Genomic DNA, 576716 nt, shown 5'->3' with positions numbered 1-576716 from the left:
ATTGTTGGGGGGAAGGCAAATTGGTGCAGCCACTGTGGGAAGCAGTGTGGAGATTCCTCAAAAAATTAAAAACAGAATTACCATATGATCCAGTAATTCCTATACTGGATTGCTAGCATCAAAGAAAACCAAAATGCGAATTCCAAAAGATATATGTAGGGGTACCTGGGTGACTCAGTAGGGAAGGTGTCCGACTCTTGATTTTGGCTCAGGTCATGATCTCAGGGTTGTGAGATAGAACTCCATGTTGGACTCCGTGCTGGATGTGGAGCCTGCTTAAGATTCTCTCTCTCCCATTCCCTCTGCCCCTCTGTCCTCCTGTCTTGAATGAAAAAGAAAAAGACAAGACAAGACAAGAAAAGATATATACACTCCTATGTTTACTGCAGTTCTGTTTACAATAGCCAAGATATGGAAGCAACTCATGTGACCAACCATAGATGAATGGATAAATAAAATGTGGTGTAAATATAGAATAGAATACTACTCAGCCACTCAAAAGAGTAAGATCTTATGACTAGCAACAGCACAGATGGACCTAGAAGGTTTAATGCTAAGTGAAGTAAGTCAGTCAGAGAAAGATGAATACCACATGATTTCACTCATAGATGGAGTTTAAGAAACAAAATGAACAAAACAGAAAAAAAAGAGATAAACAGAAAAACAGACTCTTAACTAAAGAGAACAAATGGCTAGTTACCAGAGGGGAGATGGGTAGGGGATGGGGGAATAGAGAGGACAAGGAGTACACTTACCATCATGAGCACTGAGTAATGATAGAATTGTTGAATCACTATGTTGTACAACTGAGACTAATATAACACTGTACTAAACTAATACTTAAATTAAAAAGTAAGAGTAAAGTTTAAAATAGCTCTGGGCACAAGGTCCCACAAACCCTTTCTTCTTCATGCAACCAAACCTTGGTATGGGGGCCTCAGAGTCTCGGAGTTGGGTGCTAGGACCACAAGGCAAGGTTTCCGATACCTGTGATTCACCTGCCAATGGTGTGTCTCATTTACGCCCTGTCCAATCCTCCCCCAGGAATGGTGGATGTGGTGGGAGTGTCCAATGACAACAGCTCATCCTTGAGGGAAATAGGTTTATTCAGCAAAATGTGTGTTTAGGCTCAATTACTGCTCCCTCCTGCATGGACGCCTCATGAGACCCTCCATAAAATGCAGATTATTCGAACTATTTTCTATTCAGAGGTACTTGCTCTCAAGTTTCTTATTCTTATTTTGTTTTAATGCATTAAGATCCCTTCCTGGTTCCCACTTGCCAGGGATGCGCTGGGGAGAAACTGGAGAACCAGGAGAGAGGGTGGACTTCGGAACCGGACAGCCTCGGGTGAATCACCGCTCTGCCAACGCCACCCGTGAGCTGTGGACGTGCTCTGGCACCTTTCTGAACTTGCTACCTCGCCTGACAAATGAGGGCTGAAACACCTGTCCGATACCACGGTCCAGACGCAGTGAGGTAATGCCCGTGATACTGCCCGCACAGCCTCTGATCCCTAGCAGGAACTCAGCATACACGAGCCTCCCTCCCACTTACTCCCCTCCGGCCCAGCTCCAGGCAACAGACCTCCGCACTTCAACCAAAATTCACAATTTTGAGTTATTTTCCTCTGCCAAAGGCTTCGAATGCAGGGGCTTGCCAATTTCTTTGTTACCCACTGATACTTGGAAAGAGGAGGCGCTTTTGATCTGCCGTTCTCTCTCCCAGCTGTGCCAATTCCTCTGCAAACTCGCAAGCCTTTATTTTGTGGCTGAGTTTGGTAATTCACAAGTAGGGGTGGGTACCTCCCACTCCGGGAACTGGCCCAGGATGATCTTCTCTGGGGGTTTATCAAAACTGCTGAATTGTGATTCTTCTTGCCAAAGCCCCTTCTATAGGACATGGAGAAGATGGCAGATGCTGTCCTAGGCGGAGACATGTGCCCATAAAACAGGGGTTCTGATGAGTATGACAGTATGATGTGCCCAAATCTCAAAAGACCTCCATATAGACTGACAAACTGGCTCCAAGCACCCCCACCCCAGTGGTGCTTGTGGCAGCTTCACATAATGGAACACTTGTGAATCAATCAAGGTGTCAATCCAGATGGCTGGTGACGAAGGGCTGGGACCACAGGTGGAGGGGAGGGTAATGGAGCTCCAGCAGCTCTCTCCTGTGCATAGTTAATGCATGAGGAGATATTCCATCACCTTCCAGGGCACCAGCCAGAAGCAGGAGAGCAGCTAATGATGCATCCAGTAACAATCCTGAAGACCCCCAGAGTCAGGCTGTGGCCAAACTGTGATCCCGGACTGGTTCCCCACCACCCAGCTGCAGCCAGAGAGGATTTCCTAGGGACTGGATTAAGCAAGCCTGCACTCTTCTCTCAAGCAGAAAGAGATGGCTGCAGGCTTCTGTCTTGTGCCCCTGAGTGAGGGCATGGAGGTATCACTTTCCTTCCCACCCACCTTTGGAAAAGATAGGCATACGGGAGGGAAGTCAGTATAAGGGGCTAGACCAGGACAAGAACGGGACTGACAGGGGCACTGTTGAGGGCCAAAGTTGGGGACTGGAATCTAGAGAGGGAGCAGCCCTGTCAGAGAGAGCTACGTTCCCCGAAATAACTATGTTACCCAGAGCAGGCTGAAGTGGCCGCTTTGAACAGGGTGGTTGCCTTGGCCCTCCCTGGCGGTTGTCCATCTATCTACACCTCTGGTCTGCACAGGGCCCTACTGGCAAGTCCCCTCCAGCCCTGGAGACCTCTACACCCACCTGAGGGTGCCGGGAGCAGTTCTGTGTCCACACGCCAGGTGGGAGCTTAAAGAGAGACACAGAAGGAAAGGCCCATATGCTTAGAGCTCTCTGATTTGTTCTCTAAGGTCAGAGCTAGGGGTGGTTGCAGGGGTGGAGGGAACCCTATTCGTGGGCAGGAAATGGTGCGTGCAAAATTTCAGTGCAAGGAGAAGCATCATGGATTCAGGGAGCTGCATGGAGCTCAGCAAGGCGACATATTGAATAGGCATGTTAGAACTCACAGGTTTCCCCAGACTTGACCCAGCACTCAGTCCTCTGCTTGTGGATGCGTAAAGGGACTCCATCCTTCTAGTAACGCAAGCCAAATCCTTTAAAGTCATCTCCACACCTCTCAAATCCACTTCAAGCTCTCTGCACGTCTTGCTTCTCCTCCTTCAAGCACTTCACCCTCGACATGTAAACCACCACGCATTGTCCTCCGGTTCGTTGGTCTACCTGCTTCCCATCCCTTCCCCAAACTGCATCCCCAGTGATTTTGTAGAACATCACTCCCCTTTTAAAAGTCCCCCCGCCGGGGCACCTGGGTGGCTCAGTGAGTTAAGCCTCTACCTTCAGCTCGGGTCATGATCTCAGGGCCCTGGGATCGAGCCCCACATCGGGCTCTCTGCTCAGCAGGGAGACTGCTTCCTCCTCTCTCTCTCTCTGCCTGTCTCTCTGCCTACTTGTGATCTCTGTCTGTCAAATAAATAAATAAAATCTTAAAAAAAAAAAAAGTCCCCCCGCCATCCTCTATACCCTAAAGGACAAAGTAAAACCTCCTTTATATGGCTTCTACTGCCTTCTGTGGTTTTACCCCCTCTTACTTTCCAGGCTCCTCCTTCGAAACGCTGCCCTCACCTCTGGCCCCCATAGACACATACCATCCGGCCCATTCATTTATTCATTCATCAGTAACTCGTTTATCAAATATGTATTGAGTGCTTACTGTGGGCCAGACCCTGTTCCAGGTACTGGCAATACGGCCGTGAACAAAATAGATTCTCTGGAGAAAGGTGGAAGAAGGTTGGTAGAAGTTTCCGGCACTGACCTCTATCCAACCACCCCCTCCTCCCAGGCTGCAGGTGACACAGCACAGTCCCCCTGTGCCCTCTCCCCCCATTGGGTTAATGGGGCCACGTGACTTGTTCTGACCAATGGCATGTGAGCCTTCCTATCCCATCCCTTTGGGGCTTCAGCATGGGTTGGTGCCCAGGCTGCCTGCGCTTACTTCCCCTGCGGCTATGAGAAAGAGGCTTCGTGTTCCAGTAGCTCTAAGACGGCAGAGATGCCACTTGAAAAGTAGTTGTGTTGGTGAGGTGACCAGACGTGCAGCAGAACTGGGGACAGAGCCGATCAGGTATGACCCGAGGCAGTGGCCGTGAGGATGGAAGGTGGGTGGGGCCAGACATGGTCTAGGAAGTCAACTCCCAGCATGCAGAATGCATTTAGGAGCCAAGTTTGAGAGAGGAGTCTGGGAGGAGTCCCTGGATGGGTGCCTGAGGACCCTAGGGAGCACCGGCGGTGGGCTTCAGGGGAGGGACAGATGAATTCAGTAGGGGACACATGGGATTTGATTTGAATTATTTCTGCAGCCACCTCACAGGGATGCAGATCTATGGGGGGCCACCCAGAAGTGTGGTCTGTTCTGCTTGTGAAGACTGGGGTCTGGGAAGGGGGTATTTGAGGCTGTGGGAGTAGCTGAGATCACCCAGGGAGATGGGGAGGCAGAAAGGAGGTGGGGGGCACAGGATCTCCAGCATTAAAAGGGGCGGGTGAGAGCAAACATGAAGAGACCAAGCCAGGGAGGTCAGGGAGGGCAACAGCAGGAGTGGGGAGGAATGGTGTAGGTCTGGCCTCTCAGACTTCAAAGCCCACACAGATCCCCTGAGGGTTGTGTAAAAATGCAGACCTAGCTCGGTAAGTCTGGACCGGAGCCCAAGATCCTGCAGGTCCATAAGACTCCCAGGGAATCCTGATGCTGTTGGTCTGCAGAACATATTGTGAGAAGCAAGTGTGTGGGAGAAATCAAGGAAGAGGCCTTTCAGAAGGGGAAAGTGGTGGGCAGTGAGATTTTGCCCTGCAGTGCTCAGCCGTCTCAGCTGGAACAGAGAATGGGGGAGGATGGAGACATCCTGGATGCCTTAGGGTATCCAGGTTTACCTGGACCTGGTGATCCGGGGACTTTAGGTTCCATCCTATGGATTCTGAAAGGCAAGCTTTCTCCAGATGGCCTTCTGGTGGAATGTGCGACATCCTTCAGGCCCTCAAGTAGGGCAGGAGTGTCCCCTCTACCACAGCAGCGAGACCAGGGCTGTCTGCGATGACCTCTGATGCAGCTGGTGGGCATTCTCCAGACTTTGCCTGTCCTGCTGATAGTCTCCACGAACATCTCATGCCACTCTCCGCCTGATGCGCTCATGCTGATGCCTGACTCAGGGCCTCCCCCAGCTGTGGGGAAGGGCATCTAGGACCCCCTTTGGAGGGCCACAGTGTGAATTCCTCTGACAAGACAACCCTGCTTCTGAGAAAGGCCCACAAGGGAGGGATGGAGAACTCCCATTCCCCAAATTTCTCCAGCTCCATCCAAGCACACATTCCTCAGTAAGTCACTCAAAGCCCTCTACACTTTGATCCTTATTTTCATTGTCTTTGCCATTCTCCTAGCTCTCATCTTGAATCCCCTTTTCCAGAAGACACCATGAAATCTTTTGCCTCCTTTCTCCACTCCCCTATGTGGCAACATTTCAAGGCCTGCCTCAAATTCCATCTCCTCTGGAAGCCTTCTCAGATTTCCCTGACGGAGTGAATCTCTCCTCCTGTCGGAACCCCCACCACCCTTTGCACTTCTGTTTCAGCATTTCCCAGAGGCTGCTTTTGTTAGTTGGCTGGTTGTGTGTGTGTGTGTTTGCCAACCAGTTTATGAGCTTCTGGGGGTGGAAGAAGATTCTGCCAGCTTCATCGCTGTATCTGGGGGCTGCTGTGTCTGCTTGTGCAAGTTGGGCACTGCACAAGGGCACCCAGCTTGGAGGTGGGAGGTAATGGGATCTGATGAGCCTGCCTGTTGCTCACCAAGCTGTGCTTCCTGGCAAGGATCTACACTGGTCCAGAGGAAAAGGTGTTTTTTTGTTTTGTTTTTCTGTTCCACACAAGAATGTGCTACAGGCAAGAAAGGGTCTAGTCTGTATCCCTCTCAGCACCTGAGCATTTTGTTTTGTGGGTGACAGAAGCCTCATGAATGTTTGTGGGATTGATGCTGTCCTGTTCTTGGTTCTAAACGCTGCACAGTGATTCAAGGCTATTGCACGGACACTGGCCATGCCTCGTTCACTGTTTTCCAGCTACATCTCTGTGAGGTCCTAGAGTGATTTACTTTGTTATTCTGAAGAGGTTCCTACTTCTCTGAAAGCATTTAAGAAATTTGACATTGTGACCCCTTTCTAGAAAGATCTCAGCCCCTTCCTCCTGGCAGGCTGCCTCTCTCCAGCCTCAGATGAGGTCTTCGAGCAGGACCATGCCTCTGGGTGGCTGGTAAAGACTCCGTGATCAGAATCACGTGAAGACTGGATCTAGCTGAAGAGATGATCTTTCGTTTTTTTCCCTCAGAGTGAAGACTGTCCCTTTTCCTCTTTCCACCCGATCCAGCCTCTGGTGGTACTACAACTGCCTACTCTTCACCCAGCCCAAAGGGAGGAAATTTGTGAACAGGAAATTCCCTTCAGGGGTGTCCTTCAGAGGCCACTTGGACCTCCATGGAGGAAGGCCACTAAAGAGAGCAAGGGACAGCCTGGCTGTGTGTGGGGTAGGAGGAAATGAAAGGTGAGCTGGCCTGTCATGGCCCAAGATCTGGCTGGCTCTGAGGTTGGGCCTCTCTCAGAGGAACTGTTCCTGAAAACATCTGGGACTGGCCGGGTGGGCCTTAACCTTCTAGCCGCCTGCCCTCTGCCTCTGTCTTTGCCGCCTCCTCACCTTCCAGGACCCCTATCTCTGGATATCTTAACTGGTCACCTGTTCTGTAGAAGGCTCTGCATTTCTGGCCTCCACAACATGGCACATTCCTGGGCTCTCTGTATCACTTTCCTCTGGCTTCTCTGTGCTTCCCTCTCCCTCTACGCACCCTCTCAAATGCTGCTGGGCCTCTAGTCCCCGGTTGGCCGACAGTGGTGCATAGACCTGTAGCTGCTCCACACATCAACACAGTACGTGTGCACACACAGAACTTACTTATTTTTAATAAAAACGGTATCCTACTTGGTGTACGGACTGTGTTCCTGATTTCAAATGATAGCACCATCACCCCCTAGAACCTGGGGCAGAAGTCTAGGATCATCCTTGTCTCTTCCTATTTCTCATGCTTTCCAGTTTATCCTTCCAGATAGTTCTGGAATTGTCCTCTATTTTGACTGTCTCTGTCTACTCACCACTTCTTACCTGGATTACTATAACCATTTTCTAATTGGTCTTCCTAGCGCCATGTTGGTCTCTTTCAAATTAATCCTCCATATTATCAACACATTTTTTGAGATAAAGTTCATATAACACAAAACCCATCATCTCGATCATCTTAAAGGTTACAGTTCGGTCATTTTTAGCATATTTACAATGTTACACGCCCACCCTCATTGTCTAATTCCAGCAATGGTTTGGGAACTATAGGCCTTCATCTATCTACTGGTGGGTTGTGAGATCATTAGTAGTTTGCAACCATTATGTATTTTTGTTTTTAAAAATGAAGTAGCCACAGTATAGGTAGAATAGAATAGATCACAGAGTGTTGTAAAAGGTGGAGAGGGTAACTGTAACTGCATGGAGCTCTTGTTTCTGTTAGATTTTTTTGGTATATTTGTGTGTTGATGGTATGTGTTTCTTACTGTGGGCCATGCTGAAGGAAGGGGGAGTGGGAAAAGGGCTGTGAGTCTACACTGTGTACCTAGTCTACGTCACTCCCCTTACCTGATGCCTGGCCGTGGCATTGTGGCTCAGTCACGCACTAATTAAGAAATACTCTTCGCGGGGCGCCTGGGTGGCTCAGCCTTCGGCTCAGGTCATGATCTCAGGGTCCTGGGATCGAGCCCCACATCAGGCTCTCTGCTCAGCAGGGAGCCTTCTTCCCCCTCTCTCTCTGCCTGCCTGTCTGCCTCCTTGTGATCGTTCTCTGTGTCAAATAAATAAATAAAATCTTTTAAAAAAGAAAAAAGAAAAAAAAAACGAAATACTCTTTGGGAGCCCACTATGCGCTTGTCACTGTTCTAGGTGCTAGGGATATGACAATAAAGAAGGTCGACAAAAACACCTGCCTGGTCCAGTTTATAATCTAGCTGGGGAGACAACAATAAGGGAATGAGGGCTCCTGGCTGGCTCAGTCAACAGAAGATACAACTGTTGATCTGGGGGTCATGAGTTCAAGCCCCACACTGGGTATAGAGATTACTTAAAAAATAAACTTTAGGGGCACCTGGGTGGCTCAGCGGGTTAAAGCCTCTGCCTTCAGCTCAGGTCATGATCCCAGGGTCCTGGGATCGAGCCCCACATCGGGCTCTCTGCTTAGCTGGGAGCCTGCTTCCTCCTCTCTCTCTCTCTCTGCCTGCCACTCTGTCTACCTGTAATCTCTATCTGTCAAATAAATAAATCTTAAAAAAAAAATAAACTTTAAAAAAATTAGAAAATTACACAGTAAGTTAAAAGGTGACAAGCGCTCCGAAAGAACCAAATCAAACAGGCCCAGGGTCTTAGGAGTGTGGAATGAGAGAAGGAGGGTTTTGCAGTTTTGAAAAGGAGGATCAGGGCAGGCTTCCCCAAGAAGCAACATTTCAAGAAGACTTAAGGGAGGTAAGAGAGTAAGCCAGGTATCTGGGAGAATAGATAGTACAAAGGTCCTGGGGCAGGAGATGCCTGGCTTTTTCAAGGACTAGGAAAGAGGCTGTCACATTGTGCCATGGGGAGCAATAGAAAAAGAAGAGGTCAGAGAGGCAGCTGGAAGCCAATCATGCTGGGCCTGAGAGCCATTGTAAGGACTTTGGCTTTTGTTGTGGGGAACATGAAAGCTTTGCAGAACTTCAAGTAGAGGAATGACAGACTCTGGGTCACATTTAAAGAATATCATCTCTAAGATTCATGCTCCTTAGGTGGAGGTCTGAGGCCCTTTCTAGTTTGTTCCTGACTACTGATCTATAGCCATTTCTTGCCACTTTCATCAGCAACACCAAAAATGCTCTCATTTTCTCTATGTACCATGATGTTCCCCTACTCTGGGAGTGTCTCCTCTGTCCCTCTACATGGCAGGCCACTCCTCTTGGGCCTGGCTCACCTCTACTCATCCTTTAGCACTCAGTCTACATGCTACCTCCTATTACATCCCCCTCCTCTTAGGCTGGATGATCTGTCTCCCCATTCAACTCTCTAGAACCTTCCACGTATCTCTGTCAGTAGTTTATTGCACTGTAACTCACGTGTCAGCTTTCCACTACATCTCTGATCCCCGGGAGGCACGGGATCTTCCCTTCTGCATCTCTTGACCCCATGACCCATACCTAGAACAGTGGTGCATGTGGGTCAAGGATGCAATACACAAATTGTGGTTAAATCACCTGTTGCTGATGAGGATTCGGTGAGATCTAAATCAATGGCTCAAGACTATGAAGTTCATTACTCCCTGTTCCTTGCTCAGTGTACCTCCTAAACAAGATATTCCTTTCCCGGGGTTCTTGGAGGCTTTCCTGTGGTGGGAAGGGGGAGGGATGTGATTCCTCATGGTCCGTGGAGGAATTCAATAGAGGAGACTGACTGCGTAGTTGGAGGGGTACAGGTGGGGAAGATGCTTAGACAGGAGCCCACACACCTGAGGTTACGCTGTGCTCAGTGAACCCTTGCAGCATCTGCCTCTGCCCCAAGATAAGTACACATGGATATGCCACCAGGTCAGCCGCAGCTCTTCTCATGCCAGATTCCCTTTCACCCAAGGTGATTCCTCAATATTAGAACCAGAGAAGGGGGGCCTGGCCAGTGTCCTGGGGCCCACGGCTCAGACGGGGCTTTGGTGTAACTTTAGAGCAAACTTGGGGACCCCTCCTTAGACATCTGAGGGAATGCTGCCCCAGGTTACCCAACCAAAGCTTGGAGGTTAGGAAGGGAGAGAATCAGACCCCCCCACTAAGGTCCATTCACCCGTCTGCGAAATACTCTCAGACATGCACAGGGACAGGACCTGTGGAAAATGAAAGAAAATTGCACACACCACTTTGCTCCTGATGGAACTGGCAGCTTTCCTTTCTCTCCCTCCTAGCTTCCTACAGGCAACTAAGAATCAACACTCCTAGACGTGCTATAAAGCCCTTCTTCCAATAATTCTCGCAGCCTAGACTTACTGTTCTTCCTTTCCAGGGCTGTTTCCTTATAAATATTCCAAGGGGAGGTTGCCAGCCGGTGATTTATTTACAAGGGGGTATCGTATCCTGCCACTGTCTGTGGTGTCCAAGCGAACGGCTGACTACAACACTAAGCTCGGCCTCCTTATCTATTTTAGATGAGGCCAGGCTAAGTCTCTCCATCTCTAGTTGTGATGCCAGGCAGGCTAATGAGATTTCTGCTTTAAAAATGTTCAGAACATGAAAGAAAGGGAAAACTAGAGAGATGACAAGCCCACAAGTGGCTGATAGCTGCCATCTGATAGATGATAGTATTCTGATAGCTACCATCGCTCATCACAACCGAACGCCATCACAGGAAGGGTGCATACACAGGGACCGGCCACAATGCTAGAGCCGCCGGCAGAGTTTCCCCACCCAAAAAGCGAACATTGCAAAAGGGGCAAGGAGAACCCACATGCATACTGCCAGGCCCGTCTGGCTAATGGGCGGCTTTGTTCAACCTTCCCAGACCTCATCCCCTCCCCCAGAGTTCTAAGCCTTTTAGGGATCAAGGACGCCTTCGAGATTTCCCAAAAGAGTGCACCTATGCCCACAGGCAGACCATTTCCACTTGTGATCACAGGAGGAGCAGTGGAGGGGGGCAGCAGATAAAAGGCGGCCAGTATGGGAGGAAGTCAGAGGGGCGGCAATCCTAGAGGACTAGGAGAGTCAGGCCAGGTGGACTGGTGTCTGGCCAAGGGGTTGGACCTGGCTATACTGAGGAAATGAGAAGTCCTTCTGGAAAGGAGAGATTCTTGAAGGTGAAGGAGCTGAAGTTCAGATGGCCTGCTTATAGAGGAACAAGAAGGGGAAGAAAGCTAATGTTTGATGAACATCTGCTTTGTTCTGGTCACTGTGAGATGGGCTAGAGGGACATCAACAAACACAGGGTCTAGTGGGTCTAGTGGGGCCGGCAGCCAAGTCTCAGAGTCCCATTCACAATCACACAAATCAGGAGCAGCAGGGAGCAGAGGTCCCATAAAAGCCCTGGGGCTGTGGATGGGCTGTGATGGATGAGCACCCCTGGCCCCCTGAGAGTCCTTATCGCCAGGGCAGGGGATTGGCTGCCCCCTTCCAGTTAGGGGTGGGGTCACAAGGGCAGGGACTGGACACCTGACTGCAATGGGTGATGCCTCAGTTAGGGTTTTCAGAGATCCTGTGGTTCCAGCAGGTTCCAGCCCCTCTGAGCAGACATGGTGGGGTTGAATCTTAATTTCTGGTGTGGTGACTCAGTTGACCAAAATAACTCACGCCGGCGGAGGCTCTTTCTGCCGCTTGTGGGTTGGGACATGGTAGACTGGGAAGAGCCAGAACTGCCAGATGGTAAAATGTGAGGACTCCTCCATCTGATCAGCCACTACGCAAGAGACAGAGACAGAGACAGAGGCAGAGACAGAGGCACAGAGAGAGCAAAAGAGAGAGATGTTCTGGTCTGAGAAGGGGTTCGTCAAGCTCCAAAGCTGGGGAGTTCCTCAGTTCTTGGCCCTGCAGCTGGGAAAGTCACAGGACACTGCAGAGCACACCCTGCTAATGGACTCCTCCAATGCCAGGGGAGTGGCCACTCCCCTCTTGTAGGGTCCTGAAGCTACTCCTTCAGTTGGCTCCAGTAAAGTCCTGCGTATTCTGTTGCCAGGATCCTCTTGCCTTGCCCCTTGGGTACAGCGTCTGAACATGTACCTAACAGAGCCACTTATCAGGTGCCCCTCTCCAAAGACTGACTCATTCTCTGAATTGGAATTTGCCAACGAGGAGGGATGCCACCCATCTTTCCTGTTTATTCACATACAATCTACCCACTGAGGCTCACTTCATTTCCATTTCTTCCATGTAGCATTAGCAAAGGTGGGTGCTTACCACCATCATTTCCTCATCTAGACGATAACCCCAAGACACAGAGATTGTTTAGCAGATGAGAAAGTTGAACTCCTTCTCACAGACAGAGCATAGATGATTTACCCAAGGCCACACTGTTTGTTAGAGTGGAACTAGAATTTGGACCCAACAGCTTCTGTGGCCTTACGTCAGTGTTACATTCACACGCCCCCCGCACAGGCTGACCCTGGTACTGAGAGCCTGGACCACTCATCTGAACATGAGGATTATTTTCTTTTTCTTTCTTTTTTTTTTTTTTAAAGATTTTATTTATTTATTTGACAGACAGAGATCACAAGTAGGCAGAGAGGCAGGCAGAGAGAGAGGAGGAAGCAGGCTCCCTGCTGAGCAGAGAGCCCGATGCAGGACTCGATCCCAGGATCCTGGGATCGTGACCTGAGCTGAAGGCAGTGGCTTAACCCACTGAGCCACCCAGGCGCCCTGGATTATTTTCTATTAATAGCAAAAAGAAGCCTTCTATCCTGTGTGATTGGGACAAGTAATAGATTAATCCAAAAATTCGTGCTGGGAAATCATAAAACAGAATACATGTAAGTCTTCTTTTGATGTGGATCCAAGGATTTTCCTTTAAAAAAGAGTCCTCTGATGACAATTCTCCCTGTTTTATATAAGCTCATGATTTCCAGTTTCTGTTTTTATAAAGGGAAGGGAGAACTTAAGTTACTTGCAAAACAACGTGGGTGCAGAATCCTTCTAGATTTATGTAGAGCTCCTCCCCTTTTTTCCAGTTATTTTGTCTACTTCATTTCACAAGAATTTTTAGTGATTCACCTTCGTCAAGTTTTTCCAAAATGATGTGTTTATCATAAAACAGCAATGAGTTTCTTTTGTTCTACATTCCTCTCTTTCAGTTAAATTGCATAATTAAAATGTCAAGTGTAAGTGGCATAAACAGGTTTGGGAACAAAAATAACTGATTCTTGGTAAACATTTGGTGGGAGCAGATGTGTATCACAGATAAGCTCCTAGCTGGGAGCATCGGTTGGTTTATTTATGACAGAGAGAGGGTGTTGGTTATCCTGACTGGTTGGTTAAGGGGAGTTTGGTTAAGAGGTTCTGCACAGGACTTGACAGAGAGTTGAGGTGAGGATCAAGTGCAGACCCCAGGTGTGAAAGGCTTTAGTGAAGTGGCATTCATGTACAAACCTCTTCATCATTACTAAGCCTTCCCTGACACTGCACCCCATGTGGAAACTCTCACCCCACATCATGAACCCTTCCTTTTAGGGAACATTAGAGAGCCACTGACCGGTAGTCAAGAATCCCAGATCTAGTCCCAGCTTTACCACTAACTGCCTCTGTGGGTTTGGGCAAAGGCTTAAAACCTCTTAACCTAGATTTTCCTCTTTATAAACTCAAGGGATTGGGTGACATTGTCTTGAGAGACTCTTCTGACCTTGTTAATTCTGAGCATCTCAGGGCCAGTCTGCTTGCTCACTCTTTTCCTTGGATGTCTCAGTTATCCCCAGGGTCACAGCATGTCCCCCCAGAACTTATCAACAGCCTTCCCTGGGTCCTGCATTGAGCACCAGACCCACATTTCCTGCTAATTATTTGGGTGTCCTATAAGCAGGATGAACAGGTGAGATTTCTTAGACCTACTAAATAACAAAGCATATTTTCAAACAAAAATTGTTAAGATCATGTGGTTCTGAAGCAAAATGGACCCTCTTATAAGACTACATAATGTGATAAAATCTCCTTTATCATATATTATGATACATATCATAATATATACAGTGGAGAAAATATAATATATATGGCAGGGAAAAGAAGTAAAGCTCAACACTGGAAAACAAAACATTGGGGCAAAGAAGTAATGTTCAGCATTGGAAAATTTGGGTGACACTTCAGGAAAAGGTCTTTTAGACTCACATCTCAAACTATACAGTAAAATATATGGTGTACACCTCAACAAAATGAAGGTCATATATGACAAACCCATAGCTAACATCATATGCAATGGTGAAAAGCTCAAAGCTCTTCCTCTAACATTAGGAACCATACAAAGATGCCCTCTCTCACCACTTCTATATTGCAAGGGTTGGAAATCCTAGTCATAGCAATTAGGTAAGAAAAAGAAATAAAAGGGAACCAAATTGGAAAGGAAGAATTTAAACTATCACTCTTTGCATATGACATGATACTATATATAGAAAACCCTAAAGACTTCATTAAAAAACTGTTAGAATAAATAAATTCAGTAAATTTGCAGGATGTAAAATCAATATACAGAAATCAATGTACAGAAATTTCTATACATTAGTAACAAACTATCAGAAAGACAAATTAGGAAAACAATCCCACTTACAACTGCATCAGAAGAGAATAAAAATGCATAGGAATAAATTTAACCAAGGAGGTAAAAGACCTGTACACTGAAAATCATAAGACACCGATGAAAGATATTGAAAATGACACAAATAAATGGATATTGCATGCTCATGGATTAGAATAATTAATATTGTCAAAATTAATATTGTTAAAATGTCCATACTACCCAAAGCAGTCTACTGATTCAGTGCAATCCTTATCAAAGTTCCAATGGCATTTTTCACAGAAATAGAACAAATAATCCTAAAATTTGTACAGAATCACAAAAGACCCTGAATAGCCAAGGTAATCTTGAGAAAGAACAGCAGAGCTAGAGGCATTATGCTTCTTAATTTCAAACTATATTACAAAGCTATAGTAATCAGAAGAATATGGCACTGACATAAAGACAGACACATAGATGAATGAATAGAGAGCCCCCCACCCCCAACCCATGCATATATAGTTAACTAATTTATGGTGAAGGCACCAAGATTATATAATAGGTAAAGCACAGTGTCTTCACTACATGATGCTGGGAATACTGAATATCTATATACAGAAGAATAAAACTAGACCACTGTCTTACAGCATACACAAAAATTAACTGAAAATGGGTAAGACCTGAAACCATAAAAATCTTAGAATCTTAGAAGAAAACATAGATGATAAGCTCCCAGACAGTCTTAGTGATGTTTTTTTTTTTTTTTTGACACCAAAAGCAAAAGCAACAAAAGCAAAAATAAGTAAGGGGGACTACATCAAACAAAAAAGCTTCCGCACTGCAAAGGAAGCCATCAACAAAATGAAAAGGCAACCTACTGAATGGGAGAAAATATTTACAAACATATATATAATAAAGGATTAACACTGAAAACATCCAAGGCTACAACTCATACAACTCAATAGAAAAAAATTATTAAAAATGAGAAAAGACCAAACTCATTTTATGAGGTCAGCATTACCTTGATCCCAAAACCAAAGACCCCATCAAAAAAGAGAATTAAAGACCAATATCCTTGATGAACACAGATGTGAAAATTCTCACCAAAATACTAGCCAGTAGGATCCAACAGTATATTAAAAGGATTATTCACCACGACCAAGTGGCTGCAAGGTTGGTTCAACAGCCGCAAATCAACCAATGTGATATAATACATTAATAAAAGAAAGAATAAGAACCATATGATACTCTCAATGGATGCTGAGAAAGCATTTGACAAAGTACAGCATCCTTTCTTTTTTTTTTTTTTTAAAGATTTTATTTATTTGACAGATAGAGATCACAAGTAGGCAGAGAGGCAGGCAGAGAGAGAGGAAGGGAAGCAGGCTCGCTTCCGAGCAGAGAGCCCGATGTGGGGCTCGATCCCAGGACTCTGGGATCATGACCTGAGCTGAAGGCAGAGGCTTTAACCCACTGAGCCACTCAGGTGCCCCTACAGCATCCTTTCTTGATCAAAACTCTTCAAAATGTAGGGATAGAGGGTACATACCTCAATATCATCAAAGCCGTCTATGAAAAACGAACAGCAAATATCATTCTCAATGGAGCAAAACTGAGAACTTTTCTGCTAAGGTCAGGAATATGGCAGGGACGCCCACTATCACCACTGCTATTCAACATAGTACTAGAAGTCCAACATCAGCAATCAGACTACAAAAAGAAATTAAAGGCATCCAAATTGGCAAAGAAGAAGTCAAACTATCAGTCTTTGCAGATGATATACTTTACGTGGAAAACCCAAAAGACTCCACTCCGAATCTGCTAGAACTTATACAGGACATCAGTAAAGTATAAGGATATAAAACCAATGCACAAAAATCAGTTGCATTTCTATACACCAACACCAACAAGACAGAAGAAAGAGAAATTAAGGAGTCAATCCCATTTACAATTGCACCCAAACCCACAAGATACCTGGGAATTAACCTAACCAAAGAAGCAAAGAATTTGTACTCAGAAAACTATAAAGTACTCATGAAAGAAATTGAGGAAGACACAAAGAAATGGAAAAATGTTCCATGCTCATGGATTAGAAGAACAAATATTGTGAAAATGTCTATGCTACCTAAAGCAGTCTACACATTCAATGCAATCCCTATCAAAATACCATCAATTTTTTTCAAAGAAATGGAACAAATAATCCTAAAATTTATATGGAACCAGAAAAGACCCCGAATAGCCAGAGGAATGTTGAAAAAAGAAAGCCAAAGTTGGTGGCATCACAATTTCAGACTTCAAGCTCCATTACAAAGCTGTCATCATCAAGACAGCATGGTACTGGCACAAAAACAGACACATAGATCAATAGAACAGAATAGAGAGCCCAGAAATAGACCCTCAACTCTATGGTCAACTAATCTTGGACAAAGCAGGAAAGAATGTCCAGTGGAAAAAAGACAGTCTCTTTAACGTTGGGAAAATTGGACAGCCACATGCAGAAAAATGAAAGTGGACCATTTCCTTATAGCACACACAGAAATAGACTCAAAATGGATGAAGAACCTCAATGTGAGAAAGGAATCCATCAAAATCCTTGAGGAGAACACAGGCAACAACCTCTTTGACCTCAGCTGCAGCAACTTCTTCCTAGAAACATTGCCAAAGGCAAGGGAAGCAAGGACAAAAATGAACTATTGGGACTATTGGGACTTCATCAAGATCAAAAGCTTCTGGACAGGGGCGCCTGGGTGGCTCAGTGGATTAAGCCACTGCCTTCGGCTCAGGTCATGATCTCAGGGTCCTGGGATCGAGCCCCGCATTGGGCTCTCTGCTCCGCAGGGAGCCTGCTTCCTCTTCTCTCTCTCTGCCTGCCTCTCTGCCTACTTGTGATCTCTGTCTGTCAAATAAATAAATAAAATCTTAAAAAAAAAAAAGCTTTTGGACAGCAAACAGTCAACAAAACCAAAAGACAACTGACAGAATGGGAAAAGATATTTGCATATGACATATCAGATAAAGGGCTAGTATCCAAAATCTATAAAGAACTTATCAAACTCAACTCCCAAGGAACAAATAATCCAATCAAGAAATGGGCAGAGGGGGGCACCTGGTTGGCTCAGTGGGTTAAGCCTCTGCCTTGGGCTCAGATCATGATCTCAGGGTCCTGGGATTGAGCCCCCCATCAGGCTCTCTGCTCAGTGGGGAGCCTTCCCCTCTATCTCTGCCTGCCTCTGCCTACTTGTGATCTCTCTGTCAAATAAATAAATGAAATCTTAAAAAAAAAAAAGAAGAAGAAGAAGAAATGGGCAGAGTACATGAACAGACATTTCTGCAAAGAAGACATCCAGATGGCCAACAGACACATGAAAAAGTGTTCCACATCACTCAGCATCAGGGGAATACAAATCAAAACCACAATGAGATACCACCTCACACCAGTCGGAATGGCTAAAATTAACAAGTCAGGGGTGCCTGGGTGGCTCAGTGTGTTAAAGCCTCTGCCTTCAGCTCAGGTCATGATCCCAGGGTCCTGGGATCTAGCCCCATGTCGGTCTCTCCTCAGCAGGGAGCCTGCTTCCTCCCCTCTCTCTCTCTCTGCCTGCCTCTCTGCCTACTTGTGATCTCTATCTGTCAAATAAATAAATAAAATCTTAAAAAACAAAACAAAACAAAACAAAAACAAAAAAAACCCCTGAAGCCTCTTATCTCACTTTTCTCTCATACAAGATGTACAGACATTGACAGTAATTAAAAAAAAAAATTAACAAGTCAGGAAACGACAGATGTTGGAGAGGATGCGGAGAAAGGGGAACCCTCCTACACTGTTGGTGGGAATGCAAGCTGGTGCAGCCACTCTGGAAAACAGCATGGAGTTTCCTCAAAAAGTTGCGAATAGAGCTACCCTACGACCCAGCTATCACACTACTGGGTATTTACCCTACAGATACAAATGTAGTGATCCGAAGGGGCACGTGCACCCGAATGTTTATAGCAGCAATGTCTACAATAGCCAAACTATGGAAAGAACCTAGATGTCTATCAACACATGAATGGATAAAGAAGATGTGGTATATGTATACAATGGAATACTATGCAGCCATCAAAAGAAATGAAATCTTGCCATTTGCAATGACGTGAATGGAACTAGAGGGTATTATGCTGAGCGAAATAAGTCAATCAGAGAAAGACAATTATCATATGACCTCCCTGATATGAAGAATCTGAGAGGCAATGTGAGGGGTTTGGGGGTAGGAAAGGAAAAAAATGAAACAAGATGGGATTGGGAGGGAGACAAACCATAAGAGACTCTTAATCTCACAAAACAAACTGAGAGCTACTGGGGGGAGGGGAGCTAGGGAGAGGGTGGTGGGGTTATGAACATTGGGGAGGGTATGTGCTATGGTGAGTGCTGTAAAGTGTATAAACCTGGTGATTCACAGACCTGTACCTCTGGGGCTAATAATACATTATATATGTTAATAAAAAATTTTAAAAAAATGAGCAGAGGATCTGAATAGACATTTTTCCAAAGAAGATGTACAAATGACCAACGGGTACATGAGATAATGCTCAAGATCACCATCAGGAAAATGCAAATCGAAACCACAATGAGGTGTCATGACCTTATACCAATCAGAATGACTAGTATTAAAAAGGTAAGAAATAACAAGTGTCGATGAGGATGTGGAGAGAAAGGAACCCTCACGCACTGTTGGCAGGAATGTAAACTGGTGCAGCCACCAGAAAACTGTATGGAGGTTCCTCAAAAAATTGTATAGAACTACACTATGATCCAGCAATTCCACTTCTGGGTATTTATCCAAAGTAAATGAAAATACTAACTCAAAAAGATCTATCACCTCTATGTTCATTGCAGCATTATCTACAATAGTCAGGCTATGGAAACAATCTAAGTTTCTGATGAGCAAATGGACAAATAAAATGTGATATATATATATATATATATAGTATAATATTATAAAATTACATAAAATATAATATATAATGGAATATTATTCAGTCAGAAAAAATAATGAAATCTTGCCATTTGCAACACCAGAGATGGACCTTGTGGGCATTATGCTAAGTGAAATAAGTCAGACAAAGAAAAGACAAATATTTTGTGATCTCATGGATATGTGTGATCTAAACAACAACAACCACAAGCTCACAGATACCGAGGACAGACTGGTGGTTGCCAGGGGTGGGGGAAGGAGGATGGGTGAAACAGGTGAAGGGAATCAAAAGACACAAACTTTTGGTATAAAATAATTAAGTCATGGGGATGTAATGTACAACACAGTGACTACATTTAATCTTCCTGTATTCTATATCTGCAAGTTGTTAAGAGAATGGATTTAAGGGTTCTCGTTATAAGGAAAAAATTCTGTAAGTATGTATGGTGATGAATGTTAATTAGACATATTGGGGTGCTCGTTTCACAAAATAGTAGTCCCCTTATCTGCAGGGATATGTCCCAAGATTCCCAGTGGATGCCTGAAACCACAGAGAGTACCCAATCTTATATGTATATTTATATTTTAAAAATACATACATATGTATATATGTCTTTTCTACGCATATGTACCTATGATAAAGTTAATTTACAAATTAGGCACAGGAAGAGATTAACAGCAATAAACAGTAATAGAATAGAACAGCTGTGACAATAAACAGCCACAAAAGTTAGATGAATGTAGTTTCTCTTTTTCAAAATACCTTATTGTACTGTACTCACCCCTCTTCTTGTGATGATGTGAGATGATAAAACGCCGACACAATGAGATGTAGTGAGGTGAACAACATAGGCACTGTGCCATAGCCTTAAGGCTATCACTGACCTTCTACTGATAGGTCAAAAGGTAAGTCATCTGTTCTGGTCCATGGTTGACCATGGGTAACAGAAACCATGAAAAGCAAAACCATGGATAATGGGGGGACTACTGTACACATACATACTGAATCACTATGTTGTACACCTGAAATGAATATAATGGTGTATGTCAATAATACCTCAATTTAAAAATGGTGGGTAATTCTTAAATTTAAAACAAATTGTAGTACAGAAAAATCAGGAGAAAATACGACAATGTTATCACAGCCTTGGAGAGAGGTGTCTCTGAAAGTCTAGAAGCTACAGATAAATTCACAAAGGAAAGAACATCATTTCCACCATGTAAAAATAGGTAATATCGGTTTATAAAATAAAGAAATCAGCGAATAGGGGAAACATTGTCAGCTAAGATTAAACATGAAGGGTTAATATCAATTAATTGCCTTACCTGTGGGTAATACTCATACCCATTGGTAAGACAATCAGTAAGATTCCAAGTCCTTAAGTCATAGCCATAAGTTATAGATAAGTTGTAAAAGAAAATTCAGCTATAGGGTAAAAAGTCCAATCTTTCTAGTAGTGAAGTGAATGCAAATTAGATTAAGGACAAGATCCACTAAATTAAGCAGAACGTTAAACACCTGGCATATTTAGTGCTGGTGAGGAGAGAACGAAACTGACAGGTAGGCATATTAATCCCAGCCCTTTGGAAGCTGATTTCACTTGAAGAAATTTTAAAATTATTTTGTTCCTTTGGCCCAGTTTCTTGAAAAGAATTCTGAGAAGATAAGGTTCAATATAGATAAAGCTTTTTATAATGAAGACATTCATCACATTTTTTATGGGACACTCTACACGTTGTAGAAGGGGAAAGAGTTAAGGATTATGCGGCATACAGACCCAATAAACTGTTTTTGCAGACATTAAAAGAATCAAGACTGCAAAGTATAACATGGAGAATATAGTTAATAACATTGTAATAGCTCTGTTTGGTGACAGATGGTAACTAGATTTATTGTGGTGATCACTCTGTTAGGTATAAAAATGTTGAATAAACGCTGGACACCTGAAACTAATAAAATACTGTATGCCAACTTTATGTCAATAAAATAAAATAATAAGGAACTCTGAAACACTATGAAAGAAAAAGAATTCAGACTGTAGCAAGGTAAAAAATTATATAGCAAGTCAGGGAATCTCTTTGAGCTTCAAGCTTCATTTTATTTTAATTATTTTATTTTAATTAAAGTAGAGTAGACATACAACATTATATCAGCTTTAGGTACGCAACATAGTGATCGACAATTCTATACATTATGCAATTGAGCTTCTGGTCCCTTATTAACAAAATATGATAATCATAGTAACTTTCTCAGGAGGCGTTGTGAGGACTGAATGAGGCGATGTGTATTGTGTTTAACCTGGCACCTCGACTGGGTAGCACATAGTAACTGTGAGCTCTCCTTGTTTTCCTAATTGTCAAATGCAGATAATAAACGACTAGAATGGAATATGAAGAAATGATAACAGTTGTGTTAGGGCGGAAGGATTACGGGTGATTTTTTTCCCTTATTCTCCAAACTTTGTATATTGTTGATTCATTTTGTTTAATAATCTTACCCGCTTTATCGAGGTGTAATTTATCTCTAAAACTTGCCCATTTTAAGTATACAATTCAGTGATCTTTGAGACATGTCCAGAATTGTGCCGCAATCACAATCCAGCACCCTTGAAAGACCCCTCATGCACATGCGTAGTCGCTCACCCTCTACACCCCAACCCCAGGCAGCAAATAGTCTGCTTTTCTGCTTCTACAGACTTATTTCTCCAGACATCTCATACACATGGAATTATACAGAATGTGGTCTTTTGAATATGGCTTATTTAAACTGATAATTCTCAGGGGTTCAAAAAATAGTTTGTTACTGCCGTTGTAAAACAAAAACAAAGCATGTACTGTCACTACAAAAAAAAAAAGAAATGACAATTATGTGACATGCAAGAGGTGTCTGCTAAAGCTACCATGCAAAGCCGACTGCAGTACAAAAACGTAACACATCAATACCTCGTACCCTTAAGCGTATACAATGTTACATGTAAATTCCATCGCGGGGAAACAAAACAAAATGGCAACTCCTTCGCCCCACCGTTCTTTACATTTCACCCCACCTGCCCGGATCCAGCCTGCCCGGATCAGTCAGGGCCCGGGCTGGAAATAAATGACCCTCCCAAAAAGGTCGACTGAAGAGTTTAATGAAGGGACTGTTTGCAGAAAGGGTGGTAAAATGAAGGGGACCACTAGGGCCGCCTCTAAAGCTTCATCAGTGAGAAGATGCTCTGACCTCTGGGCCTAAAAGAAAGAGCAGTGTTACTGGGACTTGGGCAGAGCCGGAGTCACAGCGGAGGGACCGCCTGGTAGAAAATGTGGCTGCTGCCAGCACCTGCACCGGGCCCTGCAGGGAAGGAGCTGGTGGGCGACAAGAAGCAATACGCCAACCCCATTCTCCATGCTCCATCTGCTCTTCTGCGGGGGCCTCCTACTGGTCCAACCCGCTGGCAGGCAGTGGTGTGAAGCCGCAGGTGATACAGTCCCTAGAGGTCGGCCTCCTCGGTAAGAGCAGAGCTACCAAGGCAGAGAATGAGTGTACAAAGGCCAGAGACAAGCCAGCACACTGCTTCCCCAAATGTGTCTCCCTGCCTCTCTACCCTCCTCCAGCACAATATTTAATCCCTGGAAGGGCTCTGAATCCTTTCCCCAGGCCAGGATGCTCTTTCCATATTCCAGCCCTCAACCTGACCTTAGAGATCTTGCCGGGGGAAGAGGGGTTGTTTCCCCAACTTGCATTTCATTCTTCTGGGAGAGCACTAGTGTATTTTGCTCTGATTATTTATTTATTGGCCTGGCTACCTCTGAGCGGCAACCACGTTTCCCCGGAGGGGAATGGCTGTTTTATTCATGATGCCTGGAATGGCACCTGCCACATGGAGGGCCACATAAATATCTGCTGAACTGAGAAGTGTCCTCCAATTCTTTTATGCTTCCCCCACCCCAACAGCACCTACCCCGTGCTGTCTACTGGCTCAGAGGATGGATTCTAGTATGCTGGTGAGAGATGAATAATCTCAAATGTTAGAGTTTCTTACTGGGATAAGTCAAGTTCATTATGGCCTCAGGTTTTAGGACCATGGTAATAACCTAATGAAGGTGGGAAGAAAAAGGCATGAATGTCTGTCTAGTACTGGTACAAAATGATTTCCTTGGTTTTAAGCAGTTCCCATTGTTTCATTTAGTCAACAGCATCCATGCCACGCGAAATCAGCCTCTCTAAATTTTTTCTTGGCACTGACTGGAACTTGTCATCTCTGGTTAGAGAGACATCAACCACCCCTGAAACAGACCAGACAGGCTATATATACCTAAGACAAAAGAGTGAAGCGGAGGGAACTCAAAGCAGACATACACAACTAGTAGGAACTCTGTCAATGTGAGGAACCTGCTTTTGAAATTATCAGACATTTCTCCCCTTAGCTGCAAAAATCTTCAAAGGAAAAGAAAAGAAACAAGAATTTTCAAATTTAGTCACCCTCTCAGCCAAAACAGATGATTCTATGTGCAGCCTGCCAGCCAGGGGATTTTCTAACTAACCACCACCATGAACATTCCAACAGGGGCATTGTCTTCTGAATAGTGTCCGTAGCAAGGAGGCTCTGGGCTGACTCTCAGCCTTCTGGTCCTATGGCTTAGAGGATGCTCAGGGGGCCACAAAATTGGGATGAGCGCCACAAAGCAGGGTGGAAAAATTCCCGATGCTGGGCCACAGGGCAAAGTTAGTTCTCTGGAAAGCGGAGAAGGGATGAAGTTTGGGAGGATAATTACTAGGTCTCTAGAAAATACTCAGTGAATTCAGTGCACCCAGATTACCCTGCAAATCTCCTTCCAGGAATAGTCCAGAGAGCAGAGTGATGTAGTGGTAACATGATACTTTGAGAAGACCTATGTCCATACCCTGGCTCTGGCTCTGCCCCTACTGACTGGGGGACCTTAAGGTTCTTAAGAGCCTATTAAAAAGAATTTCCTGTTGGCTCCTTCCTAGGAAGGCAGCATAACATAGTGGGAAGGGCTTGGCTTTGGAATCATACAGAACTGAGTTCGAATGTGAGTCTGTTTTTGACTGGACTATGTGATACCACTTTTGCATAGGATTTTTAGCTGGGCACATAGCCACCAAGGGAACGCTACATTCCCCATTCCTTATGGCCAACTAAGTTCTGGGGTTGCAGTGGGAGTGAGCATGTAGCTTCCTCATTTGCCCTGAAAGTGTTAAGAAGTGTGTCCTCCCTTCTCCCTTTTCCTATTGTCTAGAAAGTAAACTTGGTGGGGGAGTCATCTTGGATCAAGCAAATGCCCTGGGTGACTGAGAGAAGCAAACACAACTCATTTCTGGAACAATGCAATGTCTATCCAGGCTTCACTGAATGCCACAGATAAAGTTCCAAGACACATATACTCACAGTAAAAGACAAGACACAGACTGAAAAAAAGATACTTGCAAACCACATATCTGACAAAGGACTTTGTCTTAGTTTGGGCTCCTATAACAAGTACCATCAATTGGGTAGCTTACAAACAACTGAAATTTATTCTCAAAGTTTTGGAAACTGGAAACTGGAAGTCTGAGATAGGAGATACAGCATGGGTAGGTTCTGGTGATAGCTGGTTTCTCATATCCTCATATGGTGGAGAATGGGCTAGAAAGCAATTTGGGGTCTCTTTATATAGGGACCCTAATCCCATTTATGAGAACTCAACCCTCATGGGTAGATGACTTCCTCATGGCCTTATGACCTCCCAAGCATCCCATTTCCCAATATCATCACATTGGGGATTAGGATTTCAACATGGGAATTTTCAATCCCTAACAGACTTGTATCTGGAATACACAAAGAACTCTTTCAAGTCTATGATAAGATAAACAACCCAATTAAAAAGTGGGCAAATGATTTGAATAGACACTTTACCAAAGAAGATAACCAAATAGCAAATGAGCACATGAAAAGATGCTCAAAATCATTAGGGAGATGCAAATCAAAACCACGATGAGCTACTATTTCACACCTACCACAATGGTTACCATCAAAGACAGACAATAACAAATGCTAGCAACCATGTGGGGAAGTCAAAATCCTCAAATATTACTACCGGTGGGAAGCTACTTTGGAAAACAATCTGGCAGTTTCTTCAAAACTTAAATTTACCATATGACCCAGCATTTCCACTCACAAAGAAATGAAAACATATGTTGACACAAAGACTTGAATAATGTTCATGGCATCATTAATCATAATAGCTCAAAGTGGAAACAACCAATTAGTGAATGGATAAATCAAATGAACTATATTCATACAACAGAATACAACCACATATTATATAACTCCATTTATGTGAAATGTCCATAAAAGGCAAATTGTTGGAGACCAGTAAACTAGTGGGTGCCTGGGCCTGAGAGTGGGATAAATGGGCATTAAAGGTCTTATGGGGATAATATAAAAATTCTAACACTCAATAATGGTAATGCATGGTAATGTATGCATATACAATTGGTATATTGTATATACATATATTGTATATACAGTTGTGTATATTGTATATACCAGTTGTGTATACCACAACTCGGTCAACTCACTGAATTACATGCCTGACATGGGTGTTTTATGTATAGGAACTGTATCTCAATAAAGTTACAAGACATAGGCTCACAGCCACTGCCACGCCACCCTCACTCATTAATTCCAGTGCCGTCTCTAGCTCACAGAGCTCCAGCCAAAGGAGAAGGTGGCGGGGGTGGGGGCGGGTAAGTAAGGAGGTCTCCGTACCATGACTGGTGCAAGGCAGACTGCCCACAAATCGCCCGTGGTAAAGCACCCAGGAAGCCACTGGATACAAAAGCTGCTCTCGAGAGTGCGCCCTCTACTGGGCAGGTGAAGAAGCCTCATCATTACAGGCCTGGTGGGGGGCACTCCGTGAAATTAGACGTTATCAGAAGTCCATTGAACTTCTGATCTGCAAACTTCCCTTCCAGTGGCTGGTGTGAGAAACCACTCAGGACTTCAAAACAGATATGCACTTCTAGAATATAGCTATGGGTGCTTTGCAGAAGGCAAATGAGACCTATCTGGCGAACCTTTCTGAAGACACCAACTGGCGTGTTATTCATGCCAAACGTGTCACAATTATGCCAAAAGACATCCAGCTAGCACGCTGCATACGTGGAGAACGTGTTTAAGAATCCACTATGATGGAAAATATTTCATTCTGTATATAAAAAAGAAAAAATTTGCTTCTTTCCTGTTATTTGTAGTTCTGAATGTTAAATTTTTTTTCCCATGGGGTCAAAAGATATTGAAGTATATGATTGCAAGTGGAAAACCAGGGGGGCAGACATCAGGTATTGGCAGCTTTTCCATTTTCATTTGTGTGTGAATTTTTAATATAAATATGGCAGCATAAAGCACTCATGCAAGTCCAAATGTTTCAGTGACCATGTTTCAGCAGTTCGGCTTTGTAACAACTATAAATAAACCTGCTACACTTTTCTGGACAATGCCAGCACTTGGATTTTTTTTTTAAACAAGTAAATTTATTGACGGCAACTACATGGGTGTTTATAGCATTTTTATCATAGAGCAGTTTCCATCGCACTATACTTTTTCGACATGCAAACACGTTTCTAATGTTGTCTGTCTTCTGTGCAGTCCTGTCAGTTTGCTATTAAAGTACATTACACTATAAAAATAAAAATGGGGGGCGCCTGGGTGGCTCAGTGGTTTAAGCCTCTGCCTTCGGCTCAGGTCATGGTCTCAGGGTCCTGGGATCAAGCCCCGCATCGGGCTCTCTGCTCGGTGGGGAGTCTGCTTCCCCCTCTCTGCCTGCCTCTCTGCCTCCTTGTGACTTCTCTCTCTGTCAAATAAATAAATAAAATATTTAAAAAAATAAATAAAAATGAAAAGACATAGACTTTCATGCATTGGCCTTTCTTTTAAGAACTAGAGCAAAAGTAAACTAAAAATGTTTTCAGATACATAAAAGTCAAGACAGGTTATCAGCAAGAGATTTTTTTTTTTTAAATAAAAGGAGATTTTCGAGGATATACATAAGCAAGAAGAAAAAAATATGTGAGAAGGAAGGTTAGGGATGCTAAAAAAAATGATGAACAAATAAACAAACTAGAAGAGAAAGAAATTTATTAACCTGATCCAAGGCAACTGTTAAAGCTTATGGTAAACAGTATATTTATGTCAGATGTTTTCTCTTTACAAACAAATTCAAGCAAGGAGGTGTGCTATCACTATTTCTCTTAATGTTGTTTGGGCCATTTGTGAAACAACAAGAAGAAATCAAAGGAATAAGGATTGGAAATAAAACCATTCTTTTTTTTTTCAAAGATTTTATTTATTTATTTGACAGACAGAGATCACAAGTAGGCAGAGAGGCAGGCAGAGAGAGAGGAGGAAGCAGACTCCCTGCTGAGCAGAGCGCCAGACTGGGCGCCATCCCAGGACCCTGAGATCAGGACCTGGGCTGAAGGCAGCGGCTTTAACCCGCTGAGCCACCCAGGCGCCCTGGAAATAAAACCATTCTTATTTGCAGACTGCATGGTTATCTTCTCAGAAAACCCAAAATTTATTAAGAACTATCTTAAGAATTTATAAATAAATTATTAAGATAGGAGATTTTAGCAATATTGATAAAAAATCAACACACAAAATTCAATTATATCTCTACCATGCCACCAAAAATCAGTTTGAAAATATAATTGAAATGATAGGCTTTATAAGAGAAAGAAAATATGCAAAGTACTTTTACTTAGGATTAAATCTAACCAAATATATTCAGGCTTTTTATGGAGAAAATTGCAATAATTTCCTAAAAGACATTAAAGGAAACTTAGATAAATTAAGAGATAAATCATGTTCTTGGATAGGGAGATTCACTATTGTAAACATGTCAGTTCTCCACAATGCAGTTCAAGTCTGTTCCAAAAAAAAAATCCTAACAAGATCATCCATAAAACTTGAAAAACCAATTCCAAATTTATACTGAAGAGGAAAATGTCAAAGTGTAGCTAAGACACCCCTGAAGAAGAACAAAGTATTGGGAATTACACTGCCACACAGCAAGATATTAATATAAAGTGATTAAGACAGTGTGCAGGAGCAGGGATAAATAGACCAATGGAGTAGGAGAGATAAGAAACAGACCTAAACATATGTGGAAACTTGATTTAGTACAAAGCAGACATTGCTTAACCATGGGGGAAAGGATGGACTATTTAATAAATGATGCTAGACCAACTGGTTATCCACGAGGGGGAGGAGTAGACAGAATCCCTAACTCACACTATGTCTAAAGGCAATTCCATTTTGGACTCCATGTGGATTAAGCACTGAACAATGAAAGACAAATCTATACATGGGATCAAACTGAATAAAAAACCACACACACACATGTGTGTGTGCATATAAAATCTGGGGAAGACTAAGATAAGGTCTTATTGCAAGTGGAAAACTTGTGGTGTGGTGAACAGCATTTACCAGTGTCAGTTTCCAGGTTTTTATATCATGCTACAGTTAGATAAGATACCACCACCGGGGAAGGCTGAGGGAAGGGTTCACGGAACAACTCCATGCACGATGTATGCAACTTCCTGAGTCTACAATTATTTCAAAATTAAAAGTAAGGTGAAAGGAAAGTTATAAAATGTTTAGAAGACAAAATAAAATGTTTATGACCTCGATGTGGGAAAGAGTTTCTTTAGCCAAGATTGAAGATGCAGAAACCATAAATATAGGTTAATAAACAAAATGACATTGTAGAGTTAGGAATTTCTTCATGAAACCACACCAAAAATAAAAATTAAGGGAAGACATGTGCCCCATATGTAATCACCATTAAACAATTAGTATCCAGAATACAAAAATAACTATGAATCATTAAGAAAAAGAAAAACAACTCAATAGGAAATAGGAAAATAGATGATAGACATTATTGGCGAAGAAATACAAACAGTCCAAAAGCATATGAAAAACATGTCTCGGTCTCTGTAGTAGTCAGGGATATGTTACATAAAATCCCAATGAAATAGCATTTCATAGAGAAAAAAATAGAGCAGAAACTTAGAAAAAAAGAAGTATCACGCGCCGGTAAGGATATACAGTTATGGAAGTCACATATACTGAGGATGGAAGCACGTGGAACAGTGTTTGGCAATCGCCATTAAAGCTGAGCGCACACAAAGCGCATGACCCCAGCGTGCAGGTAAGAGTAGGGAATGATACAGATGCTCATCAGGGTTGAAGAGATACACTGTCGTATATTAATATGATGGAATATGAACGGCTATTAAAGTGAACAAACAATAAGCCTGGAAAACCAGATGAATGGCTCTCACAAAGAATAGTTTGAATGAAAGGAGCCAGATGCTAAGGAATGTGTAGAGAACTCCATCCCCAAGACACGCCAAATTAGCTACATTCTTCAGGGATGCAGACACAGGGGGTAAAACAAAAAGAGAAGCAAGAAAGTGATTACTTCAAAAGGCAGGAGAGTGGGTCCCATGGGAGGGGAATGGGCGTTTGACCTGCTTTTGATCTGGAGGAAGCAGACAGAGGGCATCTGGGGTGTTAGCAAACATTCTCAGTCTAGACCTGGTCATGGTTTTATCAGCATCCACTTTGTAACTATTTGTTGGTTTGTGTGCTGGATGGACTTTTCTGTACGAATATTACCTGAAGAGGAAAAAAGGTAGAACATACACCATTTTACATTTCTGCCATCACAGGGTTAATCACCAGGTCACGTGAAGATGCAAGTTATGTGAGAGCGGAAGCCAGGTCGAATGTGCCCTTCCAGCCTGGCGGGCACTTAGTAGGTGCTCAACAATTGCTCCATGAGTGACTAGCAACCTGCTACCATTTAAAACGAAGCCTGGGCTTAAGAAATTGCATCTGCTTTTCCAGCCTAGCTTAACCTCTTCCGCAGGAGTGACAGAGCAAGACTCAGCCAGCAGCCTTACTTCCTGTGGACTCCCAGACTAGCGGAAAGCAGGAGGCCGAGCAGAGGCCATGGGCACATCCAGCTGACTCCACTAGGACTCGTCTAACACCTACATTCTGCTAGACAACTCAGAGTCGAAAAGGACAGCTCAGCTGGATGGCAGCCTACAACTGAGCAACTCCGCTGTTGATAGCCTTCGGCATCCATCCCTGGGATGGTCTTTGGCAGGAGGTGTCGGGCAAATGTTCCCGCGTGGAGCCAGCTCCTGTCAAGATAGGTCCCTCTAGAAACTTCAAATGATGACAACGGTCCCAGGTTTTAGGCACAAATTTATGGTTCCCTGCCTATGACCCAACATCAAGCTGCCGAGCCCAGCCTGCCTGGTAGATGACAGCAGCTTGCCTCTCCTATGTGGGCTCCAGGGGAGAGAGGGATGCAAAGAAGAGAGGTCAGGAGTTCACATGGTCACTTTTTGTGCAGGCAAATCATGGCCTCGCGGTTCAGGCAGAAAGTCTGCATTTCTGCCTTCCTGCCTCCATAGGAATCTGGTCATTGGTTAATCTGAAATTATGTTAACCCAGCCATGGTTGAGTCATGAGTGACCAAGGAGGCTGGGTTTCACACATGAAATGGTCTGTGCTGAGTCACAGGTGTGTCCATGTGTCCATTCACTGAATAAGCACACACTGGTGCCAACTGTGGGCAGGCATGGTGCTAGGGGGCACAGTCCATGTCCAGCAGGGGAAACTCAGGTTACCATCTTAGACTAGGCTGATGTTGGTACTCTCAAGAAGAAGCAGATAAGGTAGAATTGGTTCACTGTTTCAAGGTATCAGTTCTAGAGGAGTCTCCTTAAGTTTGGAAAGATGGAGTTTTAGGACGAAGGAGAAGAAACACCAGACCCTATCACTGGATTTCTCATGGCGAGTACTAGAAAAGGTGGGAGAACGTAAATCTTTGCAGCATAAAGTCTTGGATGACTGGACTAAAAAGAGAGACACCGATATTTGGGGAAAGACCCCAAACTTTTGACATCACGCAGGGAAGAGCAATTACTCTTTTTGAAGAGAGGTATCTTGGTTCTGTGTTAGAAACAGCGTGCCTAGCTGTAAAAATACCAGCACTGTCCCTCTCCATGGCCCCACAGCATTTACGGAGCACACCTTAATGCCTAGACTGTACTTGGGTAACAGGAGACAGGTTGAGCCACTCATCCCTGAAACACAATGGGCTCCATGCTCTGATAGGACCATAGGAGACAGTGGGTCTTTTTTTCTCAGAGTTCATCTGGGCACATTTTTTACCTTCATCGCTCCTGCCAAAGAAAGCAAAACATCCAGTGATCATGGGAGAAGCATGTCTGTTAATTCGTAAGTGTTGACACTGGGAGGTGACAGGCAAGTACGGAGCTGTTTCTAAGAAGAGTGTGCATTTCTGATCATTTAGGTAGTTAACCTTCTTGAATTTAAGCTAAGAATTTCCACTCCGTGTAATGCTTTTTGAACAGGACATGAAAATGTTTGTGTGAAATACAGTTATTTGTGACGACATGTTTACTTAATTAAAGAATTTTATGCCTTTGGAACTCTTGTTTAATTATGGATTTGAACGTTTTAAGAAGTATAAAAAAATACACTATGGCAGGACCTTCGAGAAATTGTGGAAGAAATATTAATCAAACATTAAAGGAGAGAGCAGTTAGACAGATTTGAAACTCTGCAGTGAGGAACCTTCTTCATTTATTTTGAAGAGAGAGAATAACCATTAGAACTGAGAAGACAGAAATCCTCTGGGAGGGACCAAAAAAGGAAATACCAGATGCAGAATGTTGAACAAGCGGTAACCAGTGGAACATGGTAACACGGGATTTTCATACTATGACAATGCGTCCTATGCGGGGCAGCATGTGGGGAATGCCTGCTGAAGATCTTGGCTGTGAGCCACGGTGGGTTCAGAAGCCAGGCGGGCCTTTTATGAGTCATCAATGCACCACTGTGATGTCTGGTGCGGAGAAGGGCAGGACTGGAGTCAGGGAGGCCAGGCTGGAGAAGACTGCAATTATCCGGGAAGATGGGATGAATCTGGGCCAAGTAGAGGTGCCTGGATGAAGGGAAGAGCCAGTCTATGAAGCAAGGCAGGGACAGAGTTGACAGACCTTGGTGTCATTTGGGCGATGGAGGAGAGCTGGATCGGATGATGATTCTGGTGAGGGGGAGCCCAGAGTGCAGAGGTCACAGCCTCATGGGTAGGCCTCCGATGAGTTTGGCATATGGGCATGTTGAGGTCTGTGTGGAACTGTCAGAGGGATCACCCAGTGAGAAAGCTTGGGAGTGGGAAGGAGAATTTGAGAGGGCAGAGGAAGAGGAAGACAGTGGAAGAGATGGGAAGATCAGTTAGCCTAGAAAGGTCATTCTTTCTTATAATCTTAGCAATGAAAGCCATCCACCTTATTGAAGGCCTCCATGATCCCCTGGTCCATAGCCTACAAGACCTCTTTTCTCATGACCTCTCTGCATTAATGACCTTTCTACGTCCCTTCTACATCATCCTGGTGAGACTATGGTCTCCTGGTTCTGGCGGGGAGATTAGCTCTGGAGCTCCTTCCCTTGCTGCATATACAGGCCAGGCCAGCAGTGATTCTTGGCTTACAGGGTGACTAGACTAGACTAGACTAGAATAGAATGAGCCCTCTGCTCTACCCAGCTTCTTTTAACAATTCAGCTCAAAAGAAATAGCCCCCATCATGGGAAGCTGTAGTTCCCAATGCCTCAAAGTAGTCAACTTGGGTTCCCCCCCCAATAAAAGACCTCCCCTGAAATGGGGTCTTGTGACTCTCTCCTGTTCAAACCAAAATGAACGTCAAAAGACATTTTGGCACTGGGTCTACTGCGTAGCCTCAGAACTCATAACAAAATTCCTCACGGGAACAGGGCCAGGGTAGTGCTCGGGAACTAGTTCACAAAGAACAGTGTTTCTTGGAAGAGCACATTCTCGAATGCTCGGCCTACACCTGGATGCACGGGTTTGCTCTGAGAAGCTGGACAAATATTTGCAAGTGCCTGACCTGTGTCAGGTGCCGTGCTATGCCCCAGGGGATGGGAAGTGGCCTGGCTGCCGCCATCTTTCTGTCTGCTCCAAGCAGAGATGTGGCAGAGATTTCTTGGGGCCTGTAGGGCCAAGGGAAGCCGGTCTCAGGTAAGTCTTGAGGAGACAGTGAGGGAGACAAATCCATGACAGAAAAGCAAAGCAGTAAAAAGAAGACCATAGGAAAGAAATTTGGTTGTTAGCCTTCCCTAAAACCCTCAATTTTCATACCTAAAAAATAGGAACATCTCCAGGAAGATAGTTTTTATATTAATAAAAGGTGAATCGGAGGCTTCATTTCTATTTGGGCTACGTTACATATTGCAGTTAAGGAGAAAAGTCAAAGGTTATCAGGAAACTTACCACACTGAACTAAAGGTTTTGTTTCTTTCAATTTGCTCTAAATTGGGGGTGTAATCTCACCTAAAATTTGTATTTTTATATAATAGAGTCAAAATTTATTTTAATTGTTTATTCTCTGCTAGTCTGACATTTAAAAATGATCTTTCTACAAAAACATAACTGAGGACAATTTATGAATTATTTATCCAGGCCTAAGGGAAATCTATCTGTGAGATTTCAAGATAAGTTATAGGCATCAATACTGTTGACAGAGCTTATGTGAAAGATAGGAATAAGAAAATAGTTTGGGTCTCCCGGGTTGCTCAGTCAGTTAAGCAACTGCCTTTAGTTCAGGTAATGATCCCAGGGTCCTGGGATCGAGCCCCATGTTGGGCTCCCTGCTCAGCGGGGAGCCTGCTTCTCCCTCTCCTTCTGCACCCTCCCCCGGTCATGCTCTCTCTCTCCTTCTCTCTCAAATAAATAAAATCTTTAAAAAAGAAGAAAATAGACAACTGTGAATACATGTATGCATAAAAATGATCACTATCACAATACTGTTTATTTATTTTTCTATCTATTTTAAAGATTTTATTCATGAGAGAGAGCAGCAGAGGTAGAGGGAGAAGCAGGTTCCCTGCTCAGCAGGGAGCCCAACACAGGACTCCATCCCAGGACCTGGGATCATTACCTGAACTAAAGGCAGTTGCTTAACTGACTGAGCCCCGCAGGAGCCCCGCAATATTGTTTATAATAGTGAGAAAATGAAAACACGCGAAATGTACAATGATAGAGAATTACATAAATTATTATGAGTATGACTATACAAAGTAGTGCTGTATTGCCATTAAGAGTGATGATGCAAAGTATATTTCTAGAGGTCTGGAAGTGACGTCGGATATACAAATCTTACCACTTGCCCCTCTTTTCTGTGGATACTGGCTAATGAAAAATCAGCAGGCAGAGAGGAATCAAAATCCTAGCTTTATTACTGACCAGGCAAGCCCCAGTGACCCCCAGTGCGGGGTCGTCTTCATCAGCTGGCTGGAAGAGCAAGACCTGGAGCTGAAGCCAAGGTAGAGCCTCCTTCTTCCCCTGGATAGAGACCTACAGACTTGACTGTGGGGAGGGCTGGACCCACAGAACCTACTCTGAGTTCAGTTCCCCAGAAAGAGGAGGAGGAGAGAGACTGGTCTGTCTCATTTGCCTGACTGCAGCGGAAGGAAGAGGATCAGGGAAGCAGGTGCTGGGCCTTGCCCTGGGGGAGTTCACCACTGGAGACAGGAAGTGAAGGAGAGGTCAAGGGAGCCCACCTCCTAAGAGCTGAACTTTTAACACTTTAAACCCCGTGCACTAGCAAAATGTGGCCCCGTGTCAGGCCTCACCATAAGAGCTGTTTCTGGGGTGCCTCCGACTCTTGGTTTGGCTCAGGTCATGACCTCAGGGTCATGAGATCGAGCCCCGCATGGAGGCCTGCATCAGGCTGCACTCAGCACAAAGTCTGCTCCTCCCTTTCCTTCCTGCTCTGTCCCTGCCCGGCTCGCCCCCGCGCATGCACACACTCTCTCTTGCTCCCAAATAAATAAATCTTAGGGGGGAAAAAAGAGCTGTTTCTGCCCAGCAAGTAGGTGAGTGTAGAGAAAAAAAGACAGAAGGCTGCGGTCCCTCCAACATTCGCCAAGGGAGGGGAGATGCTCCATTTTCTATTTGTTGTGGTAGGAATGTGAAAAGAAGAACCGTGTCCCTTCTTCTCCAAAATATATATTAACATGAAAAGAAAATTTATAATGTGGGGCGCCTGGGTGGCTCAGTGGGTTAAAGCCTCTGCCTTCAGCTCAGGTCATGATCCCAGGGTCCTGGGATCGAGCCCCACATTGGGCTCTCTGCTCAGCAGGGAGCCTGCTTTCCCCTCTCACCCTCTGCCTGCCTCTCTGCCTACTTGTGATCTCTGTCTGTCAAATAAATAAATAGAAAAAAAAAAAAAAAGACTTTGACCTAGGAATTCGGGGGCTGGGGGACACAACTCAGCCCATGACAGTCACCATTCGGGTCATTCTGCAGCCAGTGCGTGCCTGGCTTTGTGTCTCTATCTGTGACTTTCCACATTTCTTTAAAAAAAAAAAATTTATAATGTGATTATTATACTATTTATATTCACAAAGATAAACCATAACATTTAAAACGTATTTTTTCTTTATATTTTCTTTTTCTTTCTTTTTTTTTGCCATTAGCATTTGTGACTTGTGCTCTTAAAAAAAGTACAAATAAAAAATACTAACATGAGGGGCAGCTGGGGGAAGTATGTACCAGAATTCTCTACTATAATTGCAACTCTGTTGTAACTTCTAAATCCTTTCACAATGAAAGTTTAAAATATACTAGCTTTGCAAACACTATCAGATTATGAGGAAAACATTAGAAGTCATAAACGTCTTCAGGTAAATTGGCTTTCCAGGTGCTTTCTGTCCTAGCCACATGGAGTAGCAGGGACTGAATGTGCCCACCAACTTGAAATAAATAAAAAACGGAATAAAATGTTGAGATAATGGTTTTTAAGACATTGGACAACAGGCAATGAAGGTCAGTGGCCTCTGGGGGCTGGGAAACTATTGTAGAGGTGAGCTCTGTAGTTGCTCCCAGCTTGCTGCATGGAGTTTCTAGGGGCGCAGGGAGAGGGGACCCGTGTGGAGCCCTGGTGGTCTCTCTGAGTTGAAAAGGGAGCTGGGAGTTCAGGGAGGCCAAGTTGACTAGATTTTCAAAGGCAGAGTATAAGATAGGAGAAATCTGTATGGAGAGACATTCCAGAGATTGAGAAAGCAGCCATCTAAGTATACTCGTGTGCACAGCACATTCATATGAACACAGTACTCAAGGCTGGAAAAACATCAGCCTAAAGGATTAGGAGGAACAACCTTCAGAGGTCACACACAGCTGAATACAGTGCCTGTTCCCACAAGCCGGACCCAAACCCTCATAATTCATACAGCACTGGGCAGAATACACAGGAAAGTTCTGCCTCAGTAGCTGGGAATTATGAATTATAGGTAGAATACTGCTCCAGGTTCACCCAACAAGTCATAAAGGCCACACCTAAGAGCATCAAGCTGTTCCCAGGTAATTCAACTGTGTCCCAGAACAAAGCTCAAGAAAATATATATATATATATATATATATTTTATTTGACAGAGAGAGAGGTCACAAGTAGGCAGAGAGGCAGGCAGAGAGAGAGGGAGAAACAGGCTCCCCACTGAACAGAGAGCCCGATGCGGGCCCGATCCCAGGACCCTGAGATCATGACTTGAGCCAAAGGCAGAGACTTAAACCACTGAGCCACCCAGGCGCCCCAAGAATATTTATAGGAATACAGAAATATCCAGTGCCCAACAATGTCTGGCATCAAATAAAAAAATTGTCAGGCATACAAAGAAGTAGGAAAAGAAGACCCACAGAGAGGAGATAAATCACCCAATCGAGACTGACCCAGAACTGACACTAATGTTCGAGTCAGCAGGGAAGGTCATTAACAGAGGTACGATAACTGTTTTCCATATGTTCAAGAAGCTAAAGGAGCACGTCAAGTGGTAGTGTGGAAGACATAAAAAAGACTCGAACTTCTAGAGAGGAAGACACCCATGTCTGAGGTTGGATGAATGGGGGACCAGACATCACAGAGGATGGGCTAGTGAACTTGAAGCAGCAATAGGAACTCTCCAAAATGATCTGACAGAAGCTAGACAGAGAGAAAAAAGACTGGGAGGAAATGCACAGAGCATCAGTGAGCCATGACACAATCTAAAACAGCCTGATAAGTGTGTAAGAGAAGTCTCTGAAGAAGAATGGGATGAAAGGGGGAAACAGAAAAGATCATTTGAAGAAATAATGGTCACGAATGTGCCAAGTTTTCTAAAAACTGTAAACCCACATATCCAAGAAGCTCAACAAAGCATGACCTTGAGAAACGTGAAGAAAGTTATGCCGAGGCATGCCCTAATCAGTTCACTCAAAACCAGTGACAGAGAGAAACTCTTATAAACAGCCAGAAAAAGAAGACCAGTTATGGACAAAGGAACAAAGGTCAGTGTGACAGGAGTTATGTCTCTCTGGAAAGAAGGTGAGAGAAGAGTGGAACAACATCTTTGAAGGGCTGAAATTACAAAGGGCTGAAATTAAAACAAAAACCTGCCAGCCTAGAATTCTATATCAAGCACAGATATTTTCCAAAACTGAAGGTGAATTAAAAAAAAAACAACAGAAAACAAAAAACCTTTTCAGACATACCAACGCAAGAACTGCTGTATAAAAGCTTCCAGGGAGTTCTTTGGGCAGAAGGAAAATGACCCAAGATGGCAATATGGATCCAAACGAAGGAACAAACAGTTCCTGAAATGTTAACTTCATGGCTAAATAGTAAGATTTTAGAATTACTTAACTCTCTTTCGAAGACATTGGACTGAGCAGAAATAATCACAATGAAGCATGGAGTTTATAAAATATGTAGATACGTGTGTGTGACCATAGGACAAAGATGAGAGTGGAGAAATGGAGCCATTCTGGTGTCAATTTCTCACAGTGTGAGGTGCTGAAACCCCACTCGGTGGCAGACATGGGAGGTGAGAAGGCAACATGCGCTTTCTGTTGGGACTGTTAGAGAAGAACACACGGGATGGAGATCAGAGATCAGGCGCACCATGAGCAGAGCTCCTGGGAAGAGACCTGGGAAGGAAGTGGGCACCTCTGTCTGGTCAGGAAGCACTGTGGGGCCAGGGGACATGGGAAGAGGCCAAAGCCAGCCTTGAACAAGCCATAGTCTCTAAGACTCAGAACTGAACTTAAGAGTAGCAAAAGGGGTCTTTGTAGACTTCCCTGTCACAGGCTCCAGCTTTAGGGTTCACGTGCATTATCCCAGAATATAACCAACCAAGCTTCCAACTTCCCAGCAGATGCCATATTGCATTTGATATTTTTGAGGGCAAGTACCATAACATCATAAGGTAAGACATTCAAATGGAGGAACTGTTCTGTGAGACCGAGGAGCTGGAGGGAATAAACACAGTGAAAAGAAGGCATCAATCAAAGACCAAATCAGAGTCTACATCAAAAAGGCTAGATTGGGGGCGCCTGGGTGGCTCAGTGGGTTAAAGCCTCTGCCTTCAGCTCAGGTCATGATCCCAAGGTCCTAGGATCGAGCCCCGCATCAGGCTCTCTGCTCAGCAGGGAGCCTGCTTCCCTTCCTCTCTCTCTGGCTGCCTCTCTGCCTATCTGTGATCTCTGTCTGTCAAATAAGTAAATTAAAAAAAAAATTACTGATCCTCTCATTTAAAAAAAAAAAAAGGCTAGATTGCACAAAATGAATTTAAATAAATTTAAATCAGGCTTCTAAATATACAGGGAAATGATGCAAAGAAGCCCACACCTGCCTCTTAGTATGCTAGGTTTCTTCATATGTAATAAAGGATCTGGCTGGGAACACTGGAAGAAAGACTCCAATCCCTTTCACTGAGGAAATATCCTAGACACAGAGAGAATGATTTGCTCAAGGTTATGATCAAATAATAATAATTAGAATCAGGTCTAAGACTCAGGCTGCTTGACCTGCAACTCTAAGTTCTAGCTAATTTTTTAAAAAAAAGATTTATTTATTTGAGAGCAAGAGATGGAGAGAGGGGCAAAAGGAGAAGGAAAGAGAGAGAGAATCCACAAGCAGACTCTCTGCTGAGCACAGAGCCCAACTCGAGGTTTGATCCAGGACCCTGAGATCATGACTTGAGATGAAACCAAGAGTTGGATGCTTCACTGACTGAGCCACCTGGGTGCCCTGAGTTCTAGCTACTTTTAAGTTGGTGCATCTTTAAGATTTCTTTTTAAAGATTTTATTTATTTATTTATTTGACAGAAAGAGATCACAAGTAGGCAGACAGGCAGGCAGAGAGAGGGAGGGGGGAGCAGGCTCCCTGCTGAACAGAGAGCGCGATGCGGGGCTCGATCCCAGAACCCTGAGATCATGACCTGAGCCGGAGGCAGAAGCTTTAACCCACTGAGCCACCCAGGCGCCCCTAAGATTTTGAAATGAAGTATAATATATAGGCAGAAAAGTAAACAAAGGATCAGAAACTGAACACACCACCAGAACTAGTGCCCAGATCAAGAAAGAGTGTATTTCCAGCTCTCGAAGTCCATTTCTGTTCCCTTCCAATCACCATCCCCCGAAAGTAACCACTACCCCGACTTCCAAAAGCATAGACTATTTCTACCTGTTTTTGTGATTTCTAGAAATGGGAATTTTTTTTTCTTCTTGTTGTTGTACCTAAATGTTATTTTTGTGAGGTCCATCCATATTACCGCATATTCAAATAGATTGTTCATCCCCACTGCCATACACTATCCCATTATTTGATTATACAACCATTTACTTATTCCTTCTACCAGATGCCAGTGGCACTCAGGTGGTTTCTGGTACAGAGCTTTTATAAAGGATGCTCTCATGAACATTATTTTAGGTATCTTTTGATGAATATATGTTCCCAGCTTTGCTAAATATATAAGACCGGATTGCTGAGTTTTATGCTGTGTATGTGTGAAGCATTAGTAGATACTCTAATCGTCAAATTTCAATTCTGGCAACCAAAATTTAAAAGTCACCTGACTACAGAATTTTGTATTTGTTTCTATCCGGGCATTTGCCTTATATTGCAGCAACATCGCTGAGGGGCAGCTCATGACTGGGTCTGATCTCTGCCCTTGATCTCTGTGGTGCTGGGGGCTTGGGGCTGGGTGCAGAGTACCTGATCTGTGAATACTTTCTTATTTAAATGTGCAAGGAACTGTACAGACATGGTTCTGCTTCCAGGAAAGAAGCACTGACTTCAGACACACGTGGGAAAGACAAAACAGCTCAGGAGAAAGAATAACTAAGCCAAGACTGGTTTTAAAAGTTGAGAACAGAGATCACGGCTCATAAATCCTTGCGTTACTCACATCACATAACACAGCGCCTTCCCCAGAGGAGCTGCTCAAGAAGTATTTGCCAAATGAATGGGATCAAGATAGAAATGATCATGAATGGATTATATCACATACAGCTCAAAGGAGAGTACATTTCGAGATGGGAAAACAAATGAATATAGACTGGGTAAAAGTTGGAGGAAAAAGCGCATTAATCCAAGTCTCATGGAAAACATTTCACATATGGAAAGCCACTAAGTGGTTGATTAATTTTGTGGTCCCTTCTCCCTAAGCAGAGAAATCCTGGATCTCTTACCCTGATCCTCAACAATGTAAAATTGAAGAATGGACAAGTTCGAGCGACTGGAGGTGAAACCAGACCTCAATAACCAGATGCATAGAATATCTGGAAACTTTCATTAATACCCAAGACAAATGTATCTCTCTAAAAGACCAGATCTTAAGAACTCCAGGTCAAATGTGAGTTGGTGGTGGGGGACACAAGACAATGGGGGGCTTGACCTCTGGCCCAGGCTCTGGATTTTTGCAGTTAAGGCTGATCTTCTCTGTCTGAGCAGCAACAACATTCATAAAGGCAGGCTTAAGTCACAGGGAACAAAGATGAGTTGTCAAGGCCTTTCCCAAAAGGGATTTTTGGAGAAAAGGAGGGCTTCAAAAGAAATCTGAGCTTGACAGTGTCTTGAATCCCTCAGCAGACCCTGAGGCCTAAGCCGGCCGAGAGCAAGTTACACATACATGTGCATTTCTGCTGAGAGCAACACAAAGGAAATGTCTCTCATCCATTTCAAAACCAGAGAGAATGAAATATAAACTTCTGCGAGTTATGCTCAGTGGCAAGTTTTGACATCTCACAGGAAATGAAGTTTCTGCCAAGGAAAAGCCGTTTTTGGTCAGAACCCAAAAGGACTTTTTCAAGCTTCTCATTAGCAAGCCAGAGAGTAATATGAGGTTTCTAACCCACTCTAAAAACTGCAGTATCTCCCCTTACTTAACATCAGGAAAACCCAAGAATATTTTAAATGGACAAAGAATTCAGAGTGTCACAGCTTTCCTGCAGGAAAGGGGGAAAGTGACCCCTTTCCAGGGCCCTTGTGGTCAGGTGTGCCAAGCCCAGTCCCACAAGGGCTTTACAAAGAAAGGAAAGGGGGTGGGGTACGGATGGAGGAGATAGGAGGGGCAGTGGGAGAGAGAAAGGAAGAGGAAATTGAATATCTACTCTGTGCTATGTTTTCTAATTTAAAAAATTTAAATTCAGTTAATTAACATAAAATATATTATTAGTTTCAGGGGTACAGGTCTGTGATTCATCGATCTTAATAATACTCAGTGCTCATTATAACACATACCCTCCCCAATGTCCATTACCCAGTTACCCTATGCCCCCACTCCCCTCCCCTCCAGCAGCCCTGTTTGTTTCCTATGATTAAGAGTCTCTTATGGTTTGTCTCCCTCTCTGGTTTCATCTTGTTTTATTTTTTCCCTTCTTCCCTTATGATCCTCTGCCTTGTTCTCAAATTCCACATATCAGCAATATCATATGATAATTGTCTTCCTCTGACTGACTTATTTCACTTAACATAATACCATCTACTTCCATCCATGTTGTTGCAAATGGCAAGATTTCACTTTTGATGGCTTATAGTATTTCAGTGTGTGTGTGTGTGTGTGTGTGTGTGAGTGTGTGTTTCATATCTTTTTTATCCATTCATCTGTTGACGGACATCTGGGCTTTCCGTAGTTTGGCTATTGTGGACATTGCTGCTATAAATGTTGGGGTGCAGGTGCCCCTTTGGATCATTACATTTGCATCTTTGTGGTAAATACCCAGTAGTGCAATTGCTGGGTCACAGGGTAGCTCTATTTTCAACTTTCTGAGGAGCCTCCATGCTGTCTGCAAGAGTGGCTGCACCAGCTTGCATTCCCACCAACTGTGTAGGAGGGTTCCCCTTTCTCTGCATCCTCTCCAACATCTGTCGTTTCCTGACTTGTTAATTTTAGCCATTTTGACTGGTGTGAGCTGGTGTCTCGTTGTGGTTTTGATTTGTATTTCGCTGATGCTGAGTGACGTGGAGCACTTTTTCATGTGCCATTTGGCCACTTGTATGTCTTCTTTGGAAAAATGTATGCTCATATCTTCTGTCCATTTCTTTTTTTTTTTTTAAGATTTTATTTATTTATCTGACAGATAGAGATCACAAGTAGGCAGAGAGGCAGGCAGAGAGAGAGGAGGAAACAGGCTTCCGCTGAGCAGAGAGCCCGATGCGGGGCTCGATCCCAGGACCCTGGGATCATGACCTGAGCCGAAGGCAGAGGCTTTAACCCACTGAGCCACCCAGGCGCCCCTCTTCTGTCCATTTCTTGATTGAATTATTTGTTCTTTGGGTATTGCGTTTGATAAGATTTTTTTTTTTAAGATTTTATTTATTTATTTGTCAGAGAGAGAGAGAGAGAGTGCAAAAGCAGGCAGAGTGGCAGGCAGAGGTGGAGAGAGAAGCAGGTTCCCTGCCGAGCAAGGAACCCCATGCGGGACTTGATCCCAGCACCCTGGGATCATGACCTGAGCCGAAGGCAGTGGCTTAACTGACTGAGCCACCCAGGCGTCCTGAGTTTGGTAAGTTCTTCATAGATTTTGGATACTAGCCCCTTATCCGATATGCCATTTGCAAATATCTTTTCCCATTCTTCTGGTTGTCTTTTGGTTTTGTCCACTGCTTCCTTTGCTGTGCAAAAGCCTCTTATCTTGATGAAGTCCCAAAGTTTATTTTTGCCTTTCTATCCCTTGTCTTTGGAGATGTGTCTAGCAAGAAGTTGCTGTGGCCAAGGTCGAAGAGGTTGCTGCCTCTGTTCTCCTCTAGGATTTTGATGGATTCCTGTCTCACATTTAGGTCTTTCATCCATTTTGAGTCTATTTTTGTGTATGGTATAAGAAAATAGTTCAGTTTCATTCTTCTGCATGTGGTTGTCCAATTTTCCCAACATCATTTGTTGAAGAGACTACCTGTCTTCTTTTGGACATTCTTTCCTGTTTTGTCAAAGATTAGTTGACCATAGAGTTGAGGATCTGTTTCTGGGCTCTCTATTCTGTTCCATTGATCTATGTGTCTGTTTTTGTGCCAGTCCCATACTGTCTTGATGATGATAGCTTTGTAATAGAGCTTGAAGTCTGGAATTGTGATGCTACCAAACTTTGGCTTTCTTTTTCAACATTCCTCTGGCTATTCAGTGTCTTTTCTGGTTCCATATAAATTTTAGGATTATTTTTTCCAGTTCTGTGAAAAAAGGTGATGGTATTGTGATAGGGATTGCATTGAATGTGTAGACTGCTTTAGGTAGCATAGACATTTGAACAATATTTGTTCTTCCAATCCATGAGCATGAAATGTTTTTCCATTTCTTTGTTGTCTTCCTCAGTTTCTTTCATGAATGTTCGGTAGTTTTCTTAGTACAGATCCTTTGCCTCTTGGTTAGCTTTATTGCCAGGTATCTTATGGTTTGGGGTGCAATCATAAATGGGATTGACTCCTTAATTTCTCTTTTTTCTGTCTCATTGTTGGTGTATATAAATGCAACTGCTTTCTGTGCATTGATATTATATCCTGCCACTTTACTGAATTCCTGAATGAGTTCTAGCAGTTTTGGGGTAGAGTCTTTTGGGTTCTCCATAGAGTATCATGTCATCTGCAAAGAGTGAGACTTTGACTTCTTCTTGCTGATTCAGATGCCTTTTATTTCTTTCTGTTGTCTGATTGCTGAGGCTAGGACCTCTAGTACTATATTAAACAGCAGTGATGATAGTGGACATCTCTGCTGTGTTTCTGACCTTAGGGGAAAAGCTCTCAGTTTTTCCCCATTGAGAATGGTATTTGCTGTGGGTTTCCCATAGATGGCTTTTATGATTTTGAGATAGGTATCCCTGCCCTGTGAAGAGTTTTAATCCCTACACTGTGAAGAGTCTTAATCAAGAAAGGATGCTGTACTTTGTCAAATGCTTTTTCCTGCATCTATTGAGACGACCATATGGTTCTTGTCCTTTCCTTTATTCATGTAGTGTATCACATTGATTGATTCGCTGATGAACCAACCTTACAGCCTATGAATAAATCTCACTTGGTCGTGGTGAATAATCCTTTTAATGTACTGTTAGATCCAATTGGCTGCTATTTTGGTGAGAATTTTTGTCCCATGTTCATCAGGGATATTGGTCTGTAATTGTCCTTTTTGGTGGGGTCTTTGTCTGGTTTTGGGATCAAGGTAATGCTGGCCTCATAGAGTTTGGAAATTTTCCTTCCAATTCTATTTTTTGAAACAGCTTCATAAGTATAGGTATTAATTCTTTACATGTTTGGTAGAATTCCCCTGGGAAGCCATCTGGTCCTGGGCTCTTGTTTGTTAAGAGAGATTTTTTATAACTGCTTCAATTTCCTTGCTGTTTATTGGTCTGATCGGGTTTTCTATTTCATCTTGGTTCATTTTTTGTAATTTATATGTCTCCAGGAAAGCATCCATTTCTCCCAGATTGCCTAGTTTATTGGCATATAGTTGCTCATAATATGTTCTTATAATTGTGTCTATCTCTTTGGTGTTGGTTGTGATCTCTCCTCTTTCATTCATGATTTTATTTATTTGGGTCTTTTATCTTTTCTTTTTGATAAGTCTGGCCAAGGGTTTATCAATCTTACTAATTCTTTCAAAGAATCAACTCCTAGTTTTGTTGATCTGTTCTACTGTTCATTTGGTTTCTATTTCATTGATTTCTGCTCTAATCTGTATTATTTTTCTTCTGCTGCTGGGTTTAGGCTTTATTTGCTTTTCTTTCTCCAGCTCCTTTATGTGTAGAGTTATGTTGTGTATCTGAGACCTTTCTTGTTTCTTGAGAAAGGCTTTTAGTGCTATATACTTCCCTCTTAGGACCGCCTTTGCTGCATCCCAAAGATTTTGAACAGTTTTGTTTTCATTTTCATTTGTTTCCATGAACTTTTAAAAGTCTTCTTTAATTTCCTGGTTGACCCATTCATTCTTTAGTAGGGTGCTCTATAGCCTCCATGTATTTGAATTCTTTCCAACTTTCTTCTTGTGATTGAGTTCCAGTCCCCAAGCTATTGTGGTCTGAAAATATGCAGGGAATGATCCTAATCTTTTGGCGTTGGTTGAGACCTGATCTGTGACCCAGGATGTTATCTATTCTGGAGACTGTTCCACGTGCATGTGAGAAGAATGTGTATTCTGTTGCTTTGGGATAGAATGTTCTGAATATATCTGTGAAGTCCATCTGGTCCAGTGTGTCAGTCAAAGTCCTTATTTCCTTGTTGATCTTCTGCTTAGATAATCTGTCCATTGCAGTGGGGGGGGGTGTTAAAGTCTCCTACTATTATTGTATTATTATCAATGTGTTTCTTTGATTTTGTTATTAATTGGCTTATATAATTGGCTGCTGTCATGTTAGGGGCATAAATATCTATAATTGTTAGACCTTTCTGTTGGGTTATCCAACGGATGATGCTCTAAGTTCCTGGAACCCTAGAATTCTCTGTCCAAATGGCCTCAAGCCTTCTTTCAAGGCCCACAGAGACCTCTTTCCTAAGTCCATATTCCTGAGTGGGTGCCAGGATGTTGATGTGTATTCCTAGGCCTCGGGGAGACTAAGAGGGTGATATTGGCAAGGGTAGGTAGGTTAGCTTTCTAGCTAGCATACACACAGGCTGCTCATGATGCAGGAGAGAGCTGGGTGGAGAGAGGGTGGAAAGAGAATGGAGGGCTAGGTATGGACAGGGAAGGAACTGCAGGCTGGGTGTTGTCATTTTATCACATCAGAGCAGAACTCCAAGTAGTCTGGGAATGTTCAATCAAAGCTGGCCTTCCAGGTCATTGTGAAGGTGTATTTGTCAAGGTTGGAGGATAGAATTCATATATTTAACAGTTTGTTATATGTATATGCATATTTTATAACTCTTCAGTATTGAGGCTTATGGCTTGGGGACCTTCATTTGTGCTCTTGTCTGGGTCCCGCAAATGGTCGTGGTGAGCCTGCCTATAGACAATAAAGAGGTGAAGCCCAAACCCATCTCTATCCACTGCCAAGGGTGAATGCTTTTGACTGCCCTATGATGCCTGACCCCACAGAGGAGTCAGTGGCGGGAGTAGTGTTAACTATGTTAAGAAAATAATTTTATAGATGTTATTTCTGACAATTTCCCATCACAGGTCCTGAGCTGCTGTCAACACACTGTGGGGCCCTTGGAAAGCCATCCAGCCCTCTGCGCTCAGTTCCCTCCTCTGGAAAATGACTTCTAATGGGTCATTCAGCTTGAAGACATGAGAAATCTAAAGAATAATTAAACCTGTTTCCTAGCTGTGCTTCGTCTTTTAAGGCAATATGTCTTTTAAGATCATGACATGGTTTAAAGAAAAATAGCAGTAAATAATAATAGAAAGACCATGACGGTAGGGGAACAAAATGAACAGATCACCTGAGACACGAGTGCCTAGAAGGGGACTTTGGCAATCAATGTCTTGAAAGGCCAGGGTGTCAGGGACTGCAGTAGAGAAAGAGGGCAGAACATCAGATATCCCTGAGTATGGTAACAGAGGGACAGGTAAGACTTGTTGTAGCCAGCAAGGCCCGACCTGGGAGACATCCAGTCTGTCATGGCTCCCACCTGTTTCCTGTGTCTCTTAGAGAAAAAGGAAGAGTAGGCATAGCCAGGACAGGCTAAGGGAAGGGAGGGGCCAGATCCATGGTAGGATAGGACCCTACTGGGGGACTCCAAGGTGTTGGTCCTGCTGTAATGGGCTTGAGAACAGTGTTCTTGCCTTTCGACCTCCATTACTCTGTTCTCTTCTCTCCATGGAGAATCTTGCCTTCCTCACCCTGTCCAGTTGGTTCTTTTCTATCCATTAACCTGAAGAGGCAGCCTGGTACTGTGATTCTCACTAGAGAGGCACATGGTCTCTCTCTCATCCCCTACTCTGCACCAAGGATAATCAAGCCACATGAGACATGACCCACTTCACCACAGACACAGTGCTGAAGGTGTCTGTGGTCCTCCACAGGACTGTGTCTTGCTCCATGGGTGTGCAGGGGAAGGGTATAACTTGACATTCACAGAGTGGAAGGGGCCTGGACTCTAGAGCCCGAGGATCTGGAGAGCTTTCTCCCTCCCTCACATACTGGCTGTTTGCCTTTAGGTAAGTTCCTGAATCATTCTGAACTCCCATTTTTCTCATCCATTAAATGGGAATAATGATTTTCTATTCTATAGGATTGTGACAAGGACAAAAATAAGGAAATAGATTCAGGGGCACCTGGATGGAGCAGTTGTTTAAGCATCTTATTCCTGGTTTCAGCTCAGGTCATGATCTCAGGGTCCTGAGATTGAGCCCTACATCAGGCTCCATGCTGAGCACAGAGTCTGCTTGGGATTCTCTCTCCTTCTCCCTCTGCCCTTCCACTCATGCTCTCCGTTTCTAAAAAAATAAATCTTTAAAAAAGTGGAGAGGGGACACCTGGGTGGCTCAATTGGTTAAGTGTCTGTGTTCAGCTCAGGTCAAGGTCCTGGGATTGGGCCCTGCATCCAACTCCCTGCTTAGTGGGGAGCCTGATTCTCCCTCTTCCTCTGCCTCACTCCCTGCCTCATTCATGCTCTCTCTCAGATAAATAAATTTTTAAAAATATTTTTTAAAAGAAAATGTAGGGGCGCCTGGGTGGCTCAGTGGGTTAAGCCTCTGCCTTTAGACCAGGTCATGATCTCAGGGTCCTGGGATCGAGCCCCGCATCGGGCTCCCAGCTCAGCGGGGAGCCTGCTTCTCCCCTCTCTCTGCCTGCCTCTCTGCCTACTTGTGATCTCTCTCTCTATCAAATAAATAAATAAAATCTTAAAAAAAAAAGAAAGAAAATGTATTGAAAGAGTCTAGTCTAGGGACTTGTCCAAAATGGGGACTGCTTAAATATTGCCTATTTCAAGTACAAACTGTAAAAAAAAAATCCTTCCATCTCAAATTCATCTAGAGCAAAACTCCATGGCCTCTAGATATATGCTCTTGATCTTCGAGAGGGTTCTTACATCTCACCATCCCTCCATCTCCACTGAGCTTAAGCATCTAAGCTTATTCATGGAGAAAGGCTAAATGGACAGTGTAGGAAGAAGAAAATCAGGATCTGTATCGAAGAGAAACACTTCTGGCTCAGTTAGGCAGGATCCAGCCTTTTGCTGCAACTTTAGCTATGGCAGCAGAGTCAGACCTGGCGACGGAGCAGTCTGGATTATTAGAGCAAAGGCATGCGGGCAAAAACCTTGGTTAGAGTAGAGACAAAGAGAGACTTGGGGAAGATCTATATAGAAGCGCTATTTGACATGCGTTCAAATGAATAAGACATATTGTTATAGTACCTGTGTTCAGTGGTACAGTCTTGGGTAAACAGGGGTTCAGGAGGTTGGGGTCAGGGTAGAACAAGAGTTGCTAAGACACTGAAACAAGACTAAGGTCACTAAATGTGGCTGTATAGGCTGTCCACTCCATAGCTCCAAGTTCCAGTCACCCAGACGCTGGACCTATGAATGCTGGATAGAGGCACACCTTAGAGATATTGTGGGTTTGGTTCCAGACCACTACAATGAAGCAAATTTCACAATAAAGCAAGTTAAAGAGTTTTTTGGTTTTCTGGTGCATATGAAAGTTATCTTCACACTATGCTGTAGTATTAAGCATGCAATGGCATTATGTCTAAGAAAACGTACATACCTTAATTTTAAAATACTTTATTGTTAAAAAAGGCGAACCATCACATGAGCTTTCAGGAAGTCATAATCACTTATCACAGATTACCATAATAAATATAACAATGATGAAAAGATTTGAAATACTGTGAAAATTAACAAACTGGCAGAGACATGAAGTGGGAAAATATGTTGGAAAATGATAAATACAGAGAACAAACCTGTGGCTGCCAGCAGAGAGGGGTGGGGGATGTACAAACTGGGTGAAGGTGATTAAGAGGCAGATATAAGTGGTGGGGATGAAAAGTACAGCCTAGGGAATATAGTCAATAATATTTTAGTAACATTGTATGGTGACAGATGGTATCTAAACTTACTGTGATACACATTTTTTTGTTTGTTTGTTCTTTTTAAAAAGATCTTATTTATGTATTTGACAGAGAGAGAGATCATAAGCAGGCAGAGAGGCAGGCAGAGAGAGGGTGGGGAGGAAAGCAGGGTCCCTGCTAAGCAGAGAGCCCAACTTGAGATTCAATCCCAGGACCTTGGGATCATGACCTGAGCCGAAGGCAGAGGCTTAACCCACTGAGCAACCCAGGTGCCCCACATTTTGTAATGTACAGAATTGTTGAATCACTATGTTGTACACCTGAAACAATTTAACATTATATGTCAGCTACATTTCTATTAAAAGAAAAGAAAAATGGTGCCAATAGAGTTACTTGACACAAGACAGCCATAAAATCTTCAATCTGTAGAGATCCAGTTCAAGGTGATAATAATGTAGAAAGACTCTAAACTCACCTCTTCCAGGGAACACACCAAATTACACATTTTAATGGAACAATTCCTCCTGAAAAAGAACTGAGGGCCGACTGAACAGCTACTGAACAACTAAAGATAGAGAGAACGCTGAGAGAACAGCAAGAGAGACAGAGACATGCCATGGTTTAATAGAGTAACTACTATACACAACCACAGCACCAGCCAGCCAGCAGAAGCCACCAAGTACATGCAGTCACACAAGGCACACCATACACAAGTCCCCTCCTTCAACTTTAGGAGAAGTAGCCATTTCACCTAATCCATAGACAAAAACATAGAAAGTCAAGCAAAATGAGGAGACAGAGGAATATACTCCAAAAGAAAGAACAAGGAAGGGGCGCCTGCGTGGCTCAGTGGGTTAAGCCTCTGCCTTAGGCTCAGGTCATGATCTCAGGGTCCTGGGATCAAGCCCCGCATCTGGCTCTCTGCTCAGCAGGGAGCCTGCTTCCCCCTCTCTCTGCCTGCCTCTCTGCCTACTTGTGATCTCTCTCTCTGTCAAAAAAAAAAAAACAAAACAAAAAAAAAACAAAAAAAAAAACAAGGAAAAAAACCTCGGAAAAAGACCTAAACAAAACAGAGATTAGCAATATGCCTGATACAGAGAACAAACCTGTGGCTGCCAGCAGAGAGGGGTGGGGGATGTTTAAGAGTTTAAAGTAATGATTATAAAGATACTCACTGGGCTGGAGCAATGAGTGGAAGAATTCAGTGAGACCTTCAATAAAGCAATAGAAAATATTACAAAGAACCAGTAAGAGTTGAAGAACATAAGAACGGAAATAAAAAACACACTAGAGGGAATCAACAGTAGATTAGAGTATGCAGAAGAATGTATCAGTGATCTTGAAGACAGGGTAACAGAAAGCCCACAAGCTGAACAGCAGAAAGAGAAAAGAATTTTTTAAAATGAGGATAGACTAAGAGGCCACTTGGACAACATTAAGAAAACAAACATTAGCACTATAGGGGTTCCAGAAGCAGAAGAAGAGAAAGGTGTAGAAAACTTACTTGAATAATAACTAAAAATTTCCCTAACCTAGGGAAGGAAATAGACATCCAAGTCCAAGAAACACAGACAGTTCCCAACAAGATGAACCCACGGAGGTCCATACCACAGCACATAATTAAAATATCAAAAGTTAAAGATAAAGAGAGATTCTTTTTTTTTTTTTTTTTTTGGTAAAGGTTTTGTTTTTATTTATTTGACAGGCAGAGACCACAAGTAGGCAGAGAGGCAGGCAGAGAGAGAGGAGGAGCAGGCTCCCTGCTGAGCAGAGAGCCTGATGAGGAGCTCGATCCCAACACCCCAGGATCATGACCCGAGCCAAAGGCAGAGGCTGCTCAACCCACTGAGCCACCCAGGCATCCCCAGAGAGAGATTCTTAAAAACAGCAAGAGAGAAACAAAAAGTTACAAACAAAGGAAACACTACAAGGTTATCAGCTGATTTTTCAGGAGAAAATTTACAAGCCAGAAGAGAGTAGCATAATATATTCATGCTGAAAGTGCTGAAAGGAAAAATTATAACCAAGAATACTCTATCCAACCTGGTTATCATTAGGATTTGAAGAAGTGATGAAGAGTTTCCCAGACAAACAAAAGAGAAAGGAGTTTATTACCATTATACTAGCCTTACACAAAATCTTAAGGGACTTCTTTAAATGGAAAAAAAATGGCCATTATTAGACATATTTAAAAAATGGCCAAAATTAGACATATGAAAAAAAAATTAGACATATGAAAAAGACATATAAAATGAAAAATAGGACACCATATACATAAAAAGTGGAGAAGGGAGTAAAAAAGGAAGAGTTTTAGAATGTATTTGAACTTAAATGACCATCACATTAATATGGAATGCTATTTACTTAGGATGCTATATGTGAACCTCATGGTAGCGGCAAACCCAAAACCTATGCCAGATACACAGAAAATAAAAAGAAAGCCAAACAAAACACTATAGTTACTCACTGATCACAGAGAAAGAGAGCAAGAGAATAAGAAAGGAACAAAGAAGAACTAGAAACAGGTTTTTTTAAAATGGCAGCAAATGCATAGTGATCAATAATTACTTCAAATGTAAATGGTCTATATGCTCCAATCAAAAGACATAGTTGTAGAATGGATTTAAAAAAAAAAAAAGACCCAGCTATATGTATCAACAAGAGACTCACCTCAAACCTAAAGACACAAACAGACTGAAACTACAGGGATGAAAAATCATTCACCATGCAAATGGGAATGAAACAAAAAAAAAAGCTGGGGTAGAAATATTTATATCAGACAAAATAGACTTTAAAACAAAGACTGTAACAAGAGATAAAAAAGGACATTACATAATGATAAAGGGATCAGTCTAATAAGAGGATATAACATGATAAATATCTACACACCCAACACCAGAGCACCTAATTACATAAAGCACATATTAATGGTCATAAAGACAGAAATTGATGTTAATATAATAATAAGTAGGAGACTTTACCATTCCACTTAATACCAGTAGATAGATCATCCAGACAGAAAATCAATAAAACAATTTCTTCCAATGACACACTGAACCAGATGGGCATAACAGATATGTACAGAACATTCCATTCAAAAACAACAGAATACACATTCTTTTCAAGTGCACATGGAACATTCTCCAGAATAGATCACGTATTAGGTCATAAAAGAAGCCTCAATAAACTTAAGATGATTGAAATCATACCACGCATCTGTTCTGACCACAAGGTATGAAATTAGAAATAAATAACAAGAAAAAAACTGGAAAAATACAAACACATGGAGACTAAACAATTTGATAGTAAACAACCAATGGGTCAATGAAGTGATCAAAGAAAAGTAAAAAACAAAAAAACAAAAACAAAAACCAAAAAACATGGTGACAAATGAAAATGAAAACACAATTATCCAAAATCTCTGGAACACACTGAAAGCAGTTCGAAGAGGGAAGTGTATAGCAATACAGGCTTACCTCAAGAAACAGGAAAAAAATAAACACTCTAACCTTACACCTAAAGGAACCAGAAAAAAGAGGAAAGTGAGTAGAAGAAAAGAAATAATAAAAATAATAGCAGAAACAAATGACATAGAGACTAGAAAAACAATAGAAAAAAAAATCAATGAAACCAAGAGCTGATTCTTTGAAAAGATAAAGAGAATGGGGCGCCTGGGTGGCTCAGTGGGTTAAAGCCTCTGCCTTCGGCTCAGGTCATGATCTCAGGGTCCTGGGATCGAGTCCCGCATGGGGCTCTCTGCTCAGCAGGGAGCCTGCTTCCTCCTCTCTCTCTGCTTGCCTCTCTGCCTACTTGTGATCTCTGCCTGTCAAATAAATAAAATAAAATAAAATAAAAAAGATAAAGAGAATTGACATATGCTTTGTCACACTAACCAAGGGAAAAGAAGAAAAAAAGAAAGGACCCAAATAAATAAAATCAGAAATGAGAGAGGAAAAGTAAAAACTGACACCACATAAATACAAAGAATTTTAAGAGAATATTATGAAAAATTATATGCTGACAAATAGGACAGCCTAGAAGAAATGGATAAATTCCTAGAAATATATAATCATCCAAAACTGAACCAGGAATAAATAGAGAATCTGAACAGACTGATTAGAAGAAACCAAATTGAATGGGTAATTTAAAAACTACCAAAAAATAAAAGTCCAGGACCAGAGAGATTCACAGGTAAATTCTACCAGAAATTTAAAGAAAAGTTAATACCTAGTCTCCACAGACTATCGTAAAAAATAGAAGAGGAAAGAAAGCTTCCAAATACATTTTACAAGGCCAGGACTACCCTGGTACTAAAAACAGACAAAGATACCCCAAAAAAGAAAACTACAGACCAATATCTCTAATGAACACAGATGCAAAAATATTTAAGAAAATATTAGCAAAGCACATACAACAATATAAAAAGATCATTCACCACAATCAGATAGGATTTGTTCTGCAGATGCAAGGACGGTTCAAAATTGACAAATCAATCAATGGCATACAGCTTATCAACAAAATGAAGGATAAAATCATATGATCATCTCCATAAATGCAAAAAAAGCATTCAGACCTCCATTCATGTTAAAAACTCTCAATAAAATGGGGCTAGAGAGACATACCTCAACATAATAAAGGCCATACAGGACAAACCCACAGCTAACATCATACCCAATGGTGAAAAACTGAGAGCTTTCCCTTTAAGGTCAGGAACAAGACAAAGATGTCTACTCTCACCACTTTTATTCAACATAGTACTAGAAGTCCTACCCACAGCAATCAGACAAGAAAAAGAAATAAGAAGCAACCATATCAGTAAAGAAGAAATGAAATCATCACTATTTGCAGATAACATAATACTATTCAAAGAAAATTCTAAAGACTCTGCCAAAAAACTACTAGAATAAATAAATTCAGTAAAGTGACAGAATATAAAATTAATAATCAGAAATTGGAAGCATTTCTTTTTTTGAAGATTTTATGTATTTATTTGACAGATGCAAGTAGGCAGAGAGGCAGGCAGAGAGAGAGAGAGAGGAGGCAGAGATCTCAAGTAGGCAGAGAGCCCAGCAGAGAGAGAGAGGAGGAAGCAAGCTCCCTGCTGAGCAGAGAGCCCAATGCAGGGCTCGATCCCAGGACCCTGGGATCATGACCTGAGCCGAAGGCAGAGGCTTTAACCTACTGAGACACCCAGGCGCCCCAAGAAATTGGTAGCATTTCTATACACTAACAAGGAAGTTGCAGAAACAGAAATTTAAAAGAGATACCATTTATAACTGTACCAAAAGAATAAAATATGTAGGAATAAACTTAACCAGAAGGGTGAAAGGCCTTTTATCTGAAAACTATTAAATACTGATGGAATAAATTGAAGATGACACCAATGCTCATGGATTAGAAGAATTAATGTTGTCAAAATGTCCATATTACCTAAGGTAGTCTACAGATTCAATGCAACCCCTATCAAAATACCAATAGTATTTTTCACAAAACTACAACAAATAATACCAAACTTTTATGGAACCACAGAAGAGCCTGAATAGCCAAAGCAGTGCTGAGAAAGAAGAACAAAGCTGGAGGTAACACAATTCTAGATTTCCAGATGTACTACAAAACTATAGTAACGAAAACAGTATAGCAGTCACACAAAAATGGACAGATAGGTAAATAGAACAGAATAGAGATCCCAGAAATAAGCTCACATTTATACGGTTAATTACTCTATGACAAAGGAGGCAAGAATATACAATGGGAAAAGGCAATCTTTTCAATAACTGGTGTTGGGGAAACTGAACATCTACATGAAAAAGAATGAAACTGGACTACTTTCTAACATCATCAATAAAAATAAACTCAAAGTGGATTAAAGACCTAAATATGAGACCTGAAATTATAAAAATCCTAGAAGAGGGGCACTTGTGTGGCTCAGTGGGTTAAGCCTCTGCCTTCAGCTCAGGTCATGATCCCAGGGTCACCTGGCATTGGGCTCTCTGCTCAGCAGGGAGCCTGCTTCCCCCACGCTCTCTCTCTCTCTGTGCTTCTCTGCCTGCTTGTGATCTCCCTCTGTGTCAAATAAATAAATAAAATCTTTTAAAAAATCCCTAGAATAGAGCATAGGCAGGTATTTCTCTAACATATCTCATAGCAACATTTTTCTAGATATGTCTCTTTAGGCAAGGGAAACAAAAGCAAAATAAAAAGCTTTTGCACAGCAAAGGAAACCCATCAACCAAACAAAAAGACATCTACTGAATTGGAGAAGATTTTTGCAAATGACATATCTGATAAAGTGTTGGTATCCAAAATATATAAAGAACTTATACAACTCCACACGAAAAAGCAATCCAATCAAGAAATGGACAGAGGACCTGGACAGATAATTTTCCAAAGAAGACATACAGCTGGCCAACAGATACATGAAAAGATACTCAATATCAGTCATCATCAGGAAATACAAAGCAAGTCCACAATGGGCTATTACGTCACACCTGTTGGATTGGCTAAAATCAAAACCAAGAAGACAAGAAGCAAGTGTTGGTGAGGATGTGGAAAAGGAGGAACACTTGTGGACTGTTGGTGGGAATGCAAACTGGTACAGTCACCGTGGAAGACACTATGGAGATCCCCTAAAAAATTAAATATAGAAAGACCATATGATCCAATAATTCTACTACTGGGTATTTAGTGAAATAAGGAAAACAAAATACTAACTCAAAAAGACACTGTACCCCTATGTTTATTGTAGCATTATTTACAATAGCCAAGAAATGGAAGGAACTAAGTGTCCATCGATATAAAAATGGATAAGGAAAAGGTGTGTGTGTATGTGTGTGTGTGCACGCATAAATTAATAAAGTAGAATATTACACAGCCATAAGAAAGATGAGATCGTGCCATTTGAGACAACATGGTTGGACCTAGAGGGTATTATGCTAAGTGCAATAAGTCACACTGAGAAAGACAAAGATCATATGATTCCACTCATAAGCAGAATCTAAGAAAAAAAAATAGACCGAACAAACAAACAAATAGCAGAATCAGAACAAACTGATGGCTGCCAGAGGGGAAGGGGGGCAAAACTGGGTGAAGGAGAGTAACAGATACAGACCTCCAGTTATGGAATGAGTCAGGGACATAGCTGTGATGGGACAAACGGTAGCTATATTGGGGTGAACATCATAGAAAGTATTTATTTGTCAAATAAATTTTGTTGTACACCTGAAGCTAATGTAGCATTAGGTGTTAACCAGGCTAAAAAAAGCCAAAAACCCTTCAAATGTGAAAATCTCAATACCTGCAAAGCCCCCCCAAAGCCACATGCCATAAGACAAGGTGTGTCTGGATGGAAGCTGGGCCGTGCAGTAGTTCGGGATCAGTGTTCTGCTGGAAAGGTGCACAAAGGGATCTAGAAACCAAAGGGAGAGGACAGTAGCTTCTGGCTCTGTGTATGTATGTGGCACAGTAGAGATAAATGCCAGTACTTATTCTATCAATATCTCCTCTAAATCTTTATTTTGCGTGCCACCCCCCCCTTTGACAGAACATCATGATTGCTGGAATAAGTGTCGGCCCACAATTCTTTGACATGCATTAGACTTGGCGGACTCACAGGAAAATGAGGTCATTTTTACAGATTCCTTGTAACCAGTGAAACGTGTGCTTTCGACTGTGGGCAGCAGGCAGGAGCAGGGGAGGGGAGTCACCCGGGATGTAAGCACAGAAGACTAGAGCATCCAGGCTAGGAACTTCTCCTCCCTTGGGGAGGTGTGATGGACACTTTTATGGCTGTGAATGGGTTTCAGACCACTAATAAGAAGCCTTTGCCCCTCTGTGCTGGGAGAGGCTGGGCCAGCCTGTTCTTCCCAGCTGCTTTGCCCAGAACATCCGAGCCAGTTTATTTTAGAAAGGCATTTCATGCTGAAGGACCGCTCTGCTGGGGCTCACACATACCTGGGAGAGAACCAGGCCAGGCCACCCCTGGGACGTAGAGCAATCATAGTTGTCCCCAGTAATATTAGGCATCTGGGGAATAAACCAGAGAGAGCCTTTTGGCATCCTTGCCCTTTGGATTTGCCAATTCACATTCTCCAAGGATAGCAGATTAACAGCTGTAGCTTCTCTCCCTACCTACCCCCCACCCCCAGATCTGTGGGCCTCCTCTTGCCAGCAATGCCTTTGAGAAGTAGGTCCTTGAGCACTGCAGGATAGCCTATGCTTATACGACAAACTGCTTCTCTATTAAAAAGAAAGAGAAGGGGGGACCTGGGTGGCTCAGTGGGTTAAAGCCTCTGCCTTCGGCTTGGGTCATGGTCCCAGGGTCCTGGGATTGAGCCTCACATCAGGCTCTCTGCTCAGCCAGAGAGAGGGCTCTCTCCTCTCTCTCTCTCTGCCCACCTCTCTGCCTACTTGTGGTCTCTGTCAAATTAAAAAAAAAAAAAAAAAGAAGAAAGAAAGAAAAGAAAGAGAAGTTTCTCCAGTGTTCTCATTCTCTATGTGAAGCTTTTCTTTCTGCGGCTCTTTTTAGAAGGAGCCCCTGTGGGTCTCTAGAGAGGTGTTCTGGGGGTGTCGGGGTGGTGTTTGCTGCAAGAAAGCAAAAAGGAGACCTCTTTTTGGTCTGTTCAAAGCTTATCTACTGCAGGGGTACAGAGCTCCATCCGACCAAGTGCAAACAGAGAGAGCAAGGGCATGGGGCAAAATTGGGGGGGCGGGGGAGGACAGATGACCAGGGTCTGATTTCAGTTCTGGCTCTCAGGTGTCACAGCTCTGGGGCCCTCAGCCAGATCATGTCATTTCTCTAGCTTATCTGGTAACATGGGGTTGATGTCTGCTAGCCCTTGGGGTTATGATGAGTTAAAGTTCCCTGGGTACTTTGAAATCTCAAAGTGCGGCAGGACTATTGTTATTTTGCTGGATAGCCAATGTTGGATTCTTCTTGCAAACCCTTATGCTCTTCAACACAGTGCATAGGAAAAGCCCAATAAATGTCTCCTACTGATGTGTTTGTAGAACTAGGATGGGCCAGGAAGTGTGTTAGGCTCTACAATGGCTCATATGAAAATGAACACAAAGATGAAGATTACATGGTATCTATTTTCAAATTTACTGTATTTTAAGGGCTTTGTGTGCCCGAGGGCTGTATGTCTAGGAGTAGACAACCTGACGGACATCTCACTCCCATCTACCTTGGGAGTCCAGAGTTGACACGTAAAACCACGCATGCATGCACACACACGTCCTCACTCCTTTCCCAAGTGTGACTCGTGGTCATTGCTCTTCTGCCTGCAGCTAAGACACCCTGGGCTAGGGCACAGGGGCCCCTGAGGGCTGCCTATCTGGCAGCCTCACAGAAAGAAGAGGGTTTGGGGCTGTCAATAAGGGGGCCTGGAAGGGCTGTGGAGGCTTCCTGGCGTGGCTCAGGCGCAGCAGGAAGGCTGGAGTCAGTTGGACTTGCGTTACTGATGACCAGCCCTTCCAGTTACTGATCTGGTGTTACCTTCAGCAAGACCGAGCTTTAGATTCTCCGCCTGTGAGTCTCCCCCACCTGAAAATTAATCCTGAAAATTAAAGGACACTCTGATGGCATAGTGGCCCCTGCTCAGAAATGGTGGAAGTTCATCATTCATTCATTCCACAAGCATTCACAGAGCACCTCCTGGAGGCCGGGTGCTAGTCTAGCTGTGGAATGGGGCACTGGGCAAACCAGCAAGGTTCCTGCTCTCCTGAAACTCGTCTTCCAGCCTTGGTGCCTCTTTATCATGGGACTCTTTCCAAGGTCACACACAGCATACTGACTTGGACCTGTTCTTCTGACATAGCATGGGTGGCTTTATTTTATGTTTGCCTTATTTTCATTGCTGGCTGACATCTGGGAAAGAATTAAGTCATCATGTACAACTTAATCTACTGCCAGCATTTGCTCGCCACAGAAACTGGTTGCTCTCGAGCTGCCCCCAACCGAATCCTATAGGGGCCCCACAGACAGAAGGGGCATGTGCTCTGCAAAGTGTTTCACCAGTAGCTGCTGGCACAGGGGACTTGTGCACAGTGCCCTCAGGTTCTTAAGGATCACACAGGGAGGTGGCTGGCCACATGGTTTACCCCGAGCCCAATGGCAGCGTTGCACCCCAGGGTGGGGGAAGAGCCGGGTCTCCACTTGATCGAGCAGCAACTTTGCCTGGTGACCTTGGATAGTCCTGGTTCTCTGCACTTCGGTGGCCTCATCTCCCAGTGAGACAGTCATGGGCTTTACTGACCAACCGTGGGATTTTTAGGAGGACCAAAGAAAGTAACAAGAGGGTTCCTCGAACAAACATACACACACACACACACACACACACACACACACACACACAAATGCAACATCTAATAGTAACAAAAATTTCAGGACTCTCATTGTCTGTTAACATCATATTACTCTCTGCTCATTTTTCCCTAAACCATTATTTCCCTTGTTGAGAAAATGGAACCAACCGTGAGCTGCAAAGCTGTGTCTGGACCAGAATTTAGCCAGTTGCGTTTAAAACCATAAAAACAAGGAGAGTAGATGGCAACAGAGGATATATGGTGGGGGGCTTGCCAGTTTGCTCCGTGTAGTAGAAAAACCAGCAGATGTCCTCTCATAGGAAACGGGAGGACAGCCAGGCCAGAAGTCAGTTGCACCTGGCCTGGATGAGTCCCCATATTTGCATCCACCTGGGAAGGCATGGAGGACAGGGGACTGTGCCTTTTGTCATTGGACTTGTTCTCCTTAGCCACACAGGGCCTGACCTCCTACTGGAGCCCAAGGGGCCACAAAGCCAGCCTTGGGTGGGCTAGGGTTGGGGCTCTGACTTCCTCTGGGGCTCCTGGTACCCCAAAGAGAGGGTTGAGCCTGTAACATTTAACTTGAAAACAGTTCAGACAAGGCCTATTCTGTGAGGGGCTGGGTCAGCTTCCCACACTGTGTGCACCCTAGAGCCTCCTGCCCTATTCCCTTCCTACCTCTTCCGTGAGTGACCCACAGAGCGAGCATCTGTGATCTGAAAGCACTACAGGTAGAGTCTGTGAGAGGCAACGACCGTGGAACAGTAGCCAATGTGTCACGGATGGGGAGAATGGAGCCCACATTACCCAGTACATTGCCCTGGGCACCTCATATTAGGGACAGGAGAAGCTAAGAGTCATGTATCCTGACATTATTGGGTTCAAATCCTGGCTCTGCAACACACTGGCTGTGGGGCATGGAGCAAATTACTTTACCTCTCTGGGCTTGGCTTTCTCATCTGGAAACTGAGGAGGAAAAAGCATTTGGGGGTCCTGGGTTGTTGGCATCAGAAAGAGTCTGGTTCACTTAAACAAAGGCAGACTTGGGGAGCTGGACATAGGTAGCTCATAGAATGAGGGAAACAGATGCCGAAATTGGGGCTCAGCGACTTCAGGCCCCCGAGTTACTCAGAGATCCCAGAAGCTAGAAGCAACCAAGGTCACATCCAGGTCGGGGGTGGATTAGGCCCTCTCAAGAGCCACAGATCTTGAGAGACGGAGCCGACTGAGCTTTTGGGATCACACAGCCGCCCTGTGGCTAAGAAAGGATATGAGAGCGTCCCACCAAACTCTACAAGTAAGACCAAGACTCTCCCCAGAACAGAGCTGGGTGCGGTACCAGAAGGGAGTGCAACTGAGTGCTGGGGGTCCCAACACCACAGAAGTCCAGCGTCAACGATGATACACCCACTGGTGGGGTTGTTCTGAGGAAGAAGTGAGATCCAGCCAAGAAGCACTTAGTCCAGCACCCTGTCTGGTCCAAGGGGTCAACAAGGTGTGGTTGTCCTATCGCTCGCTGTAACCCTCTACAACTCTGAAAGTACTTCCCCCACTTTCCAGATGGAAAACTAGAATTCAAACAGGTGAAGAGATGCCCACGGTTACCTAAGCAACCATGCAAGATTCTGACCATGGCTTTGGCCCCAGAGCCAGCTACAGAAACTACAACGCCTCATGCAGAATGAAGACAAGGACCCCTTGGTCAAAAAACAGGAAATAGTACCATTAAGGGAACTAAAATATGAAGATTTTCCTTTCTTCCAGTGTCTACCTCTTGACGGTCCTGAGGTGTTTTTGTTTTTTGGGTATTTTTGCTATTTAATGTCATTCTACGTAAAAAAAAAAAAATGTAAATTATTTGTGTTAATTTCACTTGTCTTTATGTAATGCAATGCTAGTTTTACACTCAAATGAGAGCATTTAATTTATATGTGGAATTGCCAAATCACCAAGTCATTCTCAGCCTAAGTGTTTGGCTCATACAGAGAATTACATGAGTAAAAAAGGAGAGGAATGACTTCCTTAGATGTTCCTGCTTCTTAGAACAGCACTGCCTTCTTTCTGCATTTGAAGTCAAGCTCTGATTCAACTGGAAAACATGGCCTCTCAGGGTTTTCAGTGTCATAGAACATGCTTACTTTGCACTCCCAGTGAGTCTCATTGGCTTCCCATGCATTGTCCCCTAGAATTCTGTGTCCACAGGGCAGCTGGAATGTTCTATGCATGTGGAATGGCAAGAAACAGCCACATGTGTACTGCTAGGCTCTCCTGTGCTCACACATCTCCTCTGCTCGTGGGCATGAGGTCCTTCAGATTTGCAAAAACACAGATTGAAAGATAAAAGTATTAAGAATACCAGGACAGGGACCCCTGGGTGGCTTAGTCTGTTAAGCGTCCAACTCTTAGTTTTAGCTTAGGCCATGATCTCAGGGTCGTGAGATGGAGCCCCATATCAGGCTGAGTCTATATGTCCCTCTCCCTCTGCCTCTGCCCTCCTACTCCCTGTCCCTGCTCACAAGCTCTCTCTCTTGCTTTTTCCCAAATAAATAATCTTAAAGGAAAAAAGAAAAAAGTATATCAGGGCAGTGGCAGCAGAGCATTTAACCAAAGGGACCCTGCTTGCCTCTGATCTTGGCTTTCTAGAACACACGTACTTCCTGATCCCAAGGGTCAACAAGCCTCTCCCTCAGTTGTGTTGGCTTTTTATGCTAGGAGAGTGTTCAGTGACTAAGGCTTTAAGAGCGGAGGGAAACATGGGGTGAGGAGGAACAAAGCAGGTGGACAAATGAGCACCCAAGAACCTCTTCGTGCAGAGAGTGGGGCCACAGGGACTGGGGACCCCAAGGTACGTGTTCCTCATGGACCTCAGTGTCCATACTGAGGAGATCCTGGTGAAGGACAGAGGACTGGCATTGAATGCTGGTTCCGTGAATGGGAAACTCAGGGCTATTTGCCCAACTTCAGATTGAAAGACTAAGGGGTAGAAAGGACAGGAATCCCACAGGCGCTCACGTCACAGTCCTGGGGGCTGCAGAGGGCCCCCCACAATAGCCCTCCAAGCACGGCATGGTCTTGGGCCCAGAGCAGAGTTGGGTGCCTTGCCAGTTGTTCCCCCCTCCCCAGGAACACCCCCAGCTCTATGGGCTGGGCTGCCAGGTCTCAGAGGAGGAGGCCCACGGTTTTGTCAGCTCAGAGTGGCTCAGCCAACATTTCTCCTGGTAGCTGAAGGCTCCTTCCAGGCACTCCCCCCTCCCCCCCCGCCCCAGTCTCCCCACCTCCCTGGGATTTCCAGGGTGAGAAGACATTCCCCCCTCCTCCCCACATGTCTCCAGCTTACTGGGGTGCGTCCAGGGAATTTTACTAGCAACCCAGCCCCAGTGAGCCACTAACCAGCTGGTCCCTGAGAGGCGTGGGAAGGGGCAACATGCAGGGCTTGGTCATTTTTCCTGTAACCGTAAAGAAAAGAGAGTGAAGGGGACTTGGCTGTTTTTCTGGTTTTCTGTTCTGAAGAAGCCAATAAGGACACTGACTTTGTGACTCAGTTTCTTATCTGCAAAACTGAGGAAATGATAGTTTACTATTCCAGAGGTGAGAAAGTGAGCAGTAAACGTGGGGACTAACCTGGGATGGCCATAAGGCCCTTCCCTTGCCCTGGGCCTCTCCTGTTGTCTGTGAGGGGCGCCATGCCCTGGAGAGGGGGCGGGGAACGACAGGAAGGGCCACAGCAGGCCCCCAGAAAGGGATGGGCTGCATTGCTGCTAGTGTCGTAAAAAGTATTCAAATCTCCCAAAAGGCAGATGTGCCTTTTAAGCAAACAGAATCAACAGACAATAACCTTTGTCTTTGCCAGCTTCACTATTTTTACTTGAGAGAAAGAGCCATTGTGTCATAGAACAGAAAATAAGTTTTGACCCACAAATATTTCATTTTACCAACCCTGCCTCAGGGAAATTTCTTGCCCAACACCCTTCGCCTTTAAAATCTTGTGAGATTTTAAAGCTCCCTTGGATGGCTCCCTTGGTTGGGCCTCTGGCCTCAGGTTAGGATATCAGGCTCCTGGGATTGAGCCCCTCCCGGAGCAGGGAGTGCATGCCTAAATAAATAATCAATTTTATGGGGGCACTGAGATCTTCCCCCTTAATCCCCGAAGAACCTTTATCTGCCCACCAGAAACAAGCCCCCTCCAGACCTGCGTAAGCAGCTGGTGGTCAGGGAGCCGCGTGAGGTGGGTTCCCACTATGCAGGTTGGAATTGCTGAGAAGGCATCGCATTTTTAGGATTGGGGGGGCCCTCCCTCACCTCTGTGCACACAGAGATACCACATACCTTGCCATTAAAGTCATGCTTCTACACTCCTTTCCTTTTGTTCTAGAATGCGTGCTTGGGGTTCAGACTAGCGTGCATTCTCCATGGGTCGGACCTGTCTGACTCCAGGGGCAGGTCTGTGCCATCCAATAGCTACAGTAGCAGAATCAGTATTTTGAGAGCTCCAGTTTGGAACCGACTGCAGTGAAATCGCCTCTTTGGCTTGGGTCAGAAAGAGAAGAATAACCCATGCTTGCTCGTGAGCACACGTCTGCGTTTCAACCCCCTGCTCAGGCCGCGGAAGCAGGTGTGGCGCCGGTGGGCTGCTGGGCTGGGCCAGATGCAGGGTATTGTCTGGCTAATAAAGTATTTAAATGTGGCTTGCCCCATCCTGGTCCTTGGGGCCCGGCAACACACAGGACAATCTCACTGTGCAGCTGCAGAGGAATGGGGGCTGGGAGTATGTGTTGAACACAGGTGCCGTGAGGATTGCTGCCCATTCCTTTTGGTGAGTTTTGAAGGAGGCCCAGGCAGTGCCTGCATTCTGGCTCCTCCAGGGCCCACCCACAACATACTCACTACTTTTGTAGGCCCTAGGCTTTAGGGGAAGGGGCTAGCTTCAGAGAGCTGGAGTCAGGAATGAGTCACATATAGTAATTGCAGCAGAGGGCACATTGATCTGGTACCTCTGTGTGATAGTTTCTGGCTCACATTCCAGCTCCTCCAGGAAGACCTCCTAGACTTTTCTAGGCAAGGACATGGCTCCTTCTTAGAGAATCACACAGTGTGGATAACCTGGACCATAAATGTGCCCATGGTTAGGAGCACAGGCTGTCTGCTCTCAAATCTCAACTCTATCACTAACTAGGAGTGTAACTTTGGGCAAGTTGTTACCCCTAGTAACCTCTATCCTTCTCTCTGTTTCCAAGCACAACCTTTGATTATATCTGATTTTCTTTACTCAACAAATATTTATGGAACCCTTACTTGGCACCTGGCCCTGAAGTAGAATATGGGGACACCATGGTCATCCAGGTTGACAGACTTCATGCTTTCCTAGAGCTTTTATGATAGCAGGTTGAGATTCGTTATAATAATACACAAGACAACATCAGCTAGAGATACATGCAAGTGCTGAGAAAAAATTATCCAGAACTTAGAAATAGGCACAAAAGAGTCTAGTATGTCCTTTCAAAGTCATACGTGGACTTTGTTGAACAGCACCGCACAGTAATTCTTTAATGCTCCAGAAAACTCCCCAGTGTTTGACTTACGTATTTGCTATTTGATCAAAACTCAGACACCAAAGGTACTTGTTAACTTGTAGATTTCTAGCCTGTAGAAAAGATCATCCCAAAGGTTATGGCTCTACTATACTGGTTCATCTTGCCCGGTCACCTCAAGGTTCTCCAAGCCTAAAGTCAGGTGTTTCCTTGTCTCAGCCTTGGCTGAGAGACTTTGGAGATGGGAAAAGAGGTGCCCTCAGAGCGGGCATGGAGAAGGAGGAGCCATAGCTGGGCTGGCTGGTCAGGAACCAAGTAGAGAGGCCCAGGAAGTTCCCCCAGAGCCCTGCAAGTTCGCTGTGGCCATCCGTGTGCTGGGCTCAGGAGACTTGGATCTGCCTGAGGATCTCTCTGATAAAATGCAAGCATTCCTCCATCTCTAGAACCTCTAGGGTTCCCTAACCTTCAAATATCCCTTGCTGCCTGGGAGTCTTCAAGGCATCGCTACCGAACAGCGCCTTCTAGTGGAACTTTGTGTTCCTGCCATAAACCCCCGGGGAAAGAGATCAACAGGGGCCGCCAGGAGTGGGGGGCTTTTATGCAGAGGCTGAGCCCACGCTAGTCTGCAGAACTTCACTGTGTGCCAGGCATTGTCAGTGGCTGAAAGGCACGAGCAGCAATGCGAGATCAGGAGCTATGCTTGTCTCGTTCACCACTGGGCCCCAGGACGCCAGGTACACGCTGGATATTCCGCAAGTGCTCTTTCAATGAACACAGGAAGAAACAAAAATAAATCAGACGCAGTGCCTGAATTTGAGTGAAGTCAGTATGGGGACTGTTCTTTGTTACTTCAGGACACTCCCAGGAGCAGGAGTTAATTTAGGTCCTTTTAATTAAACTTGACCCAACAGACAGCTGTGCATAGTGTAAAACAAGAATTTTGCAGTCCGACTGCCTGGGTTCAATTCCTGGCTCTGTCACTCGCCAACTCTGTGACCTCGGGCAAATTACTTAGTCTCTCTGGGCCTTAGTTCCCTTACCTGTAAAATGGGCCAGCTCATAGTGTTGTCGTGAGGGTAAAAGCAGTTAAAATTTGTAAAGGACTTAGGGAGTGCTTTGAACATTGTATGATGTCGTATCTGTTAAATAAGGGAAAAAACTTGCTCAAAATCAGAGTGATGTTTGACAGTGAAGTACCACTAATGAGGCAGTGAGCTCCCCAAACCCAGCAGCATGCATTAGCTCTTTAAGATAATTAATAATGAGGGGCGCCTGGGTGGCTCAGTGGGTTAAGACTCTGCCTTCGGCTCAGGTCATGATCCCAGGGTCCTGGGATTGAGCCCCGCATTAGGTTCCCTGCTCAGCGGGGAGCCTACCTCCCCCTCAACCCCTGCCTGCCTCTCTGCCTACTTGTCATCTCTGTCTGTCAAATAAATAAATAAAAATCTTTTAAAAAGATAATGATTATTATCTGTTGGAAACTTAAGGTTGTTAAGCACAATGCTAAACATTTTACATTTGTTATTCTGTCTTTACTCTGTGAGGCAAGTGTGATTACCATCATTTGACCCAGGAAACAGACTTTGTGACAAGCTGAGGTCGCTCAGTGCAGAGTGACAAAGCTGTCCGTTCTGAGTCATGCTCAAAATTCTAGGAACACCTGGGTGCCTGAGGTCATGAGGGGCCTGGGAACCATGGGGAAAAGGCAGGTGAGGCGTCTGTGGGCTGGAGGGAAGAGGCTCCAGGGCTGGCCAGAGCCCAGGGCTTGGTGATAAAGAATGCTTTGTGCTGGGGCAGCAAGGCAGAGTCAGGGCAGGAGGGGCGGGAAGGTGGAGGTGGCTTTTGTAGCAATCAGTCAATCAATCAAGCAGGCAAGCCAGCAGCCGACCAACCCATCAAGCCAGAGACAAGCTGTATTTGGCAATGAAGGGAAGGGAGGTGTTGGTAGGTGGCTCCAAAGGCCCCAGGTGCAAGGCTACAGCCTGTCAGGGGAGCTCTCTGGAGCAGGGCGCTGTCTTTAGAGAGAGCGAGCTTGGAAATCCTGAAGGAGGGAACAGTAGGTTGATAGGATGGAAGATGCAGGTGGATGGGGGGTTCTCCTTGGAACAGAGGGGACAAACTTGGTGGTGGAAAACAGAGGGGACAAACTTCCACCACAGTAGCGGGACGGAGAAGGTGAAGGTAGAGACATAGGAAAAAAGAGGAAAGCTGAAGGGGTCCTGGCATGGTCTTTACAATAAAAAATAAAAAAATGAGGGCATCAGGTTAAAGGCATGAGGGAGTGAGTTTGGGGGCTTGAGAAAGGAAAGCAAGAGACACACAGAAGTGTTCTGAAGTTGCAGGCGGCCCTCCTGGGGAAGGAGGGCAGGAAGCCCAGGGATGCCCAGAGAACAGCTGTTAGGGTGCAGGCCGGGAGACTGCTTGGCCACACATGCTACTACTCAGCCCCCCACTTTCCCCATGTGAACCCCAAGTTCTGGGGTGATGGGAGTTGTCCTAGCCACCTAAGAGTTCTTCTTCCTCCCCATCCAGCCTTCCAGAAACTCTCAGGGGCCAGGAGAGCCACCTCCCGAGAGCGTGTGGAGCCCTCCCACACATCCCAAGGGGCACCTTTGGCTTCATCATTTGGGCACTCTCTCGACATTTTGTATATCCTTCTCCACAATGATTCTCCAGAAAGCATCAGTGACTAAAGATGGACATGGTTGCGAAGTCCTGACCGATTTTTTTTTTAAGATTCTATTTATTTACTTGACAGAAAGAGATCACAAGTAGGCAGAGAGGCAGGCAGAGAGAGAGAGGGGAAGCAGGCCCCCTGCTGAGCAGAGAGCCCGATGCGGGACTCGATCCCAGGACCCTGAGACCATGACCTGAGCCGAAGGCAGCGGCTTAACCCACTGAGCCACCCAGGTGCCCCCTGACCGATTTCTTAACTCACGGCATGCCTCACTTCTAACGCCTTGCCCTCAGCGCTCTCCTCAGGCTCTCCATGGGCACTGGATGAGCACCATGACTTCACTTCTCTGGTGGGAAAGGTGACTCTTTCCGGTTCCTCACCAACCACTCAACGCCTCAGGCTGTCTGAGCAGTTGTCTTGACACTTGATATCAAGGCAGGGACTGTCTGGTTGTGGTCTGGGCCTCCACCACTCCCCTTCCCTGCAGGGCCACTGCCATCATTACCCTTGCTGTGCGGTTCCAGGTGCGGACAAGGCAGGGATGGCCGACACTTGCAACGCATGTCTCCTCATGCCCAGATCTGGCGCCGATGGCCACCATCAACAGCCCATCATGCCTTGTTTCTCAACACGGCACTTTCCGCAGCATCACAAAACAATTGTACCCTTTTCATCACCCCAAACATGGGATGGCTTGCTCCGGCACCATGTCTCCCCCATTGTCTGTGAGGCCGGATGGTCCCCAGGTGAAAATGTGTGTCCTTGACCTCTTAAGTCCTCATCCCTGCAGCCCCCTCCTCCAGATCTCCAGAGGTGGGCTCTCTCCCAGCGCAGCTCCTGCCCCCACCCCTCCTCCAGGTCCTGAGAGCTGGGGAGCTCCCGGGGTCCCCAGCTGGCGGTAAGGGGGTAAGCAACAGTTCTAATCCACACCGCATCAACACCGAGGCCTTCCCCTTTCGGGGGTCTCTCCCAGCTGCAAGGAGAGGAACTCTGATCACCTGTGGATCCTCAGCCATGGGAATAAGGATCCGAATGGAGGGAGGCCCTGCATTCATAAGATCTTAAAATGACAGCGGTCTCACCCAAGCTCAGGTGGTCCTAACGTCAGTCCCCGGCACCCACCCTCCCGACGTTTTCACTGGGGACTTTCGTGACACTACTTGCCCGTCAGAAAGGAGCAATTCTAAGGGTGGGATTTGAGACTGCTGCACACACATGGGGGGCACCGCAGGCCTCTTCAACTCTTCGTGATGCCGCAGAACTTACATGTTGTGCTTAGCGGTCCCCAAAGGGCTTATTTTCTCAGGAGACAGTTCCACTGCGATTTTAGTAGCATCCGCGTTGCTTGCTTTCTTACCTGGTCGACGCTGCCAATCCCTGCTTGCCTTCCCTTCTCATCAAGCGCTCATGACGGAGGGTGGCCAAGCGGGCAGGGGAGTATGTGGGGTACAGCACCATCCTGCCCAGACTGGGAGCACGGCCCATCTCTGCCCCCAGGGCACTGAGAATGCAGCCAGGCCTGAGGGTTATTTTTAATCCCAAAGATGCAGCGTTTGAGAACAAACAGCCCTGGCTCTGGCAGGACCTGCCAACTGAGCATGGGCCTGGAGGCCTCTGAGGAGGAGGGCGGCTGCTTCCTGTGGTGCAGGCCCCTCCAGAAACCTTAGCTGGGCTGCACTGTGTATTTTTACACAAGCTGACTTGCTGTGCCCTCTGGGTGCCCCCCGGGTCTGATGAGGACGCATGCACCCATGCACCATGACCTTTAAAGCCAGTCTGGGCCTAACCTGAGCCTGGTGTCCCCTGGGGCTGCCCATCTCATGTTGCCCGTTGCTCCCGACCGCAGCACTGCTTGCTGCCTTCATGCCCATTCCGGCCCCGGCCCTGGCTGAGGGCAGCCTTGGAGCACCATTTTCTCTCCCTTTCTTTTTTCTCTCTTCCCCTTCTTTCCTTCCTTTGTTCTCTGTAACACAAAGAATTCATTGTAGAGAGATTAGGAAATTGAGAGTCACAAAAAGAAAAGAAAAACCCCTAGAGCCACCTCCCCGACCCCCACCCCCGCTCCCCTGAAACTTCCACCGGGAGTGGGAGAGAATAAGCACCTGTTGATGTTTGGTGGGTATTTTTCCTGACTTATCTCTATGCAGATTTACACATAAGGTATGTATGTATGTATGTATTTTCAAAATACAGAATCCCACCCAAGGCCTGGCACTGAGGAAGCCAGGAGAGCTCCTCATTCGGGAAGAAGGCTAACGTCATCTCCTCATTGAGGGCTACAGGCTCTGTGGCAGGAGGTTGTGAGGACATTAGAGAGCAACAGTTAGCCCAGTGCCTGGCCCCACAGCAGTGTTCAGTCCAAGAGATTTTCTCTCCCTCCTCATCTTTCCCAGCAGGACTCATTTTGCCTATGTCCGGCTTTGTTTCAGGGGTCACCTGATGAAGAAGACAGACTCTGGAGTCCACAGCCCTTGGGTCTGAGCCCTTGCTCTACTCTAACTGCATGGAGTTGGGCAAGTGGCTGAACTTCTTCGTGTCCAGTTACCTCCTTGGTAAAATAGGGAAGAAGATGGGATCCATGTTACGGGCCTGGTGTGAGAATTCAGCAAGTGAGCCCACAGTCAGTGCTCACTAAACATGAACTCTTGTTTTGTTGTTGTTGTTATTCCTTCAATGCTTATGGAACACCTATGTTTCAGGTGCTGGTTGAACTGCTTGTATGATTCAGAGTAAATTAACTTACCTTTTTCTTACTTCATTCAGATCGATGTTCAAGCCCGTTGGGGAAGGAGGTGGGGAGTAACTCCAGGTGCTTGGATATCAGGAGATGTAACACATTTGCGTTATGGACTCGCTGGAGCTCATTAACACTTTGGAAAGCTGTTAAAGCCATGTTGCTTTTATTGGGCCTCTCATGCACACACTAGCGGTTGTCGAAGGCAGGTCTTGGGGACACGGGGGTTTACCATGCTGTTCCTATGACTTTCGTGTGTGTTTGAAAACTTCCGTAATAAAAAATTGACATTTGTGTAGATCTCTGGCTCCATATCACTGTTTTGCTTTCGCACTTTCTCTACTTTGTTTTAACATACTTTTTCACAATGTTCATGAATCTTTTTTGTTACTCAAGACAATAAAACCACTAAAAATGCATCCCCCCTGGAGACCCAGTAGTGTTGACAGACACCCCTGCTGGCCTATGGTAGGGTCTTGGCTCTGGGCTGGTCTTCCCTCATTGCACCGATGACATGCAGAATTCCCTTCTGACAGGTGTTGGAACAAAGAGCAGACACACTCTGGTACCTGGTGCCAGTCACTTTCCCTCCCAGTATTGGTTTCCAGCCCTTATTGTGGGTCGCATTTGTCCTATCCATGCAAATGCCCAGTATTTGGCATGCCCCAGTAACACTCTGAGAGCAAAAGAGGTGAAAATTAGGACATGCATCCAGATCCACGCCAGAACTTTCCATCTTGAGGTTAGGGGTCCCTGACATCTGCACCTTCTCTCTGCTAGGCCAGCCAGCAGGCTGCTCACCTCCTCTCTCTCTCTCTGGTTTTGTCGATGACACAGCTGTCACCTCCTTGTCCCTGCATAGAACTGAATTCACCTTGTTTTTTGTGATTCTTCAGAGGCTTGGTTTGGTTTTGTTGCTACCGCCATGATTATTAGTTACAGCTTCCAGTTATTGAGTGATGACTGGCTGCCAAACGCTTTGCATGTCTACATGTTGCCTCATTTAATCACACAACAGCCAACGAGGTAAACACTATTATCCCATTTTTCGGATGGAGAAACTGGAATGCAGAGAAGCTGACTGACGCATCCAGGGTCACAGAGCTCCTAAATGGAGATTCAAGTTTCAGGCTGATTCCAAAGTTCATGTTCTTAACCATATGCTAACTAGAGGCTTCCCCTGACCCCCACCTCCACTGCCCCATTCCCAGAAAGAAGAGAGGGCAACCCAGAGGCAGAGGACTGTCAGATAACAGAGTGAATCTGGTCTTTAGCATACATGGGTTCCCCTCAGCTCTAACACCCATCAGCCTGTGACCTTAAGCAACACACCTACCCCTCTGAGCCTCGGCTGCCTCATCTTTAAGATGGGGACCACAAAGCATAGGTCAGAGTGAGTAAGCTCATGGAGATGGCAAGTGGAAAGCACCCAGCCAGTGCCTAACCAAAGCAGTTTCTGGAAAAAAAAAAAAAAAAAAAAAAAAAGGTGTTCTCCCTGTATTCCTGGTGGCAGGGCAAGGAAGGAGGAGACAGTGTGACCATGCAGGGAAGGAGACCTGTTTGTCTTCTGGAAACTGGCAGGTTTGAGAGCTGTTTGGCCTCTCTGGGGCTCCTGGGCTTCCCAAACCCATTGCTGAGGGTGTGGTCCTCTCACTCCTCATCCTCCTCCCTGCTCTTTCTTCCTCCTCCCTCTCACCCAGGCAGAAGTTCCAAAGTCTATTCTTCCCTGCCTTCCTTGCCCACAGCCTCCCACTGGCTGCAGGTGGCCTGTACCTCCTGCAGGTGACTTCTCCATGGAGAAGCTGGGCCACCCGTCCTGTGAGCCACCTTGTTTAGATGCTTCAATGCATTCCTGACCCCCACGGACACATGCATGCAGAGACACACACACTGTCATAGAGACACACACACATAGACACTCAAAGACATGTAGACCCAGACATATACACATAGAGATACAGAGATGCAGACACACAGACACACACAGACACACATACAGCCTGTCTGACACTCTCCAGCCACACAGATGCTCGCCCCAGCTGCTCCTAACCTTTGGGCCCAGCCTCCTGCCCAGTGGCCCCCACTCCTGAGTCCTGCCTCTTTGGTCTAATTAAGGGTAGGTGAGAAAGGGTTGTGGGATTCCAGAGATATTTCCCTGTGCCCCCTCCTAAGGTGCTTCCAGCTGACCCTTCAGCTCTGGGCAAGCCTCCAGGGCTGGTGGCCCCCAGCTGAGTCACACAGACCAGGGTTCTTAGGGCCCCAAGTCGCTTTTCCAGCCTGGTCCACATCCCAGCCTTTCAAACACTCACAGGCCGTCCTCGGAGTCAGCAAAGGTTCCCACAGAAACTCCATTTGGTGTGGATTTAATTCCAGGGTGTTTTTAAAGCCTCATCTGGAGGTAATTTGGAATTTAAATTATCAGGATAGAGGATATTTTTACCAGAAGAAGGGGTTGAAATACTTATATCCTGTCAATTATTGATCAACCATTTCCAAAGCATTAAAAAAAAGTAAGATCTGTTTTCCCAACTATGTTAGAAAAATGCCCCTCAGGATTTGGTCATTATCAGTGTAACTGATGTAAATTGTTCCACGATGCTTGGGAATAGTTCCATGACACATTTTGTGGATTTTCTAAATTAAGTCAAGTCATACTAACACCCACCTACGAGGACCTCAGAAAATGCAATCCCAGCCACTTTTGGGGGACTTCACTCTCCTGCTATGCAGAACTCTGAGGCCTTCAGGATTCCAGAACCTGGGGGATTCCAAGAACCTTGGCAGAACCTGGATCGGGTCCATCCTGGTCAGTGCTAAGTTGCTCATCGTCCAAGCCCTGGTGGACATGTAACCTGCCTCTGCTCACAGCATCCTCCCCAAATCAAAGGCCATAGGGGGTGTCCATTCCCTAGCCATCTCCCTCCCCTATCTAAGCCATTCCCCAAAGCCCTACCACCCCCAGGGTGCCTGTGGTGGCCCAGCACTCAAGCGTTCTGTCAGCCCTCAATGACCTCGGAGCCCCTGTATTCTCCCCAGAACTCTCCATTTCTAAGAATTAGTGTTAAGTCCCCAGACCCTTAAAAAAATCCAAGAAAGGCCTCTAACTTGCCCCTGGGGCAAGAGAAGCCTGACCCCTACAAAACTCAAGGGCCTCTGGAGAGGAAGAGGGGAAAATACCTCACATTCTTTTCTAGTGAGCTTGCAGAAGAGAAACAGACATGGTTAATTTCTCAATTGCAGTAGTCCCTGCCTTAGTCAATAATTACCCGATTTACTTAGAAATCCATACTCTTAGGGAGTAGACAGAGCTGCGCGCCAAAAACAAACAAAAAACAAAAACAGAAGTCCTTTTTGAATAAAGGTTAAGAAATCTCTTGACTTCTATAATTCTCAGTCTCTCTAGAATACTCCTGTGTGGACAGAGACGGGTTCAAACCCACACACAGAGACCATTTCGTAGCTTGGTTGCATTGTCGTTCCTCTTTGTGGGAAAGCTGCACCCATGAGATTGAGATAAATGACACTGAAATGCAAGTAAATGAGGGTGAGCCTCAACACACACCCCAGACCACGGAAGATGGCGGAGCTCATGGTCAAGAGAAATGGCTGTGGAATCAAGTAGACCAGAGTCTGCTTGCCGGCTCCATCACTGTTCAGCCGTATGACTTCAGGCAAGTGATGTCACCTCCCTGAGCCTCAATTTGTTCCTTTCTGAAACTGAGATGATCGAGTGCCTTGGAGGATTGTGTGAAAGTTAAACGACAGACAGCCCAGGTGGCGGCTCTCCTGTGAGGCACGCCCTCTGCTCCAGACACTTGCCAGGCTCCCATGATCTAGAGGAAATGAAAATGACACCGCTGAGATAGAAAAACAGCATGACCATGTCCTTGGGCCAGCCTGCCATGGTTCTATACATTTCCTCCCAGGGGCCCCAGGGGGATGGCGGTTAGCTTTCTCTTCACCCTGTTTCATTCTTCCCAGCTGCCTCCTCTGCTCCTATTCCTTGAATCATTTCCTAAAATAAACAAGCTGCACACAAGCCCTTATCTCAGACTCTGCTTTTGGGGGAAAGTCTGGGTTAAGACAATTGGAAAGAGGCCAAAAAATTAAAAAAAAAAAAAAAGAAGAAGCAAAAAGCGGGGGGTGGTAAATAGAAAACAAAATATGGCAGAAATTTGTTAAAATATATCAGTTACCATAAGAAATGTAAACAGAATACCTATCAAAAGACCATTCGATTAGGTTAAACAAATGAACAAGTTTCTAGGTGCACCTAAAGCAAAACCACAAAAAAGGACTGAAAATCAATGTCAGAAGAAGGTATACCCATCCAGTCCAAACCAAAACATTTATGGGCTGAATTGTGACCCCAAATATTGTTTCCATTCTAACCGCCAGCACCTCAGAAAGTGACCTTATTTGGAGACAGTCATTGCAGATGGAATTAGTTAAGATGAGGTCAGACTGAGTAGGGTGGACCCTTCATCCAATGTGGCGGGTGCCCTTACAACAAGGGGAGACACAGACACAGAGGAAGACAGACAGCCACGTGGCAGTGGAGGCAAAGACTACAAAGAGCTACAATGCCACCGCCATGGAACGCTGGGGGCTACCAGGAGCTAAAGAGGCAAGGAAAGGTCCTCTCCTACAGGATTTGGAAGGAGCACTGCCCTTCCAACACCTTAATTTCTGACATTTAGTCTTCAGAGCTGAGAAAGAATAAACTTCTAAACCACCCACTTTGTGGTCACTTGTTACGGCAGCTCCAGGAAATGAGTATACATGTCTCGCAATATTTATATGAGACCAAATAAAATTTAAGACCAAAGCATTATTAGGAATAAGCGAAGATAATACTTAAGTATAAAAGCAACATCCCATGAAGAATACATAACCATTATGAATTGGTATGCACTTAACATGAGTAAATTGATAAGTTACTTTACAGGAGTTGATTAATTCATATTTATAGTAAAATTTTTTAATATACTTTAATATACTTTTGTCAGGAGTTGATGGATCAAGCAGCCAAGGAGGGAAGATATGTAAGATATGAAGAGTATTTAGTAAACCTGACACAGTATTAATGTATGCAAGCCTGCGTTTGAATGGAGGATATATATCCTTTTCAAGCAAGTTGACTATTTTAGCAAAGGAAGTTTCTACAAATTTTTAATAATTAACAGCATACAAATTATATATATATATAACAAATTATATATGAATATATATATTTCAACTGAGCTGAAATCAAGAGTCAGACACTTAACCAACTGAATCACCCAGGTGCCCCACAAATTATATTTCCTCTCCATGATGCTATTAAATTAGAAACAAACATATTCCTAAATATATTGTGGATTAAAGAGAAAGTCTTTTAAAAAACTATAAAATATTTAGACAAATAACTATAAAAGGATTACATAAACCAAATTTGTAAGATGCAGATGAAGCAGTACCTAGAGGTAAATGTATATCCTTAAACTACCTTACTGGAAAAACAAGAATGAAAATCAATGAACTAACATTTTAACACATGACACTAGAAGAAGAAAATAAATAAGATACTGCATTCAAGATTCATTGCATAATGTTTGCCATACTATAAGGACTCAACAGAAGAAGGTACTTAATAAATAGAAATTGTACTTGTTATTATTCTACCCATCATCTTTCGATTAAGAGTTTTTCTTTCCAGGATAATATAAAAATTTCCTAATAACTCGTGCTATTGTGATTTATAATAAGAAATATCTATTTGGTCTTCATCCCTGTTTCTGATACAGAGCTCCTAAAACCCTTGGGATCTCCAGCAATAAGAGCCAGAAAGGTGTCTCTTGCTATGTTAATGAGGCGATGGGTAACCTAAGGATGGGGACTGGCTGACTGGGCAGCCAAGCTTGCGATTGGGGGACTGACATTGGGAGGAAAGACAGGCTGGAGATTGAGTTCAATCACCAATCGCCAATGATTTAATCAATCATGCGCATGCAATGTAGCCTCCATAAAAACCCTTAAAGGATGGAGTTCCGACCCACCACTCTTGTTCAACATAGTATTAGAAGTCCTAGCAACGGCAATCAGACAACAAAGAGAAATAAAAGGTATCCAAATTGGCAATGAAGAAGTCAAACTCTCTCTCTTCGCAGATGACATGATTCTTTATATGGAAAATCCCAAAGACTCCACCCCCAAACTACTAGAACTCATACAGCAATTCAGTAATGTGGCAGGATACAAAGTCAATGTACAGAAATCAGTGGCTTTCTTATACACTAACAATGAAAATACAGAAAGGGAAATTAGAGAATCGATTCCATTTACTATAGCACCAAGAACCATAAGATACCTGGGAATAAACCTAACCAAAGAGGTAAAGGATCTGTACTCGAGGAACTACAGAACACTCATGAAAGAAACTGAAGAAGACACAAAAAGATGGAAGACCGTTCCATGCTCTTGGATCGGAAGAATAAATATTGTTAAAATGTCTATACTGCCTAAAGCAATCTATACTTTTAATGCCATTCCGATCAAAATTCCACTGGTATTTTTCAAAGAGCTGGAGCAAATAATCCTAAAATTTGTATGGAATCAGAAAAGACCCCAAATTGCTAACGAAATGTTGAAAAACAAAAACAAAACTGGCGGCATCACGTTACCCGATTTCAAGATTTACTACAAAGCTGTGATCACCAAGACAGCGTGGTACTGGCATAAAAACAGACACATAGACCAGTGGAACAGAGTGGAGAGCCCAGATAATGGATCCTCAACTCTATGGTCAAATAATCTTCGACAAAACAGAAAAAAATATACAATGGAAAAAAGACAGTCTCTTCAATAAATGGTGCTGGGAAAACTGGACAGCTGTATGTAGAAGAATGAAACTCGACCATTCTCTTACACCATACACAAAGATAAACTCAAAATGTATAAAAGACTTCAACATGAGACAGGAATCCATCAGAATACTAGAGGAGAACATAGGCAGTAACCTCTTCAATATCAGCCACAGCAACTTCTTTCAAGATATGTCTCCAAAGGCCAAGGAAACAAAAGCGAAAATGAACTTTTGGGACTTCATCAAGATCAAAAGCTTCTGCACAGCAAAGGAAACAGTCAACAAAACAAAAAGGCAACCCACGGAATGGGAGAAGATATTTGCAAATGACAGTACAGACAAAAGGTTGATATTCAGGATCTATAAAGAACTCCTCAAACTCAACACACACAAACCAGATAATCATATCAAAAAATGGGCAGAAGATATGAACAGACACTTCTCCAATGAGGGCATACAAATGGCTATCAGACACATGAAAAAATGCTCATCATCACTAGCCATCAGGGAGATTCAAATTAAAACCTCATTGAGATATCACCTTACACCAGTTAGAATGGCCAAAATTAGCAAGACAGGAAACAACGTGTGTTGGAGAGGTTGTGGAGAAAGGGGAACCCTCTTACACTGTTGGTGGGAATGCAAGTTGGTACAGCCACTTTGGAGAACAGTATGGAGATTCCTCAAGAAATTAAAAATAGAGCTTCCCTGTGACCCTGCAATTGCACTGCTGGATATTTACCCCAAAGATACAGATGTAGTGAAAAGAAGAGCCATCTGTACCCCAATGTTTATAGCAGCAATGGCCACGGTCACCAAACTGTGGAAAGAACCAAGATGCCCTTCAACGGACGAATGGATAAGGAAGATGTGGTACACATACACGATGGAGTATTATGCCTCCATCAGAAAGAATGAATACCCAACTTTTGTAGCAACATGGACGGGGCTGGAAGAGATTATGCTGAGCGAAATAAGTCAAGCAGAGAGAGTCAAGTATCATACGGTTTCACTTATTTGTGGAGTATAACAAAGAACATGGAGGACATGGGGAGATGGAGAGGAGAAGGGAGTTGTGGGAAATTGGAAGGGGAGATGAACCATGAGAGACTATGGACTCTGAAAAACAACCTGAGTGTTTTGAAGGGGTGGGGGGTGGGAGGTTGGGGAACCAGGTGGAGGGTAATAGAGAGGGCATGTACTACATGGAGCACTGGGTGTGGTGCAAAAACAATGAGTACTGTTACGTTGAAAATAAATAAATTAAAAAAAAAAAAAAAGGATGGAGTTCCGAGAGCTTCAGGTTGGTGAACATGTGGAGATTTAGGGACAGTGGCGTACTCAGAGAGCATGGAAGTTGCTCTCCCTTCCCCATACCTTGCCCTATGTATTTCTTTCATCTGGCTGTTTTTATATAAAATTTTCTTATAATAAGCTGGCAAGCTAGTGAGTGAAACGTCCCTCTGAGTTCTGTGAGCTGCTCTAGCAAATTAAATGAACCCCAAAAAGGGGTCATGGGAACCTCTGATCTATAGCCGGTCAGTCAGATGCACAGGAGATCGTCTGGATTTGCAACTGGTGTCTGAAGATGGGAAGAGGCCAGTCCTGTGGGACTGAAGCCCTAACTTAGGGCATCTGATGCTACCTCCCAGGAGACAGAGTCAGAATTGAGGTGAAGTGTGGGACATCCAGCTGGTGTCAGAGAACTGGTTGGTGGGGGGATGAATACCCATATCAGAATTGGTGTCAGAACCTTAGAATGACAGCACCAAGCATAAAGATCTCTGTGCCTGGAACTTCAGAAACCAAATCTTATACATACAGTGTTGCACAGGCCAGTAATACTCCAGGAAGATACATTGTCAGTTCATGTTGGTCTCCTCTGCCTCTATTAAACATAAACACATTCCTGAGCCCCTGACTGGGCTAGACTGAGCTCAGGAGCTCAGAGGTGCCAGACAATGGTTCAGTCAAGAAGTGAGGGGCCCTGGTAAGTCTGCCCTCTGGAAGACCCTATTGGCGTCTAAGGAGTTCTATCATCAATCTTCTTGAAAGGAAACAAGGACTTAAGGAATTAGACGGTACCACTTTTTCCAAAGGTCCTGCTGATATACCACTTCCCTAAAATTATCCTGCAGAAAAGAGGGAGTGGCCCGAGATAAGCTCTGAGGTACAGGGTCTTCTCTCTCCATGATTGTATTTTTGAATAACAAAATGCTATTTGGAGAATATACAAAGTCTTCAAAGGAACTCTGTCAATATGATGTTTAGATTGGTAACGCGATCACTTGACAGAATTTGTTAAAGAGGAAGCAAAGAAATGAGTAGAAATGTATTAATTTCTCCCAGGGCAAGGCCTTCACGGATTTGAGTACTGGGAACTTTTTATTTTTTTTTAAATGTATTGCTTTATTTGAGAGAAGGGTGAGGGAGAAAAGGAGAAAGAGACTCTCAAGCAGACTCCCTGCTGGGCACAGAGCCCAACAACCCTGAGATCACCACCCGAGCTGAAATCAAGAGTCAGATGCTTAACTGACTGAGCCACCCAGGTGCCCCTCAGTGCAAGCTTTCTAAAGATCATTGATCACAATGGGACTGTGAGTGGTTATGTTATAGAAGTCATAGAAGTCCTATATATACTCATATTGGAAACTTTAGAAAGTTTGCCTTACAGAGCGTTATTCAAGTGGTAACTGTGGCACTGGAAACTTAATCTGAGAAACATGAATTCAAAAAGTGCTTGATTTCAGGCAACACAGTAATTAAAGGTGACGGGCTCTGAGAGACTGTGGCGAAACCAGCTCTCATGATGAAGACAGTGATGTTAAGATGAGCCCGAGGAGTTCTAACCAAACTGTTTCAGGATATTCAAGAGAGGAAACAAGTACCCTTTTCTCTGTTATTTTATAGGACGTGTGGTTTTAAAATCTGTTGTACAGATTTTAAATATCAGGTTAAATATCATGAGTAGTATTTGACTTTTCCATCTTTATTCCAAAAGTCTGTATATTCAAGTTGGCCCCAAAGTTTTTCTTGTTGAGTCTTTCATTTGGAAAAAGAGAGAGAAAAAAAATGAAGCCCAATATTCAGGGCTGACTTCTCTTTTACTCAGCCATATGTATTAATCTATAAAAAGGGGGTGCCTGGGTGGCTCAGTCATTAAGCATCTGCCTTTGGCTTAGGTCCTGATCCCAGGGTCCTCGGATTGAGCCCTGTGTCGGGCTCTCTGCTCAGTGGGAAGCCTGCTTCTCCCTCTCCCACTCCCCTGCTTTTGTTCCCTCTGTGTGTCTCTGTCAAATAAATAAATAAAATCTTTTTTAAAAATCTGTAAAAGGTAAGATGGTGAGGAGGGTCCTTGACCTTACGGGCCAAGCAAGCCTGCCCACCTGTGCAGAATGTAACAGACTACACTTAAACGTGCTGTTCTTTGTGCCTCTTTGGATGGGTCTGTTCTCAGTCCCCAGGAGCCTGAGCACAGGAAGGGCATGAGGCAGCTCAGGGCCTATTGCCTTCACTGACCAGTGAGAAGTTACTATCCTGGGTCTTTCCAAGGACTGAATGTGTCTCTTCTTCCACCCCCATTCATATGTTGAAGTCCTAAGCCCCACTGTGAGGGGTATTTGGAGGCGGGGTCTACGGGAGGTCCTTACTTCAGGTGGGGTCAAGAGGGTGGGATTAGTGCCCTTGATGAGATTAGTGCCCTTACAGGAAGAGGGAGAGACCAGAGTTTCTCTTTCCCCGTGTGAGGATACAATGAGAAGGTGGCTCTCCTCAGCACCAGAGCCTCACAGGGCAGCAAACTGCCAGTACCTTGATCCTAGATTTCTCTGCTTTCAGAATGTGAGAAATAGATGTCTATTGTTGAGGATGGCACTTTGTCACAGCAGCCTGACCTAAGTCCTCGAGGATGCTGGCAGCTCCTGGGCACTGGTTCTTGGGGGCAGTTGGTCTGTCATCAGAGTGAACTGAATTTCTTTTAAAGATTTTACTTATTTATTTGACAGAGAGAGAGAAAGAACACAAGCAGGGGGGGCAGCAGGCAAAAAGAGAAGCAGGTTCCCCACTGAGCAAGGAGCCTGATGCAGGATTCAATCCCAGGACCCAGGATCATGACCTGAGCTAAAGGCAGCCTATTAACTGACTGAGCCACCCAGGCGTCCCCCGCAAAGGAACTTTACAAACTCTCGTGCATGGCAAAGCCAGCTCCTCCAGTGAAACGCCCTTCCTTTGGCAGCTCCATCTCCAAGAGTACAAAGCCACATGGAGGTGCATGCAGGGGCTGGACAAGGTGGTAAAGGACCTGGGTTTGTTTGTTTTGGGGGAGAGCGAGGCTGTTTTGGTTGAATTCACAAGTGATCATTAGGAATTCAGTGAGGCCCATTGGAAAACTGCCCCGATGAGGAGTGAGGCATGGCGGTCAAAACTGGTTTGCCGAGCATACTGATACATTGGCAAATCAGTGGTATGACTGAAATGAATGTAACACTGCATCAACTACACTTAAAAAAAAAATAGTATGTTGTAAAGGAAAGACAAACAAACAAAAACCCAAAACGAAAACCAAACCCCAACCTGTTTGTATTAGTAAGGAAGTGGTCTGACAAAAGCCCCTTCCTGCAATATGAAACTCGGGTACCCATAAGTGGAAATGCTCAGAGTTACCCCTAAGCCTGGTGTGTCTCTGGAAGCTGTGGGTGAGGAACAGCTCCACAGGAAGGTCATAAAAGCCGAACAGGAGGAAGTCTGGGGTATCCGAACAAGGCCTTCACGGTCCATTCCACCTCCAACACGTTTGCTCACGCTATTCCCATCTTCTGGGCCACATCTGCCCTCTTCCCACTTGGCTAACACCCCGATGATCTCAAGGGCCACGAGTGTCCTGAAAATTAAACATGGGATCAGTGTGGGAAAGGCTTCACGTTATCTCATTCTAGGATTTACCCCCTTCTAGAACTAAATTCTTGGTACAATTTTGAACCAGAGTTGGAACACCAATGGTAACTGGAGAGATTCACCACCTCCCTGAGATAACCCATTCTCGCTCCTGCTATCAATAATTATACTGAGTGTCTGACAACTGTCACATAGTACAATTCTCACAACAGCCCTCTGAGGGGTGTATCCTTCTTATCTTCTTATCCCATTTTATTGAAGAAGAGCTCAAGTCTGAGAAAGGCCAGAAGGCTGGCCTCAGGCCACGGAGCTCTGAAGCCCCAGAGCCTGGGTGTCTACCTCCCAGGAATGCCCTTCCCTGCACCACACCCTGGAAGGCTTCACGACAGGCAGACCTGCCTCACCGTGCTGCAGTCTCAGGCAGGGTAGAGGGCCATAGGGGCACCTGGCTGCCTTCTCCGTGCAGCATGTGACTCTTGGTAATGGAGCTGTGGGTTTGAGACCCACCCTGGGTGTAGAGATCACTTTAAAAAAATACCAAAGGTGTGGGGACCCCTTCGTGACTCAGTTGTTAGGCATCTGCATTCCACTCAGGTCATCCTGGGACTGAGCCCCTCATCGGGCTCCCTGCTGAGTGGGAAGCCTGCTTCTCCTACTCTCTCTCCCCCGCTTGTGCTCCCTCTCTTGCTGTCTCTCTGTCAAATAAATAAATAAATAAATAAATAAATAAATAAATAAAATCTTTAAAAAACATATACCAAAGGTAGAATGTTGTGGAGTTGGATACAGTTGTCTAGTTTCCTCTCTGAATTCTCAGGATTTACAGTCTCTTCTATACACAGCATAGCTTGTAATGGCCTAAACTTGCAAGTTTTCATTTGTCACCATTTCAAGAAATTAGTTTTGCTGTGTAACAGAGCTGTAAGTTCCCAGAAGTTGGGACCGTACCTGACACTTAATTTTGTACGTTTCTTTTTTCATTTTCAAGACTTTCCGTTTCCCTTTAGGAATCTAGTACAGGGAGCACCGAGCACATGCCAAGGGCTGGGCACACCCTCGGATGGATTGAGTGGCAGGGAGAATCTGTCAGACAAACAGTCAGGAGTCCCTGATGGTGGTTCCAGCTCTGCCTCTCACCAGACTTGTCCTTCTGCCCTCTCCTATTGCCCATGGGACCTGAAGGATGTAGTATGACCACCCTTTGACTCTGGCCAGCTAGGTGGGAGAACTCACCCAGGCCACAGGAGTGGAGGGCAAGCCCAGCAAAAGCCAGCCCATTACTCCGACCGACTCATGCCCTCAGACATCCACCCAGGAAGCAGCGATGGTCCCCCAAAACACAGGAGGATGGGAGCTAGAAATGACCCAGGAGACATGAACTAACTTCTGTAGGCACCCTGGCCTAATTTATCTCTGATGCTCCTGAGTCTGGCGAGAAGCAGAAAGGCTACACAATCCAGTCTTCCAAGCCTCTGACCTTTCAGGACCTCTCTCAATGTTTAGCAAAGGGTTTCACACAGGCTTGTTGAGAATCTCCAGCAATTTCCCGGGGAAATCCCTTCCTGGCTAGCTTGCCAAGGAAGTTAGGAAGCTGGTCTGGCTTCAGCCTTCACCGCTGTGTTGGGCCATTTTTTATTCACTGGCTCATTTATCTCAGAAACAGTTTACATGTAGTGTGGATGGGGGTTGGGAGAACATCGTATCATAGGCAGTGTGCTGAGCGCTGTCTTGTTCGTTTACAATGATGAGTAAGATTGGACACAGTTTCTGTCCACAGAGGCTTATGGTCTTGCCGGAGGGGCAGACAATCAAATAAAAAAAAAAAAAAAAAGCAGACAACCAGACCAAACCATGATAAAAATTTGTGGAAAGTGCTCTAAAGAAAAAGTTCACAGGATGCTAACAGGGACAACTAACTTACCGTGAAGGTGAGGTTCAATCAGGGAGGGCTTCCCAGCAGAAGTGGCATTTGAGACCTGAGACATTTGGGAAAGAGGCTGAGGTGGGGGCTGGGAAGAGGCTGCTCCAAGTAGGGACAACATGTAGTCTGATCTATAATATGCTGTGGTGGGTAGGGATCAGATTCTTAGCCCCAGCTCTGACATCCACTGGCTGTGAAAATTTGTAGGAGTCACCCACCCTCTCTGGGCCTCAGGGTCTTGTTTTTTGTTTGTTTTGTTTTTCCTCCATCTGCAACACGGAGATCTGCTACTTCATGTAAATGGTGTGGTGCTCAGGGGAAAGCAATGGCTAAGATATCACCCTGAAAACTATAATTCCACACAAATAAATATAAAGGATCCTTATTATTGACTCTTCCCCTTGGAATTCACTGCATCTGTGAAAGTGGGATTCTCTGCGGGAGACCTTCAATTGACATTTAGAAGAATGAGAGTGAACTGGGTTTTCCTTATTTGGATTCTCCACTTTAGACACGATATACCCAGATTATGTACCTGCACGTGAAAGAGGTTGCAGAGGGGCTGGAAACCTGGTCCCATGTGACCTTGAGAGGTTGCAGCCAACAGACGTGTGATGTGGGAAAGGGGCTATTCAACAAACCTCACCCGCAGTCCTTCTCCCTTCTTTTCCAGATGCACCTCCAAGTGCTTTGCCAAGAATTCTAATGAGAAACAGACTCTCCAGCTCCGTCCTTCACCTGCAGATTTCGTAGCAGAAATATGGTGGCCATTTGGGCCGAGAGTCCAGGCGTGCTTTGTTTTTAAATCTCCCCTGTAGGAATCAAGGTTTTTTGAGAGTCAGAGAAAGCATTTCAGATTTTTCCTTCCTTTATTCACCAGCCAAAAAAGCACAGGGTCAAAATGTGAAAGGGAGAAAACCCAGGACATTTGGTGGAGGGCTGGGGCTCATTGCCCACCGGAAGCCCATTTGGTAGTTCATTAGCCAAACCCTTCTGTTGAAAGAAAACAGAGGGTTCCTACTTTGCAGGGAGAGATGTTTACTCTGTCCTGTAAGTGTCCCTGTTTGCCATCCCCACCCACAGAGAGCAGTGTGGGTCAATGAACCTATTGTGAAATAAAGAAAAAGGCAAGATCTTGGCCAGAAACATGTAAAGGAGGGTTTTGTCCTTTTCACATGAAACATAGGTTATAAACGAGGTTTGCCGGGGCACCTGGGTGGCTCAGTGGGTTAAAGCCTCTACCTTCGGCTGGGGTCGTGGTCCCAAGGGTCCTGGGATTGAGCCCCGCGTCGGGCTCTCTGCTCAGCAGGGAGCCTGCTTCCCTTCCTCTCTCTGCCTGCCTCTCTGCCTACTTGTAATCTCTGTCTGTCAAATAAATAAATAAAATCTTTAAAAAAAATAAAATAATAAATAAATAAAAGAGGTTTGCCGACTCCTACCATCTGGGGGTGGGAATTTTCATAACTGCTTAGGATTGTAAAACAAACGTCTTCACTCCTGACTTTCTGGCTGGAAATCCAGGCCTGCCTCTTCTCCATGGCCTGCCCTCTTCTCCCTGGGGCCTGTTTCTATGTGTCATGTTTGTTTGCTCTGCTTCCCACAGCCTCAGCCTGCCCCAGCCCACAGAGCGAGCCCGGGGGCTCTCCCAGGCAACGGCCTCCCAGCAGCCGGCTCGACCCCTGATTCCCTGTTTCTGGGTTTACGTATAACTGTGCAATAATCATTCTTTTTTTATTTCCCATGTCATCCTGGCTTTAAAAAAAATAATAAAATCCGTATTTTTCCTAAAGCTTCCATTCCCGTGGGCAATCAGGAGAGCAGTGTGCTAAAAAGTGAGTCGAGCTGCCATCAGTCTGAGTGGTGGGAAAACCCAGTTCTTTCCTTCCTGTTGGCTCTGCCTCGCCGGCATTCACTCCCACAGCCCCCCACTCCTGTCTGGGATGGCAATGTGCTCTCTGAACCCAGTTCCATCCACAGCCATGCTTGCCAAGACAATCTTTACCTGGGAGGAACCTCCCTCAAAGCCTGTTCTAATAGCGTGCCATCCACTTAATGAAAGCTCCAAGGCTAAGGATTAGCTGGAAAACTATTTCTTCTCTCTTTTCTTTTAATGATTTTATTTATTTGAGAGAGAGAGAGAGAGAGATTGAGAGAATGAGTTGGGGAAGGGGCAGGACGGAAAAGCAGACTCCTGATGTGGGACTTGAGCTGCTATGGGCTCCATCCCAGGACCCTGGGATCATGACCTGAGCTGAAGGCAGATGCTTAACTGACTGAGCCATCCAGGTACCCTGGAAAACTATTTCTATGATGAAGTTACCTGGGGGGAAAAACTGCACAAGCAAAACTGAATTTTTCATGTCTTCAAAAGTAGGGACCCAAACATCACATCAAAATAAAAAATGCTTAAGAAAAGAAAGGCTGGGAAAAAAAATATTCCAGAATGTGCTATGGCTTTGAGGATAAGAAGGAGCATGCAGGCTAGGCCACTTGCCTCCATGTGGGAACCGAGAGCCAACCACTGAGTAAACATGGACCTAGGAGTTTTCATCTAAAGACAGGAGTGAGGCTCGACCCCTCCAAGGGTTCCCATGAAGATTAGACAGGATGATGCTTCTAGTGCAGTATTAGTTTTGCAACAATTTTCCTCAGCCTTATGTTGGTGACTGTTGTGCATTTTCTAAAATTTCCATGATGTGCATTTTACCCTTAGCATGGGAAAAAAAATAAGTTTAAAATAATAACAAGAGAAATATGATCCACTTTATAGGGACATTTCAAACAAGGCCATGTTACCCAGATTACATGCCATATCGAGGGCGGAAAAATTTCCAAAGGCGTCCTAAAGCTTTAGTAACAGCTGGCCCCAAAATTATTTTAGGCTGCCAATAAGTCAGCCTCAGCCTCAACCTACCATGTCAGAGAGAACCTTCCATTTCTTAACCGTGGCTACTCCAGGCAGCACATTTTAGGGATGCTCTTGCCTCCCACAGTGATGCAAGGAACTTGGCTTTTTGCTTTGAAAGATGCCCCAGCAGGCCGTATCTCTCTGAGAAAAGAGGGTCCCCCCACCAAGTCCTTTGAAAGGGCAACATTCCTCTCATCAAACTGTTTCATTAGCATCCTTTTGTAACCCATTAAGTCCTTAACAGCAGCTTTGAGGAGTCCCACCTGTTTTCCATCAAGACTTGAAGTGTAAGCCAGCACAAACATGTGTGATAAGTTGATGCTAAAATACCATGACACACTCCTTGGATTTACTAGCATTTAAGAAATGAAGGCGAAAGCTTTTCCTTTTATAGCCCTGAGCCTCCCAGGCCCAAAGCAGACATAGCAGCGACCTCCTGCTAAGCTTTCATTACCCACTGCTTCCAGATCCAGAGACCAAGCACCTCAGGTCACTGCTATAGGACAGGAGGGCCTCTCTATTTAGGAGTGACAAACCCGGCATCCATTCGGAGTGTAGAGAAAAGGTACCCAGGCCCAGCCCCCAGCCTAAGGAAGTCAGATTGAGTAGGTATGGGAGGGGCCGAGGGGGCCATAACGTCCAATAGCTCCCTAAAGGCCTGTCATGTGCAGACAAGACTGAGATCTGCTCAAAATGATTTGGACCCTAAGTAGTATAGTGTAGTGCCAAGAACACAGACTTTGGAGATAAGGAGTAATAGATTTGAATTCGCCATTTAAAAAGGAGAAATTGTTATCTGAGGCCAGTTTCTGAAGTTCTTTGACCGTCTGTTTCATCACTTTCAAAGAGGGTTTAGTGATACTTATCTCAGAAGCTGCTGTCAGGGTCAAGGAAATTAATACACGCAAACCGGGTAGTACTGGGTATTGGAGCAGGTAATCAAGAGGTGTTAAGTATTGTTATTAAGGAGCTAGATGTCAACAGCAATTTCCTTAGAATCAAGGTTCTTCAGGGGAATGTAGTAATTCCACCATCATCTTGTGGGGTTAACAAAGCCTTTCCTGCCAACTAAGTGAGCCTAGTTTAACACTGTATTAGAATGTAGCCAGTGTAAAAGAGCAAGAAGAAGAAATAAAATGTAGACTGCAAAATAAAATATACAACAGTCTCAGTATGCAGATGGCAAGAATGTCTACATAGAAAGTCCCAAGCAATCTTAGAGAATGCAATTAGGACTAGTAAATTTAGCAAAGCTGGAGGACACAAGGTCAGCAGACAAAAAGCAGTTGTGTTTCTACAGGCTAGCAGTGAACAACTGAAAATTTAAATTTAAAAACAATACCACTTATAGCACCAAAGGAAAAAAACCATGAAATACTTAGTATAAATTTTATAAAATATATGCAGGGCCTGTATGCTGAAAACTACAAACCACTAATAAAAGAAACCAAAGAAAACCTACATGAGGGGAGCCTAGTTGGCTCCAGTGGGTTAAAGCCTCTGACTTCAGCTTAAGTCATGATCTCAGGGTCCTAGGATTGAGCCCAACATCAGGCTCTCTGCTCAGTGGGTAGCCTGCTTCCTCCTCTCTCTCTCTCTGCCTACTTGTGATCTCTGTCTGTCAAATAAATAAAAATAAAATCTTAAAAAAAAAAAAAGAAAGAAAACCTAAATGAGGGAAGTAACATGCAGATGGGAGGACTAAATATTGTAAAGATACTGATTTTCCCCAACTCACTGATAGATTTAATGTGATCCTGATGAAAATCCAAGCAGACTTTTTGTAGAAATCAACAAGCTGATTCTAAAATGTATATGGAAAGCCAAGGACCTAAAATAGTCAAAACAACAGAAAAAGAAAAAAATAAGGCTGGAGGATTCATACTATCTTATTTCAATACTTACTATGGAACTAGACTAATCAAGATCAAGGGGTATTAGCAAATGGAACAAAGAAGGAAGTTGAGAAACAGACCCACATATATATGGTCAATTGATTTTTGATAAAGTTACAGAAACAATTCATGGAGAAAGAATGGTTTTTTCAACACACTGTGCTGAAACAACTGCATATCCATTTGGAAAAAAAGAAAAGAAACTTGATCTTTGATCCATATTCCATAATTTATACAAAAATTAACCTCAAAATGCATCATAGACTTCAATGTAAAACCTCAAAGTATAAAATTTGTAGCAGGAAATATAGAGAAATGCTTTGTACTATTGAGTTAGACAAACATTTCTTAGATATTGCACCAAAAGCACAATCCATAAAAGAAAATGGATAAATCAGACTTTGTCAAAATAAAAAAACTTCTGCTCTGCAAAACAAAACAAAACAAAACCCAACCAACAAAACAAAAAACAAAACACTGCTAAGAAAATAAAGGGACAAACCACAGTCTAGGAGAATGTCAGTGCAAAACGCTTATCTAACAAAGGACTTGTTATATTCAGAATATATAAAGGACTCTCAAGACTCAATAAGAAAACAAGCAACCCATTTAAAAATATACAAAAGGTTTCACTAGGCAGCTTACCAAGGAACAGATATAGATGGCAAATAGTCATATGTAAATATGTTCAGCATCATTAATTACTACGGAAATTCAACTTAAACCTGTACACCTGTTGGAATGACTAGAATCTTCCTGAAAATTGATGAAATCGGGTCCTAGTGAGGCTGAGGAGTGGCTATAATTCCCTGACATTACTGTTGCAACCACTTTGGAAAACAATTGGGTACCTTCTTATAAAACCCAGCAAACCCACTTCCCGGTTTTTATCCAAGAGAAATGGAAACTTATTTTCACATGAAAAACTGTCCTGGGTAAAATCTCAAATTCTTTTGATTTTGGCTGCATTCTCTTTTTCTGTTGATCATACCTAATTCATAGAGCATTCTAAAAGGCAACATGTGGTTTGGTGGACAAAAATCCTTCGGCAGAAGAGGCCCATGAGCGAGAAATTATAAAATGGGTATGTGGCCAAGAAAAGTCTGTGAATGTCCAGACCAAGCCATATGTTTGAGCAAGATGAAGAACACGCTCCTTTGGGAAGACTTGAAAACCCATGCAAGTTTGACTTGCCCAACATAGCTTAGGGTCATTCTGTCTAAAGGTAGGAAATGGCTCCTTCCCACCCCCACCCCAGAAGTCCTCAGACCTGGGGGAGCTACCAAACCAGCCTATGTGTAAGCCGCCTGTCAGAGCACCTTCTCCCTCTGCACAACACGTGCCTAAGGAAAAGAAGTGCATTTCCAGGGCTGAATGGGAGCCTCTTTGCTGACACCTAATTCATCATAACAACAAAGGTTAGGGTTGTACAGTAACCAACACTAGCAACAGTGACACAGAGCCCTGGCTGAGATGGGAAAATACGGGAGACTGTAGTGGCAACACCTGTATTCAGGCCAACCAAAGTACCCTCTCCTGCTCAGCCAGCACACAGCTCAGAGGAGCTTAACAGGATTAGGAGTAAATACCTTGTTGTTATTTTTAACATAGCTCAACTCTCTAGTAAATCTCTCTACTGTCCCTGCCGGTAACCTTCATGAAGGGAGGCGTCCACCCTTAGAGATATAACAGGCCAGAACAGCCAATGAGTTGTCTGAGATCTTAACCCAGTGGGGCATGGAGTTCAGTGCTTAAAAAAGGCTCAACATTTGTGCCTTTTTATGGTGTGGTAGAAAATTTATGGGCTCTGAAGCCAGAGAGCTGGATTTGAATACTGATTCTGCCTCTGATGAGTCTTGGTCAAGTTATTTTGTCTCTCTGAATCTCAGTTTTCTTTAAAATGAGGATACTATTACCTACCTCACAGAATTACTATAAAGATTAGAGATAATGTTGAGTCCCTGACATGGAAGTATCACTTAGTAGATGCTCAATAAATTTTAGCCACACACACACACACACACACACACACACGCACGCACACCTGTGTATATTTATAATTTAGTTAATAAACAATTAAGAAAGATAAGATGCTTACTTTTGCTTTTGAATGCTTCTGGGATTTGTTTGTGTCTTTTAATTGATGTCAAACCAAACTGGCTAGCCATAATCCTGAGTGAATTGTGACATGGTTGTCACAGCGGGGCTGTGCAAACTTAACCAGTGTCTCTGAGCAGACCACGGAATGGAGAGCTGTGAGAGGAGGCTGTGGCTAATTTGTGCCTTGTGGATGATTGTCACTAGACGTTACGCATCCATCTGTCAAAAGTATCTGGCAGAATTTCAAATTTCCATTGATATGTAATTCAGTCACAGAGAAAATGAAACCATGATTTAACCAAATAGGAAATGCACATGAAACCTGGCGTATGGGGATGCCTGGGCCCCTCAGTCAGTTGACCATCCCACTCTTGGTTTCAGCTTGGGTCACAATCTTAGGGTTGTGGGATCAAGCCCTGTGTCAGGCTCCAAGCTCAGCACAGAGGCTGCTTGAGATTCTCTGCCCTTCCCTCACTCTCTGCCCATCCCCCTACAAGCATGCACACATACTTGCTCTCTCAAAAAAATAAATAAAATCTTTAACAATACCAACCACAAAAACCTGGCATTTTAACTATATCAAGTCTGCCTCAGGACATCCATGCATGGGAACAGGCTACACTTCCTTATAGTGTTTGCCTCAATGGGAGGAATCTTTAGACCCTGAATGTGAAGACTGATTAGAGATGGTGACATTAAAAAAGAAAATGGTATGTGATTGTACTGATAAATAATGTACACTATTATTAGTTTTTTTTAAAAAGGTATAATTTGGTTTGACATTTCTTTTTCTCTAGAAATCAATATTAAATTGATGCTGCATCTTATAATTGATGGCATCTTATATTAAATGTGGTTATACTAAGTTGCCTCTCTATCCCTAGCAGGGGGCACACATGCTCACATTTCCTGTGACATTGGCGGACAAGGCTGATTGAAAATAAGCAGTGGCAGGCAAAATACATGGCCGATGAACACATCCTACCCCATTAACAACTGGGAAAACACAAATTGAGATCACAGTGAGATACCATTTTATCGCCGTTCGTTTCGGTGTGAATTCAAAGATCTCATACACATTCCTTATGCTTTGGAAATAGTTTGGTATTTTCCTATCAAGTTGAACGTGCACATAGGCTATGAGCCAGTGATTCCATGCCTAGTGCAAGAGTCCTGCATCCAATAGCCAAGAATCACACACAAGGAAGTGACTAGTTTAGCTTGCAACTCAATCACATGAATGCCATTCCTGACATCATTGTACTTTGCAGAAGTGCTTTATGAGTGCTTCCTGTTTTGTCAGACAGATTATCAGAGACATATAATCAGGGATTGAGGTTTCACAGAATTCATAATCTCTACTGTTTCATCAGGATATAATCTTAAATGAAACTGCCCCATTTTCTTCTGTGAATGTACAATAATGAAGAACATAGTGATTAATTAACACAGCTGGGTGTCACTGCCTTGATGTGTGCTAAGTCACCTGCAGTTTTAGCCACCTTTGCTTTTGCACCATCAGTGCAAATGTCAATAAAGCAGAAAAGGCAAATCACATCTTAGAATTATTATGGAAATAGTTTTGACCTTGAAGACTTCCTGAAAGGGTCTCAGGCACCTACAGGGGTGGCCTGCCCCCTGAGAATGCTCCTGGATGGTGTTCCATTCTACAAATACACTGCAATTTACTTATTGTCATCTTGGTGAACACTGGGGTAGTTTCCAGTTTGAGGATATTACAAGTAGTGTGTGGCAAGCTTTTTAAATAAATTTTTCTCCCTGGTATATTAACAAATGAACTTAACCCAGAACCGGACATACAGCAGACATTTAATAAACTATGGTCATTGTATTTTACGGAGATGTTCTCATTACCTTTTGTTTCAGATTCCCCTACCCTGTTCCATGTCAGTCACAGCGGGCTCTCTAAGCCTACAAAAGATCACAAATTAGTCACATTAGAAAAGGCAGAAACCAGAAAATTAACCTCCCCCTTCCCTGCATCTCAGTCCCTCAGGATGTTTCTGAACTTTTCCATAGCTTAGAAGCAGGGATAAAACACCAGAAGCGGCTCTCCAGCCAAGAAAATGACACTTGGAGAGCAGCTGATATCTGTCCCTTGAGACCTTTGAGCCACCCTTCCCCAGACTCCAGGAGCCAGAGGGTCCTGTTCTTTGTCCCCTGACAGTCAGGATGCAGAGAAGGGATCTGAGTATCCCCATTTGGGACTTAGACCTTTGAAGGAAAGATGCTGAGATGCAGGGACAGTTGGGATTTCATTCCTGGCAGCTTGGCCTTTGTCTTTGGGCTGCTGCCCTGTCTCTCTTGGTTCCTGTCAGTTTTCCAAGCCCGGTGTCTCCAGATTTCCCACAGATTCTGTGAGTACCCCAGTGATCTCCCTATGGATTTCTTTGTCACTCAAGTCTACCCACGAGTTTCTGTTACTTGTACCCATGACCCCACCTCACTCTACCCCTTCAAGTGAAGCTTAGCCTACAAATCCTCTCTCAGGAGCAGGTAGAGGCCAGGCCTGCCACCCAAGGGCCATCTTGGGGGCCACCAGCATGTTGGAGTCAGCTCTTTGTCTCCTCACGGTCAGCCCCCACCTTCCCACTCACTGCCCCAGGCCTTGCCGGGGCCCACTGGCAGCCTCCTCCTTGGGCTGTGCCCCACTGAAGACTAATGTGGCATTATGTCCTCCAAGCTTCTTTTGCTCCCACAGGCTTTAGTCATGACCACCTCCACTTTCTCAGAACTTGTCCTTGCCTCCAGCAGTAGGCAAATCACTTTCTCATGCTCTGTTTGTTTACCAGCTCCTTGTCCCCTGTCCCTCTGCTCTCTCCAGGACTGTGGGCTACCAGTGACTGATTCATGGGTGATGACCCAGGAACTGGTTTACACTCTAGCTGATCCCAGCCCCAAAATGCCCAAGACTGAAGGACAAATATGGTCTTCTCACACCCCCTCATGGGGCCAACGGCCGAAGAGCACAGTTCTAAAAGTTCCACTTTACAAGGGGAAGGTTGGCTTTCCTGGAATAAACACTAGGGTTGGTTTAGTAGAGCATCTTTCCTTAGATTTGCAGAGATTTTTCCCAGCTGAGAGGTTGGACTCATCCACCAGCTCTATATCTGGCATAAGAGAGTGACCCCAGGAGCCCCTTACTGGAAACTCAGGACCCAGCAAGCATCTGGGTGGAGTGAAACATTTTTTCTTATAGGCAAAAAGCCCATGTGAGTGCATCTCCATGCCTGAGTCTAGCCCAGAATCCTTTATCTGCTGGAGAAAGCCAGCAAGCCCAGTAGGGTGACAATAAGGGGATTTTGAGGTTTCTCTCTGTTGCTCTCTAACATTCACTTATCAGGTCTTTTCTGGCAACTCCCACTCAACTTGGAGAGCCAGGGCCCTGGCTGTGCCCTGGACCTCACCCACCTGTGACCAGCCAAAGGGCCCATTCAGGCAAAGGTTCAGGACAGTCTTGGGCTGGCTTCCCACAGCTGCACCATTAGAGGGACCCCCAGAGGTCAGCCAGGCCGGCAGCTGGCAGGGCTCCCCAGAGTTCTCCCCTCCCTGGTCTGGGCAGACAGTGTTGCCCAGAGGTGGCTTTGCCAGGGCCAGTGTTCCCTTTGGGCCCCGGTAGTGAGGTGAGCTCCCTTCTCTGTCATGACCTGCCCCTGGGAAGGCAGCTGGAGGGGTTCTCACACCATGCTGAAAGGTCAGAGGTCTCCTTCCCACAGGGCACATTATTAACCTGCTGAGTGGCTGTGATCCCATCACAGGAAGGGTATCAAAGGCTAGCCTGGCTCACCAAAGCCCCTGCGACTAGCAGGCGCAGGCTCCTCCCTCTCAGAAAGCAGAGAGCAGAAGGCCTGAGAGAATCCCTTACATGGGGCGGGGGCTCTTTAGGAGAGAGAACTCAAGTCAAACAGACTAGTTCACCTTTCTAACCTTTCTAACCTCAAAGAAGGATTCTTCCAGGCCTCAAGTAGACAGGCCAGTGGAGATCAAAGGGGAGAAGGGGACTCCAAGGCCCTGTGCCTCCCCTACTCCCCTCTTCCTCCCCCAGAAAACTCCTCACTGTGCAGCTGAAAGAACCCTGGGCGGAGAGGGAGAGATGTGGGTTCCAGTGCACTCTCCTTGGGGTGGCCTTAAATGCTCATTCACCTCACCAGGGCTCAGCTTCCTCTTCTCTGGAGGAGGGCCACTGGGTAACCTGAAACCCTGGAGCCAGGTGTGTGCTCAGGTGTGAAGGTAGAGCCTGCAGCACAATGTGAGCTATTGTTAGTGTTCTTTTTGATTGCTCAGCGTGGCCATCCCTGCGGGGTGGGGTGGGGAGGGGGTGGGGGGGGACAGCAGACAACGCCAGGCTGGCAGGGAATGTGGGCTGCGGTGGGGGGGGGGGGTGCTGGCTGGGGCCTGTAATCCCCGAAAGTGTGTCCAGGAGCTAAGTGTCTGGGTAAGGGAATGTGGGCAAGCCTGAAGGTGTGGACACCCCCTCCATGAAGGGTCTGAATGGCCAGCCAAGGGCACCCCAATTTCAAGACTGGATGTTCCCTGAGCTCACCCGGGAGCTGGGGAGCAGAATAGGGATGCCCGGAGTCAGAGGTACGGGCATGGCCTTGAACACGGCAGGGAGGGTGCTGGCCTCGGCAGGGCCCCGTCTGCCTGGCTGCCTTGCTGTGTAACACTGAGCTCCTGTTCCTTTAAAACTGTTTGACGTCTCTGAGATTGGAAACAGAGCTCCCCAGTGGAAGGCCAGCAGTAGCTCTGGAATGTTCTTCTAATATAAAACTCTCCCTCTCGGTGGATTTCAGTGATACTCCCAATGTCAGGCTTTGGAAAGAAATCACCTATTATGGTCCTGGAAAAGGCCCCAGATTCTCCAGGCCGATCCTTCCCCCGTGCGGGTTGGCCAGAACAGAGCTGTTTTCCTCTCAGACTGTGCAGACCATCTTCTGCCCTCCACTGACTGTGACCCTGAGATTCCCGCCCGGATCCAGGACAAGCGCTCAGGCCCCGGGAGGGAGTCAGTCCCAGTGGTGATTGACCCTAAGGCCTCCTCCAGCCCAGCCCCTCTGGAATGCCCCCCACCAGGCCCTCCACCTGGCAGCCAGGTCCCCACTGGCCCATTCCTCCCAAACCTCCAGGTCCCTCCCTCCCCAGACCAGCCGGTCAGAGCTTTGTGCCCATGTTGCATGCGCAGAGAGTGGGTTTCAGCCCGGACACCCCAACCGCTCCTCATGGCCAGTCAGCTCCCAGGTGGGAAGGTCTCTGTTTCGCACCCTGTGGTCCCTCATGAATGTGAAGACTGGCCAGCTGCTCCCCTCCTGGGCCTAGCCCTGCCACTGGTCAAGTCTGATTCAAATGTGGCCTCTGGTTGGGGTGCCTGGGTGGCTCAGTGGGTTAAAGCCTCTGCCTTCAGCTCGGGTCATGATCTCGGGGTCCTGGGATGGAACCCCGCGTTGGGCTCTCTGCTCAGCAGGGAGCCTGCTTCCCCCTCTCTCTGCCTGCCTCTCTGCCTCCTTGTGATCTCTGTCTGTCCAATAAAGAAAGAAAAATTAAAAAAACAAAACAAACAAACAAAAAAACCAAATGTGGGCTCTGGGGTCAGAACAGGACTGAAAAAAAAAAATGAAAAAAAAAAGAAAAAAAAAGGAAAAAAAAAAAAATACTTAATGGGGCGCCTGGGTGGCTCAGTGGATTAAGCCACTGCCTTCGGCTCAGGTCATGATCTCAGGGTCCTGGGATCGAGCCCCGCATCGGGCTCTCTGTTCCGCAGGGAGCCTGCTTCCCTTCCTCTCTCTCTGCCTGCCTCTCTGCCTACTTGTGATCTCTCTCTGTCAAATGAATAAATAAAAATCTTTAAAAAAAAAAAAAAGAACAGGACTGAAGCCTGGTCTGCTGTTTGCTAGCCGTTATCACCTAGGGCAAGTTCCTAGACCTTTCAAATGCTTGGTGTTCTCATGTGGAAAATGGGAATAGTAATCCTATACATTTCAGGGTAAGAGATTTAAATGAGCTAATCTAACTAGAGCAGCCTAGCCCAGGAACTCTCAAAGTTCCTGGGGTTCCAGAGGTCTTAGAGAGTCCCCCAGACCCTCGGAGGGCTGCAAGGTCAAAACTATTTTCTTGAAAATTCCAAGATATCAGCTCAGTTGGGAAGGCGTGCAACTCTTGATCTCGGGGTAGTGAGTTTGACCCCACGTTGGGCATAGAATTTACTTTAAAAAAAAAAAAAGAAATTCGAAGATGTTACTTGCCTTTTCACTCTCACAAAGGTACCATAGTCTTCCAAAGGCTCCTGGCTCTGACTGATATTAGAATGTGTGCTCAGTTTTCTTGTTTTTAAATTTTTCTCAGTTTTGATTTATAAACTGGTGAATGTCAATAGACAGAACCCACCCATATAAAGATCTAGGGAGGTCATCGATAATTTTTAAGAGTATAAAGAGTATAAAGAGTATAAGAGTATAAAGAGTATAAAGGGGTCCCCAAAACCAGAACCACTGGCCTAGTGTGACCCCAGGTGCATAGGAAGTTTTCTCTTTACTGACCTTGGGTTACCTTCCTTCCCTTGTGTCCCCATTCCCTGATTCACTGGGTTCCATCTTTTGCACCATCAAGGCTGCATTTCATCATTTATTTCTTTCCAGCCCCAACATAAGCCTTTGCCTGTTAGGAGATTCTAACTCCTCAGCCTGAGACCTCGGTCATGGTGATTTTTCTCTTGTTGCACAAAGTTGTGAATATAAAGGCCCACCAGGCCAGCCCATTCCCCTGACATTCCTGAGTCTCACATGCTCTCCAAGGACAGAGGCATTAACGTGGCCATAGTTACAAAGTCCATTCGTGTGGCTTTCAATGTTTTCTCTTTTTTATGAACTTACGTTCATTGATTTAGTTTTCTCTTTTGTTGTCTCTGCTGATGCTCTGAGCTGATCAGTTCCTGGAAGACATCAAGGACTTCAGACTCGGCTAACTGCATTCCAGTGACAGGCACCAGAGAGCCATCACTCGTGTCTCAAGTCCAGCTGAGTGACAGGGCTCGGGGATGCTAGACCTGCCATGACTGCAGAGGGCAGGTCTTCACGTGGGCGACCAAGAGGCTCAACAGAGGGAGCCCCCATCCCCAGTGCTCCTAGACCACACTGCCCACTTCACTTGCCTCTCAGCAGCTGAACAGGGAGACGTACTTGGGACTGGAGTTAAGTGGTCCCTTTCTGAATCAGTTCAGGGATGTTCTGGTGCCTTCTTACGTTGGCAACCTGGACAGCTGTTCCGGCACTTCATTTGGTTCTGTTAAGAATAAAAGCTATGAGGTCTGTTAGGCTTTTCTGAAATACTGACAGTGGCTTGTGGACACTCTTTCTCTTCCACTACTCTGCAGCTGGGAGCATCTCTCTACCTGCTTCTCCATAATCCTGACTTTCTTTCAGGAAAGTCAAGGCCTGGGTAGGGGTCAGAGGTGGACCATGTCAAGATATTCCCTAGCAATTCCCGAAAGCTTTTCTGGCTGCATAACCCAAAGCAGGACATGGTAGAAATTAGAGACAACTGGGATCCATTAGAAAAATCCCAGGGGCCCTGCATCATGTTGGATCCAATGGAATGGAATCCAGGTGTAGGGGAAGGGAGGGGGGTTGGAGACAAGGTACAAGAATGTAAGCAGAGAGCAAAAAAGTACCAAAGGGTGCTTATGTTAGCTTTCTAGGGTTGCTGTGACAAAACACGCAGATTGGGTGACTTAACAAAGAAATGTATTTTCTCACAGTTCTAGAGGCCCAAAGCCCAAGATCAAAGTGTCGGCAGGGTTGGTTGCTTCGGAGGGCTATGAGGGAGGGATTTGTGCCAGGCCTTTCTCCTTGGCTTGGAGAAGATGCTTCCTCACATCGTCTTCCTCTGTGCGTTATCTCTGTGTCCACATTTCCTCTTGGAATAATACTACTAGTCATACTGGATGAGGGCCCACCCAAATGACCTTGCTTCAACTTGATTGCTGCTCTAAGTACCCCATTTCCAGATAAGGCCATACTCTGAGGTGTTGGGGGTTAAAACTTAAACATACAAATGTTGGGGGAGGGACACAATTCAACCGTAACAGTGCTTATGATAAAGGAAAAATATATCTACTTCATGATCTCTTTACGCAAGTACCAGGCACATGCATAAACTTGGACCCAGCACATACAGAAAAAGATGGTTGACCAAATGTTCCTCTCTGGGTAGTAGGATGTAAGTTGATTTTTATTAGTATCCTTTCCTGTAGTTTCAAATTTTTTACCTTGAATATATATTGGCCGCATAGTCTGGTAAATATTCTGATAAATAAGTATTTATCAGAAGAAAGGGTAAAGGTTGTGGACTCAGACTGCCTGGGCTCCAATCCTGATCCTGCCACGTTGTGGCTCTGGGCCTTTGGGAAACGTACTGAACCTCTCTGTGCCTCAGTCTCATGTGGAAAATAGGAATGGTAAGTTGTACCTCATAGGGTTGTACGAGGATTGTGGAAGTTAATATAGATGAAGTGCTTACCATGGATATGACAAAAACATTAGCTGCTGTTCATTTGTTGCAGCTCCTGAACACGCTGTTCTAGAAAGACAAGTGTACATAATGCAATAGTATAATGGTGGTTATTTATCCCATAGCAAACCCTTTCTACGGGTCAGGTACGATTCTAGGCCTTTTTGGTGGACTTCTGCATTTAGATCTCACCAACACTCCCTGATAATAGGTACTAGTTCGATTCCTCTCTTGCAATTGGGGAAACTGAGGCACAAAGACTCTTAAGGGGCAGAGAAGGATTTGAACAGGCAGCCTCGTTCTTAACCATTGTGCTACCGCCCCCAAATACATGCAGAAGGGACCACAGCAGGGATGGGATGCTGGGCGTTTGCCAGGGGCATGCCTCCATGGCACCCCTCATAGGAAGAAAAGATGGCATACTTAGAAAGTTCTTCAGGTTGGGGAGGTGGAGACTCAGGGTGTCAGAGCCAGGGTCAGGAAGACAGGTCCTCAGACTCTGAAGCATGGCTCTGTGGTAAGCCCTTCATTCCTCAGGACTCACTTGGTGGCCAGCAAGAGGCACTCAACTGAGACCAGCCAAAGTGCTCAGGTCAGAGCCTGGATCTGAAATTTCACTTTAAAAACGTCCTTCCAGATTCACAGCGTGGACATTGGGGAGTGGGGGCGGAGGGGGCCTTGGGAGAGCATCCACAGGGCAGGAAATCATGATCACGAGCGGTCCCTTACAGCAAGGACAGCACTTGGTCACTGTGTGCTGTGGGTAGCAGAGCATGAGACTCAGCTGGTGAGCACAGTGCCAGGGCTCAGAGGGACGTTGGGACACATCTAAGCCACACACACTCCTTTTCGTAGCCTCCCTGGGCTTGGGTGAGGACCAGACGGGTGAAGGCTTCTGGTTGCTTGGGGGAGGCTGACCCCAGCCAGGGGTGTTCTCTGTGTGTTCAGCCCAGCTCCTTCTCTCAAAGTACAGAAGGAGCACGGGGTTCATGTAAACTGTCCTAATGTCTACCCAGAATCTGGACTGACCGAAGGCAAAGGGGCAAGGGGATGCAGGGGTGGAGGGTGGAGTTCTTCTGTCTTGGTTTTTCAATGATGAGAAAAATCTCATGCTTTCCGACTTGGAAAGAGCACTTGCTCTGGAGTCAGACAAAGTGGGGCCATGTCTACCCCTTTGCTTGCATCTCAGTCTTTTTATCTACAAAATGGGGGCAGTACCACCCATGTCGTAGAATTTTCGAGAGTAGCTAATGAGACAGCGAATGTGACGTGGTTGAACAGCGGCTGGCATGGCAGTGCTGAAGAGAGACTTTCTGTTTTCATCTTACGTACAGAGTCCGTTTTCACACAGTACAAACCCCAACTGTCGGAATTTGGGAAGTGTCAGTAAAGAAACAGTAGCCGAAGTTACAGACATAGTTAAGAAAACCAAATATGTCAAAATCCAAATTTGCAAAACCACATTATGCTCTTTGCAGAAGAATTCTCCTCTTTACAAACAAAACAAAACAACAAAACAAAAGAAACCCAAACCAACCGAACAGAAAACCTTACACCCTCACCACCCACGGAGAAATTCTCTTTAAATGATGTTAAATCATGTAATGATTTTTTTTTAAAAATCCAGTCTTTTCAGGAACAAACTGGGGAAAAAGCAGAGAATTAGGGATAACCTGGGGGTCTCCAGCTCAGAACTGCCCCAGGTCTGAATCCCCATAATGGGAGCAAGAATTTGTTTCTTAATAAAGAGTTAATCATCAGCCTTTGAGATTAAAAACAAAAATCCCCTTGGAGATTTTAGCATAGATGTTGCAGGGTTCTGATCTTCCAGGCAGCAGGAAAAGGCCACAGAGGGCATAGAGGCAGAAGAGTTGGTAAGAGCATATAGGAGGGTAATGGCATGAGAAAAGAGCCTCACCCGAGACCCCTCCACCTCTCTCTCTCTCTCTTTATCAAAACTGTTGGTTAAGCCTGTGGCCCGAGCGGCTGGGGGACCCCCTGAGCCTCAGTCTCTTTGTCTTGCACGAATGCACACAGCAGACAACAAGCCCACCTCAGACCTTGCCCCCAAGCGGCCAGCCGCCTTTCCCCCTGTTCCCAGGGTGACAGTTTAAGACCACGAGGAGTGGGACACTGCTCTGGGGACAGCTCAGCCTTGGCTGCAGGGCAGACTCCCAGAGGAGGCCTTGAACAAACACAGGTCCTGAGGACTCACCGTGGAGACACTGAATCCAGGTCCCTGGGGTGTTGTCACATAGCCCTGCCCAAGGCCAGGTCATCCTCGTGGAACTTGTGTGGTCATGGAACGTGGACAGCTTTCGTGGCCCCTGCCCAAGGCAGTCCCAGCTACCTTAGGGTTCAAGCAACAGCGGACCTGCCTTATGCCACACTCTTCTCACACAACAGGGCCTTTTCATTTTATGAAAAGCCTCATAAACACTCTTCTGTGCTCAGCAAGGTAGTAGATGAGTGGCGGGTATTTCGTGAACGAGTATCATCACCAAGGACACTGAGGCGCAGAGGGGTGAGGACGCTTGCCCGAGCTCGCACAGCGGGAAGGTGATGAGACCAGGATTCCAGGGCAGTTCTCTCCCCTCCAAAGCCCAGACCTCGGGGTTGGCAATCTCTCCCCGTGGGCCGAACTCAGGCCAAGGCTTTATTTTTCTAGAGCCAGGAAGCCAAGAATAGCTTTTACCTCTTAAAAAGTTTGTAGAAGGGGAAAAAAAGTTTGTAAAACACAAAGCTAAAAATCAAAGCGAAGAATATACAGCCACAGAGGCTGTAGGTAGCCTGCCCCGCCTCTAGTGTCTGCCATCTGGGGGAGAGGTTTGCCAAACCCTGGCTAAGACGGTGACATAGGTCTGCTTCTGGGCTCACCCCGGGACGGCCAGTGAAGTGACTCAGGACATTGTGTCTCTCTCTGAAGCTTCATTGTCGAAAGCGCCCTCGCCGCAGCTCTGACTCCTGAGCACAGACTCACCAGAGGCCCTTGTGCTTACCGGCGCATCACAGAGAGCTCGGTGCTGAGCACTGAAGTTCTCCGTCAAGGATCTCCCGTGATGGCCAGCGGCTGGTTCCCCTTAAATCAGAAGCCAGAACAATCACTGACCCAGTCCTGCTGTCTTCACTCTTACGGGATCCTTCCCCAGATCCTGTGAGGTTGAAGAGAGAATGTTATCCTAATTAAAAAAAAAATCTTTGCAGATGATGAAACTTACGGTTCAGGGTGTAAAGATGTGCACAGACGTGCAAAATGGCGGGGCCGCAACTTGAAGCCGGCGGTCTCCAAACACCGCGCTTTACGACACCACGTGACAACAGCTTTGGGTGGTCAACAGCTCACTACCCTGTGTTGAGACTAAGGATCCAAAACTTGGACTTAGGCTAAGAATGACTGCCTGGGGTATGATCTAACAGAGCCATTTGAGGCTCGTCTCGTTCTCTAGGGATATATTCGTTTATTGTGACCTTCTGTTTACTAGCAATTGGGACATTGTATTATGTGGAATTGGAGGAGACCAAGAGTCAGGCACACGATTCTTACCTTACAGAGATGCCGTGATTTTGTCTGGTAGAAAAGATCGCAAACCGACGGCTACACTTTTGTTGCCTTGTAGGATAATCGGTCTTGTAAGTGATTTGGCAATATTATCCTGGCATTTTCTGTATTTTTTTGAATGAACCTTGCCATTTTACCGGCTCCTTCATTAATAAGTAAAATAAATCTTTGACACATGGTAGGAGTCATGTTTTGACTCTGTCCAAATCATACTTGGACACCTGCATCGTAGTTACAAATGGGGCTTCACAGATCGAACCCACCCAGCTGTAGTGATTTCCCCGGGATTCTGAAGAGGCTTCTCTCTGTGTATGTCTGCTAGGAGGTGGAGAGTCCCATGGGGCTGGGAAAGTTGTGGATAACACACCTAGGTTTGGCTCTTGGTTCTACCATGCAAAGCCTGTGACAAATTGTATGACTTTTCTCACTCTCAGTTTCATTATCCATGAAAGGGAGATAATACTCCCCCCCTCTTTTTTTAAAATGAAAAGTGAATAATGAATAACAATGGGGCATAGTGTTTGAGGATATATTTCTGAGCCAGAAAGCCTGGGTTCACTTCCTGAATCTGCTCTTCTTTAGCCGTGTGGACTTGGAGGAAGTAGATGACTTTACTGTGCCTCAATTTCCCCGTCTCTAAAATGGGGTTAGTATCTATCGTGTTGGTTTGTAGTGAGGACTATATGAGACAACATAAATAAAGTTCTTAGAACTGTGACTGGCATACTGCAAGCACTTAGAGTGTTGGCTCTGACGAAGAAAACGACTATACTTACGTAGTACCTAGAAGAGCTCCTCATATATAATTAATATGCAGAAATACTGGTAGCTGACAATCAGGGATGTCCGTCATCTAGACCCAGGTGGAGTCATGGTGGAAGATGGACAGCCTGTTCCCTCATGAAAATAAAGACATTCCCTGAAATCAAGAAATAGGCCCAACATGGCCCCGTCAGAACTCGAACCCAGGTCTCACAACTCCCAGTCTGGGTGGAGACCCTGCGCAAAGCTAAGGAGCTAGACCCTGAAAGTAAAGTGCTCTGATCTATGTCTTGCAATGGCTCAGCCTCCTCCCTGCCCTGGCTTCCCCTGTAGCTGCTGGTTACTCTCCTCCCCAGGGAAATGTCTTCCCCTGCTGCCATCCCTATTTCTGTTTCACTTTATCTTCTACTGGGGCGCCTGGGGAGTGGGGTGGAGGTGGGGGAAGCTGTTGAAGGATGGTGCCATGCAGTCCTAGGAGCAGAAGAAGAGGGAGGACTGTCCCACTCCTTCCCCCTACCTCCCATTCCTTCAGTGGATCCTCAGCTCCAAGTGAATGCCTCCAGACAAAATTGTGAAGCATTTCCTTGCCAAGTGATGAACAGAAAAAACAAACCTACACCATACTGCATACCCTGCATACCAGACATTCCTCAGATGGTTAGCTTTGTAGGTGATTGGGCAGACTCCTAAGCTGACCAAGCACAGATGTCTATCTGAGAGAGCAGGGATGGAGACTAGGGGGGTGGAGAAAATGGGGGAGGGGGGCATGGGGGCTGGGTAAGGGGGACACCTGTGTTCTAGTTGCTCCTCCAAGAGTCTAGAAACAGGACTCAGACCTCTGCAACAAATGTGTCTGTTATCTTTTCCACCCCCATCCAGTAAACCATAAACCAAAATCCAGGCATTACCAAAATCATACTTTAGAGGTGTGCCATGGGTTATGAGTCATTCAAGTATTTACTGAAGACCTCCTATGGGTCTGGCACCACGGTAGGCCCACTGTAAAGCACTAGAGTTAATGCTTGAAATGGGAAGAAATGGGGATTTATTTAGCCACATTTCAAGATTGTTTTTTTAATGTTGGTGTGAGGGAAAGGGGAAGCAGAATTTTGCTGAGTGCCTAATATGTGGCCAAACCCTTGTGGGCCTTTTCTGCCATGATTGCAATCTGGGGTTAGTGACGGGGCGTGGGTAGAAAGTCCAGCTCAGCTGGTTTAGATATGGCAGAAATGGATTGATTAGGGAATGGGAATTCTGGAAGAATTAGAGTCTGACGTGCCAACAGACAATGTCACCAAAGACACAGATTCTTTGTCTTCAGTCTTGTCCATCCTGGGGATAGGCTCCATCTTGAGGCTGGCTCTGCTGTGCTCAGAAGCAGCCCCCCCACCCCCAACCCCCCGCCCCAATGGATGCGGGAGAGAGAGTCTCATGCTTTCAGCAGACATTTCCTTCTAGTTTCTTGGCCAGATTAGGTTGTGCGCTCATCCAGGACCTGTCACCAACCTGGGGAATGGTGTCCTTGCACCAGTCAGGCCCAAACTTGACGAGGGTCAAGGGCCCCAAACGTTGCTGCAGCTCTACAGGGGGAAAGCCGATGCTGGGGAGTGAAGTGCAATGTCCTGTGTACACCCCCATGGGCTTGGAAGCTCAGAACCAGGTCTCTCTGAAGTGCAGAGCCCCTGTGTATGTTCTTTTCCCTTCCCTGTGAAATAAGGGAAGGAAGGGTTGGGAGTTGAATTTCAGGTGCCCTTTTGAGGCAATGGAGGTGCAGGAGGAAACTCTGGGTTTAAGAACCACCCCCTTCTCTTTTTTTCCAGATGGCCTTCACATTGCACTGGGATTTGGGCCATGGGCACCATTTTATAGGGATCAGCTCACAGCATCGGAGGTCCTTTCAGTATTTTTTTTTTTTTTTAAAGATTTTATTTATTTATTTGACAGAGAGAGAGCACAAGTAGACAGAGAGGCAGGCAGAGAGAGAGAGGAAAGCAGGCTTGCTGCTGAGCAGAGAGCCTGATGCGGGACTCGATCCCAGGACCCTGAGATCATGACCTGAGCCGAAGGCAGCGGCTTAACCCACTGAGCCACCCAGGCGCCCCTTTCAGTATTTCTTTAACAACCCCTTCTGGCCAGAGCCCATCTTCCGGATTTTGCCAAACAATGGTGAGTGTGATCAGGTTGTTTCTGTGTAGCTCTTGTTGGGAAGGGAATCTTAGGAAAGCAATTTGCAGAGACACTGTGTGAGCAATCGCGTTGCCCTGTGGCACGGTGGGGCCACAGGAGGCCGTGGGGAAGGAAGGGGGCAGCTATGGGGTGTAGGGACTATTTGGGAACAAACCTTCCTTCCTTCCTCCCTCCCTCCTTTCTCCTATTTGACTTCAAATCAGACTCCAAAACAGCTGATTCCCAGCTCATAAACACAGGTGTCAGCTACATAGTCTAAAGTGTATCACCCAGGCCATCAGTCTTTATGAAATATCTCCTCTGTCCACACCTCCGTTTTCAGAGCTGGGCAGCTCCATGTGACAAGATATGATCTCTGCCCATGACCTAGATGAGCCTGCCGCAGAGACGAAATATTTCCTGGTAACGTTGCACACGGTGAGCTACGTGTACGAAGGGGGAAAGGGAGACGGCCGTTCCAAAGGGACTTTAGAGCAGGGCTTTCCCAGCGATGTTGCCTGGAACATTTGTCCCTCACAGCATCCTGTGGGGGAAAAGGGCTTAATTTAAGGCCAGAAAAACTGTGGGAACATCATATATCATATGCTCCTTCAGAGATACCCGATGTACACGCGTATCTGACTCGCCCTGAGACACCTCAAAGACAATTCTTAAGGTACTCACTTGTTGAACACTAGGTTTCTTAAATGCATTTGCCTGAGAAATGCCCGTTTTCCCTCAGGGAAAAACGAGAACGCTCCGTTAGTGTCCCATGGAACCACACTGCCCCCTGTGGTCAAAACCAGCCCGGACTCATAACCAACCAGAGCCCACAAGGCAAAGGGCCTTCCTCCTTAGGAAAAGCCCCTGAGGGTAAGGGGTTGAAGTGCGCCCCTGAGACCTCTGCCTCTACTTACCCTCCAGTGTCAGCCCTCTTCGTGGTCCCCTCCCTCTCCACCCCTCTGCCTCTCCTGCATCCTTAAGCCCTTCTTATCCCTCGCTCCCCCACCACCCCAAATGGCTTCCCATCCCCCACACCCCAGAGCCCTGCTGGCCTCTCAGCCTTCCTCCCAAGGGTAGCAACTCCCTCCAAGGAGACTGCCTTCCCCAGGAAGGTCTGACCTCGGGAAGGACTGTGCCTTTTCTTGTCTTCCACCTTCCCTCATGCCCAGAGACCTCCCTTCCTGCTCCCCCTGCCATATCAGGGTGCTGAGAACACAGTCGAAACTCCTTCTCAATCTGGGTGCCCGAAGACTCGGGGGTGAGCAGGGAAAACCCGTTTTCAACATTTGGTTCTGGGCTCAACAGAATCAGACTTCTCTTTCTAACAGTAAGACTGAGAGTAGAGAGAGGCCCAAGCAGGCAGGAAGCAACTCGTGTGGCCACAAGTGCCGGGAGGCCATTCCTTCCCTTCTCAGTGCCAGCCCCACAGGGCATTTCCGCCGGCACCTCCAGGCCAGCCAGCATGGTGGAGGGGGGGCGGGCTGGGGAGCTCCTCCTCTAGGGGGTTCACTTAGCAAAACTGCTGCAATCATATCCTGTCCAGGGCAGAGAAGTTCAAATGAAAACCCCCAGTCACATTTCTCTGCAGCATGAGTCATTCTTGAGCACTGGGGTTTTCGTCTCAACAGAGAGCTGTGGTTTGAGAGGAAAAGACCCTAGACCAGGATTCTGGACACGCCAGGTGGAAATAAAGCCACAGCTGGCACTTAGTAACCTTCATGTTACAGAACAAGCCGTTAGGCACTCACTCAGGAACCCCTGGGATGCCCAGCCCCCACCCGCCTACAAATACCTCAAGACTTGCCATCCTCTCCCACAGCACCCACCCCCTCATCCTCCCTGTCCCTGTGGCCCAGCAGCCCCTCTAGCATGTCCCAGGCTCTGCCATGTCCCCTGCATATTCTCTCTGGTCACCCCTTCTCCTTCTCCCTACCTCTGCTTGCCTAATTTCTAGCCAATCTTCCAGGTTTAGATAGGTTCTCCATATACTGTTGGTTAAAAACACAAACTCTAGAAATAATCTGGAGTTTGAGCTCCCCTTTGCCACTCACTAGCTGTGCGATCTTAACACAGTAGCTGGGAGATCCCAGTTGTGGCTAGCTGTGTGGCCTTGGCTAATTACCTAACCTCTCTGTGCCTCAGCCTTATCATCTCTAAAATAATATGAGTGCCTACGTGTCATGCATTACGTGGACGCGGTAGGGATCCCATGGGGTAACAAAGGTAGGCTCTGGGCATGTGGTGAGTGTACAGAAAGCACTGGCTATCTAGAGGGGACACACCACTCCCTGATAAATGAGGGCTGCCCTGACTCCTGGCAGCAGTGCCTCTTGCAGTGGCATCTCCTACTGGAGAGGCTCGGCTCACATCCTCTTCCTTTGCTCTGAGCTTTCCTGGCACAGTTGCCTGGGTCTGATCCGCTCCCGAGTTGCTGACTTCCCTTAGTGCATCTCCACACTTTGATCCTGAATTCTGAGGGGTCAGGATCTCTCTTTTGATCTTCCTGCAAAGTGATTTATCTGATAACAATTCTAAGTGCTCCAGTCTGACACAGAGCCCCTCGTGCTCCTGGCCACCCTCCTCTCTGTGCCATTCACCCCAAGCCCTGAGTGCACTGACTTCCTCCCTGTTCCCCTAAGCTGCCCACCCTGCATACACCAGGTCTCTGCGCAGGGTGGTCCCTAGTGCCCCAGGGGAAAATTCTTCTACTCCTATTCATTATAGGCCACATCCCCTCCTCATGAAGCCTTGTCTCAACTCCAGGGCTCTGCCCTCTTTGCTCAGGGCCCTGGCTCAAGTGTTTGCAACCTTATCCAAGGTCCCTGGTGTGGGTCAAACTGATTGAGCTGCACGGAGGGCATGGATTCCTACAGACAGCTTCCAATCCCTCACTGGCCACTCCCATGCCTTACTGTATCTGTGTGCTCAGCCCCAGCACTCCTGGAGAACACAGCAGCACTCGCTCCCCTCCCTCCCTCCTGCACTGCACCATTGTCTTGGCCATCATCTGCCATCCCTCCCATCCCCATCTTTGTCAACTCAAAGATAGAAAAAAAAAATCACCAATTTGCTTACAGATCCTACACCCCCATTTTAAGAGGGAAAATAATCCTCTTAGTTGTGACACAGACCAGGGACACTCTCTGTTGCCATGGTGATTCTTTGATATGGCCCTCTTGCAGATTCAAAATGCCTGGACTTTTCTGAGTCTGGCTTCCCCCCAAAAAAGGACCCCGGCCAGACAGCCTGCAGGGCCTCCCTCCAGGAAGGAAAAAGTGCATCTCTGCGTAGGCTGTTAGAGGGGAGGCTGATCTCCCGGGGTCAGGTCCCTGTCAGGGCAGGAGAGCAGCATATATACCGACCCTGTATTTAGCTGCACAACCTTCCAGTGAGGTGACACCCTTGGTCAGCGAGCCCCAGGCTGCTGGTCCAGGAGGCCTGCTTCTTTCAGAGGAAAATCACGCATCTTGCTACGCACAGCCTATTTCTCTGAATTTTCTCTGGAGTCAGCAAAGCTATATGGAGCCCAATGTCCTTGTGGCTTTGCCTCTGTCACGTGCGCACACACATTTCCTCTAACAAACTCCAGGTAAGCGAGGGGTTGTGGAGTTTCTCTCCCATGACAAGAACACATTCTGCTCCCCCTCCCCGACCTGTCTCCCATTCCCATGAGACTCTCACACAGGTTCATTCCTTTAAAAGTTTATTTCTGGTGAATTAAAAAAAAATAATTTATGCGACCAGATCAATAAAGACATTAGGACACAGGGCAGAGGTTAACTTTCCTGTTTGCTTCGAGATTTTGCAGCCAGGTAAGAAGGCAGCTGAGGGAAACCCAGCCTCATGCTCTGTGGAACCAGGAGGTGCCGACGCTGACAGGGTGACTGAGACATGGTGGTTATTGGAGGGCTCGGAGGAAGGCCAGATCCCAATCTCTTTTCCAGAAAAGAAATGTCTGTCCATCGTTGTTGTTTTGTTGTTGTTGTTGTTTTTTTTTTTTTGAGTCAACAGAAGCTCTGTCACGTGCCTGTTCCTAATGACCATCAACAGCAAGCAGATGCTCAGGAAGATGGAGCAGTAGTCTCAGGGACTTGGGGACCTTATGGGGGAAGACACCTTCCCCCTGAGGCCACCTACTGAGGCCAACACCTGGAAGAGACCTTGGGGATTTGTTCCCCGAGCCCCTAGAACAGCTGTTAAACTCTTCGAGTTTCTGAATGCTCCTGCTTCTTCACCTGAAGGGAACGTTTGCCCCCAACTTCTTGGTTCCCCTTGGAGTCTCAGAGGTGCCTACTCCCTTGATTGGCAGAGGGGACACTTTCTCCAGGGGTCCAAGAACTGAACATGCTCTCATAGTGCTGGGGCCCTGCCACAGTCCAGTACCTCAGAGCTGGGGGCGATGTGGGGGTTCGCCGCTGAGGAGGCGGCAGCGGCAGCTCATCAGCAGGAGGCCCTTTAGTCCCCTGGGGAGTGGAGACCACAGCTGGCTCACCGCTGCTGCCCTGCAGCCTGTCCCTGCAGCTGGTTCCCTTTGGCCCAGGGATGGCTTTGGTGGTAGGGTTCACTCTCCTGGAGGGTGGTGAATTTTGGTATTTATACATGGATAAATGAGGAATGGGCTTTGGTTACAAGAAACTCATGGACTGATGAAACACCCAGAAAGCAAAGAGGGAAAGCCTCTGAGAAGCCCCAAGAGTTTTCTGCAATAAAGCATTTGCTGTGGTTCAGGTGGCTCCTCTGTGGGTGGCCGGAGGGCCCAGGACACCTGACTGCACAGCTGCCCAGGCCTCGTCGTACGGCTCACGCTGACCACCCTCCCCCTGACACCTGTTGGGACACCGGCAGAGTTTCAGCAAGGGTCCTTAACTGAATGCGGCTGCAAGCATCCTTACCCAAAGCCTTCTGAAAGGCAGCACCAAGCAAAATCCAAACTCCCACATCACTGAGCAGTTCTGAGGTCAGTTCTGGTTCCTTTTTTGACCTTCCGAGACAGCAGTTTCTGGACACGAAGCTCAGCTGAAGGCTTTGAATCCCAGTGTTAGTTCCCCTCCCGGGGCACACACCTCCTCTCCCTTCACAGGGAGAGAAGCATTTCTATGCTCCAGGCTGGGACAATTTTACCTTGAAACCATCCTCTTGTTAGATGCTCCTCAATGAAAGCTCGCACCCACATGCAACTCCTATCTGCATTACCTCCTTTTGAAGGGCCAGAAACCTCCTTCATGCCATTTGGGGGTCACGTGCCTATGAAATAACACAGTCTTTCAACCATTTGATGAAATGGGAAAAGAGCAAGGCAGCTGTGAGGCCGTTCTCATACACGTATGCAGTGCAGACAAGGACAAAACCTGCACCGCGCCGGGCGATACCAGGAACCAGCTTCTCCAAGCTCCTAGCAGCAGAACCCTCGAGACAGGCGCTTATGTATACAGGTCCTATAAAAATAAATTTCCATCCATGCCTGTTCTCTCAAGTTGTCAAGGACAGGCCTTTCCACTGGCCTGTCTCCGGAGGACTTTCTGTATCAAAAGCAATAGAGATTTTCAACAACTCTGGGGTAGAGAGAACTCACAGCCTGTCCCTGCCTGGCTCCTGGGATACCAGGAAGTGACATGAGACATGGACAGGGGAGAAGCACATACAGAGTCTGGAAGAAAATACGGTGAGGGTGGGCCCTGGAGGGGCTTCCTGGGTCCTGCTACACAAGGCCATTAACACACCTTGACTCTGAGCCTTCCGGTTTGAGAATGGCCTCCGAAAGCACCCTGTGTCCGCCCGTGGAATGTCTCTCGGGGAGACCCCCACCCCTTGTCCATGGGTCCCTCAGTTTTCCTTCTGAGGGGTGTGGGGCTGCAGCCCAGGGGAGGGATGAAGGGTTGTACTAGCTATATTCAGGGAGAGCCCAGAGTGCGCTAAAATCTCCCTGAGAGGCCAGAGCTCTGCTGCTCCCTCCTCTTCAGAGCTGGGGCCTCCACCTCCCCAGGTGCCCTATATCCTCTCTCCACTTGCTTGTTATTTGCACTGTATTTCCTCTAACTTCCTACTTGTCTGGAAAAGAAATTCTCTGTGTAGCACTCGGAAGTCTCTCATATATATGGGACATGGTTACAAGTTTCATTAAAATTTACAGCTATGACATGGGCTAGAGTCTACTAAAGCAGGCCCATGATGGAGGACCAGAGCACCCACTTTTACCCTGGGTGGAATCCAGAAGCCATACTGTGGATGAGACAGGAGATGGGGCACCATGCTACTACAGGGCAGTGGAGAATGGCTGTCTTCAAAACCCACGTGCGTCCACCCCACTGTCTTCCCCTCAGGCGCCTCCATCCCCACTGTCTTCCCCTCAAGAATTCTCTCAAAAACACTTGCTACCTGGCATTAGGATCTATTCCACAAGCCATTCGTCCTTCATGTACTGTCTTGATTAAAGGCTCAGATGAAAGGTAAATTCAAGGTCTTATAATGCCCTTTTAAGGAGAGGGCTCTGAAAGGAGAACAAAAAAGAGAGAAAGGGGGGAAAGGCGAAATCCTCAAGGGTGGCGTCCAGACGACAGACTCTGGAAATACCACCACATGCTTTTACTTGTAAGATGCACTGGTCAGCACAACTGTCTTGTTAAAGGTTCACATGGATTGTAGGATGCACCTAGAGTTTAAGAATACTGAGACACAGAAAAAAGGTCCACTCTGGGTTGCAGGACAGGCGACGGATTTTGAAAGAGATGCCTCGCAATCCTGAAATCTAACCATTTGGGGAAAGCTGAGGAGCCAGTGGAGGACTGGGAAGGGGGAGTCAGCACAGAATGGCTTTATTCTAGCTGAATCCCTACCTCGAATGCTTCGGAGGACGGTCACCTGGAGGCGGTGGGTTTGTGTGGGCGGACTTGTACGAACGGAAACAGCTCTGCAGAGGAAGGAGCCCACACGTTTTATTACAGACCCCGCTCACCAAGCCCTGGCAGTCCCCTGTACTCCTGCCCTTTGGATTACGGAGGAAAAAAAAAAAAAATCATCGTTTGATTTTCTGGGCCACAGAATTCAAGACGGGTCTAGATTGTACAAGGAGCTTACACACTGAGGCAAGAAAGCGTGCAAATGGGAGCAGGAATTCTCCACCCTCTGGGGGAGCCAGTGCTTGAGACACAGAAGGACCTGAGTTGCCCTCCTGGAGTCCACACTGGTTTACGTTTCTGGCTTTTATTTACCGTGTCCAGCTCCAACTTCCATCTTCTCCTGATAGGGAGAATAACATCTAGGACATCAGTGATTTTCCCCAAGCCATTCTTTTCTTCCTCTTAAGATTTCACAAAGGGCCCAGGAGTGGGGCCTAGAGAAGGACCGACAAAAAGCAAAAGTGTCTGAGAACGACATAATACTGACTTCTCCTTTTTGGTAACAGTTCACGAAATGTGTGTCCCTCTCTCCTGAGATACGGTGAGGCATGAGGGGAGGTGGCGAAGGAGCTGTGGGTGGGACACTGTACCGTGTGACATCACGATCATGCAGCCGGTGCCCTACAGGACAGAGACGTGAGAATGAGCACTTGGCTCTGGGTTGGCCCCAGGGGGAGGCAGGCAGTTTCCAGGTAAGTGCCCAGCCTCTCAGGAACACTGTCCAGTTCTTGCAGGGCTCTCCCCTGGGGCGGCCATCTTGGTTCTGGCCTTATCCTTCATCCTCCCTCAGCTCAGTGGGTAGGAATTTATACTGTTGTTGGCGGATCTGGGCCAGTTTTTTCCTTGCTTCTTCCAGTTCGCGTTCTTTTTTCAACATTTCCTCCTGAGCGGCAATGATCTAGAAGGAAAGCAACAAGCTGAATGGATCTAAAGCCTTACAGGAAATCACCCTTCCCAACGCCACTGCCTGTCCCATGAGCTCTCACAGCCTCCACTTTAGGATGACACAGCAAGATACTGGGAGTAAGTAAGTATCTTAGCTCTGGAGACCAGCTTCTGGGCCATATTCTGGGTTTTGAGACCAATGACCCACGAAAATAAGCTGACTTCTGGCCACTGATTTAATAGCACACATCTACGGCATCCCTACTATGCAACAAGTGCTGGTGTAAAGCACTTCACGTGGAATGTTCTATCGTCTTCCTGGCAACACGGTGAAGTCGTCCCTATCGAGTAATGGTCCCATTTTTCCAATGAGCAAACTGAAGCTGAGAGATGTGGGTCCACTTCCCTGAACACCCAGTTGGTGGAGCAGGACCTGGCCAAGTGTTCTTGAAGCTAAAGCTGGAGTCCTTAACCACGTGACAGCGTTCATATATTTGTTTCATGCTTCTAAGATATGATCTTAGGAATATTGGTTAATAGATATCAGGTAAAGAAGGTTAAGTTTGTGTTCAGGAAAGCAGATAGATTTCTTTCCTGTGGGCCCTTTGGGAGCCCTTCCTAGGCTCATGATCACTGTGATAGTCTGAGGTAGAGGTGAAGAGGGCAGGATTTCCCACACTTATTTGATCAGCAACCCTTCTTTGTGGAACTTCTCATGGAACTAGTGTATCAAGAAAGAGATTCTGGGGGCGCCTGGGTGGCTCAGTGGGTTAAAGCCTCTGCCTTCGGCCCAGGTCATGATCTCAGGGTCCTGGGATCGAGTCCCGCGTCGGGCTCTCTGCTTGGCAGGGAGCCTGCTTCCTCCTCTCTCTCTGCCTGCCTCTCTGCCTACTTATAATTTCTCTCTGTCAAATAAATAAATTAATAAAAAAAAAAAAAGAAAGAGATTCTGAAAGAAATGTATCCAGTGTATTTTGAAACACAGGGACTGGTTCAAGAAGGGCTAAGGAAGGCATGGGGATGAGTAACTTCCTGGTACTGATAAGAAAACCAATCTTGGGCACCTGGGTGGCTCAGCTGGTTAACCATCTGCCTTCACCTTGAGTCATGATCACAGGGTCCTGGAATCAAGTTCCGCATTGGGCTCCCTGCTAGGCAGGGAGCCTGCTTTTCCCTCTGCCCCTCTCCCAAACTGGTGCTCACTCACTCACTATCTCACAAAAATAAATAAATAAAATCTTTTAAAAAGGGGCGCCTGGATGGCTCAGTCAGTTAGGCATCTGCCTTCGGCTCAGGTCATGATCCTAGCATCCTGGAATCAAGTCCCACATCTGCTTCCCCCTCTCTCTCTGCCTGTCACTCCCTATACTTGTGCTCTCTCTCCGTCAAATAAATAAATAAAATCTTAAAAAATAAATCTTAAAAAAAAAAAAAGAAAACTGTTCTTTTTTTAGCACATACCCTCCCCAATGTCCATCACTCAGCCACGCCGTCTCTCCCGCCCCCCTCCCCTCTAGCAAGCAAAGAAAACCATTCTTGTATAATGGATTTATATTAACACATACCCCAAACTGCAGGCTTAATTTCCTCAAGTTTGCTACTCACTACCATGCTCAAGAATGTAATCCTTATAGGCCAGAGGCCCGTTTATCCTTATATAAGTTCTGTTATGGGGTTACCATTCATTCTCTCTGTAGGGCCAACTACCTGGAGTGGGGTAGTAGCTCCAAATCCATCATTTTATTTAAATGATAATACTATTGTCTTCCAGCTTCTCTTCTTCCCCTTTTCTATAACAGAATCCCTGATCTGAGCTGGGCACAGGGCTCCTCAGGAAAGAATACTACATTTCCCAGCATCTTTTGCAGCTGGGTTGGTTGGGCATGTGACTAAGGCCTGCCCAATGGCACATGAGAGGAAGCAAGGGTGGTTACTCACCCATGTTGGGCCAACTGGCCAAGACAACATCTCAGGGATGGTGGGGTAATAAGGCAGATGGAGCCTGGGGCTCACATACAAAGGAATCAGCACACCATTGATAGACTGCTTACACCCAGACTGTTTCACAAAGGAGAAATATCTCCATCCTATTTAAGCTATTGGTATTTTGTATCTCTGTTAGAACACCATGCCCATCTCTGGAGTAAACACGTCTGGATTTAATCACAAACCTGAGCAATGCCCCCTACAAACTTTGTTTTCACTACAACATCATCATCATCAGCTTTGCCAAATGCTGCCTTCTGGGCCGCACGAACAAGATTATCTGAGGCTCTTTTCACAGCATTTCCTGCTGCCTGGAGAGGGAGGAAAAAAACATACATTATATCATTAGAAACAGCCAATTTGGATTTAGCAAGAACAGACATGAAAGTACAGTTCATGGAACTCTGAATCGATTTATCTTCCTATCATCCAATGATAATACAGAATTTCTCTGTTGTTAGTAGCCATCTGTCTGCCTAGCCGTCCACCGATTTCACCAACACTGGCACCTACCTAACCTTAGGTCATTCACAGAGAAATGAGATCCAGTTCCTGGCTCCCAAGGAACACAGATTTCTGAGGGGGGGTTTTACTTATGAAAACAGATGACTGTATCAGTGTGAAATGTGTGTTAACAGAAGCATGCCCAGGGCTCATCTCCTTGGTCTAAAACACTATCTCCCTCTGCCCCAACCAATTAAGACAAACACAGAGTCTTGGCTCAGACAGCACTTTCTCTGTCTGCTGTGGTCTTTAAAAAAAAAAAAAAAAAAAAAAAAGATTTTATTTATTTATTTGACAGACAGAGATCACAAGTAGGCAGAGAGGCAGGCAGAGAGAGAGGAGGAAGCAGGCTCCCCGCTGAGCAGAGAGCCCGATGTGGGGCTCGATCCCAGGACCCTGGGACCATGACCTGAGCCGAAGGCAGAGGCTTTAACCCACTGAGCCACCCACGCGCCCCTGTCTGCTGTGGTCTTACCCACAGCTCCCCACAGTGCTCCCAGAGTGCTCTGTGCATGCTTCTGTGTGGCCTCTCCCACACCTGTACCCCTCTCCCTCTTGGACAGTGAGTAACTCAGGGACAGAGGCCGTGTCTTTTGTCTTTGCCTCCCTAGCAGCTGGCACAGTGGGTGCCCAGGGCTGGCGCCCACTGAATGCTTCTTGAGGGAATGAAGGGTAGGAAAGCACAGCCTCACCCTGCACAGGGGTGCTGGGAGCCCCACAGTAACTAGAGCCCCCATAGACAGGTATGTTTTTAGAGGCACAGCGGGGCTCCAGGCCATTGCTAGAGACAGGTAAAGAAAAGCTTTCCAATGTGAAGTCTAGATCTTTCGTAAGAGCTACAGCCCACAATGGCTTACTCTTAATGAGCATGAATCATGGCTCTGGGGACTTGTCCTCTGCCCCTTGAGGTTTTAAATTTTCTTTTAATGGTGGTCCAGGCTTCATTAAGCCTCCCATAGTCCTTGCCCAGTCCCCCTCAGAGTCAAGGACTTGTGCATGGGGATGAGCCATCAGAAAGTTGAGCTCTTCTCAAAGTGACTAGCTCATCTGGTGGGGGATTTGAAGTGACCCAGGGAGACCATGAGGGCTTGCACTAGAAGCGAAGGGAATGCCAATTAATAGATGACAAGTTCATTCTCAAAATAGCTTTATGAGGTCAGAGGTCACCATTGTAGTTACCTGATACAGCAAACGGGTTGAGTTATTTCTCTGAGACCCCGCAGCCAGTATGTTACAGAGCGGGGATTCGGACACAGATCAGGGTGGTCCCAGAGGACCTCTGGGTCATGGGAAGGGGCTCAGAGGTGACATTGCAGCACCCAGTTATATCGTAACGATGACAAGGAGAGCTACTGTGCTTTGCCCGTGTAAGTCCTTGGGACTCACATAAGTATGTTCACGTCTCTTGACCTTCATAAGAGCCAGTGTGGGCATCTCTATCCTTATTCCACAGCGGAGGCGGATGAAGGCCCAGAGTTGTGAGTGATCTGTGTTAAGATCATGAACTTAATACACGGCAGAGGCAGGACCTGAACCCAAGTCTCCCTTAACTCAGGATGTTTTCCCTAGAAGTGTTCCCCAAGCCCCCAAACCACACATTCACCAACATGTAACTCCCCATTTCCCCCCTGGGTTTATCCCAGGAGTTGAATTACGGTAAGGGAGGTGGGTGAGGGAGACTCAGGAGGACCGAGCATCAGAAACACACTTCTGGACTTTCAAAATGAAATGAGAGTTCCAAGTGTCAGTGAAATTGTCCAAACATTTCTGCCATTTATGATTTTATTCATGACATATAAACTTTTTTTCATTCATGTAAATAGAATACTTCTAATATCTAGGAAATCTAGAAAATTGGAAACAAAATGTCCACAGTATAAGGAAATTCTGGCATAATCAGGTGATGTAGTATCATGCAATCATCAAAAATGAGACTCATGGAGCATGAACCAGTTAGCTTTACATAGAGAAATTATGAAGCCTTTTCTTCAAATAAAAAGCTATGTATGATAAAACGTTAAGTGGAAAAAAAAGCAGAATGTCTCTTGCTATGATGACAAGCAGACAGTTATTTTGTATAGACATAGAAACAGGAAGAGAAAAAAAATGGTAACATTTGACATGTGAAGAGGTTGAGCCTCTGTGATTTTCTTTTTTTATTCAAACATTTCCTTCTCTGTGTTTAAAACACTTCTGTAATTAAATCAGGAAAACTCATATGCACTGGGAGAGATTCAATTATAACCTTCATCATGAGCACATTTTCTGGGCTCTGGGAAACCTCAGCCACAGTCTTCTAGAAATTTCTCAGTCCTTTTTCTCCTTTCTTTCACAAACAGGGCATGAGGGCCCCTACTGGAGTAAGTGCCACCTCAGGTATGAGTGATGTGCAGATAAAGACGTGGTACCTGCACCTAAGAAATTCATGGCCTTGTCAAAGGCTGTTCTAAAAATAAATGTGGCGGTCCCCAGTGACAGGAGCCATAAGAGCCATCTGGCCAAGTACTCTGGCAGGAGAGAGGAGGGAATGACAGCTCAACACACAGCAGTCAGGGAGGGCTTCCCAGAAGAGGTGACTCTGGAGATGAGTCACAAAGAACAAGCAGGAGATCACCAGGTGGGGCTGGTGGCGAGGGCCAGGACATTCTGGGTGAGCGAGGGCCCCAAGGCATGAGACCAGAGGCACACATGGAGAATGTCAGTTTGCTGGGGCAGGTATAGGATGCATGGCTGTACTGGGTAGAAAATGAGAAACGTGGGACAGAGTTGCTGATGGAAGGCCTGGTGGGTCATGCCAAGGAAGTGAGACTGTCCCCTTTGGCGACACTTACCCGCTCCAACAGGAGTATTTTCCCACCAGCATCAGTGACCATTACCTGTAGCCGCCTCATGGCCTCTGAGTCCTGGTCGGCCTTCACCTTGCAGGCCACAAGCAGCTGAGCCGTGGAAGCAGCGACCTGCTTGGCAGATGAGATGAGCTTCTCCTCACTGGCATGTCCCTGAACGGAGGCATTGGCCGCCTCACAGAGACTGCTGGTTGCAGCTGCCACCATCCGGGCCTGGGGACAGTCAGTAGAGAAGTGACCCATGGCCCAAACCTCCCTCCGGGGATCCAAAAAGCAAACGGGAAGGAAGGAAAAGGTGACTCACGGCAGAAATCAGCCCCTGGGACCACTGTCCATCATCGGCAGCATTGGCGGGGATGGAGCCCACCTAGAGAGTGGAGGGTAGAAATCTGTAATGAGCGCGGGGAGGCGCAGGGGGACCTGCAGCCTCTCAGACTCTACCTCACCCTGGAACTAGAGAGGAAAACATCTCATCAGACACACAGCACCTACAGCATGAGAATGGGACACCATTTCTGTCCCTCCAAGTCTGTTCCTGCACATCCCGGGCCTCTGGGGCCTTCTGGGGCCCTCTGGGCCCTGGGGTCTTCATCTGAAACACTCAAAATGGCCACCATTTTGTTGCTAGGTAGAGTGTTTCTGGGCTAGTTGCTCAGGAATGATGGATCAGGGCTGTCCTCCCATGCTTCTTTCCTCTGCTGACCTTTCTCCATTTCAAACATAGGAGCCACGGAGGCCTCTTCTTTCAAGGGCCAAGGGAAACTTACACCTCTCCTGATCGCTGACCCTAAAGCCATGCTGTGACTTTCTGGCAGGTGATTGGGGGTGGGGGGAAGCAGCTGGTGCCTTTCCTTCAGTGTAGTTGATGGCAGACCCTTGCCTTAAGGAAATACAGACTATTTTGTCAGGGGTCAGGAGAGAAGTAGGAAGCTGGACATTAAGATGATCTCTGTTTCTATTTAGAAATTACACCAACAAGTGAAACATTTTCTGTCCAGATGCAGAAGGTACAGCTTTGGGAGGTGTTTTACATGCTTTATATGGTGGGAGGTGCCTGGAGAGGTCAGAGGGAGTACCTCAATTTGAATATGGAATTAGGGATCTGTCAATTATTAGGCGAAATACCAAGGCTCCGTGAATATCAGATAAAACCCCAAGGTCCTGTCGATAAGCCTATAGGTCACCCTAGCCCTGTGGAACCACCTTTACCAACCTTCTAAATGCCTGAATATATTCAACAAATGCATAAGCAAGTTAGATTCTCTTAGTACCTAGCAATTTGGCTCACAGTTGGCCCTTTATGAAGATACTGGAATTTTTAGGTAGGATATTCTTCTCAATGATCCATTTTTAGTCTTTACATACTGATTGGTCAACAAGTACTTAGGTGAGGTCAGCCCTCTGCTGCATCTACAGGGCATAAGGGAGAAGCATGCAGGGGCAGACTGCATGCCAGTGGAGAGATGAACGTAGATATGTTATATATATAATAACAAACATACACACATTATATATATTATATATATAATAGTAAACAATACAGCACACAATGGCTTAGAAAGAGGAGCCGCAGTATGCGGGTTGGATCGGGACAAACTTTAGCTCACAGGAGACTTCATGGAGGAAGATGGATGGCCACTGGTTGACATAACTTCCTGTCTGTATTACAAGTTGTGAGGTCAAGGCACAATCATATTTGTCTACTTGTACATGGGCAGCAAAAGCCTTTTAATATCAAACAGAAGTATTTGACAATTATGGGGCCCAAACTCCCCAAACCCACAGCCTGACAGGATTTCGGTAGTGCCTCCAGATCTGAGAGGCTCTCCACAAGATGCAGTTTGGACAGAGTCAGATTCCACGGTGTATGGGAACAACACGCGGAATATTTTAAACTGGGAGACCCTCCCATACCCAGCATTAGTTTAATATACCATTAATCCTCGGGTCACTGAAAGAGAACCATGCTTTCATGCTAATGCAGGTGGAACGGATGACTGGAGGTGAGGCCCATCAAAGAAATCTCAGGTTTTAAAACCAGACTGGCCTTTTGAACAACAGGCTCAGGAAAATGCTAAGGGCAGAATTGGACAGCATTTCGCCAGAGCCCTGAAGAATGGACTGAGTTGCTGGAGATGGAAAACTGTATTATGCCGCCCCTGACTCTGGTGCTCCCAGAGCCATCCACTAGGAAAATATGATAGTTTACATCTTTAAATAGCTTCGTATACAGTGGGACTATAAATGTCTTGTTCAGGACCTGATCGCTGCCTGGAACGGGATGCTTTCTTTAACAAGAAGCAGATGATTGGCCCAGAAGCCAAAGCCTTCATTCTGGATGTCAGGTTTAAGCAAACAGAGTTTTCAGTGGGGCAGACACGGCAATTCAGGGAGGGAAGGCTCAGCACTGCTTGCCCGGGGGGGCCAGGCCACGGGTCTTCCCACTTTCTCCTTGGCCCTCAGAGACTCACACTGTCTGCATGTCCCAGCAGCTGGCCAGTGCGGTTCACCCACCTTTCCTTGGGCCACCAGCTCCCTCTGGGCTGCCGAGGCCGACTTGACCAGGGCACTTGTGGCGGCAGCAATGGACTTAGCAGCTTCCAAAATCTGTTCTTCAAAGTCCAGGGTCTCGTCTGCTTGCTAGAACAGAAGAAAATGACATCACATGCCATTCGCATCCACGAAGGGCGCTTTTTGCCAAACTACTTACTGCTTGGTCACCTGGCTCTTCATCCATTTATGACTTTTTGTTGACAAACCACACCCAGGTAGAAAGGCCAGAGCTGGCAAAACGCCTCTCCATCTGCTGCCTCCCACTACCTCGATTCTCAAAGGTACAAGCTGCTAGCGGTGGCATTCTACACCAATTTCCGGTCAGGAAATTCCAAGACAGACTATTTTTCTAGACCAGAGTTTTTAAACAGACACAAATTCACCGTGAATAAAATATGCTCAAATGGTCCTATTGGCATCAATAATGAAAATTTAAATAATCCCCCATCAAAGCCCAAGGAGTGGGTGGTGGTATGCTCTTCCAGAGACTAAAGCTCAAAAAATGGGTTGAAGAAAGGAAAGGTGGCTAGGAGTTGTGAAAAGCCTTATTTTTCTTGTATTTGTAAGAACAAAAGTGACAAAGTATTTGCCATCTCTGTGGCTGAGCAGGGAGAGTTCTGTACCAACCACAGATCACCAGAGGTGGGAAGGACACTGAGGCGACATGACATGGAGGTAGAGTCCCCCGGAAGTCTGGGGCCCGGCTCCACCTGGGGAAGGACACTGGCCACCCCCTGCAGGTGCTGTCAGGATGTGAGGGCTCTCCTCCAAGTTCACCAGCACGGTAGAACAAGCCGGGAGGCTGGAGAGCAGCGCTGGTAAGCGTGGCAAGTGCAAGGACCTTGGTCCCAGGTCGGCTGGGCTTTTCACAACTCCTAGCCACCTTTCCTTTCTTCAACCCATTTTTTGAGCTTTAGTCTCTGGTCCCCAGATGGGATCACCATCTGGGGCGGTCAGACTAGATGCCCTCCAGGTCTCTTCAGCACTCACGTTGTATGAACCTAAGCAGGGTTAAGTTCCCCTTTGGTTATAGAAGGTTGAAGATGGGGCTATTATCTTTCAGGCATTGCGATGATGGTCAGCTAGAGCAATACTTTTCTTTATGTGCCAAAAAATAGACAAATTTTACCCTCTGAAGCAATTTTAAGTGGACCATTCAGTGGCATTAAATACATTCACAATGTTGTAGAACAGCAGAATGTTTTTAACAGCAGCTACTACGTGCCAAGTGTTTTGTTAGGCATGTCCATGTATGTTCCTTGTTTAATTCTCACCCAGCAAGAGGAAAACAAATATTCTACTGTAGAGTCATTCTCATATTCACTGTGAGAAAAGTGAGGCTCAGGCAGGTGGAGTGCTGTGACACGGTCAAATGGTGACATGAATTCAGACTCTAAACCAGATCTAAACTTCAGCCTCTCTGTTCCATGAGGATATGTTTTTACTAGCCTGCTCGCTTTACTAGCCTGCTCGCCCGTGGGGGCATCAGGGAGGACTAACTTTGTAGCAGAGGCTTGGAGTTGGCCACTAACGGTCCCATGCGATACAGCAGGCAGGATGGATACATAGATACATCCCCCCCGCCCACCCTAGTTCCTATTCCTTATGGCCGCATCTTGAACTATGAGAGATGCCAAACTCATTTTTGTTTTCACAACTCCAGTGTTATCCAAATAACATTTCAGGGCCCATCTAGGGACTCTGACGAATGATGCCAGCATCTTAGAAGTTTGTGGACAGAAGCCACATATTCTTTCTTATCTGACAAAGTCTTGCTCTAGGAGCATTCAGGACAGAAATGGATTCAGTTGCAGTGGATTCATTCTGGAGGAGGGAGCTTATAGGACTGGTGGAGTATAAAATGTGGTTACTGAAATAGAAAAACAACTCATTATAAGACACTTTGGCATAAAAGGTGCTATTATACATAGGCTCCAAGGAAACTGCATTAGGCGAACTTGAATTAAGAGCCTTTTTGGGGGCGCCTGGGTGGCTCAGTAGGTTAAAGCCTCTGCCTTCAGCTCAGGTCATGATCCCAGGGTCCTGGGTTCGAGCCCCACATCGGGCTCTCTGCTTGGTGGGGAGCCTGCTTCCTCCTCTCTCTCTGTCTGCCTCTCTGCCTGCTTGTGATCTCTGTCTGTCAAATAAATAAATAAAATATTAAAAAAAAAAAAGAGCCTTTTTGGAAAGTCGTTCTACAAAAGAAACTCAAGCGTGTAATAGATTAAGGTACCAGGGGAAACCAGGTAAGTTCTGAACCCAACGGGGGCCCCTTCCACTGGGGCAGAGGAAACGGAAGCCCATGGTGGCTTCTTAATGTGTCCCAGATCCTTGTCTCTGGCGGGCTCCAAGGTGTGTGGAGTACCCCATCAGATTTCTGATCTCCCAAATTTTAGGATCCACAAAAATGGGACTTTCTTAAAATTAAGTGCTAACTCTAAGCATGGGGTAGATCTAATAGAATCAACTTGTTCCTACCAATTTGACAGACCTCGCCCACGTCTTCCGTTGCCCTGAAGGGTTTTTTTTTTTCCCCCCTAGAACACATACTTGAAATAGATACTCAGTTTGGAAATATTTTTGACACCCACAGATTCTTCTTGCAATGGCAACTGGTATATTTGTCCACTGATGAATTTTTGTTTTTTGTTCCATCACATCTCTATGCTTTAAAAAGGACATGGCAGAAAGCCTCATCTCTGGGGGATATTTGCTCTGACTAAAAAGCACCAAGAAGGGCTGAATTAAGCTGAATGGGATGGCTATAGGGGCGGAGGGCTAATGTTTAGACACCGTAGGCCAGGTTTAAAACTAAGACTAAACACCCACCTCTCTCTCCTGCTGGAAATAAATGTCAACACCAGGTGTCTCCTTATGCCATACACAACTTCTAGCCTATAAGATGGGATTCTCCCTGAGCCAACGAGACTCGGAAATGTCGAGGTGTCCCTGTCGGGGGGCCCCCCTGCTTGGTTCCCACCAGCACACGCCATGGCCTCTGGGAGGAGGACGGTAACAGCTATAAAGGTGCTCCACTGCATTGCAGAAGAGGAGAGAAACGGAATGGGTTGGTTTTCAAAGGGCCTTCCTGCAGAAAAGGATCACAATGAAACTGCAGGATTTGTCAACAGAATAAGCCCCACTGTAGCTGGGAGATGGGGAACAACGAGGATAGTAATGTGGAGCTTCCACAAGGAGACCCAGACGGATCCAGAGACCTAGGGTGCCACGAACTTAAGAAAACGCTCTTATTAAGTGGGCTAATGAACAGACAGCCCTCCCTCACAATCACCCAAGGATCTGGTTCAAGATGCAGATTGTGTCTCAACAGGTCTGTGGCGGGGCCTGGGAATCTTCCTTTCTGAGAAAGGTGGGCTGCTCCACGGGAAATGCTGGCCTGGGTGAAGGAAAACAGACCCCGGTTAACCCAAGCCTACCAGCCTGTCCTCTCTTCCAGGGCACGGACTGTGTTTTACTCAACGGATGTGGTCTCTCCAGCACACAATCAGGCAGTGTAGACTACATGATAAATGTTTGCCGAATGAATGTATCCATTCAAAAGGAGGCTCCCGAGTTCTAGAGTTCAGCCAGGGGGCAATTTACATGCTTGCAGCAGGAAAAACGCATCGAGTAAGCATCTACATCAGGAACTGTCCATTCTGAGTCCCTTGGGGAGGAAGGCACGTGTATCTAGGCACTGGCTTCTGCACTGTTTAAGGCCGGGGGCTGTTACTTGTACGCTCTGCCTGCACCCTGCAACTATATCCACAGCTGACTGTGACACGTCCTCAGCCGTCCACAGAGGTAAACGAAATTCCCTTAGCAAAGCAGTACCAGGGGAAAGAGTCCTAAATGTACAAACTAAGACTCTGCTCTGCTTCATGAACGTGTCAGCTACGGCCTCCGAGGGCTGAATCTGTCCTCTCCTCCCCTGTTCACTGACCTTTCCCCTGCTCCCCTCCACTGGGAGAAGGCCACTGGCCCCTTCACCACCCGCTTTCAGAAGCTGTCGTTGCTGGACTGCCCACTAAGCTCCAGCAGAGGATGGACTTAGCCTCACCTTGGCTTTCTGGTAGCTGCGAGAAAGGCCCAGGCACTCTTTTGCTGGTATTTTTCCTCTTTGGTGCTCTCCTGCAGAGCTCCTCTTTTTAAAGAAGTTAGAGGTCTGCTAAGGTCCCTCTGGGGAAAGGTCACATTTGGGGCTGGCTCCCTTGTTGGCGGCTTCCTGTGCCCCGGAGAGCCTCTGAGGCCCCCATCTTGCTCTGATCTGTCTAATGTCTCAGGAGCTTGAGTTCCACTGGGGTAGGAGTGGCAGGGGGACAGAGGGAAGGGAGAGGTGAGGTCGTTCCTCATTTATATTTTGCCTTTTGGCCTTTTAGGGATTCTGAGGACATAATCTTTGCAGTAATTCATTCATTTCCTGAATCTGCCTTCCTTCCTACCATTCTGATGGGGGTGCTATCAGTAAATTATAAATATACAGAGAGCAATACTGACCCACAGTAAATGCTCAGTAACTCCTCGCAATTAATTTCATTATTACTTCCCTCACTATATATATTCCTTATGGTTTTATTTTTTTTTATTTTTTACTTTTTTTTTATTATGTTATATTAGTTACCATACAGTATATCATTAGTTTTCGATGTAGTGTTCCATGGTTCATTACTGGCTTGTAACACCCAGTGATCATCATAACTCTTGCGGTTTTAAAAACTGTTTTTTAGACTGAGGCTAAGCTAGTTTTTCTCTCTTGGGATCATTTTCGACTCATAATTTGGAGAAAGGTTCTAACTGCCAGTTCTGATGATAGCCTAAAATTATCATAAATAAAAGCCATAAACCAAATTTGAACGGAATATCAAGTAATACATGCTACAGACCAGAGCTGCTTCCGGCTTCTCCCTCAACACCGAGACAGGAGATGGGCCCTCTGGGCTCTAAGTCAGGGAGCTGCACGTTCCGACTACGTGACCTTGAGCCGTCAGCTGCCTTTCTCCAGTGATCCATCAGGTTTCTGTTAGTAGCTTAAGGAGGAACCTCAACTCTCCCAGTCCTTTAGCTCAGATGCATTACAATTCCAAATGAAACCTTTCTTCATTAAGAAGGTGCTGGCTAAAATAACCAGGCACTACTTTTTCTCTGCCTTCTTCTCTCGGTCTCCTCCGTGGAGAGACCCTGTCTCCCCCCTGCAGCATCTTTGCCAACCTCCTCTCTAACAGATTCTGGGGCATATACTGCAAAGAAGAATGCTTCTGTCTGTGGTCCTTTCACTTGGTCTTTTGGTTTGTGAGTTACATCCCTGCAGCTCCTCCCCACAATGATCTTGAAGGTGAGGGAGGTGAGGGTACCCAGAGGACAAGGCTCAAAGGTCACTGCCCTGAGGTCGGTCTTCCTCCCTGAACACCTCCTTTAAGGGACTGCCTTGCTAAGACAGGATAAACAAAACAGTCACTTTTCTCACCACAGGTGGGGAAAAGTGCATCACAACGCATGGTGCCATTTTTCCAGTTAGGAGCTGTGCTTTGCTCTGTGTTTCTTAAAGTCCTGCAGAATGCTTGCTACTCAAAACCAGGTCATATCCCATCTGAAACTTAAAAAAACCCTTTGGATATATTCTTTAAAAGTGTGGACATTTTGCATATAATTTAAATATCCTTGAGGGAAACAAGAAGGCCAACACCAAGAACTCCCACCACACCAGGGACGCATTTTCTGGCCAGTTGGAAGTGTGAGTAGAATAGGCAGCCACATTTCTCCTTTTTTTTTTGTAGTGAGTCTGGCTGCTCCTGGTCTGCTTGTGGAATTGGCGGGGCGGGGCGGGGGGGGGGCTTGGTGGGGGAGACCTCAGTCTGCACCCTAAGACTCAGCTGTAAGGGCCATACCAGCTTTTCTTGTAGCGGCCCCATGGGTGGGTTATCTTCAGAACCCTCACCTGTACTATAAATGAAAATGCACAAATGGGAAAATTCTTAGAATAACTAGACCTGCCAAGAGCCCCAATCTGGACAGCTGGCCTCATCCCCCTGAAAGCTCCAGGGAAACAGTAAATAGTCAAAGTGGATGACAGAGAGAAAGCAGTGCCAAGTGGTTTTGCCTGCCACTTGGGGAGAGACCAGCCTTTGTACCCAGATAAGGAATAATGCATGTTCATGCAGCATCCATTAGAAAAGGTCTGAGCTTGCACAATTAGGATCTTGGGAGTTGGTTTTCCCATAGTACCTGTTGTTTCATTAGGGTGTTTGTTTGTTTGTTTGGATGAAAAGTAGTACCAGTGAAATGATCTTTTAATTGCTACTTCTGTTTGCAGAAAAGTCCTTCAAGATCATTGGGATTTCAGAAAAGTCACGTGCATGTTTACTTAGGAAGCACGGACAAAAAGGATAATGGAATGCTTTCAAATATTTGATCAGATACACCCACCACATTGTAAGCTCCTTTGCTATGACTCCTCTACGGGTCTGCGGAGGGTGTGATAAGAGCAGCTCTACCACTGGCAGGGGCCACCGGGAACACGAGCTAGCTGAGCTCCCCACACAACTTTGCTTTTCATACTCTACGTCTCCCGGCCTGAAAGCACCTAGGGGCAGATGAGCTGAAAACCCATCCTTTTGCCTTACGGTCTGGGCTCCTCCTCCTCCTGGAACATCTGGTTGCCTTTCCTCATTCCCCCAGCTAAGCAGGACAGCATACTGTCCAACAGCAAGATTACCGGAAAGAAACAAGAAAATCACATCCATTTTAACGAACAGGTTTCACCTTAAGGTCCCTTTACACTGTATTTTTGGGGCACCTGTGTGGCTCTGTTAAGCATCTGCCCTCGGCTCAGGTCATGATCCTGGGGTCCTGGGATTGAGCCCCACCTCAGGCTCCCTGCTCAGTGGGAAGCCTGCTCCTCCCTCTCCCACTCCCCATGTTTGTGTTCCCTCTTCCACTGTCTCTCTGTCAAATAAGTAAATAAAATCTTTAAAAAAAATAAACTGTGTTTTCCTTAATTCATGATAACTGGCTGTCTCTTTTTCCATGACAATTGGTCATTTTGGTCAAACAACTTTAACTGGCCTCAGAACCCCAGGCATTGTTCTCTGGCTGTGGGAAGGCAGCATTGATTTTAACAGCGTCTTGCAAACGGTCTCAAAGAGCTCCTGCTGCCCCACACGTACTGATCTGTTCTTAGCGGAGACCAATCCTGGGGACAGGCTCCGCTTTAGTGCTCTAGAACCTGGGACTCCAACCCTCTATGTCCCTCCTTGTGTCATCACTTGGTCACTGCTGCTGCCATGACCTGTCACCATGCATTCACTGCAAGCAACATGGACACGGCTTCTAGACCTAACCAGGGGAAGCCTTCCTGACCCATCTGTCCAAACCCCTGGCTCGCCAACCGTGTGGGGCACTGCTTACATGCATACACGCAGATGTGCTGTTAAAGGAGTGCTGCTTCTCTGCTCTAAAGAACTGAGCTACGGGCACCATAGTGCTCTTTCCAGAAAGCAGAGCTCACAATCTTTTGTTGAGACAGATCAGAATGAACGCACACATTCTTTGCAGGCTCTTCTAGGGGGAGGAGGTCAAAGCCAACCAAAGAAGGCTGCTGTGTGCCAGAAAAAAATGTTTCATAATCCCAAATTTCCTCTTGCACCCAATTACGCTATTGTCAGCTTATTCTAAATGTGACCAACCTCCACTGACCAGTTAACCTCTTACAGGAAATTCAACAGACAGAGTATGGTCTGCACTGCATTATCTGTATCAGATACATGTAGTCCTAAGCAAGTGTATATAAAGCTTAGTGACTCACTCTCGCTACCGCTGGTATGGCCGATTTGGTTTATACATTGTGATGCTATGAGTGGAAGGGAAGGTTACAGAGAGCTGATCTGTGCTTCCATTTTTGCAGAAAACTTGATTAAGAAAAGGACTAATTTCAAAGCTGAGGATCAGGACAAAAGTGAACTACGATGCAATGTCTGGATGTGTTTAGGGCTGATAATCCTGATGTTTATCCCATGGCACAAACACGGGCTAGAACCTTCCACTTCCTTCCACTGAGCATATCCCTTAAGGATTCATTACTGCACAAAACTAAGCTACACAGAGTATCTCACGCTCTTAGGAAGACATCCATAATTATGATTTGTTTCTACAACAAACAAAAGAATCTAGCAGTACTGACATGTTACAAGAAAAAAAAATGGAATATGACATCATGAAAGGGAATGAGCACCCCGTCTTCTAAATCTGCTTGTGATTTTAACATGTTCTTTCCTGTTGCCTCATAAGCTATATTAGGAACCCCCGGAGACAGGGCAAGACACTGTAGGAATATGTTTGATATATAGTTGGATTAAATAACAACCTAATATATCAAACATATCACACAGAGGCCTGCAGAAAAGGCATCCAGGTTGCACTGGGCTCGAGAACAGGCACCGTGCGTACGGCAGGAAGTCCATTACCTGTCTGTGGAGCACAGGCTGCTTGTACGTGTGGAAACGGCTCCACTGGCAACATCGCAGGCTCATGCACCAGAGCTCACCGACCTTCCCCTTTTGCCTTCCTGCCATCTTCCCAAGCAAACAGTGGAGCTAACAGTGTGAATTTGTTATTCACATCTGGGAGATTCCAGGCAAAAAGAGGTGCTTAAATTTTAAGGGCCTGAGCTGGGAATATACCAGGAATCATCTTCATAAACCATGAAGCATTCTACTTTTAAAACAGGCGACCCGAGAATGTGGTGAGCAGAATAATTTCAACAACAACAACAAAAAAAACCCAAAAAACAAAAACCCACTGCCCTTCCCCAGTACTATTCTTCAAAGCAGTGTAAATGCCCCACGGTTACAAAGGAAAGCATTGTCAGCTCTGTGCTGAGGGCTTGTGTGGTCATGTGTAGTTACAGGGAGAGGAATGTGAGAGCAAATGCTTATTCCTAGTATCCTGAGGATTCCTTCCTTATTTCAGTTATGGAAGGGCCTGGAGAGAACTGGTTAACCACAAAAGACTGGTTGATGGTGGGGTCAGATTGGACATTTTTTTTTTCAACTAGGGACATAAATTCCTTTATAAAGGCAAGAAAGATATTTTATTTCATGCAGTTAATACCACAAAGCAGAGGGTACTCTGAGACAGGCACAAAAACCATAGTTTGGGTTGACAGTTTCTTTAGAATGCTTTTAGAGATACTGTAACCCACGTGGCCAGAGCCTCTGGCCATTGGGTGGAGTAAGGCTTCAGATCACTTTCGGGCACTCACCAAGTACGAAGCACCCAGCACCCTTCCTCACATGAAGACGGGAGGGCCCTAAAGTAGGCATCCCCAAGAAAGGGGCTCGAATCAACAGTTATGTCCACTTTGACCTTCCCAGAAGGATTTCTTGGCTTTGTGTGAAGACCCAGACTGCCAATACAAAGGCCCCCCTGGCCCACTTCAGCATTTTTAAGTGCTGTTATTTTTAAAACACTGCTTTATAAAAGATTAAAACACAGGCCCTCCCTTAATTCCACGGTCACTCTTGTACATCTCCCTGCCTCCTTCGTATGCAAGCATTGTTTATAGAGTTGTAACCGTAATGAGCACATCATTCTGCATCCTGTGTGTTTTTCTTTTTTTACTTTACATTGATGCCATGAGCATCTTTTTCATACGACACAGTCCTATCAACCCTTCTTTTAGATGGCCACGTACTTTTTCTTCAAAGAGACACTCGGGTCATATCTAACTTCTTCCTACAAAGGAGGCTACAAGGAACAGGCTTCCCTGACACACAGAGCTTTCTTTCTCTCTGGATTTTGTCCTGCAGCTCGGCACAGTTTCCCAGAAGAGGCATTAATAGCTCAAGGGGTACAGGCAAACCCCAAACTTCCTCTGGGGGGCTACAACAGCCTCTGACTACTGGCTAGACCCAAAGGACTGGGGTGAATGAACTCCGCACCCAGAGCCCACATCCACTGCTTCCAGCTCTGCCAAGCCTGCTGACTCTGGCAAGGTTACTGTGCCCTTGACTTTGCATGCATGGAGCAGGAGTGGAAATACGTGTTGCTCTGTGGACTTGCTGCAAGGGCCAGATGAGTTCACCCATGCAAAGCACCTAGAAGGCTGCCTGGCTCCTGCCTGGTACTCAGTCAATGTGAGCCTTTTGTTTTGTTTTCTTTTTGCTACAGCCATCAGCTCATGGATCTATGGAATAATTTTTATTGCAGGCATTCTCCGAGGAGGTAGTAGATAAAAGTCTCTGAAGCATAGTTTCAGTGATGGTGGTACAGTGACTGCTTATTAAGTTAGGCACTGTGTTCTTAAATTATCTCATTTAATTGCTGTAACAACATTTATTCTATGGGGTAGGGCCTCTAATGACTTGTATTTTCAGCTCAAGAATTGTAAGGTGAATCAATGGCTAGACAGAGGGTAACTAGGATTCAGAGACAGAGCTCCCAGGGATCCTGCAAAAGGACAAACGGAGAGGGATTGAAACAGGAGCTCTCAGGACCCGGCAAAGCGCTAATGTTACAGGAGCACCAGGCGAATTCTCCAGAACAGTGCCAAATGACATGACTTCAGCATTAGCAGACGGAAGCTTTCCCGGAGAGGCTGGTTGTGTGAAATCAGATGAGGAAGAGGAAAAACCAACTACGCACAAAGCCTCTAAATCTTAGTCAATGGTTGTTTGCTTCTCAGCTGAAAGTAATTTTCCATTTGTGATTAACTTGATTTATAAAGCAGAAATAAAGACATAGACAGAAAATGGGAGTCACCCCTATACACGCACTCCTTGCTTAAGCTCGTTGAGAACAACCTGGACCATCTCAGGCCACTTAAGACCCTCAGCTTAGAGGCTAGTGGAGGTAACCCTGGTAAACCCCCAGGTCAGAAGCCATGACTCTCAAATTACCTCTTGATGAGAAATTTAAAGACTGCCTTCACCAAGTCTAGAGCAATTATTAGAAGACTGGCTTGAAGAATTTCATGGTTTAAGAAGGTTCCCAAGCTTCATACATTCACTACCTGCTCATGTCTAGTTTCCATACAACATGAACCCAGGCTCTGCTTTTGAGGGGTGTGGTATATTCTAGTGCTCAGACCCATCCTTTGGTCTTATAAAAAAAAAAAAAAAGGTAGAATTTTTGGCATATGTAATCTGAGGGATCCAACTTTTCTGAGGGCAAAACCAGATTTTACTTCCTAAGGTCCTTGGATCCCTGGAAGGGAAGTGAGGTTACAGGTGCAGTGACTTGCTTGACTAGGAAGAGAAAGAGGCCTCCTCTAAGTTCTACCATCTTCTGACTGAAGATAACCATGGGGGCTGGTGGTGGAGGGTGTGGAGGGATAGGTAAGAGCTTAAGAGGTTGGGCTTTGTCCCTGGAGCACAAGCTCACTGTCCTTTTGTGTAATCATTGTCCTTTCTGCTGCCCCATCTTAAAATAGTTCTTTAAATGGTCATTTCTCTTAGTATCTACTCATGCTCTTAAGTTTTAAACATTTATCCTGATGACACACACAGATGAGGAAAGAGACCAGCCCACCACAGCCTCCAGCACATACAAGGTCTGTCACCAGATCCTCTTTTGAGGTCCACGTTGTCCTCTCTATCGATTTTAAGAAAAGGAGAGACCCACAGCATTGCTCTTTGTATTACATTATGGAAACCAGACAAGGGGAGGGTGATGGTATCAAGTTCAGGGAGAGGGATTTTCCACAATAAGCACCCAACACCTGCTTTAGACAGAATGGAACTGAACTCGGATTGTAAATGCCCGGGTTCTTCCTCTGGATAACCCACAGGTATTTTTCTAGGTGATTAACCTGAAGGATCCACCTTTTCTCTCCATACTCTGTGCAAAGGTGCCAGGCCGGGAGAGCAGGTGGGCAGCTTGGGAGTCTAACTGCAGGGAAGGAGACAAGCCTCCCGAGGCACACCAAGCTCCATCTCACAGCCGTCCGCAGGAAGACCCAGTGACACCAGACAAGCAGCCACACACGGACACTCACTTTTGGTTTTGCTCTTGGCTTCAGTTGCTCTAACTTCTTAGCAGCAGCCTCAATGGATGCTGCGGCCCCCAGTAATTCTGTTTCTGCAATGACGGTTGGGTCTTCTGGATCCACCCACTCTGTTCCTAAAATCAGTCCAAAGAGGGTCATTCTTGGTAGCTGTGACCACAGGGCATTGGCTTCGCTACAAACAGTTTCTGGATTGGCATGCAGGGAAGCTCCGTAAGCCTACCAGCGGCATGGTGCCGAGCGATCATCTCTCCAGCTCTCACAGAGATCGTCTGGGGGCAGGGGGGCTCCTGTGGACTCCTGTCTCTCTAGGCAGTATGTACACAGCCCCGGCATAGTCCTCAGTGAGAGTTTCAAAAATTGGGATCTCATGGTCCAAGGCCAGCTCGAGATTTACTCTAACTTCTCACTTAGAGCTCACGAATGCCAGTAACCATTTCTAAGAGACTGGAGACTCTGCTGACCTCCCAGATTTGCCATTCTCTTCTCTGGGGACTCATGGAGAAGAGCCATTCACCTCAACTCAAACAAAGGGAAACTGCATTTCTCTGGTGAGGTGACTGCTTCTAATGCCACCATGAAGGGGTGTGCAAACAATGTACCCAGACAGCATCGTTTCCTAAACATGAAGTGTGTTATGCGAACAAGGAAAAATATTCTGATGAAGGAAAACCCAGATAAAAATAAATGGCGACAGCCCTCAGAGAAGTGAGCAGTTCCAGATGGACTATGCCATTTTTGTAGAAGTACTTAATGCAAAGACTGGAAAAAAGCCTTGTTTCAGGAGGCTATTACCTCCTGAAACAAGGAAGGTAATATAACAAATAATTATAATTATTATTATAATTTTATTATTAAAATCTAACTCTATTTGTTTAGGAAAAAAAAAGAAAAAGTACCTCACTGTTCCCCTGGGGCCTGAGCTGGCTGTGCAGTTTCTCTGCTCAGTTCGCTGCACTGAGCCTGTACTCAGTTCGCTGTACTCGCTCAGCGTGAGAGTGCGGCCTACCTTTCATGGCTTCCGCGGCTTGGATGAGCTCAGTCACCGCGCCGGCAACACGCTTGGAGAAAGCAGCCAGCTGGTGCTTGAGTTCTGGGCTCGGTTTCTGAAGAATCTACGGATGAAGACAAACACGTAAGAAAGACAGTAACCATTGCGAGAGAAAGTCCACTCTTACTGGTGGACAGAGTTGGAGAGCCTGGTTTTAAGTGGCAACTCTGTCCCCAGGTGATTTCGGAACTTCAGGGAAAACACTTGAGGCTCACTGGCCTTCAGTTTCCTCTCGTGAGAAATGAAAAGTTGGGAGCCAGGAGTTTCCTTAAGGTCCCTTCGGACATGTTTCCCTAAGATCATAAGTGAGATGAGGTCCTTATTTGTCCTTCATTTGCACTTTCACTTGTACACAAAATATATGTATACAAAAGTGACCTGCAGTGTAAGAACGATCCAAGGGAACATGAAAGCCTGAGGTTGCAAGTCAGCTGGTACGTGTGATAAAAAAATGTGGGACCAGAAGACATAGGAGACTCCGGTGGGGCCTTAGAGACAAAGTCCCCAAGACAGCAACAGCCAACGGATCAGAGGGCTGTTCCTGAAGGAACACTCCATCTCCAGGGTTTTGACCGCAAGCTCTCAGAGGTCCTGAGGATTTTCTTTCCTTCAGACTGGTTCAAAGGTTTTTAAAACTTCTTTGTTTTGTTTTTTTTTTTTTTATGGTATTAGAAAAAACACTGGATATCCAACACCCACTCTAATTTATAGACTATTCTGTGAGGATTTCTTCTCAAACCACTCACAAATGGAACTAAGAAACTGGATGAGACCTCCACCACGAATTTATATTCAGACTTAGACCATCTTGCTCCTTCTTAATTTTGAAATTCTTCTTCCAACATTCTTTTTCTGTATCTCTTTGCCATGCTTCTCAGTGGTCATTTTCAGATTTAGAAATGCCAAAACACTCAGGAGGAAAGCACAATGGCTGTCTCTCTATGGACAATCCTGAAGTCTCTGAGCCTGGGAGAAATCCTGGACTTTGAGACAAACCTGTGATCACACCTGGCTTTACTTGCTCCTGGTTTATGACATCAGGCAGATTACTGAGCCCCTCAGAACCCGTTCTCTCATCTGTAAAACTGGAATACTGCCCATCCTTTAGGACTGGCATAAAGATCAAATGGACTAACATACGAGAAGCATCCTGCATGGTGCCTGGAGCACAATAGGAGTTCACTAAATGTTGTCCCCTTCTTGGTGTCCCGTACCCTTTTTCACTAGGCCAGGTAGCACACTCTTTCTTAGGAGTCTGGAAAAGATGTCTTTTGGACCCCAGAGCTAAAAGAGAACTCTAAGAAAAGCTTGGTTAAAAAAAAAAAAAAAATCTGGGGTTGGGTTAGTTAATGGGATTATACTTGGACCAGTCCCAGGCACACCAGTGCATAAAAGATAGTATATTAAATGCTTGAACTGACTGGTCAAAGATTTTTGAATATCACTTTACTGCATCTATCCCCATCCTCCTTCCTCTTGCAATCTTTTCCATTTATATTTGCTACTGTTCTATGAATTCAGCTGCTCTGCTCTTACTTTCTCACCCTTGAACTTATATATAGCACTATGCAGATATTCAAAACTCAGTATAGGGGCACCTGCCTGTCTTGGTTGGTGGAGCATGCGACTCTTGATCTCAGGGTTGTGGGTTCAAGCCCCACATTGGATGTAGAAATTACTTAAAGTTAAAATCTCTTGGAAATAAAAGCACTCAGTACAAACCTGTGAATGAGTGAACAAATGAATGGATGAGTAAAAACAGAACAACATGCTACTGGGACAAGTCCTAATATGATGTCTTCATGGATCAGTTCCAAAACCACAATAGAATCATGGAAAGGTGCAGAGAAGGGATTAGGCATCTTTTATTTTCTAATACAACCAGGGGAGATGCAGTTTAGTTAAGTGTAGGTTCTAGGGTTAAACTATGTTTGAAACCCTGGTCTAGTTACTTATCCTCTCTCTAAGCCTCAGTTTAAGGAAATTGCTATTAAGTAAGCATAGTAATAGTCCTTTTGTTACAGAGTGGTGGTAAGATTGTGTAAATTAGTGTGCAATTTAATATATAATCCCATCAGGGCTATTGATGGAACTGGATTGATGTAAAGCCTGGGCATCAGGATTTTTAAAAGTCCCCCATGTGATTCTCATACACAATTGTGAATCTGTATATTTGTCATGAACCACAGCTCCAGACTCAAATGGTGGCATTTGGCACCACTTAACTGTAAAAGGTTATACTATTTTTTTTCTTTTTTTGAAATGATGCATGCTGTAAGGCCACCAAGTGAATAATGGTTATGGCTCAGGATTTGAAATGCTAAATGGTCCATAGGCCTTGTTTGCTGGTTAGTTGGTTTATCCATTGGGGTCAACAAAACAAGAATAAGCCAAGAATTAAAGGTATGATGGGAGACTCACAGTAAATGATGCACTGAATGTTCTCCCCTGAAGATAAAAAATATGGTAAGGATGTTTGGTCTCATACTCCTATCAATATTGTACTAAAATTCCTAGACAGTGCAACAGGGCAAGAAAAAAAAAAAACCAACAAAAAAGGCACACAGAAAAGAAGTAGTAAAATAATTTTTGTTCGTAAGTAAAAATCAATGTCTATGTAGAAAATCCTAACATCTGTAGAAAAAGTTTCTAGAACTAATAAGTGAGTATAGCTAGGTTACAGGCTATATGGCCAATATACAAACATCAATTATATTTTTATATATAACAATAAAAATTGGGAATTTTAAAGAAGCAGTGTCATTTATAACAGGATAAAAATTATGAAATTCCTAGTATTAAATGTGACAACTGATTTGAATGCTAAAAACTATAAACACTGTTGAAATTATTCAAGAAGACCTAAATAAATGGAGAGATATACCATATTCATGGATTAGAAAACTCTTCAGATGTCAATTATCCTCAAATCTCCCCTACACTTCCAGTCAAAATTCCAACAAGCTTTTTTTAAAAAAGATATTGACAAGATGATCCTAAAATATATATGAAATGCAAAGCACATGGAATGCCTAAGACTATTTTGAAAAAGAACAAAGTTGAAAGTCTTAAACTAATTCATTTTAAGACTCATATAAAGTTGTAGTGGTAATCAAGATATTGTGATATTGGTACATAGACATATAGATCAATGAAGCAGAAAAGAGTCCAGAACTAGATTCACATATATGGTCAATTTTCATTTTCATTAAAAGTGCTAAGATGTGTTTACTTCAATGGGGACAGAATAATTTTTTTCAGCAAATGGCGATGGATTGGATAGCCACAAGTAAAAATATGAACCTTGACCCTTCCCCACACCATATGGATACATTAACTACAAATGGAGTATAAACCCAAATATAAGAATTAAAACTGTACAGAAGAAAACATAGGAAAATAATCTTAGTGATCTTGGATTGGGTAAGGATTCTCAGAGGACAAAATATTTAAATTATGGTTAAAAACTTCAAAAACCGGGGCGCCTGGGTGGCTCAGTGGGTTAATCCTCTGCCTTCAGCTCAGGTCATGATCTCAGGGCCATGGGATCGCCCTGCATCAGGCTCTCTGCTCAGCGGGGAGCCTGCTTCCTCCTCTCTCTGCCTACTTGTGATCTCTGTCTGTCAAATAAATAAATAAAATCTTTAAAAAAAACAAAAACAAAAAACTTCAAAAACCATGAATGTGGAAATTTATGCTTTAGAACTTTAGAAACACTATGCTAAGTTAAAGAACCAGTCACAAAAGACCACATACCGTGTGATCCCATTTTTACGAAAAGTCCAGAATAGTTCAATCTACAGAGGCTTAAAAGGCATTAGTGTTTGTGTAGGGCTTGGCCTGGGGGTAAGGGCAATGAATGACAGGTTAAGGCTAGAGATTTTTTTGGGGGGTGATGAAATGTTCTAATATATTGTGATAGGTGCATATCTCCATAAATACAGTAAAAGCCAATTAAATTAATGCCTTAAGTGGGCAAATTCTGTCATATGCCAATAATAGCTCAAGAAGGCTGTTGAAAAGAGAATTAATCTGGCAAGCAAATGAAAGAACAACAGGAAGCTGGTGAAGGGTAGAAGAGTATGCCACCCCAAAATACAACTTTTTGGTATAAGGATTATTTTGAGCTAATTTTTTGAGAAAGAGCAGATACAGGGGAAGCTCCGAAAACAGACTGTAAGTTACTCTTTTGAAAGGGAAATTTACATTAAAAAGCAAATGTTCATTTGTTAAGGGTGTCTCCCTTTTCCTGCTTGAAGAGAAGGTTGATTCTCTATCACAAGAGAATTTATCAGTGGAGAGGGCACAGATTTAAATCTGAGTAACTGCCTTACCCTACTTTACTAAGCTTTTCCTGGTAACCAACCTCCCACCACTGGTCTCCCCCCAACCAATTACATACTTTTTTTTTTCTTTTCTTGAGCTAAAGATGGTATTTAAGCTGGTGGTTCGGGCCACCTATGCAGTTACTCATTTTTTCTCCTGGATATCTGCCATGTATCCATGAGGTGTACAAGTTAATACATTTATTTTTCTCTTGTTAATCTGTCTTACTACACAAGGCAAGAACTCAGAAGGGTTAGGAGAAAATTATTTTTCTTCCCCTTATACTGGGATACAACCTTAAAAACAAGTTGATAATAAACAGAAACATTCAATTCATGTTATATGTTTGGGATACAAGATATATTTTGGTTTTCCTGTTATGTTTTTCCAAGTCCTATCTGCTTTTTGTTTTCTCAACTCTCTGCAGCACTGTTTTCTAATAACACACATTTGCCTCCCTCCCCAGACATTGCTATGAAAATGACATGGCAAACAACACCCTAAGAGAAACTATTACAAACAAAACAAAACACCAAAAAACTAGGGGCCCTTGGGTGGCTCAGTCAGTTAAGTGTTTGACTCTGATTTTGGCTCAGGTCATGATCTCAGGGTCATGGGATCAAGTCCTGTGTCAGGCACCATGCTGCTTCATGCTAAGCATGGAGGCTGCTTGAGAGTCTCTCCCTCTCCCCCTCCCCAACTCTGCTTGCATGTGCATGCTCTTTCTCTCAAAAAAAAAAAAAACAAAACAAAAAACCCACAAAAAACAAAAGAACAAAAGAAAACCCCTAACAATTTATGTCTAGAAAATGTAAAAAGTCTTAAAATTTCTGTAATAAGACAAAAAAAAATAGGAAAAAGATGTGAATAGACACTTCATCAAAAGAGACACAGAAAGCAAACAGGTGCATAAAAAAGATACTCAACCTTGTAAATTAAAGCCACAATGAGATACCACTATACTCCCACTGGAATGGCCAAAATTAAAAAGATGGATGATTTCAAGTGTTGACAAGGGTATGGAGCAACTGGAACTGTAATATGCTGCTGGAGGAAATGTAAAACAGTATAAGAACTTTTAAAACGTTTCCTAAAAAACTAAAAAAAAAAAAAAAAAATGCATACCCTATTTTACAAATATTCCACATCCAGGTCTTCATCCAAGAGAAACGAACACATAGGGGCTCAAAGACTTGTACAGAGAATCATCTAGGCAGCTTTATTTTCAATAATCAAAATCTGGAAATGACCTAAATGTCCATCATTAGGTGAAGAGTTAAGTATGGCCTATCCATTTGATGGAATATTACTTAGCAATAAAATGGGACAAATTAGCGATACATAAAACACCATGGTTGGATCTGAAAATGTTGATGCTGAGTGACAGAAGCCAGAAAAAAGGAGTATGTGCTACATATTCCATGTATCTAAACGCCTAGAAAATGCAAACACATCTATAGTAGCAAAAAGAAATTCTGGGGAGTAACGCACATGCCTGTTATTTTGATTGTGGTGACGCTTTCACAGATATATTCGGAGATCAATATTCAGACTGCACACTTCAAATATCTGTTAATTGTATGTTAGCTATGCTTCAATAAAGCTGGAAAAAAGTTAGGGGTGTGGTGGGCAAATTCCCCTTACATCATCAAAGCGGAGTGATGAAAGACTTCTGTCTTTAAAAGAAGAGCTGGAGGGAGAGACAGAACCACTCGCGCACATACTCCAGCTGTGAGAAGGAGAAGAAGTCCTATGGTAAAGTATCTGATTCAGATAAGGCAAGAGGAAAGGAGTTCTCTTTTTATTCTGCCATGAAGTCAACATGATTCCTAATAGCAGACAAGAGACAGAACCAAATTAAAGCTCTGCTGGTGGAGACGAGGTAATTTTAAGCCTGTCGAAGACCTCACATTGTGGTTTAGCAGCAGTATTGAACTGTGACTGCTGCAGAACCAACGTGGCTGCCTCTTGCCCTGAGAAATCCTCAGCCAACGGCAAACAAAGGGAGGCCCACACTGCTCAAATGGGCACGTCTAAAGCTTCAGAAAACAGCTCTCTGGGCAGCAGGGGCAGGGCTCTGCCTAAATTGGATCCCGTTATTTGTGGATGGCTAACTGGATTCTCCGAAGGAAAGGGTTACCCAAGCAGGGGTTCTTGATTTGGTCTCTCATTTCCCAAAGGATGCGGCCGGGCACTGGGGTCTGGGGACCCTCGTAACAGTTTAAGGAACATTTTGTGTGCATGTGCTGCTGTTTCTTTGATGACAGTAGTGGGAGGCAGGAAATGGACTTTCAGCTCCAAGGGGTCTGAGGAGGCTAAAATTACAGTAGTTATTTTTGCCTAGAGAAAAAAGGAAAATGGGATTGATAACTGACACTAAATTATTCATCGATCTATTTTTTTAAAAATAAGGATTTGAACCAAATAGGCCAAAACATTAACAAAGTTAATTAATTACAGATGGTGGGCATGTGGATGCTGATACAGTTTTCCGTGTTTTTAAGCCTTTTCTAAAGTAAAACTGAAATATACAAATCAGCCAAAAAAGAAACTTCGGCCCAAGATATTTAAACTGAGCAAAGCAAAAGCATCATAATTTCCCTCACATTTTTATGTGCCTAAATTTAATAAAAGCAGCTCACTAAAGAAGCTCCCTGAACCTCCTTGTACCACCTAAAAATGACCTCAATTTATTTCTGTAAAATTGCTAGACACTGTCTCTAAGCTTTAGTTTATACCTTTTCTCTTTTCCCTTTTTTTCTTTCTTTTTTTTTTTTTAAAGATTTTATTTATTTATTTGACAGACAGAGATCACAAGCAGGCAGAGAGGCAGGCAGAAGCGGGTGAGGAAGCAGGGAGCCAGATCCCCGGCTTGATCCCAGGATTCTGAGATTATGACCGGAGCTGAAGGCCGAAGCCCAACCCACTGAGCCACCCAGGTGCCCCTCCCCACAGTTTCTTTCTTTTTTAAAAGAGTCTATCCATTTGACAGAGAGAGAGATCACAAGTAGGCAGAGAGGCAGGCAGAGAGAGAGGAAGGGAAGCAGGCTCCCTGCTGAGCAGAGAGCCCGATGCGGGGCTTGACCCCAGGACCCTGAGACCATGACCTGAGCTAAAGGCAGAGGCTTAACCCACTGAGCCACCCAGGCGCCCCTCTCTTTCTCCTTTTGTAAGAACTGGACCACAATCTAGCCTTTCTTCAGCTTCTAGGAATCTTACTAGCTCTCTTTGATTAATTCAAACAAGAGAGCACCTTTACAAGACATCCAAGGGGACTATCCTAAGATATCCCATTACAGTTTCAATTTAATTGACTTTCTTTGCAGGATGGAGATGCTGTAGTCATCCTATTACTCATGGTCCTCCCATGAAGATGAGAGAATGAAGAGGCGAACAGGACTGGGTGTGTGTGTGTGTGTGTGTGTGTGTTTGTATCTGTGAAAAATCACTAGTTTTTTTAAAACTGCTTCTTTATTCATCCCCCTCAAACAGCTCATCTTAGCATCTAAAATGAACATGAATTTCCACTTATGCGTCTCCGTTTTCCCTATTTCTTGCTGGGTTCTCCACCAGTGCTGTGGCTCCTGGGCATAAATCTTTCTTACTCTTGGCCTCATGTTAGCCCAGATTTCTTCCCAGTCTGCCTGGGAGGAAGAATTAGGGCTATAACATGAGACATGAACTTATTCTCAGCTACAGGCCCAAGAAAACCACAAATGTCCACAGTGTGGGTGAAAAGAATGCCATCCCAGGGCTCCTGCAATTTTCAGTTATGAACTTGTATTTTTCCTATGGTTATGAAAGTACCCTGGAAAGGCTTGCTTTCTTGCTGTATTTTTCTTAGAAAATAACCTTTAAAGGGGATGACTAGCTTTTTAAAGAGACAAAAATAAGTATACAAACATAAATGTATGATGCTAATCCATTCCTATTTCCCTGGAAGTCAGAACCATCAGCACATGTCATCAAGAGGTAAAAACATCCTTGAAAAAGATGAGACAAATCCCACATATTTTGTGAAAATTTCAAATGCCATCCACCTTTTCTTTCTATTACTGATTTTGTTTTAGCACTGGCTACCTTCACACCATGTACAGCTACGGGGAAACGGGACAGGTTTCTCTTTCTACCAGGATTATGGGTCACAATGATGATGATTGTATAGAAAGATGAAAAGAAACTCAGATGGCAAGCTTTTAACGGACACGTCCACCGTCCAAGTTTGTAACACAGGAGGCTTAAGAGTCCTGTTTCTCTCATAAATATAAGGAAGAATTCCTAACAGAAAACCATCAGCTCATCGGAGCAGCCACCAGGGAAGGTAATCTGCTCTAAAGTGTAACTGCTTTTGCCAGACCCAGAAAAAGAAGGGAGTGGCTGCTCCCCGTCTTGTCAGCCTCTGGCCCCCGCAGTTAAACCTCCCCAATACACGTGATGGGGAGCTTCCATGCAGTGAGTTTCCTTCTTTCTGTTCAAAAAAAACCTGATGATGATCCTTAGGGCTGATGGCTGACAGTCATTCAGTGGCCATAAAGCTGGGGTCTCTGCACGTGTGCACTGGGAATGGCTCCTACGTCTTCCCTAATGTTCATGGAGGTGCTGGATCCCTTGGCCTCTCCTTGGGCAAAGAGGCCAACTACTCACCCACCTTTCCTGGATGCCCTGTCTCCTTTTGCTCGCTCAAACACGGTGGGCATGGAGAGGAGAGGTGGGAGAAGTGCTTTGGTGAATGTGGCCCTTGGTTCCCAGGCAGCAGCAAAGGGTCTTAGATTGACCTGAGGTCAGGGAGAGGACCCTGTGAAGGTTCCACTTTCCTTCCCTGTTGGGGAAACTTCCTGAGCCCTGGCCCCCGGCCCTCCTCATGAGGGCAGAATGCCTCTCCCAGGTAGACGTCATCTTGTTGCTGGAGAGCGAAATGGGAGCCTTTGACTCCATTGAACAATCTAAAGGCTGTTGCCTCCTTTTTATCTAGGCTTGTGGATCTGCCAGATACGCAGCTGCAGGGGGAACCCGCTGCGGGGACCGTCCTCTTAAATGGCCCATCCAGGGCCAAGGTGGAGAGCACCAACCTGAGGGCTGCGCAGGCAGCGTCTGGACCCACGGGCACCAGGTAAGTTAGCCGCTCTGCACGGGTCCTGGCGTGGGGCCAGAAGAAACGTGGTTCACCTGAGCAACGGAGCTAGGGAATGGGGTAAAATGAGGACCCCTTCTCTGAATGAAGAAGAAAATCCCAGTATCCATTCCCTTCCAAAAATATAAGTAAGAAAAAAGTGTGCGAGACAGAAAGCAGGACGGGAAGTGGGGAGCGTGTGTGCAGAAAGAAATGAAGTGTGTGCAGCAAATATGAGTGCGGCCACAGAGCCCGGGGCTCCTTGACTGTTTGACACCTCAAAACTGAAGTCAAGGATCAGACGGTGGTCACATGGCTCTTTACGTGAAAGAGCTGGGATCTGGAAGCAAAGCTTTGAGACCTAAGCCTACCACTGTTTCTGCTGCAACTTCTCATTTTCAGACAGAACAAGGTTCTATGTGACTAAGACTACTGTCCCATCAAGAAAGAAAGAAAAAAACCCCTTTGGAGGCTGCTGGCTTCATTTTCCTGCTAAGCATGCTCACAGACTGAATGCTTTAACTATGTTCCAGCACAGAAAGCGGGTTTGGCTGGAGAGGCTCGGGTCTGTGAATACTGCCCAGCCAAGATGTTCTTTTCCTGGCCCTCATGCTTTCTGTTCACAAGAGTTCAGGCTCAGGCACTCAATGTTAGTAACCCCAGACTGCCTCCTCACACAGAGGATACGCCTGCACATGGGCCATGCTTAACCTGGGTGAAGAATTAAAGTCCTGATCCCTTAACTAACCTAAAATGCTTAATATCAGAAGGTAATTAAAAAATTTTTTTAAATTTAAATTCAGTTTAATTAACATATAGTGTATTATTAGTTTCAGGGATTTAGAATTTAGTGATTCATCAGTTGCACAGAACACCCAGTGCTCATTCCATCAAAGTGCCCTCCTTAATGCCCATCACTCAGTCACGGCACTCCCCACCCACCTCCTCTCCAGCAACCCTCAGACTGTTCCCTGTAGTTAAGAGTCTTTCATGGTTTGCCTCCCTCTCGGTCTTATTTTATTCTTCCTTCCCTTCAAAGGTAATTTAATTTTAAGGTTGGCAGCAAAATGCTAGAATGAACATGGGGCTGGAGACAGTAAGAACTGGGATTCGGTCCCAGGTCTGTCCTAGTAGCTAGGTGACCTCAACCAAGGGGGCAAACTTCTCCGGATCCTTCCTTTGCCCTGCTAGCCTCATGTCCTAGTGCAAGGACAAAGTGAAAAATTTTAGTGCCCCACAAATGAAAGGCTTACAGTTCTCTGTGGCCTGTTGAAATTCTTTTTTTTTTTTTTTTAATCGGTTTGGGAAGGAGCAAACAGTGACGGAATGTGGGATACCATCAAGTCTCTTCTGGAGTTGTTTCTGACTCCTGGACAAATTCTCTTGGGGCTTTCCCCAGACCTCCCATGGATCTAAATGTAGATCCCAGGACTTGACAGGAAGAGACATACAGCAACATGGGTGTGCACCATTGGGCCCTTAGGACTGCTGGGAGCCAAGGCACCCTTAGAACTGGGATTATCAGTGCAAGCCTGAGGCTGCCCTGGGGACAGTCCCCCTAGCCATGACCACTGAACCCCCCCCCCCACACACACACATACTGGCATCCTCCCTATCAGCCTTCTTTCCCAGCTCCATGTGGTTATTTCCAGGCATCAGTGGGAGGGAAGCGTTCTCAGTGTGGTCTAAGGTATTCATTCGAGGACTGGAGGAAGTCACAAGAGGGTGGTGGGTCACCTGCAGCACTGGTGATGCTTTTCCTTAACCTGTTGTGGAGCCTGGAGTGGCTCCTTCTGGAGCCTTCCCTGTCCTCGAAGGATGGGCTGGGCTCTTCCTAACAGGCCCTCCCAACATTGTTTCAAGCTTTGCCTGTCCCATCCTCTTGTATGCTATTCTTGCCTCTTTGGTGCAAAGAGAAGGCTTGGCTCTCTTGGATGTTAACTACAACTTCTTCTAGACCCTTCTTTTATCTCAGGGTGCTGGAGCAGTGTGATGCCGGACACTTTCCAGCTCAGTCCAGCCCCAGACTCATAAGCAGAGCCCGCACAGTGCTCTATGAGATATTTTTCCTGAGGAAAGGATGGTCTGCAACCGACTTAGCTCTTCCCCAGCCCTGACCCGGCCGACACCCCTCCTCACCACCAAGACGTGCTCGAGAAGGTCCAGGTAGCCGAGGGTGCACTCTGTCCCGTACCGCAAGGCTCTGGTGCGCACCTCCTCGCTGACATCAGGGTGGAAGGATGCTTGCTGGAGAGAGAAAGGAAGGTTGATACCTTAAGACAGGAAGAGCCAGCTGGTGAACAGGCCAAGGGGTGAGGGGCCCAGTTGCACAGAGCAGCCCTGTACCCACGGGTAGGAGACCTGGATGGAATTCCCTCTCCCTCACCCTCAGTGACCTCCCTGAGAAACCTTCCCTGACTCCCTGGACAGAGAACTCAGAGGTGGAGCTCCTCTATGCTCTCCTCCACGGTAAGTTCTCAGACAACGTTTTGTGTCTTGCCTTTTCCAGTGCCCTGGAGCTGGATAAAAGCACAGGAATCAGGTCCCTCCCTCCGTCCTTTCTCCCCGCCCCCTTTTACTGAAATGTAAGGAATTCCATGTGCACTAAAAAGTCCAGGAAAGATTCATGATTAAGGCTCCCAGCAGGAGATCTGCTGTGCCAGGGTCTGCCTGCCCTTCTCCAGCAGCAGGAGGGGGCCTGAAGCCCCTCTCTGTTCACAGGCCGATCGTACTCAGGTCCTTGCTCCATGGCCTCACCATGCTGCACTCACAGTGTCTCCCACCCAGGGCTCTCTGGCTCCTGGGAAACTTCAGACGGTAAGCTCCCACTGCCCTCAGAGGGGCCATAACAAACTCATCTCACATTATACATGGTGAGATAAGCCGGCAAGGACAAATGGCTAATACGGGATCCTGTGCTTTTTTTTGGCACTATGACCTGTCGGTTTCATTCATTCCTGATATATCAGATGGCACACCCACTCACAAGGTTACCAGATTCATTCCAGTCAACCCGGTTACATCTGAATTTTGAATAAATAATACAAAATTTTCAATGTAAGTTTGAGAAACCCTATTTTTTATGTGCTAAATCGGGCTACTCTACCCAGCCTTTCTTCAGAAAGAACTTGGGACTGACAAGAACAGCTAAAAGAGAAAACTGCAAATAAATCACAAATCAGGACACATATGAATCACACATTAGGGTAAGAAGTCAAAGTGGAGGGGAATAGTGACTGGTCCTCCTGTTTGTTCCACTCAGGAGGACTGGGGAGTGCTGGTGGGCCCGCCTGTGGGCTTTCCCCTCACCTGCTCCCCCAACGCACCCCAGAAGGGGTAGGGATAATCTGAGTGGCCAGTGTCTATCCTTTCTGAGCTCAGTGTTGCCCATCTGGGGACTGATGGGCCAGAACCGCAACCATGTTTTACTCGTCCTTGCTCCATTAGGTCTGCATGTGTGAGGATGAAGCCCACGTGTGGGGGAAGACACAGGCTGTGATGCTACCAAACGTCACCTCTAGTGGGCAGTGTGGAAGACCCCCATTTAGACTTCCCGGGGACTGAGCAAGGGCGCTCTAGTCCACCGCTGGTGGCTTTAACTTCGCAGAACTCTCTGGGAGAGCCATGTGGCAAGAATCAAAATGTCATTCCACCTGACTAATTCTGCTCCTGGGAGTCCAGCCCAAGGAGATCATCCGAAGCCTAGAAAAAACAGGTATGCCCAAAGATATTCATGGCAGTAGAGTTTAAAGTACAGATAAAAAATGCAGATAACCTAAATTTCTGATGATAGGGTAAGATTACATTCACTCACAGAGTACTTGTGGCCATTAAGGGCTCCATTATTATAATGGCGATGCAACACAGAAACAGCCATCAGGCAGTAGCTGTGACAGCTGATTGGATTAGATCTAATGCAGACATAGTAGACACATGAAAGTAAGGCAAGAAACAGACAGGAGAATTAACTTAGGGTATAGGGAAGCCCTTGTCTCCGCATGAGCAATTAGTGTAATCCTCTCTTTCTGACAAAGTGAGCCTGTAGGTAACTTACTGCACTTCCATTTTTGGCCAAGCCACCCTGCTCAGCCCCAAAGACAGTGCTCCAACATGGCAACTTGGCCCTCTGCCCGGATAAAAGGGTTTCTTTTCGATCCACCACTTGGTATTCCTGGTTTTCTACATGCTGCTTATTGTACGCCCTTTCTAGCAAGCTGCCTCCTTTCCCTTCTGCAAAAGGAAGGGGACCAAAGGAAACGCAAAGGTCAGTATGTCTGCTGCATAAGTCCTATCCTTACAGGAGTCTCAGGGCTCAGAGCGGACTCTTGTCATCCAAGTCTGGCTTTGAGGAATGATGCTCTGGTTGGTATTTTGTCCTGTAAAGTCAGGATGGCCTGATCCGGGGGCAGGACAACAGAGAGGAGCAGAGGCCAGGCAAATGGCACCTGTACTGGGATCCTTGCGCCCCCTCCCCTGAGAACAAGGGCACGTGTATTACAAACAGACTTGAAAATCTGAGCTGCCTTCCACTCCCACCTTAATCCATTTTAACTTCTCCTTTTCATTTCACGTCTGTAACATGGAGACAAAGCACCGGTCACTCGTCAACCTCAGTGTCCTTAAGCATTTATGGCTGGGAGGCCACAGGCAGCAGAAAGACACAGGCCATGGAATCAGAGGACCCAGTTTCAGTTCCAGCTCTGAGAGTGAAGGGCTGTGTGGCCACGGTCATGCCACTTAATCTTGCCAAGCCTGTTTCACCATCCATCAGATTGGGATCCCTCCCCTTGCTCTTCCCATCCGGGATCAAAAGACAGAACCTGCAGGAGAGCCTTCTGCAATCGTGAGGCACCCTGCATGCACACTGTGGTGGCATTCAGGCCTAGCCTGCTAGGGAAGGATTATTCTCTGCCGGAGGCTGTAACCCTTCTGGGAGTTGTCAGTTCTGACAGGGCAGATTCCATGAGGGACATCCTAACTGCAAATACCTCTGGCCTCAGGAGGGTCTTAACACATGGCTTCCCCGTGAAAGTGTCCCTCCCACCTTGTCACCCTCTTCCCTTCCCCCTGAGCCCCCCACGCTCTGCCCTCACACACCTGTCCCTTCAGGCCGGCTGTCTCACCCTCCCACTGCCCAGTTACCTCTCCTTGCCCAGAGGAGCCCCCGAGAGGCCATCAGTAGGACCTGGCACCAGCTCTCCCACACTGACTTCACCACAAAGAACAGCCCCTGTCTCCTCAGACCCCAAGCTGCCGCAGCTGCTTTTGTGGCTTCTGTGACGTGTCTCCACCTGCTCACCACGGTTGGGGGTTATCAATCAATCACTGAGTCCCTGGGACACGGCTGTCCCTAGAAGGGTGAAGGTCTGGGGTAGGGTGCTCAACGAGGGGTGGAGGCCCTCATGGCTCGCCGTCTTTAGACATAAAGAAAGCTTGTTAAAACTCAGGTCCCACCAGCTGCCTCACTAAGGGTGGGCTCAGGGCAGCCACCCCGCTTGGTTAGCCAAGGATCAGAGGAGTTTCTGCAAAACATCTGGCACAGGTAGGAAAAAGGCAGTTTCCCAACATTCTGTTCTGTTCTTCCGACTCACTTCCTCACCCAGTTAGGGCAGCACCCCTCCTAGCACAGAATGCTGACCGATGGAGGCAGGAAAGGGGGCGGGCAGAAGCAGGATGCAATTTTCGTTCAGAGGGCCAGGAACAAAATGCCACAGGCCCTCTTTGCCTCAATCAGAGTGGCCACCCCTACACCCTCCCTAAGAAAGCATCCTGCCTACTCAGGAAGAGGAAATGTGGGAGGTTAGTCCGCAGATCAGTACCAACCCCTCTCAAACATAAACCTAGCCTCGCGAGTCACGTTCCCCAGGCTGATGGGTGCACACCTCCAGCACGCGTCTCCTGACGGCACCTAAGGTAGCGAGCTGCTCCCTTCCGCAGGTGACCGGTCCCTCCCTTTCTGCAGACTGCACCAAAAATTCAGTCATGACAGAGCATCATCAAGCCGTCCAAAACAACGCCAAGGTCTTTACCTTGCAAGCCGTCAGCATGTCAGACACAGCCTTCCGGCTCAGGTTGGCGGTGGCAATCACGTCCTCCTGTCTGCACGAGTTTCCTGCGGCCACGGCTTTGGCGGTCGCCATGGTGATACCTTTCGTCATCCTTATCGATTCTTCAGGTGAGGAGGTCTTTTCAGGTATCTCTTTGGACTGGAACACCTGGAAGTTAGAAATACAACAGGTGAAGAAAAAAAAAACAAAAAAAGGAAGGACCAAAAATAACTTATTCTTCTCCGATCAGGCTGCTGCTCACTCTCTGAGAACGGAGCCAGCCACAGGAAGAAACCATCAAATGGCAGGAAATTAGAAATTTCATTTGAGTAATATTATTCTCGCTTTCAAGATTCTAGCACGGATAAGCTGTGCACACCTGTACGCAAGCACTCACGGTCACGAGACCCTGGGGGTGAGGGGGACAGGTCTATAGCACCAACAGAGAGCCTCTGGGTATCTGCAAACTCTCCTGGGGCAGGTGGTCACAGGGCTTCCCCGTTCTCACCCCCTCCCCACCGCGCCTCCAGCAGCTCCCAGAAACTCCGCAGTTCTGATGCCGGCTCCTGCTCAGGACGGACCGTGGATCCCTCTCTGTGGACTCACCTCTCTCTCTCTCTCTCTGAGAGGGTGTGGGGCTGGGGGAAATGGAGCATTCACTTTCTTCTATTCTTAGCCTGTCTTACAAATATAACTGCATAATTGTGCGGAGGCGTTCGTGTCGAGTGAGCCACAGTGACACTGTGAATTATTTAAAACCACACACACACACGCACACACACACACACACCCCTTTAGAGAAGCTGAAATAAATTAACCATGGTAAGTGAATATCCCACTTTCAAATTCCACCTGTCAGTCAAGGCAGCCATCTCTGCCTCGAGCCCATCTGTCCTGTCTCTCTCACATGAGTGACTGGTGCCAGGGCTGCATTTTCAATGTGTAGCTGTCCCTGGCCAGAGGACTACTGCACCAGTTGGGGCCGCTCTGTCTTCAGCCCCAGACAACTACCATCCAGTCAGGCAGATTTTCCTGGGGCAAAGGGGAGAACCCAGCCTGCAGTCCTGCCATGGGTTAGGCAGCCTCAAACATCACCATCCCCCCTAGAAATGGGCAGCTCCAATGAAGCTGAACTCTAATGTGGCATGGAGGCCACGTGTATGGAGCCCTTCAGATTAACGTGGCCCATGGGGCACATGCTCCTTTGGAAACTTCCTATGTCCACAGAAACCCACAACCCGTGTCAATGCTGGCCCACACTGGTACGCAGACATTAATTGTGGGTAACTTGCCAGGGAGCTCCGAATTTCCCATTTCCTCCACTGCCACCACGAGCCCCACCCACACCTCCCAGAATGTGGGGCCAGACTTTTGACAGGAAACATCTAGCCGATGTAGGCAGGTAAGCTTCAGGTAGCAAGCAGGGTTTGAGGACACCACCAACAATTTTTAGTTTCTTCTTTGTGTGAGAACCAAGCGTAATACCGACCAAGACTGATTTCACCAAAAACAGGACAAGAGAACCAAAGGCTCCACCAGCAAACCCCAACAGAACTGCTGTTTTCTACTGCTGATCCACGGGGCCTTTCAGCCTTCCTAGGTGACCCTCTACACATGCAGAAAAACTGGCAGCAAAGGCAGGACTCCCCCTCCCTGCCCCAAGAGAGAAACTGAATCTGATCAGACTTCCTGGGAGAAAGAAATCTCTGAAGCCACTCATTTTCAGCATATTTCTATTTCCAGGGATTAGGACGAGTCAATTCATAACCATCATGGGATCAAAGGAACAGGGGCAGTGTCCAGATCACAGGAACACCGGGACACCCTCACTCAAGGCAAGAAAGAATGCATGGTCAGTGTCCCTGGGACCACACGGATTGCCAACAGAAGGGCGCTGAGTTTTAAAGGGAAGTGTCTCAGGTAAAGGCATTCAGGTTTCTCTACTAGGGAAGCTCAAACCCCAGAACCTGTACATGTGCAGCAGCGTGAACTGTTGCTGACAAGAGTGGGAATGAGGAGGTCCTGAGTGTGGCTCTGTGTTGTACACACACAGTTTAAGCTCAAGGTGAAAGCAGAAAGCCATCCTAAGTTTTTCCTTAGCCAGGAATCTTCTGTAAGGCTTTTGTTTCATGCTCCGATTTTAGAGGAATTAAACTTGAATAGTCCTACGTGATACGTTTTAATTAACTTCTTAATTACAAATCGATTGTAGCCAAACTCTGATGTGGTCAGCTATGCACGGGGCCTCAAGGATGCAAAGCTAGCAGCAGGTAGGTGACCGGGACTCCCAGCTCAGGCGCTCCATGTAAAGCCTCCTTCTGTTACAGATCTCAGAGAGGTCTGTTTTGGGGTCCGCTCTGGCACAGGGGTGCCCGAGGGAGGTGATGGCTGACTCCTTACCGTGAGCTCCTGTTTCATGTACTCGATGGTGGCCTCAAGCGCCCGGGTGCCCCGGGTGGCCTCGTCCTCCACCGCCTTGACAGTCTTGAGGAGGGAGGTGACATTGGTCACCATCACCTGTATAGGAAGGAGAGGCCGAGAGAAAATGAGGAGCACGCCGAGGTCCATCCACGCCCTAGTCCTTTTCGTTCCAGATCTGATGCCATGAGCAAAACCACTGCAGAGTGAGGGAGTGAGGAAGCAGCTTGGAGGCATACGCTTCCTCTTTCACTACGCACTCCTCCTCCACGCCTGCCCCAGACTTGGGGCCCCACTCTACCTTGGCAGCCCCCTTGAGCTGGTACATGGAGGGGTCATCAGCAGGCTTGCTGGCAGCTCCCTTGGTGGCACCGATCAGATCTGAAAGGGCCTTGGCCACGTCTTTGATGGCATTGATTAAGACCACCTGAAAGAAAGCAGAGAGCCTGGGTGAGTGGCCCCAGAAGTCACCTACTGGTCTCACCAACAGCACACAGCCCGAGGGTCAGGTGGGGGGATCTGGGGCACAGCTCTCCAGCCTGCAGCATGGCAGAATCTCCAGAAGCCAGCCCTGGAGTCTCCCCAGTGGAGGCTGAGGCTGAGCCAGAACGCAGACCCCATGGGCACTCAGGGGTATGTTCCAATGCCTCCTGGCTGGCAGCTCTGATGACAAGTCACCTAGGAAAGGAGGCAGGCAGCGAAGCAGTCACCTGGGAGCCAGCACCACTCCCGGGCTCCCTGAGCTGGCAACCCAAACCACGGAGAACCAAATGCTAGCCTTGCAGCCTGGTCTGCGAGGCCTCCACGGCAGCCCGCCGGCTTCTCCAGCTCCCGTTCATAGGATTCTGTGATCTACTTAACATGCGACAGGCAGATGGGTCTGTCTTTCTTCCCCAAGGCAAATCCCACTCATGACTACTTTAGGGCCTCTGCTCTTACTCCTCTCGCTCTGCCTGGAAGCCGGCTTTTCCCATCAGTCAGGGCTCAGCTCAGCCATCAGGCCATCAGAGACCTTTCCCGACAAACCCCAACCTGAAACTCCATCAGCACGCCCTGTTTCCTTTACAGCACTCATCGGTATGTGCAATTACTGTCTTCTCCCCCGAAATGGAGGTAAACTGTGGGAGGGCCAGCCTGGGCTTCTGTCTGTTGTGTTTTGTACTCAGAACAGGGTCTGGCACGTCACAGGAGCACAGGAAATACTCATGGAATGACTGGCTGGACAGGTGCATGCCCTAATGACACTGGAAGGAATATGATACCTCCACTCTGGGCACTGAGCAGAGACCACAGGCCAACCTCACAGCGTGCCGAACCTGGGTCTGAAGCCCCAGCTGTACTCCAGAATGACATGACATGACCTGCTTTACATTTAAGTCACCTTCTGTCACAGCAACAATCTCCCTTTGCTGGGGGCAGTGTTCCAAGTGCTGAGCCATGCACATCACCCATGACCTTGTTTTGTCCTTGCCACAGCCATTCCAAGAGGGGACTGAGATGCTCCTGTCCACACTCCCAGGGCCTGGGATTCACACTCTAGTCAGTGTGATCCCAAGGGTCATGGTCCTAATGTTCACACTCGCTTACGCTCTAGGGCTCCGGCTCCTCACACGCCAGTGGCATCAGGAGCACAAGCCCTATCTCACCACACAGCTGTGAGGGCGACTGCATAACGTAGCTGAAAACACATCACAAACTCTCGTGTCCCCGACAGCTGAGAGCATGGTGACACCTTGCCTCTGCCCCTCGCACTGTTTCTTGCTCAATCCTGTGCCTTCTCACCCCAGGTGCATAGAACCTCTGGCAACCTCTGGAACCACAGGGCGGGTCAGGGCGTGGCGGGTCTCCCGAGGAAGGGCTGACAGGTAAGGACCTCACACTGTCTGATTCCCACCATCACAGCAGCAGGTGGAGAGCAAGGGACAGCAAGCAAAGGTTGCTGCCAACACCCAGAGCGCACAGTCCCGTCCCCAGTCACTAGGAACTGACTGCAGAGTAGGCACATTTTTGTGAGGGGATATTTTCCACTAGAGGCCTCATTAGAAGTTGGGGCTCCAAGAAAAGTTTAGGGGCACCTGGGTGGCTCAGTAGGTTAAGCCTCTGCCTTCAGCTCAGGTCATGATCCCAGGGTCCTGGCATCGAGCCCCACATCGGGCTCTCTGCTCAGCAGGGAGCCTGCTTCCTCCTCTCTCTCTCTGCCTACTTGTGAGCTCTGTCTGTCAAATAAATAAAATCTTTGAAAAAAAAAAAAAGAAGTTGGGGCTCCAGGACCTCTAGGCCATTTGGACATCGAGACTAAACAATTTGATACACGTCTCTGTGCTCCAAGATTTAAGTTCTCCCCGGCCCGTTCACTTCTCCTCAAGTGGGGCCAGGCTCAGAGAGTGTGGATTCCAACCCCACTGGGCATTTTGAAGCGCTCCCTTCCTCTGTGGGGTAAGAACCCCATCACAGGCAAGGTTTGCGTGAATGCTTCGAATTCCAGAGGGCAACCAATCCCAGCCGGGATGTTATCAGAGAGAAACCCGGCAGGAGTAGTAAAAAGGCCACATGTGGAACGTTTGCTCACAGAGCTCTGCTCCACTGGAGGATGTCGGGCAGGGGAGGGTCATGGCCACATGGGAGCAAAGCTGGTGGCCTTCTGTGAACCGCCACAGGAGCTGGCGTCAGTCCGGGCCCTGCATGGTAGGTGGCTTCCTACCCAGCTTTGTGCCCACGGGCCGAACACGGGAGTTAATGGAGGGTGTGCCGTCTGACGGTGTTGGGACAGACAGAGCAGACGGGTCATAGGTTCTGCCCTTGGGAATGGGGACAGTCTGTTGCTGGGGGCCTGGCTGGCTCTACGTTCAGTAACAGCAGAGGATGTATTTGTGGACCGTCCACTGTGCTGCGCTGAGTGCTTAGCTGTCAAAGATCAGTAAACTGTGGGTGCTGTGCCTGAGCTGTGGGTGCAGGCTGAGGAGGAAGGAGCAGGCGGGTTACGGGAGCACAGAGCCCTACCCTAGCCCCAGCTCCTCTCTCCCCTCCCCTTCAGGGCCAGATTTCTCAAGTGCTATCTATATACACTGGCTTCCTTTCCGTACCCTCATCTGGCTACTTCCGACAAACAGCCGTTGCTGGGGAGACCAATGGCCCCAGGGCACTGGTGGCCAGCTCCCAGACCTTCATTTTCTCCACAACTCAGCTGTGCCTCTTGGGTGCATTGAAACACTCACCCCTCAGCATCAGGAGCCGCGGCCTTCCTCCTACCAGCTGCTGCTGCTTCTCCATTTCCCTGGGCATCTCCTTCTCCTTACTATGGTCTTAAGTGGCAGCTTCCTCAGCTCTGCCGTGAACCCCCCTTCTTCTCTTGCCCCATGCTCTTCCTCTCCTGTGGGTGCAGTCACTGTCTGTATGGCCACAGCCCCTGAATCCACACCCCCATACCCATGGGGGCTTACGTCCCCTCTCTTTCTACTTGCGGTCTCTCCGCACTGAACTCACCTTCAACTCCCGGCCCAAGCCTGCTCTCCCTCCAGGGAGCCACCGCCCCCTCCCTGATCTCGCTTGTGCCTTTGAGTCCTCCTGGCCCCCGTCCTCCCCCTTACATCCAAATGCTCACTGTGCTCAGTCATTCACCAGTCATCTCTACCCCCATGGCCGCCACCACCGTCTGTGGCGCTCTCCTATCAGACCCTAAACTGCGGACGCACCCACACACCCGCTGTTACTTCTGCTGTTCCTGTTTTGCCTTTGGTCTCTTCTGAGACCTGCTGCACAGTGTTTATGGATACGTGAGGGGGACCCATGGCCCTAGGCCCTCCCATACCTGTGTCTCAGGGTCATCAGAGCCCAGGCTGGCGGCCCCCAGCTTGACCACCTCAGCAAGCTGGGTGATGGTGGCCGCTGACGACTGGGCTGCCTGGGCCAGCTTCTCTGGCGTGGATGCGGCCCCCGACACCAGCAGCTTCGTGTCTTCCACCAAGGCCTTGGCTGTCTTCAGAATGTTCTCCCTGAGAAAGGGGGAGAGGGGGACAGAGGGCAGAGCTTGGCTGCTGGTAATTAGGAAGCAAAGAAACCCTTCCCAAGGGATTATTTTTGTTAAAAAAGAGCTTTGAAGAACAAAAAGGATGGATTACCCCTTCCTTATCGGGGCGCTGTCTATGTAGGAAAACGGGAAGAAGTGAGTCAACCCCGAATCTAGAGATGATTAATAGTACACTTCAGGGAAAGTTTCAGGCCCACCAGTTTGGGCCTCTTCCCCCAACCCTGTAGCTCAGTGAGAGGTCAGCTGCTTTCCTGTGGTTCCCCCTAAATTCTTCACAGCTACAGGGAGCTGCAAGAAGGACCTATGGGTCATCAGAACCCAAAAGGCTGTTTCCTGGGATGAGTGAAATCATTGGTAACCTCCTTCCTAGCCCAGCTTTGGGAGTGAAGAGAGAGGAAGAAAGGTACCAGGCATGTGGCAAGGCTACGGGGTGGGGTGGGGGTTCCCCAGCAGCAGATGGAAACCCCACACCAGCCTTCAGGAGCAGGGCCTGAGCAGCCAGCCTGGGACAGACAGCGGGCTCCAAGCCCCACTCTCAATTTATGTCACAGCTCAATGGGCCCGTCCTGGCCACTCCCACTCCCACTGGGTTTGGGAGCAAATCAGAGGCCCATCTCTCTAGTTTGGAAAGTAGAAGATCAGGAAGCTGTCCCCTGCCGGAGCAGGCTCGATTCAGGCTGCCAAAGGCACAAAGCTGGAACACAACTATGTGTTTACAGTTGGCAAAGGGGGCTTGTTTTGATTATGTGGTTCCCTTTCTCCTGTCGAGCAACTTACTGAAATCAAAATGGTTAACCGCATTTCCAGTTCCTGGGTGGAGTCTCCCAAGTCCATCAGGTCAGCCTAAACCTCTCCCCACCCATGAGCTCCCAGGATGATCTCTACCCCCACACCTGTGGTCCGCAAAGGTCTCGTTGTTCTCCGCATTCAGGGTCCCTGCAGTCGCAAACATGATGGTGGTGTCCAGGTCCGCTATAATCCCGGACACAGCAGTGGCAGCTGTGATACATGCCTGCGTCCCCTTGTTCCCAGCCTGCAGAGCTGACAGCACCAAGGAAACCTGTAGGCAGAGAGGGGATGCCAGGGACAATGGGGAAATGCAGAAAATGTAACCCAAAGATTTTCAGACTCAAATATCACTGAAAAAAAAAAAAAAAAGCCACTCAAAAAATAGAAAAGGATGGAATTCTTCCAAAGTCATTTATAAAGCCTAAATTACCCCGACACCAAAACCAGACAAGGGTGCCCCAAGAAAGAAAAATTACAGGCCAACGTGCCTGATGAACATAGTAGAAAAATCCTCAACAAAATATTAGGGTGGTGAATTCAACAATTCATTAAAAGGATCATACACCATCAAGTGGCATTTACTCCGGGGATGCAAGGATGACTCAACACCACAGATCAGCCAACGTGATACACCAATAAACAATAAAAATCTTGGGTGCCTGGTGGCTCAGTGGGTTAAGCCGCTGCCTTCGGCTCAGGTCATGATCTCAGGGTCCTGGGATCAAGTCCCATATCGGGCTCTCTGCTCTCTGCTCGGCAGGGAGCCTGCTTCCCTCTCTCTTTCTCTCTGCCTGCCTCTCTGCTTACTTGTGATCGCGCTCTCTCGCTGTCAAATAAATAAATAAATAAATAAAATCTTTAAAAAAAAAAACAATAAAAATCTTATGATCATCTCAATAGATGTAGAAAAAGCATTTGACAAAATTCAACACTGATAGCAAAAAACTTTCAACAAAGTGGGTATAAGGAGTACGTATCAACATAATAAAAGCCATATATGACAAACCCACAGCTAACACCATACCCAATGGTGAAAAACTCGAAGCTTTTCCTCTAAGATCGGGAGTAAGACAAAGATCCCCGCCCTTGCCACTTCTATTCAACAGAATATTGGAAGCCCTAGCCAAAGCAATTGGGCAATTAAAAGAATTAAAAGGCATCCAAATTGGAAAGGAAGAAATAAAACCATACTATTTGCAGCTGACATACTGTGTATAGAAAACCCTAAAGACTCCATCAAAAGCTGTCAGGCTCAATGAATTCAGTAGAGTTGAGGGTTAAAAAATCAATCCACAAAAATCTGTTGTGTTTCTATAAGCTAATACTGAACTACCAGAAAGAGAAAGTAAGAAAACACTGCCATTTACACAACCGCATCAAAAAGAATAAAGTACCTACGAATACATTTAACCAAGGGGGTGAGAGACTTATATATGGAAACCTCCAAGATGTTAAAGAAAGAAGCTGAAGAAGGCACAAATAAATGGAGAGATACTCCATGCTCACAGACCGGTAGAATCGGTATTGTTAAAATGTCCATACTACTGAAAGCTATCTACAGATTCAATTCAATCCTTATTGAAATTCCAAATGGCATTTTTTCACAGAAATACAACAAACCATCTTAAAATTTCCATAGAACCACAAAAGACCCTAATTAACCAAAGCAATCTTTTTTTTAAAAGATTTTATTTACTTGACAGAGATCACAAGTAGGCAGAGAGGCAGGCAGAGAGAGGGGGGAAGAAGGCTCCCTGCTGAGCAGACAGTCCAATGGGGGGCTCAATCCCAGGACCCTGGGATCATGACCTGAGCCGAAGGCAGAGGCTTTAACCCACTGAGCCACCCAGGCGCCCCTAACCAAAGCAACCTTGAGAAAGAACACAGTTGGAGGTCTCATGCTCCCTGATTTAAAACTGTATTACAAAGCTGTAGGAATTTAAACAGTAAGGTACTGGCATAAAAACAGACACATGGATCAATGGAACAGAGAGCCCAGAAATAAACCCAAGCATATATAGTTAATTAATTTACAGCAAAGGAGCCATGGACATACAATGGAGAAAGGACAGTCTCTTGGACAAATGGTGTTGGGAAAATTGGACAGCTGCATGCAAAAAAGTTGAAACTGGATCACTGCCTTACAGCATACACAGAAATTAGCTTAAAATGGATTGACTGAAGAACGTAAGACCTAACATGATAAAACTCCCAGAAGAAAACAGGCAGTACCCTCCTTGCAATAGGTCTTTGTGATGATTTTTAGAATCTGACACCAAAAACAAAAGCCAACAAAAACAAGAATGAACAAGTTGGACTCTGTGAAACTAAAAATTTCTGCACAACAAAGGATACCATCAGCAAAATGAAAATAGCAACTTACTGATTAAAGAAAATATTTGCAAATCCTTTAACTGATAAGGGCTTAACATGGAAAATATAGAAAGCATACATACAACTCTAGCAAAGTAACAACCCAATTAAAAATGGATGGAAGATCTGAAAAGACATTTTTCCAAAGAAGACAAACAGATGGACAACAGGTACATGAAAAGATGCTCAGTATCATAAAATATTAAGAAAATGCAAATCCAAACCACAGTGAGATACCATCTCACAGCTGCTGGCATGGCTCTCATCAAGAAGACAAGCGATAACAAGTGTTGGCAAAGTCACAGTGGAAAGGGAACCTGGTGCCCAGTGGGTGGGAATGTATGTTGGTGCAGCCACTGTGCAAAATAATATGGGGGTTCTTAAAAAAACTACCAGGAGAACTACCATAGCATTCAACAATTGCAGTTCTGGATATTTATCTGAAGCAAACGAATTTTAACTAAAAAAAAAAAAAAAAAAAAAAAAAAAAAATATATATATATATATATATATATATATATATATATATATACCTTTATGTTCACTGCTGCATTATTTACTACTGCTAATCTATGGAAGCAACTGAAATGTCCACGGATGGATGAATGGATAAAGAAAATATGGTATACGCCATCCAGTAGGATATTATTCAGCCACAGGAAGAATGAAATTTTACCATCTGTGACAACATGGACAGACCTCGAGGGCATTACGCTAAGTGAAGTCAGCCAGAGAAAGAAATGCCATATGATCTCCCTGATATGTAAAACCTGAAATAAAACCAAAAAGCCCAAGTTCACGGATACAAAGAACAGAATGGTAGTTGCCAGCAGCAGGGGTTGGGAGTTAGGAGAAATGGCTGAACTTTTTTTGTTTGTTTGAATGCATCGAATAAAAATTAAAAACAGAACAAAACAAAACCTAACCATCCAACCTTCTAGCAAAAGGGACCAGTTTTCTGGAAGGAGGGATGGTGTGGATTGAACAAAGGAATTTAGAAGGCACAAACTTCCAGTTACAGAATATAAGTACGTACAGTGGGCAACATGGTGACTACAGTTGACTCTCGTACATGTCACACAGCAGTGTTAAGAAAGAGTGCATCTTAAGAGTTCTTGTCACGGGAGCAAATGTATACATTTTGTACTGACATGAGATGGTAGATGTTCCCAAATTTACTGTGGTAATCACTGTATATGTAATACACGAAAGACAAACCATCATGCCGTCTGTACCCCCTAGACTTGTGTAGTACCGTGTATCAATTATACCTCAAAACCAGGGGAAAAAGTAAAAGAACAAACAAGAACAGGGTGCCTGGGTGTCTCAGTTGGTTAAGCCACTGTCTTCGGCTCAGGTCATGATCCCGGAGTCCTGGGATCGAGTCCCACATCAGGCTTCTCCGGCTGTGCGGGGAGCCTGGTTCTTCCTCTCCCTCTGCCTCTCCCCCTGCTTGTGCTCCCTCTCTCTCCGTGCCAAATAAATGAATAAAATCTTTAAAAAAAAAATACACACACACACACATGCAAGAACAGTGAATTTTCTCTCTGGGGCTCAATGCAGCCAATGGGTTAACACATGTTTTGGTGTCAACATTTCAGGCTGAGTACCAGCATTGGCATTTGCTGGCTAAATAACTTTGGGCAACTGTTCGACCTTTCTTAGTGTCCTCATCTGTACAATGGGGACATTATTTCCCGCCTATCAGGGTTGTTGGGAGGAACAAGGAGGTGGGGATATATATCTATTCTCCAGCAGGGCACCTAGTAAATGATCCGTAGAGAGTAGAAAATTTTAACAGGATTGTTTCTGGGACCAGAGAGAACGTCAGGCTCCTGTGAAAGATGTGGCCATTTCTGTCCCCTCTGATCAGGTTTTCTGAAGAACAGCCGCCTGCTAACACTCCTCACTCCTGCCCTTGGTTGCCTCTGGATTGGAAAACCTTCAGGGTGGACCCCATCATGGCTAGAGCCCAGAGCGTACCTGTGTATGTCCCCTCTGCACCCCAGCGCTCCCTTGCACTGCCACCTGCCAGTAAATAACAATTCGAGTGATTTGAGAGTCCAGGAAGTTGGCTCTGTTCACTCTGTGACTTCCACACCAGAAACACTTTGCTGCCACCTGCCACCCATCACCCCCTCCAGAACACCCCCACTGTTCCTAGAGACACCTTCCCACAACACAAAGCTAACTTCACCACACCCTTGGGTACAATTCTCTCCTGCTGTCAAGGAAAGATGAGCTTCTTGCACAACAAGTTCAACTTCTCAGCCCTTCCACCACATTCTGGCCACATCAGCCAGCTCCTCACTTCCCCAAACATGCCCCATCCCTCCAGCAGTGGGTCTGCTCCTGCCTGCAACGCCCCCTCCATGTTCTCCAGCTACCAGCCTGCTCACCCTGCAAAAGCCAGCTCCAAGTCCCCATTGTCCTCATCCAGAGACACAGCTTGTGTCCTGAGGATTCCCGGGCATGCCGCCCCTCTCCCAGGACAGCCCATTTAGCACAGGTTAAAACAGCATGCATCTGGCTAGTGACTGGAGACTCTGAGTCTGGGGATGGTCTGTAGCTGTCCTACGAATCTCTGTGCACACACCCACCATCCTCAACTATGGCTGAGCCAAAGAAGAGTCTGAAAATATTCTGTGAAGGCACTGTTAAAAAAAACAAAAACACTGACCGGACAGAGGACTTACACCATCAGAGAGAGCAGAAAGTTTGTATGCTCTCTTCCTTCTGTGCTGCTCAATCTTAGCAGAGGTGCCGGACACAGCCCAGCAGGCAGGGCAGGGGGCCCACTTCCTGAGCACCTGCCCGTGTCCCAAGACTAGTCCGCAAGGATTAGTTTCTCTTCCTCATTTGCCTGACCCTCCTACCCAGAGTTCAATGCCACCATGTCCCACCAGGAAAAGTCAGAATGGCACAGAGCTGGCCTGGGAATGAAGTATCCAGTTTCTGTAAAGAACTCCCGGAGGACAGGTGACAAAGGCCAAGACAGGGAGTTCTCCCAGACTTGGGATGTTTTCTGCCAGACTCAAAGACAGAGAGTCCAGAAACAGGGTCCCACCAGCTAAAAAAAGGGGCCCAAGTCAGCAGTTTATGGCTATGAGGTCCCAGGGGGTGAGGACACAAAGGTGAGCAAGTCAAGAGGCCCATGGCGGGTGGGGAGTTACGGACACAGCCAAGCCACGTAAGAAAGACACACCAGGTAGAGACCGCAGGGCAGGAACATGGAGCAAGAAAGCCCTGAAAAGGCTAGTTCAGTCTGAACAGCTGGTTCCCTGCCTTTGAGTCTCCTCTATATGTCCTAAGTCAAGGACCCTCTGCTGGGAGAAGCAGGAAGACAGAGAACGGCTCAGCAAGATCACGGTGCTGGTTCCCACCGGCCGACATCATGCAGCTGGGACCCCTGCCTCCCCTCCTTCAGGGGCCAGCTCCAAGGTCTTCGACGGGGGAACTTGGCCAGAATAACTTCAACAAGGAAGGGCTTTGGAAGGAAGGACAACACCTTCCTCCAGCTGACAGATTGATTCCCTCATCCTGTGGTGTCCCAGGCAGCCCAGGCAGGCCTGTGGGCCGAGGGAGACGGCCAGACTCCGCTCAGCCTCAGCAAGGGGCCAGGTACATAGCGGCCTCTGCAGCAGCAGCTGCCAGGTGCGGGGTCCCCTGCCTGCCCCTCCAGTCCAGTTGCCAGCTTCTAGGCAAGGCACAGCTCTATGACCTGGGGATCCGAGTGAAGGGAGGGACAAGCCAGCAAAGCACCGATACTCCAGTCTGCATTTTGAGTCGCCTGGAGGACAGCTGTCCTGAAGGACTCAGAGAAACAAGCCAAGCAGGAGACAAGTATCCTATTAGGGGTCTGTAAGGGAGCTCCGGGAATGCAGGGACACTGAGAATGGGCTTTGTTCAGCGGGGACCCAGTGGGTGAAGAGAATCGGAAGAGAATTTACAGAGAGCAGCAGCCAGGATGTCGGACGTGGTGAACCGTGGGTCTGGCCCTGTGCCAAGCACCTTAACACACACCACTGCATTTCATCTTCACAACCCTACGGGCCCGACTCATATCTCCCTGCGCTCATTCTGCAGATGAGGGCATTGGGGCTAGGAAGGGGACAGCCACTGCGCTGAGACCCTAGCGCGCCATGCACTATGCTGTGTATGGGATTCTCTCTGCCAACAGCCGCTGTTAGAGATCGAACGCCTCCACCGGGCTCCTGTTCTTGCAACCAAGGTGCGGGGCCACTGTGGGCAGGGTGCTCAATGCTTCCCTGCACTTCACGGTCTCTTCTGGGAGGAAAGAGGGTATGTGAAATGAGCTTTTAGGCCCTTCCCAGTGCCCTGCACCTGGGAGCCTCCCTGAGAAGGAAGCCCAAGGGACACGTGTCAAAAGCAGTTGCAGAGTGGGACTCCTGGTGTTCCAGTGACTTTGACACAGTCTGTCCCTTCTGTCTACAGGAAAATGCATCAACAAGGTACGCTGCGGGGGTCCTGACTTTCAAAGGAACAGTCCCTTTCGTGTTCCCAATTTCTCAGGGCTGTGAATCACCCCAGCCCCCTGATGGGCTCCATCCCTGGGGAAATCCCTGCATGAGAGAAACCACCAGACCTGACCAGATCATCTTTGGCTTAGCCTCCCACTTATGTTTCTGGTCACAGTGGGCCACCGAGGGCCAGTGCGGGTTATGGTGACCACGTCGGGCCCGAGGACTGTTCCTTACCTTCTCTGTGACTGCGCGGGCACACTCGATGAGCTCCCTCTTGGTGTAGCTGTCTGTGGGGCACACCTGGAGGGCCCCCGCCTTCTGCACCAGGAAGATGCAGCCGTGGCCCAGGTCCTGCACGCGAGTGCGAATCTGGAAGCCGATCTGTGGAGGCAAGCCCAGGGTGGGGAAGGAGAAGCATGAAGGATTCTGCCATTGAGGGCTCCCCTACGTGGAAAATTTCTTCTATGTCCTATGGGAGCCTGGCTAGGAAAATTCCACTGCTGTTAGGAGTCTGTGCTTGGTGGAGTATGGAATTTGGTTGATTTTACTTCCCTTTTTAGAGCCAGTAAAATGCCCACAGTCCCCAGGAAGCAAGCCTATGTCCCATTATCCTAGCCTGTAAAATGCCCACAGTCCCCAGGAAGCAAGGCTATGTCCCATCATCCTAGCCTAATGCCTTTCTGATATTTGTTACCTTTTCTGGCGTGTTGTTTACTTGTATTCCCAACCACTGACAGAAATGTTAGAACTCTGTGGGGGTAATTATTATTCATTTATGCATTTATTGAGCTCCTACTGTGTGTCAGGGCCTCTCCTGAGCAGCAATTGCATTTACTTTCATTTATTCCGCATGACAGCCCTAGAGAACCACTAGAAGTTCAAAATACATAGCATTGGTAAGAAGCATAAAGCATTCAGGTTCTTGCAAAGTTGGTACATTTATAAGCAGAACACTCCCTTCCCTCAGCTGTGTCCCGTGGTGAGAGCCAACATGCTGGGCCCAGGTTTCCTTTCTCTATGGCCAGGTTGTGGTTTCCTTAAAAAGGTACATTTTTAGAGCTAAAGGCTCAGCAGGCACACATCCTTTTAATGACCCCTGAGTTGTGTGATTATAAAAGGTACTTTGCCTAAAAGAACCCAAATGAGCTCCGTGATAGATAGGCAGTCTCTTTCAGGAGTAATAAATTCCACCTCCCAAAGTTTGCATTCTTCTGGCTGTTTCATGTCAATTTTCATTTTAGTCTGATCAATACAGCTGCCATAAATAACCTGCCCTCCAGCCCAGGTAAGCAACTAAAAGCAAAACACCTTAAGCTTTAGTTAGTAAGTGTTATTTCCAGGACTCCATGACAGCAAGAAGTGGTGACTTCTCCTTCCAGCATCTACCAAGAAGAGCTACCAAGACCTCAGGTATCTTGAGTAAAAGCTGGGAGATCTGGACCACCAGGGTGCTATCTTCCGGCATTGTCCTATTCGAGTTCAAGGTGGTGGTGGTGGGGGGGGGGGGTGTTGGGGTAGCAAAGGGGGTTGCAAATGTTAACTCTATTATGGAAACACATCATGCTTTTAGGGGAAAAAAGGTAATCCTCTTATCCCTTTAAGGCCCAAAGGATATTTAAAATCCATTTAATAGGGACGCCTGGGTGGCTGAGTGGGTTAAGCATCTGCCTTTGCTCAGGTCATGATCCCAGGTCCTGGGAGGGAGTCCCAGCCTGCTTCTCCCTCTCCCTCTGCTTGCTGCTCCCCCTACTTGTGCTTTCGGCCTCTCTCTCTGTGTCAAATAAATAAAATCTTTAAAGAAATCCATTTAGTAGAAAAGTCACCTGATCCAGAAGGGGGAGCTTTGGCTCTTTTGGGGTCTGCCAAAGCGTCACCATCAGGGAGGGCTGCCTGCGGACCATCTCCAGGTGGGATACAACATGAGGAAAACATACAAGCTGGCAGCTCTGCAAACAGGTCCACCACTGAGCAGGGGAGAGGCACTTCTGTTCAGTCCCCCTGAGGAAACCCCCAAAATGCAGCTGTTCGCTGGGCACGTCTGCTGGTTTAAACACAAGGCCTGGCTGAAGCACGGGGGTGCCCCACGAAAGCTGAAAACTCATCCTGGCCCTTGAGTCTTTTCTGATCCATGTACTTGAACCCTACACACTACAAGGTCAGAGCTAATCCATACACAAGAGCTCTGTGACCACAGGTCTCTGAGTAACAGGCACTGCTGGGACAGCCAGGTAGGGGGCAAATGGTGGAAGAAACAGAATTTCAAAATAAAGCTGACCTTGCTAGTTCAACCTCCTCGTTGACAGACGAAGAGGCTGTGCAGGTTCAGAGAGGTGATGTGAGTGGCCCAAGATCACACAGCCAGTGTCTGACAAAGCCAGATGAGAACCCAGGTCGCTCTACCAGTCAGGTCACTCTTTACTAACTTCGTTTTTTTCCTCACTTAGCATGGGTACCATTCCTGCACAGCCCCCTACCCCCGATCTTTCCTGGAAACTCAACATGTAAAATTGACATAATGTGTTCTTAGTATACCCTTCCTTTTTGAGTCAAAATTTATGCCTTGACTCAATAAAAAGCCAACAATGTGACTAAGTGAATCAAAGTTTAAAAGTCGGATTCTGGGGGCGCCTGGGTGGCTCAGTGGGTTAAGCCTCTGCCTTCGGCTCGGGTCATGATCCCAGGGTCCTGGGATTGAGCCCCACATTGGGTTCTCTGCTCAGTGGGGAGCCTGCTTCCTCCTTCTCCCTTTGCCTGTCTCTCTGCCTACTTGTGATCTCTGTCAAATAAATAAATAAAATCCTAAAAAAATAAAAATATAAACAAAAAATAAATAAAAAAGTCGGATTCTGAAGCCTGATACAGCCTTAGCCACTGCCTCATTTCTGTATTTTGCTTGGGCTGCGGTGTTGAGAAAATCCTGTTGTGTGTGCACAGGTTTTCCCGGAGACCCCGGACCCCAGCAGGGAAAAGCTACATCAGCCTGAGGTCTGCACGCCACCCAGCGGGCCACGGTAAGGCGCCGGCGGCCCCCAAAGGGTTACTTCATGGTCTGGCCCAGAGTTTATTCAAAAACACACACAATTTTTCCTAAGAGTTTTAAAAATCGTTCAATTAGGTTTAAAAAGTGAGCCTTGAGTCAAAGGTACAGAACTTGCACAGCGCCTCCCTGGGTCAGGGGCCGGAAGAGTAAGGTGGGAAGCCCCCGTGTGAGGAAGGACTCATCTCAGAAAGAACATTCTCTGTGGCCCACTTCTGCTCCCTGCTCGGAGCCACGCCTGAGCATCCTGTCCACCCAGTGGTGGGCGCTAGGGTGAGCACAGGCCTCTTAAGTCACTCCCAAGTGGCCCTGGAGGTGGGAGGGTGAAGGGACCTTCTCCTCCACTGTGTCAGGCCTGGAACCTATGGGCAAACATGACACAACGTCAACGACTCTCTCAGGTTCCCTCAGCGCTCTTGCGAGAGGCCTTGCCATGGAAAAACACCCCAGTGTCCTGATGCTCAGCCCCTCCCTTGGAGGGGACACCAGGCATGTAGCACAGGATCCCGCAAGTGCACTGCGGAGCTGGGACAGTGGTCTTTCGGAGGGAGAGTCCAGGTAGGAAGCACGGCCAAAGACTAGCACCAAAAGGTAGAAGGATAAGCCTAAGATAAGGGAACAGTTGTACAAATCCATTGGGGTTCTTGGCCAACCCAGGTCTTGGTCCTGGTGAAGGGTCTGTGCCAGGGCACATGATTACCTTCTGGGTGCCTGGAGGCCTCCTTGAGGTTTGGCCACGCAATCCTCCTGTATGCTTGGCTGCGCAGTCCTATTCGGACAGCACGCAGGAGGCTGAGTCTCACGGGGGACAGGCTGAAACAGGCTTCACTTATTTTCACAGAATAAGAGGGCTGAATGCAACAGGAAGGGGAGGGATCTCAGAACACCAGTCCCACACCTGCCCTCAGCCCTCCACCCAGGAGGGCAGCACTGGCAGCAGAAAGGCCCAGGGGCTCCACTTCTGGTCCAGCGCCTTCCTGGCCTCCAACACCCTGGCCGAGCTGGTTAACCTCCCGGGCCTTTGTTCCCTCACCTGTGAAACGGGACAGAACCTGCCCTACTACCCAGGGCTGATGGACCAAATGAAAGATGTGTGTGAACACATCTCAAAGTAGAAAATACCACACGAATGCTGTGACAGGAGGTAGCTTGGTGAGGCGGAAGCAGCAAAAGCTATGATGCCCTGGGTTTGAATCCTGACCTCGCCTTGTTTATTTCTTACTTGAAACTTTACTTATTCCAAACTCAAGTGGTTTCCATACTGACTCTCGTAGCTGTGTGCTCTTGGACCATTTAACTAAGCTCCCTGAGCCTCAGTTTGCTAACCTGTGGAATGGGGGAAGAACGAAGGATTGTGTAGTTCAGAGGGTACATGGGACAGCCCCCAGTGCAGATCTGATTCATGGTGTGGAACGGATGAACATCTCTCCGATTATTCTCTTCCACGGGTATGTGGGACAGCTAGGACAGGCACTTAAAGGGGACAACAGAAGCAACACACTCTACCGCAATCTCCCAGAACATTCTGTACTGCTTCAAGAACATCTGAGAGAGGGAACGCATTTTTAAGACTGTATTAAATAAGATAAGGGTTAAAAAAATGGTAACTTCTCAAAGTAACACTAAATTTCTCAGCAAATCTGACCAGCCCCCAGGGCAATCTGACTTACCACCAACCAGTGTGTATTATAAAGGAATGTGGCTCAGACATTCAACTTGGGGTTTTAAACTGGCAACTGCAGTAAAGCGTGACTCGAACGTCAAGAAAAACCCTCAATTCCCTTCTTGCCCAAATGGGCATCTTCTGGTTTTACATCCTGGGGGAAATTGGAAGTCTGGCCTTTGTGAAGTTTTGGATCAAATTTCAGTTGGAGGGGGTCTCAGAAATACTGATCATCTTCTTTACTGCCTAAAACTAAACAAAATGTACACATTTGTCTCAGGCTTTCAAAACAATCACATCTGAAACCAGGTCAAATATCATTGGCCTGGGAGAGTTTGTGAACACTGAAAGGCAATTGCAGATGTTAGCTGACAGACTTTAGAGTTTCTCCTTAAAAAGAAAAAAAAAGAAAGAAAAAAAAAAAAGGAAGGGCAAGAATCACGAGCATAGAATAGAGACAGGGCATCACTTTCCACCTCCAAAAAGTGTGTCTCAGAGTGGAAAGTTTTAAAGAATTCTAGTGTAGATGACCCACCTCATGTTTGGGAAAGGCTGTGGTTCTTGCCACAGGCTCTCAACAAACATTCCTGCCAGCTTTGAAGACACATAGTACTACATGTGCTCACAGCAGAGTTCCCTCGGAGATAAAGCTGTAGTCACTAGATCTTTCCCCCCAGCATTTATAGTTAGCACTGGTGGCTCACAGGATCTACCTTTTCAAGAGAACAGGGATCTTTGGGAAGTTGCCTGAGGGTTTTGACTTTCCTCAAGGAAGTCATTTTCACAGTGGTGTTAGTGGGAGTTTGAGTTTTCCCTGGAAAAAGCAGCAGATAAAGCTCCTGCTTAGTGTTCAGAGGGGAGATGTAGGCCTTCTCCTGTAATTGTTACATTCTGGAAAAGGCCAAAATGCTGGCTCGGCACCACAGCTGGCAGGACCATGAGGGAGCAGCTTCTTCCTTCCTTGCCCTGGATAGAAATTTCACATGCAGTGAGGTGGGGCCCCCTTGGGAGAGAAAACTAATTCCACAGTCTTGGAATAAAAAAACAACATTGCCTTAGGGATCTCCCCGACCTTCTCAGTTTTCCCCTAAATATCTGTCTGACAAATGCACACAAAGAATTTTCCTTAGCAAGCCACTGGTAATTGTATATTCTCTCTGCCCCTTTTGGCTCCAGGTCACACTGTTCTTGTGTCTGGAATGTAAAATATAACTCAAGATGCACGGGTGTAAAGGGAGAACCTTAATGAAAACGTCAGCTGCTACAAATGTGGGGCCAGGGACTGAAGTAATTTCGTGTGGGGCTTTCAGTGATACCTTTCCTTTCCTGGCTGCTCTGACGTTATTTTGTATTTTGCTTCATGGTCTGGGTTGCAGGAAGAAAATCTGCCTGTTTCACACATGGGCTGGGGAGCTCTGAAGAACTCAGACATGGAAAGGTCTCCACAGATCATGGGCTCTTCACACAGCAACTCAGGGCGCGGGTCAACATCGGAACCAACCAGACAGAGCTAGATTCCATTTTTAAAAGATTTCTGGAAACAGAAATCCAAACCCTCCCCACAGCCTCTTTGTTTTTTGAGTCCTGCAAAGCCTAACACTTTCTCCTTTTGTCCAGATTGTTCCTTCCTGTGATGTAAGTTCCCTTAGGCTTGTTTAGGAAATCCAATCTTTCACAGAATCCTGATTGGGGCCGGGGGAGGGGGGGGGGTGGTTTCTGGTGATTTTTCTTTCTGGGTAGTGACTTCATAGACTCGTTACAAACAGAATTATTCATGCTGCAGCCTAAACACTCAACCATACTAAAATCTCAAAGTGCAGGCACTATTAGAAACCTCCTTCATCCCATGCTACATATGTATGTATGCATGTGCATACATACGAGACTCCTGTTCACATGCGTTGTTATGACATGTTAGCAAGGGATTTCACTTTGGGTCATTTCTGCATCATCTCTGGGAGTCTTTGTGAAGACATGCTTAGAATGGACTCCAGGCAAACCAGCACTAAGTGGCCTGGGGACACGGACTGTCACTGCAGGAAGAGAAGATCGGTCACAGCTGCCCGCCCTGAGAGCCCACTTCACTTAGGAATATCATAAACAGGGTTTGTGTTTAATACAAGGTCAAAGAATGTAGTTACCTTCATCTTCCCAGCATCCCTGCAATGTACTCCACTATTCTTTACGCAGACCGAGCTCTGTGTCTCTAAGGAGCCATGTGATAGCTGGGCACGGCACACCTCCTCTCTGCTATTGCTGGCAGGAATGCGGTCAGGCATGCACCGCTCCAGCCGGCCCGTTTGCTTCTCAGGGGACCCCGTGGTTACTCGGGCATATCAGACAGGAAAGGGGGCTCTTAGAAAGTGGCCGCTGGGACCAAACTTTGGCCAAACTAAGGCTCCTATGGGTGTAGGCATTCTCAGGCAAAGTCTGTGTTCAGCCACTAAGGAAAGGGAAGTATAGGGTTTAGGGAAGGCAGGTAGGTAATGAAGAGGAGTTCATATGAGATAAGGGGACGGTTCGTAGAAAGTCACCAACAACAGCTGGGCAAGACTTTGTGTCACAAAAGTAGGCTAGCCAGCCTTTTCTCAGACTGGGACGGTTAACTCCCACACTCGGCTCTTCCAATACTGCTGTGAGCCTTTGGGAAACAGGAAAATCACTGAGGAGGATGTCCTAACCAAGAGGAAGATGGTAGCTTGTGTTTTGCTTTGGGAGTCAGGTGACAGGCCAGGAGACAGGGGACCTGGCCAGACAATCCCAACAGAGGGCATCTGTCTGAAAGCCCCCTCCCCCGGGTGGACCCAGCCCTCTGCCTGTTGGCCTCTGAGCACAGCCCAGGCTACTGGGTCTGAAGGGGACGGGCGGAAGAGCGGTGGGAACTAAGCCTGGTTTTGTCTACCAGGCTGGAATCTTCTAGAGTTGAGCTAAGCTAGACAGAATCCCCCAGGAGTGGGTACCCGTGTGCATGTGCTTCTTAAAACAGGGGCTTATGGTGGCAGACCTCCTCTGGCTCCGCCGTGGCTGCTGCCATCTGGCCCTGGAGGGCCAGGTGCCCATAGTCACTGGTCATTTGTGAAGCCAGTCCTCCCAACTCCTCCGGGTTAGTAACCGACTTAGTCATCTGGAAAAAGAAAACAAGCAAGACACACACACACACACACACACACACACACACACACACACACACACACGGAAAAAAGCATGAGAACCATAAGTTAATTCCACTGGAAGCCAAAGGGTTTCATTCACTTTTAAGCTCTGGACTTGCATTTGGGGCTGGAGAGGGGAATTCAAGCAAAGCCCATGCTGCGACGTGCACAACAGGCCGGGGCCCCTCTCAGGCCAGCAGGTCCTGGTGGGGCCGGCGGGTGACATGCTAGGCTCAGGCTGGGCAGGCCCTCACAGTCCACACTGGGAGGTGAGCATGGCAGCCCCCGCCGGCCTGGCCCTGCGGGTCACCATGAGACTTCCCTCGGGGAATGCAGGGGTATGAGCCCCAGGCAGTGCCCATCCCTGGTCACATTCTGCAGCAGAGACCTAACGTGGTCTCTGGGAACCCAGAAGCAGGTCCCAGCCTGGCAAGAGGATGTGAGGATAGCAGGGCTGTCAGGGAAACCATGACTGAGAAGTGACAATGAGCCCAGTATCCGAGAGGAAGATATTTCAAGAGAATGCAACTTTATAAGCAATTTGTGCCAAAGGAGGACAAAGGTTCAGCCACAGATTTGGTTAAGAGTCCACTGCAGCCTCCACGGCTGAGCTATGCCTCCTCCTTATTAGGATATTCAGTATTTTCCACCTGCTTCATAGAAAAATTTACCTAAAAATTTATCCTACCTAGCTAACACACTCGTTTCAAGACCTTCTTTTTCCTCTGACAAAATGCCTCTCAGTGCTCTGAACAGCAGTTTTAACTGCCACCCAGAAAGGTGTCCTTGTCTTTCCTAAGAGGCTTCCCTCCTGCTGCACCTCTTCTCTCTCTCAGCGGCAATAGAAGGGCTTAAGAGGGCGCCTGGGTGGCTCAGTGGTTAAGTGTCTGCCTTTGGCTCAGGTCATGATCCCAGGGTCCTGGGATCAAGCCCCTCATAGGGCTCCCTGCTCCATGGGAAGCCTGCTTCTCTCTCTCCCACTCCCCTGGCTTGTGTTCCTGCTCTTGCTATCTCTCTCTCTGTCAAATAAATAAAATCTTAAAAAAATTATTTTTAAAAATAAAGGGCTTAAAAATAAATGTTTTGAATGGCCCATTGCTGCCCATTAACCTTGCTAAGGGGAAGGGTTAGCCATCTAAGGCATGTTTGCCAGGAAATGTCACTGGCTGGCAGGTGTAGGCATGGGTTCCTTGGGAACCCCGGGAGAGGAAGGCTGTACCTTCAGCTGCTTCGTTTGAGCCCTGCTACACAGACCACAGCGATTCCGGGGCAACCTGAGGTGGTGAAGCAGGGCCCTTGCCCACTCAGGGTTCAGGCTGGCTAACCCAGCAGTGGCCACGCAGCCCTCAGCTGGGCTCCTGAAGGGCATGGACATCCGGGCCTGAGATGGGCCTGCTGAGAACCTAGCCCAGGAGACGTTCCAGAAACACGAGGAGGCCACTCCAGAGATTTTCGCCTCCTGCTGTGCTGTGCTCCCTCCTAAGAGGACCCGGCACCGCGGTGCTGCCTCATCTGACCCATGCCCTGCCCTGGAACCCCAAGCCGCACTAGCTCTTTCAGTCCCGGAGATGGGTACTACTCCTATTCCTCTTGACGGCCCACATCCTGTTAAGCAACAGTGAACCTGGCACAATCACAGGGTTTCTAAGAAGGAGGAGCGGCAGCCGGGGAAGCCTTTGTGGTCCAAGCTCAACCTCTAGTGGACACACGACTACATGATAAAATCATCCCGAGGGGCCCGCTTGGTGGGGTAGGCGCCGCGCCACGGCTCAGTCTGGTCCCTCCAGCCAGGAGGCTGCTTCATCTCCCTACTCAGCCTCACACGGCAGCAGCAGAGAGACATGGTCCCAAATTTTATTCCGTGACATCTGAGCCTTCAAAGGGTTAAGAGGAACTTTCTTACTACGCATTCCTGTTTATTCTTCGAGGACACCATTGGTTGTCTTTTGTACAACTTTTTAACCTATCAAGATAGCATTCTCTGTTCTTGATGCTATTTTTATCTAAAGAGGCATATCATACAATTCCGATGGCAATATATTTTCGCAAAAAAAAAAAAAAAGAAAAGAAAAAGAAAATTACCTCCAAAGGTCACATACCTTCTGTTGTCAGGGAAATTGTCTTTATATAACCATGCTATTTCATTTTGCCTGAAAGACTGGCATATCTTTCTGTCCAAGGACTATAACTTGATTCCATTAGACAACCTCTATTCCACCCTACACGTCTTCTCTTGTATGTAACTTTATAAAAATACCTTAAGACCTTTGCGAGGTGAATAGGATTTTTTTTCCCTTCCCCTTATCTCTAACTTCCTTCTCATTTTCTCTCCCTCCTTTGCTCCCTTGTCTTTATGCCCAAGTCTCAGTTATCTGTAATTCCCTCTTGCAGCGTTTCCAGGAAATGAGAGCTCCAGCGGATGGGGGTGTCTAGACCACAGGCAGCCAGAGAGACCACAGATAAAGGACAGAGCTGGGACCCAGAAGGAACTAGAAACAAGGGGTAGTCTCTGTCCAACAGAGACCCTGATTTGAAGGCTCAGTGGTGGTAGTGGTGGACACCAGGGCAACTGACAGTGGGTGGGGTAGCTCTCTTCCTCTTACCATTTCCTGAGCTGTCACCGCAATGGCTTTGGAATATTTAACCACAGTCGTCTGATAGTCGACGAATGTTCCCTTTGGTTCTGGAGGAGTGCCTTCATCCAGCTACAGAGGAGAGAAAAAGAACCCACATGTCAGGAGAGGACAGTTGAAGTATGAGTTGTATTTATTAGAATTGGGAATTTTGAAAAATGGAGATGCCCGCAGAATTTCTTTGGCTAAGAGTCAACAGCATCCCCCAGCTTTGGCGATAAGGACTTTAACAGAGGCACAAAGACGGCACTTGGGGTACACAGGGAAGGGGGCCCCAAGCCTTGTCTGAAAGGAGATCGAGAACATTCCCAAGGAACAACATTTCTGCCAAATCTTACCAGGGGAAGAGTCTGCTACAAATAAAAGGTAGGGAAGGGATCTTAAGAAGTAGATAAGAGTTTGAAGCCCTTCACAGTATAGATTCTGCCTCCTCTCCCAGTTCATCTTCTGCCTTTCTTTGCTCCCCTGAAAGTATCTGGCTCATGCCCACCACCGTATGCTTGAACTCTTATCTACTTCTTGTGCCGAGTTCAAGCATACGGTGGTGGGCATGAGCCAGATACTTTCAGGGGAGCAAAGAAAGGCAGAAGATGAACTGGGAGAGGAGGCAGAATCTATACTGTGAAGGGCTTCCCTAGGAATGGTGTAGTCCATAGAGGTTTATGCCCTGGAACCCTCCTTCTGATCTAAGCTGGGGAAGACAAGGGATTGGAAGCACTAGTTCCTCATCTGACTCTGAGAGCAATACGAACTGACAGATGGGAGAGATCACTGGGGGGAAGAGCCGGGACAAGTTGGACAGTGACTCTGTCCCTCGAAGGGTTGGGGACATATTGGTTCAGAAGCCTTGTATTGGAGACCTGGTTCCAGGGCTTATGAATGGGTCTCAAGCTCGTTGCTTAAATTCTGAGCCTCAGGTCCTTCAGTGGAAACTTTCTAGCATCAGAAGTTCGTAGTACACATCAACTGAGAGCATACCTGGCCAAGAGCTACATGAAGGAAGAGGAGATGATGACCAGGTTGATGAAGAACATGATGATAATGTCAATGATGACCATGATGAAGAAAAAGGCAGCATCTTCACCACCATCTTCATCATTATTGTCACCATTGACTGCTGAATGGTATTCCAGGTGAGGAGCCAAAATAAGGAGAAATGAACACAGGAAGAGTGAGTCCAGTGGACAGAAGAGGGGGCTGTTGAGAGCAGTGAGGATGAAGCTGAGCTGTCTGATGAAGAACCTTGAAATCAGAAGGAAAATGGTGGGATCTGGGGTACGCAATGACATACTTGAGAAGACCTTCCTGGCAGCTTTCTGCCATATAGTTTGCAGTCAGGGCAGAAACTAGGGGCCAAGAGGGCACTTAGGAAACATTAGATGGAGTCTTCAATAAGAGCTCAAGGTCGCAAGCAGCGCTAAGACATGAACTGAAGGAACGGCTTCCTGCTGCCCATGTGTGATGTGGCCACACAGTTCTGGAAGCATCTCCACCAAATTTCCACCAAAGCATCAACATGGACTCCAGGCTGGATTTTTCTGGGATTCTTTATAAGGAATAAGCTGCTGCCAATGATCTCCATCACACTATGGGGGTCCTGCTGGTCAAATGAGGCCTGAGTTGTAGACTCAATCACTCGGTATAAACTGACTGGACATCTTCTAAGTCCAGCAATGTGCTGGGAGACTTTGTACGAGCCACAGCCTAACAGCAGACACACCAGGAGCTAGAGCTGGAGCTGGAGGGAAGCTTAGAACACAACCTGCTAGTCCGAAGACAATGAGAAAGGGAAGACAAAGTGATCATTTTTTTTTTTTTTTTGGATTTCAAATTTATTGAGTTCAAAGAACTCTCCTTTGTTCTGAGATTATAGCCTTCCTACTTTTTTTGAGGGGGATGTTAACATGACCTTTCCGTTATGAAATAGTAGTAATGCAGAGAGCAGGCTTTTTGTCTCTTTAACCCCCTCCCCTGGTCAGAAAGAAGAAAAAACTATCACCACCACCAACATCCAACAACCCAAACCAAAAAGCAAACAAAGAAAAGGGAGTGGGTCACAAAAACTCCAAGACTGAGAACCACTGACCTCACTCAATAGGGAAACCAAGGTTCAGAGAGCTTGAGTCATTTGTCCAAGGTCACCCAGAAACCCAATTACTTCATGTTAACCTATCAACACCCAAACCTTCTGGTGCTCAGACATAGAGAATTCCAGGATAAACCTCCACGTCAGAAGCACCAAAAGGGGCACAAATTATATCCAAGTTACACTCAACGTTGGGTATGCTCATTTTTTCTGCCAGTCACTCAATGACTGAGAATTTCAGACAATGATGATGACAGTCTATCAATGCTGTGACCAAATAACCAAAATTCAGAAAACGCCCTATTTCTAACACTTTACTGCCTACGGGCTCAAAGGCCCTGGAGTATCACTGAATACAAAGTGGGCAGCAACGGGCAGGCTGGGGTAGGCTCAACAAACAGAGAATGCGGAAGAGGCACTGGGTAGAACCACGGCTATCAGGTCTGGGTAGAAGGAGTTTGGGGGTATCAATAAACCCCGACTGTATGCTCTGCAGAATGGTGGAAAGAACCCCTTTGTTCTGGCCTCTGTAGATCCTGTCATTAGAAGTTCCTTATTATTGCTATCAGGTAATGCCAGACTTCTCTCCCAGCCCTTCCAAAAGAGTGGGGAGTGTCCTGGGCTGAGTGAGAGAGTAGCTGTGCCACCACTGACATCAGACAGTGCAAGTGCTGCTTTCTTTACTGAAAATCCATCTTGGTATCCAAGGCTCAGCAGCTATCGAAAAAGACTTCAAGGATCTGACTTCCACATTCCAGAGATTTTGGAACTCTTACCTATCATTACAGTCATTCGGAAAAATACCTTCTCCTAGGGAGAAAAAAGTCATCTGAATTTCTAATTTGTATTGAGAAAATCTGAGCTCCATTATTTAATATCCTTCATGGAAACATGGCTTACTTTCTTTTAAAGATTTTATTTATCTATTTGACAGAAAGAGAGAGCACAAGCAGGAGAGTGGGAGGCAGAGGGAAAAGTGGGCTCCCCGCTGAGTGGAGAGCCTGATGCAGGACTCGATCCCAGGACCCCGGGATCAAGACCTTAGCTGAAAGCAGATGCTTAACCAACTAAGCCACTCAGGGGCCCTGAAACGTGGCTTACTTTCAAAGCTCAGGTGTTCTGATGTCCTGAAAACCAAACACAACCACTGAGATTTCCCCAAAAGCTTTAGAAAGAGGGGAATTTCACTCATATTCCACCAAACAGTCCATATTTGAGGAACGAGAAGCCCACAGCAGAAATTACCAGAGTGATCTGACAAGGCCCGTTCGGGGTGTCTAAAGGAGTCCTGGCATCCTCGCCTGGCTCGTGACTCTCTTGGTCTGCTAATGACTGCGTAATGAATGTTTAAGGGGAATTATCCTAATTATAGTTTCAGGCTATCACCTCTTTACGGAGAAACAAACCAACCAATCTTCTCTAAATTAGCAATTAAAGACCACTTATTATCCTGAAAAACCATAATAATGTATTCACAATCTGACAATGGACATTTCAAAACAGGGACAAAATCTAAAATTCTTGGCGTGCTATCACAGAATGGAAATGAGATGTTGCTGAACAATTGTTAATTTTAATGACTATCAAACTGACATGACTAGTGAAGGATTCCTTGAGGAAAGAGCAGGAGATACTCTCCAGTCATAGGTCCCTTCTCATCCAGCTCAACCACCAAGCGGTCACTGGAGGATTAATGACTGTCACGTTGTCTTCTGTGCCCACTGCCTGCAAGAGTTCACTATGAGCTTTCACACATACTACTTAAGTGGTTTCTGTATCTGGCTACCAAAACCATGGGGGGGGGCATTTAAAAAATTCAGAGATTCCTGGGGTGCCTGGGTGGCTCAGTCCATCAAGCATCTGCCTTCGGCTCAGGTCATGATCCCAGGGTCCGGGGATTGAGTCCTGCACTGGGCTCCCTGCTCAGTGGGGAGTCTGCTTCTCTCTACCTCTACCTGCCGCTCCCCCTGCCTCTATTCTCTCTGTCAAATAAATAAATAAAATCTTAAAAAAAAAATTCAGAGATTCCTTGGCTCAAGTCCACAGAGATTTCAATTGATTAGGGCTGGGGTAGGGCCCAAGAATGTGCTCCCCATGATTCCAAAGGAGCCACTCTGAAGATCAGTCCTTGGGAACCCCTTCATTATTTCACTTTGGACTTTGTTCCCCACGACTACTCTAGGAGGTAAACAGGAGAGGTAAATACCTATTTCCATTTTGTAAGTGAAGGAACCAATGATACCTTCTCCGTCGCCATTATTTTTCCCTGTGTAAAACCAGAAGACAGGGAGAGAGTGGCTTCCAAAGTAATGAATGAATAACCAAGAATGAATACCACGTTGGACAGAGGATAGGATGTGTGTACGCTGATCGAAACCCTCAGGAAAAGAGGATGGTCACTGGTATCCGCTTTGACTGGTTGCTCCTTAGAGAAAAGCACCTAGAGACCACGTCTGAGGGAAACCGAGGAGGAACTGAGGTCAAGGGATAAAGGTGAGCATCTGGGAGCCCAGGCCTACCTTGCTCATGGCCTCTGCAATGGCGTCCACCATGCCTCCCACCAGCCCCACTTCACTGGCAGCTTCATTCAGTGTCACCATGATGTCATCGACGGCCTCCTTCATGAGCTGGGCAGCCTCTGTGATGGCATCATGGGTGTGCTGGGCCTGAGAAGGGAAAGCGGAAAGAGGACGGTGAGACGGTTCCATAAGCAGAGGAAAATGGCGCTCGGTCTCCTCAGAAATCACTTCACTTCTTTTAGGTATAACCTTAAGAAAGCACAACACAAAACTCTATCCCCATTATGGAGCACAACAGGGATTCTGGATTTTTCCTTTTCTTTCTGTTGGTACATTTGTTTGCAAAATCACTACAAATCAGAAAGAGAAGTAGAAAAAGATGTCTTTTTATAATCAAAAGGAAAAACAAAATTGCAATATCAAACAGCATCCTATGACAGGACCAGTTTTAGGTTAATCTGTCCAGGATGGTAGAAAGAGAACACCACTGATTCCCAATGACGCAAGCTTACAGGTTTAATTAAGAAAAAACCAAAAGCTAATATGCGGGAAAAAACATGTTCACAATAAGTGCACTTCTCTTCAAAGCTGCACAACACTCTAGAATTCCCTTCCTGCAAATAAGGTTGGATTGTGGCAATGTAGTGATCTAGAGAGAAATACTCTATCTGTGGAAAGACGAATAGCCTTTGGAATTATGTCACAAATTACACTGCCACGAGCCTGGAGGGACGAGGGAGCAAAGTTCTCCAGGGACTGACATTCTGCAGGCAAAGTCTCGAGTGCTCCCAAGTTCCCTCTGACTGTAACTCGGAGATGCTCCAACACCTGGCAGAGTTTCACAAGCGTATCACGCGCAGAGGAGACGCCAGGTAAATGAATGGATGAAAGATGAAACAATGGTGGTGCCAGGCTCCTGAAAAACACCTCTAATGGGAGACAGATGCAGAAGGAGCCTAGGTCCCGCCATCAGAAGAACTGGGTTCTAGCTCTGGATCCACCTCTTACTGGCTAAGCGGTCCTAGGCGAGGCTTCCTTGGCACAATGAGAATAATTGGAACAACACTATGCAGAATTCCAATGAGACGATATGGACACATGCAGCATATATTTATAATAAGGGCAGTCTAGGGGTGCCTGGGTGGCTCCGTCGGTTAAGTGTCTGCTTTTGGCTTGGGTCATGATCTCAGGGTCTTGGGATTGAGCCCCACATTGGGCTCCCTGCTCAGTGGGGACCCTGCTTCTCCCTCTGCCTCTGTTCCTCCCCATGCTCCTGCACATACTTTCTCTCTCTCTCAAATATATAAATAAATAAAATCTTGGGGGGGTGTGTGGAAAGAACAGCCCAGTAGCAGGTGCCTGACTTCATGTTAGGTAGTCAGCGTCAGAATCGGCCCGGTGCAGGCGCTGGGGGCCCCCCAAACAGTGCCCACGGCTGCCCTGACACACCTCAGGGGGAGACGCCCCTTCCAAAGGCCCAAGAAACTACACGTTCCCTCTGGTGATGAGAAGCTAAGGAGGCCAGGGAGGGAAGGTAAATGTAATTCTTTTGACTGGCTAACTGAAAGAGAGGACTTTTTTTTTTCATATAATTTAAAAAAATTTTTTATAAACATATAATGTATTATTAGTCCCAGGGGTACAGGTCTGTGAATCACCAGGTTTACACACTTCACAGCACTCACCATAGCACATACCCTCCCCAATGTCCGTAAACCCACCACCCTCTCCCTCCCCTCCTCCTCCCAGCAACCCTCAGTTTGTTTTGTGAGATTAAGAGTCTCTTATGGTTTGTCTCCCTCCCGATCCCAGCTTGTTCATTTATTGAAAGAGAGGACTGCTAAGAGGAGGCTGTGTGAGCCACAGGAACTGGCTCGGTGTGTGGAACGGAAAGGCCAAGGGAATCCGGGTCTTCTAAAATGACACGTGATAAGATGTGAAGTATGTGGACCATGGATGGTGACCTCAAGACAACAACAGGGTGTCAGGATGCAAATGCTAATTATTGACCATTAGGGCTAAAATCAACTCAGAAGTTAACAGGGACAAAGAACCTTGAGGAACAAAGATCCCTTGACTCTTCCCACCTCAGATGGGGAGTCGCTCTCAGGACTTCTTCCCTCCACCCGCTTCCTCTTCCTCCGCAGCCTCCTCACGGGCTCCAACCTCTCCCCCTCCCCAGTAGCCTGTAGCAGCTGGTTCTATTGTGTTCGCTTCCTCCCTTTGCCCCATGCAAATCCTAGCCCTCTTTCAAGGCCCAGCCTAAAAACCACCTCCTCCAGCAGCCCTCCTTTGATGGCTCTCTCCTCATGCTCTCATTGGCTTTCCTTTGGATTTCTGCAGCCCTGAGAAGCAACTCTGGAGTCAGAGAGGTGAAGGCCTCAGAGAAAAGGATATGGGGAATTGAGGCTCAATACTGGAACATGATACGGCTTCTGCTCAGCTCTCTCTCAGGACATGAGCCTGTGAAGGCCTCGGCCTCTGTGTAAGGAGGATGTGTGCTGGGTAGACTGCATGGTGAGACCGCACAGAGGTACAAAGGGCAGCCCATGGAGCCCCCGCCCCTGAGCATCTCTGCGATTTCAGCTCAAGCACTAGACCCTGGAGCAACTGGCCCTCAGGTCACTCAATCCCCAGCCGCCACCTGGTGGCCATGGGAGGAGGTACTCTGAGTGAGAACCAGCTTGCTGAGCTCTGTGGATCTGCAGACCCACCAGAGATGACTGACTCTCAGACAGTATTGTTTTAAGTCACTAAGTTTTAGAATGGCTTGTTTGCAGCAACAGCTAGCTGCGACGGCCCCGAGAAGGCCCCGAAGCCAGATTTGGGGTCAGAGAAGTGTCTGGGTTGAAGCAGAGGCCAGTATCCAGCAGAGTTGAAGGGGTGAGGAGGAAAGGGAGAGCACGCTGGGCGGAGGACACAGTCCGTACAAAGGTCCGGTGGCAGGAGGATGTGGACTGTGAACAGGAGCTGACCAGTGCACTGTATGGGAAGTGTCTGGCATGGTGCCTGCCACATGGCTCCGCCCCTCTTCCCTTACCTCTCCATCAACCCAGCCCCTGCCCCAACTAGACTGCATGCTCCTTGCCAACAGTTGGCTCTCCTCCCCTTTAGAACCACAGTGTTCATAGGAAATGAAGGGTTTGATCAAGACACTGGGGGGAGTTGGGGCAAAGGTAAAGAGTGAGACATTCATTTTTACTTTCACAGGTATTTTTTTCTTTTTCTTTCTTTCTTTTTTTCTTCTTTTTTACAAGGATAACCTTCACAGGCTATTGGTGCAAATTTCTCCTCTGGAGAGGCTTGTTTAGAAATAAATGGAACCATCTGTTTCTGTGCTGCCAACCAGGCACGGATGGCAGAGCTGAGGCAGAGACCGGGCTCCTGGGCAGTCAGAACAGGCCCTGGCCCTCCCTCCCTGCCCTCGAGCCCAGCCCGAGGGCCCAATGTGACTTTCAAACCAGCGGCAAAATCTCTGTTCTTGTATCTCGGGTCAGGTATTTTAGCATCTGACAGACAGATAATGCTTCATCCTAGGTAACAGGCAGGGCACTGGGAACAACAGCAAATACCAAAGCCTGGAACAGCAGGAAGAGAGGCCTGCTGCCACCACTCCTCAGGGACTCCTTGGTGCCAGGCATTGTGCTCATCCCTGCTGTGCGTGTCCCGTTCACCCTCACAGCCCACCGCAAGGTGAGAGTCGGACAACGTCTCTGCCAGGGACCCCTCTGATGGTCGCCATCTGAAAATGGGAGATTCAGCAGGAAAGCTTATGGATCTGGTGGCCGACCAAGGCCACCGACCGGCTGGCCATCTGCTGAAAGGATGCCACTGGTCAAAAGGAAGCTGAGCAGATGGCCAGATCAGGTCAAATTTCTTAGCGCTACTGGAAAAACAAACCTTAATCTAGGGAATATGCCATCTAGTTTCAGCCTCTCCCTGCAAACAGGGTGCTTTTAAACAAGGGGATGGCCCCCAAGTACCATGTGGCAAAGGCAAGGGGCCTCAGGATTTGCTACCTCTCCCAGAGCTGGCCGGGCCCCCCTTACTCAGCATTTGCCACCCGATGAGCCCACCCTCACCCAGTGGGAAATGGTAAAACATGTGGCTAATTTTTGTTCCTGGCTCTTAGGAGGGAGCCTTCAAGTGCTTAGCATTTCCTGTGTGGAAATGAGTGGCCAAGGACTGCCTCTGTGCTTCACGGTGGGCCCCCAGGACCACACATTAGTTTAGGCTAAGAAGAGGACTCAGGGTGGCCTGTAGGCAGTTTCAGGATGGGGGCTGGCCATGCTGGAGAGCCCAACCATGTGATTAGAGGGTTGTGGCTTTGAGCAACAGAGTATCAGCCTGATCTTGGGGGACAGGAGAGGGCTGCAGACTGAATCACTGGTCATCTGACTAGATTCATTCGATCCACCCTACAGGAGGAAATCCCAATAGAACTCTGGGCAGCAGAGCTGGAGTGAGTTTCCCCGGTTGGTGAGGGACAGCACTAAGATGAAAGTGTGACTCATCCTTGGGACATGTTTAGGACGCCCCCAGACCTCACCTTCTGCATGGTTTGTAGCCTTTATAATAAAATGGTAATAGTAAGTAGAGCCATTTGCCGAGTCCTGTGAGTCATTCCGGCAAATTATTGAACCTGAAGGGGTAGAGAGAACCCCCAGAATTTGGAGCCACCTGGTCAGAGTGAGGATGGCCTGGGAACCTGGGATCTTATGGCTGGTACCTGAACTTGGGTTGTGCCCTTAACCTGGGAAATCTGACATGACACCAGGTAGTCAGTGTCAGAATCACACTGGTTCAGGAGCGCCCCCCCACCCCCCACGCCACGCAGTGGCTTTGAAAGGGAGACGCCCCTTCCAAAGGCACAAGAAATTGCCCCTTCTCTCTGGTGGATGAGAAGGTTAGGAGGCCAGGGAGGGAAGGTAAATATAAACTCTTTTGACTGGCTAACTGAAAGAGAGGACTTCTAAGAGGAGGCTGTGTAAGCCCCAGGAACTGGCTCGGTGTGCGGAACGGAAAAGCCAAGGGGATCCAGAAGGTATCTTCCATAGGGCCTCTGACGAGCTATGCTGATGGTTGTCTTGAGTGCGTCAGGCTGCACAGAGCTCTCTCTTAGGGATGTGAGGGAGGGAAACTGGTAATTTAGGTTGATGGCTGATTTCATGGTATAGAGAAGGCAAAACACAAAATGTGCAGATTGCTCGCTTTTGATGACAGAAGTCTGAAAGGTGTCATTTTCTGCATGTGACCCTCTCCAGAGAGCACCTCATACAAATATGGATGAAAACAGTAAAACTGAAAGGCGTGTATTTCTCTAAGTCTCACTTGAAATCAGATCATCACGGGTGGCACGAAAATGTCAGGAATACTGTAACGTTCACGTTCAAGCAGAGGGCACGGTTCTGGGCAGAAGCCGAGTGCATGTTTCTGAGCGCTGCTGGCCATGTGTCTGCTATCCCCCATGGCCTGAGGAAGGGACAAGAGGCAGGTTGTAGGGGCGGTGACAGTGAGTCACAAGACTGCTCTCAGAACTCCCTGGAAATTATGAAGAATGCTTTCCCCACACTGGGGCATCTACGAAAACACATCCTTGCCCTTGGCTGTCCCAGAAACAATTACCTTCCCATCTGCTCCTGTGAGGAGTTCTCTAGGCCTGCTCCCCTTTGCTCCGCATATTTAAGTCACAGACCCTTAATGGGTCAGCTGAGAGGCTGTGAAGCCTCCTCCAATTACTCCGAGCCTCTCCCAGGGCCACGTCCTCCAACTCCAAGGGCAAACCTTGCCTCTACAACACAGCCGCGTCTAAATCACACATGCTGGCCACCTGAGCCCACAGGTTCAGACACCCAAAGACCCGGTAGGCGCTCAATTAAGGCATCCTTAAAAGCCCACCAGCAATCTGGGAAGTGGACTCAGAGGGCTCAACAATGAGGTCATTATTTTAGATTCTGGAGGGGCTCCTTGTTACTGCTCCTCACGGCACAACATGGGAGAAAAATCAGACTCGCTCCTTTTTTGGAAACATGTCTGAAGTCTACTTCCAAGGGAGCCTTATTTCTGTATTCTAGTGCTTCAACTACAAAGGCCAGTAAAGCAGGCAGAGACATCACAGGAATCTGGAAAATGGGAAAAGGCTACGGGGGGTTGGGGTACACAAGTCAACGTTAGCAAAAGGGAAAAAGAAACCCAACTAATCATTAGAACTGTCCAGCAGTGCACAGGGCTGGGTGTCTCCTGCAGAAGAAGCAGGAAGGGCCCTTCAAGGAGGATGTGGCGGGGAGCTGGGTGGGGTAGAAGGGAGTGTGGAAGGCGGCTCCGTGGGGAGAGGGTGAGGCTACCCAGCAAATGCCTCATGATCACAAGATTCATTAATACCGGACTCTGGGGCTGCTTCTTTTCTTTTCTTTCCTTCCTCCCTCCTTCCCTCCCTCTCTCTCTCTCTTTCTTTAATACCTACTGTGTCAGGCACATTATCTCAGTCAATCTCTATAACAGCCCCTGAGAGGTATTCATTATTAACCCCACTGTTTAGAGGGGGAAGCAAAGAAATGAAGTAATTTGCTAGCAAGAGGCAGAACTGGGATTTGAATCCAATTATGTTGGACTCCAAAGCTTATTCTCTTTTACACCACATCGGAACCACTGATGATCATTTAACTGCATTTCCTCCGCCAACAGTGACACGCAACATCTTAACACACATACACACATCCCCTAAGACCTAGTAAGTAACACCTAGGAAATGTTTGCCCAAAGAATAGCACCCAAGGCGATTACGTCTCTGCATTAAGCCTCCTAAGAAAGGACCTCAAACCCAGCTTGTAGTGTTCTAGGGAGTCTGTCGCGGTCTGCAGACAGAGCACAACTGAACGCAGGATGCCAAGGGAGGGGAAAAGACACATACACCCGCCCTGCCTTCCCCATCATGTCTCAGCCTGTCCCAAGCACTTCAGCTCAAACATTGAAAACTGTCCCACTCTCGCATCCAGCCACCACTCCCAAGCAGAGGATGTCCTGTAAAGCTTACAGTGCTGACTAAGCATGCTCCTGACTCTGAATTTCTTGGTATAAAACAGAATTCCACAGGGAGCTCTGAACTTGCAGTCCAAGCAGATGTGCGAATATCTTATACACCCAGAAAAGTCCTAATTGGAATTATTCTGCCGGGAATGAAATTCTCTCAAGTCGGGGTTGGAGCCACGTGGCAGTCAGCCCTGGAGAAAAGATAACCCAGAACTGGGTCTGGAAGGCGAGTTCTAGCCGCCCCCACCCGTCACGGGGCAGGTGCAAAGGGGGCGGGGCCAACTCAGAGGCACCTATCACTCAGCTATCGGGCAGAAGGGCGTTCTTGTTCTTCTTGTGCGACCTCACCATTTTGGCAACAAGCCTCCTTTCTTTCCAGAAGACTGAGAACAACTTGAGGGTGCTGGCTGGCTCTCAGTATTTTTAGCAGCCCAAGAATTAGGCTCTTAATAGTTGCCAGATACATGACTGGAAAAACGGAACACAGAAAACCCAAGTCTAAGACATTATTCGCACTGCTACCAGAGCGGTGTTTCTCAACTCAGGATGGGTTCTAAGTCCTCACTACTTATAATAAAGCCCAAAGGTCTTACAGTGGGGGAGGGGAGAGCGGTCATGACACGGCCAAGTCTATCTTCCCTGCTGGTCGTCCCCACTCTCTGTATGTTCCACGGACATCAGACTGCACGCTATTCTCCAAAGACACCACAATCCTTTTATAACCCTATACACACCTTTGTATGTGCTGTTCCTCCTTGCTAGCATGCCTCAAGCTACCCTCGTGTGCCAAATACTTTCTTTCTGTGAGACCGACTAGCCACATGTGGCCTCTTGCCTGCAGCTTTGCTTGACCTCTCTCCAGCCCTTGCTGTGGGCAGTCGGCTTGTGTTTCCAGAGCGTGTAGGCTCAGTCCTGACTCCACATCCACCTCTCCTGTGATGCGGGACGACTTATCTAAGCAGTCTCAGTTCCCACATCTGTACAATGGGAACCTTCATACACCATGGGATTTGTATGAAGATTAAATATCAAGAGGGTACAGGGTAGAAGAGATGACATAGAACCAGCACTCAGTCAGTAACCGTGAGCTCCAAGGTTACTATTTTGTGATTCTGACTCTTACTCCAGAATCTTCTCTGCTGTACCATGTTACCGATGTGAAGATCTTAGAGCTGCAACAAAGTGCACTAAAAATAATATGCACATCATAGGGATTCCTATAGCTTGTAGGCAAGAATCCCACACAAATCATTCCAACCCGTGTTCCCACAGGCTGCTTAGGCGAGGACCCAGGAAGCTCAGATTGACTACGTGGTGGCACCTGCTGGAAGGTACAAATAGCAGGAGGAGCCTCCAAGCTCCTCTCAAGGTACCAGAACCCTGGGGGAACTTATGGCACAAGATGGTTTCACAAGTAAAACCATCACTCGGACAGAGATATCATCCCCGAGAGCAGAAGGCATGCCGTCACCATCTTCAGCCACTTCAAGGAGCTGGGTGACAAGACACATCAGGCTGAGGAAATGTCCCAGGTGGAACTAGTAAGGGAGATTTTCATAGGCAACTGCTGATCCAAGACAAGAGAAACACATGCCATGAATGACCTTGTCCTATGTTTTGCATTGAACTTGAGTCTCAGGAATGGAAATAATATTCGCTGGAAGACAACTGAGCTTTGCTTTGCCCAAGTTGGGTGTCAACACCAAGCAAGAGCCTGGCAGGTATTAATTTTTATTCCTGAAATAACCACCCAATGTTTTTCATTCCCAAAGACACTTGCCTACATATTCTGTCATGAAAAAAAAAAAAATCACTTAACAAAAAGGCTTAATTAGGCATACTTCTTAAGGTTCCTCTTCAAGGTTCCCCGGAAGGCCAATCAAAGATTATTTCCCACCTTTGAGTGGGAAGTCACATACTATCAACCAAGAACTGGAGGTATTGTCCTTGGAGGGACTCAATACCAAGGAGTATCTGAGGGCTTCTCAGCAGCCCTAGGTGGGTCCCAGGATCCTGAACTGTACCTTGGGGTTTCCTCCACCTTCCTTGGCCGCGTACAACATCTGCAGGGCAGACTCTGCGAGCGTCTTGGTCTGGTCCAGCACTGTCATCTGCTGCTGATGGTCCAGAATCTTAGAGGCGACACCAACTGCAGCTAAGATCAGGGGCTCAAAGTAGCTGGCCAGCTGCGTCACCTTTCAAGACAAAAAACCACAGATGTATCACATAAATCCACGTATCTCCTTTAGGGGCCCCTCTCGTGGTGAGGGGGGGTCTGAGACAGGGATGGGATGATGCACGGGGAGAGGAAGACGTGCTGAAACTTACTTTGGGTTTTTTTTCTATTATTAAATGCACTATCAGGAGTTAGAGCCCTCGTGTTATACATGAGCCCCTCTGACCTTACTCATTGCTCAGTTTTACTTTTAAAAGTACTTGCTCATTCACGAACTCTTGCTTGCATTTTACTTCCTCTGGGGAGCTCCTTGTCTCGTCTCTCATCATGGCAGAAGCATTAAGAAATCTGCTCTGTGATCCAGAGTTGGGTGTGAGAATTTTACAAATTTTGACTGCATCAACAGCAAAGCTTTCTAAAGAGCCGAAGATGAGCATCTTAGGGATGCAGAAGGAAGGGGAGCAGGGAGGGGAAGGGGAACAGGGCTATGAAGAGAAGCAGTCTGAGAGCTAAGGCTTTTGATAAGCCAGTCCAACTGCCCTCTACCCTGAGCATGCCGACCTAATGTGGATTTGCAATAAAAGCAAACATGAGGGATGCCTGGGTGGCTCAGTGGATTAAGCTGCTGCCTTTGGTTCAGATCATGATCCCAGGGTCCTGGGATTGAGTCCTGCATTGGGCTTCTTGCTCAGCAGGGAGCCTGCTTCTCTCTCTGCCTCTGCCTGCCTCTCTGCCTGCTTGTGTGCTCTCTCTCTCTCTTCCTCTCTGACAAATAAATAAATAAATAAAATCTTAAAAAAAAAAAAAGCAAACACGATTTCGCATCGGTCTCGATGTTCTGTTTGCGCTAGGAGAAGAGAAAAGTCTGTCCAGCTGGTTAACCACTGTTCTCGCCTAGGCCTCCCCAGGAGGTGATGCCGCAGTGCCTCTGTGCTCAGGGGAGCCCACCGGTGAGGCAGGGTCACGTGTCACAGACATGTCTTGGGCACATCCCACACTCCAGGCTTTCTGCTAGAGGCTGACCACCCTTCATCTGTTCCCCAGAGCAATTCTACAGGGTACATACAAACGAAGAAACTGAGGCTTAGGTGGGTGAAGTAAATTCTCCACCCCATGCAGCCACGATGTGGAACCGTGACAGGAAACAGGTGTCCTAGTCCACAGCCCGGGCTCCCACCTTCCGCTCCACGGCCCGCTACTTCTCCTTTTCAGCCCAGCTCCGCTAAGGCTGTGATATTGGATTTTAGAAGCTTATTGTTTGGTATTTGTTTGTGGTTCCATGAAGTATTTAAAATAAAGTCCGAGCATACTACAGTAATACCCATCTACCCAGCATCTAGAACGTCAGCTTTTAACCTTTTCTGGACCTGCTCGAGACACCACCATCAGTCTCGCTCAGATAAAACACAATGACCCTGATCACACTTTTCCATTCTGCTCCCCACGGTGTGTGCCAATTACTAATCGCTAAATTATTTCCATCGAGGGTATTTAAGTTCAAGCCTCTAGCCAGCCATTTCCCTTAATGCTTCTTCCCATGGTGCGGAGGAGGAACGGACGGGATGGGGCCATGGGCAGGAAGGCCACGTGGCATGAGCAGTGCGGTCGGTGAGTCAGAAACGAAGCAGGGGACAGGGGTTTGTGGGGCTGGTGGTGGCTGGGACAAGGTGGGTGTCCAAAATATGAAAGTTCATTAGTGCTAACAATGAGGCAGACCATCAGCCAGCAATCAACATACATTTACTCTTTTGTCCTCGGTTATAGTTCCTTACAGGTGGTTTCAAAGCACTTGCATTGGGCTATTGGTGGCCTTTACGGTGCCTGGTATAAATCTTTTTTTTTTTTTTTAAGATTTTATTTACTTATTTGACAGAGAGAGAGAGAGATCACAAGTAGGCAGAGAGGCAGGCAGAGAGACAGGAGGAGGTAGGCTCCCTGCTGAGCAGAGAGCCCCATGCAGGGGCTCGATCCCAGGACCCTGAGATCATGACCCGAGCTGAAGGCAGAGGCTTAACCCGCTGAGCCACCCAGGTGCCCCTGCTTGGTATAAATCTTAAAGGGCCTGCGTATCCTTGGGGCAGACATGATTGATACCGAAGCACATGACTCGCGGGATGTTGGCCCCAGTCTCTGCTTTGGCCAAACACCTTCATATAAGACCCAGTCTACACAACTCCAGGTATCAGCCCGGCACATTTGCCTTGGATTTCATCCTCTTCCCCTGCAAGGGCCCTAGTATTGCCATCAAAGGGAACCACAGTGCACTGATGGATCATCAGGCGTCAAGGCTCTGGATGGGTCACGTGTTAAAGGAGTTAAAATGTCTAATGCCTTAGAAATCTTACATATTTTCTAGATTCATTTTATCCCCCAAAGATTTAAATAATAACTGTATAGAAAGAGAGTGCACACAAGTGGAGGGGAAGGAGGAGAGAGAGAATCTCAAACAGACTGTGCGCTGAGCACAGAGCCCGACATAGGGCTCGATCTCATGACCCTGGGACCATGACCTGAACTGAAATTAAGAGCCCGATGCTTAACTGACTGAGCCACCCAGGTTAACTTTTTTTTTTTTGACAGAGAGAAATCACAACTAGGCAGAGACGCAGGCAGAGAGAGAGGAGGAAGCAGGCTCCCCATGGAGCAGAGAGCCCGATATGGGCTCGATCCCAGGACCCTGGGACCATGACCGGAGACGAAGGCAGAGGCTTTAACCCACTGAGCCGCCCAGGCGCCCCCAAGGTTAACTTTTTTAGTTTTAGAAGTATATGTCATCAGTGCAACTGTACAATGTCAAGGGCTGCTGTTTGCTGAGACTAATTAAACATAACCCAGCTGGTGCCCTCACGGAGGCACCGTAGCCAGGTGCTGGTGAGAGAGCTCCAGGGTCAGGGCCGCTGGATCTGAATCCTGTGTGTCAATTCCTTAATGAGAAAGCTTCAGCAATCTGCTTCCTGTTACCCGAGTTCCGTTTCCTTCTCCATACAATGGGGATTAATAATAGCACTAAGCTCCATCAGATTGTTAGAAGGATTATTATATGTGCTGGCAAAGTGAGCACTTGTTAGAAGGATTAAATGAGCATATATTAAAGGACTTAGCACAATGCCTGCCATGTAGTAGGCACTCAGTAAGTGCTAGGTGTCATTATTCTTCATGGATTGTGGGCGGAAGTTTTTGAAAGGATGTTCTTTTTCCTGTACTTCGGGAGCTCAGAAAAAAATTGTAACAACTTCCGTTTTGGAGACATGACAGAATAGGAACTAGCCTTACCTGGGTTAGCACAGAAGTTGAAAGAACACAGAATTTTGAGCAGTTGGTACATGATGCTGTTTCCCCAGGCCTAGGGTGGCAGAAAGGGTTGAGTGGTGGCCCCCAAAAGGTATGTCTGTGTCCAAATCCCTGGCACCTGTGAGTATGCTCTTACTGGGAAAGAAAGGTCTTTGCAGATGTATTTAACATCTCCAAATGATCATCTTGGATTACTTGGGTGGGTCCTACATCTGTTAAGAAGTATTCTAATAAGAGACAGAGCAAGGGAAGACAAACAGAAGAGCACAAGACGTGGCCACAGAGGCAGAAATTGGCATGATACAGTGAAAGAACACTCGGAGGCCCCAGAAGCTAGAAAAGCAAAGAACAGATTCTCCCATAGAGCCTCCAGAAACAGTCCAGCCCTGCCGAGACCTTGATTTTAGACTTCTGTGAGAGATTAAGTTTCTGTTGGTTTAAGCCCACCCAGTTTGTAGTATTTGTTACAGCAGCTCTAGGCAACTAACACCTGCGGTCTGAGAATTTGCAAGTATCACGCAAGTGATCTGAAGCCGACCTGGGACCCCACCGGAGTGTCGTCATGAAGAACCGGAACCAGGCAGGGATCAATTCTCCATCCGGGACTCTCCTGGATAGAGGCCCAGAGGCCTCCTTCATCCAGAACTCTCTTTCAGAAAGTGAGACGAGTTTAGCCAAAGGGCCAAGAGTAAGTTTGCAATTCAAGCGAAACAAATATATTATTTTTCTTTTGACGCCACCCACTGACATAGGAATTAATCTTCCATGCTAACACCATATGGTCAGGGACAAGGATCGTTGCCCTAGAAATCTAGATACGGTTTCTTACAAAATTCCTACTGGAATCAAAAGTAACTGACGAAATGAAATCTGGCTACTCTGTAAGGCTCAGTGCCCCGCAGCAGGCACGTGGGCATGACTCCAGCCCACCGGCCAGCGGAGCCCCGGCCCCCAGGCCAGCCCCCCGACCCTCCAAACCACCTCACACAGGCGGACAAGCCGTCTTCTCACCAAAAAGCAGTTCGGCGGAGAAATGAAATTTGCCACACTTTGCCACATTGTAAATCTCAAAAACCCCTCCTTAGGACCAACAGGAAGCTTAGGAGGCCCTTCAGATGTTCCACAATGTGAAGAAGCAAGAAAGCTGATTTTCTAAAATCAATACCTGCTGAAAAGATTTTGGCTACTGGGTCTTCTGGATAGGCCCATCGATACTGATGTCCACACTGATAAAACCAGGAAACCCTGGAGGCTGTTAGAAATCTCTCTCTGCTGAGGCACAGGCTGCTGGACAAGGCAACGACCCTTGAAGGATTTGCTAAATGAACCCCAAACAGACAAAACATTAGTCAGTACTTGGCCGACGTGGGTATGAGCTCTCAGTGGAGGGGCTCCTCTGGAGTGGGCTGGAGCGAAGTTTCCAAGTTTGCTCTGCTCCCTCGTATGTGCAAACAGGCACTATTAGAAGCCATGGAAGAAAAATGTACCCCTAAACACGCGAGAATGAGGCCAGCCAGCCAGAGATAAAAGACGGCAGACGGCAGGCTAGCAACGTCAACGTTCGTTTCTGCCTCATCCAGTAAAGGTCAAGAGACGCAGATGCCTGTAAATGTGTTGTTGGCTGGAAAGTCTGGCCATTGCCCGAAAGCTGTCACTCCAGCTTCTGTTTGGACTCTAGGCGAAAGGAGATCCTGAGGTGGCCAGTGACCAAGCCCACGCCCCCCACCCCCTCATCACTCACGCACACCCTCAGCAGGGTGTCCCCCCAGGGGACATTACCTTATGTCCCAGCTGAGCTGCTTCTCCCCGCGCCGCTGTGGCGATGGGATCGATGAGGTGCCCGATTTCCTGGACCACAGAAGTTAGCTGCTCCTGCAGGGCCTGATAAGGAGAGAGAGCTATCAAATTCACCCTACTGCAATTCACCTTGTAGACTTAATGATTAAAAAATAAAAAGGCCCATGAGAAGGACAAAGGGGGGCCATGCAAAATGGGCACCAAGACATCCACTGTATCTATGAAATCTACTATTTCATAGTATCTATTATCTGTATCTATATACATATCTGTATACATATATACATACATATATGTATATCTGTATCTGTATACATATATAGATATGTATCTAGTATCTGTATGATACTATTTCACTGTATCTATTATCTACTGAAAATCTCTCTTGGGTGAACCATGTAGCCACCACTCCTCCTCGCCCTTCCCAGGGACCCTCAGCTCCCCTGGACTGGAGCCCCCACACTTCTAGTTAGTGACACAAGGCAGGCCCAGAGAAAAGTCTTCCTACTGGCTCCTCACTCACACCAAACACATTGTTATGTGATGCTGCTGGTATCCTTACTTGGAGTTATTCCACGTAACTACTGGAAATAAGGAACATTTCCCTTTCAAGAAGGGAAGACAACTTTGTTTGAATGGGGAGAGCGAACGTCTGGGGGAACATCCAGGTGGCTGTGTCCTCAGAACTAAGAATCCCTTCAGGGAGGAGACGAGAGAGGGGAGGGGAGGGGAGAAAAGGGTCATAGGGTAATGAGATCAGCTCTCTGAAAGCAGGACCATTTCCCAGACAGCATACTGGCAATGCCAGGTGAGTTACCCTGAGCTCAGCTCAGGCTCTAAGAGCACTGTATTTGGTGATGTGGGTGCAAACGTCAAAAATCGCACCCCAAGCTATTTCTTCTCAGGTCTGAGAGAACAGAACAGAACTTGTGCTGCGGAGAGATGAGGCCAAGCATCTGGATGATGCTGGAATATGAGGGAGATAGGGGCATTTCCAGGAGCACATTAGTAGCTGGTAGCAGGACAGATGAGATCCTTTGTACGGCTCTTCCTAGGAAATCTGCTTGATGGATTCAGGGTTCACAGATCACAACACTGGACATTTTAGGTCCTCCCATGCCAGCATGCAACGGGGTAATTTCTGACAAAGCGACAATGCTCAGCTTGTCAGAAATCAGACTCTGGCCCGTGCTGTGCTGCTTTCCCTTTGAACAAGGCTGGCGGCTCCGGGCAGAGGTTAGTTAATGAGAGGGGCAATCTAACATGCCACATGGAAAACAAAGACCTAGAGATACAAAGGAAAAAGAGAGACAGAGATAGAAAGATGGAGGAAGGTGGAGAGAAACACCCAAACTTCTAAGGATCTTATTTAGTTCACTATCATCTTTCTGCTTGTCATGGGATTATAGTCAAGAATGCAAGAATAGGGGTGCCTGGGGGGCTCAGTCGGTTAAGCGTCTGCCCTCAGCTTATGTCATGATCCCGGGGTCCTGGGATCAAGCCCCACATCGGGCTCCCTGCTCGGCGGGGAGCCTGCTTCTCCCTCTCCCTCTGCTCCTCCTCCTGCTCTCTCAAAAAAACAAAACAAAACCACCAAAAAACCTCCCCTAAACCCTAAAAACAATGTAAGAATATCTCAGCACCATTATCTTATTAAAATAAGTGTGGTTTAGTAGGGAGAACGCACAGTTCAGGGAGGGCTTTTCTTCCTAGGGAGGAGGGGAAGACAGACGATATGCTTTGGAATGGGTGGTTGAAGGGTGGGGGCCCGAGGGGGCTGTTCCGAGGTGCCAGTCACCTTTGTCTCTTAATCTGGGTGATAAGCAAAGGCTGTGCCTCCTGGATAATAATTCATCAAGCCGGGCACTTAGGACGGGCGCACTGCTCTGCATGCAGGGCCCTCCTTTAATAGAAGGGTGACAAAAACTCTTAACAGTCTGCCAAGGAGGAGGATATTTCTTCTTTCTTTTCTCGACAGTGGGAGAGAGGGGCCGAGCGGGAGTAAAATCGACAGCTCTATTAATAAAAATGAGCAAGACCATCTCTGGGCCCACTGCTTAGAATCAGCGGGCAGAGTTCACCGCTGATGAGTTCGGGGGCGGTAGGGGACATGTCAGTAAACAGACCATCCATATTTATTAAGCACCTCCTGAGTGTCAGGCACTTCTGACAGAGGGAGGAAGTTTGAGTCAAGGGCCTTTGGACAGGTTTAATAGAAAAAATCGGCAAGAAAGGGCCATGGCTCTGAATTAAAAATAGAATGCAAAGGGTTCGCAACACTGGACACTGGGTAACTTAGTGCAGAACCCTTTATCTCTGAATGGACCAGACGGGTAGAGCTTAATGCTAAATACGCCCCATGGTCAAAAAATGCACTGATAAAACGTGACAGGGAAACAGTCAACATTTACACGCCTTGCCCTGCTCTACCGATGTGTGAAACTGAGCACGGTAACCACGTTTTACTGACCCGCTCTCATCTGACGTTGATCATTCCTCTCATTATTTCCACACCAGCAGCGCATGTGTTCCTTCACCAAACCCTCATTCTCTACTCACATGTGCCTTACTCCCTCCAAACACTTCCCAGGTGGGTACCAGGAGAAGGTGCTTCGGTGACAAAATGCCAACATCAAAAATGCACTGCAGTCCCATTCCCCACCCCCTGGGGCCCGGTGCTGATGTCGCTGAGCACTTCCAGAGACCCCTGACCTGGCCACAGAGCCCTGGCCTACCTCAACAGAGATGTCATCCCTTGTGGCCAAGCTCTGGCTGACAGCTGCCAGTGAGGCCTGCTCAATGTCCCGGATGCAGCAGTTGATGCCGTCGATGGAGTAGTCACACTCTCTCTGTCCAGGCGCCTTGTCCCTGGAAGGAACAGGGCAGCTCAAAGAGATTCCTCAGGGTTCAAGTCCCACAGCTTGCTGCAGCAAGGTGGGCTGGGGGCCCCTGTCTACTTTCTACCACGTTTGATTGCTGCATTTCAGGGGTGGATCTCAGACTCTTGCTTGGGAACATCCCTCTGCAGAGCCCATGCGTTTTTTCATTTAAAGCTCCTGTTAACTGTATTTCTAGTGGGAAGTATATGATGCTGTTCCTCATTTCCGGCTGATGATAGGCACCTGCTGATCAAGCTCTTTAGATGTCACTGGCTTAAGTATAGGACCCTTATAATTTTTATTTTTTTAACAGGTCAGGGCTATTTCTAGGGCAAACATACTGTACTCTCCACATGGCATACTACTCACAAAGTCCTAAAGTAGGAGTTAAGATATTTAGTGGATTTCCCTTTATAAGGCATTAGGTAAGAGAACAGTGCTGCTGACTCTCAAAAGCAATCAGAAAGCTAAGTATATCTCAGGAAAAGAATGCATTCCATGCTGTGGGGTATTAACGTTGGTCAACTTCAGAGATGTTACACCAACTCTGGGGATTTTTTAGGTTCATACCATCGTCAAGAAGTTCAGAGATGCTCAAGAGATACTGTGGGACCTAGAATATTCTTTTTGCCTTATTAGCAAAATAAGGTAACTTCAAATCCTGCTAATTAAACAGTGGGGTTCCCTGCCTAAGCTCCTAGGTATAGACAGTGTAGTACAATGGTTAGGACTGGTATTAGGCCTGTTGGGTCAGGGGATGCCCACGGGAATACTCCCCAAGTCCTTTCTGCCTGAATTCTCTCATCAGTAAAATGGCAGCCATGTACAGCCATGCACGTCACAAGGTTGTTGTGATAAAGAAATAAGGTAACACAGGTGCACCGTTTGGAAAAGTTTCTGACATAGAGTGAGTGTTTAAGTTAGCTACTGTTGTGCCAAAGAGCCAAACAAGAAGAGGATAATAATGATCAGCTACCTTGCTGTTAAATCAAAGTCCTGTTGGGCTTATCCTCCTTCTGCCCTCTTCCAGTGCAGGCGCCTAGCAATTTCTGGAGGAGAAACTGACCTGATGGAAGTGATGAGACTCTTGATAGAGTCAGACACGGTGTGGGAGTGTCCAGCTAGCACAGACCAGGTGGGCGGGTCTTTGGGGTTGATGGCCAGGGAGCGCGCAGTGCGAATCAGGTACGACGAACTCTCCAGCATGGTCTTGGCTGAGACCAGGATCGGTTCCTGTGCCTGGGAGCCCTGGGAGCAGACAGCAGAAGGGGCAAGGGCGGAATGCCCAGATTACATGAATCAGTTGGGCTCTGGAAGGTCCTGTTCTTTAGCCAATCACTCCCTGTGTTCTTCGGAAAGAGATTCAGGGTGAGGAAACCATGGAAGCTGGTTCACACAGCCTGGAGAGCGAGCACTTGAGTCCACGTTCTCTCTTAAATATCATTTGTGAATACGGCACATACCAAGAAAGAATCAGCCCCAAACCTGGACACAGAGCTTGTTCTCAACACATAAAGCTAAGGCATTATCACTTAAGAGACATGCATACCTTGAGTTTCATGAACTCTGTGCATCATCGGCAACAATAACGCCCTATAAGACAGAGCCTTTGGAGTTCTTAACTGATCATGCTCATTCGGTGCCCCACAGACTAGCCAAAGACCCCCATATTAACTTTGCTGCTAAGACTCCCTACCTCGGAGCTGATCTGGGCAGGAATGCTGACAAACTCAGGGTTAGAGGCGAATGCTGTCAGGTTCTCCACAGCTTCAATCAAGGGTGCGGTGGCAATGCGACACTTATTGCGGTTGTCTTCGGAGAAATCCCCATCCAGGGCCTGGTGGGAGGAAACATGGAGACATGATCCATGCAGATACACAAACCACTCCTGGCCACCATAGTCATCCCCTACTGGAAGAACGTGGTTTTATGGGAATACTGAAAGTGTTTGGTGAATTCATTAAAAAAATAAGAACTAATGGGAGAGATCAAGCCATCTAGCAGAGTGACTCAGTTAGCAAGCATAAGAAATCAAGTTTAATATGTGGCTCCCAGGGCAGCTGACCTCAAAGTCCACTGACTTCCCACTCACATGACCTTGCAGCTGAACCATTTTCTTCCCCAATGTGGGCTCTTCTCCTCCATTTTCACTTTAAGTCTATTCCCTCCCAAATTATAAAAATATTTTACATTGCATAGAACTTTCAACTTTTTCTAACTTTTACTGGATACCCCTGAATGAAGAGCAGAGGTGGGGCTTCTGAATCTGCCATTTTGAAATGAACAAAGTGGAATCCAATGGGAAGGAATGGACTAGAACGAACCCCAACAATATGGACAAATCTCAAAAACATAGTATTTACAGAAGCCAGACATAAAAATGTAACTAATGTAGGATTCCATTTACACCAAGTCCAGAAAGAGGTGAAACTAATTTAATATGTTAGCAGTCAGGTCACCCTTCAGAGCAGGTAAGACTAAGGGGCCCAAAGGAGGCTTCCGGGGGCCGGTCATGTTCTATTTCTTTCTTTCTTTCTTTTTTTTTTTTTTAAAGATTTTATTTATTTGACAGAGATCACAAGTAGGCAGAGAGGCAGGCAGAGAGAGAGAGGAAGGGAAGCAGGCTCCCCGCTGAGCAGAGAGTCCGATGAGGGGCTCGATCCCAGGACCCTGGGATCATGACCTGAGCCGAAGGCAGAGGCTTTAACCCACTGAGCCACCCAGGCGCGCCCCCATGTTCTATTTCTTGATCTGGCTATAGTTACCTAGGTGTATTCAACTTTAGTTTACTGAGATCTACACATATGATGTGTGTTTTTGTCTATCCATCTTGTTTTTCAATACCTTTTTAAATAAATAGTAGCAAAGTAACACAATGGCATTGAGTGATCAGTCGGATTATTGATTAATGACCTAGACAAGGAGAATCCAGGAACACAGCCTGAGGTTCATGAAAGGCTGCCTAGCAGGGGGCTAACACTTGGACCTGAGGTTCCCCAACTCCAGACCCCACCTCCTGAAGAACAAGACTGTTAGAACCTACAGCCTGTGACACAAATATAGCATCCCTTCCTCCCAGCAAAGGGCTACATTCGAGAAGGCAGTTATATCTGTAGAAGAATATAAATTTTCCTGCTAAATGACCAACTGAACTTTTAATTCAACTGTTATGAGCAATATGTAAAAGCCAATTTAGACAATTAGTGAGCAAAAGACCAGAGGCCCCAGCATTCTGAAACAAACCAGATCGGAGATGAAAGCGTTTCTATTTTTCAGGAAGGCAAGAGTAGGCAGGCACATAGGCTTTAAAAGCTATTTCTGAATAACAACTACATTCCGATCAAGCTTTGGCAGCTCGGGACAATAATTACACATCCCACCACACTAATATTTTTCAGAGGAATTCCCATGAGCCTGGCTCATTTCCCATCTTCACTAATACCACGCATGGCTTGCCTCTGCTCAACTGTAGACACTGACCTCTCCTCTAACCTCACTGATTCTGCCATTCTTTCGACCCAATGGCAACCCTACATGCTCTTCTTGCTCACATGTAGGGCCTCCATTCTAACTGCCATTCATGCGCTTAATAAATGTGAAGTTAGCACCTGAGACCCGCACTGCGTCTTTTCGTCAAATCTTGCTGCACCATCAAGGTCATTGACTCCTTGAGGTCAGGCCCCACCAGGCTTCAGAGCAATCTGGGAATACTCTGGGAGACAGGGTGGGTGCTACCCAGCAGGAACCCAACAGGGGTGGCCCCAGCACAGGCAAACCAGCACGGCAGGAAGACGGCAGCGGTGGACTTCAGTGTCAAAGGAACTCAAATCCTAGCTGCACCGGTGGCCAATCACATCCCATTCAGATGGGATGAGGTGGCTTCTAGCTCCATGGAAGATGACAAGCCTCCCCTTTGTGCTGTTCCTTCCTCCTGTTGTTACCTCTCCAGACTCTTCCCATCGCCTTTTCTACCTTCTACAACCCCCTCAGCCTCTTAGGAAGGCAGGCATCTGGTTGAGCCACCAACCTTTACTTGAACTTCTTCAAAATGAAAAGAGGGTTAGCCGAGGTAAATCCCAAGGAACGGTTTTCCAATTGTGCCGTTTCATGAACTGTGCCAATAGTTGAAGAAAGGATATATATTTTTGAGCCTGGGCACTAAAGCCATGTATCCCCGCAGCGCACGGCTATTCCTGGCACAGCATCTTGAATAACATGGAACAGAACACCGAGCTACAGCAACCACTTTTGTTCATTTTCAAAAAAGGAAAAGCTATTTCCACTAGAGGTAGCACTTAGCATCAGAAAGGATGGTTTATGGAGATACTATGTCGTCTCTGAAAGCTGCTTCTGCTCTGGGGATGGCCGAGCCACCCAGGTTAAACTGAATATGCCAATCTGCTCACTGGTGACATTTTAGGTCGACATGGGAGTTTTCATGTAGACATTCCCTGTCACAGCATGTCTAACATAGCAGCTGCAACAATGGAGGGGTAAATTCACTTAGCCAAATGCCTGGGGCCCGTTAGGACAAGGATCCTCTGGACCCCTGGGCCAACTCCTTTGAATGTTCCCTTAGCAAAATCTCACAGGAATCTAGGAGAAACAATTTCTGCATGGGTACCACAATCAGATCCACAGACTTTGGGGAGTTGGAAGGGACCTTAAGACCTTAAAGATTTGGGACCTTAGTTCCAAATCCCCAATGTTCTCGATGATAAAACCAACATCCAGAAAGTGGCGTGCTATCCAAGCTCATGCCTCAAGCCACAATCCAAGACCCCTGGCTCCCTTCTCTCCTGACCTTAGAAAAAGGCAGTGAGAATCAGTGTAAGAGAAACCCAAGAACTTTTCCACTTTCTTTTTCTTCTGGAAAAAAAACCTCCTTTACCAATCCAAACCTAAGGATGACCAAGAAGACATACTTAACAGTCAAGTCAAAATCAGCTACTGAGCTCTGATCTGGTATCTGGTACACACTGGGTATGCTCCATCCCCAAATCTGAGCTTCACCTCTGTGGAGAGCGGCAAGGCCATCCTTCCACTTCTCAGAGACACAAAAGCTGTTGTACAACTTCTACCTGGCACCTACCTAAGCAAGTGCACATGGGAAATAGTACTGTACTCCACTCATGTGACTCAAGACTAGGTAATGAGCCGACTGAAGCAAGAAAAGCCGGCGACCCTGTGTGGGGTGACCCACGGGCAACCGTGGGTAGGGGTCTGTGTGCTTCCCACGTGGCTGGAGTTTAGAACATTCTGGGTGGGAGGAAGGTGCGGGTATTTACTCCTGCTGAGCGAAGCTTTGGGATTTTAAAGAACACCATCAGTAGAGGTTAAAGATTTTTAGGTACACATATTCTAATGGTGCTGGTAACCCGTGTGAAGGTCTGTTCCCTGATATGATATGATAGGATTCATAACCATTCCTTATAACAGGAAATCTCTTCAGTAGATGGGATGGTGAACTACAGGGAAAGGACCAGTACCATTTTCCTATTAGTAGATTATAAACAAGGCTCGTTGTCCCCGGTGAACCCTGTCAGCCGGTGCAAATAGAAAAACATTTCAGCCAGTCGAGGGGCAATGGGCTCATTTCTGTTCCTCAGGCATTGCTGCTGGCTCCCAGGGAGCTCACAGAGATGAGGCCTTCATCTTCCCCACCTAACAGTTACCCTGCACCCCTCCTCTGATGTTCCCGCACAGGCCTATCTTTCAGGCCATCACTAGAGCTCATTTGCCGCTGGGAATTGCAAAGAGGGTTTGACACAATGAGGAGAATCTGAAAAGAAGAGGAGATCTTAGCAGAGAGAGACAGGTCAGGACTTAGAGCAGGAGGAGGCACAAAAGAAAGGTTTCCAGGAATTTCTATAGAACAGTTTTCCTTCCTTTTCTTCCTCCCCTGGTCCATCTAAATATAGTCTGTTTCCTAACGATCAGAAAATGGCCAAGTCTGAAGTCAGCTAATGATACAGCAAGCACCAACGATGTCACTCCCTTCCGCGGCCGCTGTCTTTCATCCCCGCCTCCCCCAACGTGCAGGCAAGTGAACAGACCCAGGTGTTTCTTCTGGGTTAGTCTGGATTCGAACACCACGCCTGGGTGAGAGGAGGAATCGAGACTGCAAAGGGGCTCTGGGATCTGGGTTTGAATTCCCACCGGCCACTCACTTGCTGGCTGGGGTGCCTTGGGAAAGCTACTTAACCGGCTAGCACCTGGTGTCCTGAGTGCACAGTGGGGGTGACAAGCACAGGGTGGTTGGGTAAACCGGAGGAGTAACACGCCCCGGAACCTTGGAACAGGTTTTATACGTTTGTACAGTTAAAAATGCGAGCTTCATTCATTTCGAATACTATGCACTTTGGCGGTAATTAAGGCAAGCTGCCACCAGCATCCCAGGGGCACCTGCTCGCTGGCTTTAATTTATTTCCAACCTGTCTTATTATTGTCTTCAAATAGGCAGGCTTTACTTTTTCAAGGCTCTTTGTTGAAGCGGTAAGGAAGTGCTGACGGGGCTAACGGGCCTGCGCTCTCCCCCACCAGCTTCCAGCGGCTGCTGGGCTGCGAGTTCTCCCCTTTGCTTCCACCTGGCCTGGCCTGAGGACTGATTTCTCCACAAGGTTCTGAGGAAAGTGTGAGGAAAATGACATGTGAGGAAAATGATGTGTGTAGTAACCTGTCCTCTGGAGAGGGCAGGAGAAGTCCCGTTACTCCAGGGCTGGCCTGGTGACAAAGCAGGTTGTCCTACCTCAGTGAATGTGACCATCCTTACATAAGCGTGTCCCCGCCATCGGCTTTGCCTTCTCCTCTCTGGGTGTCCACAGAGTTGGGAGCCTGCCTTCCATGACAGACTCCTTTGGAGGCTTGGAAGGGGGTTCTGGGCTCCTTGCCTGGGGCTGTTTCCCCACAAGGTCGGCTGCACAGCTGCTGTTTGGTCCCCCCCTTGTGATCCCTGCTTGGGACACACTGGATTTGTGGCTTTATCAAACTCCAGGCCTGCCACTGCAGTCACTTCCTCAGAAGGGTACCCTGCCCCGTTCCTCCCTCAATTAGCCCATGGCCTAGAATATGGTCTAAACATGGAGTGCTTTCTTTGAAAAAAACACATGCTCCCTTTCAAATATTCAAACAGCTATAAGCAGAAACAGAAATCATAGGGCAGATGAAATGGATTTTTTAAGGTGATTTCTCCACAATTTCCCATTCCCTCCCCACCCCACCCCCCTTCTCTCTAGGTCCAGCTCTATCTACCGACAATGGCAGACCCCCTACCAGCAATTCCCTAGAGCAAGGGTGCTCCACTCCACCCCACGGCAGCGGACCGTCTAGTAAACATAGTCTGTCTGTCTCTAAACACTGTGCCAACAGATGTCTCACAGCCAACCTCTTACACATTTCTGCCCCTCAGCTTCTCATGTATAGAATTTGGCAACCACCATCCATCCCCTGCGCCAGCTAAGAGGGTTAGTGGAGACCAAGGCTGTTGGATTTTCATGATAATTATCTCCATCAGAAAAGGACTCCTTCTCACCGACTTCAATCAGGAGTCAGGCTTCAGGAGACACAAGTCTTGGGAGAGCAGAGCTTAAATCCTACACCCTTCTTTCCCCTGTGCCACAGGGGACGCAGGATCACGAAGACCTCGGTTCCGTGACCTACCTTGATGGTCTTCACCAGGTTGGCAGTGCTGTTGGCGACCTCCTTGGCTGACTGGACAAAGTGCCTCTTGGCCACTGGGTTGGCTGTCTTGGACGACGCGATGCGGCAGGCGTTGCAGAGGGCCGAGGTGTGTTTGGCGACGATCGTGGCCGCCGACAGAACCTACAAGGCATGGAGTGAGTTGGGGCACGCATGCTCAGTGCAGCAGGGTCCAGGTCAGAGGACTCCTCTTCAGCTCAGCTATCCAGGGCCCGTGTGATCAGGCCATGTGTATCTAGCTCTGCTATCCCAAAGCCACCCCAGGAAAGCAGGGGGCAGGATGGCTCAGCAAGAGAGAATAAACAGAAGGAAAGGAGGTGCTGCTGGAGTCGCAGGACGGGGCTGGGCTCCAGAGAGCCTGACGGGAGAGGCAGCGGCCCTGCTTCAGGACCCCCACCGGGAGGCATTCGCCCCAGGGTCTAGGCCAGCACTGCCTGACCGAAGGACGGTGTGAATGACATGTGAAATTTTAGACTTGCTGGTAGCCACACTAAAGTAAGTAGAGAAACAAGGGAAATAAATTTAAGTAACTTAAGATTATTTAACTTGATATACTGAAAATATTTTATTTTATAAATATATTATTCTATAAATATTCTATAAATATTCTATATTCTATATTCTATATTCTAAAATATAGAATATTTTATTCTACCAGGTAATCAGCTTCAGAATACTGAATTACTTTCTTTTCTAATCATACCAAGTCTTCAAACTCCAGGGTGTATTTTACACCTGGAGCCCATCACAGTTTGGACTCGCTACATTTTAAGTGCTCAGTGGCCACATGCAGCTCGTGGCCACCACCCTGGAGTCCACAGATGAGGAAAAGAGACAGCTCCTTTTCCTGAGGAAAAGAGACAGCTGCAACAGCTCCTTGCTCATCCATAGGGGGACTGGGCGCCCGAGTCGGGGGTCTGGGTCAGGCATCTCCGGGGCCTACCCCCACCCCAACCACTCTCTTGAATTCCCCCAATCCACTTTGCTGAGGCTGGTAACACCCCCTTGCCCTTAACTGGACCGGCAGGAACGTCAGGTCCCCTGACGTCTTCCATGCCTGTTCTCGGGCTCCTGGGTAGGTCTGATAGTCCCTGTGTTGCCTCCTTAACTTGGGTCCTCCTCCTGCTGGAAGAATGTCGGGCTCGGGGTTCACGGTGGGTGTGGCACTCACAGGCTGCCTCTGGTAGCCCTATGGGCCGGTTCCTGTTCCTTTTAGTACACGCTGCTTGAGTGAGTCACTGGGAAGTCATGCCACTCAGAAATGGAGTGTCGCACACACCGTCCAGTCCTGGAATGCCTCTGCGGGTCTTTTCGGCACTTTGGATTCTGCCCAGACTCTGAGGCCTAGCTCGGGGCCTCTATCTCTGTGCAGTGAACCTTGACAGCCCTGTACAGAGCTCATCACATGTTTCTCTGTGCATCTCAGGTGCTGTCATCATAGACCAACCACCCCATCTTCCAAGCTTTATCCAATGGAGGAAGAGCCAGGGCATAGAGGGGATCAGGTCTAACTTGTGTTGGCCCTTAGTGCTGAGAACAGTACAAGCCCTCCACCTACGTCCTCTGACCCGAATGAAATCATGAGACTCCTGGTGAATCTCCCAGCGATGACTTCATCCTACTGCCCACCAGCACCTCATTTCAAAGCACTGACACATTGCCACACTCACCACATTTTGCAATATCCCCCGTCAAGCTGTTATCCATAGGGCTGCATTTAGCTGGCTTTGCAAGACTTGGAAGAATGGTATTCTTCCCTAATTCCTCATAGTCTCCCACAACCCCCCTATGGGAGTTGAAGCACTCACAGACTTCACACCCTCGCCCCGTGGTTACCTGTGACGGGCTGCTGCCGGGGTCCACCAGGTTCTGGCAGGCCATCTGGATAGCCTGGTTAGCCCTGGCAAACTGGATGGGGTCCACGAGGCCCTGGTGGCCCGCCTGGCTATTTGGATCGGAGATGCCCACCAGGTATGCAGCCTGGAAAGGGAAGAGGAAAGCGCAGTTCAGACTCTCCGTGCTCCCAGGTGAGCCTGTTGGGAATGACGGCCCAGCAGTGTGCAGGCCGTATTCTCAGCAGCTCCCTGGTGTAGGTTGGTCAGGGTTGTCTCACCGGTAAGGATTTAAAGACAGACAGGCGGATTGTGGCAGAGTCTCTCGCAGGCTTCTGGGAACAAAATCTCCCTGTTCTGAAGAAAGCCTCAAGAAGCTTTCCCGTGGGCCTGAACAAGGATGGATGCAGCCCTGTGTGCTCTGACAGCCTTCTTAGAACCATGAAGGTATCCAGTCTCAGTGTGAGGCTGACTCTTAGGCTGGCAGATGGGAGAGGCAGAAAAAAGGAGGTGGTGACCAAAGGCATGGAGCGGGTGGGTCGGTCAACCCTGGAGCCTGCTATGCATAGAAGTTTCTCATTTCATAGCCAACCACATCCTTATTATTCAGGCCAGAATATCCAGGAGTAAGGAGAAGGAGTAAGATGGCTCAGGAAAACAAAACAAAACAAAACAACTTCAGCACTATTTGGTCTCTAAGAGGACAAGAGGTTCTAAGAGAAGGTCTTCTCTTTTAACCATCTGGATAGTCAAATCATAGGGAGAAAATGAAATTGTGAAGGGGAATTTTAATCTTAAGTCATTTCCCATGAGATTTGAGGGAAAAGATAAGGATAATTTCATCCCCCAAACTAGGGATGTTTCCCTTCAGCTCATTAAAATTTTCCAGCCTCAAGGTAACTGTCAAATGATAAATCCTTCAAGGTAAATGCTGATAATTTTTGAATTATCAGTTCCATGAGCCCAATAATTACTACAGATGCACAGGACAATAGAAGCAAAGCAAGGAACATGCCTAATCATGTCTCTGCAGGATGGTTTCCAATTTTTTCTCCCTCTGATCCTAAAAAGAGCATGACTAAGATTTTTGCAGTTTTAAAGCCTTAGGAAGAATGTCAATTATGTAATATTCATTTTTTCCCCCTGAAAACAACTCCTCCCTAAAAGTGGTCTTAAAAAAAAAAAAAAAACAAAAAACAAAACAAAGCATAAAAAACCCCATCCCAATCTTGCCTCTGAACACTTAGAGCTGGGCCTTGCAGCATTCAGTGTCTCACTACGCTCACCAGGCTGCTCTGCTCCTGGAGGGTTACTGGCTGGTGCTATGCTGAAACGCCCCAGGCAACACAGAAACCTTTACCATGGTTTCTATGACAGTGGTTGGGGAAGGGGCTGCCGGTGGAGTTACCGCATGCATCCCGCAGGGATGGATTCTCCGGGTATCCTCACTGGAGCATAGGACAGAGGCACAGGACCCAGACCTTAAGGCTGGAAGGCCTGCATTAGGGGGCCTGGGCGCCAGTCCCTTACCTGGGCTGCAGCCTCTGTCAGCCCACAGAGGGCCTTGGATGCAATCCCCACACACTCCCCAAAGGCAGGGAGGTCCCCGGTCTTGGCGTTCTGTGAGATCCCTGCCATCGACTCGCCCAGGACCTGCAAAACCATGAACCAGTGACATTCATGAACCAGGATTTCTTCAAAGGGCACTACACTTCCAACTTCAACATTCAAGGCCACTTAACTTACACTATTTGCCATTATTTTTCTTTATTTGCATTAAGAGGAGATTTAAGGGAACTTTATCATTTCTATTCCATAGAGAGAAATGAATAATGAAACGATGAGCCTTTCATTGAAAAGTTATCTATATCTTGAGATGCCTCGGTGGCTCAGTTGGTTAAGCATCTGACTCTTGATTTCGGCTCAGGTCATGATCTCGGGGTGGGGAGATCCAGCCCTGCATCGGGCACCCCCCACCCCCAGCATGGAGTCTGCTTGGAATTTTCTCCCTCTCTCTGTCTGCCCCACCCACTTTAGCCCCCACCTCCCTGCGCTGCCCTGCTTGATCTCCTTTTCTTCAAAAAAGAAAAAGGTTATCCAGATCTCAAAGAGGTACAGTTCATCTATGCAGACCAATAAAGTAAAACCTATAAAGGGCATCCCACAGGTGAACGGTTTCAAGTGAGACCTGTCAATTCCCAGAATATAAAAATCAGATACATACAGTGAACTACAGACAGTCACACCCCAGAAGACACAGCCTTGCTGATATTATTCATTTACTTATTGACAATAAAATGTAAATATATCTTTGTTAAAAAGTTTGTGTGTATATATATATAGATAGATAGATAGATAGATAGATAGATAGGTGATCTGAACACTATTTCCCGAATTTTGTAAGCCTTTCCCCATATTTTGAAAATCACCGATGTTTTCTCAGAAAACATCACTGAAATTTTTCTCCAGATGTCTTTAAAATAACAGCCAAAGGGACTTTAATATTTAGATCCCAACCCAAAGAGGTTGAGAACTCTACACAAGGTCACAGAGATGGTCACATGGGCAGGGCCAGGACACCTGCCCCATAGCTGTGTTCTGTCTTCTATGAGCCTCACCATGCCCTAAAAGGGCAGGTCCTGGTCCTACTTCCCAGGGTCACTGAGGATGGAATGGAAGATGCTGAACACAGCCCTTTAGAAAGACTATGGCATTGCCAATACAGAATTTTTCATCAATATACCATCTTGGATGGGGGAAAAATTCCCTAAAATTGCTTAGATATACAGCACAGGCCAGACCACATGAAGACTTGCAAACCAGAGAAGTTAGAAGGTATCTCTACACACAGTACTGTCCTTTCTATCACTCTGCCTCCTTCTTTAAGAAGGAAGAGTTTCTGTGGATCTGAGTGTCCAAGACTCATGCACCCTTCCCTTAGGGAATCCAGAGTTCCACCAACGGTGCTGGACAGAGGAAATTTTAGTCTTAGCCCAGTGCAAGGCACACCTGTCCTGACATCATGGACACAGTTGTGTCCCCAAAGCTGACGTCAGAGTGATGCGGACAAACACGGACTTGTGCTCCAAGGACAGACTTGGTAACTGGCGACTGCTCCTTATCTGCTCATCTCCCTTATATTTCATTCTAATTCAGTTTGGAAGCAACTTCAACAACTTTGATATTGCCATCGTAGGTTCGTGCTTCTCCACTTAAAAAAAAAAAATCATTACTGCTCCACTAAAGAAATCTTTTTAGCTTCCCCACCCCCAACTGCTACCCACATTAAAGTAAATAAGAAGAAATAAGATGTCACTGAGTTAGGTTAAGATGTGGAAGGGGGTGGAGACAGAAACCACTGCAACATGGATTTTCCTACTCCTCCAACCTCCCAAAAGAACGTCCCATTTTTCAATTCCCTTGAGAATGATGTCATAAAGGGATGGTCGGAAGAACACACAAGGCGGGGGGGCGGGTTTCCTGAAAGCCAAGGTCACTGACAGGCTTTCCCTTGCAATTCAGTCCTAAGTAAAAGAAACCCAAGATTTGATTCACAGTGAGACCCATCTACGATGCAGTATAAGCACTGTATCTCAAAGTGTTCCTTCTGGACTGCATCAGCAGGAACCTGGGGACCTGTTAGAAATGTACAATCTCAGCCCCACCTCTGATCTACTGAATCAGAAACTCAGGGGTAAGGTCCAGCCATCAGCGTTTCACAAGACCCCTAAGTGATTCTGATGTTTGAGGAGCACCTGTGCAAAGGGCTCCACCATCAAGCTTTGTAATATATGCAACCACACAGAGAGGCCACAGGCAGGTTGACAAAGAACATGCTTAGACTGTAGCCCACAATGAGGAGGAGCATTACCAGCACAGACAGGCTTACCTTGGAGTTTTCCATCACACTCTCAATGCAGTCAAAGTAAGAGAGGTCACTCACGGGTTCGTTAGGATTGTCCAACATCCCCTTGACTGTCTACAGAAGGAAAACACAACTTAAAAAGCAAGCAAGTGTTACAGAACAAGAGAAATTTCCATGTAAAATATCAGCTGTCGATTTCCCCTCTGCATATAGAATTCTGGGCATGATCGCTCATTTATTCACATTCTTGAGAGGAATTTAGGTGGTTTTACATGTGACTTCAGATTTCTTGCTAGCAACACAACACTGATGGTAGGGAAGAGGATGTCTCAGGTTAGCTTGGATGGAGAGGAGAGTCCTGTTCACAGATATGAAGGAGAAACATGGTATCCACAAAAGAGAGAGATTTTTTTTTTTTCTTAAGAAAAATCTATAAGCGAATTCAAGGCAATGGTTCATTAGCACGAGTTTTTAGTAACTCAAAGGAGCTGACATTTCAGGGACGCATTAACTCATTTCTACCTGATGAGGAGAAGCTTCGGATTTCAATTCTGGAGCCTTTTATCACATAGGCATGAGAGAAGGTCACTCCCCAAAACTTCCTACCTGGATGGTTCATTTGTTTTTAGTTCAAAAAGTATAGAAAATATTCACTCCCATGTAGGAATCCATCAAGGAGCAGGGCACAGGGCTTTCTCCCTTTGTCTCCAGTCCACTGGAAATCACCTCTACTTCGCATGCTGTAATAATCTCTGACAGTCACGTATGAGGGAATTTTCCAGGGGAGCCAAGTCTGGGATAGAGCCATCCAACCTCCTTCCCCGTGGTTGAGAATGTACATTTGGACCCAACAGCCTTTGGGGGCACAGCCAACAAAAAAGACACATCCATTGGAGTGTCCAAGGATTGGGGGCGGGAGGGGGGTCATGGTGGGAAGTGCTGAGTTACTGAGATCCCAGGAAAGAGGGCAGCATGAAGGAGTTCATTTCATTGAAGAACGTCCCCCTACTCTTCACACAATCAAAATTGTTTTGGTAACAGCAGTCCTGAGAGAGTCATAATTTTGGCAACCAAGCATACTGTCAAAGGACAGAGTGTTTGTATCTGGGCCGATCTGATTTAGACCAAAAGCCCACATACTGTATCTGCGAACGTGAAGCAGACTGGGATAGGATGGTAATTAACCCAACAGAGGAAACAGGCTCCACTGTTTTCGGGATGCTTTAGTCCTCAGGTCACAAGCCTCTTCTCACCTCCAGCTGTGCTCACCGGCCAAATGCCACCGGCAGACTGGGCCTTAATCAAACCCTTCAGAAGCTGCGATCAGACCCCCTCTGGCCTGGAGGGTATTCCTGTGCTCATCATCCAGAAAACTAAAGGTACACTGGGTTCAACCAACCCATATCCACTGAGAGATCTAGTTGGCCATTTCAACATAACCCGCACTGGTTAGGACTGCTCTACGTACAAGTGGGCGCACTGGTTTTCTGTTTACCCGTGTACATCCTAGGGGTGTAGATGAATTTTCCATTATAAATAAACCCCAAGTATGAATATAAATTGTGAAGCACCTACACTGTGTTCTGGGCCACTAGGGGTCTCCCAGTTGCCTTGACTGTGTGGTTAAGTGTTATTCCTGGTGTTTCCACTCACGTGCCCCCTACAGTGACTAAAATAAAACGAGACGGGATTGGGAGGGAGATAAACCATAAGGAACTCTTCATTTCACAAACAAACTGAGGGTTGCTGGGCGGAGGGGGGATTGGGAGAGGGGGAGGGGGGTTATGGACATTGGGGAGGGTATGTGCTATGGTGAGTGCTGTGAAGTGTGTAAACCTGGCGATTCACAGACCTGTACCCCTGGGGATAAAAATACATTATATGTTTATAAAAAAATAAGAAATATATAAAAAATTTTTTTAAAGTACGGGAAAATCATTTTTACTCAAAAACAAACAAAAATCAGACTTACCACAAAAGCCTATTCTTCTTAGGAAACAAACAAAAATCATTTTTACTCAACAACAACATCTACCTCGGCTTCTCCCAACTGTGCCCACATAATGACTCCAACACTTTTTAGGTAGAAATGGCTCATCTTCAGCCTATGCCCAGGCCACTTCCCTATTTGAAATCGAGTCCTTTAAACAAAGTAACTCTCATCCTAGTGGAAAAAAGGGGAAGCAGAGATGATAATGCCACAAAATCTAATTTTTATTTAATTCCTTCCCATTTGGGATTGAAACCTCGGCCTCTGTAGTCTTTCAGGAAGGTCATGAGGCAAGAACAGAGGAGAAGAAATTGATCTTTTCTGGAAAGGACAGAGAGTCACACCGTGGTAAATCCCTAGCAGCTTCTCTCCCGGCTTACCTCGAGCTCCCGCAGGGCATTATCACATTCCTTCTGGCCTGGAGCTTGCTGGGTGCACAGAGTGATCAGCTGATTGATGCTCTCGGTCACAGCTCTGAAACAGAAATGGACGAAGGGTTTTTGCTTTGTTTTAGTTTGTAAAGATCAACAGTAATTTCTCCAACAAGTTTTGTAGGTTCACCAGAAATACATGGAATTCAGTATAAAGGTTGGGGTCCCGGTGAGAGCTCTTCGCCAAGGCTCTGAATAACCCAAAATAAACCATAACCAGCGAAGACAGAATGTGTGTCCCCAAGCTGCCTGCAATTACTCATCTGATTTCCCTTTAAAGTGTCCTAATGGTTCTTTTAGGAAAGTAGAACTATCTTTTAATATATTCATAGGAGAGAATTCACAGCAAAGTTGCAAATAGCAAAGAGATCGTATTAACACTGTTTTTAAATATTCTTCCTTAGCAGCCCATAAGAGATAAGATGATCTGAGGCTATTTTGATAGCCTTTGTATAGCTGGGAATGTTTTCTATATTTTAAAACATAGCAGGCCAAAAACCCCCCAAAAACCAAAAACCAAACCAAAACAAAAAACAACAACACAAAAGATAGCAGGCATACAACCAGTAAACTGCGTTCATGATTTTAAAATCTCGGTTTTCCATGAAATCCTACATGATTCGCTGGTTCCTAGAAGTTATCTCCAAATTATTCTTTAAAACAGCTCTTTTCTTTAACATTAATAGGAATTAGAGACTCAAGATTTTACACGTGTTTCTATTCTTCTTAGCACCTGAGAAGCAGCTCAGCGTTTTTTCTCTACTGGCACGGATTCCACCTCTCCGGAGCAGCCTCTGCTTTAACTCTTGCTTAGGTCAGGCCATGGTTCATTTAGAAAGTCATGGCCCGTTCTGAGTTAGTTTTTTTATAAGGTGTGAAATATGGGTCCAGGTTCTTTTCGCGTGGGGCATGGGGGTGGCTTTTGTGGTAAATCCGATCATTCTAGCACCTTCCATTTAAAAGGTCATTCTTTCGATGCTGCACTGCTTTTGTAACTTTGTTGACAATCCCTGGGCCATATTTATGGGGTTCTACTTCTGGACTCCGTTCCACTGACCTATGTGTCTAATCCTTTGCCAATACCACGTTCATATTAAATCTTAAAATTGAATACCCATGGTTTTAGCAATGAAAGAAGGAGAGATAGGAGAGAATTCCCTAAAGGGATGCTCACCTAAGTAGCAAAAACAACACTCGAAGCCATGACTACCTGCCTCCAAAGCCAGACCCACAGCCATTTTTCTGAATGGTCATGACCCATCTACACTCTGGCAGGGTCCTAAATTCTATTCATAGTTACTAACCACAGCAGCTAACTCTCAACTTAAAAAAAAACAAACAAAAACAAACTAGAGCACACTTGCTGTTAATCATTAGCACTGCCTAATATAAGAGACATCTCATTTTATTAAACTGGCTTTGCAGCTTCCCACAGAATATCAAATTAGATGGAAAATGATGTTGCCAATGTACAAAGGCAATCAGCTTAATTATTTGATGAGGAGATACTGCTTTGAATTTTAAATTTAGCTAGGGCGGATGGGAAGAAGAAAAAACACCCCTGAACTCAAGAAAGAATCCCAAAATAGCTTTTGCAAGATTGACTCTAGCGACTCATTTGTTTGGGGGGGGGGGAGTGCTTAACGAAGGTTTCATACAGGAGCACTGGGTTCTCTGTGGTGGGAAGCAAAACAGTAAAAACCGAAAGAGCAGGACAGTCTCTAACTCTGGGCATCTTGGAGGGTGTGCTCTCTGACATGTTCTCCAGATGGGTCCCTCAGAGTCCAGAGCCATGTTCTGGGTGGTAGGCTTCCAGACACACCCCCAAGTGGACGGGCTGGCAGGCGTGAGCGGAACGAAGCGTGTAGAACGCCCTTAACAGTGATGACACGATCACGTGGAGGGTGTTTCCACGTATCACACAAGCGTTCCCTTTAGCTTATTTCTTTCACTGTTTCCTGTTTATCTGCATTTAAAAAAAAACAACAGGGGCTCCTGGGTGGCTCAGTGGTTTAAGCCGCTGCCTTTGGCTCGGGTCATGATCTCAGGGTCCTGGGATCGAGTCCCGCATCGGGCTCTCTGCTCAGCAGGGAGCCTGCTTCCCTCTCACTCTCTCTGCCTGCCTCTCTGCCTACTTGTGATCTCTCTGTCAAATAAATAAAAAAATAAAAAAAAACACAAAACCTTGTTTTTATATAAAGATTTGTCCATTAACAACTGTCAACTGGGTTGACATATTCCAGAGAATATGTAACTACTTATTGTCCTCGTCTTTTATCTGTTTTTTAGATGTGAAAATTTTTCAAATAAAAAACTTGGGGTAAGAAACCCCAACAGACTAGTGGTTTGTGGTAGGATAGTCATAAAAAAAGCACAGCACTGAGGTCTGAATGAGTCACTGGGGTAATACCGATCCGTGATTTAGGGAGCAGTATTTAGGTATAATTTATCCTCATAACTCATTTCAGAGTCTGGAGTGGATAGCCAATAACAAAATAAGTGGCCCAGAGGCAAGGGGTTTACGTAGATTTGACAATGAAAAATAGTATTTTTATGCTTCAAACTATACTAGTTGTAAAATAAAGGATTAGAAGCAACTCAAATATGGAATGACAGAGGATTGACTGACTGAATGGAGAGCCTACAATGGAATTCTGGGTGCCTATTAAAAGTCATAATGCATAGCATTCCTAACAGAGAAGAATATTCATGCTTCACTGTTAACAAAATCTACAAAACCAGATAAACTGTAGGAGCCCACAGCTGTAAAATTCAACATATATATATGCTCAGAAAAAAATGACAGGATGACATGCCAAAAGTTACAGTTATAGCATTTTTTAAAGTGATTTTATTTTCAAATAAAAACATTCCAATAAATCCAACAAAAAATTATGATTTATCCAACTTACATTGTCACAAAGAGAGGGCCAAAAATAGCAGCATCTTCCCTCTGTTCTTATGAATCCAAATACGACTGAAGAGCAGTTTTAAAATATTTTTCCACTCTTTTTAAAAAAATGACTAAAGCTGCATAAGTTTATTTTTTCTTAAATACAAAAAAGTTAAACAACCATAATCCCCCTGTATAGAAGTAGTGTTTCCTTGTGTTTCATTCTTTATCTAGGCATATCTAGCCACTCTCAAGTTTTTTTTTAGAAAACGTTGGAACCTATAACCTTGGATCTTAAAAAACAAAAGGCTTTCTAACCTACACATTGTTTAGTGTTCAGAGATACTGACTGAATTTATTCAACTAGTTTGAATTTATTCAACTAGTTGAATTTATTCAACTAGGCCAGATATACTCTAGGCTTGCAAGGAGCACAGACAGAGGGCATGGGTTCCGCACAGAAGGGAGAGGTCGATATGGACTGCAACAATCGGAGATGTCAGTGAGATCCTGGTTTGGATAAAGGGAAGAGAATATTCTAGAAGAGACTAACAGACGGCCTAGTTTATATTTTTCTATGTCACAGTGTCAAAGTACTGCTTGTTGGGTCATCCTTTTTCACTGTCTCTGGAGACAGGAGGACGCCTGGCTGGCAGGAACCTCAAAACAAAGGGCAGCCCAGGAAGAGGAATCACCTGCAAAGTTCTAAGAAAGCCTCAGGGGACAAAAAAGCAGCAGCAGAGAAACTGGCTGGGTCCCAATGATGGCAATGGGAGCCAGGGCCGTGAAGTCTCAGCCAGGGAGTCCTTCTGGTCAGCATGACTGTGCTGTGAGCAGTGGCACAGGGGCGTTGCCCAGAGGTGGGACGTTCCCTCCTTCTTCCAATGCAACCTGTTTTTCCATTTCTTTGACAAAGTTCAGGGAGCACTGGACCAGCCGCTGGCCAGGGAAAAAGCTGAGGAATAGTGGAGAAAGGGTCTCCAGCTCTACCGAAGTCCTCAGAAGGGAGTCAGAGCTCATTACTTACACAGGAACAAGCTGGGCACTGAACGAAAATGACTTCGTCCCTACTAAGCATCAGAAACCAAAGGACTGGGCTCCTCATGTACCTGGGCTCCGATGCAGAACGAAAAGCAGAGGGAAAGGGGATACCCAGCTGCTTCTCCAGAGATCAGTCTTTTTTTTCAAAGCAGGAAGAATCATGGAGACCATCAAGAACAAAGGATTTAAGTCTGCGGATGTAGGAGCAGGGCAGGCCTGCACTGGTCCAAGTCTAGGTCCCACAATGGCATCTGTGAGGCCTCTGGTGACAGCCACATAAAACAGAGGCAGGGCTGGGCTGTCCCAGGAATAGGGAGGGCAGTGGGACTGAAGATCAGGACAACGGCAGTCAGATCCCAGCTGTTCAACGCCAAGGGTGCTCACGTGAAGGGCTGCTGCAGCATTCAGATGGAATGAGGGGAGCATGTTGTGTGTGTGGGTGGGTGAGTGTGTGTGTGTGTGTGTGTGTGTGTGCACATGTCCCTTGCCCTCACTCCAACGGGCCAGCCCTGTCCTATCACAATGTGCACCCGCCCAGCACCCAGTGCCGGGCCCAGCCCATTTCAGGCATGTGGCAAAAATCTGGTGAATGAATGAATGCACCCCAGCTGTGCAGAGGTTTGCCTCCAAAGGAACAGCTCGCCTGACTCACTTGACCTGGCCTGAGCTTCCACTGGGAAACCACCCCAAGGAGCAGAGCTTCCCGACATGCCAAGAAGCCAAGGAGAATGTGCCGGCATCTTCTGGCAACAGTTCCATCCTGAGACAATCATTTCCTGGGATGATTTTTAAGCACATGCAACTCCCTGTCAGCTGAAAGCCAGGACAGAAGCAAAGAAAGCGTCATCACCTCGTCTCCAGGCCCCTTCCTCCATGTCACCACCAGGGGGCCGTCAGACACCCACAGAGCCAAGACACCAGCCATAACCCTTCAGGGCCTGTGTTTCCTTTCTTACCTGGCTTGCAAAAGGCCAATTTGCACTCTCCCCTTTGTCCATGATTGAAGAGAATGAACAGTGTGTTCTAAGTTGGAAACTGTAATTTTGAAATGACGCAAAAAATTGAAGATAATGAAAAACATCCGAGTTCAGATACCTGGAAACATCAGTTGCCCTATCCAAAGGCGCTTTGTAGGAAAAAGAAAATCAAGAGAGGGTTTTGTATGAGAAACAGCTGCTCAACAGAGAAGACATCATGCTTCCCTCCTCAGTCCCCAGGCCTTGGAGGGGCACCCACTCACTGGCACAGTCACAAAGCAGAAGATGGAGGCAGGGAGATTGGAGGGGATTTCCCCAATATCCTAGTGGCTCTCGTTACTGTTTGAAGCTGAAGTATATACACCTAGGAATAACTATAGAAACTCAAGGGTTTTCAAGGGACCTGCTCTGAAATGATCTAATTCCATCCCCCAACACCCATGAGCAATAAACAAACAAACAAAGCACAACTGGCCAAGAGGGGACCAGAGACCAGTTTTAACCATAAGCATGAAGATATCTTATATTACTGAGAACTAACAAGAACTTAGAACTAAAGGACGATGTAGTACCAGCCCCATTTTGCAGATGGCAAAGTTGAGACAAGCTGAGCAATCCAACCAATGGAACCAAGAGTGTCAAACATTAAAGCTTGGACTAGAATTCAACTCTGCTGACTCTGAACTCAAAAAGACAACCATTGAGCACCCAAGAGAGAAAAAGACCTGAAAAAACAAATATGCAAGCAACCAAGCAAAATTAACTTAAACAAATTGCAAAGTCAAACTCAAGCTATGCATTTTAAAAATTACTAATCTGCGCGTTTTGAAAAGGTTTCCAGTTCTGCTACATATCCTAATTGCCTGCACATCCTCTCTTCCTGCTGTTAACCTTCCTATATACAATGTGAAGTCAAACCATGCTAAGAAAACAAGCCCACAGCACTAGAGAAACACCAAACACCCTATAAGCCCTCTTGGTTCAGGAAAGTGAATGTGGGCTTGCTAATACAAAATCTTCCCAGGCTCTCACTGCAGTTTCTCCACAGACCAGGATTCAGTCACTGGTTATTGAACTAAATTGCCACAGTGGTCCTGAAGCAGACATCGTCTTGTATTCACCGCTTTCTTGGGTGAAAAGAGCGGGAAAGGACACTGGCACCACCCAAACTCAGATTCCTATTCTAATATATTTCCCAAAACAGTTGACTCCCACCCCTACACCCATTCATCGTAAACAGGGGTCCTTCTGCACGTGACAAATGGAATATGTTTAAATTCATCTCGTTAGCCTTGATGCCAGGCACCCAGTCAGTGCACAAGAAATGCTGAATGGCTCGTTGGGTGTTGTGGGGCTGTTTTTGTTTTCGTTTTTTAATACTTTTTAGTATTTTCTGATTTTTTCCCAATGAGCACATACTACTTTCATCGTCGTTAAGACAGAACACTCCTTTAAAAACATCTATGTAAGCCATCATGTTTATAAATCAACAGGGGCCTTAAGTCTAAGCAAGCTGAAAGGCTGTGAGAGAAGACAGAAAACATCTTTCACGGGGAAAGCACGTGAGGACGAGCCAGTTTAATCAAATGCCAGAGTCGCCCCTCTGCCTCTCGACAACATAAAGGCGGCCCCATGTCTCTGCTCAGCCAGAGCGGCAGGGTGTCAGGCCTGTCTCTCAAACACGGACGTTATTTAACCACACATGAAAGCACGTTTTGTTCCGCTCTTACCTTGCAGCAGCTGCCAGGAGATTTTTGGCATTGGGGGCTCCGGGATCTACCGAGAGAGACTTGGCAGCGAGCAACAGCTTGCTGGACGCCATAGAGATATTCTTGAGGTTGCCTATCACTTGGATCTGGTCTTCTTTCGTCTGCAAAGTTGAAAGGAGGCCAAGTAATTAGGGATTGTCCATTTCTCCCAGGCAGCATTCAGAGAGCCGGGAGAAGCATCTCGATACAGGAGCAAGTTACCTACAAAGACCACATTAAGCCCCATTAGTCTGCAGATGCCCAGCGGGTCGACACACCACCCCACACCCTTCCCCAAACAGATACCCACACCAAGATGCCCACAACAGGACAGACATCCATCCCCGAGCGGGTCAGCCAAGAGCTGTGCCATCTCACAAGTGCATGCAATAAGAGTGGGGGAGGGAAGGAGAGGGAGGGGGAGAGAGCCCCGGCGCATCAGTGCACAGACCGGGCCAGGATTCCAGCATCTCGCTCAACAATGCTGGAGTTGTCAAGGAGCTCCTACATCTCAGCCTGGCACAAATGCCCAGCACTGTCTGGATACTTGGAGCCCACTGTACCCTAGAAGTTCCGACTCAGGGAAAGACACATTTCTCACCTGGCTGACTTCCTGCCTGAGAAACAACCATGTGTAGATAATACAGCCAGAGACACCCTGGGTATCTGCTTTAGGCAGTTCGCAGGGGCTCCAGAAAAAAACAGCTCTGTAGGCTGCCACCAGACCAGTCATGTTCCGTTGTTCTGAACAAGGGCTTTATCTGTTCATCTCAAGGAGGTAATTTTTTTTTAATGATTTTATTTATTTATTTGCCAGAGAGAGAGATCACAAGCAGGGGAGCAGCAGAGGGAGAGGGAGAAACAGGCTCCGAATAGAGAAGGGAGCCTGATGCAGGGCTCAATCCCAGGACCCCCGGGATCATGACCTGAGCTAAAAGCAGACACTTAACTGACTGAGCCACCCAGGTGCCCCTCAAAGAGGCAATTTTTTTTTTTAAGATTTTATTTATTTATGTGACAGACAGAGATCACAAGCAGGCAGAGAGAGAGGAGAAAGCAGACTCCCCGTGGAGCAGAGAGCCCGATGTGGGGCTCGATTGCAGGACCCTGGAATTATGACCTGAGCTGAAGACAGAGGCTTTAACTCACTGAGCCACCCAGGTGCCCCTCAAAGAGGTAATTTTTTATCATTTGACACTCGGTATTAGACATAGCCCTCTCCAATGGGCCCAGTGAAACTCAAACACATGGTTTTTTTGTTTTTTGTTTTTTTGTTTTTTTTTACATTATACCACATATGAAATATAGGACACAGAGCTGCCCTCCCTCCGAAAAGCTTAAGTAAACCATGAATCCTGCTGGATGATTGTGGGAGGTTATCTCTTATCTCTAAGAACCATTTCACACATAAGCTAATAGCTTCTTTAGGAATGCCAGGCCTGTGAGGTCACAGAGCTTTCTAAGCAGCAATGAGAATGCAACGGTGACCTGCTGACAGGTTCCCTGTGTCTGTTTGCCCAGCGGGCCTCCAGGGAGGACAGTCCACCAGAAGAGACAGGCAAAGGTCCACTCCAGGCAGCCACTGCCACACTCACCTGAGCCTGGCCTGCCATCTCAATGCCAGCATCCAGGAATTCATCGAAATCATCACTGAACTTGCCAGAGGCTGCGGCCAGCTCTCCACTCTGGCCCCGGGTGGCATGGACCACTTCCCCCGCAGACTGGTTCAGATCAGCCGCGGCTTGGTTCAGCTCACTCTGGGCTTCCTGGAAAGGCTTTGTGCTGGGAGGTAACTGCAGTGGGGAGAAAAGGCACCCCCATGAGAACTTTCACTTTGCATTGCAGGAATGAAGGAAGGCTCTGCGGAGGCAAAGACTCTCCAGGGCTGCCTTTCTGAGTCATCTAGATTAAAAGGCTCTGTGTGGCCTGAGCCCACCTATGTTAAGTCTGACCTTTAACATACAGACATTATTTCATTCACTGAAATTTACTAAGCTCTTCAATGCCAGACACAGGGGATCTAAAAGTGGTCTATCCTCAGGGGCTATGGTCCCCTCAGTGGCATAGCCAGGGTTCACACCTGGGCAGTCTGGCTCCAGGATCCATGCTCTAAACCACCTCTCCATTTTGGATGGAGCCTCTCAAAGGTTTAGCTTTCTAGAACTAATAGGCCGATGCTATTAAACTTCAAATCCTATTCTTTCACACAAATAGCCACCAATTTTATTAGTAGCTTTTGCTCACAGCTTTTGTGAGGATCAGAAGTGTCACTGGTGGAACTATGACTGTTTGTTCCAGTCTGTTAGTCACAGCATGTATATTGCTTGCAGACCTGGTATGTGCCAGTCACTAGGCAGAGAAGAAATGGATGAGCCCGAGCCACCTCCCCCTGCCCCCGAAAGGGGTGCACAGAACAGGGAACAGGCTCCACAAGCTAGCAGCCTCCTGAGACTACTCACTCTCTGAAATGTCTTGGACACACACATCCCTCCACCACCTGACTGTCACCACCGGAGATGTCCTGATAAGAAGTCAGAGGATCACACACCCACCTTTCCTGTTTTCACTGGGCTGGCCAGAGAGCACACAGCAACGTGGACCCAGAGAAAAAGTAAACTTTTAAAGCCCCACCTGGGAACTTTGCTGATGGCAACGCCCAACAAGGAAAGGCAAACTGGGGAGTGAAACGGGACTCCTGAGACAGACGTTAGCTGCTCAGAGATCCCATGGAGGGGAGAAGGCTCCCCCTCCACTCACACCGAAGGTGAGCCCAGCCCCCCAGGGACCCCTTCTCACTGCACAGTCTCTCACCGAGTCCACAAGCAGCTTCTTGCTGGACTCGCCAATGCTCTTCAAGGCCACGTCCACATCCTTCTGTCCCGGGAGACAATTCACGCAGTTATTCAAGGAGTGAGAGACGGCTTTGGCCACCTGCAGAGGGAGAAAAGCTGCGTGAGTGAGCCCTTTCCATGCAAACACTGCTGCAGACATGCGGGGAGCCAGCAGGGACAGTGCATGGAGCTGAAAAGCATCGGGAAATTATCTGCCAGCATCCAGCTGACACTGTTTACCATTAAATCACCTCACCGAAGCCTCTCATGGGTGTTAACATGCTGTCTCGGCAAAGGGGCTGACACAGTGACACAGGACGCCTTATGTGCACCCGGCACCAGGCTAAGTCACCATTCTGTGACTCGAATACAGAAGTCTCTCATGTTATGTCAGGTTCTACGACAAAAAGGGCCCCACCAAGAGAAACAGAAAGAGCTCCCTTCCTGAGAGCCCTGCGGGGTTGAGTTCTTTGGGTCTCAAGGGTCTCAGTTAGGTGCGATCCTCTCAGTGACACTCCAGGGCCACCACCCAGTACCACAGCCCGCCCAGGGGCAGGAGGGACACTCTGAGTGCTTCCAGACCAACTTGGACTTGCCCACACGCTGCCTCTCTGGGATGGGTGAGGGTTCGCTGTTTGCACTCAGGTGAAGGGTAGGGTCTTCGGAAGTGAGCTGTGTCATTCCCTTTACGTAGACCATCTCCTTCCCAGCTTCCCGTCTAGAACTTCGCCTAGACGGTCTCTAGCCCACTCACTTCATCAGGTTGGCAAAGACTCATCCGAAGAGGCAGTAAAGCGTGTGTACAACTTTAAGTGGCCAGACTAAGTCTACTACCTACCTCACCTCCCAGACTAGGGAGAGGAACATACTGAAGCATACATGGGCCCCCAACAGACATGCTGTCTCCTGGCTCCCAAAATCCCGAGGACAGATTTCAACAGCAGCCCCCCCGCCCCGCCCGCCCCCATACTATCTGTTGACTCGTCAAGCAGATCTCCTACTGTGGGGGGTACTGGGCAAGAATTACCGAAGTGGGTGTCGTGTACGGCCTCCATTGGTATAGTACTTTGGGAGGTTTTGAAAACACCCCCTGATCGAACAACGTGCACACCAGGGAAAGTGCCCCGGAGAGAGGCTGCCAACACTACCACTTAGCAATGACCACAACTGCCGTTCGGGGCCTCACCTGGGCTAGTCTCTGCTGACTCTCAGCATCCCCGGGTGCAATCAAGGCCTGCTTGGCTTCTTGGATGAGCATGGCAGAGCCTTCCATGACGTCCCGCGCAGAATCTAGCATGGCGTGTGCAGCTGCAGGGTCACTCGTGGATGCGGCCACTCCGCGGGCAGCCTGGGCCAGCGTCTTCAGAGCCTGGGCTGTCTCTCTGGCAGCCACCCCTGGAAATGAAAGCCCACCACACCTTCTGTTAGATTCTACCTAGAAGTCATACTCCACTTGAAAATCATCCTCTAGACCACAGCTTCCTAGAAAGGAGAGCACCCTCGGACAGTGGGTGGGGCTTCTCCTAAAATCTGAATTACTAGGCTTTTCCAAGGAGCAGCCCATACCACTGGCTCTGAGCCAATCTAAGAGACGGGGGAAAGCAAATGCCAGGCTGAAAGGGATTTTGCTCGGGCTCCCCTTGCCCTGCATGGCCACAGGCCTAAAACACCAAAGCGCATGGGATCAAGGACCCAGATGAATCTTTCAGATGCACTTCCCTTCCCAATGGTTGTTACTGGGTCAAGACTTCTAGACAAGAAAGCGAGCAGTCCACATGGGCAGCTCGGGGCATTTTTACAGGTTTGCGAGCATATCACCACCAACCAGATGGCGACAGAGCAGTTCCATCGCCTGCGTCCTTCCTCTGGCAAGAAGCCCTCACGCCAGAAGCAAGCACTGTTGCAGCCTCAATTCCTGTAGACTAGTTTTACCAGTTCTTCAACTCCTTGTTGACGGAACCACAAGTATGTGTTCCTCTTTGTTCGGTTTCTTTTGCTACCAGAACGCTAGGAGTTTCATCCATGTTGTTACATTCATTCCTCTTTCTTGCTACATTGTATTTCACGATACAAGTCACCATCTGTTTACATGCTCCTCTGAAGCACATGTGGGCTGTTTTGTGTTTTAGGGTTATTACGCAGCCTTAACTTCACGGCTAAGGATGATGAGATTTGGTGATACACTGTGAACAGAAACTAGTTCTTATAGAGCACCACCTCCCATAGAATGCACACACACCTTCGTACACGGCACGTAGCGCTTGGTGTACCCAAGAAGAGGGTGAAGACTAGAAATGCCAGAGCCTGTAACAAGGGAATCTGAACACCCTGAAAAATGCTGAGGAGCCCACCTTCAAGTGCATCTCACCGACTGCTTCACAGATGGGGTCCAGCACTGAGAGGTGTCCTGTCCATGACACACTTTCAGAGGCAGTGCGAGAGCTAGATCAAGGGATTCTGAACTTCTGGATCAGTCTCTGCACAGTGCTCTATGGGGTAGAGAACTGTGAGGGACTCTGGTTAGAACATACACCATCTAAGTGAAAATGACCCATCGATGTCTCACTCACTCAGCTTTGAGGGGACTCCTGTCTCAAGGCTTCAGCTGGATGGCGTCTGGGTGCCCCTGAGGCCACCTCTGACCAGTGGTTGCTTCTGCCGAGTCAGCACAGATGCAGCGGGTGGTCCCCTCCTTTCCGAGGACAGGGCACCATAATACAATAATGCTAAAAGGCCCCAGATCCACAAAACAAGACAACTTTGTAGTGGTGCAGACTTGCTAATCTGTCAATATTGAGGAAGTCACACAGCTGGCACATAACTCTACAATCTAATCAGGGCAAATTACAAAGCTGCCAATCTACCATTCATCCCATGGCACTTCCGGATGGAGCACGCAGTACGGGAGAATTTTACACAAAGTGATTTTTATGGCAAAAGGCAAGCCCAGAAGAGAAAACACAGAAATAAATAAAGTGAAGGTGAAAGAGAAAAACAAGCTGAGTAGTCAGTTCCTTTTTATGTTTAAGCTTCTGCCATAGGGTTGAAAGATGCCCTTGCTCAGAAAGGCACCAGATGTGGTTAAGATCTTGTCTAGCTCTGGCTTTGCTGCTGATGAGGTGTGTGGCCCAGACTGCTGCCTTTTTCCTCCAGGGCCTCCGGGTCCCACAGGTTTTAAGAGAGACTGAGATCACTGCTCTGACTGTTGAAAATTCTAGACTGTGGTTTCGAGACATCTCCTCTTGCCTTTCCATTTATCAGACAGTCTCCTGAGTCCATTTCTGTTTGAGTTGTGTATGACTTTGAAGGAATAAAATGGTTATCATACACAATTAGGAGAGTCATGTGTGCGCAAAAATCATTTACTGAAAAACCTTTCATAGACCCAGACAATTTTTAAAAAGGCGGAAACCAGAGGAGCTGAGTGCCAAAACCTTAGGTTGATCTATCCCACGTGTTTTCCGCTGAGGATCTCAAGGCATCTCAAGGATCCTCTTTGGAGGCATCGGGTTTCCAAAAAAGAGGAAGCTGCACCATCAAAGGAGTGAAACAAGACAATGAGAGGCTGGGGAGCCCAGTGACCATCTACGGCTGCCCAAGGCTCAGTTCGGAGCGACTTATCGGTGGTAGTGATGACACTCCTCAGGGGTCGGGTCTCCCGGCCAACACCACCCTCCAGAAGAAAATGTTCCTACAGTCCAGGGTGCGCTATAAAGCCAGAACTGCCTGTGGGGAACTCAAAAGCAGATCGCTGTGGCAATAACCACAATCCTTTGAAGACACAGATTACTTTCACAGATTTCTTGCTATCTGGATCTTAAATTAGTTCAGGAACAGAGCCTTAGGAAGATCCACCAGTGAGAAGTAGTGCAATGCTTTGTAGTGGTAGTTGCTGCTGACTGGCATTCACAGAGGTTGTGTGTGGATGGCACTAGCCCACGTGGCAAAATCCCAAGGTTAAAAACCTGGTATAACGTAGGTTTTTAATCTGTCACACAGGATCTGAAAAGGGGTCTACGTACAATTGTATTCAGTCGAGCAGAAATGTTCTGCCCCAGCCAAACAAAAACACATCTGTGTTAGAATCCAGCTAGTGGGCAGCTCAGGTGTAATTCCTGAATATCCCGCATACCTTATTTGAGGATGAGGGAGCTGAGACCTGGGAGAAGCTGCCCATACTTGCGTGCTCTCTTTGCTTCCCATCCATTCTCCAACCTGCCTGGACTTGCCTTCAACAAGCCAAAGAGTGACCCTGTTTTTCCCAAAGCCAACGGATGCTTCCTAAGTCCCTCTCTTTGGCGACTTTCTGGGTAGCAACCACCTCTCTGACTCTAGAGATACTCCTCTCTCCCGGTTTCCTTGCTCTTCTCCAAGGCTGTATGTTCTCACTTCCTGCAAAGACTTCCTTCTTCTCATTGAATATTAGGGTTCTGCAGGGTTATATCTGATAACCTTTTTCTTACTCTATCATTCCCCCTAGAAAAACTCACCCATACTTTCACAGTTTCAATGATTAGTATCACATTAAACATTTAAAAATTGTTATCTCCCTCCCAGACTTCTCCACTGAGTTCTAGAGGCCAATTTCGATCTGCCTAATGGGCACCTGGACTTGGGACATCCTCCAGATGCTTCCAACTGAATGCATTTACAGCTGAACTTAGTATCCCTAAACTCCAGCCCCTGCCACACCTGCCCATGGCTCCGTGTTTCCACCATGGTGATTCACACATGTCTTAGCGTTGTCTGTGTTGCTTTCCTTACTCCCATTCTGGCCAGTTCCTGACCAGTGTAAGCTAAAGCCTAACAGCTTTAGGTCTCTCTTTAATCTATCCCTTCATTTCTGCCACAGGCCACACCCATCTCTCATATGGATGAAGGCAGCAGCCTTCATGCTGGTCTGCCTGCCTCCAACTTTGCTTCCCTCCAAGTTATCTGCGTACGAGAGGAAGGGCAACCTAGCTAAAAGAAAAACTAAACCATGTCCATCAATGAAAACTCTTCACTATTTTCACATGATCCTAGGTGAGGTTTTTAACGGTCTAAGTTGAAGTTAGGAGGTTCTTTAGGATCTGACTCAGTCTCCCTTTCCGGCCTCCACTTCTTATTCCTCACCTGCTTGTCTCTAACCCGAAGCCTCCCCAGTCACTTGATCAGCCTTCTTTCCTCTTACCCTTGGGACTCGATATACACCGTTCCACTTTCCCAAACACCCATTCAGCACCTGCCAAGACGAAACGGTGCTATTTCGAGGCCATTTTTCACACACAGACTAGACAGTCTGTCATCCTGGGTGTTATCAGTATCAGAGGATGCAACCTGTAAAGCGGTCTTTCTTCCATGCAAGAGTCCATTTCATGAGCTACACCAGAGCCGGCAAGATTCCAGAAATGTGTAGAACGTTTTGAAACACGTACTTTTTATGTACCCTCTGCTTTGTAAGAATTTGTAAATACGTTTCCTTTTCCTTGAATGCTAAATGAATGCTGAACAATCCTTACAACGCTGATCAGGAGGCCAGTTCACTCCTGATGGTTTCCCTTACTCTCCCATTAGCATAAAAGTCTGACTCCTGCAGGTACTCTGTTATACTACAGAGTACTCTCCACGTGTGCTCCTCTTCTTTCTATTCTCCAGGTAATAAACAGACACAGTTAAAAAAAAAAAAAATCCAAGGGGACTTTGATTATAGTAATGGCAGAACAGCTTAATGCAGATCAATTCCCCTCAGAGACACAACTAAAACCGTTGGAAAAATCATATAAAACATCTGTTTGACAGCAGTGGAGAGAAACCAAGGCACTGAGAGGGATTAAGATTTTAAAAGAAAGAAAGCACGTTGTGGGGTTGGTGGTACAGGGCTGCTTTTCCCCTCAAGGCACTCCTTCTTCATTTGTAAACTGTTGCCTAGAAGCTGAGCAAAATTTCCTGCAATTTCATGGGGCTGGGAAGATTAAAAAGCCACAGTTCTGAGCTTATGGAAGAGAATGGCCCTGGTAAATGTTACAGATGTTCTGAAGGGATACACAAAAATGCCTATGCCCTAAAAACCAACTGGAAATAGATGGCAAATTTCCAGGCAGCTCAATCCCTGCTCATAAGCCCAGTCCCTGCTCATATTATGGGGATCTGCCCAGATGTTCACTACATGCCAGAAACAAAGAATAATCCTCCATAGGGAAAGAAACACAAGTCAGAGTCTCACACTATCTCTTCAGTTTAAAATACCAAAGTCTAGGGGCATGTGGGTGGCTCAGTGGATTAAGCCACTGCCTTCGGCTTGGGTCATGATCTCAGGGTCCTGGGATCGAGCCCCACATTGGGCTCTCTGCTCAGCGGGGAGCCTGCTTCCCCCTCTCTCTCTCTGCCTGTCTGCTTGTGATCTCTCTCTCTGTCAAATAAATAAATAAAATCTTTTAAAAAAATACCAAAGTCTAGAATTAAATTGAAAAATATCAGGAACACCAGGAGGTAGGACCAACAGCTGAAAAACAAGAGGGGAAAAAATGACAGACTGGGAACACAGGCCCGCAGGTGATCCAGATATCAGAATTACTGAACCAGGACGTTAATAACTTGTGATGACTAAGTTGAAGAAATTAGATGGCAAGATAGAAAATTTCAGCAGAGAAAGGAAAGTGCAAGCAAACTATCGAATGACTATTCTCAAACTGAAAAATAGGACATTTCAAACTAAAAACTCGGAAAAGGCTAAAAGCAGAAAAGACACGGCTAAAGAGAAGAAGAGTGAGCTACAGACTGATCAAACAAGAATATTCAGAATAACGCATGGAGAAGAAAAATCAGAGCAAGTACAGGAAAGATTAGGGGACACATCACACAGTGGAAACACCTGACATTTATGGTAACTGGAATCTACAGAGAAGAAGAAGAAAAAAAAAATGGGGCAGAGACAGTATTTGAAAATACGGTGCTTGAGAATTTCCTAAAACTGACCTAAGACAACAAGCCCCATTTTCAAGCTGTACAAAAACCCACAGCAGGATAAACACCCAATACAATTTCTCTAAGCACATTGCTTGAAAAAAGACTGAAAAATTCTAAAAGTTAGTAGAGGGGAAAAAATAAAACCACAGTGAGACTCTTGGCTCTGGCAAACAGGGTTGTGGAAAAGGAGGTGGGTGGAGAGATGAGGTAACTGGGTTATGGGCAGTAAAGATGGCACGTGATGTGATGAGCACTAGGTGTTATACACAACTAAGGGATCACTGAACATTATATCAAAAACTAATGATGTACTATACTATATGTTGGCTGATTGATTTTAAATTAAAAAATTTAAAATTTTTTAAAAATTCAAAATTTTTTAAAAATTCAAAATATTTTTTTTAAAGATTTTATTTATTTATTTGAAAGACAGAAATTACAAGCAGGCGGAGAGGCAGGCAGAGAGAGAGGAGGAAGCAAAAAAAAAAAAAAAAAAAAAACCACCTCACATTACCTTCCCAAAAGGAGATTGATGGCTGACTTTGCAACAGAAATAAAGGAAGCCAGAAGACAATGGAATAACACCTTCAAAGTTCTGGCAGAAAAGAACTGCCAGCTTAAAATCTTATGAATGAAATTATCTACCAAAGATAAAGGCTAAACAAAGGCAGTTTTAGACAAAAATGGACAGAATTTGTTACCAATAAAGTCACAATGGAGGAAATGAAGGGAGTTAATAAGGCACAAAGGAAATAATCCCCGGTGGAAGCACATGGAGAGGGAGCAAGGAATAAAGAACAATGGGAAGGTCAATGTGGCAGCGACTCTGAATGGATACTGACTGTAGGAAATGATATGGAAACTGTATGGGGAGAATTAAAATATCTGTCATCATTTGTGTGTTCTGATTATGCAAAGAATGAGCAGGAAGAAAGGTAAAAGGAATTAAAGTGTCCCAAGATTCTTGCACCATCCAAGAAGTGGTGAACACACTAACTTATATTGGACTTTTAAAAATCCAATGAATTTTGCAAATTCATAGACTAGTCAATGAATATATAACTAACAAGCTAATCAAGGAGAAAGAAGCAGAACTTAACAGATACATATGAATCTGAAGATAGGAGAAAGAGAGAGAGAGAGAGAGAGAGAAAGGAACCCAGAGCAGGTAAGGCATTCAGAAAACAAAGAGTAAAAGGACAGATTCAAACCCCAATATATCAGTAATTACATTGTAGGTAAATGGAACAAATACTCCAATTGAAACAAGAGATTAATGGGGCGCCTGGGTGGCTCAGGCAGTTAAGTGTTTGCCTTCGGCTCAGGTCATGATTCTGAATCCCAGGACAGAACACCATGTTGGGCTCTCTGCTCAGTGGGGAGCCTGCTTGTCCCTCTGCCCCTCCCCCTGACTTGTGCTCTCGCTCTCTCTCAGTAAAATCTTAAAAAAATTAAAAGAAAAAAGATGTTGCATCAACAACCCCTCCCTTTGCAAAACAATTACATGATGCTCACAAGATACAAGTTAAATAAAAGTATACAGAAAAACTGAAAATGGGATAAGATATATCATGCACGTTACAATGAAAATAAAGGCACGAAACTATAAGCACAAGACTGTAAAACAGCATTAAAAGGAAAATCTAAGTAAAGGGAGGGACATGTCCTATTTGCAGATTAGAGGCCTCAAGAATGTGAGAATGTCACTTATCCCCAAACTGATTCAGTGTAACTCCAACTAAGAAAAAAAAAAAAAATGAACAGGGTTTTTTGGGGGTAGAAACTGCCAGACTGATTGTAGAATTTATGTGGAAATATAAAGGGGCAAGAAGAGTCAGCACTACTTGAGAAATAGTGAAGTCAGAGGACTCATATAACCAGGTATTAATACTTAGTATAAAACTCAGTTATCAGCCAAGTGAGCTACAATGGTAGGGACTGGCAATCAAATCACTGGAAAAGAAGCAGAAGATCAGAAGCTGATTTGCATACAGCTTTCACTTAAGGACCAACCAGCACCAAAGACCACTGGGGAAATGATGATAGCTTCAGTGAGTGGTGCTGTGTCAGATAGATATCCAAGAGAAAAAGAGTAAGGACTCTCTTTGCTCATATGTAAAACTCAATTGCAGATGGACCACAGTTCTAAATATAGAAAGTAAAACAACAAAGCTTCTAGACTGTAACAGAAGAGAATATCTTGATTTTAGAGAGGAAAAATTTTTAAAAAGGACACAGAAAGTTAGCAACCGTAAAGGAAAAACACTGTAAATTTAACTATATTAAATTCTAAAAAAATATGTTAATCAAGAAACAGCTTTGAGAGTGAAAGGTACGCCTCAAGATAAAAGAAATACATACAAGTGAAAATTCCAACTAACACAAAGATAACTCAAGGTTGTTGTTTTTGCTTTTGCTTTTTTTTAAAGAGCAAAAGGCATGAACAGGCACTTTGAGATGTCCAAATGGCCAATTAATACATGAAAATGAGCAATTGCATTGCTCATCAGGGAATTACAAATTAGAACCATAATATGATACTATTACACACTCAGCAGAATCGCTAATGACATTGGCTGACAACAGAAAGTGGAGACAGGAATGTGAACAAATGGAGCGTTCACACGCTGTTGGAAGGACAGAGCTGGGTTATTAGCACAGCCTGGGACCCAGCACGTCCATCTCTAGTTATTTATTTAGAAAATGCTTATTTACGTTCACTAAACAGCATGTACAAGAACTATTCATAGCTCTACCCATCAATGGTACTAAGAGTCACCAACAGGTATATTCACATAATGAAATATTACAGGAAGCAACAGAAAGGAAAGAACAGCTTCTGACATTCTGTGCATCTCACATCATAATGCCAGAAAAAGCAGCAAAAACATGGACACACCTTGCATGATTCCATTCATAATTAAAAACAGGCAAATCAACTTGTGCTATTACAAGTCATGGGTGTTTACCTCTGGGGGACAGGAGGAAATACAATGATTGGCAGGGAGCGGGGCACATGGTGGGTGCTGAAAACGTTCTACCACTTGATCTTGGTGCTGGTGGATGGGATGCATTCAATTTATAGTAACTCAGGAAGGTACACATTTAGGACTTAACCACTCTCTTCTGGATGTTTATTACACGTCAATAACAATGTATACCTTTTTTTAAAGAAGTCAGGCAGTACTACTGTGTAACAACAGCAACAATCAACAACCCTCTCATCCCATTCCCTTCCTAGAGCCACTCAGCTCTTTGAGCTTTCTTCTGACACATTTCCTATTTCCAGGTAATGGGCTTATAATGAATCTTCTCACTTTTTCCATTTTAGGAAGCTATAGGCTTCCTATTCTGTCTACTTCCTGTTAGAAAGACATTTCCTTATATAAACCTGGTGCTTTTCCTAGAGTTGATAATTACACAATCTGTTTCTATACAGCCTTCTGTTTAAAGGTGTCTCCTGCCCTTATGGGTACCTTGTTATCTCCAATATTCAAACCCCCTCAGGGTTCTACAGCACAAGTCAGCTTGTTTCTTGCCGGCTGCCCTATCCCGAAGACTTTTAGTTTTTGTTCATTGGTTCTATTCTCTATCAGTCATCTGTCTCCTTCCATCTTTGAAAATTTCAGGGGCATCTTATTTGTTGTCATCCTTTTTTCCTCAACATTTTTTTTTAAATTCCTTTAGTGAGATTTCAAGAGTCCTACAGAGACAGTCCTCAAAGTCTGTAATACTTTTTCTAATAGTCTAGAAGGGGTGATCCACAAATAATTTGGGGCATTCATATTTTATTCATCTTTATGTGCTTAGTTTCAAGCCCAGTAATAAGCACATGGAAAAAGCTTGAAAAAATCTGTAAACTGCTGTTGAAAAACAAAGTTAGGTTCATGGTCAAATCAAGGAACCCCCACTGCTGACCCCCACCACCCACCCCAGTGGTCTGCACCTGGCCACAGGGCATCACGAAGGATGTGGGTCTCACCTGTGTAGTGCTCATTGCCTTGAGCAGCACAGGTCAGAAGCTGTGCCATGGAGGAGCCCACTGCCTTGGATGTACTTCCTAGGTCTTGAGCGCATTTTTCCAGCTGTAAGAATATCCAAGGAGGAAGACAACTTAGAAGAAAAGCAACACACACCTAAGTCTTAGCATACAAATGATGCACATGAAATCGTGGTCCTCAGCTTTTCCCCACCTGATGGCATTGGTGCTACGAGTAAGTAGGGTGACAGAAGGGGAAAGAGCCCATGCTTCAGAATCAACAAATCTGGGTCAGGACCCTGCCTTCTGCTTCCTTCCCCCACATGCTAGCTGTCAGAGACTGGGCAGGTTACCGAACCTTTCCATGCCTCCGTTTCCTGAAGAGATCCTAATACTTAAGCTTAGCAAGTTCTCAGAATCAATGTAGGTACTCAACAAATGGTAGCTATTAGCATCATGCCTTTGGAAGCTAATTTAGAAAGTCTGCAACAAATCCTTAGCGAGAATTAATTACACCTTGGCAGGAAGCGGGCAGACATCCAGCGGCACCGCCTTCCTGGCATGTGGGACCACTAACATTGTTCATTTCGATCTTTATACTTCGAGGAGTTCTAACCAGAAGGAAATGCAATAGAAAGAGAGGTTTGCCCTGGTACATGAGATTATGAAAATGGGCAGAGAGTTTGCTTCCCGTGAACAGCACGTCATCTTGCTTTGTAAACTGAATAAATAATTCAGAGAACAAACTTACCCTGAAGGCTCAGGGTATGGATAATTATTTGATTAACTAGATGAAGGACAACCTTTTGGAACAGAACCTCCAGGCATACCGCGAGAGTGCAGGAAGGCATCAGAGACTGTGTACATTTTTTAACTCTGCAACATTGCTTCCCAGGATAGGCAATGTCTTCAAATATAAAAGAACCTGTAGCCAACGATATGTTCTGGCCAACCGTATGTTCTAACACATTACACACATTCTTTTGGGGCAGTTTCCTTAAAAATTACACAGGGTTTCTTGCATTGTAACAGACCAGCAGGTTTCTGTAAAGGCAGAATCATGTGATGGCAGCCTCTCTCCAGTTCCCTGGAGTGCAGGAGCTTGCAAAGGGACACGTGGACTACATCATAATGCTGCTGGCCCTGTGGCCAGACCTGACTTGATCATTAGCTGGGTGACCTTAGGTGACTTAAGTCCTCTAAGCCCGACTTTCTTCATCTTTGCAATTAGCAGGAGCATGGTTTAACAAATAGTTTCTGAGGACTTCCTAAGTACCATTGGTCCATGGTACATTAGGGGATCCAAAGAGCAGCAGTAGCCAAGAGGGAGGGATCAAGAGCATGGGCTTTGGAGTCCTGTCGGTCTGGATTCAAACCCCGGTTCCACCATCAGCGGGCAGACACTGGACAGAATAGTGACAACCTACCCGTGCACCTGTGTTTTCTCAGAGCAAAATGGCATCCACAAAACTCGCTCATCAAGGTTACCATCAGGATAAATCAGTCGATTTTGGGCACACACAGTGTGTATGATGTACTTACCAAATGATGGCACTTGTTAGCACCGTTCAGTAATGTGGAAAAGGAGGTACACACAAATGAGAAGAGCTGGTAAAACTTTAGTCAAGAAAACCCTGACTCAGGCATCACGAGGTGCCATAACATGATCAAATTAGAGCTCTGTCCCCACCATTCCCCTAGATTGTGGACTGGATTCCAGTGCTTTGCTGTTGCCCCTTCCAGTCGTCTTGCGCTAAGTTGATGTTTTTTCAAATCATGCCTGTTGAAAACATTTCCTGTGTCTACCTTTATAACCTCACTGCTATCTGTATTACAGATAAAATATGTGAGACACAGAGGAGACACAAGACTTGTCTACGGCTGGTTGAGGACACAAGCTGGAGCCAGAAACAAGAACTCCTACTTTGAAACCCAGTTCCTCCAGCTTCACTGGATGTTCTCGGAAAAAGGCTGTGGGATCAGAACACAAGGATGTGTCTTGTTTATGAAAAAGAGTGACAGACACTTGTGCATCCCCAGCCAACCTCCAGCAAAGCAAGACACAGAACCATGACCAGGGGCCCCTTCAGGGTCTTTATCTCAATGCAGTTCTTAAAAACGGGGCTATTCTAGGGCTTTGCCTTTAAAATGTGTGTGATTCAGGGCCACCAACTCTAGCTTCTAAAAATGCCTCACCGTGATCATGACATGAGGCAGAGTCCCAACCCACAGCAGGCTCTAACATCCCTTACCGTTTCCCCCGGAAGTGGTTTCAGCTGACTCTCCACGGCAGCCATCTTGGCGTCCTGCAGTTCACTCTTGAGTGTCTGCACCGTGCTCAGCGCTGAATCGATTTCCATAGGACCACAGGCTTCATGGGCCTGGAAACAGAGTTGGGAATATGTGTACAGTCTGCCCAGGAAAAGTGTCCCCAGTACTTTGCAACGTACCCAATGTCTTTCTGGATGTACCCCAGTGGTTCTCCAACCCTGGCAACAGGAAACCAGTGGAGTATATGTTTCCTGATAGAACAAAATCAACCTTGGTCTGTCCCAACCTCCCTAAATAATCAATTATGTATGTCTCATAAGTGGATATACTTAAAGTCTCCTTGAAGCTATTTTTATCCAAAATGCATCTGTCACTCAGACTAAGAGGATCCTTCTTCAGTGTGTCTGGGTTCTAGGGAGAGAGAGCACCTAGCACGGAGGCTTGAAAAGCATGTGGTGAGTGCCTGAAGAAGGAATGAACGAATGAACCTAGGACTATGCGGACAAGCTGTTATCAACCTTATTGATTCTCTACAAAGTTCTAGACTATAAACCATTACCTTTCCACTGAAAATTACAAAAAGGATTTTTCTTTTCCTTAGCAATTGTTTTAAGAAAACTACTTCATTCTCTTGAACATTTAAGATATTGGTCTCCAAGTGCTTTGATCACATCCCCCTCCATACACATGTTAATAAATTATCGGTGTAAAATTATAGACCAGTATGTCAAATACAGGTAAATTGTAATTTCTTTCTTTCTTTTTTTTTTTTTTAGTTAACAGTGACGACAAGAGCAGTAAATACTAACTGACTGATTGCTATGTGCCAGTAGTAAATAGTGAAGAAACTGAGGCACAGAGAGGTTAATTAACTTGCTGAGGTCACAAAAAATTAGTCGATGGCAAGGCCAGAATTTGCATGCAGGCAGTCTAACAGCAGAGCTTACACTCTTACATTTTAAAGCCTTAATATCTTTTTACACCCAGTGGACAGTCTTGCTTGAGTCCTACTTTGAGGCTGTGAGCCTCAAAGTAGTTGAGGTGTGACTCTCCCTAAGGCTCACTGATGAGACTCATAAAATGCAGATGTTCACGTTCTATGACCACAGACTCTGACTCAGCTGCTCAGGGGTCAGGCCTGGAAACCTGCATTCTGAATGCTCCCAGGGGATTCCAGTGCAGATGGTCCCTGGACCTCTCATTGAGAAACACAGCTCAAGATATTTTTTTCCAACTGAACATTATCCTAAAGCTCTGTATATTTTACTTTGGTGCTGCAGTATTAAGAATTCAAATCAGCTTCTAACCTTCTCCCCTCGCTCATGTATGAGGCCCCCAGTTCCGATAAAGGGATCACTACAATGAGGAAAAATGAACTCATGCCAGAATGTCATGCTAATAACATATCAAACAGTACAGTAATGAGGTCCGTTGACAATTAATAAATGCTAGAGACAGAAACTCATTAATCCTTAATTCTGTTCTATTGAGGACCTTGTTAAGGTGGATGTTCCCATGTAAAATGGGAAAAGTTTTCAGGGCAAAAAAGATAATATAAATACCCCCCCCCCAATAAATTTGCTGCCTAAATAGCTCATTAAATCCCAAAATAATACCTGGAAGATATGATCACTTATTCTGGCCTACAATTTTCCTGGTACCAAGAGACTGATGACTACCTGTCTCCCCTAAGATTGTGAACAATGGACCACTGCTTGTTCTAGGGGTACTGGGGAGGGGGAAGGAGCATATAACCTAAAATAGTTTAACAAAAGTCCTGTGCAACTGGAAGGTGGGTCAACTAAGTCTAGGAGAATGGCTAAAAATGGCCAAAGCTAAGCTACATGGGCATCTTTTAAAGATCAAGCAAACGGAACAGACAGCTCTGCCCAGAAATATGCCCAGCAGTGTTCCGGTCCTGGGTCATCCCCAGGTCACATCCCACAGTAAGGCATCTGCAGCTCCGTTCCCAGTGAGTTAACTGCTGTGACAAGGGTCCACTTGCCTTCTGCGAGGCAGTTCGCAGCTCCGCCAAGCTGGTGGCAAGGTTCTTGGCACACTGGCTCAGCTGCATGGCCGCAGCCTGGTCACTCACGGTGGGCACTGCGGCTTTGGCGGAGGACACCATCTTGCTTCCAGGCTGTAGGGAGATGAGCAGAGAGCGAGATGGTGACTGAGCCGCAGGAGTCAGAGCAGAGACCCAAACAGCCATTCTGCAAATCAGCCAGAACTTACTGAGCCCTAAACCAAGGAAGACCACAACCATCTAGACTACCCCTGAAAACTGCCACCCCAGATCAGATACGCTAGGGCAGTAAGCTCTAGAAATGTTAAGAAAAAGAAAACAAAGTATGCATCATGGAGAGGGGGCAAAATAATGATGGTGGCTTGAAATTCTCATTTAAAACTGATTTCAAAGAGAGTTTATTAAATACATTTCTTTGTGTTTCTTAGAATAGCTTTCTAATCTGTGTCTCACATACATCCAATAGACTGCTTTTAAAAATGTGGGCAGATAAAATGAAAGAAAATGACCTGTCACATCACATCTCACTACCCAGGATGATCTCACCATGCATGGATGTCTGTATGAATGCATACATATTTCCAAAAATAAGATCATACTATTCATTCGATTTTCCAAATTTAAGAGCTGTATAGTATTCCACTGTATGTATCTGTTAATATTTCTCAGTCCCGTGGTGTTGGGTATGTTTCCATTTTTCCAGTGTAATAAACAATAGTATGACAAAAGCTTTGTAGCTAAAATTTTTCACACATTCGTAATTTTCTTTGTATAAAACTTTAAGAGTACAATTTGGACCAAAGAACAAATTGTTTTAGGGGTTTTAATATAGATGATATAAAACTGCTTTTACTAATGCTTAAACAATTTAAGTGTCAGGAAATAAACATTAATGATTCTGTCATTAGTTGATTATTAATTAATTAATTGTCATTAATTAATGATTCTGTGAATATTTTTCATATTTAAATAACACAGGAGAATTCATTAAAAAAATACCAGCCTGAAATGTACGTTGATAACCTCACTGAACGAAAACAACTGAAACATGAAACCCATTTAACATGTGTCAATCAAGGAAATGCAAAGTCAAACAATAAGAACGTCAAGAAATTATCAACAACCTAGTTTTTAAATGCTTGAGTCCCCAACTTGGAAAAGATGTATAAGAAAACATGCTCCATGCATGGCTACACGTAAACTGAGATTCATTCAGCCTCCCAGAAGGGCCATTTTACAACACACATGAGTGAAGTTTAAAACGTTCTCAACTCTTTGGTCTGTCAATCCCATTTCCACTTATTTCTAACTTTGCCTTATTCTTGTTACCATCCGATGTGTCTGTGATGGCAAAATTAAAAGAATGAAAGGAAAAAGAAAAATAAGAGCGGGGACAGAGTGGACCCTGAGACAGGTCTACGTGGCTCCATCATAATAATACCCTTGAAGCCTGCCCATGGAGGGGACAAGACAACTGGCTCCAGGCCCTGAAACCACCCCACTGAAAAGAGAAACACCTGTCCAAGCCACAATGCTCAACTACCCCAAGATAAAAATAAGCCACTTGCAATCCTATTTCTGGGAATTTATCCTAATAATCCAGGAGAAGTACAAATATTTGAGCACCCATGACAACTTTTATCCTATCACAGGTTTACGATGGCAAATAATTGAAAACCACCTGGAGGTCTAGTGGCGAGGGAAGAGCCAAGCAGAGCATGGCTGTGGCCATACGATAGATTACTTAAAACCAAAAATGCTCATAATACAATTGTTAACATGAAGGGCAGAGTCTACACACAATAAATCCCAGTTTAAAAAGATGTATACAGGGACGCCTGCATGGCCCAGTCGGTTAAGCATCTGCCTTCAGCTCGTGCTGGAGTTACAGCGCTTGGAAAATTAGCCTAACAGATGTATCAGTGAGTCCTGTAGGCACAGGTTCAACGAGAAAAGGACAAGGAAGACAATCTGTTCGGGAGATACAAGTAGACAGGAAGTGCCAAGGGATCTGAATACAAGGAGTATGTAAAAAGGGAATTTACCCACCACTTCATAGTCTCATTTTATTTTTCTTAAAATGAATCCACCCCTTAGCCGGCAAAAACGGACAACACTTAGCAATTGTAAAAGTGCCACAAAAAAAAGATCCCACCTTTGGAGAAGATGCACTTACCACTTCTTTTACCCCCAGTCTGTGAATAACAGCATTAGACTCTCTGGAAACTGGCAGACCAAGAGTTCTAGCCAGTTCCAGGCTGTTCAACAAAACTTGCAACTTATCCCATGTTTTCCCTCACAGAGGAGAAATAAAGAGGAGACTCCCAAGAGAAATGGATTATGGGCCATCTCCCAGGGCAATTTCCCTGCACAGTAGCATTCTGCTTTGCCAAGCTAAATCCACCTCTCCTGAAATTGGAAATACAGTGGGAAGGCCTTCAAAGATCTGCTCACTGCAAAGACTTGGCCATGACTGTGGAACTGGGTAATTCTTCTCCCTCAGGATAAAGGGCACCCCCTACCCCTCAGGTGGGAGAGCTCTGGGCACAACCCAGGTGACTGCTTCTGTTACCTGGAGAAAGTTCTGGCTGGAGATGATGAGAGCCAGCTGGGCGCTAAGGTCTTCTGCTTGGGCTTGGCTTCCTCTCACTCCCTGGACCAGCTGAGGGATGTGGTCGGCCACCGCCTACAGGAAGCAAGGAGAATTAAAACAGAGCACAGGGGCGCCTGGGTGGCTCAGTGGGTTAAGCCTCTGCCTTCGGCTCAGGTCATGATCTCAGGGTCCTGGGATCGAGCCCCGCATCGGGCTCTCTGCTCAGCAGGGAGCCTGCTTCCCCCTCTCTCTCTGCCTGCCTCTCTGCCTACTTGTGATCTCTCTCTCTCTGTCAAATAAATAAAATCTTTAAAAAAAAAAACAAAAAAAAAAAACAAAAAAAAAAAACAAAACAGAGCACAGCTAGCAAGACAGGAAGGACCCCAGGGACAATGTTTTTGGGATGGGCTATTCTAGCGGGGCCATGCTTGTCCCAAACCTTGCATTTACCCAGCACTTGGAAGCCAGCTGGGTCCTTAAAACACTGAATCTTAACACAGTACCTCTGGGTAGCTCTCTCCCACACATGCTCTACCCTGCGTTCCTAAAGGTCCCAGTGCATTTAAGCACAGTACGAGTCTCCGTAAGGAGATCTGAAAAGTGTTTGCCCACTTGCAACAAATACCAACCTGGCCAATTACGGTTTAGAGCTTCAAAGCAAACAAAGAATCTTCATAATTCACCAGTGGATAAACTCAAGTCACATAGTGTAATGAGGAGAAAAAAGTATGAGAAGTCCTCATCTGCCAAAGTCACTCCTTCGATCTCTCACTTGGCAGGTATGCGTTCTGGCTGTCACCTTTCCTGTCACTACAGGTCTTCACTCTCAGAGTAGCCCTCCTCATTTCTCAAACTGGAAATCCCAATGCCCAGGGTGGAGGAGGAAGGAGCAGCATTTCGGTGCCGTAGGAGACCAACCTTCTACCTTTGCTGTGTTTTCACCTCTGTGACCACTCCTCACCTGACTGGCCAAGTCCTCAACGGTCACAGCACAGTAGCCCCCCGCTGATGAAGGTCCTATGTGTATACCAGCCTGCTGACCTATTTTTTTGGGAACCCATTCCAGCAAGGGTTAAAAAAAAAAAATATTTCCATGAGATTTTTCCTCAGATTCTCTTCAGGACTGGCTCCAGTAATCTGGGCCACCTTCCTCTCTCCTCTGCAACCTGATACATAGTAAAGCTCTCGTTTCCTGACATGACGCCCAGGCACTGAGTATCTTCAGTCTCTGCAAAAATGGGAGGGGGGTAGTCCACCCTGTAGGACTGTCCTGGACACGAGGAGCAAGTGCTCTCTGAGAAGCGTTTTCTTACCTGCGCTGCCAGGTGACCTGAGGCTCTAGGAGACAGCACACACCCCCTACAGGGGCCCAGCTCGCAGGAAAACCCCTTCATTCTCCATATAGTCCCAAGGACCAGGCCCTACTGCATCGCTGAGTCTTTTCTGTTCCTCGGGTTGTGGGGGGTGGGGGGGCTGGTCTCAGAGAACCCAGAATCAGGATTTGGAGGGCTCTGGGTGGTTCTCTTCAGAAGTAAAGCCATCTCTGAGGTAGAAGTGGTAACCCCTCTCCCATGTGAACAGTATCACAGAGAAGATGAGAAAAAGGGGGATAGTGCAGTCAAGTCTCGAACCTTGGCACAGACTCAGCTTTCCACTCAGCCCCCGCTGCTCACTGCAAACACCTGTGGGAGACTCCAGGCAGACATACCGCCAACACGTGGGCAATGGTGACACAATTATACATTGTGTCTGGCATCATTCAGGGGTGTCCTGGGAGAGTGAACTCCTTGGGCCTTCAGAAGCAGCAACAAAGGGGTTCACTGCACCCTTTGGGGCACGTTGGCTTCAACATGCCATCAAGGTCCGGGTCTCAGAAGAACAAACGCGTGACAATGGAGAGCCCCAAAGCACATGAGCCCTGAGGCCTGATGGGATGAAATCAACGGATGAGTCCACGTGAAGCAGGATTCAGCACACACTGAAGGCCAAGGCCCACCTCTCAGAAGGAGAAAGACACTCTGGAAATTCAAAGCTTTGGTGCCATTTCAGAGCCCTAAAATTTAGGCCTTGTTAATGATCCTCCTTAATTTGATCTCTTGAAGAGAAAGCCAAGAATCTAGACAAAGGGAAGGCAATGCTGGAAAAAGCACCACACTCTCCCTTCAGACACAGGCCACCCACTTATGAGACAAAAACCAGATGTGTGTGTGTGTTGGTGTGTGTGTGCACACCTGCAACATGGGAGCCTGAGCACACTCCATCAGGGGCCTGGGTGATCAGTCGTAACCGAATGATCCTAGCACTTGGCCCTCTAACGGCCGTCAGCGTCATGCACAGCAGACCCGGCTCTCGGGTGGCCGGAAGCTCACCTTGCAGCTCTGGACCAGCTGCTGCTGGGCGGCGGGGTTCTTGTTGGACACGGCCGCGTTCTGGGAGGCGGCGATGGTCTGTGTGGCGGCGGCTGCGGCCTGCTTGGCTGCCACCTAGACAGGAGAGTGACAGGAGGTGAGCCAGGCTTTTGAGTGTCCCCTGACACAAACACACACAGATACGTGCTCCTCCCACTGAGGGGCTGGCACGGGCGAACTGCCCGTGTAAGAAAGGGCGCTGCAGGCCCAGGCTCTGCCTTCTGAATGTCACCGATGATCCTCGTCTAACAATACCCCATTATCTCCGCAGACTTTACAATCCTTGGGACAAGTGATAAAGACAGGCACGCTTGAGAGCTCAGGTTCCAGTGTTCATTTGTCTCTTTCCAAAAGATAAGGGACAATTAATTCCAAGACCACGATGGCACTGATAAGTGGCATTAAGTCTAAATGGTTTAGGGGAATTGTTTTTTTTCCTCACAGACAGGACAAACGCGGGTGTGCTCATGGCTCTCCTCTGACCGCCTGTGGGAAGCCTCCCTTCAGAAAGGCCCAGACTCCCTCACCCACGAACTTAATTGTGTCTGTCACATCCTTCCAAGAACAAGGAAGCCAGTTTTTTTCCAGAATCCAGCAGACTACATGGAGGGATTCATCAGACAGGCAGGTTCTCGGCCTCCAACCTCCCAAATTTTAGTGTAAGAGTCTCCCGTGTACCTTTGTGAGAGATTTATTTTCTTAAAGACTTTGTGCCTACTGCTACTTCCTTTTGTTTCACCCCAGAATAAATACATGTTCTGAAAAATGACAAAAACATTTTCTTATGACTCTATCCCATATCTCTCCGCCAAAGCCTGATCCCCATTCTCCAGTCTTTCTGAGTCTGTATTTTCTACTGGGAGTCCTGACAGAGTCATTGCCTCTGACAAAATAAACTGTCAGCTAAAGGTCCTTTCTGAACATGGGACTCCCTTAATGCCAGGAGGAAAAAAATTCCTATTTCCTCCTAAAAAAAAAAAATAAAAAAGGGAATTCTATTCAAGAACGCTAAACTCAGAAGACTTTGCTTACTGAAATCATGAGGTGAAGCTATTTTTCAAAGTGTCACTGTGCCATTGAACCTAAATGTACAACGTACCTAAAGCAATTTCAAATTGTTTATGAGTATCTTAACCATTCAACTCCATCGTTCATCTTGCGGTAGCTTCCTTTTTATGGGCATGGCCTTATTCATTTGGTTACTCTTTCAAGTAACTCTTTGCAATCTAAAATAGACATCCTAGGAAACCAGCCTCTTTACCCACCTCCAATCGGTTGACAATTTTTTTCTTGATGGCGTTCTGGGCAGCGGCGTTGGTTGCCACCCGGAGACCCTCGGCAGCTTCTCTCAGTCTCTGCTGCTGGTCTTCATTCTCAGGATTGGCTGCAGCCCCCTGAAGAGGAGAAAAGAGAGATTCTGAGAGGCCCGTGGGGCAGCGTGCCATAGATGCTGAACTCGTGCCTTCCATTTTACTTTCTCCTGGTAATATAAAATATGTGAAGGACAGAGCAAACGCGTCAAGCAGTATCTTTACAATACAGATGTTTCATCTCTTTTCTCTACTTCAGAATTCCACCCATCTAAATAAAATCCATTTGCTTTCCTAAGACACTTGAAGCTACAGCAACAACATATTTTTTACAACAACATAAAAAATCTACCAAGGGATGTTTCAAAACTGCAGCAGTAAACAGGAGAAATCCAATGGTAATAATTAAACACTTGAGATCTTAGCCTTGGTCATCCATGTAAATTAACTTGTGGTCCGATTGCCATGGTTTCAAAGATGTTAAGATAAACACACATCCCCCCCACTCTCCCGCCCAAATCTCTCAGGGAGAATTTCATTTTAATTGGCACGACAGACACACGTCACTGCTGAAAGATTCCCATCTTGCAACACTAGTTAATGTGGATGGGCTAAGAACACTGATGAACAGGGGCAGGGAATGCCATCCAAAATATAAGGAAACGCTGTTCAAGAAAGACTATGCCTAGAAACTGCATTCCTGGAAAACCTGAGTTGGAGAGGACAGCCAAGCAGAGCTGGTACTCCTCTGCACCAAATAATGGGAGATATCCCATGCTCCTTATCTTGGCAGGGAAAGAGAAAAGCGCCATGCATGGCCCATGGCCATACTGTGTTGCTGTAGCTTCAAGTGTCTTAGGAAAGCAAATGGATTTTATTTAGATGGGTGGAATTCTGAAGTAGGGAAAAGGCTAATGGCAATTTGGGAAGAAAATATAATTTTAGGGAGCCTAGGTGGCTCAGTTGGTTAGGCAACTGCTTTCGGCTCAGGTCATGATCCTGGAGTCCCAGGATCGAGTCCCACATCAGGCTGCTTGGTGGGGAGTCTGCTTTTCCCTCTGACCCTCCCCCCCTCATGCTCTCTCTCTCTCATTCTCTCTCAAATAAATAAAATCTTAAAATCTTAAAAAAAAAGAATGTATAATTTTACTGCACAGTAATTAACTAACAAAGACTTAAAGCACATCCAGCCTTCCACTCCCACCTGCAATAGAAGCAGAGATTGAGATTTTCCTCATGGAGTCTGGATGTTCTCAGACCAATTCTTAATATATGCAGGTGAATGGGTTTCTTTTCATGAACACTTTCAGGGTGGTAACATTTGCTCACAAGGCAGAGACAAAAGCAGAAACACACACGCCAATTATCGAAAATCGATTTTCCCATGTCTCCATTTTCCAAATGGGGCCAACTTGCCAAATTGACCCTTTACAAGAACTTATTGCTTTGAACTATTTATAAAAGTTATAGGAATTCAGACCAAAAAAAAGTTATAGGAATTCATCCTGGCTGGAACAGTTTTAACATCTGTGACGGAAGTGTTTTGGCAATCCTTTTGAAGGGAATCTTCCATTCTTTCAAACTGCAACACTCTAAGTAGTCTTGACTTTGTGTTTCTAGCAACAAAAAATAATTCTGTTTTGGTATTTCACGTGTGAAAGATTGTTTGGGCTACTTTTGTATTCTTTTACAAATTTAGGAAAATCATTTTATTTTATTTCCTTGGTCATCAGATATTTAAACCACTCTTACACTTGCCTTCCTCTGGCATTTTGGGCAGCAGGAAACCATCATTTCTGCACTTGAGTCTGAAGTGGGCATGTGGATCCTTCCTTAGCAACGTCTCTTTCACGATTAGATATGAGGTACTAGTCTTGGCCCAGAATCTTGGTTACTGATTATGAAATGTACTTTTTTTCTGCACATAAATATATTTTTTGGAGCTTTAACCATCATAGATCCTTTAGCTTTCAACAAAATTCAGTCAATTAAAATACTGTCATGAAGACCCTGTGACAACTTTTAACTGAAAGAATGTATAGAAACACCACTGTCTCATCTGATAGAAATAATCAGAAATAAGTACTTAAACAAGTTTCTGGTAATGTGGTACATTCAGTAAGGTCTGATGAGCGCCACAAATCTAGAAACAAATATAAACAATGGTCCCAGCTCAATCCTGATTATGAGATAGTAGGCTTAATCATTTCAAGTTTTTATTTTCCTATTTGTTAATAGGGATTGATTAGATTTTGCACTAAGCTTCTTTCCAGTCTGCCAGTTAATTTTTGTGAACATGAAAGTTTGCTTAAAATAGCTATGCTTAGACTTAGAAGCGGGGGCGGGGGGCAGAATTCATAAAAACCATAAAGAAATTAACCACTGCATAAATCCCTAATATGTATATTTGGCTAAAAGGGGCAGTTAAGGGCAGAGCTTCTCAGCTGAAACAGGGCTAAGGGGACAGAGGAAGAAAGTTCAGATCCTGTCCCTCCTTGGGTTTCTCTTTAGCCTGTTCTCGAGGCACCTCCAAGAAATCACAGTCCCCAGCGACTACAATGGTGAGTCAGTCGAGGAAGGTCTACATGATTCACTGCATGTCATAACACATTTTAAGTCAAAGAAGTCACAGGCTAGGTAGGTTGAGACGCACTAGTATTCAGCTGGAGGCCAGGGAGATTAGGATACAATGTGGGGGCTTTTAATGAATCTTAAATGCACAGAAATGCATTAAACTTGTTATCTTAGGCGTATAAAGTTGAAGCTGATTTTTATTTTATTTATAGCCATCTGCTTTTTCCATTAATTCCACCAAAAATGCAAGCGAGTTGCATAATAACAAAAAGAGGAACATTAAAAAATACAGCTTTATCCACGGAATGCAGTCCTCACCTCGAGGTGGGCATCAGAATCTTCTGTGGCACTGACTTACACGCACACATACAGTCTCCCCCCGCCCCCCAGTGACCTTGTGAATCAGGGTCTTTGGGGGCAGAACTGAGACATATGCATTTTAATGTTTTATGATGGGGGTGGGGGGGCTCTGAAACAGAGCCCCGAGATAAGAATCACTGGCTTTTAGAAGCTGCATGCTCAAGCATAGCTGTCAAAAAAGCAGAGAGCTGACTCTTAACTCTTCATTCAGGCTGTTATATAATATTTAAAACCGCTACTGGGATTTGAAGAAGAGTGAGGCAGGAAGTCCTCGACTATGTAAAATCTTGATGGGAGTTTACAGCGGAGAAGTCAAATGGAGGGCAAAGTAGTATTCAGGTTGCAGGCAAAAGAAGAGGCCTATTTGAATCTGCTGTTGATCATCTCCAGTTTAAATGAATCACCATTTGCAGTAAGCCCGTGGTGATAACCAACCCCCCGGTCCACCGCCACCACCCTCTCCAGCACAGAGTGTGCTCACTGAGCAAGGACTTTGTCCCCGACAGCTGAGTCAGCACCAGTCCTCTCAAAGAGTGTTATTCCCATGTTCCATGCCCTTCTTTCCCAATGCAACAAGGTCAAACGTGACATAACCATATAGGTCTTAAACCACAAAAATGCACACTCCGCTGACCATTCTTTATCTTCAGGGTACCTTCCAAATCCTAACTCTTAATAAGTTCCCTTTCCCGTTGAACAAATCCAATCCAGTACCTTTGCAGCTTCCACCATGCGAGCAGTGGAGTCGGCCAGGAGTTTCGCGGCCGCCAGGAGCTTCTTTGAGTTCTCCATGTCGATTTCAGCTTCTGCATCAGACCTCATGGCGTTGACGAGGTCTGAGGTGGCCTGGGCCAGGACCCGGGCCTGGCGCACCATTTCACCTATGGGATGGGATTGAGAATGCCATCGGTCCGTCTGCTTTCTAAAGCACAAAACCTGCACAGTCTAGTCTCCACACCTCTGGGAAGAGGGACAGAGAGAAAGGAGCCCCCAAACTCTAGTACTAAGCAAGGCAACTCACGTAGACCCAGGACCGAAAATACTCCCGGTGGCTGGCAGGACTATCCACCCCAAACACAACCAACTTCCACCTTGAACCCTGAGGGATCAACAGGACACAAGGAAGCAAAGAGGAATTCTTTGGAAAGAAAAGGCAGGAACAAAGTTATGTGGATTTATTATGCAATTTAGTAAAATATTTATTTAGAAAATATTATTTACCTCACTTCAAGAACCACTTACCCCAAAGTCCTTATAATAAACACTGCATAATGGCATAAAAATTATTTTTAAAATTTGAAAGAATTTGTATGTTACTTAACTCCAGATGAATAACATCACAGGACCCACTGTATTTGTGTCGTTTGGCTCTCGGTAACAGGAAGCACAGACCCCAGTTTCATGCTCAGCTCTGAAGATTTGCCTTGGCTTAGGTTTTCCTATCAGTTTTCTGTTTGCTCACCCTTTTCTTTCCAGTGCTGGTTTTGATCTTATGGTTAGTAATTGTTTGGTTTTATGGTTCCTGTGATTTTTATTGATATCTATTTCAATTTTCTTCTAGAAGTAGGAGGGGTGTAAGAGTAAACATTTAAAATAAAATTACTCAGATGTAAGGGAATTTTTCCTCTCCCAAAGGTCATCTGAGAAGGATGCCAAAACACTGACATTAAGGAGGGGAAAAAAAGCTTTCATAAAAATCGAGATGTGCTAAATTCAAGGTATTGTGGATTAGATTCTGGGATGATAGAAGGACTTGAGGGGGAAAACTGGTTAAATCTGAATCATGTCAACAGTGAACACTTATGCACCATAGTAATCTCCTAGTTCTGACAAATGTGCTGTGGGTTAGGGAAGATGCAAAAAAATGAGGAAAAATGGGAAGGGTAAATAAGAACTCCCTGTATAGCCTCTGTAACTTTTCTGTAAATGTGAAAGCATTCCAAAATAAAAGGTTTATTGAAAAATAAAACAACAACCAAAAAATCCAAATGTGCATAGTATTCCAACCTTCTTAAACCATGTAAGGAAGATACAGAAAAGCAAAAGCTTTTTATGTTTGTTTGTTTTAAATACTTACTACAAAGAATAGCTCTGTGTCAACCAGGAAGTAAGAAAACAAACGTCTTACAAACTGCTGGTAGGGTTGCAAAGAGTAAGAAAGTTCATACACACGCACACACACACACACACACACACACACACACGTTTTACATACTTATTGGTCCAGATATTCCACTTATTACATATAGCACCCAAAGTAAACCAAGATAAAATAGTTACTGTCGTATTATTTTTGTTAAAGCAAAACAAACTAAGAAGCAGACCAAAAAACTTGGAAACGACCTACATGTCTACCTAAAGATAATTGGTTAAGTAAATTAGGATAGAATTCCATAGAGTAGAATATTATGCTGCCATTAAAAAGATTAGCCCTGTAGGTGAACATGAAAAATGTCTTTAAAGATATATTAAGAGAAAAAGGTTTCAGGAGAGTATAAATAATGCAATTCATTTATACAGAAAGAAAGATGGTGTTATACACACATAAACACACACACACACACACACACACACACACACGAACATATGAGACCGTAGGAAGATCAAAAATTTCCGGACATGTAAAAGGGAAACTGGTGAGTTGCCAAATCTGGAGATTTAGATGGGATAGAGATGGCCTGGGTCTGGGAAGATTTACTTTTCAATCGATAGACTAAAGGGTGCATTGTATGTATTTAAAATTTTCTGTATATTATGATCTTTGACATCTTAAAAAAAAAAAAAAAAAACCTTTCTGGCTAGAGAGAGACTGCCCTTCGGTAGGTTAGCCCAACTTCTAGAGATCGCAAAAAACTCCAGCCAGCCTTTGATAAACAAACTAATCAGGCAGGAGCCCCACCTCCTCTATGGGGCCAGTACAGCCCTAGAGGCAATATCCTTAGGCCTCAGTCATCCCAGAGCCTGATACCAGGCAACTAGGTAGAGCCTGGTGAAAATAGTCAAACTCAGCAGTCCCAAGCTGTTCACCTTGACCTGCCTTGCCTTTCAAACAGAAATCCCAATAAAGGCCACAACCTAAGCTCTCCCCTCAGTCCTGTCTTCTGCAACCAGACCAAACCCAATGCTTCCCCTGGGACGGTGCATGGCACATGGTGCCCCTCTCTCAGGGACCTGTGACTGGAATACAGTTTTCCTTCCAAGCTTCATTCCTGTCTCCTCCTGTGGCTGCATCTTTCCCATGCCACGTCCAGCACGTTCCTTCAAATGAACGGCATTTGCCGAGAAGTTACTTTAAAAGGCTGGTTAACGAATTCTTGTTGCTATGGAAGGCTCCATTAGAAGTCTTCCATCTTTCTCCCAGCCTCAGTGAGGAAGTCTCTGAGAGAGGCTGAGGACAACTCCCATGGCCAGGCAGCCATCACCTTTCTTGCCATTGTCCCCACAAGGGAACCCCAAGGAAACCCGTCCACCCATGGCGTCGCCCCTCACCAGCGTCGCCCATGGAGCTGAAGATGCTCTCGGTGACACACATGATGGTGTCGGTGGCCTGGTCGTAGCGGCCGATGGGCTCGCCGCGGCTGGCGAACTGTCGCACGTGCTGCAGGAGATCGTGCAGGGCCTGGCTGACCACGCTGGCCGCTGCGCTGACCTGCTTCAGGAGCTCGCTGTCGTCGGTGGCCGCTTGGCAGGCACGGACACAGTTCTCCACTGAGCGGTCCACGAGCTTCCCTGCTTCAATCAGCTGCTCCTGGCACACGGGGGAGCTGATGGTGGGGCTCACCACCTGAAGTGACACAGGAGCAGGTCGTGGGCACTGAGAGTCAACTCTCCGTCCCCACCGTGCCCTTTCTACCAAGTCCCTTCCTGCTTTGTGCCTCTGTTCCTTAGAGGACCGAGGGTTACACTAAACCATCGCTACGGTTTCTCATACTTCACGATTCCACTCTGTTTTGGTGACTTCTGACGCCCACGAATTTTTATCTTCATCAGTCATACATAACTATACTATTGACTACTTCCACAGAGAGAAATTTCCGGTATTGATGTCATGCCTCCTGCTTTTAGGAACCTCTAACTCGAGTCCTCTGAACTAGGATAACAAGACTAAGGGAATTGTATTTCTTTTCTTCGTACCTCCTGGTACTTTAAAGAATGGGGGGGGGGGGGGCGGTGTGGCACCTGTGTAGCTGTTGTTAAGTGTCTGCCTTCGGCTCAGGTCATGATTCCAGGGTCCTGGATTGAGCCCTGCATTAGGCTCCCTGCTCAGCAGGAAGCCTGCTTCTCCCTCTCCTACCCACCCTGCTGGTGTTCCCTCTCTCGCTGTGTCTCTATCTGTCAAATAAATAAATAAAATCTTTAAAAAAAATAAAGAAAGAGAGAACAGGGGGATTCTGTCAGTTATTTGTGGGTACGTGGAAAGTGCCCAAGGAAAGCATGAGCGATACCATCAGGACTGCTCCTTCTGACACTACAAATCCCACTGGATGATAGGACATGCCAGGTTAAGCTGGTCATGAATCTACAGAAGATGTTACGTCATCAAGTTGAGAAAACGGACACCTCCCATCTTCCGATGCATGAACACATGTTGGGGAGGAAAGGATACATGAAATCTGACAGGACTGAGATTACCCCGGTTCTGCCACGGATGACTTCTGGGGCCTCAAGCTATTTGTGAACATCTAGGGGCCTCAGTTCCCTGTTTGGCAAACTGGGGAGGATGTGCTCCACAAGGCGGAGTTTGACACCCAGTGTGTGCACATCGTAACGGGCAACTTAAACATGAACTTAAACATGAACTTAAACCTGATTATCCTCACTCTGATACTGACAGTGCAGGAGGGGCACTCCCAAATCGGCAGATGATCTATGGACCATGCACGATGCTCTACTACATTTCCATGCAATGCAACAACTCTTTGCGTGCGGGTGTCAAGAAGACACACTGAGAAGTCTGAAGGGGAGACACGGTGATCTGCGAGCAGAAATGGACACAGTCAGGGACCCCTGCCTGAGGACTTGGGCAAAGAACAAATGATAAAAGCACAAGGGAGCAGTTAATGCCAAAATCCTATTGTGTTATCTTGACGACACCTGAAGCAAGCTCTAAATCTCAGACAGTTGTAACAAATTCCACCTCTGTTTGCCCCCAGTGACTGGAGGCAGACCAGAGCGTGTGACCCTTGGAGGAATGGGCCCACGGTGCCAGCTGGCTTACCTTGGCGCACGCCACAAGCTGGGAGGTAGAGAGGGCACACTGGGTGGCAGCAGCAATCACCCTGTTCTGTAGGACCGTGTCTTCAGCTACTTGGGCAACATTCTTCGCCTTTAATACCAACATGGCAGCAGCATTGGCAACAGCTTTGGCCAAACTCATTAAAACATCCTAAGACGGGGAATAAAAAACCAGTCATTTATTTTTTTTTAATCCCCCTTTATAGCCTAGAAATAAAATGTGGTAATATTTTACTAAAATTCCATTTGAACTTTTTCTTACCGGTCCTTCCTAAGACACTTATTTTTCTGACATGTCAACTCACCCTTAAACGTAATTAAAGAAAGTGACTTGTGTCCTAATGACATGGTCTCTTACGCTTTCAGTAGCATAAGGTTTAAATCTAAACCAGGGTCACTCCAGGGGAGGGTTTTTGTTTTAAGCACAGATTCACATTCATGTACCTCTCCAACACTGGGAGTCTTGATTAAGTCTCTTGAAGATGTGGTCGGTGCAGTAGCTCAAGAAAAGCTAAACGATAGCCAGAAGCCATAAATACAACATACTGGTGGGAGGATAGAATTCGTGGCCTCCAGGTCATCGTGTTCTGCTGTCCCTTGAAAATTTATCACTTGGATTTCCATTTTGCACAAGGATCCAAGGTACCATCAGCAATTCAGGCACATCTCTGCCTCCAGAGGGCAATGTTGGACACGCACAGACAATACCTACGGCTCAAGTGTCAGGGAGTGCTCTGAATGGAAGTTCTTCTCAGTGTTCTATAGTCTTCTAGATAGGGATTAAGTTATTATGAGAAGCGGAAAGGGAGCCTGCATAAATAAACAAGCTACGAGCTACGACCTCACTGAAGATGCAAGGAGCTTTGAGCCTTTAGAGATCAGTTTATACTTTGACTCAACAAAAAGGCGTTCTGTCTGCATGATGGAGAATCCTTTGATTCAGCCCACCAGATTTGTCACCCGCCTGGGTGACCTGAAGAATAACCACTGTTAACATTTAATTTGCTTCTTTGCTTTTAATACCGAAGGTAGTTTATTTGGTTTGGAAATGCCTTTCCGAACACATCCCAAACATATGAGGCATTTTTATTTTGAACAAACATGTCAAGGCCTTCTCCCAGAGGAAATGTGGTCAGAAGTCTTTATTAATTCATCAGATAATGAAAAGCACTTTTGATTCTGAATGCAAAGGGCACCCACAGAGTCTTTACAAGGAGATACTTTATGAGAAGATATGTTGGACAGAGAGGGCTCAGCCTGCACAATGTTATACAGAGCAGAAACTATATGTTATCCAGGCAGAACAGAAACCCATAAACCTACCACATAAACTGATTTTAAAATGGACAAAACCCAAGCACTCCTAAAGAAACAGTATAGTCCAGTCTTTCTTTTAGGTCTTCGACATTTATTAGATGTCCAAGAAAAAAGCAAAGCTTGAGGTTCCAAAAGTTGAAGATGCTTTTAGGATCTGATTGGCACTTATCTGCCACGTAACTTTTAGAAACTGCTCCCAACACGGCCTGTGAAGTTATGGTTCTTGAACACCTATCGTGATGCTTAGCGAACACTCAATGTGAACGTCACAAATTATTTACAAGATTTTTAAAAATATCTTTCCAAAGTGGGTCACAGTACTCTTTCACTTGATATGAATTCGTCTTTTCACAGAGGGACCAAGATCTGGTCATGTAGACTCACGATTGTTCTAAGGGCCTTTGTCAGACTCATTAAAGAAATCCTGTTCCTCCTATTAATTTTGTCCAAATAAAAAAAATAGTTAGAAAAAGAATGTGATACGACAGCCACAGTTGCTGACAAGGCCTTTGTCAAACCTTTCAACAAGACCATGATTATGTAGCCCGTGTAAAATAAATCTTTGTTAACTCTGGGAACATGCAGTACATTGAGAACCCAAGAAAAGCTCTGAGATAAGATCTCAAGAATCAGAAAAATAGTGCATAAGAAATCCAATGTCAGTAAGCCAGGGGCTACTCATAACTGGAAGAGGGTACGGGATCACCTTACTGCACTAAGCTTTGCCCAGAGATCTTACAGAAACAGAAAGCATTCAAGTCAGGCCTTTTCCTGGCACGAAAGCCTCTTCGGGACCATACTGTGAATCTGAACCTGCTTTCCTAGCATGTCTGAATACAAACCACAGGAAGCAGAGTTTGCATTCATATGTGATGATAACTGTCTGTCAAAGAGAGAAAGAAAAGAAAAAGTCTTCAGCAAGCCAAGATGCATGCAATGTTTTCAGGAAGAACTGTGACTTTCTTCTCAACTGTTCTAAACACTCTGGGAAAGCAATCACATTTTTGAAGAAAGTAAGTTGACCATTTCACGTTAGTAAAGCCAAGTAAACCAACAGCTGAATGTCATATTTACCCAATGTCTAAGCAGGTGCCTGCCTACAAAGAATTTCCTGCTCTAATACAAAAAGCAATAGCTAATACAAGGGCAGTTTGGGGATCCAGCTCATGGGAAGTCAGGACAGGGTCATAGGACATAGGAAGTCAGGACAGTTCATTGGAATTTCATGGGATATATTTATGTGGTCTGCCGTCAATTCTCTGAGTGAAATTACTACTGGCCATCCCAGCACAGAAATGGTTTCCAGGAATACAGCTACCCCCCGTTACGGGGCCCACCCTCCATCATGACATGAATGTTCAATCATGAACATGAAGAGGACATGAATGAGTCCTCTGGCCATAGCACACAGGTGTGCGGAAAGTAGAGGAGAAACAAATGCATCTATAGATTCAAGTTCCATGTATCACAACAGGTACGGCCATGTCCTAGCATAATTCACGCATCTTATGCAGACAGAGTCTAGTAGTTCCAGAGAACATTGCATACAGAATTGCCACTCACGAAGCAAGAAACTTGAATTCTACAGCAAAGCTGAATGGTCTTTTTTTCTGAATGCTACGGAATTCCCCACTAGGAAACGTGACATAAGATTTGGAAAAAGCATCTTGCAGAGAATCTGGGCTCCAATGGTAAGTTGAATGAGAATGTAGTTAGCCACTACTTAAAATTCAGTCTTAGGAGGAAGAGAGAGGCATGAAGGGCAGCTTCCCACAAGGATGGGAGTGGACAAGTTCCATGTAGCCTGGAGCTCCCCTTGTCTGTGGCATCTGGGAATGGGTGCAGAGAAGCTGAGCTCCTCTCTGAGCAGACAGCCCATCACGCAGGCCGTAAGCAGGGGCTACGGCCGTGCAGCAGAGGACGAATGGCACATATCCTTGGTATGCAACAAGAAGGGTGACAGAAAGAAAAAAGTCCCCACTATGCTGCTTTTGGATATGATACAGACAACAGACCTACCTCTGACCACGAAGGAGAGCCCATGCTCTGTGTGAACGCAGTGTACGTGAGCACGTTTCCTCTCTTTTATGCAAACTCCAGAACAATACAGCTAAAAACTGTCCCCAGAAGAGGAAACAAGACTGGCCATGAGTCGATAATTACAAAGTTGGATGGCAGACATGAGGGAGTTCATGGCATCATTCTCTCCACTTTTGTGTTTAATGAACATCCAGCACATGTCATGACGAGTGAGAACAGCTAAATAAGCGTTTTACAACAATGATGCAAGATAGGAAGGGAAGTGAGTTTTTTAATTGAAAATTAAAAAAAAAAAAAAAAACTAACAAGGCCCACCCCCAAGAAAATCCACCTCAATCTTATTCTTGACAACCCAGTAAAGATTTGGTTTTTCACGCATTCTCCCTGTTTGGGTCTCGACCATCACTTAGACAACTGTCCAACATTACGGGCTGCAAATATCTTACTTGGAATCGCTCATCTGTCTCATTCTCTCCGATCTGTCTCAGAAGATCCCCACTGGCTTGTCCAATGCTTCCAGCAGCAGTCAAAACTGTCTGTCGAGGCTAGAAAAACACACACTGGTTAGAAAGAAAATGCATTTCCTCCACAGTGCCATCAGACAGCAGGGTAGCAAGAGGAATCCTGAGGGAGTGGCCTCCTCCTGCACCTAGATGAGAGTCTATTGGCCAGAGAGGAGACCTAAATATCCCAGTAAAATCTGTGCAAGGGGGCGCCTGGGTGGCTCAGTAGGTTAGGCTTCTGCCTTTAGCTCAGGTCATGATCTCAGGGTCCTGGGATGGAGTCCCACATCGGGCTCTGTGCTCAACAGGGAGCCTGCTTCTCCCTCTCCCTCTGCTGGCCTCTCTGCCTACTTGTGCTCTCTCTTTCTCTCTGTCAAATAAATAAATAAAATCTTAAAAAAAAAAAATCTGTGCAAGGAAATGCCTGATGTCTCACAAAGCAGGTACAGGCAGATCGATTTGAAATGTTCAATCAATGAGTCCTGATCAGGTGGTAGGAAGGTGATAGGCACTTTACAGAAATTAGGGCACCATCCTTTATCCCCTTCAAATGTGTATTGACTGTGTGTGTTTCTGAGGTTGAATCTAAACAATTCCCTGGGGCGAGGGGACCAGGAGTTTTCCTACTAGCAGCTCAACCAGTGCCAAAAGTTGAACCACAGATTTTTCTACCCAGTTCACCAAGTCCAAACCCCACGGTCTCATTACATCCCCCACCAGGATGGAAGGAACAGCTTTGGAGCGGGAGCCCTGTAGCACTCAAGGCCGCACCTGCCTCATCAGAACCTGAGTGACCGCATGCCCCAAGAGCTCACCTCTCCAGAAGTAGGCTGCACAGCCTTCAGCAGGTCTGACACTGCCCCCGCGAGGGTCCTCGCAGCTCTGAGCAGGTCCTCCCCACTGCCCACCTCGTCGTCCATCAGAGCCGCCAACAGCTTCACGCCCTTGGACATCTCCGTCAGGTTGGAAGAAATGGTGGTGATCGCACATCCCACTGCTGTGTAGTCGGTGTCTGCAGGGTCACCTGGGACAGAAAAGGGCCGCCACCATCACAGGAGGGCGGTGAAGGGTGAGGAGAGCCCAGATGGGGGCGGGCTTCAGCCATCACTTTGTGGGAGCCAGACAGAGCGGCATGCGCACAGGGAGATGCCCGGCTCCCTGTCTCCAAGGCGCTGCTCCTCCCAAGTCCTTCCCAGAGGTCTACACTGCAACACTGAACATGAGGCCCTGTACAGTTCCAAAGGAAGTCTGGGCATCCCGTGGCTCTTTCTCTCGAGTGCCCATCAGCAGTCGAGGCACTGAAATGCTGCACGGAGAAGCCGAGACATTTGTAGGCTCTCACCCGACCTTGAAAGGTGTCATGAGACTACTGTGGGACAAGACAAACAGGGGCCCGCGTGTTGGATCTATCCCTCCCAAACCCGTTTGAGACTGTAAGCTCCCAGAAGGGAGAAACTAGCTCCCGTACACTTCGCAGTCCGTCCCACAGACGGGTGGACAGTGAGCAGAACTACGTAAGGGCTTGTTGAAGGAGGCATGATATCGAGGGAAAGGAATGAGATGCTCCCCGCCTTTCTCCCGGGTCAGTGTGAAGAAGTGCCTGCAGCACTCAGAGCGCCTAAAAATAGACAAGCCTCTCATCCTCTGAAAATCTGTTGTTTCAATCAAAGAATAGTGATTGTTTCTAAAGCAAAACCACAAGACAGCACCAAGCCCTCAGAGACTCACCAGCAGTGAGGTTAACCACTGAAGCTGTTCCAGCTGTGATCGCATCCACCTGAGAGTGGATTTCGTGTTTGGACTCGTCGACTTTGTTCTGAACCCACACTCGCGACGCCTGCAAAACCAGACAAGGGCATGACACAGTCACTGCGTGGGACTGCCTGGGACACCAGAGACGTCGTGCCATAAAATGAGACCAGCATTTTGTCTGTACTCTTGTTCCTGGGCCGGCACCAGCAAGGCCCTCCGGTCATCTTAAGCAAGGTCATGAACAGGCCCCCGGCTCATTCACTGATGGCGAACAGCACAGATGTTCTCCATGCTGCCTTCACTGTTTTTTTCTTGAGTTTTTAGGATCTTAGGAAAGTTCTGCATGGCTTTATTTAGGTAAATTTAATTAAAAATGAGAATTAATGTCTCATCATATTACTGCACACCAGTAACAACAACTGTTGTTATTTTCTACCTTGTAAAAAACAAGAGAGCAGGGTTAGAATTAGAATTGCAGCTCATGAGTGTTCTCTGTCGGTATAAAGATTGTCTTTTGTTAACACGAATGTGGTGTAGACATGGCACCTTTCCTGGAAGGACTGGGCCGGGGAGGGGGTGGCAGGAAATGGGTCGAGACCTCTGTTCTAGATCCAGCTCTATCACTGATAAGTGACATGACCTCGGGCATATTACATCTAGGTCCTGTGAATTACATTTCTTCTACTGTAGGAATTCAGTGGTTTTTACAAACCTTTCCAGATCTTATACTTTATGTTCATGGGAACCTATACATAGCAAACTCTCTATTTCCTGGCATTTCTGGACTTAGCCAATAAGTGATCATCTCCATTCATAATGATGACCCTGGGGCAACAGACGATGCCGATCTGCTTCCCAAACCATGCCAAAAATATTCATTGAGATTTAGGATGTGTCTAGCACTAATCATATTTTTTGGTATACCAATGCTTTAAAAGTTGGTGAAGCAGGACTGTTAAGTCCAAATATTTTAAAACCATCTCATGATGGTGCTGGATATGGGGGGGGGCTGCCTTATGTATTTTCACTCCGAAGATCCCCCTCGAAGACTGTGCAATGATTTCAGGTACTTGGGATACAAAGCACCGAGAACAGCAGCACCTGCAGGACGGCAAGCAAGCAAGTGAAAATCACAGCATTCAGGGAGGTCCTGCAGGACAGTTATCCCGGTGGGGCAAGATGGGGTGACAGACTGCATCTCGGCCCTGGCCTGGGATGGCTCTGTCAGTCCTCATGGGGTGGTTTTCAGGCCTGATTGCCCACTAGAACCACCTTGAGAAATGAAACAAGCAGGCTCCAACATTCATGACAGGATTTTTTTCTGGTTTGAGCTAGGCCTCAGGCTTGGTTCTTTAAGTTCCCCCAGGTAATTCTAACATGCAAAGCAGGGCTGGGAAGGACAATGCCAGCCAGTGCTTCATCAGCTTTAACGTGTACACCAAACAGCTGGAAGTCCACGGAAATGCAGATTCTGATTCAGAAGGTTGGAGCAAGGCCTAAAATTCCACACCTCTCAAGAGATCTTATGTATCGGCAATGCTGCTGGCCTGTGGGCCGCAGTCAGAGTAGGAAAGGGCTAGGTAATTTCATGCGGCAGCACCTACAGAAAGGCAGCTAATTACCCTGCCCTGCTGAGGAGCTGAACGGTAATGCAGTGGTTCTCAAAGTATGGTCCCGAGATAGCAGCGGAGGACCTGAGGACTTGTTGCAAAGGCAGAAAATCTCAGGGCCTACCCCAGACCTACTGAGTCAGGAAAGTGGGGATGGAGCCCAGCAATCTGTTTCAACAAGTCTTCCAGGTGACTGAGGCATGCTAACGTTTAAGAAGCACTGATAACAGCTAATGCTCACTGAGCTCTCACTACATGCTAAGAACTCTGCACACGACTGGATTACCATGTCTTCCTAAGGACCCCATGCATGCATGACAAAATGGAAGCTTATAGAGAGTAAGTTGCCTGGATTCACATAGATGCTAGGAGTGGAACTGGGATTTGAAACCAGATTATGTGACTCTAGAATTGAAGTTCTTGGCCCTTGAGAGATATTGCCAATACCCAGTAGCAGCCCATGATTCTCTTCCTGGGGGTACCACCTCACTATAAAGACTCCATATATTGGGGAAAACAAAACAAAACAAACCCATGTGTTTCCATTTCACCTGGCTGGATAAAGATTTTCCCAGCTGAATGTAGACACAATGCAAAGCCGCGCTTTGTGCCAGGCAGAGACCCGAATGAAAAGCATGAACAGTATTTACCATATCCTGGCCGAGGGGTGGCAGTGAATCCAGCTCGCTGAGGTCGTCCTGGGCCTGCTGGACAGCGTGCATGCTTGTGTTGATGGTCCCCATGAGGGCCTGCTGGGCCGAGGTCTGCAAAGGCAGATGACCACAGGGTGTTCATAACCTCTCTCCTGGGACTGACACCGCCCTCTATACAAAACACGGCCAAACTGAACTCCGGGCTCAAGACAGAGTGGTCCACGCTGTGTCTCAACAACCCCAAGCACCTCCCATTTCAAGCAGGGGGCTGGGACAGAGATTGTATGAATAGAATGCTCAATGTGGGTGTATGCCATAGAGAGGTTATGATCAGGAGAGCGTGGAGAGCTTAATCAGCTGGCCAGAAGACTCAGAGAGAGTCCTTGCAAGGGAGCTACTCCACTCTGAGTAATGAGGACAAAAGAGCTCATGCATAGGAAACATGTTTCACCCCAGAACTGTGCTTACTAAGTAAGAAAGGACTGCACCCAAACCTATAGTCAATACGTTTCTTCAGAGTCAAATCACTTCTGAGCTTTCAGGCTTTTCAGCTTTTATAAAGTTCTTCCCCAGCAGCCCCTGATTCCTGAGCAGGCAGATCAGCAGCGACAAGAGGCAATGATCCACTCAGGAGAGAGCGTGGATCACTAAGACCCAGTCTATTTCTAAGACCCGCTGAGGGCCACCCTGGGCTAGCTTGATGCTGTTAAGGCAGGGAAGCAGGGCTCTCCATACTCTGTATGGCCAGTCACGTGGAGAGGTCACGGTTGCCCTCCAGCCCCCGAGGACACCCATGATCCTACACAGGGAGTTACTAAGACACCCCATTTGAAGAGAGCACCGAGTAGCCAGGCACTGGGACCATGCAGCGAAGAGCCACAGCTCGGAGGGGAATGGGTGAGAACGTGACAGTGCATGCCAGCTCTCCCCAGGCTGGTGTCTCTCCCTGCGCATCACAGGCAGCCTACTGAGGCCCAGCGCCAGCGTGGGGGATGCCTCACCAGCGGGGGCATGTGCCCTCGGTGCATCTGACCAACCACGACCTGCTGCTGCGGTGATGGCATGCTGCCCATGTTGAAGGTCTCGGGCCCGCTGGAGCCCGAACGCATCACGGCAGGCAGTGCCACGGAGCCGTGCTCCACCTTCCCGGCCCGATTGAACTGCTGCTGCAAGATGGTGGACCTGCAGGGGACAGGGGTTTGGTCACTGGGGGGTGGCCACTCACATACAGCAACATGATAAGACATCATGGGTGTCACAGCTGTTTGCAGCGTCATGTTGTGGAGGCCAACTCAAAAGAGGTATATACAGATGGAACTGTGAGTGAGGCAGCACCAAAGTACTCAGAAGAATCCCGAGATGAATCTTCTTACAGTTATTTTTACAGTTATTTACAGTTATTAATACAAATAAGCATTCTCAGTTGGTTCATGATATTAGCTTTGCTTAAGAACCCCCCCCCCACCATTGTTATGTTTCTGTACCAGTCATGTTCCAGGTGTATGTAAAAATTTTGGATACATTGATCTATTAGTAAATTCCACCTGAAATAGCATTCATTCAACAAATATCTCTGTGGACCAGGTTCTAGTCTAGGCATTGGGGACATTGGTCATTTAGCCTTAGAGAGAAAGGAGAAGTACAGAAAGGAACTAAAAGAGAATCTCCCACAGCTTAGCTCTCATCCCCCAGGTCTAAGGCCACTGACCACAGAGGGCACTTAAACACCTTTGGAGCCTTGATGATAGGATAGACTTTGGCACCTCCTCCAGATGATTTTTAAAAAGTCTAGGAAGATTTCTAGGACATCTAGTAAAAAAAAAAAAAATCCATTTTTTACTTCCAATATGTTCTTAGAATGAGTAGGAAGGACTTTGAGCATGTGAATGTGGACTATCTGTGTAGCAGCCCAGAGCACAGACCCCATCCAGGGAGAGTCTGGGGGGGTGGGGTGGGAGAGAGAGAGAGAGAGAGAGAGTGTGTGTGTGTGTGTGTGTGTGTGTGTAGGGGCAGATTAGGTGAGCAGCTGCATTAAGGAGAGAGAGAGAGTGAGTGTGTGTGTGTGTGTGTGTGTGTGTGTGTGTGTAGGGGCAGATTAGGTGAGCAGCTGCATTAAGGGACCAAGCCTCTGTCCCAGGGTTCTCCAACCATCAGATCATTCCCTATTGCCCAGGGCAAAGCTCATGAGTCGGGCTAGGATACTAGAGAGCAGGAATCCATGGAAGAACAGGGATGTCTGTGTGGCACGGTTGGCACTAGAAAGGGTAGATGTGGGAGCCCCAGGAGGAAGTCAGGGGCATCCTGGGATCTTAGCCAATGTCTAATGCAGGGAGAAGTGGCAGGTCTTGTGATGGGAACCAACCTGGACCATTCTTCCTGCTTGCCTTGATCAGACGCCACCATGATGCCCTAGGCATTGGGAAGGGGCTTCCATGGTAAAAGGCAGTAAAGAGTGTCAGTGCTCTGGGCTCAGACACTTACTCAGCTGCTCTTAGCAGGACAAGTGCAGCAGAGTCCTCCGAGGGGAACAACTCAACCTGCCAGAAAGCACTAGCTTACTGATTTCCAGCTAATGGTTATTAATAATTCCAAGGACTTAAGGTGCTCTACAAGAGGGTACCATGTATGTGAAATGCATCGCATCATCAGGTTTGGTTCCAAATTGTGTACTAAAATAGGGGACAAAGGGAAAAGCACCTTCAAGGTGATTATGAAGCCAATCAAGACAAAGTGATGGAATATGGAAATGGTCGAGAAGCAATTAGTATGACTTAGCAAGTTCAATATGAATTTTCTAGAACTTTCTGGCAGTTTGCTGTAAGAAACATCACAAGATCTGAACTGACTCATGGCCCTGCCTCATGGGTGCATCTGAAGTAACTTTCAGAACTTTGGTTTCCTCAGTCATGGACAGGCAGAAACATCTGGTCTACCTCTTGCATTGGGGGTTGTTATTGAGGTGAAATGAGACAGCATGCTAGACATACAGAGTAAAGTGTATGCAAGAAAAGTATTATCACAATGCTCTACGTAACATAAGGGGGAGCAGCTGCTCAGATTCCCCCAAAGTAACACCTATCAGATGTTACTTAATTTTAATAAATCTCAGTTTCCTTACATATAAAATGGGGTTGAGACTGTTCTGAAGTGAAAGTGATGATGAAGATATTAAGAACAGTAAATATTTATGCTGTGTCAGGCACTGTTTCATGTACTTTATTAATAGTTCATGCACTTTATTAATAATTAATAATCAGCGTATAAGGTGGTACTATCAATTTTATAGCTCAGATGAAGGGGCAGAGAAAATGTGTAATGTCCCCAAGGTCACACATTGAAAAAGAGACCCAAGGGGCACCTGGGTGGCTCAGTCAGTTAAGCGTCTGACTCTTGATTTCAGCTCAGGTCATGATCTCAGGGTTGTGAGATCAAGCCCCGCCGTCAGGCTCTGCACTACATGTGGAGCTTGCTTGAGATTCTCTCCCTCTTCCTCTGCAACCCACCCCTCAACCTGTCCCCCACTCTCAAGGGAAAAAAAAAGGAAAAAAAAGAGGGTGACTTGAGATTTGAACCCAGGAAGTCTGGCTCAGGAGTCCATGTTTTTAACCATTTCCCTCCACTGCCTCATGACACCTGTGGCATGTAGGGAGCATTCTATAAACAATAACTCCTCCACCGCCACAGAATCAAACAGAAGCCCACTCTCCAGCCTTTGATGAAAATGACACAAGTTAGGAGATTTAAATGAGCAACTACAGAACAGGACTCATGAAATAAAAAAATAAATAAAAATACTTACTTTTTTGGAGAAACAGACTCTTCCAGCATAGTCGACTCCTCATCCCCCTCTAATCCAAATCTATCCTTACTTTGTTTCTGAGGTGAAACGAAACAAAAAGGAAACTCAGCAGGTCTTGATGCAAAAACCTTTTAAGACACCTTTTAAAAGGAGCTACATAAGCAAAAATGTTGAGATTTACCCCCAATTCTTTATATTGGAGTAGGTGATGGCTGAAGAAAAGCAAACATAACAATAAAAAATAAATACATTGTTTAACGCAATATAGAATACATGCCTTCTGTGTTTATTACTGCATTGACTAAATTTCACACAGTTAAAATCAAGACATAGATATCGATGTTCTAGTTGAACTTGGTTATTTCAGTGGGCTTTTTCTTGAAGTCTTTGGCAGTCTGTTTGTATACCACTATGGCATATAACCCCACTAAATTTGTTAAGAATTTGATAAAAATTCATAAAATTCAGTAATTTGGTAAAAATTTGTGAGGAACACCTGGGTGGCTCAGTCAGTTGGGCACCTGACTCTTGATCTCAGCTCAGCTCTTGGTCTTGAGGTCATGGGTTCAGGCCCCAGAGTGGACATCACTCTGGGCACTGAGCCTACTTTAAAAAAAATTCATGAAAAATATGAAGAACATTTCCAGATCCTCAACCTAGGTTTCTAAAGAGGCTGGAAAGCATAATAGAACTACCTAGAGAGGAAGATGCTGAGGGGCTAGCTGGTCTCATTCATTAGCTAAGTGAAGCCCTACTGCTCATTACTCGGCAGTAAGAATATAAATATGAACTTCAGCTAAAATGGAAATTCTTGTGGGATCTTGAGGTTAAAAGACTGCATACTCAAGCAATCTTACTGTTAACATTAAATTAATGGGTCAAGTACTTCAAATTAGGGTTGTTTTGTGTTGTTTTATTTTTTCCAGGTAGCAGCATCATCTAAGTGAGTGCTTTTAAAAAAGGAACTTTTCCAATTTGCATCAGTCTGAAATACCTTTTTGAGGATAATGTCAATGTAGCCTGCAATCAGCTGGGATATCTGCTCTCCTTCAGTGGTTTGTACGGAATAGTAGCTTTCCTGGTACTCCCCAAAATCCTGAAAAAATGGCATTAGAAAAAATATAACTACATCATGTAGCTATAGTTTTAAGGGTAAAGAGGTCTAGTCTTGGAACAAAATGGCATAGACTCACTTTTCCCTTCTCTTCCCCTCTAAACACAACTGAATACCCTACAGTCTAGCAAAAGGGCTCTGAAAGCTGGAAAGGTAGATTGACTGGGGAGCACAGGACTTGAGAAAATACATTCTGGTGAATTTTTAGGTTTTCTTTTATATCCAATTACTCCCAGGTGAGTAATTCTGAAACCCAAAATCTCCAAAAGGCAGGATTTCAAAGGCCTGTCCTTTTTTGACAAAGGACCAGGAGAGGAGAAGCCCAATGGAGATCTATCTGGGAGCCCCAGACCAGCTCCACAAGCTGGGCTGGTGCTCATCAGCAGCTGCAGAGCAGTGAAAGCCCAGGCCGTCCCAGCCCCCACTTCACCACCCAGACAGGCAGGTGGTCTTACTCTTTGCAACAGTGGTCACATGAAGCCTGCGCCCTCCTGACCTGCACCCAGTGGCATAACAGAGACAGGCCCAGTAACTTCTGCCTACCCCCAAAACAGTCACCCAGCAATAGCAGGTGGGCCTAGGAAGTGTCTTCACAAACAGCGCCATCAAGTTTTGAGTAAGAACTGGGCAGTGTCAAAACAATCCAGAACACCACCGCAAAGGCCACAAAAGGAGGCCAGAACACCACACTAAATCTGAACAAGATGACTAATAAAACAGAATATTTAAGTAAGAGCAAGAGTCTCCTCACTTAATAACCATAATGCCTAGATAAAATTCAAAAAAATCACTACTCATATGAAGAGCCAAACAACTATGATATGAATAAGAAAAGATAATCGATTGATGCCAATAATGAGAAGAATCAGATACTGGAATTATCACATAAAGCAACCGTCATAAAATATGTTTCATCAATTACAAACTCTCCCAAAACAAATAGTAGGTTTCAGCAGAGAAATAAGTCAGAAGAAGGAACCACATAAAAACTATAACACGGAAAAATGCAATAACTAAAATTTAAAAAACTTAAATGATAGTGTGGAGATGACAGAGCATAGAATCAGTAGACTTGAAAACAGATGAAGAGAATTCAGTCAGTCTCAACAGTTGAAATAACATAGACTCAACAAAAGACAAAAAACAAATAAAGGACCTATAAATCAGACCTTCAGGATACTATGGGATAATAAAAGATGTAACATTCATATCATCAGAATCCCACACTGGGAGAATGTGGGACAAAAAAAAAAAAGGATTCAAGGAGCGCCTGGGTGGTCTGTCAGTTAAGTGTCCAACTCTTGATTTCGGCTCAGGCCACGGTCTTGGGGTTGTGAGATCTAGCCCCGTGCAAGGCTCTGCACTCAGTGCAGAGTCTGTTTGATTCTCTCCTTCCTCGGCTCCATTGCCCCTCCCCCCATCAGCTCACATGCTCATACATTCTCTCTCTCCCAAATAAATACATCTTTCAAAAAAAAAAAAAAAAGTATTCAAAGAAATAATGGCTGAAAATATCCCCAAATTAAAGACATATACTTACAAACTCAGGAAGCTGAGCATATTCCAAATACAACAAACCCTGAGAAATCCACACCAGGAACTTTAGAAAGTGACATACTATCTACAAGTGAACATCAATTTGAGTGACAATTTCTAATCTGAAACATGGAGGCCAGTAAGAAGTGGCTCGAGTGCTAAAAGAGAGAACTGTCAATGTCTAATCCTATACCTGACGAAATGATCCTTTATGAATGAAGGGGAAATAAGGACATTCTGAAAAAAAAGAAAAGCTGAGAGAATCATTTTTAGCAGATCTAACTTCCTTTAAAGAATGGCTAAAGAAAGCTCTTCAAACACGAAGGAAAAGATAAACAGAGGCTGAGAACTTAAAAAGAAAACAACAGCGGGATAGATAAGGAAAAAATAAGGAAATGTAGAAACCTATCCTTTACCTCTTGAGTTTCACTTAATCACATTCTATGGTTGCAACAAAAGTTGTAACACCATCTCATGTGGTGTTCAATGTATACAGAAGTATTTCTTTGAATAATTATTTTCAAAAAGTGGGGAGTGTAAAGAGACCTAAATAGAAGTGAAGTTTCTATGCCTCTCTGGAAGTGGTAAACATCCACACCTGTGGGTTATAATTATTCTTACATATATGGTAATATCTAGATCACTAAGAATGCTAAGCAAAGAGATATGCTCAAAAGCATTATAAATAAACCAAAATAGACCTCTCCCAAAAGAAGGCAACAAAAATAGGGGAAAATAAATGGAGGGGGTGAACAGAAAAATATTATAAAATGATAGATTTAAGCCTTAATATAGCAATAATTAGATTGAAATATAAATGGTCCAAATAGGCCAATTAAAAGAGACTGACCAAGTAGATTTTTAAAAAAGCACAATCCAACTTTATCCACTTTGTAAGAACCTTGTCTCAAACATAATATAGGTAGGTTAAAAGTGAAAGGACAGAAAACTGTATCATGCAAACATTAATTTGAAAAATCTCGAGTGGTTATACTAAAATTAAGCATATTTCAGAGTAAACAAATTTATAAGGAACAAAAGCATTAAACAGTAAAACAATTTCTCCATGAAGATGACAGAGGGATCTTAAATGTGCATGTAAGCACCAAACAGAACTTCAAAATACATGCAGTAAAAGTTGAAAGGAAAAATACAAAAACCTGCAACTGTTATCGGGATAGGGAAGACTGGAACAACACCACCAGTTAACAGGGTCTAATGGATATTTAATACTCTTGTCAAGTACTCATTGAACATTCTCCTAGAATGACCATATCCTGTGATATAAGCCAAATCTTAAAATTTTAAGACTTGAAATTATGCACTGTATATCCTTCAACCATAAGAGAATTGAACTAAAAATCAATAGCAGGAAGACAACAGGAGAATCTCCAAACACCTGAAATTAAATTAAGGCTCAGAGTAGAAAGAAATAAGACATGTTATAAACTTTAATCCAACTTTAATAAACATCATTGATATTCATTCTCTCTTGTGCTTGAGCTAGTTACTGTGACTCATACTATTTCTTATTTATCTTTAAAATAACATTTGTTTTCAACAAAATGGGACCTGGACCTAGTTTTCAAAGACTAATAGCACTCAAAGGCACATAACAAAACACGGCGGGCCCCTGCCCTAGCCATTCCTAGTTTTCCTTTCCATCCCTTCCATCCCCAAAGGCAACTACTTTGAACCCTTTCACTGTTTCTCCTAGTATTTCTAAATAACATGTTTTTAATTGATTTGATTTGTCTCTTTTCCAAGTTATCCACAACTTCCTACCATGGAAGGTGAGGGCGCGGTTCTCTAAGTATGAACATCCCTTCTTAAGGGCTATGCAGGTAGTTACTGACTACAGGAGGGAAGAAGGTATATTTCCTGATGATTCCTTCCAAGTGGCAAGAGTCTATCCACCAATAATCAAACTAGATAACTAAAGACTCCCTCCAAAACCCCCTCCTTACATCTTTTTTTATTTTTTCCCAATGCCGTATTATGAGACCTTATCTAGACACAAGCTGATACTTCAAATATTCCCTAGACCTGGAGAACAGTACACTTCAGGAGTGCCAGGAGATGGATAACTTTCAACGCTGATTTCTCTTATTGCTCAACGTGCCCTACAAAATAACGATCCTATCAATTCTCATGTGTCAATGTGGCTATCGTTAAGACAATAACACAATTATAATCTGCTAAGAGCAACTATTAAGGTTGGGAGGAGGAATTCAGAGGTCTAAAGGTCTGGGAGGGCTACATTCTCCCCACTTCCCATATACTCCACACTGAGAATTTTATCATCATCATCTTGTTTGATCTTAGCACCTCTGCAAAATAGGTATTGTGATTCCCATGTTAAAGCTAATGACATTAAGGCTCACAGAGGAGAGAGAACTCTCTCAGAAATGGGAGATGATGAGCTGGTTTTGAACACTACCCCAAAGTCTATGCCATTTCCTCTGTACAGTATGCTGTTTCTAGGCAGGCCGGGAAAACACACTTTAGCAAGATTTCACAAAGCTTAGGAACTTCTAAAACAACTAGAGATGAAGATAGACCCTTTCATCAGCTTCTGAGCATTAGCAAGTTTCCCTTTAGGGCATGCTAGGGCCAGCATCAGGAACACAGAAGACTGGACCAGTCCCCACCCTCTGTGGACTCCCACTTTCTGTCCCTCTGCACACTGCTCTCTAAGGCCAGGGAAACCCATAGTGCTTGTATTCTCTCTCCCACCCCAAAGTATTGCCCAAGGCTGTGCTGGTCCTCCCCATGGCCAGTCCTTACCAGGGTGAAGCTTTTGGGTGAGGCTGCCCAGCGCTTAACTGTGGTGAGTGGCCACTCCTGCAGCACTTCCTTGGTCTTCTCATCCACACGCATTACGGAGTCCTTGGTGATGCCCAGCAGGCGAGGCACCAGCTTGTTCTTGCCTTTCATCTTTTCCTGAAACAGGAAATACCAAGGGTTAGTGCTCTTCCTCTGAATACATTTGATTTTGCCAAGCCAAGAGAGATCTCATGATGTCTTACCTGAGGTCACCTACATTTACTATGTTTCAAAATAGGACTACTGGAAAACCAGGGTTTGGGGACTCGGTGAATGACTCACTAAACTAAAGACATGGAAACTAAAACAGGGACATCAGAAGGCTGGAAAAGATCCACAAAGGCACCCCTCCTGAAAAGAGATGCTGTTTAGGAGGGCAGGTTGCTCCAAAAATGGACTGTGATGGATCGAAGGGACAGAACTGAGAAGATATCCAGAGAAATAGAAGTTAAGATGAATTCCAAATATTATCACTTCTAGTAGCCAAGTCAGTGAATAACAAAAAAGGTTTAATGTGCAATTTAAATATGGCATATAAGCAATTTAAGCATTAACTAAAGCTCTGCCAAAGTAGAATCTTCTCATTAAACGAGACACAGACCTTTTTTTATATCTCCCAAATATATTTTCATTTGAATTCTTTGTTTTGGCATTTGTATATATATCTACTGACTCTGAAAAAGCCTTTTATGATTTGCTTTAATAATTTAATAGTAATCACGCCTATTAAAATAATGGATCCCTACCTCACACTCATGCCAAAACAAGTTTAAGAGAGATTAGTAATTTAGAAAGAATATACAGGTGGGTATTTTTGTGATTCCTGGGAGGGAAATGACTTCTAAGCACAAAAAATAAAATAAAGAAAATTCATATAGAGAAAGATCAACATCTTTAACTACAAATACACCGACTTTGATACATCTAAAAAGCAGAGGGAAAATAGGAGATGAAGAAAGAAATCTCGCTCTAAACAAAATTCAAAAGCAAATGACTAACATAATACAATAAAAAAAGCAAATGACTAGGGATAGATAGTTACAACAATTACAATAGTGAAAGACTTTATATACTGCATATGTGAAAGGTTATCATAGACCGACAAAAATGACTGGCAAAGAATATAAATAGAAAATGTGTTTGGGGCGCCTGGGTGGCTCAGTGGGTTAAAGCCTCTGCCTTCGGCTCGGGTCATGGTCTCAGTGTCCTGGGATCGGGCCTCACATCGGGCTCTCTGCTCAGCGGGGAGCCTGCTTCCTCCTCTCTCTGCCTGCCTCTCTGCCTACTTGTGATCTCTCTCTGTCAAAATAAATAAATAAAATCTTAAAAAAAGAGAGAAAATGTGTTTAAAATAATGAAGTAGACTTTCCTTGGAGGGGGCAAGAGAAGATGGCAGTGGAGTAGGAGGACCCTAGGCTTGCCTCATCCCACAAATACAAGTAGGTAACTATCAGATCATCATAGATTCACCCAAAATTGACCTGAAGACTGACAGAACAAACTCCACATCCAAAAGCAGAGAAGAGGCCACAAAAGAAGGTAGAAAGTGTGGAGATGCAACTTGGAAGAGAAACAGATCATGGTCGCTGTGCTGGAAAGGAGGGGTGATGGCAGAGAAGAGTGAGACAGACTAGCACAGAGGGGACCAGATAGGAATAAGAATCCCGAGAGCAATTGACTTGGAAAGAGATAGGGGCCAAATTTCCTGAGTTTTGCAACTAGTGCAGCTTAAAGCCTAGAGCTTTAAAGGTCGATGGGAGTGGATGGAAGAGTCTCAAGGGCACTGGGTTGATCTTGGAGAGAAGGCATGGCAAAAAGCCCAGGGACATACAGCATGGGAATAGCTGCGGTACACAGTGTGGAAGTTAGTTGCTCATTTCAGAGCACACCCCAGAGACACCCCTAGGGGAACAAAAGAGCTGCCTGATACCATTTCCCATGCCACTCAGCATAAGCACAGTGTCACCTGTGGGAACCAGTGCAGCATCAATACTTGCTACCTAACTTGCTTACAGCAAGCCCAGCTCCCTCCCTCCATACACCCCACATACTGGTGGAACTACCCTTCCCAGTAACACTTGCTTCAGACCCAGCACAGTAGGTCCCTTGCCCCAGAAGACAGATGCAAACTTTTGTCCACACCATGTCTCCTGGCCTGGGAGTTTTGCGGGGCCTTGGTTTTAGTGGTGGTGATGACAGGTGTCATTTAACAAGCATATCAGAGGGTGCCCAGGTGGCTCAGTTGGTTAAGCCACAGCCTTCGGCTCAGGTCATGTTCCCAGATTCCCAGGATCAAGTCCCGCATCAGGCTCCCAGCTCTGGGAAGTCTGCTTCTCCCTCTGACCTTCTCCTCTCTCATGCTCTCTCTCACTCTCCCTCAAATGGATAAATATAATCTTAAAAAAAAAAAACAAAAAACAACAAGCAGATCAGAACACACCTAGTTAAAATATGCCACAATCACTCGAAGGACCAAACATTGCCCACAACAGGCAAAGAGAGCCTCGGCAGACAACTGGCCTGTACTACAAAGTGGCCAGGATACAACAGCAGAGTGCACACATTTGGAAATACTCTTGGAAGCACCAGGCCCTGGGAAACAGAGGACACTATAATGCAGAGCATTATAAGATCTCTTCTCCATAAAGCCATTACCCTCAAGAATAGGAGATATAATTGACATTCCTAACAAGCAGAAATAGGCACAGAGACAGATAAAATGAGAAGACGGAATAATTCATCCCAAATGCAAGAATAGGAAAAGGTCATAGCCAGAGATCTAAAGAAAACAGATATAAGGTATATGCCTGATAGAGAATTTAAAGCAATGAGCATAAGGATACTCAGTGGACATGAGAAAAGAATGGACAGTATCAGTGAGACCATCAACACAGAGATGAGGAGTAATGTAGCAGAGATCAAAGGCTCAATAAACAAAATGAGAAATAAGCTTGACAGAATGGACAGCAGGCTGGACCTAGAAAACAGAGTAATGGAAAGTGATAAAACTGAACAACAGAGAAAAAAGAATTATGCAAAATGAGAACAGACTGAGAGAACTCAGTGACTCCATCAAACATAATAACATTCACATTATAGGGGTCCCAGAAAAAGAGAAAAAAAGGCAGAGAATTTATCTGAAGGAATAATAGCTGAAAATTTCCCTACTCTGGGGGAAGGAAACAGATTCACAGATCCATGAGGAACAGAGGATCCTGAACAAAATCAACAAAAGCAGATCTACACCAAGACATATTATAATTAAAATGGCAAAATATAGTGATAAAGAAAGACTATTAAAAGCAGCAAGACCAAAGAAGACAGTTACATACAAAGGAAACCCACAGATTTTTCAGCAGAAACTTTCCAAGACAGAAAGGAGTGACATGATATCTTCAATGTACTGAATGGGGAAAATCTACAGTCCGGAATGCTCTATCCAGCAAGACTACCATTCAGATTTGTGTTCCTTCAGAATAGGAAAATAAAGAGTTTCCCAGGCCAACAAAGAATAAAGGAGCTCAAGATCACTAAACTAGCCCCTGCAAGAAATATTAAAAAGGATTCTCTGAGTGGAAATGAAAGACCAAAAATGACAGTATAAAGGTAGGAAACACAAAGTGTTAAAAATGAGTATTTCTGTAAAAAAATCAGTCAAGGAGCTTACAAAATAAAAGTCTGTAAAATAGGACACCATATTTTACATGGGAAGGAGAAGAATTAAGAATAGGTTCAAACTTAAATGACCATGAACTTAATATAGACTGCTATATCCAGAAGAGGTTATATAGAAACCTAATGGCAACACAAATCAAAAACCATTAATAAATATGCGAAGAATAAAGAGAAAGAAATCCAAATGTATCACCAGAGAAAAGAAAACCAGCAAAGCATTAAAGAAAGACAAGAAATGATCAGAGAAAATCTTCAGAAATAACAAACAAAAAACAAACAAAACCAAGTGATAAAATGGCAATAAATACATATCTGGTTAAGAATTACCTTGATTATAAATGAACTAAATGCTCCAATCAAAAGACACAGTGTGAAAGAATGGATAAAAAAAAACAAGACCTATTTATATGTTGCCTACAAGAGACTCATTTTAGACCTAAAGATACTTGCAAAATGAAAAAGACGAGATGAAGAAATATTTACCATGCACATGGATGTCAAAACAAAGCAAGAATACCAATACTTATATTGGACAAAACAGACTTTAAAACAAAGGCTGAAATAAGAGACAAAGAGGAAGACTACATAGTAATATAGGGGACAATCCAACAAGAAGATCTAACAATTATAAATATTTATGCACCCAACACAGGAATACCCAAATATATAAGGCATTAATAACAAACATAAAGGAACTAATTGATGATAAATAATTGATGACAATAATAGGAGGGGACTTTAACACCCCACTTACATCAATGGACAGATCACCTAAACAGAAAATCAACAAGGAAACAATGGCTTTGAATGACATACTGGACCAGATGGATTTAACAGATATTCATAATACTCTATCCTAAAACAGCATAATACACATTCTTTTCAAAGGCACATGGAACATTCTCCAGAATAGGTCACATATTTGGCCACAAAACAAGCCTCAACAAGCTCAAGATGATCGAAGTCATACCATGCGTCTTTTCTGACCACAATGCTGTGAAACTTAAAGTCAACCACAAGGAAAACTCTGGAAAGACCACAAATACATGGAGGTTAAAGAACATACTAGTAAACAATGAATAGATCAGCCAGGAAATTAAAGAAGAAATAAAAATGTACATGGAAGCAAATGAAAACGAAAATGCAATGGTTTAAAATCCGTGGTATGCAGGAAAAGTGGTTCTAAGAGGGAAGTATAGAACAACATAGGCGTACCTTAATAAGCAAAAAAAGTCTCAAACAACATAGCCCTTACACCTGAAGGAGCTAGAAAAAGGAAAACAAACAAAACCTAAAATCAGCAGAAGGAAGGAAATAATCAAGATTAAACCAGAAATAAAGGATATAGAAGCAAAAACAGAACAAATTAATGAAACCAGGAGCTGGTTCTTTGAAAAAAAAACTCAATAAAATTGATAAACTGCTAGCGAGATTCATCAAGAAAAATGGAAAAAGGACTCAAATAAAATCACAAATGAGAAAGAAGAAGTAACAACCAATCCCACAGAAATATGAACAATTGTAGAAGAGTATTATGAGGAACACCTGGGTGGCTCAGTCAGTTAAGCATCCAACTTGGTCTCAGGTCCATGATCTCAGGGTCCTGGCATGGAGCCTCAAGTCAGGCTCTGCACTCATTGTCCCTCTGTCCCATCTCTCTCTCAAATAATAAAATCTTTAAAAAAAAAGAAAGAATATTTTGAAAAACTATGTCAATAAATTGGACAATCTAGAAGGAATGGATAAATTCCTAGAAACCAAAACTGAAACAGGAAGAAACAGAAAATTTAAACAGACCCATAATTAGCAAAGAAATTGAATCAGTAATCAAAAAAGTCCCAACAAACGCAAGTTTAGGATCAGATGGCTTCACAAGTGAATGCTATCAAACATTTAAAGTAATACCTATACTTCTCAAATTACTCAAAAAACAAAACAAAACAAACAAACAAAAAAACAGAAAAGGAAGGAAAGCTTCAAAATCCATTCTATGAGGCCAGCATTACCCTGATACCAAAATCAGATACAGACACCACAAAAAAGGACAATTATACAGGTCAGTATCTCTGATGAACACTGATGCAAAAATCTTCAACAAAATATTGGCAAACCAAAACCAACAATACATTACAAATATTCCCTGTAATCAAGTGGGATTTATTCCTGGGCTGCAAGGTGGTTCAGTAATTGCAAATCAATCAACATGATATATCACCTCAATAAAGCAAAGGTAAGAACCACATGATCCTTTCAGTAGATGCAGAAAAAGCATGTGATAAAATACAATATCCATTCATGATAAAAACCCTCAAAAAAACAAGTTTAGAGGAAACATACCCCAACAAAATGAAGGCCATATATGAAAAACCCATAGCTAACATCATCCTCAATGGGGAAAAAACAAAAGACTTTCCCCTAGGGTCAGGAATAAGACAAGGATGTCCACCCCCATCACTTTTGTTCAAAATGTAGTGGAAGTCTGAGCCACAATCAGTAAACAAAAAGAAATAAAAGGCTCCTGAACTGGTAAGGAAGAAGAACTTTCACTATTTGCAGATGGCATGATACTCTACATAGAAAACCTGAAAGACTACCATAAAACTGCTAGACTGATAAATTCATTAAAGTTATAGGATACAAAATCAATGTAGAGAAATCTACTTCATTTTTCTATGCCAATAATAAAGCAGTACAAAGAGAAATTAAGAAAACAATCTCATTTACGGTTGCACCAAAAATAATAAAATACCAAAGAATAAACCTAACCAAATAAATTAAAGACCTAAATTGAAGACACAAAGAAATGGAAAGATATTCCATGCTCATGGGTTGGAAGAAGAGATATTGTTAAAATGTCTCTACTCCCCAAAGCTATCTATACATTTAATGCAATCCCTATAAAAATATCAACAGCATTTTTTTAGAGCTAGGACAAACAATCCCAAAATTTGTATGGAACCACAAAAGACCCCAAATACCCAAAGAAAAGCAAAGCTGGAAGAATCACAATTCTGAACATCAGGTTTTATTACAAAGCTATAGTAATTAAAACAGTATGGTACTGGCATTAAAAACAAACACACAGATCAGTGGAATAGATAGAAAATCCAGAAATACACCCACAATTATATGGTCAACTAATCTTCGACAAAGCAGGAAAGAACAGCCAATGGGAAAAAGACAGTCTCTTCAATAAATGGTGTTGGGAAAACAGGGCAACAACATGCCAAAGAATGAAACTAGACCACTTTCTTACACCATACGCAAAAATTAATTCACAGTGGATTAAAGACCTAAATGTGAGACCTGAAACCACAAATATTCTAGAAGACAGCACAGGCAATAATTTCTCTGACACTGGCCATAGTAACTTTTTTCTAGATATGTCCCCTGAGGCAAGGGAAACAAAAATAACTATAAACTACCGGGACTACAGCAAAATAAAAAGCTTCTGCACAGCGAAGGAAACAATCAACAAAATGAAAAGACAATCCATGGAATGGGAGAAAATATTTGCAAATGACATATTTGATAAAGGGTTAGTATCTAAAATATAGATGTAATTTATAAAACTCAACAACCCCCCAAAATAAACCAGTTATAAATGGGCAGAAGATATGAATAGACAGTTCTCCAAAGAAGACATACAGTTGGCCAACAGACACTTGAAAAGATGCTCATCATCCCTGATTATTAGGAAAAAGCAAATAAAAAACTATAATGAAGTATGACCTCCCACCAGTCAGAATGGTTAAAATCAAAAACACAAGAAACAACAAGTGCTGGCAAGGATGTAGAGAAAAAATAACACTTGGTGGGAATGCAAATTGGTACAGCCACTGTGGAAAACAGTATAGAGATTCCTCAAAAATTTAAAAAGAGAACTACCCCAAGATCCAGCAATTGTACTACTGGGTATTTGCCCAAAGAATACAAAAACACGGGGCGCCTGGGTGGCTCAGTGGATTAAGCCACTGCCTTCAGCTCAGGTCATGATCTCAGGGTCCTGGGATCGAGCCCCACGTCGGGCTCTCTGCTCCGCAGGGAGCCTGCTTCCTCCTCTCTCTCTGCCTAGTTGTGATTTCTCTCTGTTAAATAAATAAAATATTAAAAAAAAAAGACTCCTCCTCTTAAAAAAAAAAAAAAAAGAATACAAAAACACTAATTCAAAGGGATACATATACACCTCTGTTTATACCGGCATTATCTCCAAAGCCTAGATGAGGCAACAGCCCAAGTGTCCATCTGCTGATGAATGGATAAAGAAGATGTCATGTATGTGTGTGTATACACACACACACACACACACACACATATACTGGAATATTATTCAGCTATAAAAAGCAACAAAATCTTACTATTTGCAATGACAAGGATGGAACTAGAGAGTATTATGCTAAGTGCAATAAGTCTGTCAGAGAAAGGCAAATACTGTATGATTTCACTCCTATGTGGAATTTTAAGAAACAAAGCAAATGAGCAAGGGGGAAAAAAGAGATGAACCAAGCAAAAGACTCCTAAGTATAGGGAACAAATTGATGGTAGCTGGGTGAGAGGACAGGTGAAGTAGGTGATGAGGATGAAGGAATGCATTTACTGTGAATAACACCAGGTGATTAAATAAAAAATTAAGAAAAAAAATAAAACAAAAAGGAGAAAAAATCAAGTAAGAAACAAGCAATTAGATTAAGTTTTCACTTACTAAAATGGAAGGTTTTTTTTTTCTCTTTTTTTTTATTTGACAGATAGAGATCACAAGTAGGCAGAGAGGCAGGCAGAGAGAGAGAGGAGGAAGCAGGCCCCTTGCTGAGCAGAGAGCCCGATGTGGGGCTCAATCCCAAGACCCTGAGATCATGACCTGAGCCGAAGGCAGAGGCTTCAACCCACTGAGCCACCCAGGTGCCCCACTAAAATGGAAGGTTTTTTAAAAAAAATTAATACTCAGAAGTGAAGAAGGTATGAAAGAGAATCACTATAGATGGGAATTTAATGTGCAAAGCCTTTATGGAAGAAAATGCATCAACAGTGGTCCAAAGCTATAAAAATGTTCCCCCCTTTGTGGTGCCTGGGTGGCTCAGTCAGTTATGTATCTGCCTTTGGCTCAGGTAGTGATCCCAGGGTCCTAGGATGGAGTCCCACATTGGGCTCTCTGCTCAGCAGGGAGTCCGCTTCGCCCTCTCACTCTCCCTCTGTGCTCTTCCTCTCTCTCAAATAAGTAAATAAAATCTTAAAAAATAATAAAAAAACTGTTCCCCCTTTTGACACAGCTTTTTTTTAGAGAGTTACTCAAATGGGCATTAAGGAGGGCACGTGACGTGATGAGCATTGGGGGTTTATATGCAACTGATGAATTATTAAACACTATACCTGAAACTAATGATGTGCTGTGTTGGCTAACTTTAATAAAAACAATTTACTCAAAAAGAAGTTCGCAATGTGAGAAGATTATGTGTAACTACAGTTATCATAGTGAAAAACTGGAAACAGCCCAAATTTTCAACCACAGGGGAGTTCTTATTTAGGGTATACCCATATAACAGATGATTCTAGAACCATTAAAAACCATATGATTGGAAAACAATTGAATTCAAGGCAACAAATTTGCAACATAACATAAAATAAAAATAAAAACCATTTGTATAGCTTAACCGTACATGAAATAAAATTTTAAAAATGAAATTTTTAAATAAAATTCAAAACAAGATCTTTAAAAATGAAAATTTCACTACATGGTAAAGTGGTGACAATTATCATCTCAAGTTATTTGTATTATTTTCCTGTGGTTTTCCTTATTCCCCAGACTTTACTTTAAAAATCTTTTTCTGGGGGTGCCTGGGTGGCTCAGTGGGTTAAAACCTCTGCCTTCAGCTCAGGTCATAATCTAGGGCTCTCTGCTCAGCGGGGAGCCTGCCTCCCTCCCTCTCTGTCTCTGCCTGCCTCTCTGCCTACTTGTGATCTCTGCCTGTCAAATAAATTTAAAAAAACAAAATAAAACAAAACAAAAAATCTATTTCAGGGGCGGCTGGGTGGCTCAGTCAGTTAAAGCATTCAACTCTTCATTTCAACTCCGGTCATGATCTCCGCGTTGCGAGATTTACGTCAGGCTCCGTGCTGGGTATGGAACATGTGTAAGATTCTCTCTTTCCCTCTCACTCTGCTCCTCTCCCCTTTTTTCCTCTTTCTCTCCCTCTCTCCCTCTCTTTCTCTTCCTCTGGCTCTCCTCTTTTAAAAACAAAAACAAAAAAATCTATTTCTTTTTTTTTTTTTTTAAAAGATTTTATTTATTTACTTGACAGAAAGAGATCACAAGCAGACAGAGAGGCAGGCAGAGAGAGAGGGAAGCAGGCTCGCTGCTGAGCAGAGAGCCCGATGCGGGACTCGATCCCAGGACCCTGAGATCATGACCTGAGCCGAAGGCAGCGGCTTAACCCACTGAGCCACCCAGGCGCCCCCAAAAAAATCTATTTCTAAAGTTACCAGGAAAAAAAAGAACTTCCCAAATATTTGCTGAAACGCAGCAATGCCTAAATTACTATTCTCAGAGGACGATACATACAAATTAGAGAACACAAATCATGTATGTATACATAGGAATAGGCAATTTTAAAATAATGCAAATGTGCTAGGTATTTAACAAATATTATCTACTAAGTTTCAGAGCATCCCTCAAATGTTGGTATCATCATCCGCATTTTGCAAATGAAGAGACCAGCAACTCATCCAAGGCAAACAGTAGTGAGTGGTAAAGCCATGACTGCAACACAAATTTGAGTAGCTCAAAAACGCCTCTGACTTCAAAAGCAAACTGTCGGGCGCCTGGGTGGCTCAGTGGGTTAAGCCGCTGCCTTCGGCTCAGGTCATGATCTCGGAGTCCTGGGATCGAGTCCCGCATAGGGCTCTCTGCTCAGCAGCGAGCCTGCTTCCCTCTCTCTCTGCCTGCCTCTCTGTCTGCTTGTGATCTCTCTCTGTCAATTAAATAAATAAAAAAATCTTAAAAAAAAAAAAAAGGCAAACTGTCTACCACCGTGTACTCATCTCTGGTGAAAGCAATCAGAGAAGACACAAATCGCTGCGAGCTCCCATGGGCGGTTCATCAGCCATCCGACAGTCAAGGTCAGGGCACATCTCCAGCTTCTTCCCAGGAGGAGGAGAGAACAGATTGGAAATCTGTGTGGGTGTCTGACAAGGGGAATAGGGCAGTGGAAGAACCTCCCAGTCCTTAAAAAAACCACCGGGAAGTGTCAGATTCTTTGTAAAGAGAGGCCGGTTCTGCAAGGGGTGAAAGCAATGAAATCAAGGTGGAAAATGATGGCTAGTCCAACTTGCCTCCAGAAGCCACACAGAGATTGAGGTGAAGAGGTTCTAGGCAGTTAGCCACACAGGGCTGGCACGAGCCCAGCTGCTGGGACCCAGAAGGGGATCTGAAATAAACTAAGGTTTGCAGCTGTTGCCTTTAGCCTTTTCCATCTGCACCTCCCGGCGGGCGGGGGGCTTTGGGGTGCAGGAACACAGAATTGTGATGGATTACCCTGGCTCATGTCAAGCTCATTCTGGTCAGGAGAGGGAGTCATGAGGAACATGCTAACAACATACAGTAAGCATTCCATCAGAAGATCAGGATTAGGCAGAGGAGGGCAGAAGAAATGCAGAATATGCTGCAACCCAGCAAGAGAGACCACTGTCAAGGGATCAAATGATTTCAGGGCCTACCCACAAAATGCAGAGCAGCTGGAGAAAGTCAGAAGAGTGAAAGGCTCAGCTCAGGGTGAGCCACACTGGTTTTTCCCCCAAGACCTGCCTTAGACCCACAGTGGGAGAGCCGGCATGCTTGGAGAAGTTTCCTCTTCCTCCCCATATCCCACACAGCTCAGTCCACCCAGCCTTGCCAACTTCAGCTACAGAGACCAGCGTCCTTTTCTCTCCAGCTAAGCAAGCAGGCTAGGCAGGCCCCGCAAAGTCCTGTCTCTCAAGCACAGACACACACAGAGACTGTAGCTGCTGCCATGCTGCAGAAATTTCTTTCCAGGTGGTCCTCATTAGGTTGGTTTTGTTTGGAAGATGTCTTGAGCTTGCATAACTTAGAAGCCTGAGAAGGAATGCATTCTACCAAGAGAAGGCAGGCTTCATTAACAAGCCCTGCCCCTCCTCTTTCAAACACATCTCAGCCATCACTGTGGCTTCAAGCCAAGACCCACTCTTGACTCTGAGAAGCAAACTGAGGGCTGCAGAAGGTGTGTGGGCGGGGTTGGGGGATGGGGTAGCCGGTGATGGGCACTGAGGAGGGAACACAACATGATGAGCACTGGGTGTTGTACGCAACTAATGAATCACTCAATACCGCATGCTGGCTAACTAAATTTAAATAAATAAATGTAAAAACATGAAAAAAATGGTGTACTATATATTGGTTAATTGAATTTAAAGAAATAAATATAAAAAACAAACAAACAAAACCCAAAAAAACTGGCGGCTGGCTGTGGTTAAGCCTGCTCTTCTTCCAGCTCTTCTCCCATGTGCAGAGACAGGCAGATTCTTAGATCACCTGTGTCCCACATGGGAGATTCAGAATTGAGTGAAGGGATGAAGGTGGGTTGCGCTCTGGCATGCTCTAGCTCGAGGACCCTAACTTTGACGAGGCCTAAGCCTGTGATCCAGCTGTGCTCACTGGAATTCGACCTTGGCTTGGTGCCAAAGTGTGGGCTTGCCTGCTCTGCTGTGTGATCAGTACAATTATTTCTCTTAGGGGCATGGCAGAAAGGGACGGCTGGTTAAGAGCAACATGGTGTTAGGGGCACCTCGCTGGCTCAGCTGAAGGAGCACGTGGCTCTTGATCTCGGGGTAGTGGATTCAAGCTCCACACCGCGTGGAGAGATCCTTTAAATAAATAAAACTTAAAAAAAAAAAAAGAGCAAAACAGTGTTAAAGATCCTGTTCATTAGCCATTTTTCTCTAAAACTGGTCATCTATTCAACTTAACTCACAGTTCTGAGAGAGGTTCCAAATGCCCTCTGTAATGCTTCTGTAGTTAAGGGGAGAAGAGGGTCAGTTCCCCAGGTATCTTACATCTCAGAGCTCTGGCTGTGGCTACAGAGAGAGTTAAAAGACAAATTTATAAATGAGGAGGAAGGTTTACACAAGAATTTCCTGGTGTGAAACAAGATCCTTTGCAGGTCATTGGAAATGGCTTACCATTGCTTATGGGGTTTTGGTTAGGGTATCAAGGTAAAATGTAAAAGAAGTCCCTCTAAGAGGAAGACTGTAGACATTTACAGCTTCCATTCATTAGGCTCTTACACGCCACAGTCCACCTTTCTCTGTTATCTTATTTAAACCTCAAAAAAAGACAATTTTATAGGTGAGCAAACATGCATAGACAGAAGGTAAAGTAACTTATCTAAGGTAAAACTAAGTGGCATAGGCAGAATCCAAATCTAGGTGTTTCTTTTGAAAGCTTATGTTCTTAGCCATTGGGAATACTGCCACATAAAGCCATTCCCTGTGGATTCATTAAATGGCTTATATACATTCTCTATATTAGAATCAGCAAACTAAAGCCAGTGCTAACCCCAGCTTTTTGCCTGCTTTTTTGTGGCCTGACAGCTAAGAGTGAATTTTCCATTTTTAAGTGGTTGGGGGAAAAAAAACCCAAAACCCACAAGAGGATTAATACTGTGTGACATGTGAAAATTATATGGAATTGAAATTTCAGAGCCTATAAATATAGCTTTATAGGAACCTAACCATGGTCATTCATTTACGTATTGCCTATGGTTACTTTTAGGCCACATGGACAGAGATGAACAGTATAGCCTGTAAAGCCCAAGATACCACTTGACCTTTTACTAGAGAAGTTTGCCAACTCTTGCACTACGCCATAGGTGCTAAAAGGCAATTACAGGTTGGAAGAATCAGGAGCCAGGGATGAGGGAGATGTGACAAGGGTTAAGGGATAATCCAAAAGTTATCAAATAGCCTTATTTTTCAGGCATTACATTTTTTCTTTAAGATTTTATTTATTTATTTGAGAGAGAGAGGGAGAGAGAGCACAAGCAGGGAAGAAAGCAAGAAGCAGGTTTCCTATGAGAGGGAGGCTCAATCCCAGGACCCTAAGATCATGACCTGAGCCAAAGGCAGGCCCTTAACTGACTGAGCCACCCAGTCACCCCTCACCAGGGTCCACATTTCTTTACATATAATTATCTCACTTAATCTTCACTAGAGCTCTGTAAGGCATTATCACACCCACTTTCCAGATGAAGAAACTGAGCCTGAGGAAGGTTATGGATATCTCTCAAAGTTATAGGAGTTGCTGCTATTTCCCACATAGGGGTGTCACCATCCTGGATGACAGGCCAATCTTCCTGACTCCAATCCCCAAGCACTTTCTTTGATAACAACCAAGTATAATGCTCTGAATATTAGGTCAATGTTTTCATGGATATGGAAAAAAATATGATAGAAGTGCCTGTAAATATATCTAACTACTTTGAAACTATCTATGATTAATCCTAAGGCCATGTGGTATGATTAAGTGTGTTCAATATCAATATGTTTCAGAAATTATAATTTCAATGACTTACTTAAATTTCTAACAGCCTATAGAAGTAGTGAATGAGAAGCTAGAATCACTCACTTTTAACTTCCTAAATGATGCCAATGAAACTCCTCCACAATTCAATGGTATGGTATGTTTAGGTTGGGTTTCTAGAGAAATCTGTTACTTATGCCTTTAAAAAACTTATTATCCCTTAAGCCATGCAATTTTTGTTCGTGTCTGCTGTTCCGCATAGGATCTCTTTTCATCATCTATTCTAAATGACTGCACTTATCAATACACACAAACTGTTTTTTCATATTGTTGACATATATCTTGTACTTGAACAATTTACTCAATTTAAAAATAAATCTAAAAGTTAAAATGACTATATATTGTTATAGCATGTACAGAGATCAGGAGGCTGAAAATTATGCTAAGTGAATGGACCATTTAATAATATTTGCTCTTCTAATCCATGAACATGGGATATCCTTCCATTTATTTGTATTGTCTTTAATTTCTTTCACCAGTGTCTAAAAGTTTTTAGTATATAGATCTTTCATGTGCTTGGTTAAATTTATTCCTAAGTAATTTATTGTTTTTGATACTATTATAGATGGAATTGTTTTCTGTCTTTCTTTTCCAGATAGTTCACCATGTATGAAGCCATCTTATTTGACCTATTGATTTGATTTACAAGGTTCATTAGCCCATAGTATTAAATTACTCCTGAATTCTCAACAGTACTACTTGGAAAATAATACAACTGCAGTCATACAAACTATTTATCAAAATCAATTTTCTTTTTTGAGAGAGCAAACATGTGCATGCGTGAGTGGGGGGCAGAGGGAGAAGGAGACAGAGAATTCTAAGCAGGCTCTAGCCCAGCATGGAGCTCAATCTCATAACCTGAGCTGAGATCAAGAGTCAGATCCTCAACCAAATGAGCCAGCCATGTGCCCCTATCAAAACAAATTCTAAAATAAAATGTATATGAATGAGACCACTGAGCAAAAAATTAAAGTGGGCAGTGTGCTCATTTCCATAAAGTGACAAAAAATAAAACTAAAGAAAATCAAAATCCGAATACCTAACATGCATACTAAATAAAGTTGATCCTGGCCTTTCTCCAAAGGCATGTAAGTTAAAAAAAAAAATAAATAAAAAATAGGGATGCCCGGGTGGCTCAGTTGGTTAAGCTGCTGTCTTCAGCTCAGGCCATGATCCCAGGGTCCTGGGATCGAGTCCTGCATCAGGCTCCTTGCTTTGCAGGGAGCCTGCTTCTCTCTCTGCCTCTGCCTGCCACTCTGCCTGCTTATGTGCTCGCTCGCTTTCTCTCTCTGACAAATCAATCAATCAATCAATCAATAAAATCTTTTTTAAAAATAAAAAATAAAGACTTGAAAAGAAGAAAAGGAGAAAGGAAGGGAGAGAGGAATGAAGGAAGGAAATTCCCACTACTTTCTTATTTTGTCTTAAATACTTTTGTGAAAGAAGTTTTCATTTAACCAAATCTACAAGACCTTGCAATAACCAGAAGATCTGTGTTCTACCTCTAATTATTCTAGCCATAGACAGATTTTTCTCAGGCCCTAAAATTAGCCTTGGAGAACAGTTTATTTTTTTCTGGACCTTGCTGTTCAAGTGCTTTTCATAATTACATTTAGTTTGCTGTGTGCTATGTATTTTCCTAAATTTACTGACTTACATGCACATCACTGAAACTGACTGTATCAAGTGTGATGGGGTTGATGGAAAACAATATGAATACGAGAATTAATTTCATACATAAAAGACTATAGGAAACCTCAAGAAAGCATGGAAACTGAGACCGAAGCACTGGACATGCTCAAAATTTGTTTTACCTTTGTCCCTATGAGGTATTGGAACTCATCTGCCATCTACTGTTCTTCAGAATAATAAATGAAAAACAGCTTTTTCTTCTAAAACAAGCAGATCTCGCCATCTGCTCATGGTGAGGATGGCAGAGTTAGCAGGATAAAGTAGGATGTAGGTGACTACAGGTCAGATGGGCTCACCTCAGCTAAGGCAGCAGAGTCATTCCAGGGAAATGGAGCCATTCTTACCTACAATGCATCAGCCCCAGGCAAAAATTCACTGACAGTTTAAATCTCACACTAAATATGAAAAATTCAACTTCTATATGATTTTCTGAAAGACAAAGTGATTCACCTATGCTTTCATCATTTGCAAGGGCCTCAGCATTCTGGGGTATAAGACCAAGAGCTGTCTGGTTTAAGTCAGTCATCGGTAAGAAGTGTTTCCCCTTCTTCACTGTAACATCTTTGTTGCTCCTCACTCCCAATGAAGCAGCTTTCTCCAATGAGTAGAGTCAAGAAAAGATCTCTACCCCTAAACATCCTAGAGGACAATGTAAGTTTCTTCTTCTTTAGTTCTCTTTAGCATTGAGCAAAGCACGATTCTTAAAGCACCCTGACTTGGGCTTTGGGACATCTGTCCCTGGGGGCAGCTGCCCCACAGCTGGTAACACTTTCCTTTGCCTCAAGCAACCTGAGAAACTTAACATGGTGTAGTTTTCTTCCAGGGCCAAGAACAAGAGGCAGGAAGCCAAGAGTCACAGCAAAACAAATGGCAATCAATGAAACCTATTAGTGAGATGACTAATAGAGTATGTGAGGTCAGGCTCTACAAAAAGCTTATCAGTCCACCTAAGAACACACCCGTAGAGGGCCTCAGTCTTGAATTCCAAAGACCCACCTCTTTCCTTCTAGTAGGAAGGCAAACAATTCCCATGAAATCAGATCGGAAGGCCACAGAAAATCCCAAAGCCCACCTGAAAGTATACAAAGTAAGTACCCTATTTACCACATTAACTCAATTCGGTATGTAGAGATCGACAGCCTTCACTTAGTCCAGAGCACTCTTAGTAATCTTAAGTGAGACATTTTCAAAGGAAAGTAATAACAAGTAGACATAAACGTACTCCTTCAGTGACTTTATAGCACTACAGTGTACCAGGCCAAGACACAAGTGCCTAGAGGCCCACAGGCAGCCAGGCTCACTCACTAGCCTTACAGCTTACACACTTCGGGTCTGCTCCATGGGCTAAACGCAGGTGACCACTGGCCAGATGTTACCTCTGCAAATGCTAGGGGTCTCGGGACCACAAAGCAAGCTTGCCAGCCAACAACCCTCTGCACCTTGCCCACTGCCCAACTTACCTTCACCAGGAAAAAGGACACACCGTACGTCCGGAGGGATCGGGCGAGTTTGACATATTTGACCTTGGCTTCTATTTCACTCATCTCTCCACAGTTCTTATGCTCCTACAAGTGACAGCAGCAAGGACCTGTTATTGCAGCTCTGCCAGCACGTGGACTTGGTAGAGGTGCTTATGATATATGGCACACACAGTCGCTACAAGTGATCGGTCACTGACGTTTGTGTCGGAGACCCTTTGTGACACATGTACCAGCTGACCAAGGACCAGAGCACAGAGACAGCTCAAGTGCAGGGCTTCCTAATGAAAACTGGAACCCAAACTCCCTAGATATTTCACACCTACGGGCAACAATTCATGCTGTGTAGCATGGCAGACCAGAATCCAAAGTGTAATCCACTTTTGGAAGAACTCCGCATTCCCAAAGGTTCAGAACCAAAGCTTTCAATGAGAGCTAAAATAATTTCTCCAGGAGAGGTATCATTCTAACATACATCCAAAATACAAGGTTTTCCAAAGAGCAGGGTATAGAAATGCCTACACATCAGAGTGCCTGGAATCAAGACCAATATATGAACACATGACATTTCTACTTCAACTGGAATTTACATTTCAATGCCAAAGAAGACTTTAATATTTTGGATTCACTGGAGTGATTGTTTTATGGTAGAATTGAGCATAGGGCTTTTCTTAGTGTTTGCCAGGAAGAGAGAACTCTCTGACGTTGAGGGGAAAAAAACCCTGAATTTTAAAAAGACACCAGTTTCCAAATTCTAAGCTTCAAAGAACAAATATCAAGACAAAGAAGCTACTTGTAGCTGCTTCTTCAGTGCATTTTAAGAGCAAATCACCTTGTTCTGACACTATCAAGATAATGCCTTTGAAATTAAATGCATGCACATTTTTTTCTCAGAAGGACTAAGTAACCTTTAGCAAGAACATATGGATTAAGATAATAAATCTGCCCAAAGTAGATTTGTCAGCTTCTTCACTCTGGAGTCACTAATCATTTATCATAGAAGCAGAACACATGTATGGGGTACTAACCCAGCACGTGCAGAGGCCCCTCTCATACTAACAGACGACGTTAGTGAGTAAGGAGAATAATAAAGTTCTGTACATTTCCAATACCTGAAATATTCTCTTTTCAGCTCCTCTCTGCTTGATGTATTCTTTGGGCAGGAATTCCTTCAGACTGAGAAAGAGAACAAAAATAAAAAAATAAAAATAAGCCATTTATTCTATGATGAGAAGGAAAGAAAAGAGACTTTCGGTATAACTCAGCGAAGTCACTAACTCTCCCAGTATCTGATGGCACAATTAGGAACAGAGTGCCCCATCCCATAATATACTTAAAGAGGACACAAATATAAAACCAGTCTGATACAAAGGACCAAACCAACAAGGTTAAAAAAGAAAGAATTTCCATGATGCACTGTAAAGTGGGAGAGCAAAGGGTGCAAAAGTGTAGAGTATACTGTCCTTTGTGATACAGGGAGGAAAGCATTTTTCATTTTATATGGTTAGTATGTATTTTTAGGGGTGCCAGGTGGCTCAGTTGGTTAAGCTTCTGATTCTTGGTTTCAGCTCAGGTCATGATCTCATGGGTTGTGAGATCGAACCCCACGTTGGGCTCCATGCTCAGTGGGGAGTCAGCTTGAAGACCCTCTCTCTCTTTCCTTCCCCCTATTCTTTCACATACACTGGCTCTCTCTAAGATACAGTAGTAAATCTTTAAAAAATAGATGTATTTTCTAAAACAATACAAGCATACATCTAGTACTAATTAAAATGATTCTCTATGGGAAGAAGGGAAACACGGGGTGAAGGAATAAGGACGCAAACGAAACTTCTGGATATCCCTTGTGTTGTGGTACCACCTTAGAATCACTTGAAATGACAAAGAGGGGGTAAATTCAACATCTAAAAATCTAAAGCAAACTGAAACAAATGGACTTAGCAGGGTATCAAGTTGATAGCATAACCACAGGAAGAAAAGTGATTTCAAATAACTATGAAAAACAGTCTTTTGACTATACATCTCTAGCGAGACACGTTTTAAAGATAAAATGAACCATAGAGGACATACTAAAAATTGATAACATTATTTTTAAACTGTAACTTCTCCCCTCTCAACACATAAATACACACACACACTATAAAATTAGGTTATTACATTATATAGAAGTAGGATGTCATATATAATTACGATAATGTAAAAGTAGCTGTTAGAAACCAAACTTTTTAGCATGAAATAGATCAAAATAAAGAAAAAAGAAAAAAAAAGAAAGAAAGAAAAGTTAAATGAAAACCCGGTAATCTTTCATTTGAATTGGAAATACCGATCTGAATGTCTGATTCATTCTTTTCTGGAAAACATTTTTTAGTGTGTCCACTGAGGAAGCTAAGGACAAGGCCTACCTGGTGGCATTGCCAGGTTCTCCATCAGGTAGCCTCCAAATACTGTTTCCCACTAAAAAGAATCAGGGATCCCTGGAGAAGTGACTGCTTCTAACTCTGAAGCAGGAAATGTATTGAATGTTCTTGGGGCTTCTTATGCCTGAGCTCAAAGAAGCTATCAAAATGACACTAGACCGGGACACCTGGGTGGCTCAGTGGGTTAAGGCTTCTGCCTTTGCTCAGGTCATGATTCCAGGGTCCTGGGATTGAGCAGGGAGCCTGCTTCCCCCACCCCTCTCTCTCTGCCTGCCTCTCTGCCTACTTGTGATCTGTCAAATAAATAAATAAAATCTTAAAAAAAAATGACACTAGACTGACATCAAGGGGTAACCACTGGCCAATAACAGATGATTTTTAAAAACCTTATACAAAGGAAAAAGATCTAACAATATCACGAACCCACCATCCAGTTCCAACAATTTTAATTCATGGACATTCCCAACTCATCTACTCCTTCATACCATCCCCTGCACTGGATTATTTCCAAGTAAATCCTACAGATCATATAGTTAATTTCATGTGATGGGGCAATTAGAGTGTCGGAAAGAATGATGACCACAATGGGTAAAAGCACAGACATATAAAAATTCCATAAAGATCCTTTAAAATAATTATTGGTCACGTTAACAGGTAGCTAGGGCACCAACTCCTACTGAAAAAACTGATAAACTTAAAGTAACAAAGCTAACAAATACAGAAGGAATAAAAGGAGGCCAAAAATCATCATTTTATACCTCCTCCAAACACACCAGAGTGGCTGCTAAAACCAACAACTGACAAGTTGATGGGGAACTTTATAGGAGATAGTTCAGTCTGATTCAAATCCACTTACTCAATTTTATTATTAATAAAAGTGGGATAACCAGGTCATGGTCCCAGGGTCCTGGGATTGAGCCCAGAGTCGGGCTCTCTGCTCAGCAGGGGGCCTGCTTCCTCCTCTCTCTCTCTCTCTGCCTGCCTCTCTGCCTACTTGTGATCTCTCTGTCAAATAAATAAATAAAACCTAAAAAAAAAAAAAAAAAGTGGGATAACCAGACAGCACACGCCTCCTAACTGATGTAACAGGAAGTATTCTTGGCAAGAAAGAACAATATATAATTTAACCTGAATTTAATTAAGATGTGAAATCTAAATATTATTTACGAAACGAGAGATGGAAGAACACAGTAAGGGACACACCAGGACATGATCAGCCCAATGCCAACTAGGGCAATTCTATAAAAATCACCCAGGTCCCTCAAAATAAATGGCTTGGTGGTAGAGGTGAAAAAGAGGACACAGTAAGAGATTGATAGAGTTTCAAAAAACATATTTACTACAAAGTTACAGTAATAAAGACAGTGGAGAACAGATATAAGAGTAGACAGGTCAATGGAATAGAATCGACTGTCTCGAAATTAACCTTTACAGCCAGGCGATTTTCAGCAAAGGGAATGGGTTTTTAATGGGAAAAGAATAGTCTTTTCAACAAATGGTGCTGAGACAACCAGCTATCCATGAGCAAAGCAATGAAGTTGGACCCTCTACTTCACACCAAATGCAAAAATTCATTCAAAAGGGATCAGAGACCTACATTTAAGCTAAAATTGTTAAACTTTTAGAATATAGGAACAAACCTTTATGACATTGAGTCAGGGTGACACTTAAGATATGATACCGAAAGCACATGCAGCAAAAGGAAAAAAAAGTAGGACTACATCAGAATAAAAACTTTGGAACTCCAAGTGACACGACCAAGAAAGTGAAGAAGCAGCCCACAGAATGGGAGAAAATATTGCAAATTAAATATCTGGTAAGGGACTTGTATCCTGAATACATAAGCAATTTCACAACTGAAAATTGAAAAGACAACCCAATTAAAAAATGGGGAAGGGATCTATAAAAACATTTTTTCTGAAGAAGATATACAATTGGCCAAAAAGCACATGAAAATATGCTTAACTTCAGTAGCCATCAGGGAAATTAAAAAAAAAATTACAGTACAATACCACACACCCACTTAAGTGGTTACAATAAAAAAGATGAACAAGTGTTGATGAGGATCTGGAGAAATTGGAATCATCATGCATTGCTGAGGGGAATATAAAATGGGACGGCTGTTGTTGGAAACAACCTGGTACTTCCTCAAAATATTAAACAGCAGTTCTACTCCTAGGCAGGTAGCCAGGAAAAATGAAGACATGTCTAAACATTTGTACATGAATGTCATAGTAGTATTCCTTTTTTTTAATGCTTTCTTTCCTTTTTTTAGGATTTATTTATTTGATAGAGAGAGACATAGCGAGAAAGGGAACACAAGCAGGGGGAGTGGGAGAGGGAGAAGCAGGCTCCCCACTTGAGCAAGGAGCCCAATGCGGGGCTCGATCCCAGGACTCTGGGTCTGAGATCATGACCCCAGCCAAAGGCAGACACTCAATGACTGAGCCACCCAGGAGCCCTCATAGTAGTATTCCTAACAGCTAAAAGGTAGAGACAACTCAGGGGCGCCTGGGTGGCTCAGTGGGTTAAGCCGCTGCCTTCGGCTCAGGTCATGATCTCAGGGTCCTGGAATCGAGTACCGCATCGGGCTCTCTGCTCTGCAGGGAGCCTGCTTCCCTCCCTCTCTCTCTCTCTCTCTCTCTCTCTCTGTCTGCCTCTCTATCTACTTGTGATCTCTCTCTATCAAATAAATAAAATCTTTAAAAAAAAAAAAAGGTAGAGACAACTCAAATGTCCCATCAACTGATGAACAGAGAAGTCAAATGTAGTTGATCCATACAACAGAACATTACTCAGCAATAAAAATGAATGACGCAGGATATAAATGCCAACATAGAAACCCTGTGCTAAGCGAAAGAAGCCCATCAAAAAAGACCACAAATTGTATGACTTCCATTCCATAGGAAAAGTTCAGAAGAAGCAAATCTATAGAGATAGTTAGGATCAGCACTTGCAGAGGCCAGGATGGGCGTGGGGTTACTGAGGAGTGGTTGCTAAGAGACAAGGCTTTTATTAGGAGGGATAAAAGCGCTCTGAAATTAGATTGTGTGAGGGGTGCTCAGTCTTGTGAATACACGGAAAAACACTGTACTGTACACTGTAAATGGGTAAATTATATGGTGTGTGCACTGCATCTCAGTGGATTAAGCCGCTGCCTTCGGCTCAGGTCATGATCTCAGGGTCCTGGGATCGAGTCCCGCATCGGGCTCTCTGCTCAGCAGCGAGCCTGCTTCCCTCTCTCTCTCTCTGCCTGCCTCTCTGTCTACTTGTGATCTCTCTCTGTCAAATAAATAAATAAAATCTTTAAAAAAAAAAAACAAAAACAAAAACAAAAAAAACTCTATGAAGCAAATAAAATTTGTAGACCTTGCTTAAATTCTGATATTAAGTAAAAACAGTATTTTTGAGACACTGGGGAGAAATTTAACAAAGACTGGGTATTAAATGGTATTACAGAATTATTGTTAATTTTCTTAGGTGTTAGGATAAATTTGCAGTTGTACAGGCTCAGAAATCCTTTTTTTTTTTTTTTTAAAGATTTTTATTTATTTGACAGACGGAGATCACAAGTAGGCAGAGAGGCAGGCAGAGAAAGAGGGGGAAGCAGGCTTCCTGCTGAGCAGAGAGAGCCTGATGTGGTGCTTGATCCCAGGACCCTGAGATCATGACCTGAGCCTAAGGCAGAGGTTTAAGCCACTGAGCCACCCAGGCAGTCCCAGGTTCAGGAATTTTTTTAAAAAACTTTTTATTTGTCAGAAAAACATACTGAAATACTTACAGATGAGATAATAGGCTCCTTGGAATTTGTTTTAAAATACTCCAGCAAAAAAGTAGAGGGGAGGGAGGGTGAGGCCAGATTCTGGTTTCATTAACATTTGAATAACCAAGTCTGGTTATTCCATCAACAGAAGTTGTAAGCCCATTTTCTGGAATTTCAGGGATCTAGTAGCTGAACAATCTGAATTTCTTAAGAGTCAGCAGGCCTAGGGTCTAAGAAATATCTAAGCAGCAGCCTACGGCATGTTATGATTGGTCACTGGAAGGCATTGATGTCACACACACACACACACACACACACACACACCCCATGTTATGATTGGTCACTGGAAGGCATTGATGTCACACACACACACACACACACACACACACACACCCAGACCAAACCCCTCACAACAATGACTATTACCAGAAGAATGCCAGAGGGCAGGGTCCAGAGGCCAGGCAGGGGCAGAAGATGTTGGGCATTAATGGCGAGAAAGTTTTGTGTAGCAACAAGCCTCCCTCTATCCCAACTCTGCCCACTAACCCTCCCCTTCTTCAGGAAGTATGGAAAACAACTTCCAGAAGCTTGCACTACAGGCATCACCCTTGATGGTCACAGGAGTGCATTCAGGAGTTTGTTATCAGGTATTTCAAAATACAAAGTGTGTGTGTGCCCATGTGTGGCCTGTATGTTTCCCCAGTAAATCAGCAAAGTGCACAGTGTCAGCATGAAGCTGGAAGGAGCGGTCAGCATGAAACTGGAAGGAGCGGTCAGCCTGTCATCACTGCCGGCCAGCCAGCAGGCCAGCAGTTCCAGCCCAGTTGTTTTGATTACCAACCTTGGGCCTGGAAGGCTCCTAAGCATCTGGGACATGCATACAAGTGAAATCTGTCAGCCTCCTTTGAGAAAATGGGTCAGATTGTCAAAGCTGATTGGAAATTTTTCTCTTAATTAAGCAAGCTCTGGCCGAGCCACGTCCCTCCCACTGTCTCCTTTGGTATTCCCACGTTAAAAGGGCAGGAGGGGGCGCCTGGGTGGCTCAGTGGGTTAAGCCGCTGCCTTCAGCTCAGGTCATGATCTCAGGGTCCTGGGATCGAGTCCCGCATCGGGCTCTCTGCTCAGCAGGGGGCCTGCTTCCCTCTCTCTCTCTCTGCCTGCCTCTCTGTCTACTTGTGATCTCTCTCTGTCAAATAAATAAATAAAATCTTTAAAAAAAATAAAAAAAAATAAAAAAAAAAAAATAAAAGGGCAGGAGGCTCCTCCTCCCAATCCTACCACTGGCCTTTTAAATAACACCTTTTCTGAGTGCAGTAATAACAGACCCCCCACTTCACCGAGAGGGCAGGCTAGTCCAAGGTCTTCTTATACCCGAAGACGTGTGGGAGGTTGGAAGTTTGCAGCCAGCAGATTCTTCTCTCATGAGCCCCACTTCTGCTCTAGCCAACTCAGCTCTATTTGTTCTGCCCTCTCGCTGCTGGCCGAGCATCACATGATAATGTAATAAACCAACAGAGCCCATCAACTGCTTAAAAAAAAAAAAAAAAGCTACTGAATGCTTAAGAAATGTATTTCCAAAAGTTAGTAGATGTGAGACCACTGTAAAATAACGAAAAGACAAAATCATGAAAATCTAAAAATATTCACCCTCAGGTTGCTCCAGGATCATCTTTATGTGGTGTATATATACAATGGAATACTACACAGCCATCAAAAGAAATGAAATCTTGCCATTTGCAAGGATGTGGATGGAACTGGAGGGTAGTATGCTGAGCGACATAAGTCAATCAGAGAAAGACAAATTACATGATCTCTCTGATAGGAGGAATTTGAGAGGCAAGGTGGGGGGTTTGGGGGATAGGGAGGAAAAATGGAAACAAGATGGGATTGGGAGGGAGACAAACCGTAAGAGACTCTTATTTATTTATTTATTTATTTATTTGACACAGAGAGATCACAAGTAGGCAGAGAGGCAGGCAGAGAGAGAGAGGAGGAAGCAGGCTTCCTGCTGAGCAGAGAGCCCGATGCGGGGTCGATTCCAGGACCCTGAGATCATGACCTCAGCCGAAGGCAGCGGCTTAACCCACTGAGCCACCCAGGCGCCCCCTTAAGAGACTCTTAATCTCGCAAAACACAGAGGGTTGGGGGTTGCTGGGGGCTGGGAGGTAGGGAGAGGGTGGTTGGGTTTGAACATTGCGGAGGGTATGTGCTATGGTGAGTGCTGTGAAATGTGTAAGCCGGATGATTCACAGGCCTGTACCCCTGGGGCAAATAATACATTATATGTTAATAAAAATAATTTTAAAAATTCACTCCTAGATGATGTAGTTCGTACAAGGAAAACAAAATAGAACCCCAACCAGGGGATCCGCACCAAGAGAAAACTGGGCTTTCATCAAAAGATTAGCAAGTAAATGTATAAATTTAAAGTTTAAAATGTAGGGTTTCAAGAGATATCACAGATTTTTTTTTTTTTTTAAGCTTTGAGGGCGAGAGCGCGTGCGCATGTGCACTGGGGGGAGGGACAGAGGGAGCTAGAGAAACCTGAAGCAAACTCCCCACTGAGCAGGGAGCCCAATGCGGGGCTTGATCCAGGGACCCTGAGATTATGACCTGAGCATAAATCAAGAGTCAGCCGCTCAACTGATTGAGCCACCCAGTGCTCCTTCAATTCTGTTCTTTAAAATGTCTTTTTGGATTATCCATAGTATAAACCATGATGATAGAGGATTTCTACTATTAACAGCTCCTCTTTATTGAAAGTCAAACAGTTTCAGGTGCTTTACATGTTTAAGCAGGTTAATTAAATTTTGACAAAATCCCGTGGAAGAAAATATCCCATTTTATACATGGAACGTGAGGTTAGTGACACTATATTGCCTGCAATCACAATCAACAACTTGAGTCTTGTCTGTGCTCTCCAGCGACCATGCTCTTAGCTACTCAACACTCTGGTCCCTCCAAGCTACCCTTTACTCAAAAGACATAATTTGTGATCAGTATTTCAGAATCTTGAGACAAAGAATAAGATAAGAAAAATACCCATGTAATGGTAAAAATTACCATAAGAGTGGCAATTTTTTAGAAATGCCCAGAAGCGGGGCGCCTGGGTGGCTCAGTGGGTTAAAGCCTCTGCCTTCGGCTCAAGTCATGATCCCAGGGTCCTGGGATTGAGCCCCACATCGGGCTCTCTGCTCGGCAGGGAGCCTGCTTCCTCCTCTCTCTCTCTCTGCCTGCCTCTCTGACTAATTGTGATTTCTCTCTGTCAAATAAATAAAATATTTTTTAAAAATGCCCAGAAGCCATTAAATGAAAGAAGGGGAACTTAACACATTTGGGGGAGCAGGGTCTAGATTCAAACCTAGGTGTTCACAAAACCTCCTTTTCTGATATAAAAATTAAGGCTGCTTGCTCGAGTAATGCCAAAAGAGGGGTCCTAGAGATGTTCTGTGGTCTGGCAATAAGCATACAAGTAGGGGCGCCTGGGTGGCTCAGTGGGTTAAAGCCTCTGCCTTCTGCTCAGGTCATGATCCCAGTGTCCTGGGATCCAGCCCCACGTCAGGCTCTCTGCTCCGTGGGGAGCCTGCTTGCTCCTCTCTCTCTCTCTGCCTGCCTCTCCACCTACTTGAGATCTCTGTCAGATAAATAAATAACATCTTTAAAAAGAAAATAAGCATACAAGTATACGAGAGTCAGCCATGATTTGGGGAAAAGTGAATGGTTTCTCTTCTGTCCCAGGTTGCCACAGGGACATGTCCACAGGCCAGCCCCCACTTCTCTGAGCTGGTGTGATCATCTGAAAAGGAGAGGACTCCTTCCTAGGAGAGTCCCCGCTCATAAATGATGCACAAAGCGGTCGGGTGTTTACCCAGCAAGGGTGGAGGCTTGGAGGGAAGGGAGTGTGGAGAAGTAGAGCAGGGGCCGTGTCACCCACAGGACACCAGAACACCCAGATTTCCTGAGTCCAGTCTTCACGGTCAATCACCAAGTGACCAACAGTAACGTCTGAAATTTGCTATCATGTAAGTGGTCCCAGGACCGTTAGCATCAGCATCACCTGGGAACACGTCAGAAGTGCCAAGCTTCAGGCTTCATCCCAGACCAATGGAATGAGAGGCTCTGGAGGGAAGGCCCCACCATGTAAAGCTCCCTAGAGGGTTCTGACGTATGCTGAAGAGAACCACGAGCACACTGGGCTGGAAACTCAAGTGGCGGGTTCAGACACACCTGAATTAGAAGCCAGACTCAAAGACGAACCTATCTGCAGGACGGAGGGTGTTACTGGTGAAGTCCGGGCTAACTGCAGTGACTATGTGGGAGGAAGGAAGCTTCTGTCAAGCTGGGAAACACGTGGGGTGGAAAGAAATGGAGAGAAGTTCGGGAGAGGGTTTGAGGACCAGACCTCAGCCACACAGCAGTTCTGGGCTCCCGAACCCATCCCAGTACCCTCTGGTGTAAGGACAAGAACCCAGGCAGAGGCTCAGGGCCAGCTCGGGGCTAGATCAATTCCGCCATGCCTGGAGTCTGAAAGCAGTCAGGGACGTAGGCACCAGCTTGAGGAGGCTGCTGTTAGCCGGGATAGTGAAGGCACCACCAGACAGTCAAAGTCTCCTCCGACGGGAGAGTCCTCGACTGTCAGGCGCACAGGACAGAAGTGAACAGTGAGGAAACTGGTGGGCGGCAGTGGTGAAGAACAGGAGGAAAAGCAGAGCTGATGAAAACACACGCTGAAATAAACACCTCCATTAGTCTGAAAATACGACCTATGGCCACATTATTCTGAAGACGAACTCCAATGGAGGAATAGGAGTTTGACTAAACGCCAAGAGAAAAACTGACTCAAGGCCTCCTGCTGTGTCAAAAGCTTTGCTTGTTGACAAGAGAATTATGTTGAGTTTGTGGTGAAAAATTTCCAAGTCCACTCTGAATTCTTCAACAGAGATTCCAAGATCAGGTTGCTTTGTTCTCTCAGTAGAATACATCCAAGGCCCATGCTGACAGGACAAGGGACCGCGGTCAGCAAGGCTGAGAGGGGTCCTCTGCCAGCTCCCCACCTGCCTCCACCCAACTACTGGGTCATCTCCCCCTGCGGCAGACAGAGCCATGAGCTCTGGTCTGAGCCCCAAGGCCCGTTAATTTTGCCTTTGCCAGAAGTTAGAGGTCCAGCCCCTCTGAATACAAGCTTTTATCACCTCACACCGACTTCGTGTCACTGTTTGTTTTTTTTTTTTTTGGTAAAGATTTTATTTATTTATTTTCGAGAGAGAGACTGAGAGAGAGCATGAGAGGGGAGAAGGTCAGAGAGAGAAGCAGACTTCCCATGGAACTGGGAACCCTAGCAGGACTTGATCCCAGGACTCTGGGACCATGACCTGAGCCAATAGCAGTTGCCCAACCAACTGAGTCACCCAGGTGCCCCCGTGCAACTGTTTTTAAAAAATTTAATTGTGGAAACATTGGAAATATATTGTCCAATTTGTTTTATGATTGTTACCTGTTTTTAAAGAAACAGATTACAGATTTAGCTGACGTCCCAGACCATCTTTCTTCCTCTTCCTAACTGTACTCTCTTGAAGTTTCCATGCATATTTGATTATGCTCCTACTTCTTGTACCTATAAATGTATTGTTTCTCTCTGTATTTTTAAAATCAACAGATTCATTTTCTGAAATGTCTTGTTTCCTCTGTAAAGTACTTTGATGTTTCCAGACATTTAAGTCTGTACCCACCTAATAGACATGGAATGCTGTATCCTTATTGATTTTGAATTTGGTTTACTTCCAAGGCTGAATGTTTTCCCCTATCTTTGTTAGTCCGTTGAATTTGCTCTTTTCTAAAGTGCTTGTTGCTATCCTGGGTGATAATTTTCTTCTTCTTCTTCTTCTTTTTTTTTTTTTTTTTTTTTTTTTGAGGGGCAGCAGGCTAGCACTGCCACGCATGCACATGGCCTGGGGAGGTGTGTGGAGAGGGGGGGAGGGAGAATCTTAAGTGGGCTCCAGGCCCAGTGCAGAACTGGAACTCACAACCCTAAGATCATGACCTGAGTTGAAATCAAGAGTCAGTCACTTAACGGAGGCACCCAGATGCCCTACTCCCTTTTCTGTCTTTTTAATAATTTTTGGATATTCGTTTGTTCTTTGTAGTATGTGTTGCAAACATGCAAATTTCTTCTTCTACACTCTGGAGTTTCACTCTTCATTTGGCCATCTATTTTGCCTATTATTTTCATGTGAATAGAGGTTTATCAACCAGCATCAGTAATAGAGTATTTTCATTATTATAGCTTTATAAGAAACTGGGTATTTGTGTGAGTCCTTCAATTAGCCTTGGTCATTCTTGAGTCTTGACTAGTACATACTAATTTTATAACAGTTTTATAGAAATACACATATTAAGGTTTTATTTACTGAAGTATAATTAGCATGTAATATCCTTTTAGCTTCAGATACACATCATGGTGATTTGATCTTTTTACACATTATAAAATGACCCCCACGATAAGACCATCTGTCACAATACAAAGTTATTACAGTATTACTGACTATATTCACTGTGCTGTACATTACATTCCCATGACCTATTTACTTTGCAACTGAAAGTTTGTGTATCTTTAATCCCCTTCACCTATTCCAATTCAATAATTCCTCTTCTGGGTATTTAATGGAATAAAACAGGAATATCAATTCAAAGAGATATATGCACCTCTAAGTTCACTGCAGTATTTACCACAGCCAAGATACAAAAGCAATCCAAGTGCCCATCGACGGATGAACGGTTCAAGCAGATGGGATGTATAGGTATACAATGGAATATTATTCAGCCATAAATACAGAATGAACTTTTGCTATTTGCAACAACATGGATGGATCTAAGGTATTATAACTAAGTCAGAGAAAGACAAATACCATATGATTTCACTTATATGTGGAAACTAAAAAACAAATACACACAAAAAACAACCAGACTCATAGATGCAGGAAACGAACTGCTGGTTACCAGAGAGGGGACGGGTTGGGGGGTAAGCAAAATCAGTTAAGGGGGTCAAGAGGTACATACACTTTTTAAGATTAGCTTTTCTCATTACTTGATATGTGGGATTTTGATTAGAATTGAACTGAATTTATAGAGAAATCTGAATCGCTTTTGTGACCTTCAGCCTTTGTATATATTAACGTAACAAACCACTCCATTTATCCAGACCTTCATTTATGCTCTTCTATGAACTTTCATCATTTTATTGGTTAGATCCTAGAGTTTTTTAGATACCTATACTCATTGGTAAATAATACTTTTTGTTGCAAAAGGTTTCTCCTTTTTAAAGTTCCATTTCTTTTTGTTGATTATGTATGGGAATACGATTTGCCATATATATTTTATATATATTATAATATAAAGTATTTTTATAATATATTTTAATATATTATATATTTATATTATATCATACTATGTTTATAATATATAATAAAATATACAATTTTTATAATAGAAAATATTGCCATATATTTATATTTTATATTTAAAAAATATATGTTTTTTATTTTCCAGTCCTATAGGTGAGTCTGAGTACTATTGTTCAGACCTAGGTGGCAATAAGCAGTTCTGTATTTATCTTTTTTCCAGGGACTTTACTCTTACTAGCTCTGAGAAGATTCTCAGTAGATCGAGTGGATTCTATATGCCTATAATCCTATCACCTGCAAATAGTGATACTTCCAGTTTTCTAATCTTGCAATTATTCATCTTTTTTCTTTCCTTATGTTGTGTTTTACTTATTATCTGCCTCTCTGCACTAGAAGGGAGGTTCCATGAGAATGGAATGTTTCCGTTTTTATACTGCTCTATCCCCACAAGGGATAGCCCACAAGGCATCCCATAAATTGTTTCATAAATGTCACATCCCTAGAAGAAACCAGCTGTAACCTGCAGTTACATCTAAATACCCATCGTGTTGGACTGTTAATGTTTTATTAACTTTGGGGAGGGCATCTCTATTCAGTTTAAATGTTTTCCATGGTCTATATTCAGTTTTGGTATTTGATTCTGCTAGCCCCAAATAAGGTGAGGAAGTTTTTCTAATTTTCTTTCTTTCTGTTCTCTAAAATAAGTGGGGCCTATTTTCATTTGTTGTTTTGTGGGGTTTATTTTAAATTGATAAGGCAATTTCTTTCAAGATTAGAGACCTACTCGGATTTTCTCATCACCCATTTCGTGACTACTTTCAAAATTTTTGGCTTCAATTTTGGCTTCAATTTTTCATTTCAATCTCTTTATCTGAAGTTGTGCCCCGTTTTCATTACCTCTAATGTTTATTTTTTGCCTTTTCCTACTTCTGCTTTTTTCTCAATCAAACTTACCAGAGATTTACATATTAATTTTTCCAAAGCATCAGTTTTGGGTTGTGTTGAATGTATGATTTCTATTTTATTTCTTTCTATTGCCTAAAATATTTTATTTTCATCTTGTACTACTTATCACTGAGGGAAGTATGTTAAAACTATCCCACTAAAACTGCCCATTTGAAATTCTCCTTACACTGTATCTTTCCTTTAAATATTTTGAAATAATATCAGGTGCACACAGGTTCATCATTTATCATCCCGGCAAATTAGTCATTCTATCTTTATGATGATCTTCTCTGTTTCCACTTAGGTTTTCTTTGTCTTATAGCCTATTTTGTGTGACATTAAATACAGCTTCTCCAGTTTTAACTAGTTTCCCATGACATCATTTGCTATAGGCCTTTACTTTAAAATTTTTCTCTGTCCTTAAAATGTAAGGATGTCTTTTAGAAATAGTATAGAGCTGGACAATATGAGAACCTTTATTAATAGTTGGATTTAGGGGCTCTTGGGTGGCTCAGCCTCTGCCTTCGGCTCAGGTCATGATCCCAGGGTCCTGGGACCAAGTCCCTCATTAGGCTCCCAACTCAGCGGGGAACCTGCTTCTCCCTTTCCCTCTGCTCCACTCATGGTCCATGCACACTCTTTCCCTCTCTCTCAAATAAAACGTTAAAAAAAAAAAAGTTGGATTTACTTTTTTTTTGCTATGATGCCTAATATTCAGAAGTTTTTCTCTTATTTGTACATTCTATGCACCATACTTCTTCTGGCTTTGTTTCCACAATCCCCCCTGCTCAACTCCTATTGTATATATCACATTGTTATTATATCCTCTCCACTCCTTCTCCCCAGCACCGGTTTGGAAGTTATACAATCTATTTCTGTTTTTTTAAGGTGCCAGTCTTTCCACCATATTTGACTATGAAAAGTCTCAAACACACAAAAGGTTGAAAGAATTATACAGTTAATACTTTATACCCATCGCCTGAAGCGGTCCTCAGTTTTATTGTGTACACTTGATTTAGGGTCTAAAGTTGATCAGTGCATCTACTCTTCTTTGTTAACAGTAAGATCCATAGAAGACTTAGATCACTTTTTTAAGTTTCCCACCATGTTTTTAAGGGGCCTGCAGTTAGTCCTTATTATAAGCGTTTCATTGTTGCTGCTGTTTTGAGGTAATCGTTCTTCAAGTATACCTTCTATTTTGCTTTGACCAATATTGCTTCTTGCATCAAACCTTTGCCACCTTCCTTAAAATAATTCAGAGCAGTCTCTAGAGCCTGCACTGCAACTTTGGGAACCCTAATCAGACTACACTGCATTCAAACCATAGTTAAAGGTTAGACCTTGTTAAAATCAGAGCCAAGTTTCACTTCTGCCTAATAACAATTTCATGTGGATTTGCCAAATAAACTATAGTCTCAAAACCAGCAAGGAATCAGTGTATACTCTTGTATCTTCCCTGTACCTGGCACAATAGAACATACATATGACATCTCCACGGAGTTCGAGAACACCATGTGGCATTCTTTCTGCAAACATTTTCTCAACATAGAAGAACATCAAGTATATCTTCGATTATTGGACTATGCTGTGTGTATTTTGTGCTCTGATGAAATATCCCCTTTCTGGGACTCTTACAGAGGACCTGAAGGAAAGTGTCATGTAGATAAAGCACATCGGACTAGATTTGGGAGAACTGGCGATTTTCTGGCTTCCAACTCTCCCTGGTTCTGTGCTCTATTTCTGTCTCTCTCACACCTGTTTTCTCTATACACAGACAGCGGAGAGTTAAGAATCCTCAAATCTCTGAAAACTCTGAAAATCTTCCCTGGTCTCTGATTTTCACTGTTCTAGATAAATCCTTTCACCCTGGTGGCACTGAGTCCAGAAACCGTTAAAGGGTCTGTAGAAGGGTGTGGAAGACCTCACAGAAATGTCCACAGTAGGCAGACTTACAGCACAAGGGCTGTACAAATTTTCAAAAAATGTCAAAGAAAGTACTCGCATATGCACCTCCAGAAGCTACGTGTATGATGTTTTGGCCTGGTTCTGTGACGAGTCTAACCTCCCTACTTCTTCTTTTTTTCCTTCAACTCTGAATTCGTTCCAGCGGACAGTACATACGAAAGCGAGGTGAGGGGGGTACAACAAGGGCAGACAAACATAGCCCAGCCAGTCACCAGGGACAGCTCTACATACTATCCCCGAACAGACTCTGAATTTCCAACATGCAGTCAGGGAAATGTGACCCTGTCATTTTGTTTTAATTAAGAGGATATGAATATCCTCAGGAAGTTTTACCTGTACAATAGACGCAATAAGGTATACAATTAAACATCTACAGAAAATGAAAATGCCTCATTACCTAGACTAGATTTAGTCTAATTAAAAAGTAAATCAAGTTCATAAGGAAAAATAATTGCCACGAGGCATAATACGCTTCTTTTAATTTTCATTCTGAGTAAGGATACATATACCACCAGAGCCATGAGCTTCCTACTATAATCTCAGAAAAAAGGAAACCAACTGAGTACGATTGTATAACCTGGCTGGCTACCACGGATTAAGACAAGAGGCATCTGTAGTGCGGCGTAGGTATGTAGCATGACGTAGGCCCCCAAACTGCAGCCGATTCTGTAAGAGCAATACCAATGCTCTGATACCGTCTGGAATCCCCATGCAAGTCAGCCATCTGGGATGTCACAGGACAGAGAAAGATAAGGTTCCCACGGTTCCTGCAGGAAGGAAGCCAGACTGATTGGGAAGAGATGGGCCTGAGGGTATGACTTACGTGGAGAATGCAGCACAAAGTCAGTGACGGAACATGTGTAGAACTGTTCTCAGACACAAGGTCACTCACTGCACAGTATCCTGTAGGTCAAAGCATCAGTTTGGAAAGCCTCCTTTGGATTCATTAAACTCAAGGCTAGAAGGTTTTTGGGTAACATCACCATGTTGGCCAAGCACCTCTGCTACCAGGAAAGAGGTCAGGTTTTCTTTTTACTCTAGGGCCTATGCTGGTCCCGATTACTTTCCACCAAATCAAAAGTGGGGTCAAGAGCCCTGTAAAGCACTTATGATATCCTCCCCCCTCAATACACTTGGACACAAGGCAATCAGTGTCCTACTCAACACATCTCATGTGGGCATATCCTACAGAAAAGTGATATCAGCCCCCAGCTGGCATTCAGCTCAGTCATACGACCAAAGCTGCTTCTACAAGTTACACTCTAGGTCACAGCAGGATACCGATCACGGCAAGACACTTTGTGTCTGCTGGGGGGTGGGGTGGGGTGGAGGGGGATCAGGCAAATGTTTCATCTGCCCTATGAGGAAGTAGAAGAGAGAAAAGTCGGGGGAAGCAGGTAAAGCAATGTTACCAGGGGAAGAAAATCACAAAACTCTTGGAAGAGCTGATCGAAACAGGGGTCGAGATCACCTCAAACAAAAGTGGCCTGTGTGTGGCTGGGCCTGTCCTGGTGCGTATTTCTAGAAAATCCAGCCCTAACACCCATGTTCTGTGAGGACATGATGTATCTGTAAGGTTGCTTTCTCTTAAATCTCTAAGAACTGAGCCCTCCCCCCAAACACCCCATCATTTTCTGCAAGAGAACCAGAGACCAGATGTAGGCAAGAGCGAAGTACTTAATGTGTACCCCACCCTTTCAGAGCAATGAAGAATTCCTAAGATTGTAATAAGGAATGTGAAGCTCTTTTATGCTCTGTTGTTCTAATACAGGAGAGTCTTGAAAAGAAATTAAAGATGATAAAATCTGGCCTAATATGAAGAAGGAACGTTCTAATGGGAAGAGATTTCAGAAGACGGAGGTCCTGAGTTCTTCAACTCCAGAGATATCCCAAGACAGACCAGATAAGGTCTTGGCAGAGTTCTATAAATTCTGTGGTCTCCATGGAATCACCCTCTGTCAGAACTTGGAGCAGTAACTGTTGCAGCCATTCCAACACTGAATTTCCAGGCCCCTTTGCTTTCTTCAAGGTCCATAAATCTGATCATATACTCAACTGAGGCAAAGCTAACAACCTCGCAAGTGATTGCAACTAGGATATGTATTTTGTGTAGCTGGCTCAAAAATCATGAAAAGAACAGGAGAGCGGAAAAGAGGAAACAGCCCAAAAGGTTACTTACTCTAAGAATCCAGGTTTGTGTTTATGTTCCACATGAGGTCCAAATTGTATCTGGGCTTGAAATCCTCCAAACTCACAAGCTTTCTCAAAGGAGACAGGGTGGGAGCCATTCAGGATATCATCCCGAGCCTGAAACACAAGAGGAAGCAAAAAGCATCAGGAGCTTGGGGGAACCACGCAGGGATATACTCCTGCGACTGAGCACACACTCTCTCTGTGGGGCAAGGGGAGAGTGCCAGCCAAAGGGGACGCACTCAGGACACTGCAGGCGACTGGTGCACAGTAGGATGAAGGCAGAAGGAAAACAAGTCCCTCCCCCAAACTGCCTATGGACAGAAAAAGTCAGCAGTACCCAGAGTATTAAAACTAAAGCTTCAATATATAGGAAGGCAGAAGTGATCCTGAAAAACTAAGAGGCAAAGGGAAATCCTAATAACTCCCCAAAACTTTTTATGTCCCTAAATCATTAAAGCTAACAAAAAAATTTCCTAGAGGTAAAATCAACCCAATCCCCATCCCAAGATAAAGGCCAATGCAATGTAAGGTGCTGGCAGGGGAAGAGAGACGAACAGACAGTAACTCAATACTACAGCCATTTAAGGGAAATGGCAAAATGCACAGTGTTAGAATCAGGAACTCACTGTGTCTGAAGTCCTTCTCCCAGTTCCCAATCCACCACTGCTGTTGCTATCTATCCTTCTTTTCTTTATCTAGTTCAATGATCCCCAGACTACTCTACAGCAAATACTCTAAGCCTTGGCACTAAGCCTTAATCCAACAAGCATTTTCTTAGTGCCTGGCTACCTCCCTTCCTTCCATGCCATTCTTATACCCACCAGCTCAGGGGCTAGCAAACTTTTCCCATCAAAGGCCAGACAGTAAACATATTAGACCTTGTGGGTCATGTGGTCTCTGTCACAACTGAACTCTGCCACCAAAACATGAGAAAAGTCACAGACAATAAGTAAACAGTTACATGATATGGAAAGGGTTTACCCAACAAACCTTTTCATTCATGCATACGAATGAGCTGTGTTCCAGTAAAACTTTATTTACAAACACAGGTGATGCCGGGGTGGCATTTGGCTGACCCCTACATTATTTCTAAGAGCAGATACATAGGTAAATAGGAGAGGAAAGGAAGAGAGGGAAGGAAAGGATCAAAGAAGATAGATCAGGATTTTCTTGAGCTGAAAAAAGGAAAAGACTGGGGCCCATCTGGTATGATGCCTACGTCTTGCATATTGGGAAACTATAAACTCTGGAAAGTTAAATGACTTGTCTGAGTTTCAACAACAGGTTAATGGTGAAGACATAAAGGGTTATGAAGAGACTAGACTCTCTTTCAGGTAGTGAGAAATATGGATTTTCTGACCAATATTCACTTGCATCCTAGGACATCAGCTAAGAGAGGTTTAGTGCAGTGGTGAGCCCATTAATTGCCTCTGTGTCAGGCAAAGAGATAGTACCGGCCACCAGGTCCCAATCTGGGAAGCCAAAGAAAGGCCCTCCTTTCCTTGCTGAATGAATGTCGATATGCACCACAACCAAACACAGGAGGAGCCCCTCAACAGCGCCCCCCTGGAAACTGTGCATCGAAAACACCATGCAAGCCTAAGCTGAGCTCCAGCTCCCCGCAAGCCACTGCCCAGAGCTTCCTGACTTCTCACCACCCTCCGTGAGCATTAAATGTGTACCTGAACATAAAGCAAGTTCAGCTGCACGGGGTCTCTTGAATCCACATTCTGATCAGAGTAGAAGAACTTCCGTCTAAGTAGCAACGTTTCGTGTTCATCTACTCCTTGTTCTCTGAATGTTCGGCTGTGATCCAGCCAATTTACTGCAACACAACAAGACAGAGAAAGAAACTATATTCATTCTTCCTCTTATTTGAAGGGATTTATCAAAAGAGAAGCAGATTTTTGGAATGCTAATATTCAGTTAGTTACTTATATCAACTGTGCTTTTTGACTTTGCAAAATTATTTCATATATACCATCGTGTACCATGGGACCCACCAAAAAACAACTGAGAGAAAATTCCCAGCCATTCCTGAAGTTTGTTAGAGCCCCACAATCAATTTATAACATGGTGGGGGGAGTAATAAAAATCAATGCTTTATGTCAAGACAACCAAGTTAGCATTTTCCTTTAAGTTCAGTTGCATTAAGTGAAATAATTTATAAACTCAGCACAATGAATTACCTTCAGCTGTAAGCAGAAAAGAGAAGGAACATAAAAGTAATTGGTTGGGGGGGCAGTGGGGGTGGAGAGGGGAGTAGGACAGGACACTAAGGGATCAGGGATGGTAGAGCCCTGCCTGTGGCCCAGCCTGGATCTCACTCAGAAAATGCTCACCTGTTACCTGGGTGCATGGGAATGCAGCGCCCCTCTACACTTTCCATAACTCTCATTCCCACACTCCTCCCCGGGCTTAGCACACACATTGTGTGTAAGTAAGTATTACAAGCCTCACTGGGTTCTAAGCAACTTCAGCACAGGGAGTGTGTGGGAGTGATCTCATCTCCCATGGTACCTGGGAGAGTATCATGCACATTATAAAAATCCTTGCGATTTGTCTACCATTGTCTCACTTGGAAAGAAGTATGTAACTGGAAATCAAATGAGGCAGAGAGGAAAAAAAAAAATGAAGAAAGGGTCAGAGGAAATGAAAGCCTCACCGAAGATCAATAAACATAAAGACAATGATGACATCTTCCCAATGCAGCAGCAAGAACAATAAAAGAAAGAGTCTGGGAAGGTCTTTATAACCAGGGGTGAAGTAAGATCCTTGAAGGGGTGGGGGACGTTGGGCAACCGAATGCATGTGGCATACTTTGGGGACACATAGGGTGTAGATAAGGGCTCTTCCGAATATTAACTGTGTGGTCACAGAAGAGGACTTTCTTATAACTGGCATTTTATAACCTCTAGGGAAACAACGGATCCAGGCAATGGTCATCGATGGCTGTTAACATCACAAAAAAAGAGACAACCAAACACAACTTTCTGACAGAAGTACACAAGACCGCGTAAGGAGGAGTTTTTACTTAAAAAATAGACACACGCACATGAATCTGAGCAAGTTTCCAGATCTCAGGAATTAAAAGAGACAGAGCTAGAGGACACCACAATCAACAAAATCCAGACTACAGAAAACTCCATACAAATAACAATCTGCTTTCTTCTTCCCAGAAATTCCGAGGGGGTGGTAGGGGGAGAGATGGAGGGGAAGTTTGAGATGAAAACAGTAACAGTTAAGCGTCATATCATCCAACCTTATTTGGACCCTAGTTTAAATGATTATTAGCTTTTTGGAAGACAATGCAAACATTATTTGTCTATTGACATTAAGAGATTACTTTTTTTCAGTATGAAATAGGACTATGGTCTGTTTTTTGTCTTAAAGTCTTTCAGTGCCATAGACCAACAGCCAACCGAAAACTCCTGCCCGGGGTTCATGTCGATGAAGGGAGGGGAGTGAGGTCCGACCACACCTGCACCCCGCCCATGCCCCCTTCTGACACTCACGGTCATCATCCGTGTGGAGCTTGGCCTTCAGCTTCTCCATCTTCCTCTCGTCTCGCAATAGCGTCCTGTCCTTTTTTAGCGTCCCTGTCCCTTCCTCTTTCTTTTCTTCAATCGTTTCTTGGATTAAAGAATACTCTTCATAATTCGTTATTCCTAAAAATATAAATTAGGTTATGATGACCAGTGATGACGCAGCTGTCACTCCTTCTAGTGGGGGGGTTGGGGGGGGCAGTGATACTCCACGGGTCCCTGGTAGCACAGGACGGAAAGAGGCTTTACAAAGGTGAGGGTCAGGGGGCCACCCAGGGAGCACACATCAAATAACTCTGGCCAAAAACAAGGTTTCTCAGCTAAACTAAGCCACGCTTAAAATGTCACATTCAATTCTCCTAATTTTCGAGAAATAAGCACAGAGTAGAGATTACGCAGAACAAGGCAGGACAGGGTCAAACAAGAAGTGGTTGAAGCAACTGGTCTTCCCTCACATGGAGAGAAGACTAAATATTTGAAGGGTGTCATGCAGAAAGGAGACAGACTTGTTCTCAGAGGATATGAACAGAAGATACAAGAAGAAAAGCTGTGCAGCAATCTACTGTACAGCCTGTCCCTATCAGTCTTTAAGGAAACGGTGGATGTCACTGATACTTATACAACCACACACAGGAAACTGAATTATAGGATTCCAAACATATTTTCAATTAAAAATTTCCTTTGGGGGGGCGCCTGGGTGGTGACTCTCCATTTTGGCTCAGGTCATGATCTTAGGGTCCTGAGCTCCAGCCCTGCATCAGGCTCCACACTCAGTGGGGGGTCTGCTTGAGCCGCTCTCTGTCCCTCTGTTCCTCCCCTGATCGCGCTCGCTCTCACGTGCCTGTGCATGCATGCTCTCTTTCTAAAGTAAATAAGTAAATAACATCTTTAAAAAAAAAATTCCTTTGGCTTTTGAAAGGGAAATAAAATCTCTCAATTTCGGCTCAGTGAGAGTTTCATGTGTTTACAATGCCAGTTAGTGGGTTTGTACTATCTAGGGAATAGCAACCCTATCTTAGGTTTGGACAGAAATCAGTGGCTAGGACACATTCAGGATTGGCAGGTCACCAAATGGGGGTGAAAAAAAGAACAGGTGCGTAAAGAACAAAACGAAAACTGGAATCTTGGCACAGGAATGCTCACCTATCCTGCTGCAAATAGTAACCAGGAGTTCCCCAACGGTCTTGGAGTCGTCCACCATGACAGTTTTCACGGATCCATCCAGCATTCGGATTTTCTGAGGTCTCTGTTTCTTTTTATATTCCAAAATATCCTACAGCAAAACCCCACAAACTTTTCACATGACTTGTTAAATCAAGTAACCAACCCGGACACTTTTCTTTAAAAAAATGCATTTGCCCTAGCACACTGATTTCCTCCTTCAGTGTTCATGATGAGATTTTGGCTACTACAACAGAAACCCCAGTGCTAAATAATTGCTTCCAACAAGCTTTCTTAAAATCTGATGGTGAAACTGCCCCCCAGCAAGTACTGTTTATAGCTTACAATTCTTGAAAACTAACCTCTGTAAACTTAAAGTACCTTATGCCTTCCTGAAGGTCTGTGGATGATCTGCTTTGAGGAGAACTAGCGGAGGGAAAATCCTACTTACCTCTGGAAAAGACAGTAGTGTGCTTCTCCAATTATCTTATGGTTGCAAGCAATTTTTAATATAGATGTCACAAAGGAATAAATAATATCCCCCTTAATTCTTTAGAGTGGTGGTATGCCACAAAAGTGGTTTTTGCAGCAATGGCAAGATCAAACAGGGGTAGTAGGTTTGGAGGTTACTTTTAAATAAATTTTTTTAAAAACTACATTTAACAATAGAATTACAAATGGAAAATTAATTGGTACTGCATAATTCACTCTCACTTGAAGGAATACTGATCAATCAGATATGTGCACGCCACACACTAACGCCCAGTACCTTTGAGGTTCAGCTGAACAGAATACATAACACTTTTTTACTCAACGCCTCTAATTCCAAACACAGCCATTTTTTTGTTGTCGCTGATTGTTATCATGCTTAGATCTCATATGGAATTTCTTCTACAAACACAAAACTGAATAATATTCGATCTCTGACTACTTTTTGTTTTCCCTCCCATCTACCCTTATTCTTTATCATTTGTCACCAGGATACTTCCTATATCCTTACAGAAGGACGCTACACCTTATTCCCTAGCTACCAAGCACAACCACGGCATGTAAAGAGCTGAGCACACTAACCCCAAGCTCCTTTAATTACTCTGTGGAGTGTCAAGAATTCGGAGCGCCGGTATTTCCTATTACTACCTGCGCAGCCCTTACAAAGTCAACTACAACAAAACTAGGAATAAGTTCTCCTTGGAGCAAAACAGATAGTTGGGTCTCCCTTTTCTCTGAGGCGAAAGAGTATGTTGGCTTCTAGAGAAGGCCCACAGACAAAGCGACAAAACAAAAACAGGAACAAAACAACAAAAACGACGTCTACAACATACCCCATTTCGCAACATGTAGTAATCCAGTGTTCGGCCTGCTTCCAGCCAAATTCCTTTCCTGGGGTCTTCATCCGAGAGAAACAGCCCATAATCAGAAGCTGGGAGATACAGAGAAGAGAGGGTAAAAGACAGAGAGCCGCTGAAGCCATCACTGACTTCCAAACCTGAGTCTGCTGACTTGGCAGGATGGGAGCGTTCGCCCGCACCAGACAGGTTTCGTTTTGACAACAGGAACAAGCCAAGGGGCTAAAGCAGAAGAGGAGGAACGAGGCCAGAGCTGCAACATCAACACCCACAGGAAAGGTTTGCGATTCTAAAACCAGTGGGCAGCAACTGTGTCTACACTTTAGAGAAACACTGAGAACAGAACAGTCCAAATTTCTACTTTCCGAAATGGGCTTTTTTCCCTATCACTTGCTATATAAAAATCTGGCAGAGAAGCCGCAAAGAAGGCCAAGAGGGACCGTGGAGAACCTAAGGAAGTGACCGCTTAAGCCCAAGGCCACTTAGGCCAAGAGGGGCCAATGGAGCTTTTACACTTAGAATAATCCCTCCATCATCCCAGAACAGCATTACAAAAGGTAAGCAGGAGGGCCCAGAAAGATGAAGCCTCTGTCCCCCACCCCATAAATTATGAATATAGTTGGAAAATAAAACTCCGTGTTCTCTATAGAAATCCCTTAATTTGATTAGGAAGGACAAGGCATGGTGGCAGGAAGAAAGCAGTATCATTTCCTGTTCCTGTCTAAAGATTTCTATCTTGGGCGCCCAGCTGGCTCAGTCAGTTGAGCATGCAACTCTTGATCTCGGGGTCATGAGTTCGAGCCCCATGTTGGATGCAGAGATTACTTAAATACATCTTTAAAGATTATAAATCAATAACTACAATAAAGACTTCTGTCTTGCTGAATGTGATCCAAGGTAACCCCAGAGACCCAGATGAGGGTCTGAGCACCTGTTGTTTTTTAGAAAAACAACTTCAAAATCTAGAAAGGTTTTAATCTTCACCAGAGCTAAATAGCAGTCCAATCCAGAATTTTTTTTTTTTTTTTTTCAAAAATCTGGGAGAAAAACAGTAGAAGAAAATGCCAGAAATGATTGGACAACCCGAATTTGGAGTAAGGTTGGGAATGCAGGATAACTTTACTTTTATTTTTGGGAAATGAAGAAATAACAGTGTTTTAAATAATATCAATAATACTTTTAGACCAAAAGCTTTGCAGTTTTGTGACATCTTTTTGAGAAGATCAATGTCTATCTCTAATTATGTTTGAATATTTGATCCTCACGCTTCCCATTTTTAAGTTAAGTTGCAGTCCATTTTCACAGCAAAGACTTCTTCATTTGAGAGAAATCCCAATTTCCCAAGTGCCAATAGAACACTAAATAAAGGAAAGAAATGTAGAGAGAAGAGAAAGGGCAATGGAAAATAAAAGTTCTATGAACAGGTAGATCAATAGTGGTCAATGGTTTGAACAAACAGGAAACACAACATAGATTCATAGATGCTCCCCACCCCCCTTTAGGGCTTGAGATCAAGTTTACGAAGCCCCTTCCAAGTAACTGAAGTATAAGGCTTGCCCGGCATCCAGATGGCAGTTCCAGCCTTCTCCGGGCTGCATATATGGAAAAGAGGACTCAGGGTATACAAATGCAGGAACTGTCACAGTGGCTTCACGTGCACTTTATAGGGCAAATGAGATGACATAGCACAAAGTGACTTGTAAACTGTAGAGGGCAATTCTGATGTACGGAAGGGTCAGGACGATGGGTATGACATTGATGAATCAGTGGCAGCCGTGGCCATTGTCGGCACAAGGCTCACTTGGGACGTAAATACCCACATCCAGGCTAGGAAGACTTTTCATTTGAAACATACACACTAGTGAGCTTGGGTACCATGCAGAGCATTTGTTTCTTTAGGGGCTAAGCAAAGAACATACAATCATATGACTGTATGACAGTCAAGAAGCTAGTGACTGAGCAATGGCCTACCTTGCCCAGTTTGTGCCTCGGGTACCCGTTCCCGAATGACTCGACATGCATCGTACACGGCTGTGGACGGTTCAAACTGCATGGTCTTCACCACATTGCAGTGGCGGACACAAATCTTTAAGGACAGGGCCACCATTTTCCTAGATGATTTGAAGGTTCTCACTTAGAATGTCTGGAAAACACAAAGAGACAAACGGTGATATTCAAAATGGCCTAGCAGAAAAAACTGCTAGACTGTAAATCGGCTTTAAACAATTGAAACAATCAATAGCAATTAAAGAGAATGCTTTGGATAAGAACACAAATTAAAAGATTTTGGAAAAGTTTAAAATAAAACAGGAGCATCTAGTCTCCATATTACCACAGAGTGGTAAGTAGAACTTCTGAGGAGGAATGATCCCTGGAAGTTCATCAGGACTCCTTCTCAATGGTGCTCCCTATGTTGGGTTTCCAGCAGGGGATCCTCAGCGTGAGAGTTAGAGAGCCTGGGGCACCACAGCTACCTCCTGAAGATCCTTCTGTTGGCAGCCTCAGTGCCCCAGCTCTCTCCCCACAGTTCCTAGGGACAGCAAGAAACATGAATGCCCTCCAAATCTCCTCAGGGCAAGAATTCCTCAGGAGAATTCCATCTCCCCACATACTGGAAGACTTGGCATCTGGGCCTAACTCCAACACCAGGATCCTATGTAAGTCCCTTTGGCCACTCTACTTCAATTTCCCCATAAGTTAAGAAGCCACAGTGGTAACAGCCCTATATAACTTTTAAAAGAGCCAAATCCCCCCAAAATAAATTAAGAAGAAAAAAAAAAAAGAAGAAGAACCAAACCCCAAGGGGTTATCAGTGGGAACCCCACACCCAGCTTTAGAAAGTATACAGATTAAGGCTAAGTTTTATTTCATAAATGACTTCTTTTTAAAACCTAAATCCAAAAATTTGGTCCATTTCCTTTGAGTTGGCAGCTTATGGCTTATTTTGATGACCTGCTCTCTTCCGTAGCCAGAATCTTAACTCTCAACCCCAAGCCAGCCTCCATCAAATGCCCCTTGCTCAGGCACACGAGAGAGGATCCTTCCCTGCAACTGACACATGCCCAGCTGGCTGTCATCCTGGCAAACACAACAACAGGTTTCAGAGTTAGGAGCCATCAGAATCCCTGCACTGCACCGATAACATCAATCCACAGGAATTTCAAGTTTTCATCCCTTGTTTTCTTAGGGAGCCTACAGGTAGTGAAGCTGAACCCCAGCTGCCTTGATGCCCCCTTCCCACTTAAGAATGCAAATGCTAAGAAGCAATGAGGCAGCCAAGAAGCAGAGAGGGCCGCAGGCTGACCAGGCCCAGGTTGTGGGTGCCCCAGGGCATCACTTCTTCACATGCTTGATTGGTTGCCGGCTTCCTAACAACAGGTGACTGGGTCAACTGGAGACAGAGGACATTTTTAAACAGATGTTCTGGAATCCATGGGTAGCGTTTACATATAGCCACACCAAGCAACCACTATAAAGTCATTTTGACCTCTACTTATATTTTGAATGAACTGCCTGTGAAAATATTTCCTGAAAAACGTCAAGATAGAGTTCTCAATAAACAGCAGCTGTGTTCACTGGGATTCTTCTGCAAATTGAATCAGTTACTACAGCCTGGGCAGTGGCCCCATTGCTGATAAGGCAGAAGGTTCAAAATATCCAGGGATTTTCCACCTTCAATATCAAGGACTTTTAAAGCCATAGATGAAGGGGTCTACCCAACTCTGGGGGAAAACTTAAACTCTAGAGATCAATTGACAAATTTACTATAATGTAGAGATCTCATTAGATCTGGAATAGTCTATTGTGGAACAGTCTACCCCCCTGGGGCTGGTGATAATTGTGAGGTCTCCCGAACCACGGAGATTCAGGAGCATGACTGATGGTCAGTGGTAAAGATCTTGGAACTCTATCGTGGGGGCCATTTATGGAATGAACCAGAGAGGATGGGATGGTTAATCTCTTCCATTCCCTGAGAAGAGGAAGTATTTTAAGTGTCCCTTCATGAAGGCTGCCCTTCCCAGGCTAATAATTGGGCCTTCTGCAGAGCAAATTCATGGTCCCTCTAGCCAAGCCAAGAGAGAGTCCATCAAAGGAAAATACAGAGCCATGACATGGGGCTGAATGCAGAACGTAACAGCAAGACCGTAAACACTGGAGCTCAAAAGGGAACAGAAGACACATAGGGGAGGAGAAAGGGGCAGATGGAACAGCAGGGAGCAGACAGAAAGACCAGACAGAACCTAGGCCTGTGGGTCAACAAGAAACACAGGAGAGAAGCCCAGAGATTTAGGAAGCAGAAGGAGAGAAGCAGAACATACACAGCAGTGAAGGAAAGTCTCTGCCCAAAACAACTGGAAAAACGAAGAGGCCACTAGTTCATGTGGGGGAAGCTGCTAGAGGCACAGGTTTGGTGTGAAAACTCTCTAAGGAGCTTCTTTGGGGTATATTCAGTGGAGAAGTAGAACAGGGTCAAATACAAAACAAGACACATAATGGGCGCGGTGGTAGGGGGGGCTCATATTTCAATCCTCGGGACTAGAAAGATCATCCAGGGAAGTGAGGAAGAGAGAGACAGGGGACAGAGTCCTGGAACAGTGCTCTAAAATCAGGACAGGTAGGGACTGGCCGGGAGGCCTAGTGGTAGGTGAAGAAGGAGAGCCAAGAGAGGGCAGGCCCAGAAGAAGGTGCATCGAGTAGGAGGGAGAGAGCACCTGTGCTAAGTGCTGATCACAGACCAAGGAAGATGTGGATGGAGAAACCACCGAATCTGGCAGGGAGGTCTCTGGGAGCTGAGGTAAGAAGCAGCTGGCAGGGGGGCCGGGGGAGGTGGTAGTCAGAGTAGCAGTTCAGGAGAGAGAGGAGAGGAGGGGCTGGCGGAGCAAGTACGGACTCGTCTGCCTGTCTCTTGAGGAGGCCTACTGGCAGGAGTGGAGCAACAAGCAATGACTCCCATTCATGCCCTTCAGGCTTTTTATCCAGAAGTATGTATCGTGTAATTGCTACAAACTCCGTATCTGCGCAGCATCTGTACAGACAAGGTTTCCACCTGACAGTGGCCCAAGAGGCAATCCCAAGACAGCTAAGTGCCCTTCCAGGAGGCAGGCTCCTCAGCGTGCATGATCTCCATTCTGGGCCTGAGAGGAGTAGGCAAGGGAAGGGCACGGGACTGGGAAGGAGCCTGGGGTCCAGGTTCCTTCCCAGGCCTGCCATTTCTCCTCCTTCTGCTCTTCAGAGAGCAGGGGTGGGACTGGCTCCCATGAACGGAGTTGCCCCGCAGACACTGGATGCTTGGCCAACTAGTCCCCCGGGATTCCCCTGTCCTCTCCTCGTAACATCTCACAGGACAAGCCACAGAATGGAGATGACTATCCTTAGCTCAAGGTAGACATTCAGCATCAGGAGGGACACTGGAGATTCCCTGCGAGACTCATGTTCTCATCTCTTCTACCACTTCAAATGTGACAACGTGGCTGACGTAACACAGAACACCAAACCACCAGCATCAGTCCCTCGCAGAGCATTGTTCAGTGGCCAAAAGACTGAAAGGCCAGTGTCGCCATCTTACTCCAGGCTCTCAGTGTTCCCGACACGAAGCGTGGAACAACACCGATGATTTCCTTTGCGGGAGTGTTTTAGACATGCATAATCAGGTATGTAACAATGCTCATCAACTACAAGGTTATACATTTGCATGTAGGTGAAAGACACGGTATTTTTATCATGCAAGAAGATGATCGACACAGGCACACGTCAATGAGATCTGAAATCAAGGCACATGGTGGTTTAACCGCAGTTACGCAGGCAGCAAGGCAGTGAGCTGTTTCTAGCCCCACGCACAGCACAGTGAGCTACTTGCGAAGCAGACACGTGCTGAATTTAATAGTCCTGGCTTATGGCAAAAAGATCACAGGACCAAAGCATACAGGAACATATGTCAAATAAGAATGAGTATGTGTTTTCAGCTCTTATGAGAAGTCTCACTATACATCCACTAAAGCCCTGAGAAAATCACACCATGATCAAGACTAACGTTCTGTTCCCTCTCCAGGGAGATGTTCTCAGGGCATGGGTGCAGCCTACAAATGGAGCCTCACCTCCTTTCCTGTACTCCAACCCTCTGGCTAATTCCAGCCTCTCCAGGCAGGGAGCCTAGAACAGAGGAGCAGGTTTCCTTCTTTTTTGGTGTGGCTACAACAAGGCTCAAAGTCAAGTGCTTTGTAGTCTAACTCCCGTCTTTATTTTATGATCCTGTCCTCCGTTTCCTCTCACCCCAATCTGAATGTATGCTAGCTGGCTGGGTCTTAAGTCCTTTTTTGTTGCGGTTTGGGTTTCTTGCTAAAAGGCAGGGTATAAAGTTCATAAAAGATACATTATTTTCCTTTTCATAATTTCTTCTCACTGGGACCATTTCTGTCCTGATTTTATGTGTGAAGGTCACCTGGGGCCAACGTGGAACTTTTCTGTGCCATCCATTGTGGTAGCTGAGCCAATGGAACCAGGGGTGAAACCCAGACATTCTCCTTTTAATGTCAACACTTCTCAGTCCCAGGGAGCTGTAAACAGCTCAGGATCCGGCCCAGGCTCCGGCCAGTCCACCCTGGAACAAACAAGCCCAGCTCAGCCAAAGGCTCCTCCTTGCTGAAGAAATGCCCGCCATTGGCCAGGATGAGCAGCCACCCCTCGATCTCTGCCCTTACCAGTGAGGGCTTTGAGGTGCTCCAACTCCATTCCTGCCTTACCAGTTCATGACTCTGAGCTGGTTGCTTAACGGCAGTCTGCCTCAGTTTTTTCCTCTTCCTAGGAACCTCCTAAGGTTACTACAGAAATCTATGAACACAGGTCAAAGTCACAAGGTACCAGGTACAGGTTTGTTATTACTCTTCTTAGCTATAGGGGCTGGAGAAACACTGGAAGCAGCATATTCTATTCAGCCACTGTCTGAGCTGCAGAATTCCATTTGCTGTTTATTTTATGCCTATTATGTAGTAGACATGATCACAGACATTACGGAGCAAAGACGGTCAAGATCCCTGCGTAGACAGCGCTCCCCTTCTAGTGACCCTGTTCACTGTTCAGCTCCTGTGTTCATCCTTGTTCAAGTCATTCAAAAGGCTTTTTGGAGATGAAGAATTATCCAAGGATGAGCCATGAAGCCGAGTGTGTTTGTGGAACAACGAATCCTGTACTCAGGCTATCCTGGACGTCAGTCGGTTCCCTTAGTCCAAGAGCCTCAGGGAGCAGAAGTGCACCCCGTGGTGTGGGTCAGGGCTGGCAACAAAGTAGACTCCTGCCCTGGGGCCTGTCAATCAACTCTGCCCAGATGCGACCTGGGAGAGGGGCCATGGGGCCCTGCATACTCTCCTGTAAGCAGAGGTGTCGTACTCAGCTGGCAGGACAACAGGACCAGGCTACCATGCCTCAGCAGGACCCCGGATCTTGAAGAAAGTAAGGATGACCACTACCCCTCTCCTCTGTCTTCCTCCAGCCACTGGCTCCATTCTGACTCACTAGAAGACCACTGTACCCAGTAATGACGATTGTACCTGCTCTCCCCTCAGTGGGCAGAATATAGCCCTGAGAACAGCAACATTTTATAACCAAAAGTCTGTATAAAACACAGGCCTATCATTCACCTCAGTCTCCAGTGAACAAATTCTGCTCTCTGATAGAAATGCCAGAAAAGAGCTTCCTTTCTTTCCACCCCTTACCTGCTCTTTCGCAAGGAAGGGGGAACAGCTCAGTCAATGAGTAAATAGCCATCCTATGATAAGATCATAGCTCCCCAGAGGTGCCTCAAAAGCAAAAACCAGGGTCTTGCCCTCTATCTTGCTTTCCTAGGCTGTCTGTACTAAGGTGCCCTTGGGGCTCAACTCAAACACAGAACTTTCAGTATCTGATACTTCGCTCATCAGACACTTCTAGGGGTCCTTGTGTCACCATCTAGAAGGATGAGTCAACGCAACTGTTCACTGGGAGCCAGCTGCCTTTCATTCGGGGAGGAATAATGTCCCATTTCCATCCCACCTGCAGCCAGCTTCATCAGGGAGCCACAGGCCTTACCCTGCCCCTCCCCCACTGGGCCCCTCACACCTCCCTCTTGCCAACTAGTGAGAGCCCAGGAGGAGAGTATGAGTAGCGAGGCTCCCTGTACAGTCCCCCACATTCACAACCCTGGAGCGAGAACTCCAGCTAATCCTAAACTCAGGGAAAATGGTACATAAACACGGCTGATGGGATTTCCTCTCCACAAAGAAAAAGACCAGGATGGTCCTGCTCCCCCTGGGCATCCAGAGTGGGGAGACCAGAAAAGCAAGGAGAACATTCACAGAAGAATCTCTCTTTAGTTCTTCACGGAGGAAAGTCAGGACACTGCTTGACTCTGCATACCTCAACTAGAAATGACCGTTAAAAGGTCAGGCGATAAAGGAACAGAGAGGAAATGATTAACCACCCACACAGGTGTGAGCTCAGCAGCAGTTGGGGCACGTCAATAAAAATCCCAGCCAAGGGGTTGGCACCCAGAGCTGCTTTGCAAACGCCCCATATGCCCCTTCACCCACTAGGCTACCGCTGAGGTGCTCGCCCGCCCCCAGGACACCCGCACTGAGACACACACACAAGGCGGCATCGGGGATACGTTAGATGTGCCGGGTCTCCCTCTCTCACCATCTTCCCACAGGAAGGACTGTACCATCTCAGCCCTAGTACAATGTCTGCCACACGGGGGATGCTTAGGCAACGTTTGTGGAATTAAGATGTACTGCAGGGAAAGACATGAACAAATTTTTTTTCTAAGTTAGTCATTAGGAATTATCTACCCTAATAGCATGACAAATGGATGAATGGAGGACAAACACCCAGCACCCAGCAGGCCCTACTATTTCTACTCATCTACAACCTGTTCCGTGGACCATGGAAGCTTAACCTTATGGCTTAGGAGATGAAGTTCTCCAGCTGCCAATGAGAACCTAGAAAGAGAACCCAGTCAGTAATCAGTCGGGAACACGTGGCGGTCCCCTGAGGGCGGGGACCATGTGCCATGCCCACTGCAAAGCACCCACCGCAGAGAAGGGCTCAGACTGTATTTAATGCATGGGGGGAGGGCCCAGCCAGCTGTCCTGCCTCCAAGAACGAAGCCCAAGAGCATGCCCACAACACAGAGTACACAATGATGGGAAAAGATTTGACACTGTTTTCCATTTTCCGATGAAGAAACTGTCATCTTGAGATTAATGCTAGGAAATCACAACCAGACCTTCCCGTGCTGCCACAATCATCAGCTACGTACGCAGTCCAACTATAAGTTGGATGCCTCCAACTTGCCTTCCCATTCCCACTCAGCTCTTGGCACAGGCATGTGAAATTCCATCATGAAGGAGATCATTGGTCCTAAAGATGTCCTCCCAGTGAAGTCTTGCTGCACTTAGTACCGCTCACTTAGTACCATCTAAAAATGTTGCATTTCAGAACTTCCACACAAATTGAGAGCTGCCCTTTATTAAAGATGATGCCTGATCATCTGGAAGTTCTAAGGAGTTAGGGGGTTCCTACAGATCGATGCAGACCTCTGGCAGAGCTGATAAAGGGCAGCCTGGGAAGAAGATCTACTCAAGGAAGCGGAGCAGACACCTACATGCTCATAGTGTTCGAATGGTGCTGAGAGAGAATTTTAACACACACACAGAATTGTGAAAGGTGCAACTCATCAGGTCCAAACCCCGCAGCCCCAGGGTCAGGGCCTCCCATCCGCTCATTTGCCTTCTCCCGTTCACGCTGTAAGAACCTAAAATGTTAACAAAACTATGTATCTTCAATTCCTACAAAACTACCTCCATTATTTTAGGCCTTGTGGCGTACCTCTTTCTGAAATGCACCAGCCACCCAGTTCTTCCCCGTTACTCAACCTACAAGCCTAGCATCAAGCTTGGCTTTCCTAAACTAGTCCTTCCAACCATCCCCCGCACAGAATCCCGCTCCTCTCCGGTGGAGCACTCAGCCATAATCCGTGCTTCAGTGCCAGCCCTCCCCAGCTCAGGTCCCCACTGCAACAACAGGAGGTGCTCTAGTGTTTATCTGGCACCGGAGAGTCCCAGGGCCCTTCCACAGACTCACCTCATATGCGCAACAGTTTACAAAGGATAACAGTTTTTTTTTTGTTTTGTTTTGTTTTGTTTTGTTTTTTGTTTGTTTTGCATCCCCATTTCACAGATAGAGAGTCTGGGAGGATAGAGTATTCCTGTGGAATATGCCTTCGTTTTGCTCAGATCACTAAGAAGGCTGCACCAGCTTTCCAGCAATGTCACTGTTCCCCTATGGCTGCTCAGACGAAATAAATCATCCCCACGTCTTAGTCCCCCTGGATTCCACCTTGCAGTCCTGCTATTTGCTCCCTTTCCCAAGTTAGAGGACGAAGAAGGCTCCAAAGCGAATCCTGACTTAGAACTCTTAGACCCTAACTCATTCAAATGACTGGAGGCTATTTACAAAAATACATGGGACAGAAAAATAAAAGGTCAAGTCCAAGGAATAGCAGAAGAAAAATGAAAGTGAAGGTCAAGACCAGGAGAACTGTGAATTATTTACTCTCTGTTTGGATAACTGGGAATACACTCAGCCCCTTATTTGTTTTCTTTTCTGACCCCTGGTCACAAGGCTGTAAAATCCCAGGAAAGCAGATTCTCCAGGCTGCAGATTCTCCAGGCTGCAGATGCTGATAAACAGAAGCTCAGTCACTAGGGTAAACAGCACGGGGATGGGTACAGTCGGACTGGGTTTGACTTGGGAAAAATAGAGGGCTTTGTTCTGCAACGATCTGGAGAAAAATATTCAGCGTGTGGTACACTGAACCTGGAAGAATGAATGAAAAGAACTCCAAGTTCCTTCTCGGGTCCCCTTTCTCATGCTTGGGTTTTTTAATGCTAAAAAAGCATCCACTAGATTGAAAACTGTCTGCCAAAGCAACCTGCACTTGGGCTGTGCAGCAACAGGGCACACCACCACGCTTGCTTTCGGTTAAGACTCGGAGAAATCTCCTACTCCTTCCCTCCAAATCTCTTTTGCTACAGAGGTTTTCAGCACTGACCTCTGACCCGTGAGATCAAGACTGCAAACCCACAGCACCATCCATCACTGAAAGAGGCAACAGAGTGTGGTTTTGGCAAGGGCGGAAGAGAAAAGGGAATATTAAAAACATATTCTCGAGGCTTATCTATGTTAATCCACGAACCATAAATCAGAAGGGCATTTCTGTTAGAGCTCAGACCTGAAATCTGGTACTTGTGTGGAGAACTGAACTAACGCAAGGAACTTGATTGAAATACACGTTTCTGGAGACTCAGGGTCGAACCACAGTCCCAATACAGCATTCACACACTAGATGAGATTTTTCCGGAATGTCCCCATTTTCTGTGGGCACTCATTCCAAGATCACCTCCCATTTTATATCTGAAAATTGAAACGTCTCAGTTAAACTCAATCTAGCCTACGGTCTATCTCCGTCTCAGACAGAGAAGTTGTCAAGTCCAGCTGTCTGCAGGGTATATAAATCTTTACTGTGGCTTTCCCTTCTCAACGCGGAACTAAAACATCTCTTTTTCCATTTTTTAATCATCAGCAGCAAACATATACAACCAATTATGTGCCTGCATGGATTCTAAACCCTTTCTGTACATCAGGTCACCAGCTCTTCAACATCCCACCATGCTAAGGACGACAGATGTCCCCCAGGTAAGGTGACCAGGACACTGTGGTTATGGGATTTGATAGAGGGGGCTCTGCCTCCTACTGTTTTTAAAACAGGAAGACGTCATGGAAAAATGAACATAGTGCTTGTGTTAGCAGAGCAGTAAAATGGGTAAAATGTATATATTGTTCAGACTTTTGTTAATAACTGAATTGTCATGCGTTGCGTTCTGAGAAGTCACTCAACAGTTCAGTTAGAGAAGTCCTATCTGCCCTGGATCATCAGGCTTAGGGTTACGTCTCTTAAGTAACAGGCGTCCACAGGAGAAGGGGAGGCTTAAACCCTAATCTGTCATTATCCATGCTTCGGTGAATGGTCCCACCCCACCCAAACATGAGCCATGTTAACATCTTGACAATCTTCCTCTGTTTATGCTTAATTTCATGTGGCTGAGATGACATGCTCTATGTAATTCTGTATTCTGATGTTTCCCCCTTGCAATTACACAATAATCTTTTCCCACAGGACTGTACAGTTTCTAGAAACTTTTTAAAAAAATAGATACATGATATTACAGTGTAAGCCATCATAATTTACTCAGCTCTAGCTTTGTTTTTGTATGTGTCAGCCACTTGTAAGTTTTCGCTATTATAAACTAAGATGGCAATACGATTTTTCTATTTAAAAATTTTTATTCTTTCAGATTTTCTTAAGCTAGACTTTTTTTTTTTTTAAAGGAATCATCAGTATTTTTAAGGAGCAACCCCAGAAGATATTAAGACAATAAAAAAAATCTGAGTCTACAGATATCAGCAGTTTGATTTATGGGTTAGCTAAATGAACATGCATTAACAACCAAGAAAGCCAATAATCAATCTAGATTTTATAGTTCAATCTAGCCCACAGAATGATCCTGCTAGCAAGGGCTCAGGCTGCAAGGGACCGTATCAAAAGACAGAATTGACAACAGGCGTGACCAGGGGGAAAACATCTGGCATGGGCAATAAACCAGATTTACAGAAAAGATGCAGAGGAAAGATAGACGTTTAACATAAATTCTAAAATATGTTGCTAAGAATAGAAGTAACAGAAGAAAGGACTGGACTAGACTCTACTAAAGAAAGCAGTGGACATACACAGTAATTATCAATGCTTTGCTCTCTGTCAGCTCAAGTTTTTAGAACTGCCTCGTGGATCAAACCGGAATTACAAAAAAACACACTAAATTGAAGTACTCTGACAGAGTACCAGTTTCCTTTACTTACTAAAGTCAAATCAGAAGCCTTGCCAATTTTATCAGTCAGTTATGGATAAGATTTACATTTCCAAATAACGGAACCAATCAAATTTAGATCTATACACCTAAATATTACTTCATCAAGAGCACAGGGAAGAAACAAACATGTCCCGTGGGAGAGGACATTAAATGGTAAACTCTTCACAGCACAGTTGAGTGTGGCCCAGTATTTTAAACTACTATTTTAAAGACAGTGTCGCCTGTATACAACCTGCATACAACTTGTATACAATGTGTCTACAACCTGGAATAATTCTTGGAAAACAATTTCAAAAACATATAAAACTTAGGATACAGCTGGAAAAATAAAAGAAACGCAGAGACCAATCAAGAGTGGGAAACAAAGGGTAAGGATCCTTAAGGAAACGGGAGGACTGAAGAATTTCCTGACTTTGTAAGTGTGAGCGCCTCTTCTACAGCGATTATGCTACAGTATTGTCATAACAGTGATGGCTGGTAAAACGGATACCCACCCTCAAATACAACACCCAACGCAGTGTTATTGGTTGCACTGTTTCCTACCCCCTAATATTCACTGGTGAAGTCCTAACCTCCAGAACCTCAGAATGGGACCTTGCTTGGACAGGATATTTATAATCAGGGTAAAACAAGGTCATTAGGGTGGGCCCTAATCCAAAATGACTGATGTCCTTATAAAAGGGGGAAATGTGGACACAGAGACACACACAGAGGGAAGGCAATGTGAGGAGACTCTGGTAGAACATGGCAGCTAAGCCAAGCAGAGGGGCCTGGAATAGACCCTCCTTGCTCTCAGCCCTCAGAAGCTCACCCTGATCTGGGACTTCCAGCCTCCACAACCCAGAAACAATAGATTTCCATTGGTTAACCCACAGTTTGCGGTTCTTCATTATGGCCGCCCTCAGTAAACTAATACACCAAGTTAATTACGGTTCAACTCAGATTTCAATTAGTATAATTTTCTTCAATACAGGAAATTAGTAGCCATTTTGACACAAACTAACAATATAGTCAATATATGTAATTATCTACAGGGAAATTCTGTATATGCTGTGCTTATTAACATGCACACGTAGGTATAGATGCAGATATTGGTGTAGGCACAGCACACGGGCATATTGGTATGATAATTTCTACCCACAGTCACAACAGTGCTAGGTCGTGCTGAGGTTGGGGAGTGCTCTTAAGCTGGGGACATCTACCAGGGTTTTACTTCATTACCACCAAATAAAACTAATTGAGGCATAAACAATGCTTATCACTGTAGGATGGTGGGAAAGAAGATGTGTAGAACTTAGGATTCCTATAGCAAGCATGGAAGAGACTGTGAGCATTTTATTGGTGCGATAAAACTTATTTTTTGAATTTGACTGATTTTGGCTATGGTCATAGTACACACTTCTCTTTAGGAATTAAATAAATTCCATTACCACACAAGACAATTTTCAGTTATTCTAATTCTGATAAAACAGAATGATTATCTTCCTTGTGACATCATCCCTTCCCTTGTATAAAGAAACAAGAAGCTCCCCAGGCCTTTTGATGCCAAGCAATTCAATATTTCATTCCTCAACTGACTCATTTTCACGACCTTCTGTAGAATCTTCTCTCACATTCAACCAAATACGCTGAGATGTAGACCTACTTATCTAGGGCACAAGTATCTCATGGACACAGCAAGAATCCAGACCCGTGGCTATAATGAAAGCAAGAGGGGGGCTGATAGGTAGTTAATCCGTAATTATTTACCCATCATTGATAATGACACTGTCTTGAGTGCTTCAGGGAATAAATGAGATGGAACAAGGCTGGTGCTGAATTCAGTGGGCTTCTGCCATCACAGCACATGCCTGACCCACCCCAGAGAAAAGACCCTTTTAAGAGGTAACCAAGAAGCTGAGATGACGATGACAACAACAATAACAACAACAACAAAGTAGAGGGATGCGTGACTGGCTCAGTCAGAAGAGCATGGGACTCCTGATCACAGGGTCATGAGTTTGAACCCCATACTGGGTGCAGAGATGACTAGGGAAAGAAAAGTAGACACAATGGCAAGAGGACCAGAAGGATCCATAGGATGAAGACAAACTTTGGGTGAAATCAGTTAAGAACAACATCGGGCTGAGGGTGAGATAAAAGTTCAGCTTTACACAATGGACAGGACTGGGTAGATGAGGGAGAAGGGTAGCATTCCAGATGGCATCAGAAAAAGTTACCCTTCCACCCTTGGGAAGTCTATCCTTTGTTCATGACTCAGTTTGTCACACCCTCTATTCCCCTCACAGACAGTACTCAACACCCAGGACTTGGTGACTCCAGGGCCTAGTACAGGGCTTGGCGAATGAGTAGGTATTCCATAAAATCTGAACACTGAGTAACTGTTTCTGAGCCCACTTTCCATATCATGGTAAGCTCTCTGAGGGCCCACAATTATTTATTATTCTCAACATTGGGCAGATACTCAGCAACTATTTGATAAACAGGCAGATATAATTCCTCCATTTGATTTCTTTCCTTTTTATTACAAAGAAACAAGTATCGAAAAGAAATTATGGCTCTACTAAAAAAAATAAAATAAAATAAATTTAGGCCAGTTCCTTCCGACTTGAGCAGCTTTCTAGTTTTCTTAATAATACCACTACCTTGGGGCGCCTGAGTGGCTCAGTGGGTTAAAGCCTCTGCCTTCGGCTCAGGTCATGATCCCAGGGTCCTGGGATCGAGCCCCGCATCGGGCTCTCTGCTCCGCAGGCAGCCTGCTTCCTCCTCTCTCTCTGCCTGCCTCTCTGCCTAGTTGTGATTTCTCTCTGTCAAATAAATAAAATATTAAAAAAAAAAATACTACCACTACCTTTCAGAAAATTTAAAGCATACCCCTTCCACTGCTTTGACTAATACTTGGATAAACCATGTTATGGAAAAAACACTTTGAACTGGGAGTCAGAACACAAATTTGGATTGGGAGGCCACTGTCTCAATGGCCTATGTCAGTACCATGACATGGGGCCTGTGTGACCTCACGAATCCAGTGTTATAAACAGACACACCATGTCTCAGTTCATGCAAAACCTACCTAACATAGAGCAAGGATCTTATCAGAAAAGCCAAACTACAGTATTTGCTGCTGCCATTGTTATCAATGTCTAATACCCTGTTTGGATAAAAGCAAAATATAGAATTCTAAAAGGTTTTTCTTTACTCCAAGAAGATACAGAATCAGATAATTCACAGTCATCAAGCCAGCAGAGAGAGAAGGAAGGGTAATGGCTCTTCCCTGAAAACCAGCCTCCCATGTTCTGCTTGTGTAATTTTCTTCTTCCTTGCCTACAGGGAGGTCAGTGGGGGTAATTTAGTACTCAGGTTTTAGATGTAGAAAAACTTTAAACCAGAGAGAGACTGTGGTTCTTCTAGTTCTAAAATCTTTGCTAAACTGATTAAAAAAAGAGACCATGGGTTTCAGTCCTGACTGTTTCTCAGGATGGCAGGAAGCCAATTACTTAAACATTTCATGAAACGGTACAGAAAATGCTTACTTCTCAAAGAATGCAGTCACTCATTTATTCACCCACAGAGACTCACTGAGTACCATTCACTGGACCAGATGCTGCTCCTTGTACAGAAAGGACCCCAGCAGCCATATAGGGGAATGAGTCTAGAGTAAGGGTCAACTTCACTCTGATCATAAAGTCTCTCTAGCGCCTTAGTGATTCCAGAATGAAGTCAGGGCTCTGAGAATTTGGATAGCTGGGAATCCCTGAGGCTCCAGGATTAGTCTGGATCCTTCTGGACATTTCCCGGCAACATCTAAATGCATGAGGTTCAGTCATGACAAGAACAGACCACAGCACAAGCAAGAGCCGTCCAACCTTAGTGCCACCCCACATGCTGGTTCAAGTTGTCCACGTTGATACCGCCGTGCCCTCCGTTCATTATTTGCCTGTAACAACTGAAGTCCCCCAAACAGGTGCTGGGGTTGTCCTGAAAGCGGCGAGAATACAGTTAAATTTGTATGCAAGAAGAAGAAAGCATAAGTAACTTCTACCCCGGACTTGCGAGGACTCTGTGGCCCCTGTCTTACCAGTGGTGAATGGTAGCACTCACTGTCATCCTGTTCTTGCATCACCACAGCTCCCAATGATGGCTAGAGTGGACAGGTTTTACCATCACCATCATGTATGCTATGTGGGTGCGTGTGCACACACACACACACACACACACATACATATATCTGAATATCAAGAAAAACACCTCACTATAAAACTCTCAACTTGAAAAGATGATAGGTAATTATTTATGCTATAGAAGGCTTAAATAAGACTTACTAAGAATTCATTGAGCAAGCCCTCTTAAAAATCCACATGGGGAGTCTCACAATTTGCCATAAAGTCCTCAGAGGACTACCACCTTTTAACTCTAGGTCCCCTACACCAAAGATGGTCATGAGAGCCCCAAACAGAAGAGTGCTCACTCTTCTCCATTATTTCAGTGGAAGTCAACTTTCTCAGAGTTGGTCTCGATTTTAAAGTATCGTGGCCCCACATTTCACAAAGATTTCATTTACTCCCCAAACTTCATACATTTGTAATAATCAACCTTCTGGTTTCTAATCAGTGAAGACCTACCCCTGATCAGAAGATCAAAGTACTTTCTCTACGGCAGGCTGCAGGAACTCAAGCCAAGTGAAAGAGCACAGCTTTCCCTTTGCCTGCCTGCCAGATTTCTGAAATGCAGAAAGCATGCTCAAGGAGCTTCCAAGCAAGGAAGCACAGCTTTGCTTCTAAGCACCTTCCCCAGGAAAGGCAGGTGAGTACTTATTGGGGCTGGGTTTCGGGCTGCCCAAAGGGTCTCTATCCATTACTGTAGCTGACACACCAGGAATGTGAGAGTCTGTGACTCAGACAGGACTAAAGCCAAGACTAGGAGAAAGGAGACATAAGGGAAGTAGGAGAGACCAGGTGCAGAGAGAGAGAGGGAGGGGAAGCTGGATGGAAGGGAAGCTGTGGGACACACAGGAAGCTGTAAGCCAAACTCATCTATTTGGATTTGGGGAAGCATTCAATTACACATTCATGTTTCCCTGGTTACTATCCTGGATGAGGAAGGGCTGGCTAAATATTTCAGTGCTCCAGAAAACAAAAACAAACAAAAAAAAAACCTATTATAATGAAAAATCCTTTGGAGTTTTCTTCTCTTCTGTTTACCTTTGAAAGACACGTATAAATTTACTGAGAAAAAGAAGTTTCTTTATTCTCTTTCCTCCCCAGTGGTGAATCTCTCCATGAGTCAGTCTAAATGTCAGAAGAAAAAGGCATCTTCTCAGGAATATATAAATATTTATAGACAACATTACTCCATCACCCCCGAAACGTTAAACAGAGCTATTTTTCCATTCTCTTCTTTATTGATTTAGTTATATGGTATATAAAAATCAGAAAGCAAAAAAAGGTTAATGGTAGAACTCAAATCGCCGGGTCAGGCATCAACTAAATACAGATCCCCCAAAATACTGTCTCTTTGTGATACATTCACAGAGAATGGTAACAGAAACAAGCAATTCCTATCAAAACAAACCCAGCCTGAGATTATCAAATTAAATTATTAACTACCTTCATCTGTAATGAGAGCCTCCAAGTCTGTGGAATTTTTCCTCTGGCGCAGATGCTCTTAAGGCTAAGTTCTACCAGACTGATGGTGTTGGTGGGAAAGAGTGACTATCTGGTGAGACGATTATAAAAATAAAATCCAGGGAGGGCACTGTCAAGTCCTCATTCAGCTCTCAGAATGTTTGGTTGGCCCTCCTCAGATTTCTTGCCTTCTATTAGACTGGTTGACTTCAACAGACCAAAAAAGAAAATCACCTGATCGTGTTAATGGATGCAGAAAAGCATTTGACAAACTCCAATACCCATTCATGATAGAAACCGTCAGTAAGCTGTAATAGAACTTTCTCAACTTGATAAAGATTATCTACAAAAAACCTACAGTTAACATCATACTTAATGGTGTTCAATCATCAGAGTTTTCTTCTATATTCCTGAGACTAGAGCCTTAACAGATACGTAATTTCCTCGCAAACATTTTCTTGCATTCTATACATTGTCTCTTTACTTACTTACTTGACAGTGTCTTATCATGCCCCAATGTTCTTTTAGTTTTGATGAAGTCCAATTTATTTTTTCTTTTCATTGCTTATACTTTTGGTATCATATTTAAGAAATCATTGCCCATTTCAAGGTCATGAGGATTTCCACCTATATTTCCTTCTAAGAGTTTTACAGTCTAATAGCCCCTACATTTAGAACCTTTGATCCATTTTCAATTATTTTTTATATATAGTCTGAGGTAAGGGTCCAAATTTAGTCTTTTATCAGCTTTTTTTTTTTTTTAATTGTAGTATAGGCTCTATGCTCAAGGTGGGGCTCAAACTCACAACCCCTAGATCAAGAGTCACATGCTGTACTGACTGAGACAGTCAGGCACCCCCCTCTTTATCAGCTTTTAAACCTAAGAAAGAGCTTTCTCTCCACTTTCACTGAATGGTGGAGATGGGGAGAAAGGCCAGAAAATTCCAATCTGTAGATTAATTTATAAACAAGGAGAGACGATAGCAACTGAACTTTCCCTGATGAGTCTGAAATCCCCTTCAGTAATTACAGAAATTCAGTGTTTTGAGCACTGGGATGGAGTTCAGTGCTCTGAGATTTTCAAATGACTACCTAAGTGGAAGGAAAATTCAGTTATTAAAGGGTGCCACCTTAACACTATCAAAATCAATTAAATAAGCAGTTGCTAATACTGGCAATATAGTCTGCACTCTGCTAACCCCTAGTATATAATATAAATATATCTAAGACACAGTCCCTCACCCTAAGAGCTAATCTACTAGCTTGGAAATAAAGATGGTTTCCCAGAAAGTGGTTCAATTGCTAAGAGTTAAGTCATTCAATTACATAAGCCTTAAAAGAAAGAAAGAAAGAAGTCAAATATGCTGGAGCCAAGAGACCTAATGAAATATTCCAACAGGGGCAGAAACTTTGGTGACACTAGACTTAATTTTGACCATTCTATCTTTATGCGTGTTATACAATGGAATACTGTCCCACCACCAAATCAACAGAAAAGAAAATTTCCTCAAAGACACAAAAAGAAGAGATTCTCTAAGAATAAGAAGGTGTTAAAATGGCCTATGCATCCTCAATTCCTTTTGGAATGTTATGTGTTTTCTAAGGGATTTTTTTCAAGGCTTAAGTGGATTAGAATTCTGTTTTATTGGCTGCCTGGGTCTTTATTTTTTAATAGCCTAATATTTACCTTTTATGGTATACTACAAAAGTGAAGAAAAGCATAAAGTACTCAAAAATGCATCTGGAAAGATATAGGAACTGAGTGGAAAATACACAAAATCGATATATGTCCCTTATTCTTAAGGGAACCAACACTTCGAGAAGACCTGCTCTGAGCCACCATCTTGTAATCCAAAAAAACCATGGCCCTCGGTTCATGGCTTAGCGTCATGCAGACCTCTCTTAGAATTTTAGGAAAACTTCAGAAAATGCCTCATTTGGGGAAAACAGAAACCCCACAGAACCAGCAGGCATCAATACAGGAAAGCAGGCCAAAAATACGAAGCTTTAACAACCGAAGTCACAATTGGTAACATCAGTCCTGAAGCTCAGTTCAGGGTTCTTCTCTTAGAAGGATTCCCCTTGAAATCAGTATCACCACAGCAAGTGTCACATGGGGCCGACGTGGAAGCTCCTTCTCAGAGAGAGATGGGAACCCCGTGTACGGGTCGCCCATTAGTGCCAGGCACGTCACGTTTATCTCATTTATGCCATCCAGGGACCACATAAAGTGGGTGACACCAAGGGAGTGGTAGAGGCTGATGAAGTCCACCTACACTTTGTTCCCCCACCAAAATTTTGGATATGGAAAATGTGAAACTGAAGGTTACATACCACCAGCTAGTTAAGTCACCAGGACCACCAGGGGAAACCATGCAGGTCATGAGGACAGGGAATTCCAGAAAGAAGGGTGCTGTGGCATACGATCATTTCAAAACCAGTTCTCCTAAGGCCACCCGGGACTCTGCTCTGGTTTTGTAAGCAATAAGCCACCTCAGCTCTAGTGTTTGTTCTTACCAGTCGACTGGCCCTCCAAGAGGCTTTCAGGTAAAAACTCCTCTGAAGGACTCTCTCTAAAATACCAGACCCTCCTCTAACCTACTCACTTAACATCTACTGAGCCTCACTGAACAAGGATTTATGAGTGGGAGATCAACTTCCCATTTACGTTGACTGTCAGATTTTCTTTCCTCATACTTGGTACATGCAGAAACATGCAACCCTTCTTCTAATCTTGGATCTTAATGACCATCATCAGTCAGCAAGACTTTACTTAATACCCAGAACTTCCTTTGAAAAATCTTTTGGGACTGACTTGGAGAAAGGATATGGGCTCCATAATAATTCATATATACTTACAATAATTCCATTTAATTCAACAAATCCTTATTGAAAGTCTACTGTATACAGTGTTCTAAGTATTAATATCATTCCAACTTTTGTTCCTGTTTCAATAGCATTGTCTACTTGGTATTTTGTCTATATAAGCCACTCCAGGATGACAACGTGGTAAATGCCGAATGTGCTGCTCTCAAAGGCCACGGATGCCTCGGGGGGTATGTGAACAGTGTGAAAACTACGGCTGTTTTTGTCTTAGCTCAGAAGCATACAGTGAATTATCAGTAAAAGAAAGAAAATTTCAGTCCTCACCTTGTTACAGAGACAAAGTAACTACAACTTGAGATTCAAATAGAGCAATGACTATCAATTAGCATCATTGTTTATTTCTCAGTAGAAAGACATTTAGTATGCAGAAATAATTGTGGAATGCTGATTTCTACATCAGGACTCTACAAAAGAAGAATGCTCACTTTCCACGTTGATAGGTCACGTATGATTTCGCCCTTTTTTTAATTTGCTCTATTGAAAACTAAAGTCATAGCACAGTCAGAATCTTAATGGATTAAATCCAACACGAAATACTTAAAAGCTTCACTTGACACAAGGCCCAGGAAACAATGTCATCTCTACCTGAAAAGAATTGACAGGGGCAAATAAGCAAGCTGAAAACTGCTTAATAAAAATCATTCATTCTGGAAGTTTTAACAAGATGTTTTCTTAAAAAACAAACAAACAAACAAACAAACTTGGGGATATTGGGAAAAAACAAACTTGGAGAAATTGGGAAAGCAAAGCAAATTAACATACTTGACGATACTCTAACAGCAAAATAACCAATTTTTAAAATTCAAATAAACAGAGGTAATTCTGGCATAGCTAAGAGACAAAACCTTTTGCATAAGTTCAGCATGCCTCTATTTTTAAAATAATGTCTCTGATGCACAGTATTTCAATTTTTGTGTAGCCTCTAAAAAGCAAAAATCAATGTTTTACAATATCTGTATACAGCAATCCTCTTCGCTTCTCTAAAGGATACCTGAAGCTGTTAAACATTACTATTCTATGACTATAAGGCAAAAATGGAAATAAAGACTTGGCTTACCTAATTCCCTGCTTGGCTGGCTCCCAAAATTCACCAACTCCCTCTATCGGGAAGGATAAAGAGATACCAAGACAGAAATGCCACATCTATGAATTTCCTCATGGTGAAAGCAAATCAAATATCTGGGGTACAATTCCATCCCACCCAAGGGCGGAAAGATGTAGAAAGTTTAATATCTAACCCTCCTTCCTGCACATCCAGATGATGGATCATCCCCTTAAGAATTCTCTTTTGCCAAGAAACAAAATGATCTAACTACTACAACTGCATTAGCCTTTGGTGATGATGAAATTTTAAACGGCATGTGTACTAAAGGCGTGGCTGGCATAAACATCTCACAAAGTGAGACATTCCTTGCTTCTTTTACCACCAGCACTCGCCTTAGTCCTTCCTTCCAACCTTCAAGAACAAGCCCACAATCTTATTTTAGTAGGGCAGAGTTTAAAATACTTTTAATAAAATTGAGTATCTGCCAAGAGGAAACACACTGGTGTTTGTCCTTGTGCTGAAATGACATCCCGCACTCCTGAAGCCTTTCCCCTCCAAGTCCGCCATCCAGTACCCAATGCGGCTCATGATATCTTCAGTTTCCTCTATGTGCCAACTTGACGCCAGTAGCCACAGATACCTGATCCAACTAAAAGCTCTCATTTGACTTCCCACGTAGCAGTACGTGGGCTTCTAAGAGCTATCTGTCCTTGGACAAGACATTTATCCTCTGAGTCTCCCTCTCAAGACAAGGTGATCTTAGAATGTCCAGCCAGCATCCGATGCTTTATGCACGGGAGCACAGCCTTGCTGTCAAGTTTGCCAGCAGCAGGGAGAAAGCAGACTTTGGCCTCGGGTCCTTGCGTTCAGTTGTCTCAGGGAAGAAAATAATAAAGGGCAGTAATGAGTATGTCTATTTATTTCCCACACTCCGGTCAACGATGCTTTGGCCTGCCTGGGCTCCTGATTGCTAACCTCCAGGGGTTGAGGTACCCATCTTGGCAGATGTCAAACTATCTATATTATCATTCCAGCAAACTGGGCTTTAAGCATCTTTTCTTCTTATTATTATTTGTTCAAATGGATGAAAAGTAACACAAATTGTATTTTCCTAACCCACAGTAAATGCAATTCTATCAGATATTAGACTGAATTTTTGCTCTGAAACATTATGTGTATTGAATAATTGATATAAATGCTTGACCAGCTCCTAATAAAATGTCTTTTATGTGCCAATGGCTCCCATGTACATATATATATATATCTATAGATATATATGTATATACTCTCACCCCAAATGCTTGAAAACCATGAGAATAAATGACCTGAACGCAAGGGCTCTAGGAAGACAGGAGCTTTCAAGTTCACCCTCTGGTATGTGGGAGAATGTGGTATCTGCCCATTGTTCAGCATGGAATGCAAATGGGTTTCATGGGCAGGTCTACCGTCCCCAGGGCATCCATGTCCCTGGCCTCCCTCCACTGCACATTCACACATGAGCGGCCTGCCATCTTTCCTCCAGCATCCATTCCCATCTGCCCACACTTGGATCTCCACAGTCTCCAGCGAAATGACATCAGCAGAGCACAGTCTGAAAGCCAGACTGGCGACACGGAGACTCAGATTGGCTGGATTTGCAAGAGTCCTAAGCTTTGAGAAGACAGGTGGCTGTATTTAAAACTCCTCCCTGCCCATCAGCTTTAGCCCATGTTCCCTCCACTGCCACCCCCACAACATATGCTGTGGGAGTTCCTGTCCTCTCCCTGCTCTTGCCAGGGCACAGGAGCCTAGCTGCTCGCAGCAGCTGCCGGCTTCCTCCTGACTCTCCAGCACACTGCATTCTAATGGAATGGATGCTGAAACCTCTTTAAGCTCAGCTCATGGCAAAAGGCATTTCCTCCCAGTCCTTGTCCTAACCACGGCCTATGCCCTCTTCACCTTCAATTCAATTACACACATGAATAATGTATAATTAGGTCTCGGATAGTGAAAAGCCCTCAGCTTACACTGCAGCCACCAAAGCCTGGCCATACCCCAGTGTAAGGGGCGTTACTACAAGCCAGCACTTTGAAGAGTCAGTCCTCTTCTTGTCTTTCCTCCCATCGCGTGCTTATGCATGTAACTGCCCAAGCACACACTTGGGACATGACACACGGGACTGTTGAGGAACTGTCAGCACTCGGGTGCTTGAAGACAGCGTGACAAAGCAGCAGGAGGAAACTGTCAAAGCTTACCCATTTCTTCCATTTCTGTTCTTCCCCCGTAACTGTGATATGTTCTCTCTCTTCCCATCCCCCTCCTGCTGGAGAATATCTTATGTTTTTCATCAGACCTGTTTCGGAGACGAAGCAGGAGAATAGCAACGTGCACAGAGCCAACCTCATTCAAGACCTTCCTCCTTCCAGCCTGTCACAGGCCAAAAATCTTCCCCCCTTCTGTGCAGTCACAGAAAGGAGGATTCATCCACGATAGAGACGGCTTACTTTATGAGGTGAGAAGCAACCAATTCCCTATAGTGTCACAGTAACTTTTAAACCCATCAGAGAAGTAATATGGCAAAGTCATTGAAGACCACTTTTTTTTCCCCCCGCACATCTGGGAACAAATGAGGAAATATAGGACCATTTGTATAGAGTATACAAAGTTGCAGGTCAATCTTCCTGGGTCTAACGAAGGTTAAACTGGCCGTTTAAAACCAGTAACCAATATATTATTTCTGAGTGGGATACAACATTCTCACGCAGCTCTATGGTAAAGCCATTTGGAGTGGGGCCCGTAAGCTATGTCCTAGGCTCCCACTGAGGTGTCAGACCCTTACTCCCCTCTGTGGTTACGACCGCAGTGGAAATGCAGAATCTCTGCTTTCATACAGTTGGCAGGAAAATTACAAAAATATCCCCACCAAAGACCAACTAATGATAGATCTAAATTAGCAATGAACTTGACGGGTGACTCCTTGAGGAAATGACAAATCAACAGTACTGCCAAAAATCAGAGTCCCTACGCCCTTTCCTCATTTTTTTTTTTTTAACTCTCTTAGCAGGTATTGTCTCACCCTCCATATGAAACATATGAACTCAAAAGAAGAAGTAAAAACCAAAGGCTTTACATCTCATGAAAAGCTACCTAATAATGGCAGCCAATTTGCTACGAAAAAAAGGACTAGAAGAAAATATATTCTGAGTTTTTGTCCACATCAGTATTAGCAGAAACCTCAGAGCTGGCGGTCTACACCAAATGGTGTCAGTGTGGATTGGCAGTGACTTACACTTAAGATCCATCTACATCCCACATCTAGTATTTCAGGTATGAACCACGGAGTGAACTTAAACCATCATGATCTTAACATCACAGCCAGCAAATCTCTTTTACAAATTTACACTTGGTTTTGGTAAATGGAATCATTAGTCAACCACTCGGTGAACTGTGTATGGGACGCTTTCTTTGGATTTATAAGGTATGAGATTTTCAATGAAAATAAAATTTTTCCCCATGTGTTCAAACCAACAGCCCCCCTTCACCCATAGTAATGTAAACTCCTCTGGAAACATTCTCAAGTGCTATACTATTTACCTACACTCACCTGATTTGGGATCCTCTGTCTTTAAGAGCTGTGCTTCCACTGGCTTGGTAATGTTTAATTCTTTTCCACTCTGGCAATGGGTTTATCGGCAGAGGGCTCAGTTAAAATCTCCACTGCCCATTCAAACAGTTGCTCCATATGGATGCTAAGCAAAGCAAATCGACTTAGTGATTGTGCCATGAAGAGGAAAGGCCATATTGATCATCCTAATTAGTGCTGTCAGCTGGAGAAAGGCTTGCTGGCACTCAGGGCCAGTTGTGTAGGGTACACAGAGGCAATGGGCAACATCGAAAGCCTCCCAGCAATTGGTCTGGGCAGTGATGGATGCTACGTGGACAGCTTATAGGGTTATTAAGGATACAGAACTGGCCCAAGAGAAACCCGAACTACATCTCGTTTTATTAAGATAAAGTTAGATTGCTCACGATACAGTGCAGGACTAAGGAAGCTTTTGTCTCTTTTATCACTGACATAGGCCAAAAAAATCAATCTATGTATTAAATAAGACAACCAAATGAGTGTACCTGTTAGATGTGGATTACAAAACACTACTTGTCTGCACTTTAAGAACAGGATACATAAAACTCTTGAGTAAACAGATTACCTAATTATACACTATTTAATCTGTGTTATTAATTATATTGTTGAAAAGAAGAAAGGAGCCATGGCTCTGCCTGCATTCCCTTCATGCATATGAAGGGGCACCTGTTCAGCAGATAAGGAAAAACACACCACTCTTCAGCCCTCATCCTAACAGGTCAGACTGAATGGAGACTGGATACTGAGCACCCCATTGCCCCAGTCTCTCCGGACTTGAAAGGGTCCTCTCAAAGTTGCAAATGGTGGAGATCAGAAACCATCAGAAAAAAATTCCCCTAGCTTTACAGACACACGCACATAATCATTCACTCACAGACTCTTCCATTTCTTTCCTTCCGTGCCCCTTAAGAAGTCCCTACTAACATTAATTGTATAACCTGGAGTAAATTATTTTAACTTTCGGATTCTCAGTTTCCAAATTAAGACTAATCATCATTTCCGCATTAAGAATACCAATGCCTCCAGATCATGCGAACACGCAGAACACTAGATTACATCAAGTCAGTAATGCCTGGTAGAGTTTATATCTAAAAGATGGAGGGCAGGAGAGGAAGGACAGTCACACTCCAGTGCTTCCCCCAAACAGACCAAGAAAAGCCTGGCGTGTGTGGTGCCCCCTCAGAAGGATGAAAGGAGAGGTTTTCTTCTGGACAACAGCAGGGTCTTCCTGAACATACATGATATCTGAAACTAGCAGAGAGCAAGTCTCCATTCCAAACTGGCTTTACTTCCCGACTCTCATCTGCTAAGAGTCTCCCTTCTAGAATTAGCTAGAAATTCCGTGTGGTGAAATCTCCAGATGTGGTCATTCCTTTCGAACACCTAATAATGGAAACATGAGACTCTGTTCTACAGAGCCGGGTCTTCTGTGGTCAGGGTGATCGTCACAGAAAGTAGGAGGGCTCTTGTCCCACGAAATACAACGGAAGTGCATCATGTTGAAGTGCTCGTCGCCATCATCTTGGCAACATCTGCCCCTCATTTAAGTCCTTCCACAACCACTTTAGATGAACACGCAACAGTGGCATATCTGACTTTCACAGCAGGAGAACTGAACTATATCAGTTCAAGCTTCCAATATACATTTGGGAATATGGGGCTGGGGCACACAGGGTGGTTGAATCAAGAACGTAGTATCTTGTCAGCAAGAAACTACATTTTTTTTTTTAAATCTCTACTGACCAGAAGAGTCCTTTCTCCTTTTAAAGACAGTTTCCCCTGCTCTCAGTAACTGCGCACTGACTTCCTTCCTCCTCGTCTACTAACATGAGGCGGCTTACTGTGCCTCGAATATCGTCCTTCCCGTCGAAGACTCAAAAGGTCATGGTGGCACGGCATCATCCCGGATGGCAGGCAGGGTTTTCAATCTGTATGTTGACCCTCTAGCCTGAGCCCCCGACCACTGATCATGTGGACAAGCAAGTTCTTAGGGGACCCAATCAATCCCTTAAGTTCCAAGGTGCTACACGAAGCAGGTTTAAGGAATTTGAAAGTTAACTTTGAAGGAACAACAATGGCAACAGGCATCTATCCCCCACAGACCACTTCCAAAGGTCACAGTGAACAAGACCACGGAAGCTCCTTTAACTGGGAGTCCAGTAAATTACCTTTTAATATATGTTGACCAAATTAAAATGGAAGGTGCACCAGACAAACAAGTTTCTTGTATGTGGAAAATTTTATTGTCTTGAGTATAAACACTGTAGTCTAAAACCTTGTTCAAATCAGAGCTCCTTAAGCTAAAGGTTGACCTCCAATCTCTGCCAACCTGTATTGGTTGCTCTATCCATTCCCTTAAGCTGCCATTAAAACAAACAAAAAACTAGCACTTAATGTGTATCTTAAGACAAGAGGAATTAATTTTTCCATAGCTATAGAAGCTAGAGATCTGGACTCAAGTGTTGCTGGGGGGTTATCCTCTCCCTGGAGACTCTAAGGAGAACCATTCCTCGTCTCTTTAAGCTGAGTTCACATGGCATTTTCTGTGCCCTCTCCTCTTCTTAAAAGGACACCAGTCAGTCATTGGATTAATCTAGCATGACCTCATCTCCATCTTTAAGCAACTGCATCTACAAAGACTATTTCCCAATAAGGCCACATTCTATGCCTTCAGGTAGGCGTGAATGTGGAGGGACACTATTCAACCCACTACGGTTATTAATGAAAAGTCAAGTTGAAGTCTTATGATAAGAACTACCTTGGTATAAAAATACTTTCTGGAGAAATATGAAAATACAAAATGTTATATACATACCCACCATAAATGAATAATGGGGCATACGAGTGACCTCATCTAAGGAGATAAACCAAAGATGAGCTAAGAAAAGCCACAACTATGAGTAAGCCAACACCAACAGTTTTCATTTCTTTTTCACCCTTGTCTAAAGGAACGGAGGTGTGTTGCCGGAGCCAAACATGGAAATTAAATGGCATTTTTCAGGAAAAACACATAGCATCAACTCCATCCTCACGCATCTAACCCAAGGAAAATTCACGGACAACACTTACCACATGTTTACCTAGGCTCATTGTTATGCTCAGTTTAAAAAATCCAACATTTCAGCATGCAGGTAACATAATAATCCAAATTGAGAACAGAAAACAGGTCACAGTGTAAGCCACAGCTAGAAATGCTCATTTTCTATTTCAAGTTATTCTGCAAAAATTAAAAGTTCAACTGTTTAATACTGTCAACTAGTTTATATGCTGAGTGTGTAACTCGTAGATTTAATAACAACTGCAGGAAAGCCATTTTAATGCTCATTTCCTAACTCAACCTTTCTTCCCTACACTTAAAAAGCTGAGAAAGGCTTTCAAAGTCTTCAGCATCATGTTTCACTCTGAAAACTAAACGCATCAGAAGAAAACCAACCAGAAAGCTTCCCCCAAAGCCCTTCCACCTCTGCAAGTTCTCTAAGCTTAAGAAACAACCACCTTCATCATTACGTACAGTGTTTGCAAGAAGGGAACTGCTGAATGTCTCCTGCACCCAGCTCACTGCACTCTTCCGTTCCTCTAATGGCAAGTTTGAGATTCAAGTCCCCTCAACCCATCAGTCAGGACAAGCAGCACCAGCGCCAGCACCCTGGGCTTTAGGGGAAGTCTATGTTTCTGTGAGAACCCTGCCCCCCAAGATGCATACAGAGCACTGTAACATACAAGCAGTTCACAATGGTCCCATCCAAGCCCTCTAAACAGGCGGCTCCTACTGAGTCTTCTTTCAATGTGAGGCATCCACGGTCTCAGTCATCAACTCATGGGAAAAGGTGCCCATGTCCACAGACCAGTCTTTCTGCCTTGGGGGCAGTGGGGAAGGCTGGGAAGTGGAAAGAGAAATGAAATTTAAAAATTTTTCAAATCTTAAGCCAGAAAATAGTCCATGAAGTTGGCATGTAAACCCATCACAGTAGCTCCACAAAATGTGGTTGAAGGAGTAGGAGGCAACTTTCAAGTTAAGTCTCCAGTTAAATCTAAGACTGCAAAAATGTTTCTCAAGGTCTGGGGAAACTACGATCCATTTCTTGTTATGGAAGAGGGAAAGGTGTATGTGCAGAATCACTGGAGACAGTCAGCCTCGAGAAGCTGACCTCCTTCAAGATTCTCCTGCCTTTAAAAAAAAAAAAAAAAAAAAAAAAAAAAAAGATTCTCCTGCCTTTCCAGAAAGACTTTGCATCTGGAAGATGACCAGCTCTGTTCCCAGTGTCATGGTACACTTCCCCTAAATAGAAAGTATCAGTTCCTTCCTGTCCCTCTGCAGCACTCCAATCTACTCCTCTCCCGCCATGCATTTGATTTCCAAGTTCCAGCCGAGTCCAGTGAAAGGAAACCCCACTGGTGAGCCACTCCGTGTGACAGACACGTCACACCGACAGGCAGGTGGGTCAGCAGTCAGAGGCGCCGTGCGGCAGCCGGGGCTGTGTCAGGCAGCCTCTCTGCTCCAGGTGTGACAGCCACACAGGGCTGCTCACAGAGGCATGACGAAGGGGAGAGGAGCCAGCATATCCCCCTGCTTGTGGTGTGGTTGTCTTGCTTCTTTCTTCAAGCCTTCCCTTAGGTCTCTATGAACATGCAGTCGCTGGTAAGTGGGTACCCCTGTATCACGGATCACGGAGGTGAAATGTCAGTGTTATTTAGCCAGGGAGAGGGCCGAATGCAAAGCCAAAACCTGGAAGCCATCACCAAAAGGAATTCAAGGGATGGTTCCGGAGGGAGAACATGCCAAGGAAAGACTGCAAGTCACTGTAGTCCCCTTCAGGCATCTCCTCTGGCCTCATCCATAACACAGAGGTGGGAAGTGCACTTGGCCTGGCTCTCTTCTGCCTTCTGCTCAGGCACATTTCAGCTCCTCAAATGCAAGAAGCAGACAGGCTGGACAGAAAGCAGCTGACCCTACTCCTGATAATGCCTGTGCAGTATCATTTATAAATCAACAGAATCAACCACCAGAGCCTCATGAAGCCTCACTTTCAATTCCACACCCCAACAGAGGCATTCTACAGGCACATAAGCCTCCACAGCCCTGTCTCCTCTCCTGAGCAGTTAGATACCCCACGTGAGGACACCCACTCGAGTGACACTTGGCCTCTGCCACAGCCCATCCAGATGGCAGTGACCACAAAGGCCATGGGAACATGCAGTCTCGATACCACTCTTCTGACAAAGTAATTACTATTCATCAGGTGCTTTCTACAAAAGTACGATTAATGAGGCAACTTGGACTAGACCAAAAGGCAACAGCAAAAAACATCTTTTTTAGTAAAGGTCGAGTGTAAGGATGTTAAGAACATAAGCAACAGATGTTCAGGTGAGAGGTGGGAAGGCAAAGGCCCTGGCACTCACAGAAGATTCCCAGTGAAATTAACCAGAGGATGAAATGTGGGAGAAACCTACAAACCACCAGAAGCCTGGGCTACTACCCAACTAGAAATAGTTACTTGCAAAGAAACTACCGAAAATAGTAATGAAATGTGGCAAAAATGTTAACTTGCCCACCCAGCAGTAAAACCAGCAATAAAGCAAAAATGATTACATCCTCAAAAAAAATAAAACAAAATAAATATATAATTTGATTACATCCTTGTGCTGGTGTGAGACAAACAGATAAATGAAACAGACACAATGTCTAGTGCATACACAATGTTCCCATGTGAAAGAAGCTTCATCGAAACTCTACCACAATATGAAAGAGTTTTCAACAAGTGGTGCTGGGCAAATTGATCTGAAAAAAAAATTAAGTTAAATCAAACTTCGACTATACACTGTAATAAAATGTATATGAATTGAAAGATGTATTTTCAAAATAAAAGCACGAAACAGTAAGATTTATACTATGTATCTGAGTCCGACTGAGGAAGTTCTTTTTTTTTTTTTTAAGATTTATTTATTTATTTATTTGACAGACAGAGATCACAAGTAGGCAGAGAAGCAGGCAGAGAGAGAGAGAGAGGGAAGCAGGCTCCCCGCTGAGCAGAGAGCCCGATATGGGGCTCCATCCCTGGACTCCGGGATCATGACCAGAGCCGAAGGCAGAGGCTTTAACCCACTGAGCCACCCAGGCGCCCCTGAGGAAGTTCTTTTTAACTGAAAACAGTGCAGGTGAGAAATCACAAGGATATTTTACAATGTAAAAAGTAAAAATATTGTGAAGTCCGAAGATAGGCAATGAACTTTGAAAATGTATCTGTAGCTCGACAAGAACTTACCATCTACCAGAGAAATACTGGCTAGAGCTCTTAAAAAATCCAGAAAATGAAATATCCTAATACAAAATGGTCAGAGAAGAATGACAGATCTTTCACAGAAGAACACAAATGGCAAGGAAATAAAAGGGGGGGGGGGGGTTTCACCTTCAATAACAACTTCAAAATACACATCCAAACAAAATATTCTCTATGGTGTTAGCAGGGATATGAGCACTCATCATTTTGGTGAGAAACATGGTAAAATACATATTCCCTTCCATAGGAGGTACAGGTTTTTTTGGCAGTCAATATGGCAATATTCTTTAAGGGTCTTAAATATGGTCACACTTCTTAACTGATACTTTCATTTCTAGGAGTCTATTGAAAGGAAATAATTAGAGGTAAGCACAAGTATTTTTGAGGACATTCATCACTGATTTCAGGAGTAAAATACAAAATAATATAAGCTGCATACAAACAGGCACCAACACAAACGAGTCTGAAAGAAAATCCACCTACATGTTAGGGAATTGTACTGTCTTTAAATTCCGGCCTTTGAACTGATCTACAGTTTGCTACAATGTGTATATGCAATGGACAGTCTCACAGTCATCTGACAACCAACATGCCAAATTAAAGCAGCTCTGTAGGGGGTATGCTACACCTATCATTGAGGGGTAGGCCTGTGCAGAATGTTCTCCAATCTATTCAACCCATTTTTATTATATATTTATCATCTAAACAGGATATGGACCAATGAAACAGGAGCACAAAAGCAAAGAATTGCTGTTTGAATAAAAATTCAGTAAAATGATTGGTGAACTGCTAAAAAAGACCATTGCTGCCAAAGGAGGTGAGGGTCAGATAATTGTCAGTGAATTGAGAGAATGTTCTTAAAAAACACGAAAGGGATCTATACTCTTCTCAAACATCTCTTCAAGTCACACTCTGTCTTTAAAAAAAAAACCTAACTATACCTCTACAAACACACACACACACACACACACACACCCCACTTGGAAAACTACTCAGCCAAAAAAAAAAAAAAAAGAGAGAGAGAGAGAGATCTTGCCATATGCAACATGGATGGACGACCTAGGGAATATTATGCGAAGTGAAGTAAGTTATAGAAAGACAATTCTCTATGATCGATTTCACATGTGGAATCTAAAAAAAAACAAGCAAGCAAAAAAATCCAACAGACTTAAATAGAGAACAAACTGATGGTGGCCAGAGGGGAAGTGGGTGGGGGATGGGCAAAACAGATCAAGGGGTTTAGGAGGTAGAAATAAGAGGCTGTACACTTGAAACTAACATTGTAGGTTATATTATACTTCAGTAATAAAACAAAAATAAAAATAAAGAACCCCAAACTGCAAATCACGAACTCCACGGTGTGGGAGAGGCTCATGCTGGAAAGAAGAAAGATGCTACAGAACTCCAGTTATACACACGTTAGAGAAGTTTCTTAAAGGCAAGTATTTAAGTCCAAATTTAAATGTGCATGTTTTAGGTTAAAACATTTTATGATCCTAGGGGCGCCTGGGTGGCTCAGTGGGTTAAGTCTCTGCCTTCAGTTCAGGTCATGATCCCAAGGTCCTGGGATCGAGCCCCGCATCCAGCTTTCTGCTCAGCGGGGAGCCTGCTTCTTCCTCTGTCTCTCTGCCTACTTGTGATCTCTGTCTGTCAAATAAATAAATAAAATCTTTAAAAAAAAAATTTTGTGATCCTCACTTTTAACCGACTTCTCCCAAACTACTTACAAGTGTAACTAAACTAATTCTGACAAACTAAATTTTAAGTCTCGTCATGTCAAATAAGGGGGTGTCCTTCTCATCCCTTCCCACAATGGAGGAGAAAGTGTTCTTTTGAGCAGCGAGATGGTAAGGTGGTGGGGTGGAGGGAAGGAAAGGGAATAAAGAGAAAATCAGAAAGAGAGGCTATTTTAGAATTCTAAGTAGCAAAATCAAAAGTCTGTGCAGAAAATTTTACATCATTTAGATGCTGCAATAGCTAATTATAAGGTCAATGTGGTAATGCAAATGCTTTTACCTGGCACAGGGGATTTGATCAAAAGACAGAAATGAAGGGGGAGAAATCGGAGTGGGAGACAAACCATGAGAGACTATGGACTCCGAGAAACAAATGGAGGGTTATAGAAGGGAGGAAGAGGGGGCTGGGTGAGCCTGGTGATGAGTATTAAGGAGGGCACGGATTGCATGGAGCACTGGGTGTTATACATAAACTATGAATCTTGGAACACTACATCAAAAACTAATGATGGGGGGCGCCTGGGTGGCTCAATGGGTTAAAGCCTCTGCCTTGGGGCTCTCTGCTAGGCAGGGAGCCTGCTTCTCTTCTCTCTCTGCCTGCCTCTCTGCCTACTTGTGATCTCTCTCTGTCAAATAAATAAATAAAATCTTAAAAAAAACAACAACTAATGATGGACTGTATGGTGACTAATGAAACACAATAAAAATAAATAAAACCAGAAAGGAAAACATCTTCTTGGGAAAAAAAAAAAAAGTTTTCAGTTCAAATAGTCTTAGGCATATTGTTCCAAAAAACTCTAATAAGTTACTTTAAATTCCAAAAGAAAACAAAACACCTTATGAACAACTCAGCAAATGTTCTTTTTTTAAAAATAAAACCTCTTTTATATTTTTTTATTCATTCATTCACTCATTCATTCATTTATTTTTTAAAGAGAGAGAGAGAGAAGGAAGAGGGGCAGCAGGAGAGGGAGATTCTCAAGGAGGGCCAGGATGTGAACTGAGAAGTCTGAGCCCTGAGCTTTGGCTCTTTATTATTACCTATATCGCCCTCTCATCTACACCATCCTAAACACCGGTTATTTCTCTTCCAAAGCTACACAGTTCTCTCCAGTTCTACTTCACACAATGGATTTCGAATCTTCAAGAAAGAAATTGGGTAATAAGCCAGAGAATATAATTTTGAGCTCAACAGTCCAAGCGAAGGCTGGCTCCTGACTCTACCGACATTTCTACATAATATAAAATCATCCCAGCATGACAGAACAGATATTGATAAAATCCACCCAGCAGATACCACCTATTAAGTGCTTCAGTCAGTCCTAAAAAGTGAGAAGACATTTCAAAGAGTGTACTTATTTTTAACTAAGCGTTTTTCTGGTGGAAAGGCGGGGGAAATGTCTCAGGAGCAGGCAGACTGATTACCCACTCCACCTCCGGCTGCCGCAGTTGTACAAAACCCAATCCAGTTGCTCCAACTCCTTGCCATAAAGACCCTGGGCTGGAAGATAAAACACAACACACTGCTGACCTAGTTAAGAACTTCTTGGCATTTGGTGCCATCGTTCCCAAGGGTAAAAACAGATGGTAACTGCATGCCATGTCTTCATTTAGAGAGCCTCAGGATCCAGCAGGGGCCGAGGCCAGTGCTCGTGTTAAGAAGAAAGCCCAGAAAACAACACTCCTTAGCAGCAGCAGACCATGACATCGACCACATCATACAGAGTATTGATTCTTTTTTTTTTTTTTAAAGATTTTATTTATTTATTTGACAGAGAGAGATCACAAGTAGACAGAGAGGCAGGGAGAGAGAGAGAGAGAGGGAAGCAGGCTCCCCGCTGAGCAGAGAGCCCGATGCGGGACTCGATCCCAGGACCCTGAGATCATGACCTGAGCCGAAGGCAGCGGCTTAACCCACTGAGCCACCCAGGCGCCCCAGAGTATTGATTCTTAATCAAAAAAATAAGAAAGGTTGGAAAAAATAATCAGCATCTCCCAGCACTCTGAGAAAAGGGAAGCAAATTGCTCTACTAGCAAGACTGGGTCAGGCAGAGAGGTGTGGGTATGAGGGAGGACTGTCCAATGACCAAGCAAAAGATAGCTACTGCCTACCAGGTGCGTAGCACCACGTTAGATTGGAGGGAGTAGGTAGACATGCTGGGGGGGGTGGAGTTGGATATACACACTAAATATGAGAGCAGATCTCTACCCAATTAGGAGTTCATCACCAAGTTGGGGAAAGGAGCTACAATCCAAAAAAGATTATGACATACCCAGTGCCAGATGACTAGTGAGCCGCCACCATCATCTCTGCTAACATTGACTAAAGACAGCCACCATGCCAAGGGCTTTCAAAAGACCACTTCATTTAATCCTCCCAAAATCATGGGAACAGACATTATTGGTCCTTCCCACTTCACAGGTTATTAAATTGATTGGGAGAAGGTCCACGACTGCCCTGACCACGCAGCCAGTAAGTGATACAGCTAGAAATCCAAAGCAACTTTGTTCAACTCCAAAGCTGATGCTTAGGAACTCGGTTACAGATACTCTCCCAAGCCTCTGGACACTCTTTCGAGAATGATCCCTCTGGTTAGTGAGAACCTGGAAGGCTCCCACAGGGAGGAGGGAGACAAGCTTCCACAGAAACTTAAGGGAAAGAACCGAGAACATTACAAGACAAGGAAAGACTTCAAAGATTGGGCAACAGCTCAATGGGCTGTAGTCCAAAAATGTCACCAATGTACACCTGTCACTTCATAGGCCAGGCTTTAGGCACAGGAATGACTAGCCCACACGCAGTCCCTACCCTCCAGGGACTCTGTCTCTTGCAGGAGGCTGAGCCCTACCAGGGTCTTAAGATAATGTGTCTCTCAGACAGAACTTACTCCTGAGGCTCTGGCCCTCCTGTCAGCCCCCATCATTCACACCTGAGCCTAGAAGAGCAGCTGTTTCTCTTCGCCAGAGGGCATGGCACAGCCCTAAGCCCATTTATAAAGTCAGTTGTTGGTTCTTGCACTATTCATCAGCTCTAAAATGGTTTTCCCCAAACTGATGTTACTTGCAAAGTAGAATTATGAGATGAAAAGGAGGCTTCATAAATATTTTAATATCAGCCTATCTTAAATTGGCATATAGAATATAAATGGGATAATAAGATATAATTACATCCATTCCCCTTCTTGCCCCCAGCCTGCCCCTTCCAGAAGAAATCAGCTTTAAAGTCATTATGTGGGGGGAAAGAGTAAGGTAGGTGCCAGCAAAGAGGTGGGGCAGGGTGGGGGGGGGGGGGGTTGGTGCCACAGTGGCCCAGAACAGAGAAAAACTACAAAGGAGCCCATGGTGGGACACTGGACCTGCAAGTATTGGTGTGAATTCATGGTTTTCAGGACAGATGGATGAACAGACACATGCAGACGTGCAGACAGACACAGAACATAGCTGTGCATGCAAAGACAGGTGCACAGTTAATCCCCATTATTTGCAAATTCTGTATTTGCAAATTCACCTACCTGCTAAAATTTATTTGTAACCCCAACGGCCCTCTCCTGGTTATTTGTGGACACAAGCAAAGTGGCCAAAATAGAGTCATCTGGTGGACACGTTCCAGCCGAGGTCCAACAAGAGGACGTTCTGCCTTTTCCCTTCAGCTGTCAGCCTAACAAGCATCCCTTTTGCGGATTATTTAGCATCACAATTTTTGCAGTTTTGTGGGTGATGTAGCTGTTGAAATGGCCCAAACCTCCTGGAACACTGTTTAGTGTTCCAAAGCGCAGGGAGGCAGAGATGTGCTTCATGGAGAATATGAACGTGTTAGATAAGCTTCATTCAGGCCCAAGTGCTGGTGGCCATTGAGTTCAATGTGAGTGAATCAACAATGTATTTTACATATGGTGTCTTTAAATAGAGACACACATAAGACAAGGTTCTGCTGTGACCAGAGGTGGGCAAGCCATGGCTCTGTGTTGATTAATTCACTGCTCCCTGAGACACTGTAGAACATAATTACTATGCATAACAAGAATCTAATATATTCCCTAGCTCTGACCACTGAGAAGGCCTGGAATATCCTAATATCAAGAAGCACACTAACGGCCTAGATCTTGGCTTCAAATTACCTTTCTCTAATAAACACTATAAGGGTTCCACTGAGAAAGGACTGATCTTAAAACTTGAGATAAACATGACACATCTTAGTAAGCCAAGAATTGCCCAAAGAATGATGGAGAGGTGTCAAAAGGACACAGAAACCAGTTTGAAAGAGCTCCCCCTGGCCAAATCAAGAATAATTTAAACACCAAAATGATAGTAATGGACATAGCTTAATGAATGCAATGTGAAAACAGGAGTCCACACCAATAAAAATCAATGAATAAATAAAATGAAAATTTGAGGAGGAATGAGAAGGCTACTTAGTTCCAAAGTACCCTCTTAGAATGGGGTAGGGGATGGAGAACCTCTTAGGAGGCAAAACCTGGCCAACAGCACCTAAATCACGGGAACATGGGACCATGATCTATCATGAGACATGTCTCCATGGGATGCCATCTGACAGGAGGCAGAAACCACACAGCATCACGGCTGATGCATCACGGTGATATTCTTGCCAAGGAGGCAAAACATGAATTTAATCATGAGACACAACCCAAATGGAGGGATATACTACAAAATAACTGGCCTTCCATCTTCAAAAGGATCTAGGTCATGAAAGTCAAAGCCAGACTCGTGGACTGTCCTGACTAATGAAGACAAAAGACACGAGACAAGTAACGGCAACAAATGATTCTGAACATGATTGTCCTGCTATTAAGGATGTGCAAGGGACATCTGGCAGAAGGGAAAGGCGCCTGAGGAGTACACTGTAGCAATTTTGATGATTGCACTGTGACTGGGTTCGAGGATGTACTTTTACAGGACAAGTAATTGGAGGTGAGGTGATTGTGCATTAGGTCAGCAACTTCTAATTGGATGCTTCAAGGAACCATTCTTTGTGCTGTACTTCCAGTATTTCTATAATGTCAGGATTAAGAGAGTTTTCCAAATATTTTTTTAAAAAGGAAAGAAAGATGTGTAACAGAGCAAAGTAAGCATGGCAACAATGAAGCACACAGGGACATTCTTCTTTAACTCCTCATCTACCCCTAAAGCCACATGCCCTCAGCACACGCCCACAAGCCCTGCAGGCTAACTGCACTGCCACATCCCCTCCCGCTCAGCTACCCTTCCTGCAAGAGTTCTCTGAACTGACAGACCTCTAATTACCCACTGTATTTCCCACATGGCTTCCGCTGAGCACTGCCAAGGGTGTTCAGACATTCCCGCTCCGGTCCTTACCTGTGTGCCCTGCCCTGGACACCAGGGACCACTCTAGCAGATTCCCCCCATCCGTCTGACCCACTCCTGCTCAGTCTCCTCGACAGGCTCTCTTCCTTGCTGAAACCTCATGGCCTATGAGTTCTCTCCCAGTTCCTCTTCTATACACCCTTGCCTGGTGGATGTCATCTGCTCTCAGGGCTTGCATTCACCAGGTCAGCAGACCTGGCCCCTGTTCTCCTTCTCCAAGGCTACATCGTATCTTCAAGTGCTTTTGTGAGTGTATCAATTTCATCATACTCAAAAATAAACCCATCAATTCTCCCCGTGCCACCACCTCTCCCAAACTTGCTCCCTTTCCTGTGTATCTGATCTCAGAAGAACTGGCCACCATCCAACTTCTGAAGCCAGACCAGAGAGAGTCATCCTTGACATAAGCCTCTCCTGTGCTTCCACACTGGACAGTCCCCAAGTCCTGACCTACCTCCTAAAAATCTCTCAACTCTGTCCTTTTCTCCAGCCACAGAATACCATCATTCCTGCCCCAATTACTCCAACAAGCTTCCCACTGGGCCCCCCACTTCTACTCTTACTGCCCTTGGATACACAATTCACCTCCCACTCCGTGGCCTTCCAAAAGTTATCAGACTAGATCCTACTCGGCTTTAACCATTTAAAGGATTCTGACTCTTTTTAGGAAGAATGCTACACCCCTTACTAGATATTACAAGATCTGCTTTCAACTCTCTTAAACCCTCTGCTCCAACAATTTTCAGTATTTCCCATCTCCGCCTTGCTGGCAACAATACCCCCAACATCCAGCAGAATGCCTGGCACTTTGTAGATATTCAATAAATGCTTATTGGATGAGTTGGTTAGGTGGGGAAGAATAGCACAACCTAATTTTTGACACAAGCACCCATCTTCAAATATGCAGAAGTGTTAAACAGGTCACTCAAGTCTTGGGCAAGGGCTTAACAAAAATGTCAGACAGGGTTTGCACAAAATTATTAGCAGCTCAAGGTCAAGGTCCTTGAGGCTAAAGAGAAGGAAGACAGACATACTTGCTCACAGCCATTCAGACAGTGGTGTTTGCTATCACATGTCACAACAGGACACAATTCCACTTCACATGCTGCGTGAGGCCCATTGTCAATGGAGTGCTGATAATTAGGAAGAGCGGGACAGTGGGTCAGGGAGACACACATGTACACATGTGTGTGCAGGGCCCAGAGGGAGTCAGGTCAGCTCCACAAAGGGATCAAATAAACCCAAAGGGATGAAGGCCAAAGTACAGGTAAGAATCAAATGAGAAACACTTAACAGAAACTCACCTGGCACACAATGGTGTGCAGGGATATTTTTGCACTTTTCATTATTTCCTATGTTTTCCTAAAATCCCACTAATAGGTGGCCATTCTGGAGGCTTGCTGAAGAACAGAGGCCCAGATGCTCCCGACTACTGCTACCCACTTACATTAGGTCCTCTGGGGAAGCAAAGGAGAGACAGAGCCAAGGAAAAACATGCAAAGGCAATGGAATTAAGACCACTTTAGTGGAAAACCATCAATGAAATGGCATTGGTAATCTCATTAAGGAGGAGGAGTCCCGCAGATGGGCCACCCTGTCGTCAGCCTTTCGAGTCTGACGAGTCTTTCGAAGAGCTCTAGCTGTCTGAATGACAAATAAAAAGCTACCGTGACTTCTGTGACCCCATGACGGCTCCGATGTCTATTAAGCACTAAGAAAGATCTTTTTCCTGGAGGAGAGAGAGTCTTGCAAGAAATCCAAGGGTGCTTGAAGGGTAGGAGAAAGCCCATGGACATAACAAAGAGAAGCGACATCCAAGGGACCCATGGCCAAGGATGAGAAAGTTATAGTTGTGCAGACACAGAAGTGGACGTGAGGACGTGGAAAATGCATCAGTAGATGAGAAGGCGGCAGGGGGAAGTCCAGTCACTGATGGTGGTGTCTCCACACAGAGCTGGAGCCCAGCACGGGTCACTGGCCATGTGCCAGGCCTATGCTCAACACTACCATTAACTCCACTCCAAACAGAAGACATAGAGATCCAAAAAGCAAAATGTCGCTAATATTTATAAATCTTGGTAGTGGTGGAATTCAGACTTGAACCCGGGTCCGCCCAATTTCAGAATCAATGACCATATCTCGTTCCTCACTTGAGCATGACTGATCCTAACCAGATGGAAAAGGGAGTACCCACTTAAACACATAGAAGAATCCAATAGCGAGGAAGTCAGGCGGCAATACTGCAGTAAACAAAAGCCTAACCACTGAGCTTGCACTTGGCCTGGTGCAACAAATGCTCAAGTCAGGGATGATGAGGACAATATTTTGACCTTCGTGGAGACAGCACATTCCCTAGGCCCGGATCCCACCATCATTGAACTTTTTAACTGTTCATCCACAGGTGTTCCTTTCCTAGTACGACGTCAATACCAACCCCCCAAAAGAGCTTTCCAAAATGGCAAATGCTTCCTTACCAAATTCTTTATGTCATCAGTAACACTGTTAATGAATACTAGTTAACCAGTAACACTGGTGTGATACCTCTTACCCCTGTTACTATTATCACTATGCAAGTCTATCAAAATGTATCCTGTGTATCCAAGGAAGAGAGATTCTGATATTCTGTCCTTCAGATACCTACCCCCGGTAGCCTGGGTATCTGAAGCAGCAGTTCCTGAAAATGAAAACGGAGGCAAACCCAGGAGATTGGCTCACTTGCAGCAGGGAGAGGCTGGACAGCTAAACACGGCATATTGCCCAGACTCCTTTGCTGCTATGGAGTCCAATGCGACAGACTCTTCACCACCAATGGGAATGGGCTCACAGGCAACTTTGATTTGGAACGGAGTCATGGAGCAAAAAGGCAGAGTATAAGGGTATCCCCCAAAAGCAAGGTCTCTTGGCAGAGGCAGCGCAGTGCAGAAGTTAGCAGCTCATGGAGTGGATTTCTAATTCAACAGCTTCCCACAGCAAGAGCCATGGCAGCCTTCCCGATTCTGGTGGGAGAAAATGGTTCTGCGGGTGAGGGGTATCCTAGAGGCTTAACCTACAGCCAGTTCCTCCTCCACACCTTCCAAGGATTCTGGAAGCATCCATCCCCTGGATTAAATCTACTTCAGCTTTAACTCCCCAGAGTAGATTCTGTGTCTAGTACAGGAAATGTGAGCAATAACAAGAAGCTCATCACTTTTACTAGTTTATTAAATTCATAAAATATTAGGTATAAAATACTTAGCCACAAAGGATAAAGAAACAAACTCAATATATTTTAATTATATTTTGCTATAATATCATTTGGGCTAGGGTAATTCATAGAAACCATAGTACCACACAATGTTATAAACCTAAACCTGCACTCTAATTCGCCTCATTCATAAACATGAGATAACTTGACCTACTTTCTAATATATTCAGCTCCTTCTTGTCTGCATTAATCTGCAGTGACATTTTAAAAGTTGCTCTAATAATTTCCATTATATGAAAATGCATTTTTTCATTTATATCATCTTTGATTTTCCTCCCACAAACAAAATACCGTTCTCTCAACAGTTAGCTGCAATGTCGCAGGAAAGGAGAGATACAAGACAGTTGACACAAAAGGCTTGTTGGTGAACGGGCTCAATCTTGGGTTTCTTTGACAGGGTGAGGGTGGGAAGTAGAGGCAGGAATGAGAGATTCTGCCCTGAGCCCCCAAAATGAGGAAGGGTGAGTTTGGTGCTCTCTTTGTATATAACCAATGAGAGATGAGAGGCTAAAAATTGTATAAAGAAATGCAAATTCTCTATCAAACAATATAATGAGGCCACTGCTTCTCAGTAATTCTCTAGTATCAGGTAATTAAAAAAGAAGAAGAAGAAGAAGAAATCCACTCCCACAGACACCTTCCAATTATATCCATGTTGAGAGCATCAACAGCTTCCTGAGCAGCCTAGGCTCTTTCCCTCTGACTGAGCCCTCTTTAATCCACTCCTGATAATCCTTTTGAGCAGGTCCTCCTTGTGCTCAAGAACTTTCTATGGCTCCCAAATGCGCAGAGCAGAGATTGGCAAACTATGGCCAGCAAGTTAAGAATGATTTTTACAATTTTCAATTGTTGGGGAGAAAATTAAGAATTCTATTTCATAAACATGATTACTGCATGAAATCCAAACTTCAGGGCCCATAAATCTAGTTTACTTGGAACACAGCCACACTCATTTATGAATTGTCTGTGGCAGCTTTTTGTATTCCAGCAGCAGACTTCAGTAGTCCCAATAGTGACTGTGGCTTTAAATATTTACAGTCTGGGTCCTTTGCAGGGAAAAGGTTGCCAGCTCCTGCCCTGAAGTGGAAGACTGAAAGCCCTTGGCCTGGCAATGCAGTTCACAGAAATGTACACTCCACCAACCTTCCTAAGCCTGATTTTCTTTTACTTGAAGGCAGAACATCTACTCTGCCCAAAAGCTCTTCTCTGTTTCTCCAAAGCCTAATTTCCCTTCCCTGTCCTAAAGCTCAGTTCATCCCAACAGCTTTTAGACATCCTTCTCTTTCTTCATACAAAGTGTGTGTGTGTATATATATATATACTTTAAACTTTCATAAAGTCAGAAAAGACAAATGATTTTAAAAGTGCCTAAGGCTATTCCACACGGCAGTATTCCCACTAAGTCAAAGACGAAAAACATCATGTCCACCAAGAGGGTAGGGTGAGTAAGTTAGAGCAAACCCACACGACACTGGGGCAGGCAGCTGCACAAAGGAGCGTGGATTATCTCTGTGCACCACCATGGACAGAAGCCGGGATAGATTAAGTGAAAAAAAGTCAGGTAGATCGAAGTGTATACAGAATACTATACTGAAAAAGAAAGGGATATGCAGATATGAAAGCGCACACATATTTTCTGGTATCAAAAACTTTTTTTTTTCAAATGCTCCATATGAGGAAGGAAGAAACAGGATGGCGAGGCAACAGTGTAAACCCAAACACCTCTGAATATGCCTCATGTTCCAGATGAAAATCAGGACAATGTTGCACCAATTTCAATTGAAAAAGGACTCTCTAAAAACCAAAAATAAAATCCAACAATGAACCTAACTATATATACAGTAGTGGCATCATCACATAGATAGGAACTATTCCAAACATCTCAAAGACTAGGTCTATGCTGTATGCAGCAGGAAATAAAGCAAATGAAAAACTATGGTATTACTGAGAACCAGGGTGGACAAAAGAACACAGATATAAAATTGATGAAGTAAACTGATGAATACACCTGCATTTTACTGACAAGTATCTGGATGCACTAATAATTGGTTTTGTCCTTATATAATATACACATACACACAAACACACATACACACAGTCATAGTTTTTTCCCTAGTTTGATCCACTGAAAAGATCCAGAAGCAATGATGAATCCAAATGACGATAAACATTCCCAGTTTTCACAGCATACCTTTGAAATACTCCAAGGAACCAGGGTTCCTTGAAGAAGTAGTAAGTCTAAGTTTGGAGTAAGAAATAGGTAAGACAACTCTGTGACGTGGAATGACACCAGAAGGAAACCAAAAAAAGTTCTTGTCAAGAGGACTTGGGAGCCACTTGAATTAGTTGCTACTGGCCAAACATGGGACACTGTGACCATCAGTAAGAGGATTAATTTGAAACGCATCCATCATATTTACACTGAAAAGAGAAAAAAGCAAAACAAACGAGAAATAAAACTTCAGTGGTCACCGTTAGAGAATGCCACCAGGGAACTCATTGTTTTGAAAAGATAGGGAAAATATCAAGTGTTTATCCTTTCCTGCTTGAACCTCAAGTAAACAAGTGATTGACATTAAACTTGTCTTTATGTGAGACTTCTCATATACAAATAAGGAAGGGATGACAGAACTGGGAATCACTACTTCACAATCACTAATAAATGAAAAGATATAGGCAATGATCAAAGACCAATAATACCACAAAAAGAGAGACCACCAGTGACTATGTATTCAATGAAAATACGTAGCCTTGACTAAGAAGAAAAAAACATCCAGATCTGAATGTGACCAGAACTCAAACTTTAACAAATCACAGAAAACACAAGGAACAGAAAAATAAGTTAAATGGCACCAGGGGGAAGAAATCATTAAAATTCACACTATGGGAAATGCTATAGTAGAGTTTCTCAATCTAGGACTATCAACCTTTTAGGCCAGATACTTCTTTGCTGTGAGGGGGCTGCCTTGAGTACTGTAGGATTTAGCAACATCCTCAGCCTCTACCCACTAGATGCCAGGAAGCAGTCCCCTCCCCCCGCCCCCAACACTGTGACAACTAAAAATGTCTCCCAACACTGTCAAATATCCCAAGATGGGGGAGGGAGATCATTCCATTTGACATTCTCTGCTCTAAAGGACAACCCAGTTTCTTCAACAAACAAACAACAAACAAATCGGCGGGGGATGGGGGGGTCTTGATAGAGGGGTCAGGATAGCTTAAAAAGGGATTAAAGATGTATCTGTCAATTACCATATATAAGTCTTATTTGAATTCTGATTCTAAGAAACGAAAAAGTAAGTAGGACAATAGAAAATTAAACATTAATTTGATATTTAATGGTATTAAGGTAATACTGGTAATTTTTATGGTTTTATTGTGATATGGTATAAGTCCTATATTTTAAGAACAAATACTGAAACACTAATAGAAGAAAAAAATAAAATAGCAAGGATGTGCTTCAAAATCATGAGTGGGAAGAAAGAAGGCTACAGACGAAACAATTCTAAGGTTAATCCTTGTTGAACCTGGGCGGTGGACCCAAAGTTGACTATAAAATTCTCCTCACTTTTGAACGTGTTTGAAAGCTCTGATGAGAAAAGGTATGAATAAGCAATCTAGCAGACAGTTCCACTTCTACTCTTCTCAGTGAGCAAGCAAGCCCCAGAAAGACCATGGGAGGGGCACAAGGATTTTCAGTAACTGAGGAAGCCCAGGCAAGGAAGTTTCTCTTGGGGTCCTATCTGGATGCAGGAAGTCTTCCTTAGTTTACAGCATGGCCCTTAAACACAGAGGCCAGCTACTTGGCAGCAAGCTCTTGCAGAAGGAGATAAGTCCACTCTGCTAGACTGACTAGGAGACATAATACCAGCCCCTCCAGTGACATCTTCCCAAGGGACATTTAGGAGCCATTTTGTCTATAAGGGATTTTTGCTTTCAGCAGTGATTTTAAAAATTTACCCTCACTTTTCATACCCTGAAAAAGAGAAAAAAATAAGTTTACCCTGAAGAGAGCTGTGAAATTTTACTCACCCTGCCAGGAGCCCAAGTCTCTGGCAACCCCACTTCAGGACTTCATTCTAGGTGAGAAAACATCAACTTCTAGCTTGTTTAACCCACTGTGGTTCATAATCTGTTCTGCGAGAGGTAGCAAAACTTAAACCAGTTAACCCAGAAATAAATGCTACCTTCTCTTGGAAACCTCCTCTACACCCTTAGAAATCTCTCCTTCCTTTTAGCTTACTCTCCTTCTGCTCATCTGCCAGATGCCTCTACATCCGTGCAATGTGCAGACACATGGCACACACAAATAAATAAATAAAATAAAATAAAATAAATAAATAAAAATAAAATAAATAAAATATTTTTTTAAAAAGGATTCAAATGTCCAAATAGATTTGGTCCCCTAAATCACTTTTTTAAAAAAAGATTTTTTTATTTATTCATTTGAGGGGGGGAGAAGTGAGAGCATGTGGGGGAAGGCCAGAGGGGGAGGGAGAAGCAAGCTTCCCACTGAGCAAGGAGCCCAATACGGGGTTTGATCCCAGAATCATGACCAGAAGCCGAAGGCAAATGCTTAACAGACTGAGCCACCCAGGTGCCCCCCCCAATCCAACCCAAATCACTTTTACACAAGTGTCAAGGGACCTATATGACTGAAGATCAATGATCTTTGTTTACCGGAACCAAAAATGTCTCATACAGATTACAACTCTACTCAATTAGCACCCTATCCTATCCTTACAATCAAGAAATACAAAAATTACAAATAGCCAACACAGATTTAGATTGTTCCAAGTTCTTAGTAAGGTAACCTTGTATTGCCTATCACTACTATATTTTAATGCAGGAAATTACTCCCAATAACCACCACAACAAGGGAAATGTTGACCCCAGTCTATGCATTAAGACTCGACCTCACTAAGGCCAGCTGTCTCTTCCATAAGTAAACGAGGCGCTGCTCTAAAGATCTCCCTTTCTTTTTTTTTTTAAGATTTTATTTATTTATTTATTCATTCATTCATTTATTTATTTATTTACAGACAGAGATCACAAGTAGGCAGAGAGACAGGCAGAGAGAAAGGAGGAAGCAGGCTCCTTGCTGAGCAGAGAGTCCCATGCGGGACTCGATCCCAGGACCCTGAGATCATGACCTGAGCCGAAGGCAGAGGCTTTAACCCACTTAGCCACCCAGGCGCCCCATCTCCCTTTCATTCATTACTTGCTTCAGAGCATAAACTCAAGAGGTCGAGATGTTTGGTAAGAAAGCACTATTTGCACTTAGGCAGCCGCTGCTAAGGCTGTCACCGTGACTTAACAGAGGGACGAAGAGTAACTCTACCCACTCATCCATGGGCTCTTTGTCTAGAAAGCAGATGACCATGTCAAGGGGTCAAAGTACCTTTTCCCCCCACTTCCCAGCAGGGTTGAGTATGGATGAAGCCCCATTCCTCACTTCAAATTCACAAAGGGAACCCTGAGCAGGTAAGGACAGTCCCATATCCAGTCCCAGAATTCTGTATGAGTTCTTGGCCCCAGAGTACACCCACAGCAAGGATGGAGGTGGAACTGAGCACAGCTGAGTTTCCAGAGAGCAGCAGCAGTTGTCTCAGGAGGGGCTGGTGTGCTGAGGAGAGGGTGTAAGATGTTGCACCTGCTTCTCACCTATGAAGCCACACCTATGCCCCTAGCCCACCCCAGGCTCTAAGAAGGACTTCCCAGCAGAGGCCTGGGAGGAGTCTCTGATCCAGATCTCAGCTTCTTCAAGGAAGCAGTGTCAGTTCTGCTCCACAGGGCTGGTGTAAGGATTTCAACGGACACCAGGCTTCCAATACCTAGGTGCCTAACCTATCAAGTCCTCAATAAATGATGGCTAACTTTAAACACCAGGTTACTGGCCCTTCAAAGACACCGGAGCCTGAAGCTTCAGGCTTTTTCTAACAGTGTTAGCAGGGGTAAGATTTTCTTGGCCATGAACACTGGCTGGGAGGCTGGCAGCAGACCCTGACATCAAAAGGTCCTGGTGGAAGGTGGAAGACAGGCAGGCTGTGGGAGGAAGACCTCCAAACATAAAGCGGGCTTCCAGAAAGGACGGAGAGACTGAGAGGCTAGGCAAACCTGAGGCTGAGCCCAATACGGCTGCTGCTTATGTAAAAGGGAGAATCGTTCAAACATGCTCCACGGAGCTGTGGGGACATCGGGCTCAGAGAGGAAGGACTATAAACTCACCACAAACTGGGCTGTGACGGGAACAGCTGCTACCTGGTTCACAACAGAGTGAATGTTGCTTCTTGGAGTTCATATTCAGAATCAAGTCATAGGTAAGCCACGGAAGCCCTCATTAAACAACAGATTAAATTATTACCAACTCTGATCACTAGACAATCAAGGGTACAGGGGCACCTGGGTGACTAGGCCTCCGACTCTAGGTTGTTAACTCAGGTCTGATGTCAGGGTGGTGGGACTGAGTCCCTCCTTCCCCCGTCCCGTTGGGCACCCCGCTCAGTGGGGGTCTGCTTTTCTGCCTGTCTCTTTCCTTTGCATCCTCTCTTTGAAGAAAATCAAAGGTAGAGCTGCCCCAAATGGAAATGTAGATATGGGGGGGGCAGGGAGTAAACAAGAAACAGCCTATACAGGAGACAACCAAGAACGGAGGAGGCCGCGGAGGTACAGGGAGGAAGTAGCTGTAGGACTGAAAATGTGAATCAGCTGCGGGGAGGAAAGGAGGCGGGGATGGTCAGGGTGAGCTCATCAGCAATCACATCAAGACACCACAAATAGCTCTTAAAACTGATAATGTGAGAAATGGTGCTACAAGCATAATATTTATACATGTGGAAGTCACAAAAAGGAAAATGATCTACAGGAAAAAAAGGTGGTTGCTTCTGAGAAGGAAGACTAAGTGAAGGAAGCAGGGGGTAAAAAACCTTTGTTGCTTTTCATTCTAAGTGGTTCTGCAGGATTTTCTATTTTTAACCATTTGCATGCATTACTTTGACTTACATACTTTAAATGAAAGATACTCTCTAAGACTAGTGTTTAAATCATAGCAATAGGATTTCTCTCAACCTGTACCACTACAGCTGGCCTCCCAGTGCGCTTACTTCTATTTTAAAGTCAGGTTTAAACTCCACAAGTAAACTAGCCATTTAATGGTTCTGGAAAGCTGTCCAGTTCTGATTTGCGGCAAAAAGAACAGCTTTGATGATCACGTTAGGTCTTCAGAATATGGGACTTCACAGCTAAAATACGGCATTTTTAAAGGTTTGTGTTCTACAGGAGACTACAGAAACGCAGACACAAATACTCCAGAGCCTGTAAATCCATGAAATCCAATCTATACTGAGAAAAGGCTCAAATCCTGAGCTCTCCACAAGGCTGTCTAACTTTAAAAGAAATTAACTGGTGAGCGTAACTGGCCAAAAAGTATAAGGAAACAGCGCATTCTATCCTATCCATGTATTCTTAGGTTTAATTATGAAAAACAATCTGGAAATCGTTGTTGTTGTGAAACATTTACGAAGCACAGACAGCAGAGTGAGGAGCCTAGCACATGTCCGTGTCCGGGAACCCTGATCAAGAATGTGATGCTAATTAGGAGGATGCTAATTAGGGCTCCCAGCCACTCAGGGAGCCCACAGGGGGGTGAGCAAGTGGCAGCGCCTACAGCCAACAAGCAGAGGAATCCAAGGAATCCGGTAATGGAGGATGGCAGGGAGACAAAAGTGCATAAGAGATTACATTTTTAATGAAGAAAAATAAGCACAAGAACGCACCTCCCCAGCCATCATAGCTTTGAAGGGACTGATCCAGAATGACAAACGACAATGTAGATCCTGCTGTGAATTTTATAGATTCAAGACCCAGCCCCAAAACAGCCCTGGGAATTCAAAATTCCCAGAGAGCCAGAAACAGTGTTTTTCATTTAAAAATAGTTTTAAAGTATTTTTTTATGAGCCTGTAGGGAAAAATGGAGATAAGTTCAAAATATTACATTTTTTTTCTTAAATCCGGAATACATCACGAGTCATTAAGTACGATGCTAAACAAGTCATTTATCATGTGCCCCTCACCCTCTACACTTTATTATAAATCTCTCTCTCCTCTCTCATGCACACAATCTTTTAAAAGCACACACTTATTCCTTGGAAACATGGCTGTCTCCAATTCTTAATTGTTCATCCCTACAAGATCTTGCCCAGCAGGGCCTGGCCTTCTGATATACTCAGAACATGACTGATTGATCATATTTTTCATTCATTAAGTAGTATTCAGACTCACCCAGGCCCAGGTCCCTTAAAGCAATTCTCTGCTCTCTAGTTCATGTCAAAATAAAAGCTTCCGCAAGCATGTACTCACGACTTTAGACACTCACAGAAGTGTCAAGATTTCAGATAATTCCTCATATTCTTATACATTTCAGACAAATGTTTCTGCTGTTGTTTGATCTAGTTTTGTTCCTAAAAAGAGCAGTGAAATAAATATCCCCAGGAAGCAACCCAACCGAACCATACAAATCAGGCAGTAAACCAAGAGCTGGGTTGACAGAAGGGAACACAAGGTAAGTCTGTCAAATTTCATTTAAGTTTCCAGAAAATAGGCATGTTAAAGAAAAGCCAGAAATCACTGGGGCAGGAATTCCAAAGGACTGAGACACTTTGTTCGGATCTATGTAGGCCACGGCATAATATCACAGAACTTTCCAAAGCAGACAGGATGATGTCGGCAACCTGAAATCGGTGTTCTTGTTGCCCCTTCCCCACATTATTTTCCTGTCCTAGTCACTCGGTCCTCCACCCGTGCGGCGCCCCATATACATCCCTCCACCCCGGGGAGAAGTCGATGCAAACCACAGTTCTCCATTCAGTACCGACCCATGGAATAAGAACGCACTTGGCACACTGCTTTCAGATCTGAAGTCCTGGGAAAGGCTTAGGTCTGCCATGCTTCCTGCCCACTGTGCCCAGGCCCTTCAGTCCAATAGGACCACCTGGTGCCCCCTGCAGTCCTCATGGGATAACATGCACACCAGGACAACCAAATGGGTCCTGGACAGGACAGCTCCCTTCCTCTTCTCCACCCTGTGTACAAGTGATCCCACTGCTCTCAGCTCAGCTCTCAGCTGTTCCCCCACCCTTCCCCGCCCTACCCTCCTTACACAAGATCTCTACACTGGAGTCGGGCATCCAGGCCAGCACATCCCTAGCTCTGAGTGGCCCCACATCACAGATACACACTTATCTGTCCGATATCACCAGGCCAGAGGCTGCCCATGATGCTGTGAAGGAAGAATTCTGTACCTTTTTATCCAACAACTTAAAACACTGTCGAGTTGGGGTTTTTTGGGGTTTTGTGTGTGTGTGTGTATGTGTTTTTTTTTAAGATTGTATCTATTTGTCAGAGAGAGAGAGAGAGCATGAACAGTGGGGAGGAACAGAGGGAAAGGGAGAAGCAGGCTGGGCTCGGCCAGCCTTCGTTTTACAGATGAGTGTATGAAAATCAGCAAAGATCTACTTGTCCCCAGTTGTGGAGCTGGTCAGGAACAGAACTGGTAAGCCTCATGTGCCACGATATGGTTTTTGAGTGCAGGGGTTTAAACTAGCCCTTCTTAACCTGTCAAAGGTCGAACCAGGCATAGCGAGGACCTGCAGAAGATCACTTTTGTCCCTCTGGAGGGTATTTTGTCCCTGACAAGGGTACCTCCCACACACCACTTGAGATCATGCAATCCCACCCAGGACTATCAAAGGGGGAAACTCACATCCTATACCCAAATTTTATCTCATGTTAGAGCAACCGTGTGCTGTCCCTGGAGGGCTCCAAGAACCCTGAAGCAGTTTGACGGTGCAAAGGCTTAGTAGAATTTTTTTACATTAATTCCTTATCCAACACTTCAAAAATGCAAAGTTTATAAAGCCAACGGGGGTGAATAAATGCGAATTCATGCAGGAAGACTAAACATAGCTCCTCCTCCTGTCTTGCCGGCCCCTACCTTCACCCCACCCAACTGCTGGGGGAAAAAATAAACAATTTAAGTGGCAAGACCGGCAGTGACATGCCTGCCTCAGAAAACGTCAAATGAGACAATTTAAGTGACAAGGTTTCGACACTTACATTTTATCAACGCAGGGGAGTGGCTAATGATAAGAAGGTATATTTTTTTCAGGGACTCACCTGAATTCTCCGTTTATGTAAAGAGTTGATTTCCCTGAAGATATCCTTAAAGCATCTGAGAAGCCTTTCAGCAGCAGTACCTACAACAGTAATAAACATCATCGGGATCAAGTTATGTTAGAGATGTCAGTTTCTGGAGAAAAAAAAAAAATCTCTATCTATACATTTGGTCATTTCCCCCCACACTAAGCATGAAGGGAGGTAACTGAGGAAACAATGAATTTCCGCTACAACACATGGGCTGGGAATTCGCTGTACCAACAGGGAATTGAGGTCCCAAGACAGTTATTTCAAAGACCAAAATTATGTTACTGTTGGCAAAGAGGCAGAAACACATTTTTCCCCCTTCCCTGTGGTAGAAGTGCTTAATGGCTTCAAATTTAAACAAAGACCAAATATATACATTTCCTCACCCACCTGCTCCCACCCCCAGTGTTTAAAACAAAAATCAGGCATGCTTAGTCTTTTTAAAATGAGCTTATATGAGCTCTTCTGGTCTCATTCACCCTTTTCCTACTTAGTTTCTGTAACATGTCTGTGAAGCGGCCCCTTCTGGCTTCAACTGATCCCACATCATTCCCAGTTCCCTGAGCCATTCACAACTGACCACTTATCACCTCAGTTCCCGGAAACCCAATCTGAAGCAGAGAAGCACCAAATCATTTGCAAAAATCAAAGCGTCTCAGCCACAGTTAAACAGATATCTGAGTGACAACGTACATGGGAATTAATAAAACAGAACATCCAGGTAGAGAACTAAGTATTCATACGAAACAGACCAAGTACATGGAATCCTATCTGGGGAAGCGCAGGAGACTGGTTCATGAATGGCGCTGGTTAGCTACAGAGGAGGGAAAGGTCTAGATCCCTACCTGTGGAAAAATAAACTCAAAACAGAATCAGATGAGTACTAGAAGAATACACCAATAATCCTGTAATATGCAGACAGAGGACGCCCTTCTAAATATGACATCAGGGGCGCCTGGCTGGCTCCAGGTAGAGCACATGATTCTTGATCTCTACAGCCTACGATGGGTGTAGAGATTGCTTACAAATAAAATCTTTAAAAAATTAGTAAATACAGGGGCACCTGGGTGGCTCAGTGGGTTGGACCTCTGCCGTCAGCTCAAGCCATGATCTCTAAGTCCTGGGATGGAGCCCCGCATCTGGCTCTCTGCTCAGCAGAGGTCCTGCTTCCCCCTCTCCCTCTCTGCCTGCCTCTCTGCCTGCTTGTGATCTCTCTCTGTCAAATAATAAATAAAATCTTAAAAAAAAAAAAGTAAATACAAAAGAAACCAGACATCAAAAACTGAAACTACAAAGGACTGAGATACTTGGCTGGCCACCTTTTTAAAATATCCAGTTTATGAAAAAAAATCTCAAATTTATGAATGGCAAAATTAAGTAAAAAAAAAGCAAAGAAAAAAAGGTGAGACTTCCATCAAAGGGTGAAATAAGAAACTACCTAGTTTTACCTATTTCAATATTTTATCTGAGATATTTGGACAGCAGACATACAAAGGTTGCTATCCTTATTAAGAAAAAAAAAAAATCAAGCAGTAATACTTCCCTTGAAATGGACATAGCCAATAAACTTTCCATGAAAAGAATTATAACAGCAATAAACATCTGTAAAGATAATCAAGTACACTAACAATGAAAAAATACAGTTTAGACAATTGAGGGTTTTTTTAACCTGTCAGACTGATAAAAATGTCCAACTGGCAATAGCAAACGTTACAGACATAGCTCATCATGTAGCCCACCACGTATGTTATTTTGGCCACGTGTAAATTGACACATTCTTTGATCTAGCAATGCTACCTCTAAGAATTTACTCAAAGCAAGTAATTGTGTAAGCAGAAAGATGGACATACATAGCATTATTGGTAATTATGACGGGAAAGAAGTCAATGCCCTCTAAGTTCACAAGAGAGACACGTGAAATAAACCATACAGACTCTGGAAACAAAGATGAAGATCTGTATTTACTGATGGGAAAAGATATCCCTTCATATGACCAAAACAGATAAATGACCACGCGCACTAGGATTCCATTTGTATATGCGTGTTCCCAGATGTCCGAAGACTTATCTAGAAGGATGTTTATCCAAATACTTATAATTACCCCTGATTACTGGAATTTTAGAGAATTTTCATTTCTTTTTTTTTTTTTTTAAAGATTTTTATTTATTTATTTGACAGAGAGAGATCCCAAGTGGGCAGAGAGGCAGGCAGAGAGAGAGGAGGAAGCAGGCTCCCCGCTGAGCAGAGAGCCCGATGCGGGGCTCGATCCCAGGACCCTGAGATCATGACCCGAGCCGAAGGCAGCGGCTTAATCCACTGAGCCACCCAGGCGCCCCGAGAATTTTCATTTCTAAATACTGTTTGACTTTCTTAAAATGAGCATGATTTTTTCCAAAGAATACAATGGAGCTATATTTAAATACCACGCTCAACTTTCGGGTGTTTCATTACATAGATTTCTACCTGCTTTCTGTCAGCTTTCCTCTCCACTTACTGACGTTTTTATCATAAATGTGCTTGTAATGAACACCGATTACAGTTCCCTTCCTCATCTCCAGCTCCTGTTTGTTCCCCAGGGCCACCTGATCCTTGCATTTGCGTTCCTAAGACACACCGGTATCCATATTACAAATGCTCCCTGCCCCCACCCTTTTAAGCTGAGCAGCTCCATTCCGTTGGTTACTCATACCCAACCAGTACCACAAAATACAGCGCTGCTTCTTATTTTCCACCTTCTCAATCATCCCATCCCATTTGCAAACCGAACAGTAAACCCTGTAATCACAAAAATGAAGATTTATCACACAAAATGTCATGGGATGTTTATGACCTCCAGCTGAAGAAACGGAAGCAAGAGGCTCAAAGCCAGTACAACAAAGGCAAAACTGTTTCAAGAGACAGGTAGATTCACTCCCTGACTAATAAGAGAACTGATAAAAAGACTATTTGAATAAGAATCAAAACAAATGGGACATACTTGTCCACACGGGCTGTTTCTATGGTTAAAATATTCTCCACTATAACGTTTTAACCACTTCACTGATTTATTTTTATTGTATTATGTTTATCTATGAAAAGCCCTTTTTTTTCTATTTACACTACAAAAATACAGTAATGTTTTCCCATAAAGGGACCATTATGTTCAATTTCTCTCCAGCAAACAAATTTATTCTTCTCAGTGCCCTATTTTTAAAGGTTGAGAAGTTCCATATAATGCATGAATCCTCTTAATACCATAATTATAAACCTGGTTAAAAAGCTATAATCCCTTGTAGACATACAAATCCCTTTACAGGTGTGTTGGATGTAAAGTACAAATCTAATTAATCCTTCTCCATCTCCTAGAGGCTCCCTCTCTCCCAAAAACAATGTCCCTAGAAAGTAGACAAAAGGACAAGAGCCACTATCCAATTTCAGAAATGAGTAATCAAAAAAATAAATAAATAAATAAATAAAAATAAATAAAAAAAAAAAGAAATGAGTAATCATGAGACTGAACCAAGTATCTGTGTCTCCAGGGCATAACTCAGACAACTGCACAGGCCACCCAGTGCCATCCACCAGCTTCCTTCTTCTCACCCCTCTTCAGTCCAAAGGCCACTTACTAAATGGATGGTTGGGGGCAGGGAGTGGGAAGCCAGACAAGCCTACCTCTGAGGCTGAAACACCTCAGAGTTTGAGACAAAATACTGCATTTAGGGGAACACAGTGGTTAAATGTAGAGACTGATCCTGCCTGGATCTGTCATTTACTCGTCATTTGGTCTTGATGTGCCTTAACCTCTCTGTGCCTCAGTTTCCTCCTCTGTAATAATGCCCAGCATAAGAGCTCTCATGAGGATTCAAGAAGACAGACTCTTGGGGTGCCTGGGTGGCTCAGAGGGTTAAGCTTCTGCTTTCGGCTCAGGTCATGATCCCAGAATCCTGGGATCAAGGCCAGCATCGGGCTCTCTGCTCAGCAGGGAGCCTGCTTCTCCCTCTCTCTCTGCCTGCCTCTCAGACTACTTGTGATCTCTGTCTGTCAAATAAATAAATAAAATATTAAGAAGAAGAAGAAGACAGATTGTCTAAAGCAATCAGCAATACTCAAGAATCAAACCTGATGGGAGCACTGATGGGAACAGCCCAGGGCAGAAACTCACTGTTTATTGCCTGATCATAGGAAGGTTGCTGAAAGAATTCTGGAACAGAATACAAATCTACCCTGGACACTTACTCATTAGAAGTGCTTATTTTTTTTTTTTTTTTAGATTTTTTTTATTTATTCATTTGACAGACAGAGATCACAAGCAGGCAGAGAGGCAGGCAGAGAAAGAGGAGGGAAGCAGGCTCCCTGCGGAGCAGAGAGCCCGACGCGGGGCTCGATCCCAGGACCCTGGGATCATGACCTGAGCCGAAAGCAGAGGCTTTAACCCACTGAGCCACCCAGGCGCCCCAGAAGTGCTTATTTTTAACATGCGTAAGACCCTTCCAATTAAATAGAAACTTAAGGGCACCAGCAGTGGCTCAGTGGGATAGGCCTCTGCCTTTGGCTCGGGTCATGGTCCCAGGGTCCTGGGATCGAGCCCCACATCGGGCTCTCTGCTCGGCAGGGAGCCTGCTTCCCTTCCTCTCTCTCTGCCTACTTGTGATCTCTGTCGAGTAAATAAATAAAATCTTTAAAAAAAAAAAAAAAAAAAAAGAACCTCTGCCTTAAAATAGACTGCTCTGAACCATCATCTGGTAGATCATTTGGCAGCCCCTACATTGGACCTTTTCTGAATCTTCTGAGAGAGGCACAGGTAGGTGTGAACAAAAGGGAGCAAAAGCTACTGACTCGTCACCAAGAGCAGAACATGATGACTGGACTTAAGTGATTCTGTATCCTGGACCACGTGCTACTTGCTCCAATAAGCTTCAACACACCTCTGAGTCCTCGGCCACTCATCACCAGACCAGAGATAGTAATACTACCATACTACCATATTTCAGGTATAGAAATGAAATGAGAATGTACAGGGATGCCTGGGTGGCTCAGTCAATTAAGCGTCTGTGTCTGGCTCAGGCCAAAATCCCAGGGCCCGGGGATCGAGCCCCAAGTCAGGATTCCCTGCTCAGCGGGGAGTCTGCTTCTCCCTCTGCCTATCCCCATACCTCTTGAGCTCTGTCTCTCTCTCTGTCAAATAAAATCTTAAAAAAAAAAAAAAAAAAAAGAGAATATACAGAGTTCTTAACTCAGTGCCTAGAGCAAATTGCCCCCAAAATGGTATATCCACTACTGATTATCATCTTACCAGCACTGATGAAACAAAATGCATATTAAGTAATCTGAGAACGTACAAGATAATTTTTCACTGTGAGGGTTTTATGGACCCTTGTTTTCCACATTCCACTTGGCAGAATCCACACAGGAATGTGGAGCCAAGGTGAAGGGGGATCTGAGGAGGCAAGAAGGTCTAGCCGTCAAAAGCCTTCGCAAGGCTTGTGGCAGAAATCTCACTATGTGGTACAGACCCGAAGCAGTGAAGAACACCTCCCTCCTAACATTTCATTAAAAGACAGGGTACAGAGGGGCACCTGGATGGCTCAGTTGGTTGAGTGTCTGGCTCTTGGTCTTGGCTCAGGTGGAGGGCTCAGGTCAAGATCTCAGGGTCCCAAGATCGAGCCCCATGTCAGGCTCCACGCTCAACATATCGTCTGCTTGGGATTCTCTCTCCCTCTCCCTTCACCCTAACACCATCTACATGAGCCTAAAAATCCGGAGATGGGCCCATATGAACACACCTCAGATATGTTTACTGTCCAGAGTTAACAAGGTGCTTTTATAACATAACAGCAAGCAAAGCAGAGAAAATCTAAATTTAGTTGAAGATGACAAGATGACAATACACAGTTGACCCTCGAACAACATATGTTTGAATCTTATGGGTCCACTTATATGTGCCTTTTTTGGGGGATACAGTACAGTACTGTACGTCTATTTGCTCTTGTGATTTTCTTTTCTCTAGCCTACTTTACTGTAAGAGGGCATAGCATACAATACATATAACATCAAGCTATGTGTGGACTGTTTATGTCAACAGTAGGCTGTATCAGTGGTTAAATTTGGGAGGTGTCAAAAGTCCCATGCAGGTTTTTGACTGGGGGCAGGAGTGGCAACTTCAACCCCAGCGTTTTTAAGTCATCTGTGTTACTTTGAGCGTGAAGTCAGCACTAACATTGGACACATATTATTATTAATTCTTCAAACCAAAATTCAAGAAGCAAATAAACCAAGGAGCTCTTCAGGAGCCCTAAAATACAGACAGGAAGAGGCAAAGAGTCAAGAGAAATTCTGAAAATAAAATTCTCCCCATTTCCTGCAACACCTACCACTTGCCAAGGATTTGTCCTACTTTTTACCTGAAACCCTGAGAAGTTTTCCAGTCTAAGGACACACCTCAATGTTTATAGAGTCCAGCTCTACTGTCAGAAGGTATCAGACTCTGAAGGGAAATGTCCAATTCTGTTTTCATGGCCTCCTCCCTGCTGACTTACCAGCTCAAGGCAGGGTGCTGGGGTCAAAAGAAACTCAACCTCTCTTTCCCTGTCAAGTAAACAAAAAAAATCTTAAAAAAACAAAAAACAAAAACAAAAAAATAAACCCCAAAACTCAACATAGCACAAGCTCAAAGCATCAGTACCCAAGCCCATCAGAGACAAGAAATAATAAGCTACCTTGCTCTGTGCTGGGCAAAGAGAAAAGCTCCAGAAATCTCTTTGTAATCCTCTCAAAGCAGCATTCCAGCAAACTAGGAACTCACGAGTGTTACCCGGAAAAAAGGATTCTCAGTATCAATGGGGGAAAGGCTGGTTTAAACAACATTAAAGAGTTTCTCCAACGTAGAACATTTCGGACCCTTTAAAGTGCTAATATTGATTGTGACTGAGTAGCTCCAACCTTATTTGTGCCCAGACTCCCTTAATCCTGGAGTCTATGTCCTGGGACAAGCGCCTCACATGACAGTTAGGAAAAAGTTATAATTAGATTTTTATGCAAATGATGATTGAAGACTTACTCTGCCCTGCTACATTTACAATTGTACCAAGCACAATGCCTCTAAAGGATCGGTTAATCATGCAAACAGTGTTAAGGCAGAGCACAGGGAAACGTGTTTACCATGAGGACTGGAGAGGTGCTAGGATTACACAAGTTGCCTCACTCCCTCTCTACACTCAACCCACATAGAAAAACTTGAGAAATGCCTTGAATTCCTTCTTGTTCTGTAATTCCCTGTTCCTCTACTCTCAGAAATTCATAGACACTTAGAATCACTCCAAATTAATAATAGGAGTAACTAGGATGTGCAATTCATGGGAACAGCAACTGCCTTTGGTGCAGCCCTTCAGCGGCGTGAGCCCAAAGGTGCCCCACCAATACTGGAATATGCAATGAGAGCAGTAAGTAAGAGAGCTCATGTATCATTAACTCACCATTTTATCAACTAGCCGAAATATGCACTGTACAGGTTTCTCTATTTTAGACTGACTCTAAAATGCTCAAATTTCGGGATGCCTGGGTGGCTCAGTGGGTTAAGCCTCTGCCTTTAGCTCAGGTCATGATCCCAGGGTCCTGGGATCAAGCCCCGCATCAGCTCTCTGCTCAGCAAGGAGCCTGCTTCCCCCTCTCTCTCTCTCTGCATGCCTCTCTGCCTACTTGTGATCTGTGTCTGTCAAGTAAATAAATAAAATCTTAAAAAAATAAAAATAAAATGCTCAAATTTCCTATTTCTTTTTCTCAAAATGTTTTATTTTCCCTCATTTCATTTCCATCATCGTCTCCTGCAACCCCCTCAAAAAACTATGTTTTCCTTATGGCTTTTGGGTCAGAAGGAAAATTTTGTCTCTAGACTACCGTATTCAGTATATGGTTACAGCCAATTGTTCTCAATAAAAGCCCAATTAACTACCATTCAAATGACTAGGAATTCCAATTAATCAGAGCTATGAAGAGTCTCCTTTGGGGAAAGGAAGAACAAACACATTTATCTTTCAGAAGGCTGCAATCATACACCAAAAAGCTTTTATCACCGATTTGCTGAAAAAAAGCAACTGAGCAGGGAGTACAGCTATCAAGAAATATCCTATGTTATTAATTTCAAGGCTCTGAACATAATGTTTACAAGACGCTACAACACCTTCAAATGAACAAATAAGAAGTTCAACATTTTTCCAAACTCAATTTACTATGACAAAATCGGTCAAGGCATTTTAGAAAAATTTCTAACAACTGTGTTTTTTCCTTTAAGGATGAGGGAAGGAAAGAACAGGGCAATTCTGCTCTAGTTTCTCCTTGGTCACCCCAAAACGTAAGTTCATTAGACTCTTCCCAACTCACATGTCTGCTACAGAGCTGTTCATGGACAGGGTGTTCCTATGGGAAGCTCCCAATCTTAGCTGGGCTGTGTTCCCACCTATTAATGGCAGTTCTGCATGCCCCCTGCAAGCCAGCTCTCCCTCAGCCCGAGACTAAAACAGCTGGGACAAGCACTTGAGTTGTGTCCTCAGCTCCCAGGTTGCAGGAACCTTGAGGACCTACTTCTTCACTTCCCACCTTACTTGTGCTGAAACTCAGAACCTAAAACTCGAACCCTTCACCCTCTGAGCTGTTTCACCTGAGGTGGCCTTTGGCGTCCAGTCTCCCATGCCTAAAATGTGCTCCCCACACCACTCTTCACCTGCCTTCCCATCAAGTTCCACCTAGTCTGGGGGGAATTCATCAACCACAACTCTCCTCTGTGCTTAACCATGTCATACTGAAATCATCTAGTTAGGTGAACATATTCCCCCACTAGATTGTGAGCTCTTGGAAGCAGTGGCTGTGGTTTCCCCCATAGTCTTAGCCTCGGCTAGAGCACAGTTCCTAACACATCAAGTACTCACATATCAAAAATATCTTGTATGAGGGGTGCCTGGGTGGCTCAGTGGGTTAAGCCTCTGCCTTCGGCTCAGGTCATGATCTCAGGGTCCTGGGATCGAGCCCCACATCGGGCTCTCTGCTCAGCAGGGAGCCTGCTTCCCCCCATCTCTCTGCCTGCCTCTCTGCCTACTTGTGATCTCTCTTGTCAAATAAATTTAAAAATCTCTTAAAAAATATATATACACACACATATGTATATGTGTATGTGTGTGTGTGTGTGTGTGTGTAGTATGATTAGTAACTCCAAGACACTGGATTGGGGGGGAGCTTTAAAAGGCTGGGGTACGGCTACACAGTCAGGCTGGTGTCAGGTGTAAGAGCGTGTGTGTGCCTGGGTATGTGTGAGTGTGCCTACATGTACGGAAGAGAAGGGGCTGCCTTGTTCTGTGATCATGCTCCATCCCTGTACCTCTAAGTCCAGGTCCCAGTTAAAGCCCCTTTCCCTTTTTTAATCCCAGGCATTGGCGGAAGACTCACTCTTCTGCCACAAACCTCTGAGGAAGATTCTCTCCTGTTTGGCTTAGTGTCAATTAGGGAACTACACTATTTAGTATTTATTCCCGCTTTCCTATCCCACAAGCAAACAAAAGTTTTAGGAGCTTCAGTGATTAGAGAACAGGACAAAAAAAACAACCCTCTAGAAGCTATGATCCCATCCCTCCACCCCTGAAGCAAACCTGTCTTCTCAGTCACTCCAGCTTGACTCCGTGGGAGAGCATGAAGCCCTGCCGAGTACTAACAGTGGAACTGGACGTACGAGAAATGTCACCATCGATTCTCCGAGCATGTCTTAGAAAGGTGGGGCAAAAAGCTGTGGGGAAGATACCACGAAGGGACAACTGTAGAGTGTCACATTACTGGCACGCAAAGGAAATGAACTGTCAAGCCGTGACGAGGACTTGGAGGAATCTTAAATGTCTATTACTAGACGGAAAGCCAATGTAAAAAGGCTACATACTATAGGACTCCAACCATAGGACAATCCACAAAAGGTACAACTATGGAAACAATCAAAGACCAGTGGTTGCCAGAGACTGGGGAGAGGGAGGCACGAAGAGATGGAGCAGAGTTTTTAGGGCAGTGAACCTGCTCTGTATGATACTGTAATAGTGGATACACGTCACTACACATTTGTCAGCACTCACGGAATGTACACCACGGGTGATGGGCAACAGTGAACCTGACCATGAAGTATGCACTTTGGGTGATTCTGATGTGTCCACATGGGCTCACTGATTCTAGCAAACGGACCCTTTGGTATAAGGGATGCTGGTAGTTGGGGAGGCTGTGCGCGTGTGTGGAGAGTGGGCATATGCAAACTCCGCATACTTTCTGCTCCATTTGCTGCAAACCTAAAAGTGCTCTAAAAAAAACAATCCGTGGAAAAAAATTAAAATTAAAAAACTTTTTTTTTTTTTTTTTTTTTAAAGCAAGAAAGGAAGGTGAGGTCTTGGCTCTCCATATGCCTCCAGTGGCACCAAAGCCAGGGGAATCCCTCCAGGTGCCTCACCCCTGTAGGGAAGAGCCCAGGGACAGATCGAGGGTGAGACAAGGGAGGCTGGGTGTCAGAAACAGTGATGAAGAATCAGGAGCCACCCCTATGTGACCTGTTGGTATACGAGTAGTGAGGTTGAGCAGCGGCTACCCAGGAGCATTCTAACCTGCCAGAACTGACCCTAAGTAGTTGTAACCTCCCTACTTTTAGTCCCACTGCCACCTCGGCCTGTAATTTGAGGGCTATTCCCCCATACCAGCACCTTAAGAACGGCTTCTAGAGTGTAACAACTCAGCTAAAGGACACGAAGAGAAAATGTAACTTCTTCAAATGGGAAGCCATCTGGCTTTCCTCAGTAGTGGAAAACTCATTAACTGGAATTGAATATCGCAAGGCTGCAGCCAGCAGAAGGAGCGGGCAACCTCTTTAGGAGACGTGCTGAGTGCCCGTGAACCCGCAGAAGGGCTCATTCCTCCAGCCCCCCAAGCATGGCATTCTGGGTGCCATGAGCCAACATAGGACAACATAAAAGCAATGCAGGAATCAAGGTGCACTGTGAAATTTCATCAGCCTCTGGGCAATGTAAAATAAGGACCGCAAACAACAGCATCAGGTCATTTGGGAGGGATGGTCTGGCTCATCAAGTACAAAGTAGCTACTCAGGTTCACACAAAGTGAAAAGCCAGGGACACTTACTTTTTCTAAGTAAGAACCTATCATCACTTGGCTTTGATTAGGAGCTATTGTATCCCCCAAACTTCATCTTGCAAAAGCATTTTTGCTGCCCGAACAGCTTTTACTATGTGCACTTGGGTCTTCATAAATTGCCACCTGATATATTTTTCAATAAATCAAATCCCTCTTATCTTTCCTCAACTGGCCAATGACTCCTTACCTATTAGTAGGTTCCCCCTATTCTTGCTGTTCTCTCAATTTCCAGGAATCTTGCAGATTTCTCTGTGTAATCTGGCAATTCATTGTATCATGTTGCATTCATTCTAATACAGGTTCTATAGGGTTCTAGGACTATGGCAGGTAAGATAAACTCCCATGCTCAGTGCAGAGCCTGGTGCTGGGCTGCCCAGGGCCGGGGGACCCTGGTTCCCTTACATTCCTGTGGACTCAACATGGGGAGTGTGGGTCCTCTGAGCCTCACCTCACCCCCGTGCAAAAGGCAGAGAGGAGAACATCCCTCACAAGCCAACCCAAGGGCTACAGAAACATAAAGCTGGGGCAAACATGCCTGTAACAAATACCAACTTTCTTCTTCCCATGTGTGACCTTCTGGCTCTATAATTTGGCTTAAAATCTGTAAGAGCAAGAAAGAAGACTCACAGGGGGCTTGGCTGGCTCAGTCCGTAGGGCATGCAACTGTTGACCCCAGGGTTGTAAGTTCAAGCCCCACCACGGGTGTAGAGATTACTTAAAAATAAGGGGCACCTGGGTAGCTCAGTGGGTTAAAGCCTCTGCCTTCGGCTCGGGCCGTGATCCCAGGGTCCTGGGATCAAGCCCTGCATCGGGCTCTCTGCTCAGCAGGGAGCCTGCTTCTTCCTCTCTCTGCCTGCCCCTCTGCCTGCTTGTGATCTCTCCCTCTGTCAAATAAATAAATAAAATCTTTAAAAAAATAAATAAATAAAATCACTAAAATAAAAGAAAACAAGGATCCACAGCTTTCCTCTATTCCTTTCAGGGCATTTTTGCCATTCGGAATTAAAGTACGTGGTTTTAAAATAATGGCTTCAAATTAAGTACAGTTATTTCTGAGTAATGGAGTTTCAGATCTTTTCTTTACAACTTCATGCACCATATAAATACTAAAGAGTTCCTGCTAGGAAGTTCAAACACCCATGAAATAAAGGGAGTATTTTAATGAACCCCCAAGTCAGCATCCCTCTGATTCCATGGTTCCCAACTCACGGGCAGTCATTTCACCCAGAGCCTCTCCCCTCTCTGTGCCAATCATCCTCCCTGGCCATTCATTTGAGGCAAATTCCAAATACCATACCATTCCATCCTCTCGGTTTTATAAAACTGGTATTTTTCATCAGAAAATGAATAAAGTTGTCACTTCAAAAAAAATTTATCAAGTTAAGCCTATCCAAGTCCCAGCCACCCCGTTCCCTGCTGCACACAGCAAGACACAGATGACCTAACAGGGACTCAGCAGGCCCGAGGTAGGACTCCTGGCAGCAGAGGAGCTGTCTGGCTGAGTGTGGGCAGGACAGCCCGCACCCCGCCCCGGCTCTCTGCCCAGAGAGCCCTCCTCCCGAGGAGGAAACTCAGGATGTGAGGTCTCTGAGAGTCCAGGTCATCTGCTGCGGCATAACTAGGACTTCTGACTTTTACATGTTTCTCTGTCGTTTCTAGCAATGGCTTCACTAACCACGGTAACAGCCTCTACTTGATCTTCGTGAAAAAGAACAAATACATATTCTAGTAGTGAAGTCTTCTCTAGAACCAAGTTTCTTCCATAGGATGCTTATATTTAAGAAACAAAGAATGGGGCATCTGGGTGGCTCAGTGGGTTAAAGCCTCTGCCTTTGGCTTGGGTCTCATCTCGGGGTCCTGGGATCAAGCCCAGCATCATGCTCTCTGCTCAGCAGGAAGCCTGCTTCCTCCTCTCTCTCTCTCTGCCTGCCTGCCTACTTGTGATCTGTCAAAAAAATCTTTAAAAAAAAAATGATAATAAAATAATAAAAAACAAAAAACCAAAAAACTTTCCAATGTTTTTCTTCCTCGATCTCCTGAAATTTAAAAAAATATGTACATATATGCAGAGTAGAATCCTGCTGGAGTCTCTTGTCTCTATCTTTAGGGAATCAGTAAAAGCAATTCTCCTGTTCCCTCCCTGCCCTGGGATGAGATGACCAGTCTCCCCACAGAACTGAGCTGTTAAAAAACACTAATGCAGGTGGTCAGAGGCCTTTGGGGAAGGAGGACTCCCTAGAGGGTACACTGTGGTGCCCTCTAAGGTAACTGAAATCATTAAAAAATTATTTTGGACTCATAATTCAAATACAAACTACTCAGGGCATTGTGCAAGCTGTGTAGCTCACTTTGATTCTCCGGATCTGTACTACCCTACATGAGGCCACTAGCCACACAGAGCTGGGGAGCACTGAACATGTACCTTCTCTGTATCAATGTGTGCAGGGACAGGAAGTCCAGAGAGCTGGAAGACTTACAAAGTCTTACGAAGACTTTACTTCTTACAAAGAATAAAACGCTTCATTAATAATTTTTATGTCTTTTGAAATATGAACATTTTGATGTGCAGGGTTAAATAAAATTTATTTAATTTCACCTTTTTAAAACGTGGCTATTAGAAGATCTAAAATTTGGGAGTGCCTGGGAGGCTCAGTGGGTTAAGTGTCTGCCTTCGGCTCAGGTCATGATTTCAGGGTCCTGGGATCGAGCCCCGCATTGGGCCCTCTGCTCAGTGGGAGGCCTGCTTCTCCCTCTCCCTCTGCTGCTCCCCCTGCTTGTGCTCACACTCTCTCTCTCTTCTAATTCCTTTTCATAATGGCATAAATATGTTTCAGGTTAACCCAGCCTCACTAGTGTTATTTGAAAATCACCCCAAAGCTAAAGTTAATTTACTTGGACTTGTTTTTAATTATCTTGTATACTCCCCCTAATGGTTCCTGACAATTCCCATTAAGACTTGAATATTTAAGTGTTCTAGTAAGACCATTACAGCTACCCTGAGCATAAAATACCACGTAATCATCAGACAGACCCCTTCAGAATGAGAATCAAAACATTTAAATGCTGTGCTATTTAAAAAGCAATTCCCAGTCCATATTTTTAATCTCACAATCAGAATATGATAACATTTCTTCTGGCTATCATGACCTTGGGTATTAGAATTACACTCTCTGCAGCTGAGAAAATATACAGACCCATATTTCTACTCTAAGACAAGGGAGAGCTGAGCATTCAACATAAACCAGGAGGAGAGCCACTCACTTGCCTTCTACTGGTTTCCAGTGAATGAAAGCATGAACATCTGATTTAACCAAGTATTGAACACTGATTTTTAAGTTTTATTTATTTTAAAGAGAGAGAGTGTGCACAAGTGAGTAGGAGGGGCAGAGGGAGAGGAAGAGAGAATCCCAAGCAGACTCCACACTAAATGTTCAACTCAAGGCAGGGCTCAATCCCAGGACCCCGAGATCACGACCTGAGCAGAAACCAAGAATTGGCCACTTAACTAACTGAGCTACCTAGGTGCCCCTGAGTTTTGTTTGGTTTGGTTTTGTCTTAAAGGCAAGTCAAACATTATGCCTGACCGCAGGAGAGGGTGAGTCCAACAGAACAACTTGTGAGACGTAGCTCAGATGAGGGTCTGTATCACAGTCCTATTTGCGCATCTACAATGACAACGCCCTCCTTCTTCCGTTATAGAATGCCATGGATTAGAAGCCACACGGTGCTGCTATAATCCCGTGGTGATGGGTCCCAGTTTCAGAAATACCCAATTATATACAAACTCAAGTTCATATGGGGAATGATTACACCTCAACGAAGCACAAATGTCAAGTGTTCTTTCCCCACGGGTGGAAATTCAAGTGTTTTTTAAAAGCCAAGTGGAGATTAAGAGCTAAGCACTCGTAGGTAAGGAGCTGATCCCTAAGCACCAAGTGAGTACAGAGTGTTCTGATCAACAGGAAAATGGACAGGCAGCCCCTGAAGAAGGCACAACAGAGCCGGGAAGACAGATGGTTCCCGAAGCTATCAGGACATCCAGCAGCGGAAGTGTGGAATGACTCTCAGACTGGCAGACACTTCAGTTACATTTGGTCTCTGCACTCGCTCCTTAGCCCTGGCTCAGCCAATGGAGGGGCTCCTAGCAAGGCTGTGTCCCTCTGGCAGCTGGGACCCAAGGCTGAGGACCTGAGCAGGGAGCCAGGCAGTTCTGCTCCCTCCCCAGGGCCAGCAGCCATCTAGGAGCCTGGGCAGCCACTTCCCCTCCAAGCCTCAGTGACCTCATCTGTACAGAGGGTTAATAAGCAATACCCCTCGGGGTTAAGGGAGAGTTGGTTTTGTTGTTCAAAGATTCAGGAATTCCAGAAAGCTGTAGACTGAAGGAAAGGAGAAGCCACAGCCCAGAAGAGGAGGGGGATTCTTGGGGCAAGGGGTCCTTATGGGAGATGGGAAAGGGGAAGACACTTCCAACCCGGAGCGCTTCCCCAAGCCTGGACATTGGCCGTGACAGAGGAGGGAAGCCTGACATGTGGCACCTCGGGGACGTGTGTTTTCCATGAGAGATGGGAGGAGCATGTGCTCTGAAAAGGTACTGAGGAGGGGATAGTGTAAAGAGACTTAAACCAAGGGCATACTGCCCAGAAGAACCCGGGCATGCATGGACCAGAGGCCCCTAAAAGGACGCCACATGGAAAGAGGGGGTGGTCATAATATGTACGTCCCTGATGGGTCCCCAGGGGTGACCATGAGGCCTTTGTTCACCAGGGCTCAGGGCGAGGGCATCAGGAGCTCGAGTCCCGCAGAAGAGGCCTACTGGAAGGTGTAAGTGAAAGCGGGGAGCCTAACTGCATGGAGTTTCAATACGGAGGTTTCAGTGAGGTCAAAGAGCAGGCAAAGGACATGTACGTATGGTGCCATCATGAGTAGACAATGTCAAGGGGCACAATTTCTGGACAAACCACACGTCACTCAGGGTGGGGCTGTGACAACAGGAAGGTAAGGCGGTAACAGAGGGCCAGTCAGGAGTCTGTTCTGGAGCTGGGATGTTCACAGGTTCATGGGCAAGGACGCTGCACCCTGGACGTAGGGAGACATATGGGCTCAGCTGGAGGATTCTATCCCATGGGCATGAACTTGCCCTTGAGTACTTGCACAAAACTCTGCTGTCCCAGAGAGTACAGCGGTTCAGCACCAAGGCTTGGAGCTCTGTGCATCCACACAGCGGGGCCCAGCGGGGCCCCTCAGAGCATGAAGCTTTCCAGCGCTCCCAGAAGGAGGCATCAAAGATGGACACTCCACGCTGCCCCCGGCTTAACTGGCCTGACACCCTTCCCCAGGGAAGCCTTGTGAACCTGAGCCAAAGGGCTGGTGTGCACTTGTGGACCGTGTAAGCAAGAGCAGAAAAATGGCTGATGTGCGGTGGAATCTTGTACAGAATCAATAATGGCTTTGAGGGAAAAAAGAGAGAGTGAGAGAGACTGGGGAGGGCCCAGAGCAGATTCCTGAAGAAGCCAGGGCTGGCCAGAGAGACGCCCACAGCTGAGGAGCAGCCACCAGGCCAGGACAGAAAGGCACAGAAGGAGTGGACACACAGAAGGAGTGGTCGGGAGGGTAGCTGTGTGGTGGCTGTCCCACAGGGCAGGAAAGGATGGGGCTGGGAAAGGAGGCTGGAACAAAAGTACTGGGAAGCAGCTTTGGGACACAGTTTGGTCACTGACAGAACGCACAGTCAGCACACACTAACTTCTCAGGTACTTGCAGACCTCTGGCTGGTACCACATATTCTGGCGTGGAAAGTCTGGCAGAGAGGGGGGTAAAAAGGTTTCATTTAGGAGGGGGTGCTGTCAGCAGCCCACCTAAGGGCACATATGTGGGGAGAAGCCTCCAGACAACAGAAAGCCCCTGACAAGTGAGTATTTCTTTTGAGACAACGGCTGTGCATCGTGTCAAGCCCAAGAACCCAGAAGCAGGAACCTAACTTACAGAACTAGAAGGAAGAGAGGTACCTGTTACGTTCCTACCAAGTGCCAGGCAAGAGCTGCAGCATCACCACACCTCAATGCATGGGACACAAAGAGAATGAAAGGCAGCCCAGTCCCTGTCCTGCCCTGGGATGTTGTGATTCAAAGGAGAAGGAAAAAGTGGACTGCAAGAGACCTGAGCGACTTTTCAACCGAACAGAAGAGACATTTACTATCAAGAATTTTTTGGTTTAAAACTGGTTCGTGTATTTTTTTTAAAGATTTTATTTATTTTTTTGACAGAGAGACACGGCGACAGAGGGAACATAAGCAGGGGGAGTGGGAGAGGGAAAAGCAGGCTTCCTGCTGAGCAGGGAACCCGATGTGGGGCTCGATCCCAGGACCCCAGGATCATGACCTGAGCCAAAGGCTGACACTTAATGACTGAGCCACCCAGATGCCCCTGGTTCATGCATTTTTAGGGGTAATAATTACTCTTCCAAAAAGAACCTCCACTTTCAGAGTTGCATACAGAAACACATACACGTGTACACACACAGACGAAATGCTCGGTGGAGGGTTTACTTCAAAACAACTGAGAGGAGCAGGACAGATTACAGACAAAGCAAAATCGATCATGTGTTAACCATGGGAGCTGGGTGATGGGTACGTGGAGGCTCACACTGTTCTTCTTACTTCTGCGGATGTCCGCCATTTCCAATTAAAAAAACAAATTGAAGGCGACACAGGAAGGTATAGTACATAGTGTTTCACCTAATTGTGTTAGGACAATGACATTTCTGCAACAAACTCGAAACTCTGGAAGTGTGAAGGAAAGTACTTTGGGCTTTAAAGGCAGTTTCTGCAACAGTTCCACTGGGAAGGAGCAGTTCAAGTTTTCTAAAGAAGCAAGACTTGGGGGCGCCTGGGTGGCTCAGTGGTTTAAGCCGCTGCCTTCGGCTCAGGTCATGATCTCAGGGTCCTGGGATCGAGTCCCGCATCGGGCTCTCTGCTTGGCAGGGAGCCTGCTTCCCTCTCACTCTCTCTGCCTGCCTCTCTGCCTACTTGGGATCTCTCTCTGTCAAATAAATAAATAAAATCTTTAAAAAAAAAAAAAAAAAAGAAAGACTTGCTGGTGTACATACACGCAATCACGCCTGAGAAGGTCCAGGGACTACACCTGCTCCAATAGTGTGTCACCCTGACTTCAAAATTTGGCACTTTCCCCTCTGCTGACATGAAGTAAGGCTGACTGATTCACAGGCATGAGGGGCAAGAGACTCTTGTCGCGCTTTGTTGCCCAGTTGAGGAATCAAGCAACGCCAAGGTAAAGTGCCAGGCCCATCTCTGGAGCACTATCACTGTGACTGGCATCCCCATTTTAAAACCACAAGAAAGATGGCAAAAATCCGGGGGCGGAGGGGGGGGGAGAAAAATAGGTAATACCTGCTCTAAAAGTTAACAGCCAATAATGGTGACTTGATAATCACCAACAGCCCTCAATTAGTAACAGTCAACGGGCCCAGCCACCTCCCCTCCCTACATACACACACCCTTCCATCACCAAACTCAGGACATCTTAGGCTACCACTTCCGGAAGAATGGTCTTAAGCCAGTGGTTTTCAGCCACGGGCAACTGGCCCTCGGAAAATGCTGGCATTGTTTGGAAAAATGTTTGGTTGTCACAACGGGGGAGGGGTACTACTGGCATCTGATGGTTAGAGACCAAGGCCATTGTTGGACATGCTGCAACACACAGAAGAGTCCGACAGGACAAAAAATGATCTCAACTAAAAAAAGGTCAGTAAGCTCAAGTTGAGAAGTCCTGGCTTAAGCAAGTAGAATTAAGTGTTAAAGGAATTAACCAAACTGGTTCAGAGAGGCAGGGAGGGGGAGAAAGAGACAGGGAGACAGAGAGAGATAAGGAAAGAAAAAGATAAAGAACTGACATGGTCTTTTACAAATCTTTTATATATTTCTATCAATATTCTTTAACCAGACGTGATATTTGATGCCACGTTCTCTAGTGTAACTCTCTTTTGTCCACTAACACGAGGAGCCAAACACTTGAGAGGCTACAATTGCCAAGACCAATATTTGCTTTTTTCCAACGGCCATGTTTACCCAAGATTATTCTGCTCTTGGTGAACTAGAAACCAACTGGCTGTTGACACACTTGGAAGAGGGCCAAGGAGTAGTCTGGTACCCTTCCCCATGGGAGGCGAAGGAGAAGTTCGGTCCAAGAAGATCAGTAAAAACCACCTCAGGTTTTGGATGGAAACCACTTTGAAATCACTTTGGAAATAAGCTCCTATCACCAGGGGAGTCCTGTTAACATTTTCAATAGCAATGGAGTCTTGAGAAGAGTAAAGAAAAGGGGAAAACCACAGGAAGAAGGAAGTTCGGGAAGAAGGAAGAAAGAGAACAATTAATCCCAAGAGAATTTAACAGTGCTTGGACTTGAAGAAAGCAGAAAGGAAAAGCCACTCACACGTGATTACTGTTCCATCAAGTGTAGCTCTAAAGCCAGGAGGGATGCTCCTTAGCTCGTTTGTTAGCTCTGAAATATAACCCACAACTGACCCCTGCAATGATCAATAATAGCTTCTTATTTGAACTCTCCTGTTTGCATTCACCTGTGTGGTGTGTTGACATGAGGAATTTGGGCAACAGAAATTCAGCTGCACCTAACCTCACACTCACCAGATTTCTCATGTGCCACAGAGTTCCATAGTTAACAGTCGCTGCCCTTTACCACAAAAACTGAACTATAACTGCAGCAACTATCCTGAAGTTCACCTGCTTACATAAGCAGCAAGGATTACTGGCTTAAGACTGTGCCAATCTTGCCTAGGAATTCCAGATGCTACCCCTTTGGGAAAGCGTGGGCACTACAGCGTGCCCGAGATGGCAATCTTAATGTCCTAGCAATCCTGGGCGCCAAATGCTTGGGCTTATGTTCCGCCTCTAGAGGAAACTTTCTCAATCTTTTGGCCTCTCCTAGAAAGGAGTTGAGGCTTTAGACCCAGAAAGGTCAGGCCAGAGTTGCCCAGCCCCAAATGTCCATGACTTTGGGGTACAGAGGACAATGTTACAGCAGACCCTTTGGACCTCCCATAAAGACAGAGACCCAACCTGTAGCCTGTAAAGGTTGAACAGTGGCCTCCGAAAAAGATATGGCCATGCCATGATCCCTGAAGCCTGTGACTATGACCACATTTGGGGAAAGTTATAGATTTACATATTGGTATTGAGAAGTGATCGTCCTAGATTACACAAGTAGGTCCTAAATCCAATGGGAAGTGCCCTTGTAAGGGCCAGAAGAGAACACAAGGAGAAAGGGAGCCCATGTGAATCTCCTCCCCAGTAGTTTTATCAACGCAGGAAGATTGACTCATTCAAGAAAGGAGACTAAAAGTCAATACCACCCCCAGACTCTGACCCAAAAAGCCCCAGCTATCCTTCAAAGAGTCTGTTTATCTTTCCTAAAAATCACATATTCTTCCCCAAGAGGCCTACATCCTCCTCCCTTTCCCTGTTTACCACGTTTAGGCCTGAATTCTCAACCACCTCTTCCAATTACTCATTTTTACCCCATGTGTATCTCTTCCATGGCCATGAGGTATACAGGTTAATAAACTGGTTTTTCTCTTTTTAGTCTTTTATTATAAGGAGTCTCAGTTAACAACTCACAAAGGCAGAGGAAAAAGTACCCCCCGGCACACCTAAGTCACCCAATTTGTGGTAACTTGTTAAGGCAGCTGTAAGAAACTACCACATGGTCTAATACCGGGCTTGTCCAACCCCAGCATTTCAGAATGGCCCGGTCTAGGATACCTAGGACAAGGACATCCTCCTTCCCATGGTCCCAAAAGAGCTGAGTGAAATGGAATTGAGGACAGGTGCTCAGCCTTGAGGGTCAAGGATCTTTTCCAGAGAACTAGCTCTGGTGCATGGATAGTGTTTTTGTCTGGCCTGGGGCATAGCACCACCCAAAGAAACAACACTTCAGAAAGGGTCTGTGAGAACCATCCCAACACCTCGGGGGCCCTCTGATAAGAGACTGTCATCATGAACCACCTTTGCTGCCGTTTACTAAGGATCTCCCAAGGGCTGCACACTAGATGCCTTCAACAACATTAAAAGGTAACTACTTAGAGTTTTGATTTTGTTATTCTCTGCATTTTCGTTGAATTGCCCCCTCTTACATATATAGGCCTGAAAACACTTGCTTAGTGTAGCACCTAAGAAGAGAAAGGCCTGGTTGGCTTGGCTCCTGAGGAAACTGAGGCACAGAGCGGCTTGGGTAGTCTGCCCCAAGTCACCTGGCCAGTCAGTGGAAGAACCAATACCGTAACTGCAAGCCAACTCTGCGGCCCATGTCTTCAGCACCGTGCCCACACACCACTCTGCCTCCCTACACACCATGAAGTCTGTCCCTTTCCCTCCAGCACACTCCCTACCAACACCCAGCCCTACCAGGCCTGCCCCGGCCGGCTCCGTCCTCCTCCAGCAAGAGCTCCCTTCCTTGCCTCAGCCTTGGGCACCACCAGATCTCTTTCTCTTGGCCCCAAACCCTTACAAAGTTTACTTCGACAGTAATTAGGTATATAAAAACGTTCATGTCCTCCATCAAGGGCTCAGAGAACTCAATTCAACAGACAACAGTGACATCTGAACAGTTACATTGTAAGAACCACAGAGGACAAGAGGGAATTCCAGAGCTCTTAAACCAAACTGTCCTCTTCAGCTACAAACCAGCTCAGAGGCTTGTCAGAGTTTATGATCCCCGATAAAGGCTCACAGTATTCAAGCAAGGTCCTGCCATTCTTTGTCAGAAATATCACCACCCCTGGGGAGGCATTCTCTGCTAACCACTCCAACCTCTTTCAGCCCAAATCCACCCACCCCCCTCCCAAACAGTTCCACTGAATCTCTAAGACTCAAAGGTTTACAACTTTCCCCCTAGGTGCTACCTCTAAGGGAAATACTTTGACAATGTGTTTCAGACATCGTTACAATGCCAAGTCCCTGAAACCAGTAACAGCAAGGTAGGGAGATCCATTCTCACAGAATAATCTTAGATGAAGAAGTGCTTTCAAATATAAAGGTGCTCAACATTCCTTCTTCATGCTAGGAAGAACTTGAGCACAACTTAATGATCCAAGAAGGTGCTAAGTTAAAGCTGTTGTATTTTCTCAACTGGGTATGACATGGCCAGAAAAATACTGTTTATGAGAACCTGAGAAACTGCTTGCTCCGTAAGAAGTGGAGAAAACAAAAGCAAAATTGTCCTTCTAGCATGACCCCAACTGTGTCAACCCAAGAAATAAACAAACCGACCAATCTCATCAGGGAAAACAAGACAGGAAGTTAGTCAAAACACAGATTTCTCTAGAGTAGTGGAGCCAAGGGTTTTTCCGTCTCTTTTACCTTTTAATATTTCTCATGCATTTTCTAAAATGAACATGCATCGCATTTAGAGTTGAGAAAAAATGAGCTTCACGTAAAACAAACCAACTAACTCCTATGGCTGCTGAGTCCTCCGGAGTGACTAGCACAGGGCTCCTGGCGAATGGGCACTGACCTCCCCCCTCAGCCTCCAGGGCCGCTCCCCCTTTCCCCGTGCACTCCCCTTCTGGCACCCTTCCTTCCTTCATGTTCCCAGCATCTGCCTCACACCCTCCCCCTCAGTGCTTCTACACGTGCAGGTGTGTGCTTCCCTCCTCCTCTCCCGCACTGGGAAGGAGGTTCCAACAGGGCATGGGATTTCATCTTTCCATGAGTCACTTCGGTAAACCCGGTGCCTAACAAAGTCTCTGGCAGATCCTAGGGTTCCATCAGTGTTTGCTGAAGGGATGGACAGAGAAGTCTTGTGCTTCTCATTACCTATAGCCTCCTTGCTAACCCTCTCCCTGGCGGCCTGTCCCTCCCGCTCTCTTACACCTTACCAGGGGTCACCCGTTTCCACCTGTTTTCATGGAACATGTGCCTGGCTTCATAAAACATTTGCCATGCTCTACTTATTTCCTTGCCACCTTAGCAGCGACAGCCATACCAGGTCAGCAATGATCACTGACACCCGAGAGCATGTGCATGTCCTCTCCCTTGCCCTCACCATATCCTGGAGAGGGGGCTCTGGTCATCACTCTCCTTTCACAAAGGCAACTGGGGCTTAAGCAGGTGAAGGAGCGCCCTCACTTACAGGCAGGAAAGAACAAGGGCCAGCTGACTCCAAAGCCCGGAACTGGACGAGGCTCTGCTGGGGCCAAGAGCCAGTTCGTCTGTTCTCTGCAGCGGATGCTAAGCTTCTTGTGGGCAGAACACACGACTGCCGCACACAGCACACATCCCGATTCTTGCAGATTTGAGCTGCAGAGCGGTTTTAGGGTGCACTGATTCATTATGTGGGCTAACCCTCCCATATTTAGCATTTAAATGGACTGCCTGGCAAAACGAGGGTCATCCAAACAAGTTTCAATTCATTTAGATTAACACACCGCTATGCAAGGAATTTAAGGGTCCAACTGTTGCCAGACAGTGCCCCCCACCAAGCAACTGATCAGAGGCACTTAATTAAGACGTTGTATGTTGACTGTTGCTCTTAAATATCCATTAGCACAGATCCCCTAAAAACCAGCTATTGGGCAATGATGTCAAATTTCTGTCACAGATCATATTTCAAAAAGCTCTTTTAGGGACATCGTCTGTCATCCAGCACAATTTAATATGTAAATGCTTTCCTATTTTCAAATTTTCCCTAGAATTCTCTAAATGCAGTAACTTTCCACTATTCGAAACTCATGAAATCTTTTCTATACCCAATGAGTATTGTTAACGCTTCTCAGATTAGTTAGGAACTTGGCTCGCCCTGCCAAGTCAGTGGAAAGTTTGGGCCCTGAGTGTTAGCGAGGCAGACCCACAGGGTCTCAGCACTCCCTAACAGCTAGTGTGGGGCTGTGGCTCATCAGTCCCTAACGAGTGGACACGCAGGCATTAGCACACCCCTCCCCCACCTCTCTCCCCCTCCTGGGGCTGTGTGCACAGGCAACAAAGGAGGTATCCGTAAGCAGCACAGAGCAGGTGTTAGCCAGTGGGAGGCAAGCTATCTCTTACATAGCACAGTAAAACTAATGTGCTCGGGAGGAACAACCCAGAAGCAGGATTTGGGATAAAATCTGCAAGGTATAAAAGTGCAGGAGGGTCTAACCTGCAGTGCCAACAGAACTTCCTTTTCCAGGTCAAAAATCTTGGTCATTTCCAGATGGAAACGAGCAGCGCCACCACCACAGGAATAGGCCCACTTGGCCCTGCCCAGGGAGGATTCTGAGGGCCCCTCCTGTTCGCTGTGAGATCAGCCTCCCAAACCCCTGTGGAAACTGGAAACCTGGGCTGGCTGACCCACCACATGTTTCTCATCAAGTTTACAGGGTTGCATCCTGTACGGGGAAAAGCCCAGACAAGGCCTCTGAAGGACCAAGTCTGCCCCCATCTTGCCTCATACAAGATGTGTGGCTACAGTGGTTGAGCCCCTTAGTCTCCCTCCCTCACGGGTAAACTAGGACTCGCACTGCTTAAAGCTCCAACCCTGGACGATGTCAGGACATGTGCAATAATTTCAGAAGCTGAAACACTGCCACTGAGGAGATGCACCCTGTTGTTGGTTTTTTTTTTTTCTGTTTTTATTGGTTTTTGTTGTTTTTAATTAAAAGTTGCCTAGGGATTCATTTAATGGCCCACCAAGTAGGAATGACGTGTGTGGCCCAAGCTAGGCACTGGGAAGTATGGAAAGAAATAAGGCCAGGGCTTCGCTGTGGAATGAGTGCCCCAGTGATGGGAGAGGGGAGACCTACCAACAAATGAGGTCAATAAAATGGGATGTGTTCATCTGAAGTGTTCCACCAGGGGGATTCTAGTTGTGATATCTGTGGGGTACACATGTCCTCAAGGCACCACAGGAGGGTTCCCCAGGGAGCAGGTAGGCTGGATGGACTCTGAAAGGCTGACAGAAACCACGCCTAAGGCACAGCAAGGGGGACAAGGGCCAGTGGGCCTAATGTGGAAGGGGTGGTGAGAAGGTACAGTCAGCAGGACACACGGGCCAGGCACAACACCTCTGTTAAATGCATTCCACCTTCACTGACCTGCTGTGGCTCTAAGAAATCCCAAATTAAAGAGGAGGGTCACAACCTAGACACAGAGTCAGGCCAATCGCCCTGCCATCTCATGACTCTGCCGCCAGCATCCAGTTAATCTGATAAGGCACCAAGACATAGGGGTAAGAGCAAACCAAAATGGTTTAGAGAAAAACAATCTTAGATCCCAAGCCGACAAGCCTGTAATATTACAGCAACATATTTACCTGGTATGGGCCACAAATTGGCTCCAGATTTAAAAAAAAAAAAAAAAAAAAAAAACTTCAAACATACATGCTAAGAGAAAATAGCTTCAAACCATTCTGATACCTGGCACCTACTATGTGCCAAGTATCAACAATTTGAATATGAGCCCAACACAGCCCTTGGTCTCCAGGAAGTGGTGATTTAAGAAGTACTAAAACCTTCATCTGACAGTGGGTGGTAAGAACTAAAAAACTAAAAAAGAAGAACAAAAATAGGTAAGCCAGGCTGCTCCGGGGCATGTAACAGACTGGGGGGGGGCTCAGGACAGGAGGGACAAGCCAGGGGAGCTTTCTCAAGGGACAGAATGTTTGCTTCTGAAGACTGAGAAGCAAGAGTCAAGGGGGCAAGGGCCACCAGTGAGATCAAGAGGGACAGCATTCCTGAAGGAACAGGAACCTGGCACATGAGGGAATTCTCAAGCAGCTTACCAAGGCTGACCCCAGGGGGAACAGGAATATTCTAGAACATGAACAAGGAGCGCAGCAGGCCTCCGGACACAGTCACAGACATCGATGTCCCTTTCAGCAAGCAAAGAGACTTTTTATTCCAACATTTTCCTCTACTCTGTCTGGATCAAGTGCCCGGCTCGTTAGTGCTTGGAAATGTTGGCCGTTGTTACTGGATTGGCAGAGCCTTGGATGCACTCTTTGTTCAGTTGCGCAGGAGAAGAGAGGAGAATTTAGCCACCGGACTCCCTGAAGGGCTTTAACATAAGGCAAACTCACCTGTAAAATGTCCCATAGCAGAGACCCTAATGAAGGCATCCTAATTATTCCACAGGAGGCTCTGGGCTCCTCTGGTGAAAGCATTAACCGCTGAGGAGGGCGCTGGAGGAAATGCAGACACACCCGCTGAGGAGGGGCCTCTGTGGGGTGTGTTACATTCCTTCGAGAACCGGGCCCCCTGCTATAATTTGTATAATCAGACCAGAGATTGGACTGCAGAACTGTTTCCCATTTATTACAATATCGCACTCCTGCCCAGGAAACCCCACCCAAGCTTTTGTTTGGGATTCTTTTCCTTGATTAGGTGTAAGCCCTATTATTCCCGCCATTCAAAAATAACACATGGGTCTGATGACGCCGCAGTTCAGGACACAGGGACAAACAGTCCTGTGCGAGAATCGGGCTAGCTAGTTCTTTTCTTCTCTCGTTTTAGAGTGAGGACTCCTTTTTCATTTCCTGCTCTGGAGAAGAGTGGGAAGCAGGGACATTCTGTACAAATGGAAGAGCAAATCGTATTTCCTCTCTGGAAAGAGCCATGCTAGCCCAGGGAAGCGCTCCCCAGGTTATGCCCATAGCCACGCACTGGGTCCTGGCCCTGAGGTCCGGGCTGCTCTCCCCACACTCCGCCAGCAGGACAGGGGTAAGAAGGCCTCCAAGCCCCATCACTCCATCTCTGGAAATGCTGCTCTTGGTGGGGCTGCCCTGCACTTGGCCTCCCCACAGGAATGACAAAGCCGTGACGCTATCTGGCCTCTGTTACGCAATTCACCTGGCCTCCAACTCCAAGGGCTGAGCAATGGGGCGGGGGGACCCCCACCAGACACCTGGGAAACACAATCCAGAAAGGTTCATTCATACAATGAAAGACAGGTTATAGGAAAATTTCATTTCAAAGCACTGAGATAAGAAATGGGGAAAAGGATAAATCACTTCATTATTTAGCAAGAGCTTGAGCCACGGAAGAGACCTGTTTTGGGATCTGTATAGCCTGAAGAGGCAGCCTGGGACTACCATGGGTCTCCTCTTGCCTCCACCAAAGCTGCTGGGGCAGGGTTGGAACTCTGACTCTAAGGAAGCATTTCAGTGGTCAGTCCAGGGACCTCATGCTCTTGTGGCTTCGGTTCAAAGGGGCCAGTTTTGGCCAATGGGATTCTCCCCAGCAACTCTAAGTCCAGATGAACTCCAGCTGGGAGGCTGGAAGATGAGGAAGTCAGAAAGCCTGGGTCTGGGTAGCCATAGAGGACAAACAGGCAATCACGACCTCATTAAGTTCATCTGGCTATGGAGGGGATAAAGGACACCCCAAGACAGGAACCAGGAGCCCAAGAGAGCACCTTGATGGGCTCAGTCCAATTCCCATGAACCCCAGTGCTCTTCATTTCCCATCCTGGGAGATCTTCAAAACACACAGAAACCTTTCCTGTTTATCAAATTGGTGAATAGGTTTCTATCAACACCAAACATCCTTGTCTAAAACAAGCACTTGATCTAGGTCTGGTGCTGTGACAACAGTACTATCTCAGAGCCGGTATAGCAGATAAAAATCCTTAGTGGGTGACTGCAAACCATGGGAGCATGGCTGTTCACGATAGAATAGAGTCTCGCTGAACAATGGATAGCAAAGCTCACTTTGGACTATATTTGCCAGGGGGAGATCCTCAGAAGGGAAAGGACTACAATTTGCCCATGAGGAGTAGGAAGGGTGTAGGTGAACAGTGAGGACATTACTAATCCCTCTGTGAAGCCAGGCTTCATCACCACAATTCCTCTGGGCGCAGTCCACATCCGCTGGCCTTAGTTCCTTAGACTGTAGCCCACGCAGAACTGGGAGAGGCTCTGCTGGCAAGCCGGACTGCTTTGATTTTTGGTGATCCTAGTAAAATCCAGCAATCCCCAAAGGCGGCTACTTAGAGCTCTCTTATATAAGTCCCTGCACCCGGAAACACGAGAGCCAAGTCAGGCTGTTGTCAAAGCTGTGCCTCTGAGCTTCTCCTGGCCCACCTTGTGGCTCACATCGTTGGCAGAAGGGGGAGGGGACTGTCCATCCACAGCTGTCTGCATGGAATCAGGAGCTACATCCTGAACCCGTGTGATGGGTATTCAGGGATGGGGGAGGGGGACGGAGGGGTGTGATGAAAAAGATACAACACAAGCAGGTCCTTAAGCAGCCTACCATTATCAGAGGAAATAGTACATGGACACAACTGACCCAATCACGTGCCTACACACCCTAACCACTACCAAGTTTATGTAAAAAAGAAATCCTTTCTACATCACATCTGCAAGGAAATCTTCCTTGAGAAATGCAACTCCAACATAAAATGCCAATTGTTAACATAGGCAAGATTGGTATTACTACACAAACATGGTTTTAATTGCTCAAATGAATTACTCAATGATGGCTTTCAGATTTTCTTTCTTTCTTTCTTTTAAGCAGCAAAGTGTTGTCTCCTAATGTTACTTTACTCAAAAACCTGATAAGCAATGTAGATTCATGAAAGCAGAGCTGCTCTGGTTGAAATGGGGGAATGGGAGTCTTGGGGTCCTGTGGGTTCCCGAGGGGCCTCCACGGCACACACAGAGCTCCAGGAATCACAGTTGGAAAACAGCTCTTTTAAATGTATTAAGGACTTACAGCTTTCAGGCACACATGGCAATTTAAAATTTACCTAATGGAAGTGTTTACAGGTACAGTCTACTAACGAGAAGGGACTTGAGCTTACATTATGAGCCTGGGACTTTAATTCTGCCAGCCCAACTTCTGGCAACACAGATAAGGACCCCCCCACCACCACCACCACCAACCAGGAAAGTGCCAGAGCCCTGAGGCATCACATCTCACATCTTGTATGTTATTTTCTTCCCCTTTTTACATTTGGTTCTTTACATCTGTAAGTTCCCTGCTCCCCATGCCCCTTTCCTTCTACCTACTAGGTGAGGGTTTTCTGAATTTCAACCCTATTCATGTGTTCACAGGGCACACCAAGAATGTGCCTCCATCTGCCTAAGGAAAACAGGACAGTCAGAGCCCAAGACTCCACCCCAGCCTGGGTTACTGCCACTGGCTAAATCACTCCACCCAGAGTCTCCGTCAGAAAAAATCAGGCCAACCGGTTCACTTACATCACTCTTGCTCAGAGTGTGCTCCGAGGATCCTGCAGAGGTCCTGTGTTCTAGAGAGTCCTCAGATGCTCCAACATGTTCCTACACATCGTGAATTTCTTTGAGGAAAAACCAAGTAGAACCATAAGAAAGCATGAACACTTTTTCTATGTGTGGCATATCCCCCATCATTGCCATGTTCTTTGGGAAACAACCAGTAACTTAAACATTTCCCCTGGTTATTTTTAATTTGACACTTTCCGATAAATAGCAAACAGTTTCCTATATAGAAAAGCAAATCAGAAATGTATGGAAATGTACCAATAAATGGTGAATTTCAAGTCCCATTAAAATCAGGACGGTGACAAGGATGCCTACTATTAACTATTTAAAACTTTACTTCAATCTCTAACCCAGAGAAATCAAAGAAAATGTTAAGAAAAGGCAGGTTTTTTGTTTTTGTTTTTGCAAATGAAATGTCTATTTGCCTAGAATCTAAGTGGAGTGGAGACAGACAGAAAGAATAACTAGGTGAATGTCATTTAGAAAACAAAAAATTCCAAGGCTACCTGGCTGGCTCAGTCCATAGAGTGTGTGGTTCTTGATCTCAGGGTTGTGAGTTAGGGCCCCATGCTGGCGGTAGAGATTACTTAAAAAGTAAAATCTTAAAAAAAATTCCACTCATATCAACAAAGTATAAAAGGAAGGAGGGGTGAGGAAAAAGAAAATACCTAGAAATAAACTTACCCATAAATATGTCCAATCAGTCTTACTTTCAGTTTTACTGAATCACACAGAAGATATAAGTAACGGTGCTACCAGTGCCCAGACACAAGACCCAGTTTTGTACAATGGCAATTCTCCTTTTGTCACAGTTTGTAAAGTCAACACAATGTAACCCACATTGCTACAGGATATTCTGAAAAGTTTAGAAATCTGATTCTAAAGTTGAGCTAGAAGAGAGAAAGATTCAGCATGACTGAAAAATGTTTTGAAGAAAGAACAATGAAGGGAGACCTATCCTAACAAAGCTAAATAAATACACTGTAAAGCTACAGTAACTAAAAACTGCTACCACAGAAATAGATCATTTACTAGGTAGAGAGTACAGTAAGCAAACATATGGATATTTAGGATACAATCAATGTATCATTTACAGTAAGTACTGAAGGGCAAACTATTATGTATTTTTCCAGTAGGGAAAGAGACATTTGATACATTCTGGAAAAGTGTGTATGCACAAAAGTAAATATCCACAAAAATGAAAACGAAGTTATCACTTTGCCTCTGTGAGGCACAAAAACAAATGTTAGGTCGATAAGAGATGTAAACGTAAGAACAAAACAAAACAACAAAAAGACAAAAAAAAAAAAAACAAACTATTAAACCAGAAAATATGGAGAATCCAATTTTATTTACAAAGCCCATAAGATAAAAGTTCACTGATGTAGGAACACCACAGTTAAAGCTTCTGTTCTATAAACACTAAGGCGACAGAGACACTCTTTACAAAGGATTTTTTGAGGAGGGAATTAAATTAGCTTCATTACTTTTTACCCTAAAGCATCATATAATGTTTAAATTTGTCCTAACTAGTTAACCCAAATATAGTTAATGACCTTTTTAATAGAACTTTACCCAAAAAAGGTTAATTTAAAGGCATACTTCAGCTCAGCCTTCCATAAATATTCAAGTTAAAAATGAGTAAAGCCATAGAGTTTGCTTGCCATTCTTCAGGAATAAAAGTCTGAGGAATGTGGACAATTATCTGAAATATTTTACTTTACTTTAAACATTCTCCTTAGTGCCTCTCCCATAGATGTTCTGAAAGAGAAACTATGTACTTCAAAGGGCGTGCCTCTAGGTTTTTGATGATTATCTGAATGCCTGCAACAGTCAACAAAAAGTATCATCCCAAGGGTAAACTAAGAATCTCACAGGGGAGAGACCTTGTAATTTCCAAATGGGAAGGGTTTTTTGGTTTGGGGTTTTTTGGTTCTGTTTTGTTGTTTGTTTTTTTTAATAGGACAACATTTAAATTGTGATTTTTTTCATAGCTAATGCTTTATAAAAGAGTTTTTTTGTTTTTTAATCCACCTTCTGCCCAACCCTTAAGTTTTTATCCACACTTACTCTAGTCTTGCTGGAGTGTGGAATCTGGGATTGAGGTGCAAAATTATCGTGTAAGTGACACTCCCTTACTAGAAAACAATCGTATGGACTTTAATCTTCTAGGCTTAGCTCACTGTTAGGTTAAGAAACTGACACTCAGGCATAATACACCCCTTTTCCTTTCTTTCCAGAAAACAGTCCTTCCTGGCCATAATAAATTCATACTTCTTATTTTACCTTTTTCCTAAGTAATTAACACATAATCCTAGAGATCCACAATTTCTCACCATCCTGGAAACAGAATATGCCTCTGATTTCAAAGGTCTGCAATCCATCAAAGCTACTCATGTTTTAGTTTTTCTTTTCCAGGAGCATTTCTATCGCATATCTCTAAACCATCCTAAGTGAAAACTATGGTTTTCTAATATAAGTAGGGTTTTAAACCACACTCAAAATTCCCTCTCTACTCTCAACAGCTGGCCCAAGAAGGTCTCACTTCCCTACCCTGAGTCAAGGCAACCTCATCTGCAGGATATCTCGTCACTCCAACAGGTCCCTTTGTGCCTGACACATGGAGGATCAACAGCCATCCCTCCCATGTCCTCTTTTCTCCAGCCACGGTGAGGGCAAGGGTTCCAGACTCACTATCATGAATATGTTCTTCACATTGTAATCATTCCAGGAACATGTGTTGTAGTATTTTATACTAAGCGTCTTGACTGATCCTGGATAATGTTTACTCATTTGCATCCATTTATTAACTACTTTTCTACCAGGAAACACAATTCTTTGAAATCCTCTGCCAAGCCTCATGAGAGAAAATAAAATTTCAAGACGGATTCTGGGTTGTGTTCTGTCACTTAGGTTACGGGCAAAAACAAAAATTAGATTAGAAGAGATTTATCTCAAGCTAAGAATCACTTAGGTCAAAAAATCAAACAACAGCTATTGGGAAACAGCATTTATGTTGTTTTTCCAGACAACTTAAGTATATTATAAATTATGAGAAAGCATTTTTGTGCCTGAATTATATAAAGTACCCAAAGCATAATGCAATCAGCATATAGAGAGCAAATAGTCCCTTCCATGTTAAATTGTGGGTATATAAAGCATTTCTTTTCATGTGCGTTTTCTTAAAAGACTTGAAATGACATACCAAATTTTTAACATTCTTGAGAAAAAAGGGGGAAAGATAACAATGAAACTTTTACATTCTATTTTTGAACTATCTGTATGATTTGAGTTTTCACAACAATTTTGTCATTTTTTAAATATGACAAATGCAAAAATAATGCTGGCAAAGATGCACTGAAAAGGACATTCAGTGGAAAAGTAAATTGCTTGTGGCACTATAAATTGATACAACCTTTTCCCACAAGGTATGCCATAGCTGTAAAAATACTGATAACCACTGACTGAGCAGTTATTTATTCTCTAAGTTTTCCATAATGTGGCTACGTCATTCTTTACCAAAAAAAGCAATCCAGCTTAATACATTCACCACATTGCATCTCTAAAATGTAGGCTTTGGCAATGTCAGCTAGCTACATACTAGTACATTGGATTCCTACCTGCAGTAGTTACATTCTTACAAAATCACCACTAACCCTGAACTGGCAAAGACTGGATGGACCCTTTCTCCACGGCCAAATACAGGGCTAGATTCCTGAGAGCCTCTGGTCACAACATTTTTATCCAATGATCAATGCGTAGCCTTGTTTTATGCACATTTCTGTTTGAAGACACCTAGAAAGATTTATCATTAACGCTGAACTCATGGCCAAGAGCACTCTTAACTCATGCCTGAAAGGAAGCTTATCTAACACATGTATTTTCTCTGTAAAGCACATAACAACCTTCTCATCCTTATGAACACTAGACCGCACTATACTGCACTTGTGGGTCATTTTTAAAAGCAAAATCACCAATGAAAAAGCACAAAAATCTGAAAAATGTGGCATTCAATAGGCCATGGGAAGGATGTTTGTTTACAATGAGAGAGAGGTACAAGAAGCATCACCTTGTCTGACCTCAGCCGGGAACAGGTGCAGGACGCGACTGGAATGTTTTGCCTCTCGGCACACATGTGTGCCCAAGGCCGACTGTAAAAGTGCCTGGAGTCATGATTTCAGGTTTACCCATCAATTTTAGCACGTAGACAAAATCTGCAAATATGCAATCTGTGTATATTGATCACTAACTATTTGGCTTTTTAATAGTTACAATGGAATCCTCAAAAAATCAATGAACAGCTTGAGTAAAGAGATATCCAGAAAGAGCTTTCTTGTCTGTTAACTCAGTGGGTCCTGACCAGCAGCGATTTTTGCCTCCAGGGCACATTTAGCAGTATCTGCCGACAAATGTGGACCCTCACAACTGGCTCTAGTGGGTTGGGGCCAGGGATGCCTCAGATCATCTAACAATGCACAAGACAGCTTCTGACCACAATCATCTAGTCCAGAGTGTCAACAGAGCCAGTAGGGAGAAGTCCCGTGAGGACCTGCTGACAATATACATGTTTTTACATGTAACTTCTTGCACCTTCTCTCAAGGTACACTTTCATGCCTAAAACAAATCATTCAGGGTCAAGGATGGAGCTCAGACCTCGTTTCTTGGTGGCCCTTTAAGGTCAAATTTAACAAACGAATTCTTTTTTTTTTTTTAATAAGATTTTATTTGTTTATTTGACAGAGATCACAAGTAGGCAGAGAGACCGCAGAGAGGGTCAAGGGGAAGCAGGCTCCCTGCTGAGCAGAGACCCCCCCCCCCCGATGCCAAGCTCCATCCCAGGACCCTGGGATCATGACCCGAGTGGAAGGCAGAGGCTTTAACCCACTGACCAACGCAGGCGCCCCAACTATTGAATTCTTATTACATACAACGGAAGACACAAAGCAGTTCTAAGTTGTACTGAAAAAGTGGGACTTTCCAGTCATTCCCAAGGAGCTCAGAATGGTAACTGGGTTAATTCCAACAATAATGAAAAACATAGAGCCCATCTGAAATCTTGTTTCTGTTTTAACACCGAGTAAAAATCATCACTGCACAGGAAATAAGCCATCTAGAAGTCCAGTGCCCAAGAGATGGAGAACCCAGCTCACTCCCAGCAGCTTTCAGGGAAAGTCAGGAACCTGTGAGAAGGTTCATAAAGCTACCCTGTCTAAGGAAGACTATTAGTAGATCTTACAAAGGGGCACCTGCGTGGCTCAGCTGGCTGAGTGTCCAACTCTTGCTTTCAGCTCAGGGTTGTGGCATCATTGAGCCCCATGTCAGGCTCCCTGCTAAGTGGGGAGTCTGGTTGAGATACTCTCTCTTCCTCTCTCTTCCCCCTCCCCCAGCATGCTCATCTCTCTCTTCTCTTTCAAATAAGTCTTAAAAAAAAAAAAATACCATGTCTTACTAAGTCTTAATGATTCTGAGAAGAGGCCCACCCTGACTATGTGGCTGCAAACACCCTGACCTATAAAAATGCTGCATGCCTCCCTCCACTGCCCCCTCACGTGGACTCAGTATTACACATTTATTCAGTCTTAAATCAATCCGATTTTTAAATAATAAATCAAGCCATTTGTAGAGTGGCCTCCAAGGTTACTCAAGAGCATTACAAAATCATTGTGCTAACACAACAAGGATAAGTAATTCCCAATAGACAGACTAGCAGACTAAGAACTGCACTTAAAATTTGGAACCCGAATGCTCAGCGGCCTGAGGTTAGAGCCAAGTGATTATTTCACTAGTCTTTTATTCTGGAAAGATGTTTTAGCTCAATGGTGCAAAAATAGCCCAAGATATTATTTCCTGCTCTAAAGTGGGTTTGCTGTCCAATGCCTACAACTTCCTCTAGGATCCTACTGAACACTCTCAGACCTTGAAATTCTCCCGCATCCTTCAGCAACCTCTCTGGCCACTCAGGCTTCTGCTCTTCCCCTTCTCCAGCCTAAATTTGCAGCCCTGCACCCCCCACAATGTACTCTAGACCAGTGCACTCTTCAGACCACCAGGATCAGAACCACCCAAGGAGCTGGAAATGAAAATGGGATTCCCAGACCACTTTCCTGTCTGGCAGATTAAAATCTTGGATGGAAGAGTCAGGAGTCTGCATTCCCATTCTATCTCCTGGTTTGTTTGTTTGCTTTTTTTTTTTTTTTTTAAAGAATTATAGCCTATGACTCTCTGACAATAGGTCAATGTATCTTTATCTATCACGATCCCCTCTCCCTGTTTTAAACACCTATCTACTGTCTAACCCTAACTTCTAAACCCATTTTAAACATCCTAGTTAAGCTAGGAAATGTCATCTGCTATACTTCCAGTGGAGAGAAATACCATTTCTCTAAACTTCCATAGCATGCTAGGTACCTAGGACATGCACCACATAAAATGAACATTGTAGATTTCCTGGCTTACCCAATCAGATGGGGAGCTCAAGGGTAGGGACTGTGTGCTATAGCTGGGTTCATCCCCAGTGACCAGCACGGCTCCTGGCACAGGGCAGGTACACTCACTTACTAAATACATGGATGGACGGATGGGCTGCCTCTGAATGGCACTCATGAACTTCATCAATTCTACCTAATTTTTGCTTAATGATTAATGTGAATGGGTAGACTCAACTGAGTAACTTCCAGCAGAGCGATCTGGAATGAGTGGAGTAGCTCTCACAGGGGGCCCTACAGGAGAGAGAGGTCCTTCTCCAGAGACATTCGAGCTTGGCACTCTGGAGAGTCTCAAACAAGCGAGCCAGATACTGAGCATACACAGTCCTAGTGAGGAGCAAACACAGATGATGGGGACAAGAAGGAAAACTGGCCAGCAGATAAGTTCTCTGGGCATGAGCAGACTACAATAAAACATTCCTTTCCATCAAGAACCGAGACAAATACTGGCATCGGCCCAAGAGGATCTACCTATAGAATCCTATCTAGATTCAACTGGACATCACTGAGCCTAGAATTCAGAGCGGCCTATAATTTAAAGCTGTAATTGACATTTTTTTCCATTGTCAACCTATCCTCTAGCCTCCTATTCCTCTCTGCCTTTCTAGATTTTCCTTTGGGGAATCGCTATACAGCAGCCATGGACTTCGGTATTGTTGGACCAAAACTGAGCTCTAGAGGTTGATCCTTATTGGCATAAACGGATCAGCACAACCTCATCTCTACGCTAATTGTGGGATGAGCGGAAACCCAAGCCTAAGCACAAAGCATTCCCTTGGCTGCCATGATGGTTAGGACTGGACCAGCCAGAGCAAAGCTCAGGTCCTTTATTGGTATATGTGCTGCTGAAGTGAGGACTCAGGTCTTTTTTGGATTGTTATACATGTGAACAGAAGCATGTAGCCTTGGTTGCTGCTGGCAGCCATCTCATGAGCACACAGACACCTATGGAGAGGGGAGCAGACCTTAAAGAACCATGGCAGCAACCTGAAAAGAAGAGCCTTTTCTGTTATTGAGCCAATGCGTTCTCTCTTACTGTTTAAGCTAAGTTGGGTTTCCTGTTGTCCCAAGCAGCAGGATACATGCCCACTCCTACCTTTCAAACTCCTCTTCCCCTTTTCTCTCAGCACATAAATCCACTGTTCCAAGGTCCCCAATGTACAGGGACCCCAAACATTCCACAAACTTTCCCACCTTCACACTTATGTGTGTCATTACCCTGCTTAAAATGTTCCTCCCTTACACGGTGTTGTTCATATCCTGTGTGGACATGTAGACTCAGGCTGGAATCCTAATCTGTGAGGGCAGACACCCAGGCCCGTAGCTTTCTTGTCTCCTCTGAGCTGCCACCTAGAGTGCTTTCTCGACACTAGTTGTCATCCACATTCTACCTTCTACTTTTAGTCCCCTTTCACCAAGTCTTGCCCTGGAATGTAAGCTCTCCATACTACTGCAATCCCTTGCAAATGGCCCCTTGCCCAATGGCTTGTGACTAGCAGAAAACCCAACAATTCCTCTTTAGGCAAATTCAAAATGTGATTTCATACCCTCTTAGTTCACACAGCAATGTAGAGGATAGAAAGGAATTTCAGATGGAACATATTTCAACATTACGCAGTTGGCCATGGCCCTGCCACATTTCACAACCAGACTGGCAGTAACAGCTGGATGAAGATCAGAAATTTATCAGGCTGCCTTCCCATCTACAGAAAACTGAAGTCCTTCCAAAGAAGCCGCAGATTAATTCTGAGTTCTAAAGAGTGAGGTCTCATGCCTTTCAAACGTGTGTGTGAAATCATCTTAAGGGCAACACCAGAGTAAGAGAAATGAAGGCACAGCCCAAGGCACAGACAAAACAAGAGGCTCTGATCACCACCAAGTCTTTTATGTCCCCTTCCCTACTTGCAGTCCCGGGGCTCCTGAAGGGAGGGTGTCGGGATAGGTTAGTAAGATCTAAATGAGGGAATGAAATGAACAGATTGAGACTGCCCCATCCCAAAAGTGGTTAGGAGATGAGTCAGTTGAGATAGGTCAGGATCAAGTACGATTCTCATTGAGGATGACAACAGGAACAAGGGAAACGGTCAAATAAGTGGGATGCTGGGGGAGGGGGTGTGCATGTACACACACAAGCAAAAAAGATGTCAATACAGCCACAGAATGGATATTACCCCGGCCACTCAAGCTCCACCCCTACTGTGTGGGCCATGACAGATCTGTCTGCACACAGATTTTGATGTCCCAGTTGGGAGCTATATTAGTAGCACCTGAACCTGTTTTTCAACAGGTTATAGAAATGGAGGGGCTACCTGACAAAATTTAAACCACTACAGACTATCTGTCAGGTAAAGCCATCCCTGACCAGATGCATATCTATAATGACTGAGACTTCATTAATAGTGGTCCAGAGGGTTTTAAAGGGGCAGGGGGGTGGGAGGTTGAGGAACCATGTGGTGGGTAATGGGGAGGGCACGTACTGCATGGAGCACTGGGTGTGGTACAAAAACAATGAACACTGTTACACTGAAAATAAACAAATAAAATAAACAAATATATAAAAAATAATCAGTGGTCCTCTTAGAGACCCGTAGTTTCTGTGACAAAGGGCCAGACGCATCCTTCTAATAATGTTTTTTCACTCTCTCTCTTCCCTGAGTAACACTGTCCTCTTCCTAGGCCCTAAATAGATTCTGCAGGGGTTCACAGACCATCTGCAGAGGCTGCTGAAGGAACTGTGACAGAACAGAGCAAAAGCCTGCCTGCTGAAACACAAGTCTTCTCATGATCTCTGCATATCACATGACCATAAGGAATTTTGTTCTTGATGCTTAGTTCTGTAAATGCTCTACAACTTGCACTCTGTCATTAGTCCTGTGGCTATGAGAGATGGTTGCCCAAGCACCCCCTGTTCTCAGAGACTCTGCCTCAGCCCTCTGCCAGGGACCTGCCCAGCTTCGCTCTCCCATCCACAGTGGCCGTCACTGGTTCAGATTCTCACTGGCTCTGGGTGCTGAGCGACCCTCTATTCTGTCCTTGTGCCTGGACAGAAAGAGCAAACCTTAGGACAAAGTGATGTCACAAAGACGGTCTCCTGACAAAAAAGTCCAACCACCACCTCCCTCTCTGCTTCTCCTTTCAAAAACATTTCTCCCTAAATCACGTCTGTGGGGCAAGAAATGAAAGAACCAATATTCATACAACAAAAGCAGAGGGTTGAACTCAAATAAACAGCTGCTATTACATCAAGGGAAAAGCAAACCAACCACCCCGAAAGTTGTCCATACTTTGAAATCCATTCCATGAATCCAACACTGAGGTCGACCAGCCAGGCCTCAGCTCAGCTTCACCTTCAAGGAGAAGCCTCCAGCTAGAAGTCAATAAAGCCAAGTGGTTTGCAGCAACTGCTTCTCTTGGCCACCAACAGGTCAGAAAAGAATTCCCTTCAGAGCTGGTGAGGACTGAAGTCACTGCCTACCTGCCTCCTCACACTGCCTGACGGTCGGACCAGCCACACCTCCTATCATGGGACTTGCTCTTCCCCCAGCAACAGAAACAGCTGTCATGCCCCCCACCCCAAAACTTCATCAAATTTCCAGTCTTCCAGAATGTTCCAGCCCCATCCAATGTCCTGCATGTCTGGCTCTTCTACTTCACAGAATCAGCAGAATGCAGAAAGGAAACAAAATCCAGAGACCTGAGGTTCACAGAGATAGCCATGTCCCCTGGGGTATTCTTTCCAAAGCATGTTGAAAGAACCACAGGATCAATCTAGGGCACAAACATCCTCAGTTTCAAGTTGATATTCTGGGTTTCTCTTCAACAAATATTTGAGTGCCCAGTCAGAACAAAGTACTATCAGTACACCCCAGACTAGGCTTTCATGAGGGCTTTCGGGTAATTCCCTTTCCCCAGCGCACAGAGCAATACGGATTTCGTGAAGGCTGACGTCCAGGAATAGGGCACCACTGTTCCTTACTGAGTTACTGGAGCAAAGAAAAAGATACGCCCATTTGCCAAGTACTTGCAGCCTCTGATGTGCCTGGAACTCGGCCAGGAACATCAAGAAAAAACACATCTACACACAAACTACAAGGAGGATGCCCCACTAGAAATGTTTCCAGTCCTTTTCATCCACCTTTCCCCCACCTTCTCCCTCTCCACTCCGTCCACAGGAGAATGCAGACTTCTTCCAGTACCTTAATCATTATGTCAGCACGCACTTTATAGAAGGAAGAGCAAAGAAAATACTATACTGTTCTTCACCCCCAATTTTCCCATATGCATCAGCCAATAAAAGAAAAGTCATGGGGCACATGGGTGACTTAGTTAAGTCGGTTAAGTGGCTGCCATCGGCTCAGGTCATGATCCCAGGGTTCTAGGATCGAGTCCCACATCAGGCTCCCTGCTCAGTGGGAAGCCTGCTTCTCCCTCTGCCTGTCACTTCCCCTGCTTGTGGGTGGTTGCCCTCTGACAAAATAAATACATTAAATAAATAAATAAATAAATAAATAAATAAATAAATAAAATCTTAAAAAATAAAAAAGAGAAGAAGAAAAGTCATAACACACACATTGACTGGCTCCCTGTGGTTACCTCTAAATCTCCACTCAGATTTTTTTTTTTTTTTTTGGGTAACTCTACTGAAACTTGCTTTATAAAGGTTTTTCTCCCCCTAAATGTCTATGATCAGAGGCTAGAAGGTTAACTTCAGAATGGGTGCTTCAGAAAACGAAGAATGTCCCAAAGCACATCAGAGCCTAGTATAGTGGCCAGGCTATGGAACTTATGTCTTGTCCTTTTCAGGAAAATAGGACCCTCTGTGTCCACTGTGCAGGTTTTTCTTCCATGTGTCTGTGGTGAGAAGCTGTTCCAGAAACACATGGCAAACGAGATGTTTTGTTTTGTTTTTAAAGATTTCATTTGTTTATTTGACAGAGAGAATGAGCAAGAGAGAGAGAGAGCACGAGCAGTGGGGAGAGTCAGAAGGAGAGGGAGAAGCAGGCTCCCCACTGTGAGGAGGGAGCCCTATGTGGGGCTCAATCCCAGGATCCTGGGATTATGACCTGAGCCGAAGGCAGACACTAAATCAACTGAGCCACTCAGGTGCCCCATTACTGCAGAGTTAAGCATACTGAGTTCTTGAACAATTAGTTGATGTGGATCAAGTCATGCTCCTAGACAGTAACATGCAAAAGACCAAGATCCAAGCAAGGTTTTTGAAGAATACGGATAGTGAGGTTTATCAAATACTGCTTTGGGGAAAGCAACTTTATATGAGGAATCATATGGATTACAAGGCTCTGAGATTGGACAGAAAGCACTACCTGCATACCCCAGAACTGTGTCCCTGCAATGAACATCTGTGAACAGCCTCTATGGTACTCATTTCCCCTTCACAGTATCTGCTTGTGTGTGTGCTTCTGAAGAAGCTGACTTTACTCCTCAGATCCCTGATGCACACCCTAGGGTCAGGTGGCATCCACTTCCCTGGACACAACGTTTGCTAGAGGACAGACATATAGTCTCAACATGCAACTTCAGTGAATTTCAAGACTTCTGCTGTTTCAAAGTTGGTGGGCTCCTCCAAGGCTCCTGTAACATTCATTTTTAAGACCTGGAACTCCTGAGGGTATTTTTGTTTCCGTTGAGTTATAGATAGCTTGCTTGTAGGTGAGGCCAAAATACAGAGGAAAGGGGAGCCAAGAAAATCCTAGAGACATGGAACTAGATCCCTAATACTAACATCCATCTCTGGATCAAACCATACCTGAAGCCCATCCTACAGCTAGATTTCTCAGTCACAAAACCCACTAAATTCGCTTTATTGTTTAAACTAGTTTGGAGTAGGTTTTCTTTTGCTGGCAACCAAAAGCATCCTAAACTATATGTAATATGTGACACACAGAAAGTAAAAATGGAAAATGGAGAAAACATTTACTTCAAAAGGACATCTTACAGGGGAACCTCGGTGGCTTGGTAAGTGAAACATCCAACTCTCAGTTTCGGCCCAGAGTCATCATCTCAGGGTCATGAGACTGAATCCCGCATCAAGCTCCACACAGAGCACGGAGCTGCTTAAGATTCTCCCTCTTCCTCTGCCCCTCCCCAGCTCGCGCTCACTCTGTCTCTAAAAAAAAATTTAAAAAACAACTAAAAGAAAACCCAGAAGGACATCTTACTGATGAGTATGCGAAAAGAACCTACCACAATGTCTGACACTTAACAAGGCTTGAGTATTCTGTGTTTCTTATGGATTCAACACCAAATTCCTCTAAATAATCTTTTCACCTAGTATATTAAATAAATTGTTTACAAATAATCTGCAATTTAGTGAAACACCTAGAGCAGCCAGAAGTAAAGGGTTAGAAGGGTTGAAAGTCACTGATAAAGGTTCAGTACAAAATGGAAACCAGAGTCCCTGAAGTTGCAGTAAATAACTATACAATCATGTCTACTGGCACAGACTCTAGACACATGTATAAACAAAAAGAGGATACCACTGGGGCGCCTGGGTGGCTCAGTGGGTTAAACCTCTGCCTTCAGCTCAGGTCATGATCTCAGGGTCCTGGGATCGAGCCCCGCGTCAGGTTTTCTGCTCAGCAGGGAGCCTGCTTCCCCCTCTCTCTCTGCCTGCCTCTCTGCCTACTTGTGATCTCTCTCTGTCAAATAAATAAATAAAATCTTAAAAAAAAAAAAGAGGACACTACCAAAGTCTCATTTTTAACCCAACATTTCAAGAGGACACCCACTGTATAAAGGGGGATATTATCAGTTGTGCTGTGTCTGGTTCATTCTCTTCCCATCATGGCCCCTCCCTACCTTTCCACCCCTCACACACATTGTACACAAGGAGGTATCTGGGCAAGTGAGGTACCAGTCAAGCAGTCCCCAGGGTGGCCCCCAGGACTGGGGTGATAGTAGAGATGTTTCCCTGGGCAAGATGAGGCAGAGAAAAAGAAGAGATACAGGCATGCCCTTGCGAGAACCATCCAGGGACAAAACCAGAAAAGCAGGACTGTCTAAAATCCATGGGGCAAATTCCAGGCCAGAAACAAGATAAAGAGCCAAGAAAGTCAAGAGCAAGAAATAACAGAGTGGGGAAGGAAAAGTGGAATTTGGCCAAGATAGTGGCCAGTAGTAGCAATCACTTACCCTTAGCAAGTACAGCATTGGCGAGACCTTTACTTGCGTTAGCACTCATTGATTCCTCACAAAAACCAGTGAAGCTATTATTTTTCCCATTTTTCCAATTACAGAAATTTTAAGCATCCACGGAAGTATGAACACAGCTATAGAGGTGCCTGGTGGCTCAGCCAGTTACGAGTCTGCCTTGAGTTCAGGTCGTGATCCCAGGGTCCTGGGATCGAGTCCCATATTGGGCTCCCAGCTCAGCGGGAGCCTCTCCCTCTCCCTGTAGTTCTACCTACTTGAGCTCTCTCTGTCAAATCAATAAATTTAAAAAGTTTTAAAAAGAGAGAGAGAGAGAGAACACAGCTACAAAAGTCCTCCGTGTGGGTATTCTTAACGTATCTTTAACTCCCTCTATCTACTTCTCACGGGTGTCCCTGCCCACAGTACCAAAAAAGCATTAGCAATTTATGTCAACAAGTTTGGGCAAAAATGTGAGTCAACCTCGTAATTTTGACTTCATGAGCTTATGGTCTGGTTCCTGAAACCTGCCAATCTCCCCTCACCTGAATAAGAACAGCATCTGTCTCTGTTCTGTTGTAAACCATGACCACAGCAAACATCCACAGGACAGCAAAATGGAGTTTCCACATCGCAGAGATCAGGGAATGATCTCTGAATCCCTTCCCTCCTCCATACATCCCCTTAGGGACCTACCAGTCTGTCTTGGTACTGAACTCTTTGGTGATGTTCCCTACGAATATGTTAATTTTGTCTTTCCAACTAGATCATGCACTGTGCCCCTGTGAATCCACTTTCTAAACCCCTTTAAGATCAAATACCAGCTACTGCTCCCAGGCAGAAAGGCCTGCCACACTCCAGCCTTCACTTAGCTCTCCAGTTTGTCACCATCCTAACACCCCCATGAACATGGCACACCTTGGGGTCCCACAGTGAGCTCCGAGCAAATGTTTTCCCACTTATGATCCTTTGACTGAGAGGTCTCCCCCAAGCAGTTTGGCTCTCACTAACATTCCTTTTCTTACCTCACTCTGAAAGCCCTTTTTGATAACCTATCTTGCCCTAAGACAGGGTTGGGTCCTGTGCCTTTGTAGTCCCCCAATGCCTTTTACACATCTCTCTCTGCACACCCACGACATCATTGCATAGTGATGGTTTTTAGGTACCCCACTCCCACCGCTATACAGTGCCCCTTGAGGAACACCTACTCATTATTTTAATTTTTCTTGCTGTTGTTTATGTTTAATGGCAATCCAGGACAGAATGAGTTCATTTGGACTGAGTTTGAGTATGACCATTTATATATACCTGCACAATAAGCAGTTGGAGGTCTAGCAGTTAAGTCCAAATATTCACTTTTGCTCATTTTTTAGTGTCCTGTGCCTAACAATGGGCCTGAGACATAGGTCTTCAGATAAGGTTTATTGAATAAAACAAGCCAGTGAAGGAGTAAGATGATGATCCGATGGATAGCAGGGACCATACCGTCAACTTCCAGAAGTCTCTCCAGACAGCTTCATGGCTAGGAGGTGCTTAGATGTCTGACTGACCCACTGAGGGAATGAACCCCTGGGTTAATCACCCACCATCCAGCGGGACTCCCTCCTTGCAGTTCCACAGGTGGCCACTAATCCTAGGTTTCAGGTTTTTGGTTTTTTTTTTAAAGATTTTATTTATTTATTTGACAGACAGAGATCACAAGCAGGCGGAGAGGAGGCAGAGAGAGAGAGGAGGAAGCAGGCTCCCTGCTAAGCAGAGAGTCTGATGTGGGGCTCGATCCAAGGATCCTGGGATCATGACCTGAGCCGAAGGCAGAGGCTTTAACCCACTGAGCCACCCAGGAGCCCCTCAGGTTTTTGATAGACAGGCTTGCGCTCCCCCTGCTCCCGCCCTCTACGGTGAAATGCTGACTTTCATTACATCCTCTGTCAGGCTCTTGTCTGAAAGTGACTGCAGACTTCAAGCCCCTCCGACTATCCCTCCCCACTAAGGCTGCTCTGTCACCCCACTCCCGTGCACAGGCCTTTCCCAGACCTGCGTCTACTCAGTGGTGCATATGTTGGAAATGCCACAGTCACTACCACCAAGACCATTCAAAGCACAGGGCGCTGGCCCAGGTACAAATCCTGCCCATTCTTGGCACATACGCAACAGGCCCACCCTCTCCCCATCCAAAATCCTACACATGTATAATTATGAAAATCCTTCTGAGGAAGTTCATCTACCAGCACTGCCTTGGAAGTGGTCTACTTACAATCTGACTTGGGGTGTGGTGGAGGTGGGGCAGAGCACCAGGCAGAGGAAATCAAATCCTTCCCTGCAGTAAGCTATGGTTTCTACTCTGAGGCGAGCCTTAAAATTTAGAGTCCGCTGGTGTTCTCTTCGCAAATCACGACTGAACCATCCTTAATTTCCCACGAGAGGCAAGCGATGGGATACTGTACTTTAAGGTCTACTGTCATTTTTCTATTCCCGTAAAAAATAATGTTTTAGTATGGTAATCAGCAAGTTACAAAGCACTCACCGTCTCTCCAGAGTAAATCACATCAGACAGATCTTCCCCCAGATTTTTTTAAGCATTCCATTTGTTCTCAGGAGTTCTAACAATTTCTCAGACTGACAGTCCTAGGTTTATTGATTCACAAATAGCCTAAGGGTCAAGTAGGAGTATATTACTTCACATAGAAAGGGGTCAGAGGGTAGGATTTAATCTTTTAAGGGCAGAACTTAGCTCTTTCTGCCTTATAGAGAGTGCGCATGGAACCGTGTGGATGTAGAAACCAAACTAAGACTCCAAATCTAAAACTAAGAGGAAGGACCTTCTAAAGTCCCCTCCAGCCACGCAATACAGAATCTGCTTCTATAAGGACATGTTCTTGAAAGACTTTTCTGGTGCAAAACTTGCCCCCAGTTTATTCATCTGACACAGGTGAGCTCCAATCCCACACTTCTGAAGCCTTGGATGAATTGTTACATGTAATGCAGAATACTGGTAACAACACTTGCAGCAGGGAAAGAGAAAAGAATTCAGGCTAGTGGAGAAGGAATGGTCCTGGGTGCTCAATACAATCATTACTGCTGTCCTTAAACTCTTGGTAGAAGGATGGAGGTGGTTTTCAAAGGGTAACCACCAAGACAAGGCTGGTGTTCAAGATCTGGGAGAAGCCGAGTTGCCATAGAGAAAGTGGAGGCATTTAGGAGACTTCCGAACACTGTACTAAGGAAAGGGTACCCTGACTGAATGTCTGAACTGGGCTCTCAAGATAAAAAAACATCCCCAGAGTACAGGAGCCAGGCCGTCCATCAGGCTTTAAGTTGATAGAACTCCCTCTTCCAAACTACCCTTTGTGCCCTTCTCATCCATCATCTAGCTTCTCGGATGAGCCTCACCACTGGGTAAACTATCCAGGACCATGGGCTAGGAGGAAGACCCAGCTGAGGGACTGAGCAAGTAAATGACTTCTTCCCTTGAGGTTCAGTTGCCTTCTTCAGGAAACGGGTGAGTTCTAAGCCTTCAGTGAGACAATAATCTTTCAGACATTATATAAGGCATGGCATTACCCCCACCTTCCAGGAGCTAGGCCCTCTGAGTAAACTGGGTTAGCTTGTGGATTAGATAAGCAATGCACAAAGATCAGCTCCAACCCCTGAAAATTAGAAGCTGTCAGTCCTAGAGAGGAAGGGGTTCCTTGAATACTGCTTCTTGAGACAAGCGGTATTTAAAAGCAACATCACAGCATCTATTATTGGAAAAAGGGCTGGTCAGGAAAGGATTCCAGAGACTTGATAAAGCCCCAGCAAGAGGCATCCATCCATCACCTCCTCCTCTCCCACAATGAAAGTACAACTGGGCCTGGAGCAGCACTGAGCGACCACCCTACCACGGCTGCCTAGACACCCACACAAGTATAACGCCGCTCAGATGGTCCCCAGAGGGAAGACCACACATATGCTGCACAGGTCAACAAGGAGGCAAAAATACAGAATTTATTAATATTTAGTCGTCCTCAATGATCAATAAGTCATTTCAAAGATGCACCCACAAGGGTGCCACAGAAGAACAAAAATGACTTCTCGAAAGCACCCATGGCTGAGAAATGGGATATGGACCTTGACAAGAGCCCATAATCTTTGACACGCAGGTATTTTAAGGGAGAATCATAGAGAAGTGGTTCCAGGCCTGGCTGTCCATTAGCAATGCCTGGGCAACTTGACAAAGGCCAATGACGGGGCCCCACCCCACATATTCTAGTTTAACTGGTCTGGACTGTGGCCTGGGCACGGTAGGGATAAGCGCTTCCCAACACGGCAAAGCTCTAATTAAGAGTGTCTTCAAACTGCAAAGCAAATGAGTCTTGGGAAACAGTTTTGAAACTTAACACTAATTTTAAGACACGGGATTTCCAACAGAAATAGTAATCCACAACAATGAAACAACCACCTAATACTAGAAACCAAGCGAAGGCCATATGTTTCACTTCGTCATTTTAAGGAGGAAAACTCTGTAAGCACATTTATGAAAACCAAATGCTAGGAATCGAGCATGGTGGTGATTTCACGACTTTATGCATTTGTCAAAACCCATATATACAACATACAACTGAGTTATTGCATGGAAATTAAAAATAAATTTAAAACATGCAGAGAAAAGAAATCAAGTGATGCATTCATTTATTTGAGTAATTCACCTTTGCTAAACACTAGAATCACCAGGGAGCTTTTCAAAATCCTACTGCCCGGGCTGCGTCCCAGATCAGTGACATCAGAATCTCTGGTGGGACCAGAACATCCTTTTAAAGCCCTGCAGGTGATTCCAATGGGCAGCCCTGTCTCTTAATTCCCAAACAGAAGAAAAAAATCAAGCCAAAGTCATGCTAACATGTATCCATACAAATGTGGCTTCCAGGAGCCATCCCATCTTCGACTACCTTCCACTCATCCAGGGAAGTTCACGAACTAAAATCTTTTATTTTTCTATCAACTTTTATTGGGTTTCAAGATGTTGGCATGATCCATGAGCCAAACAAAAGAGGTGCCTTGATACCCACTAGTAGCAATTGACATCTGTTGACAGAAAAGTAGTTCTCACACGTGGAAATCCCCTGGAAAGGTGGTTCCAAGACACAGGTTGCTGACCGCACTCTGAAATTTTGTGATTCAGGAGGTCTGGGGGCAGGGGAGGTCACAGAATCTGCATTTCTAACAAGTCCAGGTGCTGCTGCTGGGAGGACCATGTTCTAGGAAAATGTGAACTAAATGAATGGTCAGAGATGTGAAAGCCAGGGCTGAAGCTGAACCAGACAGGTCTCCAGCCAAGACAGCCAGAGCCCACAAGCTAATGGTCAGTTTCAGCGAACAAGTTGTATTTAGAAACTGATCTTCGGGAAGGCATTGTGAAGACTTGCATGTAAAACAGAACAAATGATCTCATCTGGAGACAACTCACTACTCAAAGGGTAATGTACAAACCAACATCAGCATCACCTAGAACTGGTTACAAACGCAGCATGTCAGTCCTTATCCCAAACCTTACTGAGTCAGGGAGTATCTGAACAGGATCCCTGGGGGATTAAAAGCACAACAAATCGGCCTTGATCAATTCCCTCACTCACACCACAGACAGTTGCTGAGCACCAGCTCTGCGCAGTACCTAGCAACAGGTAGCTAGCACCTGCACAATACCTGGGCTGACAAGCCTCTTCCTTCCTGGAGCATCTATGGAGCAAAGGACCCAACTAAAGCCCAGAGCTTTTCTGTGGCCAAAGCCACAGAGCCAGCGTGGTAGAGATGGCTTTAGAACCCATGTCTCCTAAACCCTGTAGAGTAGTAGAAGCAATACTGACAACTGCCTCTATCAAAACCACAAACACAATTCCAAGAAAAGAGGATACCAAAAAATAAATGACAAGTCAATTTCTACATATCAAATTAGGAGATCTAATTCTCTTAATTCTCGGTGAGGTCTACTCTGACCAATCAGCACTGCTGGATGATACTGGCCGACGCAGGGTGTGATGCAGCTAAGTTTCTCTCAGATCTCAGAACAGGATGAATAAACAGGTATTAGGTGGGAAAACATCTTAACCACAGGCATCACCTAATACTCAAGATCCTTCTTTGGGTACTTCAATCTATTCAAATAGTAAACCTTGTGATCTGGCCAAAATTGATTGCTCTGATATTTTGGTAATGATCCAGTTACTGGTGTTTCTTACTTCTTTCTAATCATCTTCCTCAAATGTACTGCTCTGATACATTTCAGTAATGATCCAGTTGTTACTGTTTCTTCTTCCTAAATTACTGTCCAGCTGGAAGAGCACTAACATTTGTCTACCTGTGTGTTTTACACAGGTCATCTCACTCAATGTCATGGTCTCCACCATACAAAGGGGGGGAAAAAAACAAACAAGAAAAAAAAGGCATCCGAGTAACAAACCTAAGTAGGCAGAGCCAGGCTTTAACTCTGTCTGTCTGATTCCTAATTTCTTCTACTCAAAGTGAGGTCCTTGACCTCCCACCTGGGAGCAGGTTAGAAATCCAGACCCCTCGAGCCCCAGCCTGGACCTGCTCAGTCAGAATCTGCATTTTAATCCCTGGTGATTGATGTCCATCCTGACATCTGGGAAGCTGTGCATGAACTATCCCAGAGCCAAGTGACCCAGCTCCCATTAATCAAAACCAACAGCAAACATCTTTGGTTCACACCATGAGCAGACAGCAGTCAATCACCCAAGCCTCAAAGCCACCAGAATGGGATGTTTGTCATATCAGTAACTCAAAGTAACTCACAGGGCGTGCTGCATGGGGTCCTGCTCAACAGCTGCCCACAGATTGGAGGACATAAAGACCAACTTCCCTCCCAGGGCAGAGTGCCAGGATAGTCACCAGTCCTGGTGCTGGTATCAAACACCCATCAAGGCATAAATATTGTCATGATTCAGATCCTCTACAGGTTGCCCACAGGAAGCAAACTTGTTTGTAAAATAATTAATGAGGTGAGAAAGAAGAACCTTCTCAGAACAAAAATCAGCAAATTATTTTAGTCTTTCGCTAAACACATATAAATATGTTTTTATACACACACACACACACACGTATATAATGATCCTTAGAGTCCAGAAATTTGAATTAGGGCTCCTGTAACTAAATGAAAGCTGAATCCAAATAGATCACTGTCAGAAAGAAGGGAAGGGGTAGCAAATAGAGACAAAAAAAAAAATCCAGCAACCCCACCAGATTTCCCTGACTTGCCTACCTCAAAGTGTGAGTTAATTTGGAGTTTCTCAAAGTGCGGATCACAGCCAATCTGCTTCAGAATCACATCAATATTAAAAATGCATGTTCCTGGGCTCAAGAGATCACTTGTTTAACAATCCCTTCCTTATGGATCTCTGCACACATAAATATTGGAGGCCAACTGCCCACCTGGCCCAGGTACAGTTTGAGGAGAACTGTCAGACTCATTAGTTAATCTTACCTTCACAACTGTGAACCATCAAAAATTTCCCATTTTCTGGGGAAGAACCCATCAGGGAAGTTGAGTGTTTTGTCCAAGGTCATACAGCAGGTAAGCAACCATGACTTACCCATGCAGGCCTTTTCAACTTGATCAAGGCATCAAACTCACACAAACCAAAGCACAGGAAAGTGTGATCCTATTGTCAAATCAGTATTTGCTATATGAAACAAGAGCAGCATTTTAAGAAAGAAAGAAAAGATTTGGTCTCTTTTGTAGCAGTGTTTCAGGGGCTGTTCTGGGCTCTACTTCCTAGGATGGGACCACAAATGCCAACAGGGAACATCACGCATCATATTTTACGGGGCCGTGCTGAGCAGCTGGCTAGAGGCTGTGTAGGAAGACCACCTAGCATCCCAATGGTCTGATCAAAGTATATTTAACTTCAAATTCAAACTATTCCCAGTGAATACTATTCTAAGTCACTTAGATTTTTCTTTCCATGATGTAAAGCTGGGTAACTCATCACCTGGGGGAGACCCACAATTACTCTCAGACAACAATTCCCAAATGGATTGGCTTCAAGAGAGTCACCTGAAGCTCCACCTAAAATACAGACTCCTAAACACCTTTGAGCTTGGAGATGATGATTCAGAGATGAAAAGCAAATCCATAACAGCACCGGGGAAGGAGAGGAGGGGACTCTCATGCTTTTAAGTTGAGTGGGGAAGGCCAAGTATAACACAAAAAGTAGAAGCCATAGAAGATGGATAAAGTCACCTGAATCTCTTTTTTTTTTTTTAAAGATTTTATTTATTTATTTGACAGAGAGAGATCACAAGTAGATAGAGAGGCAGGCAAAGAGAGAGAGAGAGAGAGGGAAGCAGGCTCCCTGCTGAGCAGAGAGCCAGATGCGGGACTCGATCCCAGGACCCCGAGATCATGACCCGAGCCGAAGGCAGCGGCTTAACCCACTGAGCCACCCAGGCGTCCCTGAAATATACATGGTGGGCCACCTGGATGGCTCAGTCAGTTAAGTGTCTGCCTTAGGTTCGGGTCATGATCCCAGGGTCCAGGGATTGAGACCCGCATTGAGCTCTCTGCTCAGCAGACAGTCTGCTTCTCCCTTTGCCCCTCACCCCCAGCTCATGCTCTTTCCCTCTCTGTGACAAATAAATAAAATCTATAAAAAAATAAAAATTAAAAGATATGCATGGCAATATACAATATACATTAACTCAAAGACCACTGATAAACTAGAAAAAATACTTGCAGCTCTAAAAAAGGGGTTTCTTATTAAGAGCTCTAATGAATAGACAAGAAATAGACCAACAACCTAACAAAAAAAGGCACAAAAGTATGAACAAGAAACAAGAAAAGTGAGAAAAGGAGTTCTTCGGGAAGTAAAGGAGAGTTAGCCCCATGTATAGGAGAAATGCAAATTAAAACTACAGAAAGACAGTTTTTCATCTGTTAGAAAGACAAAGATCATAATGTCTAACAGTATGGACACAGGATTGGGGAAATCAGCTTTCTTTTCCATCTTTCCTCCCAAGAGAGAAATTTGGCAGTGTCTATCGAGCTGTAAAATTTACAATCCTACTTTTAGGATTTTATTTTATAGACAAATTCACATGTATGCCAAATCCTATTTGTTCATGGATATTAAGAATCACAAAATATTAGAGACCAAAAAATGTCTTTCAGTAGGGAACTCACCAGGGAAGTTATGATGCATCCAATGACAAAAGATGAAGCACCCATAAAAAAACAAGAACAACAACAAACCAGGCAATTCTATAAGTACTTATATGGGAAGAACCACAAAAGATAGAGCAAAACACTTAAAAGTAAACAGACTATGCTATCACTTGCCCTTGAAAAATACAGAGTTGTTTATACACACACACACACACACACACACACACACACACACACAGAGCCATGCTTGTCTACACATAGGTTATCTCTGGAGGGACATGTAAAACACTGGAAAAGTTGCCTGAGAGTAGGTGCCCAACCAAGGTACTAAGAATAATTACTGTCCCCAACATATCTACCCTCCATGCATGTGCTGATTATTCAGATAGAAAATTTAAGAACAACCAAGAGAGGGGCACCTGGGTGTTTTAGTTGGTTAAGCTTCCAACTCTTGATTTCGGCTCAGCTCACTATCTCAGAGTTGTGAGATCCAGTCCAGCCTCTGGCTCTGTACTGGGCATGGAGCCTGCTCAAGATTCTCTCTCTCCCTCTGCCTCTGCCTCTGCCCTCCCGGAACTCCACCCTCCCACCCCGCTGGCACTCCCTCTAGAAAATATAAGTAAGAGAGGCAGAGATTGGAGATGGGATGCATAAACCAACTAGGTGTTAAGGTGTAGTCCATTCTCCCCTATGTCCCTCCCCAGTAATAATCTGACAGTAGGTGTTAAAAGCCCTAAAAATATTCCTTCAGCCCATGTAATTCCACTTCTAGTCATTTGTCCCAGAATACTAAAAAAGCTTAATGTGCAACGATGTCTATCAAAGTGTTACCTATAATCTATGAAAAAACTGAAACAAGTACAAATTGTGTTGGCCATGCTATTTAATAATATTCAGTTCTGCTAAGAGGAAGAGAATGAATGAATGAAACTTACAAGACATGTAACTTACACAGAGTTAACAAGCACAGGGTCTGTGAGACATGGAAGTAGAACACAGTGGACTGAATAGGAAGGAACAGAATAACCAAGTAGTCACCCAAAATTCATTAGCACCCAAATCAGCCACCCATTATTGATACCCATTCTGGACCAAATTGTCTATTACTAAGGAACAGAAGCTCTTGATATTCCAGAGGAGATATGATAAGAGACACCCATGGCCAGGAACACTTTCTCCTGAATTTCTGCAACAGATCAAGTGTATGAGCTCCCAGTATCTTCTGTCTCCTGGGATCCATTGCTCATTCTCAGATCTGGTTCTTGTAATCACATCATCAGCAAGGAAGGGTATGGTGGTCAACAGATAGGATATATGAACACTGTCTAAGCCATGATACAAGTAATGTGGTCTACCTATTCTGTTGGACGTACGTGCATTGACCTAATCCTTCCTCTTGCTTCTTACTGTATATTTAAATGGACTCATAAACTGAATAATTTAAACACCTTAATTTGGTCTGTGGGCCTGTTTTTGACTTCTAGGATAACTATCTTTGGAAGCTACCACAGCATCAAGGTAATTTCCCACCACTACAAATATAGAAAATGATTAGGTAAATTCTGATATATCCACCTAAATGATGTATCAAATTAAACCACATTTACATGATTTGAATATAAGCATTACCATTACTTGAAAAATAGAATATAAAAATATAAGCTAAAAATTCACTAATTTTATTCCAAGTATACATAAATCCTTATTTTTTTTAAAGATTTTATTTATTTATTTGACGGAGGTCATAAGCAGGCAGAGAGGCAGGCGGGGTGGGGGGGGAGCAGGCTCCTCACTGAGCAGAGAGCCCAATGTGGGGCTCGACCCCAGAACCCCGAGATCATGACCTGAGCCAATGGCAGAGGCTCAACCCACTGAGCCACCTAGGAGCCCCCATAAATCTTTAAAAAGAAAAAAAAAATTTAAAAACTAAGGGCAGGCGACTGGGTGGCTCAGTCAGTTAAGTGTCTGCCTTCGGAGTTCCAGGTTTGAGCCCCACATTGGACTCCCAGCTCCGTGGGGAGTCTACTTCTCCCTCTGCCCCTCACCCCACTTATGCTGTCTCTCTCTCTCAAACAAATACAAAAAAACTTTTTTTTAATACCTAAAATCTTTTTTAAAAAATTAAGGAGGACACCTGGCTGGCTCAGCCAGAAGAACATTAGACTCTTGATCTCAGGGTTCCGAGTCTAACCCCCCCACTGGGTACAGAGATTACTTTAATGAACTTAAAAAATAAAAATTAAAAACCTTTAAGGAAAAGCACTAGAAGCATGTATTATTCCAAAATACATCCATGTCATGTTTAAAATAGGTTATATCTTATATTTGCATTATTCTTTAAATCTGAAAGAATTACGAATTTTTAAAATTGCATGGAGAAAGGGACTAGAAGGAATCTATCAAAATGGCATGCTGCTGTGGGTTTTGGAGTAACTATTTTATTCTTCCACTAACATATTACTTCAGTAATGATCATCTCATATTTTTCAAAAACAAATAAAACAAAAACCACATTTTTCTCTTTGAGAAAAAGAGGCTGGCAGTGGTTAAGACCCACCAGCTAAAAGCCGGCCCAGAAATTGAGGGTTAAAGCCTTACTTCATTCAACTATAAATCTCCATCAACTCCAGGTTAAAATAAAACCTGTTAGCATCTTCCTGTCTCAACTGTGGGAAGACGATGGAAGAAGTTTTCGGCAAAGTTCCCAAGCCATGTGTTCATCTCTGGGACTGACTCACCACTATTTCCCCAAAGATGTGAGGTCATTTTTGTCAGTGACAGAAATGTTGTTTTTACTAATGGAAGAGTCCAGTGGCCCTCCTGCTGTGCACAAGCACCTGTATTCAGTAACAGGTGGTAAGCCAGGTGGGCTTTTCATTCAGTAAGGTTTGCTTAAGCATCCACAATACCGACCAATGGTTTCTTGAGGCAGAAGCATTGGGAATTTTATCCCCAACCCAAGGAGTACAAGGACAAAGTTCCCAGTTCAACCAGCCACAACCCTAAAATAAGTGCCTCAGGGAAACTTGCCATGTAATCATCACCTAAAAGGATCTCTGGAGAATTCAAAGATCACTCGAAACACCTGATAGCTTCCCTAGCTCCACGGGTCCAAAAAGCCAACACACACTCCCAACGCCTCTGTCCCTAGAACTTGCCCTTGAAGCCTTCCCAAGCATCAAAGGGAAGCTCATGGCTCAGTGTCTCTTTGGTACCCAGTGTGCATGTGTGCGTGGACCTGTATGTGTATGCCAGTGTGTACCACAGATGCACGTATGGACTGTAATGGACTCTCCACAGGCCGTCTGTTGCCACACACACACACACAAACACACACACACACACACACACACACACTCTGCAGTACCCACGCATACACTTAAGTCTTGTGAACTCTATGGCCTAACTTTTCAGTTACTCATGGCTTCATCTGCACACAGGCAGGAGAAGCTCCCAGAGAACAAGAGCCCAGCTAATAATAAATGCATGATTTATTTATTGGTGGGCAGTGAGCCCATCACTGCCACTCTTGTCCACCCATCGTGCCCACTTCCAGCGTGACTGGAAGACCAAAGCCTTTCATTTGCCCCTCTTTCAGCCAGTCTTCTAGCAGTCCTGCACCAGCATGGATCCAACACCACCCCACGAGGAGTCCCGACAGCAGAGAGGATCAGGATGCTTCAGCAGGATGGCATGGGAAGGATGTTGACCAAGGCGGCCTGAACTAAAGGCAGGGGTGTGGGGAGCTGAGGAAGGAGGGTGGCATCCAGACACTCCCAGCTCTGCTGAAAACCAACAGCACCTGTGGAGACACCGCCTCTCTGAGGGTTAGTCTGTACCTCCCTTCCACCACCCCAGGGGTCCTTCTGGACAAAACAGCCCCCCAGTCTAAGTGCATGTCCCATAGTTCCACAAGACACAAGTGACACACTGTTACTAAAGGTATAATACAAAAAAACAAAGTACAGGAAGTTAAAACTGGCAAAACAAAGCTGACTGCAGTCAGTTTTCACCAATTTCTGATACCTGAGGAAAAGAGCAAACGGAATTCTAACATTACAGAAGGAAAAAAATGGTACTAACCTCGAGCACAGTTCCGCCAATGGCTTGAGAGCATGTCACTCTGCCTCAACACTACTGAGCTCCGATGAGGAAGCCAAAACCTCGTCCTACACTCATCCCTGTGAGGATGGGAACTGTTGCATTAATGAAAAATTTGGAGTGTAAAATCCTCCAGTTACAAAGCTCCTTTTCAGTTTTTTAGAAGGCAATGATTTTAATTTATGTACCAACAAGACACTTTAATTCCCTCACATCGAAAAGACTATGTTATCAGGGCATAGGAATGCTGGAATAGCCCAGAATTCCCATAAGCAAGGAGTCCCAGATGGTTTTAAGGACTTTCCCTCCTGAGGGGCTGTCAAGGTAGGGATATGTATTTACAAAATGCCTCACTGGGAAGCAGAGGGTGGCCTCTGTGTCAAAGAACCCTACACCATGGATCCCTCAAAAGGAAATTGGAACAGCTCCTAATCCTCAGGAACCATGGGTGGCAGGGGTGGGGGACACAGAGTTGACTCACTTCCCTACTGCTCTGCCGCAATGTCACCCCCCCCAAGACGGAGCTCTTCCCAGCGGAGGTCTGTATGCTCCATATGGCAAAAGAACTGAAGGTTATCTCATAATCCTAGAGCACTGGGCAACCGGCTTGCTTTTTGTCTTTCATTTCTAACTTAACTGGTTTTAATTTTTTTAAGTAGTCTATATGGTACTGACTCTTTAACATTTTAAGGTACACTTGGTCACTTCTCATACACGTTCCACGTGTGCTTTAAGAAGTATGCTCTAGGCATAGGAGCTGTGTTCTAGGCATGTCCACTAGATTAAGTTTCTACAACTTTACTATTTTGTCTGTTTGATATTTCAATTACTAAGAACCACGTGTTCAATTCTCCCACTAGGCCATGGAGCTGTCAACCTCTCCCTTTGATATTCAGTCAGTTACTTTGTCTATATTTGAGAAACTATTAAGCATTAAGAGCAAACAAGTTTACAAGTATTACATGTCCCACATTAACAGTGTTGCAGATTTACATTTTACCAACAGCTTTGGAATCTCTGTAGACTTGGGTGTGAAGTCCCAACTCCATAAGCTGCTCCGAGCCCCAGTTTGCTCCTCCCTAAAAACAAGTTATACCTTGAACCTGAGTTATTGAGAGGATGAACTGAGACAGCTCATGGAGGTTACTTAGCATAGCACCCCTCTCAAAATGCTAGCTGCTCATAAAGTGGTCTATGTCTTAAGACCACACAGCTATTTCTGTACCTGTATGGAAGCGGAACCCTCTAACCTCTCCATCAGATGGCAGGATGAGGCAGGGAAGGAGGCACAGGTATCCAAAATGTTTATTTCAGGGCTTCACAGATGGGGAAGTCCAGGATAACCCTATCCCCCTGTCCACACCTCACTGAGAATGTTAAGTCACATGTCAGTGGAACACTCAGTCTACCACAACTGCATTGCAACCACCCCCTCTCGCTTGTTCTCTGTGGGATACATTTCCCCTTATTTCAAGCTTGAGGGCTCTGTTGAAACAGCTACACAATGATACACTTTATAAACTTCTGATTCTGAGAAACTCGTGGCATACTTAAAGAACGTATGCATATTTAAACTGTAGGTAACTTTTGAAGCCTTATCCCAGTCCTGGGATCCATGGAATTGGGTGTCTGTGTGTTTCAGAGGCAGGGCGGGAAATATGTGTGTGTGAAAGCAATTTCAGGGCAGACCATTCATTTTGTTAACAGTTTCCAAATCCTTTATAACATTCTCCCACATCCCAGCAGGGTGAGGGAATCTTTGTCAAAGTCAAAGTTAATTGCACATCAGAGAAAGAAGATGCAATTTTCCTCTGGCTTTTGAACTCTGAAATTGACGCTGGGGAGTCATTCTGTCCTGAAAATGTCAGCTGCAGGAAAATACAACAAAAAAGGCAGAATAAACTAGCAAGGAAAGCTGCCAAACAGAAGAACATTCTTAGAAAGCCTCAAGGGTTAGCAAGTCACTGATTTGCTTTAAAATAAAAAAGTAGTAATTTTGAAAAAGAAAAAAAAAATTCCCACCCCTGCTAAAAAAAAAAAACAAAACAAAAAACAAAACTTCTGCAAGGAGGTTTTCACCTCCAAGTGCATCAGAAACAGGTAACTACAGGAAGCCCAGGGGGTGTGAGGGTGGATGCTGGGTCTGGCTGCCAGACTGGTAGAGACTTGCCCACACAATTGGCCAGGCAGCGCCAAGAAAAGCTGACCCAGTTCTCATTCATGCGAACTTGGTAAGCGACCACCACCAGTCTCAAACTTTATTCGGAAACCAGTTCCTTGATGCAATATAGAAACCCACTAAATAGTCTGTCTCTCCTCAAAAATTTTTTCCCAGGATTTACTGACATAGGTTATTTCTTGCTATCTTTCTTCTCCTAAAACGGAGAAGTCAGCCACTCAGACACCCCTCTTTCTTTAATCCTTAAAGTCTCCCCATTTGTCTCAGAGCCCAATGTCAACCACATGAGTGATAGGTCCTTAAGGGGCCACACTGACCTCACTCCAGGGCCCCCAATCTTTTCTCTCCTAAAAACCACTGCACAGACATCAAGAAGTCAGCCACAGGGAAGACAGATAAAGGTGGGATGTCAGCTACAGGCACAGAGAAACCACTTACAGTCACCTCTCCCTTCGAATATCAGGTGTACTGTTTCTCCACCTTTGGCCCAGAATTCAAAGAACTAGACACACTTCACAGTCAACCTGTGTGAGGGACAAAAGAAGGACAGCCAAAAGAAGGGGAGGGCTTCAAGCGCAATGCTCTCTCCTTCCTCCCAACCAAGCGACCAAGGCAAGCCATCTCATTGACCCCTTCACCCTGGTGAGGACAAAGTATGTAAAGAATTGAACACATACACTCCTCTCAAAAATTAAACAACTCCATACAAAGGTAAAATGTCCTACTCTAGCAAAATTGAAATCACCTAAAAGCATCAAGCTGAACAACAACAAAAAAGTCACAATGCTGCACCAATTCTTTAGCGAAGTTCAATTTTAAAGTTACCTTTTCCCTCTGTTTCTTCTGCACACCTCTCTGCCTCCCTTCTTAGACTTTTTTTTTTTTTTTTTAAGGAATCCAACACCACCTTGCAAACATGACAAACAAGGCTGGCAGCACATACCCAATTCCTGTCTAAACCAGTCAGACCCTCTATTTCTCTATAACTACCCCCCAACCCCAGCTCGGGTCTGCTCCAGCCCTAGCCCCTTCCTCTGAACCAGCTTGCAGTTTTGAAGGTTGTAGCCTGCTGCAGCCTTCTTTGCCCTGCAAAACAGTCAAGTGATTGCTCCTCTTTATCCCAAACTCTATCTTCATGTAACATATTTCGGCTCCGGAGCACAAAGGTCAATGTTTGACAACAAATTCACCTAATTACAGTGAAAAGAAAGCCATCCGAGAAAGTACTTTATGAATCATCTTATCTCCCTCATTTTTTTTCCATCTTTCTGATTTTCCAGCTAATTAAGATCTAACACACTGGTGGAACAAATTCAAACTAAATTCCGTCCCTGTTCCCCACCTCCATTCAAGTAACTCCAGTAAACGATTTGACCAACGTGACTTCAACCATTTTCTACACAAGTGGCAACTACCACTAACTGAACACTTGTGGTATGTGGGGTCCAATTCTAACTCTTCACCTGTATCAATCCAGCAGCTTCTTGACACCTTTTCCACAAGGTGGGTATTTCTACCCCATCTTAGGAAGAAAGACGGGCTCAGAATGGCAGGTTGTCCATCCAAACACGTGCCCCGCACTCCCCTAGGAAGTCCAACTGCTATAATTGATGTGCTTTTAAATAAACTACAAAATGAATGATCTTGAACCTCTTAAATGCACAATTTGATGCTGCTTCTCCCACTGAACACATATGGTCACCTTTCCAGATGCTTCCTTGGTCCCTGCACTGTGGCTACGATTCATGTTTCGAAGAAAGATTGGATTTACTGTCCCATGCTGACAGAAGGGTGGAAATAAAAGCCATACACAATTCTATGTCCCTGTTCATTTTAGATGGATGAGGGTCTTTTTTTTTTTAAGCCGTCTGTGTGAGCGCTATATATACACCTACGTCTGTGCTTACATAACCTACTCAGCTCGTCCCCCTTCAACAAACTTCAGAGGGAAATTTCAGGTTCTTCCAAAAAGCCAGGAGATAGACATGTGCCATTCCTCTTCAGAAGGGACAAAGAATGAACACCATTTGGGGAGACATACAACTCAACTGTGGTATAGATTTCAGATCCCCCCCCCCAAAAGATGGCACGTATTCCTCAGTTCTTGGCTCAAACTTTCTTCTCTCCTTTTTTAGATAGTAACTGGAAGACTTTAGGATCTTTAGAAATATTTTCTTGGAAATACTATTTTAACTTCATCTATGCATAGTACACTCCCTTCCAGAAGCTACACTTTATTACAAATTATACAGCCAATTTTATAGTTCTCAACCATCAAACAAATCAGCTGCAACACATTATAGCTTGGGCCCCTGACCCACTTTTCTTCCCCCCACCTCATCACTTTTGCTTTCTGGGCTTTGCCTAGCAGCTGGCGTGCCCTCCATCAGTCAGCCTACGAAGAGAGAATACTGGAGTCCTCGATTCCAATTCTCCATCTTGCAGAGAGACAGAACTTCCAAGGTTAAGCTTATTTAATATGCTATCACCATCTCTTGCTAACGATTTAAGTTGAAAATGCACAGGAAACAAATTCCCTCAGTGTCTCACTTAATGAGCCTCTAGGGAAGCTGCTTAAAATAAGGGTGTGAGCAGTAACCGAAAAACCAACCGCGCCCAGGTCAAGACCTCCTTCACTTGGTTCCTGTTCATATTTAGGAGATATTTACACATGTAAGCGAGAAATACTTATACCCCTCCCGCCCCCCACCCAAGGGTGCCAGGCCAGCGAACTCAAGGGTTGCAGTGATGTCTTCTGTTTACAGAAAAAGCAAAGTCAGGAGAAGGGGGTTTGACAGGGTTCTACAGGCCCAGCTGTGGTCAAGGCTGAGGGGCCTGCAGGCTGAGCTGCCACTTACAGCTCTCTGACCTTGGCCAAGTTGCTTCACCATTTAATGCCTCAGTTTATCTGTAAGATGGGAATAGGAGGAGAAACTACCTCTGAAAATCTTCATGAGGCTTAAGTAACACTTCTAACCCTACTTAGAACTTTGTGTGGCACAAGTGCCCAATAAACGTCAACCAGCATGTATTCTTTCATCATTATATTTCTATCCCACACTAACAAGGCAACACTCCCCATGGCTCTCTACTGTGTACCATACTTCTGCAATGCATTATCCCAATCGTCCCCAATGAGGCAGACAGGAATGTAAGAATGTTGTTTAAGAATCTGAAGCTCAGACAAGTTTCAGCTCTTACCCAGTATTGTATGCTAGTCAGTGACCAGAAATCTGAGCCCAATTCTATTCCTCTCCAAAAAGCCATGCTCCTTCTACCTCCCCAAGCCCTACATGCCTTCCTGCCTTAGACACAAGCAACTCAAAATGAGGACATTTAATGAGTATTCACTAAGTGCTAGGCCAATATAAGTGCCCTGTGTACCACTTCACTCACAAAGCAACCTGATGGAGGGGGAAAACCATCACCCCTGTTATCCCGATGAGGCTGGAAACAGAGGCTTCAAACTCAAGGTCAAGTACTATGTGTGGGAAAATGAAGTACTACCTACAAAACCCGGGAGAGGACTTTGGAGTCTCTCATAATGGTTCCAGCAACAAGAAGAAAAAACGAAGATCTATTTGCTCAACTTGTCAGTCAACCTTTTTACCATCAAATCAGTAGGTCCCAAAGAAGAGTTAAATGTTTTTCACAGGAGGAAATTTGCTAAGACAGGAAGCTCCTACGTTTCTCATAATAAGGCTAGCAATATGTTTGACTTTTTAACCAAATTAGAATAGAAGCAGAATCTCCCAACAACCTCCAGAGAAAAGTTATTTTTGCTAAAAAGTAAACAGGCACAAAATTAAAATGTTGGAGTGGGAAATAACTAGTCAGATTCATTACAAAACACCAATCACCACCTCATTTTTCCCCAGGGCCCTCCGGAAGGGGGAGGGGTAAACAACCACAACCCCTAACAACTTGACAAAAGAAAACAAGAACATTTTTGCTTGTGGTATCTTTGTTTCTATACAGATTCAACAGTCATTTTTTCAAATAAAAACATGAAGCCTCCCATTTTGTGCCAAAGAGAATACTTCGGACTTTACAGTAATTCCCCACTCAGGGCAGTGTAGGCTTTCCAGAAAAACAAAAACAAAACAAAAATGGACAGATGGAGAAGGCTGAGCCTTCAGAGCAGTAAAGCGAGACAGACAAATGAGAAGAGGTAAGGCGCAGACCTAGCAATGGGGGTGGGGGACAGCGAATGAGGGGGAGATACTGAACATACAGAACAGGAGGAGGAGGTCGTTCATTATACTCCAGGTTAGTAACAAGCTCTAGATGCCCTTGGCTGCAGAAACATCCACCTCTACCATCCACCCTCCACCACGATCTGACTACCTCACTCACTGGCCTTCACTGATCCCTAGTGAAACAGCACCAGTGAGAGGCTGCCCACGTGGTGAATGGGAGGGGTGGTTCCACACCATCTTCCAAGCTCCAGCATCCCAGAGCAGTACCACTTCACACGAAAACCATGGTCTCCCTCCTCTCTATTCCACCCCTTGGCAATAAAACTCAGAACAAAGTTTCTGAAGATACAATTCTTCCTCCTTGTCACATAATTGGTTATCTCACCTCTTATCTACAATTCCACAGAAAAAGCTCAAAAGCTTTCTGCTATCAAAAGGATGCCAGGCACAGCTAGTCCCAATGACTGGATCATGTAAGGCAAATGAGTAGTAACAGGCTCGATCACGTGCCTGCCAGAGCTTCTGTCCAATTAGCCAGGTAGGCAGGGACTGATGGCCTGGAAGGCAGAAGGACACCCGGTCTTCCATCAGGAGAGGAAATAAGAGGCAGGAGAAAGCCAGACTGCAGTTGCTGTCTACTGGCAGGCATGCACCCAAAGCCACAGATCACCAACAACTCTGTGCAGTGAAGGTCTTTCCTCATTTGACAGGCCAATTTTATCTTTTTGGTAGTCAAAGCCCATCTCAAGTGAAGTTTAGAATTCTTCAGTTAGAGCAGCACAGCTCCTAACAAGATGGTCAAGTAATGTGAGTAGGAGTAAAATAAAGGTACAGCTCACAGGAAAACACTGAGGACATAAACCCAAAAGGGCAGCCTGCTATGTCATTTGCCCAGAGGAGAGAATGGAAAAATCACACATTATTCTGAACCCAATTTAAAAGCTCTCATTTCATTACAGATGGCAAACAGACACAAGATGCCCAACATCACTCATTGTCAGGGAAATACAAATCAAAACTACAATGAGCGATCACCTCACACCTGTCAGAATGGCTAAAATCAAAACCACAAGAAACAACAGGTGTTGGCCAGGATGTGGAGAAAAAGAAACCCTTGTGCGTTGGTGGTAGGAATGTAAACTGGTACAGCCACTGTGTAAAACAGTATGGAGGTTCCTCAAAAAATTAAAAATTAAAAATGATCCAATAATTGCACTACTGGGTATTTACCCAAAGAGTACAAGAACACGCATTCAAAGGGATACATGCATCCCTATGTTTATTGCAGCATTACTTACAATAGCCAAAATACGGAAACAACCCAAGGGTCCATCAATAGATGAATGGATTAAGAAGATGGCGGTACACACACACACACATACACACAGTGGAATATTACTCAGCCATAGGAAAGCAATCTTGCCATTTTCAAAGACATGGATGGAACTAGAGAGTATTATGCTCATCAAAATAAGTTAGCCAAAGAAAGATAAATACTGTATTATTTCATTCATATGTGGAATTTAAGAAACCAATGAGCAAAGGAAAACAAAGGAGAAAGAGAGAGATAAGTCTAGAAACAGACTAACTGCAGAGAACTGATGGTTACCAGAGGGGAGGTGGGTAGGGTATGAGTAAAACAGGTGAAGGGGATTAAGATTACACTTACCACGATAAACACTGAGTTGTTCTTTTTTTTTTTTAAGATTTTATTTATTTATTTGACAGAGAGATAGTGGCAGACAGAGGAAGAGAGAGAAACAGGTTCTCCGCTGAGCAGGGAGCACAACACGGGGCTCAATCCCAAGACGCTGGGACCATGACCTGAGACAAAGGCAGCCGCTTAACCGACTGAGCCACCCAGTTGCCTCTGAACACTGAGTAATGTATAGAATTGTTCAGTCACCATATTGGACACATGAAACTATCATACCATATGTTAACTATACAGTTAAAGTAAAAAAGATTTTTCGGCAAGACTGTATACAATAAAAGCTCTCATTTGGCAACACCAATAATCCATTATGAGCACATCAAGCCTTCTTTTTTTTTTTTTTTAAGTCCTCTTTCAATACCACCTTACCTTCAGTCAGTAATAGAAGACAAGGTACAACTGGAACAGAATAAAACATGGGTTCTACTTGGACAAGTCACTTCACCTGTCTACACCTGCATCTCCACCCACAAAAAGAGCTGGTTGGACTAGATTACCCGCAAGGCACAGTCAAATTCTCATGTCTTCAGTTTGGGGATTCTCCTATACAATTGTTGGTGACCTCTGGGCCCCAGTCCTGCATGACAAGCTCCCTTCCCCCACTCAGGACCTAGCTGGAAAGGGAGGAGACCAGCATGGGTTTCAGTCAGGCACTGCGTGGGAGGGACCCAGTGCGCATGTGGCCAGTATGAGGCAAAACCAACACAACATGAAAGAAAGGCAAGGAGGGTCTGTGGTAGGAATGCAGTTAAGTTCTGCTGGATTTGCTTCCATCTTACCATCTCTCCACAGCTGAAGAATTCACAGGAGTCTGACAGAAGAACACAAACATGTATACAGGGCAGTTAAAATTAAGGTAAAATTAAAAAGCAGAAACTGTACGGCTGTTTTCTCTGTAATGTGGGTCATTTTGTCATTGGTAGCATGTCTACACAGATAAGCCTAAGGGTAACATCTACACAATGAACAATCTTGCAAACCTCTATCATCCTTTTCTTCAGTGAGAATACTCATGAGAAAGTTACCGGACAAATAGAACAAAAAGTTCCCTCTCAAAGAAAAGGGAAACACCAGCAAACAAGACCACAGATCGCTGGCTCTTTAGCATAGCAAAAATCTGGAACCTACAACAATTTCCGCTGGCAGTAAGACAGACCTATCCCAGTCTATGCACATAATGGGTTATTCTCCTGCAGCAAAGATGAACAAACTTTTGATACTAACAAAGACACGGACGCATCTCACAGACACTGCTGAACCAAAGTTCGTAACAGCTAACTAACGCAATCCATTTCCTTTTGGCAGGGATTAAAATTATGTTGTGGAGGGGAGGAGGGATGCCTGGGGCTGGCTATCTACCATGCCAACTTAAGTAGAAGATCAAAAACTCAGAGAAGAACCAATGATAAAATATTAGCATTAGGATGGGCCTCAGACCTCCAGTTCAACAGCTTCATTTGATGGATGAGGCAACAGGTGCAGTGGGGGGAGGGGGGGTTCGAAATCACTCCTCTTGCAAACCAGCTCCTCCAACCTTACAGCATTCCAACCTTACCTATCTGCTCCCCCTGCTGTGAGGCATTTAAGAAAAAGGCATGCTGCTGATCCACTTCCTTTAGGCAGAGTTTGTGCCTCCCTAGTTTTTAACTCTACCCCAACAGGATAAAGACAGCCACTGACGTAACTCTTCTCAGTAACAATGACAGTAACTTAGTGACTAGTAGTGGAATACTCATACTCCAGGCTGCTGAGAGATTAAATCCAACTGACCCCTCTCCAAGTCTTCAACACTTCAATTATAATCACAACCCGACACAAAGTTTCCCTGATTTGAAATAATACACCGAACTGACTGGTACAATGTCGGTCTTCTTCCTTCTGTTAAACGCAGAAGCCCGGGATCAGTGACAATCTCGTCAAGGGTACCTGAAGGTCAGATTGCATTTACAGGCTAAAGAGTACTCCGAATTCATTACCACTCCTAAAGAACTCCACCTAACACAAGTTATCAAAGACCTTTGAGGAAAAGAAATACACCACATTAAAACTTTGTTCCCAGCATATCATACATATTTCCCAAGGAAGACCACTGGGGAGCTTTCTCGAAGGCATCACACACTTGACCTTTTTAACAGAACTATGTTTCATTGACACAATGGATGAAGTCCCCCCACCCCATAACACTACTGACATAATGGAATGGGTCAAAACTTCATTCACAGTCTATTCAAAAGTTTCGCTCTCAAAAAGAGCCTCTGGGAAATGCATTACTGAAAAGAACACAGAAAAAGTTGGAGCTGTGTGCACATTAGGCTAACAGCCTTCAAGAGCTTTGCAAAAGGAGGAAGAAGAGCAAGTCACTGTGTGTACTATGCATATAGGACGAATAAGAAAGTGGAAAGGTAGGTTCTCCAAATCAAAGGTAAATTGAAATTGGAATTTCTGCCCTCTTTCTAAAAAGGGGTTGTCCTTCTCTCTTTTGCTTCCGTTGTTAGGGGAGCTAACCTGTAAGAGATCTGGAACATTCTCTGCTCCTAGTAGGATAAACATCAGTGAAAGAGCCAGTCATAGCTCCAACAGGCTGGGTACAGGCTTCTACGCCACTTTAATCTGTAGATGCAAAATACCATCCAGACTCTAGGAGGGATTGCTCTTTGGTTTTATTGAGCACTAATTTCACACAGAGCTTCTTCCAGGCCCTATCTAGGTTGGACATGAAGCAAAGAACTGCCATTTACCACTTGCTTCCCATTACCAGCCCTCCATCAGACCCCTTATGTGTCTGTTACTCCTTGCTTTCATCGGTAAGATGAACCCACAAGAAAAGAGCGATGGACCACTTTACTGATGGGGCCCGTAGAGTGCTCATGGATTTGCCAAGGGCACCAAGCTCAAGATCAAGAGAAGTACACCCAGGTCTATATGGCTCCAAGGTGCACCCCCTCCAACGGTCAATCAATGAAATTGGGGATAATCCTTAATGTTCAGGGGTCCAGGAAGTAAGGCTATATCCTCCCACAAAATCTCCTGCCAGTGTCAGACAAGACTCTGCTTCTCAGGTTAGGGGGTATTCCCTCAGGGGTACACAGGAGCGCACCACAAGGAGGGATCAATGCGACATTTTTTCCATCAAGTCAATCCTCTTCAAGTATTTGGGAAGAAAAATACCATTTTTACACTAAAACAGAATACACTATGGGATGGAATGTGAAATCCAAATATTAGTAAGAAAAAAAAAAACCAATTCCAAGAAATTTTCACAAGCCTCCAATACACAGTTTGGAGCCAAGCCCAACTCTTGGAGCTGGATGGGGTGACAAAATACAGGGTAATTCCTATACTCTCTTCAGCCCTTAACTCAGAACCATTCCTCAACACACCAAAAGATTCCTCAAGTGCCCATATTCGTACCACGTTCATGTATCATTGATACCAAGTGCTGCTAGTAGCTGCTTCTTCATGGGATCCAGACACACCACATGCCCAGGGAGAGGGTGAGTGGCTGGAGGTCATTCCTAAACGCAGAAAGAAGGAAAAGCCCAGCACTAAGCAGGAAAGACAGAGCAAATTAAGATGTCCACTAACATCACGGGAAGGAAGCGCCCACGTGCTTTAAAATTGTAAATACAATGTATCTGGTGCCAAGAAGCCCAGAGAGGATCTGTGCCCTTGAACTGTTACCCCTTAACTTTCCTGGACTTAGGCAGAGCACATGGTGTCGCTTTATATCAAGCACTGGGATTCTCTAGATATGGTCTTCTTTTGTGTCCAGAATACATATCTTATTAATTCTCAGAGTTGTTCAAGGGCCTACAGGCATCCAGTGAGGGAGAGATGGGGTGTTTCTTGGTGACTGGACACATGGTCCACCTTAGAACAACAAGCTGCAAGCTACCTTCCCACAGCATCCACCTGGGACAAGCAAAACATCACCAGGCACGGATTAAGGAGAAAACGGAACAGAAGTTCCATATAGAACCTCACATTACAACAAGGACAATTTACAACTTAAGTGAAATGTGAAGTCCTGGGCCCAGTCCAAAGACGTAGTGTCTTACTATGTGTCAGGCAAGATCCGTGTATTACCCGTATGTTACCATCATCTACCCCTTTCTAGATCACCTCATTAACTTAATTATCTCAACTCCTGCCTCAGGAAAGCATTTAACATCCATTTTACAGCTTAAGCAACTGAACCTCAAAGAGATTAACCGATTTGCCCAAAGACAAAGCCACAAAGCAGCACCCAAGTCTGACTAACCCAGGAGCTGTGTGCCCCACCCTCTGGGGCACTACCCCCCAGGGCTGGTACTTCTGAACCCACCTCCCTGAGCCCTTGAGTGGAGAAGGTGCTCTGGCTGGATCCCCAGTGCTGGCCATACCTGCCAAGAGCAGGACACTCCACAGGCCGTATGGGGCTCCAGGACCGTGCCGCACCAGCTTGTTTTGCAAACTGCTTAACTAAAGCTGCAAAAAGAAGGACAAAATACAGACTGATGGGAGGATTCCAATCTTAAAATTTTTCCTATATATTAAGAACAGTTCATTTCACATGGCTTACAAAAGTAATATTTTTAAATACATAATTAATTTGAACCTAACATCCCTAACCAAACCCCAGCCTTAAAGTTTCCCTTTCTCATTGGCAACAACAGAATGTGGACAATGAATCCAAAGCCACAGCTTTCTCTCTCTTTCTCTCTCTCTCTCAAGGCACCCCAAGCAGTAAAAGGCAGAGCAGAGGAAGGGCATCCCAGGCACAGAGGTGGGAGGGAGACCAGTAAACCAGTACCCCATGACCCCCACACACATCAGTGGTCCTGCTGGTCAATGACACATGGGAATTTTTATATAAAATTAGGCATCTGGTTTTTAGGTATGATAGATACAGGGTTAGGTTCATTACTTTAAATGAACACCTTATTTATCTTCCTTAGGAAACAAAAGGGCAGAACTGCCACACACACGGAGGAGGAGGGGGAGGGGGAGAAAAGGAAGAAGGAGGAAGCAGGAGGAGGAAGAGGAAGAAGGAGAAGGAGAAGAAGGAGAAGGAGGAGAAGAAGGAGGAGGAGGAGAAGGAGGAGGAGGAGAAGGAGAAGAAGGAGGAGAAGGAGGAGAAGGAGGAGAAGGAAGAAGGAAGAAAGAAGAAGGAAGAAGGAAGAAGAAGAAGAAGAAGAAGAAGAAGAAGAAGGAGAAGAAAGAAAACCAACTTGTTAAAGACATCCATGCTTCTCCTGCCTAGTGCAGGCTACATCCTTGGGAAGACAACTCAGTTGCTTACTAAGCATGCCACATTTTATTATGCTTCAATTACACAGTTCCTCTGATCAACCATGTTAGCATTTAATTACCATGCAATTAAGTGGTGGCACTAACTCAAGCTCATGGGCATTTCTGCTCTGGCCATGGAAATCAAACAGTTGACCCAAAGCCCACCCTGCAATTCCTCCCCTGCCTGTGCTCTGGCTGCCGGAAATTTGCCTGAGTTAAGGTTATGAAAGTTCCAGACAACACTAATTCTCCAACCTTAGCTATAGCTGGGGAAAGGAGGACCAGCCTTGGGGTGGAGGCTCCCAGTGCCAATACCCCAACTCAGTGGGGCCTTTGGTAATAAGAGTATGACTCAAAGGTCAAATGGGGTTTTCAGCTGGGTGAGTGATTAGTGGACTCTGGTGCTCCATAGCAGAAAATCCCCACTCCTTCCCAAACTGACCTGATTGACACCTTTGTCTTTGAGGTCCTCCCCTGAGAAAACCACCTTACACCATCATTTTATCAAAAAGAGCCATTTCAAAACCTGAAGAGTCGCAAGGATAATGTCTTTCAATAAAAGGCAATTATTTGAAAAAATTTATCTTCATAGAAAACATATGTTTGGGGCGCCTGGGTGGCTCAGTGGGTTAAAGCCTCTGCCTTCGGCTCAGGTCGTGATCCCAGGGTCCTGGGATCGAGCCCCACGTTGGGCTCTCTGCTCCGCGGGGAGCCTGCTTCCTCCTCTCTCTCTGCCTGCCTCTCTGCCTAGTTGTGATTTCTCTCTGTCAAATAAATTTTTAAAAAAATTAAAAAAAAAAAAAGAAAGAAAACATATGTTTCCCAGGTTGACTTTTAGACCAATTCATGCATCAGTTCTTTGGAATACACTGAATTAAACAGTTTTATGTTCCCTCCTAACCCTTAAGTCACTTACACATAGCTCAGGAACTATTTTTAAGCTAAAAACAAGTGATAACATTTAATAACTTGTCATCAATAAATACAAAAGACAGTTTATAGTTCATTCATTTCAATGACAAATGCATACACAAGCCAAAAGCCAGGACGGTGTGGAGATGGGGGAGGGGGGCGGGGGGGCGGATAGAAGCCTTAAGAGGAACCATTCTACTTTCCTGGTGTAATTTCTAGGAAGATTAATATCCTGTCTGAACGTCACTCTACTCATACAGGATTTCAAATGATGTTTTGCTCTACAGTGGGAGTGGAATCAGCTATTTTAACTTGGGGTTCTCGTGTGTCACTTTCAAGCTGTATAGGTAGGTATTTCCAACTACAGATGAAGGCCTGCTTCTGCCTGTCAAAGCATCCAAGACCCCAGAGAGAGCTCAGGAGACAATGTTACCTGTTTCAAACACGCTGCCATTATAAGACACCCCCCCCCCAATCGGGGGCATGGGTGGCTCAGTTGGTTGAGCACCTGTCTTCAGCTCAGGTTGTAGTCCCAGGGTCCTGGGATCGAGCCCCGCGTCAGGCTCCCTGCTCAGCAGGGAGTCCGCTTCTCCCTCTGCCCCTGCTGCTGCTTGTGCTCCATCTCTCAAATAAATGAATAAAATCTTTAAAAAAAAAAGAAAAAAAAAAAACATTCCCCCAACTTTTGGGAGAGCTTTCCTCCTAAGAACACTCCAGAAATAAATGAAAGAGTCTGCTGGCAGGAGGGCTCTCCTCTTAGTTTGAATTCCCAAGAACGGTGCTGAGTCTAACTGTTACTCTGAAGAGCTGGGTATCAGGGGATGTTTGCAGTAGGATCCATATGGTTATACCATGCAAACATGCATTTGCTCAATCAATACTTTCGGGGTCTTTCCTCACTCACATGGCACTCCCTGGGGAGGCCTGCCCTCCTCCTACCACACTTTAAAAAAAAAAAGGTGTGACATTTCCCATCTCCTAGAAGGTAGCCTAAGCCCTTCTGCAAACGGCCACTAGATAAGCTGTTTTAACAACTGTCATACTCTGAGTGCTTGCAATGCACACAAGTGATTTCAGAGGACAGGGAGGTCCCTTCCTCCTGGAGATGCCACAGTTGGCTGGATTTGACCTGAGTGCTTCAAGAAAGAGACAAGTGAAGAAAGCACCAGAAGACTCTACACTCCTAGAACATGGACTCCATTAGGACACAATCTTCATGGGTCTTGTTCCAAATAATTTCCCCCCATGTCTAAAACAGTGCCTGCCAAAAAGGAAATCTCTCTAGATAGGTGTTCAATTAGAAGAACAAAACAATGATCCTCGGTCTGTCACCTGGCCATCATGTAACTGGCTTCATGACCTTCAGTGACCTTTAGTGAACCTCAGAACCGAGCTCAGACTACCTAAAGCACAGAGCCCTGCCCGGCTCCACAGAGGCAGACAATGCCCCCCATGGCACATCACAGATAAGATTTGGGGAGAAATTTTACCTTCCTCAGCAATTGATCGGTCATGAACTCCTAACTTTGGTGCCCACTGACATCACAAAGCAATCTTTAACCCAGCATGTGGAAGAAAGACACAGATGTCAACTTTCAGCTATAATTTACATGGTCTGCACATCGAGAAAGAGCCAACACCATAGTCATGACAAGTCCAGGAAGCACCGTGGCTTGAGGCCACCAGAGAAACTCACCGAGGAAACTCAGAGCTAAGTCAAGACTTGCCCACCATACCACCCTCCTCATACCCCAGTTAGAGGGCAGGAGGGCTCCACTGGGCGCAACCTTAGGACAGAGCTGCCGGAAGAACACCAGCTAAACAGAAGGATTTCTTGCTTACTAACATGATGCCACGAGATTGTTTCAATGACAGGATTTCCTAGTACACAGGTTTGTGTAAGATAACTTTTCCTGAAGGGCGCCTGGGTGGCTCAGCGGGTTAGGCATCTGACTCTTGATCTCAGCTCTCAATCTCACGGTCATGAGTTCAAACCCATTTGGGCTCTGTGCTAGGCAGGAAACCTACTTCAAAAAGGAAAAAAAAAAAAAAAACTTCTGAGCATTGTGCATATGCTATAGTAAGATTCACTAGCAAAATAAGAGGAAGGGAAGAAGCAGGAAGAGGAAAATCCATCCTCTGAAAGTACCACCAAGAAGCATGGCTTTCTGGTTTTGTTATTACCCAACCAAAAGAGGGCCCTGTTAACAATGGCCAAGAGTACAGGAGGGGAAGGAAGGAAGGAAGGAAGGGACAGACCATTTCTTCCTTCAAACAGCATGCAAATTCCTCTCAGCAATTGGCATGCTGTTCCTCCCTCATGATAATACAAATAGTGTGAAAGAATATCAGAGTTTTGGGGGCGCCTGGATGGCTCAGTGGGTTAAAGCCTCTGCCTTTGGCTCCGGTCATGATCCCAGGGTCCTGGGATTAAGTCCCGCATCGGGCTCTCTGCTCGGTGGGGAGCCTGCTTCTCCCCTGCCCCCCTCCCCCACTCTCTGCCTACTTGTCATCTCTGTCAAATAAATAAAATTAAAAAAAAATAGAATATCAGAGTTTTTATGTCTACAATCTATCTGGAGTTAATTTTTTTTATATATATCCCATAATCTAAGGATCAAGGTGCCTTTCTTCCATATGGATACCCAATTGTTCCAGCATCTCTTGCTGAAAAGCCCATCCCATTCTCTACTTAATTACTGCGGCCCCTGTGATGAAAATCTGTTCACCTTGTGTGTGGGGGTCCATTTCTGGACCTCTCCATCCTATTCCACGGATCTAGTGTGTCTGCCTGGACACCAATGTCACGTTGTCTTGATGTCTGTGGCTTTATAGTAAACTTTGATATCAGGTAGAATAAGCCCTCCAGGGTTCCTTAGTGGCTCAGGTGGTTAAGCTACTGCCTTCAGCTCAGGTCATGATCCCGGAGTCCCGGGATAGAGTCCTGCATTAGGCTCCCTGTTCAGCAGGGAGTCTGCTTCTCCCTCTGACCCTGCCCCTTCTCATGCTCTCTCTCTCATTCTCTCTCTCTCAAATAAATAAATAAAATCTTTTTGAAAGTTCCCATAAAAAATAAATAAAATCTTTTTTTTTTTAAATGAACACATCAAGAAACAGGCAAATGTGGAACCCAAACCAGGTATTCTTTTCCCCAGTTTGGATCCTGCGGTCTCTGATACTGCACAGCTTGCTCAAAACCGTAAACCAAAGGCAGGCTGTCAAGAGAGAAAAAATGGGGAAGCAGTGTGAGCCCCACTAAGAGTGACCACCTGGCTCTTAGAATCGAAGGCTTCCTTTACTCTTTGCTCTTGGAGAAGCTCGCAGGACAGAGAAGAAGGGACCAAAAAGGAGATGAAAATAAATTCAAAGCAAGGCAAAAAAAAACCTTTCTAGAAAGGCTCTAGCTGGAGAAGAGCCAGGAGAGGAAATAGGGCAGGGCGTACTATGGGAGCAAGACAGACTACAGCCAAGGGTAACCACATGGCCACCAGGATGCCTGGGAATTTCCAAGAAGGGAAAGGCTAAACAGGAGGCTGGCTATTGTAATTTCCTTTTCACCCCACAGAAAGAAAATTACTTTCCTAAGGAGCTTTAGAAGGTGGTGACGTTGAGTGAATCCACTAATCACTTAAGAAGTCTCTCCGTGTATATCAGCACATTTGGATTAAGTAGGCAAGTCAGTGCTCCAAGTTTCAGTAAGTGGACGATTCAAGCTCAGGGTCAAGCAAATATAAACCATACCGAGATACATATAAGTCCTTGCTGATCCCAGGTGTCTGGGTGGTTAGCTTAGTGCTATTGGTGGAGAATTCAGGGTCCATTTCGAGGAGGGTGAGCCTGTTTGTTTCACTCTCAGTGGGCGATTTTTATGCTCTTCCATTTTTCTCCACCTCACAAATCATCTTTGGTGAACACCTACTACTTCTGAAATTTAAAAAGTAAGTAACAATTTTTTAAATTGCTAAGGAGGATGTCTGTTAACTGTTGCAGCAGAGTTCAAAAACCGGCCACATAAATCCAGACAGCATGGGTCAGAGTGGCCAGCTCATTAAGTGGTCTTTACTAACACAGCCAACAGAGCTGTGAAGTCAAAACCTTCTGGACTTGCCAGAATTGTTTTCCTCCAGCCCATCTCTGGACTCTGGGACAATGAAAATGAAAGAGGCAGCCACGAAATTGCTAGCGAATATTCAAGAGTAAGAAGGGAGACAGAGATGACGTGAAAACAGAAGTCCAGACCACTTATCACTGTATTTCCTCTGTATTTCCCACTGCCTTGTATTTTTCCAAGTGGCAGTTCTCACAGTATGCCCATGTGCCTGTGTGTTCATGTCTCCAAATTCCATCTCCAAACCTGGATCCAGAGCCACAGATGACAGCCCTCTCTCCTCCTCCAGATGGGCCAGAAGCCAAGCAACAAAGGATACAACTTGAGTCTTTACGGATCGATAGAGTTGTGATAACCAATTTTAGAATCCTAAGTATAGTTGAGTCCTTCCTGAAATTCGTGGTTTAAGGTAAACCTATTTCTCACCAGGCACGGCAATGAACCCACTGCCCAGAGCCCAAAGCAACTTGTTCAAGGTCAGACACTAGTTGCTGGCACAGGCTTGCCATCCTGGCTGACTCCGAAACCATGCCTTTTCCCTTCATGTCGAAGACAGGCTTCCTCCTTAGGAACTTCAAAGCCTAAAAACTAAATTCATATCCTCTTAAGAGGAAGCATTTGTTTTGGCAACTCCGTGTTCTGAAGGAATTTTTAAAAAGCTGTCAAAATTTGGTAAATTCAAGCCACAATGCCTTTCCCTAGAAAAACAATGCTTATTTTGTTTTAAAAAGCAAGTAAGAAGGAAGTAACCACCTTGTCATCAGGAGTAAGGCCCCCAGATTCCGTAAAAAGCTTCATTCAGCTGCAGACAGTTGTGCCAAGGTCCTCCAATTCATGTATTAGACCAGCATGTGCTTTAAGACACAGCCACCTGTCCCTGGGCCCTCTCACCAGGCCCACTGCAGGTACAGGAAAAAACACAGTAACAGAGATCATCAAGCCATGTCCCGTGTCACACTGGGTCTCCAGGAGCCCTACTATGCCCAAATTATGCTTAGTTCCTTTTCTGCTACCATCTTAGTACTTGACCCTCTATGGAAATGATGCCCACTCATTAGTCCTCTCCACCTGAGAAATCATCATCTCAAAAAAATCAGTTGTAAGCCTTTATGAGACTCCTTCAAAACAGATCTTCAAAATTAAAAGTAGCTAAAGATCAATGAGCCTTCATTAGGTATAGCATACAATGATTTACTTCTGTAAAATCCTGCTGGTATAACTACACCCGGTCAGAGAAACAACCACCTTCCAGAGGTCCGCTCCCATCAGGGTCAATGGATCCCTCTAGGTCTGTCTTTTTCTCCCCGAGGATCACTTCAAGTCACTTCTGCCATTCCTGAACCACAGCAGGAGGCCTTACGAGTCTGAGTCATGAAAAGCTCCAACCAACAATTAAGGTTTTTCTGGGGCAATGTGAGTACAAGCTTCATTTCTGGAACAGGCAACCAAATCACAAAGGGTGGCATCCAACAACGCTGCAGGCACGTAGCCTGTTTAGTATAGGCCCAGAAGGGGCAGAATTGATGGAAGCTCTCAATGGCGGTCAGGGATCCACCCCAGCTTTCCCCGGAGGCTTGACAAACCTAGGCCAAGAAAGACACATGAGACCTGCTGAGGACAAAGGGGAAGGGAAGGGATACACATAGCCCTGAGTGTGCCCAGATGGCCCAACCCATGTCCTTTGGCCAAATGAAAGCAATGGCAGAGGCAAAAGCTCCTCCTTTATTTAAACAGTGCTCACAGGGAAGCTTACCTGCCCCAGTCTCCGTTCAGCCTTTTGAAAAAGGTCATTTGTCTTGTGTTCATTGGAAGGGTCTGTAACATGTCCCACAATGCACCGCACCTTTCAGCAGACTATTTCTAGACTCCAAACTTGCATGACATGCCTTTTTCAGAGGCACTGATAGTGAGCAACAGAAGGGCTCCGGCAAGATCGCAAGCCCCTTCAGGTTACCAGAATCTCACCACTAACATCGTGTTGTCATACGGACTATAGCAGGGCCCGCGTGTTCAGGAAAGATGGCCAAGAACAGCCTGTGAGAACTGTTTTTAAACAATGCTATCTCTAGGCACCTGGGTGGCTCAGTGGGTTAAAGCCTCTGCCTTCAGCTCAGGTCATGATCCCAGGTCCTGGGATCGAGCCCCACATCGGGCTCTCTGCTCAGCAGGGAACCTGCTTCCCTTCCTCTCTCTCTGCCTGCTTCTCTGCCTACTTGTGACCTCTCTCTGTCAAATAACTAAATAAAATCTTTAAAAAAAAAAAAAAACCAACAACGCTATCTCTCTTCTGCATCTTTCACTGCTCAAGAAGAGCATGCGTATTCAACAGCAGGGACAGGTACTCCATGGAGGCATGGATTCCTTTCCCAACAGCGCTCCCTCAGCAAGGAATCTCCCATTGTGCCTCGAATCCCAAGTCAGTGCTAATGGGGCCCTAGATTGCCACAGCAGATACCCCTGGTCTTTCTCGGCCACTGTAAGGGCATTTTAGTCAACGAAACCCTTTTTTTTCTTGCCTCACTTTAGGTTTACCTACTGTGAGCCTACCCGTTTAGCCACCACCAGTCCAAAGGTACGTCACACCACCCTTGCCCCGCTGGACCCCTGCTTCATCCAGGACCATGGGGTTTCCTCATTTTGTGGAATGGAGGCCAGCCATAGTGCCTTATCTACTGAACGCATCGGAGACAATGAATACTTGCTCCCCCAATGTGGTCTGGGGGGTGCGTTGTAGCCAGGAAAATCCTGTTGCATTCTTGTTAGACATTAGAAAACAAAAACAAAAATAACCCACCACGGGCCGCCATCCATTCTGGACATTCATTCATTCTTATTCTCATTGCAATTGTCATGTCCAAAAAATTTAAGAAAGAAGGTGTAAGGAATGGCAGCTTTTGGCCAGCTGCACTGAGTAAGCTGGCACTTCTGTACCACCTTTTTCTCAATTTCCAAATATGTTTGCTCGAAGGAGGCCTGGTTTCAAGTCCCATCCAGGCTACTTCTCTCGTCCTTTTTTGGTAATAAATAAAATAATGTCCCAGGAAGCATAAAGGCAGGTTGCAAATATGAACGTAGGCCCGGGGGAGGGAAACCTGGTCAAGTTATTCTTTTTCATAAAGTCAGCACGGCATGTCTGTAATTCTGTCTGAATAGCCACTAGTGGCAAAAAATCAAATCCTCTGTCTTCTGCTGGTCACCTAATCAAAAATGGTCTCAGACTCCACCACCTCCCATCAACAGGTCTCTGCTCTGCTTAACAATAACCCTCGCACAGCTCTCCTGAGTATATCCATCCATTCCCTTACAAGTTTTGCCAAATATCTTTTAACAGTTTTCATGCCCTCCATATACCACACCCCAACCTTCCTAAAATGTAAATGATTGGTGAGTAATATTTATCCATAAAAATAATTCGTCTTTAGGGAAAAAAATCCAGCTAGTAAGCAAGTTTTGCGGAAAACCTGTCACCAGGTTTTGGGGGTCATTTGACATCTGAAATACCTCACACTCCAGTGATGGATACTCAGATACAGGTGAGTCTCGTGGCTATCCCAACTCCCTGGGACACAGTCATCAACCCATACCCATTTATTTATTTATTTAGAGAGCGAGAAAGACAGAGAATGCACTCATGAGCAGGGGGAGGGGCAGAGGGAGAAGCATACTGCCCATTTATCTGGAAGACCAATGCAGGGCACGAATCCGAGGACCCTGGGATCATGACCTGAGCCAAAGGCAGGCGCTCAACCAACTGAGCCACCCAGGTGCTCCCCGGATCCTGTTTTTAAAAATTTCTTCTGGCACATGAAGAGACTGTCCAACAGCCTCCAGACTTTCTTGTGTAAACCACTCCTTCTTGCCTGATCTCCTAACTTCTGATCATTACTTATGCCTAATTCCCACAAGCCTGCCAAGTGACCCAACTGCCAGGGAAGTAGCCACTAAGCAGACAAGAAAAGACAGACAAGCTGACAGTGGGTAAACAGACCACTGACCACCAGACAGCCTGAGAGAACACCACGAGTCACCCACTCAGACTACACAAGAGACTCCGGGCCATGCTTTGTAGGACCAAAGAGTTCGACTCAATTCACTTACGCAGTACACCACAATACCATCAAGTGATGAGGATTCTGAGTCATCAGGAAAAACACTGTTCCAGCACAATTCTTCAAAGCAGCTCAAGAACCATTTAGATGGATTTCTCAGGCTTTTAAATAAAATTAGTTTAATTAGCTTTCAAGGTTATCTAGAAAGCTCGCTCAATGTGAAACACCTCAGTCCACAAGGACACGGGCGCTGAGGCAGCTCTGTGGTTTCACCTTCTAGTTTTCCACAGTAGTTTGATTTGCTATCACTGCTTCACATTATCCCAGCTCCTTGGAAAGTCAAACATGCCTTTCTGTCACTTCCACCACACAGGGATGGCTTCTCCACAAGCTTCTAAGCTATTTCAAATAACTACTCCAAGTATAAAAATAAATAGCCTAGGAGCCTCGTCATGACCTCCCAGACACCGAGTCGTACCATCACCTCACAGACTGGGTCAGTGGGTGATGCCAGGGGCTGCCCTACAGTGCAGAAGAAAAATGCAAACACATCCTAAACCTATCAACACGTTTAGAAAAGCACATTCCGGTTAGGCTGAAGTATCAGTACATTCACTTTAAAAACAGAAATTTCAGTCTTATTTGTAACTGGTATATAATTCTAGATGGGCTTCTCATGACAGGAAGCTTGGGCCTTTCCTTAGTTCTCAAACAGCAGGTAAAAGATCTTCAGGGCTTAGACATCAGCACTGAGGAGCCAGAATGCTGTAGAACATAGGAAATGACCCACAACCCCATCACCAAGCAAAGAACTTTTGGGCACTGGATTACATTTTTTTTTTTTTTAACAATTTTCAGTAAGTCTATCTTTCCAATTATAAATTGCTTAAAGTTACATTAAGCAGAGTGGAGTCTTTCAGCACAAAATCATCCTCAGCGGGGGAAAAATCATTATCATGGGACTCTTGGTATCTCTGAGTGACCCATGGCTAGTTGAGTTCTGGGTGACGGCAAGAGAACTCTGAGGAACCCTTCTCTTAAGGTTATTAACCAAAGAAACTCCTGGACCTGGACATAGCTTCCCATTTAAGGGAAGCAGGAACTTTGTTTCCACAAGACGGCAAGTTCCAGAAGTAGTGGAGATAAACACCAAAAGGCATTCAAGTCACCCAGATATGTCCTAAAGAGCCAATCTAACCATCTAACTGAAGATCCTATCCATCCATTTAGCCTAATTTTGTTTCACCTCCATAGATTTAAACTTCTTGAATCAAGTACTATTGTTTCCAATGGGACATTAAGTAACCCTCTCTGTCTCTCAACCCCGTTATCTTGGGGAGAGGGCAATGGAAAAAACCCAAGTGTACAGATATTACCCACACTCAGAAGTACACTGTGAACCCTTAGGGGCACCTGGGTGGCTAAGTGGGTTAAGCATCCAACTCTTGGTTTCAGCTCAGGTCATGATCTCAGGGTCATGGGATGGAGCCCCGAATCAGGCTCCTTGCTCAGCCAGCTGTCTGCTTGAGATACTCTTTTCTTCCTCTCCCTCTGCCCCTTCCTGCCTCCCCTTCTCTTTAAACAAACAAACAAAAAAAGTGTATGAAGAGCCCTCAATCATCAATGCTATTCATTTTCCCAGTAAACATTCATTGAATCCCTACTATGCTTCAAGTATGCCCTTGACACAGGGGATGCAGCTATGAATAAATAAGGACCTTATCCCCATGGAGATCAGAAATGTAAACAAGAATTTCAACACCCACGACAAATGCAGTGACACTCACGCCTGTGGGGGGACTCATAACCCAAAAAGGAGCAAATCGTCATCTGGGGCGAGGCAGACACAGCCAAAGGCTACTTCAAAGCCCATGCAATAGAGGCAGAGATCATGAAGATAGAACACAAACAATCCTCCCTATTTAGCCACAGAACACATTTTGTTTTACAGCTTGAGTATGTCCATGTACAAGACAACAGAAGGCAAAGCAACTAAGAGTCAAAGTCAGAATCCAGAAAAGAGGATTTACCTGTCCTAATTTTGTGAAACTGACCTATGTACATTGCAGCCCACTCCTTAGGAGGGGAAGCAGTGGTAGAAGATCAAAGTGCATGTAGTCAGTATCACACTTCCCGGAACCATCATGAACGACTCCTACCACAATACCATACAGGAGCAGAGGTTCTCCAACCTTAATGCAGACCAAATGAACAGCAGGTTCTGGTAGAGGAATCCCAGGGTGGGTGGGGGGCAGCTGGAAAGCCTGCATGTTGAAGGAGCTCCCAGGTGACACAGAAGCTGCTGGACCCACGGACCCCCTCTGAGCAGTGAGGGTTATGAGAGCCGATGGTGCTCAGCCTTGGATGAGACACCCTAGCCATGCATGGATGGATGACACACTGAACAACACAAATTCCAACCCTCATCTGAAGCCTCCATCCCTGTCAAACTCCATCCCTGTCATCTCATTTCAGCTGTATAGGTGGTTGTGAGGTGCGGCGGGGCTCGATGAGCCAGTCAAGGAGGCATTCTGAGGATCAGCCCACCAGGCACACCCCCGACCCCCCACCCTTGGAAGGTATCTGGGGGAGATGAGTCAGGAAGAGGACCCCCCAGGGAAGCCGGCCACACTGCTCAACCACGGTGATGCCTGTACGCAGCCTCTACAGGCTGACATCTATAGGAGAATCCAGCCCAACCCTTTCGTCCACCTTAATTGCTTTCCAAACCCAGTGCTTAGATTATTATCACCGTCTGTTTAGCATCATAAAACACAAAGAGGAAGACCAGATTTTTTTTTTTTGGCCTAAAAATTATAGATAAGGGGTCTTCCATGATGAAAGACTGGAAAGAAGCCAAAAGCCAAACATACAATTAACCAGCCCCAAAGCCTCCAGGCTCCAATCTTGAAAGGGCTCCCCAGCCACACCCCACCTGACTGCAAAGTACAATTTGGTTAATAAAAGGGATCAAGTGGAATGTGGTCCTTCAGGGCTTTCCCACACAAGGTTGCTTCTGGAAAATCAAGAGTAATAACAGTTTACCCTCTCCAGGTGGAATGAGGTGATGAAACTGAGCCCGTTTGAAATCCATCATTCTGAAATTGTCTATATCCACTTTCTATTTAACAAGGTACTTCAGGTTCTAGTCTATATAATCAGCCTCTTGCTCTCAATTTCTACCCATCTCACTAAAAGTTATATGCCCTAACCGGTTTTCTAGCCCTTGTTTACCCTGGTCTTAGCTAGCAGGGGGCAGGAAAATTTTCAACAGGGAGTTTTCACTTTATCCCTAAACTTGGAAATACTTTTTCCTGCAAGCAGCTTTTCTAAGACTGGTTTCAGAAGTGTTACACTTAAGTTCAATGGTCAGGGCCATGGGCTTCTCCTTGTTGGTGAATGCTCCGGGGAGAAAGATCCAAAGCTTTCTTAACTACTTATCTGTATCATGGGACATAAAGGAGAAAAGAAAAAGAAAAAAGAAAAAAAAAAGAGCAGTTTGTAATTCCTACCACGTGCCACAATGTATCATGTTCATCTCTATTCTTAGGTCCTAAGAGGGTAATTGTATAAAGAAATGAATGACTAGATAAATGACTGGAAATAACAGGATGAACAACATCCTGTCTTCCAGGAGTTCAGTTGTCTAGCTCGGAGACTGAGAAGGCATCACACAGTATAATCCCAAGTGCAGTGAAAGAAATTCAGCCTCAGAAGCCCAGTCACACAGCTGGGAGGTGGTGAAGCCTGCCTTTGGACGCATGTCTGAGTCCACACCAGCTCGCTCTTCCTTGCTTCTCGGTATTAGATATGAAGAGCTTACGGGAACAGAGAGGGAGGACCGCTGAGCTGGGGGTGGGGCGCCCTGGGCGGGCATCAGGAGAGGGCAGCATCTGAGACACGCTTGAAGGAGGAGCTCAACTGACACCCTCTAAGGGGCCCCACGTCACTTGTTCAGCTGTCTGAGATCATCTGCTTAGAAGCTACTCCCCACTTACCGGTATTGAAGGAGCATGGGCGGGTGTCGGGGGCAGTATAGGGCAAATGATTGTCTTTTTCCCTCTTCCTTGTACAAGAATATCCTTAAGTGCTAGGGCTGGGAGGGAAGGAACCAAAGCCTAGGCTATGCAAAAAATACAAATAGTTTTCTTTTTTCCAAGTGAAAAGAGCATACAGTGGGGACCAGCAGAAGTTACTGATAATTTTATCATGTCTATGGAAATAAGACTCTTGGAGAATCATCCACAAAATCCCCCATGGGGCCTGAACCTCTGCCATGTAATGATTTTTTTCCTTCTTAGGGGAATAAAGGTTAACGAAGTGTAGCCTTTTTTCTAAATAATGTCACACAGTCCTTCCCCAGTCAGATATCTCCTCTGAGAATTAACATGTACAAATCCCCTGCTTGAATGGACATCTACCTAATCTACTTCTGGAGAGGCTGGTGTTTTTATTTAAAACCCCCAAGACCATACCAGCTGAGGTCCAGCCTTAAGCTGCCGTTGTGATAAAATTTCACCAAGGGCCCATGCACAATCCCAGCCCTGGGCAAAGTCAACCCTGAGCAAAAGACTATAAGGCCACGGGGCCCCCTTGGCTGTGGTCACCCCAACTCCAAGGGGACATACCAGCTCAGGGGTCTTGGACCCTTGCAATAATTCAGGATGCTAAAGGCACCAAGGATGAAACTGCACATGAAGCCTTTTGGCACTTCTCCTGTCCTTTGGCCTCAATTTTAATTCTTAGAAATAAAGGAATCCCAGGATCACCCAGAGAGAGGAGAGGCTGCATCCCTGAGTTAGACAGTAAAACAACCTTCAACAGGATCCTCCCTTCTTCTAGACATGGAGGTTGTGTTTACTTAGGTCAGACCTTTTGCCTGTCCTGTGTTGGACCAGCTTATATGGACAATAACAGGGGCAGGGTTGTGTAGATCTGGGTTACCTTTTGTGAGGCATGCCTAGAACAGATCCACTCCTGCACCCTCCCTCACTATAATGTTTGAGCAGGTTATTGCTGCTCAAACATTATAGTGAGGGAGGGTGCGGGTAGCGGGGGGAAAGACAGGACCTTACTCTGTGAGTATTAGGAGCCAGGTATGGTACTGGCTGTTTCCCCTGCATGATCTTGTTTAATGCCCTTCTCACAGCAATTCTCTAAGGTTGATAGGTTCCCACCATCTCACAGGTGAGCAAACAAGTTCTGGAGTTTTGTAACTGGCTGATACTCACAAAGCCATCAGATGGTATAGGCAAGATCTGAACCCAGAGCTGTAGGACAACTGTTTGGCAGCATGGCTTCTGATACAATTTAAGGTTCTGAGATGAAACTTTACTGTTTGCTGTTACCAGCACAACAGCTGGCCAGCAGCTGCTCCGGGGAACATACTTCCCAAATCATGATTTATGCCCATTATCTGGCTTTCCAGCTATGAAATACAAACAGCCTATTCCAGGTCCCAAAGAAGGCAGAAGGGAGCACAAATCATATGCTAGTAAGTTTTTTCCAGATTTCCAAACCTTCAACCTCTTACAAGAAGACCATACCAACACCCCGAGTTCTCCAACATAATATAGTGGGAAGGTGGCCAGAACATGATCCTGGGCTCTTAGACTCGTTCTGAAGCATGACCTCAAACACCTTCCCAAGGTGATTAGAGCCATCAGAATTTATGAAGTTCCCTGATTACAAGAATTCCACCATAACAGAAGGCAGTGATTTGAATTAGGTTAATACAAAATAAAACTTTATTTATACATTTCCATTTATGAATTTCAGTGTTCAGAAAGTTTCAAGCTATGGGGGTAGAGGATGGAGGGGAATGTTCTTGAAAAAAATCACAAAAGGAGACTTACATATTGAGGAATTATTTTTAAAACAGAAGATCTATCCAGATGGCAGGATTATGGGGTAGTTTTTGTTTTCTTTTACCAATGCGAATTTTCTATTTTATCTGTAATACCGTGTATTACTCACATAATAAATAAAAGTTGTAAGATACATCTGAGTGAAGGCTGCTCATAAAAGGACTGTGTTAGGCATTTGGTACATTACTGAAATATATACATACCCACCAGAGACTGAGAGGAAAACAAATTCCCCACCAGCACAGCCTTCCCTTTTCCCCAGTGTTCAAAGGCCAGTTACTTTCTTGTTTTTCCTTAATAAAATGAGGCTGCGTCCAGCTTCAAGTACATTCCTGAATAAGGCAAAGAACAGAGGAAATGCCCGTCACTGATGAAGACACCTCTTTCTAGTGAAAGGAGGGGTGGTTCCCATGGTCCTTAAGCCTCCAACCACCACGGAGTTAGAGCAGAGGACGGTAAGGACCCGGAAGGATCTGACACTCTGCCACCTGGGACAGCCAGCAACCTCAGCCCATCTGTTACAAGGCCACTGCATCACAGAGACAATTATATGAACTCTCTTTTCTATTCTTGATACTCTGGCATTTGGGGGCCTTCCAGACCCAGGGAGACACTGCCCCTCCCAGGGACAGCCAATTCTTAGAGACAGCAAAGGGCTCAGCCAGGACAATGCCCTTGCTAGGCAAGCAGCCAATTCAGAGTCTATAGTCAATCCCTGGCATCCCCTTTGTCTAACTCTCAGACACCAAGCCCCACTTCCCTTCCCCTAAATAATCCTGGGCCGGGCACCAGGGGCCAAGCCACCACTCCTAGAGCCCAAACCCCGCTGGGATTACTCAAACTAGCCAATCCCTTTTTCTATTTTTTCCCCAGCATTTCTTTTTCTTTTTCTCTTCTCTTAATATTTTATTTATTTGTCAGAGAGACAGAGAGGTAGGCAGAGGGAAGCCAATGCAGGACTCGATCCCAGGATTCCGGGATCATGACCCGAGCCGAAGGCAGACGCCCAACCAACTGAGCTACCCAGGCACCCAAACTAGCTAATTCTTAACTCTTTCCCCTGCCCTTTCTTATGGAAACCCCAGTAAAGGCACTGCCCAAGTCTTTCTCCTCACTCCTGTCTCCTGACCACCCTGATGGTTCCTACATGGCATGCTCACCCTGTCTTGGGAAGTCTAAGTGATCATCACCCTTCAATGACATTGGCCTCTCCATTTTGTCTTCTTTCTATAGTTTATGACCTGGGCATAAAACAGCTACCAACCCTGAGCAATCAGAAAACACTTTCAAGCACTAAGTCAATACCCAGTACTAAGCCCACATGTGTGAAGTCACAAGAGAGCAATCTCTGAGTCCAGAACCCACTTGGTCATTGGATTTACCCTGGCAACTTTATATCCTTCCTGAAACCATGGGCCTATCTGCACAGCGCAAGTACTGACTCAGAGGCTGACTCAGAGATGGTCAAATGAGACAGGACATGGCAGAGGGCAACCACCCATGCCCCCCGAGGGAGAGTCACTATTTTGGCCCAGGAGAAAAGTCTGAGTCACAAGGAAAAGGTAAATGATACTGATCTCCTCCTACTTCTTTAAGAGGGAGAGTATAAAATAGACTTCAGTCATCTACAAGAGAAACAGTTTTGCCTGTTATCAGGGGGAACTTCAATTATTTGCAACATTCGCTCCTTCTGAATTCCTCCTTGCTAGAGGACACCCAAGTAAAAGAGGTACTGCTCCATTTTCATGGGATTACTTTTTCTTCACCTGGCTCTTCTCAATACCTGTGTGTGTGTGTGTGTGTGTGTGTGTGTGTGTGTGTGTGTGTGTGTGTTTCTTTAACATTTTACTCCTATTCCATCAACCTCAGCTTCCCTTCTCACCCAGGACCAGCACCAGATCATAACTACTTGGTATTTCTGTATTTGGCACAGACTGGTTGTTAGAAGAAGAAAGAACAAAAAGTGACACACACATGACTTAGGTCCCCTCCTGATGAGAAAAACTCCAAAGGTAGAAGGGCAAATGATATACTTAACAGTGAAGAATAGCCACAGTCCTGGGGCGCCTGGGTGGCTCAGTCATTAAGTGTCTGCCTTTGGCTCAGGTCAGGATCCCAGGGTCCTGGGATCGAGTCCCATGTCAGGCTCCTTGCCCAGTGGGAAGCTTCTCCCTCTCCTGTTCCCCCTGCTTGTGTTCCCTCTCTCACTGTGTCTCTCTCTGTCAAATAAATAAATAAAATCTTTAAAAAAAGAAAAGAAAAAAGAAAAAAGGAGTATCTGCAGCCCTGAGAAACATTTGCTGATACCAAGGCACAAGAGAAGGAATTAAATTATTAACATCATTTTGGAAAAGATGGAATGTCTCCACATCTAGTTTTCCTAAGGCTGCCTGTAATTTTTACTCCAATTCAGACACAAGCAAACCTCTGGGAATATATACCCAGGCCTATTTAATTCTCCAAGCAGCTGTCTTTGGTATGTGCTGAGGGCCCGCTGTCACTGCTGATTCTTCTGAGGACATTGACAAACGTGTCCCAAGTCACGCAAGGATAACCCCCACAAATAAGCACAGGCATTACAACTGCTCAGATATTTAAAAAAAAAAAATTGAGAAACAAATGAACCCATAAATCAATTAAATCTTAGCAATTGTCCCTTTAATTTAAAAGCCCTGACCTCAAGGATACTGTCCGAGTCCTATTCCTCTGTGTTCTCCCACTTTTTTTTTTTTAACAGCATATGAGGACCATAAGGGTAGAGAAGTATTCCCGATCCTTTATTTACAAAGAGTACCGTTTTCCCTATTAATCCTACAGTAGATTGCATGCAGTCATTTTGTTTGTTTCTGTAGCAACAAGTGGAAACAACAGTTCCAGGGGTCAACAAGGTCAAATGTCCAACAGATGTTGATCCAACAACTGTCCAACACAAAACAATGAAACTGGAAGAAGTTTGAGAAGCATTAATCCAGGATAAAGCCTGTCCAAAATCCAACTGGAAGTTTCCAGAGCTCTCAGAAGCGTATCCTTCCCACACAGCAGCCTCCCCAGTCCTGAGAGTCACATTTATAAAGGGAACCCATCATCAGTGTGAGAGCAACCATCATGGGACTTACCAACCTGAAATGGTAACAACTGGCAAGCTGACAAAACCATATTAGGCCAACCTGCCATCGGCCTCTCAAGAGAAGAGCCCCGTGGGCAAGGAATGCAGTCGTGGCACCTGGACCCTTCCTCTTTAGCACTGACAGCCCTGTCAAGTGTGCAAAAGGAAGCGAGTTCTGGGTCCTATTGGCTCTTTGGCTCCTAGATAATTCAGAGGCAGCCCGGACAGTCAGATGACATCAAAGGGAACCCACTGCTCCCACCACAACCATGCCTCTACCTCTGCACAGACCTCATTCTTGCCGCAAGAGCACAAACAAGGTTGTACTAACCTCTCAGGCAATTTCTTCCTCGCGAGTAGCTGTGGGCTCTGAGGACATCAACCCTTCTAACTCTATTCAAGCACACACCTTGCAGAGGAAAAGGATGCCCACTTCAGGAAACTCCTATGTGTGAGAAGCACTGGCAAACCTGACCTAATTTTAAAGAAGAAGGTTCCCTTTCAATGCCCAGCTTCAAGGGCTCACATCCTCTAGAACACAGATTAAATCACACCAGTTCAACACCACATTAACCACAGGAGCCAAGTTACCGTGACCAGGATCAGGACAAAAGGACATCACGCGCCTACCGACGTGATGTACTAAGAGGCAAAGCATCATTCACGCAGCCTTCCTGACAAAAATACATGTCATCATGAGAGTGAAGAGTTACACAAACCTAAATTGCTACAAAATAATCTGCTCAAATTCTTGAAAAATGTCACTATCATGACTTAAGGGGGAAGAAAAAAAAAAAAAGGCAGAGAAGCTACTCCCAACCAAGAGACTACAGAGATATTACAATGGCACACAGTCCATAGAACCCTGGGTTGAACCCTAGGTTGAAGGGAAGAATTGCTGTGAAGGGCATTATTGAGGTAAGTGGTGAGATTTAGACATGAACTGTATATTAGGTAACAAAAGATCAATGTTATACAGGTCCTCTTTTTACAAACTGAACTGGTTATGAAAAGAAAGGTTCGTGTTGGTAGGGAAAACATGAAGTATTCAGAGGTGAAGTGGTACGATGTAACTTTCAAATGGCCCAGAAAATAAAAGGGATGAAGACGATAAAGCAAATCTGGCAAATAATTTGAAATTGATCATTTACATTTAAGCCACATATGTATTCTTGCAACTTTACTCTCAGTTTGAACTTATTTCAAAAAACAAGTCTTTTAAAATGATACAAATGCACGTTGCAAAGGGTTTCCACAGAAACATCTGTCAACTAAGGCAAGGCTCCTTCCCCATACTGCCTGTATCTGTCACCATCGACTCGCCCACAGAACCAAGTGACTGTGCCCCTCTTCCACCTCCAGGCCAACTGGACACCTGGCTCCAGCTCAGCCATTTAGAGGCATCTCCTAGGCATCAGAAATTGAGATATAAGGACTGAACCAGGAAGCTGTGAGGTGGTGAGCAATACAGAGAGAGCTTCAAGTGTGAGGTCTCCACAGGAAGTGTAGGCAGAGAGTTGATCTCCTGTTGATAAGTACAGAGGGGTTGGGACCATACAGAAATATCCCAGAGCTGCTTCTCAAAGAGCAAGCACAAGCAAGCATGCACTGGGTGGTCCCCGGTACTCTCCCAGGTACACAGTAAATGCTCAATAAAGGTCAGCTGCAGTAAAGCAGCTACACTGAATGCCACAAGGCCCACCCACTTCACTGAAGCTAGCTCACTTGTGTCTGTGCCTTGGCACACAAAGCCTTGACAACAGACCTCCATCAATGCAGAGGGATCATAGTCACCTTACAGTCTCCCACAAACAAGGCAGAACTCTACTGCAGTCACTCACCCCCCAATCTCATGCCTCTGCCCCTTTCTTCCCCATTAGGAAGGGATGGCCCTTTTTCTCCTCAGCCCGCAGCCTCTTATCCAGGGACGAACTGGCTGTAATGCGGGGTACAGCCTGTGACGGGAACCACCCCACCTCTGCAGGACATCCCACAGTGCAGCAAACAGCAGCAAGGACAAGACTGTGGCCCTGAGCAGTCAGAACACCTGCATCCTTGAGCTTACTCCAGCCACTAACCTCCCTGTCAAGCCTAGGAAATCACCATATTGGTTAGACCCTGTGGCAGATCCTTGGGGTAGGTGGAATGCCCCCCGGCCCCAAGAAGTCTATATTGTCATCTAGAGCACCTGTGACAATGTTACATCCCAAGGCACAGTTGACTTTGCAAATAGGCTTAAGGACCTTGAGCTGGTGAGATTTTCCTAGATGATCCAGGTGGTCTCAGTAGAATCAATAAGGTCCTCAAAAGCAGAGAAGGCCTCTTGGCTGCGGTCAGAGGCAGACACCAGGAAGCTGCATTTGAAGATGGGGCAACGAGGTCACCGGCCAAGGAAAGCATGTGGCTTCCAGAAGCTAGAAGAGGCAAAGGAATGGATTCTCCCCTACACCTCCCAGAGGAATACAGCCTGCCCACACCTTAATTTTAGACCAGTGAGACACACAATTCTATAGATTCGAAGTCTGGGAACACATGAGTGGTGTTTTAAGTCACTAATACTGCTGCTGCCACAGAGGACCACAAATTTAAACTGACACAGAACGTATTCCCTCATCTGGACAGGAGTGAGCTTTCCTCCTTTCTGAGAAATGGGACTAGTGAAGGCCAGAGACCCCCTCTTGACTTCCCAGAAGACCTTGGGGCTCCCCTGGGGCAAAAACCTGGCCCTTTAACAGGATTTCTAAAGGGAATTAATTCACAAAACCAATGACCTCCGTAACAGACTGAACTTCCTTGATATCATCTGCTATTGTTTTATACAATGTTTTGCCACCAGAGTTCTTTTATCAGTAGTAAAAATAGAGTACATCCCAAGTCAGTAATTGGCAGATCCCAGAGCACTAGCATCCAGATTACTCCAATTCATCAGAAAGCAACCCCCAGCCCGCCCCCCACCCCCAGCAACCACTCCCACCCCAGAGGGCTTTAGCGTGTCCTCTGATCCTGTAGTGAAATCACCATGGCCTCCTTCCAGGTTTCTGAGTCATCCTCACCACTGCAGGTCCAAGCAGCAGCAGCTGGACTGTGCACTCCGCACAGCAAAGCCCAAGCCCGGCCCTGGAAATTCAGCAGCTGCAGAGGTCAGCCACCCTCCCGCCTCCCACCTCATTACTTTCCCTCACATCTTCTCCATTCCACTGCCCCTTCGTCTCATGGGAGCCATGCAGCTGGCCCAATGACACGCTGCCAAACGCAATTCATGGGTGCAGCCACGTGCTCCGGCTGCAGAGCCGAGCTCCGGAGCTGAGCGCCTCCACTCTCAGCAGGGCATCTGAGGGCATTTTTTATCGCGGAAATATTTCTATTGAACCAAACATCTGGAGAGACAGCTACTGTTCTGAAACGGATGCGGTCTCGTGAGTGGGGCTGGTGCCAAGCCTTGTGGCCGTTGTCAAGATGGATGTTTGAGCTTCCACTTCTTCATTCTACTGTCAGCTGCCCAGTGTGTACCCCCAAGGAGACCAGTTCCCAGGGAAGGAGGTCCAGGCAGATCCAGGTGCAAAGAATGTAATGGCTTTTGATGGTCTTCACTGCATCTACTCAAAACCGAAGCCCACCATCTAAGCCACCCAGGAGATCCATCTGGAGACCGAGAACATCACTTTTTCAAGGCAAGAGTATGTCTACACCAAGGACTTGCGCTGAAGTGGTTCTGGCCCCAAAGAGGTCTGCTCTAAGTGCAGGAATCGGCCAGACAGGGCACCAGCTGCCATACAGAGGAGAAAAGCCTGTCTTAGGGTGGGCAGATCAGCAAAACTCACCCCACAGGGAACTTTCTCAGCCTTTTCTCATCCTGTCAGCATCCATTCCTGTTCAAGAGCAGATCTGCCACAGATGCCTGCTGACTGACTCTGCCCCAGAGAAATGTGTTTCTGACAAGAGTCAGTCCTTCTGGGTGCCTGGGAGACCCTCGACACAGACAGCTCAGCGTGGCCACGGCAGGCATGTTGAGGGGTTCCTCTCTGAGCCAGAAAAGAGAGGGAGAAACTAGACGGGAGAGAGGCCAGGGCCACCATGGGCAGCAAGGAGCAACCTCCAGGCTGACCCATATCTTCCCTCTCAAACACGCTTCAACAGAAGTGGTCACTCCTGAGCATTTACCAACGCTCCGCACCAATGGGTATAAACAAGAACAGGTGGGAGGCAGAGCAAAGGAGCCATCAGAGCGGACCAGGCAGGCCCCCGTAAGGAGTCCTTGAAGGCTGAACTGCAGAACCAGCAGAGACATCTTGGTAAACTCCAGCTGGTTAGAGACCTTTTTTGAAGCCCTATGAACTCCCAGAGCTGGCATGGCCCTATTTTGGAAGGTTTTTTGTATTTATCTGGCTTTCAAAATGACAAAAAAAATGACAAAAAAAATTTTAAGATCAACATTCTGTGTTACTGAGGACCTTCACACCCTTATTACGAATACAAATTAAATCATCTCTTCAAAGGTCAATTTTTTTTTAAAGATTTTATTTATTTATTCGGCAGAGAGAGAGAGGGAAGCAGGCTCCCTGCTGAACAGAGAGCCCGATGCGGGACTCAATCCCAGGACCCTGAGATCATGACCTGAGCCGAAGGCAGAGGCTTAACCCACTGAGCCACCCAGGCGCCCCAAAGGTCAATTTTTTAAAGATATTTATTTATTTTAAAAATACTCATTGCAAAATTATCAAGTAGGTAAATGGGAGACAGAGGGCATGAAGCGTGGCCAGCAAGCAGAAAGTGAAAGGTCATATATATATATATATGTATATATATTTATGTATATATATATATTTTTTTTAACAAGGAAAGATGTTAACAAGAAATATGCAGTTGTTAAATCAGGATACATTTTTATCAGCATGGAATGAATGTCTAGGATACATTTATTTTTTGAAGTATTATGCGGAACATTATACTGTATTTTGTTCAAATAACACTTTCCTCACAAAGGACACAGTGAGGACTTTAGGGGGAGTCCTGCTATTACCTTGAAAAATTTTTTTCTTCCCTCAATAAACCAAGAGGTTTAACAATATCATTTGGTATGTTTGAGCCAGTAAGGGCTCTGTCTGCAAGGAGGGAGAAGTAAAAGCTGGGAGATTCCATTCCTCATTCCTTTAAGCAGCAATCACTGCCTTTTCTTTTTAGTAAAAAGAAACATGCCTCGGAGGATCCCAAATGAGAACAAGAATTGGGATCCAATGTCACCGTGGACCCCCAATTTCAGACAAGGTAAGAAAGTGGTACTAAGATAAAATCTGTTTGCTGCAGGCAAAATCACTCCACACCCAACCCCAACCCCAACAGCTCTGTAACCAATGCTGGCTTTGCAGGTGGGACATTCTCAATGGCAGATATGGACAGATTTTTGTCCTGATGCAGAGGCAGGAAGGATAGCAAGTAGGTACCAGAGTAGTACACTACATTTGAAGTAACACTACATTTGAAGAGAGGAAAAGCCTGTTTCTCTGTCCCACAGCATCCTAAAATTTGTCACATTGTGATTAAAAAAAAAAAAAAAGTATAGTCTGGACAAAAAGGGGGACCAGTCCCAAATCTAACATCCAACACAGGCCCAGAAAGCTATAATCCTTGGCAGGGGTCGTCAATATGAGGCCTATCAATACGAAGGATCAGTCCCTTTTTAGTCATCTTTCCCTTCCTTTTCTTCTCTTAAAATAACAGATTGTAAATTGCTATTGTAACTTTGCCAAGTAAAAGGACCTTAAAAAAAAAAAATGCAAACCTGTTGAAGCAAAGAATGTTCTTTAAGACATTTATCCAACATCTTCCATGCCATTGGCTCTCTCCCATTATCACAAACAATTGCAGACTCCAGAGAGGAGCTCTTCTGAAGCCAACAAAAGCCAAGGGCAGGCCTACCGACGTGTTTACTTGCGAAGGCTTATAATGACCAGAGACAGCGTGACCACGTTACCACTAAGTGTTTGCTCAGGGACCCATCAGCAGTTCCCATTACTTCTTTGCTCTTCAGATAGGTTAGTTCAGATAAGCAAATGGAAGAAGGAAATGACTTCGTGGGGTTCGTTTAACACATGTTTATGGGGCTCAAGGCTGAGTGCTGGGTTCTGGGATACAAGGATGGAGGAAGCATAATCCCGGTCCTCAAGGGACTCATTTCTACAAAGAAAATGGCCTCAAACAAAAGGAAAGAGCTCAGCTGGAGGGAAGGGAGCCAGAAACAGGTGGAAAAGGACACTTCAGCCAGGCCTCAAATGAGCAGCTGGGCTGCGTACATGGTACTGTAAGAGCATCGTATCTACAACCTATCTCTGTGCCAGGCAAAGTCCCTGCCCTCCTTTTGCTATTGAGGAAACAAACCCAGAAAATAGAAGGCCAAAACAGAGGAGCCTCATCAGAACCCTGAAACCCTAACGCACTACAGCTGCAAATCTGACCCAGAACAGAGAAAACAATCCTGAGCAGAGAAAGGTTACTTCATGATTGTCTTTGATACAGCAGTCCTGCACAGGGGCCAGGAAATGGTCAGCCTGACCCCTCGCCTTCTGCCTCCAGCCATGAGCTCTGGATGACTAGGTTGTAGCACCGGCTCTGGGGACCACCGGGAGCCATCAGTCTCCTCAGAGAACTGGCCCCACAGAGGCTGGCTGAGGCCAGCAGAGGTGGCACAAAAAGTGGGCCTCCTACATGAATACACAACTCTTACTGTCCATTCCCGCCCCACACTGACCGAGTTCCTCCCCTAACCCAAGAGGCTAGACTGCCTATAGAGGCAACACTTCAAAACTGCCGCACAGGGAAAGGCCATATCCTCGAGGAACACGAGAGTGGGAAAGATGGAAGAAAACATTAATCATCAGTAAAACATTAATAATCAGTAACTCCATCATTTACCAGCAGTAAAATCCCATTTTTAGTGGGGATTCAGGTGGTAAAGACCAGAGGAGGGAGAGCTCTGCCCGAAAGCCGGACACCAAAGGCACCTGCTGTGTGACGCGGCGAGTTCCTTCATCCCAGCCTTGGTCCTGCCGTCTGTGAAATGGTGACTGCCCACCTCATGGGCTGGAGGGAGGGCTAAGATACAAGGCTGTGTGCCAGGCTCTTAGCCTAGCGCCTAGTACCCTGTGAGTACTCCCTCGATGGCTGTTGGAACTGCTAACTACTCAAGTGGTCTGTCCGGGTGGCTTCTCGGGAGATCAGCAGGACTTCTGAGAGGTCTGACTTTCAGACCTCCCCCCCCGACCCACCCCCCACACACCCGTGGAGCAGTTCCCCAAAGGTCACACTCAAAGGCAAATGTCCTGTGCTCCAAGAACCTTAGACCTTACTTCTCCAAACACAATCCACACAACGGTCGCACGGACACCACTGGGAACTTGTTAGAAATGCAGACTCCCAGGCCCCACCCAGACCTACCCAGTCAGGATCAGCTTTTTAACCAGATCCCCCAGTCGAGGCTGCTTTCGAGCACTCAGAACAAAATCATCCACCCAGTTAGGGCGTGACTGTGATAGTGTAGTTTTTACTTGGTCCTTCCCTTCCTTCCTGGAAGTTCCATGACCGCCCACACTGTGCCTACCTTAGCCACTGGCATATAGCACATCCATTCATTCACGTGATGAATATCTGAGGATGAATGGGTGGTCTACCAGATAACTAAAGAGACCAAGCCTGTTTTAAGGGCACAGCAAAATGCAGGCAAGGATGTAAGAGAAACATCAGGAGACAGAATCTGGGGAGGAGTTGGGGGAGGGGGGAAGAGGGTCTTTAAAGGAGTCAGATAAGGCTTCTCTGAAAGGAAGGGTAACATGAGGACAAGACAGGATAGATGAGGAGGAACACGTGGGCTAACAGGAAGGCAGGCAAAGCACAGCACCTGCATTTGCCCCCTTGAAGAGGCTGTTCCTGTGGGCTAGTAAAGATGGACAGTCAGTATTTGGCCCTGGTGGTCGAACAGAGAAGCCCTAAGCAGGCAGATTTGGAGGTCCCGTGCCCTTTATTGACTGCTAGGGGCAGAAAGGTCACGTCTGTGGCCACAGCTGCCATTTCCAAGGCTCCTGGAGCTGGGTGTGAGAAAGGCAGTCCCTCCGGGAGAGCTGGCAAGACGGTGGGACTACTGGCCACAACCCTCCAGCCCTCAAATTCCACAGGTCTACAGTTGGGTGCCAAGTAGAAACGTGCAGGTTACTCACTGTTTTCGACAAGCTGATCCAGGAGTTCGTGGGCAGCAAGACAGCCAAGGGTCCAGGAACCCAGCCCAGATGTTACCCTACAGCAGCGCGCTGGCGAAGAGACAAATGACATGTGTCAGGGCAGGGGTATGCGATGTGTTCCCAACACTGAAGGACACCAGTGAGGTTCTCATGAGAAAGTGGGCAGAAAAACACTCCCGAGGCAAGTGGTCTCTGGGCACTGTGCAGTACCCCCGGAGGGACAACCCGTCTGTCTTCAGTCTCAGGAGGGGCACCACCCCACCCCCAGCAGCCCCAGAGCAGCCCCTCGACAGATCCACCCAACACAGGGCCCCAGTTGTATGGTGTCCTTGAGGTCATTGGACCCATCCTGTCTATACAGAGGAGAGAAATCACGACCAAGAGGAGCTGCCTTGCCCAAAATTAGCAGCAAGTAATGGCAACACCAGGAATGGAATCACAGAATCAAGTCTATAAAGCTTGAATTTACCTGTAAATTACTTTCCTTAATAAAACTCAGTTTCTAAATGTTACTATTATTCCATCTGGCTCTTAACCGATGAAACAAGACAGAGCAGCCTGCATTTCCAAATCTTAATCCTTCCCCTAAATTCTCCCCCACCCCCCAATCCCCAAAGACTTCAACTGCCTAAGTGAAACTCCTGGTTTTCTTCAAAAACAACATGTAAAAGAAAAAGGAAATCATTCACATTTGAGTATGAGAAGTTTAAAAACTTTATAAACAAACAAACAAGAAACTTAAAACACCTAAAAAATCTCAATTTATGAACTAAAAGGAACACAGAACCAGAACAAAAGCTTCTTTTCCAGACATCAGGTTTACAGATCCAAGAGACCAGAATCCATCCAGGAAATGCTCCAAGACTAAGCAGGGCATTTCAAAAATGGGTGGGCTGAGACTGTTGTCAACGGTCATTTCGTTCAAATGATATGGATGCTCAGAATGCTAATTCTCTAGGAAAGGAGTCTCATTATGTTTTTAAGTTAATCTTCATCCAATTATATATTTAAGCCATAATCATGGAAATAGCTCCTTCCCTGGGGTTTTAGTTCCAGCTGAGCCCGACAAGTCAAGGCATCCCTGGGCACATCACGTGTCCTTCAGTGTTGGGAACACATCGCATACCCCTGCCCTGACACATGTCATTTGTCTCCTCTTCACCAGCGCGCTGCTGTAGGGTAACATCTGGGCTGGGTTCCTGGACCCTTGGCTGTCTTGCTGCCCACGAACTCCTGGATCAGCTTGTCGAAACAGTGAGTAACCTGCACGTTTCTACTTGGCCAAACTCTGCTGTCCTGCCGTCACCTCCTCCATAAAAAGAACACGAAGCTCTGGGATCCCACAGCTAAGGAACTCAACAATTCCCGCACATTGCTGGAATAAAGCGGAAAGTAACCTCACATTAAGTTAGGTCACACACAGCATCATCACTCCCTGCTCTGAAGAAGCGAATGTCCCTCATCATAGATTTAAAATGCCATATCTCTCAAGGAAAGGACTAGGAAGTTGGTCCTAACAATAGCTGCATTCTGTTTCTAGGCAGTGAATGTCACAGTGACAGGTGTGCCCCCACCCTCACTCAATAGGTATTTGGATGTGTTTCCCCAAAGGTCCATCATTTAAAAGGCCAAGGTTAGGGTTTCTCTTGCATCAAGTAGAACTTCGGCAGTGAGGTCATTTGTTTTGAAACTACAGCAACCATCCCAATCCCGCTCCCACCTCCCCCCCCCCATTCTGGCATTCTCGTTAGTTAACTCTGGGTCAAGAAAAGGAGATGCAGGTTTCAGAGAACATGTAAAGCATGCTGGGCCACCCGTGGGACGGTCAAGAATTCCACCCTGGACAATCCACAGTATAACTTACCGCCCATTTCCCTTTCAACACTCAGGCACGCTCAGACGTACAAAGTCAACGCAGACACACCAGCAGACCGAACGTATTTCAACAAGTCTTCCTCCAGCATTCATTAAAAAAAACAAAAAAGGGGCGCCTGGGTGGCTCAGTGGTTTAAGCCACTGCCTTCGACTCAGGTCATGATCTCAGGGTCCTGGGATCAAGTCCCGCATCGGGCTCTCTGCTCGGCAGGGAGCCTGCTTCCCTCTCACTCTCTCTGCCTGCCTCTCTGCCTACTTGTGATCTCTCTCTGTCAAATAAATAAATAAAATCTTTAAAACAAAACAAAAAAACACAACCTACCATGACGGCTGCGTAGTTCTTAACCTTACGGAGAAGGAGGGTCCACCAAGTCCTCTGGAAGGATCATGGACTCTTTCACCCAAAAGAACAGAATGCATGCAGTTTCAAAGAGTTCAAAAGCCACCTGAAGTTTCTCTCTGTACGTCTGGCTAAGGACCTCTGCTGAATTGAAACGTTATAAGGAGTCCCCTGTTCTAGTTCTCTCTAAACTTCCTATGACCCCTTTGTAAACGGGGGTGTGAATGACAACCCCATTTACAAAGTGATACACCAGAGCACGGACAACTGAGAAAATTGGCTTCTGGTAGCATTTCTGGTGGAAAAAGTCAGACCCGCAGCTATCAACACTCACAACAGCATGAGAGCTCTCTGTGCCTCTGGGGATCCTTTGCCGAACACTTTCAGCAGGAAGCTTCCCAAAGCTCTGTTTGTACTTGGTCACTGATTTTTCGAAACCCAGAATGAAATGAACATCAGGGAACAAAAATACACATTATTTAGGAATGCCTACATAGGTACTAACAAGAAGAAAGTCAGTATTAGTCCCCACAGAAAGACACTTGTCACCTCTGAGATCAAGGGGGAATCCTGTTCTGTATTTGTAACACTGATGGCTTAACCTGGTTGTAGGCTTCACAGACATTCATTTTCCTCTTCACACTGTACCTAGACACTTTATACACTCTTCTATGGATAGGTCACAAAGCAATGTTTTTTTTTCTTTTACGGGGGTGTTGGGAGTCAGGTCAATGATAAGGACTCTCAGCCCCCTTTTAAGACAGACCAGTAAGCCTGTGGAATGAGGTCTGTGTTTGTCAAAGGGTGGGGCCCACAGGGGAACAGTGAACATTCTGGCCCCAGGGGCACCGTCTATAAATACATTTTCATTTTTAAACGTCCACGCCCTGGGGCAGTCCTGTGCTCTGGGGCTGAGGCCACGCTGACCTCTGGTGCTGCCTGTCACTCTGGGAAAAGCTAGTGTTGGGTTTCTGCAAACCCAGAGGTCTTTCCTCTTACAGGCTCTGCCGGCCTATTCCTGTGGCACATTCTGTTACCAGGAACCAGCTCAGTCAGTCTTCCTGATCAGCTGAGAAGGCAGTGAAGGCTTGGAGGCTGCAGCAAGTGTGGACGAACACTTGACCCCTCCCCCTCTTCAGCGGGCTACAAAGGCCAGGGCTCCTTCGGTATTCTCCTTCGAGTGTCTCATCAATATTTGACTTTCCTCGGGAGAATTCTGCTCATTCACGGGGTGGTCAAGTGACCTGCTTACCAAAAAAATAGGTGAGATGTCTGGAGACATGAGCAGTAGAGTCTCAATTCCTAGCCCTTTGCACACACTTACCCGTATCATCTTGGCCAAATAAGAAGCACAGGCAATTCAGAAACGAGCCCTCTTTTTGTTTGTTTGTTTTAACAGACAAAGGTGTCACGTTTATCTTTTGGTTATAATAGCCAAATCATTGCCACCATGACATTCAACGACATTGTCACCGTTTTCGGACCTCTTGGATGGATACCCTGGGTAGACACAGCATAGCCTGTGCCTAATAAAGGAAGTGCTGCTGTCCCCCACCTCCTCTGAAAAGTCTCTTCTCCTTGCTCAAATCTGGTTTAAGAAAGCAAAAGCCCAAGTAGGAATACAGAACCCACTCTTTAATAGGTCACTTTCTTTAGAAGTAAACATTCCATGAGATCCTGCCATCTCTGGAACCCAAGACAGGCCTGGCTTTCGTGTGTGTGTGTGTGTGTGTGTGTGAGCATACATGCGAGTGCACGCACATGCATCACAAGCCCAACATTCTTCTGATGAATTCAAAACAATAGCTTCCAGGGAAACCATTGCTAAGAGTTCAGGAAAAGTAAAGGCCTGCCAATTCCAGGAGGACAAAGGGTTTCAGCAACCAACAAGGGAACCAAATGATCTCATGCCCCTTTCCCACTGAGACTCTAAATGGGACCCTTCTCAAATTCAGAATGCTCACTTACAGGCACAGTCACTGTTTCCACCCAACGGGACCCTCGGGGGAGGACAGCTCAACCGGGGAATGGATTCCAGAGGTAGCTTTATGATGTCTAACCCAGACAATCTGCAGACAAGGCCCCTCAGCCAAGGAGGGGGCTGACCCTCGTGGTGAGAAGTAAGACCCTGGTGTTAGTCACTGCATCTAACAGCTAGTTCCTTTCCAACAAGGTCTGGGCCAGGACTCAAAGTAAACCCTCCAATGACAGCCCTGCATTTCTGGGGCATGGGCCTGTGCTCAAGTGTCATTCCTAGTGATTTCCACATGCCTTGGAGGACACGGGCAGGAAAAAGCCACACCTCCAGGCCTCAGGTGCCTCTCCTCGCACGCCCTAGGTGACGGGATGGCCCCCAACCCTGAAGCGGTGGGTGGGAGGCATGGATGTGGCTCTGCTCCTGCAGCCCTCACGTGTGCCCCTTTTATTGCACACCCAGATGACAGGCACTGCGCTGAGTGCTAAGAGAAGTCAGTGGGTCCTTCTAAGGGCAAACGGTTTTAAAGAGTCTCCCCTGCAAATGCCCCCACACCTGCCACACGCGCGCACACACACACACACAGTAGTAGCCGTACTTCTGATATCTTCGGAGATAAGAGATTAAGACAAAAATGCTCTAAAATAAATTTTCAATCAATCTCACTATTTCCTACATACATTTTTAAAATAGCGGAGTAATTCCAGTACAGTTTTATTCCATAGGCAATACTTGACGCAGAAAGATTAAGGATCCCTTGACTAACTCCCACACACAATAGCCTGTGTTCTGCCCAGAACGAGGGCTGGGGTAGCAGTTGGGGGATAAAAATGACCCCAAAAAAGCCCCGAAATCCTCGTCGTACTTCAAGGCTGTTGGAAGGCAACTTTAGGTCCCAAGTGAAGGCAGGAAATATTTTTTAAGTAAGCCACAACCTGCATCATCTCCCGTGCCCTGTCCCAGCCAGTGCCTCCCCCCAAACACGTTCTCCTATAATTCCCTGTGGACAAATTGGGAAATCCCCATCAGTGTGCTTTTCATACTGTTCTAGAATCCTAATCCTCTCTCCTCTCCTGTCTCAGCCTGGAGCTCCTATAGAGCAAAGACTGCTCCTGGAGGCATCCCTCGCACCCTACCCAGGGCACGCAGTAGGCTCAGAGCAAGCAAACACTGAGAAGGGGGAGGAAGGATTCTTGATTGAGAACTTCACAGACAATTAACGTAAGTTAAGAATTTGGGGAGGAAGAGGAGTGTGACTGGACCTCCTCCAAGTACAGCATAACTCAGTGACTCCACGTTCACGTTTGAAAACTTACAAACCGTAATAAAGATACAAAAAGAAAAAAAAATTAACAGTCATCCCAAAGGCCCAGGCTATATGAGCAGCCTGGCTTCCCCATCTGTCAGTCTGACAACAGCAGAAAGACCCAAATTTTGACTCAAAGGTGTTCATTTTCTTCTTCCCTGTGCCTTTCTGTCCTGCCTGCAACGCTGCCTTCTCTACCTCCTTCCCCCCTTCTCCCCTGGGTGTGTTCTCCACACATTAGGGATACATTTCAAATTTCTTACCTTGGGATAGGAGGCCCTGCACAGTTAGATCCCTACCTGATTTCCAGACTCAGCCCCTTGCTACAGACAGACAGACAGACAGACACACACACACACACACACACACACACACCACACACCGCCTCCACGAACCACAAACCAGACTCCAGAGTGTTCTGGGATTCTCTCCGCCCCACCACTTCCTGCCTTCCACTCACCCACTTTGGTGTCTGTGCCCAAGTGCCACTCCTTTTAGGAAAGCCCAACCAGCATCACCGGATATAAATCTACCTTCCCCCCAAATCCAGCTCACATTCCACCACCAGCCCTAAGACAACCCCTTTAATGCTCCCCATCAAAATGAGTCTTTCTTTCCCTTACATGCCTTACCCTTCTGTCTCGCTGTGGCAGACCTCAGACCAGAGAGTTAGCTTCTGTGTGCCTTTCACCTCCCTGAGAGATGCTGGCGGGCCGGGAAGCCACCACCTTTACCTTTGTGCCCGACACAGCATCCAACACCAACCTTGGCCAACGGTGAAGACTCTGTTACCTGTGAAGTGACCGTGCCTTCATGTTTTCAGGGTTCTTGTGGGTGGCTCTCAGGGTGCCCATTTTAGAATCTAACCAAGCACAATGACAGCCTGAATACAGGTTTTGGGGTTTTCTTTTCTTGCTTTTGGTTTTTTAAGAGGTTTACACACACACACACATACACACACACACACCCCGCACTAGCTAAGTATTCAATCTCATCAGTCCTCCCCATTCAGGCTCTATTTCCCCAAGGACCAAACACCTCACTTTCTCTCCAAAGCCTGTGTTCCTCCGGGACCTACCCAGAAAGTGTGCAACTTTGGAATGCACAGGCACACTTTCCTTTATGAAGGACACAGCTTCTGGGGAAGGAGCCTGTTAAAGCAATGACATTTATACCTTCACTCTGTAGCCACGGATTTCTTGAGACAGGTCAACCTCCACACTTTTTCATCTGATTCACTGGGTGTGCCCTGTGGGTCTAGAATTTACACCATTCCCTTGGCCCTAAAATCCATTTGCTTATGAACAGATAGAAATGGCCATGTTGTTAATGCTCATCCCAGATGAGAAGTCTGCTTACATGCTCCAAGGAAAATAAGGAAGCAATATAGGACCCCAGTCAAGAAGCCTCTGGAATCTTTTTCCAAACACAAATGTTTCTCATTTGGTTCAGGCTCTGTTTCAATTACACACTGAGAAAAGACAAAAACCCCACTACCACCCACTCCTGCCTTCATGAAGACATTATAAATTATCTTTGTTATGTCATATAGTAAAGTTGCCTCACATAAGGTAATGTTGACAAATGGTTACAGGAGCAGTTTTGCTCAACAGCTGCCTTTATTCGTAGGTGTTCTTCATTCCTAGGTGTCCACCAGGCATCTGCCTTACTGCTCTCCAGAAACCGGACAGCATGGGGATGTGGTACAGTCTGAAGCCTTTGACATTAATTTCCAAAGAATGATCATGAAGAGTCATGAGCGTTGTTACCCAAAAACAACTCCTTTGTGCCACTAAATAACTTCAGAAACAAAAACTGACCGGACGGAGTGTCTTACTCTTCTAACTTTCCCCAGCTAGGTAATTTCCCCAGTTGGTAGTTTTAACTTTCAACATTGACTCCAAGGCCAACCCCACTGTTGCTATTTCAAATAAATTTCAAATAAATTTAGGAGATAGCATGCTATCTCCTCTGGCATTTTGTAGATTAGATCAACTCTCAGGTAACATGTTTAAATCCTTAGCGTCCCACAACAGCACAACCATACCCTTTACAGTGTTGGTTACAAGCTAATACAAGCCAAAAGCTCTCCCACTGAAGCCAAAAGGAAGGAAGGTAAACTTTTAAGTACATGAACTCTTAAAGGCTAGACAACCTTTATTATTGTGATCCCTTTTCCCCTAACGTCCTCTCTGTTGTTGAGCATGTGAACTTACCCTAGATTCAACACCAAGGATTTTTTTTTCCCCCACCAGAAATTTTACATGTAGAAATAATTTTAGTGAACCCTGGGCCCATGACTTAGTAAACTCTGCCAGAATTCCAACAAAATGCGGGGGCAGGGGGAGGGAAGCACCTGGCATCGAGAAGAAATTCTTAGCAAGCATGAGATTGCCTTCATTTATTGAGTTCAATGTTCTAGCTTAAATTCAGATCATGCAAATTTTGCACTTATTCAATACGTGCATGCTGGCTTTCATTCAAAAGTAACCTTGTGTCTTCCAAATCTCCTGAGCAAAATTAGGGCTCCAGTGAGAGTCGTAGGTTTATCCTGTGGTGTCATATACCCTGCTTCACCACCCAGAATTTCACCCCCATCCAGCAAGCAGGAATCTTGACCTTGCCCTTTCTTCTAAGACTAAGGAAACTACTGCCCAAGTATTTGGTGACCTGACCAAAAGAGTGGAAGGCAGGCCCAAGTACAGCACCCAGGTCTCCAGGCTCTCAATGGATGCTCTACTCTTCACATCCACTGATTCCCAGCAACTCTTGAATTCAGAAAGTCATTGTCTACTTCAATTTCTGCACCCACATCTGCTCTGTATTTACAAAAGTTGAACTTGTTAAGTGTTCTCTCCCAAGCTTACCCTAAGGTTTGAAAAATGGGATACCAGTCCATCACCATTTTCAGGTTGCCCGAATCTCCTTTGCCTTCAGAGCATTTTGATTTCTCCCCTATTCACTATGTACGTCATCTCCATGCACAACCATTAGCTAAAAACAAAAGTACAAGCTGCTTAGTGGAGACAAGTCCTCTGTGTCCAAACTCTAAGGAGAAAACCACAATCAAATCTGCTCAAGGGAAAACAGTTCAGACTCAACAGTTCAGTTCAGGCCTGTGTTTATCGCTTTCTTCTAAATGGCCTTTGAGCCAGTTTTATGTGCTGTAAGAGCTTTAGTAAACACTATTTTAGCTGTGTAGTTGACATTTCAAAGCAAAAAAAAAGTGTGGGAGGAGGGGAGGGATAGGGTTCAAGCTATCTAAGAGTTCTATTTATGAATTCCCAGGGCCATCATCTACAACTGAAACACTGGTGGTCAACCGGGAAGAATTCTCCCCCAACAGGGCATATTTGGCAACGTCTGGAGACATTTTCAGCTGTCACAACCGAAGGTGGGGTTGGGATATGGGTTAATGGCAACTAGAGGGTCAAGGCCATGGATGGTGTTAAACATCCTATGACACACAAGGCAGCCCCCACAACAGAATCATCCAACACAAATGCCAACGGCATGGGGGCTCAGAACCCTTATTAAAATACACAAGGCAGGAAGAACGCTCAGGCAACGTCCTAAGTCCTAATTCTTCCTCTGGGGGGCTGTCTGGTCTGGACACAGCACCTTAATTTCTAGGTCTCTGGTTCATTGTCATTTAACGACAATGTTGGCCCACTTAAGAGATTTTGCAACCTCTAACACAGACTCAACCGTTTCTTCTCAAAGCCTTCCAGGACAGCGGTTCAAGCCTGGAGCTACTAGTTGTCTCTTACCCTAACACCTTGGATCAGGGCCATTTCCCCACCAGTGTTCTCTCAGCCCTATCTCACTTCCATTGGGAGGAGCATTAAGACTGAAAACAACTTGTTTCTCTCTATCACCCCCCACCAAAGAAGTCCCTGATGACCTCCTCAGGTCACAGAAATGAAAAGCAGAGAGTTCCTGGACCTGAGGAGCTCCTTCCAACTCTAAAATGATTCTTTGCAGTCAACAAACTAAGGACTAATGTGGCAGCTTTATTTTGAATTCTATATTCTTTTTAAAAACTTTTATTAATCTCTGTCAAATAAATAAGTAAAATCTTTTTTTTTTAAGATTTTATTTATTTCTCTGACAGACAGAGATCACAAGTAGGCAGAGAGGCAGGCAGAGAGAGAGGAGGAAACAGGCTGCTTGTGGAGCAGAGAGCCTGATGTGGGGCTCGATCCCAGGACCCTAGGATTATGACCTGAGCCGAAGGCAGAGGTTTTAAACAACTGAGCCACCCAGGCGCCCCAATAAGTAAAATCTTAAAAAAAAATTTTATTAATTGATAGAGAGAAAGAGATCACAAGTAGGCAGAGCAGCAGGCAGAGAGAGAGGGGAACGCAGCCTCCCTGCTGAGCAGAGAGCCCCATGTGGGGCTTAATCATGACCTGAGCCAAAGACAGAGAGAGGTTTAACCCACTGAGCCACCCAGATGCCCCTCGAATTCTGAATTCTGCTTTGCAAAAATGTGTATGCAACAAAGTGAGACAGCTTTGCAATAGAATTAGAAGGAATAACACAGGTACAACTGCACTCAACGACGTATATGGGTTTTGCATTTTCATAATGCTTGGCAACCATAAATCCAACCTGCCACCCCAGCTTAGGGGATAGACTCAGAATCCAGTCATTGTTTTATGGATGGAAAAACTATGCCACCATCTTGCCATTCCCAAAACCTTGTCTCCTGGATCTAGCTGAATGCACGCCTCCCACGGAAGAAACCAGATTAATGGAGAGGCTCCTGAATGGCCTCTAGAACCAAAGAACACAGAACTGTTTTCCAAGTCAAATTCTCACTTTCAGAAAGAGGGATTTAACACGTCTGACACGGGGAGAGGATTAACATCTTTAACTACCTCCATTGAGTTCACCATTGCGCACGTGTTCCTTGGACAGTACAGAACAAGGAACCACCCACCCCAACACACTGCAAAGGAATCTTACTGTCCCCATCACGCACAAGTCCAAGGGTTCTCTAGATCCCAAGCTGGGACAGAGCAGTGGGCTAAAGGAAAAAATGGGAGGAAACATCCAAAAGAGGAACCAAGAGGGAAGCTGAACTTCTAAGGCTAAAAGGCACACAGCCTAGGAGCTAAAGGATCTCATAACACATTTCATTCACTTCAAACAAAAACAACAACCAGTTACCACGAATTTCCTAGTACATCCACCATTCATAAACCCAATCAGAGAGGTAATCCAAAGACTGTGGAGGGGGAGGGGGAGACAGTGCAAACACCACCGATGGCAACAGAGGGTTAATGTCCCAGAGCCAGGCTTCCTCTCAGCAAGCACAAATCTGAATTCGTAATAAAAATGCTGAAGGACTTAGTCACAAGCCCTCCCCTCAGCCATCAGAAGGAATGGCAAAAATGCTGAGTGAATGCTGGGAGCCAGAACGATTCCATTTTCCTTCTAACTGTGCAAAGAATTTGCATTTCAAATGAGCATTTCATCAGACCTTCCAAGAATGCTTGATATTTGGCTGCTACGAAGAGTAAAAGTGATCCACTGCAACTCCAAGTTTCTAATTATTTACTCGCAGCTCAAGTAGATTCTTCCAAATCAGAACTGAAAATACAGTCCAATCACATAGAGAAAAATACGGATGAAAGGGTAACTTCCTGTTGACTAAACTCTCCACGAAGTTCACTGTACTTTCTATATGGTTTCCCATTTACAAGCAAAGTAGTATCAGGAAATGAAGATTTATTCTAAGAACTCAAAAGACAAGTGTTGGGAACATCCAACACTTTTTGTTCAGCAACCAAGGGTTGCGCGTCAGCCGGGAGAAGCACGGGGTGCTGGAGCAGAGCGATGCATGGAGCCCAATGGCAGGAAAAGCCCGGATGGGGCCCCGGCCAGGAAGGTCACCGCCTCTATTCACAGGATCGGTCCTTCACCAGCACTGCTTCTCAGTATCCACATCTGGAAAACAGAGCTGTCACTTGTTTTGAAGGAGGGTGGAAGCGAAAAGAGGATTCAGGGGGGCAACACCAGGGAGCGCCTCATCACCCCTCAGCCACCAGAGGCGGGGTCAGAGAGAGGGGAAGTCAGTGGGTGGCTTCAGCCTTGCTCCCTAAGAGGGACAGTTTTCAGTGGTTTATTAAATACAGCAGAGCCTTTCATCTTTTTCACTCACTATGAACACTGGCGGGTGGAAAGAGGATACAAAAACATCAGTGGAAGTTCAGAAAAGGGTTACCCAAGTCATGGGCTGGGAGAGAGGCAGGAGGCACCCCTGTTTCGAAGGGGAATAAATCCTCCCAACCAGCCACAGGGCCCGTGGCCACAGCCAACAGCCCAACTGTACAACAAAAAGGCAATTCTTGGGAGGCTCAAGTTGTTTTAGTGTCTCCTTCCACATCCTCCTGACGACGGGGGTGGCTGCTCTGTGGCCAGGATAGATTTTCACCAGAGCTCCATTTCCCAACAAGGGCATTTCAATTAAAGATGAGACCCAAAGCAATGCAATAGGGAAAGAGAAATCCGAGGATGCAGTCCGGCCTGCTGCCTCCACGTGGTTCCCATCCCCACCCAAGCCTTGCACCAAGCTGGCTTTGTGTTTTCCAGTCCGAGAAGGGAGGCTTGGACCAGCCGGCACAGCCACACCCCCAGCTGGGGGCCTTTGCCTCCCGCTCCTCTCTCGGTCACCTACAGCACGACCCCACCCTCTCCCTAAACACAGCAGACTTCCTGCCTCCCTGAGGTGGGGTTCCTCTCCAACATCCCTGCCTGTAAACCCCCAGGCTAGGAATCTCCTCCCCCAGGGTCCAGGAAGGGGAGCTAAGGGCTCAACACCAGGAAGTGAACAGCAATGGTGAATTCTAAAGCAGACTCTCCTGACCCACAGAGAGCCAGCCACCTGCTTACCCGTCATTGGCCCGCCCACAGGCCTCTCAGGAGACGGAAGCCAAGGCAGGCTCCACTGTGGACAGCATAGAGCCTCAGGGCAGGGCCTGCCACCTGGCCCTCTCTGTCTGCGAACCTACACTCCGCAGTGCTCCCTCTGTGATCTGTTTCCGAAACACAACAGCCCTCCTTTCTGACTCCCACAAAGCAAAGCAGCCTGGACTATGAATTACTTCACGTGCTCAGAGAGGATCTAGCCAACACCTGTATTTCCCTCTCCTGTGCTGACCCAGCCACTCCTGGGCCCGCCGCAATCCCCATCAGAGCTTCTAACTACCTCTAATTAATGTCCCTCTGTTGTAAATCCATTTCAAAGGACATGCAAGGCTCAAAGGAACAGTGGAAAGGTAGAGTTACCATTTAAAAAATACTTCACCTTTTTTGAATAACACACATTCATATTTTGGTATCCTCTTATTTTTCTGCCCTGTAAGGTAGATAGAGCAATTAAATGGCCTTTTTTTTTTTTTTTTAAACCAGACCCACTGCTTGCCAGACATGGCTGTGCCAGCTGACCATGTGAGTTAGCAGACTCTCAGAATGGTGGTTTAACCACCATGGCCTCCCATCACATCCCCTGTTACCAGGGAGAGGGGGCAGGAGTAGAGAAGAGAGAAAGAAAGAAGAAATGCCCCAGGCTGAGCGGATCTGGATGCCAGACAGGACCACTCAACACATCAACCCCACATTTTTTTTGAAAGGTTTATTTCAGAGAGAGACAGACAGGATGAACACATGCATGGGTGGAGGGGAGAAAGGGAGAGGGAGAATCTCAAGCAGACTCCCCATTGAGCAGAGTGCAACATGGGGCTTGATCCCAGGACCCCAAGATTATGATGTGAGCCAAAACCAAGAGCTGGATGCTTACCAGGCGCCCCCCCAAACCCCACATTTCTTTTCGTATACAACCCTTCCCCCACATCAGGGTTTCAGAGACATTCCACAAATGGTACAGAAAAACCAGAACCAACTGGACACATCCCTTTTGACAATCAGCATGTCCCTTCTCACTACACCAACTCAGGAGGACAAATGCCAAGCACAGAAGGACTCCCAATGGCAAAGACTGCAAACTTACCATTCCTAGTACCCATCTCAAGGAATCAGGGAGAGGCAGGCAGATGACCCTGCCTGATCCTCCACACTCAGAGAAACTGGAGAAAAGCCTGGGCACAAAAGCAAGCTTTGTCCCCACTCGCCATCCCTATGCAAGCCCTTGCTCCAAGGCTGATCAGCAACAACCAGGGCAGGCTGCTCCGGGAGCCGGCCGCCAATGAAGGCTCCATTGTTGCCTCCTCTGAATCTCTCCACATCCCAAGACGGAGAAGCCAAGGCCCAACAACTGGTGGTGAGGCAGAGTGAATCAGACCTGACTGTCCCGTCACCATCACTTAAGGGAAGGTTCTTTTGTTTTCCCCGGCTTTCTGGCAGATGCTTCCAAACTATGACTATTGATACCACCACACAGGTAGCTCAAGCATTCCAAACCACAAAAAGAAAACCACCCAGACAATTTGTCCTGGGTGCTCAAGGCAGGAGATGACAAATGAGAGGCCCATCTATAGTAGGCAGCAAACGAGCCAAAACGGGACTTGGCCACCCATCCCTGGGCTCTTCCACCTGGTAGCTGGTCCCTACAGATGTGCAAGCAACCCCTTGCTTGCCCAGTCACAGTGCCACACACCTCCCCTTTGTCCAGGACCTCAGCTTGTTAGGACTTTGTAATGGGGGGAGGGATGGTAGAAAGCACCAACACACCCCAGGCAGCCTCCTGTCCCTCCATATTCTGGTACATCCTGTTCGCAGCAGGAACTCTCCCCACGCAGAGTCACCCTCCCAGGGAGGCAGCTCATTTCAAGAGGTTCTTCAGCCAGCAAGGCCGGACCCCCGAGGAAGACGGGGCCCAGCGCCCCTGCAGTCACCTGCCTCTGCCTCAACAGGCACCTCAAACATCTCCAGAAAACTCCAAGGAGATCCCCCTTCACTCCAGTACACAGGCAAGCTCAACAGCACCAACAGGTTGTTCAACACTTTGTAAGGCATGATGTCCTACCAGCTAACCCTCTCCCACTCTGTATTCCCACCCCACAGCATGTGGCCTAATGCTAACTTGTCAGAAGGCCTGTCTGCACGCTTCCCTACAGCGGTGCAGCAAGAAAGAGCAGAGCTAGGGAGAACCTGGGCTGGGAGGCACAAACACAGAGGACAGCAAGCCCTAGGCACAGAAATGGCCACAGATACCCATACTTCCAGTCTCCCAGGGTAATGGGAGTCTCTGAAAGCATACTATGTGATAAGCCCTCATTCCCATCCCCATCCACCGGGAATCTAAAATTAGCCTGAAAAAGCATGTCTTCAGCCCACCTGATAAGTGTCACTGCCCCCTCTGGCAGTAACTTGTCTTGGGGAGTGCTATAAATACCACCAAAGCCTACCCAATGTGAATTATGAATACCAGGAATAGTTTCAGGGTTTCCAGGCACTGGCTGTGTGACAGGGGTGTCAAATTCAAAGTCGCCTATGCAAGACGCCGACCCAGAGAACACTCAAATCCCCTGGGCCCAGCCCCACCTTCTAAGCCGTGGGGAGGCTCCACTGGTGAGCACATCTGCCTCCCGCGTGGCCGAGGCTGCTCCCGTGGCGGTTCTAGAAATCCCGCAGATGCTCCTGGCCTCGTGTTTCCCAGCTCGGAAGTCTGACGGCCTAGAACATAGTCAATTTCAAGTTACCTCAAAGGACAGTAGGGTGTCAGCCTTCCTGGATATTTAGAGCTCAATCAGAGCTTTCAAGGGAGAAGGCACTCGGAAACAAAAGGCTGGAGGGGAAGCAGATAGCGACCGGATGATCTTTGGTCTCCCCTGGAGCTTGCATCCAGAGGGCGTTTCATTAGATGTTTGCGGAATCATCTTCGGGTCTTTGCACTGCAGAGGTTCACAACTGCAGAATCCTAACCCCCACCAGGAGCTGGACTAGCAACCCGGATACCGCTAAGGCAGCTTGCCGAGCAGGCAGCCAGCAAGGACCCTGTGGGCCTGGGTGTGGGATAAAGCCCTCAGCGCGCGGGGTAGGGGAGGGAGGGAAGTAGGCCTGGAGGACAGAAGCCTGGAGAACGTGGACACATGCAGGAGACAGGAGGGATGGCCAAGAAAGAAAGGTCCCAGGGGAAGGCAAGTCACGGGAGTAAGGTGTTCTAGAGGCAAAAAGGAGAGGGTGCTAAGGGAAAAGGAGGATGAACAGCAAAATGGGAAGGACAATGGAGGTCAAGCTGTAAGATCTGGCCATCGAAGGGTTGCTGGAGCCTTCCAGGCAGCGGTTCTGGTGCAGTGCTAACTGTAGACGCTGAAGAGTAGGGACAAGACGTAGACATTCATCTTATTTGAAGGGACCAACCAAGATCCAACTTGGCACTAGTCAAGTTATAAAAGTAAAATAAAAAATGAAGCCAACTTCATCAGTTCACAGCCCCTGTCTGTCTGTCTGTCTTTCTTTCTTTCTTTTTTATTTTTTGATTCTATGTATTCAACAGAGACAGAGAGAGAGATAGCGAGAGAGGGAACACAAGCAGGGGGAGTGGGAGAGGGAGAAGCGGCTTCCCCCTGAGCCAGGAGCCCAATGCAGGGCTCAATCCCAGGACCCCGGGATCACAACCTAAGCTGAAAGCCAACGGTTAATGACTGAGCCACCCAGGCGGCCCCACAGCACCTGTCTTTTAACAGCCTGTGCCCTCCCATCTTCTGGTCCTTGTTCCTTCAGTCTCAGCCACCCAGAAAGCCCTCCCCTGCTTCCTGACAGCAGACACCATTCCAGGCTCAGTGGAGCCATCCTTCCACGAACCCCTCTGAGCTCTGCAAGCCCCCCTCACACCCAGCCTGAGTAGTCTTCCCTGACCGGCCAATTGTGGGGATTTGGTCTCCCCATCCCATCCCCTCTCATCACAGGCTTCTGCAGGCAGACTCAGGCTTCTCAATGCTCCCTATTGCCTCAGCAGGTGCCACATCCCTTTGCTCATAGCAGACCCTCCAGGAAGAGCAGCAAAAATGCCTGTTTTCAAACCTGTTATTTGCTCTCTTCTTTGCTTAAATTCTTAGTGCTTAGTAACAGACATAACTGCCCACACAATACCCCAATGTCAACGAATTCCCTAGCATGTCTGATAATGTCAACCCCTCAGGAAGAGCAGAAGCAGAAAATCAATCTGGCTGGAGGGAATGGTGGGTGGGGAGAGGGGAAAAAACAAGATGCTAGCATCTATCTCTTCTCCCCACACCCCCCCTCCTCCAACTCCAACTCACATGGTCAGAGGAAAGCAGGGCCTTGGGAAGAATGCTCTACAAGCCATCTCCTCAGATCTATATCCCAAGGAGTTCGGTCCTTACTAGGTTACGCAGGGCCACTCTTCCTCTGAAGTGCTGAATAAAGGAAACCAGACTTCCAGGACCTGAGTCAAACTAAGGAGCTGAACCGCCGTGCTCAGAACACCACATCTGCCACCCCAGCCCTGGCCTCCCAGGGCCAAGCTCAAGTCCTACAGAGTTAAGGCAGATGGGGACCAGTAGAGGTGGTGGTATAGAGCCAGCACCCAACTTTTGAAGTATTCACTCTGAGGCCCCGGCCCGATGCCCCACCCCAACAACCAGACCTAAGGATGATCCCATAGCCCACGAAGGTGTCCCCTGGCTGGGTCCCAAACTCCTTGCTGGGGCACCTGGCCAGAGAAGGAGCAGCCCATCAGCATAGCCAACTAGCTTCCTCCACTAAGCCTCGAAGCTGGCAGCACTGTCCATTACAATGTCAAGGTTTCCCAGTACCTGGGGACAGCAGTTGAAGCCCACTTTTGGGTCCCAGAGGCTTCCCTTCTTTTTGCTTCTTCCTCCCCCTTGTACAAATGTTTGCTTGAGGACAGCTCTAGAAACTGACCTCAGTGGAAAGGAAATGTCTGCAGTACAATCAGGGTTGAGTCATTAAATATCACGTAGTCCCTTGGGAAAGAAAGAGGCAAAAATGACCCACAAACTGCTAGGACTTCAAAACCCTAAAATAAATTGTCTATGTCTTCGCTGTGGACAGAGTAACGGGTACACCCGTGTCCTTGGAGCCTCAGGAGACCTCTTCAGCAGGCGTCCCCCTCCGCTCTCTAACAGGCCACCGAGGACCAGGGACCCCATCTGGAGAACAGAACCAAACCCTGATTTTCTCCACCTACCCACCAGCAGCTACAGGAAGGGCTCACACTGTTTGCAAACCCTGCAAACTATTATTTTCCCTCCTCCAAAACACTGAGGGGAAAAAAGCCAGCCAGCCCCAGGAACCCAAATCCAAGGGGGAGGGCAAGGGCAAACAGCCACACAGAGAACCGAGGAGGAATGATTCAGCGTCAGCCTGACTTACTCAAGGCAAACACTCATCATCAGTCACATTTTTGTTGAATTCACACTTGGAAGGCTGGCTCAAAGTACCACCAGAAAGAATAAATCTGAGGATCATTGGCTGTTGAACAGCAAGGGATAAGAGGGAAACTAAACATCAAGTTTCGATTTTTCACACTACATAAAAACCACCCCTCCACAGCTGGCTCCATCAGTCAACAAGAGACACCACGGCTGGGGCAGACACACGGCTTGGCTCTGGGGGACCCCTCAAACACTCCCCCTGGATCCGTACTAGCAGGTGTCCTTGGCACCTGCACAGGAGTAAGTGCCCTGAGATTAAGGCCCTGACTTTTGACACCTGCCACGTACAGATCATATTTTGACCTATCTGTAGACCTAACTGATGGAAGTCTATGCAATTAATTTAAAACTTGTGGGTCCAAGCGTTGTTTACATTCTACCACAAGCCAAATGACCTTTCTCTCTCCACCTGCCATCCAATCCACACATCTTCTGAGATCTTTGTAACTAACGATATGGCCGTTCACTGATAAGCCACTTTATTTTGGGTTTATTGGGTTGCCCAGATTTTGGCCAATAAAAATGCAAGATAACTAGTTAATCTTCAGTTGCAGAGAAGCCACAAGTAATTCCCAAGTATGCCCCCCACCACACACACACAATATAGGGGAGATGTGTCTGTGTGTGTTTTCTGTTTATCTGAGATTTAAATTCAACTGGGAAGTCTGTACTTTATCCAGCACCCTCAGTTCAACATTCTCGAGAAAACACTGAAGGCTGAGAACAGCTGGAAGCAAATTTTGGGATCCCCCAGCTGTCAGCTCATTCCACATAGCAGATTAGCTGAGGCAGAACACTGGCCTTGCCCCTCTGGACAAGGACAGGCAGAGGGAGGGGGAGGACTGTCTTCACAAGAGAGAAAAGCCCCTTGTCCTCTACTTTACTCAGAGGGCTTACTTAAATGCCAAGAAAAATGTCAACTTTAAGACAAAAAGGACAAATATTTTCTAATTCCTCTTAATGAGGTACAGAATACACAAATTCATAGCAACAGAAAGTAGAATAGTGGCTGCCAGGGGCGGAGGGTCAGGGGAATTAGGAGTTAGCATGTCCTCAGTATGGATTTTCAGTTTGGGATAATGAAAAAGTTTGGCCGATGGAGAGCAGTGATGGGTGCCCAATCGTGAGAATGTACTTCATGGCTCAAGTGCCAAATTTTACGTTGTTATTTTACCACCTTTTTGTCTTCAACTAGCCAAATTCTTCCCATTTGCAGTTCAGCTAGGTTTTTCCCTCTCGTTGATCTAATTCATCTCCAACTTCATGGAACAGTATCTGTTGCTAAGAATCTTACTGTTTCCGAGGAAAACAGATCAGCAAGGCACAGATGAAAAGACCAGGAAGGAGACCAGGAAGGAGCTCACTTGCTGCTGGAAGGCCAGTTCTTGTGGCCACCTGGTCCCACCCACCCGGGCCTCCAAGGGTCCTGCAGAAGCACCCCTCAGTCCACATTTTTCCTTCTCTCTCTGTGTGTTCTTAGGACCTGTCACCATCCTAGGCCCAGGCTTCAACATTCCCTAGAAACCTTCCAGGAACAAAGCCCAAAAGGGTTGAGAGCACTTCTCTCCACAGGCATCAGGGAGGTCTCTGGGGCTGGTCGGAGCTAAGGCTCACAGCTCCACACCATCCTTGACACGGGAACAAAGAAGCGACAAAGCCTGGGGACCCAGAACCGACCTTCAAATAAAGAAGCACAACCACGGAGGATGGACAATGCAAAGAAAAGAAAGTTCAATGTCTCAGACACCAAGACTGAGCTCTTCCCCACTTGCTCCCCAGGGACTCCAGGTGCGCACACGTGCAAAAACACACACATGCACACACACGCATGTGCGCGCACGCCCTCTCTCTCTTTCTCTGACTCTGGAGGACCCAGACCAAGGATCCTGTCAAATAGATACCTGACCTCAAGTGGCTGGTCATATGCCCTGGCGCGGGGCGGGGAGGGGAGGGACACACTGACCTACAACATTTGAGAACTTCATATATTGTTCCGGAATGTACAAGTAGAAACAAAAATACCGGCAAAGTCAAGGGCCGGTAAGTGTTGTGGAAGCCCACAAACCTTTGAATGGCCCCAGGACTAACTGGAGGCAGCAGTCAAGGTTCCCTGGCTCGGCACTGATCAATCCCTGAACCGGCTAGCAGCACTGTGTAGACAACTCCTCTTAAGAATCCAGATTCCGGGGTACCTGGGTAGTTCAGATGGTTAAAAGTCTGCCTTTGGCTCAGGTCAGGATCTCTAGGTTCTGGGATCCAGTGCTACCTAGGGCTCCCTGCTCAGTCGGGAGCCTGCTCCTCCCTCTCCCTCTGCCACTCCCCCCAGCTCCTGCGTGTGCGCCCTCTCTCAAATGAGTGAGTTAAGTCTTTAGGAAAGGGGCGCCTGGGTGGCTTAGACAGTTAAGCATCTGCCTTCAGCTCAGGTCATGGTCCCAGAGTCCTGGGATTGAGCCCCACATCAGGCTCCCTGCTCAGTGGGGAGCCTGCTTCTCCCTCTCCCCCTGCTGCTACCCCTGCTCATGCTCGTGCTTGCTTTTTCTGCGTCAAATAAATACATCTTTAAAAAAAAAAATCTTTAGGCAAACAAAGAACCTAGATTCTCCTTGGCCCTTACTTGCCCACCCTGTCTCTGGCCTGACCAGATAGTTAAAGGGGCACAAATACCCCTCACATTCATCCGGCAGAGGCAGGCTGGGGTGCCAAAGGCTCAGGGTATCATTAGAATACTCTGAACAGAGATTTTCTGATCTCGAGAGCCTCAGAATTGTACCAGTGATTCCCATCCCCATCCTGATTCCACTCCCAGCCTGTAATGGGGCTCAGCAGTCATCAGGTTTGGCAAGAACCCCTGGCCATGCTAAAGGAAGGGATCCTCACACCTTATCTAACATACTGAGAAGCAAAATTTGAGCCTAAAAAAAATAACATGGTCATGAAGACTTCGTAATGATATAGGGGAACACTCACAAAATAATGTTAGGTAGAAAAAAGGCTGAATTCCCAACTACATATTCTGTGGGGATCTATCTATGTTACTTCTACACCAATTGGACTGGCTCCCAAGTTCACCATGAAACCTGTCTCATATACACAGTGACTCGGGTCCTATCAGCTTCTGAACTGGCCTGTTCCATCCGCTGCAGTGCACCTGAGTGATAGGGTCACCTGCCTCCACTCCAGCTAAGAGTGGGATCTTGTGTTCAGGCGAAGAGCATGGTTGGTGAGGAGAGGAACCTTCCATCAGGGGGACTTTTCTGAGTGAAAACTGAAGGCTGAGGACTCCCAGGACACACTGGGAGGTCAGCTGGGAAGCTGGCCGGCCAGAGCAGGGATTCTCCCCGACAGAGTGGAAGACAACAGTTCAAAAGGGGACTTGGGTTCCAGCCACAGAAACACCTGGGGCCACTAAACGGTTATGAGCAGCAGCACACAATTTAACTGTGTGGCACAACTTGACAGGGAACCCTAAGCTTTTTGCTACCAGGACAGAGGAAACCACAAGTAGGAAGCAAAGGTGGGAAAAGTATTTAAAGAAAATTAAGACAGAAAATCATGGAACGACACACACTTAATTGGGAATGCTGAGCCAAGAAAACACAGCCACTTTCTGACCTTCTCTTCTCCTTTCTATATGCATGGTTTGGCCAAGGTTCTGTTGTTTTAGTTTTTAAAGAAAATTTGGCACTCTGGGGCCCATGGCTCTCGGCACTGGCCCAGTCTTGACAGAGCAGGTGCTGTGATCTCCAAACTCCTTTGCCTTCTGCTGGCTCACCTTCCTTCTGGCTGATCAAGCACCTCCTTCAGGCCCTAGGCTCCCGGCAGGGGAAGGAGCAAGGAGGGGAAAGAATGTCAGCATCAGGACTGAACTGGTGCAGACCATCTTTCAGAAGCAAGGAATTCAGTTACAGGTAAGACTTCCCTAGACCCCTTAAGAGGAACCACAGTACCAGGCACCCCCGTACTCATCACCCACCATCCATCTGGTCCCCTCCTTTAAGAGGTGGTCGATCTCTAAGGCTTCTCTTGATAAGTTAAGCCACTTCATTTCAAGCCTTGAAAACTATTGCTCTGTGACACTCCATTTTTCTTACTGCCGTACCATTTAATACCCAGCATTCAGTATTTTATATTAAAATCGGTTATTTTTGCTACACATCAAAAGCCAATTTCCCCTCAAACTGCGAAGCTGAGATATCACCAAGGAATATAAAAAAAAGTAAGAAGCCAGGTCCCCTGCAAAACTGTACAAATAATGCCCTCTCCCCATAGTGGGGGAAGAAAAAGCAGCCCCCTCGATAACTAAAAGCAATTGCAAGATGGGGCATTCTCTCTCTCATCTGCTAATAGGATACACTGCGTTCTGACATTTTAAATTAGGTCAGGACTTAGGTTCTGGTGTTGGGCTTTTAAAGTACTTCCTTGCTTCAGATTTGGGGTAACAGAGTGTTAAGTCTAGAGACCCCTTCCTGAATTATTATTCCTTACATCCAAAGCTTATTTCTATTATTTTCTCACAGTTAAATACCTGTCTGCCCTTTAAAAAGTAAAAAGCGTCTCTGATTAAAAATAAGCTGTACCATGTGATTGAAACATAAATGTCTTTCCCTGCCATGCATTGCAAATGTTCTAGCCCTTCATCGCAAGTAATCAACCTGTCAGCTCTCTGTAATGCATTTTTTCTGCATAGGTTTTGTAAGAACTAGGTGACTGAGGGCTCTGAAGGAAGAGAAAACCCCACGAAATAAACTGAATGAAGAGACCAGGCTCTTTCCAACCTGCCCAGTGCAAGCCTGATTCTTCCCTCCCTGGATGGCTCTAGTAAGACCATGCATTTCAAGAACCCCATTTGCAACAGAGAGTTTAGTTCAATAACTCCTAATTCTACAAAGGCTGGAATGTAGTTGAGGAAAGCACCGTGGAATTTGGGCCTTACAAATGGGAACTCTTAATTTGCACTGCTGTGGGCCTCAAGTCCACAGCACACGAACCTCCTAAGCCTTCCCCAGGGTAACTCTAGGTACAAGAGGTCCAATGGAAACTAATGTATGGTGAGAGAGAGTCTATGCAGGCTCACTGGGCCTAAGCAGAGCCAGGCTGGTTTAGCTCCAAATTCATGTCCTAAATCCATGGCTTGGGGCTTGTTAAAAATACAGATTCCTTGGGCCCCTCTCCAAGGAATTCTGCTTTAGAGGCTCTGGGGAGGGGCACCCCCGGCGACTGAGTGCAGCTTGTCCCTGGGCCAGCCTGAGCAGCTCAGCCTTGGCCCACTGTGGGTTAAGGAGTAGCCAAGTTCTATTTTGGGGCCATGAGCCCCTCACAGTAGCACGTTAGGAAACTGGGAGGCTAGAAATCAGCTTGTTTCTATTGGATACAGCAGGATCAAAAATAGAAAAGCACTCTAGTGAGAGATGGTGGGGAAGTGAGTTCCCCTAATACCCTCAGGGGATTTGGCACTTGAGATGGGTTAACTCTGTCAAAGGAACACTCCTGAGAAGAGAGACTGATCCACCGAAGAAAGTGTCAGGGGTCCATGTGCTTACTTGTCTGGCCAAAGCTGCCAATGGCAGTTGTCATAGATGCCTGCATTCTCAGCAGCAAGGCAAATCCAGCCTGGCCCTCAAGACTCTGCCCAAAGCCCACCACCTCCTTAGAACCTTGTCTGGCTCTCCAGCTTAAAGCCACCTCTCCCCACTTTAAGCTCCTAAAGTACTTATCATGAATACCACCTTCCCAAATGGCATTCCACTAAATTAGTGCATAGTCTAGGATATTAAGGAAAAAAAACATTACGGGGTCCTTATACAAAACAAACTGTGGGCAACCAAAGACGATGCAGATGTGCATTCATTATAGAGATCAAAGATGCCAAGAAGGTGTTCAATAAATAAACTGCTTAATTTTATTTGACCCAGGATTTTCCCAACTCAACTGACCTAGGAACCTATCTGTAAAGGAAAACCGATCACCATCTTGCAGAACTGATAATGCACAGAAGAGTCTGGGAAACACTAATCTACCCTATTCATCTAAAAATTATTTCTTTAGCTTGCTCTTTAACTGACTTTAAGAGCTAATCTTGTCTTATTCAACTTCACTTGCATATTATCTTCTGTAGAATATTCTTGATACCAGGAGGTCTTACAGGTCTCTGAAGGCCCAGCAGCCCTTAGTGCAGCCCCTATATGGGAGAGACAACTGGTGTTAGATCTAAGGGTATAAATGACATATGGGTCTGAAAATATAGTCTTTTTTTTTTTTAAGATTTTATTTATTTATTTATTTATTTGACAGACAGGGATCACAAGTAGGCAGAGCGGCAGGCAGAGAGAGGGGAGGGGAAGCAGGCTCCCCACTGAGCAGAGAGCCCGATATGGGGCTCGATCCCAGCACCCTGGGATCATGACCTGAGCTGAAGGCAGAAGCTTTAACCCACTGAGCCACCCAGGCGCCCCTGAAAATATAGCTTTAAAAAAACCTTAGGGAGCATCAGAAAAATGAAGCTCTGGGATACCTGGATACCTGGGTGGCTCAGTCGGTTAAGCGTCTGTCTTTGGCTCAGATAATGAACCTGGGGTCCTGGGATGGAGCCCCACATTGGGGCTGAGCAGGGAGCCTGCTTCTACATCTGCCTGCTGCTCCCCTGCTTGTCCTCATGCTCTCTGACAAATAAATAAAATCTTAAAAAAAAAAAAAAAAAAAACTAAAGAAAAGAAAAACGAAGCCCAGAAATGTAAAATGGATTATCTCAAGTCACAAATACAGAACAATGGTTAGAACCCAGCTCTTCCTACCCCTTAGCTAGAATTTCTTCTATAGTTTAAGTGAGGCTTTTCCTTCCAAGCTCCAGCTGGTTTTCCAGCAGATCCAAGAATATGAGGTATTCATCAGACCAAGTACAAAGAAGTGAAACACAAGAAGATCCAAGAAATACCTGAGTTTGCTGGAGCCAAGTCAAGCACTCTTTAAAGATTCCCCAGTGCCTATTTAGAGTTTAAGGCTTCACAGCTTAGTATCCTGGACAGGAAAGGTCTAGGACACCTGTTTGCAGAATGGAGTAAGACACTTGACTATTAGACTATCACATTAAATATCTTCTTATATTTACTTCTTAGAGAGCTACATTTCTACGCATAAGGCCTGATTATATTCAAACACGTGCCACGTAAGGCTGTGTTTGTGTGCCCAGACACGTGCGCCTGGGTGTCCACGGACATACAAGAAACTCTGCTTGCTCCTAATGAAGTCCAGCGATAAAATGGACATAATTTTGGATTCCTCCACTAGCCTCAAAGCAAAACAGAATCAACCCTAGCCTAAACACCAAAATCACCCAGGGAGGGGAGAGAAGTTGTTTGCCAATGCACAATCAAGACCTCCAAAGGGGAGAGCTGTAGGTCTCTACCCTTCTGCAAAGGCCACAGGTAGTGCCAGCTCACAGTGTGGGGGTGAGAACTGCTCTCTGGAGGCCTGGCCAGCTACATCTCACGGGCAAGCACTGCCTCCTGTGCATTTCAACACATCTAGTTCTACTGCTAAAGGTCAGCTTCTCCAATAAGGCCTCCCTGACCCTGGCTTCCCGAAGCCTGGCATTCACTCTGCTATCCCAAAACCCCTATCAGCTGTTGTACAGCTGTACAACACTAAGCATTCTCCTGGGAGAATGCTTACATTCTGTACAGCCAACACTAAGCATTCTCCTGGGAGCTCTGACCATTGTCTTGACGGTGCTAACTAGAATTTTGTTCAAGCCTAAACTATAGTTCCCTGTACTTTGCAGTTCCTCACTTAGGCCTAGTGTGTTCTCAGCTACCACCAACGCACACATGCAAACACACACACACACACACACACACACACACACACACACACACACACATTTCATATGCCAGGCAATGCTGCACAGCCCCTTGTCCCTGTCCCCATGCCCAGATCTGGCATCAAGGGCACTCCCAGCGGCAGCTGGCTCTGACTCTACCCCTTCTGCCCCACTCAGAGCATATCCAAAGCCATACAAGAGAAAGATGATCTCATATAGGCAATCACCTTGTTTCTCATTTTCCGGTAGGTCATCCATCCATCAAGTTGAGTCCTTTAACCAGAAAGTAGTAGCCTATCACAGCACAATTCATTGTGCCACATTAGTTAGGACAATGAGGTTAACAACTGCTGACTTAACTAGTTACCAATAGCCTTCTGCCGATGTTGGAAATGGATACAAAGTAAAGAAGGCTAAGAAATGATGGTCCTTTGTCAAGTAGAACTATCAATGGAATAAAATTATCCGAAGTCTGTATTATTGCATTCATGGAGTAAAATATGATGGGAGTATTCAGAAATCTGAGAATTCACAAAAGCTCCTAGACAAAGGCCTTACTAAAACCAAAGACTACTATTACTATGCTTTTATGAAACTCACCTCTCACATCATAGTCAAGAACCATACCATGTGTGGGCCAAGGCCATCTGAAGACTTGGTTCACACGGGATTTTTTTTTTTAAAACGTTCAAGGACACAGCAAGGGAACCAATGACCTTGCCTTGTCATTCAAGGCAAAGGCCACTTCTCAAACCACCTCATCTTGTCCTCTCAGCAGCACCTAGATCTCCTAAACTCACCCACCTTCTCCATACATACCCCCCATCCCCATCTCATTCCTCTCTGGCCACGCCAGCTCAGTGTCTTGTTCACCTCACTCCACCAAACCATTCACTATCAAGGTCCCTCCAAGATTCACATTAGTAGACTCTAAAAGGTTTCTTGAGTGGATGGTGAGCTTTGTTGACACTTAAGGATCAACTGCTAGAAACTGGATTCCCATTTTATAGGTATCCTAGAAACTGATCCCCAGACTCTCCAAACGGCAAGTGAATCCAGGAAAAATAAGTCAGTGGGGGCGCCTGGGTGGCTCAGTGGGTTAAGCCTCTGCCTTCCGCTCAGGTCATGATCTCAGAGTCCTAGGATCGAGCCCCACATCGGGCTCTCTGCTCAGTGGGGAGTCTGCTTCCCCCTCTCTCTCTGCCTGCCTCTCTGCCTACTTGTGATCTCTCTCTGTCAAATAAATAAAGAAAACCTTAAAAAAAAAAATAAGGTCAGTTCAATCAAACAGCAAGAGTCTTCTCTTCCCAATGGTCCTTAATTTGGGGGTTTGGGAGTTAAGAATTTTAGTGGATTCTACTTGGATCTCTTTTGAGATAGTAGAGAATAAAAACTGAACCAAAAAAATAAATGTTAATTTATTATTAACATTTTGTTAATAATATGTTAATGCTTTAATAAAGAGCTCGTTCACAGCCCAACATTATCTTCCTTTCACCCAAGTTTTAACATTTTGACAAAGGATGTGAAACTTCTACCAGTAAAGTCCCTATCCAGCAGAAATTTTAATGATAAAATTAACTGCAATTTTATAGTAGAACCAGTTAGGGAAGCAGGAAGGACATGGACAAAAACCAAACACTGCAAGCAGAAGAAATACTAGCTTTTTTATTAAACTAGCTTTTTAGGGAAAATAAAAAATTTGTTATTAAAGTAACTGTGGCAGGCTGAATATCAGGCCCCCCCCCCCAAGAGGTCTACCACCCAATGGAACCTGTGAATATTTTACTTTACAAGGCAAAAGGGACGCTGCAGAATTAAGGGCCTGGAAAGAAAGGTCAAAGTCAGAAGGAAGGGGCTGTGACAATGCAAGCAGAGGTCAGAGAGCACATTTAGAAAATGCTGCACTGCTAGCTCAGAAGATGGGGCCACAAGCCAAACAGTGCTGGTGACCTCCGCAATCTAGTAAAGGCAAGGAAACAGAGTCTCCCCTTGAGTTTCCAGAAGGAACACCGCCGTGTGGACACTGATTTTTAGGACCTCAGACCTCCAGAACCACAAGAAAAATCCATGTGTTACTTTAAGCTCCTTAAGTTCATGGTAATTTTTTAGCAGCAAAAGGTTTTCTGTTGCTATCAAAGCCTAAGTACATGCCTTTGAAATATTTAAGCTCATTTTCAATGAGAAACACTTTGCTTCTGTTAAGTAGGAAATATATCCATTTTTCAGAAGAACAGAAGTACTTTAGTTGATCAATTCTATCAACTCAGCCTCTCATGCCAATAGTTGTCTAAAGATTTCTAAAGGCATGCATGCTCCTCGTGTGAAAAGGCATCACCTCCTGATAACTAGCCCAAGGAGCAGATAAAATTAAGCTCAAAGTCAGGCCCCTCATTATGGACAAGTTTATAAATTTCTGTGGCATAAAAGCGCTCACTGGAACCAATTCAGGGTACCAAAAATCATATTACTAAATATCAAGTTTAGAATAGAAGCAGTCAGCTCACATGAGCTGATACAAGCCAGCTGGGAAGTTAATTCCCTAATTTTCTGATTCACAGAGTGCTTAATATACGCCTCATTCCGAGAATGAGGGAGCACTAGGAGATTCTTTCGCAAAAAAAGTGTTCTATAAATAAAAGTTCAGGACACAGTACTACAGCCCTCACACATTCATATGTTCAAGGCTCCTACAAGCCCTCAGTTCTTCTCTTCAAAAGCCTAATTATAATTTAGCTCCATGGGTTTCATACTTGTATTCAGGAGTCTATCTACTCGAAACTCAACCAAGATAGAAAAGCCCCCATTATGCAAAACAAAATTAGGTGCAGATCACTGGAAGCAGACTCCTTAAGAGAGAGGTCCACGACCTTCAACTTCATTGCTCAGGACACCTCCATCCCTGCTTGGACTGAAACCCTTTTGTATTTAACATCTGACGCATGACTGGTTCAGCAGAGCACACATCAGGAAACATCATCACAGAGCAGGACTGTGAAATGGGCAGGACACAGAGAAAATACTTCAACAAGCTATCTATTATACACCAACGTGACTACATCCAGAACCTGGCTTTGTTGCCATGGGCCATCTTCCAGAAGACAGAAATAGCCTTGTTTCATAGACTGCTTTCTCCAGCAAAGTATTTGCTTTAGTAGTCACTCATCTGTACTTTCAGCATTTGCTAAGCACCACATGGGGAGAATCCAGAAAGGATTTCAACAGCCTCAAGAAGCTGAACTGGTGAAGGGCTAGGTCATGTGCCCTATTCAAACACATTGCTTTGCAGGACAGCTCCCTTTTACAAGGGAAGAATTAATCCTAAGTGGAAGCAAGGTGGTCAATAATTCCTGCTGAGGTAAGTCAGGAGGCCATGGCCAAGGACAAGACAGGGATGAAGGGGTGGTGTGTAGGACAGACTAGAAGTTGCCATGGAAACACTCTCCAGAGAAGGAGAACCACACTGTCCTCCCCATCCTTGGGCAAAAGAGCCCATCTACTACACCCTAGGCTAGGGGTCTACTTACAGAAAAAAATGCTTTGCCTGTCAGTTGTATTTATAGGTCCATGGACAGAGCCCTGCTCTTCCCGAGTTCAAGATGCACTTCACCCCAAGAATACAACCTACCCATATGCTTAGGCCCCTGAGAAGCCAGAAGGGAAGATATTGAAGAATCAGGAACAATTTGGTCTCTATCTCCAGGTTAACTGCAAAATGTACCATCAATTTAATGTTTTCTTTCAGCCTTAGATGCTAAAACCTATAGCACAAACTACCTCTCACAGGCAGGGAAAGTCAAGGTCACCACAGGCCCAAGTGGAAACTTGCATGATGGGAAGCACCCCCCTCCCCCGCCATCCCGAGGTGGAGACAAGTGAGCAAAAGTTTAATATCGAGACTGAACCTGAGACAGACATCACCATGTCTGGCACATTAGTTCTTTAGGATTTTCTACTGGGTGAGTGAATATGAACTTGTCAGAACTAAGTGATGAAGGGACCTTCAGGGTTATCCTGCCCAGATTTCAAATCCAGAAGTCTTGCACCCAGAGTCCTGCTTGCATGGTATCAGAGCTCCTGTTACAGCACAAGGACTTCTTGTCCCTAGAAGAGCCTTGATCATTTACCTTGAGAGACCTGGAAGAGAAAGACACCAAACACCTCACTGCCCCCTAACTAATGGCTTCTGACTTCATCCCAACGCAACTCTTCAGATTCCAAGTTCACTGGAATAAAGACCCAAACTCTCTGGTCCCACAGTACAACGCATTCCCAAAGGGTAAAAGACCAACATGAGCAGGAGACTTTTTACACTGAGAGTTCACGGACTTGGACTATTCACCGGAAACACACATTTGTGTTCCCACTGAAGCTTCCAAAGGCTGGTGGCATGCTTATCCAACCAGCAAAAACTGGCTAACACAGGTCAAGTATCCTGGGTCTCAGGACCATCCTGGGTCCAGGCTGAAACATGTTCTTGTCATATGTATCTCGCACAGACGGTCAGTGGCTGCCTCTCACCGGATCAGCAGCAAAGGGTCCTCATCTTCTAGCACCGTGGGGTGCAGGGCAAGACAAAGTGATGGGCCCACAGGCCAGGTATTTACCATCCCTAATCCTAACTTTATTAGGTCATGTATGTTATACAGAAATATATGGATATACCTATGTAAGACATACCACATATAATTTCTCTGATTAGCTTTCAGAAATAAAAGCCCTTCCTATAAACAACTTCATCCACATTGTAACCATGCTGTTGTCAGTCCTCTTAAGTGCAAACAAAAAATTTAGAGTAAGCAACAGGACTTCAAACCACATCCAGCTGTGTGCTGGTACAGCTACTGGGAGAACTGGACTGCTCAGGCCTGGCCAGCCGGGGGTCCTCCCTCTCCACGGGGACAGGGAAGTCCCATTATGAAGACAAGATTCTCCACGGAAGTACTATCTTTCTGAAGCTCTTGGGATCACCTGTCTCAGGTCCTCGGTTTCACAGGGGAACTCAGGGAGAACACGACTGACCCTGTGGGGTTTCCCTTTCCTGTTCAAGGCATTGTCCTTGTGGCTTCATAAAATGCCTTACTAGCCTCGTCATCATCATCGCCATTCTCAGGCTCCAAACTGAAGAAGGTGAAAGCGGCTCCACCTAACCACCAGCTTCCCACCTGCTCCCACTATATGGTAAGCCAGGACTGATTAATTAGGTCCCAAACTGTGTGGAGCAAATAATCAACAAAAGGGCCCAGAAGTGAGAAGATGGTCAACTCAATGTTTAGAAGTATGGTAGGAGTTTAGAGCAAAATGTTAGCCTATGAAGCTATGCTTCTATCTACAGACAAGAATAAGGTCAAAAGAAATTTATATTGAGGGACGTCTGGGTGGCTCAGTGGGTTAAAGCCTCTGCCTTTGGTTCAGGTCGTGATCCCAGGGTCCTGGGATCGAGCCTCACATCGGGCTCTCTGCTCCGCAGGGAGCCTGCTTCCTCCTATCTCTGCCTGCTTCTCTACCTACTTGTGATCTGTCTGTCAAATGAAAAAATAAAATCTTTAAAAAAAAACAAAAAAAGAAATTTATATTGGAAACCAACACCTTGTAGATAGACTGGACTTTAGAGACAAGGTCATTTTTCACCTCCAAGAATACGCACATTTCCACAGGGGAATGTTTAACCTTCACTTAAACATTCTGCTCAATACCCAGAAAGCAAGGAGATCTGGTTGCTCCCCATGCCCCCTTTTTCCCCCCCACAAAATAACCACTACTGGATTAAGCCCTGTAGTTGACAACAATGGCTCACCGCCAACATCCTGGAACCTGAATTTGACTTTCTGATCAAGGCTGGCTGGCAGTGGTTCCCGGAATACTTTCTGGCCCTGAGCTCATCCTACTACATCCTCTCGAAGGCCTGCCTTCCCCATGAGCTATTGGCTCCCAGGCAGCTCCCGCCAGAGATGGGGATGGGACAGGGGACAGACTACAGAGGTCTGGTGCTCCTCTGACACCCGCACACCTCTAAGTCAATGTGTTTACTGCCAGTGGTTTCATCAGTGATTCAGTTGGTGTTCATCCAACATTGGCAGATGTTATCAACTCTGACCATTTCCAGGTGAAATTATAGTTTAGGATGTGGGGGTCACTGTGCCAAGCTGGTGGACCCAAGTACACACAAATCCTGGTGCTTTTTCAAAACATGTAGTTATATAGGGGAAAAAGTGAACCTGACCTAAAACAGAGGCATTAGTATCCTTAGGCAGAGACTGGGATTAAAAGTGCATGTCAGGGGCGCCTGGGTGGCTCAGTGGGTTAAGCCGCTGCCTTCGGCTCAGGTCATGATCTCGGGGTCCTGGGATCGAGTCCCGCATCAGGCTCTCTGCTCGGCAGGGAGCCTGCTTCCCTCTCTCTCTCTCTGCCTGCCTCTCTATCTACTTGTGATCTCTCTGTCAAATAAATAAATAAAGAATCTTTAAAAAAAAAAAAAAAAGTGCATGTCAGTGAGCAAATGGCTCCCGTGCTCCAAGCCAACAGTGCTCATCTGGGACCCTCCCCTATACCAACATAGGACAGAAGAGCTCCTTTCTTTACGCTGTTCTCGGTCAAACAGCAGCAGCAAACCCCTCCTGGTGCTATGGCAGACATGACTAATCACCACTATACCCTCTCCATTTAACAAATGTGTTGAGGACTCTATTAAGATGTTAGAAAATATACATGAAAAGATGCCAAAGAATGTCATAAAATCAGAGAATTATGGAGCAAATAACCAAATCCATCCACAACCAAAATCATCCCCAAATAACCTGGTTCCTTCAAGTCCCCCGAACCACTTCCCAGGGGCATGCTCCAGCAACACTGACCTTTGTGGGTTTCTCAAATCCTGTAAGCTCCCTTCCCACCCCATCATCTACCCCAGGGCCTGACCTCATAGCTTCCTCAACATGGAATGCTCTCTGGTTCCTATTCATTGACACCCTGTTACCTACACCCTAAATTCTAGACAACCCCCACTCAGACTAGAGGTTTACCACTTAGAGGAAATCTTCTCGAGGAACATTTCCCTGGGTTGTTCTCATGACCTTTCCATCCGAGACCAGAGTAGGACTCCCAGTCCTCTATCACAGCCATCCCTCATTCCAGTTTTCCAAGGACTAGGAGTAAATCCCACACCTTCACTATGCTTTCAGATACCCACTGTGTTCACCATAGTACTACACACAGCACAGTGCCTGGAACCCTAGAGAACACAGATTCCATGAATTCAAAGATCATTTATTCATTCGTTCATTGGTAAGGCAAACAATTCATTACAATTGAAGGTCAAAGAAGAGTTTGGCAGATTTATGATGCAAATTCACTGGGAATTCAGAAGAGATGTATGCCTATGACATAAATTGAAGCAATGAGGCAAAAAAAAAATCCTAATCGAGTGGAGAGGACAGCCAAAAACAATACCATGGAGTAGGGACACAAGACCCCAAAGCTATAAAATAAATTTGGCTACATAAAGAAATTGAGTTTTCTGCAGGGAAAAGGCTAACAGTCTAATGGGGGAAGTATTTGCAACACGTAACAGAACACTGATTTCCATATTATATAAAAAGCCAATAGAAACCAGTAAGACAAACCCAACAACACTGACAAGTGGGCAAACAACTGAGAGATTAGGAAAAAATACAAGACGACTTTAATCGTGTGAAAATGTCCAACCTCAAGCACAGGAAGTCATATGAGGTATCATTTTTATCAAGCGGATGGGCCAATATTAAAAAGCGTGTTACTACGCTGTGCCAGTGAGAGGTCAGGAAACCCAGTCCTCATACACACCGTCGATGAGACAATTGGTACTTCTTTGGAGGACAGTTTGGCAGCATCCAATGAAGAACGAACATATCCTCTGACCCAACCATGCTCCTTCCACATCCCACAGATGTATGCACACTTACGTACGAGTAAATGTTTTTCTACCTACAGCACTGGCTAAAACAGTGAGACGAAAAGGTAAACATCAGTGGACGGGAAGCTAGTTGAGAAATCCAGTGGAATCTAACACTGCAGTTCATGAATGAGGTCGATCTATACAAACTGATAAAAAAAAAAAATGCTTTACAAAGTTATGAGAAGCCTATTAGAATATTAGAGTACTTCGTGTCCAGGATGGAAAAAGGCAGCCAAGGTAAATCAAGGTAACAACTGCTATTATTTCGGAAGTAGTCGGGGCATGCAAGAGGAGAAGACACTGCTAACACAGCCAGGTCTCCTTGATTACTAGGAGACAGAGGTTGGACAGAGAACTTTCTGCTGCATACCTCTCTCTACTGTTTGACATTTTCACCCCATGTATAATTTACCTTGGCGAAAATTAAACAGCAAAGAAGGACAGATGAACCTGAAGTACAAGTTACTGAGGAGGGAAGAGAAACTAAACAGGAGACCAGAGTCACTCAGGCTTCAAGTAACCAGGGCCCAAACTACCAATAGGAGGAGAAAATATCCCTCACAGTGGAACCAGGGCCCATAGGTACAGAAGCCATCGCTGAGCAAAGACCCTGGTGGCAACCTTGACTTAACAGCAGAACACGCAACCCACCCCATGTGTGGAACCCATGCAAGCAGGTAACACTGAGTCTGGAAGCAAGAGGACTGGAGCAGAAAATGCAAATAGCTCAGGTTGGTAATACCAAGACTAGAAATGGAGGGTGCACCCCCAGAGAACTGCCTTGGTGACAGTCACCAGTACAGGACAGGTACCCTGTGGATCTCAGGCCCTTTTAAGTTCTAGAATTTGGAGGCATCAGTCCTCCTGGAGCACAAATAAAGATCAGCCTGGAGAGTTACCAAAGCCTTGGAGTCGATTTAATCAAGATAGAATGAGAAGTTACAAAGCAGAAAGCCTGAGGCTTCTGCATCAAGATTATCCCCTGGGCCCCCATGGCCAATAGCCACAGGTGACAGTCTCTGAATGACCTACCCAGGCCACAGCCTTGGGACGGCTGCAGTCTTTTCCTTCAAAAAACAAAAACAAAAGCCACCACTCTTGATCCCTGAAGTTAAGCCTACAGTATCAGGTGGGGACATGGAGTTCCTCAGCCTAAGAGTACACAGCGAGCCACTTCTGTCCCTCTATCTGGGGCCTGTTTCCCACTGCCTCTTTTGACAGAACGATCTGAAAATAGAAACCAAGTGACATAAGCTGTGGTCTATTTCAGCAATTATGTCACACACATCTGGATGAGAACTCCCAAATGCCTGCCCAGCAAAGGTTTCTCCTTGGTGTGGAGTGAAACAGACCCCAGACGCTTCCCTCCCCCAGTCAGCTGTGGGAGCGATTCCCAGAGTCAGCAAGTCTCCTCGGGAGTCCAAGAGTTGGATATACACATTCTAGTGAACAAGCCAAAGGAACTTACTCATTTCAGTCAGCTAGCCAAGTACTAGTTTTAAATACAAGCATTTAAATGCCCTAAACCACGTCTAGTGAGCCGCCAGCCCGCCAGCAACACCGTGAGAGCTTGGTTGAGCACCTCCTGCACTTTCCCAGCCTCTAAGAACCTCAATCCAAGACATTTCAAAGTAAAACGAAGACCCTTAACGTACATCAGCACGACTGTTTTCAAAGTGCTCTTGCACGTGGACATGTGGTATACAAACGCGGGATCCATAGGCTTCCAGCCCAACAGGAGTGTGGCTGAAGCATGGTACACAGTAGGCACTCAGTAAATGGTGGGGAAAGGGGTCAAACTAGTTGATCGTTGTAGAAAACGTGAGTTTTCCAGAAACATGAGGAGGCAGAAGACAAGCAGGTCTTTCCCATTTTCACACAGTGTGGTTCGATTATAAAACGCACTCAGAGCTTCACAGTGGGTCCTTGCCCTCCACAGCTCCTGAAGGTCCTTTAGAGATTAGTTTTCCCCTCCCATCACACAAAGTCATGTTCTCTTCAAATGGGGGATTATTTTCCCTATCAGGTTGTTGTACTTTTCCAAATATTGTCTTACAGTAAGTCTAATGAGGACACTATTTAAAAACCACTTTCAGCACAAACGGGGAATGCACATGGCCCAGCTGGTACAACACCAGAAGTAAGGCTTACCACTAGCAAATCAACAAGTGATTTTGTTATCGTGTCCCTTCCTGAGGGTGCTCCCTGAGTGTGGCCCCCATCCCCCAGCAAGGGATGGGTCGGGGGCCACGCCCAAGGCCCAGGAGAGTTCACCTACTGGGCACTCCTATCTGACATTTTGTTCAGGAGAGATGAAATCCAGCCAACAGTCACACTAAAACCAACAAGGGGCGTAGAACTGCCTATGCTTAAGCTTCAGGTCTTCCAGTTCAAATACTTTACTTATTTCGGGACCAACTGATGCAATTTTCCTGTTCTCCCCTTGAACAGTTTTCCCCCAACAGGGAAAACTTTTAAAAAGCTGCATAAATCTGTACTTGCCAAGTTCTATATACTCCTTCAGCATCCTCCCTTAAACCCAACTCAAGCCACTTGTCAATGTTTGGTTTCAAAATTCCAGACTCTGAGACCACATGGGGTCCTTCTGGGCACAAACCCTGGGAAACCAAACACAAGTGGTACAGTCAGAGCTGTGGTGACTCAACCCCAGAGGGGCTGTTCTGGTATCCTGGGGATAAGTCACATGTTTCAATTGTCTAATTATGTCATTATCTAGCTTTGGGGTTTAACATGTCATCAGTGTGTAGTCAAATTCTTTCCACAAATATGTAGAGAGGACTGTTGGGCTTAATTAGGTGTTCACCCCTGGGGCTGTGCTGTTCTGATCTCAGACGCAAAGCCTAATGCTATTGAACGAGATCTTTCATGTAGATCCACATAAACAGAAGCCTACTTCCCTCCTCCCAAGGGGGTAAAAAACTGCACACACATTGCTATATGTCCCCTCAAGCTGGTGACCAGGACTCCAGGAGACTCTGGGTTGGACACGGTTCTCTGCTTAAACCCAAGGAACCCCACAGAGAAAAACGAGTTGTTTTCCCTCAGGCCTTACCCCCTGGGCCTTGAGGGTCAAGAGGCAGCTTAAGGGCATTACTTCTCAACCAAATCCCAGGCAAATGTCCCCAATCGCTGCCTTGTGCTTGATAAATCCAAATCACCATCATTTTGGTTAAAAAAAATTTTTTTCTTTTTTTTTGGTTCCCCATTTTTTAACTTTTCTCATCTCCTCCAGGAAGCCTTTGAGACTTCTAGACCCAAATGAGTTCTCCAATGACTAAAATGGATTATTACTCAGTAACTGTCTCAAGCAGCTTACCCTGAATTATTCATGCTCCTACATTATCTCAAGATTGTTTCCTCTAGCAGTCTCACTGATTGACTCTAAGTATTGAGCCATATTTTATACCTCGTTCAGAATCCCCAGGGGATTACATAGAATGCAGGGCACCAGGAGATGTTCAACAAGATACTTCCAGTATAGCTAACTAGTGCCAAACATTGGAGATGGGTTCTCTTCTGGGCACACAGGAACTCCTGCAGAAGTAAAGCCACCATGCCCAAAAATGTGGGTGTGAATCATTAACTCAAACAAGCACTAAACTTCCCAAAACAAATTGCTATCCCCCAAAAATCCACAGTAAGTGCCATTTTAAGGACAGACACGTGAGGAAAGATATAACAGCCAAGGTACTATATTGGGACTGACAACCTCTAAGCAGGGTGAGTTTGGACAGGCAACAATAGTTGTGGAGTTGGTCTTGCTAGTTTCTTTCTAGACTTTGAATTGAACCGCGAATGACCCACTAAGACAGATACACTATTTTCAGACTCTTACAAATTTGCTTTCTACTGGAGACAAAATAGTTGTTTAACCCTCCAGACAATGTTACATTCCAAAGTCCAACCGTAACAGGGCTTTCTCTTTGAAACACGAACAGTATAAATCCGTGCTTATACTACAAGTCTAATCAAAGTGTTCAGAATATATAAACATAGTCACCAAGACCTGTTTTGTTTTTTTTTTAACTTGCAGCCTTCTACAGAGCTCAAAGATGACTAGAGCAAGTTAGCCTTTTAGAATCATTAAATTTGAGCAATCATAAAATCAAAACCTAGTTGTTGTTTTTTTAAGCAGATGATGCCAGGTTTCAGGCAATTTCTGCATTTGTATTAATTTTGTAAAAACCCTAACCAGTAATCTTAAATGAATCACTTGTTAAATAAATGAAGATACTTCTCAGGAAAGTTTCAGAATTATGGGCCTGAATCATCTTTGCCAAGGAATTTGAACAGAGGGGCAAACACTTCACCATTTAGTTATATTTGCTTCTGGAGTATTTTTGATATTTCTGATATTGCTGTGCACAAGAATTTAGGAATTCACAGTTAAAATACAAATGAAACTGCTTTCTTTCTCTATCTTCTCTGAAAAAAAAATCCCTGTAAAGACACTAACCACAGAGCAGTTCCCCCAATGAACTAGGAATCTGGCATAGCCAAAAAATTAAAAGTAACTCAACCCTAGACAGTCTAGATAGTCCTTAAGTATGGGGGGGGGGGGCATTCTTAATTAAGTCACACTTGCCAGAAACCACAACACAGGATCAGCTGTAAGCTATCATAACACATGTGGTTCTTATAAACTTTAAGACTTTAGATCTTTCAAGCTAAAGGGAAGGGTTCAGGCATTTTCACAAACCACTGGATTAGTCTGTCTTCCTAGCTTCCTAGTACAACCAGTTTAGATAGGTCACGTGAGACAATCATGCCCACACAGTCCTCCCCTGCTTGGATCTCCCAGTTACCTTCTCCACCCTCTAGTCCCATCACAGATCACCATGTGCCAGAATGGATGCTTAGGACTCCTGCTGATCCCGAGGCCAGAGTATCGTGGGCAGCCTGGCAACCTGTCAAAATTTAGAAACTATCCCAGGGTCAAAAGTCAGACACAAGTCTCCCCCTGAGAAGCTTTAAAGATTAAAAAAATTAAAAAAATTAAAAAAAGAAAGAAAAGGAAGTTGGGGGAGGGCACTCGGTGGTTCAGTGGGTTAAGCATCCAACTCTTGATTTTGGCTCAGGTCATGATCTCAGGGTTGGAAGACAGGGCCTTGGGCTGAGCTCAGCACCAAGTGTAGAACCTGCCTAAGATTCCCTCTCTCCTCCCTCTGTCTCCCTTACTTCCCTAGCCCACTTGCATGTACATGCTAAAGAAAAAAAAAAAAAAAAAAGGAGCGGTCCTGTGAAAGAAGGGATAGAGAAAACATTATATACACAGGAATATTATTCAACTATCAAAAAGGAAACCTTGCTATTTTTCACAGCAAGGACAGAACTTTGAGGGCATTATGCCAAGTGAACTAAGAGAAAGGCAAATACTGTATGATCTCACTTCTATGTGGAATCTCAAACACACACAACACCCTCATTGATACAGAAAACAGATTTTGATTGCCACAGGTAGAGGTGTGAGAGGGTAGATAAAATGGGTGAAGGTCAAAGGGTACAAACCTCTAGCTATAAAATAATTAAGTCATGGGGATGTTAGCATCCAGCATGGTGACTACAGTTAATAATCTGTATTATGTATTTGACAGCTGCTAAGCATAGATCTTAAAAATTCTCATTATAAGAGAAACACTGTAGTGATAGGTGTTAACTACTTACCGTGATCATTTCACAATACAAATATCAAATCACTGTTACACAGCTGAAACTAGCAATGTTGTCAATTATACTTTAAGTTTAAAAAAACAAAAACAGGGACGTCTGGGTGGCTCAGTTGGTTAATCGGCTGCCTTCGGCTCAGGTCATGATCCCAGCGTCCTGGGATCGAGTCCCGTATCGGGCTCCTTGCTCAGCAGGGAGCCTGCTTCTCCCTCTGCTGCCACTCTGCCTGCCTGTGCTCTGTCTCTCTCTCTGACAAATAAATAAATAAATAAATAAAATCTTTAAAACAAACAAACAAACCCACTGGCATCCAACTTCAAATCATTTAGGAATCATGCTGGGGAGTCTCAAGTATCCCAGTAAGTAGTTAAGGGTTTAAAAAAAAACCCACAAACATTTAGAAGGTAAAAATTAAAACAGGGTTCCAGATCACACTCCAGAGGGCTTTGGTTCAGTGAATCCAGGTGGGTTTCAGAAGTCTGTATTTTCAGAGCTCCCTGAGTTGATTCTTAAATATTAGCCAGGATCAGGAATCCATGCACACCAGAATTCCCATCAGTAATAACTCAAAGGACACATTATAACCTTACCTCCAGGACACAGGTGCACTCAGAATTCCTGTACTTGCAACTTAACACAGGACATAGGACACCTGGCACATTCATCAACAGATCACCACCTTTCCCGGAGGTCTTTGCCAGGTTTCAAATGCCATCCTTTGAGAGAAATGAGCACAAATGACTTCAAAAAGAACTTTAACTCTTCTCAAAAGTAGTCCCCACATTCAGAAGTGGGAAAGAACCTCAAGAGATTCTCCTGTGAATATGGAAAGCCAAAATTAACTTACCCTGGATAGTGAGGGCAAGGGATACAATTGCCCCTGAAATGGCCAATGGCCAAGGGAGGCTGCCTCCTGTGCTTTCTTCCTTGATCCATGTTTACAATCCCGTCCCTCCTGTTGTTCAACTCTAAAACACAAACCTTAGGTCTATACTAAACACAGACCACAGAAACCAAGTAAAGAAGGAAATGTCTTTGCATCCATGAAAACCAACAAAATGCATGTTTTTGTCTATAACCTTCACCGTTCGCAATAACCACAATGGAGTTGCCAACTGTCTAGAGTTAAAGCCACCACAGCCCAATGGGATTCCATCTGTGCCCATCCACCTTGTTCCTGAAATCTGTAAAAATGCCCCTCCACCTAGGAAGGGTAACGTTTATGAGCTGAACTTTGTCTTCTAAGAAATCAATGCTCAATGCATGTCCCCTGTTTTCTTTGCAACAGACAGTGAAAATAATCTGAAGAAACCAGAGACCATCAGAATGGGACTGGGGGAAAGGGGAAGGGTGGGGATGAACATTCCAGAAAAGGAGGCTGAGGGTCCTGACAGTTCTCCCACTCGTGGGACCCAGGGATCTGCTCTTCTGAAAGGCAATCTCATGCTGCAATGAGGGACAACACCCACGTCAGTCATCCTACAGAGGCTGATTATTACCTTCTGAGGATCCCCCACAGGGCAAGGCCCTAGGAACGACTGTCAGAGAGCTTTGAGGCAAGCAACTGACAATATTTACGTTTAAAGGGCAATGGTGAGGGTGGGCTCCATTACATGGAGCGAGGGAGAATTCCCGAGGAACGAGCCCCAAAGCCAAGATCAGTTGTCCATGATCGCTGGTCAGTTCCAGGGAGTGGGAGAGGAAGTTGCCAGTATGTGGGCAGAGACGCAGGGCTCACTAGGGATCCGGATCCCAAGGGTGTTGTCCGGAAACTATGGAAAGGCCAGAAATCTCCAAGGGCTGGTCGGACTCGATCTGCAGGTCATAGCACATCCTCCCGACCTTGGCCTGGGGGATAAAGCGGGACATCTGAGGGAAGCGGCAGGGTCTTTGGGTACATGAATGTTGTGCGAAGGGGGCACCGCTGGAGGGTTTCTATGGTAAAAGAGCCCCAAATGCTTGGTATGGACTTGTAATTCAGCTACATTACAAAAAAAGGAAAGAAGGTAGGACATAAACGTGAATAAAGGAATCAAGACTTGTTTTCTAGATGCAGCAGGATGTTTTTCTCCGTAAAGATAGCATAAGCAATAATAAAGAAAGCCCATGATCAACAGCAACACTGAGTCCAGGACAGGGAATACAGTGACCCCCCGCAGACAGACCCACACCTGTTACACCAAGACTCCCCAGACCATTACCTCTCTCCTGGAAGTCTACAACTGACCTTGCTGACAAGACTTACAGCTTCCCCTAGAACATGTTCACTGTGCTTGGAACAGAAGGAAAGTCATTGTTTAATTCAAAATTCCCCACTAAGGCGATTCTGGAAGCCTGGAGACCTGTGATCACCTCGTACAGGGGAGGAGGCTGCTACTACCTACTAGTGGCAGAGGCCCCAGACGCTGCTCAACATCTACAGCACACGGGACGGACTCTCGCCCAGATGGAATTCATCAGCCCCAAATGGTAACTGTACCAAGGTTGAGAAACCCCAGGTTAAATCAGATTGATTTAATAACACTGGCAGCAAGTGGCTCAGGGAGCAATGTGACAGACACCTGTGGACAACCGAGGCACTCAGCCTTGGCACTCACAGGGCTGGGTCTACTGTGGATGGGACCGAGGCAAGAATGCCAGGCTGATCACACCTACCCGCACCCCGGCCTCATGGCCACGTTCTGCCCAACTCTGACCCTGACTTTCCCTTCTGCTATCTCTTCCTGCCACCTTCAACTCCCACCTGAGGGGGTCACCCCAAGTCACTCAAGAAGTGCTCTCTCAGAATGGGAACTACAGCAAGGCCAAGGCATTAGAGGCCTGACCAAGAAGGATGAAAGCAAGGTAATCTCATACAGACAGAACTTGTAGATGACCCTGGTCATAAATCTGAGCAGGGCCTACAAATTGCCCACACCCCCACAGTTCCAGGGAGACACATTATCCCAGCCTTCCTCTTCAGACCTCGAATTCCTAACACTCGCCAGCTACAGCAGGCTATCAAACACAGACCTCAAGATCAACACACACAGACCTCTCCCCTCTCCACCCAGATTCTGCCCAGGGAAGCATCCAAGCCCACAGCTGTGGGCCCCCAACACTCCAATCACTCACAAGTGCCCTGGGCCCTGCCTTATAAAAAGCCCTCAGAGGGGCGCCTGGGGGCTCAGTGGATTAAGCCGCTGCCTTCGGCTCAGGTCATGATCTCAGGGTCCTGGGATCGAGCCCCGCATCGGGCTCTCTGCTCCGCAGGGAGCCTGCTTCCTCCTCTCTCTCTGCCTGCCTCTCTGCATACTTGTGATCTCTCTCTCTGTCAAATAAATAAATAAAATCTTTAAAAAAAAAAGCCCTCAGAACCAGCCCCCCCCAACCCCCCTTCCAGCCCTTTTGCCACCATTACTCTGAGTCCCCATCATTTCTCACCTATGTGGTGCCAGCACCTCCAGAACAAAGCTTTTCAAACGTTCTCAGGAAGCCAGGAAGAGGCGGTATCTCAGAGGCTTGTTGCAAATGCAGATTTAGGAGCTCAAGGTGGGGCAAAAGAATCTGCCATTTACCAAGTACACAAAGTGGTTCTGACCCAGATGCTCAGAGACTCCACCGGGCCCAGCCAACTTCAGATTCTCAACCCCTAGAGAATTGGCCCTGGGGTCAGTTCTGGGTCTCCCACCCTCATCAGAATGCAGACCTTTCCAGAAAGCATTGGCTGAAGGTGAGGGGGAGGTGTAGAGAGCCAACAACACCCAGACACCAACATGAAGCTACAGACCAACTGGAAATCACAGAAGAAAGAACTGAGCTGCCAGCTTGCCTCTAGCCTCCGCTGTCCAGTGACGCCAGCAATCTCACTGACTGGAGGCAAGTTTCTCCATTTGAGGCTTAGTCCCCATGACCACAGAATTCTCTAGCCAGTCCAGGCTGAGGTGTATCCAGATCTGAAAGGCTCTTGTCCCACATTTTCCTCCCATCCCAATCCTGGTCCATAGCCGGCGTCCTGCTCTTTCCTGAGCCAACCCACTTCCCCCTCCGGGCCAAGCCAAGGTGTGGCGCGCATCCCCAGCTCCCAGACTAGCTCAGAGGCCCCAGGAAGGCAACAGCAGCTTCATTCCTCTGTACCGCCCAAGGGATCTACCTAAGAAGCACAATTAAAAGGAGACAGGGAAGGAAAGGTGAACCACTTCAGGGTGTGCTTTGCCCCACTTTAAGCCATCACATAAGCACTTGACAGCCCCACACAAAGGCATGGAAAGAGCATGCGAGTGACACAGAGAGTCACCTGTAACACACCACACCGCAGCATCTTCAGGGCCCTCATCAGGCAGGGTCCTACAACAGATGTTCCCATATACATGGACCTGGCTGGACTGTGTTTTCCTGAAAGCTTTGCGAGCACTGGAGAAAGGCAGTTCCCAGAACAAATTCTCCTCCTCTCACCCAAGGAGGAGGTAGTTAACTGGTCAAGAGACCTGAGGGGAACCGGAAGACACAAACAAAAGGCTGGGGGCTGCTGAGGTCTCCCCATGGTTCTACCACAAGTCGGGGCTAAAAGCTCTCCATGAACAGTACTTCACCAGACATGGGGTGAGAAATTCTCCCCAAAACCATGAGGCCAAAGTAACTGCAGCAGCTGTTACTATGAGCAATGGCGCCAAAGCTACACAGCAGGTAAGAACCAGCCACCCAGCCCTGGCATGGCACTCTCGTGAGGCTGAATTAAATCCATGAGGGACAACCCAATGCAAAAATTCCCACCACTTGTGCAACAAAGCACGAATATGTTGTCTTATCCATGGAGAAAGCCAAAGCTCTTCTCCCTAAACCACTGTATTAATGGTTATGAGACCTTTATGTTGGTCTCCACCAATTCTCTTGGGGAACAGCCCTTGTGAAATCCAACACTTTCCCTAGAGACACACACCCACTCCCAGGGATGCAAAGAAGGTTTGCCTCGTAACCAGATCCTACTAAAGTCAATGCCACTTACCACCGGCTGTGAGGTGGGCCCAAGGGGACTTACTAGCTGCCTGGGAGACACACACCCCGACCAGAGGCTCAGAGAATACAAGCCTGTGTTCCCTCTGCCTCACGTGCCATATCCGCTCCTACACAGTAGAATCACCTGGGGCTCTTTTAAGATTAAACAGGAATGCCAGGGCTGCGGAGTTACTGATTAAACTGGCCTCAGGCGGGCAGGGGTACTGCTGTGGTTTAGAAGCTCGCAGGTGAGCCTGTTGGGTAGTCAAGACCGAGACTCACTGGCTGGTCCCCAGGAGGAAGTCAGCTCGAGCAGCACAGGAGCACATCACCACTGGTGCGGCTGGTCCAAGGGCAGCTCCCCCGCCATCGGGTGCCAGCATGAGTCCTGCAGACCTTCTTCAAGGAGGGCAGGACCGGGGCGCCTGGATTGCCCAGTTGGTTAAGCGTCTACCTTCAGCTAAGCCCATGATCCCAGAGTCCTGGGATTGAGCCCCACCTGGGGCTCCCCGCTCAGCAGGGGGCCTGCTTCTCCCTCTCCCCTTGCTTGTGTTCCCTCTCTCGCTGTCTCTCTGTCAAATAAATAAAACCTTAAAAAAAAAAAAAGACGACGGGACAAAGCCCGCTGATGCCTTCACCCCACCCTACAGCTTCCCATCCACCTCCCCTTCTTAGAGCCACACATATAAATACAGTCACCTTCCTGAGGGGAAGCGTGATCCAAGCTACAAGTGGGGAAATACAGAACACAGCATATCAGGACAGAAACTCATAAGCAGGCTCCCGAAACTCCTAGTCTCCACCATCTTTAGGTTTAAGGGAGACAGTCCTTGAGCATGTACTCCATGCCAGGCTAAGCGCTTTCCATGCTGATGCACGGAATAGGTTCTCCTTTAATCCCAGCATAACCCACTAAGCCTATTACCGGTATTATCCCCGTTTTACAGATGAGCAAAGCCAGGCATGGCCACTCAAGAATTTATCCAATGTCTCACAGAAAATAGTGTCAGTAGAACCAGGACTAGAATCCAGCTGGTAGTGCTCCAAGCCTTTCTTCTAACCGCTCTGCTGCTAAGATAATCTCATCTTGTTATAATTAACATCGAGTTCAGCCCTGACAGAGAGGGAACATTACCAAGTGGAAGCAGAGTTCATTAAAGCCCCGAATTTAAGGTCTTAAAAAAAAAATCAATTTCATCAGCGTACTGACAGTTCGTGTGGGAAAGACTTGCAGTTTTAGGGACCATCCATTTATTCATTCATGTTTGCAGGGCACCTCGTGCACGTCAGGAACAGGGCTTGGTGCCGGTGACAAGGAGACACAGGCTATACCCTCTGGGTGACCTTCTATGAGCTACTGTGACCCTGGGCTGCCTTAGGACAACCTCCTCCACTTTCTTGAGAGAGAGGCCCCGTCCATGCGACTCCGCACCAGGCAGACAACCAGGGAGGCCTCTGAGGACAGCTGATTGTGAGCTTGTCTGACCGGCTGGGTGGTGATTTGATATTGGGTTTTTTTTTATTATTAATTTTTAAAGATTTTATCTATCCATTTGACAGACAGATCACAAGTAGGCAGAGAAGCAGGCAGAGAGAATGGAAGGGAAGCAGGCTCCCCGCTGAGCAGAGAGCCCAATGCGGGGCTAGATCCCAGGACCCCGAGATCATGACCTGAGCCGAAGGCAGAGGCTTAACCCACTGAGCCACCCAGGTGCCCCCTTGATATTGGTTTTAAAGAGCAGCGCCCACACTCAACTCCGGATCCTCTAAATTAGTCTCTAGGAGTGGGTCCAGGCTCTGCCAGCATATAAGTTTCTACGGCTGAGTTGAGAACTAATTTCTCAGCCAGGCTTGAAAAACCAATGGCCACAGATGAAAAAGGAGAAAAATCCAGAAACCACATATGAGTCACTGAAGATGGTTGAATAAAAGCAATTATCTGTAGCCTGGATGACACTTGGCATGAAGGATAGGAGTGGGACATGGGGCTTCTCTGTGCAAGGCATTTCTCTAACGCTGGGTGGTGCCAGGGGACGGGACTGCCAAGGGCAGACGACAGTAAGAGGGCAACAACAACCCACAAGAGAAGGAAGTCCTGGTACCTTCAATTTGGAGGCCTCCAGGATGTCTCAACTCTGGTTATCAAGCTCTGAAAAGCTGCAGGGTCAATGACCTACTGCTCGGATCATTTCAGCGAAGACAACTACCATAATATAGAAAAAATTTTCATTTTTTAAAAGACTTTATTTATTTAGAGTGGGGACAAGCAGAGGGAGATAGAGGTTCTCAAACAGACTCCCTGCTAACCACAGAGCCCAACGATGCAGGTCCTTGATCTCACAACCCTGAGATCATGACCTGAGCTGAAATCAAGAGTCAGACCCTGTTCAACCAACTGAGCCACCCAGGCGCCCCAAGAACTGCTATTTTAAAGTAACAGCAACTACCTGCTTTCAATCTTTTGGACAAGAAATGATCTGGGCCATGCACCCATGAGTTGGGTACATTTGGGGGGTGAGGGGTTAAAATTCATATCCATGGGCCTCACCTTCATCTCAAACATCTACACTTCAACCAATCGTCTCTGATCCAGGTGACGCACGAACTCTACTTTTAGACCCCCGATCACTGAGTCTGATGTAAAGAATGAGCCCCTAAAACCCTCCCTTCCCTGATCATGGGAGGCAATCACTCCTCCTTCTAAACCTTTAAAATGATCTGTAAATTTCATATGCAAGCTTATGCTGTTTTCCTCCATACTCAGATACAGGTACAGGAGTAACTGTAATCTCCCCCCACCAGCAAATGGCACTTTCCACCCTTCCCCATCCCCCACACAGGGTGCTGTCTGAATGACAGCCAATTTTTAAAAATCAAGATTGGTTAACAAATTTCATCCAAAGTGACATGAAATTCGATTGAAAATATTTAATCAACTCACATTTCATGACCTTCTAAAATAAGCATTTAAAAATCTTTTAAATACAATTCAACTAGTGGCCAGGGTACGTCTCTTGGCCCATGACATCACAGTGAATGGGCTGAACTCTGGACCACATGGCTTTGAACACATCTGACTTAAAGTGAGTCAGCCTTTGAAGTTTCCACTTTTACCAGGCTCATTGGTTTTCCTGTTCTTCAAATGGGGGCCTAACAAAAAAATCAAAATGAATCTAAGTTGGATCAATAAGGGACCTCATAGGGCCTGATGGAGGCCCATCTTTCGGGAAACACAGCTGAGAGAGATGAGGTGTCCCTGGAACGGTGGGGAAACAAAGAATGTAGGCTTCCTCCTGGAACAGTACAACCTTCCCAGAAAAGAATGTTCTCTTGGACTTACCCCCAGGAGGACACCGGATTAAGAAGGGAGGATGCTCCAATGGGACCATATTTGTAAGGGGCCAGCTCTGCACCTTATGGAAGCAGGCCACTGAGGAAGGCTCCGGAAAGCATCACTCTCTCCAGGAACTTGAGGCACAGCAGCTTCCTTGGGGCCTTCAAGACAGTTTCAGATATGCTAAAACCAAAGGCAACAACATCCAATACAAACAAAACGCAAGCCACATATGTGATTTAAAATTGTCTAGTAGTCACATTTTTTTGACTGTTTAGTAAAAAGAAAAAACACAAAACTTTTTTTTAAAGATTTTATTTATTTATTTATTTGTCACAGAGAGAAAGAGAAAGAAAGTGCATAAGCGGGCAGAGCCAAAGAGAGAAGCAGGCTCCCTGCCGAGCAAGGATCCTGGGATCATGACCCGAGCTGCAGGCAGCAGCTTACCTGACCAAGCCACCCAGGCATCCCTGAACTTGCTTTTAGAAATATATATTATTTAATCCAATATATCCAAAATATTATCATTTCAACCAGAATTTGATCATTATAAAAATCATTAAGAAGGGGTGCCTGGATGGCTCAGTAGGTTAAGCGTCTGACTCGTGGTTTCAACTCAGGTCATGGTCTCCAGATGGGAAGATCCAGCTTATGTGGGGCCTGCTCAGTGAGGAGGTTGCTTCCCCTCTCTCTCTGCCTCACCCTCTGCCCCTTCCTCCCATTCCCCCACCCTACTCACACACAGACACACAGACACACACTCTTTCTCTCTCTGAGGTAAATAAATCTTAAAAAATGTACTTAAAAAAATTTAAAAATCATTAATGGTATATTTCACATTCTTCTTATGCCAAGGCTTTGAAATCTGGTGTGCATTTTACATTTACAGCACACTTCTCAATCTGGATGTTAAATCTTCTCTGGAAATACTTGAGCTAAATTTCGATTTCATAACATTTATCGCTGAAAAAGCTGTACCGAAGTTATTCCAAACACGCTTAAAAGTTTTCTGATAACCAAAATGAGAACATGGTTTTAAATTAAATGAATTAAATAAAATCAGAGATGCAGTTCCTCACCATCCCAGCCACACTTCGGGGGGTCAACAGCCCTTTGTGGCCAGTGGCTGCAATAATCAGACAAGTTGAATGTGTCTTCTTTCCAAATGGCCTTCAAAAGCTTTATTTTCTTAATCATCAGGGGGTAGAACAGCTCTGGATGGACAAAAGCATGAGGGATTTGTTGCTGTTGCTGTGAATGCTGAAGGGCTTTCTGATTCTAGCAAGCCTATCACTGTAATGTGCTTTTTCAGCGATGAGTGAGAGTCTGCCAGGTACAACCAGGGGAGGGGGTGGGCTCTCCAAGAAAAAAGTCTTGGAAGCAGATTCCCCAAGCACTTACTATGGGCCAAGCACCACACTAAATATAGAATAGCCACTGTCCCATTTGGTCCCCCATCATCTTGTGGTGGACACATCATTAAGTGGATTTAAAACAAAGAGTCCAAGATTGGCCACAATGGGGAACTTGCCCAAGGCCCCACAATCTTTCAGGGAGACCTTTCCTTTTTCAACAGGCCACATCAAGATCCAAGGACAGTGGGGCGAGGGGAAGTCGGGCTATGTCCTCTCTACCTTGAATACCAGGTAGAGTCCAAGACAGGCCGGAATGTAGGTAACCAGAGATAACAAAGCCAAGTCACCAGAATCACACACTGGTCTGCAAAATTAAAGTCGATGTAAAAGTGGACCAAAAGGTAAAAGGCAGCGCAAGGCCCAATAACCTTAGTTTTTGTATTTTTGTCCCACTAAACAGTGGTGCCACCTCACTGCCACTGCCCCACTGGCACTGTTGTGGCCAAGAGTCAAGTGCTCAGTTTCTTCTGCCAAGTCAGAAGCTTTCCTTAGCTCTAAATTCACAAACGTCCATCCAGACTGGATTCAATTCTTCCAAAACCCCAGACACCAAGTCTGAGTTTCCCACAGTAGGGTTGAGTAGCAGGGAAAACAATTTCTGATCCAGGAATTGAAGACTGATCAAGAAACTGAAACAACATCCAAGAGGAAATTTCTATACATGACTGTTGTCACTTAACTCAATTTTCTAAGCTTTTTCAGGCATTGGAGGAAGTGTAATGTGACGGGTGTGCAAGGCATTGAGAGCTTTGCCACTTACCCACAGGACTAGGCACTCAACTGATTCTGATTGGAGATGGAAAGAAGAGACAAAGTTGTGGAAGGAAGCAAGTCAGTGGGAGGGAGGGAGACAAAGTGAGTGAGTTTAACGAATTCATAGAAGCAGGGTGAGCCCATACAAAGAGTGAGAATGAGCCAGAACTCCTACCAGCTAAGGGCAGGCTCTGATTCCAGGATACCTAAGCCACTCTCACCAGGGTAAAGGAGCAGGTATGTTGAGAAGGTCAAATGCAAATCAAATAAGCCTCTTACCCAGCTACTTAAAAAGCACCTCTTTGAAATACAGTCATTAAGGAAGACAAGGCTCTATCTCCCAATTTCCTGGGAGGGCCAGGGCCTAGCTGTAACCATCACCTTACTCCAAATTGCAAGCCAGGATAAATTTAGCAATTTGATCTTGAAGACATGAATATAATGCATTGTATCCACTGAGCTATATAAAAGAATGAGATTTCTTTCCATCTTTATAATCTCTCGCTTTGCAATGCTTGCAGCAGACTGCCTGTGATGTGCATCACATTCTAGTTCAATGCATAGTCAAAAATAAATTGTTTTCTTTTTCTTTTGCCTGTGTGGAGAACTGTTCTGGGTTGGGAAGAGATTTTGCTGCTAATTATATTTCCCCAATACGCCTCAAAGAATCACCCCTACCTTGACCCAGACCTGACCTCCCTCAAGTTATTTTTAAGCTGTTTTCAACCAAAAGGGGTATAATTATAGCTTTATGATGGGATTTACACTATGGACAGGGGAAGGGTCTCCCACAACTCACTAAGATACCACAAGATAAGATGGAACTTGGTCCTCTGAACGTAGCTTGGGGACAGTCTCTAAGATCAGCCTCCACACCCCCCAAGTACCACAAATTCCAGGGACACACTCCCAGCAGGTCACAGAGCCCCTCAGCAGGCTGGCTCCAGCCCTGAGTACCTACCAGGCCCTCTGCCAGGAAACCTGGCAGCGACCCTTCCCTCTCACTCTGGGTGACCCCCATCAGAGAAGGAATCCTGTCTTACTCTGCTTGGTACATTCCTGAGCACACAGCAAGGCATGAATGAATGGAAACCTTTAACTCTGCTCTTCTTCCTCAAAGTCGAAGTCAACACTATCTCAACATTCAGTTTGTTTCAGCTGGAAACATTTGCTCCATGAGGAAATGTTTCTCAGAGAGCTGTGTTTCAACTGTTAGAATGAAATAGTCCTTTTAAGAGAAGAATGCTCATCAAACATTTTTGCCATCACACAGCCAGCAGAAACACAGGTGAAAAACATCCGGGTTGTCTTAGCCGTGCCACTTTGCTATGATATCCCTCAGCAGGAAACCTGTCTCTCTGCAAGGCCCTCAGCCAGCTTTGGCATTTCTTCCACCTTTTTCTCCCTGAGATCTGTCCATCTCAATCTATCCCTGACAGGAACATGACTGTCAAAAGCACCCTTAAGAGAAAAAAAAAGAAAAAAAAATTTATTTATTTATTTATTTATTTATTTTGAGAAAAAGTGTTCTTAAATTGATTCAAGTCACAGCCAGAGTGTTTTTTTGCAGAGCCCAGGCTGAGGTGAGCTGGACTGTCCTATCCATCCAGACAGCAGGGCTGCGTGTCGTTAATTATTACTGAGCCCTAATGGAAATCTAACCTTATTTACCCCAACCACTTGGCCTGGGTTACCAGAACAAGCTAACCCAACACGGAATACTTTGGGAAATGACTCACCAGAATGCACATCCAAACAGCTTTTGCTGCTTATGAACTGTATAGCAGTGGTTCTCAAAACTTGGTGTGCATTAGAACATCCTAGAGAACTTATTCCAATCTGTATTCCTGGGCCCCATCCCCAGAGTTATGATTCAGTACATGGGGGGGGTGCAGCTGCCTTTCTCTTAAGTTCCCCAGTAATATTGAGGCCACGGGTCCCAAGAGCACACTTTGAGAAACTTGATGAAAGGAGCACCTCAGCCACTCGTTGAAGGAAAGTGCCGGGCCCTGGCTTCTTCTCAGACTGACAGTGGCAAGGCCAAGCCTAATGGTTCTCAAACCTAACTCCCACAGAACACTGCTATTCTATCACTGAAATCAAAGCACAGGATTTCTCTCCAGTTTTCAAAGCAAATTAAACCTCTGACATCACTGAGTGCTTGTTTCTATTATAATCTAAAAGCATTTAATTTCTGAACAAATTATGTCTTTTGTTGAGACCTTACTGCGTTCAACCAATGTGACATGTTAGTAAGAAGCAGCTGCGCAGCCTGGTTGCCACAGCCAACACAACACGGAAGAACAAGGAAATGCAGAGCACTTGGCCTCTGGCTCAAATCTGACCTTCCTAAGGCACCCCCTTTGACCACCGCAGCCGGATGCCCTGATCACCTAATAACATGGCCCTGGGCTGCCAGACCAAAGAACAGCTTCATTGCCCTCAGAACTCAACCTCCTGGACAATGTAAGATGGGTACACACATTAAATTATTTTAAACCAAGGCATTGTGTAATCGATTGCTACACTGCGTGGCAGAAACGATTACAGGCTTCTGATTTTCCACACAAGCGATTAGGCATCACAGGATCGGCTACATCCTCCCTCCCTGTGCCTCTGCACTGGAGCCCATTACGGTCCCCGACTTGAGCTAAAAAGTCTTTGTCAAGTTTCAGCCTGCCCACAGTTTAATTTTAAAAATTTAATATGCATCTGTCCCTGGGGTCCTTGGCAAGAGCATATAAACCCATGCCTTGACTGTGAACACAAACATTCTACCCATGTCCAGTGCAGAGGTCTCCCTTGTCCTGGGTGCTATAGATCATCTGAGTGGCACTTCATGCCACGAGAAACTGCCTGGTATAGCATCCCCAACGACGGGGATATTTACCAGCTTATGATTCTTCTTTCCTGACCTTTATGTGTAAGGTGGGGTAGCAAAGGAAACCAGCAGATTAAAATGGCCTATTCCATTAAAAAATAAAACAAAAAACAAAACATTATGCTAGTTTTAAAGGGGGGAAGGAGCAGGGTGGGGAGGGCCAGCACATCTGGATCCAATTATTGTAAAATTTCATAGTCTTAGGATCTTCCCTCCCAAAACCAGCAGGACACAAGGACAATGCAGAGGACAAACCAAGATCCCTGGATCCTGCCCCAGGCTTTGCCACCAGCCCAATGTGTGACCTTGGGCAGAGTTCCTGACCTCTCCAGGGCTCAGTTTCCTAGACAGTCTTTCAGGCCACAACCCCAGTACTAACTAGTAATAGGATTCAAGTGTTGATGAATTCATAAGGACCCTCACTTTTCCGCTTGATTGTATATGCAAGGATTGCAATTCTCCTGGGAGGAGACACAGCCATTGTTCCTTTCTCTGCAGGGCGTGCCGTTCCCCTCTTTACCTCCTCCCTGTCCTCCCCTCTCCCAAGCCTGGAGGCCAGTCCACTCCCCAAATTCAGCTTCTCCTCCAGAGGAGTTTCCCGAACTGGCACTGAGCTCTCCCTGACTATAATGTCTAGCACAGCAGGACTTTAGTTCCTCAAATAAGCTTCTAATTGTCTTTTCGGAAATGTGCGTGGACGCTTATTTCAAGCCATTTGGCAAGCGCCTTGGAGGGTATTTGCTCTGACACTGTGCTTGGAGAGGGAGGATTTAAGAGTCTGGAGCAACATTAGAAAAACTGCACTCCAGCTGATCTTTCCTTGGATGGAGATAAAACAACTTTTCAGGCACCCACCACGGATGGAGATAAAACAACTTTTTCAGGCACCCACCACGGACGGGTGTGATGCAAAACCCCCACAGGTCTCCAAAACTTAAAATCACAGACTTTTACACTTGGACCTCAGTCTTCTCCCTGGGGCAGTAAGAAGGTGTCCTGACAGGGTTAATGGAGGCCAAGAATTATGACACACTGGGCAGTCCCAGCAGCACTCTCCTGTCCCCAGGCATCATGCTTCCCAGATGCAATATTAACAGGACAGCGAAGGCTCCTGACAGCTGGCTGGAGACAGGCCCTGAGTCAGTAAGAACTAAGGCAGGAGGATGTGGGATCAGCATTCAATCTGGAGTCAGAAAACAGAGTTCAAATCCCTGGCCTACTACCACCTCCCTGGTTTAAAATGTTAACAGGTGTCCCTGCCCTCTACACAAGCCCTAATTTTCCCCAAATTTATTGTGTGTGCACATTCCCCCTCGGGTCTTATTAATATGCTGATTCTGAGTCAGCAGATCTGGGCAGGGCCTGGGAGTCTCAACAAGTTCCCAGGTGGAACGGATGTTGCTGGTCCATGAACCAACTTTAAACAGCAGGGACAAGATTTACGATCCAAACCCGTGTTTCCCAAACACCCCTGCTGAGAATCGCAGGAGTAACTATTAATGCACAAATCCCAGAGCCCCAACCCAGATGGGTGCAGGCTTGGTGGACTGGAAATTTAACAAGTGCTCGGGTGAGTCTTATTGTCAGAGAAGTTTGGGGAAGCCCGGTCTAACTGATCTGCATCTCTCACAGCCTCTGGAAGCCCTCGCTTCCTTTCCGTTGTTCTCTCCAGTTAAGGTTCCTTAAAGTCTACTAACCTAACTCCTGCTTCTGGGGGTCCCTGTAGACACAATGAGAGAGCTGACGGTTCTTCCAAATTTTCCCAAGTCCTGATACACATAGAAAAGGACCATCCTTGTTTTTGTTTTTGTTTTTAAAGATTTTATTTATTTATTTGACAGAGAGAGAGACAGTGAGAGAGGAAATACCAGCAGGGGGAGTGGGAGAGGGAGAAGCAGGCTCCCGGCCCAGCAGAGAGCCCAATGAGGGGCTCGTTCCCAGGACCCTGGGATCATGACCTGAGCAGAAGGCAGACGCTTAGTGACTGAGCTATCCAGGTGCCACGAAAAGGACCATCTTTGTAGGGCCTGAGTCTGGCAGCCCCCGAGGGGCTGAGGGAAGACTGAGGGTACCACTATGTCCACATATCTCTAACCCGTAATTCTGCTCCCCAACTAGAAAGCTCTGCTTCCACCTCAACCGTATCAGTCAATGAGCAAAACCAACCAGCCCAGCCCTGCAATACATCTCCCCATTGTTGTGAAGATGATCCAAAACAGAAAAAGAAAAATAAACACATCAAACTCCTGTCTTGAGGTTGTCTCTAAGGGCCAACGCAGAGGGGGGAAAGCATATACACCCACTTACTCACCCTCTCTAACAAATTACAGATAATATCCATTAGACCAGAAGCCCAGTCTGCCTGACATTTGTTATCTCACTGAATCCTTGCACCAAATCCTTGATTTGTCTGTTTTACTGAGGACACAAAGGCTTGCAGGGGGAAAGGCCTGCCTCAGGTCACATAATCAGCGGTGGCCACTGTGTTACAGGCTCTTGCATGTGACCTTTGCAACACTCATCCCTGTTCTGGTTTGCTTGAATGCCTCCTGCTGACATGCATCCTGCTGGGTCCTGCTTTCCATGAGGACAGCACCCAGGTGTCCATTGTTCCAGGCTGTACCAACCATGGACCTCAGAGACACTCAGAAAAATAGCTGCCAACCTGATGAAGGTGATACAAGCTGCCTCCAAAACCGTAACAAGCTTATGGGTGCTCCCTGGTTTAAAAGACTCCCAACTGATAAAATATCAACTTATAAGACATAAGATAGAGATAGAGAAAAGATGGAGATAAGATGGAGAAAAGATGGTGGAAAGGGAGTCAGAAGGCCTGACGGACTCTTCCCCTGTTTCTGCCACTTTGCTCTCACACGGGGACAAGCCACTTGACCTCTCTCTATACCTCAGTTTCTCCATCAACTTGATGCTTTAATTCATGCCCCAAACCTCTCTGAACTCCCACCAGGTGCTGGATGTGGAGCTAAGAAGAAAACGATCTGGGGGCACCTGGGTGGCTCAGTGGGTTAAGCCTCTGTCTTCAGCTCAGGTCATGATCCCAGGGTCCTGGGATCCAGCACTGCACGGGGCTCTCTGCTTAGTAGGGAGCCTGCCTCCCTCTCTCTCTCTCTCTCTGCCTGCCTCTGCCTACTTGTGATCTGTCTGTCAAATAAATAAATAAAATCTTAAAAAGAAAAAAAAATAAAGAAAGAAAGAAAGAAAGAAAAGTAAACGATCTGGAGGAATGAATGAGAGGCCAAATCCATTCCTCGGCATCCCATGCCAATCCCGCTCCTCCCACCCCACTGAACAGCAACAGAGATAAAGCACAGAGAATGGTTTTCAAACAAGTATGAAACAAAAGAGGTCCTGGGGGATCGTCAGCATCACAAAAGGACGCTTTACTTAGCAAACTAATTCACAAAAAGGATGGCTAGTGTGACAAGTTCCCCTGATACATTTTTTTGAGTCAGGTTACTGAAGCACTAATAGGACAGTAAATGTCCTCATTTTTAGGTGTGCAGTTTTATTGATTTTAACAAACACACGCAGTTCCTGCTGTGGTTTTTAAAATAGTTTATTTCTCACTTTTCAAGAATGCATTGTATAAAGTGACGTCGCATGGATAGTCCAATGAAACAAAATTAATTTCCACTCCTCTTTCTAAAAGTGAAAGTCCCCACTGTGCCAGAAGGAATAACAGAATTGAAAATCTTGTCTGGAGGGGTGGAGGGGTTGGGGGGATCAATCTGCAGAAACATCTGTTAGACATGGAGCATCGACTACCAAGATCTATTAGTCCATGCAACTGAATCTCCTTTAGCGATAAAATAATTCCCTCCTCCCAACCCTCCCCCTCACATTTACCAATTTTTTTTTTAATATGCACACAGAGCCCAAGAACATAAACATACTTCTACCAAAGGTCATCCTTAACTGAGCAGTTTAAAACCACAAAGCCTCCTTGAATTAACTCCAAAAATCTGTAAGTCTCGCATACTATCAATCTTCCAAAGAAATTTACCTGGACAAAGAACATAACTTTTGTTTTAAGACTTATCTTAAAATGAACTGTGTGTGCTTATGTAAAAAAAAAGGAAAGTGATTATTCAAATAGAATTCTAAAAATCTATTCAAAATACAACTCCACTGCAGAATTAGGTCCTTGTAACTTGAGACTAAACGACAGCATTCCTAGGCAGAAAATGGGAACAATGCAATCATTCTAACAGTGTTTATAACTTTACTATGAGGCTGGTAAGAAGCAGAACTGATTTCCAATCCTTGGCTCAGTGGCACTCAAAACTTCCACGTACCTAAGAATCTTCTGATCACAAAAACTCCACATTCTTGGACCCCATGCGGACCTACCCAATGAGGATCTCTGAGGACTAGGCAACAATAGTGTTTAATCTAGGTAATTCTGAGCGTGGAGGCTAAGGACCACATCCTAAGGGATAGAGCCCTAGCTAAGTGAGCGTGTTTTGTTATGTAACCACTACAATGATGTTAAGATGGTAACAGAACTTGGACATTGATCCTGAGTATGTGTTGAATCTGTAGGCTAATCGCCACGGCTTAGAAATGTTCACTCTAGGCAGAGGGGCTGGTCATTGTAATATCAGCAGATAAAACCACACAGGGACAATTTTTCATTAATGAGCGGCTGCCCGCTCCAAGTGAGCTCCCCAGATCAGGAGCGCGGAATTACAAAGAAATCTCTGGGGCTGGGGCCCAGGAATCATGTTTTAACATTTCTCCAGGTGATTCTTCCATATGGTGCATGCTCCAGCATGTTTTAGTTAATGCAAATACATTTTATAATGAGAAATACTTAATAATCACAATTTCTTCTTGCCTTGTCCTCCCGCTGGTTTTATCTTTGCTTTGTTACTAAAGGATGGGAGGTTTGTAACCACACCCTCTCAAGTTAACCCCACCCCTTCCCCACTGTGGTGCAAAATGTATATATGTAGCACAGAAAGTTTGAGCTAGCTTTATTTCCCCCTAGCTAACGGACAATTAGCACCGCCTGGACAGCCAAAGAGCTCCCACCAGACCCATCAGTTTGGTGGCAGGGGTAATTATGAAGGGACATCCCCTCGGGCTTTCAGGGCCCCTGGGTTCCAAGGAGTACCTTTCCACCTTGCCTCCCAAGGCCTCCCATGAAAGCCAGCTGACAAGTCAAATGGGCACTTGGTGGTGTGGCTGCGTTACTCCCACCTAAAATATTGGGTTTATGGTAGAGTGCACTTGTTCTCACATTTTGGAACACATCACAATTTCCAGGGGAAATTAATAAAAATACAGATTCCTTGGTTGCAACTTTGGCTTCTGATTCAGTAGTATTCCAGAAGGTCTCCTAAACCTGTATTTTAACAAGCTTCCCAGAAGATTCTTATACATAGTGAGGTTTGAATCCCAAATGTTACGGGAGACACCTACGCTATAGAGTAGAAAATCTGAGCTTAAGTCAAACTCACCCAGTATTTGGTGTGTAAACCTTGGAAGACCTCAGCTTCCTCAAAGTAGAAACAACACCCACCTCACAAGGCTGTTACAGTGGCAATACACATACAAGGCCTTCCTGAAATGCCAAGCGCCAAAAACAGGGGAATAAAACTGGTGGGTGCAGAATCCCACAAAGATCACCAATGAGGGTCCCCCTTGCCTAAAAAGGTAACTTCAATAAGAAGCATTCCACGTCAGATTCAACTTCTGAGACACAGGTCAGTCTGACAATCTGTGATGTGCACGGACTCATGACCCCTCAAAAATGGTAATGTTGGAGTCCTAACTCCCCAGGACCACCAAATGTGGCCTTATTTAGAAATAGGACCTGTACAGAGGTGATCAAGTTAAAATGAAGTCATTAGGGTGGGCCCTCGACCTTTGTGACTGGTGTCCTTACAAGAAGGAGAAACGTGGACACAGAAACAGACTCACATGAGGAGAAGACAGCCATCTATGAGCCAAGGAGCAAGGCCTGGCACCGATGTGCTTCCTTCATAGCCCTGGGAAGAAACCAACCCTGCCAGCACCCAGATCTCGGACTTCTGGTTTCCAGAACCGCCACCATAAATTTCTGTTGTATAAGTGACGGATCTGTGGTACTTTGTTACAGCAGCCCTAACAAACTCAAACAATCTGTCAGCTTCCAGTTCAAGAGCAAAGTGCCCTGCTGCTGTTCCATTTGTGGGGGGGCACTCGGGCCCTGACGCGTCTCAGATTCCACAGGGCTTGCTCTAATATCTTCACCAAGTACATTCCTAAAAGCTCCATGTGAACTACTTATCAGGTTAGTGAGAGAGCCAGCTCTGGGGGGAGGGGGGGTGACGGTGAGGGGGGCATCAGTGCAGGCTCAGCGGTGGAGTCCTGAGCCTGTAGCAACCCTCACAAAAATCAGACCTCCAAAACATCTGCCAGTTTACCAGCAAGAACCAGCAAGTGATTAACATCCTCATAAAACTGTCCCGACCTGTCCCCTCACAGCCAACTCACGCCCCCTCTTCCTTCTGTCAGAGTGGTGCCCACAGTCCGCGCCCAGCACCAGCTGCTCTGAGAGCTGGAGAACCAACCACCCTCGGCACTCAGATGCCTGGGGATGCCAGTCAAGAGGACCACAAAAGGGGTGCCTGGGTGGCTCAGTGGGTTGAAGCCTCTGCCTTCAGCTCAGATCGTGGTCCCAGGGTCCTGGGATGGAGGCCTGTGTTGGACTCTCTGCTCAACGGGGAGCCTGCTTCCTCCTCTCTCTCTGCCTGCCCCTCTGCCTACTTGTGATCTCTCTGTCTGTCAAATGAATAAATAAAATCTTAAAAATGAATATATTCTAAAATATAAAAAATAAAAAAGAGGACCCCAAAGGCCCTCAAGCAGATGATTTTCTCAAACTGAACGCACCTTTCTTTCTCCCCGTTAGTAGGACAAAACACATGGGGGAAATGCCCCTAAAGAAAATAAAAGGCCCTTTTTATGTGCGTTAAAACCCTAGAAGGTCTTACCCAGTAACCACAGAGGGTGCGGGAGAGCAAGCAGTAGACAGAGCCCGTTGGGATGGCTGCCCTGCCCCAGAAAGGAGCGGTGTCTGTCCAGCGTGCAAGGCCTATGGGATGATTTTACCTCCGACACACCCTTCTTGGGCAACCTCTCCTAGGAGCCTCCCTAGGGTAATTTTTAAAAGCCACAGGTGCCCAGGTCTCACTCTCAGGGATTCCAATTCCATGAGTCAGGTGGGGTTTAGGAATAGCGGTTTTTATTTAATTCCAGGATAACTGACATACAGCATTATAACAGTTTCAGGTGTATGAGAGTGATTCAACAAATCTATACATGACTCCTTACTCTTTTTTTTTCCTTATTATTAAGATTTTTTATTTATTTATTTGACAGAGAGAGATCACAAGTAGGCAGAGAGTGAGAGGGAAGCAGGCTCCCTGCTGAGCAGAGAGCCCAATGCGGGGACTCGATCCCAGGACCCTGAGATCATGACCTGAGCCGAAGGCAGCGGCTTAAACCACTGAGCCACCCAGGCGCCCCTCTTTTTTTTTTTTTTTTTAAGATTTTATTTATTTATTTGACAGAGAGAGAAATCACAAGCAGGCAGAGAGGCAGGTAGAGGGGCGGGGAAGGAGGCTCCCTGCTGAGCAGAGAGCCTGATGTAGGGCTCAATTCCAGGACCCTGAGGGGATCATGACCTGAGCCAAAGGCAGAGGCTTAACCCACTGAACCACCCAGGCACCCCATGACTCCTTACTCTTAATCCCCACCACCCAGTTCACCCATCCCCCCAACCACCTCTTTTCTTTAGAGCTAAGAGTGGGGGTTTTTTGTTTGCCTCTTTCTTTGGTCTCTGTTTTGTTTCTTAAATTCCACATCTGAGTGAAATCATACGGTATTTGCTTTTCTCTGACTGACTGACTTCACTTGGCATTACACCCTCTAAGGAACAGCGTTTTTAACAGCTTCTCTGGTGATTTGGACGCACACTCAGGGCCAAGAACCAGAGCCTCAATTAAAGTCAGGGTCCCGCCAGACATCCCAAGAAAAGGAAAAAGCACCTGGTGGTGGTCAGGAAGGTTGGGTTCCAGTGCCAGCTTTGCCAAGGGGCCCCACTAAATCTCATCCTTCTGGACTCTGGTTCTTTCCCTGTCAAAGGGAAAGGCTGACCTAGAACCATTCGGACCTCTGGTTTTCAAACAATTAACTTTCCTAGAATCACTCTAAGATCTCCTATGAAGACATATGCCCTTCCTTCTTGGGCGCCCTAAACCCAACTGCTTTGAGCTTGCACTTCAGGCTGCCCTTGGCTAAAACCTTACCCTTTAATCCTGCTGGGAAGGGCCCGGGAGTGACAGGTGCCCAGCCCAATAGAAAGCCCTTCAAGGAGAAAATTAAGCCTCTTAAAGCGCCCTGATGTAATCTCTCAAACCCAGAAATAATCCACACACCTCTGGGAAGATCTGCCATGCATGACTTCGGGCCACACTCAGGAGATATCTTCGCTTACATCAAACTGGGTCCTCCATCCCAGGGTCACATATTACAGGTGGTCTTACAGCAATGCAAACAGAGAAGCCAGGGGTTGTCACTTAAACACACGAAGCCCTGGGACTCCCTAAACTGGGTGCTTGAGAGAGCAGCACTGAGGGAATCAGGGAACGCGGCCATCCATCCACAGGCTCCCTCTGCATGGGCTCAAATGCAGCAGGACACAGAGGAGACATCTCTCCACGCAGTCAAGTGCACAGTGGGGATGAGTGATGAACCAAACAACCCACCAGAACATCAAGGTCAATGATAAACACTTCAGACAAGTGAATTTGCTGTCTTCAACCCAGTGACACCAGCCACCCAGAGGATGGCTTAAGTGCCCCTCCTTCCGAGATAAAAATGAGAGGGGCAACCATGTGTCTGCAGCTCACTATCCTTCGCAGGCACCTTCCATCACTCAACAAGGAGTTAGCAAGGAAGGGCTTCCTTCATTCACTTGAACCTCTAATGCTTACCACCTGCTCTAAAAAGCACTGGCCGCATGAGACACTGCTTTTCCACTTCTGTGCTCTCTTCTTTAGCTCAAACCTGGGGAAGATTTCCGTTTCCTCATCTAAGGCTAACCTCTGTAACCAGCAAGTTTTCCTCATCGATGACTCATTAAAAATTTCTGTGAACTCCTATGTGCAAGCCATTGCTCTAGACACTTGGGGATGCGGTACCAAGTAGTTTCCCTCATGAGCTTCTATCCTAGTGCCATGGGGTAGACAATAAATGAATCACGTATCAGGGAATGATAAAAGACATGAACACAAAAAAGGAAGAGGTTTGAGAGCAGGGACTAGAGGGTGCCAGAGAGACCTCTGCGGAGGAGACACTGGGGGCAACTGGCAAACAGAATGAAGGGTGAGAGAGCACCTCCAACCTTAGGAGCAGGACGGATGAGGAGATCCAGCAGGAGAGCTGGATGGAGGCAGAGCACCCAGGTATAGGAGAACCGGAGGAGAATGGTGGAATGGAAGCCAGGTGAAGAAAGTGTCCCAGAGGGCAATCAGCTGGCTAACCGCTGCTGAGAGGCTGCAGAAGGTGACAGGGAAGAGCTGGCCACTGGACAGCACTGGGACCTGAAGACGTGTGGATTCAGTGAAGGGGTGGGGCAAAAGCCAAACTGGAGTGGGTTCAAGACAGAATGAGCAGGGAGGAAATGGGGCAGGACTCATGGCAATTCTTTCAGAAAGGTTTACTATTAGGGAGGCGAGAAGAATGGAAGAAGAGTTGACTCAGGGATGGGTTCAGGACTGTGCTGTGGTTGCTGCTACAGCATCTCTCTCTCGGAGGATTATCCATCAGAGAAGGAAAAGTGATCATGCAGAAAGGAAAGGGCATACATGCATGAGTGAAAGTCTTGCACGCCAAAAGAGAACAGGCTCCAATGCACATGTGGTTACAAGGCTCTGTGGATACAATGTGGATACAATGTTGCTCAGCTAGAGCTGGAGATAGGCTAGCAGATCTAATAGGAAGGAAGATGGTGAAACTCATTCCTAATTGCCTTTTTTTCTCCCTGAAATAAGCCAGGTCATCAGCTGAAGGCGGGGTGGGGATAGAAACATAGTGTACCCCACTGTGCCAAGAGTTCCCCTTGAGATCTGTGGTCATCAATCAAAAGAGACAGCCGATATAGATGGCTGTTTGTTTTCTCTAGCCGGGTTCCTCTGCCTCAGGCAGGAGCAAGGTAGGTAGGCAGAGGGTGGGGTTTTCCCAAGAAAGTTAGATGAAGGGAGAAAGGGTCAAGGGAGTTGAGGGTGTATGCGAGCACCTGAGCTGGGGGTAGGGGAGGTCAGAGGAGAGGAATGGGATGATGGTCAATGAAACGTGGAAGGGTCACCAGGTCAGAGGCTCTTGTAGGGTGTCGCCTAGGTGGAACTGAGTACAAGAGGGGAAAAGATGAAAGAGAAAAGGGGAGGGTCACACTGGAATGCTTGTCAAGATTTTGCTGGAGGTGCAGGTACTGGTAATGACAAGGTCCACAGCTGTGTTTTTCAAATGAAGGGCTACTGGACAGGAAAATCAGTATAGTGAGTCATAAGGAGCATTCTTTTTTAATTGAACAAATTTTAAAAGTCTAAGAATACATTATACCTAGCAAGGATAAATGATGTTTGGGGAAACTGGTTCCAGTTGTGTGTGTGTGTGTGTGTTCATATTGGGTCATCACATCAAATTGCTATCCTCTGTGGACTGGTGTTTAAAGAACAAGGACACCACGGCAGGGCTTCTCGATGCTGGCATGGCTGACATTCTAGGCCAGATAATTCCTTGTTGTGGGAGCTGTCCTAGCACCATCCCCCATCAAATGCCAGTAGCACCCCTTCCTCCCTTCAAGTGATGACCCACAGAAATGTCTCTAGACAATGCCAAATATCCTGTCTAGAAATAACCAAGGGAGGGATGCCGAAGCAGGGTAGAGGAAAAGATAACAAAGAGAGGTGGCCAAGGGACTGATGACTAGACAATCTATATAGATTTCAAGTCACCAAAAATGTTGATGGCACCATACGACTCACTGTTTAAAAATTCTGATTATCAGGGGGCACCTGGTGGCTCAGTCAGTTAAGCATCTGCCTTCCACTCAGCTCATGAGGTCCTGGGTTCAAGCCCCACATTGGGCTCCTTGCTTATGACAGAGTCTGCTTTTCCCTCTCCCTCTGCCTTTCCCTGCTGTGCTCATGTGCACACTCACTCTCTGTCACAAAAATAAATAAAAATCTTTAAAAATTCTGATTATCAGGAAAATTAATAAAGCATAATTAAGCAGGAAAAATGTTTTTAAACATGCTTACAAAATTCAGTTCTAAGGCTTTCCTGTAAATTAAGGTATATAATATAAAATGGTGAAATAAACCAAACCTATAATCCCAAAATATCTGAGCAAACAGAAGCGAACTAAGGATTACAGAAAACGAAACACACTGTATTCATCGCTATATATAGGGAGATGTTACTGTTTTGATATTTGATCATTACAGAGAAATATAAATTCTTATTTATATAAGAATGATAGCTGATAAACCCAAAGCCAGCCACTAGCAAGATTTTTATGAAAGTGTTTTCTGATTATAAAAGAAATATACACTAAATATAGAGAAATTTGGAAAATACCAAAAAGTATTTTTAAGAAATTTTAAATATCTATAACACCACCAGCCAGAAAAAATCATTTGGTTCGTTCCAATCGTGCAATATATATATATATATAAAAAAAAGAAGAAGAAGTTGAAGGGAGGAGGGACTATGGTCCAGATGAACAGAATCTTCAAATATGAGGCAACATGAGGCAGAGAACTGTAAATCGAGGCTCTATACCTTAGCTACTTATCAGAATTACCTGGAAAACTTACCCACCAATGCCAAGGCCACACCCAAACCAATGCATCAGAATCCCTAGGTGATCCCAATGAGTGGTCATCGGGGAGAACCCTACAAAAGAGATTCATCCTACAAACTGAAGCAAGATCTCCTTCATGAAGATTCCCTTCCCATTTCATTTTTTTAATACACCCCACTACCAATTTTGCTTTGCTTATAACTTATATGTGAAATCATTAGAAAATAAAAAGCACTAAAATTAAGTGGCTAAAAATAGAACAAATGTTTATCTGCTAAAGAATTTTAGAATCAGGGGAATCAGTGGGGAGGGAAGCCTTTCGGGGAAACTTCTCTTGAGCTTGGGGTCATCTGCGCCTCTAAGGCCATACACACAAGTGAGGGTCCCTGGGGACAGCCAAGCACGCACGTGCCACTGATAAGCACTGTTAGAAATGTGTCCCCTCCAGCGGTATGTAGAAGAATGAAACTCGACCATTCTCTTACACCATTCACAAAGATAAACTCGAAATGGATAAAAGACCTCAACGTGTGAGACAGGAATCTATCAGAATCCTAGAGGAGAACATAGGCAGTAACCTCTTGGATATCAGCCACAGCAACTTCTTTCAAGATAAGTCTCCAAAGGCCAAGGAAACAAAAGCAAAAATGAACTTTTGGGACTTCATCAAGATCAAAAGCTTCTGCACAGCAAAGGAAACAGTCAACAAAACAAAGAGGCAACCCACGGAATGGGAGAAGATATTTGTGAATGACAGTACAGACAAAAGGTTGATATCCAGGATCTACAAAGAACTTCTCAAACTCAACACACACAAAACAGATAATCATATCAAAAAATGGGCAGAAGATATGAACAGACACTTCTCCAACGAAGACATACAAATGGCTATCAGACACATGAAAAAATGTTCATCATCACTAGCCATCAGGGAGATTCAAATTAAAACAACATTGAGATACCACCTAACACCAGTTAGAATGGCCAAAATTAGCAAGACAGGAAACAACGTGTGCTGGAGAGGATGTGGAGAAAGGGGAACCCTCTTACACTGTTGGTGGGAATGCAAGTTAGTGCAGCCACTTTGGAGAACAGTGTGGAGATTCCTGAAGAAATTAAAAATAGAGCTTCCCTATGACCCTGCAATTGCACTGCTGGGTATTTACCCCAAAGATACAGATGTAGTGAAAAGAAGGGCCATTTGTACCCCAATGTTTATTGCAGCAATGGCTACGGTCGCCAAACTGTGGAAAGAACCAAGATGCCCTTCAACGGATGAATGGATAAGGAAGATGTGGTCCATATACACAATGGAGTATTATGCCTCCATCAGAAAGGACGAATACCCAACTTTTGTAGCAACATGGACAGGACTGGAAGAAATTATGCTGATCGAAATAAGTCAAGCAGAGAGAGTCAAGTATCATATGGTCTCACTTATTTGTGGAGCATAACAAATAACATGGAGGACATGGGGAGATGGAGAGGAGAGGGAGTTGAGGGAAACTGGAAGGGGAGATGAACCATGAGAGACTATGGACTCTGAAAAACAACCAGAGGGTTATGAAGGGGCGGCGGGAGGGGGTGGGGTGGGGTGGGAGGTTGAGGAACCAGGTGGTGGGTAATAGGGAGGACACGTACTGCATGGAGCACTGGGTGTGATGCCAAAACAATGAACACTGTTATGTTGTAAATAAGCAAATAAAAATAAATAAATTAATTAAAAAAAAAAAAAAAAAAAAAGAAATGTGTCCCCTCTGGAGGCAGTGAAACAAACACTTGTTGAAATTAATGGTTACTGCACTTAATTTCCTCAAAAAAAAAAAAAAAAAATGCACTAATGACCAGATTACAATGCAATTTAAGCAGCATCATCTGGTCACCATTTTCTTCAAACGCCCTTCACATGTAGCAACTTTTTATTAAAAGAAATCAATGACTTCAAATCTTGCTATGCATGCATGTTGAAAGACCAAAACCAAAAACCAAACAATCCCTAACAGTCCTCTCCACTCTCTCATGAGAATCCATTACCAAATATTTAAAAAAATACTCATGAACTTTGACTTCTACTGTGGAGTAAACATCCATCCATTTACCCATCACTAAACCCCAAACACATACAACAGAGGCAGACAACAACTAAATAACATAACCCAAATACTGATTTCTCCCTGCTTGGTAAAACTGATAAAACTGAGTTAACTTGCCTCGATTGGCATTCTAACTTTCATCCAGGACAGGGTAGAGCACTGGCTAGACAGGAGCACAAGATCTGCAAATTGGGAAGCTGGTGTCTCTAAACCAGCAGTTCTCAAAGTATGGTCCATGACCTGCAAGGTCAGCATCACTGGGGAGCTTATTATAAATGCAAATCACCAAACCCCACCCAAGACTCACCGAGTCTGAAAACTGGACAATCTGGCTTTTAACAAGCCCTGCAGGTGATTCTGATGCATTTTAGCTGGGGAACCACTGGTGTACCTAAACCATGATTTTTTTTTAAGATTTTATTTATTTTATTTGACAAACAGAGATCACAAGTAGGCAGAGAGAGAGAGAGGAAGAAGCAGGTTCCCTGCAGAACAGAGAGCCTGATGTGGGGCTCGATCCCAGGACCTTGGGATCATGACCTGAGCCGAAAGCAGAGGCTTTAACCCACTGAGCCACCCAAGCGCCCCTAAACCATGATTTTTAAATTGTGCAGCAGAGTCCTGGCTTGCAGTGGGTTGAGATTCTGAGTCTCCCACCTGAACTCACAGCGTCAGTTATTATGGCTCTTTCTTCTTTCTTTTTTTAAGATTCTATTTATTCATTTATTTGAGAAAGAGACAGAGACCAAGATGACGATAGAGAGCAGGAGCAGGGAGGAGAGGGAGAAGCACACTCCCCACCAGGACCCTGGGACCATGACCTGAGCTAAAGGCAGACACATAACCAACTGAGCCACCCAAGTGCCCCCAGAGGATGGACTTCTTAAAATGTGGATGGAGTTGCTACTGCTTTTCAAAGTTTCACTTTAGTGGTAACTGCTAAGAATTCATAAATTCCATCAAGTTTCAAAATCACACTAAGAGGCCAGATTATAAATGATTCAGGTGGAGCAGTCAGGAAGCTAAGAGTCATGTAGGAGACCTGAGTTCAAATGCCAGCACAGCCATTAAACAGGCTCTCCGAGCCTCAGATAGGAAAACCAAGCTTCAGGATATGCTGCTGCTATCTGAGAACACTGCCATTGGCCAGACCTTCACTCAGCTGGGATCAGAGAAAGTCAAGGAAAAGGAGAGTGCTTGCCAAGAGCTTTTCTTTTTTTAAGATTTTATTTATTTGTTTGTTTTGTTTGAGAGAGAGAGAGAGAGAAAGATACCGCACCCATGAATGGTGAGGAGGGACAGAAGAAGAGGGAGAAGCAGAGTCCCTACTGAGCAGGGAGCCCAACAATGCAGAGCTCAATCCCAGGACGATGAGGTCATGTCCAGAACCCAAGGCAGATACTTAACTGACTGAGCCACCCAGGCACCCCACTAAGAGCTTTTTTACCCCCCCTTATTTTATTTATTTAATTACTTATTTATTATTTTTATTAACATATAATGTATTATTTGCCCCAGGGATACAGGTCTGTGAATCAACAGGCTTACACACTTCACGGCACTCGCCATAGCGCATAGCCTCAGAGCTTTCTTGGTTTCTTAATCTCACTACGCCCGGGGGGGGGGGGGGGGGGGGGGGGGGGGGATAGAGGTAAATAGCTTTTCCTGAAGCCATCCTTGACAATGAAGGCACTGACTCAAAACTGGGAAATCTCAGGATGTCAGGAGATAATTAATGGAAAGTTTCCAAAGAGATAAAAGATTGCTGCAGAAGGCATCAGAAAAAGCAGCTGAGATACTGCTCATCTTTTGTTTCCAAAACGGTCCCAAACAAGTTTCATATTCATGAACCAAATACCATTTTCAAGTGTTTCCATATAGAAAAGCTTTTGTGCTTGAGCAAGTAAACCCATCAAGGTGTATATGGACCAAGTTAATCACCCCTGCTTCCCGCTGTCAATTTTAAACAATTTCGAGTTTTGTGTGTCCTTACTCATCATTCTCCCAGGTTATACGAATAGGACTTCTTTTTTAAATAAGAAATAGGATCACACTACATATGATACTCTGTAACTTGATTTTACTTCCGTTTAAAACATCATGGATATCCCTTGCAAAATCCAAAATAAATGCTATTATTATTCATCCTACTGATGGACATTTCAAGTTGCTTGTTCATTTACTTTAATAACCCTACAATGAACATCTTCACGCACAGGTCCTTGCATGCTGATGATTTTCCTCCTGTAAGACAGGACTCTAAATACGGGATTGCTAGTGCATATGGCAGCAGGTTCCCAACTTACAGAGAAATTGTCTGCTCTCCCTAAATCTTACAACAATTCATACTTCTACAAGAGTCTGTGAGTTGCCCCCCAATACATCTAAGAGAAGATGCTACCAATTTTTTAAAAAGTGGGTCAATTGGATGGACAGAAAAGGTAATATCTGTTTTAAATGTGCGTTCCCCTGACCACTGTGGAGGTTAAAAATCTTTTCACATGTTTATTGACCATTTACATCTCTGCTTCTGGGAACACTGTTCATATCCTCCGTTCATCTTTCTTTTTTAAAAAAATATTTTATTTATTTATTTGACAGAGAGATCACAAGTAGGCAGAGAGGCAGGTGGAGAGAGAGGGGGAAGCAGGCTCCCCGCTGAGCAGAGAGCCTGATGCAGGGCTCAAACCCAGGACCCTAAGATCCTGACCTGAGTCAAAGGCAGAGGCTTAACCCACTGAGGCACCAGGACGGCCCTCTGTTCATCTTTCTACGGTGTTGTCCTTCAAATCTATTTAATCACACACTCTTTTTCCCCCACCCCATCTATTAGCTATGTAAAGTACAAATGAGTATCATCCCCTAGGAAGTCAGCATGTGAGGTTAGGGCAGGGGCTGTCTTAGCATGAAGCGTATCGTAAGCCCTCAAAACAAGTGCTGAGTAAGTGAATAGAGAGACTTAAGAGAATTTTTTCGTTAAGATTGGAATTAGAAGAGTAAAAAGGAAATACAAATATTCGTTTCTTTTCCTACAAATTCAGAACAGCATCACTTTGGCTGAAATTAAATCATTGGTTAAGAGAAACACAAAACCATGTTCTTGGCATTGACTCTGAAAATCCACTGTGAAATGGGTGGCAACTGAGCCCAGTCTTAATTCATAGTTCTGGGTAAAGAAAGCCTCTCACAACCAAAGCATTTTGTACCCAGCCTTGTCTACCAGCTGTCATTCAAATGGCACCTGCCACTGAGCCAAAGATTGTTAGGATGGTGATGGACAGGAGAAGCCTACCTTAAGCATTTTGTTTCTTTTTTGGTTTTTTGCCTCCACCCCCTCCAAGACTTTGTGCCTTTTAAAATCCCCCACTTATTGAGGAGGGGGCTGTGAAGGAGGCCTACAGGGGGAGTTCGACAGAGTTCAGATTCCTTAACTCTTTTAACTTTAGGCAAAACATCTGGTTAAACCCACCATTTATCCCCATTATTTGTAATAGTTCTGTTTGGCTTATGTTTTAACCAGTCTCCTTATTAAATATAAAAGTAATAGGATTAAGAAGTTCTGGGGGAAAGCACTGTAATTAAAAAGGCACCAGTTGGGTAAGTTAAGCCGAAATTTTGGCTCTGCTTATTACGTTTTCCTTCTTGTCTTTAAAATGTTTTTTGTACCCAATAAAAATAACTTTGAATTATTTAACTCTTTTTAAAAACTTCCTGTGTTGGCCAAACACCACTCAAAATCTCCAAGAAAACATTATGACTCAAAAGTTCTGAATCAATAATGTTACAGATCACAAGTTTCTGACACTGACCCAAGAGTTTGGACATGCGCACATACAACACAACACACACACCACAACACACACATCACATAGCCCAGTAAATGGACAGGCAAAGCTCCAAAACCCACAGGCGTTTTCTACCCTTTTGTAGTTATAAAATCCTCTTAACAACAACAACAAAAATCCAGGAACTTTGATCAAGTTGCAAAGTTATAAGATGAATCAGGCAAGAGGCAACAAAGCACAATTTATACAATTTTGTTAGGAGAGGCCTAAGAATCTGATAAATATGAAGGTAGTAAATTTGGGAATGAGGATTGAAGGATTTGCAACTTTTCTTTAATTTTTTATTTCAGCTTTATTAAGAAAAGTTTTAAAAAATTTAATTTGCATTGTATTAACATTTAGCACATGAACACAGTATGTGACATATATGTAATTACAAAACATAATGCTAAAATGAATAAAGGCGTATCTAGATGTGCAGATTTTTTTTCTGACCATAGTTGGTAAAAACTTAGATTGTTCACCATCTGTAACCACCTTTAACTATTCTTGGGAACTAATAATCTGCTAGGATTGATGCATGGGGGTGAAGGGAATCAGTATAATTTTGAGGTACAAAACACAGAAACTGGACTAGAGATCTCCATCTCCCCCCATCATTTACACACATACATACATACACACACACACACACACACACCCCTCTTTGTAAAACTTGACTTTCAGTGAAAATACTCTAGGAAAGAAATAGTGTTCGGTTTGAAAAACCCTAAACTAGGAGGTTTAGCAGTAAGCTAATTCAAGACACACCTATAAGCCTAAGCCTGTAAAGTGTATCCCCATAACTCATTTAACAGTTTTAAAAATTTGCTTTCCTTTTGGAGGTAGAACCACAACATCAGTGTCAAAAAGACACTTTAATTAAAACTGTTTTGTATCTCCTTGATAACCTGAGTGGGTACAAAGGCAGAGAAAAATCAGTGACTTCCCGAATCTGAAGAGCCTGGTTTTTTTGTGATTCAAGGTACCAGGACTAAGATTAGGAACTTTACAAAATAGATGGTTTTCTGCAACTGATTTGATTCTCTCCTAAATCAACTATGCTAATTTTAGATAAATGTATCTTGGGCTCTGGGTGTTTTCCACAATTCCAGGGCTGAAAGAAAGAGAAAAGGAAGGAAGGAAGGAAGGAAGGAAGGAAGGAAGGAAGGAAGGAAGGAAAGAGAGAGTGAGCATTCATGCAGGTAACCCTCAAGGCCACTTGTCACATCCACCACCCCTGCACAGTGTTTTCATAGATCTCCCAAATCAGTAACCGGAAGATAAATCTTGGAAACGCAATGGCTGACAACCACACTGGAGGCACTTAATGAAGTGGACTATGGAAGGACCAGCCTAACCCCCGACATCACAGGCGCATCCCAGATGAAAGCTTCACACCCCTCTGCCTTTTTCTGTGATCCCTTGAAGACTCTCCAATGATGAAGCCCCAAAGTGCTGACATGACCTCAATACTATGGCATCGTTTCAATAAGAAGCCAAGGAGAAATGCTGGCATGTTTCTGCATTCAGCTGATTGTAGGTCAGCAAACACGCCCTTCCTCTGCCCCTTCACAAAGGAGCGATCACAATCGACTGTATTTCAAAAGAAAAGAATGCCCACGGCCCCACTCCTGAGAAGTCGCCAACTCCAGGCTCAGAAGGGAGGAGGATAGCGCGCGCAACCTGACGAATGCCACAGCTCAGCACGCCCAGGTACTATCAAAGCCAAAGTACGCAATGGAGCACCAGCGTGCTTGTAATTTATGTGCATCTGGGGCCCCATTTCTCGGGACGTCATCCCTACCCTCCTCTTTGTGTCTTGCACAACATCAAACACCTCAGCTCAAGCTTCTCTCATCTTCTGTTAATGACCGGAGGATCGTTTTCACCACGAGACGCAGGGATTCTGAAACAACTCTCCCCCCCTCTCCCATCACCTCGACTCTTCACGGACGGCACAAATTCAAGTTTCCCCCACGCGTCACCTGAAGCCCCAACTTCTAGAAACGCCCCACCCCCACCCCCACCCCATCTCGCCTCCAAGAGCTGGCATCGCGGCGAAAGCCGAGCACGCAGCCGCGGGCGCTGCTGCTGTCGCCACCGCAGTCAAGGAGGCTCGGGGAGGCTCGGGCCGTTCTTCGGCCCCTGGGCGACCGCAGGCCAGGCCCTCGCCCCGGGCCGCCAGTCGGCTCCCCACCTCTCCCGCAGGGACAGAGCTCCCGCGCCCTGCGGAGCGCCCAGGCGAAGCCCGGCGCCGGGAGCACGCTTCGCACCAGGCGCCCGGCCGGGGGACGCCGCCAAGCGCACGGCTCGGGCGGAGCGCCGGGGCGGCCGCGGCGGCTGGGGAGAGGGGCGTGTTCCCTGCGCCTCAGAGCCCGCACGCCGAGTCTCAGCGGGACAGGGAGCGGGGGTAGCCAGGCGCGCAGCCCCTGACGGAGGCTCTGGGCCCTCCACCCCGGCCGGGCCGGCCTGGCGACGCGCTGCAGCCCGCGCGTCCCTGCGGGAACAGCCTCCGTGCGCGCTCTGCGCCGCCGCCTCCGCGCCTGCCTCGGCGCGCAAACTTTCCCGGCGAAAACCCCTCCGGCCTCTCCTGCGGGGGCGCCGCACTGTCCCCGGGACCCCAGAAACTGCACGCCCCTTCCCTCCGCAGCCAAGACCCACTGAAAATATGGCGCCCTCGAGCGTCGTTCCTCGGTCCCCTCAGGGAATCCCTAAATGCCCAGTCCCCAGGACCCTCCGGCTCCCAGTGAGCGCCAAACTGTAGCTTGCGGGGCCAAAGAAGGAAAGGGCGCCGCTCGCCCAGTGCGAGGCCAGCGGCACTAAATCCAAATCCTGCTCTCGCACTCGGGCGGGCGCTGCCCAGGTCCCTCAGCAGCCAGCAGTTTAGCTGGTGGCGAGACTGCCAAGGGGAGTCGTAGAATCGGCAGGTCTGGGAGTCCGGTACTGGACGAGCTCCGCGTCGGCGGGCTGTCTTTGCCTCGAGCCTCGGCCGGAGACTTGTTTGCAAAGTGGCTTTGGAGTCGGAGCGGCCAGTGCTGGAATGAAGCCGGTCCGCCCGCGCCAACTCTCCTGGCGCGGGGGCCCGGCCCGGGCCGAGGGGACACTCCATGCAGGCGGGGCCGCTTTTCAAAGCCCAGTTACCGGAAACCCAGCAGGAGCCCCGGAGGGGACTGGCTGCCCGCGGCCAGGAATCCGTTCTCAGGAGCCGGCTGCCAGCCTGTTTGAAAACCGCTGCGCCCAGGTCGAGTGCAGTGAAACATACATGTGCAATAGACAGGTGCATTAAATTTATTTTATTTTTTATTTTATTTTATTTATTTATTTATTTTTGCAAAAGCCCTCCTAGGACATCAAATCTGGGAGCTTTGCAGGTTTTTTTTCTGCATTGGCATCACTCACGAGATGCAAACGGGAGGAAAAAAACCACCCACATTTTCCTTCTGTAAAGGGGAGGGAAAAGACACGAGAAATTCATGCAACGTGCATGCAGCTGGAGGAAGAGGAAAACCCGAGTGAGCCGTGCGTCTTACCGGGGGATGCATTTACTGTCTCATTGCAGAGCGCCTGCCCCGGAGTGCAGCTGGCGTCCCCCCGCGCGCCCGGCGACCGCTCCGCTCCCGCAGCTGCCTCAGCCGCTGCCGTCGCCGCTGGCTCCGGGCGCGGAACAAGAGCCGAGGGCGAGCGCGAGCGCACGGCCCGCGAGCGCCGGGAGGGCAGGAAGCGCGTCATCACTCGGGGACGGCGCGGCCCCGCGCGGCTCCAGTCCAGCAGCGGCGCCGTGCGGCACCCGGCTTGGGCGAGCAAGGGCCCCTTCGGGGTCTCTACCCCGCGGCCTGCTGCTGGGAGAGTCCGCGACGCGAGGCGCTACGCCGGCCGCGCTGTCATGGGGATAAGGGAGCGTACAGTGACCCCGGCTTCCCCGAACTCGGGCTCAGCTGTGAGGGAGATTAGAGAGGGAGAAGAGGGGACACGGCGTCCATGGAACGGGGCACGTGGGACCGCAGAGTTCTCCCCGCGGACCACTGGCCGCCCAGGAGCGAGCTGCGTGGTTCCGACGGGAGGAGAGTGGCCGGCTGTGGGGTCCTGCCCTGACGCCGTCGGCAGGAGCCGGCAGCTGGCTGACCCTCTCTGCACGTGTTGCACATGCGACACTGAAATTGTTGGTCAGAGGTCACTTACGGTTTTTGAGAATGGCTGTAGAGAAGGGGCAGCGGGGGCTCTATTAATAAGGAAATTTTTTATTCTATTGCGTACTATGCCCTTGAATAAAGTCAGTTATATGCCTGTTACATATACACATTCATTAGGAAATGTAGGATGACATGAAACAACATGATGGTTATTAAGGGGGCAGGGAGACAAAACACAAAATACTGTGTACCATATGATCTCATTTTCTTAAACTATGATGAATGGAGAGAGGTAGAAAAGAGAACAGGAAAACAGTGGATAGATGTTAACTAGATCTCTCAGTGATTGGTGGAAATGTGGGTGATTTTTTTCTCATTTCTGATTTTTCTGTCAGAAACATCACTTTTGTAGTTTAAAAAAAAATTTTTTTTTAATACAAGACCTCTCATTTTTTTTTCCCCAGCCCAATACAGAATAACTGGGATACACCCCTCTTCCCAAGAAATAGGTAGGTAGCCCGTCTCTCCAATTAGGCATAAATGCAACTACAGCAACTTCAAAGTGTTTCAGAGCATGAAACTGCTGCTGCTATGAACTGGAGAGTGGGTTGATTTTGTAAAGTGAAACTATCATTTAGAAGTCTATTGGGACATCGGATAAGACTGGACATCCTGTAAGAACAATGGCATGTTCTTGTCTGGGCTGATAATGAACTTGATTTTATTATGACCATAGAGAATGAGTGTATTATGTATCATCAGGGTACAGCTTTGTAACTTATTGCAGAGAACAAACTTTAAAATCAAAAAGCACAATCAGAGCCAATGAATTGGCAACTTGAGATCAAGTCCTAAAAGTTGCAGGGCCCAGACTTCCTAATTACGCAGGTAAAATGTGTCTGTTCACACCTTTTTAAACAGTCACCAGTCTAACAGGATAACTGATGGTAATAGCAAGTCACTTAGGGGATGGTTACAAAGTAAATCTTCATTGATTCCTGTAAGAGATTAGTAATAAGCTCGTTGAATTAATGCCATCTAAATTGTCCCTTGGATCCTGACTAAAAGCAACAGATTTTTATAGATCAAATGCCAGGTTTATATAAGAAACTCTTCAAAACAGAAAAATTGGTTGCAACTAATGTAATTTTTCCCTTCTACTTAGTCCTCGGTTCATAGGGCCCAATGGCTTCCCATCAAGCATCTCCAATCAGTTTTCTTCCCCCAACCTAGATATAAATTTTTCCCATGACTTAATTCCTCCTTCTCAAAGCACCCTGTGCTCTTGCACTGCCTGCCAATGAGATGCCATTTAATATTAGGAGGTAAGCTCTGTCAGAGAAAAGATCTTACCTGAATCTCTGTGCCTCAAAGAGGGCCTGGCTCATAGTGGGTGCTCAATGAATACTCATTTCATGAAATAGCATGTTTGTTCACTGTCTATGTGGCTAGTTCCTAAGATGTTTGAAAAGTTATCTCTGCTATTAGACTGTCAGTATAATCCTGGCATGCTAAGTCCCTGTAGAGTCATAACCCTGGTTTAACTCAGTAATCTTACTCTTCCAAATAACAGCCAAATCCTAAGACATTTCAAGGAGTGAGGTGGAGGTCTGAATATCCATCATTACTAATCCAGTTAGTACTATTCTATGGCTGAGATCCCTGAAACCCCTTTCCCCAGTGAAAAAGAACATCAATCCCAGAATTCTCTGCTTTTGCCAAGGCTTCTAACCAACTGACTTTGTACACTTCACTTATTTTTATAGTTTGTCATTTTCTCTAGCCTCTCTTATGGCCTCAAAGCCATTTACTATTTCTTTAGAAAAACCAACTCTAACCATTCTGTTGCCTAGCATTATGTTTTCAACAAGTTCCCCAGTAGAAGTAAAATTGATTTTACCAGTAACCTAGAGTAAGTGCTTTGAAATTGAGACCCCGCCCCTAGAAATGAAAAGACCATTCTTTCCTTTTTTTTTTTTTTTAAGACTTTTCTTTATTTATTTGACACAGAGAGAGAAACAGTGAGAGAAGAAACACAAGCAGGGGAGTAGGAGAGGGAGAAACAGGCTTACCGCTGAGCAGGGAACCTTATGAGCTCAATCCCAGGACGCTGGGATCATGAGCTGAGCCAAAGGCAGATGCTTAACGACTGAACCACCCAGGTGACCCAGGACTGTTATTTCTAAATTTAGAGTCAGCTACTAGTAATCTCTCTCTATACCAGTCACGGTGATCGTAGTTCACCAGACAAAAACTACTTTTAACAAGTTCACATTCTTGGGCTTTTTCTCCACCCAGCAGAGGAAAACATGGCGGCAGTTATCATAGAGTGTTGAGGACCTGAGGTAAAATTCATTCCATCTATACAACTTAACCAAGCCTTCATATTGTCTCACTTCCTTCCAAGCAGATAGTTAGGAACTGAAAAAATACTCATTTTCTGTGAATAAAGAGTGCAGCATTTGGGGAAGTAAATCAAAGAGATAGCTTCCAAGTGACTTACAAATATATCTGGAACTAAAATCCATTTTTTTCCACAAGCTAGAGCTGTAAATACCAAACCAGACGTTGCTTGGTGCTACAGAGCCAAATGTTAAGAAATCCTCCCCTCCTCTCATTGCACTATTTGCCTTAACCTCTTGACGACCTGTCTGCATGTGTGTTTACCTGAGCAAACCCAACTGTGTCCATATTGAAGAGGTAAAAGATATTTCACTAAATATTGTGTTCCACTTTTGTTTATAAGATCAAAATTTGTGCTATGTTAAGATATCTTCTAGGGCATTCTTGATACATATATATCAATAGTTCATGACATTTTTCCCTTTTTCAAAATTGTTGTATCCATTCTCAGGAGCAAGGTGAATGTGGGAACCACATTTTCTAAAAATTGCCTATGACTCAGAACCAGAGATGAAAACAAGATACTCGGGCTTCTATTCTCATTTGACATCTTTAGGTTTAAAGAAATCTCTCCATCTCTTTTTTTATTATGAGTTCTAGGATAGAATATTACCCAATGATAATACAGGGAATATTCTCTCAGTTTCAATATAGCATTTAGTCAATAAAGTTACTTTCATTTTATTTGAGAGGCAGATGTTTGACACTTTGCAAGAGTTAATATGTTTTAGTTTTTTACCTGTCTGTAAGCACAGGGCCTCACCTCATTCCTCACCATTCAGGAGGGCGTGATAGACGCAGATTCAAATGTCCTTTCTCTCTCTCTCTTTTTTCTTCTTTTTAAATTTTTCTTTTTCTTCCTTTTTTCCTTTTTCCCCTTTTTTCTTTTTTCCAAATGTCTTTTTTTTTAAAGATTTTATTTATTTATTTGACAGAGAGATGACAAGTAGGCAGAGAGGCAGGCAGAGTGAGAGGGGTGAAGCAGGCTCGCTGCCGAGCAGAGAGCCCGATGCGGGGCTCGATCCCGGAATCCCAGGATCATGACCTGAGCTGAAGGCAGAGGTTTTAACCCACTGAGCCACCCAGGCACACCCCCAAATGTCTTTTTTTTAAGATTTTGTTTATTTCTTTGAGAGAAAGGGCATAAACAGAGGTGGGGGAGAAAGAGAGGAGGGAGAGGGAGAAGCAAACTACAGGCTGAGCAGGGAGCCCATTGCAGGGCTCGATCCCAGGACCACGGGATCATGACCTGAGCCAAAGACGGACGCTTAACCGACTGAGCCAGGCTCCTCCCAAATGTCTTTTTTTTTAAAGATAAAATTGCGTATATAGACTCAGGAAACTATTGTTATTACTGTACCCATCACAGGAAACGCTTGATAATAATTTTTCTTTTCCTATGATGTATAGAACACATGATGGATGGTTCTTTAAATGTTCCTAGAGGGTTGCCTGGGTGGCACAGTTTGTTGAGCATCTGACTCTTGGTTTCAGTTCTGCATTCAGCAGGGAGTCTGCTTAGTGATTCTCTCTCTCTCTCTCTCTCTCTCTCCCCCAACCCGCCCCTCGCCCCCGCTCTCGCTCTTTCTCTTTCTGGAATGGAGAGATAAATCTTTTTTTTTTTTTTAAAATCTTTAAAAAAAAAAAAATGGGGCACCTGAGTGGCTCAGTGGGTTAAGCCTCTGCCTTCGGCTCAGGTCATGATCTCAGGGTCCTGGGATAGAGCCCTGCATGGGGCTCTCTGCTCAGCAGGGAACCTGCTTCACCCACCTCCTCTGCCTACTTGTGATCTCTCTCTGTCAAATAAATAATAATAATAATAAATCTTTTAAAATGCCCCTTAAGAAACATGGTATCTAGAAAAATATTAATATTATTATGCTAAACTGTATTTATATTTAAATAAAATAGTATAAACAATATGTGAGACAGGATGTTTCTCTTTTGCTTGCTGCTCATAGATTGGAGAAAACATGTTTGGGTTTATACTGTGGTTAACAATATTTTTATTGTGGATCATCAAAGCTTTTTTATTAAATATGTATCTTTTAGGTCTCTTTGTTCATTTGGGATTTTTAAAAATATAAACATGCGGGGCGCCTGGGTGGCTCAGTGGGTTGAACCCTCTGCCTTCGGCTCAGGTCATGATCCCAGAGTCCTGGAATCGAGCCCCGTGTCGGGCTCTCTGCTGAGCAGGGAACCTGCTTCCTCCTCTCTCTCTCTGCCTGTCTCTCTGCCTAATTGTGATCTCTGTCTGTCAAATAAATAAATAAAATCTTTAAAATATATATATATAAACATGTTTTCATGAAATGTACAATATCAAGGTATTATAGAAAGACTTCTCTTTTTTTAAGATTGTATTTATTTATTTGAGAGAGAGAAAGAAAGCATAGAGGGAGAGTAAAAGGGAGAGCAGATTCCCCGCTGAGCAGAGAGCCCAATGTGGGGCTCAATCCCCGAGATCATGACCTGAGCTGAAGGCTGACACTTAACTGACAGAGCCAACCAGGCGCCCCTAGAAAGACTTTTAGATTAAAAAAAATTTTAATCTGTGGTTATAACAAATTGCCCCTCTATCACTAAAACATGTTGGATAAAATTGGTTTCCTTGTCTCTGGAGATATATATTTATTTAACATTTTTAAAATATTTGGTTTAAATATCAGACCGACTTTAATTTAAAAATAATGTATTGGGACACCTGGCTGACTCAGTTAGTAGAGAATATGATCTTGAGATGGTGAGTTCAACCCCCACTTTGGTGTAGTTTACTTTAAAAAATTTTTTTATAAAAATAATGTATTTAGGGGCACCTGGGTGGCTCAGTTGTTAAGCGTCTACCTTCAGCTCTGGTCATGATCCCAGGGTCTGGGATCAAGCCCCACATCAGGCTCCCTGCTCAGCGGGAAATGTGCTTCTCCCTCTCCCACTCCCCCTTCTTGTGTTCCCTCTGTCTCTCTCTCACTCTCTCTCTCAAATAAAATCTTTAAAATATATATTTTAAAAAATAATAACATATTTATTATCATGTAGGAAACATCATTCTAAATCTACCACAGATGGAATAGATCTGTTTTAAACAAATAAGATGATTGAAATATGTCTAAATCATTAACTTTTTAATACAGAATTGAAAGTGATAAATTGAAATATCGTAAGTGTATGCAGAAATAATTTAGATAATTTTAATGTAACTTCAGAGAGTTAAGCCATGACTTTTGTCTACGTCAAAGATAAATATATCCAGCACAATTGTTACTTGCTTATTTCTTTAAATCAATTTACCAGATATTCATTGAATTAGTGCCAAGACTCATTATGACCAAAACACTCTTCTTCCCAGCTGTGCAGAATCCAGCTGAATAAAATACAACCCTTGCTTTTCAGGAGGGTTGAAAAGATGAGAATGGGCACACCAGATATTCAAACTGATTCTGTTGATTAGAGGTCTTTAAAGGTCTTTCCTCTGGTCACTTTCCTCAGAGATAAAGCTCCAGAAGTTTAGAAAACACACACACACACACACACACAATGTTTTTTCCTGACATGACCATCGTAGGCACAGAGGAATAGCTGTGTGGTCCTATAGTCTTACATTCTGTTGCCCAGAGCAGCCTAAAGCAGTCGTCTTAGGACATCAAACTGGTATTATCTAGTACCCAGCGAAACCTTATAGTGAACTACAAAGCAGAAGTTCTCATGAACTGGCTTATACATTATTTGTGTCCCTGTTTTGAATATACTTTTACTTCCTGCCAGGTCCATCTCCTGGATCTCTTTCCTTCAGGTTAGGAAGATTTATTGTCCTCACTTTACCTCTAAAGGTGATTCCATTGAGATTTGTCAGACTTTTGGCATTATCACATTATTCTATTTTTATATTGATAAACCCAAATTTTTCAGCATAGTCAGAACCACAGTTACAAAGAGGGTAAAGTTGGCACAGTGCAGGGCCATACAAAAGGTAAATAAGTTGGAAGGGAATTGGAAGAGATGGAAGAAGAAGGAAATATCCATTCAGATGATTTTTAATGCATCAGCACTTAAGACTATTCTTTAAATATTTGCCCAAATGCAGTTTGAATAAAATTAAAACAAAATGAAAACCTCCAGCACCAACTCAATTAGCTTAATTTTTTCACCCAAAGTTAAAATAGAAACAAGGGAATAACATCTTCCCTAATATCAGAAAGATTATTTGCAAAAAGATCATTTTGGTCTCCTATGAAATTAAAGGGTTTTTATCTTTTTTAATGTATTCGTGTGTGGCTCAGAACTACAGACTACTCTGGAAAAATAGGACTCTTTATGTAATCAGTGGAATAAAGTGGTATTTTTTTATTTTTTAAAGTGGTATTTTAGTATCACTTAACTTTCTAATTCCACTCCATGACATCCTAATTTTTATTTAATGACCCTTAATACTATACTACCTAAATACGGAGTGCCCAACGCATCAACTTTCTGCATTCACTGGGTTTCGGTCACACTACTAACTGATGAAAATCTTTCTTCATTATCCATGGAACTTGGCACAGCTAAATAGATTTCTTAATGAGTCAGAAAGACTGTCAAAATAAAAGAATTGGCCATCCTGAGGCTCCTTCTTTTTATGCCTAAAATAAAAAAGCATTAGTAAATTGGTGTTAAACCCTACCATTTTGATGATGACAAGTGCCTGACTCATCTTTTTGTCCCCTAGGACCCAGCACCCACAGCAGCAGGCACTGAACACATGTTTGTTAAAGAAATTTCTTTGTCACTTTCAGAAACTAACTTTTTCAGCTGAATACATAGTCCACAAAGTATAAATGCCCAGTTTACAACCAATAGACGACCAAAACATTAGGAGGAACAAAACCAAACTTACAAGGGCCAAGTTCATAAAACCAATTTCTCTCCTTATGTGATGTCTCCATCCTCTTTTCAAAAAATTACTTGAATGGTCTCCCTTGCATCCCTGTCCTCAGTCATCTGGTTACTCTCTCCAGAGGCAATCACTTTGGTCAGTTTCTCAAGTATCCTTCCAGGATATTCTTTGCTATACAAGCACAGACCTATGTGCACTTTTGTCTGCAGATGGTGGTGGCATACTATTCTGCTGTTTACTTTCTTTGCTCTTCTTTGTAGGTAGCGTTTTTTATTCTAATAGGCTATCATGAAAATATTAAAACATATAGCAAAAGTAGAATTGTATAATGAACCCCATGTACCTCAGCACCCAATTTCGACAATCTCAAGATATTACCACTTGCTTCATCTATCCTTTATTTGTGTATGCATGTTTTAAAACAAATCTCAGACATCATGTCATTTCACTCCTAACCACTAAAACCATTCTACTCTTTAAATCATACAGACATTTTCTTATATAAGTACACTGCCATTATCATTCCTAAAAGAATTAACAATAATAATTCCATGGTATCATCTAGTGACCACTCCATACTCAGATTGTCCTAATTGTCTTAAAAATGCCGAACATCAGATTTTTTTCCCTTGTGTTTCTTTTCATGTAGACTTCTTGAGTTGTCCATCCTTATGTTTTCTATGCCACTGACTTGAAGAAAGCTCCTCAACTGTCCTGTGGAATGTTCCACACTCTGGATCTCTCTGTTGCTCCCTTATGGAATTATTTAACTTGGTCCTCTCTCCCCTATTTCTTGCAAACTTGGAAGATATTTCTTGGAAGTTGTTTCTATCAACTAAACTAAGCTCCAGCTTAATTTTTGGGGAAGTATGCTTTTCATAGCTGGTGCTGTGTGTCTCCTACTAAATTACATCAGGGGGCAATTATGTCAGCTTGTCCACACTTCAGTGAAGCTGAAATTGACTACTGGGGGATCAACAGATGCCAACTTGATTCTGACATTGTAAAGTTCCCATCAGCCTTTGTCAATTGGTTTCCTTTACCGATGATTGTTGCCTGGATCGATGACTCATTAAGGATTACAAAATGGGGATATTCTAAGTTCTAGCATTAGTGTGTGAAAGAATATACTGGATAAGAAATACCTTCTTTCCCTGAAAAAGTTCATGAGATCTTAGAATTCATTGAACTGGAATATTCCCAGTGAAGCTCATGGAAATAACATCATCACTTGATGTTATCATCACAAGAATTAGCTATAAGAAGGCTCCAAATCACCTGAAATTCCATTCATATGGAAATTGAAAGCCGGTCCTTTCAAAAGCTTTGTTTGTTTTTTTAAGATTTAGAAAGCCTAGAAGTGCCTGGATGGCTCAGTTGGTTAGGTATGGTTAAGCATCTGCCTTCGGCTCTGATCCCAGAATCCTGGGATGGAGCCATGTTGGACTCTTTGCCCAGCAGGGAGCCTGCTTCTCTCTCTCCCTCTGCCCCTCCCCCTGCTCATACCTCTCTCTCTCAAATAAATAAATAAAATGTTTTTTTAAAGATTTTATTTATTTATCTGACAGACAGAGATCACAAGTAGGCAAGGAAGCAGACAGAGAGAGAGGAAGAGAAACAGGCTCCCTGCTGAGCAGAGAGCCTGATGTGGGGCTCAATCCCAGAACCCTGGGATCATGCCCTGAGCCAAAGGGAGAGGCTTTAATCCACTGAGCCACCCAGGTGCCCCTAAAGAATATATTTTTTTAAAAGATTTAAAAATTCTAGGTCCCTTTAGGAGCAGCTACTGCCACTTAGAGAAAGGGGTTTCTACACTTATGCAATGTCCTAAATATAATGTATTGGGAATTGTTCCCATTTGCATGATAGGCCCATTCATATCTTCAGGAAGAAATATTCTCACCCAATCTGAAATTAAATATAGAATTATTCCATTTATAGAATGTTAGAAAGATAGAAACAATCCCCTCTGGAGAGGAAATCTCCAGGGAGATGAATATCCTCAGAATTGCAGATGAGCTCAAGCTGAAATCCCCTGAGTGGCTCTCTAAACCTTGAGCATTTCTCTGAAAGGAGGTATGCCTCTCCTTGGGCAGAGGCTCTCAAACTTGGACTCACTAGCCTGCTCATTCAAATGCCAAGGTCTTGTTCCAAGAGATTCAAATATATTAAGTCTTTTTCTTTAAAATCATTCCAGGTAATAATGACACAGTTGGTCCAAAGACTGCACTGGGGGAAATCCTATCCTAAACGAAATGCTCAGGGTTCAGAGTGTCACACCTGTGGCCACTGAACGTGGCCTAGGAGAGCAGCTTCATTATAAAAACTATTTGTCTCTGAAGTGCTTCCTTAAGAACTGCAGTCCATTACACTACTCTGTGAGGACGCATGCACTTCTCCATCCTTGTCTTGCAAGTCAAAGGGCGAGCCTTCTGGACAATGAGCATCAGCGCACCTTGCAGTAGGGGCTGGCTCACGCCAAATGGCGCTCTACTTTCCGTTCCATTGAGTGTGTCCAGCAGCAACTATCTTTTACTCCATCCTGCCCTGCTTTCTGCCATTCTTTCCGTGTCCGGGCAAAAGTTGTGACCCATGACAGCTGACACCATGTGCCGGTGATAGTGAGATCCATCCTACAGGAGCAAAGGCAGAGCCAGCGTGGGAGTGAGGACACACGCTGTACAAGGCTCCGGGCCTCCCAGGAAGTGGCTGAGGAAAAGAAGGAGCATTGAGTAATAACAGATGGATGGAGGACTTTCCAGAGGATGAGGGTTCTTGAAGGATGTAGCCGGGGGCGGGGGGGGGGGGGCAGTGGATGGCCCAACAAGAAATAGGAAGGGAGGCCCAAGACTTCAGAGGACACTGGAAGTGAAGTGAGGAGGGCCCACCAGTGCACGCGGTTGGGAACACCGACCTCACAGGCACTTTTTGGTAACAACAGCCATCAGCACTGAGTCCCGGAGGCAACTTCACCCCAGTTCACCCCCATTTCCTCACGGAATACTTTACTCCTGAATTGCTCTTTAGGCTGGACAATGAGCCATTTATGAAGGAAAAAGTTCCACAATGTCAAAGGTGAGTTTGTTCCTGTGCCCGAGCACGCTACCTCCCGTGCTCTCTGTGGGGACCAGGAAACAGGCACAGATGACTGAGGGGGCTGGGACCAGTTTCCCCTAAGGTGGGCTAGGGGAAACAGACTTGTGACTAAGCTATGGAGGAAGGTTCAAGGGAAAAACTGTCCAGGATGAAGTATTTTTGTTTGTTTGTTTGTTTTTCCAAGCTGTATTGAGGAACCCAGATTCTAGGGAAGTAGGATAAGACCAGAATAACCAGTAGAATGACTTAGTAGCAAAGACCTGGGAGTATATCCAAGTCAGAAGAGTCAGGGGCAGGTAAGACATTGGAGAAAGAGAGGTAGGGACCTGGGATTAAGGAGAAGCTGAGCTCTCATCAACCCCAGTGATCCGGAATGGGACATGGTATAGAGTAGATGGATGCTTGGAGTCCCTTGACATGTATATGCTTCAGAAAACAAAGTCAGATTGATGTTTTAATTAACTAAATCTCTTCAATATTAGGAACTTCCTAGCAAACAGTGTTGGGTCATTCCTATTAGGTGCATTTCTAGTGTCTGACACAGTGCTAGACACATGGAAAACTCCCAATAAATTTACAGCATGAATAAACAAATAATGGATAGATTTCAAGCCAAATGATGTGTTATGCTGAGCAAAATAAATGACTGGAACACTTTGTCCCACAGACATCCTAGCGCCGCCCCACTGGTGCTGCTTCCACTGTGTTTTAAATCACAGCACTTACACTTAGTTCATACTCATATACCTATCTCGTCCACCAGCTCAAGCTTCCTGATGGCTTGGTTCCTGAGCGATGATGTCTTACCCCACTTCAAGTCCTCAGTTCTTAAAATCATACTCAGTACAAAGTAGGTGCTGAGCAAATAGCTACTGAAGGAATGACCAAAGGAATGAACAAAGAGTAACTTACAAAAAAACCCAGATCTTTAAAATTAACCCATTCAGTGTCATCTAAACTGCCATTTCTGTCCCCATTCACCCCACAATACACCCTCCATGTCTGATGATTATATGAAGAGACAAAGGTGAGTTGGAAGGTTCTAGAATAAAAGAAGACCCTTACCAGGCCATGCTGTCTTTGGAGAACAGTGAGCACTATAATGGACTGCAGTTATGGTTTACCCCGTAACCCTAACAGATGCTGAATACCACCAGTGTGGTCTGGTGTTGACTCTGGTGGTTTCTTACCCATATGCTCTTTGGTGTTTTTTGGGAAAACACTCAGAAACCATTTCTCATTTCCACAAAATGAGCATAGCCGGGGCTGATCGTTCCTTCAGGAACGATAGTGGCCTCCCACATTGCCACAAATGGACAGAAAAGTGACAAAATGTGAAATTACTTATAAGCTGAGGGGAATCCTTCTAGGCCCGTGTCTTGCTTGACAGTTTTTAAGCTTAAGATCAAAGATATTTGTTTGAATTTAGTTATTATGCAACTGAGGACCTATTTCAGGGGTTCTGTTTTCTACCTTACCTGATTCTATTCAAGATCGCACAGATCAGCCCTATTAAAAGTAATACCTTCCAAAGGGAACTGTTTACTGAGCAGGACAATGAGGATTGAAAGGGGAATCAGGAAACCCAGGTGGCTTCACTGTAGCTACGTGACCTTGGACACTTCCCTTCACTTTTACGATCACAGCACTATCATTTGCAAATTGAGCACATTGAGTCAAATAATCCATAATTCCACTTCCGGCTTTCTAGCATTTCTCTGTGCACCTGTAAAATGGATAATCAGTGCCATACATCTGACTCTTAGGATCCATTGCCTTGGACCATAGTTAACGCACGTATCTTGTTCTCTCAACTAGAGTATAAGATCCTTAATGGCTGAAATGCATCTTACACTTTGTAGTGCTTGTTGTGATGCCTTCACCGAGGCACTTTCCCCAGCTGCTGGGAGCTTTGGGGGCTGACGGGTCTCGATGAGTCTCTCTCCACCCCTCCTGGTCTGAGGGAGGTGTGTGGCTCAAGAGGCTGGACGCAGCTAGTATCTGATGATGAGATGGTTGATGGAGTGGGGTGTGATAAAAATCAAGGGGGGACAACTCTGAAGAGCTGTCCCAGCAGCAGAGCTTCCCTTGGGATCCCCAAGGTTCTTTAGTGACTACATCGCAATCCAACCTCTTCCTCTGTTTATCCTACTTTCCCCACTCTTTCGCAGGTGTGGTGCCTGACTCATCCTTCAGGACCCCCTGCATGTGAATCTCAGAGTCCTGAAGTCTTTCTGGGGGCGATAACTCTGTCCCCCACTACCTTCCTGTCTTGCCTCATGTACCCACCACACCCCCATGCAAGGTGGGTGTAAATGAACTGAAGTCCACAGGGGCCACAGCAACCAAGGTGGGAGAGAACCCCATGCTGGGAGAAGCCTTGTTCTTTGTCTCCACAAACACTGAAACGGACAGCATTTCTCCCGGGCTCCAAATCTCCACTGGCAACGCCAAGAGCAGAGAAAACGTTCTGCATGGGTCAGGCACCGGGAGTGTTTTGTTCCTGCTCATCTCTTTTCATGTGAATGCCTAATTCCTGGCGGCAGCTGGAGCGGAGGGACTGGGTCCTACACAACCTGACTAAGAGCAGCAGAATATTTAAAAGTTGGCTGGTCTCCGGGTGTTTCTAAAGCCAGAGAAAAACCTTGGTTTTCAAACTGCTTCCTCTTTCAAATGGAAACCAGGAGGAAAGCCATCACCCAGCGATGGTCTGGGATCCATCAGCGTAAATGGTGTCAAGGTGTTCAGCAAAGCTTGTTGTTCCCTTCCGTAATAAAGGGGAAAATTGCTTTAGGCAACCCCTGGCTCCCCACATGTTCTTTTTTTTTTTTTTTTAAAGATTTTATTTAGATATTTAACACAGAGAGAGATCACAGGCAGGCAGAGAGGCAGGCAGAGAGAGAGAGGGGGAAGCAGGCTTCTCACTGAGCAGAGAGCCCGATACGGGGCTCAATCCCAGGACCCTGAGATCATGACCTGAGCTGAAGGCAGAGGCTTAACCCCTGAGCCACTCAGGCGCCCCTCCCCACATGTTCTAATGCATGTACTTTGTTCTTGCTCTTATGAGCTTGTTGTATCATTTTAACTAGATTAATTTAGAATCTACACACATAGCCACACACACAACTTTACCTTTGGGGCCAAATGACTGCATTAGGTCGTCTTGTATTCACATAAACCTTTCAAACGAATACTTGCTTTTGTTATGCAATATCATTTCCTCTCTGCTGTACACTCGCCTTGGATAGCTAGGAATATCTGTGCCCAATTTTTTCCTCTTTTTTTTTTTTTTTTTTTTTTTTGGTTAGAATCTCAGACATTCAGTATGATTTATAGAAACACAACCCTTTGAAATGATAAGACAATGAACTGCAGACTTGGAGCATATTTAAATAATTCAAACATTGTCTGATACTGTGTGGCTCCAAGAGGAAAGGAGAACAGTCGACACCAGAAAATTTCCTGCTGGAATTCTGCCAAGGCATAGTTGGCCGTCTTGGGGAGGTCCATCATTATGGGACTTTGCTGTTTGTAAATTTAATAAACGGCTCACATCTGCTTATGATATTATGGAAGTCTGTGCTAGAAGTATTATGTAAAGCACATGGTTTATTTCACAAATCAATCATTGCTTTCTGTTTGTAGGGTTTGTCAGGATGAACGGGAAAACACTACACCTGCATTTACACGTGCAAGTTCAGGACATATCGGTGTCCTGCTTGCTGTGAACCACAGCGTGGTACGGCCGAAACCTTGGTAGGCATCTACTCCTTCTACCCCATGGCACACTAGAGGCCCAGAAGAGGAGGGAGACTTGAGCGCAATTCACCCTGAGTTACTGACAGAGTCAGGGCTCAGAGAATATCACAGCCCGTCCTCCCTCCATTTCCTTCCATCTTTCTTTCTTTTTGTGTGTGTATTTTTCAAGTTTTTATTTAAATTGTAGTTAGTTCATATACAGTGCAGTATTAGTTTCAGGTGTAGAATTTAGTGATTCATCATCCTTCCTTACTTGCTTCTCTCTGCATGAACCCAGTTTGTGGCACATCAGCAGCACTGTTGGTCTGGCCCTGGTCCCTCTCACATTTGATCCCATGGGCTGCTTCCTTCCTTCCACTTAGGCAGCCATTTTGATGTGTTTAATGAGCATTGTTTCCATTTTTATGAACCTCAAAAAATATGTCTTTCCCCCTCCACATCTTGATATTATGCTTTAAGATCATCCCATGTTGACACATGTATGTGCCTCCAACCACTGTGGAGTTCTCCCAGGCCACAACCGCCCCCCACCATATCCACCTGTGTCTGCATCATTTCATCCCACAGTGGTCCATGGCAGCCAATGTTGGCTTGCTTGCTCTCTCTCAGGTCAAAACTACATTTTTCCCCTTATTAAACTTACAAGGCAGAACAAGTCCAAGGAATATAAGCAATTTAGCAATGGCTTCAGTAAACTTTCACCTCTAGATAAATTACTGGTCTGATTTAATACATTACAGAGAGAAAGTCTTCAAAAGCCCTTTTTATTCCATCACAGTGGGCACAGTCCTTTAAAAATGTTTTACCATCACTAACTTTGATTCTCAAGTAAAAAAAAAAAAAATCTTCATAGTTAGAGTTAATACTTTTTTTGCTCAAACTACTCCAAAAAAATAGAAAAGGAAGGAGAGCTTCCAAATTCATTCCATGAGGCCAGCATTTCCCTGATACCAAAACCAGATAAAGACACTACAAAAAAAGAAAACTACAGGCCAATATCTCTGATGAGCATAGATGCAAAAATCCTCAACAAAATATTAGCAAACTGCATCCAACAGTACATTTTAAAAAATCATTCACCACAACCAAATGGGATTTATTTCTGGGATGCAAGGGTGGTTCAATATTCACAAATCAATCAACATGATATATCACATCAATAAGAGAAAAGATAAAAACCATATGATCATCTCAATTGATGCAAAAAAAAGCATTTGACAAAGTATAACATCCATTCATGATTAAAAGAACAAAACAAAACCTCAACAGAGTAAGTTTAGAGAGAACATACCTCAACATAATAAAGGCAATATATGAAAAACCCATAGCTAACATCATACTCAATGCAGAAAAACGGAGCATTTTTCCCTAAGGTCAGGAACAAGACAAGATACCCACTCTTGCCACTTGTATTCAACATAGTACTGGGCAATCAGACAACCAAAAGAAATAAAAGGCATCCAAATTGGTAAGAAAGAAAGAAAACTTTCACCATTTGCAGATGACATGATGCTATAGATAGAAAACCCTAAAGATTCCACTAAAAAACTATTAGAACTGATAAATGAATTCAGTAAGCTTATAGGATACAAAAATCAATGTATAGAAATGTGTTCCAATTCTATATATTAATGAAGCAGCAAAAAAAAGAAATTAATAAATAATCCCATTAAAATTGCACCAAAAGTAATAAAATACCTAGGAATAAACTTAACCAAGGAGGTAAAAGATCTGTACTCTAAAAACTGAAACAGTGATAAAAGAAATGGAAAATGACACAAAGAAATGGAAAGCCATTCTATACTCAGGGATTTAGGAGAACAAATATTGTCAAAATATCTATACTCAGCAATCTACACCCAATCTGCATCCAAAGCAATTTATAGATTTAATGCAACCCTTATCAAAATACCAACAGCATTTTGCATGGAACTCGAACAATCTTAAAATTTGTCCTGAAGCACAAAAGACCCCCCAAATACCCAAAGCAATCTTAAAAAAGAAAAAAAAAAGCTGGAGGTATCACAATTCCAGATTTCAAGTTATATTACAAACCTGTAGCAATCAAGAGTATGGTGGTGGCACAAAGTAGACACATAGATCAAGGCAAACAAATAGAAAGCCCAGAAACAAACCCGCAGTTATGTGGTTAATTAATCTTGGACAAAGGAGGCAAGAACATACAGTGGCAAAAAGACAGTCTCTTCAACCAATGGCAGTGGGAAAACTGGACGGCTACGTGCAAAAGAATGAGACTGGACCCCTTTCTTACACCATACATAAAAATAAACTCAAAGTGGAGTAAGGACTAAATGTGAGGCCTGAAACCGTAAAAATTCTAGAAGAGAGCATAGGCAGCAATTTCTCTGACATCAACCATAGCAACATTTTCCTAGATATGTCTCCTGAGGCAAGGCAAAAGCAAAAATAATCTATTGAGACTATCAAAATAAAAAGTTTCTGCACAGTAAGGGAAGCAATCAACAAAACTAAAAGGCAACCCCGGAATAGAAAAAGATATTTGTAAGTAACACAACTGATCAAGGCTTAGTATCCAAAGTATATAAAGAACTTATACAAATCAACACCAAAAAAAACACCAAAAATCCAATTTAAAAATGGGCAGAAGACATGAGCAGACATTTCTCCAAAGAAGACATACAGATGGCCAACAGACCCATGAAAAGGTGCTCCACATCACTCACATCGGGGAAATGTAAATCAAAACCACAATGAGATATCAATATCTCACACCTTTCAGAATGACTAAAACCAAAAATACAAGAAACAACAAGTATTGGAGAGGATGTGGAAAAAAAGGAAACTCACGCACCCTTGGCGAGAATGCAAACGGATGCAGTCACTAGAGAAGACAGTATGAAAGTTCCTTAAAAAATTAAAAATAGGGACGCCTGGGTGGCTCAATCACTTAAGCGTCTGACTTGTTATTTCAGCTTAGGTCGTGATCTCATAGGTCATGAGATTGAGTCCTGCATTGGGCTCTGTGCTTGGCAGGAAGTCTGCTTGAGATTCTCTCTCTCCTTTTGCCCCCCCCCCCAAATAAATAAATAAATCTTAAAAAAAATAGAAATACCCGATGATCCAGAAATCACACTACTGGGTATTTATCCAAAGAATATAGAAAAACTAACCTGAAGGGATATATGCACCCCTATGTTTATAGCAGCATTCTTTAAAAGAGCCAAATTCTGGAAGCATCCTAAGTATCCATCCCTAGATGAATGGATAAAGATGATGTGAGATATATATCTATATAGAGAGATATAATATCTATATATCTATAATCTCAATATTATTCAGACATAAAAAAGAATGAAATCTTGCCATTCTCAACAACATGGATACATCTAGAGTATTATGCTCAGCAAAATAAGCCAATCAGAGAAAGACAAATACCTTGTGATTTCACTCACATGTGGAACTTAAGAAACAAAACAAAAGTGAAAAAAGGAGAGAAAGACAAACCAAGAAACAGACTCTGAACGATAGAAAGCAAAGAGATGGTTCTCAGAGGGGAGGTAGGTGGGGGTTGGGTGAAATAGGTGAAGGGGATTAAGAGTACATTCAGCTCGACAAGCACTGAGTAATGCATAGAATTGTTGAATCACTATATTGTACCCTTGCAACTAATATAACACTGTATGTTAACTATACTGGAATTAAAATTTTTAAAAATGTATAAAATTTCCGTTGTTCAAAAAAGAAAAGAAAGTTGGCAGCAGGATGGAGGAATGACCCATTTTTCTGAAGGGCAATTTGGTAATAGGTATCTAAAGCCTTTGATCTAGCAGTCCCTCCTCTAAGAATTTATCATAAGGCAATAATAAGGAGTAGATGCAAAGATTCATCAAAGAACATTCACTGCAGCATTATTTATAATTGTGGAAAAACTGGACTCCATCTCAACGTGCCACCCTGAAGGATAAGTGGAACTATGATATATTTTACTAATTAATTCATTCAACACGTATTTATGGAATTCCAGCTATGCACTAGGCACAGTGCTAAAGGCGAGGGCATAAAGAGCATTGAAATAGACAAGGTCCTATCCTGGAAAATAGCGAACCATTACACCTAAGGCATTGAGAACACTCAGGATACGATAAGTGCTAAAAGATTACAATAAAAAGTAGTATAATTACAAAGTACAATGCTTTATTTGTAGACTTATAATCACAGAAAGTCATTCAAAAATATAGCTAAAGTGTTCTTGTAAGTAAAGCACAAAATAACAGATACGATTTTTTTAAAATAATTACTCCAGGCAGAACCCTGTCAGCAGAACGGCAGGTGCAGAACGGCAGGCAATAATGATGCCCAGAGGCTGCCTCCTTGGGCAGGTGAGAGCCAGCTCCGTCATTATAAACCAAGTAATCCTTGGACCACAGAGCTGGAAGCTGGGAGGTCTGAGTTCCCACTAGGATATCATGAGGTCAAAGACAAGCTTCCATCCATTCATGACCATGAAATGAAGGTGCAGGACTTGGGACTCCCAAGCTGATTATACGGTCCCCTGTGGTCCCCTTCAGTCCTAAAGTTATTCCTTTTCTCAGGATTATATCCCACAAACTGTCATTTTTCTATTTTTTGCCTGTGTTGTGACATGTTTGTGTTTTTTAAACTCTCTGAATGACTGAATTGGGTCACTGCTCCAGAAATCCAATTGTCAGTATGTCACCTGTGGAAATGACTGGAAATACTTGATTGCCCATGCTGAGAACAGTGAAGCTCTGCTATACCCGTGTGTCCTTAGGGTTTTCTCCTCCAAGCTGCATGTGTTACTAATAACCAGTACAGCTAATTCTGCCAATCACACACAAACCAGTCAAGACTTTTATAATTATATCCCACATCCTCTTCCTATTAAAAATGTTTACTTATAAAGTTAATTTTCTTTTTTTAATTTTTAAAAAAGATTTTATTTATTTATTTGACGGAGAGATAGCGCAAGTAGGCAGAGCAGCAGGCAGAGGGAGATGGAGAAGCAGGCTCTCTGCTGAGCAGGGAGCTTGAAGCGGGGCTCAATCCCAGGACCCTGAGATCATGACCTGAGCCAAAGGTGGTCACTTAACCAACTGGGCCATCCAGGCGCCCCCTAAAGTTAATTTTCTACTTAAAGTGGATTTTAAAATTTCTCTTTTGTTTTAGAATTAGCAAGTGAAATGCTATTTCAAAATAAAAGCATATTGTTCCGTTGACATCCACAGAAACACTTACTATTAACTTCCTTTAGGGTAAACTTATTTTAAAACACCCTTTCTGATTGCCACTGTGCACTGATTCGACTTCGAATTACTAAAAATCAAACATGACTCCTTTTTAGGAGGTGGACAGCAGCACCAAGGAGTTTATAGCAATTGAAATATCTGCTAGAAATACCTAATGGGCACTTGTGTGTGTGACATTTCACTTGGTTATTTGCTCTCCAGCCCTTTTGTACAGTATTTCTGGACTTGCTGACCTTTCATGATTTTAACCAATACAACATGTGATTAATGTATATTAACTAAATTTTTCTAAATGTGTAGTCTGCAGACTTCTGACAGTAGAAACAACTCCGTATGCCTATTAAAATCACAGATTCCTGGGGGTGCCTGGGTGGCTCAGTTGGTTAAGCCTCTAACTCTTGATCTCAGCTCAGGTCTTGATCTCTTGATCCCAGCATAGAGCCTATTAAAAAAAAAAAAAATGTCACGGGTTCCTAAACTCCATCCTAGGCCTCCTAAATGAGAATCTAGGGTTGAGGACCTGTGATCTGAATTTTGCACAACCGTCTCTGGAGGGTTGCACAACCCCCCAGCACTGGCTAAGTGATTCTTATGTGCACTAAAATTTGAGAATCGCTGAACTTTATTATTTTATAATTAAAATTAGCTACTCTCAAATATTTTATCTGCTCGCTTGCAATCCCATTTTCCTTCTGTCCAATATATCATAATTCCCAGGACTGATTCTTGAAATAGTCTCCACAATTAACCTTTTCTCCTGGAAAATTGGCTATTAATTTCCTGAGTGTGTTTGTGTGCGTCTAGTTTCATCCAGGAAGATCCCATGACAGGATCTCATTTCTTACCACTGTGACTATTTGGAAATTTTTTTTTTTAACATGTTAAGGTCCTAATGAAGGCAAAGCTAATTTTATTTTATGGTGGGTTCTAGAATTAGAGTCTTTTTTCTTTTTTCTTTTCTCTTTCTTTCTTTTTTTAGCAGAAGAAAGAAAATGACCCTGCCCTTCATTCCCACTCAAATACTTATCTAACCATACTTGAGCAGCTCTACATCAGGTGAGGTGTGTCCCCCAGCTAGTATCAGCCTGCTTAGATCCTGTTCATGGAAAGAAAGTAGAAGAGAGAAAAGACTAAGCACCTAAAGTCAAAGAACAGATTTACACTCTTTTAAAAATCTGATCATTGACGTAAAATGTTCTGGTCTTGCCTTTCTCACTGCAATCTCTGAATCTCCCCACTCTGAGAGTGAGTTCAGCGCTAAACCTAGTGGTTAATTTTCTGACCAAATCTATCTTACTGTTAGCCACATATTCAGGTGACTTTCGGCTTCTTAGAAGATGAAACTCTGCTGAGAATCACAGGACAGTATGAGTGAAAGCACATTATGAACTGCAAAGTTTCAAACAATATAGGGCATTACTATTCCTTATACTCCAAGGCCAAGTCTTCCAGGAACAATGCGATTTAGTTTCATCTTTTTATGGAACTTATGGAGTAACTTGGGAGACTTTTCTAGGATTCTCCACGGGTTTATACAAATGCTCAATAGGGGAGACAAGGGGAGCTCATTTAAGCTCAGTTCAGTTTTGTTCTTTTACTAGAAGGACAAAAAACAAAAAGTAACATTCTTTTCTATAAAATTCATTGGAATTTACAGAATCATAAAAAGGCCACATCGCTCTGTGTCTTGGAGACGAAATTGGTTTGGGGAAAAGTATGAAATGTTTGGCTTTACTTGCTAAGTGCACAATGCCAAGTTAATGTTTCTTAGTATTTCCCCACATCTTCCTTCTCAAATTAACCCTAGGCCTAAATTTAAAAAGGAAAAGAAGTTTAAATTCCATTTTTCTCTTTTCCAAAGCAGGAAAGTGATTTTTTTTTACAACCATAGGATTTTCACATTGCTGCACTAAACCACAAATTATATTAATGTGAACTAAGCCCCCACAAATTTCTTCCTTTCAAAATGTGGATCTTGTGGACACCTATTTTGAACAAGTAAATATCTTAAGCTTTTGTTCAAATCCTTAATGAAATAGCTTTACTGGACTGTCTTTAAGGACTAAGGACTAAACATTCTTTTTGATTCTAAGAGGCAAAGAAGCTAATGAAACCAAGGGCACATTAACACAAGCTGGCCTGTTCAGTTACTAATTTTCATTTTATAAAATAATGATGATGGTGATGCTGATGACAATAAGCCCATAAGGTTGCTCTCTCGGCTTTCTAAAACTAGAATTAAGAAAGCATTGCTAGCCAGACTTCACAAAATGTGTTCTCTAGGTTGCTGTGTTTGATGAATTTGTCTGTGACATGTAGACTGCCAACCCCACACAGTGCTGAAATACCCCTCTTCTTGCCTGACCTTTGTACTGATTGCTAACTCAGCAATAGATGTGAATTTCTGTGTAGGTGTTCAGGTTTTAGATTTTCTCAGTGTCTCAAAAAACATAATAAAGAAAGTCAAATCAATTCTTTGAATAGTTTGAAATGCAGTCTTTTCTCCTGAGACAAGCATTGACGGATATGGCTAGATGCCTGCCACCTGTAGAGAAGGGGTAGGAGTGGAGGGGGAGGGATGGGCAGGGGGAAGGGGGAGGGACAAGCAGGGTCTGTTCTCTTTCACACAGGGCCAAAATCTTATAATACATGCCATGTAATCAGGCTAAGGACAAATAATCCCCATGAATAAATTTTCAGTGAATTGACCTACATTTCACATTAGATAAAGCACACTTAAGTCATTAAATGAATTTCTCCCTCTGGTTCATTAGTTCTCAGTGTGCTCTGATCCTTTACCCATTTGTCATATAGCTCATGAAAGCTGAATATGGGAAAAAGAAAGTAAATCATTGCATGCATCCCTTTACCAGGTCAGGACATGTTCCCCATAGAGGAATTATTACGATGTTGGAAATTGACTGGTTCTCCTCTTGTTCTTGGCTAAAAGACAGAGACGCTACATTCGATGTATTGGCCTTATGGCATTCTGCCAAGCACTGTGCACATTAGCAACGATGTGCCCATGCTCACATTTACCCAGGAGCCTCTAGCTCTAAGAGCTTAGATTCAGCATTATGAGAGCCCTGGAGAATGGATCTAGTGACAGTTACGGATTAAGGAGTTTGACCTTTTTAAAAATTCTCACTTGCAACTCAAACACACTCCTTTCCCCTCTGAAAATACTCACTGGGTAAAGATAACATAGAGGGGAACATTGCGAGGCAAACTCCGGTAGTACTTGCCACACCCGTGGAAGTTTGTGTTTGTTTTGGTTTTGGTTTTTTGGTTTTTGGTTTTTGGTTTTGTTTTTCTTTTTTGTTTGTTTGTTTTTTTAAGTAGTATCCGCGACCAGGGCAAAGCCCAGTACAGAGCTTGAACTCATGACCCTGAGATGGAGACTCGAGCTGAGATCAAGATTTGGGAACTTAACCGACTGAAGCACCCAGGTTCCCCAAGTGGATGTAGTTTTAAGTGTGTCATCCTTCTTGGTGTGGAACTCACGGTGATTTACCAAGCTGCTCGTCTGGCTTTGGAAAGTCTGAGATACCTACCAACATTTTAACGTGAGCAGTTGAGTGCAGTGTTTTAATACGTAAGATTATACACATAGCAATGTTCTAAAGTACAGACAAGAGCTCTGCAGGGAAGGAAAGAAAGAAACTCCCACAAACAGGACTCATTAGTGCCACCAATGGCTGCCCCAAAACTTATGGGATCTCGGTTGGCATCAGTAGAGGTATAAACAATGAAAGAAAGGAGGTGTACTAGGAAGATGAAAGCTGCAATACTTGTTCAGAATTTTGGTTAGTACTGTAGGAGGAATCTATGCAAAGTGAAACATGTTCAGAAGTGAGTAATGTAAGCAACACCACATTAAAAAATTCAACTGTTAAAATAACATAGTTGAGAGGCACCTAGGTGGCTCAGTGGGTTAAGCCTCTGCCTTCAGCTCAGGTCATGATCTCAGGGTCCTGGGATCGAGCCCCACGTCGGGCTCTTAGCTCAGCAGGGAGCCTGCTTCCACCTCTCTCTCTCTGCCTGCCTCTACCTACTTGTGATCTCTGTCAAATAAATAAATAAACTCTTAAAAAAATAAATAACATGGGGCGCCTGGGTGGCTCAGTGGGTTAAAGCTTCTGCCTTCGGCTCAGGTCATGATCCCAGGGTCCTGGGATCGAGTCCCGCATCGGGCTCTCTGCTCAGCAGGGAGCCTGCTTCCTCCTCTCTCTGCCTGCCTCTCTGCCTACTTGTGATCTCTCTCTGTCTGTCAAAGAAATAAATAAAATCTTAAAAAATAAATAAATAAATAAATAAATAAATAAATAAATAAATAACATAGCTGAGGTGAGGGCTAGAGGTACAGAGATGAATATGAAACCCTCCCTGCCTTCAAGGAGGTCATAGCCAGGAATGGCTAAAAACCTAAAAATTTGTAGTTAGGTAGAAAGAAGACGGTAGGTACCCAACTATTTGGGAAATAATCATATAGAGGAATTAGTTCCATTCTGTGTTGCTAAGGGTAGAATTAAATCCTATGGGTAGAAGTCACAGAGATTCCTTTTAGTTCAATATGAACACATGAGGTTGAAATTTCCAACAGTGAGCGGTATGTAAAGATTTAATGAACAGCTTGAAGAAATTATGAGGGCCCAGTTCTTAGGTGTTTAACAAGGCTTATCACATCTGTATCTTTGGGGTAAATACCCAGTAGTACAATTGCTGGATTGGAAGGTAGCTCTATTTTTAACTTCTTGAGGCATCTCTGTACTGTTTTCCAGAGCGGCTGCACCAGCTTGCATTCCCACCAACAATGTAAGAGGGTTCCCCTTTCTCCACATCCTTGCCAACATCTGTTGTTTCCTATCTTGTTAATTTTGCCATTCTAACTGGTATAAGGTGGTATATCATTGAGGTTTTATTTTTTTTTAAGATTTTATTTATTTATTTGTCAGAAAGAGTGAGCACAGGCAGACAGAGGCAGAGGGAGAAGCAGGCTCCCTGCTGAGCAAGGAGCCTGATGTGGGACTCGATCCCAGGATCGCTGGGATCATGACCTGAGCTGAAGGCAGCCGCTTAACCAACTGAGCCACCCAGCTGAGGTTTTGGTTTGTTTTTCCCTGATGACAAGTGATGTGGAGCATTTTTTCATGTGTCTGCTGGCCATTTGTATGTCTTTTTTGGAGAAATGTCTGTTTGTATGTTCTGCCCATTTCTTGACTGGATTATTTGTTTTTTGGGTGTTGAGTTTGAGAAGTTCTTTACAGATCTTGGATACCAGCCTTTTATCAGATATGTCATTTGCAAATATCTTCTTCCATTCTGTAGGTTGCCTTTTAGTTTTGTTAACTGTTTCCTTTGCTGTGCAGAAGCTTTTTATCTTGGTGAAATCACAATAGTTCCTTTCGCTTTTGTTTCGCTTGGCTTTGGAGGCGTGTCTTGCAAGAGGTTGCTGTGGCTGAGGTCAGAGGTTGCTGCCTGTGTTCTCCTCTAGGATTTTTTTTTTTTAAGATTTTATTTATTTATTTGACAGACAGATCACAAGTAGGCAGAGAGAGAGGAGGAAGCAGGCTCCCCGCTGAGCAGAGAGCCTGATGCGGGGCTCGATCCCAGGACTCTGGGATCATGACCGGAGCTGAAGGCAGAGGCTTTAACCCACTGAGCCACCCAGGCGCCCCTCCTCTAGGATTTTGATGAACTCCTGTCTCACACAGGTCTTTCATCCATTTTGAGTTTATCCCTGTGTCTGGTGTAAGAGAAGGTCCAGTTGCATTCTTTTGCATGTGGCTGTCCAGTTTTCCCAACACCATTTATTGAAGAGACTGTCTTTTTTTCCATTGGATCTTCTTTCCTGCTTTGTTGAAGATTAGTTGACCATAGAGTTGAGGGTCCTTTTCTGGGCTCTCTATTCTGTACCATTGATCTATGTGTCTGTTTTTGTGCTGTCTTAATGATTACAGCTTTGTAATAGAGCTTGAAGTCCGGAATTGTGATGCCCCCGGCTTTGGTTTTCTTTTTCAACATTCCCCTGGCTATTCAGGGTCTTTTGTGGTTCCATACAAATTTTAGGATTATTTGTTCCAACTCTGTGAAAAATGTTGATGGTATTTTGAAAGGGATTGCACTGAATGTGTAGATTGCTCTGGGTAGCATAGACATTTTACCAGTGTTTGTTCTTTCCCCTCTCTCTGTGCCTTCCTAAATTTCTTTCATAAGTGTTCTGTAGTTTTTAGAGCACAGACCCTTTGCCTCTTTGGTTAGGCTTATTCCTAGGTATCTTATGGTTTTTGGTGCAATTATAAATGGGATCAATTCCCTAATATCTCTTTCATCAGTCACATTGTTAGTGTATAGAAATGCAACTGATTTCAGTGCATTGATTTTGTATCCTGCCATGGTGTTGAAGTGCTTATGAGCTCTAGAAATTTTGGGATGGAGTCTTTGGGGTTTTCCACATAAAGTATCATGTCATCTGCAAAGAGCGAGAGTTTGACTTCTTTGTCAACCTGAATGCCTTCTGTTTCTTTTTGTTATCTGATTGCTGAGGCTAGGACTTCTAGCACTATATTGAACAGTAGTGTATCACCTGGTTTTTCTGATTCTTCTGGAGATATTAGATGCATTATCCAATATTCCTGTTTCTTGTTTCTATGTAGTGCACTGTACACCATTCTACATCTTGTTTTATTCTCTCGATGGTAGATCTTGAGGCTCGTACAGTACATTTAGAGCTAACTTGCAGGAGTTTTTTTGGAAGCCACATAACAATAAATTGAAGGAAGCCCCATAGTTTATTTAGTGTCTCCTTTGGGAGGACTGTAGGCAGTCCAGTGATGAATATCCTTGTGTGTACATAATTCTGCACATTTTTATTATGACTGTAATGAAAATTTTTGATTTTTTTCTTTAAAATTATTTCATACAATTTCTGATTATACAAGTGATACATGTTTCTAGGGAAATATTTAAACATTGCAGAAATTCATCATGCAGAATGTGAAAGTACCCAAGAATCCCACCCTCTGTAAATAACCACTATATTATCACTTTGCCTAGATGATTTCTAATCTAGAGTCATTGAAAAAGAAGGAACATGTGGCACCAAAAGCAGAGAGTAGATTCCAGAACATCTGTCTCTATGGTTTGGGGCTGCCATGGGAAAGAAGTTGCCAAAGAAAGTGCTGATGTATTCCTCTACAATATTAAGGGTTTTGTTTTGTTTTTAATATTTATTTATTTGAGAGAGAGATAGAGCACACATGAGTGGGGGGAGAGGGGCAGTGAGCGAGAGAGGAAGAGAATCTCAAGCAGATTCCCTGCTGAGCACAGAGCCCCAGATGGGGCTCAATCTCCACCGCCCTGAGATCATGACGTGAGCTGAAATCAAGAGCCAGACGCTTAACCAACTGAGCCACCCAGGTGCCCCTCTGTTAAGGGTTTTTAACCTGGATTCCATGGATGGCTTTGAGATGCAGATTAATTTATCAACACATGTTTATTTTCCAAAGAAGGAGTCCATAGCTGTCATCAGATTCCGAAAGGGATGTATGACCCCTTAAAGTTAAGAGCACCCACCAACAGCCATCGGATACATTTCATTTTGCTTCAGAGTGGTGGATCTTGGCAAAGGACTTGTCCAAGAGTTTCTAAAATGTTACAGAGTTTGGACAAATTATTTAGACTCATCTATAAAATAGGGATAATACTAATAAATCATAGGGTGGTTGTGAAGATTAAATAAGTTAATATTCACAAGCACTTAGAAGTTTTTGCCAAATAACAAGACTTGCATATGTATTTATAAAATAACTCTAGTGTACATGCTCCCTGTCTCTGCCCTGACCCACCCCAATGAGCAGGGGCCAGGGAGAGGGAGAAGCAGTCTCCCTAATGTGGGCTCCATCCCAGGACCCTGAGATCGTGACTTGAGCAGAAGGCAGACACCTAACCGACTGAGCCACCAGGCACCCCTATCCTCCTAAATAATCTCTAATACAGAATCTTCCCAAGGGCAGCCTGCTATCCCTATCCAGGGATCAAAATGTATCTAGGTCATTGGAGGATGCAGCTAGACAAGCGGATGTTGAGATACTACAATAAAACTCATGTTAATTTTGCAACTAGTAAGGCCAGTCTTTAACCACAAAAAATGCAAATTCTATGGGATAGATATATACATGCACACATACATAATACATGTATATGTCATATTTCGGTAAAAAATTATTTAACTTTCAAGTGAGGGATTTTTTTTTTTCAAAAGCAAGAGAAAGAAATACTGTGCCTCTAAACCAAAATAGCTGAAAAGTCACAGTTAGTATGCATAGCCAGCAAGAATTAGGACTGCTTTACTCGTTCCTTACTGCTAAAGCATTGCCCAAATACATACACACACAGATACACTTCATACACACACACCTATACATGTATGTATTATTTCACTTATAGAATAATGCTATTGAACTATGTTATCTAAAAGGTACCCTAAATATTTCAGACACCTGAGGACTGCTGGAAAGCCCCTCACACTTTAATCCCAGGTTCTTGATTTTTCTCCTTCCATCTCACAATGTAGCGAAGTAAGGACCCTGCCTTGCACTGACTGTATTCTAGGCAGGGGAATGAATTCAGCTCTGTCTCACAAGTACTTACAGATTACCTCATCTGTGCCAGGAGCCTTGCACAAAGCAAAGAGAAATCAGATGGCGTCTCTGCATCTTAGTTCGTCTCTAAAATAAGGCGCTTGAATGAGCTGGTTAATCTATCCTTTTCCAGCTCTGAGTTCTGTGATTCTTGGGATGTTGAAGTAAAACCTAGCAATAATTTGCAACCAGAAATTCTTCAGAGATGATTATCCGTAGTCTTCCCGATGATGGAATGGCTAGGCAAACTCCATCCCCTCAGAGATGCTCCCTCCCACACCTGAATCATTAACAATATATCACTAATACTAACAGGGGTATCATTAATTATGATGCGCTACTTATACAATGCTCCATAAGACAAGAACTCCGCACGACAGCAGGTCAGAGATCACGGCTAATCTCATCTCTATGTTCACAGGTACAGCAGCCGAGGCTGAGAAGAGTGAAGGGGAGTAGAACAGGAACTGGAACCCCGTGGGACGTCAGCGGAGGGTTCTATCTGCTCTCACCACCACGGCGCTTCTGAAATGCTGTTGGGCATCGTCCCTGCCGGGTGTCCAAGTCTTTCCTCCCTCCTTCACGGGCAGGGTCAGTCCTACGTGTTTCCTTTATCGTGCCCACCACATCCTGTCCATATCCAGCAGACACCTGCTCCACTCTGCGTGTGTCCCGCGTGTGACTGGGGGGCCTGCGAGCCTGCTCTTGGACAGATCAGGGCTCTCCGGACAGGCCTAAGAGAAAGCAGTTAAAAACCTCTCCCACTCGCCTGTTCCCGGGGCCCCAGCCCCTTGCACGGGCAGCTCTGTTCCCCAGGCCAGAAGCGGTAGCCCTGACTTCTTTGTCCATCTTATCCCAGCACCCGCAGGCCCTGAATTGTTCATTTGAAACTCCCTGAAGGAAGCTTGTTATCAGCTGAACGTGCTCTCTTTAAGGTTTTGTTCTCAACAAAGATGAATGGGGCATTTTAAGTGCTTCTGTGTGTGGCTCTGAGAGACACACAGCGGGGGCTCCCAGGGCCGTTGGGCTGGCCTGTCACCTCGGCTATCTAGCACAAGCTCCCTCCTGACCGAGCTGAAGCCAGTCCCCTCGGGATGTTTCCAACAGTAATTATACAACAGTGTGCTGTCTTAGGTATTCTATTATGGCAGTGGGCATATTCAAAGCACAGCCACCTTCACACCAACAGGCTGGGGCAGGCATGACTGACCCTCCTTTATGGCTCTGAGAAGCAAGGGTCAGAGACCGGAGCTCGGCTAGCGGAGCTATAAAGTTGCAAAGTTGAGACAGGAATGCAGATCCCCAACACCAGGCCCCGTGATCTCTGCATTCTGTCAGCCTTAGACCACCCTGTAGAGGAGGCCAGGTTGACCCCCGAGACTCTCCTCCCTTTCGGTGGCCCGTACACTTCAGCGGTCAGTCAGGAAACCCCTTCCTCGTCCTCAAGATAAAACCCGTCTTCCCTTGCTGACAGGCCCAAGTTCTAAAACTGTCCTCTTCTCCATCCACCCCGTCAAGTCCCTCCCTGTCTTTCAAAACAGCTCAAAGGAGAAAATAATGGGATTAAATGCATTTGCAGACAGATGTGAATTAATAAATAATTATTTAATGTACTTGTCAGGGATACTTTGGAATCCCCACACATAGCATCTCAAAGGGTGGGATTTCAAGAGCTCTTTCTGGGCACACAAAGTACATTGGAAGGTGTCTGCTTACCTCTTAAACTCCGTTCTAGGTGCCCCACTGCATGGATGCCTGGTTGGGCCTGGAAAGAAGAGGTTCTTCAGCCCAGGACATCCTTTAAGTTCTGAGCTCATGACCAATGACAGCACTGAAAGCAGGCAGGTGGGATACAAAAGATCTGCCTAATGCAAGTGCAGACAGTGAATTAACCGGCGAGTCACACCTGCTGACAACAGCGACAGATGCATGGCACTGGGTCCCACTGCGGGGCTGAGGTTCTGCCCATGGCTGAGTCATCCTAGAGCTAGCTACTCAACCACATTTCCAGCACCCCGTGCCAAGTAAGATGGGAAGGCTCTGCTCCTGTCCTCTGCTGCCCTCACTCCCTGGCCCTGCCTGTTCTGGAAAAACCGAAACACTTCTGCAGCAAGGGGGCACCAGAGAATCTGCTCTGAGACTCAGTGGCTGGGGCCAGGCTTCTAAATTTTCAGCAGGAATCTTGGATCTCCTTGGTTTATCTATTCCCCCAAGCATGGAACTAAGAGACCCCAGGCCCCTTTTCCTTTCCACCAACCATTGCTACATGTCTTTCCAGATCATCTCTGAACCTCCTGCTTCCTTTCCTTATGTGACTGAAAGTGTACATTTCAGGAATAGACTCGTCTTTTTTCCTATCTGCTCTAGATTTTCAGCTTCACCTAGCAGGGTTCTCCCGATGCCCAGATCCTCCATTCTATGCCAGGAGACCTTCCACTCACGTGCCATCAGAAGCCTCACTGTCAGTAGAAATGCACTTGGTACCTACCCTTAGCTGGGCACTGACCACAACTCCTGCTTGGCTTGGGTTAACTCATTTAATCCTCTTATCAAACTAATAACCCAGGTGCTAGTATTACCACTTTTACAAGCGAGGAAATGTGCACAGGCACCATAAGTAATTTGCCCCAAATCACATAGTTGGAAAATAGAGCAAATGGGGTGTCCTTGTGAATACAGACAATGCTCTAGTGCATAGCCTGATATTTTTATTTTTGCAAGATGTTGAATAAATTCTTTGATGTGGTTTAGATGATGGGGCCAGACAGAAAGAACATTAAACATTTTAATAACTCTTTCCAAATTGCCCGCAAAAATGATTTACAAATTATACCCCCATCAGTGATGGATGAGAGCACCTGTTGACTGATGTCCTTGCCAACTGTAGGTATTTTCAATCCAGTATCTCCATCAGTTTGATAAGCAAATGATCTTGTTTTAACTTCTAGTCTTCCGTTAATAGTGAACTTGAGCACAATTTCATGTTTATCGCCCAGTCATACTTTTCCAGGCAGATATAAACATCGGTAGTACAAAACAGAACCGATTTCTCAGACAAAATCCGCGTTTCCTTTATTGCCAGTTAGTTGATGGCATGATCATCCACCAGTCGCTCAAAATAGCAACCCGGGAACAGACTTGGGTTCTTCCCCTTCCCTCTGTGGCTGGTCAAGCACGTTGCAAGGACTGCACCTTATAAATGCCTCCGGGATGGACTCCGCCTTGCAGTCCCTAGATTCCCCCTTGCCCTGCCCCCGCCCCCCACTACAGTTGCTCAGCACCATTCCCCAGAACAGCCCCTGGGCACCACTGCGAAGGGAATTACCGCAGGGGCTTTGTCTCATGTCTTCCAGGTACCCTTAGAGGTGGGTGCTGTCATCCCAATTGTACCTGAGTCCCCCAGCCCCCACCCCACCGTGAGAGAGGATGGATTTCCCCAGCCCCTTCTCCATTGTCCCCAAGGCCCCTTCTCCTGGCCTTCCCTTTCTTACACTCCTAAGGTCTTCCCTCATCCCCCCACCTTCTGTGGAAGATTGCCTCACTGCAGGCCCACTTCACACCTCTGGGACCGGAGGAAGCCCCCTGCAAGGTCAGAGACCCCAGGGCCAGGCCACAGTGACTGCAAGGTCACATTGTGTTCCCTAGTCTCTCTGGGCCTCTGACCTTGACTAGCCTCCTCTCTTTTTCTTTCTGTACCTCTTTGCCTCTCCTTTTCTTTGAACTCCCCTCCCCTCTTCTGCTCCTACAGCTCTTCTTCCTCCATGTTTTCCCATTTGTGTCCCTGTCCCTCTTCCCTGGTGTGCACCTGAGTGCCTCCTTGCTTCGTCCTAGAGAGAAGAGGATCCTGGGCTCCTAGGGAGGAGGCAGGAGAGGAGGGCAGCACCTGGTCCTCCGCTGCAAGCGGACAACAACCGCTACCCTCCCTGGTCTGTCTTTTGGGAGAAGCAATCAAAGCTCCTTCAGAGCTGGGCCTGCCAGTCCTAAGTCTCGCCGTTACTTCTCGCCCTCAGGAGTCCTCCTCCTCACCCCGGAATGCCATCGCCTGTATCTCTGTTCTCAACGTTTCCCATTTCCCCGAGGCAGCTCTGGCCCCACACCTGAAACCAGCCAAAAGGACCTTTACCCCAGAGCATCCCTCCTTTGGCAACCCTCAGCCACCACCCCGTTTCTCCACCTGTCCATTCTCACATTCTCAAGAATATTAGGACTGCCCCAGCCCTCTGCATCATTCCCACCTAGATGCCGCACAGAGTGGCAGCTTTTTCAGGAAATCAGTGACACCCTGAAATGAAGACACCCTGAAAGCTGGCTTCACTAGGCAAGAAACACCAGCGATTTGTCGCAGACATCTTTATAAAGCCAAGTACCTCGAATCTTCCTCGAAAGGGAAGCTGATGTTCCTTATGGTGCTATCTTTTTAAAATGTTTTTTTCTGAAAACATCTCTAAGCACATCTGAGGTAAATAGGGGTCGAGGCTGATGCTAAGAAATGAGGCAGGTAGGTTGGAGCAAAAGAGCATTCTCTCAGCCTGGACCTGGGGCAAAGTCCGTAGGGGCAAGGGGCTGTTTCTGAGGAAGCCGGGGAATCAAATGGAATCCAGTGACCCACAATCCGTGGCTTAGAATCCTCGGGACCCTCAGAGTTCCAGTCCTGCATTAACTAGTAAGCACGTCTGTGGCCATATGGGTGGGAGTAGAGAAACCCCAAGTCCTCACAGCAGTGGGGGGGAGTGGGGAGAGCGCACCTGTGCTCAAGTTTACACCCCACCCTCCCTGCCCCTCTCATCCCCTCACCCCCCACCCCCCTCTCCCCTGCAGAGAGGACAGTTGACTGGTCAGAGCTTTAGGGCACCCACAGCAGGGAAGGAACAGCACCTCTTCCTGCCCAACAGCTGTCCTGTTGGTCACCTTGTTCCCTCCTCTGGTGCATCAGTCTGTTTCCATCAGGTTTCCTTTCTGTTAGAAACACTTGTACTGGGGCGCCTGGGTGGCTCAGTGGGTTAAGCCTCTGCCTTCAGCTCAGGTCATGATCTCAGGGTCCTGGGATCAAGCCCCGCATCGGGCTCTCTGCTCAGCAGGGAGCCTGCTTACCCCTCTCTCTCTCTGCCTGCCTCTCTGCCTATGTGGTCTCTGTCTGTCAAATAAATGAAAAAAAAAAAAAAAAAAGAAACACTTGTACTCTCCATTTTGTGGAATTTAATTGAGGTTTGGATATTTAAAAACAAAGTCAACATCTGTTTTTTCTTCTCCTGAAGGCCGCTCACAGAGTAAGCTTCTGCAGCCAGCTCCCATCTGCAGTACAATTTTAGGGTCTCCCCCCGAATCCCCCCCAGTCTTTTCTTTGGCACACACCAGAATCACCCAGGGGTATCTGGTGAACGTGCATGTATCTGGGCTGCTCCCCACACCTACTGAATCAAAATCTAGGAGAAGGGGAGCAGGTATCTGTATTTTTTTAACAAGCTGCCCAGGGGGTTCTGTTGTATGACAAGCTCAAACTAATGACCTATAAGAGAGGGAGAATGTGGGCTCTGGGTGGGAGGCCAGGGCCATGAGCCTGACTTCACTGAGTGACTTTGGGAGAGTTCTGTAACCATTCTGGGCTCTAGCTTTCTCCTCTTACACTGGGGCCGATAGAACCTCCATGGGGGGTTGTCATAAGGAATGAACAAAGAAATGTGTGCAAATCTCTCCTAAAATATTGTCTTCATGCAACAAATCCTTTATCAAGTAATTCTTCAGTCCCCAGCTGGTGGAGTGGGGGATCCTAGGGTCCTGCCAGCTACGGTCAGGGGCTTTCATTTCCTGGGTCTTTGGGATTGAGGCTGAGCTGGGCTGGAAACAGGAGGCGGAGAAATCCTGCTTTATCCATATCTCTAAGTCTTCAAAACTATGTATTTTTTTCCTCCTCCACACAGGCAGTCCCCGGCTGAGGGTCTTTCTCTGCTCCTCTCCAGCCTTCTGACCCACTTCAGAGCACACAGGATGGGGACGGAACACAAGAAAGCTCGCTCAGTCATCCTGGCCTTCTCCTCCCGGCCAGCTCAGGCCAAAGCAGGTCTCCCCTGGAATTTGAATACTTCCTGAAATCGCAACGCCATCTCTTAAAGCTCCTGGACTCCTGCCTCCTCCTGGTGGAGAAATTGCTTATGCTTCGTCCCATAGTAAACTGCCTGCACCTGTAGTTGACCATATGGTAACCCTGTGCCTGTGGCAGGCCGAGGAGGTCACATGCAGCCTTCCCAGGACTCCACGGAACAGGTAATGAAATGCCACTCTGTTTTTCAGCCACGAGAACTAAGGTTCAGGGAAGTCCTGTCCCTTGCTTAAGTCCAACAGCTGAAAGGTGGTGGGGAAAGATTTGAACCCAGGTCTCCAATCATGGAGTCTGCTCTTACCTACGAGAGTCTGCCTGGCAGGCACCTGCCTGTGTCCCCTTGCGGCATGTGGCCAACGAGCAACCCTGCAGGATGATCCCTGCCTTTACTCTCCATCCTTTCTCATCAGCCCTCTCAGGCACCTCGGCCTTGTCAGTTACACACAGCGCCGTGGTTTGACCAGCCTCTGAGTGTGCCGACAGCTCTGGCTAGCTGTGTGAGCTTGGGCAAGCTAGTTAGCCTATCTGGGCCTCAGTTTCCTTAGCTATAAAATCAGATTCATAATGCGGGCTACCCGTGGGGCCACTGTAAGGATTATGTACAGGGCTTAGCTCAGTGCCAGCTCTAGTCGTAAGTAATACCACTTACCTAGGATGCCTGTAGTCATTTGTGACTAGTCCACATCTTCATCTATTAAGGCAGAGGTTGATAAGCCATAATCAGTGGGGTAATTTGGACCCCTCATGTTTTTGTATGGCCTGTGAGATACAAACAGTTTTCACATTTTTTAAAAAAAGATTTTATTTATTTATTTATTTGACAGACAGAGATCACGTAGGCAGAGAGGCAGGCAGAGAGAGGAAGGGAAGCAGGCTCCCTGCTGAGCAGAGAGCCTGATGCGGGGCTCGGTCCCAGGACCCTGAGATCATGACTTGAGCCGAAGGCAGAGGCCTAACCCACTGAGCCACCCAGGCGCCCCAGTTTTCACATTTTTAAATGGTTGAAAAACAATCAAAAGAATAATAGTGTTTCATGACATGTGACAAAGTTACATAATTTAAATTTTGGTGTTGGGTGCCTGGGTAGCTCAGTCTGCTAAGCAGCTAACTCTTGGTTTTCTCTCAGGTCATGATCTCAGGGTCCTGGGACTGAGCCCCTTGTCAGGCTCAGTGGGGAGTCTGCTTGAGATTCTCCCTCTCCCTCGTCTTCTGCCCCTCCCCCTGCTCTCTCTCTCTCTCTCAAATAAAAATATAAATCTTTCTTAAAAAAAAATAAATTTCAGTGTCCAAAAATAAAGTCTTATTGAAATACTCCATGCTCATTCATTTACACGTTGCCTGTGGTTGCTTTCACTCTACAATGCTGGGTTGTATAGTTGTAATAGAGACTATATGGCCGACAAAGCCAAAAATATTTACTATCTGATTCTTTACAGAAAATGTTTGCCAATCCCAGCTCAAGGGCATAAAGGGCTTATGCTAAAAGCTTCTGCATAGCCCTGGCCTGGGCTGTCAGTAAGGAGAACCCTCTGAACTTGAGCACCTGGCAGTAAATGAAGACCAGCAAGGCTTCCTCAGAGCTGCAGGCCACAATGGAAGGAGTGGGTTGTGGAGTGTTGCTACAGTGTAGGTTTTGGACACAATAAGGCAGTCAACAAAGGGAATAGGGACACAAATTTTTTTTTTAAAAAAGGTAAAGTCATTAGCTGGGACTCAAAGAGACCCACCATCCTCTCCCAGCAAACATACTTCATCACCTGATTCCAGAACTTCCCAACCTGCCTTGCATCTAATGGGACATTGTTATTAAGTCTTGAACAACGACCTGTAAGCAAAAGAGCAGGACCAGCTTCCAGAACATTTTTGTTTTCCTTGAAAATACCTAGCAGGTGTTCTTTACTCCGCCTTGGTGCTCTACCTTCCCTGTGCCTGGGAGATGGCTGGAGTTCTAGCATCCATTATGGACCATGAAGATATGACCACTTCCTAGGGATGGTAGAACGGTGATCTGGAAGTAGGCTGGATCCCTAGCACTTTGTGGAATGGGTTCACCACTGCAGGCCTGAACTGCTTACCTTCAGACATGAGCACAAGGAAGAAAAAACAAACAAACAAAAACCCTTCTGTCTGTTGATGTCATTGTTATTTTGGAATTCTTATTTGAAGTCAAACTTAATCCTAATGAATAAACTTCTCATGATCTCTTTCAGTGATCTCTTCCTATTTTCTTCCCTTTCCAGTTGTTCTTGACCTTCACCTTAATAGATTTTCCCTGCATCCAAGTATGAAGGAAGTTGTGTGCCGAGGGGACAGTCGGGAGCCCAGGCTTGCAATTTCTGTACTTGTGTCCCTCCCCCTGGCAAAGAATGGTGGGCAGTACCTTGATCCAGTTCAGCCCTGAGCTGGGCACATACAATGAGGTTTTAACTTATGGTGATTTTTTTAATTTCCTAAACTGACTGTTTTTGCATTATTATCATTGTATATCCTATGATAGTTACCCTAATACTAAAAGGCAAGTATTGCCTTTATAAAACTGAGAACTGGTCATTTTCCCCACTACTTGAAAACTTTTGTTAACCAACATCTTACATTGCCTGGAAAGCAAAGATCAATGTCCTTAGTCCAGCCACAAACTCTTTGGCAATGTGACTAAAACCAACATCTTCATTTCATCTCTTACCTCTATCAGGAAAAAAAAAAGTGTAGCCATGGCAACATGCCTCCCAAGGTCAGCCTTCCAGCGGCATCTTGTCTGCACGGGGTACTGGAGAGGCCGGCCACTAGGGTAGCCACTCTCAAAGTTAAACACCAGAATGAGGGTGGGATGAGGGCTTCAAGGTTTCATTACCAGCTTCCTTACCCAAGGGCGGGTGGTAGGAGATGCTGACCTGGATTGGGGCCTTGGGTGTTTACTCTGGCAGCTTGGATCAGGCCCATGGAGCCAGGAGGAGAGTAGGGGTGGAGATGGGAGAGGGAGCACTGGAAAATCTGGTCCAGATCTCCCTTGATCTCCTAACACTGCAAATTCAGGGACTGAATAGGATTATCATTTGTGTTGGGCTCAAATTCTTTGCTTTTCTAACTCAGGAACACAGGAATTAAAATGATTTAGATATCATAGGCTGCCTCTCCATTTAAACTCACTTCCAAACTCAGGGATCAAATGGATCAGATTTATACTTTATATTTTAGGAGGAAAAAACACATAGAGAAAGGAGTGCATGGGCGGCTCAATCCTTAAGCCTCTGCCTTCTGCTCAGGTCCTGATCCTAGGGTCCTGCTCAGCGGGAAGCCTGCTTCTCCCTCTCCCCCTCCCCCTGCTTGTGTTCTCTCTCTCACTGTCTCTCTCTCTCTCTGTCAAATAAATAAAGTTGTTAAAAAAAATTGAGGTGTGGGGCGCCTGAGTGGCTCAGTGGGTTAAAGCCTCTGCCTTCGGCTCAGGTCATGATCCCAGGGTCCTGGGATCGAGTCCCGCATCGGGCTCTCTGCTCAACAGGGAGTCTGCTCTCCTTCCTCTCTCTCTGCCTGCCTCTTTGCCTACTTGTGATTTCTTGTCTTTCAAAAAAAATAAATAAAATCTTTAAAAAAAATGTTTAAAAAAATTGAGGTGTAAGATAATAAAGTATTTTTTTAATCTAATACCTCATGAGTTGGTGTTTTATAAAGATAAAATTACTAGGCTTATCAAACTAGATTTACTACTTCAGAGTCACACGTATTGCAATATTACATTTTTTAGGCTGCTTATATGTTCTGTTCTATAAAATCAGAATGACGACGACATGATTTATAATCATTATTGTTTTCATGGCCACATTTTGGCTACTCTAGAACCAAGTTCCATTTCCTCAAACTGATGTTCAAGATCCTGGGTCCTATGACTCGTATTTTCCGCTGCACCTAAGCAGTCTCGCCGCCCACCCATCACACGTGCCTGTGTCTTCTTCCCTTGGCTTTCATGGCTCTCTGCGCTCACCTCTTCCTCTGCCTTGCCTCCCAAATACCATCCCTTCTTTAGAGAGAAACTTCCCTGAACTGGAACTCTTAGAGTGTGGACCACAGACTTTCACACTATAGAATCTATCCCTTCTATTTGTTTTCTTTTCTTTTTTTCTGCCCATCTATTTGTTTTCTGCAGTTGCAGGTACATAAGCCTCATTTTTTAACAAAATTGTAAGGGACCTAAAAATGAGGTTGGTTTTTTCCCCTCTTTCTTTCCTTTCCTTTTCTTTCTTTTTTTTTTTTTTTTAAGATTTTATTTATTTATTTGACAGACAGAGATCACAAGTAGTCAGAGAGGCAGGCAGAGAGAGAAGAGGAAGCAGGCTCTCTGCTGAGCAGAGAGCCTGATGCAGGGCTCGATCCCAAAGACCCTGGGATCATGACCTGAGCTGAAGGCAGAGAATTTAACCCACTGAGCCACCCAGGCGCCCCTCCTTTTCTTTTCTAATTCTTTTTTCCTTAATTCTTTATTCCGTGTCAGGCCAGTAGCAGGCTTTCAATAAATATCTCTGGATCTCTGGATCACTGCTAAATTTGCCACTTGTTCAAAGGCAGACATTTGACTTAGAAGCACACCAGGAGCAAATCGGAACCAGAGACAATAAAATGCTGTGAAATGCAATTTCCTGTTTTATGTAACTCTAGACTCAACTATTTCTACCATATCTCCTAGGAAATGTAGAATGACGCAAAATTGAAAAAATGTAAGGAAGCCACAGTGAATGTCTGCTAAGGAAACAAAGCTAAAGCATCAGTTTTCCTGGCTGTAGGCCCCCACAGATGACAAGTCTCCGAGTAAGACCGGCCTTTTCAACATGCAGGGCGCCCATGGGCCCAGAGCCTTCCTGCACCTGTGTAGGTGTGGTTTCTCATCCTGTCTGTTCCTTTGGTTTCTGTTAACATTTAAACCCTCTGCAGGTGACAGGCTGCCTGACTGCTGTCCTAGTCGCTCCGGCAAAAGGCCAGGGACCAGATGGCAGGTCCTACATCGGAAGGGGTGCAACGCAGCTTTGTGGGAGGGCCTCCAGCTCCAGTCCTGCCCTTCCTTGAGCCCCTGGCCTGGCAGAGCTGGGGGCAGCAGTGATGTGGGGGTGGGCAGGGTCCAGACTCTTCTGCCAGTTACCTCTGGTGGGAGTTCACCTTTAAGAGACCCCAGCGGAGCCAAAGGGCCCTGAAAGCAAAGGTCTCCTGCCAGTTGGCGGGGCGGAGGGGGAGGGCTCTGGTGGCCGCAGCAGCTGCAGGAATGTGGGCTCCCTGGCCAGCAGCCCCGTCAGTGGTCCAACGGTCTGGCAGCCAGGCACGTGGGCTCCAGCATCCTGATGTCCTGGGCCATCCCCTTTTCCCGTGCTCCCCCCACCACCCATACCTTCGCCATCAGATCACTGCACGAAATTCCTCTCTCCACACAATATGTAGAGTGTGTGCTGATTCCTTGCCTGGATCTTCCTGAAATGGGGGATCAAGGTAAGCTGTCCAAAACCTGGAAGCTGTGGGCAGGACAAAGGGCCCAGGTATAGACCAGTCGGGGCCGCAGAGGGTGGAAGTGCAGGGTGGAAGACCAGGAGGACGGCTACCAGTGGGGAAGCTTCCTCTGCTGTTTACAGACCAGCAGGGGAGGGCCTGAGGGCCTGACTTGGTGTCAGGTCAGCCCCAGTGCTCCCTCAGGGCCTCCCTCAGAGAAGAGTTTCAGAAGAAGAGGGGAGGGTTGGAGGGGACCCAGAGGCAGTGAGTGGCAGGGAGAGGCCTGCTAAGCGCAAAAAGTGGTGGCCAGATTACCAAAGACACACTTACCATTTCACCGCATGGCTTATGGCTGGCCTTATAGCAGGGAGTCATGGGAAAATCAGATTTCATGGTGTAGCTTAAGAACACATATGGGAGTTGAGGGGAATTTGATAATGCTCTCTAACTGGAGAATATTTTCAGGTTAAGATGAACGGGATAAGTTTAAAAAATTCCAAGTTTGTTTGTAGATTCGGTGTTAACTGAATAGAAGTTCCTCTCTTTCTAAGCATTTCTTAGTCACGAGGCTGGGCTTGCTTCTCACCACTAGCACACTGGGAAGGTGGGATGCCTCTTCCAAGGATAAGTTACAAAAGGCTGTACCTTCCACCTTGCTCATGCCCACTCACTTGTGAGCTGCCCCATGGAGAGGTCTGAGTAGCAGGACATCCACTAAAGGTGGTCACTGGCCATCAGCCCATGGGGAACTGAATCTTGCCAACAGCCTTATTATGAGTGAGCTTGAGGGCAGACACCTTCCCAGCTGAGTCTTGAGATGTCTGCAGCTCTGGCTGACACCTTGATTATAGAGGACCCAGCTAAGGCACACTCAGATTCCTGATGTATACAAACTGAAATAATTGATGTTGTAAGCCTCTGAGTTTGGGGGTAATTTGTTACACAGCATTGATTGTTAATACAGACATGCCACTTTGAGTCCAGCCAAAGGTGAGGGCTTCTTTCCCCTTCCGCTCTGCCTGCAGACCCAGAGCACCGGCTCCATTCAGCAAAGATAAATAGGGATAAAAGACCAATGACCCACCCAGAGACTCACCCCAAGGAGAAGCCTGATCCTTTGAAAGGAGAGGAGCAGAGGAGATCAATAAACTAAGAGGGAGAAGTAGGGGAGGGAGGAGGAAATAGGGAGGGGTCCTAAGAGAAAAGACCCTTGAGGGCAGAGAGCTAGACTCACACCTGTTAGAATGAGTGTTCATCAGGCCTGAATCTCAGCCACAAACTCAAGTGTAAGAGAAATACTATAATCCTTTTCTTTTCTTTTTGATTTTTTACTCCTTTATTTTTTCCTAGTAATTATTATTTTTTTAATATTTTATTTATTTATTTATTTTCAGCAATCCTTTGCTTTTCTTAAATAAACTTATTTCTACCTCAAAGCCTACTTTCTACTGGGCAGTCATTCCTAGGGCTGTGCCACTTTTCCAGGGTAGGACAAAGGTTCTGGGTCATTCTTGGGGTGAGGTTCCTCCCCCCCATCCCCTCTGCCAGGAATCAGCTAAGCAGGCATCTGCTGTCCTGGTCTATATCATGCCTTCATGTCTGCCTGCTCTGCCAGTCCCTCCCCTGTGTGGAGCTGGAGAGTCTTTGACAAGCCTGGGGCCCAGGCTCGGGAGTCAGCCTCCCTGGGCACCATGCCATGCTTCCCTCTGAGCTCCTGCCATGCTCTTGGCTCTTCCAAAGAGCAGGACACTGGTCTTCTCTCTTACTGGGAATCCCCAACCCCTCTTTCCCCAGTTTCCTGTGGGTTGAAGGCAAGTCCTTCTGTCTTTCTCGCTCCTTCCTCCAAATCCCCCCATTTCTTCTCAATAAACACACGATTTTGGAAATAAAAGTCAGGAAGAGGTGCCTAGAGATTACCACCACTTCCTGCCCTGCCCCACATCTCCACTGAAGTAAGGAGCAGAGTCCTCTACGTGCTCATAGGGGAAGGGGAACTATAGGACGAAAAATATAGTTTTTTCCAAAAGTTCTTCTGTCAGGGTTGACAATGTGGAGAAGCTAGATCACTTCTGGAGACTTCTGCCAATTTGCCCATAGGTGAATCCAACTGTGAAGAATCAGGCAAACATAAATTGAGGAACAGTCTACAAAATGACTGCCTGTGCCTTTCAAAAAATGTTGCATTAGGAGAGAAAAAGACCAAGAACTGCTCCAGAATACAGCAGACTCCGAAAGACACGACACCTAAGTGGGACGGAGATCTTGAACTGGAACCAACCAGGATCAGGAAAAAATGCGACAGAGGACAT

General features: G+C 45.2%; 1 protein-coding gene across 10 annotated transcripts; it reads right to left on the bottom strand.

Moving 5' to 3' along the window:
- Window positions 1-110184: 110184 nt before the first annotated feature.
- Window positions 110185-534370, bottom strand: TLN2 (talin 2). Of its 10 annotated transcripts, none has more exons than XM_046008087.1 (60): window positions 534223-534370; window positions 475222-475353; window positions 460195-460284; window positions 364271-364350; window positions 313332-313503; window positions 311337-311434; window positions 309997-310126; window positions 308824-308976; window positions 306991-307133; window positions 305295-305422; window positions 287738-287801; window positions 286608-286712; window positions 269154-269309; window positions 264711-264812; window positions 263717-263793; window positions 260919-261099; window positions 259915-260028; window positions 257631-257739; window positions 256718-256926; window positions 255846-255944; window positions 252026-252193; window positions 250297-250591; window positions 247522-247688; window positions 243829-243957; window positions 242525-242638; window positions 240135-240248; window positions 237542-237676; window positions 235518-235646; window positions 233269-233371; window positions 223525-223733; window positions 222319-222438; window positions 221103-221300; window positions 219490-219629; window positions 212798-212891; window positions 210452-210541; window positions 208093-208215; window positions 206567-206710; window positions 204692-204853; window positions 198729-198869; window positions 198099-198280; window positions 196889-197021; window positions 194136-194237; window positions 188914-189084; window positions 179861-180007; window positions 175226-175327; window positions 172475-172594; window positions 165005-165151; window positions 158018-158184; window positions 156906-157089; window positions 153399-153524; window positions 153080-153196; window positions 150662-150847; window positions 146772-146879; window positions 135155-135260; window positions 134137-134261; window positions 122109-122234; window positions 119899-119961; window positions 119580-119807; window positions 116430-116555; window positions 110185-114271 (listed from the first exon to the last, which is right to left on the bottom strand). In XM_046008087.1, exons 5-60 carry the CDS (start codon window positions 313465-313467, stop codon window positions 114143-114145), a joined length of 7674 nt encoding a protein of 2557 aa, XP_045864043.1. In that variant the 5' UTR covers window positions 313468-313503; window positions 364271-364350; window positions 460195-460284; window positions 475222-475353; window positions 534223-534370; the 3' UTR covers window positions 110185-114142. The 10 variants fall into 10 exon arrangements, with proteins under 10 accessions (XP_045864043.1, XP_045864042.1, XP_045864041.1 ...); XM_046008086.1 differs by lacking the exon at window positions 475222-475353 and adding an exon at window positions 433057-433141; XM_046008085.1 differs by lacking the exon at window positions 475222-475353 and adding an exon at window positions 393648-393745.
- Between the last annotated feature and the right edge of the window lie 42346 nt (window positions 534371-576716).

The sequence above is a fragment of the Meles meles genome, chromosome 6, assembly GCF_922984935.1.
Source record: "Meles meles chromosome 6, mMelMel3.1 paternal haplotype, whole genome shotgun sequence".
NCBI lineage: Eukaryota > Metazoa > Chordata > Mammalia > Carnivora > Mustelidae > Meles > Meles meles.
Note: the sequence above shows the minus strand (reverse complement) of the source record. Positions and strands in the feature narration are given on the sequence as shown.

What these genes read in the sequence shown, in the direction of transcription:
- TLN2 (XM_046008087.1), bottom strand. Translation starts at nt 313,467, where the DNA reads ATGGTGGCCCTGTCCTTAAAGATTTGTGTCCGCCACTGCAATGTGGTG. An exon ending in AAATTGTCAACCGATTGGAG is followed by an intron (nt 242,639 to 243,828) that starts GTGGGTAAAGAG and finishes TCTCCTGTCTAG; the next exon opens with GTGGCAGCCAAGCAGGCCGC. An exon ending in CTGCCCAGATCAGCTCCGAG is followed by an intron (nt 198,281 to 198,728) that starts GTAGGGAGTCTT and finishes GTCTGCTCCCAG; the next exon opens with GGCTCCCAGGCACAGGAACC.